Here is a 576,716-nt window from a genome sequence, read left to right as displayed (position 1 = left end):
TTAAATTTGCCAGGGAGAAAAACGAAACCCATTTGTAAACAATATGTCAAGATTAAGCGCGCTAGGTGACGCGTGATGTTCATTTATCAAGATGGCGGCCCGCGAAAAAAATACTGCCTCCCCTGTAAAACACCCCATGATTGACGGCAGTTTTTACCGTCACAATGGAGGAAGCTAATTCGACAAGGTGGAGTAAATTCGGTGAAAAATTGTGTGTCATGTGGAAACAGATCGTCACAGATAAGGAGGGGGCTACCTTATCATTTTAGATTGGATTTTCCACTTTCCTTGACTTTTAATTTTAGACTACATTGGCTGGAAGTGATAGAGAAATATTTGTCAGTTTTAGATGCTAAATTTCTATCTTACCTTAATAGAAAAACGACGTTATATAATTGCATCGACCCATCAAATTTTAATTTTTGAAAATCTCCAAATATGGACATCAAATACTGAGGTAGTGTGGCAAGAGGGGATAATAAAGCAAAGTAAATTTTATTACTTTACTAAGCAACAAAATTCACATACAAACGGGTTCTAGTAATAAATGAGGTTCCCGACTGAATATTGCTGCTGGTAACTTCTCTCTAATGGACTGGACAAAGCCAAGAATAGGCTAAAGTTCGACGAGCAACGATAAGTCCTTCAGAAAATAACACATACCCACAACCTATAGCTCACCTCCTTAGTATCATCATTATTGATATAAATAATAAGTGACAGTAACAAGATTACTTCCAGACATTTTGTTCGCGTCCTTTATAGGAAGACTACAAGAGAAATTACAACTACTAACGTCCAATTTTACGGGCTCGGATAAAATAAATCTCAGGATTAAAGTAAGAAATCAGCCAATTAGAACTGACAATTCATGAGTTTAACCCAGATGCTCCAATCTTTCCTTAATCAAGTTTAAAGTGGATCCACAAAAATGATCATAATTAGAATCCATTTTACTGGCATCCCACTAACCTGAAATTCGACCGATTAATTGCATATGATTAGGTTTTCATTACGGAAGTTGAGCCTTCCGTTACGCAATGTAATCTATTATTAAGGAAAATTTTATTCACCACCTGTTCCACACTAAAAATCACGCTTGGAAAATTTTACACAGTTTAAACCAATATGCATTCAATCGTACTGTGCTAAAATAAATTTTGATGATACTGTTCTGCATCAGAAATGTATTCCGTCAAAATACTGGTATTTCTGGGAATTTTCGAGATATTTTGATTTCAGTTTTTCAATATATTAAGAAAATTTTACCATCATCATAACTCATTACCTGATTTTTAGCAGACTTTGCAATATTGAATAATTGGCCCTGTCTGGGCGAAGGGATAGCTTGAATTTTCGGCAACACCGAATGGTGTACGGTATTTAACGTTCGTGAGAGATGACTTACCTTCCGTTTTGGAGGGCGTTCGTTTAGCTTTAAGATTAAAATATATACGATATCTATATGTAAATGTATATGTAAATTACATCTAAGAGAGTTTTTAAATATAAATTTTTCATATTGAAGGATTTGTGGGGACAGTGCTTGTCTGTGGCCACCAGAAATACCCGATTTAAACTCATTGGACTTATATTTTGGGGACATGTTATAAAAATTATTAGTATACAAAGCCGTACTGAATGTCAGAGTGGGGCTATAGACCTATATTTCAGAAAGTGTATATACTACACAAATAGAAAGAATAACGAAACCCTGTTCAAGGTGTGACAAAAAAAAGGTTATTTTACACGTTCAGCTTGATATCCCGTAGAATTGTACAAAAGAGCTTCGCATAAATTGATTATTATAAGGCAAAAAGTATATCTAGATTGACGTTAAAAATTCCACAGTCAAATTTTTATACTTCTAGAATTTGCTACGCAAACTTTCCAGACCTCATTGACACCGCTTTAAAACCATAGGCCATAACTCAAGGATCATTAAATCCCTCAGGCGGGACAGAAATTAAGTGTTTTTTAAGAGACCAACTTTAACTTTTTCAAATTAATCTTCTCTTCGTTATTATGTATAACTTTTACGGACTAGAATTGAACTTTTAAACGAACTTTTTAAAGCGGTAATCTGTTACCAAGACACATCTACGCCGAAGTAATTAAGTACGAGACTAAAATATCAGAACTTAAATTTTTATTATGTTTATTGGTAAAAATAATTCTTTAAAGAACGTTTCGTGTTATTTCTTGAATTTTGATGTGGTTATCACGTCATTTTTCTTACCTGCCATTGGAAAGTTCATTACCTCTCTACAGATTTTATCGGAATGGGGTATTTGCTAGTCCCCAAATTGAAACGTAATGAGAAAGTGTGACCTCCGGGTGGAACTAATTGACCCAGATAAAAGAATGTCTCTAATCTAATTATAACACGGCAGCCATTAAAGACCCCAACTTTCCAGATCATCTCCGAATTCGCACTCGTAAATCTCTAGTGACAGCTGGATAACTGAATTATTGGGAAATCGGAAATTATTTTCCGCAGAATTTTCACAGGTAATTTGCAGTTGTCGTTGCGAGCCAATTTGCAAGCTACTAAATTAACCGTAATTTACTCTAAAAAAAAAAAAGTTTCTCTAATTGTCATCCAATAAACTGCTATCTAAACAGACAAATCTTTCGTCAAGTAAAAAAAGAGATAAAACATTCCGAAAAATAGTTTTCATTGTCCAACCTGAGGCAGTACATCACAGTTCTGCTTGGGATGGTTGTTTTCTAATATCGACCGGGACATATCGTTTTAGTCCTTTTTCGACTGAAGGGCGCCAAAGAGATTTTATAAAGATTTCAGCTCGAACAGATGGCATATTTTAGCCTCACTTATTGATGACCCAATATGTGTGTTCGACTCGAACGGCGGTCGATCGCTCGACAAACAATTTTGTTCATTGAAATTTATTTAACTTGGCATTAATTTATAATTCATGAAACTGTTTGTATTCTGAGGAAAAGGATTTATGCTGCAAAAGGACGAAAGGGGAAAATAACGATTATAACGATGGTTGTTGTATATGTATGAGCAATATTTTCGGTTCAAGCGGGTCTTTCAGATTCAGGTGGGTGGCGAGAAGCACACTTTGTTAGGCAAAACTTATAAACCGTCGTAGGGAAAATAAATATGGCCATACTAGTCATTACTATCATTGATTTAGTATAGTTACTCTTCTTAATTTATTGATAATTAATATCACTGATTAAGGCCGACAGGGCGTTAATTTTCTCACTAGTGCGGCAATGCTATCACTTACAAGTTATTTAGAATTAATTGCGGGTAACACTACGAAAGACCACTAACAGCGTTTGGTTGCTTCGATCCATCTCGTCAACCATCTCTCTCTGAGAGGTTTTCCGCTGATAATCAAGTTCGCACTCCACTGTGCCGTTTCCACTTTTATATATTTTCACATGTCCTCCCGTTTATGTAATTTTTCCTTTTCAGCAAAGTAATAAAATCTTACTTCTAAATACCCTGGTTCTTTCCCTGACTGATACTTGCATTTATCCCCTTATTGTAGAATCATTCATGTGAGTCTCAAAAAATCTGCAATTTAGGTCAAAATAAAGTTAATTGAAAACATGGCGAACGCATTTAAGTATTTAACGAATTTTAGTAGTGCCAAACGCAATTATAATTTTCTTATGAATGTATCATTATTTACGTGCAAAAAAATCAAATTTAAAATTATCTTTGAATTAGTATTAGGTCGTGTAGTATGAAATGAGTAGATTCTCGAAATGCCACATTCAACTGCGAATAACTTCACTCTAAATCTATATTTGGACATGACTTTTTTATGTGGAAAAGGCACATTCTTCCTCTTTCGATCGGAGTTTAAAGTGTTAAAAATTATTGAAAACTTTTATTTTTATAAAAATTTTTGTGCAGCCATGCAACATAGTGAAATTCGTGTGTTAATGAAATATGAGTTCCACCGTGGAACCACAACAGCTCAGACGGCTCGCAATATTAATGATGTGTTTGGTACTGAAGTCGCTTCACAGCAAACAGTATCTCGTTGGTTCATGAAATTTCGTTCTGGCAATTTTGACCAACAAATGAACCACGTGGACGACCTGAAACTCAAGTGGATCACGATCATCTGAAAGCCGTGGTGGAAGCGAATCCACGTCAAAGTGCGTTCGAATTTTCGTTAATACTCAGTGTAACCAAGAAAACAATATTGACTCATTTGGCTGAAATTGGTGAGGTGAAGAAGCTGGACAAGTGGGTACCTCATGAGTTGAGCGACATACGGAAAGAACGACGTCTCGAAGCTTGTGTTTCTTTGTTGTGCCGGTATAATAACGATCAATTTTTGAATAGGATTGTTACTTGTGATGAGAAATGGATCCTATATGACAATACCAGACGTTCATCGCAGTGGTTGGATCAAGATGAACCACCAAAACATTGTGCGAAAAAAAATCTTCATCAAAAGAAGCTTATGGTGTCCGTTTGGTAGTCCAACTCAGGTGTCATCCATCGCAGCTTCATGAAACCTGGTGAATCGATTATGGCTTATGTCCACTGCCGACAACTGGCCGAAATGATGAGGCAACTGACGGTTAAGCAGCCAAGATTAGTCAATCGAAGCGCACCGCTATTGTTGCACGACAACGCACAAGTCACCTCGGCCAAGCTACAGGAGTTGGAATTGGAAACTCTTCGTCATCCACCGTATTCACCCGACTTAGCACTCACTGATTACCAGTTCTTTCAAAATTTGGATAACTTCTTGGTAGGGAAAACATTCAACTCCGACGAGGCTGTCAAAGCTACCTTCCACGAGTTTATCGACTCCCGGCCTGCAGGCTTTTACAGCGGGGGAGGAATCAATGAACTTCCCGTTAAATGGCAGAAGTGTATTGATAATGGTGGTGCATATTTCGATTGACAGTAAAGACATTTCATATGAAAAAAAAATGACTAAAGTTTCAATTCAATTCTACTCATTTCATACTACACGACCTAATAGTAGTATACTCTATGGTCGCACGGAGAGAAAAATGTTTGATTTAAGCGACTGTAATTCTTCAAACTATCGAGCCCTAATTAAAGTTCGACAAGGTTGCTTAGAGACGTTATACTATCAGGTACTGTACTGTACTGCTCGATTTACCGCACGCAAATTGGCACAGTGCAGGACAGCTCTACCTCGATAATATAAAATAAGTTACCAACATTTTGCCAGTTTTTATCATAACAGATTTCTTGCTTTTTCTGCCTGTTTTACCAAATAATTTATGACTCGATTAGTGAAATTTACATTTTTCGCTTCAATTTCCGTTAAACATTTTAGAATTAAACTATACTTCAGATGCGCTCGTCGCAATCTAATTATTGTTTTTTATTTCATTCGAGACGAGTACTTGTACTCAACAACAACCCGGAGGCCAGAGACGAAGAAGGCGTGGCGAGATGTTTGATGTAATGGAAGAGCGCCATTGAATTGTTTAGATTGTGTTAACAGATGCTTCGGAAGCACTGCGTCACCTTGACACTGATGTTGATTTTTACACACTACGTAATTGGGAATGTTCATTAGGAAGGGGATAATTGAATGCGGAGAGAACTACAGGGTGCCCTTTAACAGACCCTCGGACGCCCAGGAATTTATTTGTAATTTTATAAAAAAATCAATTATGAGAACGTATAAGAGGTTGACAGGGGTAAATTTAACAATTAATAACAACCCTGCAGGATGTCCCATAAAAGCGGAGCTTTATAAAGTGTAAATTTTTAAAATTTTAAAAATACAATTTTTTAAAACTCAAAACTTAAAACAAAAAAAAACATCGAAACTACGGCAACGCATGTTAAAAACTTAGGCAATTAATTATTAATGTAGGTTTTCCCAAAATAATTAACAATTGCATTAACTTTTAAGATAAATATGACGGTATTTTATGACAAAATTAAAAAATATATATTTTTTTTATTCTATGTTCTAAAGAAACACACCATCTGATTTGAAAAAAGTCAAGGAAATTGAAGTTGAAAACGCAAAAACTAAAGTTTTTATTAAGAACGCCCTGTATGTATTTTTGTCTAAATAACTACTCATGTCTCCTAAGGTGATCTTACATAAGAATTTATCGTAATATTATCAAAAATTTAAATAATTTTTTTGAGGCACTGCAAATGTGTATAATTTCTTGTAAAACATCATAGCATCGAGTCACTACATTCGAAGGTAAAAAACTCTAGGAACTAACACAAGATCAAGAGGGGATTTTATCACGTGAAATAAAATGAAAATGGTCCCATTTGAAAAAATTGCACTCTGTAACGCCCCGCTTTTTGGGGACACTCTGTAAGGTTGTCACTAATCTTAAAATTTTGTTTCATTAACCTCATATACATCTTCATAATTAATTTTTTTATAAAATCACAAACTCGTAGTAGTCCGAGGGATGTTAACTGCACTTTCTGTATATTAATTAGTTTTAACAATCTCGCACACCAGAGTTACATAGATGGAATAATCCGATACACTTACTGTATTGCCTTCTAATGGTTAAAATTCGAACACCCCCAAGGAGTTCTAGGTAGAAGCTTTCATGCATTAACAGCAACTCATGCTGTGTTTAGTAAACGCAAATCCGTAAAATATCTTTAATGCAAGATGTATCTGCATAAGTGGCAGGTATGCATAGTTCAATTCCATACGGTTCGAGTAAACTCCGCCAGCTTCATAGATTTCGACAATAAAGCTGTTGTTGTGGTCAGACTTAATTGAGAAAATATGAATGCTGCAGTGAATTCTATTTACGATAAACATCAAGGGAGACAATTTGAATCAACCTGAATGTTGAAATGTATCTGTTAAATTAAATTGAATATTAAGCACAACATTCCAAATGCTCTAACCGATTTGGTATGTACATTAATATAAGAAGTTATCTATACAACGAAAGAAATAAAAGCCACCCTGTATACATCCATATCATTTCTTTGCAATCGGGAATATTGACGAACAATCTACATTAGTAATTACGTGTTGTTTGACTATATTATGAGTTCGTTTTGTACATTCATTATCTTTATAAATAAATTAATCTTCGGGTACCGTGACTATTATTTGCTCATTTCGTTAAATCAAACATTACGATATCCGCAATGTTCCACTATTGTAAATGAAAATTTACAATTAATTAAAATTGCTAAGGCAGGCCGGCAAATTTACCTTTCAGTGGTGTTCTTTAATGAGTTTCCCCTTTCCAAAAGAGAGTTAATTAAAAATCCCTCCGTTATAAGAGTTTACTGTTAAAAAGAAACTCGTCGAATGCGATAAAGTTTCGCAATGTCAATCTGGAAATTATTTCTGGAATAGTTAAGTGGTATTTACAGGTCACCAATTTGATGTAATGCTGGTCATGTATAAGAACGCTAACATGTCACCTTAAATAAATTTGTCAGAGTTTAATTATTAAGTTCGAGTTTTTTCTTTACTGTACTTTCGTTCTTTTCCAATGGGCCCAATAATTCAGTAGGTTAGTTCAGATTACAAGCAGGATGAAATTAAAAAAAAACAGACATACAAGACACAACTAGTGGGGGAGTGGTAATCGAAGTGGGAAACAGATGGAATAAAATCTTCACAGCCGACGTTAAAAAATGGAACAGCAGGAATTGTAGAGAATCAATTAAGGCCTCCTGGCTCAAGAAATCCCAAGATATACAGCGTTCGGTTTATAGTTATTCCCACTAAAAAAGCAAACCACTCCTGTTGGTTTTGTGAAGAAGTTGACATCGCCATTAACACAATTTTTCACTGTCGGAAGTTTCAGAGCACAATGGGAAGTGCTGCCGATTCATGTGGGAAGGTGATAGTCGCAGAACTATTGTGGCCTGTGTGCTGGAATCGTAGGACAAGTGGAATGAGATTAACTAAATTATTATGGATATAATGGAAAAAACCTTACCCATGAGAAAAAGAAGTTAAGAGTAATACGGAGTTTCAGGACCGAAGTTCGAACAGATAGTTCTCGATTTAATGCCTTGCGGCGGCTTCGGGAAGAAAGAGATGGATCAGTTTTCGCCGGAGTCCTACATGCTCGGAGGCGCCACAACACCAATGCTTCAAGCGTACATAGATATGTAGTTTACCTACTTCTCTTTAGAAATAAATAACTTAATTAATAAATTTCAAAAATATTAGTAAAAAAAATAGTTCAAAGTAGAGTTCTTATCAGCATATATTTTCATGTCTCTAATTAATGAAAACATATTGACTTAAAGAGAAATAGGTAGTTTATCCGAATAAAAGCACAAAAACATGTAAGTAGGGTAATAGTAGAAGACAAAACATAATAATTCAATCTTCATGTTTAGCCCTGAATAAAAGTAGGATTTCCAAAGGATTCCATTTACAGTAACCGGAGCCCGGAACGTTGGGGTTGCCGGATGTTTTTGACTGACAAGGTTAAATAATCTCTAAAAAGAGATTGAATTAATGGCAATTAGGGAATTCGTTTAGAGTTTATTTGAAACAGTCATCAGGAATATTGTTTTGATTTATTTCATTCTGCCATTAGCCCTGATGTTGTTGTTTTGTGAATACGTGTTGATGAAGCGTTTTTGGAAGCAAATCTGCAGGATGATCGCGAATTTTTATCCCGAATAAAATGGATGGTAAATAATTACTGAATACTTCCATTCCGACCATCATTCAAAAGTCAAGGTCATTAAAGAAAAGGAAAAAAAGAACAAATACCATTTCTGGATCTCCTTGAACCCAAAAAATCAATTTGAGAACTGGCTCATGGAGTGTGCAGGGAACCGATGCACACCAACCGACACCTTAAAAATGATCATCTCAGCCAAAGAAGAGGACATAAAAATCCTGCTCCTGCTTAAACGACCCAAAAAGATCTGTCCGAACTGGAAATGGAACCACAAGATTTCGAAAGAAACAGTGAAACTGATCGATGAGAATAATAAAAAGTAACTGACGAAGAAAAACTATATCGAACTTGTCTATATAATAAATACAGAATCACAAAGAGTACTGGAAAACACAAGGTCAAAATCGTCTTTAAACCGATTCCGAAGGTTCACCAGAGCCTAGCTTTTGATTTGGTTTCCCATTTGATTTGAGCATGCATTTTTAGGTCATGAGTTTCTTTCTGTGAAGTGGACATCATAGACCAATCTAAACGGTACTACCTTAAATCACCCACAGACGCCATCGCGATCTTCAAAAACGACAACTTCAATAGGAAGGAAAAAGTTTTTCTGCTTAATCGACTAGGTCTATAATATATCACTACTCAAATGGATTTAAAATTAAAATCCATTGTCTATAGGTACATAACACAGCGAATTCTCGACTTACTCATGCCCACAGAATGTTCAGACAATATCCAGAATTGCCTGAACTTCGATGTAGAGCTTTATGTTCTCTTTTCAACTTTTCCGAGCCAACAATTTATATCGGCACGAAATTACCGAAATTCGGAACCGACGATTCGAAAATCGGCAAAAAGCTATTCGTCGGCATTTAACTTTCACGGAGCATTAACCGAAGCCTGGGGAAAGGAAGAGGTTGTATGGCAATAAAACCTGTTACAGAAGTGATATATCTCATTGTTCCACGTAACGCGTTTCCCATTATCTCGTTCTCAGTTTCATATAATTTCTTTCCGAAGACATTGGATATGGAAGCACTGAAACTGCTAATTTGAAAAAAGTGAAAGTTCTGGTGGTGTTAGTTTCCACGTTTAATTTTTTTAGTTTTAGTGAATGCCAAGTTTAAAGAGACTTAGGACAATCTATGGGAAAACGACTATGTAGATTCAGTGCCGTCCAAGCTAATACTTTTGACAAGTTTAAGTACACTTCGTTCTTAATGCAACCTAAAAAACAAAATCAAATGGGTTCGAGTCTCTCTACCTTGTCGGCCATTCTATAATCTGCATGATATGAGTAATTCCAAAACTCTCAAGTTTAACTACACGAACAAAAAGCTGAAACTGAGTCTGAGGATGAGTTGATATATGGCAACTCTTGGGTATTCTAAAAGTTCAGCTTGGAGACAAAATTTAACTTAAATTTAATAAAACGAACTTTTTGTAACGCAATGCTAATTTCAAATGAAGCGAAAACTCAAAATGTTTTTGCGAACTTTGGACTTGTTTTTCCTGCGGTCGCTTAATTTTCGAACGTTGAAATGAATACACGAGGGAGAGACGAACAATGTTGAAGTGTGTAAATTTGAGGATTAGTTTGTCTGCTAAATTAAAAAGTTTTAGTAACCCCCTTCATATTGGTGACACCAATCCGATATTATCTCATTCCTCTCCCCTTTTCATTACTCCAACGTTTGGCTTAGTCTGGAGGTGCAGAATAATTTATAAGTACAAGCGCCCCTTAACATATCCGAATACCTCGTCCGCTCAGGTGTCAAACAATAGGGCCTTAAATGATGCGACCCATTTAAGAGTTATCAAATCTAAATTACTGAATCGTAAAAATAGGACTCGCGATTCGTTATAAAACCGGCATGTAAAAGCGGATTTTTCCCTAAACCTACCAAAGCATTTGGGATATTTTTATGGCAGGCACTCATGGGGCGAGCGTAAAATCTGGTTTATGATATTTTCTAATATACTATTCTTCATTACATGTACAGGTACCGTATAACAGATATTATAGTATTAAATCCGCGAAGAATACCTCTGGTCTCGATGGTTTTAAATAAAGATTAAATTTTAACTGTCAGGGTTACACCAGAATGGCAGACGCACAATGGGGAAATTAAATTACTTATCTAAAAAAAGTAGCGGTAGGATCTATTATTCAAATACCAGGGTCGTTTTAGTAAGCCGGGCCTTTAAAACGGGATTAAAAATCTCCATTCCCTCATCGCCATGAAAGTTTAATTTTTCGAATCTCTCGTTAAATTTTATGTCACCGTTCGTATTTTTCCATTAGGCATTTACATGCACTTTTTTAATTGGAATGCTGTTTTTGCGTGACATGGAAAAAGTCCCTAGTCTGGTAGTTACAATTAATAAGGATTATGAGTGAAAAGTGGGGTCAGCCGTTAAGCAAGCACCTTCTGGACAAAACCTAACTTCCAACATGTGACTTTGTCATATTTAAAATTTTGATACAGAACCCATTATTTTAGATGGTTGTTTAAAAGTCGAACTATTAATTTGCTGTTAATTTTAACATGAAGCTGTTTTCCAAAGAAACCGCGCAATATCTAAGCTCCATTTCAGTACTTCTATGGAAGTTGGCCTGCAGTTAAACTATAACATATTATTAAATTAGCGATAGCATATTAATAATTTGACTCTCTAAGGACGCTATGGAAGGTTGAAAAAAATTCGCTCAATACGCATCAAAGCAAATTAAAAGAAAACATACTAAAACTCGATGAAATACGATTTTGCACGTAGCAGCCTTTAAGCATCATCAGGCCTTAGGGAAATATTTGAGGACACGGGTTCTTATACTCAGATGTCTTCTGTTGTTCCATTGAGCGACGCCTAGAACTATGGCTCCACAGTTCTGAAACACCTTGTATAAAATAACTACAATGGAAAATTAAGGGAAAAATATGTGGCGTCAAAATATGGGCCAAAAATAAAACTGGATGAGTTTCTGCTGAAAATCGAATTCGCTTCGAAATGTCGGCAGCCATTTGTTTGCTCTATCCAGGTAAAGTCTAATCAAACTACCAAAAAGGCAAATAAAACGTATAGGCAGGATTCTCTCTAATCAAATTGAAGTCCCAGTGATAGCATCGCGTATTTCACTGTGTTAAGTCTCCAGGGTACATGCTATCTGATTTATTTTTAAAAGCTTCTCTCTCTGGAAAACTTGTAAATAGAATTTACATCTCTCGGTTTCGATGTAACTTAGTTATAGACGGACAATGTTTTCCGGAATGGGCTGGTAGATACAGATTTTCAACTCTTTGATATGAGAGCTAATAGATTTATCTGCATGTTTACAGTGACTACAAGAAGCCTCTGAAGTCGCCTAAATTAATGAGAGTAAGATAAGTCTGATACGGAGTCATTGATCATGCAATATGGTTGATGTTGAAAACATTGTCGTTAGTAATTTACAAATGTAGTAACTGATGATATGGATTACCACCGACAAAAATAAAATGGAAAGTAGCTTACCAACGATTGGCTGAAGTGCTATTAAAAATAAAATCATATTAATTAAGACATCTTGAAAACCTACACTAACTAGTTTAGATACTGATATAATGAACCATAAACTAAAAACGAGAGGAATGTGGCATTAGAGAGTGATTACGAGGTCTAGATGATTCAGTGTGAGAGGCAATCTGGAGAAAACAAACTCCTAAGGCGATGTTTCAGTAACGATGTGCAATGATGAAATGGATGCAAGTAATATTACGAAGTAACACAATGTGCAGAGTATCCATTCTTCGTTGTAAATGTCGAAAATATCAGTTATTATCGAAGTGAAAAAAAAATGGTTTTCCCAATACGATTTTGTGAAACGAAGATAACAATAAATCGTAGCTATTCGAGGTTTCTAGATACGGAATATTTTTTTGAAGTTCTGCATTTTGAGACACTCGCTGTATTTCGTTTACCCAACAAGATTTTAAAAAGTAAAAGCGGATTGCACAAACTACAGATTCATGTTTTCAAACGTAACAACCTGTATATACAGGGTGTCCAAGCGAACATTGAATATAGGAGATTAACATGGGAAATTGGTTTTTATTTTTTTGCGCCTGTACGGATTATCCAATTGAAACATTTTTATATGGAGGTCATAGTATGCAAGACCGGCTATCTTTCAGTATTTTTTTCAGTCTTCTAGTTACAGCCGTTTTGGCTCAAAACGCCTCCAAAATTAAAAAATTTGAATGTCCCGCGTAACCGTTCGGCGCCATGATTGGTCAGAATTAATGTCAAAACACAATGTCGCCAACAACGTAAGCGTAAACACCCCATTTCAAATTAATTTTCCCTTTTTGCTGATTTCTAACTTATTTAAGAATTAATTCAGGGAAAAATCAATGGAAAACCTGAGGATAATTATTATGTGGTCTGCTTTGATGTCCCTACGGTAAATACGCAAGTTTTGTTTTGAATTAAATTTAAAATTGCCCGCGAAGATTCTGTCTAGTAAGTGAGATAAAAGGTTAGGTTATGTCTTTGTGTTATCATTATGGGGTAATAAGAAACTTGCGTATTTACCGTAGGGACATCAAAGCAGACCACATAATAATTATCCTCAGGTTTTCCATTGATTTTTCCCTGAATTAATTCTTAAATAAGTTAGAAATCAGCAAAAAGGGAAAATTAATTTGAAATGGGGTGTTTACGCTTACGTTGTTGGCGACATTGTGTTTTGACATTAATTCTGACCAATCATGGCGCCGAACGGTTACGCGGGACATTCAAATTTTTTAATTTTGGAGGCGTTTTGAGCCAAAACGGCTGTAACTAGAAGACTGAAAAAAATACTGAAAGATAGCCGGTCTTGCATACTATGACCTCCATATAAAAATGTTTCAATTGGATAATCCGTACAGGCGCAAAAAAATAAAAACCAATTTCCCATGTTAATCTCCTATATTCAATGTTCGTTTGGACACCCTGTATATTCTCATCAGAATTGGGCTTCCGTGGCCTTTGAAAAATCTCTATTAGTGCCCAATTTCTTTCAAGAACAGAACTGCAATTTAATAATAGAAAGTAAAAAAAAAACGAAATTTGGTTTTAAGTTATTTAGTAATTCCTATAGTAAACTACGATCAAACCTAGAACATTATATAAAAATAGATATAAGATATATAAAAACAACAAAAGAGACATTCAAATTGGTTGTCACTTTCTTTTACATATCTACCGCATCCTACTATAATTCTGCTTAGTGCATTTAAAATTCCTGTATTGCATTTCTGCAGTTTTATAAATGCTTGTTGAGTGAAATCGTGCGTGTCTTCTATTGTGCTGTGCTTAGTATGATAAATATATTTTTTTAAACATCTCCACCCAAAGAAGTCCACTATGAATAGATCGGGTGCCTTTGGAGGTTATTGCACATGTTCAGATGCAGTAACTATACTGTCGCCATACTCCATAAAATACACAAGTATATCATAGCATTATTCTAAATTTTCAAATGTTAAGTAATTCGCAGCTCTCTTTTAGTATTAAAATTATAAGTAATAATAACACGCGCAAACATAAATGGAAATGCTTTAGTGAGCTTTTAACAACTGATTTTATTACTGCTTTTTTTATTATCCTGTTTTTAATGAGTCACGGCTTACTATTAAAATTATTATTCGAAATCACAACCTGGTCAGTACCTAACTGAACAATTTAAAAAAATTAAAATGAAGCTTTGATTTATCAACTGTGGAATATTAAATATTTTTTAAAACTCGTAAAAAACTCTAATTAAAATGGCAAAAAATAGGCATGGTGTTCTATTTAAAAAAAAAGGCCACTTTAATTCTGGATACCAGTCACAGATGCGATAAATCCAGATACGTCATATCAATTATGAAAACTAAATAATCTGTTGAACTTTTCGAAATTTTATGTTCGTCACATCGAAGGTATGGAAATCCTCTAATGTTTATGTTTAAAAAATAATAAGAAAACGCAATCAAAAGTTAAAGCAATGCGTAAATTTCTAATTGTGATACATCCATGAATTTGTCATTAAAAATTGTTTTCAAATCAAAACAACTTACCAAAGCCGTATGAAAAAAAAATCGACGATTATTCTCGCCAAACAAAATGTTAGGTTCGAGATTATAAAAAACTGCAATGGAAAGATGGTTATAGGTTTCATCTAAGCCTTACCATAACCGGGAATTTTTATTATTACATTTTTTTAAAGTACCTACAAATCCAAAAATAATTTTCTAGATATGTTTACGACGTGAAACTACCCCCTCGAAAGCACAACTTTTCTCCCATTTGACGTAGTCTGTATACAGGGTGTCTCTAAAAGGTCTGTACAAAATTCTACCACAGATTTCTGAGGTCAAAACATGACGATTTAACCTAATTTACCTAAGTCCAAAAGTGGACGGTTTTCGAAATACAGAGCGTCAAAGTGAAAACAAAAAAAAGCAAAAAAATTAATTTCTTGGTTGGTAATGTTGCTATCTACACAAAATGTCGTATCGGGCGGTTTTTGGGGATAAGAAATCAGAATCCGTTTACATTTTCGATGCACAATGTAGAGGGCGTTGTCAGCGCTCGATGAACCCTCTTTAAAAGGGCATAACTTTTTCATCACCTGGTATAAAATTTATTTATGACTAAACTTGTGTTTTCCTACATTTTTTAAGTAAAAAAAGTTTCTTGTTAAAAATCTCTACGAGGCTTCCTTCTTGAGATATTTGAAGCTTAAAGTTCGCTGCATTTCTTGAACAATAATTTTAAAATCCAAAATTAAGCACCAGACGCTTAGGTTTAGAAATAGGAGTATCGAAAGATGTTGTTAATAGAACTTTAAAAGAACAACTGCTTTATCCATACCATATCCAACAGGTACAAGACCTTTTGCCTCCGGATCATAATCTACGACTGGTCTTCTGCCGATTTATCCATGAGCAGAGAGAATACAACATAAATTTTGTTACTAATATTTTATTTACGGATGATGGTTGTTTTTCGAGAAGTGGAATTACTAATTTACACAATGAACATGTTTATGCTGATGAGAATCCGCATGTTACGAAAGTGGTACATTATCAACATGAATTTAAGATTAATGTGTGGGCAGGAATAATTGACAATTTTATTATTGGTCCTGTCATTTTGCCGCCCCGATTAAGTGGTGAAAGTTATTTGGAACATATTCAAAATACAATGCCAGAATTATTGGAAGATCTTCCTTTAGAACTTCGGCAAGATATGTGGTTTATGCACGACGGTGCTCCGCCACATTTTACTATAAATGTGCGCAACTATTTAAATCAACAGTACCCACGAAGATGGATCGGTAGAGAAAATGATGTTCCGGTACCATGGCCACCGCGCTCACCAGATTTAACTCCGATGGATTATTTTTTATGGGGGACTCTAAAGTCCATGATATACTTCACGGCCATAAATAGTGAAGAGGAACTATGGGGACGAATTCAAAATGCAGTAAAAATTTTAAAGAACGACGAAGAATTGATGGATAGAGTACATTTTAATTTCTTGCGTCGGATTAATCTTTGTATTCAAGTCAATGGTGGTCATTTCGAACATCTACTAAAAGTATTTTTTTTTTCGGGTTGAAGTTTGGTATCTATGTTTTCAAGTAATTTGTAACCTATTTTTAAGTTTTGATTTTTTTCGATCCAACTGTTAGAATAGATATGTAATACATTAAAATTATTGTTCAAGACATGCAGCGAACTTTAAGCTTCAAATATCTGAAGAAGGAAGCCTCGTAGAGATTTTTAACAAGAGACCTTTTTTCCGTAAAAAATGTAGGAAAATTCAAGTTTAGTCATTAATAAATTTTATACCAGGTGATGAAAAAGTTATGCCCTTTTAAAGAGGGTTCATCGAGCGCTGACAACGCCCTCTACATTGTGCATCGAAAATGTAAACGGATTCTGATTTCTTATCTCCAAAAACCGCCCGATACGACATTTTGTGTAGATAGCAGCATTACCAACCAAGAAATTAATTTTTTTGCTTTTTTTTGTTTTCACTTTGACGCTCTGTATTTCGAAAACCGTCCACTTTTGGACTTAGGTAAATTGGGTTAAATCGTCATGTTTTGACCTCAGAAATCTGTGGTAGAATTTTGTACAGACCTTTTAGAGACACTCTGTATGTTACCGTTTTGTAAATCTCCATATTAGATATCGTTTTTTAGACGCAGCGCATACATTAATACATACCTTTGATTGCAGGATCCGGATGATGGTGACAAGTAGACACCTGGCAACCTCTCCTTTGTTCCAAGCTGGGACAATGCCGTCCGCCATTCTGAGGCTGCACCTTGATAGACCTGGAACGGGACATTGTTCCGGGACCGCAATCAGCGTCACATGGCGACCAGGGTCCCCAGGGAGTCACTTGGCAGTCGACAACTATAAGAAGAACACCTCTTGTGAATTGAACTATTAGGTGAGTACCATAGCGATAAGTTCTCAACTAGGGTAACGTCCATAAGTCACTCTGACTAATGTAGTTCAGCTAATTTATTACTACTTTTCGTATCTTCATCTTGATATTTCAATTTCGCACTGAAAGCAATTAATCTTCATAAGAAAATGTCACCGGTAAAAGATTGCTTCTAGCCGTTATAAGTAGTGTTAGTAATTAATCAAGAAATTATGCATGAAAAAGTTCCATTAAACTTAATGCGACGACGATATATTGCGAGTAATTCTTTACCCACTACAAAATAATCATATTCCATGACAAAATTGTTCAAATTATTCCCACGTATCGTTTAAAAGTGCCTCTACGGTTAAAAAGCAGATTTATTTTCTGCGAGAAATTGTTTAATTTTGGGATTTTTAGCGTTTACGCAGTAATAGGTACAATGAATATGAATTAAGTAATTAAATTACAAAATGGAAATTTGCAGGCAAAGCTGCTTTATGGCTATGTCATTGGTTGCAATTGATTATTTCAGATAGATGGGGAACGAATTTCAGCATAAATAGCCACAAAATAAAGCAGACAATCAAATCAACATATGAAATAAACGTATAAAAAACATACCCATTTTTGGACAGAGTGACTGTAAAATCACTTTCCGCAGGGGCGTAAGAGCTTCATCATGAAAGCCATTTCTGTGTTTTTATCTGCTTTATTTTGTGGGAATTTACGCTCAAATTCGTTCTCTATCTATCTGTAATAATCAACTGCAACCAGTGGAATGACCGCAAAGCAGATTTGCTTGCAAATTTCCATTTTGTAATTTAAGTACTTTATTCATATTCAGTGTACCCCCTTTGCGTAACCACTAAAACTCGGGAACTTAAATTTATTTCTCGCAGAAAATAAATCTTTTATTCAATTAAACTCTAGAGATAGCGCTAGATAGGTAATTTTTTTAGATTCTTTTCTTATTCTTTGACTCAAACAGTAGTTAGGGGTAATAGCCCTCGAAGTAGCCGGTTCCGTTTGTTCCCTCAAATTTTTTTCTCTCCTTTCTTGTATTACAATTCATGAAATGGCCCTAAAGTAAATTTTCTTGTTGCAATTTAATTACCTAATTCACATTCACTGCATCTACTACGGCGTAACCGTTAAAAATCCCAAAGTGAAATTCCTTTCTAGTTTACTAGCGTATGATCCAAATAAATGAAATATATGCAGACGCCCATTATTCACTGAATTTCCCATATTATGGAAATTATAATTTCATTCGGCAGTTGCCCTAGCAAAACTTCGCTCGTTCAACTCCATTTTGGCACAAAATGTCTTTTTACCCACAAAATATGTTCATTAGAGCTCGATTTGCCTTTCAGAAATAATAAACTCGAGCCACGAAACGTGTGAGGGGTCTTGAGTAGTACAAATTGTTCGTCACCCCATTATTGTTCGGGTAATCTCTGGAACCCCTTACAGCTCTCTCATACTGTTAATCTTAATGTTGAAGGTGCATTAGAAGAGCTTTAGTTCCGATTTAGAACGATACTTGTTATTAAAGGATATTGCAAGTTGATAGCTTTGATTCCCATCATCAAAAGTCATCAATGCAAATCATCAATCAGTCAGAATCAATTCAATAAGGTGCGTCTTACACTGGCGACAGCGCTTTCAGCTTAATCACGGCGATGACGGTTATTTCAAGAGTTACGAGGTTTGTTAAATTAGCGCAATTGAAGTAAAATTAGGCTGTATTTAATTTCATAATTAAATACAGCAAATAATTTAATAGCGAAAGTAGCGGTTTTCTAACTTGAAAATTACGAAACAATAAAGTGATGGCTCTCAGATATTCTCAGGGTTTTTCGTCCTCTCTTTTTGCACTTTCTTAGCGTAGGTCGGAAGGATTCGGAGAATTATATTCACGTTTAGCCATGACGTAACATACGTATCACCACGTTTCTCTAAGTTCCAGGTGCACGCGTAATCTTAATGCGCAAGCACATCATCAAAAATACCCTTTACCAGTTGCCGTATAATAGAGCAGGTAACACTTAAGTTTCTGCTCAACTTCAAGTGTCTATTAACTATTAAAGAGAACGCGATTACTTATGTTGTCCAATAACTGCCAAGAAAAGGATATAAATAATGACTAGAAAACTATCCACTTTCCCATTTACACGAAACTCGAAAATAGCCAGCACCCACTCAAAACATTTCCTTACAGACCTAAGGGATGAATCCTCTCCGACAGCCGTTAGACAAAAAGGGATATCCCGAGTTGGAGTAATTTTCCATCGGGACCTAAAATAAATAAGTCAAGTGAACTGTTTCGCCATGAGAAATAAATGTTGTCGGGATTTGGGTTTCGAAATAATTCAAAAAGTTAACTTGCGCATTAATGCGTAGGCCTCGAAGAATTTTTATGAATTTGCAGTTCTTCACTCCTTAAAATTTTCGGCAGTAGCGTTGCACCTCCGTTATCACTAAATTTATTGTCATTATGGATCATTTATTTTTTTTTGTCTATGAATTTTATTAAGTAACATGGGCAACTTCATCAAAATTCTGTAGAAAAGAAGCCAGCTAGTTACAGTAAATGGGATAACCATCGTTTACTTCGAAACGCTGTTGAGTAATGAGTTGTTTTAACAATAACATCTTTGTTATTATGCTCCTTTTTCTATGGTGGTTTAAACGTAATAAAAAATTTTGGTAACAATACCGTAAACGGTTTTCGCTCCGATCGTTCTGATTTTTTAATATGTTATTCTAAAGGTCATTTTGAACAACTTTTCTAAAGGGACAAGGGCGCGCAAATGCCTCTTTCACACTTTTTTTTAGGTTAAACATTTTTCCAAATCCAACTGTCTTACGGGATCGGATCGTGGAGCGAATAAGGGTGCTGGATGGGGTAAACTGCTTCACTATGGGTATGTTGTTAAGAATTATACAAATATCCCTGAAATTAATATCTGAGGACAATCGATCTATTCAAACATGATTTAGTTAGGGATAATTTAAGAATTCTGGAATGTATTTAGTTAGCCAGTCGTAGTCTAATCAATTTTGTTTAGATTTAGTCTAGGCGATACCCTGAGATTCTAATTTATTACTCTGGGAATATTTAGAACCCTTTGTTAGTTTTTCGTCAAGGAACGACGTGAATGGACTTTGAAAGGACAGTTAGGTTTGAGACTTGAACACGAAGATCACGCATCGCAGCTCAGATGCTAACTCACAAATTATACCTGTCATTATGTTATAATCAATAAAGTTAAGTGGAATAGTGAAGGTTACCATCACAAACAGTTTCTCTGAGACTGCAAAACTCAGAGTGGTCCTCCCGTATTAATCCAGTCAGTTACCAACAAGGCGGTCAAGAATTCTGCATCTTATAGGACCAAAACATATGTAATATTTTGTTGTTGCTTTAAAGATCTGAAACGTTGCTGATAATTACCTTACTAAGCACTCCAATTCACTCTATGAATCCCGAAAGACACTTCACTTAATCGACTAAAATACTAGCGTGGCCCCTGCGCAAGAAAGATACACAAAAATTTTACAATTTTATTTTAATTGTAATCGCAATTGAAAAAAAATATAAATTCTGATCAAAATAAGTAAATGAAAAACATATTGCTTGATAAGAATTGAAACTAAATGAAATAAATTTCCTTTACTGAGGTGGATGTAACTTTGCAATTTCAATGGAGAAATAATGAATGTCGCTTAATAAAGGAAATGACCGTTTAAACAAAAATTCTGCTAGATATCCAACAAAATGGGGCTCTTTTCTTCCATATCTGGGAATGCTGGGAGAATCAAGCAATGTTGTCGAATTGATAAATTCAAAAATTATTATTTGGATGAAAAATTGAAATGTGTTACCTTACCTTACCTTACCTCACTTTACCTTATCTTACCTTACCTTACCCCACCCAGCACCCCTATTCGCTCCACGATCCCGTAAGACAGTTGGATTTGGAAAAATGTTCAACCTAAAAAAAAGTGTGAAGGAGGCATTTGCGCGCCCTTGTCCCTTTAGAAAAGTTGTTCAAAATGACCTTTAGAATAACATATTAAAAAATCAGAACGATCGGAGCAAAAACCGTTTACGGTATAATTACCAAAATTTTTAAACTTGATAATCGCCGCCTAACGAAAGTACTCTGAAGATTTCAAACTCTCTGGATAGACATGATTAGGGTCGAGATTTTCTAATACGGTTTATCAAATATACAACATCAAAGGTTTCCGGAATTTATGCCCCACTAATATCATCCCTTTTAGTTATGTATTTGGGATTAATGCACCTCCTTTTGAAGATGAATTTTAAAAAGTTCAGGTTTACCTATTTCGTCTCCTAAATACCGTCAGGCAATTTGCTTCAGTGAAAATATTTATCGCAGCGGCACCATCCTGGTAATATTTTAGGCCCTTTGAAATGTCACGATCCTCTTTACCAGGGAGCCTATTCGGGAAAATATAAACAGAATCAGATTGAGAGGACCGTAGGCAAATCTTTTGATCGTGTCAAAATACCGCAACAAATAAATTTGCATAGTTTCAAAGGGTTCTAGTTAAGGCTTCGTTATTACGACTGCTTTGCCACGCTAGAAGCGGCGGTTACAATTAAGCGAAACTCGAATGTGAAAAGAATCAATTCGATTATTATCCCTTCATCATAGGTAGTTTTAACTATTATTGCATTAACAATGCAAGTGGAAAGCGATGTGATAGAATACCGAAGCAGGGCGATGGCAAATCATTTTCAATTTAGTGCGTGAAATTTAGGCGTTTCTATTCTACTACTGAACTGAAAAGAAGCTAGCAATATTCGGTCGAGAAACGAAACGATTTTTCTCAATTCGGGCAATAGTTATACAGAAACCTGCAGAGGTGTTTAACAGTTTTACTTCATGGTGGAAACGTTCGAAAAATGTACTTTTCACACCCATATGAATGTGTAAACCATGCTTACACGTATATGGTCTGTCGTTGCTGGCAGTTTGCCCTCGGCGACTTTCTGGTTTAATTGTTAGTGTTTTGTTTTTTTTTCAGAAGGTATTCATAGAAAGAAAAACGAATTATTAAGAGAATTATGCAATATTTCCTGTACATATGGCTTATTTCAAATTCTCCCCGCAGTCTAGCAATCTTATTTAAAACACTCGGCTATAAATTGAAACTTGCTGCTTTATATTCACGGGAACATTTTCGATTTAATATATAACGGCAAAGCAGGCTAATGTAATGATTTTATCTTGTGAGGATTAAATTAAAGCCTTTAAAACATCTTTTCCGTCGACTGATTATGAACACGTTTATTTTAATGAATGTTAAATCATTCATTAATTCGTTCCATTGATGTATGACATTCATCTTTGAATTTATTTTATTGATGAAGGTTTTGATTTTTGTCAATAGGCGTGATCATGTTTCGATCGAAATTGTTTATGCAACTGTGCAAAAATCCAAAGGTGGGTGCGTATAGGTGCATGTGCAAAAAAATAACTTGCACCTTTGCATTTTTTGTAGCATTTCTCCATACATCCGAAATGTCGTTGGCGTCAGTCAGAATTGTCTGTTGAGAGATTCCTTCGATAAATGAAACCACGACAACGACACTTTGTTTTACCTAAAATGGACTGTATTTAATTTGCACTTATATCTAAATAATGAAAGAGTTTTGGTCTAAGTAGGAAGAGGGAGAATGCTTAATTGGGCGGGTTACACACTATGATTCTGATCACATCCCGGCACCGACGCAGCTTCCACACGAAGAAGAGAAAAAGAAGAGGGTAAAAATTACTTCGATTATCCCTTAAGTACTAATCCCGAGGAATTCCAACCAGGGGCGCACCACCACCAAGAACCCTTATGGGCTATAGCTACGCCGGGTACCATAACTCGCGGCCATCTGGGGAATATCTATACTAGTCGCTTTTCTGGGAAAATCGCAGGCCCAACAAATTGACCATCACAGCAATAATCCCGACCGAGAAAGCTTCCTTTGACTAACAGCATATTCCCCAACCAAAACGTACCCTTAGTTTTGGCCTGATGGGCCATGTGATCTGGCACCCAGATGGTATCCTCCGAATAAGTATCGCCGTATATGGGCGCAACTTAAGGGATAAAATACAAATACATGACAAAACCAAAATTAACAACAATAAATAAAAAACAAAAGCCAATAACTTAAAGTCCCTAACATTGTCAATCGTACTGTTTTCCACTAATTTGAGTTAGTTCAGGCCAGTTCAGGCAACTATGAAGAAAATTGATTATAAAACTGTTAAAGCCTTCAACTTAATATTCGGCAAATTCCTTAAGAAGGTTTTCTTTTCCATATTGAGACCACCTATCCGCCGATAGTATTAATGTAATGATGAAAACTATTATAGAATAGCGGTCCCAGATGTAGCAATGCTTATGATTAAAAATTACTCTTATGAATCGATATTTTGAACGTAGTGAAACGAGATGTAAGATAGATAAGTATTTCTCAAGCCGCTCTTAATCCCGAAAATACCCTTTTCGTCAAGGCAAGGAACCAGGGAAGTAATGTTGCTTTCTATCTAATGGTTTGTTGTTTGCTAAGTAGATTTAGTCCGATTTTACAGCACGCGGACTGCACTGATTTAACTCGGGGCCTATTATCGTTGTCTAACTCTTCCACATAGATGACCAATAGCAGCATTTCCATGTTCATTCCTGTAACACAAATTATTGAAAAATCTAAAACACAAAGCGCTCAAGCTCGTTTTAATGGTGATTCATTGTGTGAAAAAGTAACATTAGAAATGAACCGATAGCAAATATCTTGGTCTACGAAATATCACCACATGAGTGATTTGATTACACATGAGAGCCGACACCTCTGGCAGAGGAATCAGCTCTTTTTTCTCTCAAACTTACGTATCCTCAATCTTTAATGTTAGTCAATAACTGAATTTTAGAATTTAAGTTGGCCACGAAGGCGTTAAGGACATCGGATTCAGAATTAATCCAATTTAAGGTAGCTTTTAGAGTCGCTCCATAAGCAAACCACAACTGAAGAAAAAGCAATTTAGTACATTACAGGCGGGTCCTCATCTGATATCGGCAGCAATACTTATTTTTAAAACTTTGAGGTCAGTTCGGGTTAGTTCAATGCTTAGTGAACCTCATCGATACTCTAAAAGTTGTTCTTCTGCCATCTCAAGATTATGGATCTATGTTCCAAAAATTCAGGCGAGACAGCTTTTTTCTATGAAATAGGTCGCGTACATTAGTGTGGATAAAGCACCGGACTGATCACGGTCCGGAGTCGTCGAACAATCACTTAAACCAATTTATGAAATTGGCATCCCTTCCCTCCGCCTGATAACAAATGAGAATAATAGAAATCCGTGAAGTATATCAATCTTTGTCACAAAAAAAACTAAGTCGAATGACCGAAGCCGAAAAGTTCATTCGTTGAAATCAAGAACAAGAAGGGATTTCATCTTCATTTAATAAAAGCTATTAAGACAGAGGAAAAACCAGACCAAACAAAGCACGATGACGAATGGGTCCGATGCTCCAACGAATTTACTGAACAGAGACGAGATTAATGGGTATTTTATTAAAATATGATGAAAGTTTTATCGTGCCGAACACCTGAAGGGCTCAAATTTTAAGTGCGTTCAGCCATATTTATAGACGATAATCAATTTGCTTTTGTTATGATAAGATTGAAAACACTTCTCCAGTTTCATCGACAACCAAGATGTATAAATCCGAACAAAGTTTCGACCGCATCGCGGCCTCAAAAACCAACCCCCGTCCAAGGTAAATAAATAGCGGAATCAACCCTTCAAACCGTAGGGCAGTTTGGAGAGCGATTAATCCGCCCGGGTTCGTTAGCTCTCGTCACGTGGTCAAGCCCGCTTTAAACACTGCCTTTCCAGGTTTGATTGATTGAAAAATAATTACTTTTTCCCATTTAGTTTAATTGCTCAGGCAGAATTCAACACCCGGGGGTATTTTTATGAAAAGTAATATAACAGTAGTTGTTGGTTAAAGAAAAATTTTATTTTTGGAAAAGGGTCAATGAAGCACCCAAGGCATATGTGAAATTAAAAATCTGAACCGGGACTAGGGGTGATTAATTTTCCTCAGTTCGTTAACTCTCGTCAGGTGGTCCCGTTCATTTGTCTGTGCTCCCTTTATATTACTGTGATTGATTGGCAGTATGTTTTATGTTACCCCCACTTGAAAACCAACTAATTTTCTGGAAATTCCTTATATCGGACGGGAAAATATCGCATTTCGCGAAAAACAATGAGAATTTTAGGCCCGATAACTCTGCGTTAACTGCAGGAGAAAGTATCGCACGTCTCGCCAGAAACTGCTTTCTACCTAGGTTTTGTTTCCTGCATGCCCATTCACATTTCCTCCTAACTTATTCACATTCCCTGTTAAAGTTATTACCAGACCTGTGCCATAAAAGTTACAAATTTATAGCGCCCATCCGTTGATGTTTTTATTACACCAACTTGACATTCTTTTTCTGACATTGTAACCAAAAAGAAAGAAGTCTAGACATTCTAAAACTCGAGAATTCCTGGAATCATTAACTTCCGCCGTTTATTTACTGAAGATAATTTAAACTGTAATCTCCAAATTGTCTTGTTCAACCTCCTTGAGGCATTGATCGCTAATTGAGCCAAAGGGTAATCAGAGGAACACATTCTGACAAACAATTGCTGGTCTAAACTTGACTATTAAAATTTTGGATGTAGAAAAGGAGCAGGTGCAATAAAGGTATGTGTGCAAAGGTGCCTGTGTAAAAGTGTAACTTGCAACTTTGCATTTTTCGCAACATTTTCTTTCGGTTTTTCCTTTCAAGTCCTCCGAAACGTCATTAATGTCAGTCATAATTGTCAATTGTACCCTACTTTTGATCGCCGGCACGGCTTGCACCATTAAATCTTCTATTCAGGGTCAGTGTCCTTAAATAATTGTACATAATCCCAAGTTTTTGCACCTCATTATTTTTTCAAGAAATTGTCATATTGTACGAAACAGTGCAGAGATGGTTTTATCCAAAACGGCCTGGTTTATACGGGTCGTTTAAGCGATTTTAGCACTGGGCTGTCTCAAATTTCATAACAGCACTCACGTGAACTGATTAAAGAAATCCTTAGAATCGATTAATTTTACAATACAATCAATAGTTTTGTTTTGATACCAGAAACTCATCTAGTACATTCTAGACAGTGGAATTGAACATTTTGGATTAAGAGCAATTTCATAATTTTACTTCTTCGAAAATATACATGTAACCAAAACGCCAACTAGCATGATAAAATCTTTATTATAATTTCCATTAACTTACCAACAAACATTTATCCTTCGAATAAGAATAGTTCGTAATTTTTAGCCACCGGATTTGCATATCCAAATTTCCTTTCGCCAACACTCAAGGAAATTACATGTAACCCCACGCTATTTATATGCTAAAAAGTTCCACCCGAGTATTTTGGTTAAAAGAGAAATTATTTGTATTGAAAGTTTGCACAACTATAAGTAGGTTGAGTGTATGGAAAAGTTAATATGTGTAATATGCTTGTGGAATATGATTTTCGGTGCTTTGCGTCTTGAGAAATTTCTCTTGATCCTCAGAGACACCACCACGAAGTTCATGTCTAATATAAATAATCAGAGACCCTTGTCCATTTAGATTTTCTTTTGAAAAACCTCTGAACCAGTTTATTTTTTTACAAAAATTATTAAATATTCTTCATGGAGGGATCAGCACAAAAACTGCAACAAAAATAGACCAATCCATATGCAGACCACTCCTGGACTACGGACACATCCTAAGAGCAAACGCACTGGAAAAGACCATAAAACACATACAAACAACGGAACATATCGCCCTACGAACTATCACAAAAATAAGAAACCCCAAAAACCCACTACACAACCCATCTAACCAACTATTATACGAACGCACGCACATGACAAGAATAACGGAACGACTACAACACATCCAAACAAAATGGAAAAACAATCCTCACAATCTAGCACTACTGACCCCACTATGCCTAACAAGACAAACTAGACAATCACGCTTCCATTCTCCCACAAACACCCTCTTAGAACACTTCCAAACATAAACCGTATCCTAACATCTTATTTCCTTACCCCCTGCATTAGTCCCGCTTATACAACACCTAGTTTAAGAAAAATTGCAAATAGTTAGACTCTAAAATGAAATGTATACACTCAAAGGCAGAAAGAGCAAAAGGTCGATAGCCTATTTCGTGCGAAATAAAAATTTTGTATATACAGGGGTTTCCTAACTATGTGTAAAAAAATTAAAGGCGTAATTGCGTGATTTTGAGTCAAAAATGTCTAATAAACATATGTTCGCAAATGCCTTGTTTCCAAGATACAGGGTGTTGAAATGTGACGAGAAAAAGAGATTTTATTTCCAAAATGACTCAATTTGGGTGTTTGAATTTTAGAAAAACACTTACCATCAGCAAGGCCGTAAACAAAAACCATATTGGCCATTTCTTGATTAGTGTAATTAGGCATTTCAAAAATTTTCAAAACTGAGGTATAATCTAATTTTTGGGACACAGAACTAAATTCTTTTACTTTAGAGAGTAAAACACCAAAATAACACTGACTATCTTCTTGATAGTAGTGGAAGTAGCAAAAAAACCAACAATAAACAAGTTAGTAAATACCACCAAACCTTTAGGAACCTTTAAAACCTTTTTCAACGTCTTTCAGTCAACACCCTGTATCTTGGAACCAAGGCATTTACGGACATGTTTATTAGACATTTTTGACTCAAAATCAGTCGAGGATTACACCTTTAAATTTTTTACACGTAGTTAGGAAACACCCTGTATATATACAGGGTGTTCGATTTATCATGCACATGCGATTTTCTCCAAAAATAAAAATTTGATAAAAAAATGTTTCAAATAAAGTTTGTTTGGGATAAAGGAGCGCTTCTTTTGACATTTTTTTTCAAAAAAACTGTCATTTAGAAGACCCTTTCAAGGTCATCCGCATTTTTTCTAATGGAAACCCTAGATTTTTTTGACAAAAATGGATGCATCACTAAAAACTGAAAAACATTTGTTTGAAAAGCTTTTCGATTCGAAACAATTCGAACAACCCCACTCAACTGCTACTGTGATTTGAACATTTTATTTATTTACTAAACTTATCAATGAAATTTCATATTATCGGTTGTTTTTTATTGAAACAATTTGTTTAAAAAAACCTGTAAGGCAATTTGTAAACCTGTCAACGTTAATAAATAGAATTTTGAACATTTATTGGATTAGAAAACTTTTATGTTGTTCCGCGCTTTACTTAATTTTCGATTATTTCTTTGAATAAACAATCTAAAAAAGCGTAGAATCGAAAACTTTTTCAAACAAATGTTTCTCAGTTTTTAGTGATGTATCTATTTTTGTCAAAAAAATCTAGGGTTTCCATTAGAGAAAATGCGAATGACCTTGAAAGGGCCTTCTAAATGACAGTTTTTTTGAAAAAAAATGTCAAAAGAAGCGCTCCTTTATCCCAAACAAACTTTATTTGAAACATTTTTTTATCAAATTTTTATTTTTGGAGAAAATCGCATGTGCATGATAAATCGAACACCCTGTATATATACTCTTCATGAAGAATAAATTCTGATACAACCAAAATATCCAAGCTATTATATTATAATAGCCAATCGAGTTGTATAGGCATTACTATTGCAAATGCCTAACCAAAGTACATAGTGCAATCTGAATACACAGAAATTGTCATCAACGGTCTGACATATCACTAGCTCCACCTAGTTTTGTTTGGCGGCACCTTCACATACAGGTTCAAAGTACCAGTATTGCGGGAATCCGAAAGAAATACTAGCATCACGAAAGGCAGCTAAATTGAGCTGGCGATAGGTTAGACCATTTATTACTGTTTTATCGATAGGTAGTCGCAGCTTCAGTTTTATGGGGACTCGAATTGCCTGATATAAGTAAGATCAGTAAGAATTTTATCTCAGAAATACGATTCAAGCGGTAATACGAATAACACTGCGAATCCCGAACGAAAATATTAGACAACGTGTAATTTGAATGAGCGCATGTTATTAGCAGTGGTCTAACATATCGCCAACTCCATCTAGCCTCATGTTTTGCAGCACTAGTACTATCTTCTTTTGAGATTCCATTTTGCTCGATTTTTTCATTAGGCATTCACAGCCGTACTACTCAAATCGTGTAACATGAGTAGACCCACCTAACGAAGGGCTATTGGCCCAGAAACGTGTCAACAGCAATGTGTATTATTTTATTTTATTATATTGACAGTGGATAAAACTGTCTCCACCAGGCTTGCTCTAGCAGAAGAGGAAAGAGAAATTATGACACTTTTTTCGAGCCAGAAACGCTATTTTTTTCTTGTCAGGTCGGGTTGTTCCTCAACGATAGATAGTGACAATACCTCCAGGCTTTCTGGTTGCTAGTAATTTCCCTTTGAGAGGATCACGAATGGTATTGTCGAGTGCCCGAATGGGTTTGATCCGTCATTGCTAAGTTATTAGATCATCTGGTGCTCTAATGTATTTTGCGAGATATTAAAGGATTAAAATATAGCATTCAAAGCATATACCCCGCAAACCGAAAACCTAATTTCTCTGCTACATAGTCCCTTCACGTGGGTTTCACCTTTCGTTTCCCACAACATACACGCCATAAACTTTACATCTCGTGATTAATTGAAAACGGTCGTGTTTTAGTGCAGAACATGTCTTTCCATAATTCGTTCCTGTTCCACGATATTGCGACATCTAACCTGATTTGTTCTACGACCGTGATAATGTGACTTCTAATCTATTTGTTCTTTGCTTGATAATCCTCGTTCCTCGTTCATATACGAGGATAGTCCCAGAGGTACCCGAGTTAACATTTAAAGAAAAAAAATTATAAAATACTACATTATTTCCCAACATATTTTCCCTCAAGAATGGTACACTTCTCTCAGCGATGTTCTATGACTCCTATACCCTGTTTATAGTGAGAAGCTTCGAATATTTCAAAATAGGTAGCAACTTCGAAGTTCACCTCTTCTTTATTGAGACATCTCTTTCCACCGAGCCATTTTTTTAAATTTGGAAATAGAAAATTTAAGGGGGCCAAATCTGGCAAATAGGGTCGGTGAGGAAGAAATTCGGAACCAAATCGATTTTGGCCATCGCGATGACAGAAGAGGGCTTCGTTTTTCGCCAAATGCAGTGACTTTATCCTAAATTCTTTTCTCAAAACCTGTAATAAATGTGTATAATATTTTCAGTTTATTGTTTTTTCTTTTGGTAAATAGTCAATAAACATTATCCCACATGCATCCCAAAATTCTGACACCGTCGTCTTGGCAACTTCTACTGCGTATTGAATCACGTATGGATGACCATTCATTTCAACTTAAAATTTTCAACACAGATTAACTTTAAACATAAGTTTTTTAAGGTTAAATTTTAGTAATCAGACCAATTTTTAACAAAATATTTCCAACTACATGTCAGGTTGGGTACTTCTGAAACTCTCCTCGTAGTTTTCGTTCCTACTTGTAACAATACACATTTGTTTGATCTCAAAGTAATTTGATTCTCTTTAAATTTGCTTGTACGGAAAATACAGAGAGATGTCCAGAATATAGGGACGTAGAGGTTTTATTTAAATGCGAGTGAGTAAACTCTATCTCTGAAAATAAATTTTTGCTCGGCTTGCCAATAGGTTCTACAGAGTGCAGGGCAGGTGAACAAAGATTCCCATCTATATAGAAGATTTAACCAGAAGATTAAAGCAACTACTGCACTTCGTTCCATTTAACTGCAGACAACCAATATCTATAAATATCCGTTGTAATCTCTGGCCGCCTAGTTTACGTGCCTGGTACACATTTAAGCTTTTTTTCCGACTTTATACGATTAGCAGGAAATGTATTAAAGCACTTCTACTGAAATGTGATGCTACACAACTAGTTTTAGTAGGGCTTTTCCATTACAGCTCTTCGTATCTTATAGAATTTAACTTGTAATGCGATTAATTAGGCTGGAAACTATATATCGGAGTGCCTGTGTTTTACACATAAAACTAACCAGGAGTATTTATCTAAAGTTAAATTAGTTTCCAAGCTAAGCACAATTTTCAAAGCCCCTGGCTGTTTATAGTCGAATTTGCTCAAAGCTCATATTGGATGATTAAAGTTCATTAAAATTTACCACATTATTACCCATGATTCCAGCTAAGACAAGTGAGTTTACGTAAGATGTAGGTTACCAAAACCTTAAGTGGAAGATATTGAAATTAATAAATAACGCGTCTTTAAGCAATGACCCAGTCATAGGAAATTATCACATTCAATTTGGAATGAAGGGATAAAGCTGTGACCATTTTCTGTAACGAAGGGCTTAGGGTTGGCCCAAAAAGGTCGTTTGCACCAGAATAAGAGCCACTAAGCCACACCATTACTGCGTTTCATGCAAAGCACTTTGAGTTTCCGCATGTACTCATAAGAAGTGCTGTCTGTTTATGTAGAAACTGTTAAATAATACAAACTTCGTACATTAAGAAAAGCGGCTGGTTAACGTTAATATGAAATTAAAATTTCAGAACTGTTTCACGAATCTGTAACTAACATTAATGTATTGTCTCTGCTTATAACACAGAGAAAACTAAATCCAGCAGAAATTTAAATCTATCGAGTTTCTGTCAAGTAGTTGGTGGATGATATAAGGCGACCCACTCTCAACGCAAGATTCGATAGCGTTTAAGCAGATATTGATTTGTCTCCAAAGTTATGTCGTGTTATAAACCACTTGAAGTACATTTTGAAAATATTTAGCACGACACCTACAACTTCCTTTATTCTTCCCTGTTACTGGTGTTAAATGAGCACCAAGTCGAAGCTCCTATATTTTGTCATATTGCCAAAGCTTCCGTTTATGTCCGCTAACAAATTCCAACAATGAATAAGTTTATGGTCTATGAATTTAAAGGCAGGCATATTGGCAAACGTTTATTTCAATTCGTTTTTAGGTTCTGGTATCTGCTCGTTGTTCAAAGGGGAAAATAAAATTTATCAAAGGACTCATAAACATCACAATATAATAAACTCTGTTTCAGATAACCCCATAAAAAGTACATAGGGATGAGATCAGGCGATCGAGCAGGCCACTCTATTGTCATATCGCATAAACTTTTCTATAATCGTTGAAGTTAGACATAGGTACATTCACCCATAAAAGTCATGGCACAGCAGTTTACTGCATTAAAAAGTCAAAATATTTTCCATATTTGAAATCAAAACTTCAATTTATTTACAGTTATACAATAAAGTATACATACCCCCCTCGAAGTATGGAATACTATGAAAAACTAGGACTAGGTTTTGAAATAATCCTAAAAAGGCAATCAACGCAATTATATAACAACGTACTATATCAATCTATCGACCGCAATAGTCAAATCTCTGAAAAATATAACAAAACGTTCATTTTACGGACAAAAAAGTATACATACTATTTACAAAACAAGATTCACCCTTTTTGTTTTTAAATTCTGTTTGGATTATGTTATTAGTTTATGATCAGTTGAGGTTTTGAAGAGCTTTACTTATTTAATTAATAGTACATGTGTAAAAATGGGCAATAAAACGAAAGAAATTCCATATGAAGTGCGTGAAATAATTGTCAAATTAAAACGAGAAAGAAAATCACTTCAGGAAATTAGCAAAATCGTGTCAAAACCAAAATCTAATGTGCAAACAGTAATAAGAAACTATCTTAAAAATAATTCTTTGGAAAATAGACCTCGAAGTGGACGACCTCTTAAATTAAGTGCTAGAACAAAGCGAGAAATTGTTAAAATTGTCCGAGAAAAACCTACAACAACAGCAATTGACTTAGCCCAACAAGTTGAAAATACCACAGGAATAAACGTGCTTTCTGAAACAATCAGATTAGTTTTACGAAGTGCCGGGTATAACAGCAGAATTCCACGAAAGAAACCACTAATTAGTGATACTAACAAAAATGAAAGGGTTCAGTTTGCAAAAGAATATTTAAAGAAAGATGAAACGTTTTGGGACAGTGTAGTTTTCAGTAACGAAAGTAAGTTTAATTTATTTAGATATGACGACAAACAAAAAGTCTGGCGAAAAAAAAACTGCAAATTAAAACTGGAAAATATTATTCCAACAGTAAAGCACGGTGCCAATTATCTGATGGTATGGGGTTGTATGTCCGGATCTGAGGTGGGGAATTTGGTCCTTATTGAAAACATCCTGGACCGTTTTGGTTATCTGAATATATTAAAAGACAATTTGATCCCCTCAGTTCGCAAAATGGGCTTAGAAGACCAATGGATTTTCCAGCAAGATCGAGACCCGAAACATACCAGTGGGATTGTTAGAGAATGGCTACTGTATCATGTTCCTCACCAACTTAATTCTCCACCCCAATCACCTGACACAGACCCTATAGAAAATGTATGGGATTATTTAAATTGCCGAGTCAGGAAACACAAAATTTCAAATAGGAACGACCTGAATAGAATTCTGCTGGAAGAGTGGAACAAAATACCAACAGAATATTTAAAAAAATTAGTAAGATCGATGCCCAATAGACCAAAGGCCGTGTGGAAAGTAAAGGGGGACCAACAAAATATTAGTTTTTATTTATTGTTACTTTTTTTAAAATTTATGTTATCCGTATGTATACTTTTTTGTCCGTAAAATGAACGTTTTGTTATATTTTTCAGAGATTTGACTATTGCGGTCGATAGATTGATATAGTACGTTGTTATATAATTGCGTTGATTGCCTTTTTAGGATTATTTCAAAACCTAGTCCTAGTTTTTCATAGTATTCCATACTTCGAGGAGGGTATGTATACTTTATTGTACAACTGTACATAGAAGTAATGTGTAATGTGTCTATACCAATAGCAATATTATAAATATTTACAAAAACTCAAATTTATTCTGATAAAAATCAAATGTCATTTTCTAACAATAAATGGATTCCACAAAAGTCTTGGTACAGGTAAAATATGTGAATTTTTATTAACAAAAATAAGAATGTATTTGTTTATTTCTTGCAGAAATACGACAAATAGTCGGTATCATTTATGTTATAGTCGTTAAAAGTTAAAAATATAGGTAGAATCGAGCTCAGTCAGGGTGAAAGAAAAATTGTTATTCGTTTAAATAAAGAAGGAAAATCTTACAGTGAAATTTCAAAAATTGTAAAAAAGTCGTTCTACTATTCAAAAGATAGTGAATCGTTTCAAATATCACAATAGAATTAATAACAAGATACATTCTTAATGAAATCAAGAAGGACCCGAAGAAAAGCTCGTCGATGTTGGCTTCTGAACTAAAGGAACATTTTGGAACTGTTGTTCATGAAGAAACAGTTCGCCGAACGCTTCATAAAAGAGGGTATAGAGGTTGTAGTGCGCGAAAAAGACTTTATGTAAGTGCCGTAAATAGAAAGAAACGCGTTGAATTTGCCGAAAAATACAGAGCGATCGAAAACGAATTTTGGAAAAAAGTGATTTGGTCAGACGAGAGTAAATTTAATCTTTTTGGACCAGACGGACGAAGAAAAGTGTGGAGAAAACCAGGGGAAGCTTTTAATCCAAAAAATACAATTTCAACCGTAAAGCATGGAGGAGGTGGATTAATGGTCTGGAGTTGTATGTCATCTTTTGGTGTAGGCAATTTAGTAATAATTGATGAGATCATGAATCAACAAGTATACCTGAACATATTAAAGGCAAATTTGAAACAAAGTGGGGAAAAATTGGGATTGGCAGAAAATTTTTACTTCCCGCAAGATAAAGACCCTAAACATAAGTCTTATACGGTACGCCAGTGGTTGATATACAATACTCCGCATCTACTAGAAACACCTCCACAAAGTCCCGACCTTAACCCAATTGAACATTTATGGGACCATTTGGAAAAACAAATTAGAAAACTTATAATTCATAATAAAGAAGATTTAAAAAGGGTTATCTTGGAAGAATGGTCGCAAATATCCAACGAGGTTACGGGAAAATTGGTTCGATCAATGCCAAATCGTTTGGTAGAAGTCCTTAAACAAAAAGGGTACTCCACTCGGTATTAATTTTTTTCTTTTTTTACGAATAATAGCGAATGTTTTACCTGTACCAAGACTTTTGTGGAATCCATTTATTGTTAGAAAATGACATTTGATTTTTATCAGAACAAGTTTGAGTTTTTGTAAATATTTATAATATTGCTATTGGTATAGACACATTACACATTACTTCTATGTAAATAAATTGAAGTTTTGATTTCATATATGGAAAATATTAGGAATTTTTGATGCAGTAACGTGCTGTACCATGACTTTTGCGGGTGAGTGTATGTTACATTAAATACAGTGAATCCCAAAAATATGCGGACGCGCTCTTTTTACAGATTTCACGAGTCCTAATTAAACATATTAGTTATTTTTTCATTTTTTATACGTTAGAAATGTCTCTATCAACCATCTACTTCGGGGTCTGCATAAAAAAGGAATGCGAAATCATAATAGTTTATATTGAAATTTCAAGAAAAAGTCTAGAGAACCATTAAACGGGTCACAAAAATATTCGGACGACACACACAACAAAATGATTCATAGCAAAAAAAGAATTCTTACGCATTTGCATGCATTTGTTGCTTGTTAAATACAGATATCGCAGAGTAAAATTAGAAATAATATCCATCATGGGTCGGGTACCAAACAAAAGTAATGTTAGTTTTGATAAAAGGCAATTAGTAATATTTCATTACGAAAAAGGTAATTCCTATAAAAAGATTGGGGAAATGCTTCAATTAAGTAAGAGCACAGTTGGAGACATTGTAAAACGTTATAAAAATGAAGATAGAATACTTCCAAAAAAACAAACAGGTCGACCAAAATTGTTAAATGACAGGGACAACCGCTTCATAATGAGAACCATTAAGAAAAACCCTAAAGTTAGTGCGCCAAAATTGAGGACCCTATTGGAAAATCATTCCAATAAAATAGTTAGTACTGAACCAATTGGTCGGTCTATCAGAAGCCATGGATAACATGGAAGGGTATGCAGAAAAAAACCATGGCTCAGCAGTAAAAATGTAAAAATACGAATCAATTTTGCTAAAGAATTCATTTCCAAACCAGACAATTATTGGAATTATGTAATTTTCTGTGATGAATCAAAATTTAATATTTTTGGCTCAGACAGACGTCAAATGGTATGGAGGAAAGCAAATGCAGAACTACAGAGACAACATCTTTGTCCTACAGTAAAACATGGAGGAGATTCAGCTTTGGTTTGGGGATGTATATCATCACTAGGAGTTGGTGAATTAGTTTTCATTGATGGTATTATGGACAAAAATGCATATTTAAATATTCTAAGATAAAATTTACGGAAAAGTGCGGAAAACATGGGCATATTAAATTCGTTCAAGCTATACCAAGACAATGATCCAAAACATACCGCTCATATTGTTCGTGAATGGCTGTTGTACAATTGTCCTAAAGTCCTTGAAACCCCTCCCCAATCTCCAGACTTAAACCCGATAGAAAATGTATGGCATTATTTGAAAAAACAACTTAGAATACATGAAATTACATCAAAAACAATATTAAAAACTAGGTTGCGAGAAGAATGGAATAAAATTAATTTAAATTATTTAAGAAAAATTGTATCTTCTATGCCTAAACGTTTGAAAAGTGTAGTTGAAGCGAAAGGTGGCCATACAAAATACTAAATTAATCAATTAGGTTAATTATGTATCTTTAAATCAATTATATAGATATAGTAGTTATATGTTAGTTATTACCGTCCGAATATTTTTGTGACCCGTTTAATGGTTCTCTAGATTATTTCTTGAAATTTCAATATAAACTATTATGATATCGCATTCCTTTTTTATGCAGACCGCTAAATAGATGGTTGATAAAGACATTTCTAACGTATAAAAAATGAAAAAATAACTAATATGTTTAATTAGGACTCGTGAAATCTGTAAAAAGAGCGCGTCCGAATATTTTTGGGATTTACTGTATATTCAGAATTTCTCGAAGAACTCAAAAACGTCATAATATCCATGATGTTCCACACGAAAAAATCGAAAAAGTAGGACTTATGTGGGACTTTTGGTCCAGTATGTGAAATAACACACAAGGATATGACAATAAGCCACACCAAAAAAAAAAAATTAGGCCTGTGTTAAGTATTGTTTTCATATACTTAATTTGTAATAAAATTATAATAAGGTATAAACACGATATATCGCAGTAAAAAAACAGGTTTATTATTCTACAGACGACGCCTACATTAATTACTTCATGTAATTACTGATAGTTATTTGGACAGTGATGTATTTATTATTGACGTTAATAGACGATATGAGCAGCCGGTTTAGCTGGACTGGCAAGATTTCGCTACTAATCGGGAATATTTACACCATGCAGCTCGGATGATGCCGGATATATCGCAAAATGAAGTGTCTAAAAACCGCGCAGCCCCTTAGCAAAGCTATAGAGACTTCATTAAATATAAACACTATAGTGGGGCCTTTATTTACGAGCTCTATCCATCATCCTAACCTCTCCCAATTAAGAACTATTCTTGCCGAAGCGGGATGCGGCAACTAAACTAGGAAACCTGGTTAAATATTCCCGCAGGAGATTATCCACATTATAGGGGTGCCATTGTTGTTTTTGGAAATTCTAACTTTTGTGTTATTATAAGTAGTCGGGGTTGAGCAAAGTGAATTTACCTGCGACGTTGGCTCCATCATTTTTCGCTTTATAAAGTCCATGTACAATTAAAATGTAATTTATCATCCCTTAAAGGGGTCTTTCACGGTTGCCATAAATTCGAAATCCCCCGTAGGATGTTATAATACTATTTTACATGCGAAGCACTCCAAAGGTGTGGTCTCGCCTCTAAGACCCGACTGGTCGTTGGCTGAATCACCCATTATGTAAAATGACTGCACCACTAACCTTTCATATCGAAAATTGGTTTTGATGCTTCAGAGTCTGAGGGCGAGTAATCCGGTTTTATGCAATATTATATAGCCTGTATTCAATTCTCAACTATGAAATAGAGAACAAGATACTAAAGTATAATCTGCTCAGTCGGATTGCATGTTGTTGAAGACGTCGAGGGAAATAAATGCGCCAATTTAAATAATAGATTAAGGTCATTGAGGGACAAAAACTGGTTATCCTGCTACGGGAAGGGACTGTCATAATTTAAGTTTGGTGAGCTTATATTTATGTCGCACTATTTGTCAAGCAGAGCTTCTGTGCTTTGTAAAATTAAGTTTGTTTCTGAATCATCACTTGCCCGAACGATCAGTCTCAAGAATAAGAAACAATGGGTATCAGAACATTAGCGATTTATGTGTTTGCGTGATCTGCTTAAAATATCATTTTGCACTCAATACAGACAAAGACACTTTCACAAAATGCTATACATGGGATTATTGTGACATTTTTGCCGAAAGTGCAAGTTTATTTTTATTAATGAAATTCCCGTTTAAAAAATAAATAAATCCTTTATTGTGAAAATTTACTCGAACTTGATGCAATGTGATACAATGAAACAACTTATAAACTAACTACGTGCTTTAGGGACCCTCCTTTTATAATAGATTAGATGCTATGTGAACATTTAAATACAATGTATGCACGCCGTCACGAAATGTCATGAACTAGGGCAGATGGTCCGTATACGAGGTATGTTTAAAAAATGAAAGGAATTTTGTGATTTTGTGGGATGTATGAATTCTATTTATACGATTTTTCGCTAGTCATATTGGTGAACATTTCCTAAACAATGTGTACATTGGTAGAAATATTGTAAGTATAGTCTGTCGACAACCGTCGAAAAGGTTACGTTGTGTTCGACACAAGTGGCGATCTTGTTTTTTTATCGAATTTTATCGAAACGATCAACAAAGGATATTAGCAACAAGTTTAACGCCGTTTGCTTCTAGCAATTAGAAAAAAAGCTTTGGTTTGAGGCAAAACAACTCGTGGCTTTTGCACCATGATAATGCGCCCGCGCGCACCTCATTGCTTGTAACCTCCATATTCGCCAGATATGGCGAATGTGGAGGTTATAAGCAATGATGCGATTTCTTTTTGTTCCAGAAAATAAGTAGAACTTTAAAAGGTCGCCGTTTTCTAAGCATAAACGAGACTAAATGCGCTTCGCTGAAAGAGCTGAACAGTATTCCAAAGTTTGAGTTTCAGAAGTGTTTCGGGGATTGGAAGAAGCGCTGGCATAAGTGTACCTTATCTAACCGCGTTTATTTTGAATGGTATAAAATTGACGTAGTAGAATAAATAAAGTTCTCTCAATAAATTTTAAAATTTTCGTTTTTTTCTGAATATACACTTGCGAACAAAAATATGGAAATATTATAGAATTATCAGTATTTCTTGTTTTAATAGATTTAAGAAAGAAGCTCCATAAAAGATTAAACACTTGTTTGAAGTAAATGTATATATCAAATTCCATTCACGTTCGTACTTACCATTTTTAATTAATTTGAGGTAGAACTAAATTAATGTGGACAAAAGTATGGAAAGAAAACATTTGTTCAAAAATAAATAAACATAAAGATATTTTAGCAATATGAAGTTGCATAACCTTTTGCCCTGATTACTCTCTGACATCTTCTATGCATCGAATCTACCAAATCTTCACATTTTTTTACAGGAATCTTGAACCATTGGTCTTGTATGGATTCCCAAAGCTCATTTTTGTTACAGACATTAATTTGCTTTATTTTTCGTATTACATGGTCCCATAAGAGTTCAATCGGGTTTAGGACTGGTGATTGAGACGGCCACTTTAAAACATTAATGGCATTTTCCAGAAACCAATTCTTCACCGGTCGTGACGAATGTTTCGGATCATTATCCTGTTGATATCGCCAAACAAGGGGCATTTCTTCTTCGCCAAATGGCAACATTCTGCTTTCTAAGATATTCCGATAAACAAACCGAACTATAATACCCTCAATTTTCACAAGGGGACCGACTCCAGACCTAGAAAAACATCTCCATGCCATTACACTACCGCCACCATGTTTTACAGTTGGTTTCTGGTATTTAATATCGAATCTTTGGCCTATTGGTCTTCTAATATACGGTTTTCCGTCTGAGTTAAAGATGTTAAATTTGCATTCATCGCTCCAGTGAACAGTATTCCATTTTTGTGCAGACCAAGTCAAATGTCCATTTGCAAATTCAATTCGCGCCTTTCGATTTTTTTTATACACTGACTTTCAAAAAAACCGCAGCACAAAGAAGAACATATCGTACACGTTTGAAATTCTGGTATTACGTTGGGTCGGGTAATGGATAAAAACGATCAAAATATCAAAAGAAAATTATTGCGAATAAGTGAAAAAATTTAATAATAATTTAATAATGGGTGGTATCTCCTCTTAAATTAATACATTCCTGTAAGCGACGTGGCATGCTTAAAATTAAATTGTCAATATCTTCCTGTAGTATTGTATCCCAGGCAATCAACACCTTCTCGCGGAGTTCATCTATGGTCTCTGGAGGGCGAGCTAAACGTTGAAGTCTCCGACCCATTATATCCCATACATGCTCTATTGGGGACAAATCTGGAGACCGAGCTGGCCAAGGCAAAGTATCCAAATTTTCAGCTTCCAAATACCTCACAGTATCGTTGGCTACATGTGGTCGCGCATTATCCTGTTGAAATGTGCTACCAGGATGGTCGTGCATGTATGGTACAAGAACTGGTTCTAAGACACTATTAATGTACCTCTGAGCATTTAATCTATCATAAATGAAAACAAGAGGAGACCGACTACGATACTGGATGGCACCCCAAACCATGACACCTGGTGTTAAACCAGAATGATGCCTTTCCAAAAAGTCCAAATTTAATCGCTCTCCTCTGCGCCTTCTAACACATAACCGTCCATCAGATCGCCATAAACGAAATCGGTTCTCATCACTGAACACGATTCTTCTCCACTCAACCACCTATTGCACTCTCAGAAGACACCATTCCAGTCGGACCACCTTGCGATTTCGTGATAATGGAAGCCGACTCATAGGACGATATGAATTTAGTCCAAAACTTCGAATTCTACGATACGTCGTACTAAGGGAGACCCTTCGATTTAGGGTGGCTACCCAGTGAGCACCAAGAGACCGAATTGTTTCAAACTGGGCGTCTGTCGCTGAACGACGAAGTCGCCGGTCTTCGCGTTGGTTCGTCATTCTTGGACGGCCACTACCACGATGACGATTTACTGACCCTTCGTTAGACCAATCTTTCCAAGCTCTTACCACTGTTGATGCGTTTCGATCCAATCTACGTGTAATTTCGCGGAAAGGTAAACCTGCCTCATGCATACCAACAATTCTTCCCCTTTCAAAGGGGGTTAACTGCCGATAAACTGCATTTTGGCGTACACGAGGCATTTTGCACTACCACACATTTATTAGGTCGTATAGTATGAAATGAGTAGATTCTCGAAATGCCACATTCAACTGCGAATAACTTCACTCTAAATCTATATTTGGACATGACTGTTTTATGTGGAAAAGGCACATTCTTCCTCTTTCGATCAGAGTTTAAAGTGTTAAAAATTATTGAAAACTTTTATCTTTATAAAAATTTTTGTGCAGCCATGCAAAATAGTGAAATTCTTGTGTTAATTAAATATGAATTCCACCGTGGAACCACAACAGCTCAGACGGCTCGCAATATTAATGATGTGTTTGGCACTGAAGTCGCTTCACAGCAAACAGTATCTCGTTGGTTCATGAAATTTCGTTCTGGCAATTTTGACCAACAAATGAACCACGTGGGCGACCTGAAACTCAAGTGGATCACGATCATCTGAAAGCCGTGGTGGAAGCGAATCCACGTCAAAGTGCGTTCGAATTTTCGTTAATACTCAGTGTAACCAAGAAAACAATATTGACTCATTTGGCTGAAATTGGTGAGGTGAAGAAGCTGAACAAGTGGGTACCTCATGAGTTGAGCGACATACGGAAAGAACGACGTCTCGAAGCTTGTGTTTCTTTGTTGTGCCGGTATAATAACGATCAATTTTTGAATAGGATTGTTACTTGTGATGAGAAATGGATCCTATATGACAATACCAGACGTTCATCGCAGTGGTTGGATCAAGATGAACCACCAAAACATTGTGCGAAAAAAAATCTTCATCAAAAGAAGCTTATGGTGTCCGTTTGGTGGTCCAACGCAGGTGTCATCCATCGCAGCTTCATGAAACCTGGTGAATCGATTATGGCTTATGTCCACTGCCGACAACTGGCCGAAATGATGAGGCAACTGACGGTTAAGCAGCCAAGATTAGTCAATCGAAGCGCACCGCTATTGTTGCACGACAACGCACAAGTCACCTCGGCCAAGCTACAGGAGTTGGAATTGGAAACTCTTCGTCATCCGCCGTATTCACCCGACTTAGCACTCACTGATTACCAGTTCTTTCAAAATTTGGATAACTTCTTCGTAGGGAAAACATTCAACTCCGATGAGGCTGTCAAAGTTGCCTTCCACGAGTTTATCGACTCCCGGCCTGCAAGCTTTTACAGCAGGGGAATCAATGAACTTCCCGTCAAATGGCAGAAGTGTATTGATAATGGTGGTGCATATTTCGATTGACAATAAAAACATTTCATATGAAAAAAAAATGACTAAAGTTTCAATTCAATTTTACTCATTTCATACTACACGACCTAATAATATGGTACTAACAATAATACCTTTATCGCTATCCGCCTGTAAAAAAAATTACAAAAAGAACGATCGTCACAGATAAAAAAGTAAAGAAAAACTTCATATCGCATTAAAATACGAACTTGAAATTTTTATCATTTTTTTCTCTTTACAAGTCTAAATCATACCAAAATTTCAAATACATACAATGCGTTCTTCTTGGTGTTGCGGTTTTTTTGAAAGTCAGTGTATAAGAGGTTTCTTGACGGCAGTTCTCCCCATAAGAGCTGTAGCACATAACCGACGTCGTACCGTACGAATTGTGATATTTACATAATATTTTTCCCATATTTCTTGTCTAATTTGCCGAGCCGACTTACAGGGGTCCGCAAGTGATAAACGGTTGATGTATTTGTCAATGTTTGGGGAGGTTTTTTTGGGACGTCCAACTTTTTCTCGGGTTCTTACATTGCTCACCAATTTAAATTTCCTTAATATGTTGGACACAGCACCTTCGCTAATTTGTAAATTTCTTGCAATAACATTTTGTTTTAAACCTTGTTGATCCAATTCCACAATCTTTTTGCGTAACTCGTCTGAGAAATATTTATTCTTACCCATCTTTGCAGATGTTTAGAACACAAAATGAAAAAACTGTAGCAACTATCGGCTCAAAACAACTAATAATGTTTATCTTTCCATACTTTTGTCCGAGGTATAAATAATATTTATGACAAAAAAAGAGATATCGGCCAATTATATTTAAAATCGTTAGAACTCTTTAAAAAAAATATTTTATTTATTCAAGAATTCAAGTTACAAAATCTATTACAATGATTGACATGAACGATCTTCTTAATAGTGATCCCTACCTATGGATTAGCTAATGCTTTTATAATTAAAAAATGCTGAAAATGCTGAATCTGGCGCGTCCTGTGGTTTACACGCATCACTCGTGTTAGTATCCTTAATAAAATGGCCATATAATTGGCCTCCCAAAAATGTAAACATATTGAAAAAACATATATAACATACAGTGTGTTCGGGTTAAGGATTTAACATTTTCGTAAAACCTTTATTTTTTAATCGATTTTGACGTTTTTCTTTTGTTAATTAGATATTCAAAATGCGCATTCGTCTAATGGATACGATCCCTCTTTACCCATAATCATAACCAATTACGTGCATTTTTATGAGATCAAATTTCGGAAAATACTATTAGGGCTTTTTTGGGATAAAAATGAAAACAGATTCTTCATTAGAATGACCTAAAACTTACCTGTTCCGATTTTCATTTTTCTACTGTACAGGATTTTCGAGAAAATCAATAAAACATGTTTTTTACGTAAACAAATTTTAAAAATTGGCAAAAAAAATTATTTTAACAATAATTAACTAAATTTTTATATTTTCTGCAATGTATGCGGTATCCACAAGTTAAGTGTGCTGTGAAAACGAACAATATATTGCTATGGTTACGAATTGTTAGGTACTAACTGTTGGTTTGTTGTTCGTAACATAATCAATTTCACAGAAGTAAAAAGTTCGAAAAATGTCTTATTCGCTGCAAGAAAAAGTAGAAATAATAAGATTAATTGGTGATGGGACGCGTACTTTTGGTGAAGCAGCAAATGAATTTAATCGAGAACATCCAGAATGCAATATTAGTCATATAACAGTCGCAAATATCAACAGACGTTTTGATAGTTATGGGACAATTATAAAACTACCGGACCAGCAACGTAATCGCGAGCCTCAAGCAAACCAAATAATTTTAGATTACTTTAATACTAATCCGCATTCAAGTCTGAGGGATGCTAGCAGAAATTTAAACATTTCTAAAACTCATATCTGGGAATGTTTAAAAAGAAGTGGTAAGAAACCTTTTAAACCAGAATTTCTTCATTCACTTGAAGCTGGAGACCAAAATCCAAGAATGGAGCTCTGTTTATGGCTCCAAAGTATGTATCAAGATGATCCTAACTTTTTAAAAAACATCCTATACATCGATGAAGCTACGTTTACGACAAATGGTGTAGTATAGACACAAAATTGTAGAATATGAAGTGATCAGAACCCGAATTGGAAAATAATAAATGAAAATACTCCTCAAAAGTAAACGTTTTCTGTGGTATCTTAAATCAAAAGATTATTGGGCCATATTTTTTCAACGAAAATTTGAATGCTTCTCGTTTCCTGAGGTTCTTACAAAATGAGTTTAGTGACGCACTTGATGAGCTTCCCCTGAGTTGTCACTACAATTTACATTTACAACTTGATGGAGCGCCCATTCATAATGCGGTTAATATGAGAAATCGGTTAAATGATAATTTTCCCAATCGCTGGATCGGACGAAATAGTCCTCTTATTCGTTGGCCACCACGATCTTCGGATATCACACCCATGGATTTTTTCGTTTGGGGAACAGTAAAAAATGAAGTTTATCCCACAAGACCCCCGACCCGAGAAGAGCTTTGTGCGCGTATTAGAGAGACTTGTCAGAGCGTAACTCCACAACAACTAAGTAAAGTGCTGAGAAATAATCTCTGACGTATTGAAAAATGTATACGAGAATTTGGGGGGTTGATTGAAAATATCAAAATTTAGTTAATTATTGTTAAAATAATTTTTTTTGCCGATTTTAAAATTTGTTTACGTAAAAAACATGTTTTATTGATTTTCTCGAAAATCCTGTACAGTAGAAAAATGAAAATCGGAACGGGTAAGTTTTAGGTCATTATAATTAAGAATCTGTTTTCGTTTTTATCCCAAAAAAGCTCTAATAGTATATTCCGAAATTTGATCTCATAAAAATGCACGCAATTGGTTATGATTATGGGTAAAGAGGGATCGTATCCATTAGACGAATGCGCATTTTGAATATCTAATTAACAAAAAAAACGTCAAAATCGATTAAAAAATAAAGGTTTTACGAAAGTGTTAAATCCTTAATCAGGACACACTGTATATAAAAACCTACAATATAATAATACAATTAAATGAACCGTTGTTCATAGTAACAAATACAGTACAAAATATAAATCTTTCCATACTTTTGTCCGCAAGTGTACCCCGTAAATGTGGATCTCGAAGGTCGCAAACAAACAATTGCGAATCACCGTTTTATCGAAAGTATGTGAGTAACGTAAAAAAATCGAAATCGAGTTGCAACTTCCGATTTGAACTCGAAACGGGCAATACCTCAAATTCAGAGCAGTGGCGCAGATAACAAATTAAGTTTTATAACGATATTGTAGAACAAATGTGTTATCTACCACTGTCATGCAACGGTCTACTTTTTTCTTTTATTCGATTGGGGAATAAAGCCTCACACGCAAGTAGGAGTGGACTTGCTCCTACACTCAGTTGTCCTGTATATTGGGAACGGCACTTAAAGACGATTCAATTTGCTTTAAAAAGATGCATCATGTTCTTATACAGTGGCGGCAAAAAGTATTTGCACACCGCGATTTTCGCGATTTCTAAGTTTATTGTTGTAAATAAAAAAAACACAACTATGATCTACAGGACAAGGAATATATAGACAAAACATCATACATTTTGCAATACGCGGACGACACAGCGCTGATTGCACACGACAAAACTACTAAGAAAGCCGTGGAAAAGCTTCAAACGTTGACAAACAGAACCATGACATGGTTTTACAAATGAAGACTAACGCCAAACGACACGAAAAATCATCTTCTAGTTTCAAATTACCACATCAAAGACAGCTCACCAACAATAATGACAGGCGGACACACGACTAAACCAAGGAACGACGTGAAGTATTTGGGAATAACAATAGACAATAAACTAAAATTTACGAAATATTCGACTAGAAATCATAAAAAGGGCAAAACACTTTCGAACACTGACATAAAAGACAGAGGGATTAGTATGGAAAACGCCATAAAAATATACAAACCATATGCAGACCACTATTAGACTACGGGCACGTACTGAGGGCAAATGCAACAGAAAAAACAAGCAAACACATACAGACTACAGAACAGATTGCACTAAAACTAATCACAAAACTAAGATACCCCGAAAACCCGTTACACAACCCACCCAACCAATTACTGTATGAACGCATAAACATGATAAGAATAACAGAAAGACTACGACAACTACAGAACAGATGGAAAAAGAACACTAACAACTCAACTATACTGAGCCTACTTTGCTTAACAAGACAGACAAGACAATCCCGCCTCCTTTTCCCTTCGAGCACCCTTTGGGAGCACTTCCAGATGTAATGTGATAGTAGTTAGTCACCAAAAGATTACCATTGTATAACAGGCAGAAAGACCTAACAGGTCGATAGCCTATTTCTGAGGAAATAAAGATTGTTTATATACAGGGTGAGTCGGGAGGATCGTACCAAACTTCAGGAGCGTGTTGTATATGAAAAATAAATGTAAAAAAACTCAAATGTTGTTATCCGATTTTCTTTTGTTTATAAGTTATAGCGTAAATAAAATTAAACATAAAATTTTAAAAAATTATAAATTTCATAAGAAATTCCATAAATTAACGTTTGGATATCATAGTAAATGTTCAAAAATATTTCATTAACTTCTAAACATTTTCGGCTTCGTCTATGAAGAGCATTCGTTGCGCTCCTGATTGTTTCATGTCTTCCTTTAATAGGAGCTGCAGCATTTCTAATGCGTTGAATTAGTGCATCTTGAGTGTCCACTTTTACTCTGTACACTTCAGTTTTAAACCAACCCCACAAACAATAGTCTAGTGGTGTGAGATCTGGAGACCTTGGAGGCCAACTAATAGGGCCACCACGACCAATCCAACGTCCAGGAAAGGTACGTTTATGGTAAATAGAATCCTAGTTAAAAAAATTTATTTACGCTATAACTTGTAAACAAACGAAAATCGAATAACAACATTTGAGTTTTTTTACATTTATTTTTCATGTACAACACGCTCCTGAAGTTTGGCACGATCCTCCCGACTCACCCTGTATATTTATTTTCAATGCCCATTTTGACAGCACTTTGCCTTAAATTACTTCGGAGTATGTTGATGTAACTTGTCGCATTTAAATTCCCTTCTATTGGAACAAGCATACCCACTCTATGGTAGGAAACACAGCCCCACACCATAATATGTCCACCACCACGTTTCACTGAAACTCGAACATTTTGTCTCTTTAAATCTTCATTGCGTTTTCGCCAGATTGTTTTCCTACCATCTGAACCAAACAAATTGAACTTGCTCTCGTCTGAAAAGATGACATTTTCCCAAAAAGTTATCGGCTTGCTGGTATATTCCTTTGCAAAGGCCAGGTGCTTTTTCCGGTTTCCTTCACTGACGTATGGTTTTCTCCGAGGAACTCTACCATAGAGGCCTTCCGAATTCAAAGAATTTCTTATGGTTCTTTCACTAACCTGGACTCCAGTACTAGTTCGGACCATATTTGCTAAGGTTGATGCGCTTATGGTAGAATTTTTGAGAGATTTATTTTTTATTTTCCTCTGTGTTCTCAAATTAAGCTTCCGTGGACGTCCTTTGCGAATCTTATTTTCGGTTGTACCTCGCTCCTGATATCTTTTGATAATGTATCGGACAATGGAAAAGTTTAACTGAAGGTAGTCAGCAATTTTCCGATATTAATTTCCCTGATTTCTAAGTAAAATCGCGTTTGTTCTTGTACCAGCACTTAGTTCTCTTGTTTTCACCATGTTTGCGAACTGAATTATTTTTAAAACTACCTACAGTGGCACAAAAAAGTCTCCGTACGATTTCATATGACTAAACTAATATTAACTAAATTTAATTAAATTATTGTAACGATAAATGTTTAATATTTTGTCGGGTTTCCTCTAGACTTTAATACTGCATGTAATCATCGATTCATAGAATTATCAAAATTTCATATTACATTAGACGGTATTTTCGACCATTCTTTTAATAATGCTTCTTTTGTCATTTTTATTAGTAATTGTATGTGATCTTATTTTTACTATATAAGTGTTCCCCACAGATGCTCAATCGGATTTAGATCCGGCGATTGTGGTGGGTGATTTAGAATACTCTTAACGTTATGTAAGTCATTCTTTTGCTAGACGCGAGGTATGTTTTGGATCATTGTCTTGCATAAAAATAAAAGATCTACTAACGCCTAACGTTTCCGCACTAGCTTTAAGATTTGTTTTTAAAATGTTCATATACAGTACCGAGCAAAAGTGGAGAAACATTTAAATTTTTGTAATATTTTAAATAAGTATTAAAAATAAAAACATATTTTATTTTTTTAAATAAGTACTAGATAAATTTAACTTAAAAGTAAAACAAAAGAATTTTTCCTACTCACAATAACATTATACTGAGTGATATTTGAAAAAACGACGAGCGAAAGTAAAGAAACATTATGAAGAAAAATAGTTAACTATAAAACTAGTTAATATTTAGTAGAGTAGCCTTTATTTTTGATAACCTCTAAACATCTTCTTCTCATGGAACCAATAAGTTTCTCAATAGTTTCCATCGGTACAGTGTTCCAAGCTATTTTAATGGCCTCAAAGAGTTCAGCACTATTTTTGAATTTTTCAGGATGTTGGACGCGGATTTTCTGATCAATTAAATCCCATAAGTTTTCTATGGGGTTCAAATCGGGGCTCTGTGCCGGCCACTTCATGACTGTAACTCCTTCGTCTTCAAAAAAATTTTTTACAATTTTTGCCGTATGCTTCGTATCATTGTCGTGTTGAAAACACCAACGTAAAGGCATGTTGTCTTCTGCATATGGCAGCATTGTGTCAGATAAAATCTCCAAGTATTTGTATCGATCCATGATTCCGTTAATTTTGATAATAGGTCCCATTTCCCAAACAGAAAAACACCCCCATATTTGAACATTTCCTCCACCGTGCTTAATAGTACCCAAAGTATACTTCGGATCGAAACGTTTGTTAGCAGGACGTCTCACCCATAAAATACCATCCGAGGAATACAAATTAAATTTACTTTCATCGGAAAATAATATGGTATTCCACTTTGATTGGGACTAGTTTAAATGATCATGTGCAAATTGAAGTCGGGCGGTCCGATTTTTCTTTGAAATAAAGGGTTTTTTAGAAGGTTTTCTTGCAGGGAAGGCCACCCTCCTTCAGACGTCTTCGAATTGTGTGAACACCAACATCAATATCGTCTAGTTCAGATTTAATACGTACTGCGGTAAGAAATGGACTTTGCTTTACACGATTTATAATTTTCTTATCAGTCTTGGATGTTATTTTTCTTGGTCTTCCAGTTTTTGGTGGACTTAATAGAGATTTTCGTAGACGATACAACTTAAGAGTTTTAGATATAACCGATCGATTTAAGTTGAACTGCTCGGCAATGGTCTTTTGTTTTATACCGGCTTGGAACTTCGGTATTATTAATTGTTTTATATCTAACGACAAATTAACACCTTTGGGCATTGTCACAATATTTACTTTTCGGCAATAACACTGAAAAATCAACTGGTCACTTTAGCACCTAAAGGTTAAAAGGGAATTTCAGATTTGTTTCTTTATTTTTGCTCCTCGCCAAATTGAAAAAAAAAGTTTATCAATAATAAAAAAAAGAGATCAAAAATAAACAATCTATTTACTTTTTGGTGCTGGTAGTAAACAACCATCGTAGTCATATTTGGAAAATAAATAATAAAAATATATTTTTTATAATTCAATAAACAGTTTCTCCACTTTTGTTCGGTACTGTATGCTTTGCTGTCCATTATTTCGTCAACAAAACACAGATTGCCTATTCCTGCTATCGATGTGCAACCCCAAACCATAACGCTTCCACCTCTATGTTTGACAGTTGCAGATCAATTTTTAATTTTAAACTCAGTATTGGATTTTCTCCACACTTTTTCTCTGTCATCCGACCCATGAATTTTAAATTTACTCTGGTTGCTAAAAATTATGTTGTTCCAGAAGTCCTGGTCCTTATTTAAATGCTTTTTAGTATATTTCGACCGATATAGCCTGTTGCTTTCGAAATAAAGGGCTTTTTGCAGATGGATCTGACTATATAACCATTGCGTCTTAGAACATTTCGAATTGTTTCGTCACTACAATTTAGGTTTAAGTCTTTTTTTTAATTTTTATTCATTTGCGTGGCGGTTACTTATGGATTTTTTTTAATGTGACGCACAATATATCGTCCCTCTTGCGCTTTCAGAGTCTTTGGGCGTCCAGTTCTTGGTCTTGTTTTTACCATACCGTGTTTTCCATAGCGCTCAATTGTATATTGTACTGTTGACTTAGATCTCTTTACCATGTTTGCCACTTTAGCCATTGAATGGCTCTTACAGTACAATTTAATGATTAATTGCCTCAAATTGGCATCAATTTCACGATTTTTTAAATTTATAATGTATTCTTTGAGATGTTTTTAGTAACTGATACATATTATTGCGAAGCTAACCATATAGGAATTTCTATTTATCAGCGTTCCTTCGCAGTAAAAAAAATTTATTGCCTACATCTTTGAATCGTACGGAGACTTTTTTGAACAAGAATATGTCTAATATTAAGAAAAGTTCGTCTAAAATTGGAATTTCTTTGACTAATTTCTTGATTATTATTGTAAATGTACTGAGAAATGTTCCTTGTTATAGATTGTTCTATTAGGAGTTGGAATTAATTCGTAGCGTTTTTTTTTTAAGAAAAAAATTTATTGATTTTAAATGAAAATAAAAAAATACATTAATTAAAGTATTGCCCATCGCTTTCTATTACTTTTGACCACCTTTCGGGCAGGGCACGAATACCGCGTCGGAAGAACGCGTTGTCTTTAGATGCAATCCATGAATCGACCCATTTTTGACAATCTTCGTAAGAAGTGAACTTCTGCTCAGACAGACTATGAGCCATCGAACGAAACAAATAATAATCAGATGGAGCAACATCTGGGGAATACGGCGGGTGGGACAGGATTTCCCATTTAAGTCTTTCCAGGTATGTTTGTACCGGTTTTGCGACGTGCGGACGAGCATTGTCGTGCAGCAAAATGACTTTGTCGTGTCTTTTGGAGTATTCCGGCCGTTTTTCTTTCAATGCACGGCTCAATCGCACCAGTTGTAGTCGGTAGCGGTCTCCAGCTATGGTTTCATTCGGTTTCAACAGTTCATAATAAATCACACCCCTCTGATCCCACCAAATACAGAGCAGAAACTTAGACCCATGGATATTCGGCTTTGCCACTGATGTTGACGGTTGACCGGACTTAACCCATGACTTTCTGCGCTTCGGATTGTCGTAATGGATCCGTTTTTCATCACCAGTGACAATCCGATGCAAAAAACCTTTTCTTTTTTCCCGTTGAAGCAGCAGTTCACACGTCAAAAAACGCCTCTCAATGTCCCTTGGTTTCAATTCATATGGAACCCAATGTCCTTCCTTTTGGATCATACCCAAAGTTTTAAGACGTTTTCCTACCTTTGATAAGTTAACTCCCAATGATGTAGACAATTCTTGAAGTGTTTGACATGGGTCTTCGTTGAGCAATGCCTCCAAAGCATTGTCTTCAAATTTTTTTGGCTGAGCAGGTCGCTCCTTGTCAACCAAGTCGAAATCACCAGCTTTAAAACGTGCAAACCACTTCCAACACGTTTGTTCAGCTAGAGCATGTTTATTATACACTCACCCACAAGAGTCATGGTACAGCACATCATTTCGTCAAAAAGTGTAAATATTTTCTCCGTGCAAAATAAAAACTCCATTTTGTCTAAGTACATGTATCATTTAATATATGTCTTTACTAGTACCAGTTACAAAATGAAACAAAAGCTCAAGCTTATTCAAACAAAATTAAATTTCCTATCCTAGTCATAAATTGATTCCACAAAAGTCTTGGTACAGGTAGCATTATTTGAAAAAAAAAATTATATCGTGTGGCGTGCCCTTTTTGTTTAATGACTTCTAATAGACGATTTGGCATTGATCGCACTAATTTCCTTGTGATTTCATTTGAGATTTGTGACCATTCATCTAATATAACTCTTTTTAAATCGTATTTGTTTTGGATTACGTGTTTTCGTATTTGTTTCTCCAAATGATCCCACAGATGTTCGATGGGGTTAAGGTCGGGGCTTCGGGAAGGTGTTTCTAGCAGATGGGGGCAATTGTAGATGAGCCACTGACGTACGGAATAGGCCTTATGTTTGGGGTAGTTATCTTGCTGGAAGTAGAAATTTTCTAATAGCCCCAATTTTTCTGCGCTTTGTTTTAAGTTGTCCTTCAGGATGTTCAGATATATATGTTGGTTCATGATTTCATCAATGATAACTAAATTGTCTACTCCAGAAACCGACATGCAACCCCAGACCATTAATCCACCTCCACCATGCTTGACAGTAGGAATTGTATATTTTGGATTGAGCGCTTCTCCTGGTTTTCTCCACACTTTTCTACGTCCATCTGGTCCAAAAATGTTGAATTTACTTTCATCCGACCAAATTACTCTTTCCCAAAATTCCAGCTGAACTTTCCTGTATTTTTCAGCAAATTCAAGCCGCTTTCTTCTATTATTGTCACTTATAAAGGGTTTCTTTCTTGCAATACAGCCTTTATATCCTGCTTTATGAAGAGATCTCCGAATTGTTTCTTCGTGCACAGTAGTTCCAACGAGTTCTGTTACGTCTGTAGCCAACTTTGAAGCACTTTTTTCGGATCTTTTTTGATTTCATTAACGATGTACCTTGTTTCACGATCCGTCAACTTTTTCGGGCGTCCAGTTCGTGGTTTATTTTTTATTTTCTCTTGGTTTTCGAAGCGATTGACAACTTTTTGAATAGTAGAACAACTCCGTTTCACAATTTTTGAAATTTCTGTGTAAGACTTTCCTTCTATATTTAAATTAATAATTATCTTTCGTTCACTTATACTCAACTCTGTTCTACCCATGTTTTCAAATTATTGCAACTATGAAATGAAGTCTACTTACTAGATTTCTTCGTATTTATGCATATAAACTTAACAAAGAATAACAAAAGAGGAAAATAAATGTTTTTGTATTTTTTATAATCATGAATGATAGGAATTTTTGTTGCTGTACCAAGACTTTTGTGGAATCAATTTATGACTAGAGTTACGTTTAGGGCTTAATGTAACTTCAAAAAAAAATTTTATACATTTATTTTATTTGCAAAAGACGTGTTGACACTTAATACTGTATAAGGATTGATACACGGAAAGATACTTGAAGACTACCTGCTATCTTAAGTGACACAATTATTTATATAAAAAATAGTGCTAAATCTGCACAACACGTGTGGCTCGTGTTATTACATAGGCACGGGTGGCGCGTGTTGTGCTTCTGAATAATGGGCCTTCTATGAGGTGGTCATATAACTCTAGGATAGGAAATTTAATTTTGTTTGAATAAGCTTGAGCTTTTGTTTCATTTTGTAACTGGTACTAGTAAAGACATATATTAAATGATACATGTACTTAGACAAAATGGAGTTTTTATTTTGCACGGAGAAAATATTTACACTTTTTGACGAAATGATGTGCTGTACCATGACTTTTGTGGGTGAGTGTAATTATTTAATATACTCTTTATATGTAAAATGTTTTTATTTTTAATTTACAACAATAAATTTAGAAATCGCGAAAATCGCGATGTGCAAATACTTTTTACCGTCACTGTAGGTGAACCGTCTAATTTCATAAATAAATGCTGTTTGTGCATCGTCCCTAAACGTGAGAGATTATTTTGTCATATCTATTGAAGGAGGCCCTGGAACGCCATGATTATTAAAAACAATTGAATATTTGTTTACGCGTTGACGTCATATCGAACATCGCTAAATAAAATCATCTAGCGACAATTTCCGATTTGGGGGATGAAAAGTACCGGAGTTCGATTCCAGGTCAGTGGTGCAGTTAACTAATTCAATTTTATGATGGTATTGTGAACGAACGCGAAATATAACGATATAATTTTTTTAATTCGATTTCGGACTAATTGTAAAATAGGGCAAAATGAATACGCAATGAAAAAAAATTCAATCGGTGAAGACATACAGACAGGTTTGCTGATTGGTTAATTAAAAACAAATGAAATTTGCTTTTTAAAACTGACTTTACTCAATCGCCGTTACCTTAAATACCCTCACCTTTTTCCACCATGAGTCACCAAACTCTCGCCGGACAAGATGATTCACTTTACATTCTACTTTTTCAAATACTGCTTCAAACGACTAAAGGCTAAGATGATAGCCTCTAACGGTTACGCGGGATATTCAAATTTTTGAAATTTGGAGGCGCGTCGAGCCACAACGGAAAAATTTGTTGAATGATGGCCTATCTTGAGCACTGTTAGGAAAATACCCAACATCTTCACCCACTAATAAATGTTTTTTTATTTTGCCAACGTAAACCCTTATTAATTACCCTTAAAGGCAGTATTTACATTATTCAACTGCACACACATTCCACACTCTTCTCACGCTCATAACTCTTCTCATCCATCATTTTTCTCACACATTTATGGCACCGTATTGATAAGCAATTTTTAGTCCTCGGCACTAATAATTCACATTAATTGGTATGACTATGAGGTGGTAAAAATATAAATGGATATCATGAGGTTCACATTCGGTGGGAAAAATTCAGATTGGATCAGTCTCATAGAATCTCTCATACAAAACGCAATTCCTCTTCAACATCTCTCCTATTCTCTTTTTAACTCCTACAGTCTTAATAGGATCCCTATACTGAGCTCAATTCACATCTCAGTTGCCTCAGTTGTTCAAGGAAAAACACCCAATCGCAAAAATTTCTTAACATTCAGTGATCGCTTGTGTTTTTCTAGTTTGCTCTAATTTTACAATTTGTTATGACATTTGTCACTTGTAAAGTAACATTAAAAATTTAGTGAGACAAATACAAGTGTGTTGTTACCAAGTGTGTTTTGTTCTGCATTGGTTCAGCGCCAAATAAGCTGTGGTCCTTCGAACAAAGTAAAAAGCTACGCAAAACGGATACAGTTCCCCTTGGCACTGTCAACCAACTGTGCCCCCCTTGTGTCTGGGGTGAGACAGCAAAGAATACTATCATACTTGCCCCGTTCCAGCACTAGGACCTCCAAGTCAAAATTTTCAATTGAATTATCTGTGCAGAGGCAAAAAAACAATTTTTCATGTTAATATTCTATGTCCAGGTGGGCCTGGAAAACCGGTATTAGTAACTTGATTTTTCTGCAAATTATTATTTTGCGCGTTACATTTCTCGCTTTTCCCATGTACCAAATATTTACTGGTGCTTGAAGGTTCCAACCTCGTGGGTGACTCGGAACCCTAACTTTTTGGAACTTTCCAGGCATCTTCCTCTCCGAACCTATTGCCTTTCCTACATAGGAAATATCGGTTGATCCGATCACAACTTCCGTCCTGATCTCAAAATAACTTCGAATTAAATTAGTCAAAAATACACTAAAACATCATTTACCAAACCAACTTCGAAAACTTCAAGACCAAATTCTACCAGCAACTAACCTGAACAAATTCATGCAACTACGTAATCAACATAAACCAGAAGCAGTAGCAGCTTACTGCTAGCACCGAGTAGCTATCGGTAAAATATGTTGTTATTCCTTAAGCGAACAAATAAGATTTCTCATAAAATACCCATTTTATGCTTTCATTTCTAAGCGCAAAAGTACGTTTTATTCTAGAATAATTGTTTGTGGGTTTTTATTGGCTCCATTAAAGTGGTTTAGATGTAGATAGGCATTTACGAGCATTATTTTACACTACATGTTGAGACATAATTTAAAGTGGGCAAAATTGGTTGCCCCCAGCACGTGCATAATATTTACGTCCGTGCACTCTCGATCCGTATAAAGCATGAATAATGAAACACCGATTTTAACATCTCATAGTTAAGCACTCTGTAGAAACCAATATTCTCCCGCATAGTTTTTTTAATTATATTAGGGTAAATGCATGTAGAATCGCCAATCGTGCATAAAGTTGTGTTATCCAGAATCAGCTTGAATGTAATTTTATTATTTTTTGACAAAAAGGTTGTGGTTTTTTTAGGAAAATAATAATAAAAACGGATGAATGTAGAGCAAAAAACCCGAATGCAAAAGTTTAATATTTTACATGAATGAAATTCATGGTGATCCGGCCGGTTTGATGCTAACAATTGGGGGGAAAATTATCTGAAATTTTGATTTATGGTTTGCATGAATTGTAGCTACAGGCATATTTTAAAGTTGTCTAGAATGCTACAGAGTTGCCCAGAAAAAAGTTATCTACATGAGAAGTGTTATATGCGTGACAAATGTTATGTACATATGTCACCGTGAGCTATGTATAATATACATAACTTTCTATCTTCGTATTATGAAGAAACGTACGTATGAGGTTTTTTGATTTTTACTCGCAATTCTAAGATTTTCATCTAATATGCCCTATTCCGATTCTCAGCAGTAATATATTTTAGATTGAAATACGGCCCTTCTTCCATTTTCGACAGCCGCAACTTCTGAACGGTTTGAGTTACGACGAAACGGTTTTACATTCCTACTTCAGTTATTCAAGATATTCGGATCAGACACCGGATCGCACATCGGATACATGAATTCAATCTTCTCCAAAGTGACTGCCGCACCATCTATAACACCCCAAGGTTAATTTTTAACACCAAGTTTTAACCCAAAATGAAGCGATGCAGAACGTATGTTTATAGAAAGTTTTTCTTCCTTATCTCGACTCAAGGCATTTTCCCTCAGGCTTGTGTCGCATTTTTAAGAAACACCATGTATAAATAAAACAAAAAATATTAAACTTATGATAAATTATCATGCCTCTCACTGGACACTTTCCATTAATCTTGCTGGCTAGGACTGCTATTTTGAAGAATATAGACTACCTGCCGCAGTGATGTGATGATCTTACCTGAAATAGAATTAAAAATGCAGTTATGCTGGAGCTGGTATATCCATATTAATGGAAAAAATCGTAGTTTCAAATCCTTTGAGGCTCTTAATGGTAAACATTATTGAAATAAAATTAGCATCTAGTTACTGTTGTTTGGCACGTTGCTTGTTGAAGAAATATCTTTATTTTTTTGAACAGAATTTTCATTGAAGATGCTGCGCGACATACAACTGTCAGCAACAAATGGTGAAAAATTAAGCACAATAAAAATCAACCTGGGGTTCTTCATCAAGCGAAGTCATAAAGGCGTTTGCAACAATTATTAAAAAAAAAAAAGGAAAAATTCAAACGTAAAAAAGGAATAAATTTACGTTTCATTAAACTGCGCTATATGGTCTGCTTAAAATTCTTTTGGCGCTTCGTCTCTAAATATCCCACTGCGGCCGAGTTCATTGCTTACAAATTAATTTGATTCTGCGAACAAAATGCTCCACCAACTAATTAAACTTCGCTTTCATGTAGAATGAAACTTTGATTGTGATTCGAGTGTGCGCAACATAACGATGATTACACAAACATTTTCGTGCAATTACGAAATCGGTCCTAGTAGAGACATTGTGGCTGATTCAATTAAAGCGAGACAGAGTGAATTTTTGCCCTTATTACTGGGCTTAAAACTTTTTCCATTACGCCCACTATGGCCAATCAATTCTTCGATTCTAGATACATTTGTTCTCGGGTGACATCACGGCTTGAAAGCAATCAATCGAAAAGCCGGGGTGAATAGGGAATTCGCCGCCTTTCACCAGAAGTGTGTTATCTATGTGAACTAAAAAAAAGGTCAACCCCAAAAGCCCCATTGAGTCGTTTTTCACATATAGGTATATTTTTGTTAAAGCTTGAACTTTTCCTGGGGGAGATTTAGTTCCTAAGCTTCTGTAGTCTGTCGAGGGCGGTTTGATTGATTTTTCAGACGCATCATCATTAGGACATAGTCCTGAAAGAGTTTAGACAAAAACCTAAAAGTACAAATGTATAAAGAACAAATTATTCTAGCTGCTTAGTAAGCAATCCCTATACCGTCGACAACATGTTCTTACTATGAGGGTAACCTCCTGAATTATTTATGACGTCCGGCTTGTGTGCTCTCAAAATTTACTCCAGGGAAGTCGATTAGAAACAATAGCATTAGGTCCGCAGGAACTTTCAGTACAAAAAATTCCTCTTTTTACGTGTATTAAAGTTTTAGGAGTTTTTAAGTAATTAAACTAATTAATGGTACACTAAGGCGGGATTTGCTTGCATATTTGCAGGCACCAGCTGATGTAGGACCAAGCACAAAACCGCTAATTGCTACTTGGCATTAAAATTTATTCTCTCGAAAAGTGCGCCAACTGTTAGCGATCACTTGTTGGTTTAGGGAAGTTGTTTAAAAGTTTTTTGGTTGGGAGAGTGCTGGGAAATCCAGTTCGGATTATGTAATTTTATCAAAATCCATGAAATATTTCGTTAATGGATATACATATACATACATGATCGACCTGATCATAATATTTTTTGCCGCTAAACTGGAAACGGTTCATGTCTTGGGATTGCTGAACGTTGGGTTATATACCATTTATAAAAGGTGTTCCTTAATAGGTGGTAAAAACAGAAATGGAAGCATCATGATCTTATTTTAAGACAAAAACTTCATAAAAATGTATGTCCTAAATTGATATAATTTTGATTTATGCTGTTGAAGTTAAATTTTTTGTTTTTGATTTTTATTAATTTCTCCGTTATTTGTAAAGATAATTAACTCCAAATTGGTAATAACAATCATTTTAGCATTACGACCAATCTGGAAAAACAATTATCTAAGATACTCTACAGGGCGCAATTTTTTTCGTGGTCAATGTCAATATTTTATATCAGAACTTTTTTGTGATATTTTTAGATTTTATTCATTAGCTTCAGTTAATCCTCTGGGTCTTTTATTAACCTTATTGTCTCGTCAGTTTTTTTATTGCCAAGAATAGCTTAGGAAATATTTGCAAAAAAAAACACCGCTAATTTGGACTATGACCAAAGTAATTGTTAAAAATGTCTTCATACCAAAATACAAGATGTAACACTCCTTCTCACCGACTGCAAGACTATAAAAAATTCCAGGTGTATTTCTAATTCTTTGGTGAGTTTTTGCAATTTTTCAACACTTGACTATCTTGCCGTTTTACCGTAGCGTTGGGTCATTCGGGGCAACATGGTTAGATATTGCTGCAAATATGTCTTAAATTATTATTTCTAATAAAAAAAAAATAAGGAACCAAAAAAGCAAAAAAAATGCATGAGGAACTAAACGCAGTTACTCAATAAAATTTAAAAATATCATACAAAAATTTCTCCTGTGAAATATTGAGAGGAACCACGAAAAAAGTAATGCCCTCCAGAATATTTTAAATAATTGCTATTTCAATTTGTTCGGAACGCTGAAATGATTGTTACTACCAATTTTGAGTTAATTAAAAATCGAAAATAAAAATAAAACTTCAACGCACTGTAAATCAAAATGAAAGCAATTTAGAATTTGCTTTTACATGAAATTTTCATGTTAAAATAAACTCATGACTCAACTATTTCGTTTTTTACCATTCATTAAGAAACACCATGCATATCATTTAAAGAGAACCCTTAGTTGATTTAATTGCATTTGGCCGTGCCCTCATTAAATATTTTTATTTTATTTTGGGACAGGGTCTCACTCACCACTAGGGGTTGTTAGACCTCTTCAAGAACCCAAGAAATAATGAAGTATTCGCCCCATACGTGTAGCCCTCGTTAAGGTGTTCAAAATAGTACATTAGTAACATTACAATATACACTAGTAAGTTGGTTAACTTCTATCATAGATCGATGCTTTCAGTGAAACAGACTTATCACATTCTCCTCCATCGTGCTCGTTATTATGCCATCAACTATTGTCCTGGTAGATAATATGGTGCGCGTTTGGTATCTAGAAGGAGCGAGAAGTTTATTTAAATACAATTCAAGTTACATCAGGTCTCAAATCGCCATTAATCCACCGATTTCTTTGTGGACTTTGTCAAAGAGCTATTTTTGTAATAATATCAGGAGCTACTAGATACACGTGTGTTACAAGTGGGATTCTGTGGAACAAGGAAAGTAAGGTCCCGCAGTTATCCCAAACAGTGTCCCCTAAATAATAAAATAACAAAAAAGGAAAAAAAATAAAATTACAAAAAGTGCTCGAAAGGTTTACCCTTCACATGCCAGCACAGCTCAACGCGTCTTCCTAAATTTTACATTGATTTTCAAATGTTCCGTCTCCCCATTTTGGTCCTTAAAGTCGTGACAATCGTCCCTCGAACCTCATTAACGTTGGTAGGTACAGATTTATAAATCAGATCTTTCATAATTACTCATAAATAATAATCCAATGGGGAGAGATCTGGTGAGGGTGCCGGCCAACATATATCTACATTATTTGAAATGTTTCTACGGGGAAATATTCCAGATCAATAATCATTTGCAATTAAGAAGTATCAATCGTATTGAATTACCCTCTCAAATTAGTTGAGAAAAAAGAATTATATTTTTCTTGTTTTTTTTGAGCTCCGGAAACGGACAGTCGTAATAAAATAAAACATTGAATGGTACTCTTAAATCACGGTCAAATCGGGAGCACGAAATATGTAGTCGAGGGATCCACATTTTAGCTAACTAATTTTATATTACAGTTTTAATTGCGATGTTCATTGGTGCACGAATGCAGTCCAAAATGCCCTCGTAGTGTTGATGCTTTTCGTGATTAATATTTAAAATGAAAAGAGAATTAGTGGAAACAGGTAATATGTAAAAACTTCCCTTTACAGTAAACTATTCGCCTTTTGTCGATGCTTCGACTGTTGATCGTCTGTAACTAATAGAGCGATTTGGGAGAAGAGTTTTAAAACTTTTGGACGAGTTATCCACGAAAATAGTGTAGGTAGAACATAAACATTGGAGAAAGTAGGATGCTAATGAGCTGACTACATCTAATTTTTTCTGGAAACCATACACAGAGCTACCAGGAAAACTCTGCACAATGAATCATTTGCGCTCTTAAGATGTATACATAACCACATTCCTGGCATAGTGGATATTAACAGTTGTCAAATTTAACAAATGAATAAGGTTAGAAATTCAACAGATTTCAATTTATTTTAGAAATATGCTAAGTTTCTAACCTCTACTCCTTCACTTCAATGGGGCGCTCGGCGATGTAGCACAGTGGAATAACGTATCGCTTTTCCGTATTGCAGTGCAACAACCTTAACGGCACTTTCAGCGCTCTAAGAAAAATAGTTACCAAATTTTGTTGCAACCCTGGATGACGATTCCCAATCGAATAAGAACGATCCGTTTTAGGAAATATTTGCGAATCTTTCGCTTTCAGAGTAATTTGGCGGGTTTCATCCTGTAAATAACATTCTTTACGATCGGCTAGAAAATAGACACTTTCGGTTCAATCTTTCCACCTTCCACCAGTGCTTGTCGGCCAGAACCGGAAAATTGATCTAAGGATTTTCCGATCGCTGTTGTTATGTTCTTCCGGTCCCTCTCCGCGAAACAATTCTTCAAAATTTGAAAGTTATTTGATTTTACTTTGTTACCGTTAAATAATTTATTTCCGTTACAAGTACAAAAAATAGAGTTTTTCCGGGTGTGTCACGTAGATTCCAAGGACAGTCCGCAATCGAGTCCTGGAGCCTTGGAATGTCCTGTCAAACCGTCGCGTGACGTACTAGTAAATAATCGGTCACAAGACATACTAATATCTCATAATGTTCGTGTCTAAGGCCTTTAAAGCATGCGCAACATCTTGCAAAGCACATTTCACAGCCGAATATTTGGCAAGGCGCAAAGGCCTTAAAGACTCTGACACACGAATATTATAAAGTATTAATATGTCACGTGACCGAAAATTTATTAGTTCGTCACGCGATGGTTTGACATTGTTTATTACACGTGCAGCAGTATTTGACACTTTCGACTTTGATTGACGTTGCTAGTCTTGAAGAAGTCTAATAAATGTGTCAAAATGTTCAGACATGCCTGAATTGAAATTTTTAATATCGTTTCCCTAGATACCATACATGCAGAACTATGATGCAGCATACTATAATCGTCGATTATAATACATGCAGAGTGGAAAATATTTTTCCACTAGTGCTATAACGTACGTTATGTCGTTTTTTTTTGTTAATAGAATTAACAACGATGCGCACGTAGCTCATTTGTTGTCTTGCGAGCTAATCGGTTACCATTTTGTCATCGCCCATTGCTGCATTATTTATGGTTGTCATGGAAATTAATGTAAATCGTACATATACCGCGTTGCGCACTCCGAGATTTAAACGTAATTTTCGGGGCAAAATTATGTGGTTCACAACCGTGGTACATAAAATACCATTTTTACGATTCATTTTAGCTAGTGTACTTGTAGCACCAGTGTATCCATATGTCGTATTTTATTTAGCAAATAACCCGAATTAACGTAAAAAAAAATGTTTCAGTGTATTTAGTACTCCAAAACAACAATGTATTTCTCTTGATATCGGCCAATTTCGTTGTTGGATAAGCATTTTTGGATGGTATAATTTTACGGTGTTTTAGAGATCCGTACATAATTAAAAGTGATTTTTGTATCTCCGCCCGCAAAACACACATTTTACGCGTCCCATTGCGGACACGAAAATAAAAAAATATTGGCCAATTTATTTTTCATTATTTGCCTTTGTAAACCAGCAATTTTGGGGGCGTAGAAACACAGACCAAATAATAAACCAACCAACCAACAAACACAGCAAATATATTGAATTAACCGGACATTGTGTAGGCCGTAAGTTTAGCTACTTATTGGTAAAGATACATTCTCTTAGAACGCTTTGTTGTGAATCAAAGCGAATTATACTTCCTTTAAGCAATCAATAGTACTCTTTTTATTGCTGTAGTTTACGGTCTCTTTTTAGCAATCAATTTGTTAGGTCTTTTGAATGATTTTTAAGTTCTGTCGATTTGTCTCTTTGGCAGGTACACGCGCCGGATGGAGGTGTTTTTATAGAGACGATAGAGCGATAAAAATAAAACTTGAGTTTGTGACGAGGGTTAAATAGGTGGCTTTAATTAATTACCTTCGGGTGCGCTGTGGTTTCAGTTTCCCTGGGTATTGTTATTTATTGAACAAATACCGCACTGTGTTGGTGAGAGCTGTCGAAGTGCTAAACGAATTTAATACTAGATTATTGTAGCTGCGAAAGGCCTGGAGAAAAACCAATATCTCGGAGAATTATTTCAGTATTGATTAATTTGCGGCGAAATCTGTATACGGGTGTGACAGCAAATTTTTTGCAGTGAAATACGAGCAAATTGATCTCTATTCAAGTTAACCAAATTTGAGTCTCTATATAGACATTCTCATAGTGTCAGGACTCTCAGGTTCTCTCGGATGTTCGGATATCCGCTTACTCTCATTTGAGACCAAAATTCTCGTCCAAATGCTTTAGGGTTAATTTGGATAGATCGAGTCTGCTGTGTAATATCTGATGAGCTCCCTCTAACCACAGTACCGAAAACCTAGACAGAAATTTCGCAAAAGAAATTCTGAAGAATGGGTCTTTATGAGAAAAAAATAAAACCAATTTTCCCAATTTTTGCATTTTTCCAATATCCCTGGATATCGACGAATTTTGTGAAATTTTAAAATGGCATACTCTTGACCTTCCAATCGCGCAGATTTCTCCAAAATTTAACCGATCTCGTATTTTTTGCGGTTACCGAGATCCTCGTGGTTAAATTCTAGAAATGGACACTCGGTATATATTTGAGTGCATGTATAACTGTATAAAAATCCTTTCCACAAACTAAACCTTAAAAACTGATTCGCGAAATGAAATTGGACCGCCCGGTTTATCCGAAACGGGCTTAAATCGTTTCACCAAAACGAAAACTAAATCCTAGATAAAACGGATGACTACACAGGCATAAAGACGGCGATCGAACGAAGCTGAACTCGATCTCTTCTTTCAGTCAGAACCGATCGAAGTAATTGCACAAAACTTCAATTCGGTTGAAACAATTAGCAATTATAGTCATTGACAATCCTGCTAATCGCTTTGCAGTAATCATTAAATTAATGTAATACATTAACAGATATAAAGACAGCTTCCATAACGTAAGAGCACAGGTTGAGATAACAAGAAAATTTCCTTGCAACAGTGTTGACAAACACCCCAGAAGTTCAAGCAAACACATGGTGTTGGCTTCAAAGTCACTCAACTCCCCAAATATTAACTGTAGCACACCACCGAAATGGCTCATTTCATTATTCATGAGAATACGACACACATATTTTCGTGAAATGTGGTGAAATCCCGTTATGGATATTAATGTCGAATACTACAAGAGAATTTCGTGATAAGATAAACGGAATTAATGTCTTCATGGAGGCATCATTGTGTCCATCACTAGAGCTAAAATATTGAATGGTCTAAAGGATAATTAAGATTAAGCCTTTCTTTGAATGCACTTCCATTCATTACAAAGTGGTCCTTAAAACCGTTTAACCCCAAACGATCCGAATACCGGATGTAGTGTATTTAATGGAAGTTGAGCGCAACTTAGGGAATATACATTACAATGTCGCTTCCATTATTCCACTTAATCACATGACAATATCGGGCAATTTGCAATGATGGCTGGAAACTTCGGAGGAGCTTTAACCGTATTGACCACTGATGTGTGTAGTACGGCGGTTGCTGAACTGTTAGATTAGACCTAAAATTGCGGTTATAGGGTCCTTATGGAGACCAGCTCAATGTATTTGGTCGTGATATAATAGCTATTAGAGTTTACAAGCCAGAACCATCGAGAATCTTAAGAGTTATTGATGTAAAGTATCCACAGTGTGTAGGTCGAGTTAGGATATAGCCGAGCGAGTTTACCTGCGAGTCCATAAACTGGTGAGTTGAATAGTGCAGGTATACTATCATTAAATAATTAGGAAATAATTCAGCGATAATGTTTAAAAAATGGACTAATGGAGAGAAAAGTGGTAGTGTACGCCAAGACGTACATAAATATTTTTTTTCTAACAAATAAAGCGATAATTCTTCTGCTGACAATCGATGACTAACTTTGTATTATTTCGCAATTAGTTACATTATAAAAACAGATACTTTCATTTTACTCAACTCAATTAGCAGTTAGTAATGGTACCGATAACAACAATGGTTACGGGAGTGCTACATACAGCTAAGGTCGTATAAATAGCACACTTTTAATATTCCAGATAAGTTTTAATAAACGTATACAATCTAATCATTTTCCATGTTTAAATATTTAATATATCTAGACAATCAAAAAAGCATATAAGTTTTCTAAGATGTATGAAAAAATTACAAAAAAAAAATATATTTCAAAAAATTATGGGACAAATAAATAGCACACTTCTAATTTCGTTCATAAAAATCTAATTTTTTTAATATTTAGTGGGATGTGCATTTTGCTGGATAACTGCTGTCAATCTGGCAGGCATAGACTCTACCAATCTTTGGCAAAAGTCGTTAGGAATTCCATTCCACGCTTCTTCAATGACATTTCCACAATTCATTCATGTTTTTGGCATTTTTGCCACTTAAATCATTTTTAATTCTTTGCCACAGATGTTCTATTGGGTTCAAATCTGGGCTCTGGGCTGGCCAATCTAAAACATCTACCGAGTTGTCTTTAAACCAATTCTTTACCAGTCTAGATGAATGTTTAGGGTCATTGTCTTGGACAAACTTAAAAGTAACTGGTATAAATTCCTCCACGTAAGGTTCCATAATGGTTTCCAGGATGTTTTTGTAGACAAATCGATCCATAATTCCATCTATCCTATGAATCGGCCCAACACCTTTCCAAGACATAGCACCCCAAACCATGAGAGATCCTCCACCAAACTTCACAGTCTTAATTGTGTAGCGTTCATTAACACTCTGGTTAGGAGGTCGACGAACATGGATTTTGCCATCCATTCCCAGACGATTAATCTTAGTTTCATTACTAAATAAACATTTTTTCCAAAAATTAATGTTTTCTGTTAAATATTTTCAAGCAAAAGCAACCCGGCGAAGCCTATTCCGTCGAGAGACCAGCGGTTTTTTTCTGGCGCGGCAACCACGAAGATTTGCTTCATTCAATCTTCGTTTTACTGACTTCAGCGACCATTGGATACCATGATGGTCAATTATTTGTCTCCTAACTTCGCTTGCACTCCAAAAAGGATTTGCTTTGCTCATTCTTACTATAATTTTATCTTCTCGTTCGGTAGTTTTTCGTTTCCTAGGAGCCCTTACCGCGTTTTCATAACTTTGTACTATTATACAAGCGAATAGCATTGTAAACTAGCTTTCGAGAACATCTTAAATCTTGGGCTATTTGAGAAATATTCTTTCTCTCGTTTTTGAGTTGCATGATCAGTTGTCGCCTTTCAGGTCCTCAATGTCGCTTCCTTTCCACTTGAAAACCTAGCTTATTATTTAAGATGTAAGAAAAAAACATTTACTTACTGTTTTATACAATCTAAGAAGATATGAACCGCTTTTTAAATATTTAACTTTAAATTTAAGCCGAACGTGCTATTTAAATGCCGAATGTAAAATAAAAAATTTTAATTTAAAAAACGAAGAAATGTGCAAAAAGGCAAATCTATAGACGATTGTTTTTTAGGATTTATCAGAAGAATATTCTATAGCAAAAGTTCCTATTTGTTTATTTACAATTTTAAAAAAATATGAATTTAGTATGTGTGCTATTTATACGACCTTAGCTGTATATAGCTATGGCATTTTATTCTAATTTCTTTATCATGTAGCGAAATGAGAAAAAATCATATATTAAAAGTCATCTGAAAATCTTATTTTGCGTAACTTTTATTAAATGCGGGAGCTCGCTTTGTTTGTCCCGAATTAAAATCCCGCTCGTTACATAAAACTATGCATTTCCTAGCTGCTTACATAAACACTTTATTATCATACATTTATTGGGATTAACTCACCGTTAGTAGCATACGTATGCTAATAACGGCGTCCTACCAACTGTTAATACTTCATTAACGAAGAACTTTATGTGTCGAACTCTATATGCGCATAACTCTATATAGTACCGTCTTTCTAAATAATGAATTGAATAATGTATTATCTTTCCTTATCTAGCAGGATCTGAAAACTTATTCGTTGTTTAATTAATTATCCATTTGACTTACCAACAAGGCAGCAAAAGGTCGTCAAGGACAGAAATTAAAATGAAAATTTGATTTGAATTAAAAATGACACAGGGCAGATGTTTACGAGAAAGATAATGAAAATTCCAGTATGTGACATAAAAATTCGCACAATGTGCAACGTTTCAAAAGAACTGAAAAGCGTCCCAAAGGGATCTTGGATTACAAAGCCAAACATTCTGTTATTGAAGTGAAGAAATCTGTTTATTGAGTTAATAAACGTTAGTTAGAATGTGGCGTTTATGGGTTTATGCAAGTTTTGTAGTAATGCATCGAATATGATCAAATAAAAGAAAAACAATTACCCACCGAAAATTTACCAACTTAGATCTTATCCTATCATTTCATAGTAAATTTTGGGTCGGACTTATCTGGGTGAAACTTTAGGTTTCGCTTCCAAACAACATTATTTAAAATTGTAATTACATTGTGTTGGCGAATACGTATAGATAGGGAAGGTAAAACAAGTGCTTTTACAGGTCTCCTTTGGGACCGAAGCAAAATGTATCTTGGCCAAAATCCTTTTACGCTTTGTAACAGAGGTGAAGATAGCAGCTTCTGTATTTTATTGCAAAATTTATCGCTGAACACAGATATCCATTTCAATTTGCAACAATTGTTTAAAATATAGTCGATAAACTAACGAATGCGAACAAAGCTAATTAGTACGATAGAAAGCGTCTCTAGTTTCAGTAGGTATCAGTAAATAAGATAAAGCCATAGTCTGTTTTTTTTTCTATAAATCCTATTACTCCTCTGTGCTATTAGCTACGGATTTGTGTACCGGTGACTTTAAAAAAACTCATAGAAAAATCTAATGAGTTCAACTAGGGACTTCGCGGTGGTCATAAAGATATTCGCAACCTCACCAACATGTGTAAAGTAACCAGCAAGACCACCATCTCGTGTAAACGAAAAACGTTGTCGTAAGGCTTGAGGCACATCCTCCAAAACTTGAGTTAAGTCGATTCTCAAGAAACTCAGTTATCAAACGTTGATCGTAAATCAAATAACTTTTTTCTAAGACATATTTAGCGGAATCGCTTCGTTCTTTTATCCGCGAACCCACTATACTCAGTTGTCTCGGTGTTTCTGAAACACCCTGTATAAATACTACTAACGGGTAAAATAATGCCTAAAAGCAACTTTTCGCTGTGCGACACTACATAAGTTGACACGATGGGGAAATATTAGATTAAATTTTAATCAAACGTGACGCTAAATAAAACATGCTAAAACCCCCATATTAACGCGATGCGACATTTTCTAATACCACTAACTTTATTTTCGAGTTAATATTTGATACTAGCGAAATGCTTTGCTTGTCTAACTTGCTTCGCGTTTCCCGACAATTTGTGAGAAATACGAGCTGGTACTCGAGTTCCTTTTAAGTTCAGATTTCAGATCCTCAGTCAAACTGGTGCTTTTACATGATACATCGAATTGACGTCTGTGCATCCACAAAATTATTATCTACAGTTTGAACCAGAACTTCATCAGCAACGAATTAAAATCCCATCTCGTTGAGTTGAAACATGAAGGTGTCCTGAATTGCATAAATTGTTACCGTAAGATAAGCCTCATAGTGGAGTAGCAACTATTCGCTCATTTACCGAAAAGGAATTTAATCCTCGACTACGTATACCGTAAAATTGAAACGCAATTCATATCCGCTGGGAAACTCAGTCAGGTTCTGCATATACGGCAAATTCATCCTAAATGATCTCCGAGATAAGCTTAAACAGGAAATCTATTATCATAACAAGAGGCCTCCGTCAATCTGGATTTGGACCCTTGGAATCCGCTTATTTACGTTTAAACAATGTACTCCTAGGTCGTTGGTTCAATTTAGCTTTGGGACAGGAACTCAATCAACGTATGCACATTCTCTGAAAGGCAGATGGGATGTATAGAAACAGTCGAACTAAATGAGATTGTTTACGCTTTGGATAACGTCTCTACGTGATTCGAGAAATTCACGCATATCGGCAATGGCTACACACAATATTATAAGGAAATAAAGGATAAGTTTTTGCTTGTTGTTATATTTATATACCTAGAGGACCGAAAGTTCCGCATAAATTAGTTAAAAATTTAAGGAAATATTTTTCTTGAAATGCTGCAACGAACCAAATATTGTTTTTTCGTTTTGCATTTTTTGACGTAACAACACTTGCATACAGTGTTGCCCACGTTGTAGATGAATGTACTTTTTCATTTTTTTCTTATGGAATCCCATGTATATCATGATGTTTTTGAGTCATTTGAGAAGTTCTGAACATATTTTGTGTAATATACCCATGTCTAACTTCAACAGTTGTTGAAATATTTTCGCACTATGACAATTAGTGTGGCCTGCTAAATTGCGTGACCTCACCCCTATGGACTTTTTATGGCTTTATCTGTAACACATGATGCAAAAAGTTACGGGGTCAGTTGAACCCTAGCAAAATTGCGCAATTTTGAATTCTTGAATATACCGTTTCAAAATTTGAAAATTGCTACTACCTTCAGAGGTATTCGGAAACAACTGAAATTTTGGAAAAACGTTTTCATTTTTTCCTCGGCTTAAGAACGTTACACAGACAAACGTAAAGCTAACGCGTATGTCGGATACTTTTAAGGGGCCTTCAACATTTCGTCTTAAATAAAAGCATTTGATAGCCACGGTACGGTGGGCTACTTTACTAATTTCAACAGTCAAAATACAAATTAGTTATCATTAAAAACCTGCTACAAAAATATACAGGTACATCTGCCGATCAATTGATATGATTGTTATGTATAGGTGTTTTTGTCACAAGGGCAAAAACATCAAATATCAAATCCAAAAATTAATAGCTTTTTCCTCTGGAAATAAAGTTATAAAAATCCAACATACAATATATTTGGCGCTTAGTTGCATATACTCGGATCACAGTGCATATTAAACGTGACAAAGCTGGTGTTCGCAATTGCAGTTTGTCATTAATTTCCTACTCTTCCACGACTAAATTAGTATATGTATTGTTAACAATTTGCATTAAAATACTTCACGCGCAACGAGGACAGCATCTATTCATCATTTTAAGACTAAATTTCACTCAAGAAAGTGACCGGCAGAATAGCGTCTCCTTGCTAACTTTATGAATCACGCAACTTTGCGAAGTTTGTAGTTTTAACTAACTTTGAATATAATCTATACGGGAATATTTCCACGGCGTATTACTTGTCCTGGATGCGGGTTAACGCGGACATTCCAGCCCGCAAATAAATATAAGCACAGTTGGTCCTCTCTGGAACAATGGCAAAACATACCAGAAAGTTGTCCTCTACGATTACATAACAAAAAATTGCGAGAAACGCTATAAGAAGAATCACTTTTCGAAATTTTGCGCTTTCTCAAAGGAAATACCAATAAGTCCTAAGAAAAAACCCGAATCCTTCATATTCAGTAGCAAAACAGCTCTTCTGAGGAAATTGGATAGAGATGTTTTATGAATAATAATTTAATACATAGGAAATTGCAAAGAGGTTCAATGTATAGACAATATTTACTACACTTTATTTTTCGTTAGTTGCAATGGAAGGATTAGATTTGTCTAAAGCCTTTTCATTAACAATAATCCGAAAAGACTGATTACAGCAAGTCCAGGAAGAGCGCAGCATGAAAATCAAATTAGTTCGCTTAAAGCTCTTTCGTCACTTTATTAGCAGGATTTACGATAAGCCGAACCTTAAAGGAAACCTTTCAAAATATGAGTTTTATTCCTGAAGCATCAAGGATGAGTATTTGTTTGAGTCGCAAACACGAACGGTAATAAACCCTGACAAAAGTGCTATTTTTGTTGCGAATTCGAGGTCTTTTAGTAGCACTTTTGATAAAAAAAAAACACAACGACATAACGACAATATTTTTTTTTCTTTTGTTTAGGGAACGTATTTCTCATAAATAAAAAGAGGGTTCTGGAATATGGCCTTCCGGATTATGTCCTCGAAAAGGGTCAAAACATAAAAATATAGGAGAACGCATGAGAGCTTTCAAAGTATACTTCATATCCTTATTCCAGTGATAAAAAAACTAAGATACATTCCCAGCTAACGTCCAACATTTTACTGATTTAGGAAAGACAGTCTGTAAAAAAACTTATGAGTTTCCAGCATTCCCTGAAATCGATAAGAACATTTTCAAATTTCTAATGAAAGAATATTCGGGTTGGAACGATGCGACATCAGTTAGGTTGGGACAGGATTCCCTCAACTCCCTTTACCTTTTGAATCACACCATTATCCAGCTTTCAGTTGCAGATTGTTGTGTTGGAATTAGGTATATCTATTGTACATACTCACAATTATTAACGAAACAACTTTTAAGTCGAATTACTTAAGTAATAATAATGTTTTTAAGTATTTTATTGTAGCGATCTTGTATTTCATTGTTTTCTTGTTTCTCCAACCGTGCCAGCATGTCCCACAAACCGAGCTGACTATAGTAAAATAAATATGTTTTCTTTTGTGATATTCATATTTTCAACCAGACATATTCAATTTTCTAAAATAAAAATATAGCTCACTGAAACACGCTGCGAAAGTACGAGCGCATTCACATATTGAATTTCAAACGACCTTTGAAAACTGGTCAAAATCTGGACCCCATGCTCCATTACAAGTGAATGTCGAAATAAAATTTCTATATCAAAGAGTTTGTAGAGGTCGATAAAAAATTCAGTTGAGCTTCTTGAAAGTTGTAAAAAGCTAATTTCCAAACGTAAAATTCCGGATGGAAAACGGGCTCCTGAAGTGAACGATAAAACGTATGACTATGATCTCTGCTATTGCCACTTGAAATTTAGAGTTCTGATTAGTTTCTTGTTGAAACGTTGATAAACTCAAACCAGCCTCAAGAAATTCAAGCTAAAAGTTTAACTTTATTGAGTCAAATAGGCAATGTTCCAGGATAATAGGAACCTTACAGATTTGCATATGTTCCTAAAAGACAATCTAAATTGCTTTTGGTTAGTATCTATGGTATCGAACTGGACCGCGCTGTCCCAGGTCAGATTGGCAATAACACAAGATGGCAAAATTTTAAAACTCCTTCCATTATTATACCGGGTGTTTCTGAATAGATGGTAAAAACTGTAATGGATGAATTCTGAGCCAAATTCAAGACGAAACATTCATATAAACACATATTCAAAAATGTTACAGGGTGTTGAAAAATACTTTTGTGTTTTTATAAATGTGAAAAAAACATTGTTTTTGACAGTTTCGGGCAATTAACGGTCATCCTAATCGTTAAATTTGACAGCAAACAATTGCGGCAAAAATCATAGCCAACTTCACTAAGTGTTATTTTATTATTTAAATTGATTGATGTGAAATACTTTTGATTATTATCGCAAATATTACCTAAACCATCGATTTAAACGAAATTTTACAAGAAGCTAAAAAGTAAGAAAACTCAATAGGAACATCAGAAATTTGTCTAAAAGATTCAAAATATTAACAGAAAAAAAATTGATAAATTAAAGCTCAAGACCCATCAATTCGTCTCACTCCTAATTTGAAATCAAAGTCCGAAAATTCACGCATGTGGGAAATACGTGGCGTGTGATAGATACAAATCTTTGACAAGTTTTGATGAAAAATAAACAAGTAATTAAAAAAACAAACAAAGTGTTTTTCGACACCCTGTAGATCGAAGCTGATGCATTTTATGGCATGTCTTTGTATGAACTTTTCGTGTTACATTTGGCTCAGGGTTAACCCATTAAACTTTTTGCCATCTATTTAGAAACACCCTGTATAAAGTAATTTTCAATAAATTTTATATCTTTCGAAATATTTCAGAGTTGGCGGGCTTTTCGTACATAGTGTATGGACATAAATATTTTTTCTAATTTTGTCTTTCTCTCACTCGCCTTTCTCTCTCATCTGTCTCCGTTTCTCTCTCCCTCCTTCCGCCCTTTCCCTTTCCAACATCCTCAGCAGTACACGAATCACGAGACACATAGTTTCCATTAAATTGTACATCCGGTAAGAGTTAAAACACCTCTCATATCTCGTTATTATGTGACTAACCCGAAGTAAACGTTCCTAGCTAAACCCTGAATTATTTGTGCAACACTGGCGATATCCTAGAGAGTAGAGACCATTTAAACAATCACTTCATAAACACATCACGTATCCATTGTAGGAACGGCACGCTATACAAAATAGTACTTTTCAAATCCTCTTCCCTTTCATTAGCCTCGTTAAGTAGCTTTATTTACCAGCTCCGGCAACTATAAATTCGCCTTTTTGTTTTTCCTGCAAAACAATAATGCCTTTGTTACGCCACTCCGGCGTGTCAACGTAAATCCCTACGAAAACTGAAGAAAGGGTGTTCCACGATATCTCCCCAGTTCGTTGTGCTTTTGCTTGATATTTGGGATTTCACGAGATGACATTGATGTATGTACTGCCTGTTTCGGGATCCAACGCAAATTATCCGGTTTACGTCTGATTGTTGTCTGCGATAGTTTTTGTGTTAATTTAGCCTTAAATTGGGGTGAGCGCTTACTTAGAGTACCTTAACTTAACTAAACTGTGCAAAATTCAAATACTCTTAACAAATCTGGCACGCATTACTTACGTACTTCGCGGTCTCAACATTCAATCAACTACTGTTAACAAGACCGGGGCCTAATTGAATTTTAAATTATCGAGACGAAATTCAATTAAAGAAGCTGTCGACAGGAATTAATTAATTGTCTTAGAGAAACGTTTTGTGTCTGGTAGTTATCAAAGGGGTATTTTCATAAACTAAACAATAATTGAAGACCGGTTAAGACGATCCGTGGCAATAGTAAAGTGATGGGCGAAATGCTACACCCTTCGTCACGAATCTACTGCCAGGATCGACAAAAAGACCATGTTGTTTTGTTCAGGGTTCTTCCATGCATGTCTGAACGCTCGAGAAACGTTGGTAGAAATGAGTATAACGTGCTAGTGGATAAAAGAGTACTTCAGCAAAATATGCTATATAATGAAATTGCATGTTGTGATTTTACAGGATGTTTAAGTTTTTTTGATTTTGTAAATTAAAAAGAAATCTCACAGTTTTTGCTTCACCGGCTTGAGATTGCTCCTAAGGGGTTCCCGGTTACGACGAATTCATTTAAATTCTCGAAAACGATTTCACGACGAACTGGGCGAGACTACTTGATTTCGTTCAATCTCGGATGATAAAAGACCGAAAATTCTAATTCTGGATCTAGAAAAGGAAATCATCGTTCGAATACTGAAAAATCCGGAGCCTAGCACCAGACGTATCTGGAAGCGACGGAGTTCAAGAAATCATGAATTTCTAGACTTCTTCGGAATGAACAGGTGTTGCTTCACTTTCGATATAAGATTTCAATTACGGTATGAATTGCGATTTTGGAACGCACGATTTTGGGACCACTGGAACTTGAAAACTGAATTAATACCGAAACGCCTATACGTCGCATCTATTATTAACCCTTTCGAGTCATCGCTATGTTAACGAAAGGGCGTAGATATTAAGTCCATAATTTACTTGTTAATTTAAATTGAGTTGATGGTATGTTTAAAACCGCATTATCGTGTGAATTATATCCGAAATAGGTACAGCTCACGGTGCTTCCGAACTACTTTATTCCTCATAAATAACATTCCTAACGGCATTAGTTACTATTGTAAACATTTTTCACACACCGTTTTCCAGCTTTATTTAATGCCGCTCAGGATAAATCCTTCTATTATGGCCCGAGTTTCGCTAGATAATAAATATTTGAAAAACGACCATCAAATCCTGCGGAATTGTGAATCAGCTTGGATTTAAACAGATAGTCCATAAAATAACAGCACATTTCATTTATTTGAGGTTTACTTTAAAAATTCACTGAATGTTCTATCTGTAATTTCCATTTAGAGTTGTTGCCGATGTTTCTTCAATTATGCACTCCCCCCTAAAAATATACAACAAAGCCTTTTCGGTTGGAAACTCATGACACTGGAAAGATTTATAGGAACACAGAAAGAGATAGTCGACAACGATTTTGAGTCTAATAGAGAAAATAGAGCAAAAACCAAGACTGCTAATTTTCGGACTTTCAGAAGGCTGTTGCTTTGAGCAGTTAAAAGCTAAAAATTGAGTTACTGCTGACCCAAATAAAATGCCTTAGAATATTTACATGAAACTGTGTGTTACGAGCTGTAAAATCGCTTTACATAAAGACGCAAAAAGACTTGAATAGATTATTTCAATTTACTGAACACACGACTTTTTTTCGATATAAAAAAAGGAATAACCTCTAAGATGAATTCTGTTTTCTTAACAGTTCCAGCTTCCGCCATATTTTATGTATGAAGACACGATATATGCTTTATTTATTCGCAAACGACAACATTTTTAGTACGACTATTTTGTTTAAAATGATATGAACTTTTCCGAGCGCTATAACGTTCCAAAAGTGCAACCGAACGGTTTAGCGGCTTACAAAATTTTCGTTCTGTAATCTATCAACCGCTAATAAAATGCAAATTGATGTCAACTAAAACTGACACCAAAAATCATTTCAGCGGCTGTAAGTGATTCACAACGCTATTGGACGTGACACGTATTTTCCTAAATTTAATACTGCGAAAGCGGTCCCGCATGGCAAAATGAGAATTTATTACAGCTTGTACAAAACAAAATATAAAATTCTTTTAACAACGAAATATTATTAATAATTTATACCGAGAGTGTTACAGTCACTTGTAATTTTGTAAATAATAACGCAAACGTCTACTGACTGATCATAAGCAGTCAGATATACTAAAGGCACAGTATCGAAAATAGTCAGGAAGGCAACTGATAATATAGAAATTCAAAACTGGAATGCGAAATTAAACATCCTAGGTTGGTGCGATTAAAAGTAAAATTAAGCCAACATTCCAGAAATTTAAATTTTTAAGTTGTGCCCAGAAGCACATCAGACTGTCGTATATACAAGAAAACCCAAAATTGACTTTAGGAAAGGTTGGAAAAGTCCATTTAAATCTGGATGGCCTATACACACATCGACCTTAATTTTTCTAATTTCTGAGCTACATGGTAATTCCAAAAAAATGTGGTAAAAAAAAATTCCAAAAAGGTTTTTAGTTTTTGGTTTCCAATCTTACAAAGCTTCTCAGACTAATTGATATGAAGAATTTTCCCATGAAGTGCCCTAAGGAGAAAAAAATAGACATATTAAAAATATATATGTAGGATCCGCTAGTCAGAACGCTTAATTTTCCAAACAATCAATACTGTCTGATCAAGTCGAGATGTACGCAGGGAAAATCTGTGTGTTAGAATAGATAGTATTAGTTAGAGTAGAATAGGAAGAACGGGGGGGAATAAAAGGTGACGTACCCTGGGTTCTCCTAGCAATATCCTAGAATTCGGGTCACGGAAAAAACCCAAAAGGCGAACATCTCTTTGTTTGAACCAAGGAATAAGGGCTCGAACAAAGAATGGTTCGTGGTGCTGGCTCGCAGCAGCCAGATGTGGTAACGGTTGCCAGCCTCTACTTCGGGTACGACACTGTTTCATTACCCCAAGGGGGGGGCACTTAAGATTGAAAAAAGAGGCTCTCTGTCTGGTCGGGAACGGTGCCGAGTGAACAGTAAACTAAGTAACGCGAGTGTTTTCTTTCATCTAATTAAGTTACCATTTAAGCCTTTAATTGTTACCTATCCGAATTGCAAATAAACACCCTAGGCAACAAAAAGAAAAGCCTACATATATAAATATAATAAAACAAAAACAAGCATCGTCACTGGATGCGGCGGTCAATAACAGAGTAAAACTGTCCCTGGAAATTTTTATGAAGATAAAGGTAACTGGTGCCAGGGAGAAATTAATTGATTTGTTACCCTCAAAACTATGTTCTTTTAATATATAATTTAGACCTCATAATATAATAATTAAACACTCGGCGAACATACTTGTTTTCTTCGAATACAACATTCATAGTCCAAAGAACTATTAAACCTAATGCACAAGTTCATATAAATATATGTGCCCAAATGCTTCGTTTCCGAGATACTGAGTGCCAAAATTTTGACATTTTTCCAATTTTTTCTTTATACTGCCGCGAGATTATGAGATATTTACGAGATTTCGAAAATCTACAGGGTGTTAATTTATAAAATTAAAGCCCTCTTTCATTTCAAAATTTTTTCGTGTCGCATTATTGATCCAAAAAAATCCAATGTACAGATACAATTTAAAAACTTTCGCCTTGCATAACTTTTTCCCTGTCTATCAGTTAATCAATATCTATCATCGTTTTCCAGAAATTTGCTAAAATATTTAGAATGCATATAGTTTTCCCATCAAATAAAGGTCCAATCGACTTCTTCATTGTTAATTGGCAAGATTCGTTTTGTAAATGAAATTAACGCGTTTATTATTTATTTATATTTATTATTTGCTTCCAAACATCCTCAAAATTACTTTCACCGTAACACTCATTGCTGTTTGAGTAGATTCAGTCGACTCCATCACCATTAGCATATCAACATCTGCATATCATAATAATATATTGTAATTACAGTGTGTTTATTTTAACCCTTCTAAAGGATATCATGGTAATGAATTAGCTATACGTATTTCTATGTTACTAAATAATCTAGTTTATGTTGGCATGTTGAGAGGTGACATACTGGTAGTGGCGGGCAATATAAAGAGACCTATAAAGTTCTTTTATGTTCAATTTCCTCATAAAGAGCTCTTTATGATAGCGTTTTGTTGCCATAAACAGAATCATTATTGTCCTAGTACAATAAAATAGATGAATTCATAATCGAAATAGAATAAATCATATAACGTATGTACATACTATATATTTACTCAAAAACTCACAATGGGTAAACATTGCCTGACTTTATTAAATTAGTAGCCAATTTAATGCGTGTGAAGTGGGGTGCCAACTCCTAAAAGCTTAAATTACATACTAATTACGTAATTAACTACTATTTTAACTACTATTTTCTGTGTTAGATCAAACACTTGGGAACTTCTCACTAATATTAACTCATAGTTGATAAAAATTAATTATTGTTAATGTGAAAATTCGTGGTCTTAATTGTGGAAGCAGCGGATCTTTCAAATCCGGAAATTAATTCACAGATACATTAGGGAAGTGGACACGTATATACCACTGTAACAAACCGTAAATTATACCGGTTCATTCAGGTAAAATGGAAGCAGAATAAGGGACCTATACAAATGAGTGACTGTGGATGAATATGGATCATTATGCTTTCATTTAATTCGTCTTGGGACTGAGTTCACACTATCTTGTGTAATTAATTTGAAGCGTGTTAAGCAGTACATTACATGAAACAACATTCACCAGAGACCTCGACTTCAGGAGTACAAAATTCAAGATTTATTACTGTTACAGACCAACTTAAAATTACCGATCGTATATTTTAATGTCGAACTGAAATTTAGTGTGATATTGTAAAAACAAACCCTCTTACCCCATCCATTTTCATCCCCAATTCGCAAGCTTCCCTCTTGCTTTTAACAAAATGAGTGAACGTGTTTCAAGACAGTTTCCGTTATGTTCTTTCGGGACCAGCACATTTTCACAATAGCTAAAAGCATGTTTTCTCTATATCTGTCACGAATATACATAACTCGAAGAGAAACGTCTCATCAGAAGGCAGCAAACGCCATTCTCATAAAATTGTGCCAATTTTGCAACAGTAACTCCCCCGAATTTGAATGAAATGAGACTTTCATTAAATCTGTACCAAATAAGAACTGTTGAGAAACAAACCCAATCACTTAAGAACAAAATGGAACTCTGCGATGAATGTAAGAAAATGCATCTGCTAAGTGCACTACTATTACATCAACTGAAAAGGGGAAACATCAGGAGAGTGCTGTAATTTGGAGCTTTCAACTTCGGTGTAAACTTAGTTCAAATTAGAAAGTTGCCGGGGTAATAACTCACTTTCGCCCGCTTGCCTTCGCGCATGTTTCAGAATACATCATGTATATTTACTTATACGTACAGGTATCAATGAGGGTAAATATCCACTTGTTAACTATTTTAAATAAATATAAATCGATGTATGTTTTGGTGAAGATTAATCGCTATTGAATGAATAATTTTATTTTAATTAAGTCGAAGAATTATAACTGAAACGGTTTAATGCGTGAGTAAAGACAGCGCCTTAGTTCTGTTAAGGGAATTAATCGGCCATTCTCCTAAGAGTACATATTTGCAGGTATTGGTCATGGCTCTTGCAGAATGTCTAATTTGGGAATTACCGGAAATAAAATAAGTTACGTTCTGCAACTTTTAATTAATTTGGCGTCAAAACGTAGGTATCTCGAAACCTTGAAGAAACTCTCCGAATTCTGAGAGTGATTTCGATTTCAAACATTCCTTACGTATGTACGAAAAAAAGTTTTTCTATAGAACATCAACGTTAACTGAAATATTCCACATTTACAACGAAAAGTAGGTATCCCCTATTGTAATTCATGCCGACCCTCAAGTCGCTTCTCCAAAAAGGGGGACGAAAACTCGCTGAATCAAACTGAACATAAATCAAATGGGTACCAAAGCTCCATAACTTTGAACAGTTCGAGGAATTGTTACGATTTTCTTTAATTCCTTTGCTAACTCCTTTGACAATCGCAGAGAGGTGAGACCTTCAATGGTCTTAACAGCTTGTTCCAGCGGCACTTCCTGCATAATTTAATTGACCCGCTTTATCAAAATTATAGCGGATTTTGATAGCGCGAAGGTAAAAGCCCACAGTTTAGATGCATCGCTGTAAACTTAATAAATTATGGATTGTTTGCAAATACGTAATGAATTAAATTAGTTACAATTTAGACCAATTAATTAATTACATTTACTCCGCTATTCACTACAAAGCGTATAAGCCACGGCAGCTGCAGTTACGTTTCTATTTAATTTGAAATAGAGCTCTACCATATGCACTATCCTGAATTTCACTTGCAAATCAACTTGACACTTAGAGTGGTAATTTTCTCTTGTTTTGCATAATGGAGGATACAATGCGTAATATAACAAAAAAATTTTAATCTTCATTTTTTACTTTTGAAAACGAGATAATGGTGTAAACAACGATGTCGTTGGAAAGGTTCTTTAAGTAGCTTCCAAAAATGCAAAACTCAACATAGCGTCCGTAAGGACTCAAAAAATTTCCACGCAAAACTTGAAGACAAATGATGATAAAATTATTTCTGACACTTCATCACATAATGCGTCAAAACGTACCCAAAAAAATTAAAAATTAAGTGTTCAACTTCTTTCCATTTTTTAAGAAAATACACTGACTTTCAAAAAAACCGCAACGCCAAGAAGAACGCATTGTATGTATTTGAAATTTTGGTATGATTTTAGACTTGTAAAGAGAAAAAAATGATAAAAATTTCAAGTTCGTATTTTAATGCGATATGAAGTTTTTCTTTACTTTTTTATCTGTGACGATCGTTCTTTTTGCAATTTTTTTTACAGGCGGATAGCGATAAAGGTATTATTGTTAGTACCACATTAAATGTGTGGTAGTGCAAAATGCTTCGTGCACGCCAAAATGCAGTTTATCGGCAGTTAACCCCCTTTGAAAGCGAAAGAATTGTTGGTATGCATGAGGCAGGTTTACCTTTCCGCGAAATTACACGTAGATTGGATCGAAACGCATCAACAGTGGTAAGAGCTTGGAAAGATTGGTCTAACGAAGGGTCAGTAAATCGTCATCGTGGTAGTGGCCGTCCAAGAATGACGAACCAACGCGAAGACCGGCGACTTCGTCGTTCAGCGACAGACGCCCAGTTTGAAACAATTCGGTCTCTTGGTGCTCACTGGGTAGCCACCCTAAATCGAAGGGTCTCCCTTAGTACGACGTATCGTAGAATTCGAAGTTTTGGACTAAATTCATATCGTCCTATGAGTCGGCTTCCATTATCACGAAACCACAGGGTGGCCCGACTGGAATGGTGTCTTCTGAGAGTGCAATGGGTGGATGAGTGGAGAAGAATCGTGTTCAGTGATGAGAACCGATTTTGTTTATGGCGATCTGATGGACGGTTACGTGTGAGAAGGCGCAGAGGAGAGCGATTAAATTTGGACTTTTTGGAAAGGCATCATTCTGGTTTAACACCAGGTGTCATGGTTTGGGGTGCCATCCAGTATCGTAGTCGGTCTCCTCTTGGTTTCATTTATGATAGATTAAATGCTCAGAGGTACATTAATAGTGTCTTAGAACCAGTTCTTGTACCATACATGCACGACCATCCTGGAAGCACATTTCAACAGGATAATGCGCGACCACATGTAGCTAACGATACTGTGAGGTATTTGGAAGCTGAAAATTTGGATGCTTTGCCTTGGCCAGCTCGGTCTCCAGATTTGTCCCCAATAGAGCATGTATGGGATATAATGGGTCGGAGACTTCAACGTTTAGCTCGCCCTCCAGAGACCATAGATGAACTCCGCGAGAAGGTGCAGATTGCCTGGGATACGATACTACAGGAAGATATTGACAATTTAATTTTAAGCATGCCACGTCGCTTACAGGAATGTATTAATTTAAGAGGAGATACCACCCATTATTAAATTATTATTACATTTTTTCACTTATTCACAATAATTTTCTTTTGATATTTTGATCGTTTTTATCCATTACCCGACCAAACGTAATACCAGAATTTCAAACGTGTACGATGTGTTCTTCTTGGTGTTGCGGTTTCTTGGAAAGTCAGTGTAGTAAAATTTAAAGCAATTCTCAAAATATCTCCTAATTCCTCATAAATTTCTTCAAAAATCCTCTATTTAACCAACGCCGTATCTCTTGGGGTAACTGATTTCCCTATATACAGGGTGTTCCGTGAAGAATGCGCCAAAAAGGAATCTGATAATCTAGACATTAAAATAATAAGATTTAACCCAACTTGCCTCATGAAAATGTTATTCGTTTAGGATATACAGGGCGTTAAAGTTAATTTTTGTATTTGAATTTCTTTAAGTAAATCGAGTAGTTTTGAAGATATCTTGTTCAAATTTTGAATCTATGTTTTTTTTTAAGACCGGTAAAATGAATATTTCATGAAATTTGGGTTTCGTAAAAGAGGGCGCTAGTTGCAGCCTATAGGGCGCACATTTATGTCCATATTTTTTTACAAATGCAATAATTGTGATTTTAAGAGGTATTTTTGATAGATCTATCATTTCTAAAGATAAAAGGTATACCTCATTTATTTTGCTAATCCAAGCCATTTTCGAAATATGGCGAATTTAAATTTCCATAACGTGTCTAAGTAAGAGTATAACATTTTTGTTAATACACTCGTAAGTAGGCTTTGCAGGATTGTTGAAAACAATTGAAAAAATGTCATGTTATCAATCGACTGAAAATCAACTGCAAATAGTAAGTGGTTTATTTTGATTTGTATTAATACTCAAGTACTATTTATTTAAAAATGCCTAGGCAAAATGATTTTTCTAATTATGAAATGAGAGACATGATTTGTGTTTACGCTGAAGAAAATTATAATAGCCGTGCCGCCGCAAGACGCTATCGAGAAAAATACCCAAATGGGAAACAACCGGATCGTAATATTTTTCAACGACTATTTACCAGGTTAGGAGAAACTGGATCATTTCGCCCTAAATGTGAACATGGACCCGTTAAGACAATTTCTGTTGACCTAGAAGAGGAAGTGTTAGTTCGCGTTGCAGAAAACCCCCAAAAAAGCGTTAGGCAGTTGGTAAGAGCTACTGGAAGTTAAGACAAAATATCATCTTTATGCATGATGGTGCTCCTCCACATTACCCCATTGTAGTTCGTAATTTTTTGAATAGACAATTTCCTAATGGATGGTTTGGACGAGGAAAGTGATGTACCTTGGCCAGCTCGTAGTCCCGACCTCAACCCAATGGATTTCTCGTTATGGGGATACATGAAATCCTTAGTTTATGATACAGAGATAAATACGCGTGACCAATTATTTCAACGCATCCAGGATGCCGCCACAGCGATTAAAAATAGTGACGGTTATTTATTTAGAATAAGACAACACTTAATAAAAGGAGTACGAAAATGCATTCAAGTAAATGGTGGACATTTTTCACACTTGCTAAAATAAAATATACTGTTTCAATAAATTAATAATTGTTATTAATAAATTGTTTTTACTTAATATCGAGCACTTACTTAGACACGTTATGGAAATATAAATTCGCCATATTTCGAAAATGGCTTGGATTAGCGAAATAAATGAGGTATACCTTTTATCTTTAGAAATGATAGATCTATCAAAAATACCTCTTAAAATCACAATTATTGCATTTGTAAAAAAATATGGACATAAATGTGCGCCCTATAGGCTGCAACTAGCGCCCTCTTTTACGAAACCCAAATTTCATGAAATATTCATTTTACCGGTCTTAAAAAAAAACATAGATTCAAAATTTGAACAAGATATCTTCAAAACTACTCGATTTACTTAAAGAAATTCAAATACAAAAATTAACTTTAACGCCCTGTATATCCTAAACGAATAACATTTTCATGAGGCAAGTTGGGTTAAATCTTATTATTTTAATGTCTAGATTATCAGATTCCTTTTTGGCGCATTCTTCACGGAACACCCTGTATATACATATGCAGAACCAATTTGGAACCCACTGTATACCACTCCTATTAATTTAATGAGACACTTCAACTCTCCAATTATAACCGAATCGAGAGTTGCGCCAGTGCGATCTAGCTGTAGTTTTCGTTTAAGTCAAATTATTGCTTTGTACAGTAAGGAAATTCATGAAAAATGGTTTTAAACTTGTGATCAGGAATTCACCAATTTCTTTAAATGCTCATTAAAGGGCGTATTTATAGGGGAGTGTATCGGCTGTAGCTTGTATTAAATATATTTTTAGAAAGGACGGAAGGATGATCTGACTTATTTTAATGAGGCTGCCTAATAGAAGACATATAGAAAACATTTACATAAATACCCTTTGATTCAAGACATCATAGAATATTCACATAAAATCTCGATTTAATACATGTGAAGATGAAAATCGGAGAGAAGAAATTGCGAGTACATTACGATTGAGGCGGCAAGTATATGATGATAAGAAGGGGAGGGAGCTTATTTTTTATCAGTTTTCTATTTCCGGATGTCTCGGGAACCAGTGGAGAAGTTGCCTTGAAAAGTAGCTCATATTATTCATCTCAACGATCTCTACCAGTACAGAAAATGGAATTGCAATATCTCCTTGGATTTCTGAAATACGTGGTGTGATTTTTGCTATTTCGGAACTGCAGTAAACAATGAGCATTCCTAAAAAAAGCTTTTAATAGGACGGTTGAAAAATTCTAATTAAAAGTCTCAGATGCTCAAATATCCTTTCGTTGAGACATGAGCTTTTCAAAATCAAGTTCCTTTATCCCCTTGAATGAAAACGATTTGGAACAAGTTCAAAATTATGAAAGTTTAGCTGGAAGAAAGTTATATTAAGGTGGCGGCATGGCCCGTAGCGCCAAGCAAATTTATTTTGCAAATTTGCCTACGTTGACATGATTAGATTCGGAACTGATATATGAACTCGAAAATTCCTTAGCACGATTTATTTTCAGGAATATTAAACACGAATCTGCAGCGGTTCTTGGAACCTACATAAGGGAAATAATAAGTTCTCTGCGGCTATACAGAACTGTTACTTCCTCCCATTTGTTACTTTCTTTTCGCCTTAGGACTTCGAAACTTTTATTGTCTCATGTCTTTCTATATACCGCCGTAAAGTCAGGATAATTCAAGTCATTTGTAGCTAAATTGTACAAGCATTTGTTATCATTTTTATTACGCCCAAATGGAATGACAAATTAATTTGGAACAACTATAATAAATTTAATAACAACCGCATCTGATTGTTAAAAACACATTTGAGGAGAACTCTTTCATTCAATTTAAAAATGTTTCGACTGAATGGAAATAATTTGTTAAGATGTCAGAGGGCAGAGATGTTATTAAAAATTCCCGGGGTGGAAATTTTAAATTTAAATTAATATTAAAGATGGCCAACGGGTATAATTATACGCTGTTAACAAAGTTGCATTAGAATGTGTCAGTTTCCTAATAACAAAAAAGGGCTCAGGATCATCGTGAAAAGAATGTATAATTAATTACCCTCGTTTCGGATCTTTTTTAATTCGGGTGAAAAACTTTTCGCTGATTAGAAGAATTCCATCTTCGGAGTCAAGACAAACTTCCTTCTTTGCTAATTAATGTTTAAAAATACTTGGAGTTTTATTGCCGGTCAATAATAGCTTTCGCTGATTTCCTGAGAAGTTAATCGATTATTAAAGAATTTGTAAAAATTTAATATAAATTTTCATGAAATTAATTTAAAATTGTATATAGAGTGATTTAAAATTCTGTACAAAAAAAATAACGACATACTTTTGAGGTCAAAACAAGATGTTTTCCATTAACGTGAGTCCATTAACGACTAATTTTCGATACGCAGGGTGTTAAAGTATTGTCATTGTCAAAATGTATAATAGACTATGACTGAGCAGTTTGACCATCCTATGCGTTCTCCTCGAAGTGAAACAACTTAATTACCCTTTGTTGTACCTAATCCTAATTCAAGCTAATTTATAGTGCTTGGTTGGTACACACATATTTGAGGCTACGAGAGACAGAGTGAGCAAAAATATCCATGACGAGAGGGCCAATTTTTTCAAATGAAATATACTTTAATTTCGTATTATTTTTTAAGTTCATCAGTCAATTAAAAGATGTGCATTTTTTTAATTAAGATTATAGTGCCTCAACTACTTAGGTTATTGGCACTCAACATACGGTTTACAAAACGTTTTTAGTACAGGTACATTTCAAGTAGACATAAAGATTACATTTAGATGGAGTTAAAAAGATCGATTGACTTCAGGAATTCTATGGTTGTTCTCTGATCCACTGTGGAGTGCAAGTTCTTGTGCAGTTCATCTTTAATTTGGAAGGAGGTCCTATTGGCACTATACACTGGACACTTTGTGGCGATATGGTCGACTGTCAGCAAGACATTGCACCTATCACATTTTGGCGGAGATGTCCTTTCCATTAGATGGCCATGAGTTAGTCTTGTATGTCCTATCCTTAGTCTTCTTATGGCCACAGTGTACTTTCTATTTAGTTGAAGTTGTTTAAAGGAGAGCAGAGATGGTTCAATTCGTGACAGTTTCGTGTTGGATAGATTCCAGAAATTTTGCCACTTATCTTCAATGGATGCTTTAAAATATTAAAGATGTGCATTGAAACGGTATTAAACTGCATTTTTTTCTAATAAGAGAATCTCGAAGTGCTCGATTTTTTGCAACTCGGGCTTATAACATACTCCCACTACTTTATTTGAATTGGTGAAAGAAAGAAATTAAATGCGATTCCCAAAATCATCAATTCCGTGAGAAAACATAGTCAAAATCGCCAGAATTAATAGTCGAAGGACAAACGAAGGAATTTACCCTCCTCTTTTTCTGAAAACGGTGGCAAAGCGTCGGGCGTAGAGGTCACCAACTTAAATGATATTTCAAATTTTATTCCACATTATATGATTTCTATTGTCCACATCAACTTCAGCAAATTTATCTGCAGTCCTACAGGCGCATTAGCGCGATTGAGGATCATTGTGGAAACCAAATTCCATAGAACTCAACGAAATTCCAATCCAGTAAATCCGCTGGCCATTCAAAAATGTTTCCACGTCAACTAAAATTTTCTCAGCATGTTTTCTGTTTTGTACGCTTCTAACTACGTGTAAACATGGAAATATATGCGCCACAAATTAAGCAACTTTCACGTAAATGAGATTTTATTTATTGCAATAATTGTGGAAGCAACAGGAAAAGAACACCATTAGAGCCTATTTAATAATTAATTAGCTATAACAACTTTGTGGCATTGATGGAATTCAGTTTTGAGTAATAGAAATAAATGGACATATTCGTCTACACCTCATTTATCTTTTATCGTTAATTATTTTCACATTACGCTCTGCCTCGTTCCACAGGTTATCGATGGGATTAAAGTCTGGTGATTGCGTCGGCCTCTTTAGATCTAGGACATTGTGCTCTTTCGAAACATGCGATTTTTCGCGTATGTTTCCTCAAGCATTCGAGACTTTGCCTATAGTGGAGCAGACTTTCAATCAGCATTAAATTGCGTAGTCTTACCCTAATCTATCCCAGTTCGTGGCTCATCGAATAACCAAGATATCCACACTTGAGTTCGAAAATGGGACGCCCCGCACGTAGATATTGTTTATATAGGAATTTTATAGACGATTTACAGCAGACATTCCTTTCTGAGTGGTTCAAACTTATTTAGGACATACAGATTAACCTACTTGTTATTACTTAAAAGGCGATAACTTGTACAAGAAAATTAAATAATAACTAGATTGTTTCGTTCTACACTCATATTGCGAAGATCAGACTCGGTTTCTTAACCTGTTGGAATTTGAACTACGTTCTTTGTTGCTCTAACAGCAAAAAATTCATTAACAAAACTCCTGACATTTGAGATTTACAGCGACGATAAAAAGTCGAAAATGGTAGCTTCACATCAATATATCCTCTCTCTAATCCGACATTACCCTTATCTTACCCCTTTCTTTTCCCCCCTTAACCTAGAATTATCCTCATTCCTCTTTCTCCTCTGCGCGATTTCTAAAGATATTACATGTGGAATGTAAAATAAATCGATCGCATTTTAAATAGTTCAATTGAATCCTGCATCCCCATCGTTTTAAAGCCAAATTTCGCTCTGCACTGTGATAAATTGTTTAATCACATAAACCGCAACCAAACAATGTTATAGGAAGACATACGGCAGGCCCAGCATGATAAACGATGATGCTATTTAACTTGCGATAATATTCTCCAGGGGACAATTAACATAATTTTAATTAGAGATCTGATGCGCCAAGGGCCGAAAGGGTTTAAGGTGATTTATACTCTTAAACGAAGGAGGGCCTACTCTCCTGCTCCTTCATGTTAATTAGGACTATATTTTGTGAACAACTTGCTACCTCGTGTTTGCCTCATCAAAGACCTTGGCAGCCTCTACATACTTTCCCTGAACGGATAAAAAAAAAGCATTCCAGGAATAACGTTTTTTTCTTACATTGTAATCTTCGCAGTAGAACACTTTTTATATAAAGGTCGAAATTTACATTGTTTCCCCGCTTCTATGTGTTTCTATTACGTATTTCATGAAAGATTTACTTTTGTCTCGAAAATCGTTCTGGAATTCAAAGCATGCGATCCATGTTTTTGCGATTTGGTTTAGGAAAATAGGTGTGGAAAATTTTCTTAAGCAAAAAGTCAAAGACCTCTGTAATAACCATTTCGACGTCTACGTACCAATTGCCCCTAACGACATTGTCCATTTATATCAATTCTACGCCATAAAGTTTATTCTAAACAGCTTTGCGCTGTTAAGCTTGCAATTAACCAGCATAACAGGCTAGTTTTTAATTGCCATTGTAAAAGATTATAAGTGCTTTAGACTTCTAGTTAAGACCTAATTAAGATTTATCACTGGCGATTGGGTCACGAGTGCAATGAGAACTTTTGCCGTTAACTCTTTTAGCAAATGGAAACTGGGATTGTGAATTTAGATAGTTAATAACTGATTAAAAAGGGAAATTTGCATTCATCATCGGCATAGAAAGCAGGTAATAATCAGTAGCTGGGCTTTCAACGAAAATCGTGATAAGGTTCAAGTAATCATCAGTTTTTGTTTTATAGGGATGGGGGGGGGGGAGGGGAGGGGGTTAATTAATTAAATTGGGAGTGGAAAAGAGGAGGACCACTACTGTTAGTATTGATGTATATTACTGAACCACAGTGTCTATACAGGGTGCTACAAATTAGTAGGCCAATCCGCTAACCACAGATTCCTTGAGCGAAAATAAGTCGACTTTCCTTATGCGACTTTTTTCTTTGGCGTTTTATACTCACTATACAGAGTGTTAAAGTTATTAAAAAATTAATTTATTTGCTTAATAACTTCGGTACTTCTTATCGCATTTTAATGAAATTTTGTAGTGATGCATAGTTCGATGAGGCGTTATTTTCCTGTAATTTAGGAAAAAAAATTAAACCGGAGAAGGGAAATTGGAAATCACGGACACGTCCCCCCCCCAAACTTTTTTTTGCGCGCGCCAATGGTGAACGTGTTTACCACCACGTGAAACCACATATTTTGACGCAAATTTAAGGGCAAGTCATCTAGGAAATCTCTAAATGAACTTCTTGATAAAAATAGAAATTGTTCAGCATTTAATCGTGGAGGCATGAAAACCGGACCTAAGAGAAAATTGTCAACTATTCCTGCCCAGATATTTAAACGAATATGTGATTTCAGTTGGATGGTGCTCCACCACATTACCATGCATTGAGAGGCAATATGCTGGAATATCTTCTAAAGTAAGTGGTAAATAAAAATTTTACAATAATGAAAAAATTAAGATAAAAGAATATTTAGTTTAACAAATTAAACACGTTCACCATTGGCGCGCGCAAAAAAAAGTTTGGGGGGGGGCGTGTCCGTGACCTCCAATTTCCCGTCTCCGGTTTTAATTTTTTTACCTAAATTATAGGAAAATAACGCCTCATCAAACTACGCATCACTATAAAATTTCATTAAAATACGATAAGAAGTACCGAAGTTATTAAGCAAATAAATTAATTTTTTAATAACTTTAACACTCTGTATAGTGAGTATAAAACGCCAAAGAAAAAAGTCGCATAAGGAAAGTCGACTTATTTTCGCTCAAAAAATCTGTGGTTAGCGGATTGGCCTACTAATTTGTAACACCCTGTATAATGATGGAGGATTCTATAAAAAATTTAATAAAAAGCATTTTAAACTGCGTTATGTTATTACATACAAATGAAAAAAAAAAATATATATACATATATATTATAGGAAAATAATTATGATTATTTATTATGATTCAATGTGATATATATACCGACTAGGCTTCAAAGAGGTACTGAATGGCAGATTTAGGAATAAGTACTGTGTGCCTGAAACTATAGGGGTGGTGAAAAAAAAAGTTTTTCAGCATTTCGTTTGTAAATCTTTTGAAATATGTCGGACTGCAAAAGACTAGTGGAACTATACAGGGTGTCCCACAAGTGTTTCATTATATTTCAGTGGGTAATAGTACATTGAAAAATAATATGACTCCCTATATAAACCATATTCCAATAATGCTTCATTAAGAAGATACAGGGTGTTAAACTTAAAACACACCTGGAATATTTCAACGTATCAGAGTATCAATGAACAGGCGAGCTCAATTATGTATTGAACAAAATGGCCACCAATTTGAACAATTTCTATAATGTTATAGCAAATAAATAATATTTAAAACAAACTTAATATTATTAAAACCATTTAGAGAATATCGTGCATATAGACGGTATTCAATTTTTTACTGGCAAACGATACGTCGGACGAAAAAGAGTCAAGTGAGCATTTTTCTTCTAAATGAAATTAAACTTCTAAAAATAATTTTTATTTTGATAAAAAGCAGTGGCGCACCATGTTTTTCTTTAAAAATGTGCTGAGAGGTGTCCGTACGCACGTCACTGGTGAAACGAAAAATAGCCCTTTTGCATAAATAAATACGTCTACATTAACTCTCAAAACATGCCAAATTTCACTTACATATCTCAAACGGTTTTGAATATATCAATAAAAATTAGATTTTTTAAGTAAAGTTTAACACCCTGTATCTTCTTAATGAAGCATTATTGGAATATGGTTTATATAGGGAGTCATATTATTTTTCAATGTACTATTACCCACTGAAATATAATGAAACACTTGTGGAACACCCTGTATAGCACGTATCATATCACCATAGAAATATTTCAGGTATAGTACTCTACAAAATAATCTAAAAAATGTTGATACACCCGTGGTTAAAAACGTACCATTTTAAATACACAGAGAGGCAAATATATAAGAAATATATTTTGCACATAAAACATGTTTAAAAAAACTATTTCTATTAAAATAAAGATTAGTACAAGGTGAAAAAAAGTTAGATGTAAGATATTAAAAAAACCTGTGAAAAGACATGATGTAGCACTAACAGACCCTTATATAATATGCATATGAAAATCAAAAGTAATTCGATTTGTCAACTACAAAAATTTCCAAATTCGAAATTTCGCTTCAATACACTCATTACAAAAGATATATAAAAAACTTTGATGTCCCGTATCTGAAAAAAAATCAAGATTTTGGACTCAGGTAAGTTGCATCAAATCGTTGTATTTAGAGCACAGTTAAAGTTTTATACAAGCCATTTAGGGACAGTCTGTATGTAGGTCGTAACTGCAGGGAAGCGTAAATTAGTAATTAAATTGATCTGAAATTAATAGATGAAAATGTGTCGACCCACAAGGACAAATCAATTTGAAAATTTAATATCACCCTTGTAATTAGCTCAATTTCTGTTGAAAATGGTCTTGCCTAGGGATTCATATTCAAGCGAACCGATATAAAAGTAAATAGAAGTTGAACCCATCTCTCACAATCCGGCTTTTATATGCCCAATTCTATTCAAAAGCAACCCCACTGCCTATTTGTTGCAAAATGGGCTCAATCGTTCCGAACCCGGTTTCCAAATTCACTAACCTTCACATATTTGAATTACAATCCAGTAAATTTTCCGACCCTTTATGGCCGATTATCGGCTACTTTTCCAAATTTAATCGTCCATATCTATTCCAGGAGCCTATAAATTGTAACACCCTCCTAAAGCGAGCCTGATAAAATAGAAAGTGGATCTGTGGAAATTTTGTTTATGGGCGCAGGAAGTCCAGAAAGTTAAAGTTTGGGCGGTGGTAATCGAATGCGAATTAACTTATTTGGGAAATTTTAATCTCTCCGGGATTTGGAGAGTTTTGCTGAATTTGCATGGGAATAATCCTGTAAGCTGGATTTACAGAGGATAATTTACTAATGGTGTCTATTAATCAGCAGAACACTTTTTGATTTAATAGTTATTTATGTAGCAAGCGCGGAAAGCAACTCGCAAGCCCGAGAATGAAATGTTGCGCACGAGTCGCAGGCGAGGATGGCGATGTTAAGAAACTTGCGTGCGAGTCGTGTTTTTCCCACAATTATGGATAATATACAGATTTATTTTGGGCAGAAATTCTCTTAGAGCAACCGCGGAAGTAAATATCATGGAATTTATCTAGGAATGCAACACCTCAACAGCATTCCCCTACTTAAATTAATAGGTAGAGGGAAGTTAAATTGCCACTACAGATCTGTAACGGGAGTCATAGACTTCGTTGTGGTTGATTTCAAAGCAGTTCCATTATGGAGGTTGGCTGACTGTTGAAAATACAATGCGATTAAAAAAGTTTATTCTATACGAACTTTCGTGAAAAGAAAAGAAAACATATTTGGGACATAATGAGGTTCCCACAGGACGAGGAAAAACTACTGGAAGGGAAAGAATTGAGTCACCGAACAATGAAGTCTTGATTATTCAAAATAACAGAAAAATTCTTTTCAGTTTGCATGAACTGAACTCTTGAAGGAATCATAAAAGAATAATTATCATTAAAATCATCATTAATCATAAAAAAACTCAATGTTTCACAAACTGACACATACATTGGTTGTGGCATGAAAACCAAATGGAAAACTCCGATTATGTATCGTTCTAACACCTCTTAACAAATACGTAAAACGTGAAATTTTTACAGTTCCAACAACCAGGGACATTATTACAAATTTACAAAATTGCCTTTTGGTATATTTGGGATGTTTCAGGATAATTCAGATTATTTCAGGTTAGTACGGGGGTCAGAGACCTATCCGCACCTCCACGTGGTGACCCCTGGATGCCTCCTCTCCGATTCCGGAGGACCAATCCCGAAGGAAGGAGAGAGAGAGGTAACAAACGCGGAAGGCTGAAAAATGGATGTGCAATAGGTAAAACCAAGTAATGCTTGGACGCGGCTATGTCAAAGGCACGATCTATTACAACACCGGACACCAGCCCTTTGGGACTGGAAGGACAGGAAAGGTCGAAAAAGATCAAATTAGGAAAACGAAAGGACCAAATACTCAAGGACGGGCATAGACGATTGAGGTGTGGATGTCGCCACGGAACGAAAAAGATCTGAAGAGGGAACGAAGACACAACACGTACGGAAACAAATCCCATTGCCAAACAAAAAATAAAAACTTCCGTTATACATCAGGATTAATCATAACGCACTGCGAGACCAGAAGGGCATAGATAAAGTGATTGCAAGGAGGAAGAGTGGCTCGTAAGTTGAAAGGACACAAATCGAGCAAGGGGAAGCGCAAAGTCATCAGGAAGGCCCTCTCAATTACACGACGGGCGAATTACACAAAGTTGGACGAAAAGTACAACAGGACCGAAATGACCCAAGAGAGAGTGGGCAGCGATGTTCTAAAATCTCATCCGATGAGAGGAGCGCGGAATAAGCAGAAAATGAGTTCGACAATACATATAGCAGCAACTCTCAGTCCGCTCCGACCCTGACGTTACATCCCTGAGGGACAGTGCTGGAGTCGGAAAAGGTTCTTTCATCCTGAAGTTTTTAACAGGTAAACGCTCCGGCTAATCTAACACTGCCCGGCTGCCAAAGCACCAGTCCGAGTGTCATTTTTCAAGATTTTTTTCGTAATAAAAAAAAAAAGTTCAGATGAGTACTTTACTCAACTTGTGATTTATAACTTAAAATAAAAAATAGTCCTATTTGTGGGTCTAATGCCAAAAGTATCGAATATTTATGACATGATATCCATTAAGGGTACTCGACTCAATCTCTTGAGCCACACCAACACTACTTTTGAGGGCTAGTGCACTGTAGCGGTTTAATCGGTTTTGACAAGTTGCCTCGTTGCTAACTGTTGCCTCTTCGTTAACAGTTGCTTCGCGCACCACTTTCCCACGTGATTTTTAACGATGTTAATAAAGATTTATCGCACATGGAGTAATTTTGAGAGAGTAGGGGTATGTGCCGTGATTCTGAGTGCTATCTAACAAGTATTCAAACGGTTGGTTAACTTTTATAGTGCTTCAGAACCCTTTAAAATGGGGAAGAGAAAATTTAACCTAAAAACCGAATTTACATACACGTTTTCTCATTTAAATCACAGTATAAATTGTTAAGATCAGAACGATTAGTGAACAAATAATCAAGTCTAGTTCAAATTTATCCGGGCATTGGGCCGTTTGGACTTGGCGCTTAGTTGACCTTATAGCTTAGTAGACTCTCATCTTACCTTCACGACATAACTCGGTATTACCAATAGTTATCATCAATGGATGGACATGGAAATTATAATCATCGCCCTGTATTATCATGTTTATTACTCTAATTAGTTTCCTCGCCAGATTTAAAAAACTGGTTTTTCATGAGAATAAGGTCCTAAAAGTTTCCTATTAGGACGTAATTTGGAATTGCTTCGCGTTTTCTATAATACAAGATCTTTCCTTCACTTTCTGCACTATTTTCCCTTTTCCCGTTTCACTTTTTTATCCAACAAAACCCAATCACCAACAATGAACTTTTGTAAATCTCTCGCATTCTTGGAATAGAATGCTTTCAGCTTATCTAATTTAGTTTGCAATTTCGCCTGTATACTTTTAAAATCACGACTTTGTTGCCGTAATAAATTAAACTTTAAAATAATTTAATAAAATAAAAGACTTTTTCTTATTAAGGATTTTTAGATTCCATCTTAGCTGGATCAATTCTGCTTTCAATTAGTAGGAGGTATGGAGGACTTGGTTTTTTTAAACTTCCTAGGAAACCGACAGGACACTTTTTCAAAAATTCACAATAAACCCTTTAACTAATAAGAGAATCGAGATATGCCAATAAACATCCCCGTTCGACCATATTTCCTTCTTTCATAGCTTGAAAGATGCCAATACACCCATCACTAGTACGGGTCACACTGCATACACAACATTGCCCGTTCAAGCCCCAAAGCATTATGTTATACACCAACCTGTTCTGCAGCATTTTTGGATTTTTTCTGCAAAACCAAGAACAAAACTTTGCTTATCAACAATAAGGGCATAAAGATATTGTTCCTACTATGGAACAGAATACTGCTTAAAACATCTGAGTTGTAGGGGTAACATTTAATAGTTATTCAATATTTACTTGTATAATTTTAATTTAAAAAAATTATACAGGGTTTTCATCCCTCACCCTCTCCTCCAGTGCGATGTAGGACGAGAAGAAGAAAAATAATCAAGAAAAACTAATACCGAGTTACAATTTTCTAACTTCACGGGATTATTACAAGTTTTCCACTCGAAGTAGCTTTGTCGACTTCAACTTCTTGTAACGCCTTGCTAAAGAAGTAATTATGTTTGCACAATTCTTAAATTAAATGTAAATAATTTCTTTAGTTATTCACATACCTCTGATATTTACTACGTTCAACTTTATTTTAATTTAAACAGTTCACGATACTATTATACGGATAAGGAATCCTAATCTTGAGCTTCGTTATCACGTCTAAACTTCTCGAGTGACACCCGTTTAAGAATTTAGGCTTTTGAACGACTTAGATTGAAACTTTGAGACCTTAAGCTTAAGAACAGCCTAGAGCGTTAGGTTCGCGATAATAAAGGTAGCGACTCTAAGTTCCACAATATGTTGCAGACTGACTGACAGAGACGCATAATGAGCAAATTATTGAATGTATTACAGACTTACCAGTTTCTATGGCCCTAGTAATATAGACAGCAAGACTTACCTGAAATTAGAAGAAGGAACTTGTTATATTTAATGCCTAATGTTATTTATATGTTTTAATGTTATACGTCTACATACAAACGGTATAAAACAGAAGCACACGTGCACTACCTCCACTCAGCTCTTTTTCATCCCAAATTGCATTCGTTCATACTGATCAAAAGTAAATCGATAAATCTCAATTCCCTTGTTACATTACGCATACTTGTGCAGGCTGTCCCACGAATGGGCCACTATCCGTATCTTGAAACCTATAACTAGGGAAAAGTTGAAATCTGGCTATCATACTAAAGTGGAGGTGATCTATTGGTTAAAAATACACTGACTTTCAAAAAAACCGCAGCACAAAGAAGAACATATCGTACACGCTTGAAATTCTGGCATTACGTTGGGTCGGGTAATGGATAAAAACGATCAAAATATCAAAAGAAAATTATTGCGAATAAGTGAAAAAATTTAATAATAATTTAATAATGGGTGGTATCTTCTCTTTAATTAATACATTCCTGTAAGCGACGTCGCATACTTAAAATTAAATTGTCAATATCTTCCTGTAGTATCGTATCCCAGGCAATCTGCACCTTCTCGCGGAGTTCATCTATGGTCTCTGGAGGGCGAGCTAAACGTTGAAGTCTCCGACCCATTATATCCCATACATGCTCTATTGGGGACAAATCTGGAGACCGAGCTGGCCAAGGCAAAGTATCCAAATTTTCAGCTTCCAAATACCTCACAGTATCGTTGGCTACATGTGGTCGCGCATTATCCTGTTGAAATGTGCTTCCAGGATGGTCGTGCATGTATGGTACAAGAACTGGTTCTAAGACACTATTAATGTACCTCTGAGCATTTAATCTATCATAAATGAAAACAAGAGGAGACCGACTACGATACTGGATGGCACCCCAAACCATGACACCTGGTGTTAAACCAGAATGATGCCTTTCCAAAAAGTCCAAATTTAATCGCTCTCCTCTGCGCCTTCTAACACGTAACCGTCCATCAGATCGCCATAAACGAAATCGGTTCTCATCACTGAACACGATTCTTCTCCACTCATCCACCCATTGCACTCTCAGAAGACACCATTCCAGTCGGACCACCCTGCGATTTCGTGATAATGGAAGCCGACTCATAGGACGATATGAATTTAGTCCAAAACTTCGAATTCTACGATACGTCGTACTAAGGGAGACCCTTCGATTTAGGGTGGCTACCCAGTGAGCACCAAGAGACCGAATTGTTTCAAACTGGGCGTCTGTCGCTGAACGACGAAGTCGCCGGTCTTCGCGTTGGTTCGTCATTCTTGGACGGCCACTACCACGATGACGATTTACTGACCCTTCGTTAGACCAATCTTTCCAAGCTCTTACCACTGTTGATGCGTTTCGATCCAATCTACGTGTAATTTTGCGGAAAGGTAAACCTGCCTCATGCATACCAACAATTCTTTCGCTTTCAAAGGGGGTTAACTGCCGATAAACTGCATTTTGGCGTGCACGAAGCATTTTGCACTACCACACATTTAATGTGGTACTAACAATAATACCTTCATCGCTATCTGCCTGTAAACAAATTTGCAAAAAGAACGATCGTCACAGATAAAAAAGTAAAGAAAAACTTCATATCGCATTAAAATACGAACTTGAAATTTTAATCATTTTTTTCTCTTTACAAGTCTAAAATCATACCAAAATTTCAAATACATACAATGCGTTCTTCTTGGTGTTGCGGTTTTTTTGAAAGTCAGTGTATTTTCATGAAAATGCCGCTTTCGGTTATACCAGAAATTAATGTCAACTCGCTTATTTCATATGGAACACGTTGTATATTACATCAAATTTCGATTCTGCGAGACATTATGAATATTTTTCGTGCATAATGTTTTATACCTAAATTTTATTCGAGATAATTAAAAAAAAAGTTGACAGTTGCAGGCATTAATGTTTTTTTAATGATTCGCAAATTGCTCTTTCGATTATTTCGTTACCAACAATTGATTTTTTTGTTTAATTATCTATTATATGTTTAAGGCCTTTTCGTGATGATTTCGTTTTTTTCTGGATATCGAATATCAAATTTATGACATGTTCTGGCTAATACTGTGTTCATTCACACTGTGCACATTCACCGTAAATAATAAACATATTCCGTTAATCCGAAATTATCTGAAAATCTTTGATTGTATGATTTACGGGTGGCTCCATACTTAAGGTAGGGTATTGAACATTGAATTTTTTTTAATGAAATGAAAACGATGTACTTAGTAAGTAGTAGTTATTTTTGATGTGGATCATAAATTCGTTGAAAAAATAGAGTATTCCTATTTAAAAAATTAGAGATTTTTACCAATTTTTGAATGACAATTTTCAGTCATTTTTTTTACATTTTATACGGAAAAGCACGATTTAACTCGCTGATCCAAAGACAGTAAAGGATTGTGTACAATGGCGCAAAATTAATTGCAAAATACTTAGTCATTTACGAATCCTTAGAAAATATATTAATGGCTGTAACTGTCATTTTTTTTAACATTCTTAATATGTTCATATATCGAAAACGGTAAAATTTAGGTGCAGAACATTATATGTGAAAAATGTTCGCAATGTTCCTTAGCATCAAAATGTGATATAATATATAAGATGTTCTATTCAAAATTAACGAATTAACCTTTATTTTCGATAAAACTGGAAGTGACATTTTCATGAAAATATTTTTAGACAATAGATTATTTTCAGTTTGTTGTTGCCCAATTTTTAACTTTTTCCTAGTCGTAGGTTTCGAGATCGCATAGAGATCCATATTCGTGGGACATCCTGTAGAGATTCAAAAAAATGTATCATCCAGTCATGCACCCTGAATACGTCCCTGCTCACTCCAAAGCTTGCTTAAACTTTTACATCGCTTAACAACCAAAATTAAGTAAACTCTTGTATAGAGAAAAGATGGATTCCGCATTATCCTTGTTGTAATCGAGCTACAGAAGGCTCGATCCTGGGGCTCACAAACTTGGCTCTAACTTTGTGCCCCTGCTTTCAACAATTTGCGGCACAGCGTGAGCTGCTAACGCAAAATTGTGGAGAAACTTTACCTCGATGCGGTTTAATACATTTATATGGCTTATCTCTAACTTGCCTGTGAGTTAATTTGTTGCAAGTTATGGCTTTCAGGCAGGTTCTAAAGTTGGGTCCCTAGAATCAATCAAAAAATGTTTATCGATCATCTCCATTCAACCCATTAATATGTTCGAAAATGGTTTTTCATAGAGATTTCGGAACTGTTTTCGATAATAAAGGTACAGAATCTACGTATCTTTTGGATGAACCAAGGACTGAAGAATAAACACTGGATTAATGTCACTTTAAATCAAATCGTATCGAGCTTCCGATGCAAATGTGCACCTTAAATACGGAGAAACGTATCTATATCCACCTTTTAAAGTCTTGAAATATTAATGTTAAAATTCCCATTACTTAAATATAAATAACTGAAGCCTGGAGCCGATTGATGAAATCGAACTAACTCACTATATTTATTTCTCTCATCATACATGTCAATCAAGGTTATTCCCCCGAGGATTCTTAGTCCGAAAATACTCTTGTTCTTAGACAGTTTCTGACACCTTAATAAGTATTATTTTCCTGGCGGATGCAGCGCCTTGTCTTAACGGATTTCTTGATGGAGGATTGGTCTAAAATTCGTTGTTCTTATAAAGTTCTCGGTGAAAATTGGGCTGCAATTTTAATTAATTAATCTCAGACTGACAAGAATAGTACCTGTTGGTGACATAAAGCAGACTGTGAAGAATCACTTTGAATGCATGGAGTGTAAAACAACATTTTTACGCCTAGGCGTAAAGACCAATATTCGGTCACTGCAAATATACAAAAAGCAAACAAGAACGGATTTTAATCGATATCAAACGGAGAAAAAATTATGTGTTCGCCCAGCGAAATCGCAGATTTGCTACAGATATAAACTATGCATACCGCTGCGACAGTAAAATTAATACTTTTTCACCTTGCGAAAATATCAAAATATTTAAACATTTATTGCGTAAATTACTAAATAAGATACGTTATTAAATTTCTTATAAAAAGTTGTCTTTAAATTGACAGAAAGTTATCAGGGCAGTATTAAGAAAATAAACTTGATGGTCATCCTTGACAGATAAAATGGTATAGAATGAAGCCAAATCTGTCGGATGGAAACTTCTAAAAGCTCTAATATCAAAGTGAATTTAGTTTAAATAATATATCCTACTACAAACGGAAAATGGGCGGAAAGTGGCAAAACATGTGGACTCGCGCAAATACAAAACTAGGGCAAATTGAAAAGACAATTAGAAAAACGCAAATCTTCACAGATAATAGGAGGGACCAAACTATAATGAGAAGATTGCGAATTGGTCTTACCAGAATAACGCACGGATATTTGTTGGAGAGAGAAGGGCCACCACAGTATAATCCCTGTGGGGTAATACTCACCTGCAGACATTTTCTGGTAGAATGTCCCCAGTACCATAGTTACCGGGAAAAACACGGTATTGATCCTAACTTAAATGAGAACCTCACAATGCCAGAGAAAAGCAAGAATGTCGTAAACTTTCTGAGAGATGTGGGTCTGTACGGACTCATATAGTACGGTCCTGCTACAGGGCACTTCATGGGGAGTGTTAATAAGGATGTACCATGTCTGCCGATATGAAATGAGCGCTATTTTGTGAAAATAAAACACCAATTTTAACAAGGAAAGAAAAAAAAATAAATTCAAAATATTGACCGTTGCTTTTTACACATTTTGACCACCTTTCTGACAATTTATGGATACCACGCCAATAAAAACGTGCCTCTTTGACATCAAACCAATTAGACACCCAATTTTCTACTTCTTCGTAGGAATCGACATGTTGCTCAGCCAATGCGTGTCTCATCGATGAAAACAAATGGTAATCCGAAGGAGTCAAGTCTGGTGAATACGGCGGATGGGGTAGCAACTCCCAGCCAAGTGTTTTGATGGTATCCTGAACCGGTGTTGCTTTGTGTGCAGGTGCGTTGTCGTGGAGCAAAATTACCTTCCCGTGTCTTCTGGCCCAATCTGATCGTTTTTCGATCAATGCATTGTTTAAATTAATCAATTGTTGTCAGTAGCGAACAGTATTAACGATTTCACCAGGTTTTAAAAGCTCGTGGTGCACCACACCTTCCTGATCCCACCAAACACACAGCATTGCCTTCTTGTCGAATCGATCAGGTTTTGCAGTCGATGTTGATTGTTGTCCCGAATCAACTTATGATTTTTTCCATTTAGGATTTTGAAAATAAATCGATTTTTCATCTCCAGTAACAATTCAATGCAAAACTGATTTTCTTTCGTACCTTTGAAGCAAAATTTCACAGGTGTTTTTTCGGATCTCCATCTGTCTTTCATTCAATTCATGCGACACCCATTTTCCACACTTTTGGATCTTTCCCATAGCTTTTAAACGATCAGGAATTGTTTGTTGTGCAACATGTAACATTTCTGCCATTTGCTTTTGACTTAAAGTGTCATCTTCATCCAATATTGATTGCAGTTCGGCGTTTTCAAACTTTTTTGGTGGTCTGCCACGTTCTTCATTTTGCACATCAAAATTGTTATTTCTGAATCGTTGAAACCATCTTTTGCATGTTGCTTCTGATAAAGCATAATAACCATATGCCTCGACAAGCATTCGATGTGACTTTGCAGCACTTTTCTTCAATTTTTTTTTTTTTTAATTTAATTACTTGTAGAGATACAATCTGTCACAATAAAGGTAAAAATAAATTGGACATTCAATATCTATGCTGGCAATTACAGATTATAGTACTAAGTGGTGTAATAAAAGGACCAACATTTCAGTCCCTTACTTGGTTGAATCTATGTGGCAAATCTAGAGGGTTGAATTTCTTCAACCTGGTTGTATATGTCGCTGTGTCCAGTAAATTTATGGCTAAGTGATTTGGGTGGTGATCTAATCTTCGTATGTAGTTATTTGAGTAGCTCTCTATTTCTTCTCGGACTGTTTTGATTGAGAGGTCGGAGTGAATTGTATTGTTGCTAACATACCATGGTGCATTAACAAGCATCCGTAACGTCTTAGATTGAAAACGTTATAAAATTTCGATATTAGAGTTGCTGGCGGTTCCCCATAGCTAGATACCATAGGTCCACACGGGCTTGATGATGGTTTTATAAATTAGCACTTTGTTCTCTAGCGATACTTGAGAGCGGTATCCCAGTAGCCAGGTAAGTTTTTTTGTTTTGAGATTTAGTTGAGTTCTTTTGGCTTTGATGTGCTTCTTACAGGTTAGCCTCCTATCGAGGTGCATTCCTAGGTATTCCACTGATTCTGCCTGGGGAATTTCCACGTTGTTTATCTTCACTGGCGGGCAGGTATTTCTTCTTAAGCTGAAGGTGATGTGGGTGGAACTTTTCTTCAAATGATAGCAAAAATTTTAATGCTTTCCGCAACTCATCATTTTGTGGTGCAAAATTCGACATTTTTGGTACAATGAAATAATATATTGTTATTTGTTTAAGAACTTGATTTGTACTGAATATGTTTGTCAGTTTGCACACCAACCAAGTAAACAAAAAAAAGGTTTGTTTACAACAAATGCCCTATATCGAGACATTTATATCCCGACGCTCACTTCATACCGGTATACCTGGTATTAGTGTTGTAATATAATGATGATAATAATTGTTCTAATCTATTGTACTAAGTAACTATTATATATCTATGTATTAGGTCGTGTAGTATGAAATGAGTAGAATTGAATTGAAACTTTAGTCATTTTTTTTTCATATGAAATGTCTTTACTGTCAATCGAAATATGCACCACCATTATCAATACACTTCTGCCATTTAACGGGAAGTTCATTGATTCCCCCGCTGTAAAAGCCTGCAGGCCGGGAGTCGATAAACTCGTGGAAGGTTGCTTTGACAGCCTCGTCGGAGTTGAATGTTTTCCCTACCAAGAAGTTATCCAAATTTTGAAAGAAGTGGTAATCAGTGAGTGCTAAGTCGGGTGAATACGGTGGATGACGAAGAGTTTCCAATTCCAACTCCTGTAGCTTGGCCGAGGTGACTTGTGCGTTGTCGTGCAACAATAGCGGTGCGCTTCGATTGACTAATCTTGGCTGCTTAACCGTCAGTTGCCTCATCATTTCGGCCAGTTGTCGGCAGTGGACATAAGCCATAATCGATTCACCAGGTTTCATGAAGCTGCGATGGATGACACCTGAGTTGGACCACCAAACGGACACCATAAGCTTCTTTTGATGAAGATTTTTTTTCGCACAATGTTTTGGTGGTTCATCTTGATCCAACCACTGCGATGAACGTCTGGTATTGTCATATAGGATCCATTTCTCATCACAAGTAACAATCCTATTCAAAAATTGATCGTTATTATACCGGCACAACAAAGAAACACAAGCTTCGAGACGTCGTTCTTTCCGTATGTCGCTCAACTCATGAGGTACCCACTTGTCCAGCTTCTTCACCTCACCAATTTCAGCCAAATGAGTCAATATTGTTTTTTTGGTTACACTGAATATTAACGAAAATTCGAACGCACTTTGACGTAGATTCGCTTCCACCACGGCTTTCAGATTATCGTTATCCACTTGAGTTTCAGGTCGTCCACGTGGTTCATTTGTTGGTCAAAATTGCCAGAACGAAATTTCATGAACCAACGAGATACTGTTTGCTGTGAAGCGACTTCAGTACCAAACACATCATTAATATTGCGAGCCGTCTGAGCTGTTGTGGTTCCACGGTGGAACTCATATTTCATTAACACACGAATTTCACTATGTTGCATGGCTGCACAAAAATTTTTATAAAAATAAAAGTTTTCAATAATTTTTAACACTTTAAACTCCGATCGAAAGAGGAAGAATGTGCCTTTTCCACATAAAACAGTCATGTCCAAATATAGATTTAGAGTGAAGTTATTCGCAGTTGAATGTGGCATTTCGAGAATCTACTCATTTCATACTACACGACCTAATAATTGCATTAAGTGCCAATAACCTTGCTGTTGAGGCACTGAAATTTAAATTAGAAAAAAAAAGTAGTATATGTTTTGGCAGAACTTGGGGAAAAGAAATTATTTGAAAACTTTTTTTTTTCGCAATAACTGAAAAACTGAAAATCAAAAATAATTTTGTAGGTCTGGTTGCGTTTTGAGACCACTAGTGTGAATGCGTGATTTTTCTGCCCATTCAACCAAGTCTATATCTGTTGCCGTTTAAGGGATCCCAATGCTGGATAATTTTTTCTTGGACTTACTGCATAATATATAATGTATTCAAGTTGTACCCTATTAAATTTCCATATCTTCAATACGCAGAACTATTAAAAATCAAATATAAATATATTCGAATATCGCTTATACCTGTGGGCCGTACCTCGGCAAAAAAAGGGCTGTAATTTTTTGTATATTTTTATAACTTAGATGATTCAGTCGAATGTCAGCGGGACAACAAAGAACATATTTCTTACACGGAATAAATAATTATTCGACAGAATAGCAGTGTCTTTTTGTTTTAAAGACTCGTGAAATGTGTCACTAGTGTACCTGTGGAAGTGAATGTAGTAAAGTGGCACTTAATGAGCGAAAGTGTTTGGAATTTCCAGGTTGTCTTACAGGTAAATGTAACCCTTACCCAAATTATTTGTTTGCTTTCACCTATTTTCCGCCATAGCTACGGCAGAATAAAATAGCAATTGCGAAATTTCGATTTTTTCGCAATACCTCAGAAATTGAAAACCAAAAGCATTTTGTGGATCTACATATTTGCGTAGCAAAACCACTCAATGAACTAAATCTGTGTGTATTGGTGTTTAATAAAACCCAATTCTGGACGTCTTTATCTTGGACATTCTATGTAATATACAACGTATTCGATAGAAGAGTGCTCTTATAAATTCTGATCTCGGACAAACGCTACTGTATATAGTGTATCTAAGTTAACGATGTTCCGAATAAACCTTCCAGATCTCTAATACGCAGCACTATTAACATCAAATACAAATATTATTTCGAGTGATGTGTCGCTTGAACCCATGAGCTGTATCTTTCCAAAAAGCAGGCCATAAAGGTTTGATATATTTTAAACTCATATGAGTCCGTCCAGTATAGATGCAAAAATAAACAAGATATTTCATATACAGAACAGGTTATACGCATTAGTGTTCTGGATTTTTTTCTCAAATACGAGTTTTAAGGAAAATTTTGGTCAAATTCGTATTCTCAAATTAAATATAAAATAGGCACTTGTGGTATAATAAGTGAAAATACGCCATCATAGTTATCATAACTCCAACCGGTCAAATCAAATCATACACAATGATCGCTTTACAATTTATGCCTAATAGCAGAGATAATGATAGTTCAATCATCGGGCCAGCCTAACCCGTCGGACATTTGAACCACCCTATAAGAAAAGCATTGCTGTGACAAATAAAACTTATTTCAGAGCAATGTCATTTTTATAAAGCGATTTAAGTACTAGTTATGATTCTAGTTGAGCTCCTATACATTACAGAATTCGTCGCATTCCATTAATTTTATTTAATTTGATACCTCAATGCCTTTCTACCGAATTTCGGCTTGGCTCTACACACTGACATACAAATGTATGTCGGAGATTTATTAGTCCTTAAGTGATAAAGTGTAACATTACGAGCTGATAATATGACGAAGAGCATGCTGACAGGGCCACCTTAAGGAAAAGCACTGTCGCACGAGGTCGCTACCACCAAGAGCGAAATCGAGAGGCCAAGTGTGCGAGCCTTCGTGGGAAACAGGAACTAGCAGGTACCTTATCCCTCGAATTTGAAGAACTCGTGAGATCTGGAACCAGAAACCAAAAAGGGACAGGCAGATTATATTGGGAAGTGACGAGAAGCGCTCGTGTGGTAGCGATTTCGTTAGTGTTACCCTTTTCCTATTCTTGCTATTAAAAGTGAATTAAATACTTTATATCATCATGGAAAACCTTTCTATTGATGATCCGATATCAGAAGAGGGATTCAACCGCGAACAAGGTGATAGTGCTCAGTGGCGTGCGTCGTTTGAAGCTCAAAACAAAAACATATTAGAGTTGATAAAGGCAGTGCGATTTCCTCAGCCTAGTGTCTCCAATGCGCCAATCGTGTCATTACCGAAGTTCAACCCGGATAATCCCGACTCGGACGCTGATACTTGGTCTACCACCGTGGAAATGTGCTTTTCGGGGAACCCATTGAAGGGAGGTGCACTAATTTTGGCACTAAGTAGCGCCTTAGAAGGAAATGCTTCCCAGTGATTGTCGCAAATATGTTTTCCTGATATTACGTGGGCGCAATTTAAAGAACTATTCATAGAACGGTTTCGAGGTTCTGAAACCCCTGCTGCCACCCTTATCAATCTACTCAACAGTCGCCCAAGGGACAATGAATGTCTCTCGGTCTACACTAGCCGGCTGATCATATCATTGATGTCAAAATGGAAAACAATGAATACAGAAGAAATCGTTGTATCATTGGTTCTGGCTCATGTGGCACAGTTTGACAGTCGGTTGCAACGCATGTCTTTCACCACAAAAGTAACAACCAGGCAAGAGTTACAACAAGAGTTAAAAGCATGCTCTTTTAAACGGAAAAATCTCTCCGAACCATTCAAGTTCGAAAACAAAAGAGCAAAATACCCTGGTATAAAATGCCATTCTTGTGGTAAACTTGGGCATAAAATGGCAGAATGTTGGGTGCAGAAAGACAGATTAAAATTACCTTCAAACAGCAAGGGAATTACTGATAGTATGTCGACAACAAGAGGAAAAACGACTTGTTTTAAGTGCGGGAATGTAGGCCATATTTCTACAGTGTGTCCCAAAAATACCTCTAGAGAAAAACGAGTTAATGTGTGTAGTGTGATGGAGCCCATTGGCAAGCTCGTGCAATCTGGTGAGTTGTATCCATTTTGTTTCGATTCAGGCGCTGAATGTTCTCTGATAAAAGAGACTGTAGTACGAAAATTTTCAGGCGAGAGATATAATAACTTGGTAGTCCAAAGGGCATAGGTAATGCTAACCTTAATAGTACCTTACAGATATTAAGTCAGGTACAAATAGACGATTTCTTTTTGGAAATGTTGTTCCATATCATTCCTGATGATTGTTTAAAACATGATATACTGATAGGTCCGGTTCTTATCGTTCAAGGCTTTAACGTTAGCATTACACAGGACAGTTTAATTATCTCTAGAAGTAAAGTCACAAATATTTTGGAAGTTAAAGAGTTAAATATCAGTAATGTTGATATCGAACTGATTGGCGAAGAAAAGGATCAATTATTGAGTGTCCTGACTAAATTTTCGGAATATTTTACAAATGGGTTTCCACATACGCACGTTACTACTGGTCGACTTGAAATACGTCTCAATGATCCTAACAAAACTGTACAAAGACGTCCTTATCGACTTAGTGCTGACGAAAGAGTAATTATGAGAATCAAAATTAAAGAACTACAAAAATGTGCCAATATCCGTCCTAGTTCGTCAACTTTTGCTAGTCCTATGTTACTTGTTAAAAAGAGAAACGGTTCTGATCGTCTTGACGTGGACCATCGAGAACTCAATGCTAACACCTTAGCTGATAAATATCCCTTACCTTTGATTTCAGACCAAATTGCTAGACTCCAAAGTGTAAAATATTTTACTTGTTTAGATATGGCGAGTGGTTTCCATCAAATACCTATCCATCCTAATTCGATAGAACGTACGGTATTTGTAACACCTGATGGTCAATACGAGTTCTTAGTCATGGCGTTTGGGTTGAAAAATGCCCCCTCAGTGTTTCAACGGGCAGTTATGAAAGCATAAGGTGATCTTGCATACTCGTACGTTATCGTTTATATGGATGATATACTGATTGTCGCCCCTACTATTAGCGAATCAATTGAGAGATTGCAAAGGGTACTTAAAACCCTTACAAAGGCGGGATTTTCATTTAATGTAGTCAAACGTTCTTTCCTCAAGACCAAAATTAAATATCTTGGATATGAAGTTGAGGGAGGTAAAATTAGTCCTAATCCTCGTAAAATTCAGACGTTAGTTAATTCATCCTCTCCCCGTACGATGACTCAGGTGAGACAATTTATTGGGTTTGCGTCTTCAGGCAGTTTATCGCTAAAATCTCGTTAATTATAAAACCGCTATATTCTTTAACATGTAAAAACAATCGTTTTAAATGGGAACCGAGACACGAAGAACTACGGCAGAAGCTTATCTCAATTCTAACGGATAAACCTATCCTGACAATTTTTAACCCCGACTACCCCATAGAATTGCACACGGACGCTAGTTCTGGCGGATATGGTGCCATTCTATTGCAGAAAATTGAAAATAAAAGGAGAGCAGTCGAATATTATAGTAAGAAAACTTCCCCATGTGAGTCAAGATATCATTCATGTGAACTAGAGACTTTAGCCGTCTTCAACTTTATAAAACATTTTTGCCATTATTTATTCAACAATAAATTTGTAGTATATACTGACTGGAACTCCCTAAAAGCATCTCGGACAAAGATTGATTTAACACCAAGGGTACACCGCTGGTGGCCTTATTTGCAGTCCTTTGATTTTGACATAGAGTATAGAGACGGGAAACGTATAGCCCATGTAGATTTTCTTTCTCGAAACCATTCTACTCAGCCTTTGTCAAATTTAAATAGAATTCAAGAAAAACGCGTAAATATTGCAGAAATTTTCGAAAATTGGCTTTTTTCAGAACAGCAAAGAGACGATGAAGGGAAATCGATTATTTCGAGATTACATAATGATGACGTACCTGATCAAATAGGTAAAACATATGAACTAAGGCGTGGCATTCTTTATCGGAAAGTTCAACGGAACGCACAATCACGTTCCTACCTATAATCCCCCGAGCTTTCAGATGGTCAGTAATTAATCATGTTCATGAGTCGGTAATGGATTTGGGGTGGGAGAAAACTCTTGACAAGGTATACGACCATTATTGGTTCGAAAACATGTCAAAATACGTTAGGAAATTTGTCGAAAATTATATAATTTGCAAAGTATCAAAACCATCGTCTGGTAAGATCCAAACTGAGTTACACTCTATACCCAAAGTGGCCATACCGTGGCACACAGTACATATTGATATAACTAACAAATTAAGTGGGAAAAGCGATTTAAAAGAGTATACAGGGTGTCCCAAATAAAGTGAGTTCTATGGGGATTATGGAAGCAGTAAGAGATACAAGGTGACTCAAATTGGAAAAAAGAAGCGCATTTTTGTGCCCATTCAGAAAATGTTCCAAATTTAAAAATATGCACAGGGGTTGTCAAAATATGAGCAAAAAACTGAAAACTGCGATTTTCGAAAATCATAAATTATGAGTACACTGTTTGAATAAATTATACCAAATTTGACAGTTCTTTATTATCAACAACTGCCAATTCAATGGCGTTTTCAGAATTTTTCCAGGCCTTCTAGATTTCGAGAAATTATAATCAACTTTGTTATTTCTTATGGTCGCCATATTGGATTTTGGTGCCATCGAATAGACAATAAAAAAAGTTTTTTAACCGTGTACCACAAAGGTGCCTTTGGACCTGCCAAAGTAAGAAAAATAAATAAAAACATTTTTCACCTTAGTAGGCTTAGAAACAAGTACTTTAGTGTTGCTATGGATACTTTCGTTACATGCAACGAATGTCAACAAAAATTTTAGATCAATTTTATTCAAATTTATTTTTCTTTAGGACCCGATAAGCAGTTGATCTAGGTATACCAATATTATATTCTATTTGACGCAGTGAGATGCGAGGGTTTTCAACAACATAATTTTCAACATCTTCATTAATTCTGCATGTTCTAGTTTTCTTTTCAAATGATCCATACTTAAGTACATTCACGCTAAGCCTATTAAATATTGCGCGCCCAGGTTGACGCCTCTCTGGTACCTTTGGAGATACATGTTTTGAGCTCTACCTACATTTCTTCCACTTAAAATTTAGCAGTCATTAATCTCCTGCTTTTCTTGATTTGAAAACCGTTCCATAATTTTATTACTTAAAATTTTTTGCCGAATGAAAGCGTAAAACTGATAAAAATGAAATAGAAAAAATAAAAATTGACCTCAAACACAACAATATTGAAGACTTTTTGTTGACATTCGTTGTATGTAACGAAAGTATCCATAGCAACACTAAAGTACTTGTTTCTAAGCCTACTAAGGTGAAAAATGTTTTTATTTATTTTTCTTACTTTGGCAGGTCCAAAAGCACCTTTGTGGTACACGGTTAAAAAACTTTTTTTATTGTCTATTCGATGGCACCAAAATCCAATATGGCGGCCATAAGAAATAACAAAGTTGAATAAAATTTCTCGAAATCTAAAAGGCCTGGAAAAATTCTGAAAACGCCATTCAATTGGCAGTTGTCGATAATAAAGAACTGCCAAATTTGGTACAATTTACTCAAACATTGTACAATTTATGATTTTCGAAAATCGCAGTTTTCAGTTTTTTGCTCATATTTTGACAACCCCTGTGCATATTTTTAAATTTGGAACATTTTCTGAATGGGCACAAAAATGCGCTTCTTTTTTCCAATTTGAGTCACCTTGTATCTCTTACTGCTTCCATAATCCCCATGGAACTCACTTTATTTGGGACATCCTGTATAGTTGTTTTGATTGATGGCTTTACTAAATATGTTTTACTACATCATATTCTTAATATCGATACTGGCAGCTGTATCGAATCTTTAAGACGTTTGGTATCCTTGTTTGGTGTCCCTACTCGTATTATAGCCGACCAGGGTAAGTGTTTTGTAAGTAAAGAGTTCCGTAATTTTCGTTCTTCAAAGAAAATAATCCTGCATCTAAGAGTAACCGAATCTAGCCGTGCGAACGGGCAAGTTGAAAGAGTGATGGATACACTCAAAAACATGTTCACAGCAGTGGAAACCTCAAATTGATCTTGGCAAGACACACTAGACGAGGTTCAATTAGCCTTAAATTGTACTATCAATCGTATAACTAAGACTAGTCCTTTGGACTTGTTGGTCGGTAAGACAGCAAGACCAATAGGCCTAGTTCCTTATGAAGACAATGAATCCATTGTGGATGTAACTGAACTTCGATCTAGGGCTACCTGTTTTATGCAACAAAATGCTCTATATGATAAGAAAAAGTTTGATAACAATAAATCTGAGGTCGTTAAATTTAAAGCTGGCGATCACGTTCTTCTTCGAAACGAAGAACGGCATCAAACTAAATTAGACCCTAAGTACAAAGGTCCATTAGTTGTCACAGATGTTCTTGAAGGTGACAGATATAATTTAAAGTCTTTGTCTAATAACAGAACTTATAAATATTCCCATGAAAATCTGAGAAAGTTACCGGAGAACAACCTTTCTAGTGATCATGATAGTGTTGAAACAGACGCTATGGATCAGTTTTGTTGAAGATAATTATCACATGTATCGCAATAGTTGCAAGTGCAAACATGTGTAGTTTGATCATGAAGCGGCGAAGTTGTGCTAATGTGATATTAGTCCGGATTTACCGTAATTTACCTAGCTGTGTGAGCTATGGTACAGAGTACTGTGGAGTACTGGTGGATATAGTGGCAAGAGCCGCAGTGGGTGAGGTCTTGGAGACCGTAAAGTACATAGCTGAATGGGCTATGGTAGAGAGTGCTGTGAAGCACTGTTGCTACATATGCTTTGTAGGACTATGGTACATGGTCGGTAGGGTTAGGTACCGTTGAGGATCTGTTAAAATTGGTTTGGCATGATAAGATCAGAGTGGCTGATGAGTAGAGGGATTCTAATTGTCATGACGAAGGAAGGGTTGTTTTAAGGTGAGTTAAGGCTGATGATGAGATATTTAAATAACGACAGTCATAATAGTAAATAAATTCGATTTAACACCTTGAGATAACACTGTGGTGATTAAGGATGGAAACCTTTGTGATTTACTGTGGGTACCTTTTCGGTTAGCAGAAATATAATAGGCTTTTTTTGTTGTTATAGACACACCTGAGGACGTGTGATTTATCAGGAAAGCCGTGTCGGAGATTTATTAGTCCTTAAGTGATAAAGTGTAACATTACTAGCTGATAATATGACGAAGAGCATGCTGACAGGGCCACCTTAAGGAAAAGCACTGTCGCACGAGGTCGCTACCACCAAAGGCGAAATCGAGAGGTCAAGTGTGCGAGCCTTCGTGGGAAACAGGAACTAGCAGGTACCTTATCCCTCGGATTTGAAGGACTCGCGAGATCTGGAAAACCAGAAACCAAAAAGGGACAGGCAGATTAGATTGGGAAGTGACGAGAAGCGCTCGTGTGGTAGCAATTTCGTTGGTGTTACCCTTTTCCTATTCTTGCTATTAAAAGTGAATTAAATACTTTATATCATCATGGAAAACCTTCCTATTGATGATCCGATATATATTTCCATTCGCCATTAATTAGTATTATTCCTCAAACAATTGTTAGGAATTAAAATTAATTAATTCTACTTTTGCAATCGATTTTTATTTGAATAAAGAATTGTTACAATTAAATACGTGTGTATTCACAAATGCGAGGTATAATTTTCAAATTGAACTTTATATTTTGGAAAAGGCAATATTCCTAGAATTGCCCTTTTTAGTTTTCCTTTTACTGTTCCAGGACCATTCACAACTTCGCATTTGAGGTAGAACGAGCCGATATATCAATTTTTGAAGAAATTAAAATAGAGTTCATAGCGTTGGTGTTGACCGTTTTTGCAATGGAAACTAATGCATTAATTCGAAATAAATGTGCAGACTGGAAAATTCTTAAAACAAAGGCCCCTAGAAATTGAGTCATAAACAATTATAGTTCAAACGGCAAATTTAGCAAACGTTGCTGACCCAGATAATATAAAATATTTTGAATAGTTTCATACGGAATTTAACATAAAGTACTAAGAAAATGGCTTTCAGTTATTTCTCTAACTTCATAAGAACTCGATGTAATGCAGGGTAAGCTAACGTTTCCTTGATCCTTATAAACCAGAATGCGTTAAGCAGACATTTGATATTCGATACCTTGACGTTATGTAATCAAATCCTTGCCTTAAATCCCTTGAATTTTAATATTGCAGAAAAGATGCGCACAAATAAAAAAAGTCTATGCATATATCGCAAGCAAACACCTTAACAAAAGAATAGTTAAGGACCACATTGAATAACATCACGAAACAAAAAAAAACCTGAATCACGTGAAAATATGAAAGATAGTAGGATCCAAAATCCTTTTTCAAGGAAATAATTAGTAAATTTTTATCACTGAGGGATCTTTAAGGGAGTTTTGAGGAAAATGCGGTGATCACAAAATAAAACCTTTAAGGGATACTTAATGTCAAACCTCTCTTAAAAAGCGCTGGGAAAACGGGTATTATAACCTCATAAAAAGCTTACTTATTTATTTAAAACATCGATCGTTAGATTTAGGACACTACCGATCCTTCGCTCATTATTTTTGAGGAACTGTAGCATATTTTTCTGAAAAATTGTGCCTCCAACACAAGCCTTGTCTTGCGTTCCCATTACCTGTAATACAATATAATGTTAGAAAACAAAACGTGAATCAAAGGGGCATTCGGTGAGGAATCGAATGTAGTAAAACAGATTTCGCACCTGCTAGGTTTTACACAACGAACACGAGCTGCTACATATTTCACATTTGCGCACGAGCCATAGGCAAGCGCAATAAGTCTTACGAGTAAGGAAAACGCAATTTTGCGCACTTTGCATGGATACTTTGCTATGACTGCAATAATTTATGAAAAATTAGAAGCAAGCTGATTTCCTCATTATTAATCGCATAACACATTGTAAATGACGAAGGTGTGAAGAAATCTAGGGTTTTTCAATAGAATTTTTGAGCAGTCAAGAATGCAATATCTTGAGATGCCAGAGCATCGGTGTTAACTTTATTGTTTTCCGTAAGATGAATCGAATATTAAGTACGGTAAAATCGTTAAAGGTACACGTATAATGGCAAAAGTTCACAAACAGTTCTGACACTGAAACAAGTTACTTTAATTTACGTACGCCAAAACTTTAAAATCTAAAAGTCCCATTACTGCACTGTTGTAGGGAAATATTTTTAAAGCACACGTGCAGTAAAGTGCTACTACTATCGACGCTAAAAAAATTTGATATCGTACCGGTTAAATCATTTTGAGTAAGCTAGTTATGGTTTTTACGTTCGTATAAAAATTATTTGCATGAAATCGATAGCATGTTAAATATCAACTCTGTAAAAATTTGATCGGATCAAATTTTGTTCACGTTAGGAAACGTTGTCGGGCCTGGCACCATTTCACCAAAACTCGTCGCAAGAAATCACGACAATGCGCTTTTGCTTTTTCGGTTTAAGTGTTTTTAAATTTGAAATAAAAATGGGCATTATGATGTTGATTTGTCCAACAGTTGAGCTGAGAGGAATGACACGATAAAGCTCTTGTAACGATTCCAAAATTGCGCACAAATGTCGGCTTTAGTAGAACAATGCGCTATGCAAGTTAGCGTTCAGGACCGGCGTTAGCAGGTCTGGCGCCCTGGGCAAGATTTTCAATTACCCCTACCCCCAAGAAAAATCGTTGACCAGGAAAGTCGTCCGCCTTGAGCGGGCGCCTCCTCTTCCCCTTCTCTGCTTCTAGCGACCGATACTGGTGGTAATTTTTTCTAATAGAGAAGACAAGATAAGTAGACATTGTGATATAGACTATCTTCGAATTAACTATAATAATTCGCATTGATTTATGGAACATTCGTCCATTTAGGTTCAAAATCAGTAAATCTCCTTCCCAGATCGATTTGGCACTCGTGTTATAATCTATGAAGTCAAATGGTGTATCACCCCAGTAACTCACGAAATCTGTAATGAATTCCAACATGCGTGGCAAATTTTAATTCCTTTCGGAATCGGCCATCAATATGTCGCCGTCCTAACAAAATGAATAGTTGATATCAAGTGACTCGAAACCATTTATCTATATATAACAAAACGTCAAACGTGAAACGTATAATCTGGCCCATACATCAATGTTGAGCCACGGATGATACTGTTTGCGTCATTGATCACTGAGTTACGTCACACTGTTGACGTGAACAAAGTGGCCGGTGATACGGCCTATGGGCAGATATACTTTATCATTAATCGCCAGTTACGACTTAAAATACCTTCGTTAAAAATTATAACATTATATGAACAAGCCTAAATGTGACGTCACAAAAATGTTCGATATTCCGTATTTGCACCTTATTTCCCTGTTCTCAGTAATCATGTCTTGTATCGATCAATAGCATCGATGATGGTGTGCCCCTAGGGGGCCCTCGACCGAAGAAAAATATCTACTAATTCCCTGAAAAATTACTTTTTGAAAGAAGGAAGTTAAACAAAACAGCAAGAAGAATAATAGGACCAATTCCGCAATGACGGTTATTAACCTTCTCTCGGGAAAGCGGCTTTTTGCATCGGAGAGGAGAGCGCTACTTAGAAAACTTCAACAAGGGCCTGGAGAGCAATTTTCATCCATACTTTTTTTATTTTCTGGCAAACGTCTATGCCCCTTTTATTTTCCTACAGCCCCGGATGATTCATACTTGTATTAGGACGAGATGGCGGGGCTTAGTGGGTGAACTTTTTACCTTGGATCAAATTTTAACCTTTATTCTTTCACCCTCTCTTTTCGCGCTTTTCGAGCTTTATGAATCTGGCGAATATGCTTCAGGCGGATTGCATGCCGGTAGGAAATGGTTGCGAGGTTTTGTGAACGGACTTTTAGGAATTTCGCTAGACTTTAAAGGAAAAAAAAGTGTGTGAATATTTAACAATTTAAACACAGCATTCCATTTACAGCACGAATCACATACTGGATCGAAATATCGAAAAAGAAAAAAATTATAAAAATTTGAATTAAAAGAGCTACGTACATAATCGATTAGACTGGAAACTGGTCTTCGTGGTGCCCCAGTCGATCCTATGCAGATAGGAGTATCGTAATCTCGAGGCGGCACTTGAGTTGTGCAGCATATACGCCCTAGGGTGTGCATGTTGCACAATTTCAAAAAAAAAAACAATTAAGTCGTTCTATGGAATAAACCCAAAGAAATCGAAATTCTCATTAACGCGTGAAAAGCCCTAGCAGCGATGTGACGTCACATAACGATATGCTAGACTTTAACCAGATAACGCGATAAGCAATAAATTAATTGGAGATTGCGGGAAACTTCGGTATTGCAGGTTTAGATTGCCTTTTTATTACCTAATTATTATTTAAATTGTTTAGCGTTTGTTCTCGTAGTGGAGAAAAAGTTTTAAAAAAAAGTAGCGTTGCATATGAAGCAATACCTATTAACGGTAGCGGTGACCCCAATCTCTCATAGCTGGGATCATCGTTTTTAACATTATGTCAAGCCTGAGGAATGAAAAATAGTAGTCCTGCAACAAATAAAATCCATGGAAAGAGTTAATTTCTATTTTCGGTTCCACCGAAAGTGAGATCCGTTTCCTTGTTTCGAATTGAACACCCTGAATCTGCTTAATCCCTATATCGGCGAATTCAGGGTTGCACCAGTGGTGAATATGAAGCTCCGGTCGACCTCTACCAGTCTTAGAGCGGAGGTCCTCAGATAATACGTTGCGGAGGCGCGACGTACGAAACTTTCTGCCTGGTCAGCGCAGTTCTCTCGACCCCAAGAGAGTCATTCCCATAATAAAGCTTAGCCACATTCTGAATTATCTTAGCATAGGGAAAGCTGCTACAAAAGTTCGAGACCGGACGAAAAACGATCATTTCCGCGAGAGATACCTCAGGAAACCCATAAAATTTCTCTCTATACCAATTTTCATAACCAACGCTATTCTGATTCAAAAGTGCTGTTCCAAAGTTGTCTGCAGCACTGTGGTAGGCAGGATAACAAACAGACCTCAAAAGCAATTTCAGCTTTAATCCACATTTCCACCTGTAACATTCTGGCATGAAATTAATCAGTATAAGCGGTAGTGAAATAATAACCGAACTTATGACTTATAATATGGCTTGCACTAGACAATTGCGTAGAAATGTAAATAGAATAGACAGCACTGGCCACAGTTTGACCAATATCGATGAGCAATATGTTGCGCTTTAGGATAGTTAATTGATTGCCCTGACCATCCGGTTAACTTGTTCAAGCTATCGCTTTAATGCAAACAAACCGCACAGCAAAATTGTTATTAGTATTTATTTTCCGATTTCAATTCGATTATTGGACGAGTTTAATCGTGTATTCTTTAACGTTCACGGCACTAAAAGTAGGAACGATATGAGGTAGTGTCAGGTACCTTAACTCTTTAACTAACTTGGCACGTCAATTTGCAGGAAGTTCCGGAGAGAGCACTGCTGTTCAACGTAATCCATACAACGAAAATCCCAAACTTTACGGCTAACAAAGGTGCTAAACGGCGCATATTTTAAGTAAATCTCATTTATATTGCTCACTGGAATAGTTTAAAGTAGTTTCAACTCTGTATTTAAGCTCAACTATCGGAAACTTGCTGAAGAAAGAGCCTCAGCTTTGGAACCGACAATGGAAATTTGCTAACTAGTTTCTAAAATTTATTATGTAAGTAGTAGATGTCTGTGGTTATGCCAGGAAATACTGCGAAATGCGATCTATTCTCGATAAACTTTAAAATAGCATAGACACTGATATAGCATAGATATGTGCAATACCAATAACAACAATCATGGAAAAAAAGCTTAGTTTGTATTTCCCTAATTTGAAACGGTTGTGGCTCCTTGACGAACTAGTAGCAGTTCGATTATACGCAATATTGTCGTACTGCTATGGTTATCGTTTCTCTGTTACATTGACTATGACTAATACATATGTCAATTATACGTCAAGTGTCAGTAAATGACGTCTGTAGGTTCCTCCTGTCGGAGGTCTCCAGTGCAGAAACTCAATTTTTCGCAATAATGAAATTACTAAACGCTTCATAATTATTTACGAACTATTTTTGCAACTGTCGTCAATTAAAGAAAATAAAAGCAAATGCAAGTTTCATAGAGCCATTGGCGCACTGGTCCATTCCCAACCCGTCACTTTGCTCTTCATTTTCCACACTTGGATTCGTGCGGCAATGTGCAATCTTATAGAATTGGTATCCTAATGTACTATTTGGACCTCGTATTATTATTTTCTTCGGTTCTCCAAAAAAATTATGTGACCTGGCAATTTATATCAGTTTATAACTATTCTTCTGTGTAATGCCATAATAAATTTCGAAAATATATCTGGCAGAGAGAATGAATGAGTTGTGAGAATATGAATAAGTTAATCTGAGGGTTGGGAATTAAGGCTAAAATTCCTAGTCTCCGGCGGAGGTGTCGACGTGCAACTGAACGTGTTAAAGAGTCGACCCTAGGGGAAAAATCGATTAACATACAAGCAATTACAGCCCACTGGTAATCCACAAAAACAGTACTGAAGATGTTTGGGAAAATCTCAATTTCCACGATTTTAATTTCCTGATTTTATTTCAAAAGATAAAGTGAAAATAATTTTAAATTTTTATTATCGCTTTTCCATAATGAGACCCAACATCCTTGTCTTGGCACCTAGCAAATTTTGAAAAAAATGTGAAATAAAAAAATTGTAGAATTCACGTCGATTTTTTATAAACGTACACATACAGGGTATTTCATAAGACTAGCCCTGTTTCAGATGGATCAACAAGTTTCTTCGACATCCTCTATTTCGAATATTAACCGATTGCAGATATAAGTTTATATAAGCTTTTCTCTTATTTTGACTCAAGAAGTGTCCCCTTAAATTTCGGCCGTTTGTTTAGGAAATGCCCTGTGTAGAAACCTCTACGTGAATTGGACTATGTAAGATTTCATGGGTCTGTGATGCACCGTTTTGAAACTATTTCTACAAGAAAATTGCTGCTCTCGCATACACCATCAGGCAAAAGGAAGTTAGAAGTATCTCAAACCCCGTTAATTTTGATTTTGCAGTTAGACATTTTCAACACGTTTTTTTTACATAAATTTGAACGATAGAAGTTTCCTTTTGTGAAAAGCGATATTTACAGAGTTATAAAGAGAGATCTGTGTAGCCTGTAGTGTTTTCATTACATACATGAACGTTTTTTCTGACATTTTCGTAGTTTTTTCATTACGTATAGGTACTCGATTTTCTCTATTTCTCTATATGTATCATTACGAGCAAATTAATTTTAATTTACATTCTGACATTTAAATTTCCTCTTCTGGGTAGTATTTTTATTAGTTGATTAGAGTTTCCTATTTATTTTGCCCGAAATTTCCTTCATTACGTTCTCGAATTTTTTGTATTACGCGCATGAAGCTTTTTCCTTACGTGCGTTTCGTTTTTTTCGTGGCTTAATAGTGCCTTCCTTTTTGGATACTAGTATTCTTTTATTGTATTTGATAATGATAGTCAATATACAACAAGAACTGAGAACTAACTAACCTTCTTTTTGTAAACTATCTAATATATATGTATCCTCAATTACCCGATCACTATTCTAAAAAATCATTTTTAAAAATAATAAATGGTGGTCTGATTCTAAAACTATAGAAACAAAAAAACTAATTATAATAATCAATCCACCAGTCAACATTAATACTAAAAATGAAATAATTCAGGTACTCAAAATTAACACCTGAATTATTTGTATACGCCACACTAGTATAATAGTAATTTTCATCCCCTCACTTATTGTTGCGAGCCAGTGATTTTCTCATTAAGTGGTAGTGGTTTTTTTCATTACGTCTCTGTAGTTTTTTATCAAATGCCGGTAACTAATGGTTTACGTATATGCACCTCTATTGTGACGTGCTCGCAGTTTTTCTTCGATGGACTCCTGGTTTACATTTTACGTTGTTTCCCGCGTTTTCTTTATTACGAGCCCATAATTTCTTTCGCGCTTGAAAATTAAGCGTTTTCACCCTTATAAAAAGATATTTGCAACATTCTTTATCTTGCCAAAAAAACGATGCTAAGCAACGGTTGTATCGATGGAAGATGTCCTACTCACATCTAACAGTGCGGAATGATACAAAATTTTCGTGTAATTAATAAAATACAACTTAATTCAAATTATTCACAAAGTCAGTGCATGCATGAAATATTGCTTATTATACCAACGGTTTTCCTCGAGTTTGTAGTACACTGAAGAACAAAAGTTCAGTTCTCTGGAAAATCAAAAATTTTATTCAAGCAGGTAAGAAGTCGTATTTGCGCTCGCAAGTATTCCAGTCTCTATGAATATAAACTGGAAAATAATTGCGCCTCGGGGTTGCACCGCATTTATTATGAGTTTCTTTGAAACTATGAGCTGGGCACTGAACGTGTTTTCCATAAAAAAAAATTGCCCAAAAGTACGAAATGCGGCAGTGCTGCTTTAATACAAAGTCGGCATAAGCTTTGCCAATCAGTCAAACATCCGGAAAGTAAATTAAACTGCCCGTAAACTGTAAAACCAACAAATGTGCGAAACATATCAATTTTGCAGTGGTTGAATGAAGAGGCTCATTTCAAATTCTCTCTGTTCATCCCAAAGAAATAAATCTTTCAAATCCTTTTATGTTTGTTCTTTCAAAGGCTTTGCTCTGTTGGAACAAACAATAAGCGGTTTGCTTATTTTCGATTTTGACTGGTTCGAGAGAAAGTAATAAACAGTGTTCCGGCAGTTTTTACTCTCGTGCTTCCTGTGTTTGTAACGATTTGTTATTTTAGTATGAGCTTTATCGTCGTTTTACAATCAATATTGGGGTAATTCAACTTCATGACACAAATGTGGTCCCTTTAGTCGCTAAAGAAGTTGCCTATTAGCGTTTTAAAATACACCGTAACAGTCACCCAATTGCTCCTGAAGAATTAAAATTAAAGTCAAAACGGCATGGATAACGATGTAGCTCCTTTCTTCAGTTCCCATTTTCTCAAGCGACAAATCTGAAATGAGGCGTTTTAATTGAAATTCCTCTCAGAATAGGGTCGTCTGGTTCAAAATTGTAAACAGTCCTTGCAGTTGACTTTATTAAAAAATTCGAGCCCAATATGTTTTAATGGAATTCGTTTATGATTTTGAAGGTCTGGATCGAACTTTCCTTTTTTAATTTCCGGCAGTGGATCCAGAGCTTTATGTCGCCATCCCACACCATGGACGCAATTATCGCAAAAAAAAATCGAATATTAAGTCGTTCGGGGTTGAAATACCTTATTACATACTTCGTTTAAAATTTCATCTAATTTCAAGGTAGTTAAATTCCGGAACGGATGGACGCTTAAGGGTAAAGTTCAAGAATATAACTAACACTAAAACACTGTCTACTTTATTTACCAGTCATGGCATCATAAACTCCAGATTTTACGTTCATGCCTCCTAATGCTAGAGAACTTTGCTCATAAAGTTGGTGAGAGTAACATGTCAAACGGCGAATGCGTTGCCCAAAACTTCATTCGAACAGCACTTGAGAAACTAAAAATTGACTTTTAAACTATTTTAAATTGTTAAGGCACTGAATGTTAAGAAGAAGCTGCATGTGCATTTCCCGTTTGGAACAATTTTTTAGTGATGCTACAGTACCCCGTAAAAATAACCAATGCGATCATAGATTTAGCAATTCGCACGTCCTCTTCCTCAAAACGAACCCCTTCCCAGATTCTCAAGAAAATTGATGTCGTCATTGAAGCACAATATTTGAGAACTACAAGAGAATTCTAAAATTATTCAAATTAGATACGATGTTAATCCCAGAAGTGCCCGATCCAACACTTAAAGAATAAAAATTCCTTTGAGATTGCCACACTTTTCCCAGCAATGTTATGTGGCTCCTGTACCCTTCGCTTCGAAGTTTCGAATGTTTCAAAACAAGCATCAACTTCAGACTCCGCCTTTTCATCATTAACCAATTTCTTTCCACCGAACCATTTTTTCAAGTTTGAAAATAGAAAATAATCTGAGGGGTCTAAATCTGGCGAATGGGATGGGTGAGGAAAAAGTTCGAAACCAAGGTGATTGATTTTGGCGGTCGCAATGACGGGAGCGTGGACTGGTGCGTTCTTTTGATGAAACAAGACCTTCTTTTTCGGTAAATGCGATCGCCTCTCCCTAATTTCTTCGCTCGAACGCTGCGAAAAAAATTGTATAATAATCTTCGTTTGTTGTTTTGTATTGTATTTGTTTTGTAGGGAGATAGTTGATAAAAAATATACGACATGCACCCAAGAAGCTGACGCCATCACCTTTCCTACGAATGGAACGGTTTTCGCCTCCTTTGGAGCCGATTGTCCTCTTTAAGTCCATTGTTTTGACTGCTCTTTGGCCTTAAGCCAAAGCAGTCTAAAGAAGCCAGACCAGCTCCAGAGGATAATGCCGACGATAGACTTTCTCACTCGGCTTCCTTAAAGAGACAGATGCTCTACGGTGTAATCCAATTAGCTATTTTCTACTATGTGTAATGCTCCCATCTTATCATGTTATTGCTAACCCGTTAGAAGTTCAAATGTCTCCATTATAATTTTCGATTTCCCTTATTTCTTTGGAGCTTGTTAATCTACAACTGCCGTAGCCTGAATCTCTTTGGCCTGCCCCTCTAACATGATTTCGATTTCCTCCTTCTCAACATGTGATTCTGAGAGAGATCTTCCACATGGTGAGGATTCCTATTGTGCTTTGGGAGGAAATAACCTGCCGAAAATCACGAGGAAGTTTTGAATGATAAAAGTAGGCTTCACTCTCAGAAAAGTCCGATTTTGTCGATTCAGACCTTCATATCTAAATACGAAATACAAGTTTCTTCTTGGTTAGCATTAAAATTTTCATTTTTTCTTCTATTCCTCTCCCCTTTTCACTTGCTGAAAAATTAATGTTAAAATTCTCGAAGTCCAACTTGCAATAATCCTTAGTCGTAGATACCCTACAGAGTGTAAGTTTACAAAAATTAAAGACTAATTTGCACTTGCTGTACTTCAGAATGGCTGAACTGCATCTCTGGAATGTATATTCATATAATCTACGAATAATCAAATAAAAATAAGGTATCCTCAATTCATGAGTGAAGCAAAATTTGTGAGTTGGTTCGGTACCATGAAATTCATGTTACGTATCGACTTATAACTTTGATAATTTTGATCTAAACGTCCTCCATTTTCATATCATAGAGGTCTGGCCATGGAAATAAATTAGAAGTCAAATCAAAAATCCATATCCAATAAAGAATATTCAAATCGCAGAATATTTATTCTCTTTTTATACATTATTAGAGAACGGTAACTCTTATTATAAATTCCAATTGTTCCTCCTTATCCACAGCATTTATAGAACTATAACTTAAAGCCTAAAACCCTGAAACACGATTCGAATGTTCTTGCAGTCAGAGATATAAAACTTCAAGATTCGAGTTGAGCTCTCGTTTTGGGTTGTCGCCGGAGGGAGCCTTCCGTTTTCTCTAAAGTTATTCCATGGAAGATTAGATAAAAAAACAAATTTAGAAAACTTCGACACGTATCAGAAACATGATAAAAAATTTTTGAAGCTCAATTTTCGGTAGCTGCCTGTTTACAACGACGTGATCAGCAAATATCAATTTTCAGAGTAAATCGCGAATATTATGTAACTAGAAGACATTGGTTTATTGCCTTAGGATGTTTTAGGTACACAAGTTTAATTACTAGACCCTTAGCAAATCTGCTCTAATCTTCTATGTAAGTGTGCGCTACTTTAAGAGAAAATAAAACAACTTCAGCTATCAAAATTGTCCCTTTGTCACTGGGCCCATTACATACGAAAACCACTCCACATCACGTCCCTTTATAAACTTAAACAAAAACGTTTTAGAGCAAGTCAAATATTTGCTAAAGACTTCATTCCAAGATAGAAACTGGAACGTCGTAACGAGACTAAAAATAGAACGCTAAATTAAACAATAAACCATGAAGAAGACGGTTTCCAAGAAAACTGGAAATCTGCAACTTCTGGAATCAGCGTGTTTATACGACCACTCGTTTACACGTTAACTTTATATTCTTTGAGTGATGCACAAAGCGACGTTGACGTTTATTGATATTTAAGAATTTACTTATACCCAAGAAAAAGAAAATTATACCGTTCGATATTCAAAACGATTATTTACTTTTGTGCGTAAATTTGAATTTAGCAGCTTCTAAATTGCATTGTGGCTGAACGCCGGAGATAATTTGTTAACAAAACCTCGTTGACAAGAATGGAGATAAGGAAACAGCAACAACCTCAAATTTTCAATTATTTACCACCAGTCAACTTATAAAGACATCTGAACTAAAACTTAGGAAAAATTATAAACTGAAAAACCTTAAATTGTGCTCATGAATAAACAAATTTATTCCAAGAAAGCGTTGGTTGGTGCAGGGGGGCCTGATTCTATAGGGACATCTTACATTCAGAATAAAATTTATCGTCAATAAAATATTTTGATGAAATACTTCATACATATTTCTGACCTATGTTCAATAAAAGAGGATATTTGGGAGGAACCCGTCTATTCGTAGAAAATTTCTCTGCTATGGGAGGAACAATTTCGTTGTTTGATTTTCGACGTGATTAATGTGCTTTTATTTCGCCACAACATAAACTGATTATGTTGAAATAAATCTCAAGAACGGTCTCTATTTGCACATTTTTCATATAGCTGCCATATTGATTACATGGGCCAAAAAAATCGGCCTGCACTGCTTTAAATCCAGTTCTTAAAGTTCTCCATTGTAAGCTATGCATTTTGGCCAAAATCAATTTTGTCTATTGTTCAGGCCAACGAGATTCCCAATTTAGAAATCTTCCAGATATCGATTGCGATTATATCCCAGATGAAAACTATTACAAAAACTTCAACAGTTTGATATTAAGTTTCGTTTTATATAGGAGTTGTAGTTTAATTATCGTTTAAGTATTGATATTTGTCATGGAGTTTCTTTCCACTGACTATTTGCTTAAGCATTTCATTTCGCGTTTTCGCGGTATAAGAATTTGTTATGAAGATGAAGATGGTTTCAAGGGGCCCTTATACAGGGTGAGCCACGAGGAACGCCTCGGAATTTCATGACAAAGCCAAGAGATTTTTTAGCTGTTTCTTTTTTGAGGTGGTTACAGACTAACTAGAGCTACATTTTAAAATTATTTTAAAAGTATACAGAGTGTCCCAAACACATGTAATAGATCAAAGTTGCATTTTTTTAAATGGGATCCCCTGGATATTATATAATTTTTGAACTCAACCATTAAAATAAAATTAAGTTGTGTTAAGGTTTATGGTATCTAACTCTAGCAGTTTTTGAAACAATTCAGTTTTTGTCAAGATGCAAGATAATTTTCAACAACCAATCTCTCATCCCATATTTAAGTTTTTAAAACAAAATTTTGATAGGAAGCCATCAAGGGACCAAATTTTGTACTGTAAGTTTCAAAAAGTCGGCGAATTGTACAGGGTGTTCTAAAAATAGCGCCAAATTCGTTCAACTTTTAACTGTTAATAACTTTTTTAATTTAAATGGGACACTCGGTATGTTGTGTTACTGTTAGAAGCCAAATTTACTTATCTATCGAATATCGTTAGGGTTCCCTATACCAAGCTCTACTCATTTTCGCAAAAAACATACATTTTTATAAAAATATCTAAATCCCCAATTTTAACATTATGCCATATGAAATTGCTAAGATATCCGTGCAATTTTGACATTTTAGTTACATTGCCGTCTGGTTTAGGTTTGTCATATTTAGTTAAAAGTGATTTGTTTATTTGAAGTGTAAAAAAATTTTAATTGGAAAGATGTTTTCCTATTCGATACCAGAACGAATAGACATGATTAGGTGATAGGAGAATGCCAGCAAAATTGCCTTTTGGCATCAAGAGTTTAGGCCCAAAAGTATTCGGATCGAAGACATCCAAATAGACGGGTATTTGAAAGGTTGTTGGTGAATTTTCGCGCGTCGAGTAGTGTTAATTATGTGAAACAAAACAAAAAAAGACTTGTGACCGATATTGAAGAAAATCAATTCTTGGTATTAGGATCAATTGAAGAGAATCCTAATACAAGTACTAGAAAAATCTCCAATGAAACCGGTATAAGTCGTACAAGTGTAAGGCGGATCTTAAGTAATTTCAATTTCCAACCGTTTCATATCCAACTTCATCAACATTTATATGGAGCGGATTTCGAGCGTAGACTTCATTTTTGCTATTGGGTACTGGAACTGTTCAACGAAGACTTTCATTTTTTTTATTTTGTTTTATCCACCAACGAAGCAACTTTTTATAATAACGGTTTGATAAATTGTCATAATTTTCATTATTATGACACGGAAAACAGACATTTATTCAGAACAATTGATCGTCAAAATAGATTTTGAATGCCTTCGGAGGAATTTTTAACAATTATGTAATTGGTCCATATTTGTTCGATGGACACTTAAATGACAGAAAATTTCTAGCATTTCTAAAAAGGGACTTCTGGGTTCTTTTAGAGAATATTCCATTAAATCTAAGAGCCCGAATGTGGTTTCAACTCGATGGTACCCCGGCTCATTTTCAGCACTCGGTCAGAAGATATCTGCACAAAAAATTTCCAAGTAAATGGATCGGCAGAAGTGGTTCATGCAATTGGCCAGCTAGATCACCTGACCTTATCCCCATGGATGATTTTTTATAGGGGTATGTAAAAAATGAAGTTTACAAGATTCCTCCTACCACGACTGATGATATGAAAATAAAAATTAGAAATGTGTTTACCTCTATTACGCCACAAATGATAGAAAATGTCAGAAAATCTTTTGAAGAAAGAATCAAAATATGCATAGAAGAAAATGGTCATCGTGTAGACCACCTGATATAATTTTTTTTAATTATACTTAGTTTTCTGCTTTTTGTTAACATTGTTAAAATTGTAATATACAAATATACGCAAGTAAATAATTAAATTGCATGGATATCTTAGCAATTTCATATGGCATAATGTTAAAATTGGGGATTTAGATATTTTTATAAAAATGTATGTTTCTTGCGAAAATGAGTAGAGCTTAGTATAGGGAACCCTAACGATATTCGATAGATAAGTAAATTTGGCTTCTAACAGTAACACAACATACCGAGTGTCCCATTTAAATTAAAAAAGTTATTAACAGTTAAAAGTTGAACGAATTTGGCGCTATTTTTAGAACACCCTGTACAATTCGCCGACTTTTTGAAACTTACAGTACAAAATTTGGTCCCTTGATGGCTTCCTTTCAAAATTTTGTTTTAAAAACTTAAATATGGGATGAGAGATTGGTTGTTGAAAATTATCTTGCATCTTGACAAAAACTGAATTGTTTCAAAAACTGCTAGAGTTAGATACCATAAACCTTAACACAACTTAATTTTATTTTAATGGTTGAGCTCAAAAATTATATAATATCCAGGGGATCCCATTTAAAAAAATGCAACTTTGATCTATTACATGTGTTTGGGACACTCTGTATACTTTTAAAATAATTTTAAAATGTAGCTCTAGTTAGTCTGTAACCACCTCAAAAAAGAAACAGCTAAAAAATCTCTTGGCTTTGTCATGAAATTCCGAGGCGTTACTCGTGGCCCACCCTGTATAATTAAGAATAGGCGCAATTAAAGGATGTGCCACCGAGAGGCTTCATTTTAGTTATTCCTAGATAAATACGTTAAGACGTTAAAACAAATTTTTATAACAGAATTAATTAATAAAATCAGCAACGACCCTTATCTACAAATATCGGACGTAGATTGAATATGTTAAAATATATTCCAATTTCTGATGATTTCTTGATCATGCATGGAACTCTTTAGAAAGTGATATATTATAATATAACTCATGTTATACAGAAAAGTTCCTAAGAGTGTTCCCATATTTAAAAAGCTAATTCTTTGGATTGTCCTAAAGACGAAAATGATATATAAACGTATGTCCTAAAATGAATTGTTTCCTAGATGCAGAACGTTAAATATTAAGGAAAATAAAATACTTTTCTTCATATTTTCAAAATGGCGCAGGATATTTTATTCAAACTTGATATACCTAGGCAAGAGCTCAAAGAGCACATTTTTCCTCTATTTAAAGAAAAACGCCGTAACCATACACGTGCGTAGATGTTACCGTGTTGATTCTTACAGAGGAAGGAGGGAGTACGCCACTGGTATTATCTAAAGTGGATACATTTTTTTATATAACTGATTCAAAATATACCAAAAATGTCTCTTGTTTTTTTCAGTGAAGTAGTTTTCTACGAAAATAAAATAAAATATGCCCCGTTGGAAATCTATTCTGAAATGAATAGAAAATTTGTTAAAGAAATAAAGTTGACCATGCAAAACAATTTCCTGTTGCCTTTAATTGTGGTCCGCGATTTGAACTGATTTTTATTTAACACTCTGTATATCGGAAAAGACTCGTTTTGAGAGAAACATTTATTTAAGATTTTCGTCTTAAAACAATTTAGAGAATCAACTTCTTAAATATCGGAACACCCTTAGACACCACCCCGTAGTGGTGGACCTCGCTTCGCTCATCCCACAAAATCCCGCTTACCACTTAAAACTATGCATTTCTTCACTGATTGCATAAATAACTGTTATATTAAATTGAAGAGGAAACACTTATATTTTTCGTGAAAAATCACATCTTGTTAAAGGACAATCAAGTCTGTGACAGCAGTTGCTGATCATGTTACCTCACAACAAGTCTTACTGATACACCACTGAACTTCCTCCTGCGACCTTATGTGAAAGAACATTTGCGTGTCAATAGCTCCTAAATCAAGCAAAATTACTTTGCAGTCAAATTATTGCAGAAGCAGAACCAATTTTCTGCATATTATTCTCACAATTAAGGGAAAAGAATCGACATGCGCTATCGCGGCCTCAAAAGTTCTTTAGCAACACGTGATCTTTCAAATAAAGTTTATTACATGTTCAATTGAAATTAAAATATTTTATTAAAAAATTAACATAGCACCTTTTAGTGGTACGTTCTTTAGGTTAGAAAGATTTCATACAAGAGTACGCCCCAGGCCAAAATTTGAAGTCCGATATGAAACGAAGACCCTTTATCGAGTCAAGGACGTAACCCTTATTATGGCTAGTGGAACGTCCAACGTTTTACGCATAAATAATATTTGTTTAACGTTTTAAGTGTAAATAGAATAATATCATTCCTATTTATTGGATTAAAAGCGGTAAAAAAAATATCAGGCTTGATTTTTACTTTGTGGCTCGTTGCCAAGAGTAACGGGCGTTATTGCTACTTCACAGGCCGTTGCCATGAGCGGCGGGCCGCAAAAATATGACAACGCCCACTGGTCATAAATTCATTGTTTCTTTCATGGAAGCTAAAATTTGGTCCATTTCTGCGTAAAATATTTTGCCTGTACCTTCAATATACAGGGTGTTTCCTAACTACGTGTAAAAAATTTAAAGGCGTAATCCTCGACTGATTTTGAGTCAAAAATGTCTAATAAACATATGTCCGCAAATGCCTTGTTTCCAAGATACAGGGTGTTGACTGAAAGACGTTGAAAAAGGTTTTAAAGGTTTCTAAAGGTTTGGTGGTATTTACTAACTTGTTTATTGTTAGTTTTTTTTGCTACTTCCACTACTATAAACAAGATAGTCAGTGTTATTTTGGTGTTTTACTCTCTAAAGTGAAAGAATTTAGTTCTGTGTCCCAAAAATCAGATTATACCTCGGTTTTGAAAATTTTTCAAATGCCTAATTACACTAATCAAGAAATGGCCAATATGGTTTTTGTTTAAGGCCTTGCTGATTATAAGTGTTTTTCTAAAATTCAAACACCCAAATTGAGTCATTTTGGAAATAAAATCTCTTTTTCTTGTCACATTTCAACACCCTGTATCTTGGAAATAAGGCATTTGCGGACATATGTTTATTAGACATTTTTTAATCAAAATCAGTCGAGGATTACGCCTTTAAATTTTTTACACGTAGTTAGGAAACACCCTGTATATGAATTAAAACGCATATTGAAAATCGATTTCGATACTTATTGCGAGTTTGGCAGTTTTTTGTAACTTTTACTACACAGAACAAGTAAAATTAAATAAACAAATTATCACCAATTTCACATATGACTCTCTGGCGTTGGGTGATTTTTTATTTTCTCAGAACCGGCTATTCCTATTACGTTCTCTGATTGTTAACACACACAACAAGCAAAGAGTAAAGAGCCACAAAAGGGGAAGTTCTAAAGTATCATCCGACTGTCTTTGTGCCGATGGTTTTATTCTGACGAATACTGTATTGTTGAATTATTCTTAGTTTGATTTTCAAAGCCGTCATTTTGAAGTTGCAAAATGATTCATACTTGAGTCTAAATGACCGACAAATCCCCGGAGCGATGTTCTGTGATCTGTCTAAGGCGTTCGACTGACGCCACAGAATATTGCTCGGATAATTTATCCATCATGTGTTTAAAGATATCATACTGGAGATTGTATGTCAATGGTATTGTTGCTATGGAGAGGTATTTTTTGTGGATGGTCTAATACTACCTTTGATGACATGTAAGCAAAATGAATTCGAGGCAGTTACGAGATCGTGAAATAGTGATAGTTGTACTTATGAGACGAAAGAGTACCTTGTATTTCATATTTCTCGATGAAGTTTCTATAAGCGCTCGCGAGTCGAATCTGTGATTGGGAAAGTACCACATTTTCCGAAGGAATGACAGCTGACATGTTAAAGATCGTAGGACAAAATAATTTATGTAGCTTTGTCATCAAGCAATCAGTACGGTTTCGTCAAGACAGTATTGGATCCATTGGAAATCTGAGAAATTTCACTGATTTTTGCGTAATTTAATTCGAACAAAGGTCAATACTTTGGTCCAAGAGGTCCACTCTCAGTCCACTTCCCGCAAACTAATCACAGGTTCTTTCGCGTACCTCATGAAATGACACAGAAAAAAGCCCAATATCGACTGGATAAACTTTTGAATAAAGAGCTCGCTATGGCATGCAACTTGTAAGAATGCACAAAAATGGTAAAATTTTAGTTGTATATGCGGGAGCTTGTTCAAATAACTCCATATTATCAATAAAATGCCGTTGTAAGTTTAAAATTTGACTTGTTTTACTAAAACTTCCAGAATAGGAATTTTTATATTTTTCATTTTCTAGTCTCCATGTACAATATCCAGAGCAATAGAACTTGAATGGAAGTTTATAAATAGAAAAAGATTAAATTGATTCCTCAGCCGATAATAAAGAAACATGACCCTCTAGTGTCCACTTGAACACAAAAAGGACTCTCAAAAAGACAACAACACTCTTACTGAAGATGAATACTTCGGCTTTTCTTTAACTTCGGGGTTTCTAAGACAACATGCTGACAGTTTATTTCCGTCCTAACCACTTAAGCCTCTCGACTCTTCGGACCGACATCCCAAAAATTTTTAAACGCCCAACCGATTTGTCATGCCTAATGAAAGAGGACCGCACCCATGTCACTGACGTCATTCACCTCTAAAGAGATGACGACAACATCTGGTTCTTCGACTACGCTTTGGTAATTGGTGCCTAAAAAAGGCGCCACTACGATTCCTTTTCATCTTTGGTTTTTGTCTTCTCCACTATCTGAAAACGTGTGGCGGTATCACTGCAACGGAAATTCGAATAGATTTTTATATTCTTATCGTTATGGACAATGGAAGCAGTAAATATATGTATCAGAAGTCGGGAAAATGTTTAAACTTTTTCCAATTAAAAACATAATCGTCATTAATGCCGTTTTGCAGTAAACTTTCCGTATTTGATTAAGCTGACTTTAACTACAACTCCCGTTAGAATGGTTAGATTCGGTCGTTATTACATCTACTGGCACTTTATTAGGGCTTTTAATTAAATTTTTTATTTGCACAAATATGCGTTTCCCTAAGTTTTATTACCTCTTAATGGGTAAATCACTACGTGTTCTACAATAAAATCAGGTATTTCGTTATTAAGCAACAATTATTACCACAGTAATAGACCACAAGAGAGGTTTAATAGCGATGAAATGTCTATCAATGTCTTTCACCCTCATACGTAGCAATGGGTCTATGAAATTCTCACATGTAATGTACAAATGCATAGAAAATCACGGAATAATTTTAGGGGAATATGCATGAATACTATTTCGGCCGAAAAAAGCACGATTGCTTTTTTCTGCAAACACGAATGCTTTTTCCTGATCCAGATCGAGATTGCATGAATCCATGTGCATGCCTTCATGCATATTCACCTAAAATTATCTAGAATTTTCGATGCATGGATCATGTTCGGAGGAGAATTTCATGAACGAAATGCTACGTATCTGTGACGCCTTTGTGTGATTTTCGGCTCTATGAGATTGACAGGAACTTAATAGCGATAAAATCCCTGTTAATGTCTGTCTCTTTGGTTATCATTGTTACTTAACGGTGACAATACAGCTGATTTTGAATGCGGAACGGGTAGCGAATGAAATTTTCCTCCGAATATAACTCATGCATAGAAAAATATTGCCATGTTTTGCAACATGTATTCGCGCAATCTGAATCCGAAAAAAACTCATGCGCTACGTGTACTCGTGGTATTTATCCATCCCAAATTGCGCTCATGCACAGTGTCCTAAAATGTTCAACGCACTTGTTACATTACATATGATGATTACTTTTCTCACTAGAAGGAAATTAAAAATTCAACCATTGACAGTGGTATTGCGCTGTTAAAATTCTGCAGCATTTGCTAAAAAACTACGGCAAAAAAAACCGCATTTAGCTTTTAGATACGGTTTTTTGGGCGAATTTCATATAAATTGAAGCAAAATTTAGACATCTATCATTTTGGTTTCGTCATCGGGGACGATAAAAGTGTCGATATTATGACAAATTACAAGTTATAAAGTGTTATAACTCATAAGATAATTTAATTTTGTGGAATTACTCGAAATATTTCAGACTGAAACGTAACAAAATCTAACGCCTTTTGATCTCGTATATCGATAGAAGAGCGATTAAAATTCAGCCATTGGGAATGCGAATAAGCTGAAAGTTGATTTTATTTTATTATTTTCTTGTGTTATTAAAATAAAGGCCAAAAAATGGTTTTTTTTTCGACAACTTATCCTTGCATACAGTGAATCCCAAAAATATTCGGACGCGCTCTTTTTACAGATTTCACGAGTCCTAATTAAACATATTAGTTATTTTTTCATTTTTTATACGTTAGAAATGTCTCTATCAACCATCTACTTCGGGGTCTGCATAAAAAAGGAATGCGAAATCATAATAGTTTATATTGAAATTTCAAGAAAAATTCTAAAGAACCATTAAACTGGTCACAAAAATATTCGGACGGTAATAACTAACATATAACTACTATATCTATATAATTGATTTAAAGATACATAATTAACCTAATTAATTAATTTAGTATTTTGTATGGCCACCTTTCGCTTCAACTACACTTTTCAAACGTTTAGATATAGAAGATACAATTTTTCTTAAATAATTTAAATTAATTTTATTCCATTCTTCTCGCAACCTAGTTTTTAATATTGTTTTTGATGTAATTTCATGTATTCTAAGTTGTTTTTTCAAATAATGCCATACATTTTCTATCGGGTTTAAGTCTGGAGATTGGGGAGGGGTTTCAAGGACTTTAGGACAATTGTACAACAGCCATTCACGAACAATATGAGCGGTATGTTTTGGATCATTGTCTTGGTATAGCTTGAACGAATTTAATATGCCCATGTTTTCCGCACTTTTCCGTAAATTTTGTCTTAGAATATTTAAATATGCATTTTTGTCCATAATACCATCAATGAAAACTAATTCACCAACTCCTAGTGATGATATACATCCCCAAACCAAAGCTGAATCTCCTCCATGTTTTACTGTAGGACAAAGATGTTGTCTCTGTAGTTCTGCATTTGCTTTCGTCCATACCATTTGACGTCTGTCTGAGCCAAAAATATTAAATTTTGATTCATCACAGAAAATTACGTAATTCCAATAATTGTCTGGTTTGGAAATGAATTCTTTAGCAAAATTGATTCGTATTTTTACATTTTTACTGCTGAGCCATGGTTTTTTCTGCATACCCTTCCATGTTATCCATGGCTTCTGATAGACCGACCAATTGGTTCAGTACTAACTATTTTATTGGAATGATTTTCCAATAGGGTCCTCAATTTTGGCGCACTAACTTTAGGGTTTTTCTTAATGGTTCTCATTATGAAGCGGTTGTCCCTGTCATTTAACAATTTTGGTCGACCTGTTTGTTTTTTTGGAAGTATTCTATCTTCATTTTTATAACGTTTTACAATGTCTCCAACTGTGCTCTTACTTAATTGAAGCATTTCCCCAATCTTTTTATAGGAATTACCTTTTTCGTAATGAAATATTACTAATTGCCTTTTATCAAAACTAACATTACTTTTGTTTGGTACCCGACCCATGATGGATATTATTTCTAATTTTACTCTGCGATATCTGTATTTAGCAAGCAACAAATGCATGCAAATGCGTAAGAATTCTTTTTCTGCTATGAATCATTTTGTTGTGTGTGTCGTCCGAATATTTTTGTGACCCGTTTAATGGTTCTCTAGATTATTTCTTGAAATTTCAATATAAACTATTATGATATCGCATTCCTTTTTTATGCAGACCCCGAAGTAGATGGTTGATAGAGACATTTCTAACGTATAAAAAATGAAAAAATAACTAATATGTTTAATTAGGACTCGTGAAATCTGTAAAAAGAGCGCGTCCGCATATTTTTGGGATTCACTGTACACCGAGCGATCCTCGCGTTTCGTCAGATAAAATCTGTCCTAGAATATTTTTCGGAAGTCTATGATTCTAGGCAAACAGTTTCGACTCAACTTGAGGGCTGAGAATTTCATTGTCAAATTGTTGACTCTCACTACCCTAGGCGAAACTAATAAGTTTTCTTACGTTTTAAAAGATTGCAACTGTATGTGATTGAATCTCTTAGTATTCACACAGTAGTAACTAAAAAATTTTAAACTTTCTTGCCGCATAACACGCGTTCTCGTATTAGTATCCTGAAACTTCTTTTCGAACATGATCTCTTACTCTCGCCCTCGCGTCAGAAAATTGATAATACCACGAGTGCCTGAATTATTTCAGGAAGTTGCTTTTGAGAACATGAATTTACGGAAACTTTCCTAAAAAATTCATATTCGAAAAGTAGTTTCGGGATACTAATTGCAGCCCGCGTGGTGTTCGGTAAAAAAACTTAAAATTTTTTAAACTAAGTAAGGAGCAAAAAAGTAAGAAAACAAAAGCTTTCTGGTTATGAAATTTGCTCCGGGTACCTAAAATTTTTTCCAAGTTTTGCTGGTTGCAAAAGAGAGAGCAGACAAACCCCGGAACAAAATAAAGCTTCTTACTGAGCGTTACATATTAAAGTAGAATTTTTTGATAACTTTCTGGAAATAACTCATTGCAATTCCAGTCGTGGCCGGCAAGATGTCCAAAATGACCCCAATTCCTTAATTTTCAAAATGCACTTTTCCTATATTGCTATTTCGTCCATTGACCGTTTTTCTCTAATATTAAAAATTTCAATTTGGTAAGGTTAAAAATCAGAAAAATGCCATTGATGTTTCTGTGATGGTGTTGCACATCTTGCTAAGCAAAACATAAACTGGAATTTTGGCATAATTGCATTAGCATCAATAATTAATGCAGCTTTTACATTGGGAATGGGGCACTAAATGTACAATTTATACACGAGAAATCAATTCCATACTGCTAGTCACAATTAGGATTCGATATTGTCCAAACTAGGCTGCAGATATTAAATGGAATAAAAGTGATGTGTTATTGGATAGCTGAGGTAGATATTTTAAGAAAGTGAGTATTATGCAGACAGCTGTTGCAAATGACTATTGCTGAAAGTGTTTATAATGATTAATTTTTTTCTATTTTAACACCCTGCATATTGTTTATTGCATTATATGGGGCTTTTTATAATTATTGCAAAAATATGAAGCTTAAAGACATTATCTCTAAAATGTAATTTTCATACTAAGCGAGGGTTGTATTCTCCGGAAATAACCTGCTAAAAAAGGAATACTGTTGAACCTATAGCTACTAGAATTATGCAACAGAAATCCGTCATTCAACGTGAAAACCATTAAAGTTAATTCCATAATACTTTATATTTTTGAAAATGGTGTAAACAACTTCATATACCGGGTGGTCCATTTAACCTGACAAATCGGGATATCTCGAAAATTACGCATCAGATTGAAAAAAGTTTCAAATGAAAGTGTTTTGTCTCGAATGGATCCACGATATAACACTAACCATGACTTCCCAACTCTTTCACTTGGGGTTGGGGCGGGGGTAACTTTGAAATCTCAAATGGCAACCCTCATTTTTTATAGCAGATTTGAATTTTACGATAAAAATTACTTGGAGTTTGTCTGAAACTTTTTTTTCGATTCGCCACAGATGGCGCTGTAATCGGAAAAATGTGTTTTATTCTGATTCTGAAAGAAAGCATTGTGTCTTTCATATTTTTAATGAAAACTTGTTGGTTTTTTTGGGTACCTCCGATAGTTTAAAGAAATAAAACCGTCTGTGACAAAAAAAACTTTATTTATTATTAAATTTCTAAATAAACTTAGATCCACATTGAATTTTCATTCCATTAAACACAACTGTTCGAACATTAAATTAATGACGAAGCAAATGTTCAAAATGTCCACCACCTTCATCAATACATTTTCTTAAGCGCATCTGTAATGCTTGTTGAGTAGACACTAACACTTCGGGAACGACAGAAACACAAGCATCTCTAATTCTTTCCATCATGTTTTCGGGCGTTGTGGGTACTCTTGAATACGCTTCTTCTTTGAGATAACCCCATAAAAAAAAGTCGAGTGCGGTAAGATCAGGCGATCGTGCTGGCCAATGAATAGGTCCACCTCGTCCAATCCATCGATTGCGATATTTATTATGTAAAATTTCTCAGGATATTAAAGCCCAATGAGCTGGGCAACCATCATGCTGAAACCACATCGAACGTCGAGTTTCCAAATTAATGTCTTCCAATAATAAGGGCAAATCTTCATTCAAGAAGTTTTGATACTTTATTCCATTTAATGAGCCATTAATGAAATATGGACCAATTATTTTATTGCCAAGTATTCCACACCAAACATTTACAGACCACGGTCGTTGATTAGCTACTTGTTGTATCCAGTGAGGATTTTCCGTAGACCAGTAGAGCATATTTCTTAAATTTACTTGTCCGTGATTCGTGAAGCTGGCTTCATCCGTAAAGAGGACACATTTTAAAAAATTTTGGTTTTCGTTCAATTTTTGCAATGTCCATTCACAAAATTGTGGAGAATTCTTAATGCACTTGCTCGCGATATCCCTGAATCTAACGATAATATTCTTGTACTTAAATGTGGATTTACATTCACAGCAGCTAAAATAGCAATTTCGTTGTTTTCGTGAGTAACTGCTTTTAAACGCTGTTTTTTTCGAGGTTTAATACAACCAATTTCTTTAAAAACCTTTACAACGCGATAAAATGTGGACAGGGATGGCGTTTCTCTATTAGGAAAGCGATTCCTATAAGTTTCGACAGCAGTCTGATAATCCAAAGACGCCCCATATGCAAAAATCATATCAATTCTTACTTCATTAGATAATGCACTCATGGTGAAAACTGAGATTCAAAATAACACAATAAGCAATTTAACAAGTACTACTTTTACACCATTTCAGAAGTAAAACTGAGGTTTTTCGTTTTATTTATCGGTACTGCCTAGATAAAAATATCATCAATAAAAAATTTACAATTTCTTTCACTGTCTTTGTAAACGATATGAAATTTACTTTTTGTCACAGACGGTTTTATTTCTTTAAACTATCGGAGGTACCCAAAAAAACCAACAAGTTTCCATTAAAAATATGAAAGACACAATGCTTTCTTTCAGAATCAGAATAAAACAATTTTTTCTGATTACAGCGCCATCTGTGGCGAATCGAAAAAAAAGTTTCAGACAAACTCCAAGTAATTTTTATCGTAAAATTCAAATCTGCTATAAAAAATGAGGGTTGCCATTTGAGATTTCAAAGTTACCCCCGCCCCAACCCCAAGTGAAAGAGTTGGGAAGTCATGGTTAGTGTTATATCGTGGATCCATTCGAGACAAAACACTTTCATTTGAAACTTTTTTCAATCTGATGCGTAATTTTCGAGATATCCCGATTTGTCAGGTTAAATGGACCACCCGGTATATTCAAATAATAATAAAATATGGATTCGTAACGAGCAACGTGCGAATTTTATATTTTAAATTTCTCACCCAATGTTGAGCATTATTCTGTTAGAATTGCAATTCTAAAACTGAAGAGCCGATGTTCAACTTAACAATGATTTATCGCTTTGATCGGAAGAAACTCACAAAATACCTAAAAAGCGATGATATTCCGAAAATTGATATTTACCTTCTTACGTTCCTAGTAAATATATTTTTTTATTTTTCGTGTTCCACATACAGGCAAGATATTCCATAAAGCCAAACAAACATGTCACCATGGCCACATATTTTTGGAACCGTCCGCATACTGCTCACTATTTTGTATTCAAATTTCTGAAATTACCCATTCAAGCACTTGTAGTCCTTTCTTAACTTCAATAATAAGCTGGTTAACGTTTTCCCAAAATATCAGGATTAACCCTGTACAATCACGAAACGTCACTGTTTAACAACTGTGCGTGTGGTTTCATTTTCTTTAATAAGCTTAATTTGCCGTGATTCGCGGTTAACCTTCCATAGAGATATATATCTCTAATTACCTTTTTCTGGACGGGTTTATGGCTCACATATTTTTACGTTCTTAAACACATTTCGTTCCTTCCGTTTAAATATGATGATTACGTTTTAAATTATTAAAACGCATATTCATTTAATTAAACTTCCATTTACTAATCAAGTTTCACCGAATATAAAATATTTTGCATTTCACAGCTGAACACCTCAGAAATTTAAAGATATTAATTACTTTTGTCTCACAGAACACAAAAAACACTTTCTCGAGCCCGAGTAACCTGTTAGCGATATTTCGACATCCGGGCTCAAGAAGCTGATTTTTTTAAAAGAATCATCTCAAAATAAAACAACTAAAATAAAAGTAGTAATAAAATTGCGTAAAAAAAGAAAAATGTTTCTCGTGTTAAAGCATTCGTGATTTTGCATGTTTTACTGGTGCATCATGCTTTAGCTAGTTAACAATGATATCGTGCCTACAGACAAAATTTATCGAATAAAACATGAAGGCTCTTGTATTCTCTAGGATAAAACCATCAATTTAAATTTTAACTGTCGATCAGGATATTTTGAAATGATCCAAACATAACATTAATTTATCAATTTTTAGTTATTGAAACTGACTTCTTAGACCCAAACGACATCATAGCCCTAAGTATACAGGTACATCAAGACGAATTAACAGGCGTCCGGTCTAATATGTAGTCATCACAAAAATGTTAAAAATCGATGAAATCGAGCTATTTAGGTTTACAAAACCGCAGAGTTTGAAACCATCTCTGATTATTGCAAATTTTGAGGAACACGATTTGTTTGTTGAGAAACATAAATATAACACAACAGTAATACAAATAGTTCAATAGATCATCCAGCAAGCCCTAACACATGTGGACACCATTCAGTTATTGACAAAAAATCAAAGCGTGGGTAATTTTACCAAGAGGATAATTTCCATAGAAATTATCAAATAAAGGGACGTTAGTGGTTAGTACCTTCATTTCCATGCGTCACAACAGAGGCGGAGACACGTACACTTCCTCCATTCATTCTGCCTGGCAAAAGATTTCCGACAATATAGTAGATAGAACGATGTTTTGGGCATTTGTCCAGCTGAATATGAGTCGGCCTCACGTTTGATTTGCTAAATTTCGTCTGGATGCTATTATTGTGTTATAATTTAATCGTTGTTTGATTAAGCAAAAGCCTTGGCAAAAGCACTCAATATAATTTAAAAAAAAGACCATTCCGTACCCAAAAAAAATTTTTTTTTAATTAAACATGCAACTAAAATCCTTTGTTCTGCGTTCCCATAACTAAAATGGAATTTTCATATTATTCTTGTTTACAATTTAGATATAGCCAGTGCACTAATTAACTGTATCTGGTTAGCCTTGATGTTTTCATATTCTTCTTTTATGCCCATTCTGTCCAAATTGCAAAGACGTGCTAAAGTCTGAAAGTAAATCGTTGAAGTATGTGTTATACGGTTCCATTTTTCCCCTGCTGTCCTAACAGATTCTAGACATCGTCTATGGAGTCATATTTGTCAGTTTTACAAAAACAAGAAAACAACGGTTTCTCACTCGTGATTTATATTGTCAATTGGAGTGTTTGATGACGTTTTCGTTTGTCCACCAGATTTCGGGAAATCCATCAGTAACTTATTACTTCTTAATTGGCGTTACTCGTAACATTAATCAAATCCCAAAATTACGTTTGTTCCAAAAGCTCCCCCAAAAACGCAAAGCTCTGTTCAAATTTCACCGCTTATAAATTACATGTAATAATACTGACCATCTCTGACGTAAATATAACTTGGATGGAGCTGAAAAGCTATAAGACCATTAAAAAAAATTATATTCCAGAGAGGAGGTCCTTCAACTCGTCTTATTGTACTCCCGGACATTCCATTCCATTCGGTCTCGAGGCGATTGTCTGCCTCGTCTGTCTACCAAAAAATGTGTTTATTATGCCCGATGAGTCTATTTTTGTTTGCATTCGCCTCATACTCGCATATAGAGAATGCATGAAACAACGCCAACGCTCGCTTATAATAACATGGAATATAAACAAATGGTACAGCTTTGAGGTGGGGTTTCCCTCGTTTGCCGCGAAAGAGCACTGACCAGCTATTAATAACCGATCGGTAGTAACAAACAAATGTTTAGAAACCTGAATAAAAATTAGGGGAGCAATATTGAATTTCAAAGATTTGTTTCGACACATGAAATGTCCAGAATATAATTTCAAAATATCCTTTGTTGCAAAATGTGTTTCAACGCTGGAATAAAAGTCGTTCGTAAAATTGTTGCATCGTTTGATTCCGGTAATTCTCTATTTAATTATAGAGAGTGCGGATATGCCTCTAGGGTTACTATAATGGTGGACTTTGTGTAATTCACAGTTTTGAAAAATAAAAAAAAATATTTGTACCAATCACATTTAGCAATGAATCGAAGAGATCGATTGCTGAGTTGGTACGTTTCGAAGTAGCTACGTTCTTCGAGCCACAGAGCATCCTTGAATAAAATCTGGCTGTCGATCGCATCCTATCATTGAAGCTCTTACCTATCTACTTTCAAGCTGTCCCTAGAATAAAGAATGACACGTATTGTACAGTGAGTCGAAGATGAGCAAGTGCAGCATGAGAATCTCGTAAACGATAACAGATGGTTATATCGAAAAAAATTCATATTCCTTTGAATATGAATTATTGCTTTAATAATTTCACAATACAAACAGATCTACAAATGTAGGTTTGTTATTCGGTTATTTTATTTATTTAAAATGGTCCAATTTCTGTTTTATTGTTTTCCCGAGTTATGGGAAGCGATACACAAAAGTTAAAACCACTTTTCCATTGCAATTTTTCAAAAGCCGCATAGTTCCATGACATTTTGGTCGTTGAGAATGATTATCGACTTTTTTTCTCAGCATGGCCTCGGTAACATTTTTGTCAATTTTCAGACAAGTTTTTATTCCAAACTCACTAGTTTATCACACAAAATAATTTACGCAAAGTTTTAATTACTTTTTTGGCTACTCTGTTATTGTCAGTTGTTGCAGAACGCACGAATGAAAAGGTATACCCCGAAATAATACTGCCAAATCGTAAAATTTTGAACGATTCGTCAGAAATCTTAAGCTGTAATAACAACTTAAAAAAACTGGTAATTGGCGGTAATACACGCTGTAGCAAGCAACAACCACAGCATGGAATGTTAGCAGGTACTGCAAATAGAGAAACACCGCTTCACCAACCGCAAGTGTCCCAAAACCAACAAATTACGGAATTAAAAAAATTATTTCGGCACTCGGTACAAAATAAACAAACAACTATTATAGAGAACAAGATTTGCCGAATCGCTTTATGTTTACCCTCCAGCACTCAATACTTGTTGTGCCTTTATCCCTAGGACACCGTGTGTATAGTATTTTTCATTGTTACCACGAATATAGGTAGTAAACGACGACTTTTTCGCGTTTCCAACTTTTTAATTCCCTTTCGCATCACCTTGAAATTCTTTTAAAAAATGTTAGCAATTATGAGGTTTCAACATTCATGAACGCAAGTGGCGCTCTTCGTTCCTCGCAGTTTCGGCATAGATTCACACACGTTTGTGTTTTGTGCGACGATTTTGCGCAAATCTACAAAAAAAAATCAACCAAACCAAATTGGTTTTTCTATTTGGTAGATATGCCTCATCCCATAGATAGTTCGACAGTGTCTATCGAATGGGAGAATCCAGAACCAACGTATTTGGCAAAGATAAATTTGTTGTAACAATTCATAAATTTTTTAGTGAGTCAGCATAATGTAAAACAGGTTCATTTAGACTAAATCGAACTCTAATTCCCTTACCTCCGCAGGCATCCTTGAAATCTGGACAGCAATCTCCAAGTTTCAAACAGGCGTGATCACAATAGCACGGTTTATCGCTCAGGTCCTCGATAATCGCATTAATCGGCGCTTTTTGTACCACACAAGAGGAATCGCGACCGGTACAACATAATTTCGCTTCCTTGCAACTACCCCCGAAGGCGTCGCCACACAGAAAACTTAAAGAAACTACTAAAATTGATAATTTTTCAAAACCTCCCGCGGCCATAATACAACCAAAAATTTTGACCGAAAACAAAAAAAATTGATTTCAGACGGATTTGCTTTTAAAAAAGGCAATAGTCGAAAAAAACTGAAGTCAAATCGTGTTAAGGGTGGTTTTACGCGTGCACGTGAGGGTAGAAGCGATGTGAAGAACGGCACGCGACCGCTTCGATGTGAAGTCTGCGCTGCAGTGAAGCCTTCGCTGAAAACTGAAAACGGTCCCGAAGAGCTGAAAACCGGACTTTTCGGTCCTTTGTGGGGGAGTACGTTACAGACTTGTTGGGTTTGCGTCTATGGTCCACGTGCTGCTCGTGCTCATGATGGGTTGTTTACTTGGGACTGTTTGACTGGGCAAGGTGCTTTCCAGCGGCGTATCGCTGAAGGGTGTTAAATTTATCAGACTGAACACCGATTTATTGATGGCTAGAGGATAATGACTTTCCCGGAGTCTATTGCGATGTGTTACTCAGAGATAAAATGTTTCGGAAATGAACATCAGAATATCGAAGTTTGTGATCTTGTCCTTTTTCTATTCCGCTGTGAACTTTGGAATTTGCGTCAACTATGAATCCATCTTATTTGATAATTTGAAGTTTCAAAAACTTTAAATAGATCATTCCTCGAGCTACGGTCAGTTGCTAGAAAGAGACACAGAGTGTTTCACGCGTTTAGGCGTGTTTTTTAGACAGTTCTAAGAGAATGTTATATCAATAAAATTGAAATACTGCAACCTTCGCTTATAACGAACCTTAAGAAACCATCGAAAATAGTTCGGTATCAGCAATAGTGGTTATGAATATCATTATCATCATCAATTACATCAATATTTTTATTACTATCATTTTCGGAAGAAGTCGATCATAATTGCTTTTTAAAGCATGGTCACTCTGGTCCACAGACTGCAATTTGGAACTTGTATTTAGTTGCAAAGAAAGATTCTTATTATACAGCACTCGTTCAACACTTGTACAGACCCAACTAATAAACCAAACCAACCTCCCCCTCCCTCATCTGCAACGTTTTCGGGAAATCCCTTGCATACTCGGTGAAGCACCGATTTAAGTTGACTACAATCGAAAACTTTGCCATTATACAATAATACATTAAAGTTCATTTTATCGAAAAGTGCACTACAAACGGGTTCGTTTAAAGAAAACATTACTCTACAGAGTTTAGAATATCGATTCCTGGTTGACACCCCAGTAAAAAGAGTTTCAGTGTTGCCAGATTTTTAAAACACCTAAGATTACTTTTTATTACAAAATGGAAGTATCACACTCAGTAATTTAACCAATATTTTGTGTTTTTATTTACTTTTTAAAATATTTTTACATAAATTCATTTGACTAGACAAGAGTCAAGTGACAAACAACAGTACCTTATAAGTTCATACCTATTTAATATTTTTCGTCTTTCGAGCTCCATTCTATTACTATAAATAAAGAACTATCGTTGGACTTATGTACGCTTTATACCATAAAAACTTTATTATATGAAGAGTAATAATTGTTATGAACCAAATTTGATACACAGCACAAAGAATAAATGAAAATTGAATTAAATATACATTTTTACATCCAAATAAGGTGTCGAAGGAGATTAACAAAAAACCTCTGAAAGGAAATGTTTTGTTTTAATCAAGATCTCGTCAAATAAGTAATACTTTTTCTCGATTTCGTTAGACTAAGTTATTTTATACAGGTCGTTTTTTGGACATGAGTCATGGAGGATTCAATGGAATATTATATTTATTGCTGCTTGTTTTTCCAAACGAGCCGTAAGCAAAAATTACCCAACATGTAGTCATAATTAATGAAGCTAGTTGATATATTTTTCAGCTCCTACGAAGATGTAACAGAAACGATCACGATATTTAAAAAAAAAACAACTAAATGCATTGCCTTGAAATCCCCATAGCTCATGATAAACAAATACTCGGTGCATATTTTACACTGTTATGCTTAATAATAAGAATATACTTTAAAGCAATTTGTCAGATTTTTGTCAGAACCCTCCTCCCCCTCCCACACATAAATCCTGGATTCGCGACTCTTTCCCGTAATCCCAAATTTATTGCATGTCGCACTGGCTGGTTATAGTCGAACATCTGCTAGAGCGTTACGCGCGTTCACGAGAATTTTGATTTTCCTTTTGGGTTTTTCTTATAGAACTCTTTATTTGGTTTTTGTGAATTTTATGCATGTGATTGTATGACCAATTAATTTTCTTTTTGGAATTCCATGACAGTCACAGAATTTTTTTCCCTACGACTGTCAGAATATTGAGTTGTTAACGGTTCAAAAATAATATCGAAATACCTCCGATTGTAATTTACTTTCATTTTCCACGGACCGTACCCACAAAAATAAGGAAATATGCTTATTCCTCACGGTTTCATGACAGTATTTTGTGACAGATCTATTTTAATATTGTCTCATTACAGATTGTTCGAGATTATGAAAGCATTTGTTTACAAACTTGTTAAGTACAATTACCTTCGGACGACGGTAAATGCGATGGTCAAACTCCCTGAGATTCAAAGAAAGTCTGGCTGTGAGACGGACATTTTAGTTTGAATTTCGGCATCAATGGTGGGATACCATGAATGATGGCAATTTTAAAGCCATCGACTTATACCGACAATAAACAAATAAAATGAAGCAAACAAAAAATTGTTTAACAAAACCATTGTATTGTTGTATGTATCAGGGAACGATTGTTTAGTGTAAAAATTTCAGTTGTTAAATAATTTAACTAAAACTTATGAAGACTAAAAATTTCAAAGCGTGAAATAATTTGAATTATTCATTTATTTTTATAGCTGCATATCAATTTTTGCATCAGAAATATTTTACATTTTGACTGAGAGAATTCGAATTATTTTTTTGCCGTTTTAAAGTTCCAAAGCTCATTTAGAACACTTGTGACATTTAACCACACACACAATGATAACTAATAAATATCGTTTACTGTCGTTCTTAATAAAATACGCTGATAAAATTATTTTTTAACTTTAACTTGATATCTCGAATGTAAAGTATTATTTAGTATAATACGAATAAAGTAATCATCATTTACGTGACAACTGCAAAAATTTATACTTTACCCCACGCTAATTCCAAGTGCATTGAACGACGCCAAGGGAATTTCTGTCAACCATCCAGTGCGGTAAAAACACTTTCGTACGTGTTTGATATAATATTTTGCGGGTACACATGTGTCAACTTTGCTGCATATGTGTGGCAAAAATTGTTTGGAAATTGCCTTGTCATTAAATAATAAAGTTGGTGGTATGTGCCTGTCCATTTATGTTACAAATAGACAACGTTTTAATTGGCACGCCACTGTTAGAAAGGCAACAATTTCTTAAGAGGTTACACAGCAGGTAGATTTGAGAATTGATAATCTGTTTTCAAATATTAAGTAGGTACAAACATAAACGTAAATCTGTAAAAGTAGACACTTGCACCAAGTTTTATCTCAGGAATGCAGAAAAACATTATTTTTTTATGTCGAAAACGATGGTCAGAACATGGAGCATATCTACTAACTCACTCAAATTTAACAATAATTCCATGAACAAATGTCAAACTGTAAACTACTGAATCGGCATTAGCAGCACACTGTATAAATTTCAGTAGAACAGAGGCCAATATGAAATTACAATTTTTGAAACGTGAAATCGTACGTTGCCCGTTAAAAAACATACTGTTTTATTCATTATGGTTGTGAAATACGTTATTATGGTCTTAACGTAACAATTAAAAACGTGAGGGTTCAAAATCTGACAAAAATTAATAATAATTTTATAAATCTCTTCGTGTCGTGAGACTGTTGCCTTGAATAAAGAACTTTTCTCTCATTTTACCAAGGCTGAACTTCGACATTCTATATCAGAAATATACAGTGTATTCAAAATTTAAAATATCCTAATATATGCTTATCTCGGACACTTTCTTTAATACACAATGTGTCGACGATAAGGGTGTATCGAATTAACTTTCCATATCTTCAATATAAAAAACTTTTACAAATTAAATATCTACATATATTATTTTGTGTCGTATATCGATAGTACGACCTAGGAAATGTACCTTTACAAAAGGACGGTTGCAAAGTTTTTTGCATGTTTTGGAAGAATATCAGTTCTTAGATGACTCAATCAAATGTTATCGCAGCAACAAATAGGATGTTTCCTATATGGAATAAAGTAATAATCGGGATAATCGAGCGTTCTTTTGTTTCAAAAGATCGTGAAATATATTACTAGTGTACCTGCGTAAGTGGGCTTTCCCACTTACGCAGAAACTTGGCGTCGAATAACCATAATTTAGTAAGAGGAAGGGTTTGGAGCTTACAAGTGATAGTTACAGGTAAATGAATCATTTTGCCATATCATTTTTTTTTGTTTTTACCTAGCTCTTCCCATAACTCGGCGAAAAATTAAATAAAAATTGTAAAATTTTGTTTTTTTTTAAATGACTGGGAAAACGAAAATAATTTAGCAAATCAGTTATTATTGTGAAACTACTTTTTTGAACGCGCAACTTTTTTCTCGTTTCCCATTGATATTATAACCTCCTAATGCACGAAAAAAAGAGTTTAAACAGCTCTAAATATTCTATGAACATATATGATAGACTATAAATTTCTGGTATATTTATAGAAAATAAAATTTCAAGCATATTCTAACATAGAACAAAACTTACTGACGAAAGCATGCCTTTTCAAGTACTCGATCATTATTGGAGACTTCAACCTCAACAGAAACAAGACAAGACAACTGGACAGGTTCTTAGAAAACTCCGACTTTATAAAACAACATACACCACCAACTTTCCTGATGCCAGAGAACCAAGACACAACGCCAGACGTACTAATTCACACAAGAAACCTTACAAATAACATAAACAATATACACCTAACCAACGAGCTAGGATCCGATCACTTGGCCATAGTCCTTAACATTGATCTGGAACAGACACGACCTTCACTTTCTGAAGAAAGGACTAAGAAATTAGACCTCAACAGGACAGACACGGACAAAGTAAAGCAGCATGTACACGAATATGTACAAACACAAAGAGAACCAATCTCTATAGTGAACTTGCAGCAACAATTATTCTTGGCGATTGAGAAATTTACCCCTCTAGTGAGAAACCCATTTTACCAACATACAATACCTAACTTCATCTTAAGACTTATTAAAAACAAAAGAGACCTATACAGACAATACATGATAACCCAGGACAATGAGCTGAAAAGAGGGATGAACAGCCTAAACAGAAATATTAAAACACTGCTTTACCAATTCAGACAGGAAAAATGGCTCGAAGCCTGCCAAGGAATTGAACAAGACAACGGAAAGTCATACTGGCAGAAAATAAAAAGACTGTCGCGATACAAAAAAAACAACAACATAGACACCATTTACGAAAACGGGGTAGAACATCACTCAAACAAAGACAAGGCCGATGCATTCGCCGGACACTTTCAGAAAGCTTTCACAACTTCCCAAAACCCTAACTTCGATAAGCAAAACTGGACCCTGATAAATGACTGGTATGACAGCTATTTTAACCAAGATGCAGACCACACATACCACACAATCACGGACACTGAATACGAAGAAGCACTGACTCACATGAAAGACACAGCACCGGGGAGAGACAACATTAAAAGTAAGGTGCTGAAAAACCTAACTCCACAAACTCATGAGCTCATACAAAAATCACTTAACGACTGCATCGCAACTAAGACAATACCAGATACGTGGAAAGCAGGCATAATCATACCCATCCCCAAAAACGGACTGAATACCACACTAACACAAAACTACCGGCCCATTACACTACTCCCGGTGATAAGTAAAGTTTATGAACACATATTAAAAAACAGACTACAAAAACTGATCGGACAGCACATACCAGCACACCAATTCGGATTTAAACAAAAACATTCGACTGTTCATCCCCTTTTCATACTAACCAACAACATACAAACAACACACCTCAGCGGCAGGAAATCAGCATGTTTATTCATGGATATTAACAAAGCATTTGACAGTGTTTGGCACAAAGGTCTACTATACAAACTATACAAACTTAAAACACCAACGTACCTACTTAAAATAATAAAAAATCTACTCGAAAACAGACAATTGGAAGTACGCATTAACAACACTCTCTCCTTTCCTTTTTCTCCCGAACAAGGGCTTCCACAAGGATCGCCACTCTCCCCCCTTCTTTATAACGTCTATTGCCATGACATATACAACCACAATCGGCTAGACAAAAAGCACATCGACAAAACTGCATACATACTACAATACGCGGACGATACGGCATTGATTGCACACGACAAAACTACCGCGAAAGCCGTAGCAAAACTACAAACACTAACGGACAACACTATGGCGTGGTTCTACAAATGGCGGCTAATACCGAACGCCACTAAAAACCAATTGATAATACCAAATTATCAAATTAAAGACAATTCACCGGCAATAATGGCGGACGGTCACAGGACTGAACCAAGACACTACATAAAATATTTGGGAATAACAACAGACAATAAGCTGAAATTTACGAAACACATACAAAATGCGAGGACTGAAATTATAAAAAGGACAAAGCACTTTAGAGCACTCACATACAAGAACAAGGGAATCAGTACCAGAACAGCAACCAAAATATATAAAGCCATTTGTAGGCCGCTGCTTGACTACGGACACATTCTCAGAGCAAACGCTACCGACAAAACCAGAAAGCATATACAGACCACGGAACAAATAGCACTTAGACTGATCACCAAGATAAGAAATCCCTCAAACCCCTTACACAACCCATCCAACGAACTCCTCTATGAACGGACACGGATGACAAGAATAACGGAAAGACTCAGACAATTACAGACCAAATGGAAAAACAATCCTCACAACTGGAACATACTGAACCCACTGTGCCTAACAAGACCAAACAGACAATCCCGCTATCTTTTCCCAGCTGCCTCCTTGTTAGAACACCTAACCTAACACCACCCTTCTTTTTATTTTCATTTTTTTTATTGTTAATTATTACTATCCTTTACTGTTAAGCAAATTTCTTTTTCTCTTCTCTATCAAATGTACACACACAGACGGAAAGACCAATCGGTCGATAGCCTATTTCTTGAGAAATAAAGATCGGTTATACATATATATAAAATTTCAAGAACATAAAAGTAGCAAAACAAAGTTGTCCAGACGGAATTCTCGCTGCGCTCACCCGCCAATTTGTCTGAGAATACAACAATTGAGGAAAAACGACAGGAATTTAACTCTTTAAAACTTCAAAATTCGATATCGCTGACAAAATTTCACGTGTTAAAATTTTAACCCTACGTTGGCCTTTGTTCTACCACTCTTCCCGTTCTAAAACCTGGAAAATCTTAATATTAACAAAATTAACATGTTTCAAAAAACAATGGTGATGATGACGACATGGTGATAGATAAGTTTGCTAGGAAAATAATGAGCCATATACGTATTACTATTAAACTGTTATTCAACTGTGTTAAACAAATACGAGGGAACGTACTTCACACTTTACAGTAATGGAGTCTTTTAAAGCTATTACTGGAAAGTATAATGCACAAACTACGATAGACCGTTTGCTTACTGTCTCAAGATTATAGCTAACTTCAACGCTGAATGAAGAGTACGTGATTTACTTACCGCTCTAGGCAGGTAAATAAGTTCAGTTAGACCTAGCAACCGAGAAATACAATATTCTGTGTAGTATATTCAATTACATATGTAAACATTATCAAAATTCTCTGCCGTTTCCATTTTAAAAAAGCTACATTTCAGCCACAGTATCTGAAAGGATGAAAATACCAGGTATTATTAAACCAGTGAATAAACGCAATAAACAATACAAAGTTCGTAGTGGTAATGCACAACAAATAAAAAAATCTATATCTGTAACAAAAATATTTCCTATGATTAATTGTGGGTTTTATGGCAATTAAATGGTCATCTCGTCCTTCCTCACAAACTGTTTAAGGTTTCAGGTAGAAAGTCTTTTTACAGAAATGTGTGCCTTTGCTTATTATTAAATATGGGTGGTCCAACTTCGAGGCCTACCATTGCCATCTCGGAAACTACACAGTTTCGGTTACATTGTGGCAAAGTTGCGTATTTAGTCTCACAACAAAGAATGCTTTAGAACGTGAATAATTTTCGATTCCGGAGCTGTTCGGCAAAAACTGAAAATTTGAAAACCCGTTTTTATTTTTTTGCTCTATTTGAGGAAAAACTTTAATAAGAATCACAATTCGCTAGTGGAACTTTCTCCCGTCAGAAATGGCATTTTCAATGTCTAATTGTGTTGTTTTGCTGGTTTTTCTTTGAAGTAAAAAAAAAAAGTAAAAAAATATCACTTAACAACGGATGTAGATTGGATCGATTGATTACGAGTTCCGTCAAAGCCATAGCTTCTGATGTAAAACTCTTCTCGTGACCAAAATTGAACCAAAAAATTAGGGATTTATGACAAGAAAAATTCAATAAAAAAACTGTTTTTTTTTATTACAAACGCATTCATCAAAATAAAAGGAACATAATTTAACTACTTAATCCTAATTAGTCTTCGACGTTTTCTGGCTTATTTACAGGCTAAACCTAATCTGTACAATTTGAATCAACCGCCCTCCGTTTAACTCTACATGTATCAGCGCGTATTCCGAAATCACAGCAAGTCATATATACAACATTATAACTAATAGATAAACATTTAAATGAGTGCATTAGAAATATATGAATTTATCAGAAAAAGAAACATTAACAAAGAAATTTATTGGGATCATTGTGGTTCATTTTTCCTTCAAACAAAGGAATATTTAATAAGCAAGTTTTGAATCTTAAATAGTAATTTAACTCAAAGAAAAAACTACAATTGGAGTACAGGTACTTATCCTTATATTGACTTAAGTCTAAGACTTGGCTTGTCTGACCCGTACCGATATGCCGTATCAGCTTGAAACGTTATGCAAACTATACAGCATGTTTGCTAAACATACGTCGCAAATTTAACGGAATATTTCGTGAACGGTGAAAATTTTAATTATATCGTTCAAAGGATTTTTTCTTATTTTGACACAAAGAATATCCCGTTAAGTTTATGCGATTCGTTTAGGATGCACCCTGTAGGTGGACACCACATTTGAATTCATATCCCACTTCATGAACATTAATCATACCTTTAACTATCAACATCAGGTAGACTTATTTAGAAGATAACCCTACTCAGAGCCATATTCAACAAATGCTCTTACATAATAAACTCTTGAAAATAATAAACGGCACTTAAACTGAAACAAGTAAATCAGTAACAGTGCGGATCATTGTTCACCGCAACCACACAGCCACTTAAATCCACATAGGTATTCATGTTAAACATTTTCTTCATTTCCTCGGCAGTGGTAGTATACTCCAAACCATCCATTTCAAACGTTGTTACAATACTGGACAAATCAAAGTTCTTACTTCTATACCTACTGCTACCTGCAGGTGCAGAAGTTGACTTCTTAGCAACGTTCTTTGCCTGGCTAGAAAGCGACTGGTCAGTCACCACACCGGCGTTTTTCGTAATAATCTTCATGGTATTCGTGAATTCTTCCATAATGCTCTCTACTATTGTAAAAGACGGTTCTACACCTGGATGCCTCAACTTAGTGTGGTCCTTCAAGGAAGCATTACTTTTAAATGTTCCTTCGCAATAGTTGCAAGCAATAGGTTTCAAATGGCCTTTAAGATGTAGTTTGACAGAAACGGATGTGGTTGAAATTGTCGTGAAATTGCACAAAGTACAGGAGTACAACCGTTTTTTTCTTCCTCTGGTAGAAACACTGGAAGGGGGGCCTACTATAGTCTTACAGTCCATTTTTTCAGTAGGGTGGCGATTCTTATAATGCGCTTTTACTCTCATCGGGCTCAGGAATTTACCGTCGCATATACCGCACTTATATCTGTAAGGCAAGTATGGTACGTTTCCTAAATGAGTTTCCGTAAAATGAAGCCGTAGCTTCAGTTCACTCAGCACCACATCGCAAATATTGCAAGCGTATTTCTGAGTAAAGTCTGTCTCGGCTTTGGATTTACTAAGGATGTGATATCTCCCGATTTTAACGCCGTGTACCATGTGTAGATGATCTGATATTTGCTTTTTGGTATATGACACATGAACGCAAAAATCACAAGCGAAAGCATTGTCCTCATCCGAAGTAGCATCATCAGGATTCGACAGTATCTGAGGTTCATTATCATCTTCAAGATTAATTATATTATCGACTTTCTCAGGAGGATCAACTTTGATTGGAACCTCTCTGTGCACTGGTGCCACCTTGTTGAAAATCATTTCAGGCAGAAGATTTACACATCTTCTATTGGGAGAATATTGTTGAATAGGTTTTGGTGGTTTTTTTCTGTAATTGGCTTCAATACATTGTACAGCTCTAGCAAGAGTGGGGCCTTTGGGTTTATCATATAATTTAGCATCTCGGTGCTCGATCCGATGGTGATATCGCAGATCATAAATGGTGTAAAATTCACTGGGACAGTGTTGGCACTGGTAAGGCATCATTACCCAGTGATAGAGCATGTGTTCGCAGCAGTCTGACATCGACACGAACCTGAAAAAAAAACACAAAAATAACACTTCGTGTGCTACTGATATCACTAATGTATTGTATAATCGTAAGTTACTAAATACTGTCAAGTCAAAATACCGCACCTGCTCTTTATCGATCATTTATATTACTTGTGTTTATTTGCCAAACCCTGTAGACCACTATTTATACTTCAATAAATTATTAAATTCTGATTCGAAGATTCGCGGATTGATTGATGAGACCGACATGTTTCTTTTTACCTTTTTGTTTTATTTTCATAATAATCAAGAAATATTAGTTTATTTAAATAACACACTTACTTGTCGTTACAAAAGTAACATGTGATGTCCGTGGGTTCAATTACTGGTCTTTTCTGGAACAGAGTGGATTTTTCCAAAATCAGCTTGCTCTGTTCTCTAATCACCATATGAATCCACGTATCTAGCTTGATGTTGGATGGCAATTCTTCAACATCGCTATCTGTAGCACCGGAATGATGCATCTTCAAATGTTCCTGCATATACTTGTATGTAATACATAAGTCAGAACACAACTTGCAGCGAAACCTAAATAAAGATCGAGAAACATAACATTGTAAAATCATATATTTCTATCCACATTTTGTAACATTCATTTTTAAATCAAATACTAACCGGTAAGTGTTCAAATCTTTGTAAAGATGAAACATGAAGTCACCAACACGCTTTGATTTGAATTGTTGGCACCTGGGACACTTCCATTGTTTGTTATTGGGAGTGCCCAATGGACCGTACATAGCTAGCAAATTTTGCCTGCTACATGATTCTGCCTAAAGTACAACAATTTGAAATGCAATACACACAGTTCAAAAAATAACGTAATCGAATGAACTTCGAAATTATCATAAGTTTATTATGACACCAAACGTTCAACTTGCTTTTTGAACTTAGCAGTTTATTTAAAAATGGTGAAAATAGAGAAATTACCATAATTTCATCATCATCTTCAATTTTAGCAATCTTAACGGCTTCCGTGAATAAGTCGCTGCCAGGCCGTTTATTTTTCCGATTCTTAGCCACAGGATTCGTTTTACTATCTTTATCTTTACTTTTCGGTGTATCGTCCAAATTCGAGATATTCTGTGAGTTGTCGTCTCGATTGCACTCTAAATCGCTCTCCTCTGAATCGATGACTACAAGATAAAGAAAAGAGTTGAATTATTCTTGCATGGCAATTTTACATTTTTCTTCATCAAAACGGTATTATAAAAATGTGCTATTTCTAGATGAGTAACGTTAAAAATTAATTATTTAAATACGACTTTTTGCGAATTAAAGGCCACAAAAATCCGTGGCTTTTGTTAGTGACAAAATTTGTGTAAAATCTTTAAACTTAGTTATCCTGTAGTTTTCAAGGTTGTTTGTATATTCAATTTTGTTCTTTAGTCAGATCCATTGTTCTTATGGATAAGATAATATTAAATTCGAAGAAATTCGTTAGAGAATATGCCAAAAAATTTTATATTGTCTTAAATTAACATAAAAAATATATCCAATTGAATACTAATATACAGGATATGCTATTCAAAAAACAGTTGCTAGGTATTTTTTGTCTAATTTGCGATACATGTTTTATTGAATTACGAATTCTGACGATTCGAGAAAATACATATTTTTTTATTTTTCTAATTTCATTTTTTTTAACTATTAAAGATTGCGTGCTAAAAGTATCCTAAAATATAAGGTAAAACCCTGTACAACTGTACTAATTTTTTTGAATTTATATGTCACAGTTGTTATATAGGCCCTTAACATTTCAGTTATCAAATTCAATGATGCTTAAAAATAGTAACCGTAGAAACGTACTTTTAAGAGTACACCATAAAACAAGAAGTAAGTAATTGGAAATTAAATAACTCTTTGCTTACCTATCACATCTATCGGCTGCGTGACAGCAATTACATCACCATCTGCGAGTCCGGAATCGTCATCTGAATCTGAATCAAATTTTGAAACTTCTTTAATAGTGTTTGCAATAGATGCGTTGTCCACCTTAATGTCCTTAGGTTGTTGACACGTTGTACTCTTCTTGGTTGTTGACATACCACTAGGGCCGGGCTGATTCAGAGAAATATCTGACGTTCCTGTAAGATATAAACTTCTACATATTTTATGCTACACATTTTCGAAAATGAGTTATAATTAGAGTTATAAGCTCTTTTACTATCAATTGTTCATTCACGAAGCCTTAGAAGTTAACTAGAACACTAGAAACGTTTTGGAAAATTTAAAAAAGAATTATTTACTGGTATTCAGTTAATGCATTGGAATTTGGCTTTAGAAGATAAATAGTCAGTAAATTTTAACCAACAAACATCCGACTTGACGTCCTATATATTTTTCCCATCGCATCATACTGTCATTTACATTTAACACAACCTCAAAATAGACATTGCAAACGGTTCTTAACGGACAGCAGCCGTTAAGGCTAAAATACTTTCATAAATATGCATATTTATCAGATGATTTTCTGCTAAACTATATTATATCTTATACTATATTATCGTCTTTCTGTCACTGTCAGTTAACGTTTCACTACGAGCATATGATTGCAAAAACCGTATGTTCCTAACTTTAAAATAACTAAGATACCGCATAAAACCATCGAATAATACACGCCATACATAAATAACTATTATTGTGTATGAAATCTTAAAAGTAGCGTTAAAAGTGTGGTCATTCTAGTTTTTAAAATTAATAAAATAGCATTTTTTTTCCAACAATATGATATACTTGCCTCTGACAACAGCCTCAATGCAGTCAAACAAATTCTTAGTAACCCCACTTACAGGTGAGGAACTATCCTCCAAAGAAGTGGTGGTACCACTTCGGAACTGCATGTTTCCTGGAGAAGCTGAAGCCGATTTAGTTGAGAAATGCTGCGACCCGCTGGGTACTGGTTTAGATGCTGGTCCCGAACTAATTTTGGGCGAAGCTACAGGATGTGCCTTCTTTTTCGGTGATTTTGTAGGTTGCGGAGATGCTTCATCGAAAAGTATACCACGAATATGACGCACTCGGGGCTTATCGCGTTGCCACAATGGCGTAGTATCGAAAGAAACGGTATTTTCTTTTAATGGCTCTTCTTCTGTCTATAATTAAAAATGCATAATAATACAATGATTCATATTTGTAATAATAAAATAGGGTACGTCAAAGGTCGATATTCTATATAAGACTGTAGATTAAACCAAAAAGTGAGGAAGTGTTATATCTTTATTCAACATTTTGCTTTAAAAAAGTCCTCGATTATCCTACAACTACAATAGAACATCTACTATATATTGCCTTGAAGTCAACATGTCAACTAAGATACACTTTTAAAGATCATAACTTATTCCAACAATATGATAAAGATACGTTTTTGATTTTTATGAATTGATCTAAGCTTTTAATATGAATTTAACAATTTATGAAACCATAAATTATACATACCTTCTGATAAACAAAGATGATATCAAATTCATGCCCGAGATGTTTTTCATTGAAATGGACCTTGCATTTGTCTTTTTCGTCGTTTTTAAAAGAACACAATGTACATTTGTATTGTGCATCTATATTGTGTTTCTTCACTATATGCAATTTAATTTCCTCTTCGGTATGATACTTCGCTTTACACATACAACAGCCCCACGGTTTCACCTTTGATGGAGTAAAAGGTAAAGATTGTGCGATAGTAGAAGAATCTTCTTCCAGAGGTTCCGAGTCCATTGCCCTAGATATTAATATCTGATGTCTTATGTGAAAATTGATAACTACCCACCGGAATTTAATTATTGTTCACTTTACGACAGCGTAAAATTAATTTAACATAATATGACAAAGTTCAGTCTATGTGTATAAAGATGGTTTCAGATTTTAATGGTCTAATTTCAGGGTTAGGTTCCACTAAAAATAATATTAAAATGTTATATCAACATAGGCTGGCAAGAGTTACAGAATGTGAAAACGTCTTTTTTTTATAATATATTGTTGCATTAAATTAAATAAAAATAGTAAATTGATTAATCGCGTTCGACAAACCAGTTGTCTAAATGCCCTTTATAAATTGAATCTAAATTTAAACTCTTGTGAAATTACTGACTCTCACCATTCATGACAAAAATAACACTAGAGATGATAATAATAAATAATTAAAACATACAACAAACGAATAATCCAAAGTGAGATAACGCTGTTTAAAATGTATTCTAAATGAATAGATAATTAATTTTGCTTGGTTGCAAGTATTGTTTCTACTCAAATAATTTGAATTTTGTTCCCTACCTAAGAGTTATAACTTTCACAGTAGCATCCAAATGTCCATCCGAAATATGCCTTTCAACTTTATGCTTCAAAGGATGCAAGAAACTGCAATAGTGGCATTTGTATAAATGCAGTCCGTGGAACTTGAAGTGTTTTATCACAGCCTCGATATCACTAGTTTCAATTTTCTTCTTGCAATGGGAGCAAGTGAAGTCATACTCGTCTCTGTGAAGAGCGATTAGGTGGTGCTTCAGGTTGGCCTCTTCAGGACATAGATAGGCACAGCCTTGAGCCCCACAGACATATCGACGATAACTGGGGACAAATTCAGGGTAGTTTTCTTCTTCTTTCTCCTTATCTATAAATAACAATGAAAATGGGTCAATTATTAATATAACCATCATATAACCCATCATAAAATTGGTCCCACATTTTTTCAAATGAAGTATCAGAGGTTTTACAAATGCAAATCGTTTAAAATAAAATTTCATTGGATCCAATCATTATATGCTCAAAAATACTTTCAATTGTATGTTGACCAGCCATGACATGACGCATTACATATTAAATGATGCCTTTTTGATTAAATAGATTAACAAAGGCGAAAAAGTCTGATAAAATTCATACAGTTTAGGTTAGCAAAACACTTTTACAAATTAAATTTTCCGTGCATTTCTAACTGTGCTTAAATTTAAAATCTACATAGGTAAATTATTAATCTGCACATATAAAAAAAAACGAGTCAATTTAAATGACAAAATAGTAATTAAATCAATCACCCCAACTTAATAATTTGGAATGATACCAGCTGGCGTACGAGCTTCTATCTTGTGTTTTAATTGTATTTGAAGTTATCAGTCATTTTGAAATTCTTTAAAATCGATCAATTTTTTAAAAGATAGGAACAGTGCTATAAAATCGTTTTGAAGATATTAGAATTAGAACGCATGTTCAGTAAACTCAGCAACTTGCCCCATATTACGGACCTTTTCCAGCACCACCCATTCTTCCTGTTGTTATGGAACTAGCTGCCAAGTTAATCATTTTGTCAAACATTTTCTCATTCTTTTCTAAACATGGTACTGGATTTATAGGAGCGATATCAGGTACGGCTTTTTCGACTGTATGCATCTGAAGATGTCGGATAATATTTACCTAAAAAAGGTAAATGTGCAACAAATTTAATATAACAATTAATAATTACGCGCATAATGGATTTCCCCATTTTTGCAGTGGCATTAATTGTTAGTTCTGTTTCTTAAACAGACAAGTTTTAAAAAAATTATTAAAGCAATATGAAAATCTGAAAACATTAAAAACGACGTAAGGACCACTTTAAATACCGATATTTTGGACACTTGACATAAACTAATATAAATTGCAAATATTCACAAAACTTACCCTAACTTTGGTTTGATAATTGCACAATCCACACTTGATATTTGTACTGTATATCTGTCGGGAGGGAATAGTATCAATTTGATCTGGAGTGTATGAACACTCCTCTGCCAAAGACTTGGGGCTGTCTGAACTAGATTTGTTCTTATCTTTTAGGGTAGCTTGAATGGTTTGAGTAGGTTTGATAACAAACTCATGTACATCAAAATCATTTTGGTCAGCATTTAAAGGCATCAAACTTGTTTGATGGATATGGATACTGTGCCGATTTTTCATGTGAAATCTGTGAAAACAATGCATTTATAATAAATATTTTTTTAACGCAAAAAACAAAGAGGTCTAATAAATGGAAACTATACTCACTTAGCAATTTGGACAAGAGTGAACTTCTCCTCGCAAAGAGAACACGAAAATCTCTTAATCCCGTGGGTCATGATATGGTCACACAGCCTTTGAACCGACTTCAACCATTTATCGCAATGTACGCATTTGAAAGCTTTAGGTCCGGAGTTTTTGCATGTACTGCTTGTACTTAAATGCAACTTCAGTGATTTTACGTTGGAAAATGACAGATTACAAGCGCCGCATCGGAATAGCTGATAACCTGTCAAATTAATAACTTTTAGAAAATTGCTACGTGATCTTGTTATTAAGACAATGATTTAGATTTGCGCCATCTTTTGTACAAGACATATCAAACAAATTTTGAAGTACGTCAAATTTTCTATATATGTATTGCAAATTGTGCAAAAACGATTCTTATTAAACATTTAAAAAAACTTCAAGTAGGCATTGAAATATCAGAGACATGTCTTGGATAAATTCGTGTATTAATTTATTGTCAGTAGATATTTAATCTTAAGTAATATATGGCACCGCGTATTAAGAGATTTTTTAAAATGATATTTATAGTATAATATAGTATAAAATAATAAACATAATGTTACAACGAAGATCAAAATCACTCTTTTTATTAAAAACTATAATATGCCTTAGTTCCAAATAGTGTACAGGGTATGTCAAATTTAATCGTTTTGCCGAGTATCTCAGATACTACTAAAGTTTGAAAAATACGATTTTCGCAATTATGTGATTAATTTTTAAATAAAGAAAGTTGAAAGTGACTGACAAGTCGTCATTTTTGTCTCATAGAGACAAGGTGTTTTGTAAAACTCTGCATAAAGAGATCCCCCTCGCATTTTATCAAAAAAAAAACTTACCCATCAGATCCCTTTTCTTCTTATCTGAACTTCCACAATCGGACTCGTCATCCGAAATCGAGACAGTAGAGACGGACCTTTCCATATTCGTGATCTTTAAAGGGGACTCTACTGAATGATCAATATTCTTGTCAACAGATTCTTCAAGAGGATCTTTAAGTAAAGCGTTTTCATCTATCACAAGTGGTTCTTCCGAGCACATATCCAGATTTAAAGTAGGAGTTATGCTTAATGGATCTTCTACAAGCGCATCTAGAGAATCAGTGTTTATGAAAGGTAATTCAGGATTGGATTCGTCATTGGCTTGAATATTCAATGGGTCAGTTTGCTCTCCCACTAAGCCAGATTCCATAACATTTCCAGGCATGTCTATATGTTCGACGGAAGGACCGATCACCTCTGAGTTTTTGCCAGCAAGCAGAACCAACGGAGGCGGGTTTGTGTCGATATTAGATTCAATTAAATTTTGGATACTCGCTTTTGTAAGATTAGATTCCAGCTTTGTAAGAGAATTATTAGATTCTTCATCTTGGTCTAGAATGCTTTGAATAGCAGACTGTAATATATCATCTTCACTCAGAGCAGTGTTTTCTGAAGTCATATCTTCATCGAATGATTGAAACTGCGCTACTTTATCTACTTTTGAGCCTGCGGCTATTTTCTCAATAATTTTCCAAGAAGTTTGATCAGCAACATCAATTTTTGAGTCCGCCAACATAGTTTTATCACAATTTAGAGGTGCGCCACTGATCAAAGAAGTTGAAGACTCACTTACTGACTCAGAAATTAATATATTAGGCGTTGATGTCTTAGGGCTATTGGTGATAACTGGAAATTCTACCCCGCTATTATCAGCTGGATACAAGGTGATGCCGCCGATACGCACAGGATCCTTAGGTGCACTCTGCTGCAGTAAATTTTCTTTACTTGCCGTTGACGTCTGTACTAGAACCTTACTAATTGAAGCTGTGGAGGTAACTGACGGCACTGTATTTGAAGGCAATAAGGGAGTGGAAAGCAACAAAAGTCTTGTGTCGTTAGTTCTTGGAGTTGAGGCCATAATAATCTTGTTCAAGACTGTATTATGCGACAAGAGAATTTGTGAGGTTGTCGTTGCAGTTTGAGTTGAAGGCAACTTTTGAACATTTGGAATAACTTTCGTAGAATTAACGAGTAAGGAAGAATTAAGTTGGGCGCTTGTCGTTGGTGATAAATGTGGAGCCCATTCAGCTGCATTGGTTAATTCTTCAGCGGGAAGGTTACTCGAAGAAAATTGTATAAGTCTGATGGACCGTTGCCGGCGCTTACCTATTGCAGCTAGAAGACCGGTCGGAAATTGTTTTTGGTGACCTAAATGACGGAAGGCCTCTTCCGTGAAACGTAATTCTCTATGCTGGAAAATTAAAAACAAACCATATAGTATCACCACTATTAATTAACATATTCAATTCATAGAATATTTATAGATTTTCCTTTATAGAATGCTTGTAAATATGCAAACCACTATCTTGAAACTTATACGCAATTGACTAAGCAGATAAACTTATTAAAAATAACAATTTTACACCTTTACGTAATGAAACGTACGTGACCGTACACACATAGAAAATATAGCTGCACCCACGGCGGTAATCTTATCAACAAGCCGATGAGTAAACGAATACGTATTAAGTTAGCTATGAATGGTAATAATGATATGCATGTGTGCATATATGTATATATATACATAGGTAAATAAATATTAATATGATAATCGATATATAATTCAATTAGGCAGTTGGGAATTATCAAGATACGCTTTTTACTAAATAAAGTTGGTTTTAATTTATAGACAGTAATAGTGTTTGTTATATAATATAAACTCTACAAGCATCTTCAGTTATTTTGTCCCTTATACATGTCTATCCTATTTTTTTTTAATATCATAAAACGATTTTGTAACCTATCGACGAGTAATCTATAGATCTATAGAGTTTGATTGATCTGAACGTTACAGCAGAAGCATTCATTAAAATTTTTCCCTCATTTTCTCGGCGCAAAGTAATAAAAATATGACATTTTCTATTAACATTCGCTATGCGACTTATATTGAAAAATAATTTGTAGTAGATATCCAGGGAAGTCTAAAAACTGAAAACCGAATTACCCAACATTTTGGTTTAGACCTTTTAAGCAGTGCTGGGATACGATACGTGCAAGTATGTTTGTATTATATGGCCTAGAGATTGCTTCTTCAAATGTCATATCATTTAAAAATGTATACTTACTTGCGGCAAAAAATCATTCTTCCTAACAAGAATATAAGGCATCAAATTGGCGTGAATTTGCGAGAAGTGAATATACAACTTCGATATATCTTTGTTACTCGTCTTGCAATAAGCACATTGGTAGGAGCACACTCCATGATATTGTGACCAATGGGTAAGCATCATTGAACTGCGCATAGTATGATAGCAGCCTTTATAACCACATCGCAGTATCTCGTTTGCATGTACAGTGCCCAAATGCTGAGCAAATTCGGTTTCAAATAAGTATTCCACTGGGTCTGATCCTAAAAAATATTAATATTTGTCGATTTCAAATAACGAACAGTCATGTGGAAGAAATGATGTCAAAACAATTTAGTTCCACTGATAACTTAATCGTAAACGTCATTTCTTATGCTGTTCTTGCGTACTAAAAGTGCCATCGCATTTACCGCAAATAGAGGAACGTTATGTTGCGTAGATTCGGGTTATTAGATAATTGAGAACGGCTAACAGCCACCGTTTTGCTGTTGAAGAATTTATAAATTCAGAACTTTGCTTTTAAATCTCTTTGGTTCCTACTGAAATTATCTGGTAATTCTTAAATACTAACAACTGTATGGAAGTTGCCAGTGACCGCAACAGCAGTGGTTCCTAATTGAACGATACACTTATTTTAACACTTTGTTGGTCAGACGGAAATGAGTAAGCTCGAGCATACCACCGCGATATTTTTGAATCGAACATAGCCCATTTAGCGTTATTAACAATTGTTAAAATATACCCCCTACGCCTAAATGTTCAATCTAACAGAAAATTAATAACGCCGTTCTATAAGGTCTAATATTTAACTAAGTCTGTGATAACTTAAGTACGAAGATAGATTATCTGAACGACTCACACCTGTATATTGTTCCAAATTACATCCACGTTAATGTGCCTTTTTTAAGTACATCTACTATTGCTATTTACGAAACGGCATTTATAGAAAAAATAATATACCGAATATCAAAGCATCATATTGATGTGAAAAGTCTTAGATAGAATCAACTTGACGGAGCATATATAGTGTTCTTGGACAATCAAAGATTTTTAGCTACTATTTTGACATCATTTCGTAGACTCGCAAACGAGGGCAGTGTAGCTTTAGACATTGAAAATGTTTTACATAATATAAAATACTAACCAACTACATCCACACAGCATCGGAATGGTTCACAAAGGGTTTCAAAATCGACTTTAGGTTCTGCAACTGCAAATTTCTTAGTCGACTTATGGGGTGGTAAGGCTAAGACTGTATAGTCCGCACCAGGATGGCATTGCTCCAAATGTAGGCAAACATATTCCTTGACAATGGCCCTGTAGAGGCAGTGACTGCACGAGAATCTACTAGTCGCATGTCGTATGTCAATATGCACTGGAACATGTTCCCAGGGAGTCTTCATATCACAGTAAACACAGGGGACCATAGCCGAACTACTCGATTTGTGTGCCTTGAGGTGAACTGTGAGCAACATTCGGGTATTGGTAGTGAACATACAATAATAATGCGGGCATTTGTAGAGATCGCCGGGATTTTCGATAAATTTTTGCATTGCTTTTGGGGCTTTCTTCGGCCTGTTCAGTTCTGAAATCGTTTGTTTTCCTTCCTTGACTACCAACGGTGTTTGGTGTTTGGGAGCAGCTCCAATAATTGTCAGTGGAGGCACTTGCTTCAATGGAGGTAGTGCTACTCTAGAATTACTCGACGATGATTTAACAGGAGATACCGGGGCATCCGAACTTTCTTCGGGAGGTTGCTCAGCCAAAGATATAACATTGCCTATTTTAAAAGAAAAAGAGTAATCTTCAGCAAGTTCGAGAGTGGCTTCACTTGGTTCTGATTCTTCATTAACTTGAGACACACTTGTTGCCTTCCCTCCACTAGTCATCGATTCGGATCTCTCAGATGATGTGCCCTCTCGAGGAATCTCTTCTAGAGAGGGCAAAGTCTCCACAGATTCTTTTTCCTTCTTAATTGACAATTTATCGCCGCTTAGTCTTCTCATCCTCAACACTGAAGACCCGGAAATAAAATCTGAATGAGCAAACACCAGATGGTCATATAAATTTTCCAGTAGAGTGGTATCTTGAGTTGCTTCAACAACTATTCCACATTTTTCGCACAAGGTCGACTTAGGAAGAAAACTTTTATGTCCAAATTTACAGTGAAGTTGAAAGACCATCTTATCTTTAGTGATCACATGGCACTTGTTAGCATTGCAATAGTATGTAACGTCACTGCCGCTCTTCACAGCTTTAATTAAATCTCCAATGGCAATTGATGAAGCCGCTCCATCAGTTGAAAGTCGATCAGAAGGTGAAAGTTGTAAAGTGGAAGTCGATATATTTTCGGCTAAACTATTTTGCTCGACAGCCGCTTCTTTAATTTTATCTTGCAACTTTTCAATCATGTTCGTAAACAAGCTGTTAGGTTTATCCTGCCGAAAGGTAATGTTAGGGCGGGGCAGATCAGGTTGTTCCTCGAAAGTAGGCTTTTTACTTATTAAAGGAAAACTTTCGAATTTGTCATATTGCTGAGTAACATGAGGTTCTACAATTTCTGCACACGTAGTATCAATATCCATTGGCTCTTCTTTTATATTAACGCATCTATCAACTACGCTATCAACGGAACTTTCTTCTGTCCTGAGTCTATTCGAAAGCTTATTGATAAAGTCGAGATTCGTAATTCTTGATCCAATGGACTTATTTAGCTCATCCATCTTTTGCAATCTCTCTTCCTCAATTTTTCTTGCATCTTCTTGAATAATGTCACTTTCACAAGTGAAGACATTCTGATCTTTCTCGGAAGGTTCTAAAGTCTGATCTTGTAAAACTGGTGGGCGCATTTCGTCCACACGATTTGATAATTCTCTTGACTGGTCATATTCGCCATCTTTCTCGTTATTCCGTACATCAACATCACTCCTGTTATCTCTTACCTCATGTTCAGTTTCACTTTGACTGGGCTTGTTGACATCGCCTTTCCCTTTGCTATGATATTCGACGTCTGACTTCTTTTTCGGGGATAAACCTTCATTGCTTTCCATTAAAGTTTTCAGTTTAGCTGTTGCCTTCTCTTTAGCGGCCCTGCTGCTTCTGCTTGAAAGGGTAATGATAGTATCCAAGTCATCTCCACTGTCCTCAGATATTAACTTATCAAGACTGCGTTTTCGTTTTCTAGAAGCAGTGTCCTTTCCAAAAAGGTTTTCTTCTAAGTGGCTTTTAAACTGTTTGCGGTCTCTTTCTTGTGATTCATCTTTAATAACGGTGTTTAGATTCTGGTTTTTAGATTTTGGAGCTAGTTTTCTACGCAACCTTCCAGGAGGTGTGACTGCCACAGGTTCGTCTGCAGTTTTTGATACATTTTCATCTACACCAGCAGGCAAAGTTTTAGACTTCGGACCTGGTCTCTTTCGGAATATCGGTTCTGGACTTTTATCGCTCGATTCTTCTGTCGTCTGCTTGGAAATATTGTCCTCCTTTTTAAGTTTCGTCTTAGACTTTGGTCCCGGTTTTTTCTTGCTGGCAGGTTCCATCAACGCAGTATCAACTTTTATACCTTCAGCATTCCCCTTAATTTCAAGATCCTCCCCTGAATCGCCAAGTGCAGAACTACCGTCAGTAATATCTGACATCACAAAAAGTGGATCAACAATTACCGACATATTGACTTTATATATCGGAGCTTTCTCGCCAAGATGAAAGATGTTAGCATGATCTTCTACGCTTTTTCTATTCAGCTGGATAAAATTGCATTCCCCACACATATAAATAAAAATCACAGCCGAATTGTAAGTACCTTTGATGACTCTCCGTTCTTCCTCTGGATGAAACGAGACGAAATGGGCAGCCATTGTTTTGCTGTTGGCAGCAGTGAACTCGCAAAATCCACACTGATGACGATATTCCCCAGTATGAGTAGTAACGTGCTCGTAAAAAAGAATAGGCTTCACAGTGCTGGTATAACCACACATTCTGCAAGAATAGTTATATTTGGAGGACATCTTGAAATCAGTAATGCTCTCCCAAGATTTCAAATACTTAACAGCATCTTTTATTGCATCTTCCGCTATCTTAGGCGCAAACCGAGAGCACAAAACCTCCGACTGAGGATGTTCTTTCAAATAATGTGCCGCAAGCATTATCCCGTTAAACTTACATAGTTTACAATTGAGTTTTCTCTTGTTAACGTAGTCAACAAAATAACTTTTATCAGGTTCCACTAATTTGTCAACATCAACTTCACCAACAGAATATTCTGCGGGTGTCGAAGACCGTTCCGGACTACTTTCCTTGGATTTGCCTTGTACAGGTTTCTTCTTCTTAACTCGGTGAATGATTCCCGAAGCCCACCTGGCCACTTTACGTCGTCTTCCTTTAGGCTTGGAAATTTCACCAGAAGTCTGAGATTTAGCGTCCCCTTCAGAATCTCCAGAATATTCAGCATCTATTTCTGATTTCTCGGAATCTATATCTGTATTGTTATCTATAATAGAACCTTCCAAATTGCTAATATTATCATCGTCATCGCTCTCCGCATAGTTACCCTTTGAATTACGGATTCTAAGAGCTCTGGTATTAAGAACTTCGTCGGGCATCTTGTTAATAACTACACGAACAGCTTTCATAGAGCCAACATCTGCTTCTTGCACTGAAGGCTTCAACTTCGGTTTCGGTCCAGGTTTCTTCCGAAGCTTTTTAGGCTGTTCAAACGGTGGTAACTGGTCATTTCTAATCAATGCCTGTGGATCATCTTTAAGAATACGACACATTCTTTTACCAGTAGCGGTAAGAACACCATCTCTAATAAACATATCTTTAATATCCGCATGCAGAAGATCTAATTCAGACTTGTTTTTCTTCTTTGTTCTAGGAGGCGTATTACGCTTCCGATTTTTAATCCTTTCCCCAACAGAAACTACCACTGGTTCCAACGGAAGTGTTTCTTCAGCAGTAAGCGGCTCTAGAAGCTGTTCTATCTCAGTTTCTTCTAAGATATGGAGCTCACCTGACTTCGAAACTTCTTTTGTTTTAGTCTGGTCCTTGACCTGAGTTTGAATTTGTGAAGTGTTTGAGTCTGCAACATTTTCGGAATCAGGTATTTTATTATCGTCTTCAGTAGAATCGACGTTAGGGAGTTCATCCGCGGAAACTTTACTAATTGAACTCTCTGCTACAGCAATTGTCGAGCTAATAGCATCGTCTTTTTCCTCGTCACTAGTTTCATCTTCTTCATTCACTTTTATAATTTTTCGAATTTTTTGAATTTCTTTGCCTTCAAAACTATCAGAAAATGTCTCGATGAGAGAAAACAAAGCTGTTTTCTTATCTTTCTTGTTTTTACTTTTGAGTAGGTTTTCAAAAAAGTGAGCCAAGATGTTTTGCTCTGACGGTTCTTCATTTTTATTGCCTGCGTCCTGCTGTTTCGATATACTATTTACAATTTCAGGCACAGGTGACGTTTTAAGTTCAACCCTATTTGAGGACTCGAAATCATCTTGTGACGAAGATGTTTCTCCGCCATGGATATGTGTTTCCAGAATCTCCTTGTTTATTTCAATTTCCTTTTCTACCAATGCTATTGCTTCTGTTTGCAACTCTTTATAGTACTCGCTGAAAAAACGATCCACACTAGAACACTCCACATTACTCATTCCCCATGAAATTTTGGAATCGTCTACATTTTTCCTATCTATTATCACTTCTACCCGTGACATGTCAAGATCCAATTTTTTAGGCATATCGTTCTGCTGTCCATTTTGATCTGATATTGAACTATCTTCACATTTACTTTCATCTTCAAAGTCACTCACTCCTCCAGGAGCAATATCACCTGCGTCACTTTCATCAGAATCACTAATTATATATTTGGACCTTTTTGTACTAGTACTACTACTTTTTTCTAGATCATCCTTTTCACACCTGTGATTCTTCTCGTCACGCCTAGACTTCCTAGGGATTTTGAATGATTGAACTCCATACCCCCTTCCAGTCTTACGTTCAGCTACACTATATAAACTGTCCAACGGAGACGTAAACGATTCATCTTCATCGGAATTCACTCGCCCACGAACTGCTGCCTTCGTTACAGAATACATTTTATCGAATTTACTGCTTTCGTATTTCGAACTATTGTCTTTGCTCTTTATACGTTCCTTCAATTCTCGCGTAGATTTCGACTCAAGATCTTCTTTAGAACGATCAGAACTTTCTTCTGAAGTCCCTCCGCTGCGTAGATCTTTCGAAAGCTTGTCCTTATTACTAGATTCAGTAACAGACTGTTTTGAGTCTCTACTGGCTGGATCGTCGCGAAACTCTCTAGGCGCCAAACGAGGATCCTTGATTTCCTTGTTTTTCTCTTCAGCTGCAGCTGCAGCAGCTTTTTCCTTACGCTCTTTCATCTCTCTATATTCTCGATAATTTCGGGGATCCCCAGGACGTCTATCCCTATGCCACCGATATCGTTCTTGATAGCCTTGATCGGGCATGTATGATTGAGCATTAGGAAAAGGCATTTGATTACCACCGTAAAAGGATCTAGAACTGTGAAAATTATCATATTGATTGAACATTTCACGCTGTTGTTGTGGGTATTGCATTTGTCCCACGTACATTCCACAACCTCGATCAAAACCATACACTTGTTGTTCGGCAATAGCTGGGCTATAGTTAAATTGGTCAAAATCCGTTCTGGGAGTGGATGGTGTAAAATCCATGTTAAGACTTTCGTCCGGCGGGGGATCAAATCGCATTGGAAAATTCGTAGGCATTGGAGAAGTTGGCATAACCACTGGACAAGAATTTGTAAACTGTTGAGATGCAGGGTATTGCCTCGACAAAGTGTGAGACTCGCCGCGCGGCAGATTTTGTTGTGATCCTATGATAGTTGGGCTAACCATTGGTTCTGTGACATGAGACGGCGAAATAAATCTAGGGGGTTCAAAATGCAACGGCTGTCGAGAGGGTTGGCTACCTGGCTGTGTGACACTGTTAACTTTAGATTTACTTTCTCGAATCGATGGGGCAGTCCTAGGATCGTGAACGATTTTCGGAATTATATCTCCGAGAAGCGGTTTACTGAAAATTTTTTGTAGAATATCCGGAAGTTGCCCAAGCTCTCCACTGTTTCGACTAGTGGGAGTCTCAACCTTAGATTTTTCTAAAACAATAGTTTTTCCAGGAGATATTTTCATTGCATTATCAATACTCTCAGATATAGCTTTATCAATTTCAACATTATCTCCTTCCATTTTTTTCAATTTAGGTTTCGGATGATATTTATCAGCTAAGCGTTTGTATGGAGCAACCCGGTTTTGCATGAAATTAGTATCTAAATATTCGGGATCATTTTTGGATGAATATGAATCTCTCACTGTTATATCACTTTCACTTTGAGTTACGCCGGATAAAACATGATCACTCTTTGAATTGAGTTTGACCTTAAGCAGTTCCTTGCCAGTACCATCCTTATTACTAGAGCTTTGGGTATTGGAAGAATGTAGTTCCTGAGTTTTATCTTTGTCAGTTTTACCATCTTTAGATTTGTTGCCTATTGAATCCTTCATATGACTAGATTTAGGTTTTTCCTTTTCTTTTTGATCCGCTTTTGAACTCGAAGTTTTTAATTTTCTTTCTCCCATTACCTTGTCCTTGCTGGATAACCTATTAGACTCAATACCTTTTGTTTTCTGGTCCCCACTCATTTTAGTGTCGCTATTTTGTGATGCAGCATTGGAGCAACTCGCACTATCGTCTTTAATAAGAGTTGTCGACAGCCTTCGATCACTTTTTTTAGATTTCTTCTTTTCATCAAAAATCTTACTATCTATACTTGACAATACGTCTGCAAATATATCCACTTCCTTCACACATTTCTTGGAAGGTGTATTGTCTGGTAATTCTACTATATTTTTTATAACTTTAGTCACACTAGATTCTTCCTTTGACTTATGGATATTGATATCATCAGTTTGTTCTGAATTTTTTGAAGTCTTCACATTGTCGGGTTTGTCCTTACCTTTTGATGTTTTAGTATCGGCAGGACCTTTAATTTTTGCTGTTTTTAGAACAGTAGATGTTGGTGACTTTACTTCTTTAATTAGGTTTGTAGTACTCTTTGTCTTCGAGCCCATATTTGAACTACGTTCGATCGATTTTGACTCACTGCTCACTCGCTTTTTCGAAAGTTTAGAGGTATTACGAACAGTGGTGTTTATCTCCTCTGGAGGACTCAAGGCCGAATTAATCTCATCCACTTTAAGCTGGAACTGAAGCCGTCTTCGCACTTCTTGCAGCTCATCTACTGATTTAAGGTCATACACAGAATTAGATATTTTCATTTGCACATCGTCCTCCAACATTTTCAGGTCGTCAAGGCTGATCGGCGGTTTTGACATGTCAGGGAGACGGGTGTCCATTATTCGGTTCTCCGACTCTGGATTGAGGACAACACAACTGTAGATATCGACTTTGGAGCGACGCTCTGTACTGGGATTTCGAGTAGTTTTTCTAAAAAGAAACAGACGCTGTTAACTACTAATATAGTGTTTGATTGAACATTTAAAAGTACAAAGATGTATTAAAGCTTGAAAATATAATTTCGCTGTTTACCCTTTGGATGGAGTAACAACTTTTTCAGTCGGTATTGTAACAGGTTTTGCTGAGGAGAGATTGTTAAGTGGACTAGGACTTCGCGGCGTCATCATCGGGCTTTCAGGAAAAGTGGCCATTTTGCTACCACGCAATTGAGGGTTCTAAAATTATAATTTTATATATACCTGAAAAAAGACCGGAGTAAAAACGTAAACCTATACATACCACTTTAAAATAAATGTTATTTAAGACTTGCTCACATCTCTGAAGTGTTTCAACCTTTAGCCTGTAATAAAGTAAATGTTAAATAATATAGTAAGCGAGAACGGTAATATACAAACTGCAATATAATAAAAAATAAAGATAAAATATAATCTTATAGAAACTTTTCCAACTGATATTGGTTTTGTAATCCATTCTTTGCGTTCCAAAATTATTATAAGAATTAGTGTGTACTTACTTCTTTTTGTTGTTACTTATCATATTATACAAAGATTGCATCTTTGTTAGTTGGGCTTCTCGATTTCCTTTAGCTTTGAGCTCAGTTATCATAGTAACTAAAAAAGGAACGTATCGCTGGAGCGACTCCAGTTTTTGATTGTAGTCTTCGTCATCCATTTTTCTTCGTTCTGAAATAAAAAGAAAACTGAAAACGATTGTTCTTCTTTTAAATCCAAAGAGAATTAATTAATTTGAGGGTAACTCAAGAAGTCACATATTTCATAACACGAATCACTCTGTAACCAGAGCGTTGGTTTCTGATATGTTGCTCATATTGGCATGCTAGAACATTACGTTAAGTTTGCCCAAAGCAGACCTGTACCATAAAATACCTTTACAGCTGTAGAGTGTAAAGTTAAATTGCAATATAGCGGATATTATACTGGTGTAGCAGGTCTTGTGAAAACAATAATAACAATTGTCAACATAATGAAGTGAAAGAATGCACATTGTTCCAAGTTGAGCATATAATACTGTTACTTCCCAAAACGTATTTTTGAATCTAAACGTTTCGTCTGTTGTGCTACAAGTACGACTAAAAAAACCTAACAAAAATGTCAAACAATATACAATTTGAATGACAGTTACAAAAACAATAATATGAGAGGGTTTCAAACTAAAAAAAAAAAAACAAAGTTCTAGTCATATGTTGAAAAAGCCACATTCTACATATATTGCCTAGCGCTTGCTTCAAAACCAAAAAATTATGTAAAAAATATACAACTTATGCGTTTCACACATTTCTTGTCCTGAAATATAAAAATTAAGAAGGGTATAAAGTCTTAGCTTTTTTTATTTTTTCTTATAAATTGAATGTTTGGAGTGTAATTGCGCTGTGTAGTTGGAGTAATAACTGACAAATAAGGAAGTACAGGGTCATTCTATGTACATTGACCCCTAACCTATCGAGTTTAATTGTAAATATAAAAAATTGTAAGTGTAATATATATATATATATATATATATATCTAATTGAATAAAGAGTTATCGGAAATATAATAGTTTTACACAAATCACGTTATAGAGAACATTTAGCATATTATTGAATATTCATGAAAACCATTTTTTTTAAATCAAATACATAATATGTTCCAAAATAGGTGATTCTCGAATTCAAATTTCAGTGACAAAAGATTTCAAGTGTTACAATTTTAATCCCCATATTATCCTCAATCCTACTAAAACAAAAGCTTTAAAATAATTGATTCGTTATCGTAAATTTTAAAATTGCCAAAAAATATATGCCAAGTTCCATAAGTTCAATTCCAGTAGAACAGAGGTTAGTATGGGATTAAAGTTCGTGAAATGTTTTCCATTGCGATCGAATAATTACAATACATAATAAAAAAATGATTATGAATTCAAATAATCAAAAATTAGGGTACTAATACTGCGAAAAAACGGCTGATATTGCTGAAATTTGTCTTTTAAAATGTAAACATCGTTGAAAACCACCACACCAGGCAAAGATAACCATAGCAATATAATACTTTAGCTGATTATCCTCCTACATAAAAGTGTCCGAAGGAAATGGGTGACTACGAAAAAAAAGAACGCCGCATTTTCTTACGTTAATTAAAACTCTCATGAGGTTAATTAATTGCTCTCTTAATCACATTCACGATTTCGCACATTTTTTTAAATTTTCCTAGTATAATGTTGTTTTTGCGTATGTTTTACTAATGGAATATTTCAGTCATTCCGGCTAGACGAACGGAAATGGATTTCATCTTCAGATGTAGTTGGTTGAATCAAATCTACCTTTAAGATATGAAGATCTTTTACTGAAGAATGTGCAATTTATTACTCGTTATTTCGTTATTCTTATAATAACTTTTAATCCAAACTACGAACTAGTGCTATTGTCATATTTTAACTGCTCCCATTTGGTTTCAAGATGCCATATCAAATTCAATACACACAATGGCTTAGGAAATGGAGAAATATATTTCTAACCTTTGAGGACTTTATCGAGGAATATTAGAATACAACGCTAAGCTGTCGAAAATTTTGCAATTTTCATAATTAATTAGAATTAACTATATTATTTTAAGTATTAGAGCACTTAACAATATAACTTTTCTGTTTTTTAATATTTTTATCCCGTTTTTTTTATTTTAAACTAAGAAATACCCGTCAAATTTGCGTCATATTTTTAGGAAACAACTTGTATAATATGCTATTAATTATAGATTTTGAGACATTTTGTTGGTATTCAATATAAGTACTGATTTTTATTCAGAAAGACGACCGTACCCCTTTATTGTTGCCAAATTAAATAATAATCTTCTTTATTCTTCGAACATAAAATTACTAATTTCAACCGTAAAATTGTATTGTAAAGCAACTAAATTCAAATTAAACAAATTCTAAATAAATGTTAAGTATGGCCAAAGTCAAATAAAACAATTTCATCTCCACACTTCTACCTACACAAGAAAATCAAATTAAATTGCTCTAAAATACATTGAAATATATGGATGAAGGAAAAGATAAACAAATTGAAAAAAGAAAAGGTTTTATATTACCACTCGGCAACAAGCTACTTAAGTATACAATACTTTTTACTTACGAGTCGCACTAAAAGAACATAGATAACAATAAAGCAATAGACAAGCAGAAAAGCTCCATGAGGCAGTGGCGATTAGAGAAAGATGAACAATACAAAAGGAATATCTTAAGAAAAATAGAGGGCCAATTTGATAGTCAAAAAACACAACCAAATCTACGTAAATATAATAATTCACTAGTGGTATTATAAGTGAAAGCGTATCAAGAACGCACAAAGAACCTTCAGCTTGAGTAAATCAAACAGTCAAGCACCGTGACAGTAAGCCACGTGGTACGTGCATTACTAAACGATTGATATCTCGTTAGAGTATTGAAGTACACAACAGAACTGGTTATTTCCCGTAATTTCCATATAAAGCCTTAAAATGTGTAAGGACCATGGCGTCACAAGTTTTTATTTCTGTTAACCAGTTCAAGCAAAAGGATGACAAATGAAGTGCAATGTGTCACATGTCAGTCGAAGCTTATTTCATAGGCTACCTCGGTACTAAAACAGTCTCCTTTGTCTAAAAATTAAAAAAAAAACACACTACTATTAGTAGAAACATAGTTAATCATTTATAAAGTCAAATGACTTGATGTTCCTAAAAACTCCTTCCTTGGTAATTGCCTCAGTGTTCCGTTTATCTGCCTTTTGAACGATGTTTAACAAATTTTTTCGTGGTGGTCCAAATTGGTTTCATCTAAAGTTCTTGATAGTAACTTTTTTTTATGTTCGCTGCTTTCGCTTGATTAAGAAATTTGAAGAACGCATCAACCTCCTTACTGTTGACACGTTTGCTTGACTGCACTTTTAACGCTTTTGATCATCTATCAACTGAAGCCAGTAGAGAAAGAATCTGTACCACTCTGTTGCTGATTTCAAATAAAATGAAGAATTTCAAGCAATATAAAATTAATTACCTACTTTGGAATTCTCCAATTATTTAAATTTAAGTCTTTACCTTGTGATACTACTATTCATGGTCTTACCCCGTTCTCCAACCTACTACGAAAAAGTCATACCAAGTGAATAATTTGCTGAACAACTTTTTCGACAGGATAACATAATTCGCATGAAAAATTAAAGTAGTTACAAGATTGACCAACAAACAACGCGGTACTTAAGTTAAGCATGCGCTTTGTTTAATCATCTTCAGAATGATCTTTAACGTAAAAAATCGAAAAGATCAATGTACTTCAAAGCAAAAAAAGCTTACATCAAAAATGACACAGAATATCTAAATGACATGACTATTAGGTGGATATGAGACAATTTTGTGAAGTTAAAAGCTTCTAGAAATGCAGAAGATGAAATTCGCATGCCTATGTGTACTCAACTATGAGGGGTCTCAGTACCTAAGACAATTTGACAAAGAGTTGTTTTAGCTATAAAAACAATATAAAAGAGGAGTTATAGAGAATTCAGCTTAATAGAACGAAGTTTCCTTACGAGTTGATCGTAAACCAAAAGAAGCTTTAATAAGAAAGTTTCTATTGGTGAACAAGTGCTTAAGGTTTATTAATTCAAAGGATCTATTTCGCTCACGCGTTTCGATTATTAATCGCCTTCATCAATGCAATTATTGTTTAGACAGCTATTTCCACATCCACAAGTTAGGTGACCATTTTGGGAATGTTCAGAGTTCATTTTGCAGATAAAGACGGATAACATACATACACGTTCATTTGCAGATGATGCAAAGAAGTCGTCAACCTGAACACATTCCGAAAAGAAACTTTCAGCATACGTAAACGTTTAACTGCAAATTCTGAACGCCCGCGTTTCATAAACCACCATGTTGCCTGTTGCCCGGACCCAAAGCTCAGCCTTTTTTTGTCGAAGCTGCACGACTACTCCGATTTAACGATTGGTACTTCTTAAGGCACCTTACCTTATATCACACTGGTCACTCACACATTTAAGTTTTGCACATGGTAATTTGCTGCAATTGCTAAGTCTTTGTGTGTACTGTTCTTGTTCATAATTATCGCTTAAAATTAAAGTTCTGCTACTAAACGGACTTTTCGTTCTTCTTCCAAGCCTCGTCGCTCGTTTTCTGTAGCCTTCTATGACAATACGACGAAGTGCGCAACATACGTCAACGGAAACATCCGAACCCTATCGGAAAAGAACGAATGAGGGGAGAAGGGCTTTTGGCGCACTCGGCGACTACGTTAACTGCATTTTCACCGCTTCGTTGAGGTCTCTGACTGCGACGTCTGAACGAAATATTGAAGAACGAGTTTGAAACGCATCGCAGTCCGACACCGACAAGCGGCTGTGACGCCAGCTGCGATTCAGTTCTGAAAGTGGAAGCGTGAGTTACGTAGGTTTACCAGGAGCTGCAGTTTATATTTTCGTCATAATCGTACAGAAAAGTTGTACTTTCTACGCATGTGGAAGATTTTCTGCAAAGGAAGCGATTGTGGGTGCGGAGGCTTGAAACAATTCGCGGTGTGCGGTGTTGCTGATACGGCTCCGCCATCTTTCGTTTGCTGATGGATTATTTACAAAGGAGATATTTGGCAAATTTCAGATTTGGCTTAAATTTGAGTGTTTGATTGATGTTCTTTCCAATACCGACTTCAATTTAAATGCGGGTTACCTCTTATAAATCTTCTATAGCTATTAATAGTACCCATTTTTGTGCCGTCCTAAATTGTTCCAAAAAGTATGCGAGAACGTTATTCAGTATTTAACTCTCACACATACATACGTCTGAAATAGAATCAAGATAAGTGGACTTACCGATAGGTTATTCCTCTTTAACTTAACAAAATTACATCACATTTTCACGTTTCTGACATTTTGACACTGTTGCTGGGCCAACTGTTTATTGATCGTTGGTTGTTTGCCTTCGAGCAAGCGCAGGTAACTATTTTAATCTATTCATAGATACAAGTCGAAGTTTATGAGCTTGTAAAAGATCGGGCAGATAGGCAGCAGTGAAAAATGTAAGTTGCAATCACATGGATAAATAGCCAAGGACACAATTATTTGTCTTGAGCCGTGAAGACTCCAAAATTACAAGGACATTACTGTGAGTAGTAGGTAGACCTTTGGGAACTTCAAGCTAAACAGCCTTTTCTACTGGGGATGCACCACAGGGTGCCTCTCTATTAGAATTAGTAAGTTGATATGTACTCACCAACCTTAAATAACCAATGAGAAAACAAGGCACGTAGACACATACACGTGGGTATTCTGGGTGACAACTGAAGGCGGTTATTGGCAAATTTAGTTACCGCTGGTGGCGCTACTGTCAAAAAAAAAACAATTGACGAAATGTAAATAATTTTTTATGGTGTTTTAAGCCACATTTTGATCTTATCAAAGTTTTCATGTAACAATTTCTAATAGTTATTTTACTCTCATATAGCTCAAAAATTCTGTTTCCTCAGTATTTTAGCAGAAACAATACATTTTTTCAATATGGACAAATTGTAACCACTATATATTTAAACAGTTCAAATCAATAAGAATGAATAAACTATTTTCCTTTTTGTAGGTATGCTCAATATTAAGTAAAGTAATTCACTGCCTCTTCTACACTAAAAACCAGATGTCGCAATAAAATTTTGATCAGTGGTAAAAATTCACGCAATCTGGATCAGAAAAGATTACTAAGACACTACGCCCCTTCGCACATTTTTCATCCAAAAATTGCATTCAGACTCCTGAAATTAATTAATAATTTTCAATACACTTGTTATATTGCATATGATTGTAAAGAACGTCAATCTTACCTTCATCATGATAAATAGTTCGTCATCTAGAAATATTTCTTTCAGTTCAGTTATAAGTATCGGTACGAGTTGAACGTTCCAAATCTAGTAAACACGTTTGCTAAATGCTCTTCTCGATTTTTTCTTCTATACTTAAACCATTTATAATTTTTACTAGTCACCTTAGAACAATAATGCACATAAACAAGCTTATCAGCTTGTTTTAGAAAGCGACATTCGACACCTCAGCTCAACAAAATATTTATACAAACTTAACAATTCGTAGTCAATTTTTAACATAGTGCCAAGTCTAACCAGACATTTTACATTGAGATTTATGTCTCACAAAGAAAGATTAATTCAAACTCGAGCACTAACTTAATCACTTAAAATTGTAACGAGACTTTTAGATATTTTTTTAAATAAAATTTGAGTTAATACATATAAAAAAAAGTCTAAATTGTCAGTTTATTAAGTGTCTTCTCAGAATACATAATGAAATGTTTAACTGAGAAAGAGACGCTGAAATGTATATCGAACGTTTTTTTTCTATAGCTGAAAACTTGTTCACAAAGACAAGACCATTCTTATTTTGAATTGAGTCCCAAAATTTGTTTCTATAAAAAAAAGCAGAAAATTTTAAACTGTCTCGTTTTTACACCACTGGACCTCTTCAAAATTATAATTAAAGTCACTACTTGCACAGTTTTAAATGCTGCCAACAGTACTATTTGAATTTTTGGATTTGCCAATAGGTGCTACCATTAGCAAATGCAAACACCATTTTATACTGTTTCATAAAGTATTTAAAAGTTGGACCACTCATAAAAAACAGCGTTACGAGTCTAAATCATTTTTAATGTTATTTTATCATCAAATTTAAGCAAGTAACTATAACTTTTATTTTTAAATCGGGACACCCCGTATTTTATAACATTCACTAGATAATTTTTATCTGCAACAGCCTCATTTTCTATTTTCTTGTGGAAATGAACCATATATTTTCATAAATCGCTCGTTATCTTGAATTCTAATTGCAGGAACAGCTTTGATTTTCAAAGTTATTTCACCCAAATTCACGAAATTTTATTTATTCATACAAAAAAATTTCATTTTTAGCGCGCATCTCATTTACTTGACAAATATGCACATTCTGACCTCACAGTTAATATCCCTTAAAAAATAAATTAAGCACATCATTCCTTTTTTGGGAAGAATGAAAGAAAGCATAAAATTTTGATTCTGTAATCAAAATATTGTCAGCGTTTTATGGTAAATTGTCTTTGCTATACTCTACAAGATGGTCCAAAATTTTAATTCAGGATCCCGGAAACCATAAGAGCTCCAATGTCATTTAAATTGTGACAAACCTGCGCAGTTAGTCGCTCAACAAAATACGTTTTTGAGAATATACAAATTCTGAGTTGTTGCGAAGATATTCGCCAAAACCCGAAATTTTGCAAACCCATTTTTATCTTTTCCGGCCTTTGCGAACAAAATATTTTTATATTAATTACATTTTGTTAAGTCTTTTCCACTCTCCTAACAAGCCATGTTTAGTATCTTGATTCGATATTTTGACTCTGTGCAACCATCGGCAACTTTTTTGGTTTCAATTGAACTCTTTTAAAACAACAATATAACACATTTAAAGAGTAATTAACATTAATATTAACAAAGATCAACTAAAATATATGAATATATCCATCTCTCCCCTGTGCACTATTTCCAGCATAAGCTTTTCTTTGTCTAATTTAATTTTTTAAATAGCGAATTTGTAAAGGTAATATTTAGAAACGTCATGATGAAATGTCTTTTATTTTTTTGCCACATTTGCACCTTTAAAGCGATAAAATGTAGTAAGAAAAAATGCAAAAGAACTTTCAGTTTAATAATACAGCCGGATGGACTATTAAGGGGCAGGGCCTCTGGTTTTTCTTCGACACACTTTCACATTTTGCTTTCATTTTAATGCGTTTGGTACTTTTGTGAGATACTTTTTGTTTTTGATCGTTCTTGTTTGTTGAGTTTTACCTAAAGAAACCCAAAAAAATGAATAAAACGAACTTTTCCTTCTAGATTCCGTATTTCAGCATTTTTATCACATAGAGCAACTAGATTTTAAATATGTATTTCGTATATTGGCATGTTGAGGTGCAAAAAACTTTAAATGACTAGCTGTTCAAAAAGGAGTAATTTAGAGGTAGGCCACCCTTAAAATTTTATGAATTTCTTTACCTCTTATTTAATTTATAATTGAAATCTGCCAGTTTTATAGCAAATTCAAACTTACATTTTTTTAATTTTTGTTAATGCCTCTCAAAACCGTCCATTTCTGAGAAAACTGTGATTTTGTGATGGGTAACAAATCCGATTAAATCGAACAAAAATAAACTTAAGGGCGTTCCAAAATTGCTAGTCAAGAATAATTTTACAGAGTTTTTGAAAATAGTCAAAACTGTCTGTGCAACATATCATAACTTATTTCATAACAGTATATAGACCGAGAACTCAAATTTGATCAGTAAATGAAATTGATATTAATATTGGACATAATACAATCGCAATAACTTACGAAAATATACCCACACAAATTAGTAGTTTTTTGTTCCACTGTGTACATAATGTAAACTATTTGCGTACAATAAAACTTCTCAATATCAACGCATATTTACTTAGTTAATTAGTGTCTAATTTAAACTCTTAATGTTGCGTGTCGTACTCTAGTCATAGTATATTTACGAAATATATTGCACGTTATTAAACTGATATGTTCGTGTTTTATTCAACTACCCATTTACCTTTAAGTTCCGACTTCACAGGGAAATATACAATTACTTACCAAGTATCACTATGTGAATGATGCAAAATAATCATCGAAAAATTTGAATATTTCACAATTTAAAACTTACATTTCTTACAAGTTTTTGGTAGTAAAGTTAAAATAAGAACTGAAACAGTTTTAACAAACGTGACTATATTTTCATGCTCCCTTTTGGTTATATTCGCAGACTATGGATTATGACGTTGACTTCGACCTTGAACCACTTTACACAGCTGACTCTGGCTTACGTCAAACATTTTAATTAAAGACAATAAATAACACAAATGTTTATAGGTGGGAGGAATTTCTATGGAAAAAGGGTGGAAAATGTTTCTCCCAGCATTTACAAACGTTAAGTAAAAGAGAAAATCAAACACACAAACGGTTTTATTGAAAACAATCCGTAAGCTTAGATGATAGGAAAATCAATGTTTATTGCGGCATATAAAAAATTGAAATATGAACTAAAAACTATACATGATCGGCACTGCACAAGAAAATCGCCAAAAAACTTCTAACACGGCTACGATGTCCAAGATTTCTGCTTCTGAAATATCACAATGGAAAATAATTTGCCAATCAACGGACACAAAACATTGAAATCTATAATCACAAGTTTATATAAAGCTACGCCCAGAGAGTACAACTACCAACGTCAATAATGCCAATGCGATCTGCTTTACCGAATTCCTAAAAAACTGAACTATGTGTGTCGATACTGCTATACACTGTAATTTCAGACTTAGTAGCTAAAGATCACTAGCAGTCGTATAACGAAAGCGAACGAAATACCGAATAGCGAATGCAAATGAATACTGAATACAATCACGTGACGCTGTGCTATTGAACCGACGAAGCAAACGCACGCGCATGCCTGGTAATGGTTATATTCTTTATGGGATGGGTGCTGAGCTTTAAGTCGACCTTATAGATAAAAACTGTATAAAAATAGCCCATACTGCCATTGAAAACATTTTATTCTGAAGACTTAAGAGTCAGTCAAATCCCTCTGCTTGTCGAAGGTTTATTTTGTTGAAATGAAGACGTGAAGAAAAAAAATTGCAGACGATAGTGTAAAATTCCTCAATACAAATACGCCCGTACAGAAATAGATAATGTCTACACGAGTCACTAAATGATATAGAATTTAAGTAAATTTGTTTAAGAGAAGTAATTTAGGTAAACTATACTGACCTTCCCTTTGATGATGAAATTGGAAAATATCACACAATCGTGAATATTCTACGACTATATGCGCCATCTTTTTGACAGGCAAGGAACGTCGAATTTATGCTGAAAACGATATTCGACACACAGTCTAGATATCTACTCTCTATATGTGGGGAAGCGAATAGAAGCTAGAAATTTGATCTTAGGCAAACAAAATACTAGCTAACGCGTGTGTCGTGTGTTAGCCGTGATTTTAAAGACAGAACGAAAAAAAAAATAGAAAATAATAGTTTTCTAAATTAAAAAAAATACTCAAAAGTACTTCTTTCTACAACGAAAACATAAAGTGAGCTGCCAGACCCTCGCCCAATGTAGTCAAAGAAAGTTGGAGGGAGTTTTGGACAAATCACTGTCCAGATCTAGATGTACAGACACGCACCTTGTTGTTACAAAATTACAACAAATAAACTAGATGTTGGAATTTACTCTGAGGCCCACCAGGATATTAGATCTTAATTTAAAACTGCTGAAAAACTGATAAGTTCATCTGTGTGGTACATTTATTACCTCTACCTTCAGTAAGAGATGCTAGTAGGTATGTTTTACCCACAGACTACAACATAGGTATTTACGTGTAACTCCCTATTTTTTGTACTACGTTAATTTCTACAAAAACGAACCTCATCACGATTTTTCGTCACTCCCACTATGGGGTCCATACACTAATAATTCAGTAAATCGATCAACTTCTTTGTTACGTTTGTCCTTTAACGCAAATGACCCTATCGATACCAAGGGTTTCAGGAGTGAACCCAAACTAAAGGTCACTAGAGTCTTTATAACTACCTAAAACTCCTATTAAAGGCCCCTGTACATATCTTAATATATAAGAACAAAAACAAATTATAATAAAATCAATTTGTTTTTGTTCTTATTTCTGGTACTAGTTGAAAGGCATTGTAAACTCAATTGGTTTATGTTTCAGATGTTGAACCCTAATGTAGCAAACCGATTACGCCCTAAAACATTTGTCCTGCCTAGTTCTACTAAGAAAAGTGGCAATTAAGTTACATAATCTTGGAAAGAAACAGCGCTTTCCTAAAATACCTAAAGCAGATTGTTGGTACTTTTAATGTCCTATTCATATCCTATCAAATGAGTTTTATGTAGTTTCCTTGCCAGTCTCTGGCCTCAGCCATATTGTTATGTAGTCACACGGTAAAAAAGTCCCTCAAAACATCTTTTAAAGGTCACTTGTCTTTTCTTCCTAAAACATACACAAAAAGTGCATAAAATCTACACTTGGATGTTATCATGCCTTTATGCGGAGGACACATTCGGAATCGAAGAAGACGTCTACATCAAAGACGAATATAAAGTTATCGGGAATTTTTCCATTGATTTGTCATATGTAATTTTCTACATTACCAAAATCTCTTGTAATTTCAATACTCCCAGTTACCGGTAAACCAGGAAGAAAATTTGGCAAATAAACAATAGCAACCGCACCTGCAGGAGGGATGGTGCGCGATTTATATTCATAAGTCGTCCTTCATATTTGTTTGATCCGTCATAAGATTCACCCAAATTTAATTTTTTTATTTCTAAATTTCTGCGTAAAATAACGATTTAAGACCATAAATCGCCAATAATCATCGCCATATCGAGCTCGTTGAAATCTATGCATTAGGTCCAAAGTGGGTTGTCTGGTATATCACCATGAATACCATTCTACTCTGATGATCAATGTTCAGACCAGAAAAGGGAATTTATTTCCTGAGTATATGAAAACGAAGAACTAATTTTCACCAAAGGAGTTCCCAATTCCAACCAACAGCTAAAGGCCAAGCTGTTTTACAAACCAAATGCCCATCAACCTCGTCTGACCGTTAACGTATCTAATCCAACTCCTGATGCCAGTGCGACCTTTGGGTCTTCAACTCGCGGAGCTTTCTACGATCCCCAAACCGTATGGCAGAAATCATGGAAGCTGGTGTAAGCATCATAGACAAGGTCTGCAGGCTTCCATTGTGGAGGTATTTAACGAAAACTGTGAGAAGACTTCGATTTAATGACCTCACTAACAAAGGACTGGGATATAGATCAACGTGCATTATAGCGACGTGTCTGAAGGAGTCCACCAACTGCGGTGATTGAGATTCACGAGAACTCTTATACAACTTTGGCACCAATTCGTCTGTTCTAAAGGTCAAAGAAAATTCAAGCAATTTGACGTGGCCATATCCCCGTAAAAGGGATGGTTATAACCATTAATCGTTGCTTAAAATTGAAATGTGAAAATTGTAGAAATTATAATGCGACGTTTTATTTTAAATAAGTTTTTTCGCCTAAGGGCATAGTATATTTGGGAACTGCTGACTACCACTACTTCAAAAACTGTTTGAAATGGCAATCTGGTCACTTGCCCCCCGCCTAAATTAATATTTCAAGTCGCATCTACACGGCACAAATGTTCTAGGACGAATATTTCGTATAATTTTAGGTATTTCAGTTTTTTGTTAAGATTGCGAATGTTAAAATTGTTTGAGTAGGTAAATAAAAAATATTTTTTGAAGCTTTGCGATTTTTCCTTTAGTATATTTTCGTATAAATGTAAAAATAACATAGGAAAGACGAGCTGAAAATGGTATGTGGTGTCCTACAGGGATCGATCCTTGGTCCAACACTGTGTAATATGTCATCCAATAAGATATTAGAGGAAATCTCTCTTGAGGTAAAGGACCCGAGTTTCTATACAGATGATCTAACAATGCTCAATGCGAAGTATGAAGTTATTTCAGGCAAATGCATGCACCCTAAGGATTTCTAGCTTAATGAATAACAAGAGATTAGAATTAATTTCAAAAGAAATTACCGTATTCCTAATCAAGAAAAGAAGAATACAAGAGTGAAAAAATTCAAGTCTCCGGAAAGCAAACTTAAAATATATTTCCATCCCCTTGTGTTATAGGAATCTTGCAGCGTAGCAGTCAGTTTAAAGTGAAGGGTCTCCTCTATTCTCATCAACAAATGTTGACGCTGTGTGCTCGTAAGGGGGCTACTAAATGGACCGTTATTCGTCGACTGACGTTATGCAATTTCGACCTCACTTTATGGCAGCTGATTTTCACCCCTCAATAAGAGAGTCTAAATGAATTTGTCCTTCCTTGCAGTGGTCGCGCACTAATAGAAAGGATTATCTGGCTTTTGATGAATGTGGTGCTTTTTGTAAGTCTCTATTTCACGGAACAATCTTAATAAGCAATAGAAACATATGTGAAAGACCTCATTTATAAATTCTCAATCACCGATAACAATAAGCTCCGAAGATCATTGCAACGTTGAGGACCAAAATAAGAAGAGACGTTTTAAGATCAATGCAGAATTTAATAAGATGCATAGAATTGTGCAGAGAAGTAGGAGGGTGGGCACTATTTATAATTTTCTTTGTTATTCCTCATACACCCTTTGCAAAAAGAGGATATTTAATGTTTCCGCAACACTACAATACTGAACATGTGATATATTATCACCATCAGCAAAAGATCTGAATTGGAATATGTAAAAATTTAATAAGACACCCTGTATAATAGTTCCAGATGTGTGAAAAACTTTAATGTGCTGCCATCTCTGGCTTACTCGTATAACCAACATATTTCACACAATATTAATCAATAGTAGGTACTTAATAAATATCTGCAAATTTAATATATAAAATGCTATTGCACCTATTTAGAAGTAATAGTAAACCTTTATAGCTAGGTTTCTGCAATTTTTCCGTTGCTTTGTATTAGTTTTTTTAAACAAATACAAAGTTAGACTTACTGGCACTTAAACCCAGGTTCTTCATCACAGACAGCAGCCTATATTGCCATAACAATGATAAAAACATTCGTAGCATCTTTATGGAACATGATTTGCGGCCCATTCTAACCAGATAAAAAATATATTGCAAAATTCATATTCTTTAAAAAAAACCTTGCGAATGAGCATTGCAATTAAGTGAAAATTTACTGTGTACTAAGTGTCACCACAATATTCAGAGACAAGTCAGTCTGAGTATGTTGGTGGATTGAGAGTATCATTTGCCATTATGGCGTAATTCACAGATAAAATATTTTACTATAATCATTCTTTAAAAAAAAAATGTCATTTCTATTCTACATACTTTCTCACATATTTCAATAAATTTCTTTATTTCATAAACATCATTTATACAACATAAAAACGTATTTCTAACTTTATGGCGACATGGCAATATCGCACAGGTGCTAGTGGCATTGAGATACCAGTGGCTGTGTGAGAGAAAAGGAAAGGAAAGCAAAGTAGGAATCCGTTGTTGGGCAGGGATCTATTTTCACACTAGTGAAATCGGCAACGTCGTAAACGAAGGGAAATGAAATGAAAATGCAAATGGCGTACGTTTCTATTTTTGCTTAGTGGAGAACAATTTTCTAGACAACTGTTGTGTACCGTGTAGAGGATAAACGAGTTTTCCTCAATTCTGTATCAGTCCAGTTTACAAGAATTCCCAATCTTTCCATTTAATTTATTATATATAATACGCGTTTACGTATGTTAAGTTGTTGACGAATAAACCGACCTGTGATATTAAAAATAAGTTATTATATAGGTTTTTTTTGTACAATTTTTGATTATTTATTGTACAACCTAGACTAGAAGCATTGTAGTTGACTTTTCAAGTGTTACCAAAGAATATCCTTCAAAGAAATGTCGGAAAACGGCCCTCAACCAGATGAAACAACCTCTGATTCCACTGACAGGCAGCCTAAAAATGGTATGTTTTTATTTATATTTATCTCTTATTTTCTGCTTGAAATATCTATGTTTATTCAAGCTGTTAATCCTTAGTTCATCAATTTCTAGTTTTCTTTTTACTCTAACTTAAAATCAATAAATTCTGCCTTTATCATTAAAATGCACATATGTGTCAACCCAAATACATAGTGCTTTGTTATTGCCAGACACCTTTGTTGTGTAATGTGAGGATTGAGTAATTTTGGAACTGTTGTCTATTTATTTTGAGTCTTAGATTTTTATGTACATCTCTACTACTACCTTATTTACTGTCTGCTTTGGTATTCATTCAGAAGACTCAGTACTTCCCACATAAGAGAATAATAGCATTTTTTTTATCCCCATATCTATAATGCATACAACCAAGGGTGAAATATAATGACACGATTACCATAATTTAGAGAAAGTTCTAATAGAAGTCCATTTGAAAAATCTGCAATACATTGTTATTGATGGAGATCAGTATACATACATGTTTACATATACTGAAGCAAATGAGACACTTTAACTATATTATAATGTAGCAACGTTTTGAAATTCTTAAGTTAATGTTGTCAACTACATCAAGTAATCACAGCTTAAACATATGTCGAGATATGTGTAAACCTTGCAGTGGTATGACAAAGATGGTGACATATGTAATAATGTCTCATATGATCTATCATTTAAATTAATTAATTGAATTATCTATTGAATTGATATATTTTTAAAATACTTTGCAGTAACACAGTTAATATTGTGTAAATTCTAGTTACGAAAGGAGCCTTAGATAGTGACAGTATGTTCTACTGAGAAACCATAAGGATAAACCAATTAACATACATTTTTTTTTGTTTTAGGACACTAGCTGATCATTATATGACATTTGATATTCTTATTTAATTTAGAAACTTGTATGGTTTTTGTATTTCTTTTTTATTCATTTGATTCAAGTGAATAATTTTTTCATCTTGTATTGGGAATAAGTGAATAAGAATAAAAATATTGGGTTTTCTAAATTATTTTCATTAAGAGTTGATAAAATGATCACAGATATGGAAAAATACAAGTGATAAGAAAATTTCTAAATTGAATATCGAATTCAAATTTCCTCAAATGCATCATCAGTAGTGGACCAAGAAAAAAAATATTATGGTAAAATGTTGCTTGAGTCCAGGAGAATGACTAACCTGTAGGTTTTTTTAATTATTTGAACAGTTTCAAGCATAAAAACTCAACAAAAATTAAACGTTTATCATTCTGTATTTTTATATTGATATTTAAAATGACCTAAACATACATAATTTTTTATTATGTGTTACCTTTTTACCTTATTTATTATCAACGTTAAAGTTGGTTCATGGACATAAGATTGGCCCATTTGATGACATTTTAAAAAGGATTCACGTCTTCATAGATTTGTTGTCTTAGTGTGAAATATGTATTCTTAATTAACCCACTAAGATCTCGCAAGTATATATCAACTATGGCACCACAGGCTTTTATCTCTATTAACTTGTCCAACAAAATAGATGTCCAGTGAGACGCGATATGTCACGCATGACCAACCCTCATTTGGATATCTGCATTGGCTTATAGGAGTTTACATCAATGATTTTACAAGAGTTTATTTTCAGAATCAATTTATTAATGAGATTTATTATATAATTTTCGTTAATATAACAAGGTAAACTCTCATTGGGTATTGTGTTTACAATCCCTTAACAATATATATTAAATTGATCTGAACTGTCACCCAAGCTCTTGAATATTATTTTTAGTACCAAATTTTCAGTCATCATCAACTTAATTATTACAATTGGGAATCAACTTCTAAAATCGTGTTATGTCCATCACTAAAGGCAACTGACTTTGTATTGGTTTTAAATTTGTTCTTGCCATTTTTCATATTTACAAACCCATTTCATTTTAAATTGGTGTTTTATATTGGTCGGTGATTTAAGTGAGGTAGAGGTAAATATTAAACACATTAACACAAGTTGTATGTCTTAACTTAGACTTCTACTCAAAAATTTTCTTTAAAGAACATAATGGTATTTATAAAGTTACTCAACAGTCACAAACACTTCTTTCTATAAAGACAAAGCGACTTCCCACGGAGCTCTATGTACTTACAAGTGTGAGTATTAAATGTGACATTATGTCAATTTAAATATCAATTTATACAAGTAGGTACTTACCTGCACTTTCAAAATTGTAATTTTTATTATCATCATCATATTGTCTTTGTCACTATTTTATTGTTAATAAAATTTGTGACTTAATAAGTTAAATAAACAAATATTGATTAAAATTCAGAGAGGTTCATGAATTTGGTCCCATTTTTTTCAATTTGATTTCTAAAAACTATTAATAATAATACTAATTTTCAAGAATATTTCATTGTAAGTTCTGCAATGTTTCATTTTATGTCTGCAGCATTGTCTATACTCCATCCGTAATAAATCATTGTGTAATTCGGAACAGTTGCTACATAACCGCACTGCTCAGCAATTTTATTATAACGATCTTACCTATTACTATACTGCTATAGATTTTTTCTTTGCTGTGTTGATTATGATTAATGTAACAATTTAAATGGCATGAAAATGGTGTTCAAAAACTTAACTTTTTTAAAATCGTAAAATTACCAGATGCTTCAAAGTTTTAATTATTTTTGATTTGTTACTATAATTATTCCACCTGAATAGGAAAAATATTCCAATATACACGTTTCATAAACCATTGGTAATACATTCATTGCCAATTAACTGCTTCAATCATCTTTTTGAGAAACTCGTGAGCCAATGTACTATTTTATCAAACTTGAATCGTAATGTACTATTAAAATAAATTAAGTACCTTTAATCTACAATAGTTATTCGATCCACTTTCATATTGCCCTTTTGTTTCTTGAATTGCACCTGATGTTTCATAAACGACCAAATTCCTGCTTGGTTGCTCCGGCAAGTGCAAGTTTTTAAATATGAAATAAATAATCCATTGCTTTTGGGCTCCTAAAAATATGACTTTAAATTCTCCGTTTTATCTTCATTAGTTAACTTTGGAAGCTTTTGAGATACCTTTGATCTTGTCTTGACAGGAAGATCATTTTGAAGAAATATATGTTTTTTCATTAATGTTCTTTTTGGATAATCCCTGTATACAAAAATAGAATTTTCTCTATATGGGTTTTTGGCTTTGTTGCCAACGTACAAACGAGTTTTTTTGTACCTATTGAACCTTTTTTGCTAAGAAGCAGCTGATAAAATTCTTTTGTGTGGGGCCAGTATACAGTGCCATATCGTACATTGTATGATAAATTTATCTTCACATTGCAAATTTTCTGTTTTAATCTTATAGTTTTCTGACGTGCCGCGGGCGGTTTTCTAGTTCCAAAAAATCTACAAAATCCATATTTCAAGTAGTGGTGAATTCATGCAGAAGTTCTGAGGTTCATTCATTTTTTGATTGAAAAAGTAGAAGTTACATCATATTCTCGTCCTGTGTTACATAGGTTTTAATACTCCATGTTTGTTATTTGTTATAATAATTGTGCTGTATTATCTCAATATGGTCAGAGCTCGGGGTGGTAAGAAGGCTAAAAGTAATTCAACGGTTGCTGATGTGAATCAGTACGACGATTCACTTACAACCGATTTGTTTTCTAACGTTAAAAACGGACAACTAAAGTCGAGAGTGAAGAAGGTGTCTTGGAGTAAGTTTTATCAATTTTACCAACACAAATTTTTCCTTGGAATTTTGCCAATTTATGTACCTACTTAAACATGTTTTGCTACAATTTAAAATTCCTTTCAAGGTTGCCTGATCATTGCTCTGGGTATGGAGGTGGCATCGTAGGTTCTGTATCTAAATTTATCTGTAGTATTGGGTCTTTATAAATAACAGTTTCCTATAATTATTGCTATATTAACAGCAAAACTGAAATATCGAAATGGTTTTTTTCCATTGGTTAAATTAAAAAAAAAATTAATGATGTAATATGTATTAATACTGTGGGTTCAATCCTGAGGATGACCGACATTTTAGAGCTTGAAGGTCTCTTGATGATTGTTGGTTCACCTTTAATCGGTTAATAAGATTTTCCTAAAAGGAGAATAATTAATTGTCAACCAAAAGTTAAGTTTTTTTGTTTATTAAAGATGGTTTGTGTACCATTTTGCTTTAGTCTGTTGTAAATCCCACCAAGATTTTTTCTAGAATATTTTTCGTATTTATACTTTAAATTAATACAATAATCTTTTTTAAATGCACAGTAATATTATATGCATATATTTTGCTGTCCTATAATTAGGGTTGCTGTAAGGTATGTAAGTTTTGGTTGACAAAAAGCCAATACCTATCTGTTTCCCCAGATCTAATCAAATATTCTTTTGGAAATTGATAAGATAGCTTGCTAGCTGTTTTGTTAGCATGAGGGGAAAATAATCTGGTTTACTTTATGCTATTTAAGGTTTGAAATATTAAATTTATTCATTCTTATTGCTACTTCCCTTCAGAACTATACTATAATAAATATTTTATCACTAAGATTCTGTTTGATTGGCTTTAAACTGAAGTTGCAAGTAAGGTAATGAACATTACATTTTTGGCAGATTATTTCACATTTTTTGCTTTGCATCTTGAATAAAAATTTATGTTTCATGCTTTGGTAGATTATAAGCAATACCGTAAGCGTCTGTAAAGTTGTGAAAACAAGTCAAAAGCCAAAAATAATTCTATAGATCTGTTTGTTCCATAAAACTATTTAAATGTGTTAGCTTTCCCTCATTTAAACAATTTTACAGTTTACGAGATTCTTATTTTGGCCCTTCTTATATTGGACATTGTGTATTTCATATACAAATGGCATTCATCGTTTTTAGAGGCCCACTTGAAATCCTAACTTAGCTTGATGCTTCTTAATTTATTTATAATATATCTCGATAATATTATGGAAATTGTAAGTTAAAAAAATAAGCTGTTCCATAAGAAGAAAAACAATTAATGTTTTATCTTCCTTAATATAAGTAGTTGTTAGTGAGCGTACCCGAAGAAATTAACGCAATTTTAAAGGGAGTATAGAAAATTCGCTGATTAAGTAATGGGTTTACGTTTTACCTATTTCATTATGCTTTATCAAAATAGATAGGGGCGAGTAAAAAGGATTTTAACACACGACGGTCGTTGCGCTTAAACTTTGATTCATGTCTCATATCAACATCACTCGAGACTAGATAGTTATTAGATAATTTACTGCTAAACAAAATGTATTCATTATAGAATTTATCAAAGTTAATTTCACAATGTATCTTTTAGTCTTTGTTCCAGAACTTACAAAATCTGCATTTTGCAAAGGTAATCTGTTATGATTATCTATCTTTATTTTTTTGTGTTATCCTCAAATTTTTGCACAAAAACACCCTTTGGACTCTCAGCTAGAATGTGTTTCTATTTATATAGCCTCAGAAGGAGTAATGAGGGATCCGAAAGTCTTTAGTACCGTTGCCCATTTAAGTTACACATCTGTCATTCCGTCACAACCTGGTCCTGTGAGCTATAATAGGTCACAACCTATTATACCGCACAATTCCGCGATCTAAATTGGCATGGGCAATATGATTTACTGCGTTTTTGGCTTACGGCCATTAATTCGATTTTGCGAACACCCCTAAATGATCTGTGACGTCAGTAATTAGACTTCGATTAACCGCAGTCGAATCTCCAGCGATCAGCTTTGAATAAGGGATTGGGTGAGAACTCGAACATAGTTGGGTACTATCAATAATGTCAAATTTATGGTTGCACCCTACTACCATCACATCGCTCAGTAGAAATTTTTCGATCGGCCGATGGTGTTTAAAACTAGATTTCAAAATAATTTTTGAGCGAGTCGGACGCGCAATTGACTACTACGAGTACTTGTGCTAAAGTGGAACATATACATATATCACCTATCGAGTAATCTCGACTTAGCCGAGAGCAGTAACTCGAAAATAATTATGTTTTAATAGACCTTATTGGAATTGGACAATGGCAGTGAACAAAGTATAGTATGTATTATACTTGATTTTTATAGTCATTACTCCCTCAGAAGACCTGCGTCCCTTGCGACTTGTGATGTAAACGTCCCTTTTAGGGAATAGTGGCGAACATAAAAACTGGTGTAATAAATACTGTGTGTTTTTTAAGTCGCGGCGCAAGGTTTTATATATTCAATTTTTAGCGCCATGTTTACCTCTGTGTCGTTAAACGAAATTTTAAAATATTATTGTGCTCGTCGTTCACTTGCCATTATTCCTGTTGGAAAAAGTCGAACAAGAGGGACACATATCAAACTATAGTGTCAAAGCGAGAAAACCAATCTAGAGCAAACGATGAACGGGAACAGCATATCTTATAAATCTAGCTTAAGAATTCCCCTTATGAAGCTAGGCACAAACAAGATTTGCTATTTTAACTTTATTCTAATTTGTTAATTAGGTCAAAAAGCCTTCCAAAAAACCTAAAATAATTTTTGCCCTAAATTAAAGGTAAAATAACGTATTTGTTTGCGTTTAGAACGTATTGTCTCAATTTCTTTTAAATCATGAGAAATTAAACAAATAAGAACGAATTGTAAAAGGGCCATTTGTTTGAAGAGTACTGGGAAAAATTAACTACCAACAAAGGATCTATTTTAATTTATTTTTCCATATATCGCCCATTTACAATTCAGCAATACCTCGAACGTATAATTGTTCTAAGTGTTATTACAAGCTTTTGTGATATAAATGACAAGTTATAAAGTTACGACTTCAAGTCGTAGTTGCGCCAAATTTCCTAGTTTAAGTTTCATAGTTTTCGCCTTTACGAAGAAGTAGGTACTATGGAGTAAGTAATAAAACAACAAAACAGAAATTTGAATGCAAGCAATATTACGAGCAAATGTCCATTTTATAATTTTATTACTTATTTCACAGTCACTGTAGCTACTTCTGCATGGAATGCCAAACGTTTCAAACTTAAATTGTTTCGCACAGTAAAAAAATCTTCACATGAATATATCTACTTCTTACGGGGATATGATGTACATCTTTCGTCACTTTTGTAAATAACTGGAAAACGATGATAAATGCGGAAACAATACAAAAAGGTGAATACATTTCTAAATTGAAAAGGAATTTCCAACTTCAAAAAATAGATGACCAAGGACGTGCCACAAAAAATTCGGGTTGGTAAAATATGTGTTGACAGTCCAAAAAATTAATAATAATAGATAAAATTAGTCAAAATGCATATTTTGGAGACACTTCAATAAACTTGTATACCTTTTTTATCTTTATTTTTGTTTGATCACTCTACCACTTCTCTTAGCTGTTTTTATTTCTCAAACATAAGGCCTACTGAAACTTGATAGTTAAGATCTGCTATATTCTGTGGCAGCCGTTATGTGTATGAAAATTTTGTTAGTCCTACTGGAGACGAAGACATTTTTATGAGAGCTTGGGCTATTTCATGTTCATAACGCGCAGTGTGTGATAGAATGTGATAACGTTCATTGCATTGTAGAGATTAATATGCTTCATCAAAAACTGTGGACATATTAGTATTTTTCTACGCGTTCCTAATTTTTTGCCTAGGAAGCTAATTTTCAGGTGTAGAACACATCAAGATTCAAATTCAAAAATTTAAAAATTGTTAAAACATCAGAATTTGTTTATCCCAAAAATTCAATTCTATATCCTTTGTTACATAAGTTCTACAAATATATATGATGAAACATAAACTTTAAGAGGTATTTATTGAAAGAACATTGGAAAAAGGATGTTATGCCAAATCTCAAGCACTAACCTTCGTCCAGCCATCTACCTATCAGCCTATCAGCTATTTAATTAACACATCGTTTCATTTAATTTTACAGGAGATGAGCACATTCAAAATATGAGCGTTGGCGAAATAGACCCAGCCATACTTTGTGTTCGTGAGATGATTCGGTATTCCAAAGAACAACTTTTGGAAATTGCCAAAGCTCCTGCTGCAAAATCTAAGCCTGACTTTCTGGACCCCAACGAAGTGTAAGTATTAAAATTTCACGCTCTGCGCAACTAACTCATCGCATTTTTTTTACCATTAACGCAATTTTCCGTGTTTGTTTTCTGCTCCAAATTTTATTACTCAATCTTCATTTTCAGTTGCGTTTCTATCCTGGACCCTGAGAAATGGAACATTGAAAGGAAAAAGTCTGACACCCCGGATACTGGAAAAGGCAATGATATTGGAGATAATAGGGTATGTATTGTCAGAACTTTTGTTTATGAGGCTATTGGTGAAATTCTTTTGATCAGAGACGATCAGGAGACCCACGTGAGAGGATTCGAAAGGAGAACGACGGAATTGTTCTGAGCCCCCAACGTCGGAGCTTCAATTCCGGATGTTTTGTGCCTGCGAACAAGGAGCCTGTAGGTGGAAAGGGCGATGCACCAACTCATCTTATGGGTGAGTTGTTGGACTTGAATAAAAAAATAATTTTGGTTGACTTAAATAAATGAATGATTTAGAATTGTAATAATAGTATTATACATATAATAACTTGTGTAAATAGTACCTTCGGTCCAACATTAAGTTGATATGTTTGTCTAATTTCCATGTATATGTATAATTTACATACAATTTACTTAAAGCGTTTGTTTAAATATGGCACTGTAAATATCACAAAAAGTTTAGTGTTGAATTCTTGAAAAAAGAAGACGATATTGTACTTGTATAATAATAATATTCATTTTTCTCTAAAAAGCAGGTGGGCGAGAGATTACCTCTTCCACCAGACGTATCGGAAGCGGTCGAATTATGCGCGACTCTTGGGAAAGTGACAAGGAATCCGGCGAATCAGATTTCAACTTCGGAAGAGGTCTCCAGAATAGGAACAACGAACGCGACGACAAGTTCGGAGACAGAGGTGGAATGAGAGATGAGAAATACGGAGACAGAAGATCCTTTGGTCGGGAGATCGACAATGGGACTAAGGAGAAGGAGGGTAGACGAAACTCGAGGTATACTGAAAGCAGGCGCAGATATTCAGAGTCCAAAGAGGATGAGCCTGAATGGTAAGTCAGAGCCTTTTATTAGAAAGGACTATATATACATATATGATATTCCCACTTATTGAAAATCTTGACTGATCATGGATTGTAGATGTTTTTTCTGAGAAAGGAATATGGTTAGAGATCCAGCAAATTTTAAATTGCATTGGGATGCGTTAAACTTTTAAATTTTTGACTGAATGGGAAAAGTTAGAAAGATAATTTAGAATTTCGGAGGCCGAATCTAACCACATTCTATGGCAAATCGAGAGGTTTCATAACTTGGAATAGCATATATGTATGTGTGTAGTTGAAACAATCAAATTCTTAACTAGTCTACTACCTGTTAGTTAAGTCTTCACTACGCTCAATAAGGCACTACTAAATTATATTTCAATAATTTTTGCCCTCAGGTTTTCTTCAGGCCCTATGTCACAAAATGATACGATCGAGTTACGTGGATTTGATGAGTCAGAAAAACCTGGTAAAAGGAAGATGACTGCATCAAGAGTAAAGCGTGTCAAGGATTGGTCCAAGAAAAAGGAGAATACGATAGCTGAAGACAAGGAGAAAGACGAGGAGACGCAACACGAGGGGTGAGTTCTTCATAATAATTTTGTCACATCGATTTAGATTTTTAGATATAAATAATTTAGTGATGTTATTTATATCAAAGCTTTTGAATCGATTATAAATCATTTGTCATATTAAAATCTGGTGCATATATATATTTTATATTAGATCATCCATTAACCATTCCGAGACAGGGGAACAGAAAGATAACAGTGGATCAGAACAGGGTAATGATCGTGAAGTTGTGCCACCTGTGTCAGAAAGAAAAACTACTGACCAGAGCAAGATACAGAGCAACGAGTCCATGTATAGTTTCGATTTTGATGAATTTTTAAAGGGCGAGGCCATTCCTGGATTGCTGCCTGTAAGTAAACTGTTTATACTTGTGCGTTTTGTTTTAAGACTTTTTAATTTTTATCGAACCATAATGGTTTATATCTTAATTTGACACAATAAATTCAACATTAAACAGTGTTCCAAAAATATTGTGAAAATTCTGTATACATTAGCGAAAATTTTATATTTATTTTTTGTATATAGAATGGAGCCAACGATGATGCCAATAAGTCAACATCCAGATTTAGCCGTTGGTTTAAGAAGGACAGCCCAAACAAGGAAGTGGGAACAAGTCGCAAGTCGTCTCTTCAGGAAGATAATCATATCATTAAGGTATGCTTTATAAAAAAGAATTGGGCATGATACAAAATAGTTCTTCTACGGTTTGCTATCTGATAAAACAAATAAATTTAGTGTAAATCATATAAAACATTTATTATTACCAAGAAAATCTTGGCAACCATCTCTAACAAAAGTGAATAAATAGTTGCCAATTCTAAAACCCCTTCATTCATATTTAAAATAAATATTTCGAAATAAAGAAAACTAAGGAAATTCTTGTTGTGAATATGCCATTCAGAGAATATTAGGTATTCGTTTGACTCGTACAGTTCTACATGAAAGCATTCCCTCAGGATCTTCTTAAAGATATCACGGAATCCAGTTCTATCCCAGTGTCGGTTCATCCACCTGCAATGGATTCGAACACGTATTTCGCCCCCATTTCTCCTGCTGGCAACAATTTTGGTGGTGTGGATGGTTCGATGGGCGGCGACAAAAAACGGTCCAATTTCAATTTAGGTCAGCAAGTGAACATTATGGATCTATTGACAAGAGGGAAACAGGGTCATCACCCAGAAGGATGGAACGGGAAGTCGGCTGCTGCTTCTTGTAAGTACTTGCACATGTTAACTCCTATTATGTCTCATTCTAATGTCTCGTATACAAAAAAATTATTAAATTTACTATTACCGGGTTATCCAAAAATTATCACATAGGACACCCCATATATTTTCAGAGAAATATTAAATACATGTATGCTACAACTTTTCCGTTTTGTTATTTAATTTTCTTTTAGCTATAGGCAGCGGCAAAATCCTCAGTCTCGATGAATTAGAGGCAAAAATTAGACCAAACTCTGATCATTCCTCTAATGTGCAGTCCAAAGTCCCGCCTCAGAAACCCGATGAGGAAATGACTGCCGCTTTTAAAAGACTGGTAAGCCCAATTTTGCAATAATAATTAGTATCATCTAAGATAATAGAAGTTAGTTCACACAGAGTTTCATTTCGAGTTTCTAATTTCAAGCTTCAACAAGCCAGTGGACAAGTACAAAATGGACCTATGAATAAACCCCCTGGAATGAGTCTTTTAGAGGTAAGTGTAATTTGCCCAGGTCGGTGTTAATGTAAAATGACGTGAGATACTAGACGATCATGAATTTGTTATAATAGTTTACTACTAAGTAAACAGAAATAATACAATTTCCAGTGCAAGTATATCTTACATACCAACTTTGCTTCAATTAAATAATTTTTGTTTATAAATCAGTCTTAATATGATATAGAAATAAGGAACGCGCTGTATATCGTCTTTACAATAGATTTTTGTCGATTCCTTTCAGATGTTAAACCATTCTCAACAACAAGATGAAGCCCGAATGGTTGCGCAAGCAGCCGCCCTCGCCATTAATCAGCCACAACCCCAACATCTTTCTAATCCGCTTCATGCTCATCAACAGCCGTCAATGACCAACGACTTGATGATGAAGTTGCAGCAGGCGCAGTTGCAGCAGAAACAAATGGACATGCTTGGTAAATAAGTATAAATGTGACAGTAATTCCACTAAAGTTTAGATATTTTAACAAGTTTGTGCAGAGTAGTCATTCTATAAATTTAAATCTATTTTTCTGTTTTTGGTGAACGTACATTTTACGCTGTATATAATCCAGTCGTAATTTTTTTTATAGGAAAATTGATCTCAGCTAGTGGTGTTCCTGCAGGTTCCCATGTCCGTGCTAGTCCTCTTCTAGATATGGGCGTGCAACAAAGTAGGGAACTTTTGAACAGACCCGAAGCTCAGGCTATATTACAAGGTACAAATAATTTACTAAGTTGTCTATATTTAGCAATAGTTTCTAGGCAACATACGGTTAAGACAAAGTCCTTAACATGCCTATTTTATTTTTACTATCAATAAAATGAGTCATCTATTGAGTGTAAGTAATGACCAGTTTTTTCGTGTCTATACGATCATAGGTCTGAAACGAGGAGAGATCACAATTCAACACCTCTATCAGCAAATAGCCAATCCGGCCTTACAGCCGCGTCATCGCGAAATGCTCGTCACCATAGTAAAGCTTCATAGTAACTCAAATTACATTCCTAGTCCCAGGGTTATGAGCCCTGTCCCAATGACGTCGCACCACTTGTTTCCTCCCCAGCAGCAGGCTCAGATGCAGCACCAACAGCTGAGAGTTTCTCCATTACCGCACAACGGTATGTCGGCTTCAACTTGAGCACATTCCCCTGAGTGGCTTTCTTGTTTGATGTTACTCTTTCTCACTTGAATGTTGGCCTGATCTGCTTTTTTTAGAGAATCGAATGCTTATTTGGCAGTTTTGTTTGTTTGCTGAAATGTAGGTAAGTCGTTTTTGTCCTAAACGACAAAAAGGATTAAATAGAATTAAAATAGAACACGCATATCTTTGTTTTATTTTAAGTGGAAGTATTTTGAATGATACGAATTGAGTGAGTAATTTCTCAATTTTTTTATGTTGAGATTTAAGTGCTTAATGCAATTTCAATGACAATTCCACTCATGTCTATAAAATGATATACAAGATTATTCAAATTCGTCACTCCCCATTAAGATCTTGAAAACTATAAAAATTACGAGGGCGGTTAAATTATAAATATTTTTGTATTCAGTTCTACTAATTCATTTGCGTGTCTTGCCTTGCAATTAATAAAAAGAAAATTTAAGCACATGCATTTATTTCGTTGCATCTATTCTTTGCCCGTCCTTTAAGGAGTTTGCTTGATTTAGATGTCTGAGCACTTACATCAATAATTGGTGGTTGAACAGTCTAGTTTCAATCGTACGCTGTGCTAGTTGTTGTGTGATATTTGTTTTCATTTGGATGGTTTTGTTTCACGCAGCTTATTGTGTCTCTCCGATAATGGCAACTAGTCCTAATCATCTGGCCGTTCCGGGTGAGTGCACCAAGAGCCTACTTTTTCATTTGTCTGAATTTTAACATAAATTTGTGCAAAATTTTTTGTCAAATTTACCGCTGAAAGTATATTTTGCTGTTGTTAATTGTGTGTTAAGCCATTTTAAACAAAATTTGTTGTCAAGTATCATGCAGTCAATAGTCAATTATAGCAATAAAGGTAAATTATTTTTCGCAGCCATGCACCAGCGCATCCCTTCGCCGCGCGAACTGCAGGTTCATACCCAAAATATCCTGCAGAGGGCCCTAATTAAGAAGAAGCTTGAAGAACAGACTGAGAATTTCCGCAAGAAGCAGGAGATGCAACGAGGCGCCAGTCCGAATATAACCGGAGTTCCCAATTCAGTTAATCCAGTCGGAGCCAAAGGCATGTCATCTCCAACACCGTTGGCCTTTACTCCTACTTCTGTATTGAGAAAAATGACTGCTGAAAAGGATGAAGGTTAGTTCATATTAGCCCTTGATGAATACGTTTTTGAATATATACGATATTGTTATTTATATTTAAGATGTATTTATGGAACTCATCTAAAATAGCAAGAAAAACGCTCTACCTAGCACATATACTTTGCGTAACATCGAAAATCGGAGAAAAAAAACTAAAATCTAATAAATTTTTAAAGAAACATCTCATTTATTACTCAACAATTTAATAGACCTTTTTTCTTATTCTAAACATAGATAATAATATGTTGAGATTTGGTTCAGCCACTTTCGAATTAAGAAAAACGCAATTGTACTTCCCGTTAACCTATGCTTTATCTCTTATGATTTGGAATTTGCACTATGGGTATTGGAAGTCGCATTTAGGACACCTCTTAAATTTTTTGACCAATATGCGAATATTTTTCATCCTTCTGGAAGAAAGTAATTTTTTTCATAACTTAATTTGTCATCTTCCAGGAAAAGAGAATAAGGCTGTAACGGATAATGGTATGAAACTCCATGGACGTCCGTTAACTGGAATACGCTCTCAACCTCAGGTTACTGATAATAGTCAACAGTGGAATCCAGCGTTTCCAATGAAGCAAGGCAAGTAATAGAACTATAGATTCCAAAGAAACCAAATTAAATAAAGAAATGACAAAATGGAGTGGAGTTTTCGAATGACTCTGCATTATTTGCGATCCACTCATTAAATGGGTCTTTTGTTACCCGTAACATTATGCTTTTTTGTGTGGTATTTTTAGCATATTCTCGCCAAGTGTGCAAAAGAAATGAACTTTATCGATGTTATTTTGGCAAATACCTAGAAAGTGTCGACCTACGTAATGGCTTTAAACCAAACATGTACTATATACAGGGTTATTCACGCTATACGGCTCGGAATATTGTTGCCAAAATACGAGGTTTTCTAAAAATTTTTCTTTTGGGTTATATGGGGATCTATTATGGCTACTTTTTAAAATTATTTTCATATTATACAGGGTGTCCCAAAAGTGCTAAAAGTATCAAAGTTGTGTTTTTTTAAATGGAACCCCTTGTATATTGTTGCATTTTTGGATTCTCCGATCAAAATAAATGTGTGTTTTAATAAGGTTTACAATACCTAGCACTTACGGTTTTTGAAATAATTTAAATTTTGTAAAAATTTGGCCTAATTTTCATGTTTTAACCACTTAAGCAGTATTTAAGTTATGTAAGCGTAATTTACAGTGTAGTGTAATAATGGATCATACTTTATATCCCAATCATGAAAAACTTGCCAGCTTATACAGGGTGTGCAAAAATTAAAACTATTCAAATGAGGACTTTAAGTGGCTATAACTGGATTAATTTAAATGCAATGCCATATTTTTTAACTTACCAGGATATGTAGTTTTTAAATACCCATCGAATGGTACTAGGATGTTCATAGCTAAGTCTTCGCGTTTTTGCAGAATGCACTAAATAATGGCTCCTTGCGCCATTTGGCGTCTTTTAGTTCAAAGTTCTAAATCACATATCAAGTATAACATAAAACGGAAACAAAATATTTATTACAGATGTTCGAAATGTCGACCGTCCATTTCCAAACACTTACAAATTCTTTTTTCAAAACCACCGCTAATTCTGGACAACATTTGCGGAGTAACAGTTTCAAACGCGTCTCTTATACGTGTTTTCATATCCTGTGGAGTTGTTGGAGGCGTATTGTAGACAATTCCTTTTATGTATCCCCACAAAAAAAAATCTAGTGGAGTTAAGTCCGGGGATCTGGGGGGCCAATTTTGAAATCCGTTTCTTCCTATCCACCTGTTTTTAAAGTTGGCATTTAAAAATTGCCGAACCTCGCGATGATAATGAGGCGGAGCCCCATCCAATTGAAGCCACATGGTAGTTCTAATATTTAAAGGGACTTTTTCTAATAATACTGGAAGTTGGTGCCAAAGAAAATCCAGAAACGTCACATCGTTTAAAGGTCCTTCAAAAAAATACGGCCCAATTAAATACGGGCCCAGTATTCCACCCCACACATTAATGGACCACCTATTCTGATTTCTCATGACTCTGTATTCATGTGGATTCGAATCAGAATAGTAATGAAAGTTATGTCTATTTACAAGACCATTGTTATGGAAAGTACATTCATCACTAAATAATACTTCACCGAAAAAGTTTTCATTTTCTGCCACTTTATCTAACACCCACATGCAAAATTCAGTTCGGTTGTCAAAATCATATCCATAAAGTTCTTGGCAAAGTTGGATTTTATAAGGATAAAAACTGTGTTTTTTAAGAATTCTTGAAACACTTGCTTGACTAACGTTAGTAACTTCGGATATCACGTTTTGACTAATGTTGGGATTTTCTATAACTGAACCAACTACCATAAAAACATTTTCTTCATCTTCAGTGACAGATTTTCTTGCAATCGGTTTTTTATAACTGACACTTCCTGTCTCGTGAAACTGGTGCAATAATCTCTCAAAAACGGCTGGCTTAGGATGTTTTCTTTCGGGAAATCTTTGAGCATAAACTCGAGAAGCCAATAAACAATTCTTATGACATTCTCCAAGAATAAAAATCATGTCAATACGCTCTTCTTTTGGATAAATCTTCATTTTGACTATTTGCACTCGTTATAACACACACGCCTTAATCGGTAAAAACTAAAATGATCTTGACATTAGAGAGGATTTTTAGAGTAATAGAGAGTTTATGGGATTCGGGGTAGCTTAAATACCCAATCAGGGGATCGGTACCCATTAACAGGGTCAATCCACAGTTGGTAACTTTTTAAATCCTTAAACCGTGTCTTGAGACAAAGGCAAAAATTGAGAATTTACGGGGAATTGCAGCTGTAAAGATTTTGACCAAATATGGATGAATTTAGACCTTTGTCTTGATAAGGATAAAAGAGTGAAAGTTCCTTTATGCAGGGCAACCCTTACAGGAAGAAAATGGGTTCCCAACATATGGTCATCACGGACATGATCGGACGGATTGCATAGACATAGGCGTAGCCTGAGGGTACATTACACACTCTAGAAAAAAAGTACCTTTGCAGACTAAACTAAAAAATAAACTAAATTAACTATCTGATATTTTGAAATATCATAGGCAACTAGATACATTGGAACTTTGAACTAATAGACGCCAAATGGCGCAAGGAGCCATTATTTAGTGCATTCTGCAAAAACGCGAAGACTTAGCTATGAACATCCTAGTACCATTCGATGGGTATTTAAAAACTACATATCCTGGTAAGTTAAAAAATATGGCATTGCATTTAAATTAATCCAGTTATAGCCACTTAAAGTCCTCATTTGAATAGTTTTAATTTTTGCACACCCTGTATAAGCTGGCAAGTTTTTCATGATTGGGATATAAAGTATGATCCATTATTACACTACACTGTAAATTACGCTTACATAACTTAAATACTGCTTAAGTGGTTAAAACATGAAAATTAGGCCAAATTTTTACAAAATTTAAATTATTTCAAAAACCGTAAGTGCTAGGTATTGTAAACCTTATTAAAACACACATTTATTTTGATCGGAGAATCCAAAAATGCAACAATATACAAGGGGTTCCATTTAAAAAAACACAACTTTGATACTTTTAGCACTTTTGGGACACCCTGTATAATATGAAAATAATTTTAAAAAGTAGCCATAATAGATCCCCATATAACCCAAAAGAAAAATTTTTAGAAAACCTCGTATTTTGGCAACAATATTCCGAGCCGTATAGCGTGAATAACCCTGTATACATAAGTTTATTCTGCACGACTTATTCTTTCAATTCGTTCATTATGTTTTTAGCCGGTCGTCCAATTGTGAAGGCAAACAACTATCAATCTCAAACCCCAGATCAATTCTTTGCCCAATTAGCCACTCAACAGCAGCCATTACCATCGCAACGCACTTACCAAAATGTATCCAATTCGGCGCACCTGAAGGCGACCATCGGACAGCAATTCTCTGCTCAAGGTTTGATAGATTTTCAATAAACTACACTACTTACAAATTACTTATTTTTGAATCAGTATTTAATAAATTATGTCCTGCACAGGATCCCAATACGGGCCGTCCCAAACCCAGTACTCCCATCCTAATCCTCAAACCTTTCCACAGCCTACCGCTCAGCAGCTGAGGGCGCAACACCAAGCCAGACCTAGCAACCCAGCCACGCAACAGCCAACCAATCAGTCGCAACAAGAGGCTCAAAGTCAATCTCAAGTTGTACAGAAACAACAACAGATGGCTCAGCAGACGGGAACTGCTGCTTGGCAGCCATACCTTAATACTATGCCAGGCCAACACAGTATGTCGTTAAAATAAGATTTTTTTCCCTTGGTTAAGTATAACCTTATTAGATAATCGCCAAGCTGCCCAATCGAGATCTGCGCAGCATTCAGGGCCTCTTTCCCCTACCACTGCCGATCAGCTAACCCGTTGGTTCTCGCCCGATTTATTGGAGCGTGCACGAGGTGGCGAATTACCCAGCACGGCCAATTTGGCGCGGCTGGAAGAGATTGAACGCCAGGCAGCACCACCAGTACACAATTAGGGCGTGTCATTCGACGGACAAACTGGCCCGAACCGGTAAGTGAGCGGGGCTAACGTTGCGATGGACGTGGCTTTGGATTGTGTGCTTATTTTGTGATTTTGTTTGTGCGTTCAGGGTTTGTTTTTGTGTTTTATTCATGGTAATTATTGTAATTCCGATAGTCTTTTTAAGACTAAGTACAGGATAATTTGCTGTCGGGATTTTTGTTGGAGTAATAAAACTTTGATTTAATTTCGCTGCTCTTCGAGTTTTTTTTGTTAATTAAATTGAAGTGTATGTCTAATATAGTCATCTGCAACTCCCTTTTTTCTAAAAGTTTATGTTTACATTACTTTACAAAAACCCCTTAAAATCAGTGTAAACACTAAAAATACAGAAAAAAAAAAGTTTGCACATATATTGAAAAGTTGGGAATGTGAAATCCCCTTTGCTCCAACTGTGACGTCTGTAACTTGCAGCAAATACATTAGAAAAGGAATATAAAACCACCCCATAAGAATAAATGTTAAATACATAGAGATATACTCCTTGTATACGTACTAATGTTGCTTCGCGCGATATTTTGTATTATTAAGTTCTAACCCCAGGTAAGTACTCTTACTTGTTTACATTGCATGAACATGTTTTTGTTGCTTAAAAAATGTTTGCCAATATAAACATTTTTCTTTCAAAACAATAACTTTAACCTCATAAAATCTACTTCTTGATCATAGGTCTAATACAAAGGCTGCGCCATCATTAACCTGGAAATTCATCTAATCTCTCTTCAAACAAGTATTTTAAATCCGAGGTAGGTATTTTGTCAATTTTAAGGTAAACAGGTTTTTTTCTATGCAGTCGATATAACGATATGTAACATTCTTGTAAATATAGGCTTTATGAAAATTATTTAAAATGTGATAGACTCCTAAATGATTTATCGACTGCATATCAAAAATATTTAAGGTAATTTAGTATTAAAATGATTACATTATACCTCTACTCGATCTTAGGTTGGAACTGAGTGTTTAGGTTCCGAAAGTTAATTATTCCTAGCCATGTGAAAGACAAAATACATTTTCATTGAAAACTGCCGTAGAACGTTCCTCAGTTCGAAACCTGATTTTAGAAGTAACTAGGGAAAATTTAAAATGTGTACATGTCGTCGAATTACAGTGTCTTCGTCTCAAGTTTTTACGGTCGGGGTTTTTTTAGAAAACTAGAATGAATATTTTATTTGTGGTTAAGAATGACGTTTTGAGTTCGGTTTGATGTCTGAGGATTTTCTGTTCTATTTTGATGTTAATCTATATCCGTATATAATGTAATCATTTTAATGGCAATATTATTATTATATTATGGTATAAAATTGTCATTGTGTACCGTCTATTAAATTAACAGTAATATAGGACGTTAACTGTCTACATTTGTAATTGGTATAATAGGGCAGTGAACGTGAATATTACAGACGATTAACAGGTTACTCGCTTATATGTATTTACAAGAGAAACAACCACAGAAGTTATGTTATGTAAAGTATTAGAGTATCCTGCTGGTCAAATTAAAATATTCCGAACCATAATTGAGGAGAAAATATTTGAAGTTAACTGTCTTCTAGAGTCATTGCAAGCCAAGAAGCTAAAAAGTGAAAACAAAATTTTACTGATTTGAATGTAACATATGTTCCTTTTCTTTGAATAATTCAAACTTGTCATAAGATCTGTTGCAGTGTAGGTGATTTAATAATATATTTGTTCACATTCCATTTGTGGGCACGCTGAATGGTTAAAGGCACTGCCACCGTAATGACATTTTACAGTGAGCTTACAGAAAAAAAGAGATTAATGCTTCTATCCAGTTGTGTGTCATTAACTACTCAGTTTCCAGACAAATCTTAATTTCATTATATTGTACGGATCGCAAGGTTTGTGTAGAACTTAAGACTATTGTGTAAATGATTTGTTTCTTGGGAATTTTAACAGCATCTCAAATGACAGCGTTCTGATGTTACATTGATGTCAACGTTGTAAAAAGGTTATGAAACGATTTTGTAAATAAGCGAGATTTTCTGGATACTTATTGACATTTTGTTTTGAGATTAAATATTAAATCGAAACTTTGCTGTGTTTTTCCTCCTGGCTAATCACAATTAGAGCAACGGAGAGGATGTTGAGGAACAGAGAAGGGAATATCAAGGTTGTTTCCGACAGCAAGTGTGACCGTAGTCGTTGCTATTCCGTAAAATAAACAATTTTTTATGAGAGCAACAGAATCTAGCTCTAGTATACAGTGTTTTGCTCAAAACATAGTACGTTTTATTTAGACAAATAATATGTGGGTTTCTCTTTAACTTTACATAAAAATATAAATAAAACTTATAATGACCCATGGCCTATTTAGTGTACCCAAAGTTCATGTCTAATTAGATAAGGATTTGGAAAACGGTAGATTTACAGATTTAGTCAAATTGAGGCAAATGTAAACATTTAAATGATTAAATTGAATAAAGTCGCAAAATTCCGAATATTTTTGGAGATATCCAGGCAAAAAGACTTCCCACTTTTCACGAATAATAGGGTTTTCTAAAAAAAGTTAATATAAAGGCGATGGGTGCTTAACATCGAGAAAGAATTTTTACAGGTTTACGGGCACATTTGCTTAATTTTTTTGTATTTGTATTTCATCATTTTCAAATATTGAAAGTAGATTTTGTAGTATTCTGTATAATCGAGACTTCTAGATAAAGAAATGATTTATTTAATGGTGAGCTTATTTACGACACAATATTCAGTAAAAAGAGATCATCCCAAATTATTCTGCACAAAACGTATCATACAAAATAAGATTTATTACTTATCAAAATTTAAAGCATAGGTATTTAATTAACTTTTATCACAGGAAAATAGCAAAATAGTAAAATTTTCAATAATTAAAGAAAAACACAAACAAAGGGGTACTTAACTAACAAATAACGCATACTAATTGGAATAATCAGAATCATCGTTTTCTTTATAATCTGGATCATTTTCTTCTTCATCGTAACTTTTAACTTTTTGGACTTCCTGTTTTGCAGACTTTTGATGGAAAACGAATGAAATATATTGGCACATATCCCAAATTTGCTTCAAAACCTAAAACAATTTTAATAATCAAGAAACGATATTAAACGGATAAGTTCTAGAAAACTATTAACGCCGTAATATATAAAACAAAATTTTTACCGAATCGGCAAGTCCTTTCTTATCCCAACAGTGATACCACTGAGATAAATCTGATGTACAATCTGCATCTTCCGGCGGGTTTTTAATTGGTATTTTATTCAGGCAATTTTTACACTTTAATTTGGTATGTGTATCAGCTTCCGTATTTTCTAATCTAAAAAATTAAGTGTTTAAGATTCAATTCCAGGTATTGGAACACAAACTGACCTAAAAAGATCTCTCAACTCTGCGACACTAAAATGCCTTGCGGTCTCCTCATTCATATCCACTATTGTGGAGCTAAGCGCCTTCTTATGGGCCTGCCTTTGGAATATTTTTTCTTCAATTGTGCCGGCCTAAAAGTAACGTAAATCCAAATCTAGTTTTGATGGATGCAATATCTATATTTTACCGATAAAAATCTATAAATGTAACATGGTTTTTGTTGACCATCTCTCCAGACTCGAGCCATAGCTTGATCATCATTAGCGGGATTCCAGTCTGGATCGTACATTATGAGCCTGTTGGCACCTATTAGATTTAAGCCACAACCTAGTGAAAACAAAAAACATCAACAAATGTGATAAAAATACTTCAGAAGTTTTGTCATTGAATAATTTCGGTATTAATAGAATGAATGATCAGTTTAAATGTTTTTTTACCAAAAAAAAAAAAAATTAATAACTCTTTACATGTATCATTCACACACAAAAAAGGAAATCTTCAAAAAATGCATGTTTTATTATTTACATAACACTAAACTTAACATACGCTATCTCAAACGAGCACCTCAAGACCGGCCATTACGCCAAATGACCTTTCTAGAATATCTATACCATGTATATGCAATTTGAAAAATTAATTTAGACGGGGGGCAAGTGACCAAATTGCCAAATTTAAATAGCTTTTAAAATAGTAGTCAGTTGTTCCCAAATATACCATAACATTAAGTGGAAAAATCTATTTAAAATGAAAATTCGTATGTAATTTAAACAATTTCCATTTTAAGCAGGAATCAGTGGATCGTGACAATCGATTTTATAGGGAGATAATTGCGTTAAGTCCTTTGAAAATTTTTATCTTTCAAAAAAACAAGCCAGTTAATATAGAAAATGTATCAATCAAAAATTATGTATATGAAAGTCCTAATATTTATTTCCTGTCATCCCGCCTTTAAAAAAAAATGGGGGTAATTTTTATCTTTATTCTTGAAGCCCACTCTCATTATGTTTAAACGGATCCACTCAACGAGTCTTCCAGAAAGGCCGCTTCGATGCACAATGACCCTTGACCCAGTTTTTTTCTTATTGATGTCGTGACATCGAACATAATAATATCTAGATTTGTTTTTCTCTTCCTTTAACAATTGAAGGCCAATACCTTCAATTTCACGAACGGCCTGAAATCATTCATTTATTGCCGCCACTTCGCAGTAACCTAACAAACCCTATTACTGCCACTGCTTCTACTACTCTTTCAGTTCATATCCTCCTGATTCGAGTAGCTCTAATAGCTTACTGTTTAGGTGTTCGCTGAACTTTGTACCAGCTTTGGTGAAGGCTGATTCCTTATTTTCGGCTAGTATATGCCAGAGATAAATCTCTTTTTCTCGAGCCGATATTCACCAAAGCAGAACACTGCACGGCGATATACGAGATAACCCAGTTCGAAGCAATGCATGAATTTCGAGGAAGTCGGTAGGGCCTTGATTATTGGCGATTTGTGATTTTACATCATTATTTTACGTACAAATTTAGAAATGAAAAATTAAATGTTGACGAATTTTATGACATATCAAATAAATATGAAGAACGCCTGGTGGACTATAAACGATGCACCAGGTCACAGTTGCCACTCTACCTGCTAAACACGTTTTCTGATATAATGAAATTTGAATAGACACTTGATCCCTTTTTGTGTTAAATTTTGAGTATGATTGATTTGACTTATACACACATACCTATAAATTATTCTTAAATTTGCTATATATTTATTTTTAGAAAGCTACATGCTCTCTTGATAAAACGTATATGAAATGTGAGATGGTGTGCCGTGAGATGAACCTTACATTGTGCATTCATCTATTTTATTAAATCTTGAATGTTAAATTTATTTTGTTAAAATGCTCATTGTTGAAATAAGGCTGAATTCGTAAAAATAGTAAATAACTTAACAACTTTTATCTCAAGCTACTGAAACTTTGAAATTTAATTTTTTTCAAATTATGACTTTAAAGGCTCTCATTATCTTGTTTAATAAACTATAATAATGAACTACTCACCTCCTGCTTTGGAACTCAGCATGAAAATGAAATCTTTAGACTCAGGATTGTTGAAATTTTCTACGATCTTGGCACGTTTCTTGATGGTCATTGTACCATCTAGCCTAACATACTGATAACCCCTAAGGATGATAAAGCAAATTTTGGATTAATTCACTGATTTCAACAGATAAGACATTTTACTTATTAATATATATCATAAAGTTACAAAGCCAAAGCCACAAATGGGAAAATGAAACTTTAGTATACTTGACTCTTATTTCACCATTATCATATTGGTTCCATGTGCGAAATGGCGATTACAGTGTATATCACTTAAAAGTGTAACGATGTATACAAAGATAGAGCGGTTACTTATTAGTGAGGCATATTTAGGGAACACCTAGTATATATATTTATTTCACTTACATTTAGGAGCAAATTACTAAATATTACCTTCGTCTCCATAATTTCTCAAACAAATCCAACGTTTGAGTCCAGTTTGATACTATCACGACTTTATCATTATAATTTGCTTTCAAATCAGCCAAGAAACAATCCAAAACCAACATCTTTGAAGATAGTTCAGGCCTTACATCCATTTCTCCTTTTTGAGGAGGTAAAATATTCTTAGACTTTTCAAAACCCTCTCCGCCTTCTAGAATCTTATCCAGTATTAAATCTGGATGATTGCATAATTTTTTTAAAGTCGTGATGCTGGCTAATGAACTAGTACCACCTGAAAGTCAATTGTATCAAATATGATTAAATGAGGATAAAATTTGAGGTGTCACACCGGTATGTCTGTCACCACATTCACTGTCAACAATACTGCGCTTAATCGCTTCAGAATTAACATAATTTAAATATAATTGTTTTTGATAAGGAGTTAGTTGACAAATCACGATCATCTCAAATTTCACGGGCAAATATTTCGTTAAAAGTGCAGATGTGCGCCTAATGAGACACTTATTTACTATGTTTGTTAATTCGGTGATTTTTTCCACGGCCTTACTTCGTTCGGCAGGTGTGGCCGTCGAGTCTTGACCTGCAAAAATATTCTGATGAGTATCATCTTATATTGGAAAACTTGAGTTTTACCTCTCAAAATGATATTTTCGTATTTCTTTTTAAATTCGCTAGAAGTGCCTAAAAGACCCTCATTAACGAAATGAATTAAGCTAAAGTATTCTAAGAGATCGTTCTGAATGGGAGTACCACTGAGAAGAACTCTTCGTTTGGCATTTAGTCCCATTAGCGCCCTGTACGTTTGATTCTCGCAATTCTTCAATCTAAACACTTTCTCTCAATTAAAAATAAAAACTATACGTCACTTAGGCGTTGAGATGTCTTGATGATTTTCTTTAGGTTTGTTTCAAAATGTAGGTACTTGCCTATGGCCTTCATCGCACAAAACTAAACCAATTTCGCTGCTGTGCAAAATTGAAGCCTGCATTCGGAATGTCTCGTAAGAGATTATCAAGACCGGTATGGCCATTCTGCCTTGTCCTTGCATAAATTGAGTAACTTTTTTTTTTACTTCAGCTCCGCCATCTATCATTAATGCCGGTAATCGACCGTTAAGCCACTGAAATGGTGAGTCACAATTTTATGGAGTAAAATAAAGGTGTTAATGTGATCATGTTAGGAACTTTGTGGATGAGAAAAATCTAAAGAACCAAACGTTCGCAAGCGTTTCTTTTTCATAATACAGGAAGTTAAAGGTTAAAAGTTATTTACATTCTTTTAAATTCTAAGCATTTTCGGTACTCTGCTTATTTTGGAAATTCTAAACAATCCTTGAATATTCATTTAATGCAGTGATATCCCAAAAATCGCTGAAATATTTTTTAACACGGCGTGAACTTATAACTAATTTGTGCATGATCCAAAAAAGCTGATCATGTCATAGAAACGATTTCCTTTTTTACGAAGTAATCTACTTTTGAGTGTATTCCAAATTAAACCCTCCTATTTTTAATTTTAATTTCCCTGCATTAACATTTAATTCACAATAATTTAATATTTCTCTTTAAATAACATTCGTGCATACCTTATTTATTTCATTAAACCAATTTTTCACAAGACTACTGGGACACACAATTATCCCTTTATTTATAGTAGGCTTGGCTTCAGGACCCTGCCTGACCAATGTCCACAAAAGAGTAATACATTGCAACGTTTTTCCTAAACCCATTTCATCAGCCATTATACAACCATATGAGTCAGGAATTTGGATGCCGGTGACACAATCATACATAAACTTCACACCCTAAAAATTAAATAATAATATATGAAATATGTATAGCAAAAAAGTCGTTCTCAATCTCATAAGATCGCTTTTTATAGAACTGTGTAAAAGGTAATAAAGTTCGCTGAGAAACAACAAACTTTTTAAACTGTACCTACTCTCCCAGTTTCCAGTTGAGCATCCACCAAACTCTCGCTCAACCTGCAGTTAAACTGGTGAATATTGAAATATATCAACGTTATATCTAACTGTAACTAGCTTAATCTTTGATTAAAATTTAAAATTGAAACATCATAGATATCCTATAGAACTTGAGCGGAAGACCATTATAATGTAAACAGTATTCAAAATGTATGTTTCTTACATTATTTGAATACAATTTTATTATCTAATATGTAGCTAAATCAACACATTCCAATGTCGGACTCTGTTTTTACATTACTCTTTCATTATTTAATACGAATGTTCATATAACTGGGATTTATGATACGTTTGCAAACCTTTGGACACTGACTACTTACAATGTGATATATACATATTTTTAGTATATCGCAAATTTCTCCTTAAATAACAGTAACATTACCACTCTTAACATAAAAAATATATAATAAATAAATATACTCGCCTCTCTCTGATGTGGTCTCAAAATATTCCCTAATGCAGGATCGACCACGACATGTACTCGTATATCTCTACAAAAATGTTTAGGTAAATTTATTATGAATATATTGAGTGGTTTAAAAAGGTTTTGTCAAGGTTGAGAAGATTATACGGAACATTCTGATGAACAATTTTTGCAGAGAAACTTCTAGTCAAAAATGAACCGTTTTGGCTCTAGAAGCATTTTTGTTCAAAAACGTAATTTTAGTTCGTTGACACTAAAAGACTTCCATATTAATTCATTTCTATTAAAAATAAACCACAAAAATTATTATTATCAAATTAACAAAATAACGTCTCCCAACCAGGTTCTATAAATATCTCTTTTGAATCACTGAATCATGCACCCGTTGTAACAAATGTAGATCTTTCTGCACGAAAAGGACTGTCATTACTCATCTTGACAATTTCTCTTGAGTAACTATATAACTTTCATGCACCAAGAAGTTGATGTGTTCCTAGAGACTAAAATCCAACGGACTTAAATTGGGACTTTGCACGAGCCTCTGGTACATCTACTCTTTCCGATCCACCGCCCATAAAAATGTTAGTTTAGGTGATCCGACAGTATAGGCAGAATATGCAGATGCATTATCATATTGAAACTATATTCTATGCTGTGCACCATTAAGAACACGTGCATAATCCAACAACTCAGGAAGTTAAAGAAACGAAAAAGTGTTTATTTTTTCGTTTTATTCCATCCACTTAAATTGAATGTCGAAATCTTTTGAACAAAAACGACTATAGAGTCAAAACGGCTCATTTTTGACTAGGGTTTTGTAGGTAAAAATTGTTCACTGCAATGTTCCTTCTAACCTCCCTAAACTTTGGGCAATTTTTTTGGAACGCCTTGTACGCATATAAAAAAATTAATATTTTTAAAAAATTGCCAGAAATACTGCTAGTTATGAACGCAAGTTAATTTAGCGTGAGATGTAGGATCAATAAATGAAGATTACGTATTTTAAATTCGTATTGCAAGGCCTATTATCTTAAGTAAAATATAGCATAAACTTTACTAACTTGTCATTCTTTAATTTATCATGTTGCGTTTGAACTGGTGGAGTATACAACACTAGTGCATTTGGCATATTAGGGTCATACAGTGCCCTTTTTGGCTGAGCTCGCCTAATTCCTAAGTTTTTGGTTGTTTGCAAACCTTCATAATTAGGTATCGGGCATAAAAATGGCTTTGAAAGCTTTTGTATGAGTTCTTCCTAAAAAATTAAAAAAAAAACTGATATGTGTATTGCAGGAGAACACTGCAATGTTGAAGTCCCAAAGAAAATAAGACCGTTCTACTGGCATTTTGGGTAAGAAATTGCAGTCACACCACTCTGCCATTTCATTCACTCTAGTTATGCATGACCCTGCTAAATCATTTATGATAGAACAAACCAAAATAGCTGATTGTCGTACACATGGCAGAATCTAAAGCAGATTTCTGTAGTGGTTGATATCAGTTAACTCTGATAGGTGATGGTTCTTATTTTGTGTTATATAAACAGTCTGATGTCTACATGCTGAATGTAATTCAGCACAATTCAAACATTTACCTCTTAGTCTATAATAGTTTAATCTCTACAACTGATGATCAATTCAATATAAAACATTAAACAGATGAACTGCCCACTTTGTAACCAAGGTTATCTTACAATATACAGGGTGAGTCAGGAGGATCGTGCCAAACTTCAGGAGCGTGTTGTACATGAAAAATAAATGTAAAAAAACTCAAATGTTGTTATCCGATTTTCGTTTGTTTACAAGTTATAGCGTAAATAAAATTAAAACATAAAATTAAAAAAATTTATAAATTTCATAAGAAATTCCATAAATTAATATGTTGGATTGGTCCTGGTGGCCCTATTAGTTGGCCTCCAAGGTCTCCAGACCTCACACCACTAGACTATTGTTTGTGGGGTTGGTTTAAAACTGAAGTGTACAGTGTAAAAGTGGACACTCAAGATGCACTAATTCAACACATTAGAAATGCTGCAGCTCCTATTAAAGGAAGACATGAAACAATCAGGAGCGCAACGAATGCTCTTCATAGACGAAGCTGAAAATGTTTAGAAGTTAATGGCAATATTTTTGAACATTTACTATGATATCCAAATATTAATTTATAGAATTTCTTATGAAATTTATTGATTTTTTTAATTTTATGTTTTAATTTTATTTACGCTATAACTTGCAAACAAACGAAAATCGGATAACAACATTTGTATTTTTTTACATATATTTTTCATGTACAACACGCTCCTGAAGTTTGGCACGATCTTCCTGACTCACCCTGTATATTTGTATATTCACCCAATTTATAAATCTGATTTGAAGTAATGTGCAATATAAATGCTAAAGAATCAATCATGAATGTTAAACCTTCTTATGTCATAATATTATCTCTTACTGTTTATATTACTAAGACAGTAAATCTTGCTTAATGCTGAACTTAACCCATAAGATGCAACATTAAGATGTAAGATAAGTTAATATAAAATGACACTTCACAATACTGATGTCTATATAATACAAAAATCTTAATGATATATCTTATAGCTCATGACAAACTATGAATCCATCTTGCATATTTCAAATGACAACTATTAGACAGCTGATGATTATTGCCAAGAGGATCGCTGATCATCTCCTAATAAGACACCAGAGCGAACAAAAATTTCAATACTTAGAGTTAACTTCACATCAGGTTAATACTTTAGACTGACTATACAAATAATTTATTTCACATGGTTGGTGTTATTAAAGAGACTTACATGATTTGAAACATATACAATTTCTTTATTTTCCTTATTAACACTTGCCAGTGGTCTTCTTAACTTAGCTTTAGGATTGTCATTTGAAAATTCTTTTGTTCTTTTCACTGATCCAGTTAAAGGTGAAGAAAATGGTTTTAAGGCAGTGGACACCGTATTTGAAGTTTGAGAAGGTGAGCCCTTGCCTTTTTGACTTGGGGCGAAACTTCGTCTCTGAAATGTATACTCTTTTGAGCCAAGAAACTCAGAGAGGGTGAAGTGAAATATTATATACCATTTTAAATTGAAATTCGTAGGTGGGTGTAAAGGGGCAAGGTATGATAAATTAAATAACTCCTAACTGGTCAACTTAGGCACCATTTAAACACATTTTTATAACATAAAACAAATAGAAACTCTTTAAAAAAATACGCTAAATATAACAATTTTAAATTAAGTTTCCTGTTTACATTTACATCTCTGGCCCAAATTTAACGTCCCGCTTTTTTTTATTAGTTTGAGGTTAAATATATATAAATAAATAATGACATCAATCATTATGATGAAGTTGGTTATCATTTATTATTATCACTAATATGTTGTGTGGTCGTACTGACACTTGATTTGATCAGTGATAGCGATGAAATTTCCATAAAATGAAAAATGACTTAAATTGAACTAGTTCTTCCGTTTCGCATGCTGTTAAAGCTGACGAGAGCGATATTTAAAAAAAAATTAGCGTTTGTGGTGAATCGTAAACGCAGGTCCCATTCACTATCCCAGTTTTACACTCTTCATCGTAAATACCCTATGTTTACGATTTACCGTCTACTCTAAGGGGATAGAAAACTCTGATAACTTATGACTAAAAAGTCTCGCCTTCGACGTACATCTATTTTCCAAGAATTGCGTAATATCTTGTAACGAGCATCCAAGAATGATTGTCAGTAGCGATACGTATTATAAAATTGCTAACAAAATAACCGGGTTGCGCAGATTAAAACATATTTAGTTACACATGATATACAATACCACTTAAATAAAATAAAAAATTGTAAATTTTATAAATATATAAAATTAAAAAAGCAATAATCGATTATTTATTTCACCAAACTGCTTTTAATATTGTTGCTAGCACATTATCACGAACACACACATATCAAGAACTTTTGTCACACTCACACTAGTGTCCTCGAATGACTGAACGTACCCCTTAGTCATGAGGTTACTGCTACAACTAATCTGTCAATGTCATTGTTAACAGTATGAGAGTCAGAACTACGAACTAAAAGGTTATTTTAAAAAATTAAAAAATAATAAGAAAAACATTCATTAAAACAATTCCTAAAAAGAACTAAAACGCTTTGGGATAATTTAAATTTTTGTCAAAAAAAAGAGAATAAATTTCTTCTGTTCAAATAGGTGATGGTTCTAATGAGCTATTTAAAATGTGGTAATTGCCACTTGGGATTTATTACTGTATATTAGTTTTAATATACTTGAAAGTATTCTTGCAAAGATTCCTCTTATCAAGTATCCACATCATGTCCCCAATTATTAGCTTTTTGTAAGTATATGTGTATTTAATAACATATGGAAAGTAGTGAGAAATACATTTTGAAGTATTAGCTGTATTTACATTTTTATTCAACTGGATATGCCAAAGAAACTTAGATATAATTATTATAACTTCCTCCTCATCCTGATAAATTCACATATTTTACATTGATTAAAATTAGGTCTTACTAATACTGAATAGATACTGTTTATTGCTTACAGAGCTCCAAATTTTCTTTGCAAGTATGGGGATCTTAGTTACTATAAGAAATAAAGGGTTTTGAAATAATCCAAATGGGAAAAGATTAATCTATTTTTTTTAATTCATAACTTTTAGCCTCATTCATACTCTTTCTTGTTTTACTTTTTAAAATTTGTCTATGTAGTTTTAACTACATTCTATGCACTGAATTTTAAACTATGCAGTAGTTTTTTCTCTAGGAAAAGTTACTGTTAAATAGGTCTTTTAAAACTATCCCTGGTTAATCAATGCTCTATTGCTCATGTTAACTCAGCTCACCATTCATGTAGCATAAATTTGGCAGATACTATAAATCTGTAGTAATCCATTATGCAACATATCCTATTTACATTTCAAAATGCAAACATATTTTGATGGGTACCAATTATTTTCAGGTTCTCCCTAGCAGTTACCATAAAACTGGCTCTTGCTGCCTGCCTGTTTTTGGTCTTAGCATCCACAATAGTACTACCATTAACATACTATTACTTTAAGTACACTTTTAAGTCAGAAAAACTGAAGAGAGGGGATCAGCTGAGTGTGGGAATTTTTCATCCTTACGCTAATGCTGGTGGAGGAGGAGAAAAGGTGTTATGGGTTGCATTAAGGGCTTTATTAGAAAAGTATGTAACTACTTATGCTTTCTGAGTCACAACAGGAAGTGAAAAAAGCACGTAACATATTACTTTTTTCCACTAATGACTTTAAAAGACTTAATTTTTGAATTTATCACTTGGAACAACATAGTATTTCACTATTGTACAAAAATCGTCTACAGTATACTAAAGGATTGTTTTTTGAGCTTATTAATAAATACCTCAGTTATTTAAAGAGGCATAAGGTTGGTCCATATAGAATCAAATAGAAGTTGCACAAACTAGTACTGATTTGGGATTTGCTTTCAGATTTGAAAAATTCCGAATATTTCTCGCAATAGTTTTGAAATATCCAACTTATACTTATTGTAGAAAGATGAATTTAGGACTTTCATAAGATACTTTTGATATGAAATCTAAATATCTTGTTAAATTTTTTCCATTAGGTAAAATGGAAATTTTACTGACAAAAATGATGGAACTAAAATATCTATGCTTATGGTCAAGAAATAGCTTGTAAAAACTGCGGTTGCAAAATGCAGGTGACTATCACACCATAGAATCTTCAGTTATGTGCTAATTTTTAAACTTAATGTTAAGGTCATAATGATGTACTTCAGAACCTTGGTGGTTAATGTACTATTCCATAGCAATCTGAATTCTTTTAAGCATTACACATTTTTCAGTAAAATTTCACTTTTCATGTAAGAGCAAAGCCTTTTTTTATTCTACATGTTTTTATATTACAGATATCCTCAAGCTATATTTTATATTTATACTGGAGATATTGAATTTTCCCCATTAGAAATTAAAAGAAAAGTGAAAAATTCGTTGAATGTAGAAATAAATTCAGATCGAGTGAAATTTGTGTATCTAACGAAAAGAAAATGGGTTGAAGCCTGCATGTATCCCATTTTTACATTACTGGGTCAAATTTTAGGATCTGTCTACTTGAGTCTTGAAGCCATAAGCAAAGTAAATCCAGGTATCTATGATTAGCAATTATATTAGTTATATTAAAACTTTTTTGCCTTTGATCACATGTTATATCCATGGCCAGCACATTTATCAGAGTTATATCTTTAGCATATTCCAACATAACTATTCTGATAAATTCTTACTGAATCTTATTATTGCAGATATTTTTATCGACACTACTGGGTTCACATTCTCCTTGCCATTGTTTAAGTTTCTGGGAGGATGTAAAACAGGCTGTTACGTTCATTATCCAATTATCACCAAAGATATGCTTAGGAGAGTACAAAGCAGGAGAAGTATGTACAATAATAGGAACTTTATTGTAAAAAGTTCTACTTTAACCTACACAAAACTGATTTATTATCATTTTATTGCTTGGGTAAGTTTATGATGTTTTTTCTGCGTATACAGTCTAGTATGAGAATTTTAGTTGTATGATCTTGCTGGGAACTGCTCCGATGCCACAATAGTCAATTCAACCTTTACGTTAGAAAATCTTCAAATTCTATGGAACACACCAATGTCTCTAGTTTATCCCCCATGTGAAGTAGAACACTTGAAAAAGATCCAAAGAAATCCTGAAAAGCCGACAAAAATACGCATTTTAAGTTTGGCTCAATTTAGACCCGAGAAGGACCATCCGTTGCAACTACAAGCACTCTATGAACTTAGGGAAATCGTGCCCGATAATGTCTTCGACAACGTCACTTTAGTCCTCTGCGGTGGCTGTCGCAACCAAGGAGACTCTGAGAGAATTAAAGACTTGCAAGACCTTTCCAAACATTTATCGTTAGAAAATAACGTCGAATTTAGAGTGAACATTCCTTATAGTGAGCTTCTTGACGAGTTTAGCAAGGCGTATATAGGGATTCATACAATGCTAGACGAGCATTTTGGTATAAGCGTGGTTGAGCAAATGGCAGCTGGTCTGATAATGGCGGCTCATAAATCTGGAGGACCTCTGCTTGATATTATAGAGACGTCCGAGGGTTCCAGATTGGGGTTCTTGGCGAATACTGCTGATGAATTTGCACATATACTTAAATGGATCATAGAAGCGAGAGAGGTAGAAATAGTGGATATCAGGGAGAAAGCACGGGCTAGTTGTGAAAGATTTAGCGTGAAAAAATTCGAGGACGACTTTTTGAGAGCCATTGAACCGATTTTTAAGTAGACTTTGTAAGAAACGTGTGAAGTGCTACTGACAATGTGGACGGGCATTCAAAATTTGAAACTTCTAAATGAAAGCTCCTCCGTACTGAAACAGAAATATATTTTTATATGTTTACTTAAGGCATTGTCATATTATTAAGTTGAATACATATTTCTGTTATGTTTTTGTTTGACAATTAATAGTCTGTACACTAATTATTATCAATGCATTAAAACAAAGTATTTGTCTAGTAAAGTTATATTGTTTTTTTAATGTTCCGTAAGTGCGAAATTCAAAAATGTATTACATTTCTGTAAAGATGAATCAGTTTTAACCGATTATTCAGAGTATCACCACCATAAGAACTTTGCAGATATGCCCATTATCCAACAATACTAATGCGTGCAATCGCGAACAGTAAGACACTTGACAGGAGTCGAACACAACTTCGAAAATTTCTTGGTCTAAAACCCATGAAAAAAGTGGTTTTAAAATGTGAGACTTGTGAATACAACGAAAAACCAGTGGCGTGCATAACAATTTTGCATACAAAACTAAGTAAAAATTAATTGCACTGATTTCAAGGAGATTTAGTTTCGCAGTAGGCATACGATACAGCTTTGACATGTCGCGGTCAAAACACAAATGAGACAACTTTGATTTTTTGGGTAAAAAATTTTCATGATGTATAGTCCATAGTATTTTTTGAACCCAAAAAATCGAAGTTTTCTGATTAGAGTTTTGATCGAGGCATGTCAAAGCTGTGTCGTACGCCTACTTCGGAACCAAATCTCGTTGAAATTAGAGCATTAAATTTTTACTTGATTTTTTAACACAAAATTGTCATGTATGCCACTGATTCCTCGAGGATCAAATTTTCGAACACATGAGAAAATTTTTCAGTTTTCTTTGATATTTTTTATGTAATTCATTCCAAGATTAATAAACACTTAATAAGCTTTCTTGGTAAATGTGAAACACAGAAGGGTTTTATTCTATAAATTGATTTAATTTTGAGAAATCTAGGAGTGAAAATAAATTGTATTGGTGGTTTATTATTTCTGAACAATTTACAAAGAAAAATATGTTTAATTTAAAAATTATTGATTTTTTTCTGGTGGTGTTCTTTACAAGTCATATAAAGAACTAGATTTAAACAGGGAAAGATTCCTTTTGCCGCTCTCTAGTTGCGAAAAAAGGTTAAATATTTTTTCGTGAAAAACACTTAACTACTGTAGTAATGCATAAATGGCACCACGTCAAAATATATTTGAAGAAGTGGAAATTTTAGAGGCCGTCTTTAGAAAATTCATTTTGCATAACTTGTCTGTATATTGAAGGAATTTCTTAGCGTGATTTTCTTGATACTATTTTATGATAAAGGATAAGTATTGTTATTGGTTGAATAGATAATTTTAGCTCTTTTTTCCGTGTTATAATCGGCGGCTTACAGAATACTGTTTTTCCTCATTTACTTAAAAGTGAAAGCTACAAGATATCTAGTAATTCTATCCCTAGATTACACATTGTTAATATTAAGGACAAAAATTGAGTAGAAATTCGAAAATTTGGTACTACAAAATCTAGAAGAAAAAGTTTTAAGATGTGGAAATACTTCACATATTTTCTCATTGAAATAACAGTTGCGTGGATGAATATTCCCAATTCTAGAATGTACATGTTGGAGAAAAGAATAGATTTTATCAAACCTTGATAACGTGAAGTCATTAGTCTTACCATCAAGGTCTCAAGGGAAGTACCCAAGATTTTACTAGAATATATTATATATATGGGGTAATACAGTATGTCTAAGGTTTTCCGAAAAAATAAAACAGACGTGACCAAGATTTCTAATACATCCTGTCCAAAAAGTATGTAACAGAGATTGCAGGTCTGGTGTTCTAATCCTCCCAATTTAATACAATGCAATTTGGTCACAATAGGCATAAATCGAAGTGAAGGACAGGGGGCTCCCAACCCACCAAATTCAATACATTAACATTGGGTTCGTTTTTTTTGCACATAGTGCTTCACGAAGAATTAAAGCTTTGGAAACATATTTTCCCATTAACCACTCTCTCTATAGACATATAGGTATGTCGGCTTATCAAGTCGCAATAAACGCTAACATAAAATTGAGAAACTCCAATTAAATTACCGGAGTTTCCAGTTACTTAACCAATCATAAAATTAATTTATTTTGGCACCGTTACACGACCACAGCGACTTATAACTTTCTTATTTGATGACACATAAATTTAAAAATTTCGTAATTATCCTAAACCCGTAAAGGTTGGGTAATTTGAGTACGTGGAAATTTAATTGATTTAATTTTCGTATATTTTTAACAGTTGTTTGGCATCTAAAACCCAAAAGTAATTGCTGCAAACAAGGGATTGGCAATAAAATTACTTGCGGTCAATATTTTATAAACCTGTATTTCGAATTGAAGAAATAATAGAACCTCTGCATTAAACGTTCAGTAAATTCTTAAAATAGGATACTAAATTACAAAGTATTATACCTACATTCACCCACGAAGCCCATGGGTTCATGGGCACACGACACACAAACACTCATTTAATAAATTATGACACGCATCTGCACATTCATCCTTGCGGTAAAGTATACATATACCTTATTGCCGTATAAGGGACAATACAAAAATAAATAATTATGATTCATAATATCACAAACTCTTGATTTAAGTCAAGAACGTTGTGTGGTTTTCACACTAACGGTCCTGAATCAAACCCAAATCCTCATAACTTCCGTTCATTCTTCAAACAGAGCTTATTTGCACTTATAATCACCACCAAGTGCTCTGGTCAGCACTAAAAAATTGTTTGGCACAGTTTACGGACCATTTCCATAGTTCTGCTTAAAGTTTGGGGATTTTAACATGCTGGAGCTTGTACTGCCTCAAATCGTAATCTTGAGGAGTCTTCGTGCTCTCCTTCACTGGAGTCCCATCGGGGTAAACCCGAATTACCAAAGGACCCTCTAGTGGGTTATGAATGTAATGTGCCTCCCCATTGAGGAGAGGCTTTTTGGTGCTGGAAGCAACTTTCTCCGTTGTCACATCTATTGGGCGAAATTGGTTCTGGAACCTGTTGAACACTCCTTTACCATCAGGGGTTTTGAGGATATCGACACTTCCAGAGCCTTCAGTGACCTCTTCCACGTATTGAGGCTCCTTGTCAGCCACATTAATGACAAAGTCCTTCGGAGGAGGGAGAACATAAACATTGTCCAACCGGGCAACACCCGAGTTCTGAACTCCATAGTCCTCGTAGTCAGAGAAGGAGTCATCCTCATAGGAGTTGGGCTTGGATTTCATCGCTTTTTTCTCGGGTTTTGGTGTGGTGTTTTGGAATCGATGGCCTTCCATTAGAGTTTCCCAAACTTAAACAAGAAAAACAACAATTATTTACATGACCAACCTAATTGAGTCACACAACAAACGTATATTTTTCATAATAAAGATCGTCTTTTGTGGGCGACCATTATTTGGCGATGCACGCCATATTATTGTCGAAAAAGATGTTAAAAGTTCCTTGAATTCATTAAGAATCATTGTTATTAATTGATTTATTATTTTGGATGGTAGGTGAATAATCAAAAGTCAAGGTGTTTGTACACCATCGAAATGTGCTCACAAATAGACTTGTTATTTAGATGGATTTGGTAGGTTCAAAAATGTTCTTTAATAACACCATCGTGGAGTGCGGGGTCATGAGAATGTTACAGTAATAGATATAACAGTCATTGACGTGTTAACATAAAAAATTTTTTAGATTTTTTTGGCTTCTACAAGAGCTATTTCACCTATCCTGGGAAATACTGTATATGCTCATAATGCTCATAAAATGATTAATAAAGAGTTAAAAGTTTATGAAAAGCGATGGAAACAGATTTGAGACTGGTAGATTTCGATAAATACCCATTTGCATCCAACTGTGTTAGTTACAGTAGTACTAGTAGATATATGTGAAATCATATTTTCAAGAAAAATGATTTACGAATTAGGCAGCAATACAAAATAAAATACATGCTCATTTTACAAGTTATCATGGTGGTAAATAGTCTTTAATCAAGCAAGGTCACACATAAAAAAAGGAATTTTAATTTGAGATTTTTTAAAAATTATACATAATTTGTTTCACCTATCCGGATACACGCTATATGTGCTCATAAACTGTAATAATCAATAAATGGTAAGATATTTATAAAATAAATTAGAAATGCATTTGAAGCTCATAGGTTTCGATAAAAATTTAATTGTACTCAACTGTGTCAGAGTGTAGATAAATTTTGCATTCGCCATATTTTCAAGAAATATAGTTTACAAGTTGAAAAATAATATAAAATCTAATAATAAACAATACATGTTTATTTCGACAGGAATAGTATTTTGAATTAGTCTTGAATTAAGCACGACCAAATAAAAAAACACTCTAATTAAAAAAAAATTTTTTTAAGGGTCGTTTGACTTTTTCGGGAACATACTGTATATGCTCACAAGCTATAACAGACAGCTTCTGTTACTGAGGATATTAACTCCACTGAAGGTATTATTTTCAGTCTCTACTGTTTAGTCAGTGTGATGGATGTATTAATTGTGGCCAATATATTTTCACGTATTTTTTTCTACGTAAGTTCTTGTTTGCCTGCCCACCTCATATACAGGGTGGCTTGGTTTCACCTTCTTGGTGCTAGTGTATAGCCGGAAATGTATTGTAGTAATGTTAGGTAGTAGAGCTGAACGGAAAATTACATATAATTACAGCTTTTTCATTTTGTTGATGTTTGATGTGACATGTTTTGGTATGCCATCAATAGTAGTCTACTTTTTAAACTATGTGGTCTATAAGGAACGTCAAAACCTTGGATGATACCAATAATCGTGGGTTCTAATTTTTCGTTCGGCTGACGTTACCCGTTGACCCTGACTAAATGACTGACCAGATTCTTATCTCATGTCACATTATTGGTCTCAGAATTTGACCAGTTTTTCTGGTAGAAATGTTACAAAAGATCGGAAAAAATTACAACGTAAATTATTTGGTTAATTTGCCTGTAATCAAAAGTTGAGAAAAAGCTGAATAGAGGGGAGCCAATTTTAAAATTATTTGTATTAAAAGATTTAAACCAATGAGAGAAAAACAAAAAATAATAAGACGCTTTTTTTCTTTTCTTTGTTCCATGTACACCGTTTAATTCTTATAAGAAAATTATGAATTTTTATCACCTTAATTTTGTAAGTCAGTTAAGAAATATGGGACCGATAACAATAGCGATTGCTAGTTTTATATTTCAGATATAACCAGTACAATTTGAGTAACTTCAAATTTCTGTGTTTTTTCCTTCTGACTGTGCAGCAAAATTACAAAGAATCATTTATGAAACTCATTAGGAAATGTTATGTTGTTTCACTCGTGCCATATTATTTTTGCACGTATCAGAGAATCTCATCAACACTCGTTTCACAAAGTTATAGATTTCAAAAAATTTTTCATGGTATTTGCAGTCTTAAAAAAAGTGAAGTGTGAAATATGTGTGAAAATTACTTGTCACACTCGCAATATATTGTGCCTCACGAAAAAATTACTTATCACACTCGTAACGTATTGGTCTCATGAGAAAATTGCTTATCATATTTGTGAAGCATAGTGTCTCACGAGAACATTACACATCATATGTGTGAGACCTTGTGCCTTTGGCTTGTAGGAACAAAATGTCTTTTTTGTTTGAGAAGTGTCGTATTAAGAAGGTGTTTTAGTCACAACAAAATATACTTTTTTTCATTTATGTTTTTGCTACTCACTACTTGCCGGTAAATTTTTTTTAGAAAGCCTGATGTAAGATGATGCCTTGAACTAAATGTAAAAATAGCTTTTACACTTAGATATTTCATGTCTGTCATGACTAATTTTTCATGTATCTATAATACCTTGATGACTCCCACTGCATCTACTTAAATGATCAATACCATTAATTTACAATGACTCGATGCTCAATGCATTGATTATACCCCAGTCTCGTAAATATTTGCTTTCGGTCGATTCACGAAGCACGTTATGGTCAACTCGTGAATTGTGTTCTCTCAAAGTTCACGATTTCGTTTGTCTAATAACCTTCAGCGGTCCTGACATGATCATTAAGATGGCGAGTGCCGCCTCATTTTTCGTCATTTCATACATAAACGTCGTTCATCTATGACCTACCTACTGTAAGAAACCATACCTTTCTCTTTGGTTTGAGCCGTTAAAATGGGAATTTGGGTTAGTTATGTGAACTTTCAACAATAGCTGCCCTTCTTTACTTAGCCATAGTTTTTTTAGCATTGATTCAGAAAGTCCGCTATCAAAGTCAAGTCGTCACCATTGCTGACATTTCATGCAAAAGTGGGTTTCGTCACCATGATTTTTGTCAGTATTTCACCGAGCAAATGCAATTTACTTATGGAGTAACCTTGATGCGTTATATTTGCATAAAATAAATATTATCCGACGTTGTAAGAGGGACACCCCGAAAAACACTTATTTTATCAGCCAAAAGGCAAGTGCCACATTTCAAAGCATATTTCAAAATTTGTTTTGCAGTATCGAGATCTATCAGTTTAAGTACTTACTGATGCTGTTGGCCTCTCTTTGGTAGGGATCCATTGCATCGAGTCTATCTTCGTCCATGTTTTTCAGGGTACCAAGGCCAAATTTCAAGAGCTGCCTGCTGCAGAAGGGTACATTGGAGCCATCGCAGAATTTATCCACTTGGTTGGCAAACAGGGAGTAAATGTACGAAGTCTGGAAGAGAAAAACCGTCGTCAATAAATACCTAACTGTGTAAAACTGTGCGTTATGTAACAGTTATTCATGAACCTGGACATGATGAAATAGTAATTAGAACTGATAATAAATGAGCTCAATCCCTATAACAGTAACCTTTAGTTACTGTTAATGGCACATAAAACTACTTTCCATTGGTTTTCCTACCGTATTAAAAATAAGTAAAACTGTTATTAGTATTAGCTACTGCAACTTGAAACCTGTTATTAACATACGTCTACCATAGAGAATGCATTAGAATGATTATTCAAGTTACCTAACTGCAAGCGGGTTTTTTCTCTGGGATTTCAGGAAAAATGTGCGGAAAACAATATATTATGCGGTTTAATGAGTTTTATTCAAATGCATGCCTTGAAAGCATTGCCTTGAGAAATCCGCCGAATGCTTTCTAGGGAAGAAAGCGTTTCGGCACACCATCATCAGGGAAAGTCGATTGTGTTATTATTAAGCCGCAGATTTCAGTTAGGTGTCAGTATCAGGGAAGTAAATAAAAGTTGATATCGTTGAAATCAAATTTGTTACGAGGTGTTCTGTGGTGCTTTATACATGATCGCTCTGAGGCACAAAAGCGAAATGCTAAATGAACCTGATCGTATTTTTATATCGGAACGAATTTTATGTAGTTCCATATACCTCCTATATACTTTTTAAATGTTGCCACATGCTAAGTGAGGTCTGAGATATTGGGGGAAAATAGTTCATAAAATATGTTGGTTTTTCGAAGGTCGTTATTGTCGAGAATCGCAGTATTTAACTCAACACTCTATGAGAAATTAAGTGGTTTTCTTATGTCTAATTTGCTTTGAAAGAAATAAAATGATAACGTAGCAACGGCTAGGGATGTAGGTAACTATTAACTTAACGTACTTTATGCAAGAAATGCAGCATCATCAAGGATACCGAAAGAAACTTAGATTATACTCTAAAGCTTTTCAGAACTCCCCGAAGTAAAACCACAAAGAAGAGTACCGACGAAAATCAGATTCAGATGCTATGAATAAGTGACACATCAAATACCTACAGATCTTTCCACATGCTTCTCAAGGATTAAGGAACGATGAAGATGATGAATCTTCAGATATTTAAATTTTTGCTTAGATGAAGAAAAAACAATTAGAACAGTTTTAATGAGATTTAGTTACCATCGCAAGGCCATTTGCGGTGGTAAATAATGGTAACGATCTTTTATTTATGCAGTTTGTTCAAGATAAGAAAAACCAGCATTGAAATTTCGTAAACGGTAGTAGATGCACACACATGGTGCACAACAATTTGAAAAGGAATAACGAAAAGGTGAATTTTGTTAAACATTCACGTGAATTCTGTGACGGAGTGTTTTGAAAAGGGCACATTACAGAGAATAGACCAATTTTAACCCTCGCTTCTCGACCGGCTTTAAAAGAGAAAACGAAAATATTTATTTGATCAAACATATGAACATCGGGTTTTTCTACACCAAATGACGTTAAAGTGCAGCCTGACGGGAATCACAATCACTGTTACACACAAGTGATATAATGCACTGATGATTAATCAGCTCGAATGTTGGTAATCGAAAAACAATTACAGGGTGTGTGCACACAATCCTCTCCCAAATAAGGATTGTCCTGTAGCTAGTTACATGATAGTCCTTGAATAATGAATCAAAACAATGTGAAATTACCGCACTGACTGACAGAGCACGCATGCAATTGCATCTTCTGCAACGAGGTGCGTTATGACTCAACCTCTCTTGAATTTATATGGGCAATGGCCATACGCCTGGAATGTAATAATTCTTGAGCGGAGCATAGGAAAAGTCAACATGGCCGATTTTTTCATGCTGCTCGATATTTTATGCTGCATGCATGTCCCCTGACAAGACAGTGGTACTTGTAATTGGCTTTGTAATATTAATACCTTGATTTAAATACAAATTTCGTTATATAATCAAATGCCGCGATCATGATACGATTTTAATGGCAGGTTTATATAACTAAATGGCTCAGTCTGTCAAAGGTGTGTCCGGTAACCCATTTGCATTGTATTTTTATGCGTAGCTATGTTTTATATGTCAGCTAGTGATTTTTTTGTATGCAATGGAGCTGGCAGGAGATTGCATCGGAGGAATTGGGTACATTAACATATAACAAATTTCATCAGGAAAAGGTCATAAAGAAAGTTATAGAAGAGCATAAACCTGCATATGACCCTGCACACCATAGAAAGTTATTAAAAATTGTTTTTTTCGCAGGCGTCAGGTGGTACCAACGAGGTCGCTGCTTTCTCTTCAACAACGAAGTTTCAGTTGTTTGCAACAGAAGTGGTACTTAATTTTGATACCGTGTAAACATCAATGGATAGGGTTATCATCACGAGTGCGGGTCATTGAAATTGTACGAAAATAAGTGACCTTCTCAATAACACAATGAACGCTTCATGAAAAGGGTCATTTAAGTAGATTCTGACGACTGTTGAAAACATAAGAACAGCGCAATTATTTCTTATTTGTTATTTAAACACATTGGACACGCTGTAAAGAAAGGGTATAAATTCGTACCTGGGAACCACAGGCAGTACCAATTTGCAACATTGTTGACATTAAACTGTGAGTCGGTAGAAAATGTGAAAAAATTGCTCAAGCTATTGGATTTAAATCAGGGGCGTTATGTATTTGATTTAGGTATTAAGGTTCTTTGGGTCGCCAACAAAAATTACATTTTGGAGTGAATAACAGAAGTGAATTTGAAAGAAATAAAATTTTTAGAAGAGATTGGGATACTTAACTGAACTTAAAAATTATTATATTCTTAACTTAATCAATGACATCGTCATAAGAATTATATTTGGGTAACATTATCGAATCGGGTATTGTAAATCATACATGTATAATAGGGTTTTCAGTAAGCAAAGTTATTTAATTTAATAATGATGAATACTATCTGTGTGACTTGTAAAATTGGAAAACAGTAATCAAGTGTGTCGCAATGACCAACACCAACACCAAAATCAGTACCAACCAGTACTATCTTCACATTATTATTGTAAATTAAGTATACTTGATCTTGACGATTTAATAAATTCTTGCTTTGCTTAGAAATATTATTACTCGTTTTACAGTTATTTATGCAAAAACGTTTTAATAACGTCATAAAAACTGTTCACAACGTTAGAGAAATTATTTCAGGTACTCTCCAAGTTTTGAATAAATTTTAGCTCTTGGCGGATCTTCAAATCCGTGTTCAGGAAAGATTTAAAAGACTGTTGCAAATGAGTGATTGTTCCCATGGACTTCCTTCGATCTGATCTTGCATTTTATGAACGTACCAAAATTAAAAGATGATCAGATCATCAACCCTCTCTGCTCATCAATGACAGTGCGATTAATTTAAATATAATTGTACAGGGCACCCAAAAAAGATGAAGTTGCAAGCTTTGGAGTTTGCTAATGTCAATAAAATAAAAAGAAATAATTTATTCAGTTATAGAATGACAGTTAGTTCAGAAGATCTCAAAAGCTATTGATGGACAAGATTCAGAACAACTTAGAAAGACAAATGGATGATAAGGTCAAAAATGAGAAAAACAGCTTGAAATTTTCTTGATTAAGTTTTAGCCTTGATGGTCTTTGAAAATTTTGTGCAAGATTTTGAAATCAGTCGGAGTTGTTTATGAGATTTAACAGAAATGCTGCACACCAAAAAGGTTTTGTTAAGGTTGAATGAGCCCTAATTAAAGTTATTATCAAATTAATGAGGTGACTGAGGTACTAATGGCACAACAAATTCATGTCATGTGTAGTAATGAGATTTCTGAAGCGGTATAGGTCGGCCAATCTAGAAACGAAATCTAAAATTTACCAGTTTCCTCATGTTTAACTAATAAAAAAAAACTTATTTGAACGGTTACTTAGGTTTAACCGATAGAAACTCAAGGCAATTCAGTCATTCATGCCTCCATAGAAAGAGATTACCTTTACTTTAGGAAAATTAATCTGACGACTTGCAGGATTATGAAAGATGATCTGAAGATACCTGATAAAGATTTAAGATACGAAAGGCAGATTACCATCCAGGAACGCTGCTAACCAGTGCTTAGGGTCATCGATTGTAAATGTTAGGCTTAAGCCGAGATTATCTTAAGATTTATTTTTCCAAATTAACCAATTGAGCCTAGGGGGTCATGAAATGAGGGCATGGACAAAAAGAGAGACTAAACGTATTCCCGCAATGCGTATAAACAATTTTAAGCGAAAGTTCGACTTTTTATCTCAATCCGTAACAAGCACGAGGTGAACATAAAAAAATATTGATAGGCGATTTATGATTACTATCAAGATTGTTTATATTCATATAGAGTGATTGTCCAGCCCGAAAAGATTATTTGCGGCTCTATAGACTAAAGTAGGTAGCAAGGACAAGACCAGAAGCTCGTTAAATTTTAGTATCTTGAACAAGTTGTTTTTATACCTACACCTAAGGTCTACCTGAGGCTTTCTATTCGATCCATTAAGGCGCAGAAACAAAAACCCGAATGTTTGTGCTTGTACGTGATAGTTTATTAGTCGGTAGCATAGTAGAAAGTATTCGGATTTTTTAAATTTTGTTATATAGGGTGTTCCAAAAATCATGGTATCAAAATCTTCGTTGCGATGAAAAAATTCAAGGTGGATCAAGACACTGGACTTCGCATTGGTAATGGTAAGGTAGATAGTGTCGACTTCTAGGTGACAAAACAATTTGTTTTTGTCACGAATGAAAGACGTTTCCAAATGGACGAGGTAGCAGAAGTAGATTTATGGTAGCAAGGTCAAGGTTTCCACTCAAAATCATCATCTCGGATGGGACATCATCGGGACGTCATTTTACTGCGCATTGGCAATGGCAGAGTAGATAATGCATGCTACTGTTCCAGTTTAAATATGTCCCAATAGTTTATACCACGCATGCAGGAAGATGGAGATTACAACACGCAGCTCGATGTCATGCTTGCCAGTACATATAAACTTGGCTAGAAGATAACAGATTTATGGCTATGGATTGATTCTCCAGATTTGAGTCCAATAGAAAATTACGAATAAGAACATAATGACAATGGGGTCTATTGGAAATTAATATCGAGCGAAAAGCACCTCGTACTAAATTTCAATTAGTGAGACATTTAGTTACTGAAAATTATGCACCCAAATTTTAATAAAATACCCCTAGGCATCCCGGTTATTTTCTAAACCCAAAGAGTCTCTAGACTTATGTTGTGGAGGAACCGTTCCCCCCTTAAAAAAAAAACAAAAAAACCCGTCTGCCATCCAAAACAATAAAAGGGGTAACACTCAGGGTTTTCCCTAATTTCTTGTAAGACTAGGTTAAGACTTCGTAAATATAGTTAGATATTATTTTAATAATATAAGCAACAGAAAACGGTCGGGCAAAATACTCTCGTGGTACGCCCATGGGCTTCCCAATCTGCACCATGATTTCCGACAAACCCTGGGTTTTTCCAACCGTTATTCCCAGATGAGGGACGAACCAAATGTTGGAATTCCCAGCAATAGCCTTTGTCGGAACCAAAATCATGGTGCAATTACACGTACCGATAATACGTACAAGGCTCAATCTAGGCATTAAAGCGCTATGCCTTAATACGGCAAAAAGAGCGGAAAAAAGCGTAGAGTCGGGATCCTCCTATGGGTGTTCCTTGAAGAGGCAGGATTTAAGAACAGGCAAGTTTTTGTAAGAGGGTTGTTCTTTTGCTGACTCTGAAAAAGCTTGCTTGTTTTTGGTTCTCGGAAAAGCTCTCTTGTTTTGATTTCTTTTACAAGTTTGCCACCCGGCGAATTAGGAACGGGGCAAAAGAGAGTACGACATCGCCGGCCGTGTAAAGCCGAGAGAGAAAAGTGAGTTTAGGTGAGCTAACGCCGATCGTGAAAAGTGTCTTACCGCGTAACTCCCGCCATCAGTACATCATTGGGGGGGATCATTAGATCTCTTATTCCCACCGCCGCGACCTCGAGAAAAGGCGGGAAAGGAGCCTCACTCCGAGAACTACGCAAGAACTGTTAACAGGATAGAGTAAGGAATGTAAAATTAAGGACGTTTGTAGAAATAGTTTTAAGGTTCAGGAGCTTACCCAACTCTCCTACTCTTGTAAATGATTAAAAAGTTTCCTAAGTTAAACTTTAGAAGTAGTATTAAGAACTCTTTTAGAAAAACTTAGGTGGTACCCCTTGACAATTAAATGTATGTATTGATCATTCCTGTGTTTGAGATGGCGTACGGGAATGCGATGGGAAGCAGGCTATGACTATTCCAATTATCATTAGCGGGGATTGATTCCCCTAGTACCACCCGGGAAGCACCGACGCCGCGCCCCCGCCGGTCAAGTAACCTTGCCAATCGTGTTACTTACTAAAGGTGTATAATGGTCTTCTTGCTTCGGTTCATACCATTCGTTACCCTTACAAAAAGGAGCGCCTATAAAAATACTATTTATAAATTCAATGACACCGGCTTGGGCAGACTAAAAACATTTAAAATGCATCAGAAGGAGACAGGAGTAATTGTATGGGATAATTATTTTCAAATTAAAGGTGCGTTTAATTCGTGTTAGTTTAATTATTGAAAAATTAAGATCAAAGTTATTACAGGAGAGGCAAGAAACATTTAGATAATAAGTAGGTAGGTACAAATTATAGTATTCAAGTTATTATTACCTGCAAAAATGTAGTACCACTAGTATGAAATAACTTAATACACAGAACACCACAGGTACTGTGGTTATATAAAATAGTTATTTAAACTGATTTTAGATCTTAATAAATTTTGCTTTATAAACAATGATTTTGCATTTTATGATACAAAAGCTGAATCAGGTTCAGATATGGGGATATCTGCACCTGGTTCAGCATTTAACGCTCGAGCCATCTAGAACAAGACAGCACAGAATCTGCAAAACTTCAAAAGCATTGCTCGGTCACACCCACAGCATCAGCAACAAACCAAACAAGACCAATAACGGTTTCGGGTCCGGTTGTATTTTGGTTCATCACTAGAGTTGAATGAATTCAATCTTAAGAAATATTACGTTGTTTTTACTCTATGTATACAAGAATTTCTTTATGGGTAGCCAATAAGGATGTCCGGCGTGAGGCTATCCCAAATGGTACTATGTACAAATTTGGTGAAATTGGGGAAAAATTGCACATTCAAGGCACTACTGTTGCAGTGCAATCAAATCTACAAAATTATTTTTGCTTTTTCAGTTAGTTTGAGAACACTAAAATGTTCGATTTTTTCTTCCCAAGTTAGGGTACGAGATAGATAAAAGCCTAAATGATTTTTCCATTAGAGTTTTTCATAAGATTTAAAGTGAAAGTGTTCGTTTCTACGATATTCCAATGGTCAAAAATGACTATCAACACATTTTAATAATACGGCATCACAAAGTTTTTTTGGCCATTTTAAGATCATTTTTATTGCAAATATTAACCTGAACTAATCGTATATTACCTAAATTACAAAAATTGATAAAACAAATGTCAATTATCTAAACATAAATAAGATCTCATGATGGCCGCAGTTAAAACTTTAAGTAATTTACTGTAATATACTCGAAGACTTCAAGAACTTTTCCCATGGTCAATAGTAGTTCCTTTTCCATCTCAAAAGCATGCTGATCAATTTGATTTTCGATTTAGCCCCTCCCCCCCCCCCCAAAAAAAAAAACTGATGGGATTATGTCCGGAAAACGAGGTGGCTAGAGATATTTTTAGAGGTTATCTAGAATCTTCCAGGAAATCTATATTTGTGTTCCTACATAATTCTTACATTATATGTGGTGATTCATGCCCACATTTTGGGATTTCCACTAACCGATAACATTACAAGGTAATTTTCTTGTTCTTCCTCTCAGCTTTTGTTGCGACTTCTTACCAGTTTACTTTGAACGAAAACATTTTATAATACCAGAAAATAATAAATGAACAATCGGAAACTAAAGAATCTGTAAAGTTTTGTAACGTGTAAAGTATGACAATGATCGTCTTTGATTCCTGTGTATTTTATGAAAATATTAAAACAAAAAAGAATTTGAAAGCAACCTAGCGCATAAGTGAATGTATTCTGTAATAAAAATTTGTTTCAAAACCGATTTTTTTTTAATTTGAAAATTTCAAAAATTTGTTTTTTTTCATAATCAGTCAGAAACTAAAAATAATTTTGTAGATATGTTTGCACTATGCCTGCACTACCTCCCTGAACGTCCAATTTGTCTCCCATTTAAAAAAATGGTAGACTGTCTATCAGTATTTACGAGATTTCCGTGCTGAACACTCTGATGTGAGACACACTGTTTTCTAACATATCTTCCCTGAAACTTACCTTTTCCTGTTTGCTCAAATACTCCCACATAGGTATGGCGGAGCTCTGGATTTCACCGAACAACGCACACAAACACAAAACACCGGCCAACCCAATCATCGCTTCTAACTTCTGATTCCGCTTCGAAGAATACCAGTTCTTGCACACCAACTATAGGAACACCTTCGTTCCTTCGACTGACTGCCTTAATACAATTTCCTCAACTCTCTTCTTATAGGTTCGAGCTAGATTCTTCACGAAAGCACACAGTGCGTGCGGTTCTAAATAAAAGTCGGTTATGCTCGGACGATTGGCGGAACGCTTCTGGTATTGTTGCTGCTATAGCGATAGTTTTATAAGAAATTCGCTGTAGCAACGTCATCGGCATACCGGATTTTATGGTTTGTGATATTTAGCATTGCGGGTGAGTCGGCTGTTTGATGTGCTGCACACTAGGTAGGTAGAAGCACACTAGGTAGGGACACACAGCAAGATCACCACTGATTTTTTCCTCCATTTGTATTGTCCGCTTTTCTTTTAATGCTCTTACAAGATTGAGCGATAGCGACGCGCCAACGTGAACATCGACATTTGGTAATTCAGTCCATGGTGCGTTACCGTCTTTTTGGTTCATTGAGATTAATGTGGAGATTGAAAGTTGAAGTTAAAAATCTAGACGTTTCTACTTTGCGTATACGATAACAGAAATCAGGATTTAAAAGAATTGTTAACTATCTAAATAATACCATTTTAGACAATTGCAGGGAAGAAGTCATCAGGAATTAGGTCTGAATTTCGTGTAAGCCCAGCATTCGCCGAATCTTTCATTATTGGCTATCCGTCTGTCCAGCCAAAAAAAGTCAAAAGGGCACTGCCTATTTTAAGAACGTGAAAACTGTAAAAAAGGATGCTATATCCTGTTCTGCCACGTGAATCAACTGATTTTTAGTGATATATTATGCTGACCTGAGCGGTCAATTTTTGAAAATTTATTTGCCAAGTATTATCATAATTTGCCGTATAAAGTATAACATTGAACCCAAACTGTACCCCCAAAACGGTTATAAATCATTAATGTAATTTCGTGTCGGAATTTCCAAATATTTTAAGCAGTTATCGAGGAATTCTCTCGCGTAAACAACCATTTATTAGCTAAACAAAACATTGTCCACATTCCGATCTTTTCAACAATAAGAACAATTCTTTCCGTTCAGCTTTTTTTTTCCATTAACATTATATTGTCGTTATAGCGCAGGAATTTCAGTTTCGGTATCAGTAACACTCAGCATTTAAGTCGTAGAATATAAATTCCTTTGTTAATTTTGTAAGTTTGTTGATAAACAAAGAGCACTCGAATGCGGAACACAATATTCTTGTATGTGTCACGTTAATATGAGTTTTATTGCAATTTTAGGAAAACAATTTAAAAAAAACTGATCATTGACAATGTTGGGAAAAAACCCAACATAAATCAGCGTTATTGCTGGGTACCAATTAGGCCCTAAAGACGTTGGAACAATCCCTAATACATCTGCTGCATTGCACCCCGCGATGCAGCACTTACCCTCACGTGTTTAAACCCGGCCACCGTGATGGCACTGGTTCCTTGAACTATCGCTGTCCCGATTTATGGGGGGCACCAGATAAATCAGTCAAGGGAATCAGAGAGCCACATCTGGGTTTTGACCGTGAAGATCCTTAGGAAAAAACTTTCCACAGAACTAGGGGGCGGTGTCAGTTGGGATTGGTCAAGATCTTTTCGTGGTAATCTCCCTCCAGCCCCACCATCCCTGGGACGAAAATAATCTAGGACTCCCAAAAAACACTCTCTCAAAGACAGTACTCGCGAAAGCTCTTCTTCCCGTTTTGTGGACACTCTCGATCCCTGAACGCGGACTCTATCAAAAATCTCTCTCACATAACTTAACTCTAAAACAGTGTTCGCGAACTCTCTCTCTCTCTCTCTCTCTCTCTCTCGTTTCTTGGACACATCTCGATCCCTGAAGCGGAACACTATCAAACCTCTCTCACAACACTACCTCAATCGCTACTCTGTAACTCTTTTACAAGTCACCCTTCAACCTTTATACGTTTCATTCTCAGATCTCGGGCAACCCAATACCGACTCTGTAAATATATGTATAAAAAGTGTATATAAAGTTGTAAATCGTAGTGTAACTTAGAGTGATATCTGTAGTATAAAGTAAATTACTTAATTCGTGCTACGGAGTTTGTCTTCCCCGAACCCTTGAACCCCGTTTACAATCAATTGACGCATCAGCGTCTGGTCCTTCGAATCAATAACTCACACCAGCAAAATAGGGGATACCTCTTCGGGTGCCTTGTGAGGCAGTCGTTTCTGTTAGGCAGTGACTAAAAGCCCCTGGCCTAAACAGACAACTAAAAAATATAAGCTTTTAATAGACGTAAAATGCTTCCTTACGCATGCAACCCGTTACGTCTGTTAAATGCCAGTCTAAAAGAAATTAATAAAAATATCGAAGGAATGTAATTAATTGATAATAACAGTTTTCATACAAAACTTGTTTATTTCCAATAAACAGAATTTTTATATTCTGGTAAAAACCACTATGTTAAAAATTCAAATGAGGCGTAATGATATGTAGAAAATTGTTGGAGTAGGCGAACAATAAAAAGGGAATGCCAGTCATATCCGGTATATGTGCAAAAAAGGAGCGAACATCAAGAATTAGTAGAGAATGGTCTTCTAAAGGCAGCCCACAATGATTTTTGATTTTTTTAAGATTACAGCTAACTTTATTAATAAGTCAGGTATCGATGTTTTCTGATGGACCTTTTCGTCATAAGCCGATGTGGATATTACGGCGCCTCAAAATGGAAAAAGAAGCTATAACTCTATGCATAAATTTTAATACTCCGAAATACATTCAGAATGTCGAGTTGATTCCAAATATATTTAAATTTATGAGGATTTACTTCAAACTGCACGTTGCTGTCGATTGCAAAAACAATTCCCAAGTCTGTCTTCGTCGTACTATTTTTAAATTTGAAGTAATTGTCTTTTGTACGGACCTCTTCCTGCGAATCACCCTGTATGAACCATGTAACTATTTTAAGCAATAGTTTTATCCATTAGGTCTTGTTTCCTTAAATAAAATACTGTTTTTCTTGTGAAATCGTGTGTAATGGTTAGCAACATGTTGAGCAAAAATTGTACAGGGTGGTTTCCATTTAATGGGTCACACTTAATTCATGTATCCTTTCTGCAGAAATCCTACAATTTGGCGAAATATTTCTTATACTATAGCGGTCAATTTTCGGTATACGGGGTGTCAAATTTTAAATTATTTTCACACATTTTGTTTATTCGCAGATTTTATAGTATATCGTTCAAATTTTGACATGAGGATATTAATTTAGGTTTTACAGAATTCACAGGATGATGCTCTTCATGGGGCAAGAAACTTTTTTTATAATCGCTAAATCTCCAAACCTTTCGTATTGCACCACTCCCCATTTTTGTTGTGCAAAATCGAGTATCCTGTTCAACTTGAGAAATTTTTAATACTTTCTCCTTTACTGTGGAACTAGCACAATTTTCGATTTGTTTGGAAAAATATCAGACAGTGCGTGCCATTTTTCTATTGATGTATTGGTATATTTCTTCGTGTCTTCTCATTGCATGTTGAAAAAATGTAAAAATAGGATGTTTTGTCCCATATTTTTGCAAACAACTCTAGAACAATAGCAGGTATATAGTAATAGGAAGACGACGAAAAACTTTCTAATGTGAACAACGAATTCGATATACTGAAACAAAGTGGTTAGAGGCGTAGTGTAGAAGAGTTATTGAGAGTGGTGGGGGAGACAAAAGCAGTTTAATATCTTAGAAATTATCACAACAATAGACAAAATTTGAAAGTCAGTGGAACATTCATACGCTGGTAATTTCCATTTCTTCTTGTTGTATATATTTGTGTTTTTTCATTAATCATAATCTAAAGATAGATCTTATGCAAAAAATTGTTTCAAGTAAATATAGACTATCCGGTAGAAAAGATGACGGTTCATAAAATTTTTTCAACATTACGAAAGATGGCGGAACTATAAAATATTGGTTCTATTAATTTGCATGTATTGGTTCATAGTACGTGTACCTATGGGTTTTTTGCTTCAGACATTAAATATAATTGGGTGAATCTATATTATATTTAAATAAAAACTGAGACCTATAAATTTCGCTTTTTTGTTTACCATCCAAGTCGAAAATACACGGTTTCGAACGCCTGCAAATGTCGAGTCCCCAGTACCTAAATCCTTTTACGCTAATTAAAAGCAAAAAAACTGTTTAAACGCCTAATAAATCAATAAAAACGTTTAGAGTCATTTTTAAAATGGTTGTTAACGTAAGTTTTACTTTTAACCGAGCAACCGCCAAACTTTTATATTTTTTAAATCGCTTTTTATTTGAAGAAATACGTTTTATAAGAAAACCATATTGTTCAAAGTAATACTTATGTGAGTATAATACCTATTTGTATACCTTGCGTAATGAATATTATGACATACCAGATCATATTCTCTTGAGGAATAATAAACGTATAACTGTTGTTTTTAGAAATATATTTAAAAGTGTGAATTAGGATAGTAATTGCCATGAAGAACTAAAAATGTCTGTATACTTTTAATTCGTTTCATCAAGAATTGCTAAGTGGATTTTAATAACCGACTTTTTAACTTCTCTCAGTTTGCCGGTTAGACATGAATACTGAATAATGAGTTTCGACCGAATTGCTTATGAGCCTTTTTATAAGGCCTAATAATTTAATATTATAATATTTTTTAACGAGTTTTTGTTCGTTAATAACTCGTATCTGACTGCCAAGATAGAAGACATATTTTAAAACTCATCAATTAGCATATTATAAAACCCTAATCGTTGACCTATTGCTATCGATCATTAAATATTCCAGAACTATACTAATGGTATGCCAGAAAATTGTCTACTTATGCTATTGTTGAAATTATTATTTCGGTGTCTAAAGAATATTGTGGAAGAAAATCCAATATGGTGCTACGCCGCCAATGAATAAAATGATAATTACATAGGTTTATTAATGGCAAAATTGTGTCGTGTGAGAGAGAACAACAATAGAACTACTTTGGCAACATCTATAAGGAAGTCTTGGTGGGAGCTTTAAATTAATGCATTATTAAATCTATAAATTAATTAGCAACAAAAATATTTCAAATATTACGTAGAACCGAACCATTAAGCGTCATCATTATCATGGAATCCAAATTTACGTATTAGGTGTTTTTTCTTTGGGTTTCACTCAATGTTTACGCCATAGAAGACGATATTAATGAATAATAATTGCAATAATTACATTTTAGTGTTTACACAGATAATTCATATATTTTAATGCGTCCGTTTCTATAATAGCAGAATCTCATACAAGAATCTAATCACTGATGGTCACGATGCTATTGATAGCTATAGCATGCATTTTTTCCTAACAATAAGGTACCTACAGCAAATTTGTGCAAAAATTACGATATTCGCGATTTCTAATTTGATTGCTTATTGGTTGACTGCTTTCGCGAGACATTCATCCATAGATTATTATCAATCAACTAACAAATTGTTTACCAAAAACAGAAGGACGTCGAGAGCTACAATTTCATGAATACCACACTCGTTAAATTGCAACAAAATGCAATTGTTCGAACTTTGTCAAATCTTAGTTTCTCTTGAATCTTGTTGCAGAGATAAACAAAAAGAGGTTTTACCTTGTTAAGACATTTTCCTCCTACAACATGGTGAGGCGAAACGGTACATGCGGTATTTCATTATCAACATACTTGTTTTAAATCCAGACCTGCCATTTTTTTCAAATTTTATTTTGTACGTTGATACAAGTAGAATTTGAAAATACTGTTAAAAAGATGATTCTACAAAAAACGAAGGAGCCACGATGTAAAATTTAAATTTTCGTAATATAACATACCACAGATTATTTTTGTATTATACAGGGTGTTTGGTTTACCGATACACATCCGAAAGAGGGTGGTAGGTAAGATGATTGTGAACGTATTTGACCATATATACTATTATACAAAGTGTCACGCATTTCCAGATATCGCCATTTTTACCAAATTCGCTGTTTACTTCCGCGTAAGTTACAATAAAAATTCAATAGAACATTTATTGTGACTATCGGTTTTCGCATAAACTTTAATATGTATTTTATCGATATCAAACACATAGTAGTATCTGCATATGAAAAAAAAAGTGATGCTTTAAAATTCCAAAAATGAATTTCTCTAATATCAAACCTTAACTTTGTAAGTAAATAAAAAGAAAGATACGAATGGAAGAGTCGTTCAAATACCTTTAAAAATTTTTTTGACCATTGCTCTTTTGAATGATACATTGAAAGGCGCAGCTTTAATGCTCCATAAGGTATTTAATTAGAAAAGAAAAAAAATCAGAAAAAATGTATAGAGCAATTTAACAAATTGAATAAAAACTTAAAAAGTAATTATTATTTATGTAAATTACACAACTAATTATAATTCTCAAAATGGGAACCACCGTTTCTGATACAACATCGACATCTTCGTCATACCTCTGTGGTGGTTTCTCCTAGCCTCATTTCAGCTTTCATTAATTTTGCTGCCCCATTAATTCTTTAAATGAGATGGTGTCGATCATGAATTTCCTCATTGTATACCAGTCCTTTCATTCGTCCCCAGAAATGACAGTCAACTGGGGTGAAATCTGGAGATTTGGCAGGCCCTAATATCGGTCCGTTTCGTCCTATCCATCTTTTAGAAAATTGATTATTTAAAAACTCTTTCACTGTTTTCTGGTAATGGGCCGGACATCCATCGTTTTGAAATATGATTTTCAATGGTCAAAGAAGTTTTTAAAGGTGTTTGAACGACTCTTCCATTTGTATCTTTCTCTTTATTTACTTATAAAGTTAAGGTTTGATATCGATAAAATACATATTAAAGTTTATGCGAAAACCGATAGTCACAACAAATGTTCTAATGAATTTTTATTGTAACTTAGGCGGAAGTAAACAGCGAATTTGGTAAAATTCGGAAAAAAGGCGATATCTGGAAATGCGTAACACTTTGTATAGTAGTATATATGGTCAAATACGTTCACAATCATCTTAACTACCACACTCTTTCGGATGTGTATCGGTAAACCAAACACCCTGTATATATTACATTAAACCATTAACGATAACCCTATTAAAGAAGCTAATAAAGACAATGTAATTAACTTATATGTATTTGAAATTAGAATGCAGAAGCTTATTTAATACAAAGATAATGTAGAGGATGTTCCATTGCAAAACTCGAAATTTTGTATCGCAGCTCTTTGATTTTATGCCGAATCTTCCGATATTTTTAAATTTTACGCGTAATAATACACAAAATGGTTATTTCAGTTTTTTTTTTCATTAAATACAAGGAAGCACGAAAAGGTGAAGTGTTCAGTTCCTATTGAACGACCACATAGATCTTTCGAGAGCTTGCTTTATGTAAAATCGGCGAGATTACATAATATGTATAATAATAATATTGCGGGGAAAATCATTATTGTGGCAGAAAGTTCATACCGAAAAGTTTTGATAGGTATCATCAAATCTGCCGGACCATATGAATCAGGTTAGTATTTATTTAACGTTATATTTATATTAACATATCACGCTATCGTGCAGTTTGTGTAAGAAATCCAGAATTTTGGTTCCAGAGATTTTTCCATTTGGTTGTTATATCAGTTGGTTCAAAGAAGTTCATCAAATTATTAATTAATGATAATAATAATAATAACTTATCAGTATTATACAGGGTGTCCCACAAGTGTTTCATTATATTTCAGTGGGTAATAGTAATTTGAAAAATAATATGACTCCCTATATAAACCATATTCCAATAATGCTTCATTAAGAAGATACAGGGTGTTAAACTTTACTTAAAAAATCTAATTTTTATTGATATATTCAAAACCGTTTGAGATATGTAAGTGAAATTTGGCATGTTTTGAGAGTTAATGTAGACGTATTTATTTATGCAAAAGGGCTATTTTTCGTTTCACCAGTGACGTGCGTACGGACACCTCGCAGCACATTTTTAAAGAAAAACATGGTGCGCCACTGCTTTTTATCAAAATAAAAATTATTTTTAGAAGTTTAATTTCACTTAGAAGAAAAATGCTCACTTGACTCTTTTTCGTCCGACGTATCGTTTGCCAGTAAAAAATTGAATACCGTCTATATGCACGATATTCTCTAAATGGTTTTAATAATATTAAGTTTGTTTTAAATATTATTTATTTGCTATAACATTATAGAAATTGTTCAAATTGGTGGCCATTTTGTTCAATACATAATTGAGCTCGCCTGTTCATTGATACTCTGATACGTTGAAATATTCCAGGTGTGTTTTAAGTTTAACACCCTGTATCTTCTTAATGAAGCATTATTGGAATATGGTTTATATAGGGAGTCATATTATTTTTCAATGTACTATTACCCACTGAAATATAATGAAACACTTGTGGGACACCCTGTATATCAATTACCAAATGGTGGATATTAAGTTCGTACAGACAAAATTCCACACGTCGCAAAAGTTACGGATATTTAAAAAACCTGCTTCTCACAATCAAGACCGATTATTATTATTCATAAATAGATTAAGGACCGGAATTTTTTTGTCTTAATGAATTTCAACATAATATTATAATAGTTATTAAATATACATATATTATTGTCATTAAAGATTCCGTCGGCAAAAAGAAACAAACATTAGACCTGATCTTGATTAGTTCCAATTCAATTCTAAAACGTACTGACCCTCCATGAGAAATTACTTTAATTGGTCACCAATAAAGATAATTTACGATGTTAAATTTTACCATTATGTAATTTTATACCTCATCGCGATGATGATTTCTCTAGTTCTGTTTGCTTTGGAGCAACTGGGACTCGACTGGGCGTATACCTATAAAATTATATGAGATGAATTATTATGATGAATACCTGCCGGTGGTCTGGGTTTTCATCACAATTTTCTCTTTTGCGTTACGCAACAAAATGCACAGTCAATGAATTCTGCTACTTGCTTATACATCAACATGGTTCCCAGGAAAAGTATGTACTCGATTAATCACTCTTGAAATCGTTTTATGACGTTGAATGGATTTCTATCAGGTCTGTAAACCCTGTATTATTTTATTTAATTGTGCGGAAATATCTATTAACTTTCTCGAGCTCAAGTTCAGGGGTTTCCATTCATGAACGCGAAAAAATTCCTTATACAATTTTAAACAATTTCACTTTTTAGTTGCAACATTTACCGCAATGCCTAAAGCGAATCTAATAGTTGTGCGTAGAATATTTTTCGGTCAGAACAATGAGATGATGTTGCAGATTTGGAATTTCAGGTGTAACTGTACTTGAAAACTTTGTATTTCATTTCCTGTTAAATTATGCAACATCTCAGGCAGCCGATGGAATCATCACCGTCCTGCTCACCAAAAAGTGCATCAAAAAATTCTACTAGGTATGCTTGAAAATCCACAAAAAAACGTCAAGATTTCGGGTGTTTATAAAAAATGGGAAAAAGCGAAAATTCGTCAAATTCAGCAAATGCTGTTTTTTGTTACTTATACAAGAAAAAAAAATTAGCACTTTCTGGCGCCCCAAGATTTTTAACAAGTTGGAATAAAATATATATAGATATTCGGCACACGATTATTTATGTTTAATACATTTTTATATAAATTCAGACAGAACTGAATGTTATATACCTTCTTATCCTCAAATCCAATATCTATCATATAACTTATTATCCCAGACGACACGAACCTTTCCCAATAATATAGGGTTATCATAGGAATAATTTAGAGCAATTGGACTTTCACCAAACTGCCCTTTCGTCTATACGAACAATTGACTGCGACCAAAGTCTCAAGTCCCCAGGTGTTTGCCCTTAATAATATAATTTAGATAAGTTGTTCTACACACATATAAGTAAGTTTCAGCTCCAAAAAGATATTATAATTTTTTCTTCAGACAGAGTGCATAGTGTTAGACGCTCTTCAAATTCCTTTAAAATAGTTCAGAGCAAAAGTATAGAACCTTAGTATTAAGAATAAAGAGTTGCTAGTGAGTTAACAAAGTCGTCTTAATCCTGACAAATCAACGTCGTGGTGTCGATCACGTATAAAATATCGGCTGGTGTCACAACATGAAAAACTATCCTTGAAGATATTTATATCAGATTATTCATATCACTACTACTATGATGTTACTCGCCTGTCACATAAAATCTTGTAGATACTACCATTTGAATGCCTCTATGTAAATTTTTTTCCTGAACCGTTGACCCTTCCCATTACATTAATTATATGTAAATTATTACGCTTTTACGGTTGTCAATACCAATACTGCTTCCGTTCAAGTAATATATTGTAAAAAATCGGTACTTAAAACAACTATATCGCCTTTTACTTTAGTTTTATGACATCATTAATTCCTACAGTCTTTTCTGCTTGGTTTTTTCAGGAGCTTCATAATAACTATCTGTAACACCTCTACAAGATAGCCTATATAGAACAGTCCATCTGAAATATCTTGAGTAGAATTTTTTTTTCCGAAAACCCCGAGACTTTCACTGATGTATTAAAACGGTTTTTTACAATATTTAAAGGCGGAGCATTATATAAATTCATGTACTTGTAAAGAAAATTGAAATACCTTTGATTTGATGTTCCACTTGATCCTCCGTGCTATTTAAGATTCTTGATGAGGTTACCGCCTCGTTTACGGGGATGAATCCATACTTACGATTTTACGATCTAAAAATGTCCCCCTCAATAGTAAAATTGACGTGTTTTAGGATTTTCCAAAGAAAAAAAATTCCATTCAAGATCTCAAGTGGACTGTTTTAAATGGGTCACTCTGTAGGTATAAATTATGATAGGTGGAATGTTTTTTTGAAACTCAGAAGTGCTCGCATAGCATAAAGGCTTCTATTTTTTTTTTTTTATCAATGTTGGGTTATGAGGATAAAAGAAAACACACTAATTCTTGATGATTTTCTATTTTCTGATATGCTTGGTCCGATAGAGTTTAAAGAGTGTCTTATTACATCAGGACGTAGAAAAGGAATTGAATTGAATAATCAAGCATCGCTCTAAAAACACATACGTCGAACCTGTGTGTTTATATATCATCCTAAAAAGTCTAGACCAAACACATCTATCGAATAGTTTATGTGTCTGATGGAAGTCATACCTTCATTAATTTTGCCTTATGAAAGAAAGCATTATCCAATAATCAATATATTTGTCAGAAACGGCGAAACAGAATCGTTTCCGGAAGCCATGAGTCTCAAGTAAAACACTAGGAATAGTCACTCAATACCGCCAATTTATTAACAACAAATGCCACTGAGGTTACACTAATTTATATGTAAACGAATAACTATCGACTACCCTATATTATAATAAAATGTCTTATGGCAATAATCTCTTTCACGAAAGGTAAACCGTATGTTAATCGACTCGAAGGATAAGAGACATGACAATCCGGGGCCAGACCTCTCCAAGTCAACTCTCGATAATTACTACTCTACCTCACCCAATATTCATTTCGTCCCCTGGCCCCGTTTTGCCCCCCTTGCGTGTTAAAAACAAGTGTGTCCCTTATTCCTGGGGTTCCTGGAAGTCATATCATAAAGAAAGTGAATGCTTTAATTTCGACAGAATAGCGAGAAAAACCAGAACCCCGATCGATTACATATGGTCGTACCAATCTTAGAGTCTGTCTACTTTGGGGTATTCACTAAATTTATGGTGGCGCCGACATATTTTTCATCAGTGTAAAAAATACTAATAACTATTGTTATTAAAAGGGGACGGATTCAAAAAGCGTTGTACTTTGGACAGTAACATTTTTAGATTAGTGTAGTTTAAACTATGAAAATATCGTAAAAACTTATCTACACTCCTCCTCAAATTTCAATGTCCTTTCTAAAAACTCCCTTCTCTTCTAATATGGAGATACAAAAAATATTACAAAAGAAAAATATGGGACATATACAAAACAAAACTTGTGCGGGGTTATCATACAGTGTTTTGCCCATTCAGCACTAAATCCGCATTCTTCTCTAAATCTCACAACGGCTGTTGGCAGCCCATAAAAGGCGATGTAAGCGTGGAATTTCCATAAGAAAACATCGTAGATATTTATGATATTGCAAATTCTTCTGGGCCCCAAAATGTTAACGGCTATCAACAAAAAATAAAACTTAATTTATGCGAATGTGGTCGGGGTTCCCAGTTTTTGCCATCCTCTTGACGTGAGACCAAAAAGTATCTTTTCTATTATGCTTAATGTCGTTGGGAGTTCATACGGCGAAAGGATTTTCATTATTAACCAAAACTGCTCGTATAGTATGTGTTAAAACTTTAATTGCTTATTCCTTCTCAGGGACGTTTTTTTATTATTTTTTAAAAAGCCGAATTCACCTTGAAAGGCTATAATAATAGGCGAATATCAAAGCTTCCTGGTCATTAGTAGTTTTGAGAGGTAAACCTCCCTCATGCTGTAATTATAAGTCGTATACAGCTACATCTCGGTCGAGCCTTTTAAGCATACGCTTCGCAAAAAAGGTAAATTGACAATAAGTTTATTGAATCGACATCCGCATAGTGAAAAACATTCAGATCCGCATAAATAAACAATAAATTAAGAGATCATCTTCATGTCTTTGTAACCTGCTTCCATAGAAGGTCGGACAGCGACCTTGCGGGGGAATTCATGGCGCCTTCAAGTTGTTTTGTCACCAAGACGTTGATTTTCGAGGAAGCTTCTTTCGGACGTGTCTGAGCGACATTCATTTTGATTTGGAATTCCCGGATGCTTTGGGAATGGAGAAAATGCAGAATGCTATCACAACTTCATTATCCATCACTTTATTGATTTGCAGGCATATGATATCTTGATGCAGGAAAAGATGTTTCATACTTTTTTGCAAGCGTCAACTTGAGATATACAGTCGGTGCAGAAAGTATTCGTACAGAACGCAAAATTATAAAAACGATCGATTTTATGCTATAAAGGACATCTTTACAAGACAAAAAGGAACATATAGAGGTTCATTTATATTATTCACAAATATTTTTAAAAGAAAAAGTAAGTTTAATAATTTTATTATTTAAATAAATATAGGAAACTACAAAATAATCACGAATTCAGACGCAATAAGTATTCGTACACATGTCAAAAACAAAATTTAAAGTAACAAATACGACTCTAATAACAGTTTTAGTATTTTGTAGGATAACCTCTTGACTTTATAATTGCCTCTAACCTTCTGGGCATAGAATTAACTAAATTTCTTGTAAAATTTTCCGGAATTTTGTTCCACTCTTCTAAAAGTGCAACTTTTAATCTCTCCCTTGATTGAATTGGGTGGTTTCTAATTTTTTTTTCCAAGTAACTCCAAAAATGTTCGATGGAATTAATATCTGGCCACTGAGGAGGAGTTTTCAAATATTTTGGGGTGTTATAAAGGATCCAGAGCCTGGTATTTATAACAGTGTGCTTAGGATCATTGTCTTGGCTAAAGATATAGTTATCCTTAATTCCCATTTTTGTTGCACTTTGTAGAAGGTGGGTTTTTAAAATGTGAATATATACCATTTGGTTCATAATACCATCAATAAAATGAAGCGATCCTACTCCTGAAGCGCTCATACAGCCCCAAACCAAAACAGATCCTCCACCATACTTCACTGTCGGTTGTAAATTTTCTTTATTAAACGCAGTTCCTTTTTTTCTTCATACCTTAAAATGCCGTTTGTTGCCAAAAACTTCAAATTTACTTTCATCAGTAAATATGACTCGATTTCAGTAAGATAGTGGGGTGGTAAGATGTCTTCTAGCGAATTCTAATCGCTTCTTACTATTGATCTCATTAATAAAATATTTTTTACGAGCAACTCTGCCTTGATAGCCTTGTTTTTTCAAACAATTCCTCACAGTACTAGCAGAAACAAGTGTATTGTTGTATGTCTTTAGTTCTGTAGCAATTTTTTCCGTACTTATTCGAGGATTCTCTTTAACTTTCCTCGCAATAATGCGTCTTAGATGTTCAGTTAATTTTTTTGGACGTCCAACACGAGGTTTATTCTTGGAAGTTTTGCGCTCACAATATCTGTGTATAATCGTTTGTATAGTAGATCTTGGCCTATTTACTATTCTACCAATTTCCGCTAAAGATTTGCATTCATTATGTAATTTTAACAATCAACTGTCGCACTTCTTCCGACGTTTCATTACTTTTACGTCCCATGATCCTAAGAAGCTTTCAAAATGTTATGTACCATTGTAAAAAAAAATTATTTTATTACCTTTAATATTCAACTTTTTCGATTTTACTAAATTTAAAATGTGTATGTGTTAAGTCACGGTGAAGATGCAACTACATGCTATGTACGAATACTTTATGCGAGTCTATTCCGGTCGATTTTTTGTTCTTGGTGTAATTTTCTTAGAAATACTCTTGTTTATGTTTTTTTTTTCTTGATATCGTAATATAATAATGTGAAACAATGTGTATGATCAATTTGGCAAAGTAAATTAACATTAAAATCATTGAAATTTATCTATTTATAAAATATTATCTGTTGTACGAATACTTTCTGCACCGACTGTATGACTATAATAAACTCAGTGTATTCTCAATTACATTGAAAATGGGCTACAGATATTTTAAATTTACAAAAAACACTTGATATTTTATTTTTAGACGACCATGACAAACGCAACGAAAAACAAGAAAGATGAAATTATCTACAAAATAACAAGAGCATAGTATAGAGCCATCATAGAACCTTTTTAAAGTGAAAGAAATATACAAGACAAAATACTTATGAATCAGGAAAATTGTTAGGTGTTTACTCTTTACTATTTTTTTAAGATCGATGACGTCACCTCAATAATACAAATTTTTAGCGAGTTAAAATAGTACGATTAAACCCCGTTTACCTCAGCCCAAAAGCTAATATTATCGAGTATACAGCCTCCCTGTATCGTTGATTTTATTTTGTTTTTTTACCCTGCTTTTTGAAAAAAAAAACAAGTATGTTTAGGAATAAACAGTTCTGACTTGAATTAAATTTAGGACGCGTGACAAAATGAATAAAAATGCAATAGAAATAATAACTGTTCGTCTTATCGTTGAAAATTAAATTTCTAATTTTCTCTTAGTTAATAATTTCTGAAATTGTAGTCTCCAAATGTTTTCACACATTATGAAACATCATTATTTTGCAACCAAAAAGAGAGTCCAATAACTGAACACAATATATTTTCTCTAATTTTAACCAATAAAGCGATAGTTTTCTTAATAGAAATCAGTAACTAAACAGTTATATAATGAAAGCAGATACCTTAATTTCATTACTGTGTTAGGCCAAAAATCTAACTACACCGTAAAAAACGGTATAAAAGTGTCCTAATAACGTTTTTATATTCCTCAAAAATGTTCAAAAAAAGTGAACCTTTTTGAAAATACGCCATTCGGGGTTTTTCTCGATTTTACAAAAATTACTCGCGAAAAATTAAACCGGCAAACATTAGTGACCGGAAACTTAAATATACTAATGTTTAATAAAACATCAGAAATGTTCACCCTGTACATTTGTCCTATAACCGTATGGAGTGAGGTCGTTTCAAAGAAAGCCTTAATATCGTTTTCAGCAAACACCATACCCGCACTGTAATTTTATCTTGGAACTGAGTCATGGTTAATCCAGTATGACTTAAAATTCTTTTATGGAAGTTTCTGACACAATAGCAATTACATTCACATAAGTAATTAAATATATATGTTCCTTTGAAATAAAATTTCAAAGCAGTATTGTCTACTTGTACATATATCGAAGATTTGAATGAATGTTTTCCATTCTTTTCCATCATAATAACAGAAAAATGATATCTAATTCATTAAGTAACGACCAAAAAGTCAAGTGTACGTATATGTGGTGAGGTCATTGTGGTGTATCAATTAACGATCTTCGCTGCTTCAGTCGGATTTAGACAAGCAAAAATTATGTATGTAGAAAGTACCCGAGATCATTGACCACTCGAAGAAGGTGGAGGTCGGTTTTATTTTATTGGGAAGAAAGTTGTAGTACCGTGATTTTTGCCGGTCAGGTGCTTTGTTAACCGCTGCTTTATTACCTTGCAACCTGAACTTAAACGCTTTGCTAAATATTCACGTCTTTAATGACAACCAGCTTTCTCCCTTTAAAAATTTCCCATTATCTCGGCTGATTGAAGATCGAAATGGGCTTATTTTGACTTGTAATGTTTTATAATCAGTCAGATTTTTTTTTATTATTGCGCTTTCTACAATATCTCAGCAGGGAGTACTCCACATGCCGCCTTTTCCGATTATTTTTTCTTGTTATTATAGTATATTATACTCGGTGTGTTATAATATGGCTATCAAGCTCCACACAACAAATGCATAACTTAGCAGTTAATCATTGATATGATGGAACATAAATATTACCCAGACATGTTACCAGCACCCATTACTAGGAGTTCCCTGCGTGACATGACCGTTAAGTCAACATGAGTGTACCACCTTAGAGAATTATAACATTCAAATATTTTCACGGAGTCATAGATGAGTGGTAACTCATTAAAATCAAACGGAAAATAATAGAGATGATATAATAAAAAAACAAATTAGCGGCGTTATGTAATCTTAACCAACCACCGCAAAATAAAATATAATACTGCAAATTGTTATGGGAATATGATTTATAATTCACTGGTTTCGCTTGGGTTTGTAAACAATAATTACGAGAAGATGGGTGTTTATAAAAAAAAGTGTCAGGGAAACCCAGATTTTTATCTCCTCGCTCGTTGTCCGTAATGGTGATAATGATAAATGTTGTTAGACTTAACCAGCAATATTTTTGTCTCATAATTTATGGAGATATCATATCTACAAATGTTTGGATCAGAAAAAGTGGAAATATCATTATTAGAGCCCAGCTCTCGTTCGTGGGGAGTCGCTTGAGCAAATTCAAATCCATTGTTGGTCAACTATGTACAATGAGTAAGAAAATGACATCTCGTTTAACATTTTCTTTTTCATACTTTTTTAGATAATAACGAGCGCTTTAACGCTTCATTGGTGGGAAATTTAAGCTGAACATGAATTTAATTTATTTTATTACAATTTACTTACATTCAATTTAATGTAAAGTGTAAAAATATTGAATAGTTATCCGATTTTCCTCCAGATTTGACCCATTTATCAACATGTAGGAGCGTATCGAAGGTGCGTTAATGCAAAATTTATTAAACCACCAATAAATTGGTGCCAGGAAGACAATTCATTTATAAAATACCCGTTATGGAATAACTTTTCTCAAATATGGGTTTAATAAGATCTGCCTTAATCTCCTATGAATGTAGTCCTCCTTGTTTCCCGAAGTTTGTTTTCCTTCACAACCTCTACAAACTGTCATGTCTACCCAACTCCTAAACATTTCATTCGACTGGCTCTTCCTTTTACTTTCTTTTCAAGTTTGTCTTCATATAGGACCACGTTTCGCTAATTTGTAACAAAAATTACCGCTACCATTAAATTCATATTGGTTTTGTTTCAAAAATTCATTGGGACGCGTTAAAGGCAATTTTACTACAAACTTTGCGGAGACAATATTATACGCATAAAATTACACTTAAAAATGCATCCACCTACTTGATACACCCATTGATAGATAATTGCATTTGCCTCTATGATAAATGATCTATTCAGGCATGGTAAATTACTAAAAATATGCAATCAATAGCCGTCCGATTAATTATTTTTTTAACATCACACCTTGTGCAATGGCGTATTGATTTATGATATAGAATCAATGCCCCTAGTTGGAAGGTATTTTTCATAAATTGAATGCACCTATAAGTTACCGCCTTCAAGTATAGCAATAAATGAAAAGGTAAATGGGTGAAACATTGTTTTGAAATTAATGGGAGCAATGGTTGTCTGCGTAGCAGCACCTGTTTGAGATAGGACGTCTATACTTTGTCGCTGTCGTTATATCGGTGGGTAATTGATGGCTTTTGGAAGTTTTATAATGATATAATAAACATACAGCCGACGTCAAAGAATCAGTATCAAAAATAATTATTTCCCAGTTAATAAACGGAAACACGGTGTCTCGAATAAAAATTTACACGACATAAGACACCGATTTGAAATGTAGCATTCGCTATCTCTGTATTTCAATTCATATACTTTTGTGTCAGGTTGATTCAAACAATCGCACCTAACTAAAACTCGCCTTGCGCATAAGAAAAACATATGAGTTAACTGGACTATTAAAAAAAAAGTATAAATTAATATTTGAAAAAGTTTCTGCGTTTTTACGTAATGCGGATTTCAGGATATCCTGTATGTTCATTGGTGCGTTGTCCTTGACTTTATGGTGTCTAAATTAATATGTTACTTATATTGTTGTTTATCAAGACCGAAATAAATACCTATCTGGTGAATGTGCTTAATAATTAGGAAAAAATGCCCGATTACATTTCACTTCCAACCACTTTTCTTCTACAGTGGTCTCCCCCATAATTAGTTCATTCCTCAAATCCTTGATTCAACATTATTAAATAGAAACATTTTGATGAATGTGCTATGCAATTTTGCGAAAGTCTCACTATGGCCATAGGTGAAACGTAACCTTAGAATATTTTCTAGTTATGGTGAAATTCAGTCCAGATTAACTGTCATTGATTTCATGACTTTATTATTCCTTAAAGCAAAATGAACAAAAGAAAAGAGATAAACAATACCACATTTTAATACGCAAACCCTATAAACAAATAAATGAGGTTGTGCATTGACCTAACACTTCATTATTTCCCTATTAACCACATACTTATTACGAAATTACCGCACTGTAAGATTTTTTAAAGACGCGGTGTATAAGATTTTTAAATTATGTATATTAGAAATCATTCCTTGCACACGCCTTCTTAGATCAGAATATTGATTAATGTTATTGTTGCTGTGATTTGGGTCAAAATAAAAAGAGGGCTTATTCTTAACAACCAGATCACGTGCTGATTAAACAATACATTTCAAGGAGTGGTTCCCTTCCTTCCGTTGTTTGGCGGTGCCCTTCTATAACAAATAGTGCGTACCTCCGGACATTTTATGACCCACTTGCTCATTATATTCCTTGTTGATATAGAATGAAAAATCCCAAATAAGGGATTGAAATAATCGATTATTTACAGATCTTTTAGTAGGGATATGTTAGACAATACCGCTGAGTACATACTCTGCGTGATGTGAGAATAAACAGTCCAGTAATTCTGAGGAAACTAGAGAATTATATAACAATTTCAGATATTTTCAAATAAATGTTAACATGTCACACCCATTAGAAAAATTTCTCAGTGACGCTTAGTAGTTCAGTTTAATAGATTTGGAGGAGAGGCGAAGAGAGGTGAATAAGATGACCTAATCTCCTGATATGACATTTCTCGACTTTTTCGTGCGGGGGTAGTTTGAAGTTCTCTTCCCAAACCTACTTCAATAGATAATCTTCGGCAATGTATTCGTAAGGAATGCTGACTTATAAAATCCATTTGCAGACCAATTTGTCAGAGCGCCATCATAGAATTTGAATTTATATAAATTGCAATTGTTTGGCGATAATTGCATTTTGAGTACCAAAACTAAAAGACATTATTTCTCAAAAAGGTGGCTTACCCCGTGGCTAAAGAAAAAATGCAACTTTTAATTTAATTCTCCATATCCAATAAATATAAAAATTACAACGACGTGCATTGAAAAGTCCGCCACGCCGTGTAATAGTCCGTCGAATTTGGATATTTTACAAACTGAACAATGTAATAGAGGTAATTTGAAACTTAAACTGTTCGTTCGAACCTTTAGTAAAAGATCAAAAAAAGCAGGTTGCTGGATAATAATGTTGGATGATAATCCATTTCTTTTACATCATAAAACTTAAGTTGTCTACGCCACTCACCTGGATTTGCCGCCCTGTAATTTACAAGCTCAGGGCGGAAATTGCAGCTCGACTATCATTTTTTAACTTGGCCTAAAGATGTTTGAAGCGACTGAGTTCTTTATTAAGACTATTTTAATTACATGCGAGTTAGAAATAACGAACTAACAACGATCTTTTAGCTAAAATTAATCCAATTGTTTTTGAGGTTATGATGAAACAAATGAGAAAAATGGCGCGAAACTATTCAATACTATCATCCTGTCTCTCTCTCTGAGTCACATAACCTGGGAATCGAAGACGAGGATAGATTTATGAGCTGTCGGTACTGTATTGCACATATTTACGTTCTTTTTTGGCTCGCGCCTCGATGTATTCGTACTTTCTTTTATCTGCTGGGATTGATTGACCAACATACCTTTAGCTCTATTTCTTTATTAAGGAAACATCCCCTTTAAGTGGCGCTATAACACTTCACAATGGAATGTGTAGAATGTAGATCAGTACAAGCGTATTGGATATAATCAGATTTTGGTAGCGGCATCCTTTTTTGCCCTTTAATAAGGTTTACAATGCAATGTCTGTAATCTGAATATAAGCGGTTCTTTAACGGATTTTTCCTCGAATTATTTTTAAAGAAACATGTTCATTTATATATTAAAAGGAGTTTGAAGAAAGTTCTGGATTAATTTTTCAGAGAACTAAAATAAATAAATATGTAAAATCTTATATTATTGAAATTAGCTTAAAAGGGTTATCTAATGAGCATATAAAATAGACGTATCCACTACCAGATTTAAATTCTGATTTTCCTATCTTTGATTATTACTATTACTGATGATCAATAGATTGCCGAATGAAGAACTTGAAGCACATCACTACAAGCAACGTCATCACGAGATATTACGTCCGTTTTGACATTATTCTACGTGGACCAATCACATTTCGCCAACACTGACGTTCTTTCATTTGTGTATTGTACATTTATACTGTTGATTTTTGAGAATTTTGCTTTAAAACACCGAAAAGTGATAGTGTTCAGAAAGAATAATTTGTCCCTATTAGTGAGATTAATTTTTGGATATTGAAATACTTTATTGCAAAGTTGAATTTTTATATTGGTCAATAATAATCCGGTAACACGTAATTTTTAGTTTCTTTATTCTAACCTATAAAGGTACTCCTCCAATTATTTACGGATTTTTTGCAAAATTGTAACTTAAAATGGAGGTTCATGTAGTGTTTTTATTTTGTCTGGTATTTGCTTTATCTGTACAAGCCCTTAAACCGGGAGAATGTGAGGGTAAGTAAACTCATATAACCTTTCAAATTTTTTGTGATGTTTATTATACCAGAACAAAAAGGGCCAGGAAAAACTTCTAATACGTATGACTCCTTTGTGGAATAACTTAAGCTTCAATTCCAAGCAGTTGTAATATTATTCCAAGCTCAGCCCTAATCTTGATTTCGCTTCATTTTGTGAATACCTGAATATCTTATTTTAAAGTAGATTTTTGGTGACATCATATATTTCTAACCAAATCTAAAAATATGACATATGGTCAAGTGTCGAGTGATTCTCAATAAAATTGTTAAGTCCAAGTTACCTTTCTTGAATTAAAACATATCACATCATGTCTCAAATTCAACCCCACATCTTGACTTCACATCATTTTGTGAATACCTGAATATTATATTTTAAAGTAGTTTTTTTGGTGACATCACCTACTGCTGGCCAAATCTCTGATCATATGAAATATAATCAAGTATCAAGTGATTCTTAATAAAATTACTTGACCAAGTTGGCTCTGTTCAATTCAAGCATATCACATAAATTATACCACTTAGATTATCACATTGTGCATGATTTAACCATCAGTGAGTTTGACTCTTTTTTTATACCTTATTTTTCTTTATAATGTATCTTAGAACTATTAAAGGGTAATAAAAAAACTTTGTAAGAACTTTGTTTATTGTAAAAAAATTGTGTTCAAATGTATGAGATTATTACAACCTATGTTCTACTAGGTATTTTCTTATCTGTCAAATTAGTTAGATACTGTTACTATCCACCAAATTTAAAATGCAATATACCATATCACATATGTAATTTTTGCAATAAATGCACATTGTAGATTCTTCACAGGTAAAGGGAACCCATCACTACTGTTCTGGTTACATTAAGGAAAGCAAATTTTATTTAATTCCTTTTCTAATTTACTTTACTTTAAACCCCTCTGAACATACCCTTGGATACATCTATTCAGCTGATTAATAGTATATTGATTTTCATAGTAGTCAGTTCTTAGTACCGATAACTACTAAAGCACATAGTAGGAAAGTGGCTCCAATTCTAATAATTTATTTATTTTCTTCAGTGTGTATCAAAGTTCTTGATAAATTCAGGAACACATTGTCAGAAAATACTTTGACAGACTACAAGAAGATTGAGGCAGAGTTCAAAGATTTCTGCAAAGGTGTAAAGAACAAAGAAAACAGATTTGTAAGTATATGTTTTCAAGAAAAGTATGTTATACGATAAATTGTTTATACATTTAAGTTCAAAATAATATAATTTCTTGTTTTAATATTATCGAACTAACATGTTAGCCTCTCGGTTAACTTGCTGAGTTCATTTTAACCATTTTTAGAGAGGATGTGAAAAAATTATATTTTTACAGTATATATGATTAATCAGTAGGTACTTATGATCATAGTATCTTAGAGCCACCTTTAGCAAAGATGCCAAAATAATCAAAATTTTTATAGACAATGTATAAAAAAGCATTCATTTGTAAAATGTGACTGCTTAGTTATAAGAATATGTTCCATATTTTTAAAGTCTTTCAGCGTACTCGTTAATATACAAGGTGCTCTAGTTAAAAAAAAACGAACTTTAGGCAGGTGTAGTGTCTAACTGTAAAAATTTTAATTTTGAGCCACCTTGTGCAAGGTAGCAGCAGTTTTTTGCATAATGCAAATTCCTGGACTTTTCCAATCTCCAAAAAATTTAATAAATCTAGGTTTTTACGATTTTTTTATACATATAACCGACAAAGTCGCATTCTAGAAAATATTTTAAGTCGATAGAGAAAGATCGATTACCTACTTTTGCAAATTTTCGAAAAGGTCATGTGTCGTGTTTTTCTATTGAATATATTAACAATTATGATGGAAACGTTATTGTAAACTATTTGACTATGTACATATTTGGAAAATGAAAAAACGATTACTCGAATAATCTGTAAGTAATTCAGTTATTCAAATTTAAAGTGGATAATTGAATAATGATTATTTGAATAACGTCGAATTATTCATAGTTTATTTTATTGCTATATACGGAAATATTCAAATAACTGTTCAAGTACTTAAATCGGAACTTGATGTTTTGAGTGTAAAGGGTTTTCATTTTTATTTTGATCATTATGCAGCTTTACCAATACGTCTAAAAAGAACAACAAAAGTTACAGAATTTAATATTTATTCTTTTCTAAAGCTTTAAGAATATAAACATCAAAAACTCATAAAATACCACCATTGTTCCATTGTCTTTCAATAGAAGTTTTACTGAAAGAAGACACTCTGTATAAATTCATATTTGCATAAAATTTTAAAGTGTACCCTTTTATGTGACTGAGTGTTTAAAAGTAGAGTTAGCAGATTAACATTTTAGGTCACCAATATAATCATGTTGATCCCATTTGCAACATTTTATTTTCAGTGTTATTATATTGGAGGGTTAGAAGAATCTGCAACAGGTATTCTAGGTGAAATGTCTAAACCCATGTCCTGGTCACTACCATCAGATAAAATTTGTGAGAAACTGAAGAAAAAAGATGCTCAAATTTGCGAACTCCGTTATGATGTGCAAATTGATCTAAAAACTGTCGATCTCAAAAAACTAAAAGTCAGGGACTTGAAAAAGATTTTAAATGACTGGGGTGAGGAATGTGATGGCTGCATCGAGAAGAGCGAATACTTGAATAGAATAGAAGAGTTAAAACCAAAACACACTGAACTATAATGTGATTGAATTTCTAATTAGATAGATTTTTTTAAGTGAGTGTATTTGACTTGGATGAATGTATGATGCGATAATTGGAATTTATCATAACAGAAATATTTATTTTCGTGTATGATGTCTTAGGAGATTTCTACTTTAAATAAATTGTGTAATTTGGCTTATGTGTATCCATTATTATATTTTTTTCTTTTCTTTAGTTAACGCGATAATTAATCAGGAAAGAAAATACTAATTGATAATTGATTTAGTTGGTAGTTAAATTATTTTGATTCTCTTAGCAGCTGTCAACATTTGGAATAAAAAGTGTTCAGTTAGCTATATCTATTATGTGTTTTTATTAGCGATAACAGTGAGAGCCTGAAATAATCCTTGAATTTCCCGAAAGAGATACTTATATTCCTCTACCTTTTCATATTATGCTTCAAGTGTCCGTTACCTACGGTAACTATGAACGTAAACTCCAACTTTTATTTAAAAATTTAACAAAATATAACATACATGCATATTGTTCCAACTTATTAAAAATCAGATATATTTAATAATAATCTCTTGATAATTCCTGAAGTAATCTACATTTAAGTTTGATTTTTTTCATTTAAATTTTGGAAAAATTCAATTATTTTTTGATACCCTATATCTTTGAATTTCTAAATATTAAAGGGACAACTAGTAGTGGTATCTGTAAATAAATGGTGCAAAAACTATTGGAATTGATGAAGAACGATGGCCTAAATATATTTTTTTCAATTCAAGATTGTTATGAGTATATAACCGAACCGTAAATGGTTGGATTTTCTGTTAGATTACTGCACCGCTATAGTTATTTTTTCTCTGTTATGTTGGCTACATTCATGTGTACAATTTAAATGGGATAAAATGTGTCAGCAACGGGGTGACGGAGCCGCTTTAATGAAGTGGGATAATTCGTGAAATAGGAACTGACTAGCATCAGATATACAAGAAATACTGGTATTCCTGGTTACATTGGGACTTCTAATCTATCTTTAGACCGACTGATTCGTCGATGGGGAAATCTTATATTCAAGCACTAGTGTTCATGTGTAAGGTGTGACCAAGAGCACCACGTTCCATAAACTACAAGCATGTTATTAAGGCAAATGAAAATATTTCAAAACTAAAGGTAATTTGTTTATCAAGAACTTAAACACAACCGTTTAATTCTGCCGGAAATTCTACTGGTCCTAATATCTCAGATCACCCATGAATTGAAAATGAATTCGCTACTACACTCTGTATATTATTGGATATCCGGAATCATTTTGTCAATAGTTTTTAAAAAAGCGTATGATTTTTTTTTTATTTGTGTTTTTTATCGTATTCAAGTGTACATACACTGTTTTCCAACTCCTACTCAATCGGAAGATTCCATGAGTTGGAAGGATCTGAGAATGTTGGCAACAGTAAATCTAATGGCGAAGTCATAAATAAAACCTATACTCTAAAATTTATTATTTTATTAAGATGTATTCTGCACGGTTTCCGCAAGGTCCTCATGAGTTCTACATTGCTATAAAAACTTATATCACAATTTTGGTTTTCAATCCAGACATATCGGATTACTGTCTACAAAAGCGTCGATTGTCGTCACTTCTAATTAATAATTTAATTTATTTGTCTAATACCCAGTATAAATTTAACCGCCTTTATGCATCGCATTCATAGCCCAATCTGGAAACTGGTCGAAATCCCATATAACATTGCCCAAGAAAGGAAATACAAGGAACAGAGTGCACAGTGATATTACCACTACTCCTAAACCTGCTTTAGTCATTTCTTTAGAAGACATATTGCAGGGGGCGGCTGCTATCGCCATTGGCGGGGTTGATACTGGTAGACAGTATGAGAATGAACAAGCAAGGGTGGCTGGCATCATCAAGTACATTGGATGAATTTTTGCTACCTAAAGAACAAGATAAATATGCATAACCCCATATATTATATTGTATAGACTTTTACCAATGACATTTGCGCTAACACTGGCAAAACCACATTAGCCACAGCAACATTGCTGGAGAACTGGGTAAGGAGAGTGGCAATAAGGCATGATATTACCATAACCCAGAAACGAGGTAACGTAGCAAACCCATGCAGATGATCTGCGATTAACTCGCTCATCCCGCTCTCTTTCGAAGCTTCCGCTAAAGCAAATCCGCCTCCAAGTAGAAAAATTAGGCCCCATGGTAGTTTTTGGTGAACCACCTGAAAGTTTTATACGCAGTGTGTAGTTTATAAACAACACCCTGTATATACGGGGTATTGTATGAGGGGCAGTATGAGGAACTCCTAAAGGGTATATAGAGAGATACATGTTTGGAAGGGACCAATCTTGTAACACGGAAAAAAATAAATTGAAATTTTTTGAAACAGCTGAAAAACCAAAAACGATTTTGTTCGTCTATTCGCCACGTGACTGTATTCTTTTGAATTTGACACTTTTTTCCAATCAAGTCCAAATCTGTATCTAGTACTGTTTACGAGGACCCCATGCTGAACATCGTTATTTCGAACGTACTGTATATATTTTTTTGATGAAAAATACGATAATGAAATTGGTACAAACCTTCCACGTAAGAAGCGCATGTGATGGAGCTTTAGGTCGTTTGTTCTCATCTTTACTGAATATGTAGATAAACTCGGGATTTGAAGGTATTAGAAATAACAAAAGGACTACTATCAGAGCTGCTGTTGCGTCTTTGACCTAAAAATTTTCTTTGTCCTTATTTCCACATTCATACCTTACTAGAACTGATATATGTACCTTATGTTGAGTGATCATTTCAGCCCAACCGGCAATAAACTGGGGCTTTCTGAAAAACCATAATACTACAGAAAGAAGGAACAAACAACCAACAGCCTTTTCATGGAAAGACATCCGCCCCATTTCAGTTAATTTCCGGCCGATTAGTTTCCCGGCAACTTTTTCGCTTTGCATGCCAACTCTAAAAACAAATTATTGTAAAATGTCGATTTAAGTAAAGATTTTCAAAAAGAATGTGATTATTTTGATATTACTTGATTCTTTTTGCATCAGCGGAATTCGGCCTAAAAAGTCCCATATACCAAAATTGCAACCAGATCACAGTTAAGTACATCATTATCAACATCATTGGTACGTTGAGAAACAACCACTTTGCAAATTCTACGCCTGGGCTGTCACCAAAAGTCCCTTCGAAAATACCTAAAAATCAATATATAACTTGTTTTACTGTGTAAGTGAAGTGAGTAATCGAACTTTTTTAAAATATTTATATTGAAACATGAAAATATTTAAAATTATTGGATTAGCGCATTCTCACGAATGCGTTTCTTTTATAGTGATTTTGACACACTCATGTAAAAAAAATCTTCTTTATTTGATGGCTACGGTTATTTTAGAGCTGCAATTGGAGTGTTATTTAGGGTTTTTGATTGGTATCTCTGGACATATTTGGCGAATTTTCATTTTTTGGGCAATTAAAAAAATCACAACATGTTTTCAGAAAGATGGCATTTTTTATCTTATCGCCCTATATCTGGGAAATAGTTCACCCTATTTAAACAAATAAAAAATGTTTCTGAGGTGAGAGTGAAAATAATCACCTTGAAGGTTGGCCTAAAATAAGAAGACTGAATAAAAAAATGATTGTTTCCTTTGGATAAGCAGGTTTAAGTTGCATCCACAGTAAGGAAACAATAATCAGGACAATCAAAGGGCGAAAGCCACATTACATACCTTTAAATGTTAAATTAGTACCACTTCCTATGATACACCCATTGCCCCCAATGCAAGCAGCGAATGCTGTTGACATAAAGTAACACATGGTTTCCCTCGTGGGCCTCTTTTGCTGTTCTTCGTCTTCAACGTTGGATTCCCTGAAATATTGAAAAAATCCTTAATTACATGCTACTTTTCATAATGAATCAACGTACCTAAGTTTCTCATCAGGTTTCTCATCTAGAAAAGGAGTCTCAAACATCTGCCCTATGCCTTGCTCCTCCAGTTCAGTTAATGTGGCCTCTATTATCGGAATCATCATGGCTGTAGCTGCCGTATTAGATATCCACATAGATACTAACATAGTTACTGTTACTAAACCCAAATTGAGTTTTCTTGGGCTGCATCCTACCTATAGCACCAGAAAAAGAACTAAAAGAGCGACGAAATGTCGGATTGTAATATCTCAATTTGGACATTTCAATAGAGACATCTTTATAACTTTAACAAGAAGCTAATTTTCATGGAAATTAAAGAATCGATGAATGGCTTGCTCTACTTTGATGATTTTTATATGGAAAATATCTTTTTGGAAAAACTTGATAATTACCGAGAAGATTTTTTTCTAAGAAACAGTTTTTTCCCTGGATTTTTTTAGCGTTCTTACAGAAGTAGGTACAGTGAATAGCAAATCAGCAACAAAATTACAGAATCAAAATTTCTAAGCAAAAAATGGGTAAATATCTGAAAATCATAGGCTGCCAGGAAGCTGAGGGACGTAGTTTATTCAACTTTCTCTGTAAACGTAATTAAATAGACTAGACTGCAGTAATGAATATCAAGTGGACACCTAATCAGGTGTAGATTTAGTGGACTCACTAATTTCAACAAATCCACGAACAAACTGCTTAACCTCTTTTTAGATAATTGAGGTAAAAGACCAAGGAAGTTTTATTGTTTTTTTAAAGTGGAGTAAGTTTAAGTTCAATAGCCTTCAAACCGCCTTACTAATTAGCTACTTTCAAGAAATTAATAACTATTTAATTTCTTTTTTAGGTGAAAATTTTTATATTCTTGTAAAAAGCAAAATCTTAGTATCGATTTTTTTCTGAGGTACTTTACATTTACTATAGGTATAGTGGGAAGATAGATATCCTCCATAAACCGTAAAAAGGTCAAGCGGAAAGAACTTATATTGGTATAATGATACTGCTGAAATCCCAATTATTGAAGTATTGCAATGATCGGTAGAAACGTAAAGTTTTGGTTAAATTGAAAATGGAGGATTGCCATTTGTTAGTTACTTTACTTCCATGAAAACCACCAACCTGTAAACTTATCAGGACATTAATAATTTACTCTAAAGTAATTTGGCTTTAAATAGTTTATGCTTGAGAACATGTTAATAACCCCGAAATATTTAATGCTGAAGCTGATGGAAAAATTACAACCATATTCGACTCAACTTCTTAAGAAACATTGAGCATAAGGCCTGGAACAGTGGACAGTAATACTTACCATCTTAATGACATGCAGAGCCACCCTCCTGTGTAAATTGCAATGTTCTACCGCTAGGGCAATAATCAACCCTCCCACAAACATCATGTTGGTCTCTTTTAGATAGCATAAAGAAACCCTGTCCGAATCTAATACTCCCATTAGAGGAAACAATACCATTGGTATCATAGAGGTTACTGGCAAGGGTAGAGCTTCAAACACCCTATAAAAAGGAAAATTAAAATACTTATATCGTATTTATCTTCAAACGTACCAATAACCGGCCATGAGGAGGACCACATAAAGACATCGCAAAGCTGCTACGTTATTGAGGATAAATATTGGAAGAAGGACTATTGGATATAAAATTATAAACAGGGTTTTCCAGTATATCCGTATAGCATTTAGTATCAGTTGACCTCCAGTTGCCATGTTGGATGATAGATTTGTTAAAGGATTCACTGAAAAGAAAAACTGAATTATTAGCAAAAAACCGCAATTGATATTAATCTATTTATAAGTTGGAGATGTAGAAAACTTCTATAATGGAAATTTTATAAAGTATACGATAAAATTGATGTACAAAAATTCATGAGGTGTTATATGATCAAATAGGGAGGAAGTGAAAGCAGTTTTTTTTATTATACATTTAAGAATCTTTATATAGCAAAATATGCCGCACAAAAAGAACAATGGGAAAAATAGCCTTAAAAAAAGTTTTCTAGTAGTTCTACTCTTATTAAGTTGCTAATATAAGTTTTATTTATGTGAGTACACAAATATATTTTAAAACGTAATGGCTTGAAAGTCATTTTTCGGACGTTATCCCAAAGCCGAAACATAATCTGATGTCCAGGAGTGTCCAGTCAGTGAATTGGTGGAAAAAAAGATTTTTGTGAATTATAGTTCAAAGGAAAGTGAACGCTAAACTTGCTCATATTTTTAGTTCGAAATGTTTCACTAAATTTTAATGCTTTGGTAACGGTGTCCATAAAATTCGTAGAATTGCCATGGCAACAAGTTAATTGACAGTTGTTAATGGCGGCTTATTAGGAAGGGTCAAGGTGATTCAGTGAACCAATCAATTACAAGTTAAATGGAGTTTAGTATATATAGCGATAATAATTATTATAATGTTTGTTATATTTAAATTATTATATTCTATAATATTCATAAATATTGTCGCTCTCTTATGACTTAACAAAGTCGTTATTGGGGACTGCCATAACCTTGCAGACTATTTGTAAAAACATTTTTAAATGAGAAACTGAGTAGTGACATAATGAAAATTGTAAAATGATTGCTGCTTCATTAGTTAGCAATTTTAATGAAAAATGTCGTCGGTTCTACCTTCTTTCTTATGGTTATTCCCGGTTTGGCGAAGCTTTTCATTATACAGGGAATCTCTAAAAGATATTTAAAATGTTCTTTTGTCGATTGCTGAGATTAGAATATGTTATAGCCATATTTTCCTTAACCTATAGGTTGATAATAACAACAAGTGGTAAAATGAGAATGAAAAAATAAATTTTTAGCCATACTATTAACATCGAAAATTTTATGGAATTAATTTGTCGGGTATTTTTCGGAATGAGGAATTGATAAAAAATTGTAAGTAAATTGTAGAGGATTTGACATATAATCTCCAATAGCAAAAAACGGGTACATCAAGAAATTTTATTATTTTTCGGCAATGTAGTATGAAGAATTAATTTTTTTGAGAGAAACGGAAAGTTTTTATGATATTTAATTTAAAAAATGATACGATATTAAAAATTGAGGGTGCCTATAAAAATATTAAGTTTTGTTCAAAAAAAGGTGAAAATTTTAACAAAATAGCAAAATAAATTGCTTCTTTTTTTTCTTAATGTATACAAGTAAAAAGTAAGAAGGTTTATCCAAAGATATCAAGTTGTGTCACAATACTATTTGGAAATAAACTGCTGCAACATACCTAAAAATTATTACCGTTACTTTATCAAAAAAAAAACACTGTGGAATTATTTCAGACAGCTACACTAATTTTAATTTTTAATATTTTTTTAGTAGCTGCTAACATGCGATGAGATATTTGAACCATATTGCTAGGGCCGACCTTAGCAAGTCTGACGCCCCGGACGAAAGTTTTCATCACCGCCCCTTTATCCTGATCTCTTATCTCTTTACTCCCGCCAACCAGAAAAGTGCGACTCCCCGGATCTCCCATAAGACCGATACTGCATATTGCACAAATTCCTATGTGAAAACAAGTGATAGTCATTAAATGTCTCATACTGCATGTACAATCCCACAATTACGATATCATAGTCAAGTTTATCGGATGCCTTTGATAAGTTTAAACATGATCCCATTGTCATACGCCACCCTCCATTAATTACAAGATATTAAAAATTAACTGAAATATTGAAAATAGTTAAGTTGTCCCGCATTATAAGACAACTTGCATTCGTCTCTTTGCAAATTTTTGAGATCTGGTTATTTTCAAATGTTTAAATAGAATGTTCGCTGTTCTAGCTCTTTTAAAGCTTGATTTGTTTTTAATTGACCGTATGATTTTACAGTAAAATAATCGTTTAAAAATATCATACTAACCCCAGACCATTTGTATTCTAACTTTCCCACGAAATTTTGCAATAATCGCCTCCATGACCTTTATTTGGACAATTAATTTATATGCCAAAGATAACTAAGAAATGGCATAAACAATGATCGACTATTGTTGGTTATTACCATCCAATTAGTATTAGTGTTAATAAATTCAACAATTTTTGATAACCTCATATGCTACATTTTTTGAGGCCATATTTGAGCGATGGCACATGAAAACAACATTTTAATTTGATATCATCTTGATGTATTATGTCTAATTTTAATTCAACCTTTTTGCAATTGAAAAAAATCTATTTGCTTCATAAACTTTTAAAATTTCTACCTAGCAATTATATCAATTAATTAGGTAAGATCACTTGATAACAATTAAAAACTAAAATATTTCTGTTAAATATTCAGTTAGTCAGAAATTGTGTACGATAAACTAATGTAAGAACTTAAAACTTTAGCCCATTCACCGATATACTTAAGTGTTAAAAATACAATGTGGCTCAAATAGGGTCTATATATATGACTATTTTGAGAACAATAAGCCAAGAAAATGGGAAAAGTTTAAGACAATTTAATAACTGTTCAATGCCGTTTTGAAAACGAATTTAGGTTTTTGACTTAAATTCCGAAAACGTAAAACCGGAGTTTTCGAAAAAGTATTGTAACTTCCCGAATTCATCATATATTTCAAATTTATTAGGATACCTTTTTACCACTTGAGAAAAAATGAAAAAAAAATTAAATGTGGTTACTAAAAATTGAATGCGCAATGGTTAGTTCCCTTAAAATTGCCCTAAAAGGTTTAGAGACTAAAAAAATATTTTAAAATCAAAAGATTTTTTTTTTTAAACAAGTCAAAAGCGAAAAAAGTAAAAAATCATTTTGAAGACGACATTGAACCGGTTATTAAATGGTCACATTTTCTATTAAACTCCCAGAAAGATTAATTTTCAAGCTCTTCTAATTTTCACAATATCTATACATGTGGTCCCAACTTGGGCCACTCTGTATTCCTTGATTGTTACCGGTGATATATATTTTTCGATCACAATACCTACTTTCTATGCTGCTTCAACAAATGAAGACAATATTTCCTCCACTAACGATGTCGCCGGACAGCAGCTGTCCAGTGAAAATGCTTTTCGAGCAAATCGAACTCTATCACTATTTTAGGGAAAAAGACGCGCATGGTAAACGGGCACAAACTAAGAAATTGCTTTAAAGAAATTCCCTTTTATAGTGAGCTTTTACGTCTTCTTTTAAAGTTTACAAACTGCCTAATGTTGATAAGCAATTTGTTGATTAATGAGGTTTGTCGCATACAGAACATCATTGCTCAGCGAAAGGTTGAATCAACAAACATGTTTCTTGACCCAACATATGCCCTCAAATTAATAACTTTGAAAGTTTTAGATCAATGCCACGATTTAAGCCAAATTTTTTTAGGACTTTCTTCTTGCAAACGGAATTGAATGATATCAGTGTAATTCATTTAAACTGGTTTATATAATATTACGAAATGATAAGTGGTCCTAATGATAAAAATGGGATTGGTCCCGATATGACTCTGGGCATAGCAGGGGTCAAGAGTGTTAATGCGCCCCTTAGATTTTGCACAAATATTGGAACTTCCTTGCAGCTCTCCGAACATATTGATCTTGAAATAATTCTGTTAGATCAAAAACAAGATATTTTACACTATTTGGACTTTGTTACTAGAACTGCTCATAGTTGTTGACCGTTTGATTTAAATTGACCCCCCCCCCCCCCTTTTAAGGTGTCTCAACAACAGTTCTAATGTTTATAACTCATTCACGAATGCATTAACATTTATTTAAAAAGTCATGACTTATGCTAAAGCTTAAATATCTATTAGGACGCACTAACTAAATTATGTTAGCTACTGTTGTTTATGTGCATATGGTTTTTACGCAGGATCATAGATCTTAAATAAAGAGCGATTCAAAAAATTTCTATTTAAAAAAAGGCGAATTTAAAGCCGAATTGCCGAATTACAATACAACATGCACATAATAAACAATAACTCTGCTTGAAAAGCTCTAAACTTTAAAAATAATGTTTTAAAGCATTGTCAACCAATATTTTTAATACCCTCGTTACCCTTCAGTAAATCTATATTTCCTACACCTATTTGTATTATTTCGGAAATGTTTTGATAGAACCAACATTAAACAAAACATTAAGAAAATCGGCAATCTAATACGTCTTAACTATATTTTTATATACCATGCCTGATATGATGTTGACTTTCTACGTTACAGCAACAACAAACGTAAGTAAACTTAAGGAATTTAAAAGTTCGGAATTCGGAAACAATAATTAATATTTCTCTTATAGTTTTTACCGCTATTAAACTATGTGCGAGAGATTATCTGACCTATTCATTGGTACATGATTACATTTAATAAAGATTAGTCATAACATACACAATTTTTTAACAAAAAGAAAAGGGTTAGGCAGGTCGATAGACGCAGCTATGGAAGAATTTAAGGTGAACGGTTCACTGCTAGTGCAAGTGTTAACAATACAGTGAATTTAAGTCTTAATATGTTTGGGAATTATGATGCCAATTACGATACCGCATAATTCCAACACTGCTAGATTTTCGGATATACGTTATTCGAAGTTATTAAAAATCTTGACTCGCCATAAAAGACAGATGTTTTTTCATCTGAAGAATGGACAGTGACTGTGTTCAAATATGGCAAATGACTGAGGTTAAAAATTTAGCAAATACGCAATAAAATTTGGCAATTCCTAGCTAAATTAATAAATGCGTTAATTGCTTAAATCGGTCACTGTCACTGTACATTAATTATAGGGGAGGAGGAACATCTACATTCCACGGCGAGTCGTGGTTTTGAACAAGTTAGAATAACGAATTTAAGTAATAAAATCGTGAATAGCATCGTCGAAATGGCCCCCACCCTTGATAAAAAAAAGGGTCGCATTCTGCAGCGGACTTTTTTAGGCCTTCTCGGTCCAGTCCCTAAGTACTTGAATATGAATTCAAAATAAATATTGTATGAACCAATTTTATTTCATGTTCTATCTGTGGTATGTTCCAATATCAATATATTTTTCTCTTGGGCCACTGTATACGTCACACTTACGAAATATTTTATTATGGTTTGGCAAAATTTGGCATCACAAGTGCATTTTCAGTGAGTGAAATGTGATTATCCCAAGCGCAGTAACTTTCACAATAAAGTATATTGCGAAAAGCTATATTAAATTTTAAAGAATTTCTTTCGGAAATTTCCTCTACAATGAGTTCGAGGGTCTCCCTGCAACTTCTAGATTGGGAGCTATTTCGCCCCCGCAAAGATAAAACACTAGAAAAAAATCGAAATTTCGTATATAGGGTGTATATTTGTTAATTTGTCTACTGAATTGTAACTACTCCAAAGAACTACTAGTCTGGACACCCTCAACTTCTGTAAGTAGATCAAGTTTCGACATGTGCCTCCAGACGCTGTATCTTCCTTACCTGAACGATTGCGGAACGGCCCCCCCTAACTCGCTCATGATTACAAGCACCGGGTATAAACCACCCCCACCCTCCACTTTCTATGATCGGTCAAAATTATACAGAATTCTACAACTTTCTTTTACATCTCCAAAAAGAACAGCGTTATATATATATAACTTTTTATATATATATATAACTTTTTATATATATATATATATATATAAAAAAGGCAAAACTGAAAGGAATTATTCCTCTGGGTTGGATCTGGATAACAAACACGTTATCCAACAAAATTGACACTGAATATTGCTTCTATATAAACGAGTCGCTCCATCCACTTCGAATTAAATGGAACGTTCCAAAACTTTAGTGGTGACTAGAAACAATAATTACCACATTATCACCAAGAAATTTAACAGGCAGTTTCCCTCCACGCTATACCGAGAACTGTCGTGATAAATAACACTTGATTGGAATAACAGTATAAAGTTTTGTAATTATAATGTTACTTGAAGGTGTTTGCTAATATACCTGTGATAAGATTCAACACATAACTACCTTGAAATCTTAGTGCACCTCAGCAGATCTCTTCTATCTACAATCCCATCTCTTCAATAAAGTCACTAGATAAATGTGTCCTTCTTCCTTAAATGGAATTTTTCAGTTGCCCACCATGTTTGCGTAGTGCTGTTTAAATGGCAATAGATGAGCTGTAAGCAAACATATAACATTAAAATAGGTCGTGAATATGTTTTATCATAAACTGGAGACTGATCACTTGTCTCCCTTTGTTTCTTGGGAAAGATGGGAGAAATGGCTATGAAGAATTGTTTAGAAGATTGCAATCTAATATATGTTCTGTCTACTTATATAGCAGTAGTAGTTGATATGTTGTTTCGTTAATATTCAATTATTATTCAATTGATCTTCCTTCTCATAATTTTTATTAGCATATTTTTAATGAAAATTACAACTGAGTTAAACTCACGGTTTTAAACTTTATGTTTTCAATGTTGTACTACCTATATTGACTTAACTTGAATGCGTAGAGCTCTCCTTCATTTTATCGAATAATATATAATAAACAATAATAAAAAAATTTAAATCGACAAACAACGGACATACTAAGTTAATAGTTAAAAAATTATTTTGCCAAACTTTGACTAATACAGACAGTTTTAGAAATGGAAACTGGTGACTAAACGAGTTTCATTTAACAACTAGTTACATAATGAGAGCATGTACCTTCATTTCATAATTGAGTTTCCCAATTAATCCAGCAACACCAATAGTAACTGTGGTTTTACCGATACGAAATGCAACTTAAATAAATTCATATATTTTCTTTCTCTTCACATTTTTTTAGATATGTTCGTTGCAGAGCAAATTTAGAAAGAATTCTATGAAACTCATTAAGAAATGCTACTTTGTGTAACTTATGTCTTATTGCGGACCAAAATTTTGAACAACGAAACATTAAAAGCCTTTTTTGATTAAGAATTGATGGAATATTAAAAAAATATATTCGTAATAATAAAAATCAATGGTGTACCATTTCTTTTTCATTAAAAACGCCACATTGAATAGCTACATGGAAAACACTGGTGTAAGTGAAAATATTGTCCTTACTCCAGAACATGTACATTTGTTTCCAACATAACGTGTTCCTAATTTCATATCCTCATCCCAAACTATTTTTGAAATGTTTAAGAAATAAAAAAAAAGTTAAACTCTTTATATCTTTGAAACGAAATGATATCGGGCCTAATTTCATTTGATCTAAATATTTGTTTTTATGAACTCTACATCTCCTGAAAATTTTTGTCGGTGTGTTTAAGAAGCACCCTGTAGATATTTACCTTCTAAAGAGGGTAGGAATCATGTTATCCTCTTTTGCCGATCTTGCAGGACACACTTACGTTTACACCCTCCATATTGCCACTATATAGAATACTTCTTATAGAAAGGGTAATATATAAATATTCTACAGTAGATAATACATGTTTCTACAGGAACATATATTTATATTAAATAAAATTTTGTATGGTCTTAAACAGTTTGCCTAACGAGAGATTGTGAGTTTAAGAAATCTGGAAAAGATAATTGTTTATTTATTTAACATTTTGAATTAAACAATTGTTAATGAGTAGTAATCCTAGATTGAAAGGAAGTGCACAACCCAGTTTATTCATATATTATTCATATTCATCAAGTTTTATGTGCAGTTTTAGCTGAAAGCATCTCGTCCTTGCCAGATTTCGGAAAGAGTTTTGGCAAACTATCTTTATTTTCTCCTAAAACCCAGCTTTCGTTAAAACTTAACTGCTTAAAAACTCTAAAAAATAATTCTATTAACGCAACAACTTTAGAAGTAAATAATACACTTATTAATATACGAGTTATTATGAGCTCTAATTCGTTTATTGTTATAATTTGATAAGTACTTCCTTTTCGTATTACATTCGCATTACTCAAACTACATATTAACGTTGAACGTAATACTAAAACCATTCTACGCCTCTTCGTATTCACAAAATAAACAGCAATAATTAAGCTCGCTATAATTACTGCAAATATTCATCGACAGGCAAACCTGATTTAGGTTACAAGTTTTATGCATTGATTAATAATAAATAAATAATAAAAATTCGTCAGATGGTTTTTTTCCCCATTTAGTTTCCAAAGAATTATCGTGCACGAACAAGTTTATAGCAACCCTAAAGAATTTTTTATTTCAATTTCATTTTAAGTCTCTTGCTATGTATACAAAGCGATCCATATAACCGCCTTCCTCCCTTTATTTCTTGAACGTTGTAACTTGGGGCGCTTATGTTGAATTGTTCATTCAATTCTTTGCTTGGAAAGATTTTTTTTTGCTCAGATAGAGGAGATTGGCTCATGAAGGCTCCTTAGCTTTAACCCTTAATCATGTCATAGTTATTTATATAACAAGTGAAGAAAGTAGTTCTTAATGCGCGAGCGTGAAATGTTGCGGTGCAGCCAAAGGCGATGGCGGTAATGATGCGAGAAACTTTCTTACGAGTTATGTGCACTATTTTTCTCACAATCACGGATCATATCCAAAAAGTAAAAATAATAATAGAAAAGTTTTGTCTATCGAGACCCAAACTTTAGTTATCGCAGTTCCTTGATCGTTCTAGATCTGCGCATGACCATTTTAATCATGGATGATGCGCTCTCTTTCTACCATTTTTCTCATTAATCTTTCTTCAATTCTAGAAATTAACAAACTGATACACGTCACGTAGGTACTACCCATGAAACTGAAATATGGTAGCAAAACTGATATTTAGTAAGCAATTATCGTCATTGCTCGCTCAATTAAGCCATAAACTTTACAAAACGAACGCGCGCCGGTATTTAATTAATGCCTAGACAGAAGCAACATTTTTATAGCTACTTTAATGTTAAGCAATTTGAGTTTTTATGATGAAAGGAACAGACATGCAATTACAAGAATCCAATTAACGAGAATAAAAATTAATTCGTAGGTTTATAAAAATTATAATGGTCCACGGTCTTGTAGGTGCGTATATAAACCCATACATATAGGTGCCCATATAGGTACTTCAACAATTTCAGAAACATTTCACTGAAATTGATAGACTCGTACATAAAGAGGTCCAAGTTTCATCAGACGCACGAGTTTGCGTACAAAACGAGGAGTGAAGCGACGAGTAAACTATGGATCAGTAGAAAAATTAAAACAATAATTTTACTAAAAATCATACATTTGAAGCACGTCATAATTTTTTCTCACATTCAAAAATCATGTTCAAAATGTATTATAGGCTTTTTTGTTTTGTTAATACTAAATCTTGTAACCGAGCACCATTTCAGGTTTGAATGTTTAGTTAAAGCTATGAACTTATCGTGATTTCTTCTTAAAAGGCTTTCAATCCCAAAAATAATTCTTCAAAACTGTTATCACTCGTTCTGGAAATCTCCCATAGCATTTTTCGATTAATTTATTTAGTGTCAGTTTTTCAATGTTTAGGTAAATCCGAACTAACCATCACTCAGGATGTCTCATGCCTAGCAGAGGTATTTCATATAGCTTACTTCATCTGTTGCAGAAGCTTTAACAAAAAGTGTCCTTTTAACTGGCGGAGGTGTTGACCAAGCTTTAACTTCAGTTTGAAAAACACTTCATCTGCCAGTTATTTGTTAACTGACTGCTGTCGGTTCCTAACTGAACATTGAAGAACCGGTCCTTGGAGGCTCGGTCAAATGAGATACTTCAAGGTAATAAAATCATATAGGTCAGATGAGCTTCAATCAGACCAGGTTCAAATTTTCTTCGATAAGTTTCCCATAAAGATTTAAACGTTTCAAAGAAGTCCCCTTTAAAATACGAAAAGTGTCGTTTCTAGACCTTTTTCTACACACTTAGACGACTTGACAAATATAAATTCATGAAAGAATATATTAGTGGTAGGAGAAGTACCTATTTTTCTACTGATAAGTACTCAACGAACCATTTTGCTCCAACACTCCACGTATCAATAATTGATGTTATTTAGTATATTGCTGTCTACTGTCGATGATAATTACATGATTACGTTTATTATGGTAATAGGCTTTTTACGTTAGCATTGTGTAAAGGTGGATCTGAATGAGACACACCCCCTTAAAACCAGCGACGCGACGCATTATGTAGGTACAGGTACTTATTATGGAGCAATTTAAGAATCCATGAAATAATTAAAGCGATTAATCGACACACAAGACCCACTAGTTGTAGCTTTAAAAGGTCAACTTAATTTAAAATTTATTTAATTCAATAAATTTGAGGAATTATTTAATCATGAATCTACATCTTTAACTTAATAATCTTAACAAAGCACTCCTTATGCGTCTTTTCAGATCATTGGTCTTTCCTTTATTTACCAGCTGCCTTGAGTATTCAATAGTCTTATAACCATGTTAACTTGGATTTTTTTAAGGTGGCGAAACCATTATGGAAGGTACCTACTTTGATTAGAATTTCAATACACCAAATTCATTTCCAAAGAAGGCTACAAACAACAGCAGGTATATACATATCAAATTTAATTATCGATCCACAAAATATTAACAAAGTTCAATTCTACCGACTGTTTGTGATCAATATTGAACTTTCTCATTCGGTATTTCCACGTGGAAGTAGAATCGATACGGTAACATATTTGAAGGTTGGTCTGATCGACAACAGCAATCGTGCAACAACCATATAAACACCATCATTGCAGATTGAATTGCGCATAAAATTCAAGTACAATAAGGAACTTAATTTATAACCCATTATAATAAGGTACTTAATTACCTTAATTACTATCATATACTCGTGGTTGTGGTGCTTCAAGCAAACAAATCCGCACTTGTAATTTTTCCTTGAATCCTTATAATTCTTCCATGTTTTCGTAAATTATCCACTGATCTTGATATGTGTGTTTCTCTACAATCAGAAAATAAACCGCCCCAAATTGGAAATAAGTTGCACCTTCACAAAATATCATACATTCTTTCACCATCAAAAGTGCCATCAAAGAATCTGGTCCTGGAAACGTGCAATCGGGATGGTTCTGTGTTAAATTATGGTGCGGCCGTTATGTGCATAACGTCCGCAATAAACCGTTTCCCATTGTCGATATCATCAAATTTAAGTGCAATAATTAGTGATTTAGCACAATCGAATAGTATCTATCGATTTTTAAAAAATATTAAAATCCTTTCACCTCATCATCTGTAGATATTTGAACATTATTAATTCTAGAAAAAAGAATCAATATCATTGTAATTTTTAAAATAGGACATAGGTATTTAAATTGTAGTAAGAAATAACTATTTACTTAACGAGTGTAGAAAGTGATACTTTACCGCACGAAACGATTGCAATTAAAATAACGACGCAAAGTGAAGTTTCCTTGGCAATCGAGTACAATTATCATCGTTATTACCCGATGTGGCGGAAATTTGCCACTCAGATAAGGTCATCAACATAGGTAAGCGAAATAACACGCTTTACTTTTGATATATGTGTCCAATATTTTTTCTACAAAATACTGCTGTTTAATTATAAATTAATTTAAATCTTAATTCTGTCAATCTCCAGGCATGATATTTATTTCGTTTGTGCTATACAACACAGGGTTACCTTGGAAAGATACCAGCGCGAATCAGCTGCTAGGTTATAGTATTATAGTACTGTAACAGCTACGTGAAAATATTATGGCCCGTATATCTTAAAGCTTTTAAAAATAGAAATTCAATTTGTTACCCTTAAATTTTTTTATGCCCAAAGAATCTGTGATTAGCCCATTGGCCTCCTTTACCCGTATAACAGTATAGTGCAACCAAAATATAAATAACTCTATGTGGAACCGAAACAAAACACACAAACCGCAGAAAATATGAACTATTTGTAGTTAATTGGAGCAATTTCTTCAGATTAAAAAATAATGGGTACGTTTTCGCAAACAAAACAAAAACAGTACTCTCTTATTCAATCTCGGTCCTTGATCGCATAATAAAAAAAAAAGAAAAACTTAGTAGTTAGGCATTTGTGGCCTGTTGTTGGAAAAAGTCGTTTGTGTAAATGTTTTAAAAGACTACAAAAATATTGTTGCAATATATTATTGCCGGAGGCATATCGCCAGTTAACGATTCTACTGACTCATATTCGTCTAACATGTAATGCCCTAATTGCATCGGCACAAGGGCATTCACGCGATTTACAGCCATATGAATCATACATAACTTTCATGATTTTTATAAACAATCAACAACTCTTTAAAACACCTAGAAAATAGTGAGTGAGACCACAAAACTTTTATAACAATTAATGATACATCGAAACGAAAAAGGTCAAGTGAATCGACCCTTTCAAATTCAAAAATGGAATAAGGGGACTAGGGTCCTATTTACCGTATTTCTCATTTACATAATCTTTTACGTTTTATGAACTTATCGATGGCCACAAAGAAATAAACTCAGATCAGAGATTAGAACTAATTAAGTTAATCTGACTAAATCGAATAATTGGTACGGCAACATTTTTCCTTTTAGTTAGGTAGGTGCTTAAACTCGCGGTTAAAGGCCAAATTATTAATGTGCCGTCAATTTTATCTGTAAGTTAAGTTCCATCAAGACATTGAATTATGTCAGGTATCGGCCAAATTCTTGATTTCTATGGAAATTATCTCGATGTAAAAGTTAACAATACCTTAATAATTTGACGCTTAATGTTACATAATTTCTTCTAAATATGCAAAGAGTTGCCTAAGAAAGAGGGGTGAAGGAACAATCCGTGAACACCTGTTAACTGGAATATCTTGAAAGTTTAAGGACCAATTTGAAGATGTATTGGCAATTTTATCGGGTATACAGGTACCATTAAAACGGGACAAGGGCCAATGATAAGCTTGTATTTCCGAAAGAACAGGAACTTTAAATACCGCTTGACTCTACGGAATGGATTTTTAATAATTTAGCCTTTAGTGCTTCAGTTATTTCTCTTCTTAATTTTATTCAGTTATGATTTTAAAAAATTTTTAAAAAGCCAAAAATGGTCATTTAAAATAGATATTAATGAATTTATGAGTAAGGAGGTCAATAAGAAACTAATTTACGTTTCTTATATTTATTTAATTGTGGTGTATTGCACAGTTTCGGCTGCCGGAATGGATACTTATGTTTATTAAATGAAATATTTACCACCTCTCCGACTACATCTTAAGTCAAGGAATGTAAAATACTTAAAATTAGCATATATTAGTGACAGGCTCCCAAATATCTTAAGAGACGTAGGTAGTAAATAAGATTTGTTACGAAAAAGATAAAAAATTTATAAATTATGATTTTAAAAGGCCGAACTAATTATTATTCCTGGCGTTAGTCATGCTTACCTTCAAATTTGAAAAACTTCACAATTTGTTCTTAACCTGAACAAAACTTCTCAGAAACTGCAGTAATCACAAACAAAAATAAAAACAAACTCAGAACGATGGTACTAATCGACGAAGACGCGTAAAAGTAACTTGTACGGTACGAGGCTCACAGGTAGGTATTACCGGCACCGTGGGGAGAGATGGAAGAATGAAACCGCCGGTACGCATGAGAGGTTTATTATAGTGCAATGTGTATCAATTTTTATTAGTTCCACAGTTCCAACATTATCTCCGCCTGCCATTAGGGTCATACAATTTGTTTCTATAGTGAAAATTGCAGTACCGATTTACTGTAGATAAAAGGTCTAATATGTAACAGGTTCATCAAATCATTTAAGATAGAAGATGTTGCTTCGTGACCATTATCCACAAGGCACGAAAGAGTGGTTTAAGAATTTTTAATCGCCTTCGAAAGAATTAAAATTCTGAAGACACACAATGCAAGTACCATCAATGCCATGCATCTTCTTACGTTTCACTGAAACCAGTCCAGTCAATCTAAAATAAGAACGAGAGGAGAAAAACCATGCGGGGCTTAGCTTTAAAATTATCCGCTCAAAGAAATGTACTAAAAACAGAGTAAAACGACAGGATCCGTTTACCTTTCTTGAAGATGAACTGCTCTTTAACGGTGGTGAGGCGAAATAATGAAGATCGACGATTCAACAAATAACAATTTTATATTTCATTAAAAACTCACTTATCTATCATACTATTACACAAACATTCCATGCCAATTTCTAAAATCTACTATGCATATAATAATCTATAACTGTCGAGAATGCTGCAAAACCCATTGCTCCTACAACGCTAGCCTTAACACCAGCTGAAAAGGAAGATATACGTGTTTACTTATCCGGTATAATATTCAATGTTTGGTGTTTTTTTATTTTGAACCGAGACACTGTTTTAATTTTATTTAAATTCGGCCAAACTCAGCAGTTTCAAAAAGGAGAATGAAACTTAGTCGCATATTAGATATACATAACTATTTCATTTTTATCAACTTTCCTTAAAAAAAAAAAGCTTTTAAATTCTAACTCTGTAAGCATTTCGGCACTTGATCGCAGTCTGTTAATATTACGAGTATAAGGGACATACTATTTTTAATCTTGATAACCATACCCCAGCAGCCTTCTTACGAGAATTACCTATTAGTATTCTTGACAATCATTTGAGATGTAATTTTTAGGCTTTTGACCTGCTAATAAAGCAATCATTCAACTCGCTGAATTTGAACTTATTATTTCAAGGGTTTTCAAAGAAAAAAATAATACAAACAATACTTTTTTGCCAAAGACACCGAAGTATTAGTAGATCAAGTTTTAAATAAATAAACAAGTAATGTGGGGATTTATGTTTGTTGTTCGAAAATTTCGAAAAAACAATCCAATTCAACTAGTGCCAAACAATTCAAGTAAAGGTGTTTTCCTTCGAAAAAATTAAGATGGAGAATAGTTATTTACCTAATAATTGCAAAAAATAACGCCGCACGATGATTGCAGTTGCGATTGAACGCACTTTCGTATATGCCCCTCTATTCGCTTAATGATAATTTTCCCGATTCTTGGTAAATATAATGTTTCACGCACAAATAATGTTTTTTTTAATAATTTACATGCAATTTCTACGTTGATTGAGAGCAGTTAAAAAAATGAACAGGTGTTACTTTTACTTTACAACCTTTTGCTTTGAGAAACTGGTAGTAAAAATATGTGTAAACAGATTTTTTTATGACTCCCTTATTTTTTAGTAGAAGAGGTATCCTAAATATCATTTAGCACTCTATCTTCGAAACGGTACGAAATACAAAGTTGATGAAATTTTAGCGAAAAGTTACTGTTTTTTTAGTCTTTTACATTTCTAAATACAATGTTGTCACATACTATTTGGTTTTTTAGATATTGAGGAAAATATAAAATTCGTCAAAAACTATTAATTTTTATTCTTAAAACTGCAAATACGATCAAAAAATGTTTAATACAGAATCATTTTAATTATTTCAGTTATGCAAGCGGAACATATAACTTTTTCAAAATAGTGGTCAACGTCCCATAATGTCGCTACCATCATTTTTTAAAAAGGTCCTGGATTTTTTAACCTTTAATGTGAAGACGGTCTAATTTGCAGTCCAACCATTCTTATACAGCTTTATAAAATTAATGTAGAAAACCTTATATAGCTATAAGATTTATTAAAGGCATGACCCTTATGAAGGTACATTTGTGATTGAAATTTAGTTCCGTGGTAGCAAACCATTTTACAAGCATTGAAAGATACATCTGTGTCGGGAAGATGCATGAGGTATCATACATCAACTTTCTTATTGAAACTAGGAAAGTTGATGTTAGGTTCTAGTACGACTTGAACCGACACCATCCTGCAAATATTTTACATAAAGTCGCACCATCGACTTAAGTATAACTACCTATCTTCGTTGTTTTTTTTAGAGCACCCTGTGTGGCTAGTTCCAGTTAGTTCAACTTAAACGGTTTTCATAAAAAAATCTTACCACCAATAATGTTGACATTCTACAAAATTATTGACCTCTATTTGTTGGAAATATTTAAAACATACATTTATTTTTGCAAAAAAATAGAAGGTCAAAGTCACCTTTTTGCATATTGCAATATGGCTATTGATGTTTCTTACATACAGTTTTTTACATAAGAATAACAATGAATAATGATAAATTATGCATCCACATATTGTTAAAATGATACATACCTCTAAGTCCAATCATACCACCTGTAACTGCTCCTGCATAAGTTCCATTTTTCCAATCCGATTTTCCTCTCATCTGAAGCAATATAAAAACATTCTAGCAACAAGGTAGGAGTATTAATGTCTAGATTATTACCATCAAATAATTATTACTTCAATCCAGTAATAACTATTAGATGAACAAGTTTCAATAATATTATGAATTACCCTTGATCAACCTATAACTACTTATCTTTAGACAGAATGATTCTTTAAATTCATGAAATATTTCTTGTTAAATGGTTTCATCATATTAAATACAATATCAGAATATCAAAATTATAGTCAAGGTAATAGCCATGGTCTTGATAATTGAATATCATCAAGCAGTATAATAGGCAGTTTTTTCTTTTCGTAGTGTCAATGAAATTAAAATTTTTAACTCTACTGTCTACTCGAGGCAAAGGAAGGAAAAAGTTTGTGACCAGGCCGCGAGCTAGGTCAGTAATTTTGTTGACAGAAGTAACAATATTGAAGTCTTTATAAATATGCCAATCTTCAGAAATAAAGTTTGTTGTATTTATCTTTCAAGATCTAGAAGCAATAATAAAAAAGCCAATTATTGTGATCCTAATCCCTCTGTGTCCCAGTTGAACACTATTATGTAATATTTTTATAGACGCCTCCAAGCTTTATTGCACAAACTTACCTTTAATTGCTGTTTTCCTTCTATCCAAATATTAACTAATAAACTACACCTTGGATTACTACTTGGGGCTGATAAATTATCTTCAATAATGACATCATGGGCAAAAGCATTTTACATCAATTTTAGTATACCTACTGTTTCTATTGTGCATTCAACTCCAGAAAACATAGCTCCAATTATTGCAAAATTTTTTGCATAACTCAAAGTTGTGGTTTTCATTTCTTGAAACACTTGTCTCGCAGTTTGAGTTTCAATACTGGTTGCAGACTGGGGGCCAATACTTGATGAGAATAAACCAATTACTGCACCCAAACCATACCCTAAAATCAAGGTTAATCTTTTGTTCCCTTTATCTTTAGTCTAATTAATCCAACCACTTCTACTGTGACAATCTACCAAAGAATTTGTATGTCCAAGTTTTTATATGTAAATTTAGAAAATTAGATTTTTAATGATTTTGAATGTACAAAATACAAGCAAACAGAATTGCCATGATTTAAAGTTAGGTGTTGAATTTAAACAGTGCTCCATAATTGAACACAATTATCCCAGAAATTATGTAAAAAAATATAAAAAAAAATATATTTTACCTATATCAAAAAGTTGATAATAACCGAGATACATGGTGTCATCTATTTTAATTATTTTTTTACTTTTTCAGATCTAAATATATATAATTTTGTATAAACTAAATTAAATTCTTCACAAATATTTAAAGTAGGGTAGATATCAACTACCATTTTACACATGTTATAAATCACAAATTGAAGACTGCACCATAGTTTGTTTTTGATATATATGTATCAAACCTCTTTATACTGTTCACTTTAATTTTGTGCTCACTTTAATGTTAAAATATATATATAAACTAAAAGTATACTATGGGAACAACCTATGTATAAATTTTTAACACTGCTCTCTTACCAGCTACACAACTCATGATAACTTTGAAAGGACAACTCTCAAAGAAAGCTTCAACCATTTTTTCCTCATTAGTTTTTATTTGAACAGGGCCCAAGTTCCTTGGAATTATGATATTTTCCCGATACCTATAGTTATTACCAATAAAGTAGTTGGTTAGAAATGTCCACTCATCAGGAGTAAATTGTCTTTTATGGCTAGTAGTCGATTCATTAGACATTATCTACAATTTTTTGTGCTTCGCAGTTTATTTTATATCAATTGCGACTGCAAAGGAGCTTTTTTGCAATTTTACTATCTATAGCATATTTCAAAGCTTTTTACTATAAAGTAGACTAACCAACTGATGCTGGCAATGCCTTCTTTAATGAATAAAATATTGAGCAGTCCGTTCTCCTATTAGATACAACTGATTTATGTACTTTTAGTTTCCCGTTCTTAAAGGAATCAGCTTAGTTAGGAAAACTAAACACTATATTTATTTTGAATTTGACTTCATAAATGATGAAAAATAAAATTACGGCAGTGTGAGGTTAGGTTTAGGTTCTCTTCTTTTGGATTGCGCATTGCGATGACCTTTTGTTGCTTTACTCTGCATACGTCATTTTAACACCAGAGATACGTCATGCCTCACATACACGACGTAAGATACCATAATGACATCACTTCTTCAAGGAAAAAATCATAACAGAAAGTCTTCACTTTAAGCATTAGTATTATCGTATTAGAGCTTTTTTTACCAGCATTTCAATTCACCTTTTTTTGAAATGTTCTTTTAAATGATTATACATGTTATGTCACCCCATCAGAAAAGTGAAGGAATTTTGCAGAGAAAATAAAATATCCCTTAAAATGATATCTCACAAGATATGTGTGAAATGAGCGTAATAGAAGTTTTTGGAGAAACACGTTTCATGACGCGACTATTCTGATACATATGATGAAAGTATAGTCATTTTGAATAAAATTTTGGCTATTAACAGGGTTATAAACCTGACCCCCAAGTATGACACAAAACTCAGCTCTAAACGTTCCTAGACATATTACTGACTGTCAAGAGTATCAGTCCCCTGTTATTTTTCGTAGTGACATATTGACATATTTCTTATCAATGCCAGTTTCCCGCCAATATTGACCCTCAAGAGAAACCCAACAAACGAGTGTAATTCGAAGTTTTTCGTAAATTACTGTTATATTCTCTTTTACATTTATTTTTTACTTATTAGGCGAATAAGGAATATTTTAGGCGATCAGTTTTGGAAAAGTGGAAAAATCATTAAAGCACAATGGCTGCTATACCTCTCACTGATGGTGCCCTCCTGGTAAGTAATATTTCATAATGACTTCTAAATATTATATTGTTTTTTACAATTCACGTTTGTAGGACATAATGCAAGAAAAGGATTGTGCAGATGTGCAGCCCATAATTCAAGTCTTGAGCATTAAAAAAATGAATACAGGCTCAGGGCACCCAGATAAGGATAGGTATCGGTTAAATGTGTCTGATGGGACAACTTCATTGTCTTATGCCATGATGACTGGTCCTGTATTCTTCAAGGCTGGTGAAAAAGGAATTCCCAAGTATACTATTATCAAACTTATTCGATATATTACCAGCGTTGTAAATAATACTGGGGGAGTAAATAGGTAAATGAATAAAATATTGGGCTTTTGCAAAGTTACTTGGGTTAATTTAACAATTATATAAGTTCTCATAGATCTTACAGTACTTATAACTATGGATATTAAAATATATACATATAATCAAAAGTAAAGTCAAAAGAGACCTGTACTTGTAATTTGCAGCCAAGACAGCTATTAAGCATAGATAAGTAAGCTATTTAGAGAATATGTGGTCTTAATTTTCAAAAGAAAATTAACATGAAGATAAAAGATGTTTTTGTTTATTTAGTTTAGAGCTTTTAGAATTATCAAAAGAAATAACATTTGAAAAAAATTCTATTGACACTAGCCTCTTACTTAGTATGAAAGATTTTAATTGTCACATTTCATTAATGTTTTCTTCTATTCATTCAGTCGTGTTCTACTTATTATGGATATGAAGGTCATGCAGGATGGTGATGAAGTTGGGATTAAAATTGGGGATCCTGTTCCCTATTCAGAGAATCAAATTGCCTCGAAGTCACATGTAGTTCAGAAGCCATCAGCTTCTTCTAGTAGTAACTCTAGTAGTACCTCTAATAATCAAGATGCGGAACGCCCGGCAAAGGTTCCCAGGTTAATGCCATCTGCAAGTATTGCAAGCAATAGTAATGGTAATGGCACAACTAATAATACTGGACACCTTGTCACCCATATTACACATCCTATTGCAAGTTTGAGTCCTTATCATAACAAGTAAGTATTGTAGCTCTTAATGTTTCAGTGAAAGATCTAAATGTTTCCATAGGAAGCTATCTTTGAATCGTTTCTTTATTCAGGAAAATGTGCTATTTTTAATTTGTAGCTATTTATATTAATTTAAACCCCAGCAGTAATATGGATGGGCTACCATGTTCTATCATAAGTGGACTGTAGTGAGCTAGAGAATTGTGTTCTGCAGCTGATACCATTTTATTTGAATTCAGTGTTTCACAATTTTAATACTACTTTTGTTGTTAAGAATAATATCAAGTTCAGTGTAATATTTTCATTTTGAGAAATTTGATATTGTGCATCAGTAAATACCATTATTATTATTATTATATGATATTTTTTTGTTAATTCAGGTGGGTTGTTAAGGCAAAAGTGATCAACAAGAGTGACATAAAAAAGTGGGAGAATGCTAGAGGCACTGGTCAACTTTTCAATGTAGAATTTGCTGATGAAAGTGGGGACATTAGATGCACAGCTTTCCGAGACCAAGTAGACAAATTCTACAATTTGCTTGAGGTACATTAGCTGTAAGATGTACTCTGTTTCGGATTAGGGCCGAAAAAATGAAGAGAAATTTGTCATCCCTACCGACTGATTAAATGTATTTTGATTACTCTTTTTTTCTGTCGATTACTATGAATTTTGCATCTGCACGTACCGAACGACAAAATATTAAAGAAATCATTTGATTTTGTATACATTAGTATTTAAAAGTTTTTAAGTGATAATGTACACATCTTTTTATGTATAAATTCACTCAATACTTGAAACAGGTCTTAACCGGCTGATCCAAAGTTCATAAATCATAGGAATTATAATGGCCAACAGTTAAAACAGCTTTTGACTACTGTCCATTTGTCAGTATGTTTCATTCTCATGTAGCTCTGTAAGATCCAATTTTAATAATATATTTCGAAGCAAAACACAATCAAACTTAAATATGAGAATTGTATAAAGAGCTGCGCATAGTCGTAAATTATAAGAAAATATACAAGGTGTCTCAAGAAAGTGTGGCAGTCTTAATATTAAGTTTACCTGTAATGATGAATAATTTTTGACTCAGACGTAGTACAATTAATATGATTACAATTGCAACTTAATAATGAAAAACCTAATTTTTAATGTAGAACTAGTGAAAATAAATTCTCTTTATCATATCTTTCAAGAATTTAAAAATATTATCAGAACTTCTTTGCATAATTCCCTTATTTAACTTTGACTTTTTCAAATAATTTATTTTCTCAGGTTGATAAAGTATATTACATCTCAAAATGCCAAGTGAAACCTGCAAACAAGCAATTTAACCCGTCGAAAAATCATTATGAAATGGCCATGACCGCTGACACCATTATTCAAGAGTGTACTGATGACAAAATGTCAAATTTGGAGACCAAATATGAATTTGTTCCAATTGTGAAGATTGGGGAGTTAGAAACCGGCAAACTAGTGGGTTTGTATAAGCTTTTTCTCTTATTTACCTGTATATTTTTTTAACTTGTTCATTAATTTAATTACTCTTTTTCTAATTTATTATTATATTTTACTGCTACTTAAGTTTTTATCACATTAAATTTATATTTTGTATCATTGATTTTCTAGATGTTCTGGGAATCGTATCTTCAGTCGGCGAACTTGTCGAATTCAGTGCTAAGTCGACCGGTCGCGTACTAAAGAAAAAAGATATTCAACTATTGGACGAATCTACTTCCACTGTAAAAAATTATTCACATTTCCATAAAAAAATTCCACAATGTAAATTATTGCAGATCAACTTAACTCTTTGGGGCAGTCAAGCCGAAAACTTTGTGGCAACTGACCACCCAGTGATAGCTCTAAAAGGGGCTAAAATCAATGAATTTGGAGGTGGAAAAAGTTTGAGTACTGGTCTGGGGACTATAATGAAAATTAATCCGGACCTGAAGGAGTGTTTTGCTCTTAAGGGTTGGTACGAACGAGAAGGAATGAATGTTACAGCCAGTGATCTTAGTGCACGAAACAATACCGGTAGTTTTAATGTTCCTTGGATGACTTTCAGGGAGGTAAGAAGAGTTGGTTTGATTATTTTTTATTCATTGCATGTGGGTTGTAAATCTGAGACAAGCTGTGGACTATTCACTAATTTTTACTAAGTTTTGCGGTTTGTAAAGCAGTAGCTCAGCGAATTTTTTATTTTGCTATGCAAAAGGTTGAATAAAATTATAATTTTTGTGAACGGAAAAATAAATTTATGATCTTGCTAGAAGATTTAAGAATAATCTGTTTACATATTTCCATATTTTCCATCCAGGTACAGGATCAACAGTTTGGTACGATTGACCCAGCCAAAGGGGATTATTACAAAGTAAAGGCAACAGTGTTGCTAATTCGAGCGGAAAAGTCTATCTATAAGGCCTGTGTCGGGTGCAACAAGAAAGTCATTGACAATGGGGATAACACATATCGATGTGAAAAATGCAAGACAAGCGATACCAATTTCAAGTACAGACTGCTGTGCGGAGTAAGTATAATGTGGATCTACTTCTTTATGTAATTTTATGAGGTGGCCAGGCATTGAGTTGTGAGAAATCATTTCTTTTCAGATGAATTTAGGGGATTGGACCGGTAACCAGTGGGTGAGCATGTTCAGCGATGAGGCTGAAAAGGTGCTCGGTATGACTGCGCAAGAAGCTGGTGAACTTTTTGAGACCGAGTCCTTGCATTACGAAGAGATGATTCAGAAATGCCATTTCAAAGAATTAATATTCACTTGCAGAGTTAAAATGGAACAATATAATGTAAGTGTGACTATAGTTTTAATATAGAAACCAGATATTTTTCTGGCAACAAATCATCGCCAATATTGGTTAGGCGAAAGGTTATTTAATGGTCTAATGTACTGTTTTTCCCCAATAGGATGAAGCACGCTTGAAAACCGTTGCAGTGAGAGTCGAGCCTATAAATTACTCTGACTACATGTCTCATTTGGTTGCTGATATCAAGAAGTATGTTTTGTAATTGGCTGTATAGAATTTGATTGCGTTAGTAATATATATATTTTTTTTAATATGGATGAGTAATCTTTTTTTTAACACGTGGAGTATGACTTTGTTTTTTACTTAGCGGTTTAACGTTCGACTCGTGTAGATCTGTTTCAATTAAGATGTTAGGAAATATTGGCAACTAGGAACCGTTTTTTCGAGATAAGTTTAGTGGAATGATTAAGTTATCGTCGGTTGTTTTTTTTTGTTATATACGTAAATGTAATTTCTATATTAGAACGTTTATTTGAGCAGATTACGTCGATTTTTAAATCTTAATTTTGTATCTAGTTCGTTTATGTTCAGTTATTTCACATACTGGTTTCCAAAAAATACGTTTGCGGTGCTTTATTCATTTTTCTCCTTTTATTTCCTATAGTTCCAGAGATTTCTTGTATGAACATCGAAATTTGTCTACTTGTATAACGCCTAGAGACTGTAGACTTAACATTATCCTATCAGAAGAGCCGTACAACCTTTAAATACGGTGGTAATTAAAATTATTTACCGTGAAACCATCAATTTTATATCACCCAGAATTTATCGTGGTAGCCCAAAATTATGTGAGCATAGTTGTAATTCTTATATGAAAATGTTTCCATTTGTAGCTCCATCTCTTTCTCTCGCTCTCTCTCTCTCTCTCTATCTCTCTCTCTCTATCTCTATCTCTCTCTCTCTCTCTCTCTTTGACAGCTAAGACTTTGAAACCGCCGATTGTTTTATTATCTTATAGTTTTTTAAAGGTTATGTCATGTTCTATGTTATTTTTAATATTGAATGAATAAATTTAACTTATAATAATAACTTTAAAATTTTTATTGATACCCAAGCCATAGACTTATATAAGACATGCGGCTTTTTGCTCCCCTATTTAGAAAAACCCGTATTCCTGGTCATCTATGGAAAGGTAAAAAGCGCCGCTACGCTGAAGTCACCAATATGCATCTTGCACATCTGAGGGAGCAACTTGAAATTGAAGAAAAGAATATGTTTTATTTGCGGCATGCTTTTCTGAGTCCCGTAAGTGATCCAAAACTTTCTTGCTTTTAATGAAATTTTCAATGTCTATTATGAATCAACTAGCTTGAGTTCCTAGTTGAGTTTTGACTCAAGCACTTACATCTTTATATCCATAATTTAAACAAGGGCAAGTACTTTTAAGACCAGTTTTGTGCCTTTTTATTCTTCACTCCAAATTTTAATTTCGTTTATATTTAACCCTTACCCTTTCCTTCTACTTATGAGGTCTAGCACTTTAACCAAATATGATACTTTGTGATAACTATAGAGTTTCAAAAAATGTGAATTAAGCTGCTTATTTCACATATACCTTTGACATACTTAGAGACATAAATTTGCTGAAATGTTTATCAAAAATCCCTGTTGATTTTTGAAATATGAAACTATATCACCATAGACCTCATCCATACACAGTTATAACTTTTTCAGAGTCCTTGCTAATATATTTAATCCATTTACTTGGTTTGACCACATTGTCCAAACCTCGTGTTTTTATCTTTGTAAGAGCCAATAAAGGCATTAAAGAGCTAAAATTCAGATGGAGCTAGAGTTGAAAAGTTGACTAATTCACATTAATTTTGTCTCTATTGTTTTTTTTAATGCTGGTTTGAAATAAAGGTCAATCAAATGTCTTTCCAACGTGGCAGAAGACTCAAAAAATCATTTTGATTGCTTTGATTCTAAAATAAGTTAGTAATGACATGTATAGGAAGTAATATATTGTCATGGAAATATTTCAGGGAACAATAGCACTCTCTTTGATATATAGAGGGTGGAAAAATTTCACATTTTTTATATTAAAGAGTATGTAGGGCCAAAAATAAAATATTTTATATATGGCTATCGACGCTTTTAATGTTTTATTGTAGAACGTCTTAAAGAAAACAAGTATATGAAATTTCAAAAATTTAACTCAAGACATATGTGAGAAGAACCCAAAATATGAGAAAAAATGTGAAATTTTGCCACCCTGTATATTCAAAAAAGGTACACTTTTGATCATGAGTCTATTAGCAGTTTTTTATCATTTTGCCGAATACTATTGTCTTCTGAAATATTTCATTGGTATTATGTTACACCTTATATATGGGTCATTAGTTACCTGTATGTGGTTCATTAATTATCTAGAGCTAATGAGGATGGATACCACGGAAATAATTGAAGTTTTGATTCAAGACACAATGCATTTTAGTGTTTTGGATTGCATGTGTTGTTAATTTAAAAAAGTCCCTTGTAATTTTATCAAATCTAGTGGAAAAAATCACTATGTCTTAGATTCCTCAGCATTATGTATATCATGATTTCAACCTGACCTTTAGATAATATGCTATCGAACACAGTTCCGCTTTGTTTACTGCAATAGTAGTGAAATTGCAAGTTTCAAGATATTTTACGTTTTGGCATGGGAAGCAAAATAACTCGATACGTATTGTAACGAGTTATAGAAAAAATATGTATTCGACAAGATTTTAGATATTTGCAATCGAGGTATGCTGCTTTCTTGTTTTCACATATTGTGCTTTAACAATATTTATCGGATTTAATCTAATTATTCCGTGTCCAGCACAAATTTATTTAATTTTTACAGGAACAATCATTTGGCCATGGGAGAGCATTAGGAAAGAATGAGGAAAATTATGTAAAAACAATAACAAAAAGGAATCCTTATTATGATAATGTTTCTATCAAATCCAGATTGGCGCATTTAAGACATGGAGAAAAGTGGGATTGAGACTCTGAATGGATATTCCGTTAAAACTATTAGAATACTGTTATAAGCTTTTGTTAGAAAAGTAATAAATAATGTTATAATGTCAACTTTCAATTTTTTTTAAACCCTCATACGAATCCTGTAAGTATTGAAGTAGACCCATTATAATAGACCAGGAATAGTTACGGGCAGTAGCTATTAAAATGAAACACCTAACGTAGTTAATATTCAGCTTTTATTTATTTATTGAAAAATTGTTCGAATGTGCATGGAAGTTTTGGGGCAACAATACATTTATTCTTTGAAATGCAATAAACATCCAACAGAAATTCGGTAAACATCCAACGCATTATCAAAGAACTACTTAAAGTTCTATATGCGTGTAAATGGTGAACGCCAGAAGACAAAGGCATGCAAAAACTTTATATAAATATCGTGCATTCTATGACAAATTATTTCTAATTGGCATTGAAAACGCAAAGGCATGAGTGAGTTCAAATTTCAATGTTTCTCATTTAAAAAATTAATAAAAGTTTAAAAAATGCACTGAACTACATTTTTACGTGCTTCTGATTTGTAAAAATTTTTAGCAGTCTTTTGAGTTACAAAGTTACACCGAGCTGTGTTTTTGATAGGTTGCCTATTACAATCTGAATGCATTTGGAAAAGTCTTTTTGCAATGGCTTTAAATAACTACATATTACAATTTAAAAATTTTAGAGATTAGGCAGGAGTACAAGTTCTTCACACGAAGACATTTTTACGTGAACACCTTATAATGAATATGAAAGAGATAAAAATCACAAAATGAAAATTTGCAAACCAATCTGCTTCGCGATTGTTCCATTTCTTGTAATTGATTTTAACCAATCGATCGAGATTATAACTGAGAAGAAACAGCTACAAAATAAAGCAGACAATTGAATAAATTAAGCAAATAAATGAGGTTTGGTTCTGAATTGAGAGTCAAAGTTAATACAGGATGATAAAAAAGTTTCCGTACTTTTCTTCTGAAAAGTTCCTAACACCGACGTCGTGAAGTCTGGTTATTTTTTATGTTTTTATTGAGTCTACAAATAATTTTCGTGTATGATGTATTTTAGTTATGGGCCTGTTTTCAGGTGATTTAGCGTTTAACTTCGTAAAAACTAACGTATCACTGTAGTTGACTGATACAAGAAGGGATTGACCACGGCTGACATTGCCCGCACGATTAGTTCATGGGATGAACGGTCTAGGGCATGGTGAAAGGTTACGAAAAAACGGGAAGAATTGCAGACCGTCCTCAAAGCGATCGTGGAACTACCGTCACGATACTGGAAAACGACCGTGCGGTTAAGTTAATATCACGCACGTTCAATGCGCAAAACGGCGAAGCAGCTCCATATCAGTCGAGAAAGCGTCCACAACATTGTCGGAAAGAAAAAGAAACTGCAGAATTACAAAATTGCTCTATTTAGTTATTGAAATAATGAAGGGGAAGCGATTGGTAAATTTTCACTGAACTTTCTGCCGAATCTGCGATGGTCGAGAGGAGAGGTGTCCATCACAGAAGAGAAGATTTTCTAGGTATCTGTCACGTTTTTTAGATATTTTTTTAAAGCCACTGGTCAAAAATGGATAAGCTTTCTATTCGTTGATTTCATATATTGATTTTGACTCAATTCAATCTCATTTTTCGTAATTTATTCACATCTCTGGTTTATTTTGCGACAATTTGTGTTCAATTTCAATCAATGCAACAATATCCAGGCAGTTTCGCTTATAAATTTCTATCTTGTAATTTTTGTTTTCTTCACATTCATTGCATTTCTGCGTAAAACGATAAAAATTTCAAAATAAAGCTATTTCGCGCAGAAAATTAATCTTGAAAATTTGTTGCGACAAAAGTCTCTAAGTGGCATCTACTTATGCTTACCATTGTGTTTTTACAAATATTCTATTGTTTAGTAGCAGTAGTTATACTAATACTACAGCGCTATAAGTTGCAGTTACATTATGGTCCTTAAATTCATAGAAGCATTTTCTTTTCCTTTGTAACAGACATCTATAAATATTCTTAGGAATGTTTATGCTAACCTGAATTAACTTGAACATTCTTAGTAATGTTTATCCATAATTGTTTCCCAAGAAAGCACTATCGTTTTATCGTGGCCATAATAGAGCATCAGCAATTTCATTATCAACCATGGTCTTGTTTAGGACTACCAAAGAATCCTCACGAGTGTAGAATGCATGAGCAGTCGTTTTATTGCGACCGCCATATTATGGCATTGCTTTCCTAGGGAACTCTGGCTTAAATTTACTCATCGGTATCACACTTAAATTACTGTAATAGAGCTCCTGCAATATGTCGTTAATATTTTCCATCATTTTATCGTGGAGGCTACATTGCAGCACCACTTTCCTAAGAAACCGTGGATATGCCGAGATTAGTTATTTGAAGAAAATATGGACCTAATAAAAAATGGTTAAATCTCTGGTATTTAATTTATCGCAAATTGGAAAATTTAACCCTTAAATCTGGACTCTTGTTGTCTATTCTATACAGGGTGGTCTACCTAAAGTGTTGCATGGCAAAATGAAATTGCTAATTTTAATTGAAACGTAATTTTGAAATATACAAAGTGCGCAAATGATATATTCGGCATAATTTCAAATACGTACTAATTACTAATGATACCACCTCCCTGCTTGAAATTTCTTCCTCCTACTTCTCCTGTTCTACCGTGACGGAACTATAAAAAGCAAATTGTAGACTCCATTGTCTATTGCTTAATTTTAAGTATAATTTTATTCAAATTGGTCTTTTCTCGAGTGTCGCCTTGCTACACTTTAAGTGGATCTATTCTGCAATATTACCCTGATCACCTTATAGAGATAGGATAAGGAACGCCGTGATTCATATGGAAAGGCAATAATTTCGATCATCTGTTAGGTGATGGTCCCAATGCTTATAATAACAGTAATAGACAATCTAATACTAATTGATTATTAAAATCGAAATTCAAATGCGAAGAAACATGTTTGCTTTGCTTCGAATTTGGATAAATTATATTTGTTCGAGTGGCCTTCGCCCACCTATTTCAATCGTTTATTAAACTGGATAAGTGTTAAATAAAAAGTAAATAAAAGTGAAATAATAGATTTATTTAAATCATATTTGAAAAATACAAAAATAAACGAATATCTAAATTAACGTATAGGTAAAAAAAATAAAATTTGAGGAGATCTAGAGTCTAGAGAAAGCTTGTTATCGTATTGTGAGATTATGTGTATAATTGGTTTAATATGTATATTAGCGACACACGTAAGTTCTAGTGTTAGTAAAATATAAGCAGGGCATACATATTTATTGGAATATTAAAGCTGTAGATATCATTAAGTGACCTTTTATCTGTTGAAGGACGAACTTGGGTCCACAAATTTTTTTACAGAGTATTTAAAAAATATAAAACACTGTAGTCTGTTTTGGGCGTACAGAGTGGTCAACTCTCATAAATTTGGTTTGTGGTTTCGGAGTATCTAGCACGTTCGAGGTTTATGTTTTGCAAGTAGTTTCACAAGTACGCAGCTGCCAATTCTTGCCGAAACCAATGGAAACAAGGAGATTTCAAATAAAACAATCCGGTAAATTTTAACATTTTTTGCAAGCGCCCCGAAATTTAGTAAATTTTCTGAACGGTTTAGCCTTTAAAAGTGGTCATCGCAATTTTAACTTTTCAAAACCAGTTTTGAGCCGCCTTCTTTCGATACGTGATTTCGGATCAAGACACGTTAAAATTCATGTAAATTTTCAATAATGTTAATATAAAAACCAACTGATTTTTTTAATCGTACTGCGTCATCACCTGAAACCACAAGTCGAAGGAAAGTGGCTTAAATAATGTCCTTTTGGTAGACATCATTTTTTAACAATTTTTTTGGTACCTGTCATACTTAAGATATTGATTCGTCTTAAAAAGAAAAATTGAAAATGCTAATGGCTGAATGACAGATTGACTGATTGCAAAAAATGGGAGGTACACAAACTGTCGCTGACATGTAAATGCCTCGAGAATGGCCTCGCATGTTCTGTCATCTCCACGATTTGTTCAGGCCCATTGGGTGCTGTTCCAGAAACTGGTTTGGCTAAGCAATCTGCCTTCTCGTTATCGGGAACCCCACGTGTTTTGAAACTCAAAGGAGATTAATTTTATTATTTTTCCTGAAGCTTAAGGGGTTCGGCATTATTTCAGAAAGAGTTTTGGATCAGAATATGCTATTTATACGAAACATGTGTAGAATTTCGTGGCAACTCGAAAATTGATTAAATGTATAACTTATTTATTTCGAAGTTGTAATGTTGCCATTGGTTTCCATAAATATTGGCAACTCTGTCTGCGTGAAATTATTTTCGAAAGATAATTTACTCCTCCTACATTCCGAACTAAAGGAAGTTGCCTTTTTGTTTTTTTCATTCTCAAGAACTTTTGATGAAAAATTTAAAATATGGTGGTCAAGAAGCTTCAAAAGTTGTTGAGACTTTTTCCCGGGCTCATTTTTGTTGAATAAAAGTTAGAGATGAGGACATATTACAATGCATAAGAAAATCACTTAATGGAAATTAAAATTTCTAGTTGTTTTATTAAAAATTGTTACTAAAGTCACACAATAGAATACTCATAGAGTACAGTTGGAATAAAATTGATGAAAATCATATAGGTATTCTTATAGTAATTACTTGTGTTCTTGTTAAATAATAAAAATAAGCAGTAAAATAAAAATAATATAAATAAGAGAAGTCTAAGTAAAACAGCCATGTAGGTACTTTTAGCGAGCAATTTTTTTTATCAAGTCAATCTCTGCCCTATAAGTACATCTAAGATCAAGCTACTGGTATCACATTGAAGCGAGCACTCTTGAGTAAGATATAAAACTGGCAGCACTACAGTCGTCTCATTGACGGTCAAGTAAGAATTGACTTGAAAAAATTTTTTCATACTTTGAACTTCAAACCATAACTCGGTCAATGCATCAGTGAATGCATTAACACGTTGAAACAAACATCGCCATTTCGCCAAGTCTAAGACTTCACTAAGTTAAAAAAAAACACTAAAACCGAACAAAACGCTCAACAAATTCTATCACCGTTTCTGTGCCGGTCGAGATTCTTGGTTTGTGCTTAATTCTTCGTTTAACCCGTTTCTTGGTTGACCACCACAGTTTGGAAATTCCTTTTCGACTTCAGCAGTTTGTTTTAAGCAGTCAGCATTATCCATTTGTTCTGAAGTGGAAGCAACCTCTTCCGAGCAATTCAACTTCCAATCGCTGCCAGAATCAGACGACTTCAACGAATATTCAGCTGAGATTGTTGATGTCCGAGATAGTTCTACATGTTTTCTGGATGAGCTTTTTCGGCGTTGCGGTTTGCCTGGAGTCATTCTCGGGTATGTAGTAATTTCTTCTCCATTGGGATCTAAAGAGACCTCTTCAACTGCTTCCAGATTACTCTCTATTGATTTTTGGCGGCCCTGGGCCCAATCATAAGAGTCGGGAGCAGAGTTGGAGCGACCTGAGCGACCCAGATGTTTCTTTGTTGCTGTAAAAGTGGTTGCTCGGATTTCTGGAGATCCCACAGTCGTTTCTCGTCTATATAAAAAGGGATTCTGAAAAGTATACGCAATTAATAAATAGATATGTATATGCAGATTTAGTGTGTTGTTTTACTTGAAAAGAGTGTTTTTTGAGCATATGCTTGATCAAAATTAAGGTATCCAACTTGGGAATTGACGTAATAACTCTGGCCACGTCCTCTTCAGTGATCTCCACTAGATGGCAATTCTCTTCCTCTGAAGGAAGGGGATGGAGCCCATGTTTTGTTACCCAAGGGTGTTCCTTGAAATCAGCGTAAATCCAGACATATGTAATAGTAGATAAGATCTTACTTTTATATCAGACAAAGTCATCCTCTTCGTAGGGTCTTTAACGAGCATTTTTGCAATCAGGTCTTTCAATTCTTCAGATAAGTCCGGAGTTGTAGGAAAATCAACTTGCTGGTTTCGGATTTTTGTGTAGAGGCTAATAATGTTTTCGTCATGGAACGGTACACGGCCGCATACGAAGGCATATAAGGTTATTCCCATGGCCCAGATATCCGTGCACTATTAAATTGAACAATTTTCTGAAGAATTCTTAATCTTACCTTAACATTACCTTTCCACTGAACCCAGAAGATCTCTCCTCACCAAGAGCTTCAGGGGGTGTAAAAGCAGGTGTCCCTGCAGTACCAGAAAGAAAGGCATCTGCACCGTGAAACTCATTGCATACACCAAAGTCAGTAATTTGTACGTGATCTTCATCGTTTAACAACAAATTAGCTGGTTTAATGTCTCGGTGAATTATTCTTTGGAAATGTACTAAATCATAAACATGGGGGTTACAAGGAAAATTGAGAAGATTTAGATTGAGCTTACAATATTCGATCCCCAAAACTACATCTCTGAAATAGCTCCAGGCTTTTTCTTCGTCTAGAGGGTGGTCTGTGGGCACTTCTAGTACCTGTCCCCTATCCAAAAGCTCAAAAACTAAATATAAGCGGTCTTCGTCAGGATCATCTAATACCTGCAGAACATGGAACATTTGTGATTCGTATATCTTCTGAATAATATTTATGAAAACTGAGTATTTTATCGTAGTATGAGGTATCTTTTTCGTTGTTTTTGCCTGGTATTTGGTATATTAATAATGGAACGAAGGTTTAAATAATTTTGTCTTAGCTCTCTTGGTTTTTATTATATATGTTGGATAATTTTCAAAATTTGAATGACCTCGTCCGTCCGTAGTAGTTAAAACAGCAAATACAATTACTAATTTTTATCATTATTTATTTCATTTATTGTAGGCAAATTATGTGACAAACAAAAAATGAATGACGCTATAAAGTAGGTTTATCTCTTCGTTTATTCACAAAAAAAGAAGTCAACCTTTCCAATTTTCATTAATAAAAGAGATATTCGACAAAGACAATGAAAGTGGAAAACTATTTGTGTTGAACTTGTAATGTCCTGTATACAGAGTGGTCGAATAAGAGCGCCTCGGACGATTACGGCTTTATTAATGGTTTTGATGAAAAATTGTTTTTACACTTATATGTACGACCTTATAAGGCACATTTTAAAAATATTGTCATTTATACGGGGTGCGCAAAAAAGAAGATACAATGCAAACTTACATTTTTTTAAATCTTACACCTTATATTTTTTTTAATATTTGAAATTAGAAGAAAACAATAGTAGAAGTTTATACAACATTCAATAAGTCTAAAACAAATACTCCTTGAGCAAATTAAAGAAATGCAAAAATGCAAGGGCCAAGAAAAATTTCTTTTCTACGTGAAATGAATGAATGAATTATCGTTTTTTGACCGGTACGTTTTAACAACAGATACTTCTTTAAGTTGAAAACAGTTCTCGTAAAATTTTATATACACGGTGAGCAAAAATACTGATTACATCTTACTCACTTACGATTTAGAATATCTTGCTTATTTCAAATGGAATGTATACCTTTTTATGTATTCATTTGTATCACTATTTAATACCCTTTCAAGTGATACCAATATGTCCTATACCCATCCATAACTGTTTCTCATAAAATGAGGTTTTATTTCATTTTAAATAACAACAAGTATTGTCAGACTGTGCCTTGGATTCGTTTCCATGGTTACAAAAATAAAACCATCAGACTGTAATAGTTATTCTAAAAATCAATATGTGTTTGATGTTAGTTTGTGAATTAAAAATGACAAATTATTCTTTACCATAGAAAGTTGACTTGATACTTATAATTAGGGAATGTGATGAAAATAGTTTCTTAGCTTCAAGGGTCTATGATCAAAGGTTCCCAAACAGAAGACATCCAAATAAAAGGTCATGTGAGTTATTACTGCGAACTTTTTGAGAAATTGGAAGTGTGGCGAAACCGAAATTCACAAGAAGAAAACGTATTCAGTCAGAAGAAAATCCATTTAACATAATTGCATCTATGGTGGAAAACCCCCACAGAAGCCAGTGTAAACTTGAAAAGCGGTTGCGTATAAGCAAAAGTAGTATAGGCAGAGTTTTGAAAAGCTATAAATTTCATCCCTACCATATCCAGTTGCGTCAGGAGTTGTATGAGGCTGACTAGGAAAGACGACTTAACTTCTGTTATTTCTTTTTGGACAAGTATGCCAGAAACGGTTCATTTCTGGATTATGTCTTGTTTTCAGACGAATCAACGTTTCATAATAATGGTCTAGTAAATAGACATAATTTCCATTATTATGCCAATGTAAAGCCATTAGATTTTCGCCGAGTCGACCGACAACATAGATGGTCTCTGAATGTGTGGGGCGGAATTGTGAATCAGTTCGTCATAGGTCCTTATTTCGTTGAAGGTCATTTAACCGGCCAGATATTTCAAGAATTTCTTGAAAATAGACTTCTAAAATTATTGGAAGAAGTACTATGAATCATGAGACAGAAGATGTGGTTCCAATTAGATGGGGCTCCCGCACATTTTCATCGAAATGTGAGAAACGTTCTTAATAATTTATTTGCCTCAAAAAATGGATTGGACAAAAGGAGGACCTCAGCTGTGGCCAGAAAGATCACCCTATCTTACTTGCATAGACTTCTTTTTGTGGGGATATATTAAAGATATAGTTTACCAAGAACCACCGATAACAAAAGAGAATATGAAAATTCGAATCCGGAATGCCTTTAGAAAAATCGCACCAGAAACATTATTAAAAGTTAAATTGTTTTTTCAAAAACGCATTTTACTTTGCATCCAAAATAATGGTCATTTCGAATGTATATTTTGAAAAATTGTGAAATGTCTTTGTTTTTGTAACCATGGAAACGAATCCAAGGCACAGTCTGACAATACTTGTTGTTATTTAAAATGAAATAAAACCTCATTTTATGAGAAACGGTTATAGATGGGTATAGGACATATTGGTATCACTTGAAAGGGTATTAAATAGTGATACAAATGAATACATAAAAAGGTATACATTCCATTTGAAATAAGCAAGATATTCTAAATCGTAAGTGAGTAAGATGTAATCAGTATTTTTGCTCACCGTGTATATAAAATTTCAAGAGAACTGTTTTCAACTTGAAGAAGTATCTGTTGTTAAGACGTACCGGTCAAAAAACGATAATTAATTCATTCATTTCACGTAGAAAAGAAATTTTTCTTGACCCTTGCATTTTTGCATTTCTTTAATTTGCTCAAGGAGTATTTGTTTTAGACTTATTGAATGTTGTATAAACTTCTACTATTGTTTTCTTCTAATTTCAAATATAAAAAAAAATATAAGGTGTAAGATTTAAAAAAATGTAAGCTTGCATTGTATCTTCTTTTTTGCGCACCCCGTATAAATGACAATATTTTTAAAATGTGCCTTATAAGGTCGTACATATAAGTGTAAAAACAATTTTTCATCAAAACCATTAATAAAGTCGTAATCGTCCGAGGCGCTCTTATTGGACCACCCTGTACATATGTATGTACATATATGTTGCAAATTAAATACATCACCAGAGCAATTATTATAATTGTATGCAATAGATATTTGGTTAAAATCAGACAAAGTTGCTCAATTGAGTACTGAATAAGTTGTTCAAATGAAATTTAAAAAGATTTCCAGCCTTACCATTTAGGAAAAGTCACAAACAAAAAACATCACCTGCGAGTGCTTACCTCAACTAATTTAACTATATTGGGATGGTCCAATTTCTTCAAAATCGCTATCTCCCGATACACTTTATCTAGTGGGTTATTGACAGGAGAAGAGTTTGATCTGCCTTCTTTCTTTGGTGGCAATCTACCAAATATTCCAGATTTCTTGAACAGCTTTTTCTTTGATAAGATTTTCATGGCCTGCGAAAACAACAGAACCATTGTTACGTACATTTTTATTTAAGCAAATAACTTAATGCTTAATTAGGACCATTGATATATTTCACATGGACATTATAATTTCAGAGCAATATTAATAATTTCGTTCAAAAGTTCTGGATCATCCAAAAACAATTATCTGCGTTTGAAGTTATAGGAAACACCGTTTGATTGATTTATACTAATTAAGAAATATTTACATATCTATAGAAATTCCTGTAAAATGAGGAATACACACTGTATATTATTTCGTTTTGCATATAGTTAGTTCCTTTAGATCAGCTGTAAGGTGTATATTTAAGTGTTAGATGGCCATTGTACCGTCGTATCGATTCGACCTATGACTCGTACCTTCGCAAAAGGCAGAATTTAAACTTTTTTGTATCTTTTCGTACCGATATCGTTTCGTAGATGATTCAGTCGTGTGGTAACGAGCTAACAACCAAGATGTTCGTAATTCGGGACACTTAATCAGGACAATTGGGGGTTGTTTTGTCTCAAATAGTGACCAAACATGAGTGACGCGTTGTTGACAATTACTAACTGAAAACGGGTTTCGCGTAACTGACTTTTAATGAGTAAAAGCGCGGTCGAGTAACTGTCGTTTAGTGACGTGTGTTGTGAAGTGTGTCGCCAAAAATTTTTTTTTTTTGAAGTGGTAAAAATGCTCTTGGTGGTCGGAGGAGCATTCCCCTCTCAAAGTTAAGTAGAACGAGGTCTCCACCTGTGCTCTCTCATGTTAAACCGTCATATTCAACCGCGGCTTAACATAGGGAAGTGCGATAGGATGTAACGTCTATGGTTTTGAAGGGGGGAGGGGCTCCTCTAACTGAAGAGAGACGCCGTTGGAAGGTCACACGCATGGGATGGGGCGATGGGAGTAGAAGATGGAGGTAATATGTCGTTCAACTTGAATAGGGAGATTCTGATTGTAGTTTGTGTTGTTTACAGGTAAGTTTTAGGAGGTGAACGGAGAGGACGCCGTTGGATGGTGCCTACCCCAGGATGGGGACATGAAAGAAAAAAATCTGGGTAAGATAGATTTGTGTGTTAATTTAGTAAGGAGGTTCTGATTGTGGTTTTTTGTTGTTTAGAGGTAAGTTTTGGGAGGTGAACGAAGAGGACGCCGTTAGATGGTGCCTACCCCAGGATGGGGCCATGAAAAAAAAAGATCGGGGTAAGATAGATTTGTGTGTTAATATAGATAAGGAGGTTCTGATTGTGGTTTTTTGTTGTTTAGAAGTAAGTTTTGGGAGTTGAACGAAGAAAACGCAGTTGGATGGTGCCTACCCCAGGATGGGGCCATGAAAGGAAAAGATCGGGGTAAGATGGATTTGTGTGTTAATTTAGAAGAGGAGTTTCTAATTGTTGTTTTTTCTTGTTTACAGGTAAGTTTTGGCAGTTTAACGAGAACGACGGAAAAAACAGATGAAGTCGATTCATTTTGCAGTTAACAATTCCTACTGCACACTCAGGCTACTTAGCACTTATATACATATGTAGTAGCTACGTAGTCGTAGGTGAGTAATGTGTAGCGTAGATGAAGCTGGCTTAATATCACGGTTTTCCTGACAAGTCCCTTTAGAAGTTTTTGTGTACCTTTTTTCAGAAGTTAGGAGATTAATTATACAGGGTGTTAATTAAGTACGTGCAGATATTTCAAATAATGAATCTCTGACCGATTCCAATACAAAAAGTTCCTATTAACATATGGTCGCAACGGCTCCGTTTAAGAGATACAGAGTGTTTAAATTTCAATTTGATTTTCTGTGAATATTTTTGGACGTAGATGAGTCAATCGGATGAAATTTAATATTCGCGGGTTTTTTATGATGCAAAATCTAAATGTTGCCGTATTTTTTTGATTACTGATAGAGGGAGCCACGTACGGGGTTTCATCACATTTAAATTGGTCTTAAATTTTTTGCCCCGCACTGTAGGTTAATTTTGTATTAAGGACATTATTGTACATTTAGTTTTATTCAAAAAAGTACTCTTGGAGAATATCTTTAGAAGCAACCGTTTTGGAGATAATTAGGTTTGTAATTAACATAAGTTTATAATAACGGTTTACTAAGGATTTGACGAAACCAAAGAATGCGAATTACCGTATAACATTAAATGATACTAAATTGGGAATTACAATTGTTTTTAAGAAAAATATATATAAAAAAATTCATATTGATAAGACTAAAATATTCATAATTTTTTTTAAGAATACTAAGGAATTTGTACATCGAAAATGATTAACATTACAATTTAACACGCGAATGTGTGATTTTAGTTGTTTATAGTGTTATTAATTATTGTGTGCTTCATTTGTGTTTAAAATGAATCAATTTACCAACCAAGAAATGGCAGATATGCGTTTTGTCTACGGAATGGCTCATGGTAACTCAGAAGCGGCAAGATATCTGTATCAAGAGTGATTTCCACAATTGGAACTACTGAACGCCCGAACTTTTACCAACATTCACATGCGACTTTGTGAAATCGGTAATTTCAAAAGAACTTCTGAAATCATGGGTAGACCTACATATGAGGGTTAGGACAGTGGAGGTTGAAAAAGCCGTCCTGAATGAAATTGGAAGAAACCCGGAAACCAGTACTCGCAAAATTGCACGTGAATTAAATAATACTCACGTAACAGTATGGCAAATTTTAAGATCAGCAACTTTATCCCTATTATTTGCAACGCGTGCAAGCTTTATTACCCAGGGATTTGCCTCTGAGGATAGTGTTTTGTACTTTGTTACGTAATAAATTGCTGGGAAATCAAGATTTTTTAAGTCAAGTATTATTCACAGATGAGGCTTCGTTTTCTCGAAATTGTAAAATTAATTTCTATAATAACCATGTAGAGGCTGAAGATAATTCCCATGTTCTCACCAAAAATCATTTTCAAGAACAATTTTCAGTCAATGTTTGGGTTGGAATTATCGACGATCGACTCATTGGGCCTTATTTTCTTCCACCTAGACCGATTGGCGAGCGATACTGTAGATTTATAGAATTCGATCTTCCTGAACTTCTAGAAGATGTTCCACTGAGGGACCGTGGGCAAATATGGTTCATGCACGATGGTGCACCACCACACTTCAGTTTAGCAGCGTGTGATTTTCTGAATGACAGTTTTCCTAATCGATGGATTGGAAGAGCAAGATCTCAACCGTGGCCTCCTAGGTCACCCGACATGAATTCTTTAGGCTACTTTTTTTGGGGTCATTTGAAATCACTAGTGTATAAAACTATAGTCGAAAATGAACAAGATTTAAGAAATACAATAATCGACTCATGTGCAGTGATCAAAAATACACCAGGTGTGTTCGAGAAAATGTGCCAATCAATGTTGAAAAGAATAGATGCGTGTATAGAAGTAGGAGGTGGCCATTTTCAATCATTGTTATTGATCAATTTTATCCAAAGTATGTTAATTACGAGCCCATTTATCTCCAAAACAGTTGCTTCTAGAGATATTCTCCAAGAGTACTTTTTTGAATAAAACTAAATGTACAATAATGCCCTTCATACAAAAGTGACCTACAGTGCGGAGCAAAAAAGTTAGGGTCAATTTAAATGTGATGAAACCCCGTACGTGGCTCCTTCTATCAGTAATCAAAAAACTAAGACAACATTTGGGTTTTGCATCATAAAAGACCCGCGAATATAAAATTTCATTTGATTGACTCATCTGTGTCCAAAAATATTCATAGAAAACCAAATTTAAATTAAAATTTAAACACTCTGTATTTCTTAAACGGAGCCGTTACGACTATATGTTAATAGAAACTTTTTGTATTGGAATCGGTCAGAGATTCATCATTTGAAATATCTGCACGTACTTAATTAACACCCTGTATACTGAAAGTATATTTTAAACTTACGTTTGTTTCGTCAGTCTCCATTTGAAGATTTTTTCAGATTAAAGTAACGTATGAAAATTCATTTATTAAGAACTTGACTGAGGAGGAATTTTTCTTGGCTTAAGTTTAGTGAAATTGCTGTTCCAGAAAAGTGCCCAGTAAAATATCCTAGCGAAAGTAGTCATCACATTTATGGTGAAACGGTAATAGGAGCGAAGATATATCGATGGACATTTTTAGTGTATAATTAAATGTTCCATCCCGCTATGATGCTCATTTTTTTTTCCGAGGCGCATTTATTATTTTTTCAAACTACCAGGGGATAGTCATGAAGCAGTCAAACATCTTGTATATGTCCATTTTGGCTTTAGGCGTTTTGAATAAATTATTTAATAAAATCATCAAAAGGAATGCATTTCGACGTAAATTGCAGAAAAATCGGGATCTTGTTACACTCTAAGTTTGAATTAACTATACTTACATAGTGTGTATCATCTTCTTGATTGTAGGCCAATTTAACAACACCGTAAGATCCCTGGAAATATAATAATTGTTATTAAGAAATACATTTATAAAGAGCAAAGCAAAATTTTTTCGAAAGTTTTTATTTCCAAATGAAATTTTATGGTGCGACCATTTCGTGATTTGTTTTAGGAACACAGAGCGTTTTTAAAATAGTACAAAGCAATGCATTGGAAAGAACATATTATATGATGTATGTATTTGGAGAGACAATTGTTAGGATATTTCCTTTTTGAACACGTTACTTTTTATGGAAAAATATATTTTTGGGGAATATTTTAGTAAAAGAGCTTAATTAAAATTGACCTATCAAATGAAGTAATAATATACATGTTATCCTATTAAAAATAACACAGAATTTGATTATTTAAAATTTGATTTTATCTTTATTATACTAAATCTCCAAAATGCTGCCATTTAAACTTTAACTACAACAGGCTAGCCGAGATAAGGAGTTATGTCCAAATGGAAGATTTTTCAGGAACGCCCTGTATATCTAGAAATAAGATAGCTGCGAAATCATCGTGCCATAAAATTTCACTTACAAATCAACCTAAATTTGACCTGACAATCTGCTAGGTTTCCTTTATCTAAAATCGTATTGTCTCGGCACTATAAATCCATAGAAAAAGTTTTATCCAGTGCATATACCAAATTTGCAGTAAATATTCAAAAATCCGGTAAAAAGATGCCTAAAACACCTGTACAGACTGTCTCAGAAATACGCGCGAGTTATCTTATTGCCATGTAAGCAATCTTTTCTTGAATTATTTCAAACTATTTGAAACACCCTGTAGATATAAGCAAAAGTATTGGTTTGCCTTACAAAATCATTCAAATATACATGCTATATATATTCCATCACCAATTTAACTTAATGGACTGGATACGTAAAAAGGGCATAATGAAACTTAAGCTAGAAACTCTTTATTAACTGCGTAAATACGACATGTTCACCAATTGTCCTTTAAATCCGATCTCCACAAAGTAAAAATTTCATTTTGCAGTTGCCAAAGTTCTGAAGTGAGCAACATCAAAGCTCAAGTTCTTCAAAAAGACAGATGGCTCTGTGTAAAAGAGCGACTTTTCTCAAGAAGTTTTATCGAGTTTCCAAAGTGGGTTTAAAGTTTTCCGTTCTTATTTCTAATCTTTGACCTTACCGGCCTTATGTCCATTTAAAGCGTCATTGCATTAAAGTTAGATTCAGAGAAGCAGCGCTCGGTCGAATTAAAGTTAGATTCTCAACTTCTATTCTATTAGAGCTACAGAAACTTTTTTCAAGCACTTTAGGTGATCTTGGTGAAATTTTTACCGGAATTCGAAACACTATTCCAGATCGAAAGAGTGAAGTGGTAGTGAGACGAACAACGATTTAAATATTTAATGATATTGATTGTACTTACCTGTCCAATCGAATCCATTAATTTATATTGGTTGAGCTGATCATAGTGTCCTAATTTTTCAATGGAAACTCTACGAGATTCCCTTGGGGGCTGCCGCTTCCGATTGCTTCGAGGTGAATGGGTGGGACTGCCATAAGGGCTATAAGGGCAATTGGGGAAGATTGGTCGGCCTGCAGTGGTCTCTGGACCTCCTGAAAAAAATCGAATTTTGCAAATGTTTGTTCAAAATTAGGGTTTAAAAGATTTAAGCACAGGAAGCCTCATAAGGCAAAGCCCTTCATTTCGGTTTTAGTTCGATATTTTTGATGTCATAAATATTCTTGCTATAATTTTCCATTTCATGTTTGACCTCGAGTCTTAAAAAAAAAATTAAATATCTCTATTAGCCTCTAATGTTCATGTTAATTCAGATTAATAATTTCTTGACTGAGCGGGCTAATGTTTATCATTTTCGTTGATGAACAAACAATTTTTTTTAGGCAAAGTTTTGTTTCTAGTTGATAAAAAACTTCAGTTGATGTGAATTAATGGTATTTGTTACCCATATCTTCGTTACTAGTGAAAGTAATTAGTTAATTTTTAGTACGTTCATGTTTTCCTAATACGCATGATGAAATGCGAATTCAGGAACTATTCAGTTTCGCGACACGTATTGACCCTTGTTTACGTTTTTTCACAAATTCGAATTAGTAGTTAATTGGAATTTACGGTATTTTTTTTTATCCGAACAATGCAGAAGAGGATAAAATTTTTCGCGATTCTCCTGCGCCTATTTTTCCCTCTACGAGTAACGCTTTATAATAGCACTTAGTTAATCAAAAATACAAAAGTTTTATTGTCCGAATGAACACATTCATTGCGAATTAAGTGTTAACGCATGGGTTGCATACGCCCCCAAACCATCTATTTAATTCGTTATCAAATGCGTATTGCATAGCAAAAAGTGTTTTTGACACATGTTCATTACTTATTGAAATAACACATAAACATATTGTTCATTTTTGTGCCACTTCATAAGGGCATTTTGTCGATCATATTTACTTTGATTCGCGTTGACAGTTCGAAAATAGAGATAAAACGATTTTTTTTTTATTTTGCCACCCTGTAGATTAGATATTACAATAATGCGCAGCCCTCCTTAAAATGCACTTTTACAACGATTTCTCACTGATCAAGACAAAAATGTCAAGAATAACTGCCAATTACTATTTCCATGCAATACTTGAATACCTGTCCCGGTATACGTATTATCTTAAGTCCAAGCCGAACACAGTTCTCAATACTCATTTTACCTTTCAGCACGTAACGGGTAAATGCGATTTAAGTAGATAATTTTGTATATAATTATTCACCTATCAATGATGTGCTTTTTGAAAAGGTTAGCAACCTCTCTGGCAATTTTTGTTTTTTAGACATTTTTAATTAAATACTTACTATTTAGAAAATTCAAAATAAAGCCATAAAGTTATTCACGGAGGCAAAAGGAGCATACTGTGTGGATGGGGAAATGGAGACAAGTTTTGTGTTGACAGTAAACACTAAAAGCGAATTAAATTTGTGAAAAAGCCTTAACAAGGGTCGATACGTATCTCGTAAGTCGGCTATTTCTGAATGCGGATTTTACAAGTACGAAAGCATAAACGTAATATACAACTAAGCTGTTTGGAAGTTACGGCTCTCGAGATTGTAAGAATTCGAGACGAATGAATAAGTTTATTAAGTATGGAGAACAGCGAGGAAGGTTTACTGGTTAAAGACAAAGTTTGGAGGCTCAGCGAAACGAGGCCTCTAATTTGTTTGAGATCAGTAAAATCGGTTACTGTTCGTGATGCTTATACTAATTTTTGTTCGTCTAGTTATGCATAATCATCATATTTCGGGAATAAATTTTTAAAACTATTGCATTATTTAATTCGGATAAATATTAACCAGCAGTAACGTAACGAATAGCCATGGATCTGAATGATTAGTTTCTATTTATTGACGTCGAAGTAAAATTGTTTCTCAATTGAAGTCTTTATTAATTCCTGCAAAATTGGATTTTATCTCATCTCTCTGAGTTAAAGTTAATTAAATTAATTTGATTTATCGTAAATTTAATATAGACTAACAAGATCTTGACATTGAAAATGCGTGAGAAGAAAGGTTTCCTTTATTGATAGTAGACTACCTAAAGATTCTCCAAAAGTAATGGAAATCATTTTTTCTGTAGGGCTACCGAGATTTCAAAGTTTTCTACGGTTAATCCTTCTTAATAGGGACGAAGATGAAGTGTATTTTCACTATGGATTACAAGATGATAAATGAACTTTTTTCGATGCATAAATTAACCTTTAGCTACATCATTTAATTTTTTTGCCAGTCATAATAGGTTGTTTTTTTAAGTGACAATGATTTTGCGGGTATCAGGAACCCACTGATAGAAACAGCTTAGTTTCATGCGTAATAGTGACATACAAAATGAAGGAAATTCATATGAAAATCCACACACCAAAGGCGATACTCAAAGGACATATATAGCAACTAACAAAAAGCACGAATGAACTCATAACTGAGAAATAATTAAAAAGATCGTTAATCTGAGGCCTTTAAATGCAACTTTCACACGTTTATTTCTGTTTTATCCTAATAAAAGGTGCAATAATCGGATAAAGGGCAAAGACAGGGTAGGCAAACGACCCATGAAAATTGCAGAATACTGAAATGTGCAAAATCCGGCCTTCCATTCTGACCATGCGTATAAACGGCATCCGCTAGGGGTGAAAAGGCATTTCGTTAGTAGCAGAGAGCTATGTCGAGTGCTAAAAAATAAAACAGAATTTGTCGATGAAATTTTCCAATGTGTTTTATGACGTTTTAATTAAATAATTTTTATTCAGAAAATGTGATATTTCAACAATGTAATACTGGCAACTCATCGTTGTATTGAGCCAATCATTGCAGAACAACAGCGGTAATTTGCATTATTACAATTATCGCGATAATTTCCCTGGTCGCAGTAGCAATGTTAAAACAAACTGAAATTTATCAAATATATTTGAAGTATTTTCAAATAATATTAACTTTATTAATTAATTAATAAAATTGATAATGGTAATAAATAAATTCATTAAATAATTTGTAACGATGCAAAGAAAAATCTCATTTCAGTAAATTTTTCACTTCAATTAATAAAAAACGCTATTCACAAGATGAGTTATTTGTGTGTTAGCAAATGTATTGTTGGAAACTACCTATGAAAGAAAATATCCTGTATGTGATAATCATGTCAGATTTTAACGTTTAGATACCAATATTTTAAAAGTTACTTAATTTAAATTAATTCAGGCTAATTGTCTGGAAATGTAAAAATAACCACCTGCTATCCAAGGGATTATATTTAGATTATGAAAATCGGCAAGTGTTTCTTTGGCGTCCCTGAACACTTCTCTTATGCACCTCTACAATGTCTTATTTAACATTTCTTCCTACATTGTATCATACTCAGTAGGTAGAAGAATGCGAAACTTTTTGGACGCCCCAAAAAGTCGCCGATTCTATCACTATTGACTTCTCGCATTTGAGAACACTGTGTGGCTTCCATTGATTTAAACTATTATATTTTTATTTAGTTCATTTTCTCAATTACATTTCCATTATAGCTTTTTTCTTTGTTTATTGTTATTTGGACGTAAATTAACAACTGGTTATGTCATTAATAACATGAAAACGCCTGTTGAATATTTCAGCGAACATACCCATAATGGAACGGAGGGTGGAAGTGTTTATGCGGTTTGAGGCACGTTCTGTAATTACGTGCTATCGCCATTAACTTCAAAGGGATAAATAACTCGTGACACCATCCGTGTGGAATGTCATAAAGAATAGAGTTCAAAGGAATTATTTTTATCGAATTGTGAACTGTCAGATTTAGAGGATTATTGTAGAGGGAAAATAGATTTGTGATAAATTGAACGTGAATATTTTACACTAATTCACACACTTAACACTAATCCTAATGCTGACCCTTGAGACAAACCAAGCAGCATATGGAAGACCGACATGTCAGGATTTGAAAAAAACAAGGCGTAAATTGCAAACATTTTCCAAAAAATTATATTTAGATACCAAGTAGGTAGAGATATACTTCACTCTCAACTATTTCGGAATAGCGATGAGGGATATAAGATCAAAAGTTTAGTCTTACTGCAAGAATCTTGTTAATCTTACCTTACAGTGCGTTGAAAGAGATAAAGTTATAACGGAAATAAGTCATAAGCTATAAAGAAAATATGGAGCAGAGAACAACTTTCAAAAGAAAATTATAAAATAATGAGATTAGGTAAAAGCTAGAGGTTTGAAGTTAAGATTATGAGGATATTTGGGTTAATTAGGCACGAAAATTGGATAAATCTGTCCATGTGACTGAGTATCATGGAAGAAAGTGTAAGAGAGTACCCAGAAAAACTGAGAAAAACGTAATTCCGTCGGTGCAAGATAGAAAGAAACAATGAATTAGAGAATGATTCAATGTTCTCGCGTTTTAGTTTTATCGTTCGAATAGACAGTTTCTCTCTCTCTCGAAGGGGGAACAATAATTAACAACATTTAAAAGAAAGGGAAAGTTGAATATTAATTGCCAAGATTAAAAATACCTATGCCACTGATCTTATCTATACATAAGAGCATAAAGAAATAGCAATGATTACGTAGGAAGTTATATATTTTGTACAGTGCTAAGCAGATTAATGCCCGAATATCATTCATTTATGTTTACGATTTTAATCCTGCTAATCCGGTTATAATAAGTACCTACTAAACTTCCCAATTTGCGGTACAGTAGCCAAAGAGCATAAGTCCTTGTTTGTCAATCATGTTAAAGAGGGATTAAATCCAATAAAAAATTGTTCATTCGCGTTCCGATGCGAAAGCGTCAAAGCCATTAATTAATCACATATAGTACTTTTAGAGTAGATCATGGAAAAATTAAAATCACATCCGAGAGTTAGGTTTTAACCAAAACACTTATCCTTTTTCATGTCGACCATCGGGTAATGGGCAATATTAATGAACGACTATTCCTCGAAAATCAATTTGATCCGACAGGCTATTTCCGTCCTTAATCGGAACATCGAAACCTCCCATTATAAGGAAATCAGTTATTTCTAACAGCTAAACGGACTTCAGGACTCTAAATGAATCATCGTCTACAGACTAGAATTCTTAAATTATAGAAAACCATATTATATTGGATAAGCCAGAGGCAATATGGTTTTGATTATCAATGAACAGGGTTATTCAAATTAGCTAATAAAAGGAACCTCCAAGACCAGCAATGAAACGAAGTCGGTTAAATTACTGGAAACTTATAGATTTTGTTCCGAGGAAAATCTCTTTCGGGTCCGGAAAAATGGGAAAAAATCCCATATTTCCTCACATCGTTTTTATTCTTTTCTTGAGTTTATTTGAAGTTAGTTATTAAAATAAATTTCACTTTATCATAGGTAGATACCTTTTCTTTTCTAGACGGTGCCATAGGATTTATAATGTGACATTTAGGATTTTCGTTGGCATAATCAAATTCATATTTTTAAATACGGGTTTGATATTTTTAGTACATTTTTTGAAGACGTTTCACCTTCTCAATAAAATCTTATATTAACCTCAACGTTTTACCTCTAAAGTTAAACGTAATTATATCCGGGAAACTTTTTTAGTTCTGCATTTTGAGCAGAGGATAAATTTATGAAATGTAAAACGTTCAATGGAAGTTGAAACGATTCAGTTACACAATAAATAAGTATTAAAAAAATCATTTAAAATGATGTAGAAATTTGTGCCTAACATGTGTATTTCCAATTTTTCAATAATTGCCGTATTTGTAGCAGTTTGTTTATGAAATTCTTTTTCGAATATACACATGTAATTCGTGCATTGAAAATTCTAAAAAATTATTAATGCATTCGTGGTTTTTAAAATCATTGCCCTAAAATTTGTCGGAAATTTTCAATATACACTCACTTTCACATGAAATGCACCACCCAGTAATACTAATAATTAAGTCTTGTAACTTTGGCAAAATAATGCTTCATAATGGAGTATCAAATGATCAGACCTTCAGTAAAAAGATACAACATTTGTTAATTAAAAAATTAATAATGAGTGACATCGCCTCGTACGGCAATGCAAACACGTACGCTTCGCGGCATGCTTTGCAACAAATGATCAATATCCTCCTGGAGTATTTCATTCCATGCTACTTCAAGATGATGTTGTAGGTTATCCACATTGTTTGGAGGCCTCGGTAAATTTCGAAGACGGCGACTCGTCATGTCCCAAAGATGTTCGATGGGCGATAGGTCCGGTGACCGTGCAGGTCAAGGCAGTATTTCCAATTGTGCTTCTTCCAGGTATTGTCGAGTAATGTTCGCACTATGTGGTCTTGCATTATCCTGTTGGAAAATGCCATTTGGTAAAGTTTGCACGAAGGGTACTAATACTGGCCTCAGAACATTGTTAATGTAGCGACGTGCGTTTAGGGTGCTTGGAATGAACACAAGAGAAGATTTTCGACCAACACATATCGCACCCCAGACCATAACACCAGGCGTTAAAGCTGTGTGCCGCCTTTCACAAAATTGCAAATTTCTTCTTTCACCTCGGTATCGTGTGACTCTTCTACGACCATCATTGATCCATAAACAAAATCGCGACTCGTCACGGAAGACGATATTGTTCCACTTACGACTCCAAGCAACTCGTTCTTGACACCAGGCCAATCTGGAAGCTTGGTGTTGGGCGGTTAGTGGCAATTGTAGATTTGGGCGGTATGAATGCAGGCCAAAAGACGAAATTCTTCTGTAAACTGTTGCCATCGACAACAGACGATTTAGAGCTCCCGTCCAATTTACTGCAACAGACATTGTTGTTTGAAATCGATCACCAATGGCCATACATCTAAGAAGTCGATCTTCACGTGCATTGTTGCTACGGGGAGGACGTCCAGCTGGACGATGTTGCTGAACCCTTTCTTTAGACCATGAAGATCATATTCTCGCAATCGTGGTGTGATTCCGATTTATTCTTCGGGCAATCTCACGAAAAGAAAATCCACCCTCCTTCATGTCGATAATTCGCCCTCTACCAAAATCCGAAACGTGGGAAAAGTTTCGACTCTGTCTAACTGGGGGCATTTTGAGATGTCTTGTTCACAGTTCAACAACAAAATAAACTGATATTTCCATGTAAATATTATTTTATTTATTTACAATTGAATAAAAAATCTAAAAGGTCAATGACAAAAAAACCACCAGCATTCTTTCTTTTTTACTGAAAGTCTGATCATTTGATATTCCATTATGAAGCATTATTTTACCAAAATTACTAAGACTTAATTATTAGTATTACTGGGTGGTGCATTTCATGTGAAAGTGAGTGTATTTGTTATACATATATGAAAAAGTATTAAAAAAAACACATGTTTAATGCATAGTATGTTCGAGAGGGGTCAATTTACCAGGCTGTATCAGATAGATATATTCTTGTCCTTGTCCGACTCTCGTATCGATATTTTCGTACACTGTCTCACGTGCGGTGATCGACTCACCAACACATCTTCAAATTTATCTCTCTATTAAGTCAACACCCTCTTTAACTGCCTCTAGAATACTTCATACTGGAAAGTCCGAAATATGTCAGTACGGGTGTACTGGATATAACCGGTTCTTGGTGGTGCTATTCGTTTTTGCGCTTTAAATGGCACTCCCAGTAGATTGTTTACAATTTAGAAATAATCGGTTTTTCACACGATTGTTTTAAAGAAATACGTGCATTTTATATGAAAGGAAGTTTAATTAAAATTTCTAATCAATTTTTCAGAAAACTAAGAGAAATAAATGTCATTGGAGTGAGCGTAGAGACGGTAAGCTGATGAACATATAAAATACGCGTATTCAACCACAAGAACTTAATCTTTAATTTCTATATCAAAATTGGAGAGTTGTAGGAAAAATCGCGACATTATTGACCGCAAAAATGCCCAGCTTTCCCTCTATGAACCTTTTTTCAGTTTTCGAGATCCCAATAATGTGGCTCGAACTGCTAATTAAACGTGGGCTAACCGACAAACTCTTAATAGACCAATTTTAGCCACTGAGAATTCTTCTGGTGGCAAACAAAATAAGCCGAAGATCAAGACCAGCATCGTCTTGGATCAAGATAGTTTTTCCATCATTAATTGTTAAATAGGTTCATGTCTGACGACTCGGGAAGTTCAGTTAGGTGTAAGCAAGACACCCCATAGACATTAAAAATGCAGATTTCTATTCTAATTTAATATAAAATGTTTTAAAATGATTCTCTAGAAGTTTCAAAGAACCCACGATTTTTTCCTAATTGGCAGCGCATTAATAAGCAATGATATCCTGTTACTATCCTCTGGATTCCAAATAACATGGCTAGCCGGATTTAAGAACAAGAACTGGCGATGCACTCTAAATCAAAGAATTAAGGAATTAAATGCCTAATGCGATTACTTGCATACTAAGGACATTTTAAATCCAGCTACTATATTCTACGTCAGAATTAACTCACCTAGGGATTTAGATTGCACAAAAAGCTTGCTAGGACTAACTCCCTTCACTTTCATCTTGGACACGTCGTCAGATAAGCAATTCGGGGAAGGCACAGTATTTTCTATCACAGAACTTGTTTTCTTCAAATGGGGACGGGAGGGAAGAAGGCTACCAGGCGACGACGTTTCGGCCGTACCCGCGGCTACATCATCAGGGTGATCGAGCACCAATGGCGCCCGATCAGGAATCTGCGAGGTTCGCACGGTAGTTCGGGTGGTTTCAGACAGTAAAAAACTGACATCGGGGGTAGTCGGTAATAGTAATTTTGTATCCTGCTTCTCTCTGTAGGTGATTTGCGCCAGATGTTGCGGTAGAGTACTGTGCATTGACTTGGTGCTATCATTGTCTTTGGGTTTTATGTCGACGTCAACAGCTGAACGTCTGAAAAAAAGACAGATATTTCACTAGAGCTTGTATGTATTTAATTAAATTATTGTCCAGACAAGCGCTGAAAGTCATCCAACTCGAAATGATGTCTCTCCAAGCCACTCGACTCTCATGTTAATTGAATCTCTGGATGTTGTTTGAGTTTTTTTTTCACTAAAACCAGCCGTCTCTCATATCCGTTTTATTAAATTTTAATTGAGTTATTGGGACTTAACAGATTATCCATTAACTTTTTACCACAATATTTCAAGTTTGTTAGGCGAGATTGCGAAAATATTTACCATATAAATATGATTCTTGCTCTAAGTGCTCCTTGACCTTTGATATGGCCAGAGTGTTACCTTTTATTTTGAAACAACAAACAACTATCAACTTTTGCATTTGTAGCTTGATGTAACTTAAAATTATTTACAATCCATTAGTAGACTAAATGAAAGGTTATTGGGCACAAAGTCTTTTGTGCTTTCACTACCGCAGGAATGGTTTAATTAAAGGATTTCTCAGTCGGCAAAATCAGGTTTACGTAAACAAAAGGAGATTAATTATTATTTCAGGTTATTTAAACATTGCTTCAATGGAATACACGCGTTCTGGGCTCAATCGATACCAGAATCTGTCAGGTCACGAATTCTGTTTGCTCGTGTTTAAAAGCCGGTATTTCATTATGTCTATAATTTTATACTTTTTTTTTAAATCCAAAACAACCACAGATATTTCATCGCATTTACATAAATTAAGGGAACGTTTGTCAGCACGTAGCCTCACTAAATTTATATTTGCTAAGTTTACGTGTGCATTTGGAAAATATTTGTATGAAATAATAAAAATAGAGTTTTATAAATTAAATACAGCAAGATCTAATAGACTCTACATTAGGTTTTCCCGTCTCGAATTTCGAATGGTTTGCAGCTGAAATGCTCTGACAATGTGATGGCTGATAAAGTATTATAGCTTTCCATAGATTGAATTTAGGAATAAAGCGTACGTGGTCAATCTGAAGTAAACATGACGTTTTCATCAAAGCGGATTTCTGGAATACGTATTTGGGTTAAAAAAAAATTTCCTTAACGGAATTGTGATGCTTTAATCTTTTCAACAATCGTTTTCGGAAGATACTTGAAAGTCGGTATTTTGAGAAGTATCGAACAGATAAAAATGAAGGAGAGTTATCCTCCAGTACATTTTTCAGTAAATTATCTCCTATTTGACTCACTGAATTACCAACCTCTTTACTTTAACGAAACGATTTCAGCAGATACACTGCTGACCTAACAACTTATAATGAAATAGAGTACTAATCAGTTCGTACCCTATCACCAGTATCACTCAGCATAGCTACCAGTCGCAAGAATATTAGGAAATCGCAAAATGGAAATCCGGAATGATTTCACGGATATACAGGGTGTTCCAGTTTATAGTAGCAGGACTTCAACAGTCGGTAGAAGACCTTTTCTTAAGATGAAAATGTTACATAAATATACATTGAAAACGGCTCAGTTTTTGAGATACAGGGTGGCAAACTTAACTTTTTATTATTATTTTTTTAATAATTCACGAAAATATCAAAATATAGACATGAAATTTGATATTTTGGGATATTTCGCAGTGCCAAATTTATATTTGTTAAAATTTTCGTCAAATTTACAGAGGGCGCCATATGCAACATACTAGTGAATCTTTAAATTATGATAACTTTTTTGTGCCTCTTTGTAGATTCTCCGTTAATTTTTTCCTAAAAAATGTACTCTTGTTATAAATTGCTAAAAGTTGCTGTTTTCGAGATATTTTGAATTTGGTCCCTAGTAGTTCGACCTGCTTCCACAGGGGAGTTGTGATTTGAGAGTAAATAGTTTATTTCGCCAATTTTTATATGATTAATAAATGTTTCTTAATTCATTGAACAACGTTATTAATATTATGACTATTACATTTAACATTATTTATTTACCATTTAAAATTTTAATATTTTAGAACGAAATGAATACCAAACACTTTTTAATTGTTATATAATACAGAACAAATAAATAATCATATTCTAATTTATCTAAAAAGTTTACTAAACCTAGAAATTTTCAACGGGAATTTAGTATAAACATTTGGGTGGGAATTTTCCAAAATAATTTGTTTGGACCCTACTTTTTCCCAGATCGGTTAAATTCTGTAAATTTTTTGGAATTTCTGGAAACTGAGCATGATAATACGTGGGACGATGTTCCAGTAATTTTTAGAGAACGGCTTTGGTTACAATTTGATGGATGTCCAGCACATTTTGGGAAAAATGTAAGAGCTTGGTTGAATACCAATTACTCAGGAAGATGGATAGGACGTGGTAGTCTGGTGTTGTGGCCTGCACGTTCTCAGACCTCACGCCCTTAGACTTTTTCGAGTGAGGTTTCTCAAAAAAAAGAATTTATACTACCTCTGAGACAAATATCGAAGACCTGAAATTACGGATAACAAACGCTTGCCAAGAGATACGAGTAAACCATTTAATTGAAATACGAAGGTCTATTGAACGTCGTTGTCATCTTTGCATACGGTTAAACGGTTTTAACTTTGAACATTTACTTTAAATTGGAGCTAAATTAGTTAGAATATGACTACTTCTTTGTCCTGTATTAAATAACAATTAAAAAGTGTTTGGTATTCATTTCGTTCTAAAATATTAAAATTTTAAATGGTAAATAAATAATGTTAAATGTAATAGTCATAATATTAATAACGTTGTTCAATGAATTAAGAAACATTTATTAATCATATAAAAATTGGCGAAATAAACTATTTACTGTCAAATCACAACTCCCCTGTGGAAGCAGGTCGAACTACTAGGGACCAAATTCAAAATATCTCGAAAACAGCAACTTTTAGCAATTTATAACAAGAGTACATTTTTTAGGAAAAAATTAACGGAGAATCTACAAAGAGGCACAAAAAAGTTATCATAATTTAAAGATTCACTAGTATGTTGCATATGGCGCCCTCTGTAAATTTGACGAAAATTTTAACAAATATAAATTTGGCACTGCGAAATATCCCAAAATATCAAATTTCATGTCTATATTTTGATATTTTCGTGAATTATTAAAAAAATAATAATAAAAAGTTAAGTTTGCCACCCTGTATCTCAAAAACTGAGCCGTTTTCAATGTATATTTATGTAACATTTTCATCTTAAGAAAAGGTCTTCTACCGACTGTTGAAGTCCTGCTACTATAAACTGGAACACCCTGTATACGAAACTCCTGATCATTTTAACAATAAAATAGTTTCCATAGAAATCTTAGCTGCAAAACAAGGCATTTGTTAATTTATCGATATCCATGAAGCTTATTCACTTGGCAAAGTTATTCATGTATTGGCCCTGAATGTATTTAATAGTGTATTATTCAGGAGATAAGTACAAGCTGCAAAACTGTTGACTCTGCTGAACGCAGCCATTTACCTGCCGACAACGAACCACACATAATTCATCGCATTTAAATGAATCCCGGGGATGCTTGTTAGCTTGAAGCCTCACTAAATTTATATTCACAAAGTGTACATGTGCATTTGAAAAATATTTGTGTGGGACAGGAAAAATAGAGTTTTACAAATTAAGGCGGGGTAGGTACGTTTGTCCGTTTCCAGTGCGTAATAGTTTGCTGCTGAAATGATTTAACAATGTAATAGCTGATCAAGCAGTTTTTCTTAGTTTGAATTTAGGAATACGTGTTTTCGGGAAATCTAAATTAAACATGATGTTGCCATTAAATGCAATTTTTGGAACTCGTCTTCAGCTAACATAGCGGTTTTGAAAAAAAAAAACGATGCATTATTGTTTCATCTTATTTTTTAAGCAATTGAGATGCTGCGGCCTTTTTAAAACTTTACAAGATAAGTAATAAAATCCCATCGTTCATGGATTTACGGTAAAATGTTTCGGCTCCGGCAGATATTTCAAGATCGGTAATTTGAGCATCTCGAGAAGATAAAAATGCAGAATACTTCATTGGATTTCATTGGAGAATAACTCCAAAGATATGTAATAATTCTTGAGATATCGATCTTTGCATAACGAATTACCTGTAACTTTACTCTATCGAAACGATTTCAGTAGATACCCTACTAACTTAATAATGGAACAAAGACTGATCGGTTGACGCCTTTTCGCTAACCTCAGCCAGCAGAACTAACAGTTGTATATCGGTTTGAAATTCATTAGAAAATTGACGTCAGGAATTATTTAGCGCCAATATATAAAATTCTTGATAATTTAATACTAAGATAATTTCCATAGAAATAGTTAATTCAGCGGCTTTATTCACACAGATGGTGAATTACTTAACAGATATTCAAATAGCTGCAGCACTGTTGAGTGTGCTGAACGCCGCTGTTTACTTGAGAATCGACGAGAAATAAGAAACTTCGTCCTAGGCATGAACCCATTGCACGATGCCCTTTCATAAATATTAATTGTGACCACAGGAGCTGCAATTCCGGTCAAAAACAGTTACTGGTGAACGCCAAGAATGAAATGAAGAATAGAGAATTTTTGAGTTCAAAAAAATTTCTTTCTTTCACAGAGAGCTTTCAATTAGTTTAGGCCCTTTACTTGTAAAGGCTTACTATACAGGGTGTTTCCTAACTACGTGTAAAAAATTTAAAGGCGTAATCCTCGACTGATTTTGAGTCAAAAATGTCTAATAAACATATGTCCGCAAATGCCTTGTTTCCAAGATACAGGGTGTTGAAATGTGACAAGAAAAAGAGATTTTATTTCCAAAATGACTCAATTTGGGTGTTTGAATTTTAGAAAAGACAATTTTTGTAGGATCAATTGACTAAACTGAATACGTGGAGGATAATCTTGAGGTAACAAGGCTTGTACTCTTTGTATGTGGTACGTGTAAAGTTGTTGCTCTTTTAAAACAGTCCACACTACTTTATGACTAATATTTAAAACAGCAGCTATTTTACGAGTACTTGTTCCCGGATTTTCTTCAATACGTCTTAAGATTTCTTCTTCCACTTCTGGTGTTCGACGTGTTATTGGCTTTCCTCCTCCTGGAGTTTTCATAAGAGATCCTGTATCACAAAGACGTTGAAAGAGGTTTTTAAAGGTTTGGTGGTTGGGAGCTTGGTGGTTTGGAAACCTTTCCATGTAAATGCGCTTCGCTGCCAAACACTTACCATCAGCAAGGCCGTAAACAACAACCATATTGGCCATTTCTTGATTAGTGTAATTAGGCATTTGAAAAATTTTCAAAACCGAGGTATAATCTGATTTTTGGGACACAGAACTAAATTCTTTCACTTTAGAGAGTAAAACACCAAAATAACACTGACTATCTTGTTTATAGTAGTGGAAGTAGCAAAAAAAACTAACAATAAACAAGTTAGTAAATACCACCAAACCTTTAGAAACCTTTAAAACCTTTTTCAACGTCTTTCAGTCAACACCCTGTATCTTGGAAACAAGGCATTTGCGGACATATGTTTATTAGACATTTTTGACTCAAAATCAGTCGAGGATTACGCCTTTAAATTTTTTACACGTAGTTAGGAAACACCCTGTATATTTGTTTTGTCCGATTTGCGGATTCTTCTTTAAGTAGCTCCATTTTAGTAACTTGATATTTTTATCATATAACTAAATTCACTTTGAATTTTATACGAAATGCTTAATTTGATCAAGCTTTTCTAAACCACTTAATGCTTGACGGATAATTTGATATAAGCTTCCTACTTAGAATGAAATTACCCATAGCGACAAATTGAAGAGCTGCCTAGATTAGCAAGAACGTACACTTCTTGATTATTTGGGATTATATGGAAAATTTGTTACTATATTACATTTTCATCTACTTTCCGTAAAAGATATTTTCCCCGTAACTAGGCAAGGCGCCAGTACTCTATCTCTTACATTATATCTATGAAAAGTATCCTCCGGTTAAATTAAAAAAAACTATGATCTAAGGCATGACTTTTCAAATTCCTGGTAATTTTCCTTGCAGATTTTTCACCTGACCTATTAGTATTTCCTTTCCTGAGTTTTCTGCTGCCAATTACGAAATCTTTAACGATTTTTTCGAAGCTTCTTCTAGATATATTTTTTTAATTCTGCCCATATCAAAGATTAGTTTTCTATGATACAAGTTTTTGTTAGACTTCTCAAAAAATCTGACTGTGCGGTCCTAGAAACTCCAGGTTAGTTGAGGTTAACAGTTGAAGTTAAAAAATCTCAGGATTATTTCACGAGCTTCTTCTTAATAAAACTTATTCTTAAAAAGTAATGGTTAGTAATCTAACAAGTGCGGAATGTGATTCTTTATCGCACGCCGCCTGCGTTTCATGATCACTGAGTGTCGCTATGAGCAAGCCAGTGCTGTAAAAACAGTTCAGCTTAAGTTTTCTAACCGTGTACGAGAAACGCATTTTTCCATTGTGTTATCTAGGTAATATCTCCTTTAGGAGATAATCACTCAGACTATCATCACAAAAAGTTGATATAATGATGCAGTGTTTGTGCATCGTACGGTGGGTTATAATCGTCGATATGTAATAAATATTTTTCAAATTTTGGCAAATAATGTGCAATTTTCGAAATCAAAACGGGTGATTAAATGAATTTCATTTAGTAACCGGTTACGAAATGAGGGCAGGAGTATTTTTTTTCCATTTCGGTGAATAAATGTGTGCCCTTTCGTGTGATTTCTTCGTCGCGCAGCAAAATAAAAAGACAGAAGCACGAATCTCATTAGGAAAAGCTATTTTACGTAACTCGTGTCATATTGCGGTCCTAGGTTTGCTCGTCTTGCAGGGTCCCACAGGTTACATAAAAGTAAGCATTTGCTAACTGGTTACATAAATACCTATCATGAAGTAGGGTACGATATTTTTTCTACGATACAACAAAATTATGATAAATGGCCACAACGTGTTGTTTGTTTTTCCCTGTTTCTGTGGACACCGCTACTGAGTCGTGGGAAATAAGCTTGTTTCCTTACTAATGCGCACGCAACCCGCACCAAACTAAAATTTACGAAAATCGAGATGTTTCGACATGAGGCCGTAAAAATGCAATATCCTGACAATTGTAAAAAACAATAGTTACCGGCACTTAACTGAAATGATATGGTAATGGCTGTACTTTAACAAAAAAATGAGAATATGGATTCTAGGACGTTCTAAGTAGATTAGTCCAATAGCATCACGCCTCCGGACTACCTTTCTGGGTAAATTAAATTTATTAAAGAAAAAAATCGATCTTAGATGGGCGTGAGAATGCAAGCCCATTCTAACATAATGTATTCTAGGAATATAAGAGTATTTTATTCGTGCGGATGTGAATGAAAATTGGAAAATGATTTTTGTCATGCCATAAAATGACGATGGCGTGGCGAGCCACAAATATTTGTTTTACATGATCAATCCTGGTTATTTATATCAATTTAATAGATAGAAAATAGGGTAATAAATGTTCGAGTCTCATTTTACAAACGATATTCTGTTTATGATATACGATTTTCTTTATTGAATCATAAACGTGAATTATAGGGGTGTAGAATTGCAAACAATGCACCTGGCAGCTCAAGCACAACGTCGGAGTAAGTTCATAAAAGTGATGATCAGAGTTTCTGAAAAAGGTTAATTAACTGTCGAGTGTTCGTCTTCTTAAAATTTCAAAAATATTTATTAGCTTAAGATTGTTTGAGTTGAGAAAGAAATTAATTGGGTGTCACGCTAAATTTACTACCAGTTCAGATTTTCGCCTTTTTATCGATAACTTCTGAAGCCTGGCCAAGCCCTGAGAGTGTTATTTCAAATTTCAGCATTAATGTTCCGTAAGATTCGAATCTTTACTCCTTGTCCCCATTAGTCAAATCAATCGATTGGTAAGTGCAGCTCCGAACATTCGTAATTTCTTGTGCCTGTTAGACGAATCAATCTAGTGCAGTTCCGAATATTCGTAAATAGGTACGCCCAAAATTTCCGTACAGAGGCTTTCAAGAAATATACAGGGTGTTTCTTAATTGGCGGCAAAAATGGAATGGCATTATTATAAGATAAAGACTTCACATAAAGGCATGTCCTAAATTACTTCCATTTTGTTTTACAGGGTGTCGAACTTCAATTATTTTTTCAATTTGCATCAAGTCGAAATTCGCAGTAACCAGACAAATCAAGTGGTTTATTTAATCTTTTGCTTGTCGTCGATTTGGTGACTAGAAGATTTCATTTAATAACAGTTGTAGAGAATGGCGTAATGTTTCTCAGTAAAGCAAATAGTGTGGAATTGTACTTGGAGATGTCGACAAGTACCACTTTGGCTAATCTGAACTAACTTAATGAGGGAGCTTCACGCAGCCATTCAATAAATTATTATATACATATATTAAGCTTCATTCATGGAACCATTAATTCGCCATGAATTCGAAATATCACTTTGTTTAATCTAGAAACGCACATAATCATCAACCAACCTTCATTTGTTAATTGCCAATGTTGCGTGAAAATAATCAGAGTCTTACCTTTGAATATCTCCTATTTTTGGTGGTCTGGATTTCCGGCAAGCACACCCATCTTGCCATAGGTTTGCTGAAACAAATTGCATAACTTTGAGAAGAGGTACTCTTTACGAACTTCCACTCACTACGAAAATATACTTTTAGCTACTTTTACCTAAACAAGTTTCTCAATTTCTAAAGTACTTTCAACCGTTATTTATGACCAATTGTTGCCCATTAGCCCCATCGCAGTACTTTTATTGAAAGTAAAACGTAAACACGTGCTAAATTTGACACCAAGCAATTAAGCACAATTTAAAATTGCGGTCCTAATTGATGTGCCAAGGATGGAAGTTAATTAAAGTTTAATGAATTAATAAATTGATGGACTAATAGACGGATCGACTGCATAAACTGATCATTTTATTACCATCTTCTAATCAATCTGTAATTATGCAAAAACGATTCAGGTATAATTTTCAAGTGAAATTGAACTAGTTAGGATGACACTCGAATTTTTGTTTCAGTAGTTTGAGTGGGCGTTTCATTAGTCGAGAGATTTGATAGCTTACCCAGACGCTCAACGTCGAGAGCGCCCATAGTCTCGAGACAGTAGGGAAATTTCTGCCCTCGTTCGTATATTATTTTATTTATAACCATAACATGTATTTATGATTTGGATATTCCATAACGATGTTTTTCAATTTGATGTCTGCAGTTTAAATTTTTTGTCAGCATGGATAAATAAACCTCGTGAGTGTTAGTTTTTTGCCACAAAGGTAAAGAGTTTGGGGCCCGAAAACGCTCTAGTGACGAAGTTGGATAACAAACCGACCAAAAGAAAGCACAAACCTTGTGGGCGATGGAGAGTATGTTATTATCGTTGCTAACAATTAATTAAAATAGACCAGGAAATCAAAGCGGGAAATGAAGGAAAAAAGGGGGGCAGGAAATAAAGGCATATAATATGAATTTTCCTAGCCTCTAATGTATCTATAGTCAAAAATGGTGAAATTTCCAGTTTCACTAACTTTCGCGCTCTAGGATGTGCAGATAATCATAGAAAAACATTATGGTGAAAATTCTAAATATTTGCTACTAATAAGTGAACAAATATGACACTTTTCTAATTCAACATCATGAATATCATTAATAAACCTAAATTACGCTATAATCATTTGTCACATATGAATATCAAAGTCTGTGCAAACACTGGCTGCTGTTTGTGGCAACAATAGCAAACAATGTCGATGCCATAACAGCCGTAATTACTATGTGATGATACATAACGGGAATTTACATACGTCATTGTGTAAATACGAAAATAAATAGTGTGTGTTGTTTCCTTGAGAACGGAATATGTATATCGAGAGCGATAATAGGAAATATCGTTATGGAAAATATATTGCAGTAGACATTTTTGTGTCTATAATATCATTAATGTCTTGCAAATTCCTAACGTAATTTAATGAAATTTGGAGGCTTGTCGTAAGTACAGAGAGACAGAATTTGAAAGAAAAGTCGATGGCCTTTTTCGGGGAATGGCATAAAGTAGTTAACGTTGTTTTTTAATATAGTCTAGAGATTTTATCTGCCAAAAATCCATGATAAAGGCAGCAATTCGTTATCAAAACAAATGTAAGAGAGTAAGTAAATAGTAACTAACTTTAAACTATCGAAATTTAATATACAAACAGAGAAAACTTACAAAGCTACGTTAGACCTTAAGAATTCCAGGCATATTTAACGTCATGACTCGACGGCGCATTTTCACAGAAAAATCCAAAAGGAAAATCGAGTCAAATAGGTGTTGCTTATTCCAAAAATCCACTGAGAAAATCGAAAGTGAAACCGCATCGAATGAAACGATAAAGTCGCAAAAGCAAATATTTCGGCTATTGACTCGAATTAAGAAACGTCGGCCTTTGCTTGAAAAAGATGAGATGTTTCATTATCTTACACCTGCTAATTCCATCATCCGTTAAAAAAAATGATTTAGCGAGTTTTCCTTTGGACTCAACAAAAAACAGGTTTCTATAGCCTCACCAGGTCTTAACAAAAAAACATTCTGTCGCATCGACCAAAATAGTAGTTCGCGCACCAAATACCTATTAATGAATGCTCTGCTTTAATGCTTCCTTTGATTTTTGTATGGAACTTATATCCTTATTCTTGGCAAAGTGGCGTGGACACTGATTTTTAGGCATTTAGTGCTATTAGTATTTTTTGGTTTTCATGGAAAGTAAAAAGGGCAAGTTGGCTGCACTTTGAGGTATTGAGCTAAAAAGTTAGCTGGTAACAGGCAGGAAATTTATAAATTAAATCTAGTTCGTGTTGGTTTTGGTCAAAAAACGTATACCAAATTGCGAGTTCTTTTTAGAACGAATTCTGCAGGTCGAGACAGAGGGAATCGGGCTTCGCATCTCATCTCTGAGAAGGTACTGTCCAGCGCTCAAAACGCAAAAAGGTATTTATTATGTTCTTTTATTGTAATATTGATACGTATAATACGTCCGGCCTTTACGTTCTTTTAAGGAGGCCCTACTCGTTATCGATTCCGCTTTAGTGTACTGTACTTTTCCATACACGTTAAGTCATAGCTTATCTGTTAGATCACTCTAAACCCAGCAAATAAGTATTATTACAAGTTTTCATATTTGTTAAGGACGATTTAAATTATTGATCAGGTTTGAGTCCGATCAAATATTATCATAACATCATATCAGCCAGTCAGATATCAAATATATAGCGCGTAAAATGTACTCATTACAGTATAAATCGTCCTACTCATACACGTCATAGGTACATTTGTTATGACTTCTTTGAAGGTTCATTTTACATACACTATCGGCCAAAAGTAAAGAAACAAATGCATTTTCCTTACAAATCCAAAAGCAAACGGTACGAAATATTCTAAACGTTTTCAGTGGATTATTTTGTTGCTAAAGAATTTAGGATTGTATATAAACAACCACCTGAGAAGTTTGTTATTTTTATGCGAATTTTTTGATATTGTTAGGGGGACAAAAGTAAAGAAACATTTTTTTATTATTTATAAAAATATGATATTCGAAGGACTTGAATCGCAAATTTATAGTAATTCAATAGTATTGAGTTAGTCAATATGCCGAAAGGTAAAAGTTTATCGGAAGAAGTTCGAAAATTAATAATTGAAAAATTTGAATCCGGGGAGAAACAAATAAACATCGCCAAGCAACTATGGTTAAATAGGTGCGTTGTTTCTAAAACTATTTCGTCATATCGCGAACGAAGAATCTTTAGAAATGTCCCGAAAAGCGGAAGGCCACGCAAAACTGATAAACAGACTGATAAAGTGATTAAAAGAATATCTACAAAGAATCCATTTTCGACGGCGCCACAAATAAAGCAAGAAGTTCCGAACTTGAGTCTCTCGGTACGGTCTGTTAGACGAAGACTTAACGAACAAGGACTTTACGGGAGAAAATCAGCTAAGAAACCGTACATTTCGGCCAAAAATAGAAGATCTAGACTAGAATTTGCACGAGAACACCTGTCGTGGACCCCAACCCAGTGGAAAAATGTCTTATTTTCGGACGAATCCAAATTTAATCTTCATAACTCAGATGGAATTCAAAGGGTACGGCGTCCAAAGCTCGAAAGGTTTCATCCAAAATACACCAGGGGCACCATTAAACATGGAGGCGGTCGAGTCATGTTTTGGAGTTGTTTCTCTGGTGACGGGGTCGGTCCACTATGTGTTATTCATGGGATAATGGATCGATTTAAATATTTGGATATCTTACAAGAACAAATGCTTCCATTTGCCGAAGATAACATGCCATTAAGGTGGAGTTTCCAGCGTGACAATGACCCCAAACATACCGCTAAAATGATTAAGGAGTGGTTTGTACGGGAAAAAGTCACTGTTATAAAGTGGCCTGCCCAAAGCCCCGATCTCAACCCTATTGAGAATATGTGGGATCATATTGACCGTCAAATTAGGGAGGATGATCATAGAGGATACAATTCAAAAGATGAGTTAATTGCTGCTGTAAGAAATGCATGGTGTAACATTCCCCAGCAATATATTGATAAATTGTTGGCTTCTATGCCAAAAAGATGTGCTGAAGTTATAAAACATAACGGTTACGCAACTCATTATTAATTGTTTTGTTAACTTTAATTTGAATAAAACTTATGTTTCTGTACTTTTGTCCGGCTTGAAATAAATTTTTTAATTTTATTTATTCCCGTAGAGCTTTTTTTTTGAAGATTTATAGCGTACAAGGTTCAGTACTAAATTCTTAATCTGTTAAAATTTATTGAAAAGAAATTACCTGACTGTAGAAAATGTTTTACCAAATTTTTAAATGTTTCTTTACTTTTGGCCGATAGTGTATATATGTCGGTTAATATCATTTTATGTATGTGTCCATATGGAAAAGTTACCTTACAAATTAAAAAAAATGTATTTTATAAATAAATTATTATTCTTTTCGGGCTTTCGTCCTGATAGACTTGCGCATATTGTCAGTTTCAGGTATGCGTTAAAGATTACGTCTCAGGCCTAACGTAATTGTTTTTTCTTGTGGGCAATTGCTGAAATTTGAGAAAATAAGTTTCACTGCGATTGCATTAGTTTGATAGTGCTAATTTGTAGTGCTAATCAAATATGATACTTTTGAGAACAGTTTGTTTTAGATTTGCTTCAGTTCCGTGCTTGATGTATTATCAAATACTTATTCTTAGTTTTAATGTGTACGTGTTATTTTGTTTACGATAAATCTCTCTGGTACGCTGTTTCACCAACAAAAATCCGGGTCTATTATTCTTGTCCACACTACATGATGACTAACGGTAAAATATTTCCCTGAACAAATTTCTGTTATTCCCATAACTAACTGGAAATTCCTCATTCCCTTTGGAAGGTAGTAAGCACTTACGTTTCAGTATGAAAATAAAAAAACTTTTTAATTTTCAACAAAATTATATATCCCTGATGCGTGTCAACCATATAACTGCAAAACGATAGTATACCGTACGTTCAGTTACCTCGCCTCCGGCATAATTTCGAATATTTTATTTTAACATATTATCATTAGTGCCATGTCAAATTTTGATCAGAAAACCATCGGCCAGTCATTACCAAAAATTATTTGTGAAATAATAAGCAGTTTACGCATCAATCAGTATTTCGTTCTAATTGACTGGACGTAATTATCTTCTAAAGTTCAACTCGTGTCCTAGAATAATATATGAGCTACAATATTATATTTGCGTCATTCCTAGTGTTTTTTTCTTCACGCTATAACATTACTGCTTTGATAAACGTTTCACTTCTCCGAATTTTTATTACATTTATTAGTTTATTACATTGTTAGCATAAATATGCTTTAGAAAACTTGATTGAAACACAATCCATTTTAATAGGAGGAAGATCCAAAATTAAGGTCTCTTGTCAGGCGAATTTCTATTGCAATTTTACCATTTTACTTTTTTAAGTGTCCCATTAGTTATCAGTTCATGAATGTGCAAAAACCATCTGGAATGTCCCGTTTGTCAGAGCTCAAAACAAAAACGTATCTTAGGAACATGAAATTTAACAGCAAATTAGCAAAAACGATAAACATTGCATTTTAATTATGCGGTTGACCCGGATTTTAAACATTTATTATCAAAGTTTGCTGAACAACTGAGATCTGTTCAAATAGTTATTTTGCATAATTTATTTTCAATTGTGCATGTCATCTAAACATTTTTGGGCCAGAAAGTTAAAAAGAAGACAGCAAATAAGCCGGATTTATAAAAACGACTTTGGATTCAAATTTGGCTTAGATCCAAGCACTGAAAAGTAAGTAACAGTGAATTTAACTGCCGCATTTGCATATGAGATCGAAAATCACATTGTCACTGAGCCGCCGTTGAGTTGCCGTCGGTGATCAGCTGATTTTTTTTTTTGACGTTGGTGCCCGTAGCAAAATCGTAGCATGCCGTAGTCCTGTAATAAAATCCGTCATTGATGGCACAACATCATGATTTGATTTTTTTTTATATCAAAAATAACCACATATTGCATGGCGAAGTTCGGTTTTCGCCAGCGGTGGCTCAGGTTCCTCGGTATTGGCCCGAAAAGGGAAAGAATGCTGTGTAAAAACTTTTCGGAACTCAGAAACATCATTTAAGTCTAAAGAGAACACACGTGAAGCATATGTACTTTTTAGGAGAAACTTTGCAACTGCACTGTTACAAATATCTGGAAAACGGTGACACATCCGGTATCAACGCCTGAGGGCGAAAAACTTTCTAACACAGGAAGCAACGACCTGAACAAGGAATTGAACTTTTGATAAATTGATGATCAGCAGTACGCTACAAAAAAAAGTTCGGGGGTTATAGGAAAAATTGAAAACTTTCAATAATAACTCAGTGTTATGAAACATTCAGTATTAGAACACGAATACATTAAAAACTTGCTCGTCTTATGTCTTTTGAAGTAGTATTGAAATCGATGTAAAATTTGTTGTTGGGACGTCCTCTGCAAAGAAAATTTTGAAAAATTTTTGAATGAATTACTTTCAGTCATGCTACTAGGATGCCTTTTTCGAGAGCAGTTAAAAGACGGAATACTTCAAGTAGTTTTTACTTAATTTGAATTAAAAGAGCGAGAGAAAGTAAATTACACAGGACGTCAAACATGTTCGATTCTGTTAAAATTTGTATACCTTCTGAAATTATTGTAATAAAGTATGGGTTTGTTAGCGGGATAAATTTTAACTATCACGTTCATTGATGCTTGCTCTTTCAAATACAATAGCCGCGTTCAGCAGACTCAACAGTTGAGTAGCTGTCATGACTTGTGCAGAACGAAATTCCACCCTTTAAATACACTTCAATGGAAACTAACGCTATTTTTGTTACGAATTTCAGATACTTAGATATCTCATAGTTGGATAACCGCTATCTTGGCCGAATGCCAAAACTGATTTCTTCGAAAAGGAAATTACAAATAAACGTATTTAATACAGTGTATATTACTGTATTATAGCTTGCCATAATGCAATCATTACTCACTTGTTTAGGAATAGGTAGAACTTCAATAACGTCTGGTACTCATTTATAGCCATTAACTACCAGCTTTTATAGTTTTCCTGTAAAAATCTCTTCAAGAAAAATGACGTTTGCAACTGGTGCAGCAATACATCAACACGAAATGATTAACTATCGCAATCTAACAACTTTTTAAATCACGTTTCCAACTGCTAATATATTTACTTTACCCTAACTGCCTAGACAGGCAGAAACTAGCCAGGTTCTAGAATTCATGAATGCAAATTACAAGTTGATTAATTACGAACTACCTTGTGTTCACCCATTTCGAAAATTATGATCAGAAAGCCTGATGTTTTAGTAATTTAGATTCAAGCGCATTGAAGGTTTTTACCCACAAGTACCTGGCAGAGGTGACTGAAAATCAAAATAAATTATTTCCCTCTTTCAATAGTTTACAAAGAACCCGAAATATAATTCGAAATTCAAACTATGCTGTAAATAACAAAAAGCTCGATCTCAAACTGAAAAGCGAACACAAAAGCTTCTGCTCGAAAGCTAGAAAGTAGACGGAATGCAATACAATGAAAGAGCTTGAGCGAACCACCTTTATCCCTTTTGAAAATGTTTTTCCATAGTTTTACAGCATTGGATGAGTAATTATAATGACTTTTAGTAAGTTGCCAAAAGTTAAACGAATTACTTTCCTGTGATGCCTATGAAATGGGCGAAATTGTTGGATAAGTGCTCTAAAATCCGGTTCGGCAATTTCTTATCGTTTTGAGATAGGCGTGTTTTGGTGTGTCTGAACATAAACAATAACACATTATTGTTTTAGAGTATTAAACGGGTCAATAAACAAATAAAGCATCGAGATCTGGAACTCTGCTCTGGAAAACAATATATGTATTTATCCGTTGATACGTGTTTTATTTATTATATTAAAAAAATAACTTGTTGATTTCATGTGTAGCTGGGACCCAATGAAAATACGGAAATATGCGAGGTATCTGATACTTTCGATGCCGATGGATATTTCGTGTTTTTCACTAAATGTAAATATTGATAATGATCGATACACCGAGTGCATTTTTAAAAATTTACCACGATCCGATGTCGAGAAACTAAAGTTAAAAATACTGAGACCCTTCGACCTTAAAATTGAGGGGAAGACAAAGAGTAAAAAGTTCTCACCCCCAACTGACAATATCGCGCGGATGGCAACCCATCTGGTTTTTTAAGTAGGGAACATGGGTCAAGCGGCACAACATCTCGAAGACTTCAAATTCTCTAAACAACAATGCCACAATTTCAGTTCTTTTTATTCGAATTTATTTAACATTCTGTAAAATTATGAAAAGAAGAACGAAAAAGAAAGACCGCTCTGTATGTAAAAAGAAAATTGTGTATCTTGCCTTTCACCACTTTTACTTTCAATTTCGATCGAAGATGTTCCTGCGAAAACGGCTTATTTCGATCAGAACAATGAAAAATCAGATATACTTTGTCGAAAACTGTTTCTGAATGAGCCCAAAATCCCATTTTTTCAAATTTATTTTACATCGGAATTTTATTGATTGATGCATTCGCATTTTGTTCATTCTTACCTTGAACTTGTAAAATAACAGAGTGCTTTAAGAAATAAATTGGTTTTGATTATTCGTTTTTCGTATCGATAATTTCAATATTAAATGTTAAAACCGCGAACTAACCGAATGGTTAAATTAAAATTTCGTATCATAAATCAGGATTATTTTTAAATGTTTCACCGAACTTGTCGCTTGTAGGAGTCTTTATAAACGTTTCGATTTATACATGTTATGGTTTCAAATCTGTTTGCTTAAAAAAGTCTTTAAGCATACGGCAATGTCTTGTCTTTTCTTCTAAGTGGTGACGAGAACTCAGGGTAATAGCGAAAGAAATTTTCAGCAAAAAAATCCGAAAAAAAAAAAAACTTTCTAAAAGCAAAAGTACTTACGAATAATGTTGGTTGTCGCGTCCATTGTTCACCAAAACTCAAACGCAATTACCCACTTAACTCAGCTAATTAACACTGTTGAGGATTTGAATTGTCCGAAACATGTGTTTGCCTATCGACAATTAAAAACACACTAAAATGTGCTAAAACACAACCGGCTTTTACAACCGCCAATGATATGCCTACACTAACAACAAACAGTCGACTATTAATAAATACCTCTTATGAATATTGAAATGTGTGACAAACGAGAGATAAGGATGTTTTCCATTTTGCAAAGATGTTTGGTTTGAAAAAGTGGGCGACGTGGGCCAGTTGGACACTTGACCAATCGCAGCGAGCTCAAAGTTGATGGTCTATTAAAGCGTTTTACGGTCCTCAAGACAGGGACGTAATAAGGAATGTTGCTACTAACCCCAGGGGATCCAAAAATGTCTTCTTTAGATTACCTTTATTTAAGAATATATGCGGCATGAGGAAATGTTTGTTTATTTATTGGTTATTTATACTTCCAGCTCAAAACGTCGTTGCATTTATTCGCGATATACAGTGGCTCAAAGTGAAAATGATACACCTGCACGGAAATCATTATCTATTAGCAAATTGTTATTTACTAGACAATAATCTAAAGTATAAGAGTTTTACTATATTAAGCTACATCTGTTCTACAATATGCACAAGTAAAAACAAAAAAAATAATTCTTACATAGGAGAAGAAATAAATAAATTTCACTTACGTACAAAACGCATCTCAAAATTAAAAAGATACACGTCTTTTTTACCAGTTTTACTAATAAATTAATATCTGGTTGGTAGGCCTTTAGATAAGATTACTTCTCGAAGACGATTGGGGATGGATTCTACCAACTTTTTTGTGAAATCGGGGGAAATTTTCTCCAATTCTTCAAGAAGAGCGCGCTTTAATTGGTCTTTATTGGAAATTACATGTTTCCTAATTTCTACTTCCAATGTAGACCACAGATTTTCCATAACATTAAGGTCGGGTGATTGTTGTGGTATTTTTATAACGTGCGAACGGTTATACAGGGTGTTTCCTAACTACGTGTAAAAAATTTAAAGGCGTAATCCTCGACTGATTTTGAGTCAAAAATGTCTAATAAACATATGTCCGCAAATGCCTTGTTTCCAAGATACAGGGTGTTGACTGAAAGACGTTGAAAAAGGTTTTAAAGGTTTCTAAAGGTTTGGTGGTATTTACTAACTTGTTTATTGTTAGTTTTTTTTGCTACTTCCACTACTATAAACAAGATAGTCAGTGTTATTTTGGTGTTTTACTCTCTAAAGTGAAAGAATTTAGTTCTGTGTCCCAAAAATCAGATTATACCTCGGTTTTGAAAATTTTTCAAATGCCTAATTACACTAATCAAGAAATGGCCAATATGGTTTTTGTTTACGGCCTTGCTGATGGTAAGTGTTTGGCAGCGAAGCGCATTTACATGGAAAGGTTTCCAAACCACCAAGCTCCCAACCACCAAACCTTTAAAAACCTCTTTCAACGTCTTTGTGATACAGGATCTCTTATGAAAACTCCAGGAGGAGGAAAGCCAATAACACGTCGAACACCAGAAGTGGAAGAAGAAATCTTAAAACGTATTGAAGAAAATCCGGGAACAAGTACTCGTAAAATAGCTGCTGTTTTAAATATTAGTCATAAAGTAGTGTGGACTGTTTTAAAAGAGCAACAACTTTACACGTACCACATACAAAGAGTACAAGCCTTGTTACCTCAAGATTATCCTCCACGTATTCAGTTTAGTCAATTGATCCTACAAAAATTGTCTTTTCTAAAATTCAAACACCCAAATTGAGTCATTTTGGAAATAAAATCTCTTTCTTGTCACATTTCAACACCCTGTATCTTGGAAACAAGGCATTTGCGGACATATGTTTATTAGACATTTTTGACTCAAAATTAGTCGAGGATTACGCCTTTAAATTTTTTACACGTAGTTAGGAAACACCCTGTATAACAGCCACTCTTTCACAATTTGGGCGCTGTGCTTCGGATCGTTATCCTGATAGAACAAAAAATTGTTGGAAATACCTAATTTTTTTACGCTGCATTTCAAATTTTGCCATAGTATGTTCAAATACACGTTCTTGTCCATAATGCCATCTATAAAATGCAGTTTGCCCGTTCCAGCACTGGACATACAGCCCCAAACCATCACACTTCCTCCGCCGTGTTTAACAGTGGCTCTTAAATTGGCTTTTTTTAGGACTTCATTGGGCTTTCTCCATATATATCCACGTCCATCCGACCCAAAGAGATTGAATTTACTTTCATCTGTGAACAAAGTTCGTTTCCAAAACTCTTTTTCCTTATCCAAATGCTCCTTGGCAAAGTTCACTCTAATCTTTTGGTTTTTAGGACTAATGAAAGGCTTTCTTCGGGCTACTCGACCATGGAATTGATTTTTTTCTTAAAACTATTCGAATGGTTTCTGGATTTACTGATTTTTGTAAATGCTTTTCAACTTCAACGGCCAGTTTGAGGGCACTTATACGGGGATTTTTTTTCACATATCTTACAATCCACCGTTCATCAGCATCGGTGAAAATTTTTCTTGCGCTTTTTCTGACTTTATTCTTGACGCTTCTCTCGCGTTTAAATCTTTCTATGATATGTTGAATTGTTGAGGCACTCTTTTGTAAAGTTTCAGCAATTGCCCTAATGGACTTGCCTTTTTTATGGTGCATTATCACTAATTCGCGCTCTTTGATTGTTGTATGTCTACCCATGGTGTTTTTGAACTAAATTCTAACAAATATTTTTACAATTCAATAAGGTTTGCTTACCCTTTACAATTTTGATATTTTTTTTGCATACACAAATGTTCTTTAATCAAAATATTGACCTGTATCATTTTAATTTTGAGATTCGTTTTGAACGCAGTGGAATTTATTTATTTTTTCTCCTATGTAAGGATTGTTTTTTTTTGTATTTACTTGTGCATATTGTAGAACAGATGTAGCTCAATATATTAATACTCTCGTACTTCAGATCATTGTTCAATGAAAGAAGTTTACTGATAACCGATCATTTTCTTGCAGCTGTATCATTTTCACTTTGAGCCACTGTACATAAAGGAAGTGGTGGAATTTGGAATGTTCTCACATGGAAACCCCAAATACAGAGATACGTCGGAAGACAGAAACACGTTTTCTCAAAACGCCCTATACCTTCGAAAGAACAATAGATAATGAAATGCAGTGTCTCTTAATCTAATCAGGAAATGCGGTTTTCCCGTCAAAACAGACCAAATCTGACCAGCCTGCACAACACAGATATAATCCGCACTTCAGACTCGATAATTAAGCAGATATATAGCTGCTTATACTAACAGCTAATAATAATTAGTTCGAATGTAGGGAGGCCGAAGCAAGTAATTGATATCCAGCTGATGGGACATTTAGTACAGAAAGCAGGTTTAATTACCTTCCATTGTCATTGGTGATGCAAAGGGTGACCTATATTTTCCTGAAACTCCAATGTGGGTATTTTTCTTGTAATCTGAACAATGACGAAATCCATAACAGGATTAGGAATCCGGGGCGAGAAACGAATTTAATGCATAAATGGCCCTATTAATTTTTTACACTTAATTTGGGATTTAGTAAAACGGGAATTAAACTGGAATTAATCTGTCCGGGCGATGGCGAGGTTATTTCTCTGGAGGACCCGAGGAAAATAAACAATTATAAACAGATGAGAGTGGTGGTTTTATTACGAATTTACCTGTCGCATATTTGATGGTCTATTAATTTTTTACGCTTAATTTGAGGTTTAGTAAAACGGAAATTAAGCTGGAATTGATCCAGCGAGGGAATAGTGAGGGTCTTTTTCTAGAGGATTGATGCAAACAATAGCAAAATAAATAGACGAGAGCGGCACTTTTATCAAGACGTGTAGTACATTTGACACTAGGTTACAATCTTATAACCTGCTAAAATGGGGTTTACAGAACGCATAACGCACAAGATCTGCATAGAAACCTGAAAACAAAGGTGTTAACCAAAAACCCAACTTTCTATGCAAGCGTTGTGCCCTTCCCATTATTTTTTCAAAAAATCGAGGGTGCTCTAAAAGTATTTAGCATTCAGTTAAGGGCTAGAATCCACTAATTAAATGTACAGTCACTCAAAAAAGTATCCGTACAGCCGGAAAAAAATTCTGTAAACCGTAACTTTTGGCTGATTTTGTTCAAATTTTGTATAATGAAAATTCAAACCGAAACTCAATTTGCGTAATTGAGCAACTTTTGAAAATTTAACTTTTAGAGTGCTTTCCAGCATTTAAAAAAAACTCCGTTTTGAAAACTTCTTCTGCGGTGGAATTTTTTCAATTAGGTTTTAACATTCTTGTAAAGGGGATTTTTCTTCATATATCTTGAAAATTTGATCAAAATCGAACAACAAATAAGGGAGTTGCAGCCTTTCAAAAACGCTAAAGAGTGACGATTTTCGCGCAAAATGACGAAACTTTGACATTTTTGACGAATTCAAAAAGCTGCAACTCCCTTATTTGTTGTTCGATTTTGATCAAATTTTCAGGATATATGAAGAAAAATCCCCTTTACAAGAATGTTAAAACCTAATTGAAAAAATTCCACCGCAGAAGAAGTTTTCAAAACGGAGTTTTTTTTAAATGCTGGAAAGCACTCTAAAAGTTAAATTTTCAAAAGTTGCTCAATTACTCAAATTGAGTTTCGGTTTGAATTTTCATTATACAAAATTTGAACAAAATCAGTCAAAAGTTACGGTTTACAGAATTTTTTTTCGGCTGTACGGATGCTTTTTTGAATGACTGTATATCTTAGAACAGCCTTGACTTTTCTGCGTCATCCTTCATTCGTTTTGTTGTAACGCTTTGCTCTATTGCACATACTAAGAAGATACATGTGCTAAAAATATCAGAGCCCAATTTCCAAGGATAAGTAAACATATTTAGTAAGTGGATAGCAAATATATGAATAAAATTCTAATTCCGAGGGTTGTTTGCTGCTGCAAATATAGTTTTGGTATCAAAAAATCCATATAACTATCAGTGGGGTAGAACCAGAGGTGACCTGAACCGAAAATTCACAATAACTCTTTGTCTTGGAGAATGTTGTAAATTGAAGAGCTAATAAGTTTTCTGGACATTTTTATTCTGAAAAAACATAGGATTCGCCTTTTTTCGAGAAGTCGGCGATTTTATAGTTCAATGCACGGTGCGGCACTGATTTTCATCTCTCTTTTCAAAACACAAAGTTGTTGGTGTTCAGCTTCCTCCATCCAATGCCGCTGATGGCGACATACATTTTTTCGAAACAGACAATGGATTTCTGGTAAATATAACCTTCGGTTACAGAATAGTAGGTTTCCATATCTATCGGGAGAGATATTAATAGTCTTTTCCATTGGAAACTTAATGCAGAACTAGAGTATTGACATACCCTTTTATTGGAATTCAGCAAGCAGAAATAAGGTCATTATTTCTGCACTATAATTTTCACAGGCGGCCTTAGGGGGTATTTTTGGATACACGTTCCTATGAATATTTTTTCTTATTTTGACTTGAACTGGTTTTAAAATTACATATACACATATATAATATGAAGGCCAAGTGTGGAATGTGACATTTGTGGTTCAATCCTGGGTCCTGTAGGTCGTATATACTATAGAGGTACAATACAGGAAGACTTTCCCTAGGAGATATTTAATATTTTTTGCGGAATTGATTCGCATTAGATAATTTATAGATGACTTTAAATGCATAAAAAATTTATCTAATGTAATCTTTGGGTATTAAGTCCAACATCATTTTTTGGCGTGAATGAATAGATACCTGAAATAATTTTGAAAAAATTGATGTAACTTTGTTTTTTACAACTTTCAGGTTTTTGGCAAATGAGGTATGATCCATGGCAGAAAAATCAGAAGTGATATCACCACAACTTATTGCATATTATGTGCCCCATGTCTGTCGATTAATTTACGACATTGGGACGCATTATTTCACTAACGGCAGGTCTTAAGAGTATCTTTCCTTAGAATATCTCAGGAACATAATAAAAATGAGGTGTGTTACTGTTGTGGAATATTGATTTGTATCTTTCTACTTCATCAGGCTTGATACAATGGGAACGATCGTCATGTAATACTACGGTTACATATCAAATTTCCAAACAGGAAAAGATCCATTTAACATGTGGACAGACTTTAGTTGCGACGAGATATTTGATTCTCAAGCAAACATGAATATTTTCTGAAGTTTCCCAACTACAAACATTTATTTACTTAATTTAAATATTTCTTGCTCCGAGTTACATCCTTCAAGCAGCCATTAGGGGGCTTTACTTACTTGAACAAGAACTTCACCTGCACTTAATGGAAATTATGGACTTAAATTAAAGCCCCGAGTACAAAGTACTTGCACCAGGAGTTGAATGTCAAAAATCAGGACGCGGCGCATTATAAATATGCTGTTTAACATTTGGACTTTTCTTGGCAACGAAACTTTCCATTCGAATATCTAGAAAAGCCACTACTCATTTCTTGGAGAAAACCGACTGTTCTCTTTGAAACCTAGGAAACAGCCATAATTTGTTTCGACAGAGGCTCCGCAGAGACCGTTAGCGGTTTGCGGATAAATTCTTGCAGAATCTACGTATTTCTCCACCATCTCTATTTCTGCTCAATAACCATCACTTACCTCTAAAGGCCTCTGAAAAACATTTTAAAAATTTTATGAGCTTCTTGGGTATTGCCTGCGATCACCTGGAACCCTACACATTTTTTGCTTTTACAGCATGCTTTAGTTTCAACATGTTGCCACAGTGGGCATTTATCGGGTAAATTCATATAAAAAGGAAAATTTACATTCTAATCACCGGTTCATATTTTCTATGCATAGCGGTTAATGTACCGGTTATGCAAGACAACTATATTCAATATCTGTCAACTTCTCCAACATTTTACACGTTAAAGGCAACTGCAGGACAGGAAAATGATTATTTAGAATATCTAATACGTTCAATTACAAAAGATTTGCATAACCGACGTCATTAGAATAAAACTGCTAATTACTTTGTCTATTTATCTCACAAGACGTGACATATTGCGACATGGTTTTAATGAGTAGAACTGCATACAAGATGCGGAAATTGGGATGGCGATAAAAACGTTTGCACAAGCGAAAAGCATGTTTTAAAATAATAAACAAATTTAATTTATGATGCTGTTCTTCGAAGTTGCCTGAGAGAAACGAGAATATGATGTGAGAATCCTATAGGGAATATCGTGGCACTGTTTCAGAACAAAATTAACTTTAAATTAGATTTCTTAACCAGGAAATTGTATAGAAGAAGTAATCTAAAATTCAGTTTCATTTGTGGTATAGAGCCATTTCCTATTTCTCGTTTGTTATTAAATTTATTCGAAGCTCTATTCAATAAATAAAATTAAAAAAAAACTTCACGAGGAAAAAGTTGTTTAAAGCGGTTTATAAGGGAGCTGATTGGGGGTAAACGCTGCCGGAATTAAGTCGCAATTAAAATTTCCTATAAATTGAAACAAAAAGGAAAGAAGTGTTCTCTAATTAGGACAATGACGTAGGCTCAACGGAAGATAGAAAGTATCCCTGGAGCTAATAAATCGTCATTTTCTCGAAAGGACTCTCATTGTTGAAGATTTCCGTTTTAATAAGTATTGCTTTTTCAGAGGCGTATTTCAACAAAGAGTTGAACATATTTATCGGACAATAACAGGAAATAAGTCACCATTAAACTTTTCTTCTAATTCGCTTTCACGATTCTTGTTTCGGAACTTGAAAATTTAAATATAAATAATATTTACCACTAATTATTTAAATGTGTATAAACATTTATAAAACTACATCCTTGAAAGTCCTCGTTTTACCGCAATGCAGTGGGTTTTTTTGCTATGCCTTAATTTTATTTATCATTACATTATTAATAAATGATTAATCGGGAAATGATTGAAAATGCGGCAAGCTTAATCCAATCCAAATGAAAATGCGGCCAATTCTTTCGGCTCCAAGAATTTCTATCATGAGAATGTGCTTTTTATGGGAACTAAATATGATCTCTGCACACATGTGAATTTTTAATTTCCAATATCAGCATTTAGCACGCTTTTAAATAAAACTAGAAAAATCCAGAATCCACTAAAGCAAATTTCAATGCTATTATACAGGGGGTTTGAAGTTTTGTAATTTTATTTTTAAAGGGTGACTAATCTTCGAAACACAAACTGATTAAACCTAAAAAGTCATTAGTAAAAGTAGCATAATAAGGTATTTATGTTGTAAATATGATTTTTAAAGCAAACAGAGAACATTTGAAACAACCATCAATTAATAATTTTTTGTAAATATAAAACTCTTTTCTTAAACAACTGTTATTGCGATGATTTAGATTTTTTTAGTTTCTTTCGTGATTAATCACCGCTTTCAAATAAAATCACCAAACTTTAAACGCCCTATATATACGACTACATATAAATTAATCTTGAACTTGAACAGGTCGGGTAGCTCTCGCTATATACAGAAAATGGCACCGCTGCATTAGAGCTAATCGCGAAAAGACGTAAAAGTCCAATTTCTTTAGAAGTTCTGACCATGCAACCTTAGATACAATAGAATCCCGGGACCCACTTCAATAATACAGCATTCTGTACCATCCTGAAACAGATGACCTAAATTGCTGCTTAAATTAACAGAATAGTGATAACTTTTACCCAAAATTTAAAAATACAAAATTTGGAAACTTAGGACATATGACGTATTCAAACGCGGTATGCGATTAATTCAAACGGCAAATTAGGGAAAATGTTAACTTTTGTATTTTCTATTGGTTTTCCCCCAATATGCAAATTTGGTATGGTTTAATCAATGTGACGTCAAGATACCGATAATCTAACGTCTCTCCATCACGTTTGTTAAAAAGGATTAGAAAATATTATCCTACCCTGATCATGTATATTAAGTACCTACGGATAAAGCTATCGGAAATCGCTTAAAGCTGAAGTCTCATACGTCCGATATCCGACGTCCTATATCCGAAATTCGTCCTCCTTTGTTGACCTTAATGACATGCCCGAAAAGAAGATTTAATTTAGATTCGTACAAACCAGTCATTGTTTTCTATATTTATACCTATGTTCCTTCCCTGGTTAAGTCGTTTTAGACCCTTATCAGCTGCTGTGCGTCGAAAATTGATTTTCTGAAGCTAATTGGTAATAAGATTTTCCATAGGTCGGACTTCCAATTTTGGAAGCGTGATGTGTTCCGACTTTAAAGCAAAATTATTAATATAACATTAACTTTAACATCAAACTAGTTGCGAGGACGATGGAAAATCTGGCCAACACCCAGACTGAATTTTAACGTTTCAGTAACGATTAACTTACAGAGTTAAAGTTGACGGCACATTCATAATTCGGTCCTAAATAGCATTTTAGTATACTTTATTTGATTGCTTTGATGAAGGTATGGAAAAACTTCAACTCAATTGTGAAAAAGTTAAAATAAGGTCAAGCTTTAGACAAATGTAACACATTTTAAACCACTCTGGTCAAAACTTAGGTAAGTGTTTTTGAGTAGCTGGGCTGAATACGGATTACAGAATATCCTCTAATCCAGAACTTATTTTGACGGTTGGACAGATTTAATTAGCTCCAGTAATCAGCTACCTCATCGAGTAAACAGGAGGTAACCGAGAATAGGAGGCTTGAAATATGACTAATTTTAAACTCTTCATATTCTAATACTCTCATAATAATCGATGTAGATTCTGAATCTGGTCATAACGTAAAGGACTAAATCAACTGCAGGTCCGAGGACAATTATATTTTAATGGAAATTCGTAGTCAAGAACACGAATCACTGCAGAGATTTAAAACTATATCAACTCCAGATTCGAGCAGGATAGAATCTTAACCGGAATTCATGGTCGACGTGTCGGGAATTTAGCAAGTTGTCCTTAACAAGTAATTCCGGCTCAGTTCACATCCCAGGACAATTGATTTTAAAGGAAAATTGCTGTCCAACTGCTGAGAGTACAAGAATGTGTCCACAAGAATTAATTTCAAATCAGGAAGAGTCGGTGAAGCGGCAAACCTATACAAACTGGATTTACGAGAATAATGAAATCTTAATAAGCTTTCTTAGCCGACGTGTTGGGAATTCGAAAGTTGTCTGCAACAAGTAATTTCGACTCGGAACATGAATTGTGGAAATTCAAGTGCGTATTAATTCCAGATCTCAGGATAATGGATTGCAATCAAAATTTGTTGCTCAACTGCTGGAAGGGCAGAAAGTGGTCTGCGACTACCAATTTCGGCCCATGACAAGAGCCGTTGAAGAGGCTAAAGACTGTGCAAACTGCAAATTCGACAAAATAATGAAATCTCGATGGACATGCCTAGCCGACGTGTTAAAGAATCAGTAAGTTGTCAGTAACTAAAGAGACAAACAGAAACCACTACTCCTGGTTCTGGTATTGAACTATACTGTGCTATTTCGTATTTCCAAAGTGCTTTTTATTGCTGAAAAGTCAGTATAACCCAAACGAGCTTGAACATAAAAATGGTGCAAAAAAAAATGAACAGTTTAGTCGGTCATCCTATTTTTCTGATATGTCTCTCTGATGGACAGTTCTATTTAGGTAACCACATATGTATGAAAGGGAATGTCATACAAAACATCACCGAAAAATGTCGATGACGATATCGAATGATAAAACGCAAACGATATACATATTGATCTTTCAGGAACGAAAAAATATGAGAGAAGATGAAATTAAAACGCCATGACCGTAATCAAAAAAAGTAAAGTTGTATCGATATCTTGAGTACCAAATGTTATCACCCATATCTCAAACTGTCATCATCGTCGTTTGTAGAATTAGGTGTCGAAGCTCTTCACTTTCAATTACATTTACAAGATGCAAATCTTCCCCCCACTTAAACTTTTTCTTTAAGTACACAGGACTCGAGCGACTGCCGTGGGATTTAATAAAAGTAATACTTGTGCGGACAAGATACTCCATAAATTAAAAGTTTAAAAATTTTTCTTGCATCCTCGTAATATCGTCTATGGATCCCCTAATAGGAACTGCCTAAGTAAGTTTACAAGTTTTTATCATGGCTCATAAAATTTTGCTAAATTTTGCCAGAGGAGATATAAACTTCTATTACTCACACGGAGACCATAATAAATTGTCAGACGGTTCTGTTTTAAGAGCTACAAAATATACACATAAATTCTTTTGAATAATCTAAAACTCGGATTATGGCTTCAAGTGAACACCCGAGAAATCTTCGTTGTTGCTGACAATTATTCGCTATGTTCCAAGGTATAGCCTCACGTCTATGTTCTGGAAAATGAACCGCCAATCTTACAAATGTTGGAGGAAGCTTTAAAATCCAGAAGCGTATAGCGCAAAAAGGATTTGATTATTTTGAATTCTCCTAGGAATGTCGTGAGCTGTGTGTCAGGACAAAATGAACGTTAAATTAGATTCTTAACCATCAAGAAATTGCACAGAAGAGGTAATCTCAAATCCAGTTTAATTTGCGGTATACCACAGCCGCTTTTTGTTAATTTTATTTGAGGTTAACTCAATCAATGAAGAAAGAGTGTTTCACGGACGTAAAAGCCCGTTTGAGCAGATTACACCGGCACTGATTGAGGGTAAACATTTCCTGACTAGGGTTGTAATTAATTTCCTATAAATTCACTGGAAACAAAAAGCAAATCATTAGCGTGTAATTAGTTCAATCAACTAAACTTTTGAGCGGAAACTTTTCTCAGAGGGGCAATTTCGAGTTAAACATGAATTTGTAGTGCCTTACAGGTGTTTGTAAATAAGTCACTAATTAGTTCAGAATTTATGAATTTAAATGTCGTTTAAAAGTAACTAGACAGAAAATAGATTTATTAAACTTGTGGTAAAAATTTTAAGAGTTTGTAATGTTTAGAGCGAAAATGTTATTCACCATCTTTCTGGACAGTTTTTTGCACGATAGAAAAAAATTGAAGAAAGAAGAAATTATCCAGCTAATTAAAAACTCCGAAAGCCACAGGCACTTTTGAAACTGCGAATCGACATGTTTTTAAATTCAAAATGGCGGAACTTTGCGCGAAACCAAAATACTCATGATTGAACTTGAGAAACGGACATCCTGTGTATAATGCTATTGGTACTTGGTTATCGCTGCCTTTCGGTAATTGCACTCGCGTGCGGTAATCTACTTACCACACCTATTATCGTATTGCAAGATAGGTAGGTTTCTTGCAGGGAAATTTGATATTTAAGCAGAGCAAATTTGATGATTGAAGAGTAAACGAAAATGTATTTGCCCACGTTAGGCATTCATTTTTATGCTTACCCACCCTTAATAGATGGTGATGAGACTACACAGGCGCCGAAAGGCAAATAGACTTAAATCAACAAGTTCTCTGTCTTAAGATAAAAGAAACAAAATAAAGTCCTGTACAGGGGTCCATGATAAATTTCTACCCACCTAGATGAATTCTCAAGGGGTAATCTCTAGAAGAGAAAGAATAAGTAGTGAAATTATGTCTGAGATGTTGAAAGAATGTGTTAATTTTAGAGGTAAAGAGGACGCAATCTGTCTTTGGGGAATTTTTCCAGATTTCATCTAACTAGTCTTCTCTTCGTCGCCGGTATTAGATTTTCTTTTTCCCGAATTGCAATTTCCGTTTCAAAGTCAACGTCTCATTCTGAAACAATATTGCAACCATTGAAAAATCGAGCTTCGTATCGGTACATTCTAACACATATGTGTACATGTACGTCGTACTCCACTAAATATTTTTGTTCTCTCAAACTTTGCCTTTGCATGCGCCCTAATGAAGTTGTTCTCATCGCTTTGAGTGCCCTATCTAAATATATGCTGGCTCCTCGCTTTAGGGAAAAGTTGATTCGTTCAAATATACATAAACGGGAGCTAAATTGGAGAGCTGGAAATTTCCCTCGTACATCTTTTAAGCGAATTTTTTTTTTCCAAGGTACACAGCACATGATTTTCGTCTCCATGCATATTCGAAATAGAAAGGTACGTATTTTATGCGAATGCAGACGCAAATATATTTTTACAGAAGCAGGCATCTATTATATTCATATAATATCACCAGAACTTTCATAAAAATTGTGCAATTTTCCATAAATAATTGAAAAATTTATAAAAATAATTTTTGTGCAGTTATTCACCAACATAAATAGGCTTTTTTCACTATGGGCTAAGCTGAGCTCTCCTTGTGGTTCCTTTTTTATCCTTCAATTTTCTTCATACTAAACTCGCACATGCGCAACACATCTTGCCAGGTTGTCCAGTATTTCCTTTCCACGTACATATACTGGAAAGCTCCCATCCTTCTGCCAATTTGCTGCTAAATTTCTCCTGTACATATTAAGTTTGATGTCACCTCTAAAACATGTAGTTTAACAGTTAGTTGATTAAGTTTGTGTTAGACTATTCACTCATTTTTTTTCTACCGGGTAGCCGATTCGACAGTTCATCAGAAATTGTGCCAGTTATGTGAAAAAGTTCGATATACATAAGAGCTCTCTGTGAATACATAGGGGAGAAGGTCCTCAAACCGACCCCTTAAATTGCCCTGCCAATAAATGTGTTTAAACGTCATTTTCGAGATCTTTTGAGCACTCAATTCAATAGACGAACCATTTTCCTACATTTGAGGTGGGTTAGTTGGACTCGTAGATGGTGTTTTGTGGGAGGTATAATGGGAAAAGTGAAAGTCTACGTTTTCGACATATTGAAAATATGTGGTCAAAAACCGACTTCCCCATTTTTTACCGACAAATATAAAAAATAAATCAAATTTCTGCTTCTAACTCTAATTTCGTGCTGAACTAAACTCATTAAACGTATGTTAAGGTTATTTGTTTTTGAAAAGACGACTGAGAAAAAGAAGATTCAACCCTCAAACAAGTGTTAATTTAATTTCAGACACTCACGGATGACTGTGTTTGGATATTTTCTTGATTTTTATCATGGTTTTTTAATGTTTTTTATTTTGCTGGTGTATTTTTTTCCTCTTTGCCTTTGTGTTCTTGTTCATGTTTTTCGTTTTCTTTTTGTCGATGTTTATTTCCGTTGATGGCTCAATTATTTCCTGTCTCGGTTGCGCCACATCTACATACATTACTTCGTCGATACAACAATGTTGATCGAGAAATATTAAACTTGCGTGCGGTAGCGCGTAGCGACGTTCCCGTTTTCATTGCCGCTACTGCTTGATGTGGCTCCGACGGATCTCTTTTTTTGGTTTTATGCTTAAATTTCGTCTCACTTCTACAAAAAAAAAACAAGTTGAAATGTTTAAAAAAATCATTTCTACCGATTTCACTCTCTTAAAGCACACTCTAATGCATTGCGGCGCCAAGCAAAAGCGGTCGGTTTGAACCGCCATTTTCGAGCCGGTTTCTGGACATGTCCACTTTTTTTACATTAAAGCGTACCACTAAATATCAACGACTATGTCGGTCAAATGAACGCAGTGTTTGTTTAAAAGAGTCCTGAAGCAATCAAAATTTACATACCTCATGAACATTAAATTCGTTTTTAAATTATGTCGCAGGAGTTTACAACATTGTAAAATTAAACTCAATAATGTCAAAGCTACGTTTCGATAAATAACCACGAGCACAATAAAAATGAGTGGAAATTAATTATGGCGCGTAACGGCCAAATTGTCGGCGCCAAAGTACCCATCAAACGCAATAATTAAAATTCCGGTCGGCAGTGTCATATCTTAGATGTCTTTGGGGGTCGGTTTGATACCAACGGTCGGTTTGGACACCTCCTGTCCAGCATTGTTTTACAGTTTTCATATGCAGAGTGTCTTATTTAGGGGTGCCCACCCTTGTTGGTTGCAAAAACACTGCTGCTATAAAATCCGCTAAAAAGAATCATTTATTTGGGACTTTGAATATGCCGCAAACGTCGGGGCCAAATTGTTTTGGCTGAAACTTTTTTTGGATAAAACTCCGAAAGTACCGACAAAAACATTGAAAAATTAATAAAAACTGGAAAACAATGACATGTTAACAAAACATTTCGCTTTTTTTAACGGAACAACCAATTAACGACGGAAATATCTTCCAGCGTACATTAGAGCACGTGAAGTTTCTCTCTTCGCTTAAAACATGAGCGATATAAAAAAAGATGAGTTTTTCATGTTATCTGAGAAATGTTTAGTCGATGTCAGTTCAGGTTAGTTTTTAGTGTTCAATATGTGTCTTCTCGACATTTACCTTCTCAAGTATCGGCGTAAAAACTCAACAAATAATTTACTTTCATTCACCAAAACTGGGTTTAGAAGTTCTCAAACCAGTGCATGGAATGAGGTCGAGCCTCACATTTAAACCGGGCAATAAAAGTGAATTAAACCCGGTTCCGCTTTGCATTCTCACAAATCCGAATTTTAAATCGGCATTAGGGCGCAGCGGATGTGCCATACAGATCCAGATAGATGAGTGATTTCTTTACCTTTTTCAGTTTCGGCGAAGTATGCACTTTATATGACGTTTTATATGATAGTTTGGGGGAATTATGGATGTCTATTAATAACATTTTGTCCATACGTTGGAGCTGAAAGGTTTTTTAATTTGCTGAAAGTCCTAATTGTAATACCTTAGAAGAAGTCGACTGTTCGATCACAACTATAATAAGAATTATTATTCGACCCTGGGCTGCATTAATTTGCAAACCGTAACAATAAATCAATAGGTCATAAATCGCCAACTTAACAAACCGAAATGTGGGAGGAAACGGCAGCAAAGTTCAATTAAAAATGAGTTGGTCTCGTCGCGGAAAGATGAATCGTCTTTGCAGACGACGCCGACTTCCAGACTAAGCATTATTGAAACCAGAGATGTTTTTCTCATGTCCACGAGCTGGACTCTCGCCACTCATTTTTTATTTTAAATAACCTTTTTTTTTCTGGGTTATTTCTGCGGCGCACCCTGCAATGTTTGTCCTCTAATAATCACGCGATATTATAATTACTAGGCACTTTAACAATAACATGTAAAAATCAGGTAAGAGCTGCGCAATGACTTTAAGGAATATTGCATGTTTGAATTTCATTTATTCTGATTTGTAGTTGTCGATAGGAACCATCACGCAAGATTAACTTCTTCTGCTAACCTATTAATATTGTTACGGCTGACGAGCGGCCGCCGCAGGGAAAGGACAGAAGCAAAACGGTAGTTTATCGAGGGTGGGCGCAGGACAAGTGATTTATTGCTTCTTGTGTATATCGAATATTCTGGTATTTTGGATTAAGTTAATGGTGATATATTCGTTGGAAAATTGCGCAATCTAGTATTCATAGAATCATTGGGTACAGAAGGAGACCATTGTTACGACCGGAAAAGTCTAGGGCTGGTATGACTACAAAAACGTACAGTAGTGGCCAAAAGTAGATAAACAGAATGTATCAATTAAATCGTGCATATGTTAATTGATCGGTTTCCTATGCATGTATGGTGTGTTATTTGTCGCAAAACACGTTATAAGAAATAATGAACAAATGTTGGTAAAGTTACTTTATTGTCGATAAAAAAACAAATCTTTGGAATTCGCCTGGTCAAAAGTAGATAGACGTGGTAAAAACAGTTGAATTTACTTTAAATTCTTAAGATATCAGAAAACTAGTAGTAAAATTTGCATTGGTTTATAGTCTACAACATGCCTCGTGGTATAAAAGTGTCCACTGAGTTAAAAGAACCAATTGTTAAAGCTTTTAATGAGGGTGAACGGCAAGTGCAAATCTCCCGCAGGTTCGATGTTAAAAAAGGCACTAGTTGGGCTATAATAAAAAGATATCAAAGAATTGGATCAATTAACCCAAAACTAAAAACTGGACGACCAAGGAAGCCGAGTAAAAGAGACGTGCGGAAAATAAAGACTATTTGTTCGAAAGATCCATTCGTGTCTTCTTAGAAAATTCGATCTGAGCTGGAACTTTTCGGAGTTTCTGCGTCTTCAAGGACTACAAGACGAAGACTAGTCGAAGAGAAATTATTTGCTCGCAGGTCAGCAAAAAAACCACTTGTCAGTAAGAAAAATCGGAAGGCCCGAATGGAATTTGCCAAACAACATATTCATTGGCTGAAACAGGATTGGAAACGAGTTTGCTGGAGCGATGAATCTAAGTTCAATTTGTTTACTTCCGATGGCATTCAATACGTTAGACGTCCCACTGGTCAACGATTAAACCCTAAATACACCACACCCACGGTTAAGCATGGAGGAGGATCGGTAATGATATGGGGATGTTTCAGCGGTTTTGGTATTGGCCCACTACATAGAATAAATGGAATCATGGACAGATTTCAGTACCGGGATGTACTTCAGAATGTTATGTTACTTTATGTTGAAGACAATTTGCCCTTAAGATTCTATTTTCAACACGACAACGACCCCAAACATTCCTCAAAGTTAGTTAAACGGTTTTTTGAAGAAGAAAAAGTACCGATTTTGAAGTGGCCTTCCCAGTCGCCCGATCTGAATCCCATAGAAAACCTGTGACAAATTGTTGACCAAAGATTAATTGAGAGATAAAAATTATTCAAATTGCGATGAACTGTTTGTTAAAATACAAGAAAAATGGGAAAATATTGATCCAGCAATATTAAATAAATTGATTGAATCAATGCCGCGTTGATGTCAGGCAATCATTGACAATAATGGGTATTTTACCAAATATTAGTGCCTTGGGAAAGGTGCCAATTGATTTTTCAAATAATTCGAAGGAAACTGTTATGTATTTATTTTCATTTTTAAATTGTCTATCTACTTTTGACCAGGTGAATTCCAAAGATTTATTTTTTTTATTGACAATCAAGTAACTTTACCAACATTTGTTCATTATTTCTTATAACGTGTTTTGCGACAAATAACATACCATACATGCATAGGAAACCGATCAATTAACATATGCACGATTTAATTGATACATTCTGTTTGTCTATCTACTTTTGGCCATTACCGTATATACGTGGTTTATTACCGGGATATAATTTCGCGAATTGTAGTTGCTATCGTGAAATAGCAGCTGCTCAGGAAAAAGTAGAGCAGACGTTACCGTGAGCGGGAAGTACGTCGTCAAGAGCAGAGAGAGGAACAGAAGGCTCTCAAAGAGAGGTTTATAATTTTCATGAAACTCTCTTCCGAATATAACCCACGCATCGAAAATTCCAGATAATTTTAGTGTTACATTAACATCATCAACATTTACTTTTCACATCACACTGATATGTTCGGTTCATTACTCCCTCCCTCGTTATCGATAGCTAGCGAGCAGTTACCAGTATAATTTGCCAATCAATGTACTTTTTAAATGAACATTTAAACAGAGAAGTGCGTAGGAAAATTATTGATTAATTTTAGGGTAATGCGATCTGATTTGATCCAGAATGCATGAATACATATAATATACTAATTAGTTCTAACGATTGATTAACTGAATATTAATGGCGGTATATCAATGACGCGCACACAAAGATATAATGATTCAACTGTGTTTGGCAAAAAAGCACGTAAGATAACAGAACATATAATTAAAAAAAAAAAAAAAAAAAAAACTCGGACAATTCTTTGTGCATGATATTTGATTATTCTCATACGCACTACACGAAATTTTATTGAAAAACGAGGGGTATCATTGGAATAAACAGCAATATATTCGGCGGTTTGCGGCAACACAACATCGCATGCATAAATTGAAATATGTGCGAGTAATCAGGTGTCGCGGACTGTATCAATTAATTTCCAGTGAAAAAGTTGAAATAAAAAAGAAATAGCAGGGCCATATCAAAAAAAACGATGATTGTTACTGATAAACGAAGCGTCATAGAATAAAATTAAAGTTCCGTTGAAGTCATTAAAAGGTCTAATTAAAAAGTGCTCTTGCACCATGAAATTACTCTGAATGAGGAACTTTTCTTCTATTTCGCCAAGAGTATATCTATTACCGTTTACGAGATTCTCAAGTTGGCGACCCTCATCTTGAACGCACTATTATACAGGGTGATTCATTGGGAATGGGACATAGCGAAACCTGAGATAAGGGACACCAAAATATGACGATTGGACGCAACGTGCCTTATATCGATGTTGCGCGTTTCAGAGTTACAGGGTGTTAAAAGTTTAAATTTTATTTTAAAATTCTTTAATAACTTTTTTGTTTTCATAGCATCAACACCAAAATTGGTGTACTTAGTTTTTGTAAGATGCCAAATAAGGATTTTGAATTAATTTTTACGAAATTTCTAGAGGGCGTTAGTTACAACCCACCGTTTCGACATATTTGGTCATATTTTTTTATGAGTGCAACTAAGGTCGAATTTTGTTCAATGTATTGAAAAAGCGTCTATTTTTACGCAAAAATTTTATTCTTGTTCAATCGCGGTATGTCTCTTCGTTTACGAGATTTTTACCTATAAGCTGATTCGTGTCCTTCCATTTCAAATTCTCAAAAACGGAGGTGGGTGTGTTTCACTTGCATAGCAATGCACTACTTAGCAATTGTCACTTTAGCTTGTTAAAGTAATTAGACTCTTTTCTTGTCATTGCTGTTTTTAAGTAAAAAATAGTAATTTAAATGTAAAAATGCCAAAGCATAATGACTTTTCCTTTAGTGAGATACGCGATATGATTCGTGTTTTTGCTCAAATGCATTTTAACCTATTGAACTTCTCAATATGGTCAAGTATGAAAGCAATTGTATACAAAGGGACAATTATTACTCGCGAAGAATTATGCCAAAAAATTCAACAAGCAGCTAATGAAATCAAGAATAACGTCGATATGCAATTTAGAATAAAAAGATCTTTGAGGAAGGGGTTAGTAAAGTGCATTGACGTGGAAGGTAGTCATTTTGAATATCTGCTTAAATAATACTTATTTTTCATTTGTTTAATGCGGCAAAATATTTATTTGAAAATTAATAAACCGAGTTGAAATGGAAGGACACGAATTAGCTTATAGGTAAAAATCTCGTAAACGAAGAGACATATCGGGATTGAACAATAATACCTTTTTGCGTAAAAATAGACGCTTTTTCAATACATTGAACAAAATTCGACCTTAGTTGCACTTATAAAAAAATATGACCAAATGTATCGAAGCGGTGGGTTGTAACTAGCGCCCTCTAGAAATTTCGTAAAAATTAGATCAAAATTCTTATTTGGCATCTTACAAAACCTAAGTAGACCGATTTTGGTGTTGATGCTATGAAAACACAAAAAGTTATTAAGACATTTTAAAATAAAATTTTATCTTTTAACACCCTGTAACTCTGAAACGCGCAACATCGATATAAGGCACGTTGCGTCCAATCGTCATATTTTGGTGTCCCTTATCTCAGGTTTCGCCATGTCCCATTCCCAATGAATCACCCTGTATTAGCAAATTACAGTGCGTTGATACAATGTAGTGCTTTTTTAATGACAATGTGGCAGGTTCTTAATTCATTCACTAATGAACATGTTTCAATGTATGACGTTCATTTTCTACAATATAGAAAAAGAGACAATTTACGAGCTTGTATCATTACTCTAAGTTACAATTACGTGTCATTGGTAATATTTCGTAAATGCATATTTCCCGTATACTATTATTATCATTGAACTCTGGGAAATTATTGTTATAAATAGGGCAACCGTATGACGTTCAATGGATAATGACGTCTATTTAAATTTCCATGCTTTATTTATAGAATTTGAGCTGTATATGCACCTTGAGGAAAACGTACACCCTTCTCTGCGGTAGCAACAATGCAAAATAGCATTGTCACTGGCTTTGTGCCCTATTTTGAGCCATTTCCCCGTGTAACTGAATTATTGTCTTCTTTGTTAAAAAGTCCTTCCGGTGCGATATTTATCACATAGCTTAATTTACTATTAGCGCCACGTAACAATTATGTTAAAAATAGAAAATGATCTAAATCACAACTTTGATTTTATCCAAATCAGGAAATGCATTTTGGTATCTCCAATAATCTCAGATTACAACTGTTATTTTTTCTATTATTCTCCATGCTTGAAACTAACGCCTCGCACACAAATATGGTTTGTTGAAGCATTGAACTCGGTTTCTCGCTAACCGAGAATGTATGCGATATTTCCCAATGTTATGCTTCCCCGTCTCGGGTTAAGTTCTGTATTCGAAAGGCAGAAAAATTCCGAATTTATTCAACTTGAATACCCAAAGAAATATGTACTTTGACCCCCGAAAATTGAAACCAACACTGCATAAAAATCGAACGGTGCTACCGTTTCGAAATTTGAAACACATGAGGCCAATGAAGAAATTTCTGTGCATTCAAAACGAAGTGTCACTTGCATTAAAGGTTCTAAACTAACTGAGGCCTCTAACACAAGTCAGTAAAACATTTAACTAAAAAAGACTAATATAAAATGATATAACGACAATATTCACTTATTTTTTTCTAACTAATTAGATTATATTTAATTCTCTAAGGGTAGTAAGTTATCTTGGAAAAATAGCAATTATGTATTAATTTGCTAATTAGGTTGATTCTGGTTAGTATTCAGGTTAGAGCGTTATTTGAAAACGTAAATTTACAGTCGCGAGAACTTATGTTTATACAACAAGTACATTATCAAGCTCTATAACATATTAGGCAACTTGTAATCACGTAGAAAATACTATTTATTTGTTTATTATATTTACGTGAATTGCATTCACATAGAAAATTTAAAAACCTTTTCTTTCGAAGAGAGCAATGTTGCAGACAAGAAAACAGAAATACTGATATATCACTAATAAATGGGCCAGAAACCAACCCCTACTGTACCACTAAGGAGTCATTAATTCCTGTCGAGATAATTCAGATTCGTAGTCGACGAAGTGGATAAATAGAAAATATGATGAGAAAAATTTCGAAAAGAATTTATTTCACTTCAATTTATAAAGACAAAAAGACGTCAACTATCAATAACGATGTCCGAACTCACTATTGATATGGAAAATGTAGAAATCTTCATGTCAGTATTTTGATTTATTGGATGGAAAAATCTGACTTATTTTCTTTTAAAACGAAAGTGCGCGCTTTCAGTTGTCGCAATTCTGAATTTAGAGTCAAGTGGTGTAAAAACGAGATAATTTTTAAACTTTTGTGTTGGGTTATAGGAAAAATGCCTCATAGAGCTTCAACACCTCTTTTACATGCACTTACTATTATTTGCAATGTGCTCTTCTGAACAAAAAATCAAAAATACAAAACATTCTTTGCTGGAAAAAACATAGTATTTCACGTTTTACCTTTATTTTTAGTGATAATAACACACCATGAGGTTAAAAAATAGATTTTTGCCTCGTTTTTCCATCTCGCAGCAAACATACGGTAATTTTTTTTTTTTATCATGACGTTACGGACTGACTTACAGGATGATGGTGTATTTCATTTATAGATCCCATATTTGCTTCGATACGAAAATCGACTTTCCTGGTCACAGAAATTTGACCACTCGATTTTGAAATTTTCAGACCTTAAAAATTACTCGACATAGAAAAAAAAATTTATAATTTTCGCAAATAAAATGGCAGTGTTTGTAAACCAACCGGTTACCTACAGGATTTCATTTCGTAATGAGGTGCTTAATACCTTTATGTCATAACTGCATTAAATGTTAGTTGACCAAATTGGTACGCTCTGGCGAGTGGTAGGCGCTTGGTATTCCAAATAAGTATGTCTTATTATTTAAACCCATGAGTGGAATGAGAAAAGAACTTATTTACATTTGAGGTAATAGTCGGTTACCAATCGCCCAACGAAATCGCCTCAAAATTACTATATTATCCATGATTCAACATTTCTTCTTTGAACGGTCGTCGATGTCGTAACCGATGTAGGTAGACTTTTTAGGTATTAGGGCTTATTCCCCACATCTCGGATTAAAGGCTGTTTGTGTCTATGATTGAACAAACCGTTTCGTCATTTTAACGAACGTCTTTGCACTCTTGAGTGTACTTTTGATATTAGGTCCACTAGATGATTTGAGTTAACGCTTCCATCTGTAGTATTCCAATAGTTTAAAAGAGGAAATAATGATATCCAGAACATGATCAATATAGGCAGTGAACTCTATCATTGACTATTTTTGGCTACTATGAAATAAAGATTTTCCATAAGGCGCTTAGTTCTAAATGTCGCTCAGTTGAAGACTAATTCGTGTGTATACATGCATATATAAGATACATTTCTTCATTTACAGGATCGACCAATTGAATAAGCTAGTATTGATTTTTATGCATACCAACAGACTCGATTCAATTCTAACACCTCTTATCCCTGCTGTTTTATTATGAACTTAATGTTTCTAAGAAAAGGCTCATTTTAATTTGAATACCGAGACAAACCTTTCTATCTTAATTATAGAGCTTCTCAGCTTTCTCATTTAGTATTCACATCCATTCTGGGACTAACTGTACAACGTAGGTATTGAAACATTAAAACAAATTGCCTTGAATAATTAGTGCCAAAGTATAAAATGAAATGAAAGTTATATCAACCCGCAGAACTATCCAAACAACACAATTATATTAACCTTTAACCTATTTCAACCTAGACGGGGCCCTGAAAAGGGCAAGCGAAAACAGAAACGACGCCGGCTTGGTCAATAGCATTCTTTGAATATCGAGCATTAGCTTTTTTGTTGTTATGCTACGAATTTATTGTTTTTATTAATTAATGCTTTTACTGCGATTGTTTATGATGAGGATTGTCTTCCATGACATTGGAGGGTCAGTAAACAGGGCTGTAGTTACTTTGTATAGATAGTAATAACTAGATGTGGAAGGGAGGGGTTTGAACATGAATTGGACAGATTTCCCTATGTGATGTTTAACGAATTCAAGAATTTGATACAATTTTCTCAGTCTTTTTAGTTAGTTTGTCCGAAGAAAAGGTTGATTGGGGTAACGAAAAGTTAAAAGACAGATTACTAATGCATTCTGCTTACATCGGATTATCATTTAAAAACATCAAATCCATGATAGTTGCAGGAAGATGAAACGTCGCAATTTAAATCTCCGAGTACCACATTGTAAAATGCGAAAAGCGGAAATAATAAATATTTCCACTTTTTGCACCAAGAAGTCTAAGGGACTAAGTAGATATTTTCCCAATTTTGAAACAGTATTTTATTAAGCTCTGGTCGTGAAATGGGCAGATGTCTTGCAATTTATTACATCGTAAATTCCGAGGATTTCAACAAAAATATGTGAAGAAACAAAGGAAATTAAATTTTTAAGTCTCACATAATGTGGTTAAAATCCAAAATTTTCTGGCCCATTTCCTGAAACGAACATCTTTTATTCTCGTGAATGTGCAACTTCTGTACTTGAAGTGAATTTCAGATGTTGCCGGCGAAGAATATGTCAAGAATCAGAGCTGCATAGCTATCTAGTTCGTAACACACGTTCTTGTAAGTGAAGAATATGAGGATCATAAAGAAAAAAAAATCACTCCACAATGCTTTTCTACTCCATATTGATGTCTATTTCTCAGATCTCGATTTTCTTATTCTTCCCACCTCAGAAATTATCTCCGTTCATCCCGTAACTTCATTTACAAATAACTTAGAACCAGTTCTTCAATCAACTGCGCAATGATAAGTAGAAAGGTAACGAGGCGATTTATTCCAATGGAAGTTTGAATAATCAGTGCAAAAAGTTAAAATCAAATACCTTACTTTAAATTCAAATTTAGAGGAAATCGGAATAAAATTAAGTTTAGGTCGAGTGTACATTTCGTAGACAACTAAATAGTCTAAAACTACATTGCCGCTAATTAAGATTCTCGATACGAGACTCGTTACAATCTGTACCGTTCAGAATAACAACAACAAAGTATGCCCGAGAGCATTAATTTTCAACCGCAAAATGCAGAACAATAATTAGAGGAACAACCTCAAAACTGTACAATCCTGTTTTCGCTTTGGAGAGATCTCTTGGGACCAGGGACAAAAGTGGAGGTCTTAATAAATTAGGTACGTATTCATTTATCGAAAGTTCAATGATGTTTATTAAACTCACGGCTCAACAGAACTACTGAACTGATTCAGTTTTATTTGTAATTATCCTCTGAAACGTGGAAAGCAAACCTCAAGGTTGCTATAATGCTTTTTATGGATACTTCCTTCCTTCTCAATAATTGTATCAAGTTTAGCCAACCTTTACCTGGTTACGTGACTTGATTGTCAACACAATTTTCCACGTAGAAAATAGGGACGTATTGCTCGACTCTTAACTTTTTCTCATAAAATCCTATAACGATTCAGTAGTTTCGTTGAAATGAAACTGGATTTCCGCAACTGTTGGAGTTGCTCTAATAGTCCAAATCAGTTAGTTTTGCCTACAGCAGGAATTGACAGAAGTTGAGTTTTTGAACATGAAAAATAGCACCTCACAACAACCGTCCAAAAGGTGAGAATATTTGAAAGATAAAATAAAAATGAAGTAAAATTTGTCCGTACATATACAGGGTGTCCCAAATAAAGTGAGTTCCATGGGGATTATGGAAGCGGTAAGAGATACAAGGTGACTCAAATTAGAAAAAAGAAGCGCATTTTTGTGCCCATGCAGAAAATGTTCCAAATTTAAAAATATGCACAGGGGTTGTCAAAATATGAGCAAAAAACTGAAAACTGCGATTTTCGAAAATCATAAATTATCCATAACAACACTAAAGTACTTGTTTCTAAGCTTACTAAGGTGAAAAATGTTTTTATTTATTGTTCTTACTTTGGAAGGTCCAAGGGCAACTTTGTGATATACGGTTAAAAAACTTTTTTTTATTGTCTATTCGATGGCACCAAAATCCAATATGGCGACCATAAGAAATAACAAAGTTGAATATAATTTCTCGGAATCTAAAAGGCCTGGAAAAATTCTGAAAACGCCATTCAATTGGCAGTTGTCGATAATAAAGAACTGTCAAATTTGGTATAATTTATTCAAACAGTGTACTCATAATTTATGATTTTCGAAAATCGCAGTTTTCAGTTTTTTGCTCATATTTTGACAACCCCTGTGCATATTTTTAAATTTGGAACATTTTCTGCATGGGCACAAAAATGCGCTTCTTTTTTCTAATTTGAGTCACCTTGTATCTCTTACCGCTTCCATAATCCCCATGGAACTCACTTTATTTGGGACACCCCGTATATAAATAGTACGTATAAATAATAAATGGTCTGGAAGTAAAAATAGTCAATGTCCACAAATTGGCCCTTGAAAAAAGCAAATATAAGAAATGATAAAGGGAATAATACTGTTACAGTCAGAAAAGTAGCTCATTATACAGTATTCCTCGTATTTCCATTATATCCAAATGAATTTCCATCAATGGCGCTTGGGGAGATGAGAGAAAAGTCATTTCTTCCCTAGACAAATGTGTAGTTGTATACAAATGGTGTGTTGTCTGTACGTGGTACAATTGACCTTACGTCAAGCATATATAGAAAGGAATTAAATTGAGAAATTTGTTATTGTGAGACTGGTATCAAAGCACTATTATTGAAACCATCTCAATCGCGCTGCTAGCCACGTTTTTCCCTCCCTTGGAGTACCATGGCTAAAATCCAGCAATGTACGTATGTAATCCATTCAGGTCTGTATAAAAAAAAATTAAGATAAGAAAAACGATCTAAGAAAATCTCAGTTTTCAGTTTTCTTTCCGGATATATCCAAAATGCTTCGAAATTCCTGAATGGTTAAAACAAAAATTTGATAACCACAGAATTATACAATTTTGCTCTATTTAAATAATGAAATATTTTTTGTGCAAAATGCTGAAAACCAAAAATTTACTAGATTTTCTACTTACTGTGTTGTATAGTGGCTTGCATATGGGCCGGATACCTCCCGATGGTTGACTCCGGCAAGGCTGAATGTCATCTATCAATATCCTGATCCACGATGGGTCCCTAAACAAATTGTATATCTGTAATATATGTTCTTAATATGTAAACATGATGCCAATAACTTATGTGTCATTAACAAACAAGGTTTTTTTTTTATTTTTGATATAATATATAAATTTAATATAGTCTAAGTACTGAACTTGGCAAGTAAATATATATGGTGTCTCAGAAATCATCACTGAACACTTGGAGTTTAAAGCAATAGACTGAGAGAAAACAAAATAAATGTTCCAGGGGAAAATAATGAAATTTTGCTTTGTTGAAAGGCGGTCCCCTTCAATGATCAAACAGCAAACTTTGCTGTAAATCCTTTATCGCTTTAGCCGCATATGCAGAAATCGTACAAAAATGAGCAATTTTTTTTTAAATATATTTTTCTCTTAGGAAAATATCTCATTTCATGAAAACAAACATCCTAAACACACTTTTCTTCCTCCACTTAGCTGCTGTAAAGTTCAACAGCTTCAAATACAGACGGGGGCGTTTATTGGATTCGTTTATGACCTTGAAATGTACGTTATCATGTTATTATGTAATAGTGAAGATATTCATAAATGATTACAAGGTTCATTTTATTTATTTTTTTTTATCTGTTTTTTTTTCGTTAGAGCTTTAAAATTTTTATTCAACCCATTAAAACGGCCAAGTTAAATAAATCAATGTTAAAGTAAGTGGTTTTATCAAAACTTTTGGTATAACTTGTTTTTTGTCGGTCAACGAAAAAACTATATTTTGACGGCAAAAGCCTAAAGAACATTCGAGGATGAAGTTTGTAAGCAGACCGTTCTCATGATCAAAGCCCGTGAAGAAATTAGTAGTCGTGGATCAGTAATGTAAACTACCCCTAAGAGAATCACAACTTAAAACAAGTTTCTAATTAAAGCTTAATCTTATTCAGGACACGCTGCCATTTAAATATGACGTCACAATTGAAGGTTCAGCTTCATAAATTTAATACTCAAACCGCAGCAAAATATGCCGTTTGAAGATTACTTACTACTACAACTTAACTAAAGAGTGAAATATAAAAAAGTTCACTTAAGACGAAAAACACGGAGATACTCCAATTGCAAAGACTTTCCCTTCAAAATGTTTTTATAAAGACGATGTGATAATTTACTTTCCTCGAGACTGCGAATTGGGTGCATCCAACCAACAACACTCATGAAGGAATTTTTATTTGTTCTTCCTCCCCAAACTCCAAACACATACATGTAATGTAGTTCTGGAGTATTATATTTCCTACTTTTATGGAAATCCGATTCGAAGGCCCTCCTCATTTCAGTTTTCACGACCGACTATAAAAGGAAAGAAAGATATCGTATTTTCGATGAAGTAATACTATAATGCGAATAATGAGATTTAGTGTGAGGAATAATGATATTTATGTTTTTACCAAATGAAAATGTTCTGATAGAAAATTAAACGTATGTACAGTAGTGGTCATAATTATAGCAACTTTTAAAAATTTTAAATAAAATGCATCTACTCGGCTAAACCCAATATACGTTTTTATATTATTTATCTTCCACAACCGTTGATGTTTAAAATGCATCCAAACAAAATATCAACAATTCCTATAAGAAACTATTAAAACATATTTTTTCAATACCGGACAAACATACAGCAACTCTTGGAATTTTAAAATTTCACTTGATTTGCAGACTTGTGTGTTTAAAGACCTTTTATATTATGGTTTCATTATGGGTCGAGGTAAAACAATCTCATTAGAGATCAGGAAGATTATCAATGAGCGGTGTAAAAGTGGCGAACGGCAAAGCGAGATTGTAAAGAGTTTGGGTGTGCATCAGTCAATTGTATCTCGAATTATTTACAAATTCAGACAAACAGGAAGTGAAACAGCTGAAGAAAATTCAGGACGCACAAGAAAAACTGATAAATGGATAATTCGAATGTTTCAAAAAAATCCATTTATATCATCCACTCATATAAAATCACATTTAGAGGAAACGGGCCTAGCTCATATCAGTTTCAAGACCATAAGAAGGAGATTAGAGGAAAATTGATTATTTGGTAGGCGACCAGCGAAAAAACCATTGCTGTCTAAGAAAAACGTGATAGCCCTACTTCAGTTTGCGCAGGATTATCAACACTGGACATCTGAACAGTGGAAATTGATAGTTTTCAGCGATGAGTCCAAATTTAACTTATTTAAAAGTGATGGCCCATCATACGTTAGACGACCCAATGGCCCAAAGTTGCATAAAAAGTTTGTTTTACCAACCGTAAAACATGGAGGAGGTTCGATTATGGTTTGGGGTTGTTTCTCTGGTTTTGGTATGGGTTCACTTCACAAAATAGAAGGTCGCATGGATCGGTTCATGTATCGAGATATCCTCAGGAATCATTTACAACCATTTCTTCAAGAAACCATGCCACTAAGAAGCATTTTCCAACAAGATAATGACCCCAAACATAAATCGAAACTTGTTTCAGAATGGTTTAGAGAGGAAAGGATAGAAGTTCTTGCTTGGCCATCGAAATCGCCCGATTTCGATCCCATAGAAAATTTGTGGAAATATGTGGATAATAAAATTCGGAATAATACATATTCCAATTTACAGGATTTATTTCAGGCACTTCAAGAAGCCTGGAAGAGTATTGATAACAATTACATCAACAATTTAATAAATTCAATACCACGTAGATGTGCAGAAGTTATTCAGCAGCTAGGGTATTATACAAAATATTAATTATTGAACAATTCTCTTGTAATTTGTTGAAGTTTTATTACTCTTTTTAATTATTTCGTCTAGGTCGAAATGAATATATTTTTTTATTTTCGTATACAAATTATTAGTGTTTCATTGTTATATACTTCTATCATCAACAGTCGTTGTAAAATCATATTTTCAAAATCTATTTTGAATTTATGCCGTTAAGTCTAAATTATTTGAAATTTTAAAAAGTTGCTATAATTTTGACCACTACTGTATACAGTTAGGTGCAGAACTGAGTCAATACTTAGAAAATTCGTATTAATGGTGGCATAAACAAAATATCTAACAAGTATTCAAAGGAAGGCTTTTATTTTCAAAAAGTACATTAACATTAATATTAAAACCATACAAAACATTTGCCGAAAATAAATGGGGTACATCAAATAATCCTAAATAACATCGGTTCAGTTTTGCTCCACTAATATTAACATTGAACACTTTGGTCGACATTGACACTAATATTTGGTCCAGAGACCTTTAACTTTTTTAACAGCTAGTAGACGTCTTGGCATGCTTTTTGTTAGTGTTTCACAGAAATCAGGTGGAATTTAATCGCATATTCTCCGTTAATAAACATCATAATTCAAAATCTTTAAACAATGAAGCCGATTTCAAAGTTTCAAAGAAAATTAATTGAAAAATCACTGATTGATGGAAGATCCACACGGGAAATCGCATTTCAATTAAATATAAGTCAATCCACAGTACAAAGAGGAAAAAATAAGTGCAAAATTTCCTTAAAAATAAATAAAGGTGGCCAACCAAAAAAGATGTCTGCGCAAGATACTAGAAGAGTAATTAAATATTTGGGCAGTGGTGAAGCCTCTTCGGCCTCCAAAGCAGCCGTGTTGCTGCGAAGGGATACTGGGAAATCGGTAAGCAAATGAACAGTCCAACGAGCTTTACATCAGTCCAAATTTGTTGCTGTGGAGAAGAAGAAGAAACCCCAACTTTCTAAGAAGAATATTAGGGCACGACTAGATTTTGTAAAAAGATATGAGGCATGGACCGAGAAGGATTGGATGAAGGTTATTTGGTCTGATGAAACTAAAGTTAACAGATATGCAACAGATGGTCGACATTGGAGCTGGAAACGAGAGGGAGAATCCATGAAACTAAAAAATTTCATTGTGACGGTGAAACATGGGGGAGGAAATATTAAAGCTTGGGGCTGTATGTCGGGATATGGGGTTGGACCATTGAAGAAAATAGATGGGATAATGAACCAGCACATCTATAAAGCCATTTTAAATGATCACCTAATAGATACTGTTAATAATATGCCTTATCCCACTAGCAAAGTAATTTTCCAACAAGACAACGACCCCAAGCATACCGCAAAATTTGTGAAGGAATGATTGGGTACCCAAAAATTTCAGGTTTTGCAGTGGCCGGCACAAAGTCCCGACCTAAATCCCATTGAGAATCTATGGGCTTACGTGAAATATCATCTGGTCAACGACTACGATTCGCCACCATCTTCACTTAAAGTTTTATGGGAGAGAATAGAAGAAGTATGGGACCAAATTCCACCTGATTTCTGTGAAACACTAACAAAAAGCATGCCAAGACGTCTACTAGCTGTTAAAAAAGTTAAAGGTCTCTGGACCAAATATTAGTGTCAATGTCGACCAAAGTGTTCAATGTTAATATTAGTGGAGCAAAACTGAACCGATGTTATTTAGGATTATTTGATGTACCCCATTTATTTTCGGCAAATGTTTTGTATGGTTTTAATGTTAATGTTAATGTACTTTTTGAAAATAAAAGCCTTCCTTTGAATACTTGTTAGATATTTTGTTTATGCCACCATTAATACGAATTTTCTAAGTATTGACTCAGTTCTGCACCTAATTGTATATAAAGGGTGTCGAATATTAAAAAATTATCCAGTTTATCAGCTTAATATGTACAATATATTTTATTAGTTGTGACCCTTACGTTTTGCAAAATCATTTAAGAATTGATGTCACTTTAAAATGTACAAAACATTTTTAGGGCCTGCCGTATACAAAAGTACTTATAGGTTGTACAATAAAAATGATACGATAGTTTCTAATTTTACAATACACTTTAGCGTTTTTTCTGGAAACGTGTAGCTTACTAATCTAAAAACGATAAACATACGCGGCTAGAAATAATATATAATGTCTTTGATATAAGGATAATATTGGATATTGAGCATGTACAACATGAAGATTTGGTACACTGTAATAGATACAGATTTGGTTCAATAGGACAAAAGGTGTGCATTCAAAAAAGTAAATTGCACGATACAAATAGATCTATAAAAAAAATTTTGGTAACACGCTGTAGAAAATGATAGAGCTCTGAGGGCAATTCCAAGTGTATGAATCAAAAACTGTGAGAGTTATTTCCAATTTATTGAACTAAAGAAATTAATGTAGAATGAAAAGAACTAACTTTTGTTTAATGTAAATTTAGCTGAATCACGCTTTCAGCCTTATAGCACCCAATACTTACTTCCACCACTGCTTCTGAGATACCCTGTATATACGATGAACCTTCATCTGCTAAATTATGATGGTAATTAGATATCCATTATAATCACTTTTTTGTCGGATCAATTACGACAAAACTTACATTCATGCGATCGCTTAGGTGCGCTAGATGACTTTAGGTGCACCAAGATGAAGTCATGGTTGCGCAACTAGATTGTTTTTTGGGTCTGCTTACTAAATGCAAAGTACAAAAAAATGGGAGAAGTACGCTGACCATTTTATCGTCGTCCTTTGTTGTCCTAAGATTATAAGGCATAAGACGGATAGCTACGTGATTTCCTACTTGGTTTCCAAAAAGGTTTTTATGTTAGCAGCAAACTGAGGATTAAGTTGTAGGTGCAGACCAAATTTCTGATATTCACCCGTTCCGTGTATTTTTGTTCCCACTGACTTTTTCTTAACCTCTTTAATTCCAATTTCAAATTTTCAACCTAGCAGTTTGTTTTAGCTCTCATGAACTTATACTTTGCAGCTTCAACTATCCCGACGGGTTAAAGTGAAAAGTTGAACATTTCCACACTTGTATGTGTCCGTATCACTTCCATGTGGTAAACATGAAAGTTAGCGACGACGCCAGCTTGGTTAAGTGGGTATATTTGACGCATCTTAAACAGGCTCTATGAGATCTGCGTATAATTAACTTTAGAATACTTAATTAACCGACTCCATAGTGTCATGCTAGATCGATGCGGTTGTGGGGCTCATATGCTTTATTAGGCGCCCTGTAGTGCATTTCAAAGTAATAAGAGTAGTGAGAGTATTAATGGGAGACACGTGTGGAAGAGCACCCTATTTAGTTCGGTTTGGTTATCGGTTGTGTATAAGCGGTTGTAAATATTTCATTCGTAGGTATTGCTCGGTAGTTGATTTCTAAAAATAAACGTAATATGATATGTAGCAAGTGTTGACAGCAAGTGCGAGGTAGCTTGTCAGGCACGAAAGTGATATGATCACGCTCACGCTCAAATTGCGTGAGTTCGAAATGTATCGTTCTTCCTACTAATCAAGTCTAATTTGTCGTACCCTCGAACATTTCATATGTATACAGGGTGTCCTCGAATTACGTGGCCAAAAAAAAGCCTGTAGCTCCATAATTATCAACTTTTGGACTGAGGGAAGTTTAGTTAAATCGACTTATTTTCACTCAAACAATCTGCAGTATTATTTTGGCCACGTAATTCGAGGACACCCTGTATAAGGGAATTATAATTCCTTGGTTACTTGGATATGTTTGTATGGAGATGTGAGCAAATATCGTATGTTTTATCTAACACTGGGTATATAACTCCTAGGTAATAACATTTAACAACTAAAGAATCAAAGTGGTGCAAATTTGTACAATAATAAACATATTTTTGTTGAAATGTGTCGCAATATATTCTAGTTAAAAAGATTTTCATCCTCCTTCTGGAAATCACACGAGTGTGTTCAGAAATTTTCTTACACTTTACGTACACTATTTTTCCCACGACTATGCATAAAAATGGTATTACAGCTTATCCTATCCGGGACTCGAACCTTAACTAGAGCAGGTGATGCTGTTGACATTCTGTGATATTTTGTTGAATATTATTATCCAAATTAACATAATTTAGGAATTTTGAAGACACGTAAGATATAGCTAAATTATTCATAAGGACATAGTAAACATTCCGAGCAAAGCGGTACCGCAATAGAGCGTCTGCTCTATAAATATTCCTGATCTGTTTACTGAATTATCACTAAAGTAACCAATTTTCAATAAACAAGGGAAGAAAATGCCATATTTACGGATTTAGGGCAATAGATTGATGTTTAAAAAAGTAGTAGGTGGGTCAGTAAAATTGCGAGCTAACATTGGGCACTCTCATATCGCAAGCAGGCTGTCATTGGTCGATTTTATACCACAGGAATAGCACGAGCTGCGACTTGTTCTTTCATATCTCATGATTCGATTTGGTGCGTAATTTAACAAGTAGAGGTTTGTACGTGGAAAACGTATACCATATTCATGAAGAATTTCTAATTGTTTCCTTTCAGCATATTATGTGGAGTTGCTGGAGAGTTACCCCTTGGCATTTTCTGGTAACTATCGTGACAAGGAGCGCCAGTGGCATTTTAATTTTGTTGCGAACTTATTCTTTAGCATGAATTTGAATTATTATTTTCGAATTAACGACATTTCATGTTTGCTCCATATTGAAAAAGGTTCCATCCTTTACCTTTAGTTCACTTCGTGAATGAATAATATTAAAAAGCTCGAAGCGAGCTACGTAAAGAAAATTTAATATAGCTTACATTTTCATAAATTTATCTCTAAGCCAATATTACAGGCCATTTTGTAGAATATTTCAACTTCTTTGTCGAGGCCTTTCCCCACTTTATAAATTTTCTCGGCCTGTTTGCTGCTGCTCGAAAAAAGGCTAAAAAATACCTACTCATTTTTCCTAACATATTCGAGTCTAAAGCTCGTGGGAAACCAAAGTATTGAAGCCCTTCCAGGTGGATTTCCATAAAAATATTCAGGAACTAAATTGCATGTATACCGGCAAATATTAGTAACAAAGGCAAATGGCTGTTACTGGAAAATCGCGTTTCTGTGAAGTTGGAGAAAAACGATGAAAAGTGGATTATCATTACCCAAAACTTTTCTTAGGGCACCTGACCGGTTTTCCAAATTTATATGCAGGGAATCATGAGTGGAATTTCATTACGTACCGTTTTAGCGCAAAACGGCTGGCCTGAATATGTTACAGAATCAAATCCATTCTTTAATGGAGTTCATGTTCTCAGTATTGATAAGGATTCGTTTAATCACCCTGGAGAGGTCAAGAGGTTAGGAATCCTTATGGGGGCCAACTCTGGGAAATCGAGCAAATAGAGGTATTTGTTTGGGATTATTGCAAGCTGGATTTCTCAATCCAGATTTCGGTCAGCATCGTTGTTTTAGATTATCCAGTTTCACATAGAAGAGATTGAATAGTTTTTTAAATATGTCCAATTTTCCAGTTTCCACTTACGTCACAATTGCCAAGTGTCGTTTATTGCCTAATGTAAGCAATAGATCCAAGGACTAATATCTGAAACAATTAACTTAATATTCGTGCGTGTCAGAAGGTACCTTAACATGGGTTGACTTGTTATTATACTCCATGACTGTTCGGTAAATGTTCCCGTACTTCTGTGACTAATTCGGAATTTATTGGAGAAAAAAATCCTCAAATAGGTAGGAAAATGACTCATAAAACAGAAAATGAAATAAGCAATGTTCTCCTGGGAGGAACAATTTAAAATTTTCACACGCTTCAATATCACCCTAGACGCTCATATTTTGCACAGAATAGGAATGAGTCACGCCCTTAGGAAAGTTTTATTCATTTCTCCTCAGATCTTTGTATTCCAGGTCCTGAAAGCTTCATGAAATTCTTGTTTAATACTGTTTGTGCCTCAGCAGCATCCATATATTTCCTGTTTTTACCCTTAATATGCAAATACTCCATTCGGGGTTCAAATAAGATGTTCCGTGGAAGGCATGTATATGAGCGTTGAAAGTGGACGATATTATTTTTTAGGGTTTTCTCGAGATACCTACGAGTGAAGAATGCGGTTTCACGACAGTTTCATTTACATTTGGAATAAAAACGCCAAAAGATATACATACATACCATTTGGAAAGTATGCTTCCTTTAGGCAAGTATCATATTAAAATAAAGAGAGATTGAATTAAGTTCTTGCCCTTTGTACCCATAGGGCAGACATATTTCAAGCTGAGGGCTAATGTTATAATCCGAGTTTATATATTTATTTTTTTCACAAACTAACTTATTTCGGTTCATGCTTGTATTCGTTATGATCATAAAAACTCACAGCTTCTTACTGATATGTTATGGATATACACGATTAAGAAAACATTTTGGCAGGTGGACGATTTATACACTGAGGTTATTTCCTGTGACCATATGTATATTCCTGACCACATGTCAACGGTATATTTTGTTACCTTTATTTTCCCTATTAATTTTTTTGACAAGATTATTGGAAAATTATGTCGCTTTACGGTAAACAGTAGGGGAGACTTGCGTGTGATGACCTCCTTAATTTTAACCTCTCATAATGTCGAGATCAATTATTTATACACTTGTTTCATGAAATAGCCATATGCCACGTATATAGCTCATTATGAGAAAATAGCTGCCAATGCAGCTGACGTAAGAAAACTTCAATAAAAATTTGTTTATTTAGTCTTTTAATAAAATCTAAATTTATGAGTATCAAAATGATTCGACGCAAAATAAGTATGTTTCATCTTTATTTCAATCATCCCCAAACATTTTAAAAATATCTTGATAAGAATTATGATCAAACACAATTTTTTTTTGTGTCCACTGCATCTGCTCTTTGGTGATTTGACTTCTTGTTTTGTGCTCTTACTGACTTTTCCAATACTTTTCTCTCTCTCAATCCAACAGGGTCCATAATTTTAAGTCTGAGAATCGGTTTTTCGCTGTCCAGTGAAGGAGCTACAGCTCTCAGTTTGCTACAAACTGTAAGTTAAATCTTTTCTTATTCGAAGTTAAGCTCAATAAACTATTGAAGTACGGGGGCAGCTATCTGAAACACCTTCACAATAACTAGAGCACCTTAACTGGTGGTTGCACTTAACTGTAAGCTATTTAACACGCAGTTTAGCAGGACGTTAAAAGAATGGAATCTAACGGTCTTTTGAACTGCATAGAATAAATATTTGAGGGCCACCATAGGGACGCTAGATTTTTTTATGAATTCCTTTTTCTTTTTAATGCATTTGAATTTTTTTAATAAATTTCCCTATTTTATGGTATCTCACAATAGAACACCAAAATAATACGATACAGGGTATATGGAATGGAAAGACAAAATCTAACTTTGAAGAAAAATCGCAATATCCGGATTGTTAATTTTAATGTTAGTGATCTCGTGTATGTATTCAATAAAAATGTTAATCCTGGTTGAAATTACAGCTTAAGCCTCAACTATAGAGTCTAATAATATATACATTTAAGATTCGCGGTTCAAGGGCGGAGAGAAAAAACACAATTCTCAGAGCACTTCTTTATTCTCCGTGAACCAAAAATGGAATCTTGATACAACCCGGTATCCATACACAGAACACATCCCCTCTTCGTGAGAGAACCGATAAGATGGAAGGGCTGTCCACTCTTTTTCCCACGGGTACCAAACCCCCCTAAACGTCATTCTCACCTACGCTAAAGGAATTTATAAACAACCCTCTCTTCCCACACTAACCTGGGGAAGAGTTTGGTACCAAAAGCCCGTACCACTTTCAGATAATGCCAATTAATAGTCTTAACATAAACAAGAAATGCGAAGAGATTCATGACAGCCCTTTCACCATTTTCTCGCACTTATCTTGGGAGGAATTTAGAGCCAGAACCCCATGATATTTTCAGATAATTGATTAATTGTTTCAACATGGACAAAGAATGCTCACATACATATATAACCTTCAAAACCAACCTGTTCAAGTCATTCAGTTTCAGTTAAATAATTTTGCTAATTACTTTTTAGTAATTTTTGACACTCTGTATTATATCTTTTGTTTATTTATTTGTTTTATCAATTTAAATTCTCATTTCTGAAAATAATCTGATTTTATTACGTACTTGTCCACACAAGGTCCTGACAACTTTCATGACGAATAAATAATCAGGATTATTTAATAGAGAAGTTGTTAGATACCGCACTGACTTATAGATGTATTGCACTAAAGTTGATCAATATAACTTGTATCATGTACCATCGAAGAAACATCGAATTTTTCAAAATTTTTAATCACTTTAAAGGTTCTCTATTTAAGATTTTTTAATTTAATAGTTAAACAATTATCTATCTGAATCATTGTGCATTTTTTAAGTTTTCATTGGGTGACTAGTCAGCTTATAATCGATCTTTTACATGCGTTTTATAGCCTTGAACCGCCATAATTAAAATATTTGCAGAACGAAAAGAAATATTATTTATTGCTACAAAGCCGCTACTTGGTCTTAGTAATCACGATTCAAATTTAAGTTCGATGAGTTGTCTAATTTCACATAAATATTTATTACTATAAATTATTTTATTATTTTGTGGGTCTAATAAGCATATCAAATTTATTTCCATAATGTTGTGGCATAATACGGATGTCATCATGCGGACTACAATTTGTCTTTGTCGAAGTCTAGTCTCTTAGAATCGATATTTGTATGTAAAAGAAGTGGTATATTACAGAAGTAACCTCAAAGCCTCTACGGAATATCAAAATTGTTTTAATTGTTTGCGGAAGTTCGCTGGTTTTCAAGTAATGAATAATGAATATAAGCATGTCCCCATTGGACCAACTTATATTTCTTAGGGATATCTCATTTGATTCCAATTACATTGAAGAGTCCGCAAGGACGCACTCAAAGGAATGTCTGAAATAGAATCACAGTTAATGAACCTCGATTTTGCTGAACTTTGGTGAAGGCCCATTGATCACTGCGAAAATGGGAATATTAGTTTAAACCACAATTTTTGGAGCTGGAAAATAAGTTTTCAACTTTTTTGTTGGACACCCCTCTTTGTAATAAACCTCTAATGGTTACCGTTCTCTTACCTAAGTATTTTGCGTCAAATAGCTACATAGGGGGACATACCAAGAGACGCACAATAGGAGCTACCGCTCAAACTCTATTAAATTTATTTGAAACATGTTTTTGGTAGTGAAAATCTATCAGCACTGCCAAAACCAATATTATTTACCTGTGGGATAATAGCTATATAAATCTTGTGTTCATGGCAATAACACTAGAGTTTCTAATAAAACTGGACGATGTAGATAAGTAACAACTCTGGATCTGAAACCCATTTTAAATATATTCTTGAAATATTTGCAATTACCGCCAAAAATGACGAAGAAATGTGGATAAATATAGTCATCCCAAAATCAATAAATCCTGCGTAATGACGAGACCGGCGATATGAAACACCGATAGGGAAACCTTTTACTTTGATGAAACTAATTTGCTTTCCTTATGTGTTTTTTTTTGTATTCAGTTAGTGTCACGAATTATACTTTATTACAATCAAAACACAGTTTTAATGGACAGTTGGCAACTTTTACACCTACCGTTCCAAAAATAGTTCTATCCGAGCTGGTACAAAACGGGTACGATACCATGACAACTTCAAACCTATACACCGTGGTTTAAACCAATGCATGCGAAGTTGTCATTTTTACAATGCCCGGTAAATTCCATGTTTTAGAATCATCAGTAAATAAGAAACATTTTTATAATGAAGCTTTAGTTTCAAGCGCGAAAAGCCACAAAGCTCGATTTTTTTTATCGTAACTATACAAACGTTCGTGAGGTCTGCACCTACTTAGCCTTTTCAATAACCAAATCCTAAAAATAGACCTTTTTAAAAATCATGTTTAAGGTTTTTAAAGTCTTTTTATGTACTTTTTATGTTTGCGTGTTTTGCGTGCCTCAAAAACATTGTTACTGAAACGTAAAATGGTTAGTTTGAACTGGGTTTACCGCACTAGATGGGCTTGAAGATAAAAATAACGAAAACTAGTTTTCTGCTATAAGATTCAGTTTTGAATGCATTTCGCTGTTCATGCATAATTACTTTATTTATGCACTGTGCCTAATAGAGGGAGGGTTAATATAGCCGTTAGGAAACAAAAAGTAATGGTATACATTTGGGTGTATTAAATAGTATAAACACATACAAAACATTATTGGTTTTAGGGTTATTCAAAAAAAAAACATTTTCGAATTTCGCTTTTCTTTTCTTTAAATAAAACTGCAGCCCTTTTTCATTGTACATTTTAATAAAGTTCAAGGTACTGGGTTAGGTTTAGTTCTATGACATTTCATTGGTCAAGAACTATCAGCTTTTTTTCTAAGTGCGGCTGCTATTTTTTTTTTGTTGATTTTAAGACGACCAATTACTACAAAAACCCATTGATGTACCTGACTACCCCTTTAAGGTGTCGCGGCACCAATAAGCTTGATACAACTTTAATTCCGAATTGGATTTATTGTCAAAAATTGCATCACAAGTTTGATTAATAAACCAAATTTGAAGATCATTAATCTGCTGGTGGTATTTTTGTTATTTTTAAAATGGGTGACGGTAAAGAACAAATTGAGAATACGGGAAAACTCCTAGTTAAACGAACAAGTGTAAACTGAGATAAAATGTAATTTTTTTCCCAATTATTCTTAATTCCAAGTTTCTCAAGATATTAGTATAAAGCGAAACCACGTCCCATGAGACCATCCAGAGGAACAAACTCTAGTGGGTTAATTACCTCTCAGAGTTACTTTTAGCTTTGAGACTGAAATCTGGAGAAGAGGTTTTTGATTTTTCGGCCCTAAATCTTGTACATTTATATCCAGGACGTTAAAGGTATCCACAGTGGTTTTTGTTTTTATTTAAGTATATCTTATTGAAACTTGGATAAAAATAATGGCGAAATTCGAACGTGTGACTTTTTAAATTAACTAAATAATTTTGAATAACTTAGACACCAAAAATAATTCTTTAGGGCTATTTCCATTGTGAATCTATTATACTTTATTGAATTCGCAACTTTTCTCCTTTTCAGCCACGCCTGTATCTATTACCGTTTACCACATTCGTCCCTACATTCGAAATTTTCAAATATGCAAATGCATGTGCAGCAGTGGTCAAAATTATAGCAACTTCTTAAAGTTTCAAATAATTTAGACTTAACGGCCTAAATTCAAAATAGGTTTTGAAAATATGATTCTACAACGACTGTTGATGATAGAAGTATATAACAATGAAACACTAATAATTTGTATACAAAAATAAAAAAATATATTCATTTCGACCTAGACGAAATAATTAAAAAGAGTAATAAAACTTCAACAAATTACAAGAGAATTGTTCAATAATTAATATTTTGTATAATACCCTCGCTGCTGAATAACTTCTGCACATCTACGTGGTATTGAATTTATTAAATTGTTGATGTAATTGTTATCAATACTCTTCCAGGCTTCTTGAAGTGCCTGAAATAAATCCTGTAAATTGGAATATGTATTATTCCGAATTTTATTATCCACATATTTCCACAAATTTTCTATGGGATCGAAATCGGGCGATTTCGATGGCCAAGCAAGAACTTCTATCCTTTCCTCTCTAAACCATTCTAAAACAAGTTTCGATTTATGTTTGGGGTCATTATCTTGTTGGAAAATGCTTCTTAGTGGCATGGTTTCTTGAAGAAATGGTTGTAAATGATTCCTGAGGATATCTCGATACATGAACCGATCCATGCGACCTTCTATTTTGTGAAGTGAACCCATACCAAAACCAGAGAAACAACCCCAAACCATAATCGAACCTCCTCCATGTTTTACGGTTGGTAAAACAAACTTTTTATGCAACTTTGGGCCATTGGGTCGTCTAACGTATGATGGGCCATCACTTTTAAATAAGTTAAATTTGGACTCATCGCTGAAAACTATCAATTTCCACTGTTCAGATGTCCAGTGTTGATAATCCTGCGCAAACTGAAGTAGGGCTATCACGTTTTTCTTAGACAGCAATGGTTTTTTCGCTGGTCGCCTACCAAATAATCAATTTTCCTCTAATCTCCTTCTTATGGTCTTGAAACTGATATGAGCTAGGCCCGTTTCCTCTAAATGTGATTTTATATGAGTGGATGATATAAATGGATTTTTTTGAAACATTCGAATTATCCATTTATCAGTTTTTCTTGTGCGTCCTGAATTTTCTTCAGCTGTTTCACTTCCTGTTTGTCTGAATTTGTAAATAATTCGAGATACAATTGACTGATGCACACCCAAACTCTTTACAATCTCGCTTTGCCGTTCGCCACTTTTACACCGCTCATTGATAATCTTCCTGATCTCTAATGAGATTGTTTTACCTCGACCCATAATGAAACCATAATATAAAAGGTCTTTAAACACACAAGTCTGCAAATCAAGTGAAATTTTAAAATTCCAAGAGTTGCTGTATGTTTGTCCGGTATTGAAAAAATATGTTTTAATAGTTTCTTATAGGAATTGTTGATATTTTGTTTGGATGCATTTTAAACATCAACGGTTGTGGAAGATAAATAATATAAAAACGTATATTGGGTTTAGCCGAGTAAATGCATTTTATTTAAAATTTTTAAAAGTTGCTATAATTATGACCATTACTATATATGGGTTGTGTTGTGTTGATACTACTTCCCAAACTCAGAAAAATTAGAACAAACCGAGAAAAAATATTATTTAATTTGTAACATAATGAACTATTTTTCAGTCCAATTTGCGATGCTATTGTCGTGTTTATTGTGACACCAACGACTATACATTTGCCAGTTTCGTTTTAATGAAATTAATAGCAAGGCGAATCGATAGTGTCTGTCTCGAGGGTCCTTTCCATCAAAAAAGGGATGAGTGCTCTAGGGATTAGGGCACACTTTTCCGTTTGGATATATTTATGTTTGTCACGTTGTTGAAAAGTTTCATAACTGCTAGTTTTGCTCGTACTGCAGTCTTGAAAAATTTCAATTCTATACCTCTTTCCTCTTGTGTTTTAAATTTAGCGGAATACTGAAGAACAATTTGTTCAAATGCCAATTGTTCTTGAAATTTCTTGTAGTATTTCTTATTTCTAAAGTTTTTCTGGTGTGCAAATAGAGAACCATGTAGTTTTCGATTTATGAGAGAATCATGCATGGCAGCAAAAATTTACTTATTGGAGGTATAATATGAAGACTATTAAATATCGAATTTTGGAAGTGGTTATTTTATAACATGTACCAGTGTGTAGTTTTACTAGACTCACAGGACACGTCCTACTAAACTGAAGTAGTATATTTAAAGAAAATTAATTTAAATGCCTTGAGTTTTATAAGGTTTAGAGATGGTGAATACGTAAGCCAAGCAGAAAAATTTATTTAAAAAAATATCTTGAAATAATCAACATTAGTAACAAAGATTTATGAGGTGATAAAAATAGAAATGCACGGTGGAAAAAATAATAGAAAAATAATTGTATAGTTAGCTAAATACTACTCACTTTACACTTTTCTCTGTACTCTTCATTTTGTCAAGAATGAGCTGAATTTCAAATCACCATTAAATAATTCCGGAAACGAAAATATCTGCGAAAAGAAAAGTTTTAAAGGAGGCCATTTTATCCATGTTATGATAAAAACATTTTCTTTAATTTGCCTATTAATGGTGATAAAAACGTATATCACATAATATTAACTTGGTATTTGTACAAACTACTTGGCAATGACTCAGGGGTAAAAAGTAATGTTGTTGATAAAACCAGACCAAAAACCTCAGAAAATATTTTATAACGCGGAGAAGCATATATAATTCACCAAGTTGGAGATGTAGGAGGTGTATCATGTATATCTACCAATCAAACTCTTGGTTATTCTTGTCAATTTGGTGAATTCCAATTACACAGCTGTTTTCATTGAAAACTTCGGACATAACTTGAAAATGTAAAATATAGCTGAAAATTCCTTCTTTATTTGACTACTTGATTTACATAACCGTTTTGTCCTAAAATTAACGCGTCAATTTATAAATGGCAAAAAAGTTACATAATTACTTATTTATACTATTTGAATATATGAGAGTTAAATGTGTGCCATGAACATGTTTCAAATCCTAAGAAAAACAAGAATGTTATCTTAGGCATGCTTTTGTAAAAATTTTGTCTATTTTCAAAGACTAGAACACTTTAGTCATGCCTGTCGCATGACGCACGATTAAAGTGGAGTTATGATAAAATCCACAGAGAAATTCGAGAAATAGCATCAGCGGACCTACGAGTGGAACGGATGGGAAACATCGGAATATACGTAAAGTATCATCCCCCATCAAAAATCGTCAAAGGAGAAAAAGCAGAGTGTTGTTCAGATGTGTAATCGAATAAAATTTTCCATTTGAGCAAACTTTAATCGTGCGAATGTGTATCTTTTCGGCATTGCGAATTTTAGAGCAGTTAGAAACGACTTTGAGCATAAAGGTATTATGTTTAGAAGTATCACGTTCACAGCAATGATTCTTATTCGTATTATTTACAAAATGTTGTTAAATAATGTACATGACTTTATCACTCCCTTTCGTCACTCTCCACCTAAGTACTGTATCATATATTTTACGCGATGGAAAACATAGTCTTCAGTCCGGCTTATAACAAAGCGAATACTACTCGTATGAACACAATGGATTGTGTTACTCGTATGGAAAGGACAACAGGCGAAAAATGCCGAGCCTTATCTCAATCAATCCCTTTACGCTATTTTTAGTTGTTTATATTCCAATTTTAGGGCCATGAAAAATTAACTGCACCTCAATGACCCTTGAGTAAATGAACAATCTGTTGATACAGCCTTGTGAACATCTATAAATACCTACTACGCTATCGATCGCTGCACGTGATGGTAAGTTATGCATAATTAAAAATTCATACTAGAACAGAACCTTTATAAAAAATCGAATTTTGAACGTAAAGCGTCAAGAAATAAATTAATATATTTTTTTGACATTCCAGTATTGCAGAGAAATCTAAATGAAATAATTTAGAACAAATTTGAGGAAGTTGAGTAAGTGAGTAATCCCATCACTTAAATTATCCCATGAAATATGCATTGTACAATATTATGAGCATAAGACGTTTTAAAAGAAAAATTATAGAATCTATCATTAGAATTTTTAAACCAAAATGATTATTATTCGTCTCATATTATGGGTTCTAAAGTAACTCAACGTATTATTACTTAATTCTTATTCTAAGTAAACCATCATCCTCAGTTTTTGTCCATTGTGACCAAAAGAAAACTCCCCCACAGAAAAGACGATTACACCCATAGATTCTTGTTCCACATCTTGTTTGATTAGTACTGAATTAACCTTGCATAAAAGTCGAGGTAACATTTAATAGTACCCATGCTCATGGTTCTAAAAATTGCTTTAATAACGTATCCACACACGTACCCAATCTGCTTTGATTCTTTCGATGACCTTACTCTCCTTTTCTTCTTATTATATTTGTTGTAGTGATGACCGACTAACAATTCTTCTACAACAATCGAACTGTTGGTGGTATTTAAGAACTTCGATTAACAAGGTCGACATTAAATTTAGCCATTATCGGTTCGGTTAAATTTATTTATGTTATAAACTACTTTTTCAGTAGTATCGTAGTGCCGGCTTTTACAAAAGTCTTTTAATACGGGTGATGAAGACTTGAATTACTTGAGTGATTTAAACGATAAAAATTATAAATTTAACTAGATGTACAAGACATTTTAGATTTAATTTCGGTCCCTTTCGAGGGTGGTACGAATGGTCTCAAATTTAATCGTTAAATCAACTTTGAAGAAAAACGTTATTTGACAAACGCATATTAACAAAAATATCGGGAGGTAAAGTTTAATAATTTAATAATGTGTATATACAATTTTTTTCGTTGGTGCTTTTTCAATTTTTGAGCTTTCAATGCAAAAAATTGACATTTTTTGAGAAATATCGTAATTTCAAATACAAAGACCGATTTTCTGAAAATTTTCCACGTATAATTCACAATGTCTGAGAAGAAAGTGATTTTATAAGTCAATGCACGAAGGAACGATTTTGACGCCTCTAGTACTCTTATGGTAGTCAAAAGTTACGCTAACAGTACTGCGGAAAATAGCTGAGGTTGTGGATGCCATTTTCTGAAATTATGCTATTTAAATTGCATACATTAATCATATCAAACATAACAGAGGTAAAATATCTATAAAAGTACGGTAATGCAGCTCATAATCACACTATTAGCAGTGCGCTAAAGTAAGCATAACCATTTGGAATTTAAAAAAAAACGTTTTTTAAAGATTAAAAAGGTTTTAAGTGAATTCTATGCCCTATTAATTTTACCGGTTAAAACGTGAATCGACCTGTATTTTATAGAAACGTGGTAGTAGAATATTCGCCCGACGGAAAATAATGTACATTATTTAAGTGTAATTTAATGTTTATATGGCTCTGTAATTCTGAAAAAAGTACTAGATAGGAAAAACTTTATTAAGGAAAGTTAATAGGAGTAATCAGATCCTTTCGAATGTTGGCAAAATAAATTATAAAAATTAACTATGACGTTACACCGTTATTTCGAAAAGTAGAAAACTCAATTGTTCTCTATAAAAAGGGAGTTTAATGGTCGTCGTTTGAGAATTCTTAATCAAATTTCAGATTTTATTTTCCATTTTTACATATAAGTCATGAGGTGCCAAATTTCAAACACTCTCTACGTGGACATTGAGCGACGGAATGAGTGGGCTATTTTTGAACGCTAATAATACTGTATTGGGAAAACATCAATCATAATTGACATATTATTTACTTAAAATGGGAGATTGTTTCGTAAAATATTGAATCCAATGCGCCAATGATTTCCATTGTTATCGAATGCGAAAGCACTCGTGCAAAATGTACCAAATTCGAGTCCTAATTGGACATTAACGTTGGAGCGTAGGTAGCTGCAGGGACAGCTCGATTTTATTACGAAATTACATTTAAATTTCGTTTAATGTTTGTGGTTTTTCTCAGCATACTTTGGCTTTTAAAAAGCTTCACAAAGAAGAGTCATAATGAAATTGATGTTATTCTTGTAGTTCTGAAAAGACGTTATTGCACGGGTATCTTAACAGCAAAACATTTTTTTTGTTGAATTCAGTTTACTCGTGAGCAATGTCCCTTTCTTCCTAAAAAATATGTCAAAATGTATTTATTATTTGTTTTCCCAAAAAATTATTATTCAACTCATTTTGCCGCTCGCTGAACGATTCAATGCCCAACCTGACCCTTTACTCAGACTTATTCTCGGTTTGTCAGAAATTAATTACCTGACCAAGTGACACAATAATGATATACAAATGTTGGCCAGTAAATATTATGAGAAAGTCCAATCAGCAAGTAATAGTTATGCTTGGTCTTCCATTAATTGTTATTTAACAAATGTCTATTAATGAAAACGATTCATAATCAAAACAAATAATATCCTTGATATTATTAATCGACCATTAACTACGAGTTAGTTATAATATTTTTCCATCGATTGCAGGTACTGGTAACGGTTCTTGAAGAAAATCTGATTTTCGAATTAAGGTAAAGTAAAATAATTAATAATCCCAACTTGAACGAGTAGTTTAATAGTGCATTAAAATAAAACAACTCAAAAGATTGTGAATCAAAGTGGATAATTAATGATCGAATTTGTATACACTAAACAAACGTGTTAATAGTCTAATCGATAGAAATATTATTTTGTTACGTTAATTTTTATGAAGTGGCCTGTTTTACTGCGGGAAAAAATTCGCCTCTTCAGAAAAAATACTTCGATTTTGGTAAAAATGACCATTAAAACACATGTTCCTTATTTAAAAACATATTTTTAACAAAAAAAATTTAGTACACAAACGATCAGTTTCTGAAATATCAAAAATGTTTTCATCGTTCCTTTATGCTTGTTCCTAGATTTTTAAGATATGCAGATCAACGTGATAAAGTTTTGAAGTGTTTATTTTTCTTTAAAAACCAAACAAAAATTACAGAGAATATTAAAGTTATTTTCGCATGCTATGCTTAAAATTCTTCAATAAGAGCAATAAATAATCTCTAGTAAGATCCAGTGTGGTCAGTATCCATAAAATGCAAAGAAAATATTTTCTCCATACCGAAGCTACTCGGTCTTAGGCAAGGCATTTACCTATTTTAATTAGCAAGGTTATATATCTAAAAAAATTAATTAACTACATGTAAATCAAATAGTAATTTGCTACTAATTGCTACAAAAACCCCACACGAATGATTGACAATTTTTCACAGAAGCAGGATATACAATTTGCGTTCAACTCTGTGGACATAGAAATCCAGAGAATGTCATTCAGTATTCATGATAAACATTTACCTGTTTGTTTTGGTCGTCGCACCGCTCAATTTCAGTATCTTCAAGCTAGAGCCTCTAAGGTCACTCTAAAATGAGCCAAAACGACGATTTGCGAAGCTATTCTCCCAGGATTTCCGGGTCTCTATTCACTATTCGCGTAAACCTTCCAGCTGGCGCGAAAATTTGAAAGGCGTCAACTTCGCTCTACCGACTGCTCAATCGGCCTCGGTCGGGAAACAACTGAGCGTCGCGGCGCGCTTGCCGGATTGATGAAATTCCACCGATCCGGGACTGCGTTGCCACGTTTCAGCGCGGTGTGAAACCCCGGAGTCCGGAAGACAACTGTATAATAAACATAAAAATATTAAATATTCAAAAACTGACTCTAATATTTTGAAATAATTTGCCACCTTGACTTTAAAAAAGAATTGGTCATTTCATTAACCAACTAAACATTTTTTCACCTGCTAAAACTACAAGAAATGCCTAAATCTGATATCAAATTAAAGCAATCGGTCCTACTTAAGTGTATAAATTGAAAACGGCATTACGCACACGCATGTAAGTAAATAAAGTGAGAGATTTATTACATTATTTTGCAATTCAGGATTTTCTATGCTAGGCAGCACCTATTACTACGATTACTTTTATTTTCAAGGCAGCCACTGAAAATAATGATTGGCCAGAACACAAACAGCCTAATTAAAAAATATTTATTAAGTAATTAATCTAAAACTAACCTGAACTTTTTTTCACCATCATTTTATCAAATTATTCCTGTCAACATTCTGAGCTGTGCAGGATAGTTAGATTTGAACTGAGGGGAAAACTCCATTTCTCAATTAAATGGAGAAAGTGGTTCACAATTATAAGCTCACTTTTCGAGAAATATTTAATAGCGAAAATCTTATTTGGCATATAACACTATTTCGGAGCTATAGATTGTTTCTCGAAAAAGTAAATTTTTTCGAATTTTGATTTTCTATTGAAATTTAAAGCACTTTTTACATAATTGTCAACAATTGAAGTTTCATTTTATAAAAATTTACATTTTCACAGTTATAGAGGAAAATTATAATTTTTTAAGTGGGACACCCTGTATATTAATGAGTCCCATGATATGAGATGTGATATATTCATCTCTAATGGTTTTTGAAAAACTAATTAAAAATCCATTGAACGTGTTTATATTGAAAACAAACATTTTCTAAGAACATTCTGTAGCTGTGAAATAATAGATATAATTTAATTATTCGCTGCCTAGTCGGCAAATGATGTCTTCCTGTCAAAATAGACCAAATCTAACCATTCTGTATGAAAATGGCCGCAGCTGCAAAATTACTGGTATTTGAAAACCATTAGATTATGACAGCAATTTTATTCTTATGTGAGGGTTCAACTACCAGTATTGATCAGTTGTGCCACAGTTCATTTCCACGTATTTAATTTAATTTAGGCCTAGACGTTAAAAATACCAAAATCTTGAACACGTCAATTCGCTAGCTACAAAATTTCTTGCTCCATTTCTGGATACGTGATCTAGAACGAATCTGGAACGAATCGAAATCAGCTTTATCAGAATTTAGTACCCACTAATTGAACAATTCATTTTTTTGTTGTTCAGCATATCATCGGTCGCGTATAGATGACTTTTCTGTAAGTTACTGAATTTTTACAAAAACATCAATTACCTTCTAAATTTTTTCTCTTAAAACTTAAACGTGGCAATATCGCACCGACTGGTTACCAAGACAACGGCGTCTTACTGACCTTCTATACTACTTTTGCGGTAACCCTGCAAAGTTCCTTTTCAGGTAATGAATGGTATTGTCTTCTGGCTGATATGGACTATACGAAGTCAGGTCAATAACAACCTAAAGATCATTTTAATTATGTAAGTACAGGGTTCTTCCGCTTTAAACGATCATTATTTATTCCACAAAACACGAGGTTTTTTTATTTCACTAGGATAACAAGAAGAGAGATTGTGAGGCCAGTGCCATATCGTAATAATGCCGGCTAAAGACCAGTCGCATATTCAAAATTCAAACAAGATATGAATTTTATGGTATGATTCTATGAATATGTGCATATGGGCATTCCGATGTTAGTGCAGTTACGAATGTTCTGTAACGAACAGAACCTTCAAAGATAATTGATTCAAACAGATCGGACCGCAAAACCCGTCAATTCCATACATTTTAATAAGTTATAGGTAACGAATATGAATAGGATGTGCCATATTGCAGTGGTCATAGCAGCAGCTCTTTCATATACACTGCGTTCAAAAAATCTCAGATCCCGGTACATTCAGTAAGAAAACATTTCAAAAAGTTATAGATTTTTACGCAATAAAGTATATTCAATTAAGCTTCGTACAGATAAGAGTTGATTTTTTATAATGGGAATTGGTATTGTTCCATCGCTTTCTTTCCTGAAACTCCTCGCAGTCGACTTGATAGTTCACATCCCATACCTATATTCTTTAATTTAATTAGAATAGTTATTCGCATGTCAAGGGAGGAAAATGTTACGTTTACTCCTACGAATAATTTGAAACCCGACGAGAAGCAAAGGAAACACTCCAAGCACTTAAGAGCACCGTTTCCCAGAAGTGTCCGTCTGATTTTTTTTACTACTGAGGTTATATAAAGAAACAAGTAGTATGAGAACTAATGAAGCATAGGCAAGAAAATACTTTTGTTCTCTAGGGAGTAAAAGATTGTTTCTCCCCAGAAAATAACTTTTTTGTATATTTATGATCATCTATCCTCATCGTGTCGTTGGCTTTCGGTGATATCTGAAAACACGTATGGCGATTTTTCGTTTTCTGGATAATAAAAAATTACGGAATATTTTCAAAAATTTGGCACAAGGAAAAGCGAGCCGATTTAATAACGTAACGCTGTTAATATCGAAGAACTGTAGATAATAACCACACCCAAAAACAAATAAGAAGGTTCATCAAAAGATTTTACCTCAACAATTTTATCTTTTTTAACAACTCGACATTGTTGAATTTTTTATATTTATTAAACTATATTTTCCCTTGTTACAATATAATAATAACAGATAGATTGCTACAGGTGATACGTATGTTAGATCACTCTGAGTCAAGACTGCTTTGAAGAGTGTCTATGACCAACAGGAATATCGTAGATCCGTACAGGTAACGATGCATAGATGGTTGATTTATTTGGTACTAAAACAAAAGTACAGTAATGAAAAATAGCTCAGTCAGAAGCAAGACAAAAACATCATAAATTTGAAACCAATGTTAAAAACATGTAGTTAACCAAGTACTGTTAACATTATACGTGGTGACAATGTAAGCACAAAGTAACATTCGAAGCATTCGTAATATTTAATTAAATTTGTAAAAAAAATCTAGATCAAAACAAAATTAAAAGAAGTGAACACGTAAAAACGCAAAATATGAGAAAAAAATTAATAATAAATAATAAATTAAAAATAGGCATAAATGAGACGTCCCGTGAAATCCCATTCGTTACATTTAAACATGGTTTTACCTTCAGAGCATCTTTAAAACTGATTTATTTTAACTTTTTACCTGTTGTTGGTCTTTGTTGTGGCTCTTCAAATTGGGAAAAAATATTTTCAGGAACGTTTCCTACTCCATCGCCCGGGAGGGAGGTTAAAAGGCCACATATATTTTGGATTTTGCCCTGCAATCCAAATAAAATATTGCAACTCCATATCTGTATTTAAATAAAAGCGCCACAATAAGAACCTGCCAGGAACTCCCCGATCAGCAAATTACGACAAGCACAAGCAAACTATTAGCATTACAGTAACTGCTATAGAAGAATGTCATAAAATATCGATCCAGATAGAAATTTAAAGCGAAAAATGCTAGAAGGAAGCCCAAAAGATGGTTAGGATGAGACTTGATATTTTAAGGGTTTTCAGGGAGATGCGATGGTCAAGTGCAAAATCAATGTAGTGTAGACAACCCTTAGGTGACCCTATTATTCGAGAGTAAAGAATCTGATTAATGTAACATTCATTATCTTGAAAAATGAGAGTTTATCATCGGACAATTTTGTGTATTTGCAATTGAATATTTTTGAACACTTTTCAGGCAAATCGTGTTATAAAAAGGGCCGAATACAGTGACACAAAAATACAACGCATACAAAAATATTCTCGAAAAAAGTAACTGCTCGAAATCTATCCAACAGGGTTATTCAATGTTTGACCTTATGGTACCTGATCTACTATTAATCCTTTAATGCGAAACTACAAAATAAGTCTAGAATTCCAGTAGCCGATAGACAATTTTTAGTAATTTTACATCACACTACAATTTTTCATTTATCTTCTTTTATGAATTATTGACATTTAAACCACTTACCTGAAAAGCATGCATAAGCCATTTAAACGGTGAAAACTTGTTAAATATTTCCATTGAAATGTAGGGTTTATCTCCTATTATAGCGATGATATTAGGGCCATAAGTTTTCTCAGTAAATTTCGCAGGTTTAAAGAGCTGAGTAAAAAATTGGAAGATATTTGGTGGTAAATTATTTACGCCGTGTAATGGGGGTGGAAAATCCTCTGGAAAGCCCATATTTGGTGTATTGGACACGAACGGTGGTACTACTTCTTCATTTGAAGTAGGATGACTTTCAGATGTGAATGCAGGCAAATCAACTACATCTGTGTCATTTCCAGAATCATCTGACTTTATAAGATGTACTCCTAAAATCTGTAGCGAAACACTTTTATTTTTCTTGCCATATTTTTGGTATTGTAAAAAATAGAACAAAAGATCAAACAGTAATATTTTAGAGGTTTTAAGGTAGAGGTGGAATGCTTGAAACTGTTCCTGTCAATAAAGAATTTCAAGTTCTGATATAAATTTGTATTTTTTGAATGGAAAACTCTATATACTACTCAACGGCTTTAAAAAACTGAATAATTCGTATTTCATTATTTATTTAACTTATTGAAGCTAAATCATGTGAATACTGTATAAAAATTAATGAATGGCGCTATTAATTTTTAAATCATAAAATACATACCAGAACTAGTAAGCACAAATTATTTGCTCGAAATGTTTTCATATTGGTTTATTTAATAACATTCATTTAGCAACTGCAAACAATAACCTGTTGATCCTTTATATGTATTTTGCTCCAAAAACGGAATAAGTTTACCTACCCCGATCGTAATTTGTTAGCGATAATTTGCGAATATATAATTTGGAGATGTGTTCACGTCAGATAGGTGGGTACAGATTTCACCTTCATATTGCATGAACTAATAATTACATATTGCATTATTACCACTATAAAAATTACTATAAAATTAGCATAAATACATATGTGGGTTAAATTGTATTTCATTTTAAACGCTATAAATAGACACTACTAATTAATAAGTAGTTCAAATTAGATGTATACAGAGCATTTCTGTAAAGTGCTTCATAACCCCTCCCCCCTCCAAATTTTTATATCATTTTTTGAAATAAAAAATCACGTCTTCATCATGTAATATGTTCTTAGTTTACTATTTTTGACATATGTATATGGCAGTTAAAATACTATTGCCGATAAAAAGCCTGTTTTATGGCGCATTAATAAAAACACACAACAATGAAAAATATGGGGTCATTTTGATATAAAATTATCTTTATTATTGTTTTAATAAACTATAAAAATAAAAAAGTAAACGTAACTATATAGACTAAAACCTGAAATGCTCCAGTCTTAAGTTTTATTTGTGCTTAATGGAGATGCTTCGTTTTAACCGGTCGTTTCTAGCTGCTTTTATCTTGGTATTTAATGTTTTCACGTTATTTTCAACAACTTCCTTGTTTTGGCTGTCGCATGATAGCAAGTGCTATATATTGTTTCTACGGGATCTTAAGTACAATTTAAAAAAATGCCAACAGAAAAATATGAGATTAATTTAATTCAGTAAACTGAATTCAAAATACTTGAAATCACAACATTTTGTTTAGAAATAACAATAATAAAGTATGAACCTGTGTTGAATATCATCTAAAGATGCATTATAAACTTCATTCACATATCCACACAAGTTTGGAGAGAACATCGGTATCAAAAAAATGACTCCTAAGAAAAGCTGCTCTTTCTAAAACCCCCATTTTTCTAATGTCCTTCAAGTTTTCACTAGTGGGAATGTCAAAAAATGTTACATAAGAGGACAGCATCTCGTTCCTGTCAAAATCTTTTCCGCAAAGATATTGCTGTATGACCGGCTTAAGCCTTTCTTCGTGTCGATCTAATAAGGATATAACTTCTTGCTTAAGGGCTAAAATTGTCTCTTTGGAAATAAGACTGGAATTAGAAGGCTCCGCTAGTGTTTGCTGAATTATTATCTTTAATTGCCACAACCCTGCTGAATCTGATTGATATTGAAGATTCATAATTGTCTAAAAAATGCACCGATTTACAATTTCGAAACAGTATTTTTGACATATTATTATACTTTCAACAAAGCCACTATGACGACAACCACCATCATTTTGTCCTTAACGACGGCGTCATAAACAGTTCTAGTTAAGATCTGAACTATTCGCTGCTCAAACTGGCTAGCTTTTGTCTTGTCGATGTTAAGAACAGTTTCGCAAAATTTTCTAATAGCTTCATCTGATGTGAAGCTCACAATGGCATTTGAAGATGGATCCCAAGGTACTACTTTAGAATGTGTCAGAGTTCGAGCTAAATCGCTGTGATAGCCAAGTTTATCTGAAATATAGCTCAGACAGCCGGCGCGTTGTTTTACTTCAATGTATCCAGTAGTGGAAAGGATTTTCCTAAAATAGCACAAAGAAATGTATGTAAATATACAAGGCAGCCAACAGGGCACGTTCATAGTAAAATAATTATAATTAGGGAATATTTGAATATCTGGGAGTAGATTAAAGCCATTCAGAGACACTTTGCTATAATAGCTTCACTGAAGGGTTACTTTCAGTTATATTGTAATGATAGTGATGTTTGATGTATCATTTTTGCGGATTTACATAACTTTCATATAGCTTCATACAGACATTTAAAGAAGATCTCGAATTGAATCCTCCATACAGGCACTTATCAATAACTAGCCAAACCCAATAATGATGAATAAAGAATATCACATTTCAAGAAAATCAATATGATTATTGTAATCTCAATCATTTCAATATATGAAATTAAATAACTTATGGTTGACAAAAACAATTACACGATTTTCTGATATGAAACAAATTGTACGAAACACTTACGTTAATAAATCCCAATTTCGTCCTCTCTCAAACAGCACCGGCCAATACCGATCATCATCAACCATAACTTTAGTTAAGTTGTTTACGTCTGGTATCAGACCCGGTCCCTTTATGCATATTTCTTGTCCTATTAACGTGACCACCCGTAATTTTGCATAACAAATATCATCATAGAATACATCCTTTGGTATTATCAATCTAGGTTCCACAGCCAAAACGTATAAATGCCTAAACGCTTGAAGATGATACCTAAAATCATTAAAATTTTGATTTTATTGTTAGAAACCGGATGTCTACAAACCTATTGTCGTTACTGTGAGTGGGAAATTTAGGATAAAAAGCGCATATTAAGGCTGCTACATTCGCTGGAGAGTTGCTTAAAGTATACCGTCCACCCCCTAAGAATAAAAGTCCTAAAGCCATATGAATGGCAAGATGAGATCCATAAGTTACTATAGCACTGTTCACAATTCCCACACGTCGGCGCAGGTGCCGTATCAGTCTCATTATCTCTAAATTTCCCGTACCGGCCATAACCTTAAAAACAAAAATTTACATTAAATTATTACAACTACTCCCATGAATAATTAATGAAATGACATAAAAAGTTACATTACATAATAGATTACATTAGGTTATATTTAAACATTTTTTAAAACAACAATTACCATCGAAGCACTTATCAACAAAACATTCAAACATGTTTCGATGGTGGCTTTTCCCGCGAGTTCGGCAATAGATTTTCCGGTTAGTGAGGTAAACATGTGACAGAAATATAATAAAGTTTCGAAGGCATCTTGGTCTGCTGAGCCGGCGTAACGTAAGCCTAAGGCAAAACAAGCTCCTGCCACTATATTGCAATATGCCTGACTAAAAAAAAAAGATATTTTTATTGCCTTATTTTGTCATGTTACAAAAACATCACACTTCATTGCTTCATAATCAATATCAGCATCGTTGGTGGGAGTTACCATACAATAAGGACGTAGGGATGCCGGTACTTCACCAATAACCCACTCTTTAGTGGGTTCGATCTCTTTCCATAATATTAATGCTGAAAAAAAATTACTATGACGTAATAATTTTGCAAAGGAACTAAAGCATTGAAAATTGAGTAGTAAAAAATGTATGGAATACAAAAGAAACCACAAATATAAAATTATCAGTAACAAATATTTTGAAAACTAGGCAACGAATTTGCCTTATTTCATTCAGGAGTCTCCACATCACTTTTTGTTGGCCTCTATATTCTTAAATATTCTTTATTGTTAGTGATTCCAAGCTCACCTGAATTTATGATCTTGGCACATTTATTGGTAGTCGAAGGATTGATGCCAGCAACTAAATCTTCAAAATACTTTTAATCAAAATTGCATTCTGTATGTTTTTGATGTTTTAATAGTTTTTAAGACTTGGTATCATACATTTTTGATCTCAATGTGAAAAATGTGCGCTTCGAGACTGACTCAAAAATAAATTAAATTTGCACGCGTATTAATTTAAACTACAAAACCCTTTTTCGATATTTGTGCCATGATTTACTTACATCTAGCCAAGATCCTTAACATCAAAAAATCAGGTCTGACGAAGTCTAGCAAATACTGAGTTTTCGGAGGAGCCATCCAATCAGCAACGGCTTTATTTCCAGAGTCTAAATACATAAGCCCTATCGCTAAAGTCGCACCAGGGGCTGTAACATCTAAGTTCACTGAAGAACCTTCCCGGATTTGAAAGGATGGAGTCTTGTATTTGTCTTTCTGCGAACCTGATTCAAGACTCTTAAAATTATGTATAAGCAATTGTTCATGCTCAAACCTGTCAGAGGTCTTTTGTTGCCTCCAACCATATAATAATGAAGGGTATCAGGAACATTCAAATCAGACATTCCTGTAGGCTGATCACCATGTTTAAGCATAACTAACCCCAAAGCCAAACCAGCAGCTAAAGAATGCGATTCTCTGTCGATACTGTTTTCCATTTCCGGACCCGGAGGTCTACCAATCTCGGACAATAAAACCTGGAATAAAACATCGATATTTTTCCATATCAAAAATATTTCAGATCTACATACTTCTGTCATATGTCTATGCGCACTTCGCTGATAAAGAAGCCCTAATCCTAATAATCCTGCTACTTGCAAGTTATAACAAATATCTAATTCCATAGACGTGGGTGGGAGTAAAGCCTCGATGTGTATCGCCAAAAGAGTGGTGAGAAAATGGTGACATGTTCCCCTAAAGTCGGCTGCAAGTCCTATAAGTGAGTGTTTCCATTACGTGAGTTCTTGTACCAGCTAACTATAAACCCACCCAATAATATACCGACACTCGTCATTTCATGTGTTTTACTGTTGCTGAGATACTCAAAAGTACTCATAACAACTAAGTTTTTAAGATGGCCATTCAGGCCTAAAGCCATTAAAAATCCTGCATGCTCCATTTGAGCATCGGCACCTCCTGTAACATTACGATTATGTTATCATGCATGTTAAGTAAAGAACCATATTACCTTTAGGTTTATTAAAAATAATCCAAGTACTATCAATATTTTGGGCGTCAGGTGTTATCCGAAGTCCGTTTGCAACACCATTGTGAAATATCGGCCACAAATTCATATTAGGTGGCGTGTCTATATGATTAAGCTCTACAGCATTGCCTCTAGGCAAAGCTTTACCAGTTAAGCAAAGAACTGGAGCAGAAAGAGGTTCTGTTATGATTGGAATTGCAGTGTGAAGAGTCATCATTCCCCTAAGTTGAGAAAAAATTAAGCTACGTTAATTTTTTAAAGATAAAAGTTTTAGCACTAAAAAATAATTTTTTTAAGATATATATTTATTAATTTTGGCATGATGATATTTCTTTAAGTTTACACCACTAGACGAAACAAGTGATTATTATTACATAACATCTAGAGGCTGAAATTTTCTATCAAGTTATTATAGCATTTTCTTTCCCTAAGTCTAATCAAAATATTATCCCATAAACTTGAACAATCACTTGATCCATAGGGTGACGTATATCCAAACGGATATCCTATAATTAAACTAAAAAAAAGTATATATCAAACATTGCCAAAGCTAAATGAAGTTATGAAAAATAATTGAATCTTTGTCACCTTGTACATACCTCCCTACAGGCAAAGCCATGGTTCTAATGCAAATGCCATACAAATGTTTCTCCTGTTCTTCAATGAAATCATGATCAGAAACGTCGGGTCGCTGGGTTAAATTAATCAAGACTGGTTTAGAACTCGCCAACATTTTTCGGGCTTCCATTACTCTATAATATAATTTTAAATATTCCTATTTTCAGTTATTACTTCATGAAAAGAAATATTACCTAATATCATCGCTAAATCGAATTTTAGTCAAACTACAATCGATATCTTCCATACCATCCAAATCTGCGATTTCTTGCTTAGTGTTTGGCATTGTCTCTTGCAATTGAAAACAAATATTTGTCTTCTCCTATCAAATTTATATTATATACTATACAGGGTAGCCAGATATTACAATTAGGATTTCAGAAATCAAGTGACACATGAATAAAAACATCCGGTGACTACGTTTACTAACAAACATGGATAAAAAATATCAAAAATAGGCATCACTAAGAAAATAATGGATATATGAGTCCCTAAAATATCTTTTCTGCCAATTTCGGAAATCCGAAGAAGACAAATTAGGACGCTCTGTATAACAGATTTGCCTTTTCATGTACAGTAAAATGATAGAGCTCAGGAAAAAGGCTTTTACATGTTTGCATTTTTTGGCAACATCGGAAACGACTATAATATGTCCCGTAAGAAGTTTTTTCATTAAGCTTATTACCATATCGTTTTTTTGAGCTTGCGCCACCAAATCATCGCGACAAAGGAGGGAATAAGCATCAACGGGCCAATCAGAAGGGGGATTTTCTCTACGTTTCCACAAAGTATTATGAAGTAAGTAGTAAATTCCAGGCGGTAATGTTTCTAGATATCTAAAAAGTCCAATTATAATTAATTGTGTTAATTATAAAGCTATATCTAGGAGCAACCTTGGATCAATTTTCATTTCTACCATAATTAAAATAACTTGTTCGATAGACGATGAATTAATATGAATACTTTTTTGATGTACATTTGGGATTGGTTCCTGAGATATATCCTTTATAAAACTTTCCAATGCTACTTCAGCGGGGTCCTCTCTGTTTATTTCAGATAAAATTCCACACAACTGAAAAATAAACAAAAATGTTGGCATACGACCTATTTATACACTTAAATCGAGACATCGTTTTCTTCAAAAACTAGTGTCCGTTAATAATTCTAGAAGAAACTTTTCTTTCATTTTCGCGACTTCTATAGCCTATTAAATTTTACTTATTAAAATCTGAATTTTGCTATACATACATTTATTTGATTAAAAAAACAGTTCCAGAGGAGTAAATCTGTATAACTTATTTATTACATCGGCAAAATAATTCCTCTTACCTGAATAATATCTCTGGATCTTCCATTTACATTAGCAAAATAGGGATATGCACTCGGGCAACTTCCTTTCAATAATTTATAAATCTGTTCCATAACACTTAAAGGCACGTCACTCAAACCCTGCCCCTGATTAACACATTTCATCAAATTAGCTTCTATCTTGGGACCACCAACAAACACATCCTTTGGAAAATCTTTCCAATAGTAAAGGGCATACTCCCTTAATCCCAGATCATTCGAAATATTACTTAAAAGCTTAGCTAATGGCAGAAGACACTCCGTATAGAGTGTATTCAACTTGAAATCCTCGTAGAGTAAATGTAGAGTAAAATGCACGAATCTGATATAAGGAAACAAAATGCCTTTAGGGTTTATAAGAACTTTGATTTTTGCAGATTCAGGTTTTATAGATAATTTGGTATCTGGCGGCAATAAGGGAATTTGTAGCACTTCAAATAGCGAATTTTTCACAATATTATGTGGTTTCTCTGAAAGACAATGCCAATCTTCGTCTGAACTTAATGGAATTGTTTTGGAACGTTTTACAGCTGGCGTTTCGGGTTTCTCGAAGAGGTCGTCATCCTCATAACCAAACAACTCTAAAATAAAATAACCCATAATTTAATATAACATCGCAATAACAAATTGTTATTACCCAATAACAAGCTGGTGAACATTTCCCATTCCTGCTTAGGGTTTACATCTTCAGTACCAATGACGTTTCTCACTGAATACCATCTGCAAGCTAAAACTAAAACAGCATCTCTCGGTAAACATTGTCTTAAAGCCACAAGGCAGCGTTCTATTAAAACTGAATGCGTAAGCAAGGGTAAGGTTATTCGATAAAACGTTCCGTCCGAGTATTTTAAAGTTATTCGATTCTCTATAGAATCTATCAAGCCTATCAGACTAGCTCTTTTCCCTGAAAAAAATATAGTCTTTATTGCATTTGTTGAAACACGGACGAAAATACTGACTTTCTTGGACTCCATATCGTATAGGTAAGGAATTCTGATTGGCAGTCGACATCTTCCTCGCTTCAGCCAAAGATAATGGTAATACTGGTGAAAATAAATGTTCATCAAACATAGGTTCCACTGGTTTGGATAAAGGCAACAAACTGCTACGTCTAAATAAAATAGAAATATATTAATCTTTATAAAAATTGCATTCTTCTTTAGTTGGTATCAAAGATACATTTTTCAGAACGTATTACGACTGTCTTAGGTTTTGAACTTGAATTTGAGTACTGGAAGCAATAGTAGATGCAAAAACTTGAGTTAAAATGCAGTAATATTTTCCTTATAAAAGTATTTTGGATTCACGCATAAAAAAAGGGGTGGTTCAATTTAAAAACTTGGACCACCCTTCCTTATACAGTGGTTCAAGTAGTAGTCGTGTTCAGCTAAATCATCTTTTGAACCATTATTGTACAACAGAGTTTAACATCGCTTAAACTTTATAAAATAGTTGAATTTCAGTACTTACTAATTTTTAAAATAATTCTCAAAACTTAGTAACATTTTAACATTGAAAATTCATTAGATTAGTCAACTTGCGACTTCAATGGAAAAAAAAACATACTTTTTAAATTCACTTACTTGGGAAACGGTGAAGCTGTGTAACGTCGAACGGATGGAGACGGAGTATGCTTCAGCAAAGTTCCACCTAAATGCAGTTTTCCCACCATGGTGAGCCCTGAATATAGAGTCACATTCCCACTATGTTCTAATAAGGCCATCATGCGCAAATGCTAAAAAAGTGGAATGAATGTGATACTGACATTTAATCATACTGATTACTTGAAGTTTTTGAGGAAAATTGTAATTACATAATATTTATTAGTGTTTTTATGAAAGTATAATTTTATATTTCAAATGATGATAAGATAAAATACATCGTTAGAGAAGAAATGGCTAATGTACTGGTGACTTTACGAGTACCATAATTTTCTTGGAACCCAGTAATGAACCAATGCATTACCTGCCTTTTCGCTTTTTCACAAAAATTAAATGTCTGGGGAGTTCGCCATAACATTAACAATTTACCTCCCAAAGTCATTACTCACTGGTACGTTTATAGCCTCTTTAGCACTAATACTTGTCAACAATCCGCAACTCATATTTCCGCCAGAAAAATCCACCTTGACAACAGAGAGTTGAAACCTTGAAGGCAAAATATAACAGAGGTACCATTGACCTACAAAGTCTTCCGATAAAAACACGTTTGATGCGGCAGTACCTGTAAGCGTATCTCTAAAAATTTGAAGAAATGTCGTTATTTTTTAAGATACAAACATAGAAGATTTTATTGTATAAATATATATCAGTAAATACAGGTTTTATGCTATAATATACCAGTGGCACTTACTGAACCGAGTAAGTATCAGTCCACACATACTCCATGCAAATTTGAGGACTTGAAGTTAAATGCGACATGGCTCTGGAACAATTGAAGAATGACTTCGGTGACAAGTCGCTTTCCTTATCCTGCACGAAGCTCCTACACATGTTATCTTTCTTTGAAGACCTGGTTCTCCAGGGGCTCTCCATGTCTGTCGCAGCAGGAGACTGACAACGACTAATTATATACTTCATAAATAATTTTCAATGCGTTGTCCAACTTATTTATACCTCATTGTTGCCATCGAACTGAAAGACTTAGATTTCGGTGGATGAAATAACTTATCGTATATTGGCGGTTTATTGGTGCAAATCGGACTGGGCGTTACCATATTCCCGCTTGTCATGAGATTATCCCACATAGAAAGACGACTTTTGAGCTAAAAAATTAGTCATTTCCACATATGATATACAAGGCACAATTTTATGTGGTATCAACGATTATCTCAAAATCTAGTAGAAATAGAGACAGTTAAATACAACATTAATAAGATGAAAACAAACACATAGGTTAAACATATTTCTAAAGATAGGGAGGCTCAAAAATGTGTATTAATTCAATCAAACTAAATTTTTCGTGTTTTTTCTTACTTTTTGTGAATTCTGTGTCGCGCTATGAAATCCACTCCGAACATCTCCATAATCTTTCTCTTCTGGGCGTACTTTTCGTATTTTATAAACACTGTGCTCCTTCGTGTTGACATCATAAACCATACAGATACTGGGATTTTCACTAGTATATACCAATTTATAATTATTGACCATTAATCTAGTGATTGACAAATTACGACTAATTGCTACTGGGCACACATCGTCGAGGGGATGTGTTAAAGAGAATATAGTACCGGGGTTGTCTTCGAGAAACTTATTGTTATTTGTCGGCAAAACTAAAATAACGATTTAACACTAACAGTAACTCTAGCTGTGTGCTATTATGAGCTTACCATCCAGGGTTTTTTCAACAAAAATCCCAAATCTAGTGTTCCAAATTTTTTCAATAGGAAAAGGCATCGGAATCACGTATTGCTCGCCCTTAACGACAAATATTCGTACGTGATGAGAATCTACTAAACATATCGCTGGACTTGGAGAACCTACAATATGATATTTACCATAATATAATATTTTTCGGTAAATATTAATACCGGTGGGTTCATTTGTTCGAGCATATAAGTCGCTCAGAGTGGCATCGAAATCGGCTCTTTCGCAGTAGAAAGTGGACCATGTGGCTTGTTTAATAGGTAATGGCACGGTATAGCAACTGATCACCTACAAAATTACACAAAAACTAAGAAGCTTGCTTGTTTTGTATTCAAGCATATTGCATACTTAATGCATTTCAGTTAAGTGCAGAGTTTGCATCTCAGTAAAGCCTAAACATTCATGATTAATTTTGCCTAAGATATATTTGAAGAGTTCATTTTTTTAATAAAATAGATAATATTGGATGCACAATTAACTCAAAATTACTGATATAAATTAGCTACCTTGATTTCATTCATGATGGAAATACATTATGGGTTAAATTCATACCTTCCTTCCATTATCCTGCTGATCAATATTATTGAGAAGGCCTCGTGACCAAACTGCAGTTTGACCTTTAACATACAGTTCATCTTCCATAAATCCAGGATCAATTTGAAAATTTAAGTATGACATATTTGTTTGAGAATCTCCTAAAATATCATCGAAAAATATTTTTAGGAAATTTCAGGGTAATTAATATTCGAGTAGTGCTGCATATTACATTTCTAGTATCATCTTGTTTTGACTTAATCTGATCTTTCCTTTGATATCATTTAAAATCAATAATTTAATTTAAATAGTTCTTTATCCAAGAGGGTCTTTACAAAAGATGGCCATAAAGAAATATGCAACATAATGCAACTAGAAATATTGGAGTAAATTATGGACAATATTAAAAAAAAATTAAATTATGCGTTAACTCTCAAAGTGTTCTGGTTGGTGAAATATCTTCAGTGCATGGGATATTATAAAATTCAAAGACTAAATTTAAATTAAAAAGTATTACATTAAAAAATCTGAGAAAATGTTATTAATAAAATTATAATATTTCGCAATAATCACGCCACTAAGTACCTGGAATCTTATTATCTTCATTCTTCCTCTCTGAGGCACTTCCAATAAAGTTCTTATTTGAATACCTAGCACTAACATCTGAGGTTCGTTTCGTAAAAACTCTCTGATGCAAACTTCCATCTGGGGTTTTAAAACTTGTAGATTCCTCTAGCAAATCCAATTCACTAGTGTGAGTAATATGATCTTTACACATTGAAGCGCCTCTTCTGCTTTTATTCAGGGAATTGTTCAGCTTTGAAGCGCACTTTGGGTCTTTTTCTGAACTAAAATACAAGGTATTTCAGGTTTTAGTTGGAAAAATTTAATAGACGATAAATATCAGAAATAAAAGGGAAATATTCATATGAATCTGTATTTTTTAGCTTCATTTTCGAAATACAGTGTAATAACCTTTAAATTTTTATTTAACTTATTATTTTGTACAGCTAAGGAGATATTTTACTAAAATTCTTAGTATATAGATAACTTTAGAATTTACATAGTTAGATTTTTCATATAACCGGAAAAAACGTTATGGCGTGATTATATTCCTGGGTTTTATTACCCTTTTACCACTCCAAGCTTTTTTATGGTCACTGAATGACTGTTTATTTCAGGAAACTTAATTTGAACTAACCTGAAAGAGATATAAAATTGAATCAATTGAATAAAAAAATCATGCATTGCCTGTTATTTTTTGAAACTACCCGAAAACAGTTGCAGAACGGATTGAAACACAAGAACCAAATAAATTTCTAAATTGAGTAAGAATTTTAATTTTTAGGAAATAATTAATCAGTGTAATATAAAAAAAATATATTCAGGTAACACAAGTGCGCACCACTTTGGAATCACAATTGCCCATGTATTTTGAGCATGATTTGAATTTTAAATTAGTAATCAGCTTAAATCAACCCTGTCAAATCAGGTTAGTAAATCTGGAAAAGATCTAGATGTTATAGTGAAAATAGGGTTTATATAATATATAATATGAATAATATAAAAAATTATGAAATTAATGAAGTGACTTGTATCTATACAATTATTTACATAGGATATTTTTTTAGGTGCCTCTAATTATTGCTATCTCGAAAATAGTGAAAGTTACAAAATTTGTTTAATGGGTAGACATTTTTTCAAGTAGTATTATCAACTTGCTTTTAGTTTCTGAAATTTTACAAAACATGTAGAATTAATTAAAATTTTGGATAAAAAATATTTAAAAAATCACCAGTAGGATAAAAAGTTTAATACATTTTTTTTCTCACTTTTTTCCTTTGTAATGTAGATTCATTATTATCTCAAGGTAATATTTTACTTTCAAGATATTAATACCAATTCATTTTTAAAAAATATGGACCTGATATTTCTATTTGATATCTTGAAAGTATTCTTTATTCATGAAAGATAGACACATTATTTAGCTTTTGTTTTTTCAATTAATATTGTATGAATATTATTATCAATATCATTTGATGGTAGATTTGTAAACTTGATCTTTGATAGTTCCTTAGTTTTTCCATAATTGAAAAATCCATTGGAATCATATTGAACAAACTAAGTGGTCAACTAAAAAAAGTGCACAAATGATATATTGTCTTTTCAAAGATTGCAATAAAAACCATAGAACCATCACTACAAAATGATTTAATATTCGACAACTGAGTTAATCATACCCGGACTCATCTTGGGGTGTTTTTCGAATTACCCAAAATTCAACAGCTGCATCTTCAGAAAGTGAGAATTTTTCGAGCCCAGTTTCCAAACAATCTTCAGAGTCTTTATGTTTAAAAATTGGCTCTGGTGGTCCTGGATGTCGAGCAATTTGCTGCCGACCACGGGGTACAAACTCCTAAATTTAGACCTATAAATGAGCCAGAAGGTACTCACTATAAAAATTTACCAGTGGGTCCGAAGCAGCAATCATAATTTCCAATTTATCATCCAGATTTGCTACAAAATAAAACTTATGACCTTTTCCAAAATATTTATTTGGTGGTTCTATTTCAGTATCGTATGCCTGTTATTTTTTTCTTTATTTTTCTTTCAATCTATTAAAACGTTTAAAAAAATATTTACTGTTTAGGTTATGTTTATGATTTTGGTGTAAAACGTTACACCAGATTTAAGAGTAATCAGAGTGTACACGAACTCAGAATTGTCATATTAGTCACCCATCATTGTCAGATTTAAATTTAGTTGACTGTTGGAAAAGTCTGTTCCCCGCTTTTCCGTTGTTTTAAAACCGTTGTAATAATACCCTACATCTGTAGTGTTGTCGTCTCTAGTGGATTATTTTTTGTAAACTTTTGGTAGTTTCGCTACCTTATTTCAATTGGAGATCCGATCTTAAATCAAACCACTTCTTTCCTCAATTCACGTCATGGACGCTTTTACAGAGGTAATAAAATGTTCCTATAAATACCCTTTTGTCTTAAAGAAGTGCATGCATACCTTTTTACATAAACTTGTACTTTAATGTGTAGAATGTACTAACCAGAGCTAGAGAGAGGCAGAGAATGCTAAAAGATTATCCTAGCAGTCATGATGGGGCAACACCATTACGTGAATGTAATAGGGAAGCTGTTTCTGAGCCAAATTTAACCAAATCTAAAGTCATTCATGAGGAGACCCGTTCAGAACCTAATATTCCGCTGAAGCTATCACAAACAAATGATGGACATTGTGAAGGTAAGGCAGTATTATAACTCTTAAAACCAAAATCCCATGCAGTATGTTTATGTCAATAATTATATATCTATAAATAATAATAGCGTTGAATTACAGTGCATTGAAAAATCTTACTGAAAGTACTGATAAAAAGTTCTAAGATTAACAGTCTAACTGTGTTTTTGAGGTTTATTCATGAATTTATTTTTCAAATCAGCCTGAACTCAATCTAAAATGTAATTATTAGCCGAAACATACTAATTTCAAATGTAGCATGTATACAGGGTGATTAAAATTTTCGATGCCCTCCATTGTGGTCTCTGAAATATCAGTTTCAAGGTTGATTAAATTAGAAAAAAACAGCACATTTTAACATTCTTTAATAAGCCACTTTTAAAGTATATTTATCTGTTATTATTTGTGAAATCTAAGTATATAGTTTAATTTTCATAGTGCTAAAATTATTAATCTGATTCCTATGAATCTTAAGTTATCGACATTTTCTACAATGGTACTTCAAGCGAAAAGTCTTAATGGTAGACATAAAAATTTTCACTCAATTGGCATTGGAGAGGTTGGTCTGTTGCTTGGCTTGCTGAAATTGAAGTTTTTTTTTTAAGAATTTGCATATTTCTTATTCCTTATCCTTTAACTTAACATCATCACACTGCAACATCTACATCTGATGATGATGATATGATCTGAAAATTGTGTGAGACTCCTATTTCAAATTAAAATACATTGAATGTGTATTAAATAAGGAAATATTTTAGTATACAAAGATAATCCTGAAAGAAGTGATAATTTTTTTGCTAAATCCAAGAAAATGAAAGTATGAAAAATAACTGTAAGACAATAAAATCACATTTTTTCTTTAATTTATTCCTTGATCTTTGGCAATATAATTACTAAACTTCGTATCCACCAATAGTAATTAAATTTTAAGTTTCTTCAGTATTCAGTAACAATTAATTTTTGTTTAACAATTAAAAGTGTTTATTATAATGCCAAAATATTTGGATTTTAGTTTTAGTAAGTAAATGGTAAAAGTAATTGCATATCCATATGAAAATTGAGTCATAGTAGGTACCTATAATATTTAATAAGTATCTTAAAACATTTATTCAGACTTATTTATTAGACACATTATATTATTTGTGAATTCGCACCATAAAAGAGCAATTTCAGGCCAACTAATCAGACAAAATTCAATAACCCGAGTGTGTTCTGACCTTCAAGGCTCTCCAGGACAACAAACCAAAACATTGAACATACAAAAGGACAACTTTAACATGGAAATTAAAGTAAATAGCGCCGATAATGTCCGAGTTGAGGTGGAGATTGAAGAACATTGTGAAGAAAGCAATCATGGCTCAGATGAAAACTTTGGCTTAAGAGAGGAGTCAAAAAATAGGTTAAAGCGACTTGGGAAGTTATATGCTGGTACGATAAAGTTTCCTGGTATGCTAAGCATTAATCTTGACGTTACACATAGTGGTCATGATTCATTTCCAAGATCTTATCAGAAATCGTTTGTTATAATTTATAGTGGGTTATTTGAACTTAATTTGTTGTGGTGGTACATCATAGATTATAGTGTTAACATAATAGGTGGCGATGAAGCAGATATATCCTCACCGATCCATCGTACCGAGGCAAAATTTTATCAAGATTTGGAAGACGAAGGGCCCGCGGAAAATACAGTTACAAAACCTAAGATGACATGCAGGAAAGGGCTCAGCAGGCTGGCCGATCTCGCTGACACTATAAACCAGTGGGAAGACGATTCAAACCATCCCGTATGTTTATTTTCTCCATTTTACTTCCTCGTCGTATTAATAATTGAAAATTTAGTCCCGACCGGTAGAAAGAAACATCTCTCCCAGAAGGGCCTGGAAATCTCCAGCGCCGCAGCCTCCTACCGAAAAGCAGATTTCTCCACGGAAATCTGCATGTAAATCCAAAAAACCTAAAGCCCCAACCCCTCCACACATTATTACAGGCAGACCCAAAAAGGTTTTGTTTTCCGAAGTTGCGCATAACCGCAATGAGACGGGAGATGACAATACTACACCAACAAAAACCTTTGGGCTTAGTCCTATAAAGGATGCTTGTCCAACGAGGCAGGCAAATCGAGACGCAGTTCCTAAAGAAATTCATTGGGATAAAAAGGTATTGGATACATTGGTGAGTTTCCCTCTTGTTAATGTTCCTATCAAGAGAACTTTCAGAGGTGAGACACTTGAATGAAGTCTTATCCCTCATTGTAATTCTCCTAGGATTTTAACAAATAACTTGCATTAGTTAGGTATTATTGAATGCCCTGTAACAATTTTTATTTTATATAATCTTTTTTCTTAATGTAGCAATTGAGAACTTGCACTTTTATACCACTAATTTTATATTTTTATATTCAAATATCAGTATTTATTGGTTTTAAGGTATTATTATTTATCAATTATAGGAATCACAAGGCTTTACCAGAACCCAGTCATCTTCACGTTTAGTGTACTCATATAATTCGCAGGATAACACTAAAACCGTCTCTGAGCCTCAACGCCATATAACCACAACTCATTTGGAACTTTGCAATAATGCAATTCTCGAGGAGGACCTTCAGGAAGATACTGCCAATCTGAAAACACATTTACCGGCGAAAAATGTGAAAAACCCCCTAACGCCAGAATCGCCTTCCAAACACTTCAGATCTGGAGCTATAGCGAATAAAGCGGCTATGTTTGAGCAAAAACTAAATGAGTCGCCTAAGAAACCTGAGAAAGACCCTGCTCTCCTAAGTTTGGCTGATCGGAAAGCATTATTTGAAAAGAACAAAGGCGAAGCGCTAATTCCCAAGGCGGCATTTGGAATGGCAGTCCCAGTAAAAGTCGATACCACCATGAAAGCTTGCGAGTCCAAGTTTATTGGAGCCTCGAAGAATACAGTTCAGACGCATAAGAATATTTTTGAGGTTCCGAAAGAGCATAAAGATAGAGGTATTCGCCGTGAGGAAAAAACTAAGTACACAGCACCATCGCCACCGCCAGCTCCAATTTACACTGTGCCGACAGTTGCAGTTGTCCACCAAGCGGGAGGTATAGCTAGCAAAATGGCGGCTTTACTCGAAAATAAGAATAAATCGACTATTTCTGAGGAACAGATTGCTAAAAAAATGAAGGAGGAGAGGCAGAAAGAGCTGGATATGTTGCTGAATCGATTCAACCATAATAAAAAGGTTAGTTTGATTCTTCTGTCGCTGCACTTGGTTTTTTGGTGAGAAACGCAAGTATGTCCTACCTGGAAGAATCTTGTAACAAAATTTTCTTCCTATTTCTATATCTTTGTCCTATACCTATATCTAATTTTCGTGGAGCCCCTTTCATTAAATCATATGTAGTGGAATTTTTTTTATTATTAATCACTGGGATCATGGTATAATAAAACAATCATGTCACATTAATTTTTTTGAAGAAGCGATAGACTATGGATCACGGCTTCATCGTTTTAATCAAGAAATTTTAAATATATACATAAATCACTTTTATTAATGAAAAATAAATAATTTATTTGTCGTCTAGATGGGCCAGAAGGAAGACGAAATACAAAAAGTTAACAGCGACAGTGACAGTGATTCCGAAGAAGAGACAGTAGATGAACGAACTGTTATGCTAAAAGAAAGAACACCTAAAATAGTTCCAATTCAAGAAAGAAGAAAATCAGCTGAAAAGAGAAAAAGTGGTAGCAGATTATCAAGTAATTAGACATTTTAAATACGTTAATTATTGAGATGAGTAATGGTAATAGAAACGGGCAAGCTAGACACTGAATGTTTTGATATGTGCTAGATTGTTTTCCAACAGTTTACAATGCACCACAAAAGCGAATTCATAGTGGCTTGTGCATCTTGCCTGGTAAATTTAATTACTTCATATGACTATTATTGTAGGCGAAGCAGACAGTCCTCATGTAGTGTCGGTACTTGATGATGTAAAACGCATCAAAATCATCGCTCCGAAACCTGGCAAAATGTATCCTAGTTTGTCCGATATCGATGCTACTACAACCGATCCGGAAACCAGGACCCCAACTCCAGTTGAAGAGAACAGGTGCGATAAAATTACAAATTGGATCTTGTTTTGTCTTTGTTTGGCATGATCGCTGGAGCTTACTTTTACTCACTTCTGCTGCTTTACTATGGTGCTTTTTAAAACTTAGACTCATTGAATTGGGAGAGAAATTTAAATTCAAATTTTGCACTACAGTACAGGATTGATTATTAAACATTTTCACTGTTTCTAAATGATTAGTTCAGTACAGCTCCCAATTGGATGTGCCTTCAGAGCAATATGCTGGTGCTGGCAATTTTCTGGACATTTGCAAATGTTCAGAATAATTGAAAATATGTGCTATCCAAAATTTTAAAGTTATGTCCTATGTTCATTGTGTGCATTGTTACCTCCAAGTTCCCAGATATAACTAATGACTAATGAACAAAGTTCAATAAAAAAAATGCAGAATTTTAATAAGATGTTTAAAATTGGAATAATTGATGAAAATAAAGCCATCAAACATTTTCTGATACTTTAGCTACTGCATGAAGAGCGTAAGTCTTTCTGCATTCTTGCAATTAACTTTAACTCAAATTCAAAAGTTTTTAAATTGCGTAAGCAATATACGATAATTATGAAATTATAAATTTGAAAACGTGATATTAAATTGTTGTGGTCGATGATGTTCAGCCCCCATATATTCACAGACTCTTTGGAAATTAGGCTAAAATTGTAGTTTTTTTATGAAAAATTCGCATTTCGAATTTAAACTAAATATCTAAAAAATTGGAAGAGCTGCAAAGAAAGTGAAAAAAAATTATACCTTTAAAATCTTGTATGTTTGTTAATAAGCCTTCTTCAAAAAACTTTTATTTAAAAAGTGGGCTTGTAAAATGGAAGAAAAGACGCAGGTTAAAACTGAAATATCCTATATATAAAAATGACAGTTTTTTATTTTCCCTCTATTAAATTTCTTTTTATTACTAATCTTTCTCTTCCTAGTATGTGTATATTTGTAAATACTGTGTTTAACGTTTAATAAAGTACATATTTCTCATCTATAGGTTTTCATTTCAGTTCCTGTCACTCTTCTCACTTCATCCTACATTTTTCCCTAAATCATTTTATTAACCAAATCATACAATCATTTTCTTAATCTTTCTTAATCGTTTTGAAAATTTTATATACAAATAACTTACCACAGTATTTACAAATATTCCAGTAACTGTGGAAGAAAAGATTTTTCCATTAAAAATTTTTTTTTCCAGATTATCAACTTATATGAGTCATTATTATTATAGGTTAGCAAGTCACGACAGATTTTCTGTTGTGATTTGCCTTTGCGATTTTCAACGGTCTTAATAATCGGTAAATTGAAGACATATTCTTAATTAAAAAAAAAACATTTAATTTGTTCGCATGATAAGTTTTGGTTATAATTTTGTACAGGTTCCTATGTAATCTGTACAAAAATTGAATGTAACAAACTCATCAGAAAAAGATTGACATACTATTACAGACTTAGTCTAGAAGACTAAATATCGAAATTTGTCCACTGTATACTATATGATAAAATTTGAAATGATTGTATAGTCAAATAATTAGTTATTTCTTTCAGTAATGACGCCAATAACTATGATTCAGATGATCCTAACACAAGTTTCGGAAGGGATATACTGCAAGCGGTTTGCAAGAACGTTGCACCAATCAAGAAGGTACGGAACAATCAATATTTTGATACCAGGTGTAGTAATTTTTTTTGTTCAGGTTATGTATAAAGATAGTTCTTCTGGAAGCGAAGATTCTTATATCATGGATGAACTAGATGAAATCCTGGAAGAAATTGATGATGACAGTAGTGCCGGGCCTACACCTCCAAAACAGGCGCGACATATTTCTCCAAAAGTATTATATAATTATTAGTAATTTGATTCAATTACGTCAAGCAGCCTATGAAATATTAATGATATTCGAAACTTTTTTTTGACCCGATATAAGCATTCCCTTATTGCAGATTCTACAGATCACAATTTATTTTTTAGTTTAAAAAACCGCAGACATCAAATTCCTTCCATTATAAAAGTTTCTCGCCTTCTGCGTCCGTTTCAAAATCGCAGTTTCAATCACCTAACAAGTCGATTATTTCCCCAAGGCAGTCTATGGATTTGCCCTTAGTAGTCGATGGAGACAATGTGATGACTTTGACACATACTGTTAGTTTTTATAGGAAACAACAAAACGAGGTAAAAAAGTTGTTTCTAATCCGGCATGGATTCATTTATTTCACAATAAAATGCAAGATTATGCATATAGTGTAAAGATGTAGAAAAGCAACAGAACTAATCTAGTAGAAACCTTTAGGAAAATCATTTTAATATTTAGGTACACACCCCAGTCAAACATATTGTCAGACAGCCGATACTCGAGGAAACCAGTGGAAATCAAAGTACTCAAAGTGACGAAGTGCAGACTAAAATTTCCCAGTTAGAGAAAGAGGTAAAACCAGACTGAAGTAAATTATTGTCGAGACAAAGGTACAGTTAAATTTCTTCTAGGTGAATAAACAGCAAAACATTATTTCGCAAACTAGCCAGGCGCTGAATCTTTGTAGTAGTACGCCTGAATTTTCAGGGTCTACTGAACAGGTTGAAGCAGAACGGGTACTGCTTTTAGCAAGTATAAACATTTGGACTTTAAACTATTACAGTGTTTTGCATTGAATTGTTTTTATAGCACATAGAAGACAAGCAGCTGTACATGAACTCCAAAGATTAAAAGTTGAGGGTACTATCAGGCCTTTGAGTGAGCATTCTCAGAACGTACCTTTGGAGAAAGGTACTTTGACTATATCAAATATAATGTTGCCCATGAAGCAGAAATATGTTACTGCTTTAGCTGCAGGTAAGCCTTTCCTGTGTCACTGGAAAATCGATTCTTATCCCAATGAGGAACAATTATCTTACCACTTAATTCTAGAATGTCTTATTGACTACTTTTAAGATTAATTCAATTTGTAATCTAGCCGGTGGAAAAGGACATCACGTAGTTTGCCTTATCAAGTGTGGGGAGCAAGTAGAACCAACCAAGCTTGTGTCAACGGTGGCGAGTAACAGCAAAAATCCAGATGTGGATTTGTACGTTCCCGGGTCGGTGATTTTGAGTGATATTTACAGCGATTTTACCGTCACCTTTGAGGTTTACTGTCTCCAAGCCCAAGAAGAGTGTTTACCACACGAAGTGAAGTATCATATAAACAAGAAGGCAAGTTGAACGTTTATCGTATTTCTTGTATAAATTCAATTATTGTTCAGTGTATCCCGTTGATACATAGGCTTGAAGTTTGCTGAAAAATAAGAGAGAACTTTTAACTAGAGTATTACAAATGTTTGATTCGCTACTGCGATAGAGTGGCATCTTGTTTTTTTTTTAATATATCAGTTTATTGATTTAACTGTTTTTAAGGGAGTCGCAGTGATTATCCATCATGCCACTTTCCGAATTTTATATTATCAGGGTTATCTTGTTTTAGCCTTTGAAAGGAATAACTACTCCGAAAAAATCAAAACAAGACTCTAGATTAGTACGACCCCCTAAGGAATCTCCAGCAGGACCCCAAGCCGTACGAACATCGTCCTTTGCACTCATGGGATATGTCGTATTTTCTGTACAAGCTGTCAGTAAGAGGGTTTGGAGTTTAAATAATGTACGTTTTCAATAGTACGGGTTAACCTTAATTCGATTTGAATTTGTATTTTTGTTATCCATGTTTGGGTCTTCTTTTAGACACCTTCAATGAGCCCATTGGCAGGAAGCGTCGAAATGAAAATCACCTGTCAACTAGCTGTCTCGGTTGAAAATCGTGGCTTTTTAACAATGTTTGAGGACGTGTCAGGGTTTGGGGCATGGCACAGACGGTGGTGCATGTTGAAAGGACAATCTTTGAGTTACTGGAAATATCCGGAAGATGAGAAGAAAAAGGTAAATAATGAAGTTCAATTAAGTAAATCGTCATTTTCAGAGGTGTAGGAAATCATATATTATTCATTTGAATGTTATGAATTTATTTGTTGAGTAAATCTATTAGTAATACGGTAGTTAATTATTTTAGACAATTCTCAATTGTTTCAGGCTCCGATAGACACCATAGATCTGAAAAGCTGCATAACCAAGAAAGTGGGGCCTGTAAGCCGCGACATTTGCGCTCGATTGCACACATTTTTGTTGGAAAGGGAAAGACCAGCGTACCCCCAAGATAAAGATACCTTGGTTGTAGTTAGGAAAGAAGACAAAATAGTTATTAGGTAATTATGTAAATAAATAATTGTTTATTTAGAAGTGAGCGGGTTCTTCGTCGCTTTGAGTTTGGTTCATAAAATGTATATTTCAATTGAAATAACTCATACTTCATTTTAAACCCTTTTAGGCATTTGTTGTCTGCGGACACCAAAGAGGAGAGGATCGAGTGGTGTTTCAAATTAAATGCAGCTCTTACCGCGCTTAGAATGTGGGGCAATGACTAATAATAATTTAATATTCGTATTTTTAAATTTCCCTGATAGCTACCTAGTAATAAGTAACTTTAAGAAAACTTTGATCACATATTGACCAATGGCAGACTGACATATTTGGACTTTTAAAATGAATTTTTTTATATTCTCTATTGAACTGGTACAATTTTTAAAGTCGATAAGTAAATTTTGTCCAGGGAAAGTTGGTATGAATTTAACAGAAAGCGTCGATCTATTGTTATTTTTATTATATATTGTAAATAATATAAGACTAATTATTCGTATTTTTAATTGATTATTTGTATTTTTATATTGCGGAGTAACACTTCAATTAATTATTATTTTTCTGTTGCAATTTCCTATTGCAAATTATAATTTTTATCAATTTGAATAACAATATAATAAGAGTACGTAAATATTCATAGTATAGTATTTTTTAACAAATAAACATTTAATAATTATTATTAACTATTAGTTTTTTGTCAAATTTCATATATATACATAAGTGTGGTTATGGTTGTCTTTAGGTGTGCTCATTATTGTTACGTTTATGACGCCCCTTATTCAGCATCAATTTCGGTAGCGTAATACCTTATTATGTTAGTAACGTAGTTCCTGTAACACCGTTAAAGTCTCGTGGCCTTGGTTTTTGAATTGAGCCGCAAATAACTGTATAGCTCCCAAGGTAACTTTTAAACAGTGGGGGATGTTCAGGATTCAGTGAATAGGAGATGCAATATGGAAAAATCTAGTGACTTAACAGTTATTGACTTTGTAATCATTGAACACTTTAACAAGTCATCTTTTTTGCAAACAACATAGTAAGCATTATTAATTTTGCGATGATTTGGACTAATCTCATTTTTTGCTCTTTTTTTAGATAACCACCTTATGATGAAATATAAAAACAACAGTCAAACAGGCCTATTATGGGTAACATTATCAGGACGTCCAGGTCATATATAAGGCACCATCTATTGGCCATGTCTACTTAATTTTTCCTTAATAACGTATTAATAGGCCTTTTTCCAAAGTTTCGAAATAAGATAGAACAAAAATTTTATTGTATAGAAATTATATTCCAGTCTCGAATAAACATTGAAAATGAACATAGATGTAACACACAAAATATAATTTGGAGTTTTTTTTTTATGCATAAATCTCTTAATCAAATTTAACAATCACTTCACTGAAAGTCTTGCGGATCTCCTACGAACGCATGGAGTATTTTCTTTTTCATCGTCGCTGCTGAAAGAAATGTTCTTTTTGGCGGTATTTATTTTTTGGACGATATTGCTGACATTATCATTGACGCTTGGGCTCATTGATCTTCTAAACACAACAGATTTCTTGCCAGTCGATTTATATCCGTCAGGTTTTAAAATGCTCTTTCCCAGAGTTCGTTTCCTAGAAGTTGCCCTGTGAGGTGCCTAAATGAAATGAAAGGAAATAAGAGCTGTTTTATGCAGTAAGATTACACAGTCTAGTATGACAAATACCTGTTCTCTCAAAGGAGTAGTAATTTGGCTAACGTCACTGCCAATTGCATGGCCCTCTTCCAGATTTTTCGTACTCTTTTGCTTTTCTCTAGCAGCTTTTATCATATCCTTCAAACGAGATGAAGCCGCTGGCTTCGTCCCACCTCGTCCTTTTACTTTTTGTCTTGTTCGCTCGGCAATCGGTTGCTGTTGTTGCACCTTTTTTTCTGGGAGCATCTCTACCCAATTGCTCTCTTTTAGACGATCCAAATTGGCAAACCGTTTATCTAAGTTTTCTACCTGTAAAAATCCTATAAGGTTTACCTGATAAGTGTTTAATACAAACAATTATTTTTTACTTGAATATAGAGCATGTCCCAAAAACCGTGAAGATCTTCACAAGTTATTGTTTTTACATCGAATTTCTGCGTTTGGCATTGAACAATTAGATTCCGGAACTGATTAAACTTTTTGTTAATGAGCAGTTTTGACTGACCTACAGCTACGTTAATTGATGACGTGGCTTCTTCAAGAATGTCAGGGCTTTCCAGGTATTCTTCCCATTTCTGATTTTATAAAAAAATTATAAATAAATGTATCCAAATTCATCAAGAAATGGATAAGAAATATAACAATGTATATTATATTTTAAAGAAATATGTATCTGCCATATTAAATAAAATGTTTTTTTTACCTCATATACTGATTTAATTCTGTCAATTTCAGAATTGAGTATATGCATAAAATAATCAGCCCCATTTTGTGGACTAGTGTGAATTCTCAGGTAATCTCCTGCAGCGGGTTCCAACTTTTTTTCTTCTGTTTTATGGCATATTTTAAATTCCTGTATGGCCTTATCTTTACCTAAAAAAAATAGGTTTTTAAGTATTTTATTTTATAAATTTATGCAATTTTAACCTCTGGATTGCGTAACAAACGGGCTAATGTATACTGGTGCTGTAACGGGGGTTTTAGGTGTTTCGTTCCCATGCGTGTTAACTAGTGTGGCTTCTGAATCATGAGAATTCCCCTGTTTCTTACTTAAGACTTTTTCATTTTTCCGAGATATTGCTGGAACGATGTTCGTAGCAACATCTTTTTTCTTATTATTTACCTTTACTGGTTGTTTAGGTGCTTTTTTTGTCAAATTCTCGTTATTTAAAATTTGTTTACATTCTTTCGACGATTTATTTTTACGCGTATTGATGGGTGCGGCACTACATTTGTTTACCTAATTAAAAAGAATAAAATTTGATTTCAAATTACTGTTCATTAAAAATTTCTCTCCTTAACAAAAAGGAAACACTACAAATATTACCTTTTTATCTTGAGTTTCTCCTTTATTTGCTGCAGATGCAGATCGCAAGACCCGTCCATTTGGTATTGATGTAGTAGGTTTATTTCGAGTACTCGCGACTGTACTAGCTTTCTGCTGTATCTATTTAGAAAATATGAAAACTATTTAAACTGATAACATAATCACTATTAATGTGATTATAAAATTTGTACAGTAATTAAATAAAAACTACCTCTATTAGGTGTGAGTGGGAAATAACTGAGTGTTTGTAGTAAATTCAAATTTCATTAAAGCAAACCATAATGAATGCTTATTTAATGTAATACCAAAGATGCAGTTGCAATGGCAGGGTTTATTAGAAATTAGTTTTATTTGAAAACATGTTAGTAATTGACCATTTTATATATTATGAAAATTAATGGTGGTATATTTTAGTCAAACCAGGACGTTTTCGCATTGGAAAGGAGATTTATTGTAGATTGTTCACATCATACCAATGAAAAGTTTTTGTCTCCCATGATGCATAAAGGCTATTTACTTACTATGAAAAAAATAAACAATTTTTGAAAAGGAATAGACTTTCTCGGGGCAAGGTAGTCAATTACATATAATTTTTAATTTTTAGGAATAATGCCTCATGCACTAGTTGTTGTTCTGATGAACTTTCACACTATCTTCAGTTTGCTCTTTTCTAAAGTCTCAGATGTTAACACTTCAGTGATATGTCTGTCACCACTTCCATACCTTAAGAAAAAAGTGAAATGTACTATATGTGAGTATTTAAATTATGTGAAACTGAAATTCATCTTCTTAATCATTGAGGGACAACAGTTCCTTTGACATGAGTTATATCTGAGAATAGTGTAAGAATTGGCTGCAACAATAACTCCTATTTGTGTGTGAAGGGTATTTTAAAAAATTATGAAAAGAGCAAACCACTAAATCCAATCCACCTCAAACATATAAAACATATTCAGTACTTATTTATATTAAGGTTAGTAGTGACCTTTTAAATTTCTTACCATTTTTATTGTAAAGTTGTTATTTGCAAAATTGTAGGTACTAAGACCTTTTGGAGGGACAAACACATGATTCTTTGGAGCAAACTGCGAACTTTTGTTAACTGTTGGTATTAGCTTTCCCTTAATTGTTCTGTTCACATTATCAAGATTTAATTTAGTTTCTTGAGTAACATGACATACTTTGAAAATAGGTTTTTGCTTCGCCTTCTCTAGCCGCTTCTTCTTTTCTTTCTCCGTCTTCCAGACGGCCAGCATTTCCAGTCTTTTCTTACTTAACACATTTTTTAAAGGACTTTTAATTTGATGTTTTGCAGGAGACTTTTTTCTACTTTCAGAGACATTTACATTATAATTCCTTTTAGGGAATGGTGAAACGTATGGGCTCATGTTAGCATCAATGTTCCTGCGGGCGTAAGTATCTGTTTCCCTTTTGATTTTTCTTTCTAACAATAAAGATTCTTTTCGGTCTTCTATTGTGCGAACAGGGTTACCGCATCGAAGTTTTGTCCAGTGCATTTTCATATAGTCAGCTAAATCCATAATAATTATTTTCGATGATACACCAAGAGTGAAAACTGAATTTAATAATTTCAGCTATCAATACACCTTTCTTAATTTTTAAATATTTCGGGAAAACCGTTAATGTAAAACCAAAACATTTAAGGTTTCGAAGAGTGACAATTGACAAGACGTTTAATGTCAGTCAACAACACCTAGCATATATCGATACCTATTCTTACTCTTACATGTTCTAGCAGAATCCGGGCTCATACTATTAGCTGGGAGATATCTTCTTAATTTTAAGAATAAATATAATTTAGAGAGATCAAAGGGTAACAATTATTTAAAAATAAATAGTTTCGTGTATTTAACGATTTTAACATTGATAACGTTGATAACTTTACTACCATAAAGATCATGATAAAGTCTCGCTATCTGCTTTTAGATAGCTGCAAGCGCTAATGATAATTTTTTCAAGGGTGTGATTTTAAAGGAACATATAATAGAGAAAATGAACTTGGTGGCATATATATTTGAATAAAGAAAGATAATCCGTCAATTTCATTGAATGACCAATTTCTATGTTATATTCCTATATTAAAATTCTCCGGATAAGGTCGATAAAAAATCATCGTAGATGGTGATGATCTGGAGTAACGGTAACGAACGGACTTTGTCTATCAAGTCGAATTTCATCTATATAAAATTCGAAGTTTTATCGATAATGTATTATCGATATCGAAATTCGATATAACCACAAAAAATTAAAAAAAGTGATGGCTGCAGTTTAGTTTGAACCATAATTTACTTTTCCTGTAATTTTTCATTAATTTCGGCTTAATTTATCTGCAAAAATGACCTCCGGACATGGAATGCTGCCGCCAGATCCTTTAGTCAGCTTCAAAGATACTATGGGACATGTACATTGCTTGAATTTTCCAAAAAGAAACCCGGACTATTCTGATGTCCTTTTGGCTGGAACTGAGAAGGGAGAGGTCTTCTTTTGGGATTTAGAGGTTTGTTGATACAAATCGATAAATAATATTTCATTATGAGTGAACGTAGACCCTTGAAAGCGAATTGATGAAATTTAATAGTCTTATTCTCCACTTAATTCTTGGCCTCACTTTGACCCGAACTGTATCTAAATGCAGGTATTTGCAGTACTCATTACTTTTGGTATCTTATTATTGTATGTAGGTCAAGATTTTAGTAGTTACAACAACTTAAAATATTGTTTGTTATAGGGATAACACTTAAACCTAATCAAGGTATATTTCTTTTAGTGCAACAGATTACAATTTAAACAGAAGATGGGTCAGTCTATTCAAGCTATACATTCAATAGAATACCACATTATAACTCAGGAAAAGAGTGGTTTAATTAAGCTGTGGTCCATTGAAAACAACACGGGATACAAGTGAGTGATATTTTCATAATAAAATAAGAGGAAAATGTGTTGAAAAAAATGTTATTTATTTATATGTAGACCACAAAGAAGCATCCAATCATATGGGGGCTTCTGTAAAAGCATTCTGGTCAACAATCAACTAGTTTTATCACAAGAGGCAGGAAGACTTGATACAATAGATCTGGAGACCTTTAAGACTGTAAGACAATTTGTACCTGATCGCACTGACAAAGTTGGAAACCCTATGTGCCTTGAATTCTTTGAAATCAGGGGTACTCTGTATTTGTTTGCCGGATATGAATGTGGTAAATTTGCATTACAAGTTTCTATCATCATCAAATTCCTGTTTTTATTCTTAACAGTAATGTAGTAATAGAACATGTTTTTAGGACTTCTAATTGTATTTGATTATGTTACTGCCAAAAAATGCTGCCAGTTAAAATTTAAGGAGTTCATTACCTCAATAACTTTTGACCCTGGTACTTTGAGAGGTGTAGTTGCTAATTCATCAGATACATTGCAAATATTTAGGTATGTAGAACTTGTATAAATCATCTCAATATCTCACATTTGATTCATTTGCTATCAATTTGTAGATTTGAACTAGATACTCTTAAGTTTGTTATACAAGCAGAATTAGCTATGTCAAATTCTGGCTGCCAGGTAGTGAAATTTAGACCTGACCATAAATTGCTCTTGGCAGGAGGATGGGATGGGCGATTAAGGTATTAAAATTACATGAAAAACAAGTAAAAATAAATAACATACATATGTTTTTTTTCTTATAGGGTGTATTCTTGGCGAACACTCAGAACTCTTGTCATATTAAGAGAACACAAGAAGCAAGTTTCTGATATTCAATTTTCGCCAAGTGTCGTTCGCTACTGGGATTCCAAAATATTTGCTTCAGGTAGTTTGACTAACTTGCAGGATAGCTTATGTAACTCATATTTACTTTATTTTTCTGCACATTCAATAAATTCTTAATGCTCAATTCTTATATATCACTACTAATTGGACTACGATTTTTAAAAGCAATGAAAATCGTTTGGGAATTGGAACTTAACACAATGCTTAGATTTGCTTGTCTACTCAACAAAATGAAATATATGTTTAAGTACTTAATTACTACATATTTACTTTTATAAGGCTGTCATTAAGCCACTAGTCTGTTTTACATTGAGCATTTTAGTGGTCAAGTTAATAGCATTAAAAAGAAAATTTTCATGTAATTAAAATCTCATACAAAGCTTATGTCAGTCCTAAAGTAATTAATTCCCAATACACATTTTTTTTACTTTCTTATAAAGAGTGCAAAAAGATCAGTAGTTTTCTTGTAATTTAAAAATTAGAAAAGTTATATTATGTGTCAAGGGTATAGGTGGCATTACCCTGCATAAATTTTAATATATGTCTTTTATACCAGGTACCTCTGAAATGTGGTTTACCCTTGTTTGTACACCTTTTAGGGTGAAATTTTCATGTTGCTAACATGTCATTAAAATATTAGCTTAAAAATTTAATTTCAATTGATCAACAAAAATGTTAAAGAGCCAAACAATTTCTTGAAAACATTCACTATCTGCATAAAATAATATACTTTTTTTTGTTTTAGGCTCGGCGGATGGAATTGTTTCATTGTGGAATGTCTATCACTCTTATACATACTGAAAACTTTTGCAGCAGTATGATTCATAACGAGTTCGTGAAGTGCTGTCATTCATTTTTTATTGCGAATTTTTAGGTCTGTATTAGAAATCCTAACTCGAATGACCTTTTTTCGAAAAGAGCATAAAAGCCATCAAAGCTAGTAAAAACATTTTGAATATTTAATATTCAACAATTTGAACGCCTTCGTCTGCTTGAATAAACAGTAAAACACGATCGAATGAAAAAGAAAAGTTAAGTAAAAAGTTAACCAAAGTTCTATCATTTTTTTTTTAAGTAATTTTAACTTTCAAAGGCAGCTATTCGTTGCGTGATATGTATATTTTTTCCGGTTTTAATTAGTTCTGAGAGACTGAAAATCAGATTTAAAATCATGTTTTTAATAAAATACCAAGATGTTGCCGCTGTAAGTATATATTTGATCTTTTTCGTTGAGTTTTGCACTCAACTTTTGGTAGTTTTAACTATTTTAGAGGAGATTTAAGTTTATTAGTTTTGAAATATTGTTAGATTAAGTCGAAATTACCGAACGAAATTTCATTTTCTTTGTTATTGGTAATGTAAAATTTCGTATTACATATTTTTTCTGTCAATTAATGACGATGTCTTCGTATTTTTTTCAAAAACTAGAATTTGTTTAAGTGATTTTGTATCGTTCTAAAAGTTTAATTGTGATATTTTTTAACTTCTCTATTTTTCCATGAAAACGAAAGTAAAGATTTTATATATAAAATGTTAACAAAAAAAAGTCCAGATACACTGTCATTGTTTTATTTTTCACCAACCATGCCTTAGTATAAAAAAATTATTTAGTAAAAATTGCAGTTGTTTCACAACCATCTATTTACTTAAACTCAACATGATGTTTTACTTACTGTGATCATAGTGGCCAATAATTTTATTCTGAAGGTAGTCTTATATACATTGTAATATTCAATTTTTCGCATATAAGTAATAAAATATTTATAAAATAAATCGCAAATGCGTTTAAGACTGACGGGTTTGGAATAACGCAAATGTAGGTAAAAATTATGGTCGCCATATTGTCAATGTTTTTGATTTTGTGTGACCTAAATAAAACACAAACCCTTTGTAGATTAGATGATAGTAAGAAAGAAAATATTATAGAAGACAGTTATTGTTCTTACTATGTTATAAATTTTCAATGAAAATTTTATTGAAACCACAGTACAAATCTTTCTGCTTGTCGATCGTGAGGGATACAAAAGACTTCTGTTAAGACTGTTTTTATTAAATTTTCCTGTAACGATGCTGTAGGTAATTTGAGTTGCAGAATACCTAAACTATCATCATGAATAATGACTAAATATTGTTATGCACTGTATGGTTGTAAATAAAGAGATTTACCCAGGCAATATCTATATAGTATAGTAACTAATATAGTAAAACCAATCATTTTCAGAATATGCAATCTATCAACAACAACCTATTCAATAATCTGAAGACTTAATATTTGAAGATTCTGCTATTAAAGATACCAAATCTGCGTATTCAAACAACTAATCATTAGTTGAATTGAAGTACGCACGTCAGAGTGGCAAGTGTAGGTTCATCATATTTTCAAAAAAAAATTAGATTCGGAATACAATTCCTGTGTTAATTATGCGACATTCGGAAAGAAAATTAAACCTCATACACTTACCGTTGTTGGAGTGCGCGATCACCTTTTCCAACAAAAAAGTCATAAAATAACAAGTCACCTATTGGATTAATGACGTAAATAACTAGTTCACACAAACTTATTCAATAATTTCATAACTTGATATTTCATGAGTTGTATATCAAAGTTAACAAATTTGCTGAAAGTGAATTCAGGTGTTTAAGTAACTAACCATTAGTTGTATTGCGGTAGGTATTAACGAGAAGCAGTTATTTTGATGATTACGTGTATTTGTAATTATTTTCGACTTAGGCTCCCTCGTGATCGTGGAAAACGTTTGGCGCACTAAATGGATAAGTAATGAAAATAAAACACCCTTTTAATTTTTTTAATGATTGCTATTCCAGTAAATAGAATTAATACATTGTCACACATACAATTTTCATACATCAAATTTGGTTAAAAATAATTGCAACGTAATTTTTCTAAAATTTCACAATTTTTTTAAACGTCTATATTATACAAATTATTTAATTTCTTTTCAAATAATGCCTTGAATTCACAGTGATGTTTCCGATTTACCTAATCTTAGATTTGTCTTGGTGATATAATCTCTCTGGTGCCATATATACCCTTACTAGTACATACTTAGTTGACCGAATAATTTTATACAACTTTAGATTAGTTTTTTATAATACAAAATTTACAAACAGTTCCTGAAAAGTTAATTTTACTTTGTACACACACGTGATAATTTTTAGGACACCAGAGAAATAATACCACATGCAAAAAGAAATTTACAACCCCAAAATAGAAGACAATAATTCGCACACATTCAGTCTTACATTCGAAAAGTGTTGCTCTACAGTGTATAGTAAAAGATAGGAACTTAAACTTAATCATACAATGAAGCGAAAATATAAATTAAATTAAAAAAATGGCAGTCAAATTCAAAAATAAAATGGCAAAACTTCACAATTATTATGCAGTAAAAAAATTGAACTATATAATTTTTTAAAATCCCTTATTTGCTATATTCTTAAGAGACCTCAAAACAGTCTCTCCGTATGGTACAGTGGGAGGTGGCTCTGTTTCGAAGTCATCGTTTTTATTGTAGTTCTCTTATTTAAGATCATCAAACCTTAAAATAATTTTAATAAAAATATATAAAAGTTTACAATAATATGATTTCTTAAAATTATTTCATAGAACTTTTTAAAAAACATTATTAATAGAGCTTTTAACGTATACATTAAAAAAACAATAAATACATCTATAACTGTAGAACACTTATTTTTTTAAACTAAAACAGGATCAAGTTTGGCTGGAGCTCAATTTCTCTAATTTATCTCGGCTTAGCAAAGATATGTAGACAAAATTGGGCCGTACTTTGGAAAACCAATATTAAACTAGAAATGGCAATTATTTTTAAACGCGCTGAAGCAAGTACTTTTAAACCTAATCCAAATAAATACAGTTTTAAAATGCTTACATCGTTATAATATGGTATATGTAAAGAGGATATTATTATCAAAAACTTGCCCTTACAAACTAAGAAAGGCCTCTTAGCAACCTTTTTCTTTGGACCCGAATGATCCTCGTCGGATTTTTAGTGAAAACATATTGCACGATATCTGTCTCCTGAAGACACTCGAGGTGTCTCCGTGGTCGACATACCCATAAGGGTCGATGAAACTTAAACTTCAAACTTAAACCTCGATTAAAGACCTAAAATTTCATTTGGCAGGGCTGCTAAGAAAATGGGTCCTTCTCAGCCAAAATTGCTTCAATCAGTTTCGGTTTTATTGATATTTCACCATTGCATCGAAACAATAATAATAAGTTATATTAAAGAAACATAAATGACACTTGTGTAACTATTGTACTATTGGAACTGTTAACAACATATTAGCCTAGTTTTTAAACTACCTATAATATACGCATAGGTATATGCCGGTGTATAGTTTAATGCTATTGTGGCAAAATGGACTTTGGAGAAATATCAATTTAATTATTTGTGGCATAGTGGCTGAGTCGAAGTGACGTGGTTCTGGTCAAAAAGACTGTAATGGACGTTTGTGGATTTTTTCAAAGTTTTAACATGAATTTCATGAAATATTTCTTATGGCTACTTGTTTTATATTCGTAATTTACCTCAATTTCTTGAGAATGATTCCCGTTTATTCATTCAGACTTCATGAGTAACAAACCTCATCTTATTATTTTAAAATCGATTTGTAGCAAGTTACTATTACATTCCTTTTTATGAAGTGGCTTACTAAGACGCCAAAGGCAAAATCTAATACAGTCGCTCATTTTTTAGGAAACTGTGAAGCAATTTTTATGGGCGTTTAACATAACAATTTGATAACAAATAGCACAAAAACATAACGTTTTAACAATTATTGGCTAAACATTAAAAACTACATTTAATAGTTATGTATGTGGTTTTATGCTAATATTAATGAACGCAATTTTTCACCGCTGAATTTTCCGTTTGTCATTATGTAAGGCCAAAAAGTTTGTAGTTTTCCCAAAAGTGACGTTTTCTTTATTTATATAAACCCCGCGTCCAAAAACCTCTCACAGGGGATTATAGTTTTTTGTTCCAAACGTTTTTTTTTTCAAGATAATTGGTACCAAATTTTTTTTTTCAAATATCTTCACTAATCCAATTTAACAAATTTTGGGACGCGAGGAAAAGTTTGAGGTGTGAATTTGTAAAATTTGAATGCAAAACTAAAAAAAACACCCGCTGAACTTTGTTGTTGAAATTTTGGAAGACTGCACATACAAGAGCAGCTCAAAAAGTGCTCGTTGTGTAGCCAAGTGGTAATGTCAATATTCTGTCATATCGACTCGAGTGGTATTTTCGAGTGGCATTTTTTAAGGTGCCCTCGTATGTGTTAATAAAAAGTGAAACAAAGATAAAAATTCCTGGAGTGACATTTTCAGTAAGTAAATGTGTAACCGTTTTGGTAAAATTACCCGAAAAGTGTGTGTTGTATGTGTGTATGTAAAAATGGAATATATCGATTTTTATATATTATTGTAAAAAAATGATAAAGCAACCTGTTTTTGAAAAAATACACGAACCCTTGTTTTCACTATAACTAAACTCGTAACGGCGGAAACTGAAAAATATTGAAAAAGTATTTTTTTCTCTCTTACAAGAATTTGAATATTTTCCCAAAAATCAATGGCACGAAATAACTCGAAACTGAAGTATGGAGTATCGAACGTTTTTGTTTAGGGCGATCTCCTGGAATGAAATCCCCGTTTGGACTATTGCTGTTTAACGAAAAATTTAAAAGAAACCGACTTTGCCGCTCTTCACATCATCTACTTCCTCGTTGGGCTTTTGAATGCTTTTTTGATCTATATGGTACTGTAAAGCTAACATGTAATAAACACTCCAATTTCATAGACCAACAAACATTAGTGGAGAAGAAGGGTTTTAGGGTGGCTGGCTTATCCTTGTAGATATATTAAGCTGGTCCTGAGATCAAGAAGGCAAAATGGCAAATTATTATTTTTCATCAAATTTTGCAATTTATATTAAAATCAATTCTCACTACCATATTAACGTTAGGAATATTAGTCATAGAATTTACTCGCGATTTCACACCTATAGGTGGAAATGATCGTTTTCTGTCTAAACATTTGCGTTCTAATTATTGATGCTTAATTTAAGATTTACATAAAATATCGAAATTTAAGTTATTAGGCATTTCGTGGAAGGCAGCAACCAAATTCAGATGAGTCTTGACTTAAGCCTAATATTTCCTTTTTTTATTAATTCGTTATTTTTACACTTGAAAAAGGTTTTTATCGTAAAATTTTCCTTACAAATATAATGCAACTTAGAGCCAGTTTCAGGACAGGGCGCAAGAAGATAATAATGGCCTTATAGAAGGAATAGAGGAGCTTTAACGACTGTAAGAAGGTGTGTCAGAATACCCTGTACCTAAGCTTGAAAATAATATAAATTTGTTTTGGTTATAGTAGGTACCTCTGCGTTTCGTATCTGAAGACTGTCTTCATATTTAGCGTTTTACATTGAAGGAATCGAAAGGCCTTATTCACCTGAGAACTGTAGTACAAACAGAACTGAATGCGCCATATCTTGTCGACAAAATTTATTCAAAAGTTGTCGGTTTCATGCGTTTTTCAAATTTTAGGACTTCGTCAGGCATTCGTATTAGTTTTTGAAAAAATTCTTCACTCTTTCGTGTGAATTTCTAAAATGCTCATCTACATACATCATTTCTCATGGCTGATCTTTAGATTAGTAAAAATGGTCGTTTTTTTGCTCTTTTTCTTTGTCATGTAATTTTATAGTGAGCAGCCAGTGAAAGCGGAAAATGCGGGAATGCAGCGAATACCACGAAATTTTTGTTTTGCCTTCCGCGCATATTAGCGCAACAAATAAAGCAATATTTGGGACTTTCGAAGTAAGCATTTTGGGAGCGTTCTCGCTTTCATCGGCTGCTTACTTTTTGGTTACCTAACAAGAAAGAAAACGGGTAAAAAGAGGAAAAACTGGCAGGGGTATGGCCCCTATTTTTACGACGTGCAAATACGACTTTGTTATAATTTTTACTTTTCAAGTCAAGAAATGTGGTGTTACTTTTGGAGGGAATACCCTATATTTAAAAGTGTGATAATAAATTTTCAAATGGGTTATTTGATCCGTTGTTTTACGGTTCAAGTTCTTGCCAGTCAAACCATCAGAGACACCACCTGATGGACACAAAAAATAATTTTATATTTGAATTTTATAACGATCACTAACTGCGACGTTTCATTCAAAAAACAAGGAATCGCACAATTTTTAATTACCTACTTGAAAAGGTGGCCAAAAGACTTTAGGAGTCAGATTTTTACCCCAGTTCTTGAACGCATTAGTACCTACGGTTCTGAAGTGACTCAAATTTTGTTAGGTATTACACCTTCTCACCCTCCTCGGCCATTAAACCATCATACTGTGCATTTTTTTTTGTGGCAATTCTAGGGCAAAAATTAGCTTTATGTCTTCGAAGTATTACGGGAAATGGGCATCGAACAGCTTAAACGACGAACATGACATCGGCATCTACAATAATTATTAGATTAATCATTAACATCTACACATTCAGCATTTTTTTGGGCCCCAACGAGGAAATTGCGCGGCAAGGCCCGTCCAAAACAGTGAACCGAAAATCCGAACCAAAGATCGGTGAGAAAATTGAAAAACGCGTGTCGTTAAGGCGACACTTTGTAAATTGTGGGCTATTGCAAATAAAAATTTTGTTTTACATGTAATTTTACAATAAATATACGACGTTATCGGGCATTTTAGTCGTGATATTTTGTAAAATACACTTAAAAAATTGGTAGAAAGCTCCGGATGAGGCGACTGTGTTTTACCGGGCCGCTCTGTATAGCTTTGAAACATTTTTCGGAAGCCGAAATTAAATTTGTGTTCGCGACAGCTGTTTGGGGCAAACTGTAGCAGTGGTCAGTTTGGTTTTTCAAATTAACAATTTTCAACCGGAGAAAATATATACAGAGAGCGCTATCAAAACATGGCCGCTTCAAAAGAAAGGAGAAACCCCCGACGCCCTCTACAAGGTAATCAAAAACAATATGGTCTCAAAAATCTACTCCATTTCGGGGGATTTTTTGTGGGCATGTCAATCCCCGGCCAAAGGGGCGATTTTTGGAACACAGCCCCATTTCCGCTCACTTCCCTGCAGACGGTAGGAAAGTCGTCGAATATACGGAGTGTCCGAAAAAGGTGCCCCAAGGAGTAGACCTCTGATTTTGGGCTATGGAAAATTTTCTTTTACTGTGGTAACTACTTAAGAGTTCTTAAATAGTTATATTATAACGGGCAAAAAATATGAAGCACTCTGTGCAACCGGGCTATTGTAATGTTTTGTGTATGTATTTTAAATGTCGTTTGTGTCACAATCGTGTGTGAAAATGTTTGAACGTATTAATGGAAAACGTCCCTAGCCTCATTTAGGAGAATTTCGAAAGGTGTCCAAAGAACTGATGAAGCTTGGACTTTTCCAAAAATATGCCAATGTTGCCAGAAAACCGCCCAAGAAACTGGCAGGGTGTGCGAGTTTCTTAAACGTGGCAACGTCGCTATCGGGTATGGAGCGTAAAAATTGACAAATTCGCCTCCAGAATGTTCTAGAAACCAATTGGAACATCCTGAAAAATCTGCCATAAAATTACTTTTTGAGGAATCAGTCAGCTTTTATCTAAAACGATACTTTTTGCGGGGTTACTGAGGATGCATTCAGTCCTGGTAAATTATAATTTATTGATTTGGAAAAGGTGGTGAGGCGTAGCACCGTTCGATTATCGGAGGGGGGTGTGCACATACGAAATTGAAAAATTAAATGCGGCGCCTCTGACTGAATGTAACCCCACTAGTTTTCGTCATCTGAACCAAGAAAACTTTTGAAATGACTGAACCAAAAGTGTGAAAATGATTTTTACGCGCGCTCGCTAGATATTTTACACGTGCAAGTGTCTCGTTGTGTAAAATACTATGTCACTTTTATGGGAAATTATGGTCAACCTTAAGGTTGCATATATCTATTGTACGTATTTTTTTATAACTATTGACTATTAAGTGGCTATTGAGCATCCTCTGTTGGACTATTGCCGAAAGTCTCTGGTGCAATTTTTTCCATGAATTACGCATATCTGCATTAAGCTTTTGAGGGGGTCAGACAAAAGATTATTTTAGAAGATTTTTCGAGTGATTTAAATCTTTCGAGAATTTTCCTAGGAGGACGCGTTAGTATGGGGCATATATGTACAAAAAAGGCTGCTTACTGTAGTATTGAGATATGTACACGAAAAACGAAACAAGATAAAACCACATCCTATACATCAAACGAAAATCATTTTTTGAGAATGCCAGTTAAAATTTTTAAGTACGATCGGGTCTAGGAATCATTTTTCGTCGTTGAAAAAATATCATTGTGCTCATTCACACTTCATTCTCACAAGGTTTTTTCAATATTTTATTTTGTACTTTTTAAATTAAGAAAAATTACTGCGGGGAGCAAAGTTACGAATAAAAACTAATTAATTTAAATGGCTCAGTTCGTTAATTTATTAATCAATTCCTCTCCCCGCGTTTATAATATGTATTTTAGTTTTTTTAAACAAAATAATAAGATATATTTAAAAATCACAGTACAATAATTGCAAAACGAATGTTAAAATGATTATTATTGCTAAACGTACAATCACCGGCCACAAAGTTATAAAAAAAATCACAGAAAGAACATAAAAATAACAAAGTAAATTTTTCGCCTTAATATTATTAGTTTTGATGCAGTTTCGTTCGATTCAAATGAGCTTCAATTGAACGCGTTTTATATCAAATTCTCTAATAAGTCATTCATACATATATTCTTAATATATTCTAAAACAATTATTATAATATTTACATTTACAACTTAAGTCATCTGCAAACCGGAAACGGCTATTACGGGAAGTAGGGCTGTAATAGCTGTTGGTTCTAAATTTCAACACTTATAATCTATACATCCTTAAACTGATTTCTATTTTGTAGTTGTACACTTTTAAAGTGTAGATATATAAATATATTTCTTTCTAATGCCTTAGGCATCGTTTGTATACTGAACACCAACTTTGTTTTGAAAATAATCGGTCAATAATTTTGGCACATATTTTGCTTTCAATATTATGGGTGTTACGTTAATGAATAAATGAAGAATTCTCAAAATTAAGATGGCAAAACTGGAGGCCATATTGGAAGGGTCTTGTGGTTGACGGAAATCTTACACAGTTTTGTAGGGGAGAGACGAATTTATATGTTCCTACTTATTAAAGTTTCGGGTTTTACTCTCTAGAGAGTAAAAGTATTTTTCTCCTTACTCATCGTAAACGCATTACTTACTTTTAAGGGGAATCGAACTGTTACTCTATAGAGGGCAATATATTTTTCTCCTTACGCATCATAAATACCCATAGGCCATGTTTCTTTTTTGTGCGAAAAGGAACAATCTGAAGAAAATTGCTTTTTACCCCCTCGGATCGTGTTGATATGTCAAATGTTAATGCCGCCCTTTTTGTGGCGGGCTGCAAATTATTGACGGGAGGAAAAGTCGCACCTTCCTCCCTTGTGGTGTAAATAACTATTATGCCTTCATCCGATTGTTTTCAAACAACTTTTACGCTTTTGGTAAAAAAATAACTAAAACGGAGATTACCGAGTAGGTTAATTATAATCTTAAAATTACATCAGGCGTTCAAGTTGTCGATACAACCTCCTTTTTTAAATACTCAGATTTTTTTTTATCTCCCTGTAAAACAGTTTAATCTGTCTTTTAACGATGTATTAATAAATTTAATTTTTTTGAGCTTTTCCACTGTCAAAAATGGATCAATATAATTTTTGGTGCTCACACGGCTCTGGATCGTAAAACTTTCAAGTCTATCGTCGCATTACTATTTTTATTATTATTTTTTTATATTAAGTTCTTTTTACACTGTTCTAGAGTTTAGCTAGTGCTATTATTTTGGTGATATTAATTATTGCAACTAATTGTTTATTCTCCTCCAATATTTTTGCACATGTTTACATTTAGATGGTGAATGAACCTAAAACAATAGTCATAAGTCCATTCTCCAAAGTCGTATTAATATTAAAAATTATTATGATGTAATTTTTAGATCCAATATGTTGTAAAATGTTATAGTATATTACATCAGTAAATTCCAGATTATAAACTGCCTTTCATGTGGTGATAGAAAAACTCGGTTCCATACTTAAAAAATTAAATTCATACCGATGTCTTCAAGAAAATTCCAAATGAAAATTTTGACTAAATTTACATTTTTCGCGATATCGCGACAACTAAAACCAATTTGGTAACACCCAGAGTTGGACTACTCATACGAAACACCCTGTATTGAGTGTTAGTCCACGCGAAGATAATATGGAGTTTCATAAAAATTTATGCAGTAAATGGCAGGAAGTGCCAAGGAAGTAAAAAATGCATGAAAAAACTTCGTATTTCTCAATTTCAATCCCATTTGTAATGTTAGGTATCCACTTATAAGTACTTAAGTTGATGATTTTATGTAGTTTGCCTGCACTGCTTAAACTTTGGTTTGTTTCGTAGACACATTTATCAGAAGTATCAGTATGGAATCAAACTGATATATTATTTTTTTCTATCAAGGTGACATCAAAGAACTGGAATTTCCAAAACAAAGAGTTAAAATTGGCAAAAATTTTTATGAATTAAAAAGTTTAATTTTTAGTATCTTCATGTAATAAAAGTGACTAAAACTGCATTGCTGCCAAAGAAAACGTTTAGACGTTATGACTAACAATAATTTCTTAAATTCTAACTTTGGAATTCTGAATATCTATTAAAGGGCGAAATAAGTACCTTTTTTTGTAGCAATGCCAACATTATACTCACCCCATGATATGTCTTATTATTTATGAAATGAGCTTTCAGGACAAACCTGCATACTAAACTCCCAAAATGATTTGCAAAATATCAATTTTATCGTGTTGGCACCCAGATGGTTCTGTGGATGAGACAGTTTCCGTGCTAATATATCGAGTTCCTGATGACTTCACCGATAAGAAAATTTCCATAGTGACGATGAATAACATAGAGCAACACATTGGTCAATTTTTTAGTTTCCATTGAAATATCTACTTGGCAAAGTTAGCAGAACATTAGTTTTTTTGCCCTTAAATAATTTTCACAGAATATTAGCAAATGACTCAGTTTTAGCCACGTTTACCATTTTTTTCCATCGATATTTTAAAAGGCCTTTAACATTCCAAATAAAATCGAACACATTATAAGTCTCTGCCCAAAAGAGTTGGAATCATCAATTTCACTCCAAGGTAAATAAGTTCTCTTTGAAATTCCTTCAAAACAAGACCCTCTCCAACCACCTGCCAAAGACTAAATCACCCATTTTTCTCACCAATGTCGCAACAAATTAACAAACTATCCGCCCTAGTTGCGTGTTCAGTAATAGCTAAACTCTCATGGCTGATTCGAATTACTTTGCTGACCTTGGTTCTGTTGCTGCGGTTGTTGCGGTTGTGGTTGCTGTTGCTGCTGCTGTTGTTGTTGCTGCTGCTGTTGCTGTTGTAAGGTGTTTTGCAAGTTTTGCTGCAAATTTTGCAGGTTTCCAGCTCCGCCCAAAGAAAAACCAAGTGCCCGGGGATCGCTGCCGTGAAGTCTTAAGGCCTGTTCGAGCCTCTGTTCCTGCAGTCTCAAAGCTTCGGTGAGATCGGGGCTCAGTTGTTGGGAGGACTGAGCCTGGTGGCCTTGGAAGTGACCTATCGAGAAGAATAGGCAAGGTGAGGTCTTGGGTTCAGGGTTGTAGGTTGCTGAAAAGCCTCGAAAATGTACACTTTGCGACAGAAAGAGATAGCGGGAAGCAACAGTAGCGACAGAGAGGAAATATTTAAGTTGCATTTTATTTACTATTATTAGTTGAAATCTATAAATAAACGGTATAATAATCAAAACCAAACCCAAAATTAAAAAATAAACTTACAGAAAAAATAAGAGAACCATTTTATTGCCAGAAAGATTGAAGGTGTTTTTCTAAAAAACAAAAATAAAAAATTTAATAAAAAAACAAAGATCAATTTTAAACTCAAGTAAACTCACCGTTGTGACGTAACGGGCTGTGGTTGTTATCTTGCTGGTGTTGGTTCAGCTGAGAAAGGCCTTGAGTCATGGCCAGCCGCAAAGCTGCCTCAGCCTGAGATCGAAGTACCGCCTCCTGCATGCGCAGAGCCTCCTGCGCGGCGACAGATTGCTGCGAAGCTGCGGACTGTTGCGAGGCTTGAGACATGTCCATCACCTTCAACAATTAAGTCTCCCGGTCAGTTTTTTTCAGCGAAATATATTTTCCTTGCACAATATGCTTACTGAGTTCCGCATTGCGTCCATGCGCATATCCATTGAGGCCCTCATGGCGTTCATTGCATTCATGGAAAGGGACGAAGAAAGCGCTTCGTTGGTGATCGGGGGCGTGGAGGGATTTGACGCATTATTGACTTGATTGGCCTAACCAATCACAAGGTTAATAAATGCATTTACTCATCTGACAATAGAGGCTTGTACCTGTGTAACACCCAATCGCATTGCCAGATTGGCAATGTTGGCAATGTTGGCGGCAGGGTCCGATCCTAAACCTGGCGGCACGCCGCCTTGGCCCACCATGCTGGCTATCACGGCCATCCTGTTGGCCTGGAGTTGGTCTTCCATGTTGTATTGTTGATGGAGCCCGTTGTTGCCTGGAGATAAAAAAAATATGTCGGTTAAGTGTTTGATTTTGAATGTAAGACCGGTAAAGGCATTATTGAAGCAATGAGGCATAAGGACTCACTTCGTAAGATATCACCTAATTTTGTATTGCAGTTGTTATTGTTATTGTTCAATCCTCCTGCCTCCGACCCTGCTGAAGACAGTCGTCCGTTGCCGGAAGAGCTGTCGCTATGAGCACTAGGAGATGCACACATTGGGGAGCCGCTTGCTAATGAGGAGAAAAAACCTTGAATTTTTTTCGCTGTGAGAAGCTGGATGTGATAATGCTTCTTATCGACATTCGAAAATTGACGAGCAAATCTTCACGCTTCAAGTGGGGCATATCACAGAACGCGGTAATAAGTTTAAGATTAAAAACATTATCAACGAGTATGATCTTTTTACCCTTTTGCTGGACAAGAAGAAACATTTTTTTGCTCAGCATTACCGATTTTACTAAAAAGTAAATTGTATTTTCACCCAATTTTAGCAATGACTGGTAGTACGTAATCAAAGATGGGCGCTTTTATGAAAGGACCAGGAATACCTGACAACAAAAAATTGAGCTATTGAACTTTTGAGTTAGTTACTTACGAGTAGTTTATTTGACTGAAGGAACTGTGCTTAATGACGAGTGGACAGAGTTTGGAAAATCGATCTGTAGGGTAGATTTCAGATAAGATTTATCATTTATTTGTTTTATTTAGTTGCAATTATTTTATTGATTATTATTTACAGTTGTATGTACTGTTTAGTTTGCTTTTGTTTATTTAGTTTAAAGTTTAGGAAAATCGTCTAATTTTTTCTGAAAGTTATCAAGGCACATCAAGGAGAAAAACACAAATTACATACTTGGTCCCATTCCAGCTAATCCAAGCAAACTGCTACCCTGAGCCGAAGCTGAAACTGCAGCCAGCAACGTTTCTCTTTCTCTCCGTTCGGCAGCAGCTCTGGATAAGACGTACTGCGCAGCAAACTGGTGTTTCGGGTCCATGCGCATGTGTTCCATATGGGTGAGCAATCCTTTTGTCGGCATAACAATTCAACATTAGTCGGGGTACACAAATGGAAACTTTGTCATTTTTGAGCATTCAGGAGATGTAATTCTTTTCATAAGTATTTTGCACGCACAAAAAAGAGAAGTGCAAACAATTTTGTCTTTAAATATTACGATGGCATTAAGCACAAGCACTTTGCGTTAGTGAGTGCAAGCAGTTACGTCTCTCGAATGTCACAGTTTTGACTACATATACAGGATCGAATTGTGTCCAGCACGAATTTCGACCCTGTATAAGCGTTTTAGTCCACATATGTGTATGAACACAACTAAAATGGAAAATATTTTAAATCGTCATGCACTACAATTTTGCAAAAAACTTCCAGTAAAATAAATGTACAAATCACGACATCAATAGGTGAGAGAAGTGCCAAAAGATCTAATTGGCCTAGTGACATAAAACAACTGAAAACGTCAACTGGGGTAGCTCGATGGTTTTCTAACGCCCTTACACATATGTGGACTGAAGCTTTGGAAGATCAAAAAAACAGAAATTTTCCCTAAATTTTAGGAAACATGGAAGGACTGGGAGGATGTACACAAATCTGACTGAAAGGTACTAATTTGCTGCGTTGTGCTGATTGACAGAAGGTCTCAAATCTGTCAAATCCGGGGTACTATTCTCGCCGTCCTTCCATCGAGCTGAGTACCTGATTCGTGTGTGAAAACGGCCTGGCACACCGAGCAAGGCCACATTCTGAGCGAGCTTGACAGTTGTGACGTTTCCGGATGGCAGGCCAAGTGTTTTCTTAGTGAACCTTCGTTAACATAGTGTTTCCCGCAAACCGGACAAGGATGGTTCGCCGTCCTTCTCTTTGCTAAATAAGGATCGATGGCGTCAACAACAGAAAGAAAAAAAGATAAAGCAAAGCACCCCAGGAACCTTGATCAAGAAGCAGTTAATATAAGATTATTGATTATTTGGTTAGTCAGTACAATATACTCTATCACCTAAAGTAGTACCTCGATCAGGGTGCAAACGTGTCTCTCGTCAATGAAACAGAGCGAGTCAATGCCATCTGTAGGAAGGAGGTCTCAATCGTAATATCCTGGACCTGACGCTACTTCTTAACTTGGATTCCGTTTTCGAAACCTTTAACTCAGTTCAGAGCAAAGTCAGTTCTAATACAAGATTTATGATCAAATGAGTGGTCATCTCATTTAAACCATCCTGTTTTCTCTCCTCTCATTCGTGAACATCAAGATTCACAAATCATCTCAAATCTCAATCATTCGCGAGTTGATGTCCGACATTTACCTGTTGGTAGCAAATGCCAAAAAGTTCGTATCAATACATTTTGGCTAACTACCCTTTATCAAGATACAGAGGGTTAAAAACTCAACATTTTCGAATTTATTATTACGTGCCTTCTACACTTTTTGATATCTTAATATTGCACTTCTGAAGATTCGACGATAGTTATTATTTCAATGTAAACTTATCTGAAGAAATGAATTTTTTAAAAAGTTTTACTAAGAGCGCATGTGCGTTGGTATGGTCGTGTTCTGTAAGTTAAATGAAATATTACACGAGTTAAAAACACGTGTTAAAATGATTAACCTTGCGCATTTCAGTGCCCAAAAACGTTTTGACATTGACACTTTGTTTTGTGCACGGCAAAAATTTTTACCATATCTGTGCGGTAATGTCACTGTCTTACGGTAGCAGGAAAAATCTGCTTATGCCTCCTTTCGTTTAATAAAAAATAAATACCAACGAAAACTGCATCGTTCGATCGTCATTAGTACGCAAGACACTTATCCAGCAAAGACATAGAAATCTGAACGCTCAGCACATAATTTGCTTTTTTTTTAATTCAAGTATTTTTGTATTATTCATTCAAAGTATTATTTATTCAAGTTACAAAAAATCGTTATTTATTCAAGCTCGTTTCACACTAAAACCAAGCGATGCTCACGCTCACTCTTAAATGGGTATTGTCTCTATTTGAGTCTATAGGAGCATGAGGCTTACTTAGAATGAACATCCTGATTACTCTTTAACATAATGAACTTTAAGCTTGGCTTGAGTGGAGAGTGAGTTTCGCCACAGTGTGAAACGCATTTCTGAATACTAGATAAATAGAATAAAAGTGCAGCTATAGAAAAAAATTGTACCCTGTAACACCCTGTCTGACACTCTGATGAAAGGAGCAGTTCCGACTTATATTCACATATTAACTTTTTGATTAAAATTATATTTCCTGAAATGAATTCAATTGAATTTTTGGCATTGCAACCGGAACTTTTTTAACTGAGATCACACGAGCTGGTTGAAATACGGACCTTTTCCCTTAGTTTCTAATTTTTTTAGGTCTATGAGTTCATCAGATTTATGAACGGGAGTCGAAGATAATCTTGATAATTCCAGTTCCTCCGTTAGCTTTGAAGTTAATCGACACCCTTCTGCATCACTCAGGATCAGTCATCAAATCCAACCAGTTTCAGTCCAGGATATGGCAATTTTCGACAAATTCGTCGATTTTAAGATCGCTTTTGAATAACAATGTTTGCACCCTGTATATCGATATAATAACCTCAATTCCCTCAATTTAGGGAAAATCTGTATTTTCAGCACCCTTCGCTGACGAATCGTACAATGTGCAAGGGCAGTCATGAAGTCTCCAAATAACTTAAATTATATCGATATTAGAAGAAAACCTTCACAAACACCCTGTCAAGGATAAACCGAAATTTTGGAAATTTTTGATTTATTTTTGACAGTTTGCGGTTGTTTAGATCAAAGGCGATTTCCCTTGATGAGTGGTATGCGTTTGGAAGCCCAAATTGGTACGTTCTACTTTCAGTTGGGGCTACGAGTGGTCAAGGAAATATATACCAATTTGAGGTACCAGACCCCATCAATCGCTGGCGGAAATCGCCTCGGGCAAATAATAAGCGCCTAGAGGGGGAAAGGACCGCATAAAAAGCAAATAATAAAACAAGACCGTGCCTAACATGCGGCATGCAAAAAAAAAACTTTTGCTAAGATCCTGTATAGGTTGTTTGCAGAACGCACTCAGCTAAAAGAATCGTCGTGGCCTAAAAATATAAAAGAGAATCATCCGAAAGAATAACTGAAAAGAAAGTTAATTTGGGGGTGATTTATTATAAATCGAGACGCGTCTAGAGAGCACTTAAAAAATATAAAAGGGTTTTTTCATTGGGGAGCCATTGAGCGCTTGAAAGCATTTTTGTTTGATGCTTTTCGTTTATCTTCGCGTCATCTTTATTTTTTAATCGTTGTCTCAACTTTGGAAAAATTAAGTATCACAATCCGAGGAAATCCGTGCTCAGGAAAAAACTTGGCAACGCCTAACCCCATAACCTGTATCTACTAATAAACATAAACTTTCTAACAGGCCCATTTGCATGAATTTCCTTTTTACGCTTATAACAAAAACATGCGTTTAATTCACTACCAAAAGCACTTATTCATGCCGAGCGAATGAAGTCAAAAACAACGCAACCTCCTAAATACTTACTGGCTACTCCCGAAGCATTGGGATCCTTGTGGGTATGCTTCATATGCTCCATTAAAGCCTCCCCACCTAGGAACACCTTGTGACAGAGAGGACATGACGTGGCATTTGGTCCTCCAATCAAAGCTGCATGTTGCTGCAAACGACCAATACACTGTTGACAAAAGCTCGCGTTAATTATCGAGGATCTAAGTCTGGATTGTTGGGTGTTCCATTGAAAAGTGCTGGCAACGAGGTTTGTATCGTAAGTAGGTACTCATTACATGAACATATTTAAATAAAGTTTAAGTGTCCGTTTTTACTTTTTAGCTAGTTGGGTTATGTTTTTCTAATTAACATGGAGTTTAAAGTTGTAATAAAATGAGATAAAAAGGACGAAGGTAAAATTTAATGACTGCAGTGGCGTGTGCGAGTATCATTATGAATTTTCAAATTTAGATAGTAATTTCGGCGGCAGCCAGTGAACTCCATGATACCAAGATTGGTTGAAAAATTATGACTTTTTGTTCAAAAATGAACATTGCATTGTGTGCTGCAATGTTGCGCCGATTAAATTTTTTTTCCACTAGCTTCGAACGCCACTGGTTATCTCAGCTGGGGTAATTACCTGTATTCTTTAACAGATTTGCTTGCGCATTTTTTATTAACGAGGCATATTTTCCGGCTGACGCAGAAAGAAATAAGCTTTTAATTATACGCCGTGAAAGTAGGGAGGATCTGCACCTTTTTTAATTTTCTTTTGACAAAAAAATATTTTGTTTTTACTTGAAGGTGACTGAAATTTTATGCGAGCCCGAGTTAAGTTAATGCATATTTATGTATGTATTTAATTAAGATGATTAAATGCTAAGCTAGGTAATCAGGAAATCGTCACAATTGAATTCTCAGAAACTAATCTTTATCATATTCACATGGATAAGTGAAATATTCGCGTAATTGTACTATATATTTATCAAATAAATGATGAAGATCTTCGAACAAAATAAAGAAAAATTGTAAATCAACGCGCTGTTATAATTAAATTTCTATATCAACAACGTTCCAATAAAGGCTGATAAAAAATTAACTACTGATACACACAGTGTGACCAAGATAATGTTGCTATCGTTAATTGGGCGAAAAGTTGCGCGTCAAGAGGAGCAGGTTCCCAATAGAAATAGAAAATTATTTTTCATTTTGCAGACATTTTGAAAAAATCTAAATTTTAGAGTTGCTTTTACATGATTCCCCAAGTTATGGTAAGAGATAGATAAAAACTGAAATCTTTTATCTATTGCACTTTTTTCCACGCTTCAAAATTTCAATATATCAAAATTCATTTGTTAAGAATGATCGACATCTTTTTTTTTTCTTGGCAAGTTCTATATCAGTTTTAAGACGACTTTCTAATACAAGTTCACTGATGCATTACACTCATCATAACAAAACTAATATTTTTGAGGTCATTATTTCAAAAACTACATGCTAAATGACAGAAATGATGTGAAACATTCATAGTTCTCATTTACAAATTTATTTAGTACCTGCAATTATTGACGATTCAGTTCCCATGTAATCGATGGTACGTATAATATTGACAAACACGTGGGAGGGAAATGCGCATATTGGTAGAAAATGCCACATGTACAACTATTAGAGAAGAGACTGTGTAAGGCGTATAAAGGAAGCTGCACTTCAGCATATGACTTTGATGAAACCACGCCAAAAGCTCGAGCAAGGCAAAGGGAAATCGAACGAGAAAAAATACACAAAACTGTTACGGTACAAGAAAAGAAATGCTATGGTTACAATCAACGAAGATGAAATAGAAGGTTACACAGACAAAGATAAAGTTGAGCACACATTTAAGATCATTATATGTTATGCCGAGGAACTAGTGGAATAACTTAAAACTTAAGTAAATAATCCTACATAGTTGCACAAATTATTAACTTTTTGCTTTTCTTATTAGCAAAATAAATGATTATTATGCATTACCTATTTAAATTGTGTAATTGTTATTTAAACATATTAAGATACGAAAAGTTAAAATGTTTTGAATAAACAAGAGATAAATGTGCATTTTTCAAACTAACAATAATAAAATTTTCTTGGGCAAAATTCATATTTTCGAGAAAGCCGGTATACGACTCGAAAAATATAATCTTATGCCGAACGTTTTACGAAGAATAATTTTTTCCGTAAAATTGGCAAAAAGTTTCTCATGCGATTCCAACTGAACTAGGCAAACTGTGCATGAGAGAGAGCCAACAGGAGCTTGTGTCCTAAATTACCTACAATTTTTTCAGTGCCACTCTGTACATAAGACAACAAACATGTCCTTTGACGTACAGGAACACGACGAGCTGGTCAACAGGAGCCCAAGCTAGAATTACATAGATACGCAAACCCCAAATTTCTCCAACATAACCTGCGATTAGTTGGATACGAATTGCGGCTCCTCCCCCTGAATTTTTTTATTTGTAATTTTTTCACGCAAGCGGATTTTTCACTCCACCCACTTCCGGAAAAAAAGGAAAAAAGATGGAAAAAACGTGGAGATGTGAGCGTGGCAATCACGCGAGCAAAAGAGACCGAGAACACGCGATAACAAAGGACGGTGAAAAGGAGATGTGCGTGTGCAAATGGTAAACGGTCTCGTTAGAGCAAATGAGGGTAAAAATGTATTATTAGAGCTTTTTCCCTAAAAAAAAGAAAAAAAAAATTAAGGAGCCAACGCTCGAGTGATTAAATAGGGGCCTACATGATGTGTATTTATCAAAGGACCAGTATTATGTCTTTCACCGGCACTTTGAAATTATGAGGTTCATTTGCCCGTAATAATTGCTCTTTGCGTTCAACTTTTGTAGTTTGCAGACACCAGTTCAGCACGAGGTGAAAGTTGCGATGCAACATTAAAATCCGCGTCTGTATTATCTCAGCTAACAAAGAGATATGAGGTCAACAAATGTATGACAAATACAAACGATTACTTAAGGCATCCAGCAAACAAATTAGTACGCACGCGGTTGGTCGGCCGACCCTGGATGGGACCTTGGATGGGCAATTTTTTCATTTTTCAATATCTTTTATTGAAACAATAAACCGTCAGTGCCAGTCCGTGAGTCAGTGGCACGATGATGCGAAATTATTGGCCGAGGATGGAATTACACATATTTGTTATCTTCCTGTTGTTACGAAAAAATGATCAGTATCATTTCAAATCAGCGAAATCAGCTGTTATCTTTCTCACAGTGAAACGGCTGGGAAATACAAAAAGGTGAAATAATTGGAAAGAAGTCCCGGTCGATGGAAACCGACGACAGTTTTCTTCCATCCGGGGTTCGGTTTTTTAACGTACAATTAAGAAAAATATAGTCTGGGGAATATCAAAAATGAGAAAATGTATAGTTAGTGAAATATTGGAGTACTTAGTGACTGAACGTCGCAAAAGCACAGGATGTTTTTATCTATAAATATTTAATGTTGACATATTCTTTGTTCTGTATTCCTCGCTTTAATAGAAAAATAAAATTTTAAATATTGGTTTTACCTCTTATCTGCCGTTAGTGGATTGATCGGGTAGACATTATTCGAATTATCGAGAGCACCTTCGAAATTGGATTACTGTTTGTGTTTGCCGATGATATCGTATGGTCATTGAAACCACGATGATAACACCGAACCGGCTCATCACAATTCTGAAAAGACTTTGCAGGCTACATCCTGTTCAACATAACTCTTGCCTAGCCCTGGGTCAGTCCCAGTCAGTATGTCGGGATAATTAATCCGGAGGAAGCCCAAGACTTGAATTAGTCAAATATATGCTGACCAACTGCAGTTGCTGAGGTCAATTCCACTGTAAAATCAGCATTGGCAGAAAGGCCTTATATATAACTTATTCACATTCTAAACATTTTATAGCCCCCAGGGGCATTGGGATAATTCGCTGAGGTTCGTGTGCCTCAGAACTTAAGATATTCTCTCAAGGATATGAAATTAGGCACACGCTACAGCGGGATAAATGTGCCTGTTCTGGAGTAGGCAGGATATTTTCACTTTCACCAGTGCGGCAACTCAATGGGATGTTTCTAATGAAAAAAATTGTACGTCACTAACTTTTTTAATACGTGTATATATATTTTTTAGTATTCCATCAATTCTTATTTAAAAAAGGCCTATTACTGCTTTGTCGTTTAAGTAGTCGTTTTCAACATAAAAAATAATTTCTCATTCTTGTGCCTACCAGAAAACCGGTATAGATTTCCAAGTGCTATTTTCTTTTGTTCTTTAGAACAAATTAATTTAATTTTCTTTTAGTAGAGGTCGAAGACATGAAGATGCGGAATATGCCCCATCGAAAAATAATATTCTTCTTCTAAAGTATGGTTTCGTTAAATTCTGAGGCATTTATATTTGTATGTAGAAACGCAAGGATATCACTAATGTAGCTGAAAATATTCTGTCTACTCCAGATCATGCACATTTATCCCGTTATAACATGTCCCTATTTTTGGTTTTATCTCAAATCGTTTATGAAATATTTAAAAAATATAAAAATTAATTAAACATTCTGTACCTCGAAAACGAAGGGTCTTCGAACCTAACTTTATTCGAACTAAATATTTCTGTCTCTTAACTCTATACTCCCTGAAAGTGTGTCGGTATGTTTTAGAACGCCCTGTATATGACTTCAAGAACGAAGCTGTGATTGCCTTCAATGATTCGGTTTGAAGATAACTTCTCGAGTTTTTGTCCGAGCGCTTAGTTGTAGAAGGGTGACTGTTATTATCAATTAGGTTTCAGTAAAAGTAGTGTGTAATTCCACCCCTGATATGCGTGTAGCATTATTCTCTTTAAAAATTAAAAGACAACAGTCATCCTTGGTTTTGCCTAAAGCTTCTATAGGTTTTCCATAGAGCTATTAATGTATTGTATTTTCTGCGTCACTCATTTGAATTAATGCAAAGGAAAGATGAGCCAAATCAGAAACCTTGATGAAGATTCAGATTCTAAAATCCGTGGATACGGTTCCGTAAATCGCAGAAATTCAAGCGTGTATTTTGCAAGTTGGCACTTGGTATCAAGGTAGGAACACACCATCAACAGATATTTCCAAAAAACCGCAAGATCGAATGGAAGCCTCAAATACTTTTTTGAGACATGCTGAATTAATTTGCATGAGACTGAGATCACTATGCAAATCGAGTTGGAAAAGTGGTCAAGGGTACTGAAGCCCACTTGCCCACACACATAGGGGAACGGACTAATATAAGATAGTACAGGCGAAGGAGGAGACTGGAAAAAAATGAGAGGATATCGAAAAATGAGAGATTTAAACAAAACAATATAATATCTGTAAAAACACTAAGATATCTGATAGACCCATGGTGGGAAAAGCTAATAGAATTTTAAGTAAATCGAAAATTGCCGTATGACGGGAAGAGTTCTACAAAATCCTCAGTAAAATCGGTGGAATACTAATTACAATTGAAAGAAAAATGAAAAATTTAACCTATATAGAAATTTTCATGATCAACCGAAGCTCGCACAAACACGAGAAAATATTCAAAATTACCTTTAATAAAAATAAACTGAAATATTAAAAATTGAATTGTATTGAAAAATTATTAGAAAATCTCAGAACAATAGGAGGAAACATATTGCGAAACTCGGACGTAAGATGGTGATAGTGAAACGTTTCAAGATATGAAGGTAATGTGAGGGAATATTAAAACAAATGTAGGAGAGGTCAGGTAAGATAGCAAAGGATAGTGGGTCCTTATAAGGGGTTACCGGGTAGTGTGAGACTTAATTGACGTTTGGATCATATGAATTGGCCACGGTCATTCAATTGGCCGAGTTTGTGAAAATATTCGAAACCTACTACACGTCCTCTAAAAACTGAAAAATTTGCCTTTTCACCGATATCGCCACTATGCGAAATGATCTCTAAGCGATGCATAAACGCAATTGATTTTATTCTGTCATTAAAAGACGCAACATCTTGCTTAATAAAATTATCTCTAATTACTACCTTACTTCATCTGGACATATTGCATAAACACCTTATTGCTTTAATCTAATGGCTCGTTTTAGTACACAGCATTTCAAATTTTGCTGGTCTATCATAAGATCGTTTACCTTGCAACGAGAAAATTGATTGCGACTAATAAAATATTATGGTGCAACACGTAATAGAAAAAGCGATCGATAATAATAACAATTACCTTTACGAACCGACCAGCCGGTTTATAACAATGATAATTTGCATTGAAATAAAAATACTGATGACGTAAGATCCTCGTCCGACCCTGTATATGCGGAATATTGTTGAGATAGGTTAGGAAGGTTGCAATAAAATATCAAGTGAATGAACTTGGTTATTATTTTTATCCATCGGCCTTGCAATGTGCTTATCTCACTTTAACACGTTTAAATGGTGATTTATGTTTGTTTTTTTAGAGCCTGTCACTTTTACACGGAGTTCAGTTATGTCTTGCAAGGTTCGCGAAGCAGTTAATTGAATCGAATTCAATATTTGATGGAAAGTAAACAAGAAAAATTCTTCCAGAATCGAGGAAGTGGTGATGCTATGCCAACCTTCACGAGGAACTGGACTACAATCTTGACGTGAAAGTTAATAATTATGTCTCCAATATGGACAAAACTAAAGAGAAGAGAAATTAAGAAAATCTTTTATGGAACTGTAGGGTTATGGTCAATTTTTGGATGAGCATATAATGCCGGCCATCATCCCCGATGGCGAAGCTTGTGCGATTCTTTTGCGGTAATGATGCTAACTACGTGCAAGTACAATAATATACTTTGCCTATGTCTGAACATCCGTTCTTTCCGCAGATTAGTTATAAATCCGATTGATCTTATTCCGCTAGAAGGAGCCACTTTATAACGCCAAATTCGAATGCCTAAAGCACGTAAATAAACTTTTCTCGATTTTCCTAAGACTTCTATTTTACTGCTAGAGCTCTACTGTTATCAACAAAATCTGCAATTTGCATTTATTCGCATAAGAAGTAGTGATATTTTTGTTGTATGTTTGGAATTTTGTGCTGGAGAAGACCTCTGAAGGAGTGTGAGGATTTTTCGCTTGGTGATGGAAGTTCTCTAAAGAAAATTATAGAATTCCCCCTTTAGCGAATACTATATAGATAGGATTTGGTTGAGATTTTATGTTTTGGAAAATTGATGGACATTTTTGCAAATGTTAAGAAGCGGAGGTACACACGAAAAAAATAGAGCAGGATGGGAATAAGAAATAATGCATGAAAGCCCTACGAAAATTCGCAGAAATCTAATAAAACTCGTAAATGATATGAATAATAAATACTCGTGTGTTTTAGAGAACTTTAAAGACACCTCAAGTTTAGATGTCGAATTGAAAATAACGCCTAAAACTTTCAAAAACATTCTTTAGAAATAAAATAAAATAGCGATACAAACGGGATATTTATTTCATTTAATTACGATTACCGTATAGGGCATTTTTTTTTGTTAAAGCGATTCAAAAAACGTGAAATTTGATGGTGGTCTTAATGCCATAGACTTCCATTGCCTGGTTCCACGAAACCGCACGCCTTGCAGTATTATCATTTGCTTATCATCTAGACAAAACTTTTTCTATCGTTCCCATAAATTGCACAAATAACACAAAACAAATCTCGACGATTAGCCTTTTTTCATGCCATGCCGTCTCTCTGTCTTCCAAATGTAAATCAGCGAAAAGAAAGGGTGTTTTAAGACAGGGCCGAATTCGGCCCTTGTAAGCTCGAGCTCCGCTCGAAATTGCAGTTTACGTACAAGTTAAGAACGTCAGTCCTAGTTTTTTTTTTGTATTTCCGAGTAGTTTGTCGATCGATTTGTCTTGCTGGGAAAAAAATTCGCCGTAACCGACCTTTAGGCCGGTCCTGCGGCAACTCAAGACAAAAACGGATTTGTAAAGGGGATTTTACAAGTAGAGAACTACAAAAGTAGAATAAAGCAGATACAAAATGGCCCGTGGCACGCTAGTTATTTTTAATGTTCGAAATACACGCATCTTTTTAAAGTTTTGTCCGTAATCGGCGCCATCTTTCATATTAATTTATGGCGGGGATTCAATTGTCTTATGAATTTTGGACATTAAGTAATTGGACATGTTCGTGAGAAGGATCTATGCTCTAGGCCCTGATTGGCGCTTTTGTTGCAATAACAATAATGGTATGCTGGATGAATACAAAAAGGATTTTTGTGTTAAGTTTAAGAAATTCGCCTGGTGGCCGGAAGAAAATGCCTAGCAAAAAAGTAATTCTCGTAATACTGGGAAACGAGGTTTGGATCTTCTTCAGAAACTTTTGAATATTTAAGAAAATAATTAAAGGATTACGACGAGATTTTTCGATTAAAGTCGCACCTGATGCCAGCCGGTTCTCGCTACGGCAATCTGATGATTTCTTTTCAGCCCCTTTTTTCCTACCCTTTTCTTTACGTTTTGGTGGTTACGGATTATCAACGGGGAGTTTCTGCATAATCGCGGCCTTGAAACTTTGTAATGTTCAATTGCGTCAAACTCATTAACTTTATTAATACTTAGAATTTTTTTTTTATTGATGGACCCTTTTAATTGTTACCAGTATAATTCAGCATTAACTGTGACGGCAAAAAAAACGCATTTTCCGTAAGAATCCATCAAACCAGTGAACAACGTGGAAAAACTACCTTTAAAAAGAATCAAACATGGGATAGTTAAAATTACTATTCGTCTAATCGCGGTAGATATAGTACAACTAGATAGTTGAGGTTAGCCAAAACCTTCTTGGTAACGCTAAATCGTCAAGCGTTACGAAAACTCTAACGTTAGTTAAAATATAGCTGAAAGGGGTTGAAAAATGATCGTGATGATTTGTGGGCATCACTTGCTGGTTTTTGGGTAATTACGAAATTTTCGGGGGATTTCTTAGGTCAAATTTGATCGGGGATAATCCCAAGGCACAAACACTCCATATGTCTTTGTCGCGTATGGAAAATTTATATTCTTAATTAAAGGAGCTAATTCTGCACCAAGTCTATTCAAATCACTATGAACTTGAACTAACCTTAAGTCTTTGTTTTGATAAGAGTGAGGGTGAACAAAAGGTTTTAAACTTATATGTTTAGTCGGGTTCGTTTCCAACCATCACACAATCTATTCTCGTCCACCCGTGTTAGATGATTCCAGCAATTTAACGATTCTATAAATGAATCTGAGATTATAGATAGACTGATATCAAGTATTTTAATTTGTCAGACATTGTTTAATTGCCGTTTGTCTCCTTAGTGGTCCATGAATCACTGAGCTTTAAAGCTTTAATAGTCACAGTGTAGAGCCAATTAAAGTCTAACCATTTGCATAGGGACATGATCTTCTTGACACTAAAAATCATAGGCAAACAGCAAGAAGTCCTGCTTTTACCCTGGTCGTTCTGACATGAAAATTCTGGCTAGAGCCTCGTGCAAGGAATTCACTATGTCCATTACGTTGTACCCATTCTTCGGATCAACTTAGTAGAGGGTCGAAACATGTTACGTTCTGGGTACTTATAAATCCTCTCCGAAGACAAAAAAAATGAAGACGAAAATTTGATTTCATTACACTTTGAATTAGGCAAGAAATTGAACTAAACGCGAACTAACCGGAGTTAACCAAATCTAACCTGTAGTAGGAGGCAAGGCAAAGTTAATTATCTTGTTCTGATTAAAAAACATCAGCGTTCATTGGATAGAAAGTGAATGAACTGAAATTGGAATGTGTTCATGTTCAGAATTGTTCAATCCAAGAGCGCTCGCGATAGCATCCAACGTCAATCTCAATTCATATTGTGGTATAATTTGCTAACGGTATACTCATACTATTAACAAATCTCCAGCTTATGAGTATAGAGAAGCTTTTAGTTCCAAGCTTTCCCTTGAAGTAATTTATGTAAGTTTTTTATCGAATACTGAGGATAATTCCTTAATAATTCTAGTAAGGCAATAAAACAAAGTTTTTAAGACAAATGAGGTATTTTAAATGTCTTCATGCTAGAATCGGCCTTGACGTCAGATTAAATATTAAAAGTGTATAGCGGAACGATTTCCTTCAGAATTTTCCATCATACTTAAAAAAGACTCTGGCATTAACCTCGCGCTAATAGCAAATATCTGTAGAGGGTTGGGGGAAGAAGCCTCGAAAATATCTGCAAGGGGTGGAGCTAGGGGTGGCTAGGCCTTTTGGTGGTTTTTTCTATTAAAAAAATTCCGGGTACTCCAATAGTAGTTAATGCGTGTTTTAATACTGCTGTCGTTTCACTTTAAGAATGATAGGATAAGTTCAAAACAATAAGATAACGAACGGTAAATATGTGAATTAGGGTTAATTAAATTTAAAAAATGCGTTAAAAACACTTCAATATTAAAAACGCACTGTATAATGTATTGCTCGTTGTATTAATTTTTTCCTAGTTGCTATTAGGCTGCTTTGACTCTTTTTAGAAAGACGCACTGACCAAAATTGCTACTTTGCAACTGCTTCTACATATGTTGGGAAGCCGGCTATAGCATAATCTGCCTAATTACCCCCGTGGTAGATCTTATCACCGTTAAAAACCACAAAATTCGAGGGGGGCATAATATTAAATTTATAATTCCACCCACTTTCGCCGAAAAATACACATGCAACAGATGAGATATAGAGATTAGATACCACGATACAAAACGCCGTTTCAACACTTGTTAACACGTTTTCATGTAAATAAGTGTAAATTCCAAATACCCCATTATACAATTAATAAAATATCGCTTAAGATAAGGTGTACATTCAAATTTGCAACTAAAACAACAAACTAACCCAGGAGAATGGAAACTGAAACAAATAAAAATTAAACTTAATCTGAAAAAAAGAGATAATAATAAAGCCACAGTGTATAAAATAACAATAACTGTACTGAAAAAAAGGGAAAGGGATGCGTCAAGAAGTTCTGCGTTGGTTCTTGAAACACCTGGATCTTTGGTCACCCATCGAGTTTGGATACCCACAAAAAGTGAAAAACTATGTTTGACCCATGGCGATACTAGATTATATTTAAAGATGGTATTCAAATTCAAACAGGCGACCAAAACTTTCAACACAATTATAAACAGAAATAAAAATTGGAATAAGGGCTTAATGCGGCAAAGTCCAGTTTAAGAGATGAATTCTCATTTAATTCTTCTTTGGCTGGACGAATAAAACTGAGCCCAAAGCCCTTAGTCACATTAAAACTCGAAATAAAAAATAACCAAGTGTCATACGTACATGGCTTACTTTGGACGTGTGCGTGCGCAGGCTGGATTCAGTCGCGAACCCTTTGCCGCAGATGTTGCAATGGAAGGGTCGGTTTTTCGCCCTTTCGACCTGTGCGTCGTGGTTGCGCAGATGCTGCTGCAGATTTGAAAGCTGGATGAAAGCCCGACCGCATTCGGGCAAATGGCACTTGTATGGACGTTCGCCTGTAATAGGAAAAATAAAAGATTTAAAACCATCGAATAGATTCAAATAATATCAGTTTAAATCTGGGAGACCATAAAACTTGAAGAAAAAACTCGATTTGCGTTGATAATTATTGCTTTCTGCCTGGAGGTAGACATAAGAGTACCACCTGTCTGGCGTTCTTCAAGACAAGCTTTATGGCGAAGATAGCGTCGAACTAAATGAAGATAAGGGGGATTAAAAATCGAATTTATTCGGTTTTTCGATAAGCTCGTGGTTGGACAGGTGTAAGTATACTTGTAATTACTTGGTGGGTGGTTGAACAATGCGAAGAGGCGTGCAGAAATATTTTTCCTTCTATAAAAAAAAAAAGTTTTTACCCAAATAATTGCCCAAATCAGTTAACTCTAAGTAAGTTACTAAAACGCGATTTGCTTGTAAGACGCAATAGGTTAGGATGGAACCACGTGAACAAAAATCATATCGGAGAATAAATGAATTTCCTACGCCACTGCTATAAAAGATTAACTAACATAGCCTCAGCATTAAAACACAAGTAAAGGTGTATCTTTACGAAATAAGGAACAATTATTCTTTTTACCATATGGTATCCTCCACACACAAAGGGGTCCAATTTTTTAAATTTCAATTGAAGAATGGACGTTTCCTATCGGCATATCAATCAGCTGCTTGATATGCTCGATTTTTTTCAGAAGGATATAAGAGGTTGTTAATGTCGTTTATCGAGGTTATAGGAGTGTTAAAATCAGGCGGTTATAAGCTTGGTAGTTACGGTGGCCAGGAGGGGTATATCAAATTTTATTTCAGTTAACATGAGTTTTGAAGATTTTGATTATCGAAATTTTTGGTGTAACACTGATTTATTTTCTAAAAATAAATGTAATATAAAACAAAATAAAATTCGGGTAAATTATATTTTTCCTGATCAAATGCTCAGCTGTATTACTGAGAATATTTTGAATATTCGAAGTTGTTTCAAAATTCAAAACAATTAATTAATAATCCCCATAATATCTGATTTTTCATTAATGTATGATTTTAAATCAATCACCATACCCATTTTTGAAACGTGATGGCTATCTCTTACTTGTGAAGATTACAATTTTTGACAGTGGGTTTTCCACATTGGGCTGAAGGGCAATTCATTTAGAATGAGGATAGTGACCTTTAAAATTAACGTAGAAATGTTGTAGTTTTTACGTTTTTGCCATGCAGTCCATGGAATAAATGTTGTAACTAACATATACATATTTTAATGAGGCATTAGAAATCTTGAGTTTATTAATTTATTCGCTATGCTCATGCATTAAGAATTCGCGATTATTAATCGCGGTCATTAATAGACTTGTTTGTTAAATACCAATATCTAGTATTCGGTGTGTGTACCAATCGAGTTTAGGAGCATCAAGGCTACTTTTAAATAATCAAAAAAGGAATTTAGGAAGAGGCACTTTAATGACGCAGTTTTACGAATTTTGAGCAAAAATTTTAGCGCCTTTGCATACGTCAATTTGTGACGCATTTTACTTAAAGTGTATTATTACTAAACAGATACGAGTGAGAAATTAGGATAAATAAAATATAAAATTGGGTAACCGCTAACATAACCAATTCCACTAAAAGGAAATTACCCGAATAAATAAATAATTTGCGACCTTTATTTTCTAAAACCTGTTTTCCGGATTATCTAAAGTGTCAACGTCAACGTCAGTTTTTGACTTAAAAACGAAACTGGCAAAATCGCTAGAGCAACTAGTATACTTCCTAGGGATTAATGTCAGCGGCTTAATTACGTAATTTTATGCATAATAAATGATCCGCCACATACAGATCAGGAAATAAGGAGCAAATAAACGTACTCCATTACTTTCCATCGCCTCTTATGCAAAAATGGTGTTTTCATATGTGGTAATAAACTAGACGATCAAAGAGACAAGCAGAGAAAGGCTGCTGCACATTATCCGTTTTATATATAATTCACCTTAAATTTGATAAATACTGAAAAAATTAATTGCTGACAAATGTACACATATGGTACATAACGGTACCTTAAAGTTATTAGGGCAATTGGATACGCCAACCGACTTTCAAGTGAAAACTTAATGACAATGACTCTTCTTCTTTCGCCCCCTCAGACCAAGCAAAACCGTCATTTACATTTCTCTTCCCTGAAAAAATCAATTTCAATGGTTTTTTCCTTCGGATCGCGCTTAATAATGTGATGACCCCTTTCTATGCAAGCAGATGTTTTGGGAACTCCTCTATTTAAAATAGGGGGTTAAGTTTCAAGATCAATAGTTACGTTGACCATATGCATACTTTAATAAAAAGCTCTGTTTCCAGATAGCCGTGAACTCTGCTGGGTACTTTTTTTGTCTGTTGATTCATCGGTTTTATAAGGGTCTGTTGTAGTCCACAGATTGTGAGTACGCGGGTTTGCCCGTGCATAAGTATACCTTAATAGAGGGAAGTTTAATACCCGGTGTCCTGACGAACCCTGGACATAGACGATTAACATGGGAAATTGGTTGATATTTTTTTGCGCCTGCACGGATTATCCAACTGAAAATTTTTTACATGGGGGTCATAATGCTGATAATGATGATGATCGTGACAGGAATTGTGCGTTCTGTATTAAATTATAAATTCTTGGAAGTGATTCTCTCTGATGAATGAGATAAAAAATATAGGTTATGCCTCTATGTTATTACCTTAGATTAATAAGGAACTTACTATGGGGCCATTAAAGCAAATTACGTGATAATTATTTTCAGGTTTTTCATTTAACTGAATTAATTCGTAAGTAAGTTAAAAATGATTTGAAAGATAGAAAAAAAAATATAATTGTTTTAACGTGACGTTTTTACTTTGCGTTTGTTTAATTTTAATCTTGACTGTCTCAAATCGTGCCCCCCCCCCTCCCCCCCTCCAACGTTACGAGTGACATTCAAATTTTTGAAATTTTCAGACGCTTTGAGCCAAAATTGCGGAACGATGTCCGCTCTTGAAGACTATTACATCCATGTAAAAGTTTTTCAATTGGATTATTCATGCGGGCGCAAGAAAATAAAAATCGATTTCCCATGCTAATCTCCCATGTTCAGGGTTCGCCTGAACGTCCGGTATACCAAGATGCAGTGTGGCGTCGATAGGCGGTGTTGGAGGAAATGCAATGATCTCCATATGCGCATATCAATTTGGAAAATAACACCCTCTTAAACGCAAAAAGCCATAAATACTGGACCCTTTTTCTTAAATAAGCAATTACCGAAAACTCCCAAAGGCCTAAAAAATCCAACTTCCTGTACCCCTTTTTATAATGCCTTAATTATATACTGGCGATCCAACTTTTAAATAACGTTTAACAGAAAACAATTGAACTTCACCCACATGGTTGCTTCGCAGTACATCAGCTTTCACTTGTTTTTTCCTTCGATTTGCTTTTGTTTTTTACGTATGCACCGGCATATGTTCGACGGGACTGACTACACGTCGGTTAACGCGTTAACCCCTTATGTCGTGTCTACAAGATGTGCTTGAGGAAAAAAACGAAGAACAAATCTTAGACAAACACTTCTTTTTCGTTTTTTGACTCGTTTTTCTAGCCTCGGAAGGTGATGTCTTTCAATATTTGTCCGCGTGTGATATTTGATTTTTCCTTCATTTTCTGCAAAAAGTTGCATCTTGGAGTGTTTCAAGACACGTCAAGTGCTTGCTGTCTTACGAGGATTTGCAATTAATCAATTTGAGGGTCTCAGCACAACACTACGCAAAGATCCGCCAATGTTGGGTTTCTGTGTGATTTTTAAAGCATTGTATCTGTCTGTCTCGCCGTTAAGTTCTTTGTATCACGTGGGTTGACTTTCATTACTTGATATTGCTCCAAAACTTATGAAAACATTAAATTTAATGTGCAACGTATAGTCTGTTGCATCAGTATCAACGAGTTTTCTTGCTTGGTGTTCCTCCCACCAAGACCCAGAAGCCACTCAAAATGATGTCTATGCTTTTGTGACATGTGACAGTGTCTCATTTTGACACATTAAATTTGTAAAATTTAGTCACTGTCAATATGACAGATGTCATTTGTCACGTTTAATTACTGTTACAAAGGAAAACTGCTGCATTTCATGGCGATCAACGATTTTTACTAAGTTGGAAACCCATTACATATTTCGATAATAAATATGTCAAACGATTGAGAATAATCAGGTGCCAACGATGCAGTTCACTTTAAACCTCGCAAATATTCGTAAGTTGGATTTTACAGTTAATTACTCCTATTTTAAGTGTTCAAAATGGCAAGAATTTATCCATATGGCCGTTTATGTACTATAAATATCTCAATTCCCAGCCTTTTTTGTGGTACATGCATTTAAGAAAATTAGTTCAATTTTCTTCTTTATTACTTTATTTTATTTATTAGTTGTTGACTGTCAGCATGATTGATAAGTGACATCATAATACTAGCTATTCCCGTCCTATTGGCGCTAACCTACTTTCAAAATGATATTACATTTGAACTATTATCACAAGCGTTTTCACGACGCACATACTTTTTAGAAGAAAAATAGATCACTTTAGATTAAAATAAAAAAATAATTTTAATTATTTAACTTCCCTTTGGGGGATACCAGCGGGGAACTCTTCTATCCCATTCAGCAACAGGACCCCTGTGGCGCTCCCGTGGCATGCGGCGGTCTAAGGAACGCCTAAGTGTCGTGCGGATCAGACTTCTCAAATTTGGAATGAGGAGCAGAAGGATGGTGCGTCATTAGTATCTGATGGACGAACACTCTCACTTAGGGGGCGACCCTGAGCTGGTGCCCGTCAAGTTCAGCATGAAGGTGAACAAGCCTAAAGACTCTAACACAGGCGAAAATTGTCCACCTGCCTCACTAACTCTCTGTTGGAGACACTAACGGGATAGACCCCTACCAACTCATCTAGAGGAAGATAATACATACAGCATGTGGAGGGTTAAGAACATAAAGCCGGACCCAATGCCATGTAGACGAACCATCACTTTCGATTTCGACGGAGGAACGTGAGGTTGGTGTGACATCAGCATTTAAATGACACACCCTGAAGCATCCCTAAGCGCATGCTGGCCATTATCCACCTTTCATGTCGTCCAATTCGGTTTCTCAACAGGATCAAGGGGTATATGCAGATTTTGGAACGGAATACATTATGTGTACGTACAAATATAGAAATATATATAGAAAAGCCCTTCAGACTCGTCGTTTTCATGCGTTGCATCAGTTGGGTGTGACTCCACTCGGCCTGCATGGAACGGGCCTACGGGTGGTGAAGGAAATTTTGGCGCCTCCTGGGTAGTTAATTCGTCCCTGTAATCGACCAGGGGAGACGAAATATTCGTTCAGGTGAGGAGAAAATGTAATATCTCAGGCCATTGGGGCAGAATGGCGGCTTGAAATGTGGACGAGAACAAGCGATTCAGTTCTTCCTCCACGTCAGTTTGTAGACGATCACAGGATTTGACAAAATGTTAAGTCGCAGTGTAAGCAAATAATTGGACTGCTAGAGCTAGAGAAGCATCAACGAGGTATTACAAAATGAACTGAAATAGGACAGCTCCATTTAGGCACAATAATTCATTTCAAAGTAGGAAAAAGTAATATACTCGTAGCGGAACAACGCCAAGAACGCAGGCGTGATCATGTGTTGTACATACGCTTAGCTATACAAAAGTGTGTGCCTTCATGCCCCAACAAAACAAAATTTATTTCTCTGAATTTCGAAACGGGAAAATTAGCATAAAACGCGAAGGAAGAGAACTTTCTTGGCTGAAAAGAATTTATTCGTTTCCTTTTTCAACGCAGGGCTGGGGCGGAAGGGTTGAACGAAATAAATACGTACGCATTTCAAATGCAGTTAGGTTCACGTGAGCAATAAAGCAACGTCTCTATTTTTGGACGCAGGTGGTGCGCTTTATTGCACAATTTTTTATTTTCCACTGTATAGATCGGTTTTAATAAATATGCATTTTAGGTATTTTAGTTGACCGCCCGTCAAAATTAATTCGATACTCGTACCATTGAAAACCAAAACTGCCGCCTGGAAAAATAATATATATTCACGCGCCCGGGAATTTAATTTAACAAAACACTCCGAAATGTTAATAATAAATTTGAAACTGTGGAACAAATATTCCAGTATTGGCACACAGACTGGCTGCCCCCTCAACCCCCGTTCCTGCGATCAATACCAAATACATTCCACGTTATTTTTACGCAATAATTCGCAGTTTCAAAATGGCGACCGGTGGCCGACACACACAGTGCAATTGCAGTGCGGGTGCATCAGCCACCCACTCACCCCCTCCAGGGGCTGAGGGGGGTGGCGATGCGTTACGGCCGGTATATATATGCGAAGGGAGGGGCTCTGGCGAGGCCTCTATGTACATTGCCGGAGTATATAGTTTTAGAGCACGTACACATCACGAGGGTGCAAAAGTCAACCCAGAGGCGTTGTTAGTGTTTGGGTGATCCATCGACGTAGCCTTCACTCGAAAGTTTTTATTTAAAAAAAGCTGTTATTTTACGTTGTGTCCCCGAGAGCAATGAATGTCATCGCAAACTTGGGCGCAAAACTTTCTTTATTAAAAATACGCGTCAAGTCAAGAAAGAATGTTAATCGCCAAAAAGTTCGCCGTTCCGCCCGATTTAATGCTTGCAGATTTTTAATTTGGCCGGACCGACCCGGGGGCATTATAAGAATCAAATCTTTATTAAAAAGATAAATTTCGGGTGATTGGTTATCGATCGCTCATTTCCGGCATTTTTATTAGACTTCTTGTTTGATGGTTCTGACATAGCTCCCACTGGGAGCTGGCTTTTAACTTTTTAAAATTGAGCCATTGAGATGTCCATTGAAAATAAATCCGTCTTAGAGCTAGACTGAGACAGATCGTCGTCTCTAATGATCATTGTAGAGCCGTCTCTATAAGGCCGCAAACGTGCTTATCGAGTGCTTGTAAAAATGTGCATGATTTTTTTCCTCCTTTAAACTAGCGCTCAATTATAATTTCAGCTTCAGCGCGCTTCGACCCTCCCGTAGGAATAATACTTCTGTCACAAATTAAGTTAATTTGACAAAAACTGTTTTCTTATGGGAGGGCTCAAGTGAGCTAACGCTTAGCTTGTTAGTACAGTTTACGCCTTAGTTTCACAATCGGGCTTTAGATTCCGCTCTATTCTGCAGAAATTTCACTTTAACACACAACACGCAAGTCTAACTCTGTACACTGTAGACAAATTGAGTCTCGTAAAGTTAATATTTCAAAAACTGTAGGAGATTTGATGGAATCTAAAATATAAAGGTTCATTGCCCTGTGTCTCAGCCAACAAAGTCCAAGAGCCGATCTTTTATCAATTTAAAAATTTGTAAAAGTGAAAAAAGGTAGAGAATCCCTAATTACGTGCAAGTGTGTGTAGCAAAGCTTCGAACAGTAGGCATTAATATTACGTAATAGGACTGCTAGAATATAACGTGTGTTATGCGTTAAATCAGGATTTCAGAATGTGGTATAATGGTACATTACACTGTAAGGTAACCAGCATGTTACAGGCGACACGAAAGTTTGCGACTGACCTGCAGGCGAGTGCTTTCCAGTAGTGTACAATGCCTTTTTTATGACTTACCTAGTCCTGCAACTCCAGAGAATGAGAGCTGTATGGTATATTTGTTCATGAACTTTTTACATGGCGTTAATTTTGTTTATATTTCGAAATCCTGCAGCAACGCGTATACCATTTCCATCGTTGCACACACTGTTACGTACTATTGTTACGTACGGTGTGCAGCTACATTATTCACACCGAAAGAGCATCGTACATTCCTCAAAAGCAAGGCATGCTGCTTTGTTCTCCCTCCTCCTCTCTTTGACTAAAATAGCCCAATAATGATAATTTGGAAGTTGAAAAACAACGGTGTAGAACCAAGCAGATCTTGTAGGGCATCCTATTCTAGCCTTAAATTGGGGCCCTTTTGTGTGGCACACTCTGAACTCAACAACTTTTTAAAGAAAAGTTGATAGTAACAGTGATGTGGGAATGAGATTCCTTGGATACACATTCATCGAATAGGGAATAACATAGTGTTGTAGTAAAATGTATTAACAGTATCTTAAAATTTATGTAAGTGCACAAGAAAGCCTTTGAGGCTCCTATTCGCTACAAAACACTCCGCTTCGCGTCGTGGCTCTTATATACGAATATCATTCAATATATTTTTATTCAAAATTCGTTAATATTATAGCCGATAGAGACTAAATAAATGTTACGAATTCGTCAAAGTGTTTAAACTTTCAGGAACTAAAATTTCTAAAATTATTTCTCTAGTAATCATATCATAAAGGTCGTTTTATGCAAGCTGCAACGTGCTATAATCGTCGATTATGATGCATAAATAATAAAAAAATACAATGATTGCACATGTTTGATTATTAATAGACATCAATGGGATTCTGATATGCTTTCGAAACTTCAGAATATTTAGTATAAAACGCATATAAGACGTGATAAATGATGATGTTGACCCGCCTTATTTAGCAACTCTAGATCAAATTTTAAATGTGCAAATGAACTCTGTATGAAGATTTGCGCCAGCAATGTGTTCGCTTATTAAGAAATCTCTTCAAAAGCGGAAGAATTAAGACAACAGTAAAAGAATTCAAGAACCTGACTGAAGACCTTTCGTGAGCTTTGTAGATTTCGTTGATTTTTTGTTTTTTAGGAAAATTTAAAAATAAATTTTCACTTTTCATAAAAATATTATCTCCATTACATCACCGACACTAAACACATCACACTTAAGTTTGACAGAATAATGAGATTTTGAAACATTTCTCATCGTTTTTTAATAAAAATTTTGCAAAAGGTTCCAATACTCATTAAAATTGATTTGTACGGATTAGTGTCTCTTCGGCCAAAAAGGGCGATGAAACCAAAAAACGCTACGTCCAGTACTTCAATGTCCACTTGTCATAAAACATCCCATATCAGAAGATTGTGATATATGGGTTCTAAAATTTCGCATCGAATCAATCATCAATCTTTAAGAATCTTTGCCTAGTTTTTCGCAGTATATAAATATCGCATAAACTCAACACTTAATGCGTAAGAATTTTGCTTTTAGTAATCAAGGTCTTTTAAATTGGTCGCATTAAAAAAAAGACGATTTCCAATGGACAAACCTTTCAAAGCTGCGTAACCCGTTATCATAAAAATGCCTTTTAATGAACTGTTAAAATTCAACACCTCAGCCAAGCCTACGTGAAAAGTTTAGACTTAATTTAAAAATATTGCATCACAGTATCGTAAAACTAATGGTTTTTGTAATTTTTGCCGCAGTTTTTCATCTATCTTGATTTTCGATAACGGCTGTCGCTTCCCTTTTAGAATACGCAAGTATTTGCTACCCTTAAGGGCCTCAACCTGATTGTTACCAATGCTAGCCCGATTAGATAGGTATAGTATCCGATAAGACCATGAATGGTCATTTACGCGAATGACTACATTTCACAGTTCTAGTCTCAGGTTCGTCATAGAGCGACGAGAAAATATAGATGATTAAAAGAAACATTTTCTGCCTGATGTTGTGCAATGGGTCCCTTAAAAGGGCAGAAGGTCTGTTGGTGAAAAAAATCCTGATATTATTCATTGAGGGGAGCAAAAAATCCCGAAAGGGTTGTAAGAGCTCTGTTTTTCGCCCTCTAACTTAATATTGCTTTAAAAGAAATGCAATTAAAATAGGCATTGTGGAGATTATATCCCGTTTTTTTGCCCTTGATAACTAATACTACTGGCCCACTATCGATTCTTCTTTTAACGAGGGGGTGCATTTTTACGTAATTTAATATAGGTCACCAGGATTTGCCCAGTTTTAGAGCTGATCATCAATGGCGGTTAAAAATTAAATAAATATGCCAGCGAGGTATGCCTTTAGCCAATAATATCAGTAGCCAGTGGTAGTCACAAGTACAACGCATTTAGCCCCTGGTGGTAACCTACAGGAATATGAAATTTACCATATAATCTCTTACCGAATAAGTTTTTAATTAATCTACTAATAAGTCTCGGAAAAAATTAGGTTATTCATGATTCATAAATAAACGAAGACAATGGTTCTTTATTGTTCCAGGGCAAAAACTGAAATAATACGATACGTGATTTATAGCCAGGAAATCCAAAAGAAGCACTCTAATGAAAGAAAATTGAATTCTAGTATTCATTATTGCAAGTTTTCGTGTAATAACTGCCAAAGGAAATTTGATGCCCTCGGTTACTCCTCCCTGAGCACCTACGGATTTCGTCTGAAATTTCGATCCCTTCGTCATCAGAATGCAATTTTCATTGTAAATGTACAGATTTTATTGAACCAGCCTGCATAACGGGGGTTAAACCAACCCCCAAAATGCGTGCACGAATCGAGGGGTGCTGTGGGGGATATTAAAAACAAACATACATGTAGAGCGAACCAGAGATAAATAAATGCCCTTTACCGTATCGAGGTGGGCAATGCTTTGTAAAAGGGAGGAAACGCACATTATTCATAATATAACCAAAAAAGCGATATTAACTTCGTGGTTTTTAAAACTTGCCGCTTTTTTGACTAACAAAACTGCACTGTGTTCAGGCAGGGGCGTTTTGTCACCATCACGGTTCTTTTCGGATAAAGATGGATCTGACTCAGATTTTTATTCCAGAAAATCGTTGGTGTCAGAAAATGCACACTTGTTCTTCACATAAGGAAAAAAGAGACAGTGCTAATAACAACTGTCCCAGAAGTAAATACCAAAAGTAAAAGAAAACGGTAAACGCGTCCTTTTCTTTACACACAATACAAGTAGAAAAAGATAAATAATGATCCACAGTCGTAATAACTTTAGTAATAAAGTAGTGTGCTCACAGGTAGCTGTAAAATACATATGTGCGAATTGTAGTGTTTTTATTTTTATCTTCGTTTGTAGGAATCATGGTTATCACGTGACCGTTAGCTCTCCTGAGCCAGAATTTTAGGTTGGTGGCAATATTTTCTACAAAACTAGCCGGTTTTTTTTCTAAGATAATACACAGTCTCATGGGTTTTTCATCCTGATCAGAAGAAATGCTTTTGATGGTACCAGCTCTTTGGTTAAGAATGTAGGTATTGCAGGGATCGGGAAACGGTTTTTCCGCTCTCTGATGACAATTTTCTGGTCTTGACTGGCGAAGCGCTACTTTCAGTTAGAAAACTTGACAAGGAAATACGTAGATTTTGGTTCATCCTAATGAGAGTTTCTTACAGGGACTATTATATTCCTGATTGGAAAAATGACTTTTCAAGCATAAACAACAACTTGTTTGCTACAAGTGAAGATATGACTACGGGTAATTATATACAGCGTGGTTGGAATTAGGCTATTGTGATGGGAAATTTCTATTTCCAGAATGGAGAAAGAAAAACTGATATAGGGGTTATGGATTAAATGTTTTAAGTTTTTTTCGTATTACACGGAAGGAGAGCAAATCTGGCCAAATATACCGAAGCGGTGGGAGCCACCGCGCTCTGGGAGCTATACAAAAATCAAATCGAAATATTTCCTTGGTATCTTACAATATCAATTTTGGTGTCGACGCCATGAAAACAAACAAAAATTCCAAGTAATGTTAAAATAAAATCTGAAACTTTAGCACCCTGCAATTCTGACACACGCAACATTGGTAAAAGGTATGTTGGGTCCAATCGTCGTATTGTGATGTCAAATATCTCGCGTTTCATCCAACGAATCATCCTGTAGAAACTATAGAAAAAAAAAAAGGTCAGTCAACTTCGATCGTTGAAAATCCTACACGTCACGCGAGCAAAAATGTGCTTAATAGCGCTCTCCAAGCTTCCACGAGTCTCGACCATTGCTCGCCTTGAAAACTTTTAGCCTCGCAATGTAAAACACTACTTTCGGGTCTTGTGACGTAAAATTTTATGCGCTTGAGATTTCAAATAGAGTCAAAATGGAGGCTCGAAACTACAAGGTCTTTTTCCAACTCTGACGGTTTGTCCGGAAGTTTGCTAAATAGTCAGTTATAGAAACGAGCGTTTTTTGAAAAATCTTGATTCAAATATGGAAATTGCGGACTGCAATCTAACGACCCGGACCCAGAAACGCATTTCCATGCCTTATCGATCGAACGCTCAATCGGTAATTTACAATAAATTTTCACAATATATTGTAATGACGCCCAAATAGCCTCCTATGTGGTTCGATAACGCGCTGTTAGCCGATCTGTGATTTGTTTCTGTACGCATGCATTTGCGGTTGTGGTTAAATTGGCCCTCATTCCTGGGATAAGTCGTCCCTATAGGGTCATCGTCTTGCAGCTAAGTTTCGAGTTTAATAAAACAAACGGGTTCGACGGAAAAAGTTGATTCTGGTCAACCCCTCTTGTATCCATTTCTAATTGCCAGAAAGGAAGTATTTAATTTTCATCATTTCAAAGCGATTCAAACGATTAAAAAAGGGCAGAAAACATCGGGTGAAAACCAAACACGAACTGGGGGCCGTTTTTTTGCTCGCTCAGTTTTTTTTTTGGTGGAATCAATTTGCCACCCCTTGTTAAATTTAATATTGTGTTTTCGATACAAGGCAAATACGCAGCAGAAAGAGATTAAAAAGTCTTTTACCGAGTTTTAATTTTTTTTCTGTAACATGTATTGTTGAAGCATATTGCACTTTTTTTGAATTTACAATGCACACCAACTGACAGTGCATGATGGGGCTTGTAACGCAACTTTGTACGGTCGTTTCACATCAGACATTTTTATTCTTTTTCTTACCCTCTATTCTTTATTGATATTTATTAAACCGAAATTCACTCTACTCTTTCTTTTTCAGTATTTAGCGTCAGGTAGTACAGAGATCCAGCGAATCAAAAATGCCGTGGATAATACTGTCTGTGAAAGGACAAAATTGCATTCCCAATTTGCCCAACTTCCAACCACCAATTAACGTTGCATTGTGATATTTCCCAAATAAATTTGCATTATTAAATCCTTCATGCATATATTACATTACCTCAAATTGGGTAGGCGCAACTTTATTTCCAAAAATTTACCAGCTGTGCGGATAAAACGTATTATCACAGGGAAATAAATGGCAGGTATGAGGTGCTTTATTTATACCTAGGCTGATAATTATACCCTTTTAACCGAGGCTAATAGAAGAAATTATCGCCCTTGGATGAAAACTTCCCCATTGTCGCGCTCACTACCAGACCAACTACGCACAAAAATCACTCACCAGTATGCAGTCTAGTATGTTGTTGGACATGGCTCAGCTGCTTGAACCTTCTGTCGCAATAGGAACATTTGTATGGTTTTTCCCCAGTATGGACTCGAATGTGTTGTACCAACTGATGGTTCGAACTAAACGACTTCAGACATTGCTGGCACTGATGGGGCTTTACTTCAGATCGGCCTCCCAGATCCCTGGCGTGCATTTGCATGGCCGATTTGTGCATGAATATCTGAAAGTATTTGAGGTCAGTACAGGTGCCTCCCTGGTAGGGTTGTGGTGTTGTGTGAGTTTCCTGCGTGTTGAGAAAGTAAACCCCTGACACTCCTCGCATTCATTAGGCGCACAATTAAGAGGCGAGTTACTACCACTCGAATTCGAGTCATTAATTAAAACTTAGATTTCCAAGTTTTAATTTTGCTTTTAAACGTCCGACGACGAGGCTTTGGCTGGTTGGGAACCTGACATCTTGGAGGTGAAAAAAAGACAGTTTAATTTCTAATGAAATATTAAAAGTAAAATAATGACGAATTAAAACGAGCACCGGTAAGCGTAGAAATTCAACTGTGATTAAAAGGGGACAACTCAGAGGCGCACCGATCCTCCTAATAGATTTTCTTATGCTGTATCTCAATGTCTCTTCGTTACCTATTAAAACTCGAAGATTGGTGGGTTGGCTAATGAACAATTCATTTTCAAATGCCATAAGCCAGTATTGCTAAGCTTGGATGGAGATGGTGAAATCTATGTCTCCACCACTGACGACTACTCCAAACAAGAAGAAAAACATTTTGGAATAGCTAACCATCAGGTAGAAGCAAGTACAAGAAGGCTCATTTCGAAATATAAGCTGTTAAAGAAACGTAAATACTTTTATTTTTAATCGTTAAATGTTCGCTCTTAAAGGGTTTTAATTTTAGCTGGATATTACAGTGTTTTGGCTAAATATTTAATTCCTTGTCTGAACCTCTTGCCGAGATTAATACGAACAGGTCTGCGAATTACCAGAAAGAGTTTGTTAATTAGGTCAGATTATTGTAATAGACCCTAGGGGATTGCTTTAAGCTGTGAGGTCATATCAGTATTTACATCAAGTTGTCTATTTTGGAGTCTAATTTCAGCCCTCATTTTGAGGCACATTTTAGAAATATGATTGACCTATCAGGGCCAACAACATCAACATGGAAGCTCTTATTTCTATGGAAGTTGACTAGACATTGGTTTCGTCCTACGTGCAAGTTGGAATATTTAACTGGAAGATACTCTATTTTAACGCACCAATCGCTTTCTTAAAGGAAAATGAAGAAAACTTGTGATCTTCTTGTTTTGAATTTAATATAATTTTTTGTCTCCACGAACCCTTCAAATTTGATTTAAGGGTAGATACATTTTTTTTCACATATAGAGAGATATCGACATGTTTTTACTTTTCTTTTGTTTTTTTTCTCATCTAGTATACCCGGTAGTTCAACTAATGAATATGAATTGTGCATCTTAATGCCTGTGCAATCACAATTTCACCTTTAAGTACTTTTTAGGCAACTTCGAAAAAAATTACCTTCTCGTTGACTTTGTAAAACTCCGAAAGCTCTTAACTCGCAGTATAAGGTCATCGAGCAATAATAAGAAAATACCATGATACGTCTAGTTTTTGATTCTCTCCGTGTGTATATTCTCCGCTCACGTGTAATAAAAGGACAGTAAACATGGGGCGTAGTTATGCAATTTACTATTTACCATCAAACATTCGACTAACAGATGAATTGAGCCCAGACATGCTTCTGATATTCCAGCGCTATTTGCTGATTTTCTTTAAGGGTAGTTCTTTTACATAATACAGTATCGGAAAAATCCTTGAGCTTTAAATCTGGAGGTCCCGGGGGCTTATTTGCAATATTGTGAATGGAACAAAAAATACACACACACACAGAAACACACACACAATAAAGTTAACGGGTGTTGAAATCAAACTCTGTTTTACATACTACTTCTGAGATTATTTGCCGGATTTCGCATATCATTGTGGTTGCGTAAATAAATTACTTTCGATTTGTTTCTAACATTTAAGCAAAGCCTCTATGTGAATAAATATCGTAAAATGAGGTGGGGTTGCGCTCCTACAACACGTAGGTTTCTAGTTCAATCAAAACTTGGAGTGGTTTCTCCCCTCAAAAGAAAGGTAATAAGTTGATATGGTAAAAGGACAAGCAATTTTTCGATACCTTAGTGAACGATCGGCTTTTGTACTATACAATTTATTCTATTAAAATATTCCTCCGTGCAATTAACGGTTTTAAATGCTAAGTCTACACTGTCCAATTCTAATTGTGATTGATGGGTTATCAGCATAATAATATTACACAGATCTACAATCTTTGCGATCATCTCAGTAAATGAAAAGAGATAGATAATAACAATATACCAGTCAAACTTGAAGTAATATTGATGGAATTGAAAGTAAATGGAGTACCATAGGTTCGTTTTTCAAACGTGGGCATCTCGCAATCTTTCAACGCTATGCAGGGTCGTGTAAATGATGAGAAAATAGCGAAAATTTGTTCCTCATCAAAATATCGTTTTAAAATGTTGAAGGTCTTGAGTGGTAAAGAGGACATCGAGTGCGATTGTTTGAAAGTGCAGTTTGAAATTGTTGATTCTGAAGAGTCGGAGAATAATAAAATGATTCGGTCAAAAAATTTCAAGGATGCGTCTTGTTGGAGTCTTGTTGAGGTCTTGAATGGAGCAATGCTGAACAGGTCTGAGGCCAATTTCAACAATAGCCTGAAGATGATCATTAAATTCACTTTAACGGCACAACTTCGTCTTAAAGGCCATTTTGCGATTTGTTAACCGTTAATGGTTTTCGAAATGCATACGTGTGTGTGTATAGAATATGAAAGAGAAAAAAATTAGAACTTAAGTAGTAGTCATTTTTTGCCATTAAACGTGCCTAAAAAAAAAAATCTCGATTAAATACGGACAATACTAAATGCACGAAAGTACAAAAAACCTCACCATTCAATCACCGAAATAGTGGATAGAAAAATCAAGAGGAATTTACATACAATACTTTCGGTGAAAAAAGCTTTCCTTCACATAGTTTCATATGGTACAAGTCGACTTTCGAAATGATCCTTGAAGTTAACTAAAGCCAGTTTGGCTTTCAAGGTTTTTTTGATGATTACATATTACAGTGGACGCTTGTTAAGTCACCTTGGTTTCACCATCCACTGAGTGCCGCGATTTTGTATGTATACGCAATATAGCTAGTGGTTAGATACGAAAAATAAAATAACAAAATAACAAAATTTTTCTTTCAAATAAAAGGTTAACTAAGAAAAATAAGTACTTTGGTAAAACTATCTAAGCTAGAATTAATGCCGGGTTAAACTGGAAATTTCCATCCTAAGGAGAATTTTCTGGAAGTTTCTGGTAGATTCCAGAAATTTTTTTCTTTCAATTGGTCATATCATGTCAAAGTGAAGCTGTCATTCGTTATTTGAGGTGTTTAAATCGCTAGAATTGCTCCTGGTTACTCCAGACCGATAGTTCATGTTCACGGGGATGAACAACAGAAGCGCATAGTGTTACTCTAGGAAATATTTGTTGAAATAATACATAAATACAGAAAACGGGTACTGAGTATTAGTTTAGCTATGTCCACAATGGATACTTTTATAAAAGAGTAATAGGGACATAAACATAAATTTGAAAATCTTGAACGAATGTTGCCAATTTTAACAATTCGTTGGAAACTTTCCTATAGACGATTTTTCCTATGCGGAAAGTTCTCGATTTCGGAAAAGTTTCCGACGCGGAAAGCTTTTCAAACGACAGTTATGCTCGATTTGATGACGCGTGTCCCTTCTTCTGCCTGACCTAACTACCCTTGATGCGTTAAAACTCAACGTCATGTCTTACAATGTTGTTTTACAATTAATTTTTTACAACGAGGCCTGAGGTCTTAGAAACTCTTAAAACCTTTATAAGGCCTTAAATGCTACATAATGCATTAAAGTTCCATATTAACATTTCAAATAGCTGAACAGAAAAACAAGATTTCTTTGAGTGTCGGTGTTTGAAAAAATCGAGTCAACGACGTTAACAAAGGTTGGCATTGCAGTGGCTCATAGAGCCTCTAGGCCGCGCAACTCGTTTCATGGTACTTTTCTGCTTCTCTGGGTGCGCATTTTTACCATCCGAACCAGGAAGTAAATTTAATTGACCCAGCCATGTGGATGTATTATACCGTATGCAGTAGAGTGGGTGCCAGTCAGGTCAGCCTGTACACCTGGGTGCCTTCTTGTTTCATTACGGCAATCATGCCACAGAAAATGGGCTAAATAAATTAAAAAATGTAAAATTAACTCGAAAAAAACCTTCAACACGTCATTAGGGACAGAGACCAGGAATTGCTGCATTTAAAACGCCCATCCGCATGATAAATCTTCCCTCTAACTCTTAAATATTGCTTTTTTCGCTCTCCATAATGTCTTTTTTATCTCTGGGGACGCGCAACCGAAAGGGGTAGATGTAAATTATAATTTTAAGTCGAGTTGTCAGTGTTTATTGAGCATGAGATTTGAAAAAACTGGGATAACGAAGTGAAGTTAGCGAAACATAATTTTAAATGGGTCGGAAAGACTGTTGGAAGTTTGATCCAGAAAAAAATTTATGTAACTAAAGAAAATGCTAGCAGAGGAGCAATATTGACAGGACCCTCACATATCTAATCAGAAGCTCTTGTGTGTGTACTCCTGATCGAAACAGGATTTCCAAATCGTATAACCTTCACCTAGTTTATCCAGGAAATACCTGCTGATAATCAAATGGCATATGCATTCCCGGATAAGCATGGAAGGGAAACACCCCTCCTTGGCTTCCATACACCCCCGAAGTACTAGGCCCTGGATCAAAGCTAGTATAGGGGAGTCCCAGGTGGTTAGTGCCAGGCGGATGCGCCATACTCCCACTGTTTGACCACGTAGGAGCCGTCAAAGCATTATTCGAGTTGGTACTTATAACCGACGTAGCTATGGACGTAGCACCTTCGTTGGAAGTGTGAACCGATGCAGGTGGTGCCGAGTAAGCGGAGTACATATTAGACAAAGTTTTCCGTCTCTTTTCAGCTGGTTCAGGCTCCCAGCAGGCCAGATTTCAGCTCCATTAACATTTTCATTTCCTACTATGCAGTTGATTGAAAAAAAGATAACAACAGGTACCTATAAAATTATAAAACCTCATAATGGTTGGCTAGTACTTCTGCAAGGCTCGGTGAATGTAAAGTTTTTTAAATCAGGCAAAAGTGTGTCAAACGAAATAAGTGCTACTTTAAGGCCGGTTTAAATGCATTTTAATAGAATTATGTTATAGGTGGTAGTTTTAATTAATTCACTGGTTCAACGCGCGGTTTCGTTTGTCTTAATCATGAGAAAAGTGTTGGTCGTTTCGTTCTGCAATAACATGCGGATTTACAATAATAGTGCGGAGCTTTGCTTGGATGAATGGATGTAAAGAACGAGTAATTCTCCTATGATCGATTTTTAGTCTGACTTAAAAAAAAAATGGATATTTCTGACCCCGACTTTAGACTTCGTCTTTCGTCCACATATTTCATATCTAAAATCTAGCTAAATGTTCCCACATTCTCCTTTACAACGGATTAAACTACAATGCGCCCGTGAAGTAGGAGTTATCTAACACCTGAAGTAGGCGAAATGAAGCACTGTGCTGATGCCGTACTACGTTTCGCCTGAGTTATGAAAGTACCTGCATAAAAGGGGTTATTTGTGTGATTTACCTCATGGCCAAAAAGGTTCTCAGAGGGGTTAACACGTCTCAGCACTATCAGAAAATATTGACATTTTTCTCATGCAGAAAGTTCTTTTGCTGAAGGGACAGTGTAAAAAGTTACTTTGCTGTTGTAAGAGTGATATTTATTTTAGGAGAGATCTCAAAAATTTCTTTAAGCCTCGCGTTATCTGAGAAACTTTATATTTTACAGACGATAAAGATGTTCGATGTTTTCTGTGCGAATCCAACAACTTTGGGTTAAACATTTATTTTTATTACAAAACACTGAAAGTGACTGGTTTCCAGTTAGTTAACTGAACTGAAAATACAGTTTATCATTAAAAAGTGTCGTTCATTACACGCCCGAAAAGCATTTTCCCGTGCTTACTCGTCCAGTGTGCTATTTTCCGGTCTCGCATTGAAATATACTATTCCTCCAGGACTCGTTAATGAAAGCTTCGCATTTCTGTCTGAAAGTGTGTTCTAACTAAATTCCTTCAACATTCAAATACTCTCGTGGGGAGTTCCGCAGCTTGGCCTTCGTTTCTCCTTCATATTTTATCATTCAGTTAAATTGAAAAAATGTATATTTAGCCAGCAATGCATCACCATTTTTGAACACAGTCGGACTTGTTTCACAAAAAAACCATAAAAACACAATGATCCTAACTCAAAATATCCGTTGTTCGTTTTTAACGCAACCTTCGTGGAGCCACAAATATTTTCATATTATTAAACTATTTGCTTTAGGGCCAATAGATCAGAAACTGGCAACTTTATCTATAAGATAATTTCCTCGGAGCCCAAGAAACCGACCAATGATGCGCCACTATCTCAAAGTTTCTTTAGGTGCTTTCTCTTAGTTACGCGTAAGTTTTTCTGCTTTTTTTCCCACAAAACGTTTTTGCAAAGAACTCGTTTTCTTCGAGATTGAACTAATTTGACGTCTCCTAAAAATAATCGAATTCGATTCTAAAGGGAGCGTTGGGACGCCATTTCCATGGTACTCTACCATTTGAAAACTTACTATAGGTTTTGGTGAAATGCATAAATTCTGTGTACAGTACGTCTAAAGGATTAATTGGACAGCTAAAGGATTTAGTTTGAAATTCCTTTCAAATGCAAAATGTGTCGCTCAAATTAAAGTTCCTACAAAAAGGCGGACGTTTATCCAAATCAACACAAGTAAATGCCTGATGAATTTTCCAGTACCAGTTGCTTCCTTAGGAGTTAAAGAAATTAAGAACGAATTATGACCGACTCAAATGTTAAATAATAAGGTTCAATATTTCGAGGTAACATTAAAAAACAGTAATAAATTTAAATAACATGATGGGTGGTACTCATTCAATAACCCATTTAGCTTTGCCTTCCTATGCAAAGAAAGAAAAATATGAATTAACTCGTAAAAGGATGTGTGTAGGAAAAGATCTATTATTACAGTAAAACTGAATTGCATATTTTTATATTTGGTTATGAATGAAAACGGAACGAAACCGTTTTAATATGTGTATTTAGATAGTTGAAATTGTGACTTAAACTTGAACCATAGGAAATCGTCCACTCATAATTTTTAAAGGGAATTTAATAAGTTTGCATAATTATTGTGGAAATGCACTCATCAGCCTACACTCATTGCTGAAGTGAAATAAATCTGGCCTACTGAGGGGGTCAAGAAACATATCCACTCAGAGCACGTTCCCCATCACTAGTTTCACTCTCATGAGACTCACGTCATCACCACGATCAAAAAACGGTAGTACCCAGCCGTTACGTAACAGCTTCCGACACTAGTAGACGCACCACCGAACCGAAAACAACCGAATCCACCAAAAGACTAACAATTAATAAAATATCCTATGATATTTATAATTTTAATAATTGACGGGATATAATATAAATAATTCTTGCTTTTATTTTGCTCGGATTTACGCAAAATTGATACTTATGACTAAGATAGTTTTCGACTTCGCCTAATCCGCGCCGGTTCACATAAAATGATTATTTATTCGCTCAAGTGGTATTTAAATAATTAGTTGTAATATCGAATTTGGGTCAATTCAAATCAAACTATTGATAAAATGCATATTTAAACATTGAAATGCAGTTTAAGTCTTGCATGGGTGTTATTGACACAGTGTCGGCTTTATTTAACGCCACTCATTGGACGCATTGATCGCGTATGAGAAAAACAAGGATAGCATGCAGATTAATAGCCGAGATGCAACTTTATGTCCCTTTCATTTCTTTCATCTCACAGTGAAGCAAAACTTGTGATCTGCTATCATTTAAAGTGATCTCGCTTATTATTTTACATCTGTGAGTGTAGCTGACGTGCCAGCTGATTGACCTTTTCTGTTATCAGTCTTGAACTTACTCCTCCCAAGAAACGTTGAATCAAGATAAAAATTTCCGACGCCTAAAGATGAGTGTATCACTCCTATGAGATTTGTGCTTGAAGTGTTGGTATCGGAAACTCTTGGACGCATTAACAGAATTATGAATGTTGAGTTGGCTTTCACACGTCCAAGAAAATGCACGAGGGTAGAATGCCAAGATTGTGGAAATTGGTAATGTGTACAGGGTGTAATATACCCCCATGGGGATATTGCAGAGGGCGATACTACTTCGCAAAAAAATGAGAAAAAATGCTAATGCACACGTGGTTGCAAACGTCGAATTTTCAATATATAAAGTGGCAAAATTTCAATTTTTTTAAAATCACATTTTGCGTTCTCGGCACGTATGCTTTGAGTTAAATTTTTGAAATATAAAAAGTCGAAAATCGAAACAAAACTGTTAAAATGAGTGGAACCCAACAATGGCGTACTAAATTACAGACCGTAATGCGGAGACTGCACTTTCTTAATTTGCATCGATAGATATTTTCGCAAATTCGGCAAAAACGGTGAAAATGCGGAAATACTGCAAGGGCCCAGAAAGCCGAAGAATTGAAAAATGAATTTAAATTTGGTGTCAGAATTCGTACAAGGTGTTGAAAAAAAAAAGTTATAAACAGTAAAAGAGTACATGACCCAAAAAATCAACACCCTGTATATCGCTACTGATGATTTTGACATTTGATTGTAGATGAGCTTAAAAAACTAGGTGAACGAAATAAAAAAAAACTCAAAGGATACTTGAGGACAACGTAAAATATGAGGAAAAATAGCAAACTTCGCCATTTTGTTTATCGAAAATGGCGTGTTTTTGACCATGGATCTATTAACATTTTTTTATTATCTTGCAGAGTGCTATCGCCTCTTGAAATATCTCCATGACGATATGTGACGTCCTGTATATCGGGATCTCAAAACCTGTCAGAGATGCAGCGGCAGTTATGTGGACAAAGTTAAAAAAATGCTTTAGTTTTTGCCGATATAGTAAGAACTGAGAAAAACGGATTATTTACAAATTTTCACAATATTTTTATTAATATTTATTAATATGATAGTTCAACTCGGTCGAACGTAATGAAAAAAAAATCCATCCTCATAAGATGGCGGTTTTTAGCAGAGGATGCGAATTCTGTATGGCAACTTCGTAAATACTTATACACTTCTCTCATTCTTCTCACATAAATCTTATGTTTTTACGGCAAATTAATTTTTTAAACAGATATAAAACAATTTTCAATTTAAAAAGTTGCACTTCAAAACACTCAGAAACGTAATAATGATGGTCGTATATACAATAATAGATCAAAAAGGTTTTTTAAGCCTCCTACGAAAATGTTTCATTCCATAACTAATAAGGTTTTACTAAATAACACTTGTGATTCTGATTAAACCAGTCTAGCTCAGATTAGCCAGACATCTGACCTTAAGGCAGGCTGCTAGAAGATTCAAAATTTGGAAGTTAAAGGTCGTCTTTGGCACCCTCAAAACTCCTGAGAAGCAGGTGGATGTCGCTATCTTTAGTAGGACAAGAGTTGTCGATGTAAGAGAATTGCGGCAAGAGTCCATTAGATTAAAACTGTGGTTAATCCTATGTTGTTCAGGATAGGATCCTTGGCAATGGATTTGTATGAAGTGTGAAAATAGATATGTAGATACATAAAATCTGATTCCCTTTATCGAGTCGAGAAGCTCCACTGTATGACTGTTTCATGGGCAACTATGTTCGTTCTTGATATACAGGATGAGTTCGAAACTTCATATTTTTAGGACTCGATCGCCTCTTTAGAAGAGTCAAAATAATATCCAGAAGATTACGTGAATAGTAGACTTTACCAGCACTAACATTGGAAAAATGGAAAAAAGCAAAAAACGAATGTAGGAATCCATGAAACATTGTTACCATAAACTTTCTCTTAAAAATTGAACTCGATAATATGCGATTAGATTTTATTTATCTATTGCCATTTTGCCAACACCGAATTCCGAAAAGACGCCATTCCGTACGTGTCAAGAAAAGGTTTATGGCATGAGGATAAGCTTGAGTCGCATAATTTGGAAAATAACTGCATTAAAGAGATCATAACATTGATTTGAGCTAGTTAGAGAGTTAGAGTTAGTTAGAGAAAATACAACGTTCCAGAGAGGTGTTGATTTCTCTCCAATTTTCTCTCTTTAACTGTCGCTGCTTTTGGGCCATTATTAGAATCTGCTGTTGGAGCCCCACAAAGCTTTGTTTTTCAGAAGTTAAAAGCATAGAAAAAATTGCAAAGCATTTGCTTATGAAGCACCAACTTTGATCAGATATCCGAATAACGGCACCCCTTTTTCAAATGAACTATTCCAATTAGAATAAAAATTTTAAACCCTCCTTGCGCAATCAATGCAAACCTGACCTTTGCTTCTCAAACTCTGTTTTCGCATCCGCTCTGGGACAGTCCTCTCCTAAAATACGATAACTAAGGTCATGATCATTCCAAACTTCGAATTGCGCATATTGAGAAAGCTCATTCATGTTTACAAGTGTTGATCAAGATAAATTTGGTATGTGAATTCATACGCGGGGCGTCAAAGGCCTTTAAGCAAACTTGAGTTAATTCCATTTTTACTAAGTAGCGAGGTTGAGCAAATATGATAATTTTATATGCAAAATAATTAGTTTCTTGATAGTTTTGTCTAGAACTGGAATTTAAAAAAAAGATGTTACGCATGGCGAGTGCTCAGCTCAGCTGGGGAAAAATAGGCAAAAACTGAATAAATTGTGCAAATATTTTTGTTGCTATGGCACATAACAAACGCACTCATTGTTTTAAATTTGATATCAAACAAGGACGGGTTTAAAGAATCAAAATGGCTGCAGGTCAACCGCACACACATATTTTTGCGCCCGAACCAATAAAGCAATCCTCCTTTATCTGTTGATGGCCTAAAAGTCGTGTTCTACATTAAAACGTAATTTTTATTATCTTTATGTAAATAAACTCGAAATTTTCTTATTGGTCCTGATAAAAATTTATCAATTTTAAAAATAGTCGGATTCCTGCATGGCGACAAAAATTGGTCTTCTGATGTGTTAGCTCAAGTGATTCTCGAGCGTGCAGACTATTCGAGAGAGGGCAATAACGAAGCCATGGGAAAATAGTATTTTATTTGCTTATTATGATCGTAGACTAAACAGTACTGTTAGACAAATGGATTGAATAAATCCCAAACAAGGCAAAAAACAGCATAATACACGTTGCGAACCATAAAAATCACCTTTAATTGCATTTTTCCGATTGCTCCCTTTAAAGTCTTATAAAGCCTCATTAAAATACCTAAAGAAACTTTTTTGCGTTCGCGCAGAAATTTATATAGGCAATAACAAGCGCCCGACAAGATTTGCTGGCGTACGCGTTTTTCTATCTCCTTCTCTCTTCCTCTTGGCTGGTTTCTTAGGGGTCAAACAAAGACGCACAACTGGACAGCTACAACTTATGTCACTGAGCAGCGTTAATATGACGATTTCTATTCTACGGAACGAATTAAGCTTGTACAATTAGTACATTCTTAATTTCTTTCTGTTTTCGCTATATTTATGTCTTTATTTTGCGTGTGTGTTTTTTATTGCGTAAAAGAATTTAAGTACTGGTACAACTGAAGTGTGAATGATGAAACCAAATTAGGGCGCGCGCAGGTCGATAATGCAATTTGCGACTACATATTTACTAATAACTTATGTTGATGTATTTCTGAAGAGGAGCTGGTTGTTTTGGAACTGATACGTACCGTAATGAGGAATATGTTGAGGTTTTGGACAAATCCAGCATTATGGCCTATATCAACTCGAAAATAAAATGCTCATTAATATAAATGGTTTATCGGCGCATCTTTAAATGTTGTTAGGACTATATCTCTTTTCCGCTTGTTTTCGTCTTGACTTTGAGTACATTTCGGTCGCTTACATAATAATGCGCTTTTAATAAATAATTACTTTGTACTTTGCGCAATTTTGTTAAAAAACAAAATATCTCGACTAAATATTTTTTGCTGATAATGCAATGTGTTGAGGGGTATCACAACGTTACAGTTCCGTGGATACTGGAGTAAAGAGATTTGTTGCCAGCATGGAAACTCGACCACTTTATGACGTTCATATGTAAGAACGCTTTAGACCATAGTTAATCTAACTCTGAAGGTATACTGGATAAAGGACTGTTGCTTCAAGGCTCAAAACTTCTATATTTTAGGACGTTTTTTGGAAACAATTCAAACCACAGAATCACTCTTTCTATAATTATTATTTTTCGCCATGTTCCATATATTTAGTTTCCTTTCAAGTTGATTAATTTCAATTCTTAGAAATATGAATTTCTTTGCGAATCGTTTGATTATAAGTACATACTTTAGTATACAAAAACATTATAGCCAATGTACATACACCCTCTAGATATACACATATATGGTACAGTCAGCATACCTACGCAATCTGGATGTGTGTACAATCAGCATCTATATATCTAGACTCTGGATGTACATATGTATGCTGACTGGAGTAGGAATGGATTACAGAGTGTCTATATGGATGTATTATGGAGTACGTATGCATTCTGCGTGTACACCATGCATACCCAATTTGGAAGTAATGTGTGTGTTGGCTTTCAATTCGCATTGAATCCTATTCATGTTCCTGGTCACTAGGAACGATCAGTTCGGAAGCAAACTAAATATATGGATCATGATTCAAAATAATAATTAGAGAAATTGCAGCTCTGTGACTCACCTGAATTTCGTCCACAATTTTGATCTAACAAATTATGATCCTCATATGAGTTTGAAATGATAGCATTTCAAAAATCGAATCTTCAGGGATACAAAGCGACTCTCAAGAGAATTTTATTATAGAATTGCGTCTATCAATTCTTTGATCACATCTCAGTCCATAATATTAAATTTAAGCGAACGATTAGTCTGATTTAACTTATTTCACTTTCTGCTCTTTCATTTTGCCCAATTGCGGCTCCCAAGTGAGACTAACGAATTGAAACAGCTGAGTATGATTGTCGCAGAATTCAAGATCAAAAGATCCTCCTTTACGTCTATCCAAATATATTTAGTTTCATTTACTTTGAGACTAAATTTCTGGACTTTCGCGATTATTCACGAAAGATCAACGGGAAAATGTAAAAGACTGATCAGGATATTTTACGGTTTGGACGAAAGATTTTTTCCACTTTCGGAGAGATGCATCTAAGGTAGTCGTAAAGAGTGTTAATGAAGAATTGGAGTCTGTAAAGGAGTTGATAGTCAACTGGTCAATAAGGACAATAAAAATTTTGACGAGACGTAAGTGGTCTTTTTTCAAAATCAACTTAGATTGATTCGAAATAGGATTGGAAGGAGGTAATTGCCCAAGGCAATTGCTCTATTCAGTGTTAAATAGGGAACGGTCCAGTTCTAATTGGAGCTGAATTTCTGGATTTGTTCTAATTGAAGCTGAAAATAAATGTTCATAATAGGTTTAAGTTAAAAATATAAATAATGCGTTTAAGCCCAGAGCTGCCGCCTATTTTCTCCTTCCTTTCGAGGAATGGGGATTCTGTTTCTGGCATCCACATTTTTTGCGATGGTGCAAATCATCTTGTCCTTTGGTTGTGGTTTTGTATCCGTTATTGAATTAGTAATCTTGACTGATAGAGTGCATAGTTTCTATGTATTCCATTCTGCCATGTACCTCCTTTTGGTCGTTAGTATCAAGCACTCGTTGAGAACCCACAATAAACAATAGGCACCACATCGCTTCTTTCTCATCCTATGGGCAACAATAAATAATATATCACTCCCATCTAAAAGAGCACTTAATGCGATTTGACAACCCTGCCCATCCACATCTGGGCAATTCTCAGTCTCTCTCTCCATTGAGTATACCTCCGATGTTGCGTCTCTGTCAAGGTATGTTAGATTTGATCGATAGTCTATCGCGAATAAAAATCGATAATCTGAAATTCAAATGCAGATTACACGAGAAAGAAAAACAAAATAAACAGCGATATATCATGGTGTGGTGTGCTAGAACTATGTCCGAGTTGCATGGTAGAAGAACGCCTTTTTTGCCATCAGTGGCGTAGATTATCAATTATTGTATGTTCGAGGTACCAAGATAAATTAGTTTTTTCAATCCTGTTAATGGCGGAATTGTCTGTGCAAATTGCTTTATCGAAGGTTCTAATTAAGTTGTGCGACATTGTCGCTGATAAAGTGGTACTGGTTCACAATCAAACAGCTTTTTATGCAGCAAGCCGGTTCCTTTCCATTTGTTTGTGATACCGTATTTTTAGCGTGGTACTGGAGTGTGCTCATGTAGTGCGCCACTGGCAAATCCCACCAGATCTCGAGTGCATTAGAAAGAGAGGGAGACGCACGATGCAAAGGAGAGCCCCCCGATTTTTTATTTTATTTTTATTTATTTTAAACTCGGAGCCTTTTTCAAAGTATATTAACCCGGGACGGGCCAAGCGCGCAATAGACTTAAGTCACATTCACGCAGCTTGGTTTTTCAGCTGAGCGACTGTAAAACCATAACCTATCTCTACTTTGAAAATGTTGTTTGCAGGCTTAAAAATAGCATTTAATCTCGCGCTGGAGCCGTTGCGTAAAAAATAATAAGAAAACGACAATAATGATACATTGTTGTTCCACTTTTTCTATCTTTCTTCTAGTCCGAGGTGACACGAGATATGGCTCCATATAGTCCTGAAATTGCTTGGATTGGTTACCACCTCTTCAGCATTTTAATTATAAAAAATAGTTATAGGAAACTAATTAAAATCCGCTAACAATCCCACATGGACATTCCGTTAAGCAGGAGTTTATACTGCTAGTGGAATGGCTCTAATCCTTGATTTGGATTGCTTTCTGCGAAGCCTTTTAACCAGGAAAAAATTAGCAAAAAATGCGCAAGTCCGGCTACAGCGAGTTTCTTGAAGAAATTTTAATATTTTTATAATTGGTTCTCAGAATACTGACTATATGACATTTTATATGTGTGTGTATGTAGGTACTTCGGTATATTCTAGTATGATTATGTTTCCTTTTTTAGCAAACCGACTGAAGTAGGTTTCTTCGAAGGAATTTGTCTTCTACTCGTATAATTAATCATTTTTGTATTTGTGGCAAAAACTGCTGTTTCTTTAATTATTTGGTCTCGTTAGGACGCACCTGCGATATCACAAAAAATTCAGAATCAGACAGATTACGGAAATCTATTAATCTACGCCTGAGCACTTATTTTTGGAAATTATGTAATTTTTTAATTTTTCAAATTTTCTTTAACTAATTGTCAAGTTTAACGTTATCCCGCCGCCGTTTCAATGTAACATTTTTGTTGATACATCAGCTTTTCGTTCCTCATATCAGACAAAAAAACAAGAGAGATTTAATTTAGATTGGTTCCGGTCTAGTATCACTACTTATGAAGTAAATCGCTATGATAAAAAATGGTTTGTTTTTACTACTATTAAAGATTATTCATAATCTTAATAACTAACCTGAATCACTGATTCATAGTTGAGAATTAGTTCACGTAAATTCTCTCGAGGATCACTTTACGCCATTATTTTGATTAAAAAAAAACAATAACAAATCAAGGTTTGTTTGGTTGTGAATGGCATCTGTTTCCGATATGGCTAGGAGGCTACAATTGCTTCATATTTGTGTTAGAAAACTATCTAGATTTATTCAATTCCTTATTTTATCGGTTTCTTGAAATAATTCTTATTTTTTAATTTACATTTGCTATCGTAGTTAATTGCCTTGCATCCGTTTTACAGTATGAATACTAACGCTATGTCAAATTTACACGCGTCTGAAATCCGACGTCCGATATTCGAAAAATCACATTATTAGTTCCATGCCTGGGTAAAAACTTTAACTTTGAATTTCACTTGTATTATTCCTCTCGTTTAGGCATTTCAGTCCCAGTTGAATTGCTCTTTCCTGAGGTTAACTAGGAATGAGATTTTCCAGGCGTTGGACCGTTTAGGATCTTGAACTGGAATAATTCAAGTTAGAGTTCCACACATACACAGATGATCATAGGTTTTAAATCAAGTATGTGGATTTACCCAAAAATTCGATCTGGCGCTATATATACCGTGCACAAAAAGTCCTGTTACCTTAAAATATCTTTAAAATTATACAATTTATTAAAAAATATCTTATATCAAAATTGAATGAATTTAAAAATTCTACGATTCTGTGGCAACTCTAGCGGTTCAGCAGCTATTTTGTAGAACTGAAGAAAAAAAGAGGAAATTGTTCTTATGGAAGTGAATTTATTTTTATTGAAGGAAGTACTCAAAATATCCCTCCTGAACTATTTGAGAATGCGCTAATCGTTTTGTGATACACACCTTACTTTTCAAGGAGCCCTATAGGAAATACTGAAGGGGTGTCAAGTTTAGTAATCTGGAGGACAATCTATTTCACCTCCTCGTGCTATTCAAACTTCATAAAAAAATTATTAGATAGATTAGATAAAAAAGACAAGCCGCTATCACCCTTATTAGTGACACTTAGAAGGGCTTTCTAGATCGTGAAATTTGTCACATATGCACATGTTGAGTACTCGATTAAAAAAAAATTAATTCATTTGGTTTTCTTCATACTTGCAGTCGCCTCTTGAACCTCTAGAATTAGCCATAGGACATGTTAAATAAAATGTGTTAAGAATGCGAAAATTGATTAGAAAATTTCACAAAAAGAGTGCCGTTCCATAAGAAAAATCATAACTTCAATTCACTGCTGCACTTTATGGCGCACCTTGTATATTTTTGAAGACCGCATAATGGTAAAATTCTCAAACTCCTTCAATTTTTATATAAGGTATTTGTTAATAAATTGTATATTTTTCGAGATATTTCAGGGTTGCCAGACTTTTCGTACACAGAGTACTTATAGTATATAGCCATAATGAGAAACACGTTATAAGTTAATTTGTGTTAATTGTCACATTTTTGAAGATAATATCAGGTAGTTGGAGTCATCTCCAAAGGTTAATGATATTTCTTAGGTTTGGCTAAACAGAAGAAAAATCAAGACCTCCCAAATTTTCTCTAGGTTTTCCAGTTATCTGCTTAAAAAGAACTAATCTGAACTAACCCAATGTCTAATGTCAATTTAGGTTGGTGAATAACCAACGAATGCATATATTTTTATGTAGTTGATGGGAGGATAGTTGAATAATATATTCACACTGCTCGGAGGGGAAAACTTTAGTTCGCCTTTTAACAAGACATGACTATTTTCGACGAAACAAATTTAGGTGTAACTCAGCTTCTAGAGCCACGATTATTAAATTTGTATCGTCTATCACGGACTCTGATATATTCAATTCTTAAAATTGTATTGTTTCCCACTGCGCAAGCTCGTTGACAATGCCGAGACTGGATATTGGGCAAACGAACCTTGATCTAAGGGAACGAAACTGTCTGTCAATCTTGACAAAACAACTGTGACAGTAGAAAGGGGATGAGCATAAGATTCAGGTACCTCTAAACTACCAAAGCCAAAGGCTTGGGGGTGATCATCGGCAAGCAGTTAACTGTGATGACAGCTGCGCACGGCAATGGGAACGAGATGGGGCCTGAATAATTTATCATTCATTATATCGATACCAAGTTGTTATTGCCCGCTAATCCCCATTCATAATATCGACGACACTACTACTAACTCCAGAAAAAGACTGTTCGTGAAGTGCCCACACATTATGCACGTGTAAACCATTTTCCTTTCGGTGCTCTTTTCATGACGACTGGTTACGTGAGGAAATAATTGATTAAACGGCAAATATACTATTTCTTTATGAAATATGTAGGTCAAATGTCGTTTCCTTTTTCCTGTTGAGCAAACTCACTCTTTGTTAGTTCAAATATTCTGCCTGCAATGAGCAACGTTCGAACGCCTTGAATGTCGACGTTATTGAAAAATGCGACCCGAGTCTCGAAAATAAACTGAAAAAAGTACACAAAATGCGTATGTGTGTGTGTGTGTGTGTGTACCGAACAGACTTAAGTGAGGCAGTACAGTCACCCGACGTCGGATGGCCTTGTGTATAAAAAGCCACGGCGACAAAACACTCTGTTGAATAAAAAGTGCATAATAAAATTATAACATCTCAAGGAAAAGAGTGCGATGCACATTTGCATCAACAGCGCGATAAAAATATCAATGAGGTTTTCAATTATGCGTTTCAGCTTAGTTAAGCTTAAGAGGTAATTTCGTTGAGCTGATATGGCACTTAATCTCTTTCTTCCTATCAAAAGGGGACACAAATAATATCTACATGAAGATCTATTTCTAATCCTCACTATCTACTTTCATCTCGCAACATTGTCTTAAATGATCGATGAATCAGTTAATCGCACAATCAAGATTTTCAGGTCGTGTTCTATAGTTCCAACACCTACAAAATGGCGCACCTTGTACTTATAGTCATTGAACCCAAAGCATAATTATATTTTAAAATAGCACGAGTTAACAAGACTCGAGTTATTTTCTGCACCACACTGGCTAGTTGTTGAATAATTCTCAGTTTTTCTCGTTTCGATGTTTATATTGAGTTTTTAAATGTCAAGAGTCAAGTATAATAATGCACCGGAATATATTTGCGTTAACCACGTCATTATTGCTCAAGTTAGTTCGGGAGAAACTCACACCGGCTCACCCTGTATACTCCGGCGCAGATTGATTATTATAAAAAGAGCCACCCTGCGACGTAAGTAAAGAATATTAAAAACATTGTGGTGTTTATTGTGAAAATAAAAATGGCATTGGAATGGCTTGATAAAAGGTTCCTGACCTACGACAAAGGAGCATTGTTGGCAATCTAAATAAATGCCTTAAGCGATAAAAAAATGAGGAAAAAATGACTCATTTACTTTTCGAACAGTGCATTTTTAATGGGCTGTGAATATTCAACAGTTGGGGCCTGTGACAACGTCGTTCATTGACCTACATCTCTTTGCTATTAATCTATGCCCTCAGATTGTCTCCAATCGGAAATTCGGAAGGAACAGCTACGCGAGACCGCGTTGGGACAGCCTTAATATGCGATTTTTTCAAGAACAACTGCACCATTTTTGTTTTCTTTATATTTATCAGCAGCTTTGTATACCCAGACTTCAAGGTGGTTTTTATTTTAACTTAAGGGCAGACAAAGAGGACACAAAGTCAAGACCACAACCTACACTCTAGACAGGCCCATGTTATTACAACTTATCCTCATTTTATCCAACCTTGTTACTTTGAATGACGATTTGATTATCAGCGCTTTGATTTCCCTCAGTTGTCTGGTCAATACAAATGAGAAAAACTTCACCTTTTATGAAAATCTCCGTATAAGGCCTAACGAAGAGCCTCGGCACCGCAGAAGCGCATGAAGGTATAATATATCCGTTATCCGCCGACATAAATTAGTTCAGGTTAGTTTTACGAAGTTTTAAGTATTTTTCTATTAAAAAATCCGCCTTTTGGCTGGTATCAACCCAATATACTGCCCATCCAAACTCGGAAGGAGTTAAATCTCGGGCATTGGCCTGCTAAGTTCTGATTGGGCATTGTATGCCAGAGGCACACCCCACACACGCAGCTCTCGCTGTGGTCAGGCCATAAAAAACCACCTGTAAATGTTGTGTAAAAGATCAATCTCGAAAGATAATAGTAACTAACACTGCGAAATAGAATTTGGTTTTTACGCAATTATTTTTATAGTCGAGCATGGTATGTGTTTGATTGAGTCTTCAAGAACTGCCGTTAGACCATGAAGATGAAGAGGTAAAAAGTGTTGATTGTTCAATCCACCAAGAGTGTTGTTACTGTTTGCCGTTTCGCTATTGTGACATTTTATTAGATGTTGAACATCGAGGAAAATGTTAGGTCAACACGACTATTGTGTTCATCCCTTCGCTTCACGAAGCGACCCTTGCGTGGTGTCCAGGAGGATAAAAATGCACTGAAAACTTTGCTATTGAGCACTCATCACATTTCACCAGTAACTGATGACATCTCATCTGCGCTTCTACAGTGCAGACAAAACGGATAGGATTTGTTTCTTAATGGATGGTTGTGTATGCGATTGAAAGTGAGACTTCAGGGACTACCAACATCTTCATTTCAATATTTCTGCCACAGATGTTCTCTCGAATGATGACATATGGAGAGTGCATCTCCCTTAGGCACAAAGAAGAAAACAAAATTTGTTGTTTTGCCATGAAGAATCATCTCATCACAATAATCTGTTCTTACATCAACTGGGATAAGAAGATATGATAAAAGAGATTTCTGGCAAATATTCGCCAATATCGCCAGAAACACGAAATTCAGTAAAAACACACTGACCATAGATAGTGAATACACATTTGTTAAGCCATAATCCATGATCGTATACTGAAACATAATCAGGTGCCAGCTGGACATACACAGGTGAAGAAATTATTGAAGATCGAAGGCTTTTTCGTTATTTTGCTCGACATCTCGTGTTAGAAATCTTCGGTGATGAAGAGTAAATTTTGTTGTACATGTGATCAACTAAATCGATGAAAAAAAACGAGATGCTAATTAAGCATTTAATGAATCGTGGAAAGGTCATCCAGAAGAAATATATGTATATAATTTAACCGAACATTAGGAAATACGCGTTTAAGAGGTGAACGAGCTTGAAATAAGTGAGTAAATCAAAATACTGAAAAAAGGAAAATATGAGGAATAACAAGTCTTTTACGTCCTTACTTCATAAGGAACAAAAAATTTATAAATTTTAGGAGAACTGAAATGATTTTATAAGGTTCCGTTCAGCAAGAAACTGCCTGAAATGTTCGAACACTGTGCCCCGTGGACTTCCTGGCAGTGGGCAAGCCGCAATTCAAATTTCTCAATAACTTTTTTTTCGTTTGAGAAGATATTTGTTGTGCTTTTTGAGTCATTTTGGTTTTTAATTCTTTTACATTGTTGAGCTATTTCAATACACCCCATGTTTCGGATAGCCCCATAAAAAAGTCCATATGGGTTAGATCTGGCGATCTAGCAGGCCATTCCCCTTATCCAACTCCTGGATTGTTATATTATTATATGGATCTGTTACATGAAATATGATCCGAATTTTTCAAATATCTATTACATGGGCCATCCTGTATATATGTATGTGTGTTGGGTCAAAAAATACACAAATATACACGATATTGGACGTGTTCTAGTATTTTCATGAAAAGCCAATTCCTTAAACTTTTATTTAATTAATGCGGGAGTTTTGGTCCTCTATGTATAAGTCTCACGAACCAACCCTTTCCGATTGGATCTTAGCAGCAATGCAATATAATTAACATTTGATGTATTGATGATTACATTGCACAATAATAACAAACAATGAAGCACAATGCAAAGAATAATTTGTCGAGTGATAATTCAATAGGTAAGACGGGATTTAAAGATAGGCAAATAGAAATACCCACGCATTATAAGGATATTAAAGTGTACTCCTAAAAATAGAAGTTTCCATCTTTTAACGGGACGTGTGTCTAATGGGTTTGATGATTCGACACTTGGACGTGCTGAAAAGATGAGGCGTATTGTATCAAATCAACAACACGAAGTTTTAATGGAGAAGGCAAATAAGAGTTTGTTTGTTATTGCGTTTCTACCACTGTTTTAACTAATGAATCAAGCCTTAAATGTGTGTTAGTTAAAAGCAAAATTCGCCAGTTGGTTCGGGTAAAAAATGCATAAGCAACAATTCCAATCGTATGGAACTTTTTGGGAAGACAATTCCGTAAGTCCGCAAAAACTTCCAAATCCGATTAAAGCGAAACAGTTTGATGTGGACAACCCAATAAGGCAATACCAGGAAATTTAATAAAGACCGTGTGATTTTCATGAATCAACAATTTTGTTCAACCTTTTTAGTCGCATTTTGTTTGTTTTCATTAATTTAGTGGCTCCACGTAGCGTTCAGCCTTATTATTTATTTATGCACAATTTATAGCACCTGAATGCGGTGCATACTTCATTAATTTTTTTTTCTCTGCGTATTTGGCGAGTCGACGGCCCAGTCCTCCGCAAAATGCACTTCCATTAGGTCTTCAGATGTAGCATAATTCCACAAATATGTCTTTTTTGTGCTCAATTAAATCCGTAACAAGCAAACTGCTAATGGGAAATGCACTATTAAAACTATGTGCCACATTCGTCCAATGGCCATACCGGCATTCATGAACATATAAATAAAATATTATTATGACAGTAAACCGGCCATCTTAATCAAGTGGACTCGGGCGTGAGAAAATTGTATGGCCAGTGTCCAATCTAGAACATCGGTTTTTTAGCCATCTATCCGGTGTTTACTTATTAAAACGGTTTTTTAATCGATATACATAACTCATTCTGATTGCGTTTCCATTAAATCTAGTTCTATAAGAAAATAAGAAAGCGCAATGGAAATGGCATAACACGTCCGTTCTCACAATATTCTCTGACTAATATTTTGCACGTTTCGTTGTATCATAAACCAAAAGAAAAAGGAACTTCTTATAACACTGTGTAAAAGGAATGTTCTTAATCTCAAGAGATACGTCGTACTTGCGTATGACCAGACTTATTTATGCGCACAGAGACATTGAAATAACTTTATTATTTTTGAGATAATACACGTCGGAATATTTAAACTATTCGAGATTTGCGTTGGTGCATTAAGCCGTTCTGTGCTGATTTAAATGTACTCGATAAGGGCGATTCTCTTGGACGGACTTACACGTGGGGGCAAACTGGCATTTAAATATGAGGAATTTAAGGGCACAGTAAAGCGAAGATCGTCTCATTGATGTTGGGCATTTCACGGTTTTTCGATAATCTGAATCGGAATGACAAAGGAAACGAGGCACTATAAAGAATATGCGGTGGAGCCCAACGAGTTTGCGATAAAGGAGGGGGGCAGGCACCACAAGAAGTAGCGCACTGTCCAAGATAATACAATAAATTAAAGTGAAAATGTGCAGCTGATGGACTAAATACTAAAAGAAAGAAGTCTCTAGAGCGGGAAGACGGCAGTAGAGGGTTCTCTACCCAGAGCGTACAGAAAGCGAGCGGAAAAAAGAACTAGGAAAGATGAGATTTTTTTTAAAACTATTTATGGAGGAGGATTTCTTTAACTAACTAACTATTGATCGAGAGAGATAAATCGACAATCACAGAAATCACTGCCCTTTGTTGTATGTTATGTTAAGCGCCCTTTGGCACCTAACGTGAAGTGCCAAAGAGCACTTTATGTCGTGTTCTGCATTCAGGGAAGATCAACAGCCTAATGATGACCTGTCTAAAGACTGTATAGGGTTTTTTTATCCATAGAGCTATCTTGGAAATTTGAGTTCAGGATGTAGCTTAATAAGAACGTCATATTATAAACGCTAAAGCGAAAAACGCGTAAAGAATCATGCTGCCAGTAGTTTCGTTCTCTATTTCATAATAGAAGAAGTTCTATGTATTTTGCAAGATGAAAACATGAAGTGGGTGTGAAGAAAAATTTTCAATAAATTCAACTGGCCTCAAAGCATCTAAAATAATGAAATCGACAACCGTCGGAGATCAAAGTTATCCAGAGGCGATTTCGTAAAATATTCGTAGTAAGCGATTCGCAAGCGTCTGGAATCTTCAACTGATATGTCTTCTCCTGTCCTATTGGTAGGGTTAAAGAAGGATAAAACATATGGATTTGTAGTACGAAACATATACCACTCGAGAGTCGAAATCCCTTTAGATTAACAACCTTTTCAAAAGTGGATTTAAAGAGGGGAGGGGAGTGTTGTAGGTTGAACCACGAGAACGTAAAGCAATTGTAGGTGCAAAGAAGAATTGTCTCGATAAAGAACGATAAATCTAAGAAAATATAATATCCAACCTGAAAACTCAAGAGTATATTTGATGTAAATGTGATAGTGTAAAAATGACTGAAAATATTCTGAGTACAGAATTTAACCCATTACCGCATTTACGGAAATGCCTTAATAGTATCTGAGATCTGATGCCTACGCCTATGATTTCATATTTAACAATTCAAAAGCTTTTTCTAAGCCCCCCTGGGCTCGACTTGTTCCCATTTTCACAGTAATATTCTTGAAGACAACAAAAATGCTTATATTTTATGTTCAACAGCTCGACGGGCTAATTTTAATAAGCCTGATAATAAAGGAGTCTTAGCATGTACAGGTAATTAGGAAAAATGAGACTTTACCTCGATAAGTCCAAGAATGAGTCAGTGGTGCAGGTCTGAATTGCAACATTTGTAATAATAAAGGAATTCATGCTAAAAAATATTGCAGTTTTGGAGTTTTTTAAAGATCGTAAACGGGAAAATGTGTGGAAACATTATTTAACAGAGATGTAAAATATTTATAAAAATTTTGATTTGCCTGAAGTAAGTGCAACAACTCCCCAAATAACACTAGTAAAAGCTATAAGAGTAGATTTATTGATTTAGGTATAATAACAGCAATTTCGGAATTTTTCGCTTTGAAAAGCCGGAGGCTATCCACAGCCAATCATGCGATCATATCCATGTGAGCTAGATTATTAGTTTTTATTTCTGTTTTGTGAAAACTATCAAAGGCAATATTTGATTGCAAAATACGTTTTTGAGGTTTGCAGTTGTAATAGAGCAAGTTTTTAAATACCTCCAGAAAAGGTTAAAAATAACTATTCAGACATAACCAAATTTAATGAATCGGTAAGTACGTTTCAATACAATTATCAATAAGACCTTCACTGGCACAGTTTTTCCATTTATAACTTAACGCAGGCATAATTGCGGGTTTAAAAAACATTGATACTAATTATAAACTATTTTTTCGTCGTTGACGTGGAAAACTTGAGCAGGAACTGTTTTTTCATTTAAAAAGCCTGTTATTTTTATGTAACAGTTTTTCTATCGAGAATGGACTTTTGATGGTCGGCGAATTTCATACAAGTGTCTACCTTGAACGCTGGTGATTATTAAGTATTTAAAGTGAAAAGTGAGAGTTCTCCCACTTTTTAACTAATTTGTCAAATAGTATTAAAATGAACTCTAATGTAATGACGCTTTTAATCAAATTCCAAAAATCGACCTTTCAGACCTCTCGTTTGGATGGCTACGCGCTACACTTCCTGATTCTTTCATGTTTAATCACGTTCAATAACTGATCAATCATTACTCGATCTGCACCATATATGTCGAATTCATTTCACCGAAGCCATTTTCCATTGTCAGTTAATACTCATATTAATTAATCGTAGATGATAAAAAATTCCATGACGCCCATATGTACCTAGCTAGGTAAAAACACACATAACAAACCAAAAGTCACTTCCTATTGAAGCAATTGGCCGAAGTAGCAAAGTCAACTCTAATTACTCCAATGTTTTCTTAATGCTCTTGGTTAGTACAGGTACTTATCCTAATCCCCTCGATTCATCAAATACGAAGCCGCACATCAAACGAGGCCGGCAAACCCATTGAACGGCCCTTCAACTATTTGCTCTTCCTGTATAGACAAAGTGGAAACTCCTCTTCATAATATATTGTATAAATAACTCGATTTCAAAACGCAGATATTGTTTGACTAACACACTTATGTTCTCGTCAACTGGAATACACCATAATTTAAATAAATGGGTAAAATGAAATGGTGGGCAAAAATGGTCAAATGTCAACTGTAGTTCCTTGAAAACATACGAAGAAATGCGGTGGGGGGTCAGTTTTTTTCAAAGTTCCTCTAGAGTTACGTGAATCAATATTTGTGTTATCTTTTTTTATCTGGAAGTCGACACTGGACACTGGACTTGTTAGGTCGCCTCTTTCAGTTCCGAGTACCTTCTTGGTAGAGAGAACAGAGTTTTGTTCTAGAGTGGGATTGGTAGTATCTCTTAAAAGGGAACAATTAGTGATAATAATTTATCCTGAAAAATGAACTTTATGGAGGCATGGTTTAATGACAAATATCTGCGATATTCATATTATGTATATTAACTGCTGTCTTAGAATTTTATGTACTTTAAAATTAAACCGGTTTTATTTCGTTCCCATTCCGTAATATCAGGGCCGCGACATTAAAACAGAGCTACTTGGTTATTTTGTTGTTCAATTATTGTATTAAATGACTCTGCGATTTGCTATTACTTATTAATTTTATGTGCTTATGTGCATAAAAGCAGGTAAATATATATTCTGCATATAGATTATTCTAAACAAATATTTGGGCTACGTATACAACAATGTGGAATTAAAATTGTAAATCAATATCGTACCTTATTCTACACTGCGAGTGCGTTACACTTCTACATACATATACTCATTTAACACAAAACGAGGATTGTTAATTAAGTTAAGAATTGTTTCTTTTGCGATTCCTTTGTGGCCCGTGAGGAAAAATTTTATTCATTAATCAATTTAGTTCCAACCAATCAAGATCACAACTTTCAGTCGCCATCTTGGAATTTCAACAAAGACTTCTATCAATTTTCGCTATCAATTGTGAGGCATCAAACATTGATCAAGTTATCAAGATAAGCCTGGTGTCATATTGAATAGTTCTTTGCTAAAGTTCGATTAAGAAGTTCTCTCGAGAAAGAAAACGGATTATTCAAGATAAGGAATGAGAAACAAACATTTGAAAGAGTCTACACATGACGTGAAGTGTGACTGGAAATACTACTTGGACCTTTCTGTATAGAGCAGGGGCTAAGAACAGAGAACTTCTGAGACAAGGAAATTTTGTGAAAAAGAAGATACACAAGAAAATACTAGGTGGGCGTGATCCTAAAACGAGTTGCTTAGGTCAAGAAGGTAAGTTCGTTAAAGATGAAGATGTCGTTATAAATATGTGGATGTTCTACATATCAGACCCCGTACAAGAAGCTGACATCTTTTCCTAAAGAAGTTTCGCCAAGTAAGCCAGATTTTATTATAGCAATACCTAACTGCAAAAATCAACTCGATCATGTATCCCATTTTTAATTCTGCCGCAGAATCAGCTAATCACGCCATCACAATTCTTATTTTTTTAGTTACAGACGTAACAACTTCCCCGGTTCATGCGAAATTTTGTATTGTAATATCTCCCCATTGGGCGCATTCAAACAATTTACAGCGATCGAGCGCAAATGCCTTGGTCCAACAGTTTAATATGACAAGCCGCTCTTAATTTTATCTGGCGAAAATTGAAGATTCGAAATTCTAGTTTTCCTTCGCGGTACGTTTTGCCGCTTTAAGTCAGCGCCGGAGCGAAATGCAGCCGCCGCAATACAGCGCTGGGCGCTGCTATTCTCTGGATGGGTCCCTTGGTGGTATACTTATTTAAATATTTACTTAAAAATAGCAGGGATCACATTAAAAAGAGCAAGTCTTTCAATAACGATTATTTGAAAGCGTGTATAAATATCTTGGTGATAAATATTTACGTTTTTGTATGGATTCGTTGAAATTCTACATTTTTTTTGCCTTGAATCCATTGAATCTCCATGAGCAATCGACTGGGCATTAAAAAAAGTTTCTTCGTCCATTGTTTGGATTCGTCTTTGTTACCTGCTCCTTTGCAGTATTTCTACTCTTCCATTGTTACATTCTTCTATGTATTACTATATTCTCACTGTTTCAAGGCTGATCACAGCTATTTCCTCAGATTCGGTCAAGTCGCATAAATAAAATTTGAACGGCAGTGAATTCGATAATTGCGATGTCTCTTTGCGAAGAATTCTAATGGCTTGCAGTTAGCTGGCCGCCGCTGAATTTGAAATAGATGATTCCAAAACGCAGCTTAGTTTTAGTTAATTCGCCTCTAGTTATCAGCGGCGTGCTATAATTATTCTGTTTGTTAGTTGTTGCGTCCGAGTGAGTGTCTCAAAACTTTGAAAATTGGAACCCGGAAGGTCAAGTAAGGAAAGGTTTTATACGCGCACAAAAAGTTATGTTCGAAATTAGCGGCCCGCTGCGTAGTCTTTGGATATTATGTACCTAAACAAGTCTGTAGAGTGTATTAAAATGTTTCCTCACATTTATTGTTGCTTCTAAGTGTTTCAATAGGAGTAATTACTTCGGTTTTTCCGCATTTTAAATATGGGGCAGTGGCTCCATTTGTTAATAGCCGTATTATGTGAACAGTATAAAATAGAATTACATTTTCTTTGTCAAAAAAAAAAAAAAAAAAAAAAAAAAAAAATATATATATATATATATATATAGAATTTGGTGTGTGTGTGTGTGTGTGTGTGTGTGTGTGTGTGTGTGTGTGTGTGTGCGTGTGCGTGCGTGTGCGTGTGTGTGCGTGTGTGTGTATGTATGTATGTATGTATGTATGTATGTATGTATGTGTGTGAGTGTGCGTGTGTGTGTGAGTGTGTCTATGTATGTGTGTTTTCATAGACGCGAAACTGTTTAGAAAGGAAAATTTGAAAAAATCTTACCGCTGGGTCTGTAGCATCCATCATTGTACAGACCTTAAACTACCACTATTTCCAAAAAGGATGCACAAACAGAAAATATAGTGCTTTTTCACTAAAAACCAAAAAAACTCGATTATTCATCTCTTGACAACACCTCCCAGAATCCAAACTTGACAGTTCTGACATTTGCCGGACCGCCACACTCGTTGCCCATTTGTTTCCACAGCCGCCCACAATCCGAGACGCCGATGTTCAAATTTTTCCCGAAACGGCAAAACTGACGCGCGACAGTCTCGAAAACAAAAAACAAAAAACAAGCGACAAACGGAAAAGATGCGTAAATTCACGCTGCCTAAGCCTACTACTCGATGGTAAAATGCATGTGTGCGTCTCGCATTGCATTCGAATTTGCAACCAGCCTGCATCAAGTCGGCCTTGCATTGATTCATGGCTTACCCCGATTGAAAAAGGCGTTTTTTTTTAAGACGAGAGGGGGGTTTTTCAAGGGTACCAAATGAGGATTGATGTGTAAGCAAATATTCGTGTATTGTTCGGAGGTTGTACGGGATTTGGTATTTCAGTGCACCGCTGTACTGTCGGGTACCGGGCACCTCTACAGTATGACTTCTTTATGTGTTCGTTTACGAAACAAATGAAAAATAAAATGAGCAAACATTTGGCTGAGGCCCCCCTTTACTTCACCGTTCAAAGTTACGTTAGGCTTACTTACAATAAAAAAAAAAAGCAGAAAAGACCTTTTTTTAAGTTTCGTTCTTCGAACAGGGCCGTAAGGTGGTGGAAGAAGCCATTTCAAATCGAAATTTAGGGCGTGAAAGCTTCACCTATTTTTCCATCGAATTTCAACTGTGAAATTTTTATTAAAGAACGGCTAGTGTCTTCTTAGACCGCGGTTAGTGTTGGTGCTCAAATCATTTTAACCTCTCGAACTTTCCGAAAAATGTTACTTTGATCAATTTCGAAGATCTACAAGTGGCATGGAAGGGCACGGTAAAGTTCACAAAACATCTCGTTTAAAATTTAGAATAGGAATTAAATTAAGCACAAGTTGATAAAATAATTGGCGATTAAATCTTAACAAGAGCCAAAAAAAGAATTAAACTAAGGCCGACAGAACTTTTATTTAATGCTGTTCAAATAAAATCCAATTTTTTCACACCCGGATGATTTTTAATTTCTGCCCTTATTCAAATAAAAGGGCGCGAGATTCATTTTTTGGCCCTCCGGCGATTGTTTGCTTTAACACCCCGCTTAATCGTGGATTAAAAACGCAATCTGGGGGATTTTTTTCAGAAAAAAATGTAGTCACCTTTTGCAGGAAAAATTAGGGACTTTTTAATATTGTTTTAAACCGGCTTTAAGTGGCTTTATGGCGGGAAGTGTAATTCTTTTAAATTTAAATTTGTAAATCAACCAGTTGCAAGAAGGTACAGTGCGTTCCATTTAACTTGCAACCATTTCAATTGGCTATAACTTTTTTGACCTCTAAAGATATTAACGTGATTCAGTAAGCGTATTGTAGGGTGTATACAAATTCTAGAAAAGTACTATACATTTTTTAATTTTGCAATTCCAGGTCTTTTTTAACGAGACACCTTGTGTGTTGTGCCACCTTTCTTATTTCTAAATTTTTGAACCTCCACAAATTAAAGCGTCATCTACAAAAAAGAGTTTTTAAATCACATTTTCTTCTAACGTTTGGTTTTTTGTTTCACTTCGATGTCCCTGATAGTAAAGGAACTGTGCGTATCTAGACAAAATTATCCCAGTATTTTTTTAATTAATAATATTTGCTTTATTTGATAATAATTTTATGTTGGAATTTATAAAAGGAAAACAAGCAGGAAACGAGTTCAATTCCAAAAAAACAAAAATCCAATCACCTATAGAGCTGATTACGAAACCTCATAATTTCTGAAATTAACATTAAGAAGTTCTTTTGGTAAATTGACAACAAACACATTGTGCTTTTGCAAAAATCGGACTTTCATTTCGTAGCTCTCTGGTTGCGCATCGAAACATCATTTTCACGTAATTTTAAATTTTTACAATTTAACACGTAGATAAAAATACAAGATGATCCAAAGGTAACGGACCTTCACTCCTTCTTGAAACGCTCTCTCTAGTTCGTTGCAATTGCTGACGTATTTTTTATGCATAAATTCACATTTTTAGACAATTTGTTTTGAAATTTGAAACAATAAAAAATATTGGCTTTTCGGGAGTGGCGTTAGTGAAAAAAAAGTCGAGTTGTTGAATCCTGGCTCAAACACAGTTTCTCTGAAACCAACCTTATACACATATAATACACATAAGCTCTAGGTAGATCGCTTTAGGTGAAACTTAAGCCATGATTCAACAATTAGCGGCTCCACTTAATATGTACCGCCTTGATATGAACATTTTTGAAAGTTCTATAGAACATTAATTACATGTTTATGGTAAGTGCACCAGAACCTTGTCTTGAACGTATCGAGTAAACCATGCAGCGTGTTGGTGGTACGTACTTGTACCATCCGGATTATATTAAGGTACGCAATTGTACCACTCAAAAATTTTGCTGATATACATGCGTACGATCTGCCCTATCCCCTTAACAAAGGGAAACATTCATAGAACAGAAACGTGTTATGTTAAAACTAATCAACTACACTGCCACATTTACTTTATTATCGAGTTAATATTTGTGTTCCGGGTTCAAATGGTTAAATGGAGTGTTAAAATTTCATTTACAATAATAAACGATGAAACGACTTTTCAGTTTGATCCCAACAACCTACAATGTGCTTGATCGGCCGCCATCACCATTATTTTTCTTGATTTTCGAAGTGCTTAAGTATACAGTTCTAATATAGTAGATTGTCGGTTTATGTCCCTGAAAGCTCAATAGCTATTTATTTTTCTGAATGTGATGAGAAGAGTTGAACTCGAGAAGTTTTTTTTTAGGAGGTGAGTCACAGTTTCTGTGTCTGAGAGTGTGCTTTTTAGAGGTGAAAATCGACTAGAAGTACCAGTGGTAAATAGAATCTTTAAACACACTTTGAAGCTTCACCGCTTTAGTGTTTAGTGATTCAAGCATTGGCGCTTTGAGTGTGCTTAATTCCAAATTTCGCCTTTTAAGACTAGATGCATCGAGCGATTATTAATTTGAAGGTTACTCAAAAAACTAACAATTTAACGAAAGAAATGATAGAAGCAAACTTTTAGCATTTCCACTAATTGTCGTCTGTGGTCTGTACTACAATAATTTCTATAACACTTCTAATCTCTGCTCCAGAGCATAAATGCGAAGGACTTCGCGTCTTATGATTGCGCACTATACCTAGATTAAACGTTCTCAATAAATATTGAAAACGTAATTAAAATTTCTAATATGTCGGATTATATTTAGCAACAACCATGGAGAGATATGTTCGTTTAAGTGGAAGGTAATTAGCCTTTCTTCCTGTGCAGAATTGATAATCTCTTATAATTACCTGTTTTCTGTTTGGCGAACATCGACGTGAATAGAGTTTTTCCCAAGGCATTTCATTGGTTATGCCTTATTAGGCGTGACATCGTTATTTTATTTAAAGAAACCAATTGGAATTTGAAACACACCGTTCAGTTCGAAGGGAAACAAAGATAAAAATCCCTATTCTGCCTTTACTATTCTTTTTTCCCTCGTTGCCCGTAATTTTTCTCAATTATCAGACACTTCGACAACTTTTTAAGACCAAAGAGTTAAAGAAAATGTTTTCTAACTGAATTACCGCTAAGTGCCTCCATTCTTTTATCTCTTTCAAACCACTTAAAAATAAATTCTTATTTTCTTTTGTGAAAACACGAGTTTTAAAGCGGACGGTGGGAAAGTTTTTCTCGGAGTTTTTCTTTTACCTTTTGAGACCCGATCGGATGGTTTTTGCTCGGAAGAGTACACTTTGGCCGTTTTAGTGGTAAAACTTGGAGTTGTTTTTGATTCAGTAAAGTTCGGTTGGCTTTTCGTTTTTAATTGTATGAAAATTATTACCAATAATTGAAGGGAAAAGGGACCAACTAGGAAAACTTCTTGAATACTTTGAAGTATTAGGTCATAGCATCCATCAACAGAAAACATTTATTCTGCACTTCAGCAGTAATAAGGCCAAAATAACTAATAAAAGCCAGGATGGCATGCAATCGTTAGGAATTTTTCCGGTTATTCGGTTTCCTTTATATACAGTGGCAATTTTCTTCGGGGCGAAGCTTAAGGAAACGCTGAGACGATAATTTTGTTTTCTAATATAGAAGATATTGACATGCGATATGATGAAATTACATTTCAAACTTATAATTTGAAAATTTTTAGCTAATAATGGCCGTCGATCACGCTATTCAGCCGGCTTTTTCCACTCAGGAGGGAGCTGGGGTTTTTGCCTTGGGAATGAACTTCCAGAATATTAAACGTCTTAAAGGTACATTTAAAATTTCGCACAAAACACCATAAAAATTAACAGCAGACGGTTTCTCAAGAGTAACGAATTTTTATTCGCGCCACGTATGACGTCGATTAAAATCCCCGACCACACACAACATTTTAAAATCCTGCTACGAGCGGCCTTGAAGCAAAAAAGCTGCAGGCCGTTTTTAGCATTCAGCAGGATTTTTTCTGGGCCACGGTGTCAAAGACTCCCGAATCTAAACAGCGATGGTAAAACGCGCGACTGGGTTCGTTTACACTCGATTCCAGGCGATGAACCAGCAGATTTTGGAAGCGCTACCGTTACGAGTAACATGGTTACCTATGTTACTCAGGACACATAGACGCGCATAGGATCCAACTAAGATGATAAGATTAAAGGAACTGTTAGGTTATGAAGAAATTCACCCTTGAAAACAATAATTTTTTATTATACAGGGTGTTTTCTAACTACGTGCAAAAAATTTAAAGGCGTAATCCTCGACTGATTTTGAGTCAAAAATGTCTAATAAACATATGTCCGCAAATGCCTTGTTTCCAAGATACAGGGTGTTGACTGAAAGACGTTGAAAAAGGTTTTAAAGGTTTCTAAAGGTTTGGTGGTATTTACTAACTTATTTATTGTTAGTTTTTTTGCTACTTCCACTACTATAAACAAGATAGTCAGTGTTATTTTGGAGTTTTACTCTCTAAAGTGAAAGAATTTAGTTCTGTGTCCCAAAAATCAGATTATATATCAGTTTTGAAAATTTTTCAAATGCCTAATTACACTAAGCAATAAATGGGCAATATGGTTTTTGTTTACGGCCTTGCTGATGGTAAGTGTTTGGCAGCGAGGCGCATTTACATGGAAAGGTTTCCAAACCACCAAGCTCCCAACCACCAAACCTTAATGATGAGTAATTATTATGAGTAATATTGGTCATTTTCAGCAATTCTAATAATTAATCATTAAAGCATTCCCCCAAAAAGTTGTCTTTTCTAAAATTCAAACACCCAAATTGAGTCATTTTGGAAATAAAATCTCTTTTTCTTGTCACATTTCAACACCCTGTATCTTGGAAACAAGGCATTTGCGGACATATGTTTATTAGACATTTTTGACTCAAAATCAGTCGAGGATTACGCCTTTAAATTTTTTACACGTAATTAGGAAACACCCTGTATATGAAAGACGTATGAAGGCTTAAAATAATAAACACGAGAATTGAGGTCCTTGGTTCGAAAAGGGGGTGAGTCACTATTTTGCCAAAAGTGAAATATGCCTTTCACAGTCTGCTATAAAACGCAGACATCGTTTGATGCAAAAACGAGACGAATACTCAATAAGCAACGAAAACATAAGCACGTTTGACTTATTCCTTGCACAAATTTACCAACCACCAATTAAAGTATTATATTTCTTCGTTATTTTTATTTTATTTAGTGACGTTGCTTGTTTGATTAATTTGTCGATGCATAGGCCTTGGTTTGGACGTGTAATCGAGGAACTCTTTAAACATTCGTAGTTAGCGTCAGCTGCTTTACGATTTAAAGTCATTATTGTTTCCCAGGACATGATTTATGATTTTTCCACTCTTGTAATGTCTTTTTCAATCCCAGTGCCGAAAATTCTTGATAAAGAAAAGTTTAACAATTCTACTTATCGACTTTTTGTATATTCGTCACTTTCTAATAGATTCGAATGCAGCGAGTCTGCTATGGGCCCGTTTTTTTTCGAAAATTTATCTTATTGAACATAAAAAAAGTCTGTCAACTTTAACGAAAAAAAAGTCATAATGCTCCGTTGCCTCTTAAGGATGCAAAATTTTAAAATATGGTACAGCTAACTATAGAGTATGTACCAATAGCTAACATGTCAGTCTATGACACTATAAAAAGGGATTCTGTGGTTTCGCAAGCTTCAGACTTTTCAAGCACCGATGGAGAAGGGAACTTCTCTGATTGATTATATCATATTATATTATCTTTTTGTATATTATAATATTCCTGCTTTAAAAGATTTAAACTGACTTATTCCGTTTTTGTAACAATTACAATATTTTTAAAGTTCCTGCGTTTTTTTTTAATGGTAAATTATCCGAACTTCCATTTCTTTGCAGAAACGAAACACATTTTACACAAAAAACAAATAAAACCATATATATATATTTTTTTGTTTTGATACTCCCGAATATTTTTTTAAATTGACCCATCCTTTTTTTGTATCAAGGTCTTCAATTTCTATTCCGTAGGTCTGGAAGCTGTGAACGTGGAAGGAGCCATGTTCGGAACCATCTTGAGTGACTGTGTTGTAAACTATAATATATTGACCAACGTTCTGACGATGTTCACTTGCTCATGTGGCAAGCTAAAAGACTCATGTCTTTTATCCGATGGGAAAAATGAGGGCAGACCATAATGACCATGGTGATCTAGACTACAGCAAAAACACAGACTTCTAAGCAGTGATATACACAGAAGAACCAGAGGGGCAGAAAATGTAATCTTTAATTTGAATATTCCAATATCTCTAAATAAAATTTCCAAATACAGTATATCTTTTTCATAAATGATAATACGGACGTTTCTATATGAGCCAAAAATGTCTTTTGCCCTAACCTAATCAATTCCCAACCACTAAACTCTCAGGCTGTATTGAAACTTCTTCCGGACTGATTTAACCTTTTCAAGAATATCAATACGTTTATTAATGATCATTCTTTTTCATGTATGAAACTCGACAAAAAAGTCATCGCGATGATTAAAAATACATTTTAACACCTCACACTGCCATAATACAGCGTGATACAGCGTTAAAATCCCGTTCGCACGAAGAAAAAACTACCCCTTATTAGTTTTAAATGAAGGGGTTAATTTTTTGCCCAAGGATTACTAGTAAATTTGGTTACATTGTTCTTTGACATTTTGGTCTATGAATATTGTTTTTTTCATGATGCGGCTTTGCAGCGAGCAGTGGCAAAAAAATTAAATAAATATGCGAAGAATGACTACGGGAAAGTTTCCCGCTTGTGGAAGTATTAAATTCTCGCAGAATCACCCCCACGATGTGTATAAAAAATCACTGACCGTCTCAATAAAAAAAAGATGCGGCTCATTCAAATTCTCAATATCCCTAAATCGCTGTTATACGTGTCCTCGTGTGTTTGTCATGTCGATGAACCAGGAAAACGTGCTAAAAATTCCTGACCGTTCTTGACCCTCGTCACTTTTTATTTTGTACGTCGAAAATTAGGTGAGCGCGTTTACATCTGCATTATTAAGGCCGGATCCGCAATTTTTCGACTTCAATTAATTTTAGTTTTTAGGACTATTTGGAGAGAGAGAGAGAGTATTTCATTCATGGAAATCTATCCGACGCAGTCCTCAATCATTGTCCTGTTTGTAAAATATCGACCGAAACTAAAAATTCGTTATACCTCCAACTTTAGCTAAGAACACCATAACAGCCATACTACCTACTATACTTCCAATTAATGGCTCTATCTCCATCCAAAACTCATCCCATAATTCTTCAATCAGATTCTAATGTACCAAAGCGGTTCTCGACTAACTAACGTCGTGCTTCGCGTGCATTCTTCTGCAGCAGAACTTTTATGGCCGCTCTTCATTTAATCTCCTTTCTTCTGGGATTCTTTTTTCTTCTCCTGCTTATGTATGTATGGAAAGCCTAGGCCGATTTTTTCCTGTTAGGCCAGCCCAATAACCGGTTTTTTGCTGCATGCAGGAGGAGCGAAAACCGCTAGAGATGCGCTGTTAGTATCGATTTCAATTAAACACCACAATGTGGAATTTAGGTAATTTTTTTTTATCTTTAGGCTGTGAAGAATGATTCAAACGTTGTAGACGAGATAGCTGGAATATTATTCGATTGATTTGAGAGTTAAATGATTTCAGAAGTAAGATCGAGTTGGCAAGTGTTCGATGCATGCACTTCATTCCTCTCTCTCGACCGTTGACTCGCAGGAACGGTCTAAGATTTTATATTGTGCAGGTCAGCAGTTTTATTATTTTTATCCCGCCCAGTCTATTGCCTTTTTGCTGCGGCATAGTTTGCCTTCTTTCCGGTTCATTCCGTTTGAAAATAACACAGTTCATTCTCCGAGGGGTCACTAAATGGAAGTAAAATCGCTTTTTCTACCCCAACTTTAAAATTTTCTACATATCGAACCAGTGTGTTTTGCATAGCCTTGGTACATGGTGGTACACTATATCATGCGTATCATTATGCGATAAATTTTAATACTGGCACAGGCCTATTTTAAAGTTTTTCCATTTGTAAGGTGCGTGTACGTTTTATTAGGAGGGATTGAGGCAACTCGAGCGCAAGAAACCGATTCATCCCTTGCGGAATAAGGGTGGCAATCAAATTTAGGCCATTTTGCACCCTTTTCGCACCCCAACCAAAAAAGTTTCATAATTCGATAATAGCTGGATGCATCCATTTTTTTCTTCCCTACAAATTATTACAAATCGAAACCATTCAATAGGTTTTTTCGGAGGGACCACCCTTATTGTTAGGGTCGCATGTTGGGGTGTCGATAAGTATTGGTCTGGTAAAAATTGGGGCGCAGCACCCTAATATTTCACGAGTCTTATTAATGTGGGCATTTTTATTCTTAGATGGTATGAGCGTATAGCAACATTCGATTATGATATGTAGAATGTATATTATAATCCTAGCAGGAGTAGATGTTGTAAATTAATAAACCCAGGTCAGGTTTTATAGGGTTATTCACATCGATCGGACTAATAAAATTTCGCAAAAAGGTGGCATTTTTATTTAAACAAACTGCAGTAAAATCACCATAAAAACGTCTATAAAAGTCAATGGGAAATTTTCTTTTAATAAATTACTAGTTTATCTATGGGTTGGCATTTTATTACCCCCTTGTAAAAACCATGCGTAGATATTAAATTGGTTTTATGAGTTTCCTACCAAATGGAATGGAACTACATACGTGGTGAGTTTTAGAATGATGATGAATTTAAACAATAAAGAGGGACATATCGAAACATGTCCCAGATAATATAAAATATATACAGAAAGGAACTAAATCTGGCAGAAATCCTCTAAAATTGCAAAGAATTCTTTTTAACTAAAATTTTTCAACCCACAAATTTTGTTTCTAGTTGCAATTTTTTTATGCAAAATACATCGCTCGTGTAGTAGATGAATGTAATGTAATGAGTTTCTCTTATGAGCCCCCCCTCCTTACATCATGTGTTTTTTGAATTCTTCAACGGATTCTACACATTTGTAGATACACAAAATGCTCATCATTCACCTATTTGCCTTAATTTCTAGGGAATCTTTAATTGCCTGAATTGATATTCTGTCATTATCCACCTCCGTTCAATTTAATATGCGACAATCAAATGAAATCTCTAATATCTGTGTTTAATTTAACTTGGCCATTTTTTCAAGTCTTATTCAATATTTTAATAACATATAATTATTACATTTTACAGTGAACCATAATTTGTAATAGCTGTATTGGCACGCTTTGGACAGCAAGCATGTATTCAAAAAGCATTCAGTTGCTTCTTTTGACAAATGAGTCATGTATTTCAAATGTGAACCATAACATCAAATCTAAACTAGAGCTTAGTACATACTCACGTAATGTCCATTTAGAATACCTCGCTACAACCTAGATGAATTCCAAATCATTTCTATAATTTTAATGCTTCCTATGAATTCCTGAGATTTCAGAATGTTGGAGACTTGTCTAGTAGGTCTCAAGTATATTTTTCATATTCATTAAATTTATAATATTTTTTTCGATGAAGGGAAATTTTGATTAATGGAAAGAGATTTCATAAATTGGATTTCTCGAAACTAGAACGTCCTGCCACAAATCTCTCGGAGTATTTCAGAAGATTTTTTTTATTTAATAATTTAAATTAGGAGATCTATCTTATATTTCGAAATTGAAAATTAAAGATTCCGCTAAAATTCACTTGAGATCTCGAGAACTGGAAGATCTCTTTTACAGTCACCACGTCTGTCTTCAAACTATTATTCAGGATTTGAGAGTCACTTTTAGTATCTGACTACAAGTTTACGTTACGTCTACGAATATCAAAATTTTCCGAGATTTTAAAAAAGTCTTTTCAGTTCTCAAGTTTCTTTACGATTTTGGGGATAAATTATTGTTCTGAATTTCTGGAAATCCACCGATCTGATTCCTTCTAAAGGGGCATCATGGGGTTCCTTACCGTCTCACCTTCACCGTTATCGTACATAAATCTAAAAGTTACAGTTACATTCATCTACAAACAAACCCAACGGCCCTATGATGACTATTTGCATTGGTAACACCCTTAAAAAATACCTATGTCACCTAAAATATCTTTACGCATACATTAACGTTTTTTATCGAGACTCAAAATAATTAAAATCTATCTCATAGATCCTTTTTAAACAAAAGCTGCCCTATAAAAAGCATGTCTTTGTCCTTTTAAGGTTCCGTTTTATACCCTCAGACGTGAGAAAGGACCTGAGAATTCGTATGTTCTGATGGCGAATATAAAAGGGATGACTACGTTTGTCTCAGAAGTTCATTTGTTTTTTCACATCGCTAGAAAAAAATTTATAATGTTCTAATCGCTTGAGGTTTTTTAGAACAAAAATAGTAAAGTAAAGAATATCCTCTTTGACTCTGGCCAAGGATAAGTTTTTGAATCTTTGACAAGGATTTTGACAACAGGTATTTAGTACCTGCTCACACCAACCATGTAAACCTACTCAGTCTACATCTAAGATATTACCTGTAGCGAACCGGTTTTAAAGCAATTTGAGGGTTAATTTTTTGCTTGAAACAAATACGTAATCCACAGGGTGTTCTCACAGCGTCACCCTTCTGAATACAGTTTCCGAAAGGGGTGACATCGTGAAAGATGATCCGCTGCGCATATATTAATTTTTTTGTTTTACGTCAGCCACCGAATGAGTATTTAAAAATTTCATTGTGACCAATTTTTTTTCGTAAGAGGAACACGGTTTCGTGTTGACACATTGTATAAGTGGTTTGACAACTTTTGCTTTGTTTTCCTTCAGGAAGCAGCGTGTCGCGTGAGAAAGCTGAGGACTATTGTTCTCGAAACTCTGAACCAGCAAAAAGCAGTATGTTGCAGTATAATTTTAAAATTGGCAATTTCTTAAAACGGCATTAAAGTGTATCGCCTCTGCGAAACCAATAAACCAAATAGACCATAATTCGGGGGTGGAAGTGATCCATTACTTAACATGACTCTTGAAAATTTGATAATATTCGTGATTACGGGCAATCAAAAAGAAATTTACAGCGCAATGTAACCAGTTTACATGGCGAATTATCGATAATTTACTTCCATGCCGACTTCAAACCTTGCAATAATTAAAACTTTCAAAACTTTGTTGTACCTAAATTGTTTCAATGAGTTATTGATTCTGGTTCCAGCTCAACAAATTTTTCGTGTATATCATAGGGGTTGTTTCATTCCGATCATTGAAATAAATTATTAGTTTTTATATCGTGTATCTCTAAATTTTCTCTCCTCTCCTCCTTGTTCAATTTTTAGCAAATTATATTTTTTTGTTACTTTAAAAGCAGCATTAAATATAGCAAAAATACTATCTTTTGGCTTTTGTCAATTTTTTTAAATGTTGCTTCGTCACCGGCAGTGCGAAATGGCTAATTCTTTTAGATTGACATGTGAGAAGAGACACCACAAATTAAAAGTCTTCCAAAACTATATTCGATGGTGTACTGCGATTCAAAATCTGCCATTTACTTTTGAAGAAAAACAGATGTAAATTTCACAACAAAACTGGCTGAATGCTGCTTTTGAATTTTAAAAAATTGTTAAAAAATTAACATGGGGGGAGGGGAGGGGGTTAGTGAGTGATTTAGAGCCGCACGATATACGAATTTTAGAAGCTGCTTTGAAGAAATCGAGGAATGCAGGGGTGTGTGGTGGTGCTTTGTTGAAGTATAATTTTTAGGTAACCAAAATACTTACCATCAATATTTTTTTATGACATATTCCAATACCCCAAAATGTCATTTCCAGAATATAAATGTACGCGCAGACTACTCAACCATGCACTATCAACCCAAAATAGTTCTAAATAACCATGAAAAAACAAAAGCAACAAACATCGATATGAAAACTTCCACACTAAATTGAAAAGTTTGTTTGAAACGAACTCGGAAATGGGTAATTTAGTATCCCGACTTCATCTTGATATTTCTGGCGGATACCTCAAAGTTAAAAAATTTCCCATTTCAAGCACAAAAACAGTCAAACAAATCCAGAAACAGTGAGCTAAATTAATTAAGTAGCTATGATGAACTGAAAAGTAAAATTCTACAAAAAGCGCCTGGTGGGCAGATACTATACACGGTTGAAAAGAAGCCAACTCACTCGCTGAAGAGTTGTCCAGCATTCTTCCAGGGTTCTCTCCGAAATCGTCGAAGAGTTGCGTTGGAGTTGGAAGTCCGGCAGCGTTAGTTGGGAAAGAAGCTGTTTAGTATAGTTATTAGTACAGTTTTGAAGCTACAGAATGGTTATGACACACCACGACAGGTAATTTAGGAATAATCTTATCGTTTTCGGTGAAGATATTGAGCTGGAAGATGCAACGACATTTCCAAACATTTTAACAAAATGAGGAAAAATTCTGCATTTTATTTCTTGAAACACCGACTTAAACTTATTTGATGCATGAAATATGAATAACATAAAATTCAATTATTTAGGTATTTTTTTGGTTCGACGATCAAATCCATCCTTTGATTCCGCCAATAAGATCATTCCTCAATGTCTTGAAAATACCAAATGGGACTAGAATTTAGTTTCCCTTTTGTTAAATAACTCAGATCGTACATCCACTACACGTTACAAATACGACATTTACCTATTTAAAAAAGCAGAAACGCCCCGGCATATACCCCACAACATGTTAACATGTAAAAAGTCTTAACACCCAACATCTAGAACTCATCCAAGCCACCTTAATAAATACAAGAAAATAAATTAAGAATGAACAAAAATAATTTTAAAAAAATTAAAAATAAAATCCAAACAATTCACCGGGTGCGAAGGTTCTAGCCAACACCTACTACACGTGAAGTAAAACAGAAAAATCTTAATGGTTGGGAACCTAATAACATGGAGAGGTATTTAACATATTTCGCCATGGGTATTAACTCTCATAAAATGGCTGCTTGCCCGGTTTTATGGCTGAGGTTCATTCAAATTACCCAACCGGAAAATAATTCATTTAATAACTCATTTCTACACTTTTAAACGAGCTTTTTTCTAAATCGTCTGCCATTTTTGCAGCAGACTTCTTCATTCTTTCGTGTTACCACTTTTCTCATCAGATTTTATCTTGTGCGCGTAGTTTGTGTTAAAATGAATTGGTACAATTACTGGGTTATTATAATGTGTAATAAATGTATTTAGTCTGGGAGAAGTGTGCCTTATTGATCGTTGTTAATAGCAAAATTACCCTAATTACCCACCATTAATACGACTTTAAAAGAAGTTTTCATTAATAAGCGTGTTTCTTGATTGCTTTATTATATCTCTAATGTAATGGGTGGCTTTAATTTATACTTTTTCAGATTATTATTACTCACGTTAGTTCAGAGTTATTGATGCTAATTATTATTCCGTTTAGTGAAGAATTAAAACTTCCAAGCAGGAGATAAATTACTTAATGGATACCTGATGGAAAACTGACATATGCAACAAATAATTAAAATTATTTTTTAAAAATGAAAATATATACATATATAATATAATCAGATGTTCTTGGATTTCCATGCGAAAGTGGTGATTAAAGCCAGTGAAGAAATGTAACAACTTATAAATTTACGACCGAATGCAACATCAAAATGAACTTTGAAACTGGATAAGAAACTGCATAAAATTCTAAATAAAAATGAAAAGAAAATACTGTTATAATAGAGATGTCGGTACTATCTAAGAACATGGAGGTAGTCAATGATGAAGCGGATGGATGAAGACATACAAGAATGTGAATTTTTTAAGATAATCGTCCTTAATAAATTGATGAAGGTGTGTGGGATTAATTTCTGATTATAGCACTGACGTTGGAATGTTTTCCATGTTATATATGTAAATCAAATAAAATCACTGAGAGTAACTCCATACAACTAGATTATATTGTAGTTGCAAAATTAATGCATAACAAACGTTTGGATTAAAGGACTTCACCAGAACTTCTTTAATCAGAACTAATTAATAATCATACTATTATGTGCTTAATTATGAAAGCATGAAATAAGCTTTTCAGACATATAGACGGGTTTTTATTCGCAGTATGTATGACGGGGAATGTGGACGAATACCATATAAAAATTTCTAAGGACACAGATGAACTGAGATACATAAAATTAAATTTTTAAAGCAGTTTTAATTACTGTTACTTACTTCGAGACTATTTATTTACAAGTAGTAAAAAATAGCAATAATTTTTTGGCAAAAATAATTATGTGCGAAACGCATCTTTTGGCATCCCTTCAGCCATAAAATTCTGCTGAACCGAAATCTGCAAAAAGTATTGAAATCAATTTGATGATTTATGAGAATTTGATCTATAATTTTTCATTTCCGCTTTTATTTCTGATATACAGAGTGTTAAGAAAGTGCCAAAAAAATTAGAGGTCAATAAAATTTTGTGTTAATTTTTAAAAGCGTCTTACTTGGAAAGAACTCTCACCTTGCAAATCTTCAGTATTATTGAGGCATCGTAACATGAGCATAGTAGTTCTAACAACTTTGAACGCATGATCTCAAATATTACGAAACGGTTGAGCTTTGATTTTGCAAGGAATCTGATTGCTCTTGACCTTACTTATGAAACCGCATATAAATGTGTTTAAATTTGTAAAAAAAAATTATCCTTAGAATAAAAAAAAATAAAAAAAGAGTTATCAGTTTGAAGTTTCAAATACTTATCCATCAGCTTTGGTACATAAAATATTTTTGGATTTTGTATAGTATATTTTTTAAATACTTAACGCTCTACGCTGATAAATTTGAAAAGTTGTACCACTATTCTGGTCAAAAATAAAATCAAGAAATGATCTCGAATAATTCAAATTATATTAGAAAGTACAGAACTCTTCAAAACTATTAAAAGACTACTTTAGAGACGTAAAATTCTTAATGAAGAAATAATCAACAAAGAAGCTTCATTATTTAAGGGAACTTTAATTTAAAAATGTACTCAATTAATGAAATAACTAAAAAAAAAAACATAAATCCAGAGAATTGGTAGTTTATTTGAATGCCACTAGTCACGATACAAGAGAATTATGAGAAGAAGCAGAATTACGATAACAAAATCACTTGCATTATCTCGAGGAAGTCGAAACATTTAAAATTTAGTAAGGAATTAAGATTCAAGTAAGAAAATTCAATTAAGCTGCAGTTATTTGCAGAAAATATATAAATAATTTCAGTAACAAATGGTATATTATGTGTTTAGTTTCTCTCTCCGGCTTTAAATGGGGAGAGCGACGTGAGGCGTCGCGACGCTGCTGCCCTCGATGCAGATCTCAGCGTCTAAAAAAACGACGCTGAGATGCTGCTTCGAAGGCGGCTCACCAGATGGCGGGAAAATGTATTTTTGAACCGATAGAAGAGGGTAAGTTAAGCAGTTTTTGCGTCTTCTTGATAGGCGAAAAATTCCCACAAGTGCTTATATAGTGCTAAGATTAAATTTCATCCGACGATAACGTTCTAAGAACAATCATAGGATAGATTGGCAAAAAGTGTTGGAGCAGAAAAATCCATGACTTTTAAGTGTTATTTGCAATGAGGCGAGTATTATTGATAAATATGCATATCAAATAGCAAATCATGTGTATACATATGTACACAGTCAATCGAGAGGGCACATTTTTCGCTTAGAGGACCACGCTAGGGCACATATCAGCCAGCAATTAACGATAATTCCACTTACAAAGTTTTTTTACCGATAATATGAAGTAACAAATTCTGAGTATTTAAAGCCGAAAGTTTGCAATGAACCTCCTGCATTTACATACCAATTACTGTAAAACTCTAGAATCTTCATATAAAAAATTAAAGGGATATTTACAAAGTTGTCTATCCTGAGGCACAAAGAAACAAAAGAGAGGACCGTGGGAAAGGCTGCTATCGCTACATATTAAAATTAATTTTTTACGGAGGACGTAATCATCTTTGGTAGTTGGTCGTTGGGTTTTATGGAGTTTGAAAATGTTTTAAATATCACTGACTACTGGGTTTCCTTTTTAAATGCGACTGCACGATGATAAATAGCAATTTAACAATTGTAGAGAGCGTTTTTGATTTAAATGTTTAAAAAGAAATCATGAATTTTTAAATATTTTAAATCATTTTCTCCGGCCCTTTTTACGAATGAAATTTTCTTAGATTTTCATTTATTAGCTTTAATTTATACAGATTAGCAGTAAAGCTTTTTTAGATGTGTCGGGAAATGTTGCCTTATCGAAGAAGTAGCCATTTGCATTTAAAGTACTCGCTTTCTTAATTGAATTGTGCCTACTTGGAAATAGGTACCTACGTTTTAATGGTTTTAGTACTTTAGTTCTTTAGTTTACCTCCACGAAAAATAGACGTCTTCATAATAAAATCAAGGCATTGTTTTTCCCTATTTTCAGGCCGAAGAGCGAGATTCCCGAATAATCTTGAACTGAGCTTTTGAATCCTAAAATAGGTGTAATGGAATATCGGGAAAAAATAGAGAGGGAAAATACACTTTAGAACAATAAGTCAGGCGAGGTAATTGGAATTTTCCTGATTTAAGAAGATTCGGAAGTGGGTCGTACTTAAGAAATATGGGTTATAAAATGGCAAATAAAAGTAGGAACAAGACCGATTTTGACTGATTAATTCGGGATTAGTACGCAAACATTATAATTGCTTCAATCAAATTGTTAATAAACCGATAGACAAATTGGAGAAGGATGAAAAAATTTAAAAAAATTACTTTATTTTACTATTTTAGTGGAACTTAATGGGAGGTGCTAAACCGTTAGTGAGTTTGGACAGAAAGATAGTACAAATATTTTAGTTTAGATTAGCCTAACAACAGTTACGTTACTTGTAAAATATGATTTTCTTACGAGCGTGTGTACAAAATACAGTCTGGTCGCTTTTGAAACGCATTGTTGGGCCTTAAAGTAGAATTTACGAACGAGCCTCAAAAAACCATCAACAATTTTGTGATAGCACCCAATATGAGCCGGACAATAATTGCATTTGAAAATTCCTCAACCAATCGTCTAAAATTTAACGACCTGCCAAGCTCTTCTTCCCGTATACCCATAAAAGTGCTTTTTCATTCTTATTAACGTAGGTACTACCGCGAAACTCCTTTCATCCATTTTACGTCCGTTTAACTTTTTTATCGCTTGCCTACCATCAAACGTAATGGTAGGTACCCAACTCACTTTAGGGCAAAAAACCACCAAAATTAGCAAACAACCCTTTCGTCCACACATGGTCGTAGTATCGCAGGTACAAGCACCATGTGGCGCACGTCGTGGGGTACCAATTAGATGATTTTTTTGCAACTTGACATTGCCGAGTTAATTGCTGAATTAATTTATGGGTACCTGTGCTTGTGTCACGGAAATTATATAAGGATGGTAATTTTCAACGGGCGCTTGTACTATTTTGCAACCGCATTTGTTTGAGGAGGAATAAAATAAATGTTCGCGTAGAAAAAAAAAGAAGTAAATTAACCCAACCAAAGAGAACAAAAAAATTCCATCATTCATCCAATCTTTCAAACTCTCAGTTCACTAAACGAAGTCAATTTAGATGTTAGATCATTGCGCTTTAAACAGAATATAGGTACTCATGGCATTCCAAAAACGATTTCGGGGAAATCTCTTAAATTCAAACACTAAATTCTGCTTGATATTTTTTATAAACTACGAAACTCAAAAATAACCTACCTGTAATTCATTTACGATTTTTTCAGTCATAAGTTTATCCGGGCTGTGGGTGCCACTACCAAAGGGTGGGCCCATCATGTTGGGCTGCCCAAAAGGGTGCCCGTGGGTGGACTGGGGTGTGGGGCTGCTCATGTGGCTCGCATTGGGACTACCCAATGGGTTTTGTACCGAATTGGGAGGCCCCTGACCGTTTGATTGAGGCCCTTGACCCAATTGACCTAAAATATTTGTCTTCAGATTTGTGGTGAAAATTCCCTCTAGAATTCTATTTTCTACGTCTTTAACGATGGAAGGGAGGGTGCAACATAAAACGTTATTAAGAAAATTAGTGATTTTAGTCAATTTTTTCAAATATTTTAGACGGTGTTACGCTGAGCGGGACTCACCTGTAGGTGTTAGTTGAGGTCCTTGGGCCCCACTTTGAGCATTCTGGTTCTGAGCATTCTGTTGTCCACCCTGCTGTTGCTGCTGTTGCTGCTGATGGCTTTGCCCATTTCCTTGCTGTGGCGCATTTAGCGTATTTTGCTGTGCTTGCTGCGCATTCTGAGTATTCTGAGCATTTGGATTTTGACCTTGTTGCAAAGCCATGGCACCTGATGTAATAATATTAATCGGACTGGCATTCGATTGCTGGGACGGTGAATGAGCCGGCATCGAATGCGTGCTTCCAGGAACAGGAGAATTCTGGTTTGAGTTACTCAGGTTCTGAGGCATATTTTGAGGCGGGCCTCGCGCTTGGTTCCAAAAATCGTTGTTCATCTTAAAAATTGATCTATTATTGACCTCGGTCATTTGGGGACTGATCTGTAATGGTTGCAATGGCGTCGACCTCAAATCCAAAGCGGCGTTCTCCTGTAGTTTAAATGAGTTTTGTAGCCATTTTGCTACTAAATTCTCATGTTCTACTTTTAGGTTATTGAGGATGTTTTGTTCCTCCGTGGTGAAAATTTTGGCTGTTATTTTTACGACTTGGGGTCAAATCGTGGTTGCTGTGCGAGCACAGCAACGGAGGTCACTCCTGGTGGATCTTCTGAGGGCTGCGTCCTCAAAATAGGTGTTAGTAGTCGTAGAGGACAGCGGTGGTCCTCACGATAGGTATATATGTAGGAACTTTGGGTTTCAGTAGGCAAGAAAAGGCATGTGCAGTTGTCCTTTTCTTCAGGTCAGTTTAAATGGTTATCTGGAAAGAGATAATGCAGGTTAATGCATGTTAACTACAGGATTACGTGTGTGTGAATAAAGTGTCTAGTGGGTGATGTATTGTCTAGAGCTTGTAAAAATTCTCATTAGGAATTGAGTTTCGCTTTCATTCAATAATTCACCATTATCGGCATCGAGTGTTGGCAAAATACCCGAGCCAGCTTAATTATTACGAAACTATAGAACAGTCAATAAACTTTTTAATTAAACTATTGACTCTTTATTATTTCTACTTTCTATAAATACGGCCTTAAATAGCTTTCATTAACTACATCAATTAACTGCATCGTGGACATTATCGAAGCTCTCTCATAATGTCACGCATGTTTTCTTGACAAAAACATCGGAAAGATTGCGATTTTATTAGTTTTCAACTGAATTATTTTCTAGGGGATTTTCAGTTTGCCGTAGAAAGTAGTGCTGTTATTGGGGAAACTGTACAAACATACCGAGTGATTCACGTAGCCTGCTCGTTTGAAAATCTTGGAGAAGGGCCTATGGATGTACGTATATACATATATATATCAGATTTGTTAAATTTATAGTTTTAATTCACCAAAATTTTTTAACACTCGAACTACGTGAATCACTGTGTATATCTGGGAGGATCACACCCGTTATTGGATCCTTTTTCTACATAGTCCAACAAGTGAAGCTTTAAAATTAGTTATTTTAATTAAGAACGAAAATCAGAAGTTAATTTTCACAAACTTTCAAAAATCCCGATCCATCACAATAGCCAACGATAAAACGATTTTTTTATTGAATTTCACGATTAACCAAATTTAAATTCGAAACTAACTGCAAAAGGAAACTTTCATTTCAAATCAATTTAAAAATATAATCACTACTAATTTCTCTCGGGTACCATAAAAGTTTTTCAAAATATGTGGTGTTTTATAAAAAAAGTCTTGCATATTTCAGGAAAATAGTAAGCATGGCAACAATGCGGATTAGATCAGCTGCAATTTAATGCCCGAGGATGTACATCATAAAATTCGGATAAACGTTCACGAGATATTGCCAGTGTTTCAGGTGTTAGTTCTGTTTAAAACTTCATAGATACTGTCTTGAGCGGTAACCAGTGGCGCAAAATGAGGTTTTAAAGATATTATTATAATTTTTTGTTTTTAGACGTCTAAGTGTTTGCTTTTCATACAAATTCTAGGTTGGTACGCCAATGGCTTCCAAGCAAACAAATTAGTTTTTTTTTCAGATCATAAAATCGATTAAATTAATATAAGACCTCCAGAACCAATTTTCCAATTTTCAAGAAATTACATTGATGGTGTTTATGAGATGACGAAAATTAACCTCGCACTTTTATCGAAGCCTCCATCTTACCATGAGAAATAGTTGCAATTGTGGATTGATATTTATGTTATTTAATAACTCACAAAATTCATCAATTTTATGGTTTTGACTCGAAAATCCCCTTCACTCTGTTATCTCTGAGAGAGCAATGATCTACCTTGAATTTATAATCACACATTCGCAACATCTTCCTACATATTGAAGTTTTTGAACTAATAAATTTCGAATTTTATGATCTTTAATTTAAGTTTGGGATAGTGTAAATAATATTTTTAAGTGGAATTTTTGGAGTGTTTTCATGTCGCAAAAGTCATTGGTGCAGGTTTTGCTCGCGTAGGCAATCGGAAATGTCCGTTATTTCCTAACTAGGGCAATAACTGACTAGTATAAAATATTCCCGCAAAACTGTTTCCGTGTGGATTATGTTTAAAGTTTCTATATTTCAAATTAATGTTGAAATGCAAAAGAAATAGTATGGGCATCTAGTAGGAGAATGATATTCTCAGCCTTTGATGCTCGTCTATCCTCCTACTATCTTACTAGATACCCAATATAATGTACGTGTTTTTATTGCGTAAATACAGTTTAAGTTAATTTTTTTACAGTGACTAAATTTAGGACAAAATTGAGAGAAATATGGGACGATTTGCATAACTTAGTACATTAGAATTAACGAAATACGAATGTAAGAGACTTCAATTTATTTAGAGCCAGTTATGGAAAGATAGTAAGAAGTTTTAGAAGAATTCATTTACAAGATTATGAAAATAAGTCTGAAAAATTGATCAAATTTATTGAACAAAATATATACATTGTTGGGTATTGCCAATACTCAAAGAGTGGCTTTCTACGAACAGTCTAAAGCTCTCCTAACTGGCTGAACCGCTGATTTTTCGACGACGAACTTTTAAGCTTTACTCTCATTTGATTGTGTAGCATTATTTACGGGTATTTTAAGGGCTCTTGCCTCTTTAGCGTTCATTTTTAAATTAAATAGGTAAGTGTGACCGTCAATTACCCATAAATAGGCTTTAAGAAATGATATTTCTAGTTTAGTAGGTTTTTAATAGGTTTTTCCATCTTCCATATTTACAAAAATATATTGTTATTTTTTCCCAATTTTTAGACATTTTAGGCGTATAAAATTCTTTTTCTTATAGGGGGAGGTACTCAAAACTTTTACGAAAAGTTGTATTTTTTCCTTACTACAATGCTTATTTTTCATTAATAAAAAAGGGATTTATCGAGAAACAAAATAATATCAAACCTTATCAAACTGAAATTTTAATAATATATTGTTGTTATTTGAATTAATTTTTATGAGCAAATAATGCTTAAAGAAAAGCAAAAAGTGGGAAAGGGCCATCAGCTTAGACTAAATCATGCAAACATAGGTGACAGAATAACCTTAAAATAACTTTAAAAATTTTTATGTTTTTAATTTAGAAAACTGGTCTATATGCATAGCGAAGCGCATATATAATAGAAGAATGTTGCTATTTATTTAAAACATATGAAAAAGAGATGAGAGTTGACGAAGAAGAGAAGAGCTGACGAGGTAAGTTAACTTTCTGTGAAAACAGAAGGTATATTTGTAAATAGCCGTCTTTTGCCATGGTCTTTTTTTAAATTGAAAAGTGGTTCAAGCTAATTTGGCATTTATTAACCTGAAGTTTATGGAGGTAAAAAGGATGCAAAATAACTCTAAATGAATTTACACGCAAAATTGGAAAATTTACGAAGTGACATGTTAATTTCCCTTTAGTAGGTAGGCGTTAGTAAATACGACCTCCAGGGCAAAAATAATGTCTAACCTGAACTAACCGCAGTTTCATGGATACGAATTTCTCATAACAAAACATGAATTCTGGCACAGTGAAGTTGCCTCGTTAAAATTCATGGGAAAACTTATAATAAATCTTGGTCCCTCACCCACTATAGGAAACACTTTCGGACACAGAAAATGTGAACATCCAGTTACTGAGTACGAATTTCGAAAAAGTCACATTATTCAATTGTCTGCATGATATTTTTCATGTTTGTTGCCAAAAAGTGAAAAATGTTATAGTTGTAATGAGAGGTATTTTCTGGCAAGACGATGAGCATAAAATGTGAGCGTCTATTTTTAATCAATTTAGTGAAGATTTTATCAGGCATCGACCAAGGTCTATCAGCAAAAATTTTAAATAAAGAATATAACGTTAATAGATCACTTACATTGTAAATTTGTGTGAGAAATGAGAGCACCAAAATATGAAAATATTGCACTGGCAAATATAAGCAACCACAGAGTCCAACGTTGGCGTTTATGTATCCTCAAGAACCAAAACTTTTCCAAGTCTTTTTCTAAAGAAAAATCGTAAAGCACTAAATTTCTCAGTAAAATCAAGTAATTATCTTGACAGCAATAAGGGAAAAGTGAAGTTTAAGAAAGTAGGCAACTTTGGACGATCAAAGTGAAACACCGGTAAAATTTCTGACTTAGGCAAATTTTTCCGCGAATCTAGATTTCCCGACGGCGTCTCGCGAACCGCGTCTTTCTTGCAAGGAGCGTCGCTGATAACTAAGAAGGCATCGCGACGCCAAAATACTCGAAGAACAACCATCTCCTAATTTCGCTTGCTAAACACTAAGAATATACTCTAAAATATACCCCCGACAGAGACGAGTATACGCAAGAACAACGCGCGAAACAGAGACACCCCGCGCGTCTAAACAGAGAAACGCTTATAGGAACTTCTAATATTTCCAAGTGAGACCGTCTAAGGGTGGCGATAAAGACGGGGTGACGCAAGACGCGCGCGAGCGAGAGAGACGGCCAAACCTTAGAAGAGAATCTTGAATACAGCGCGCATGGCAAGGAACTAAGGAATACGGGCCTCGCGTTTCCCCACCCCCGCTGAAAAACTGAAAAAGGGGTTTGAAAAAACTGTCTTGATTTTTTCGCATCCCCTCCATCGCGGAGGGGTGTTAGGGGTAAGAAAGTAGGGGCGATGTAGGGGGTGAGCGTGTGCGGGCGTAAAACTGGAGAGCGACTGGACATCGGCAACGTGTATAAGGGGTGAAATTTTTGGTACTTGGGGCCGTATGTGGATGTGTACGTTTTGTTTGCCTTTGACTGCGGTGTTTGGGTGTTTTTTAAGGGTTAAATTCTTCCTTTCCATTGTGTCACATAGTGCCGAATGAGGTCGAAACAGGTAACTTTTCATTGATTCTTGTTTTTAATAGGTGGGGTTATTTCAAGCGGCGAAGGGATGAGTAGTGCTCACAGACGTTTCATGTTTTAACTATTAATGCGCAATTTTTTTGTTTGTATCATGGATTTCTGCCTTCATAGCTCATTTCAGATATGAATAATTGTCGTGTTTTGTTCAGTGGTTTTCTATTAGTACTAGTTATAATAGAAATAGAGCTACAAATGAGAATGTGTCTAGATCATGTATGTTTAGCCAGATAATAATTTGTATATCATGTAGGATGTGTCTCTAAAATAAATCCCATCATAGTAAATGTGCGAGTGTATTAACTAGTTTATGCACGTATTTAATATTTTTATATATCAGTTTTATTTAGAGACATATGAATAATGACAAAACACTAAACATGGTAGATGTGGAATTATGGCAATGAATATTAATTTTCCTCTTCAAATATATATTTGTACATTTCTTCTATTATTGATTATATTGAATAAAATTCAATTTTTATTGGAATTAACTTCAGCTAATATTTGCTTTGTGTAAAAAAATCAAATTTGGCGTTACTAAAATAAGGTGATAAAAGTGCAAACATTTTCTGAGAACTATGTCAGGTTTTAATATATTTTATCAGAAGGGTGAAAATTCACGACGTGTTTCCTACACACCTCCAAATACCACCTAAAAGTACATATTTAATAGCTAAATTTTGAGTGGTATTAAATAGAAGTTAAACAATATGTAAGTAATTGTATCCAATATGTATTGAAGAATAATTACATCCACATTTATTTTTTGAAAAAAAAAAACGATCAAAATATCAGTACAAATGCGACTCTACCTATTATTTGATGCCACTATGAAATTCTAGCCATATATTTATTATATTATTTCAACTATGGTTACTACTAAATTATTTAACACTGTTCGATCAGAGATAAATAAACATGATGTCTGAGATGAGAATGTTTTTTACAAGGGGTGCGTGAACTATAAAATACATTAAATTAATAGAAATGTGTGTCTTAATAACCACTACAATATCACGTTGAAAAAAATCGGTTATTTTGGAAAATATTTAAAAAACCGTATTTTACGTTTTCTATAGGACTTTATCTGTTTTCCATAAAAAAATTATGCACTTGAATATTTGAGGCGACCTTTTAGCATTTCTCGGCCATCATAAACTTTTTTTGTAAAGGAAAAAATTATTAAAAATATTTTTAAAAAATTTGCTTCTTATTCTGAATGCAACTATATATCACACTGAACATTTATTAAAACGATTTTAATCACAAAACAACACTCAGTCTCGATATTTGAACATCACATTTGTCTGAAGCTGACGAGTGTGTTAAGGCATAATATGGACAGTTTCAATTATTGTTCCTGATTTAGTACAATACATATAAATAAATGATAACAAATAAATATTAAGTGTTATATATCATTGAATTGAGAATAAAAAGTGAAACGTAATAAACATAAAAGTGAATAATACATAAAAGAAAATGCTAATCTTTGCCTAAAGGCTGGTGATGGGCCGAGAAATGCTGAAACATGATTAAATTACATTGAGCATACGTTCGGGTTAGTTTGTGAATCCAGATTACATAACTTGAAGACATTTCATTAACCTGAAACTAACTGGAACCGCCACAATTTTAGTTCATTCCCGTAGATGTATGGTTTTCTTTATTGTCTTAAATAGTTATTTTTTATATTAAATAGTATGAGGGATTATAAATTGGATGCAATATATGAAATAAACTTACATATTGTAAAATTTAATTTATTATGTGTGTTAGCCGGTTGGATAGGGTCACGAACTGATGCAGAACATCAAAATAATGTGCTAATAAAATAACTAACTATTACCTTCTCATATTCAAGTTTTATTTGCTTCATACAAAAAGTGTCAGGGCATTGAGAGTACATGAACATTTTTCAATCTTCGCACGTTATCAATTTGAAAATAATTTTTGAGATATCCGATAATTAAAAAGTAATTTTTCAAAAGTGTTCTTTATCTATATTTTTGAACAGCATCTATATTTTGAATTATTTTTCCATGAATCTATTCAAATTAAAAGAAATAAAATTACTATAACACAAATCTGGACATCGCCCGTGTATACCTATCACAAAAATTACCCATTCTGTAGGAGAGATAAATTTATGTTTTTTATCTTTACCTAAACTTAAGTCTGTAAATTTATTATTGTTGAACTTTTATGAATAATGGTTTATGTTTAATTATTTATATCATTGTTACACATTTGTTCAGGATATGCATTAAATATTTGTGAGAAAAAGAAAAGATTTGTTTGCTACTAAAATTACTAAAATTAAAATTTGATTTTAAACGTAAATTTAAATTTATAAATTGGTTTAGTGGTCAAGAAGTTGCTTGCAGCTGCAGAACGTAATAGATGCTAAGCTGACCTACCCAAAATGTAGAAAAACTTAACTTAAAACTTATAATCTTTTAAAATGTTTTTATGTTTTTCATTAAAAAATATTTTGTTATGTTACAAGAAGTGTATTTATTCATTTCGTTTAGATCATGCTTCGATCGATTTTTAAAAGGTGTAAACAAGAAAAATGTGAAAGTTTTGGAAACGGTTTATCTTAGCTTTAAAAAGTACATAATCTGATAGATACAAAAAAAATTCAAACAGTTTGACTAATATTAACTGAGACAAATAAGTTGTGAGATCTAGGTAAGTTACGATGAGAGTGAAAAAAATTGTTTTATACAATTAAGAACAAAAGGCCTTGCAGAAAATTAGTACTCAACGTTAAATAGTAACCCATCAGCTAACCTCTACACTTTATATTAATGACACTCAATATCTCGGGAAACCTATTTAAGTACATAGCAAGCTTTACCGTTAATATTGAATATTATCTTTATTTTATGATGCGACATTATGGAGAGTAACAATGTTTTAGAAGTGGTGGTTGAACGTTCGTTTTTATTGTTTCATCAAACGGCAATAAACATAACTTAAAAGTATCGAAAACAATTAAATACACAATAATCAGTGTAATATTAAACACGTTTTACGTGACAAGTATTGATCTAGGATGGCAGATTGATACCTATACCAACGATTAGATTATCAAATCAGCATTCCTGCAGGTAGACATTTCTAAATTAAATCTATAACAACTGGACGATTTTGTCACCTCAGCTAAAAATTCAAACATTACATGTAATTCAATTTAGTTTTTTTTCATGTAATATGTAAGATTATTCAAACATCACCAAAACAGCAAAAGATACTCAAAAACACTATCGTTCCTAATGAAAAAATTACCAGTGACATTATTTTAGATAATATCCAATTTTAAATATTTTTCTTGGCTGCTGCTCAAAGGATCCGGCCACTAAAAATAAGAACCCACATTTGCCAAATAAAAATCTACCAAAAGACAAAACTTCACTTCAGCTTATATCTAAAAATAAATTTTTATAATTTGAAAACCTACAGACCCCCTAGAGAAGCTAAATTTGTAACGGTTAGTCAACGGTATTCACCCCCTCCATTGCCAATTGAAACAGACGACCCCCTTCCACGTAAAAATTGTGCTGAAAGAAAAAATCTCCGCCCACTACACCCTATTCTTAGACCCTCCTATATAAAAATGTAACGGCCTATGTTTTCCGGATGGTGAACAATGAGGACGCAGGGGTGGCATTTTTAATTTTAGGGCCACCTCCCCACACTAACCCTGCAATTGTCACCAATTTTGTTGTTCTTTCTAACCAAAGATACTGGAATTTTTCGCAAAATTTTAGCTTCACGTAGGCAGTCCCATAATAGGGAGTAGAAAACAGAAAATCAATGGCACTTATATCTGGCAGATCGACAGACCAGATAGTGGTTTTAATGTATGGTGAACCTGGTAGAGGCATCGGCTATCTGACCTAAACTGTATTAATTTTGCATTTCCGGCGAGGGAGGTCTGCCATAAGTTCGTGTAATAAGTTGATTTGCGATTCTAACTGTCGATAAGTGCTCTAATTAGCATTATCCTGTAGTAGGGCTGCTAGAAGTTTAGAGGTACTTTTACGCATTAGTGTTTATGATAATGGAATTTCTTATGACCTAAGTTTGCTTATTTCTAATCCGAGACCGCTGTTCTTTCCTTAAGTTGGTTTATGGGGATTATCGGAACAGGTTGATTTCATGCCCAGAAGCTAATAATCACTCGATTCAAAACGGTTTAAGCTCCGTGTTTTCTTCTTTTGCACTTCAGGAAGTGGTTTAGAACCATCACATAATTCCAATATCTTCTAAGGTTAGGATAATTTATTGGAAAGGACGGGTTACTACGAGTCATGGTTATTATGATACTTGAGTCGTCGAACATATCAGTCGTTTATGTGAATTATTCGTTTTGGAAGGACTCCTTAAGGTGCAATCTTCCAAAAACACACAAATTTCATCTGAATATGGATTAAATCGATGTCATACGAATTTAATTCGAACTTAGCTAATATTTCCTGTTACCTATTTTCTAGCTTTAATCACCTTTAACTTCAATTGAAGTGATTTCACAAATATTTGCTCTTTGCTATTACATCTTTTAGATACAATTGATATACATCAATGTGGCTTGCACTGTCCTATCATAGCTTTTGGAGAAATCTTAGCTTAGCCTTTACCATCAATCAATATCTCTAAAAATATAACAAATTTTATTATTCTGAGTTTGACATCTTCAGTTTTGATTAATTGTTAATCTGGGTTCGATTCTACTATCTACTTTATACAATTTCGCTAAGAGCATTTGACACATAATAATGTGTATTTCAATCAGCTGAACTCACATGAGTCCGGTGTGTATTTAAATTAAATTAGGCCAGCGGTATAATAAATTTTCCCTAGAATCGGAATCCAATTGTTTTCACATCAAATTTACAAATGTGAGCTTGATCACATATCCCCAATAGAGCTTTTTCAGTTCAATTTACATAATAAACTTTACGTTTAACTGCTGATTTCTTATAAGATATCATATTCTGCCAAATATCACACAGGTTTCACTAAAATTCACCTATAAAATTAATTAAAATAACAATTTCACATTTTTAGTTTAACCAACTGGGCTGATCGGATTTTATACAGATCTTATTTGAATAAAATTGAATCTGTTCTATTTCACACAGGTGTCACTAGGCCAAACAGGGATTTCGCTGCCAAATACGGTACCAAATTTACAAATAATCCTGGTTTTATATTGATTCATTAACGTGATTTAAAGCAATTTAAATATATATTATCAATTTCACAAACTGATTTAATGATTTGAGTTAGCTGAACTAGAACATTTTGATTTTTCATAGATTTCACAAATGTTTAGCTAATGTGAAATATGGACTTTGGCTCCAAATATTTTATCAATTTCCCAGTGAACAAACCTGATTTCACACATATTTATTAACATAACCCAAAAATTTAACATTTCGCATATATTTTTTTAATATTGTTTTTATGTACATTATACTATATTTTTAATTACAAGTGTATCAGTAATATGCTTAATTCATAACATTCAGGATCAAAGATTATGAATTTGTCAAAGCACCTTGGCATGCCGCTAATGAAATTTTCTATATTGTTTCCCTAGCAACCATAATGTAATAAATAATAGTCTTATAAAGCCAGTTTATGCACGCGTATAATCGTAAATTATGATGCGCGCATAATAAAAAAATCTATCCACTGATAGGGAGACCGTTCCCTTAAGCTCTGTATAATAATCATATCGTCTATCATAACTCCATATATCTCACTAATTTTCAGTTGCTTTTGCGGCCCAAAAAATTGATGTCTTCTATGCAATTAAACGAACCAGCGAAGCTTCAAGCACCATAATGAATGTTTTTATAAAGGGGGGCACATGAAATCCATGTAAAGATGGAAATCCACCTATAATTTTTACGTAACCGCATTATCTTGCAGGTGATAAACCCTATCTTTATACGCATTGTGAGCTTCGTGTCCGATTATTACAGAGGGCAATTATTTTCTTTCTATCGATACACAGTGTCCCAAACGAATCTATGTCAATTCAAACTTTCTACAGTTGGCTATGTGTGTTGAAATATTTTTCTAAGGCCGAAGAATTTTTTTCCTGAATAGTATTTTAACGTTATAGGCTCATGTAACATAAACGAGTTTCTGGGAAAAAAGAAACAGTACCTGTATTTGATACACAGTGTATGGCGGCTAATTATACGTGTGCGTGACCTTACGCAACATCGTGCTAATATGCTCATTTCTTGTTTCTTGTATTATTTACCTTTAAATTGCAGTTTTTACAGCAATTATTAATATGCGGAATGTTTTATTACTGGTTTTATCGAGCCTACAGGATTAAAAAAGCTTTTTCTGATACTAATATAACTAATAATTCGATCGACCTTAAGAAGTTGGTAATCGAGGTTTAGCTATAAGTGATTGGGCCGATTAGGGTTAGAACCTTAATATTAGCAATAGTGAATATGATAAGTAATCTGTTGGCTAAATATAGGATTAGTAATTAGTAGTAAGTATATGCTGAATAAATAATAATACCTAATTTAGGTGAAGCACATACTGTGGTTTAATTAAATGAAGTTTCAACCTCTTCCTATGGTCCCTATTTAATTTCAAAAGTTTCCTTACGATTTTAACTCTTCCGTAGAGGCGCTATATTCTCAGAGAGGGAACCGGAATTCGATAAAATATTGCAAGGTGTCGACAATAGGTGGCGGTAGTTGGTTTAAAAGAAGAATCAAATAATCCGGGAGCAAATGTACCTACATCGTATTTAAAAAGTTTACTGGGCCATAGGAAAGGCCTTGGTAGCGCGTTTTAATATTATCCAGATGCTCTAATCAACTCTTATTTATATTATCATTATATACACTCTTTCATAAATATGTTGCACTCATGAAATAATAGTATACTTAATTAAACCGTTACTCAATTACAAAAATTAACCAGTAATGTAATTACTCAAATATTTTTCAACCAGTGACAATACATTTCATTATGAATGCTCCCTCCTACACGTGCAACGACCTTTTATTCACGCTGCAGCGTGCGTAATACGGTCTATGATGCTTGTATGGTTACCAAGGTGGAAGTGTTAAAACTCTCAGCTTTCATTTTATTAAATTCCTTTGGTATATTTGCATAACATCAAAGAAGCAAAGAACATACTCTATTGTATCTTTCACACAACACCAGTAATAAGGCGAGTACGATAATTGTTATTACACTATCGTGAAATAAATAAAAGGGTTTACGTAGTATCTAATAAACTGTAATGTCTCTTTGTGATTTTCGACAATTGTTTTAATGTGAAATTCCTCAAAATATATGTCCTTCAGGATCGATAAAATTAAATCCTGAATCAAATGAGTACTTCATGCAGCAAATTAAATATCATTAAATGTTTGTAACAATAATCAGATAATTCATTGGACCGCCTAGTTGGGTAGACGTGTGAAACGTGAAGTATTTAAATTTCTATATACACAATAAATTTTAAATTAGCCTCGACTAAATCTAGATATAATTATTTCTTGGAGTAAAATTATAAAGAGTCTTCAATAATTTAATAAATTAATAGTAAAAGAAAATAAAGCAATGAAAACCCTACTTTATGGCAAGGTTGCTCAAACTAATCTGTGAAAGATCAAGTTAGGTCAGGTTAGTATTAAATTTTCGTTCAGTTCAAACCTGTGTAAAATTTGATTATCTCATTAATGTGACATGATCAATTACCACTTTTGCCGAAAGTGTGTGAATTTTAAGATCGTTCAGGTGATATCAGGAGAGTACTGCACGAAATTAGGTTACTTGAAGGCTATATTATATTATAGTTTTATAAGACCTAAACATGAATTAATAAAAATTAAAAGAAAATCATTGCCCGCATTAATTTTTTATGAGTAATAATTGAAGTGTACTTCATCCGTGCCTTTGTGTATCGTTTTTTAATGAGCGGAAATCCATTAAAGAGAAAAAATCTTTGTTAAACAATAAGATAGCAAGATTATGGTTGAGTATAGCTGCAGATACATACCCTATACGAAATTAGTTTATATTTGGTTCATGTGAATTTATCCTGTAATGTAAATTGTTACAACTTAGACCAAAACTTTGTGATTTTTCAACCCACACGAAGTAGTTTAGTTTACATACATATAGGTAAATTGCGCAATAATTTTAGTAGTTTATCAAAATTAGTGTAAAATCTTGTTTTTCTACTCGCGTGCACGGAAATTTATTTTTTCACACATATTTAAGTGCAAAAAATGGTAGTTTTCCAATGTAGTAGTGTGAAAATTTTAACAGCGGAAATTTTTTTCCCGCAGTATTGTGTTGGTAGCAATTAAACAGTTCTTTATAAAGTACCGATTTTAGAACAGTTTTTTCAAATATCAGCAAAATAAGTGCTGTCTTAACCTCCTCCTGAGGCGGCCATCCCCTTTATGTGAACTATGGGTTAAACTGCCCTACCATCTTGAGAAATGCTACTACATGACTTGTAATAAAGGTAGTTTGAAGAAAAGTAAAAAGTGGATCTTAAAGATTTAAAGTGTTTGCAGTAAGTTTATCCTCTACAATGTGTGTTTAAAAATTGTAGCCATATACAGGGCATTTCAAATTCGACCTTTACGATTGGGATCTCGGAAATTAGAAGCGATGAGAAGAAGTTTAACTGACGGCAAAATTACGTCATTTAGCGCTTGACAAAATGCCATTTTCAAAATTTGAATTTTCTAACTGCTTTTGAAGATTGCCGAAAAAACTAAAAATTCGAAATTTCGTTTTTATTTTCTTTAAAGTTATTTGACAAGAAAATCCTAAACCACAAGCACGTTTTCTTTGTTACTTTTTCTCACACTACATGATGACATTTTTAAATTTGATATCCGACGTTTCGCCGTTCGGCCATCGTCATCAACTTTTTTTCTGCTTGTGGGAGCCACATTGGATTTTTTGGCTGAAAAATAATCGAATGGCAAATCTAAAAACGTTATCGTGTCGCTGAGAAAAAATTATAATGAAAACATATTTGTTGTTTTGCTCTTATCAAATAAACTGAAAAGAAAATAAAAACGAAATCTCCAATTTTTAGGTTTCTCGGATAGCCTCTTAAGTAATCGAAAAATTCAAATTTTGCAAGCGATATTTGGTCAAGCACTAAAACGACGCAATTTGGCTCCCATTTCAACTTTTTCGTATATCCTATAGTTTCCGAGATATCAGTGGTGAGGACCCAATTTGCAATGTCCTGTATTTGAGTCATTTGAAATATCACAGACTCTTAATATCAAAAATCTTTAACGTGTACATACCAGGTGCAAAGTGGATAACTTTGATCCAAAAACATCTTGCAGCCAAACTTTTCCATGCGCTATATATCGTTAAAGCAAATCACAAACGGAGATTTATTTTTAACATCACGCACTTAACGAAAGCACAATGTATTGCGAACAGATAAACATGTCAAAAGTCCATATTTTTTATTAGTTTAATTAATTAAGTGAAAATAAGTGGAGAAAAACAAAAGCAGGATCTAAGCCAAAAGCCAAAAATGAGTCGTGCAAGGAGATCAACAACAGATTTTAACGTGACCTAGGAATACAGACTGTAGATTGATCCGGTGAATTTTGTCCTTGAAGTTTGGTTACCTACTAAGGAATCTATAGTTTTTGAAATCATAACTTCACTAGTTTGTTAAGCGAAAGTTTTCTAACACGCATAAATATAAAGATGTGACACGAATACAGCCCGCCGGCAGACTAAAAAATGCCAATTTTTTCCTTCTAATATAACTGATTTTTCGCTTGAACTTAGACATTCCGTTATCTGAAGATAAACGGTTTTCGAAAAAAATCACTATTTTTTCGAGATAAGATGATTACGAGTGTCGACCTCTATTTAACATTTTCCATATAGTAAGTAGTGGGAGCGAAATCGTGTTTGGCATGAGATAAGCAATTCGAACAACTATAAGCAAACGCTTCAATTGGTTTATGTGGCATCTTGTTCAAATTTACTAGTTTTGGTTAATTCTCAAGTTAAAATGGCGAAAACTTGTGGTGCAGCTCAGTGTTGTTCATGGGTAATTTGGAGCTTAAATGTATACTGAAAAAAATTGGTGGCTAAAGTTTGAAACACCATTCAGGTTAGTTCAGTTGTATGGCGATTCATGATCTGAAAAGAAATTGAAACATAGTTTTCGAATTGTGCATCCATTCTCATATAGTGCATCCTTTCTAGATTGAGGCACTACGAAAAATAATAACTAATAATAACTTTGATGCCTGGCTACCGAGGCAAAAAATGTGTGGGATTAAATTGGCAGCTTAAAATTGTACGAGATCTCAATACAAGGTTCTGCAAAATACTTCAGTTGAGTGGTCTTAACTTAATTTAGCTCCTGCAGAGCTCTAAAAACACGAAAAACATAGTATCCTGTATTTCGTGTTTTCTAGTTCTCAGTTCTTTTACGAACTTAAATTTCATGAAATATACAGGGTGCTTCTCAAACATACCGCGCAAATTTCAGGAGATACTTTTTGAATCAAAATAAGATAAAATATCTCCACAAACGAGTCGATTGAGGAATTTTAGGGGGATGTTCGCAGGGTTGGTCTGTTGGAATTGTACACAAGAATAGTAACGACCAGTAGATTTTGTCAACTTTCATCATTATTTCAAATAGAGCTATCGACAATGAAACTTTTCTGTCCTTCCTATACAAAAACCTTACGAAGACATAAGACGAAGATGCAAAAAAGTCTATATACGGAAGATGGAGGGAACAAATGAATATGTTACTCGATGACTTCGAGTGAGCATTTTGCTGAAGATTGAGGAAAAGTTCGTACCTCATGGTTCGAAGTGGTCATATTTTATAGGAATTTCAGTATCCAATAAGTCTAAACCAACAAACCTGATCAAACAACTACTTTTTTCGAATAGTTGGGCGGAACTAAAACTGGGACATTTTTGAAAATCGCTAAACATTTTTAGGCTTTACATTACACATAAGAATCGACTAGGAAAGTTACTGAACTTATTTTTGAAAAAGAACCAATATATGTTAATATATTACAGAGAGATTTTATTGCAATTTTAACATGAACAACGCCCAATAATTTGAATAATTTACTATAGTTGCGGCTCGATGACGGACTTTATGAGCACTTTGTATATTATCAGAATGCTTTATGTGCGAAAACAGAACTAAAGGTGCTTCCTTTTACAGGAAAAATGTAATATGGTGTTTTGTTTGAAGTAATATAGACGAGGAGCTTTTGCCCTTGGAAACTTGAAGATGAGGAAAAATAATTGTTTCAAAATTGCATTTGCATTAAGGACCTTTGAAAAAATATCCTTCAAATTCCTATTATTGACCCATCTGACTTTTCTCAACAACTATCCTAAAAATAGTTCACTTTTCGCAGAGCCAACCGATTTTATCCTAGTATAAACATTTTTATAAAGACCTGATTGATTGACATTCATCTAAATATTTTTCTTAATTTTCAGCCATTTTTCTATTGGAAATTAATTTTAAATTAAACTAACAATAGATTTTATTTGACACATAACTTTCGGAAAATTTCGAGAAGTTTACATGTGACTCGGAATAACAGCAAGTTTTCTTTAAAAGAATTCCTTCCTGATTATTGTGCAGGCATGTTGAAAATTAGTCGTCAACTAAGTTAAATGAAAAAAACTGAAGGCGTGGAAAAATTCCTCATAGAGAAATTTCAACGTTTTAAATTCGCGAGTCGCCAAATGGTTGCCGGGTGGTTGAAGAGCATTGATATACCTAATATCTTCATAATGATCAAGCTTAACTTTCCAATAACATATCATATTTCCACAACTCAATAACATCAATAATTACCTACAACTGAATGACCTAATTAGCTAATAGGGAAAAAAACTAGATAACAAACGTCTTTTTATTGACTTTTTTATTCTTTATCTGGTCGTGAGAAACTTTCTTTTCGTTAATTAGGCAGTGGATAATAAAATAAGGCATAATTAAATTCAAACGATAAAAATCACATAATTTTGTCGATATGCGGCTTTCTGATAATGGGAATGTTAGAGACGTTTAGCAATAGTCTAGTGATAGTCAAGTGTCAGGGGTAAAAACACGCGACCACACGCAACTAAATCACATGGTCTCACGTGACTTTGCGATACATTATGCTTTCAACTTAAACTGTCGATCACATAACAATGTAACCATAACAGGTAGGACCTAGCCTAATAGGACCTGATCAAAAGCTTAATCTAAAGAGCGCAAATACTCTACTAATTTCTTCAGGTAAGAAAAAACTTGCAACTTTATATACGTACACCTATCGCCGACAAGATTTTACAGTTAAAATCAAAAAGAGCAAAGAGAGTAAAGAGAACTAGTTCCAGCTGGTACTAGCTTTATATACCGTGTGAATTTAGCTATAGGAGAGCCAAAAGTCGCATTTTATGTTGATTTATTTAAATAATGTCGTCAAGATGTGCTTGGAAGCGAGTTAATAATGTGAGTAGACTTCCTACTTGTCGGTCCTGATCGGGTCAATTACATGTTTTGCTTATTATGTAAAATACCTGAGCATTGGAGAGTGATTAGTGGGACGGCAATTTCTTTTCCGTCTAATTTGGATACAGATGAAATGTGGGAAAATTGCAGGAAGAAATATTAGTGCAATTAAATAATGAGGAATTTGTAGGATTTTTCCTCGAACATTTCGTATCAAAAGCACCGGAAAAAAGCTCTTGGAAGGACATAGTTATGTTGTCAATAAGAGACATTAGAATAGTGATGAATCACTCACAATTTAACATAAATGCATTCTGAGGAGTAATTGGAGCACATACTTCTTTTCGATTTGAATAGGTTTAACCGTAGGTTAGGATACTTTCCTTATATGAGATTATCGTTGAGTCTGAGCTGCATCAAGATCTTATTGACCGTGTAAATGAAGGACATGGATTTTCTTCGTTGACCGCATTATCTGAGAATTCTCTATTTCCGAAATTCATTAATAGTGCCACAGAAATCCCGCTCATTGCACGTAATTAGTTTCGCACTTGAGCAAATCTGTCTTTGTGGGTTGCAATTTGTAGACACGTCTTTCTCGGACAGATCCTAGTTCAGAACTCAACATTTTAATATAATTTCCCTCATTCTTCAATCAAACTCTATTACATAATAATTTGCTTTCTCGCGTTTTTTGTCACTTTTTTCATGAATTATTGTATGCAAAAGAGTGACGCGAGAACTGGAATCAAGTGGCTACAAGGCTGCTTGACATTGCCTAGAGATATCACATGTGACGAAAAAAACTGTGCTCCAAGCACGATTTTAGTGGCTTATGTCAGAAAGAACCACAAATGAGTCCCTTGCTCATAATAGAAAACCTGATTGATGACCGCTTCAAAAGGCCGATATCCCCTTCTGTCTTCTTTCTCAGGTGGGGCTCAGAATGGTCCATATCAAGATATTTGGTACATTTTCGTTCTTCGCAGAAAAACCAACATGTGTCGTTCGATTTCTTTTTAGGAATTATCAAATAAACACTTGATTTTTGTAAGTAACTCACTAACTTAAAAACGTATTCCCCTGTGTTTTCTTTTAACTTATGGTTCAATTCGTGAGATCATTTGTGACCTACTTACAATGGCATTCTTTGGGGAAATCGTTTCTTAGTTACGTGCGTGAAAATACCCTTACTCCCAAGATACTTTCCCTTGAAGCCTCATTAGCAAAGGGACTAGAGTGAGGGAACCGTCGACAAGGGAACAAAAGTGACCCGCCGTGATACGCCTATAAAAAAAAAGAACTTGACATGATGATGCCTTTCTGTTGAAGAATTCTGTAATGCGGAGCAGACCACTTCGTTCGAAAAAAATAAGAATATTTATTTACCAGGAGGGTGTTTTCATCACAAAACTATCGTACAAAAAGCCCTTCAGAAATATTTGCACCTGAACTAAGGTTGAGCGATGGTTTCTGGCAATGGAAAGTGAAGAAAGGGAAAGGCATTAGTGGGGGGCAATTAAGATCAGTCCACCAACGTTCTGAGAAAATAGAGAGTTGAATGAAACCTTTTGAAAGAGTCATCACAATTTTGTTTATGAGTCAAGCTACCTACCTACATACAGTCTTCCAATTAATACGTTTGGGAGCAGGTGGTTTTCTCTCAAATGTGTATTATTTGATTCCTCTAGTTAATGTAAAAATATATTGAGGCTCGAATCAACTTGATTGAACTAACTGAACCTGTCGAATCTTATTAATTCAATTAGGTACCCTTCTTTCTACCTTTATGACTTGCCTATTAGGATTACAGAAACCAATATGTGTAAAGGACGCTTAGCTTTAAATTTAGGTAGAAACACTAAAATCTCTACCTGCAAAGGTTTCAAAATTAACTTCATCATAAAGCTTAAAACTGGTACTCTATAAATAAGTTCTGAGACTTTGATGATAAATTTGGTCAAGAGATTTTTTGGAACTTCCGCAATGATGTTAACAAAGAAGTTAGTTAATATCTCAAGTGGCCTAAAAAAAAGAAAGAAATCTTGGGAGGGTGCAACGCTATTATCCACTCCTATATATATTTCTTTAATATTTTTCTTCATACTTTCACGCAACTTGCACCATTTTTTTATCAGGATTGCAGAAGTTCTTGTGTATGGTTCCCGTCTTTACTGCAGACTTGGCGTTTATAGTAATATGGAGGGTAAGTAAATTATTTATAATTAAGAATACCATAGATACATCCATTTTCTTTTCGTGTAAGGTAATTTCTTTCCTGATATACGGGATGTTCAGGCAAACTTGCCTTGTACAAAAGTAGGTTCAGAAGTGCGCCTGGTACTACTCTATGAATCCTCCAGTATTCGGAAGAAGATTTCTTATGCTTTATCCTCAGTGGGAAATTTTGATCTTCTATTATCCGGCTTCGAATGAAATGAAACAGTTTGTTGTGAAATTTGTGAGATTTATTTTCAATGAAAAAAAAACTTAAACCTCCTGTACACTCGACACAAGCAACTGTATTATAAAGCATATTTTGCGGTATTGCGCTTTGGCTTTACCCGCTAGCGCCCTAGATTTATTTATACCAATGTTATTGGGACACCCTGTATACAGAAATACCCCTAGCTTTGTTGCACTTATATCCAACATTTATGTCTGTTTAAACTTGCTGCCCAATGATCAGTAAGTATTCCTTTCCTATTTACATACGTAGACTGTATTAGCAAAATCGCCCTGCTCATATTTGCCCATCATAATATCTCAAAACTAGTTTTTTAATGGTTGTTTAAAGCTAGACGTCACGATTTCTTCCCGCCTTAACACAACGTTCATAAATATTTATTTTGTTGTTCTTTTATTAAATAATAAATAACCAACTTTCTAATAATTATAATGGCGACTTGGCCGGAGTACCTACCAAACGTACGTAGGCAGTAGTTGCATTTTGGTTCTTTTGCTCTTTGTTTTAAACGCGTTTAACACTGAGAGTTTTCATGCAAGGTTCTAGTTATATGTTTCTTTTGGGGTCACATTAAGAATGCTAATGTCTAAAGTTTTAAATATCTAGCTCTATTATCTTATACCTCATTGATCAATTGGGGCAAATGTTGAAAGCTTTATAAATGGTTCTCATTATTACATACTGCTACGTTTTCTACCTGATTGGTACTTGGGTACCCAAAATCCATTCAGCAAACGATGTATAGGCGAGCAATAGAGAAATCGAAATAGATACTGCTGTAACGCATGCCGTAGTTACAGCCACGGATTTAACTCCTGTTGGAGGGGTGTAAACGTCCCATTTCGGTCATTGTGAACAAAATCTTTAGAACCAACTAAAACAGTATCAGAATGTAACAAAATCAGCTTCTCTGTACTAAACTTCGTTAGTTCAGGATAATTATTTCGAGAAAAGCTGCATAATTCAGGAAAATACAGACGCATCAACATTGAACTTGACCATGAACGCAAAGAGTGTACACATAGGTGGTTCAGTGCACTGGATATGTTTGCATATATGTTTACTCTCACTCGATTATTGGCGCTAATTTTTGGATTTTACTGACTATTGAGGAAGGCCAGGGATAAATTTTATCTTCTACGTTCGTAAGCCTAAAATCCCTTTTCCTTCCAGATAACGAGCGTTATAACGATCTGATATAGTTCAAATAATTCGCTATGATCTATTTTAAACGTTCGTTTGAACAAAAGATATCCCCCCAATTTTAAGTGTAAAAAGTGGTAATTTTTTGCACTATGTGGCCGTTGCGCAAGAATTTGAGAGCGGGAAAGGCACTTTTCGCACGTGTCAGGTGCACCACTTCTCGTTACTCAAGCATTTGGAAGCGGCAAAGGCAAATTGACATTCCTAAATAAATTTCCGAAAATCATTTAAGCTCTAGTGGTATTGTAAGCGAAAAGAGCATTCTGCATTCAGAAATTGGATACAGCGTTATCATTCTTTGATCCAAATTTGCATTTTTTTGTTTTAAATATAACCCAAGAAGAGCATATTGAAAGTTTTTTGACTTGATCGAAGAACAATATATTCATTTCCCTAAGATTGTGAGGGCACCGTACTGTGTTGACCAGATATCAAATTTATATACCTGCCTGTGGGTTCCCACCCGCTATAAGTCTATCCTTCTACGTATGCACACCCTTTTTTGTTGATGCGTTAAAGCAGGGACCTTCCTACATTCTATGCCTAAGAACTTCTACACTCCTAATAGAAAAGTAGTACCAATTGCGTGGGTGTTCGGAAGGCGAATAAAAAAACTGGTGAGAGGAAGAACTCTAACTGGGTTGCGATTTACACCAACTGAGGCCAAAGAAAGAGAATAATAATAATTAATTATTAAAGTGGCAATGGTTCTCGCATGTGCGAGTATGGAGGGTGTTGTTTTACTGAATATATTAAATCGACTTTCCTTGCTGAAATTGTTTGTGAAAATTGAAATCATGGTTGTGCAATACGCACCCATTGACAGAATTCTGAATGCGATATTTAGATAGACATAAGGAAGCAAAATTTCGGTCTTACTTTGTTCTCCTGACAATTCAAGAATATTTAATAAAATTTTTAATTTCTAATGCCTTTTTTCAATAATTCATTCATAACTAAAGTTTCGGGAGACCAAGGTTTCACTTCGAGACTGAGTCGAAGACTTTCTTGGTCTCGGTCTCGGCCTTAATATGGGAGAGAAATACCGATCATATATTGAGACTTTCAGAAGACTCGGCGTCCAATGGATTAATTTTCTTTCTAATTAGTTCAATCTTTGATGAAGATGACTAATCGAGTTCAAGGTTTTCATTTTATTTATAGTCAGCCAGATGACGAATTTTTGTTTCTTGTGTTGTGATTTTAGTCAGTGTGCCTTTCAGAATGCTTAAAACTGCGAATTAATTAATGTACTCTCATCATATCCAAAAAGAGATTTTACCGAAAAGAGACTTTAAAGAGAGTCACGAACTTTCATTTTTCCAGAAACTATGATGTTAAAAATGATGAACTTGACTCATGTTTGCGAAGCTACGAGATTAGTTTGGGTCTCGCGATAGAAGCCGAGACTAGGACAGGGACTTAAATTGCTACTACAAGGCCTACGAGTCTCGGTCTCGACCTCAATGTACAAGAGCGAGAATTACTTGTAAATACCCCCCGAGACTACAAGTATTTGTTCGATCTCGGCTTCGCAAAGCACTATCAGTGGAAAGTGGTTTAAGTACATTTAAGCATTTAGGTTCACTTATGAAAAACCTGATAATTTTAATAAAATTTCAATACCTTTTAATTACTACGTTATAACTTAGTCTAGGCTGATAGCAGATACCTAGTAAAGGATAATTCCGGTTAGACATCCATCTATTCATTAGAAAGTTGACACGTGGAACGATACAACAATCTTACAATAAATAAATCCAGAAAATGCGCCGAATAAAAAATATGTGGTTCGTGTGTGCACTTAATTGAGTTAAAATCTAAATCAAAGGGCAAATAATAATCATCCTGTTTTTCATACAACAAAAACTGACTCTTCATGATTTATTATTCTTTTATGAAACACAATTCAGGAATTACAATTACGTACAATATTTCTTATCTCATGTGACCAGAAAGAGTAATTGAAAGCATGAATAATATTTTAGATAGTAGCAAATGAATCCTCATTTTATTTTTAGATATAAAGAGAATTAAATATACATATATATATATATGTATATTTGACATTAAAACCTAAATTTTTGAAACCGGGAACAGCTTCATCTAGATCTGATTACAGGCCATCACCCCAAATCTCTGAATAACGATAAAAAAATTGAATAAAAGAATCGACAAAAAGGCGAAAGAAATATACAGATAATAGCACAAAGAACGAATAGCAGGTTTTAAATATGCTCGTTTCACCTGTTCGCAACAAAATTTTAATCAATTATCACCAAAAACCGCTAGAGGTGTTCGCAAATTTTGGTCAAAGAATTTCCATCTCTTCTTAGTACTGCAACTTCCACGACCCTGAGCTTCAATATTAGTCAGCATTACGATTTAACCATTAATTCAAATAGTATGCGTACTTAATAGTATGCAATTTAAATAGTATATGTATAGGTAGATGATATGAGAAGTATAACCTTGCTAATAATATAAATTATTGTCGAATGCCCACATAGAAACAAACACTTAGATTAAAAACGATCAAAAATACTGCGTGAATCACCATGCCCCAGATGAAATATCAAAGACGTTCCGCAATGGAAACTGAAAAATTTCCGAAACTAAAAATGTAACTTTTGTAAGTATGCCAAGGAATAAATTTTCATTAAAAATATGGCGAACTAAAAAATCACTAAAAATATAATTGCAATAACAAGCTATTTTTAAAAGTCGTCGATATAAAGCGGCCGACGAGCGCTGATTATATATTGCAAATATTGGAAGCTCATTGCAATTTTTAAGGTAGCGATATATGAGACTTGGACGTTAGCTAATGAATTTGACTCACGCCATACTACGTACTATATGTGATCAAATTCTTATCATACTTATGTTTTTTTAACTTCTAAATATTTACACAGTTACCTTCCTCAATAATAAATAGATTATCCGCAGTACATATTTAGAGTCACTGGGAGAAAAGCTCACAATTTATTACGGATATTTTTTTTAAATCCCAATAGACCAAATGTAACTTAACCGTTTCTCAAAAATTTTCTACGTAATATGATAAATTGAAAAAATCTGCACAGAACAATATCATTTCCATTCTTCTATCGAATTAAAAAAAAAATAAACGGAGCTGCAACATCATCACAGCTTCAGTCTTTTAGTTCTGTATCTTCCGCCCTTTTCAATCCTATTTTGGAACAGGCGTTAGATAACTTTATTAACGTTTGTATTATACTTCATGCACACTTCAGGTATTTATAGATTATCCTGCCTTCTCGCAACCCCTTTAAAACTTTCTTATCATACACATCAGTTTCCGAGTATATGAGAAAAATACCTCAGAAAAGCGATATGTTTCGAAATAAACCTTAGACTATTTCACAAATCAAATTGGGACGTTTGATAAGGGCAATTAGAGTAATCTTTAATGACCTTAAATTGGTGTAAGTATATCTCCAATACTTGGAGGATATTCGAAAGGCAACTAATAATAATTGAAACACTTGAAGCGACATACTTACAAAATATCCAAAACCACTTATTTGAACAAATTATCGGGAGAATATTATAAAATTAAATTTTTTTCTAGGCCTCCTTCATTTTATAGAAAGAAAAAAGTACTTGAGATAACAAACGAAATCTAATCCCGTCGACTAACCAAACACGAGCCTGTTTGAAAAAATGGGCGGAGTGCGAGTGAAAATCTCGAAAAAATTATTGGCCGATTTTTTCGGCATCGAACATGGCTGGATAAATACCGTCTATTTTTATCAAATATTTGGAGAGCCAACGAAAAATGTGTGTCGACCGCCATCGTTTTTATCTTTGTTAGAATAACACGATGCACACATGTGTTACTCAAATGATACTTCGTCCATGCAATACCCAATCACAGATTGTACTGCCATTGGTGTGTTTCGAAACCATATTCTAATTTGTTTCTGGAATTTGAATTCTCGGGACACCTTCTACTCTTGATTGCAAATTTTGAACTGGTAACGCTAATGAGTTATCGGAAATAAGTTGTGCCTGCGCACGGCGTAAAAACCGGCCTGGAGATACGCAGTTACTCAGAATTTTCTTTTATGTACATGAAAAGCTTATGTTGTATTACATTTTGCTATTATTTGCGTTAACGGCGAACACGTTTAAATAACGACGTTTTAAAATAAATAAAAATTTATAATTGGGAAGACGCTACTTCCACTCTTTGCTGAGAATTATCCCAAATTATGGGTTTATTGTATTTGCTGATGTGTAAAATGAGTAGGTAATAATAGTTTTATTACTCATTGTAGTTTTTTATAATTGTGTATCAGTTCTCGTTAATAGTCAATTGTACTGTTTTCATAATTTGATTCTAGTGAGTAGCTTGGAGCCCTGCCAATACTTATAACAGTGTTTGATGCATTATGCAGATAAGTATCAATCCACGGCTCGGTGAGGGCTAGGGCTTAATTTTTGTACACGATTTAACACTTTGAGTTAAGTTCTCTAATCAATTGTTAAAGCAGCAGTTAAAATTCGGAGAACCAGAAGCAGCGCTAAGTCAGCGATTGCCTGAAGAACGTGACGATGGCCCTGGTGAAGGTTGAATTATCAGATTAAATTGTTGAAGGCATTAGTTTATCAAAGTGATTGTACTGGGGACAAAAGGACAGAATTATCTGAATCATGAGAAAGTGGAAAGGTCAAAGGGAAACAGTATCGAAGCAGTGAGAAGCAGTGCAAAATGCGCAGGAGAGCAAAAATCTAACTGAACCAATGAGCTTATCAAGCCATCAAATCTACATATGAAAATAGAGGAAAAAGTGAGATAAAAAAGTTTCTGCAGCTGAATAAGAGGTTAAAAGCTGAAGGACCAAATAGCATCTCTAAGTCGGCAATTGTGTGGGAAGTTTAAAATGTGGCTGGCATTGATGCAGGTTGATTGAAGTAGGTGAAGAAAAATTTTTGAGATAACTAGTAACGAAAACATGGAAAGTGCACCCATCTAGGAGAAAAAAACCAAAAGAACTATGGGTAATATTATGATAAAAATTAAATAGGAGGAAAGTAAAGCAAGAAGTAGAAATAAGGAAATGACCAGAAAAGCAAAGTAAGCAATTGAAAAAGTGCTTGAAAAATTTATTTCACTCTAAAAAAAATTGTAATTTATACAAATAAGTATATGTATATCCCGAGATGATTCGAAGCAAATATCTAACGTAGATTCAGGTTAGTAGATGAGTAAATAAATTTTGATACGTAAATAAAGGAAGAAGGAGAGTAAAACCAAATGAAGGGGGATGTTTGGGAGAAACGAACAACAGTAATCAAACCATGCGAATGAAGAGCGATCAATGAAGCAGGAATGGTGAAACGAGAAGTAGAGTATAGTGAGCTGTGGGAAGAGAATATTAAAAACTTATTTTAAGCTGAAAAGTCAACCTACAGAAATTTATCATGTACCTATTCGTTAAACCTGCGTATGGTAAGCATGTCACAAATTTGCCTACATGAGTTATCGTGACATAATGTTGTATGTAATGCAAAACGTAGTGCTGTTCCCTAGTTCGTGTAGGAAAGACGAACTAGCAAAAAGGCAAATTTTCCTTTAAGCGACTCCACTTGCAGTTGATGCCAAGTTTGAGGTCAAAAATCGTTCAAGACTTATTTAATTGGCGAATTAAGTAAAGCTTAGCAATTTCAATATGACACATTGAAGAACATAATTAGTGGATAGATAAGTGTACATGTTGTTTCCCAAACATCGCTCCCCCAAGTTGACTAATTTTCAGATGAAATTGATGCAGTGTAAAAATCTAATGGATCGAAAGTCCCATTAAATTAATCTCAAGCACAATGTTTTTGTAGGTAATTAAGATCGACTTAACATGAAACATATTGATTATAAGCACACATATTCCAGTCGCATGCATTGGGATCGTAATCTCTGTCACAAAACGATTTGTGCTTGAGGATTAGTTTAGCAATTTACATTCTTACTAATATATTGAATAAAACACCTATCTGCGTGTAAAACATTCTTCAGGTATACCTGAAGTACCCCAACACGGTTAGGAGGTACTGGGACCAGAGTAGATTTAAAACGAAATTAAATTAAATAGATGAAAACTAAAAAAGCCTGATTGAATCTAAGTCGAGACTAAACTCGGAGATTAAATGAAGGGCTAGTTGCGTGGACCGCAGAAGGGCATGGGTGAGTTCTGTTTAATCTCAGAGACTTTCAATTGTGTTTCATCATTTCTATAGCTTAATCTAGCATTTTGATTTAGTCGAAGAGGCGGAAATCTGCATTTTCCGAATGGTATATTTGCATTGACCGACTATTATTAATATCATTACATGTGAGTCATTGCCTGGAGAGGTTACAAAAAGCGTGCGGTATAGGGTGTTGTAACGATGTGTCTCGCGATAATTCATTGATGCCAATGTGCTATAAAATAAGCAGGAAGTGCTTTTACTTGACACAAAAAAATCATCACACACAAATACAGTTTCTTCTAAGAATAAAGACGTTTTTGCCTATACCGAGGGTAACTAAAATTCTGCATTAACTTTTGGTAGCTGGTTGTAGACGAAGAAAACGTATGTCCAGAATTGCTTCCTTTAGGAGATACATGGTAATAAATAACATGTTTCTTGATAAAAGCAATTAATATTTGGGCACCGCTAATTTTCGGTAACGACTATTTTTTTAAATAAGTTTTACCATAATGCTGTCAAGTTGTAGAACGGTTAAAGTTAATCATTTAAAACTCGATAAATTATAATGTATTTTATGTCAGTTGAATGACTGAATCATGACAGATTATTGAAGAGAAATTTGAAACAACAACACCAAAACGAAGGTAAGCAGACCTTCGGATTTTTACATACAGGGTGTTTCCCAAAAATATTGCACAATTTAAACAGGGATATTCCTTGGATCAAAAGGAGGAAAAAGTTTCTTCAAGCTGTTGTCCGGGATCGGGTCATTTATGAAATACAGGGTATCCAAGATTGAAACAAAAGGATTTTTGTTATTGTTTAAAAAAGTTTCGACCAACTAAATTACATTTTTCATCGTTTAATAACAATATTTAAGTTTTTTAGCCCCATCAGAGTTGAGTACGGAAATTTCATATGGGGTCGCGTCAGGCAGGCCTGTTGGCACTTTATACAAAAATAGCAACGTTGATTTTCGGAATTTTCATAATGATTTCAAATAAGGTAACCATAAATACACAACCTTTCTGTTTCTTGTCTTTCTTAATATGTCGCTTCGTTTTCAATTTATAACTAAATAAAATTCAAAATTTCTGAAAGCCTACTAATCGACTTAAAGTACATATTGAGAAATTGAAATAATTGAAATAAGGTTTTTTAAAATCTGCAAAAATTACTAGTTAGATTTTAATCAGATTTTTTCCTGTGTGAAGATTTAGAGTCGTCAGTTTATATTGCGGTTCGGTAGAAATTCAAGAAGCCCTGAGAAATCTGATAATTTATGAGTGCAATTCAAGAAGCAACAATCTTGTTTTTCTTTTAAGGTCCATCCTGGCTGGTGGTTACCATTTCAAACCACCATTTTAAATTTAAATTCCCTCTCAAATTCAATAATTAGTATTTCTTAATTTTTATTTTAAGCCGATCCAAAGACGCGAAAGAGTTAGAAATTTAATTGAAATGATAAAAACGAAGCGATATTTGCAGATTAAAAATTGAGGGCCGTAGCTCGGAAATAAAGTGGCTCCCTATGTGTATAGCAACTTTTTTCTTATTTTGATCCAAGAAATATATGAGCTGTACGAGCTGAGCGATATGTTTAGGAAGCACCCAGTACATTGAAATAATTTTCCGGTGTAATACTGTTTTCTTTTGTGTTATTTTCATTAATCTCTTGGCAGTGAAGAAATGAATAATATTCACTGAGAGGAAATGAAATAAACTGGAAAAAAACTAAGAAGAAATAGGCGACGACTTTAAACACTTTTACTATTTTTATTCTTTATGTCCTTTATTTAAGTGCGGGTTCAGTTTCAGAAACAGAACTACTACTAAAATAGAGCTGGTGTTGTTTCAATCTGTGAATTATGCTCGCAAATATTGAAAGAGAAGCTATAAGTAGAAAACGTCGGAGCGGTACCATATATCATTGTTGTTCTAGGAAGTTCTTAGTGCTTCTACAATATACCTCAAGGGATAAATAACAACTAAAAAATTTTAATTCCTAGAATACGAATAGGTTATTTGAAATGCAAGTTAGATAAGAGATTTGTAGATGATATAAGGAAATTTATAAGTAACAGTCGTTTATCATACCAGGATGCGTTTCAAAATAATAATCTTATTAACATAAATTTAACTATCAGTGATAAATGGCACAATATTGCTGTTAAAGTTAAGATGAATTTTCTGAAAAATACGCTAAATTTTTTCGAGGCGTTCCAGAAAAATAACTGAGATTTTTCTTGCTAGGTGGCCCAATATCATAAAGTTACTCGTAGTTAATCGAGCAAAGAAAAGAGTAGAAATTTTTTATTTATTTTAATTTTTGGATTCCATAATAATTTTTATTGGTTGTTGTTGTTGAGAAATCCCCTCCCGAACTTGCGCCGCATATTTAGAAAACACCCCGCGTATTCGACTAATTTTCTTGCCATGTAGTCAAATATGTATCAGGAAGGCATGTCAAAAGAAAATTTATTGAAATTTTAAAAGTTTTTGAGTTTTATCACATTTTTTATTGTTATATATGTTTGTTGTTGTTACGTATGCAAGTAGATACCTTATCCAGCCTCAATTCAAGGCCAGGCAGTGAAAGAGCAGTTTCAAGAGCTTGCCCGCACATAGACGCTCCAATATCCTAACCTCACAAAACAATCACGGAACTGTCACTCATTTGTTTCCGCGCCCGGGGAAAAAGTCCGATCTGTATAATATATAAACAATCGCGAAACGTTTGGCGGGTACTATACCGGTCGACTTTTTTTTGCGACAAGTCGCGCTAGAAAGCGAGTTTTTCGACGGAAAATTGCGCAAAAAATGCGTGGGCGAGACGACTCGAGTTAAAATTGAACATTTTCAAATGTATATTGGCGAATTCTAGGATTAGGCGAGTCGAGAATCTTAGACACATAAGAAAGCGCACTTGGAATATCGAAGGCGGTGCTCCGAGGTGCAGAAGTGGGGGTCGAAATTGCATAAGAAAGGCATTATGCGTTTCGGTACGACGCTAAAGCCGTACCAGAGGGGCTTTTTTCAGGCGAGTAGTACTGGTACCCTCGCTACGCCCGAGAGGATGTGTGCTATCGATGAAATTTAATTAAGAGCAGACGGTATGAGGTTGTACGGTCGATTCGCACATTTCTCGTAGAGGAGATAGCACCGTAATTACTTCCTCATTTCGAGATTTTTCTGAGCTTCAAATTAAAAAGTCAAATTGGTTTCGGTTTACTTGATTAAATTAGTGCCTATATGTGGGAACTGACCTATAGACCTTAAGTACCGCTTCGGATAACTATTAGTTTTACTTATTATATCATTAGTCCAAAGTACTTGGGGAAAATTACGTTCTTAGTTGTTCAATTTCCATTTGATATGCCCATCAATCCACAGCCAAGCAGTTACTAACAGATTTAACGGAAGACAGTTGAATTTTGAGATATTTTCGTTGAAAAATATAGGAAGTGGAGCATATTTAGATAGTGCATAATGTAATATGATATCTAATCTAATAAACGGCCTTGTTTGGAAGGTCTGAACCTATGGATTGGTCTTTTATAGGTCTTGATGTAACTGCCACTCTACTGTGATCAGGGTCACATTATAATCTTTCAAACGTTGTGCTTTGGAAGCTTTGGTGTTATTAGTATGAACTTCTCTCGAGGAAGAACCACAATGAAAGTAATTTAAATAATTCAGTCAATGCTTATAATTATCATTTGTTATATAGTAAATTTATATATTATATAGTAATTTATATAGCGAATAAAAAGTCGAGGCATTTCCATCGCAATTGGACTAGAATTTAGCTAACCCGTTTCGTAGGTTCAAGCACTCTTTCAGTAAAAACTCCATGTAAGTCCTCCCTTGTAGTTAAATATTATCTATTATTGTTACACTCTGGACACCAAATTATTTATTAAAGTCATTCCATTATCTGTTAATCAACAGGATTATAGTATCTTCTATAGTTTACTTTGTATCTAAGTACACGGTGAAGTCTAAATAAATTGGTGCTTGAAATTGGATTCTGGAATCTTGAAAATTCTAAGAGATACAGGAACGGTCAAGCGGGAAAAGATTTTAAAAATCTTATAAGAAACTCATACCAGGTTTAAAAATTGCTTTCGCCTTGCAATACATGCATTAGCGATTTGAATCATACTGTGTACTGATATTTACCAGAGTTAGAGCTATCAGATCCGAGGAACACGGAAAAAAGCAAAAAACTATTAACTTATTAAACTTAGAATTTTTTGAATACCAATTAAAAAACTGTAATAATTTTATTATTTATTCGACAAACCTATTGTTCACGAGGTATTCTCATCCACGCTTTCAGGTCCAGTCAGGCCTCGAAATTTCAAAAAATTACATTGTGCTGGAATGTGCCTGCGACCAGTCCACACTCTAATCCAAAAGCAATTAAACGAAGTATTTGTAAGTTGAGACAAGACAACAAGCCAATCGAATCTTTTAGTCAACATTACGTCTAGTTCAAACACATGAAAAAAAAATTTTAGTTTTCCCAAACGGTGATATATTTGGATATCTGGCATCAACGCATGTAATAAGGAAGGACATTAGCGCACTGTGGACAGACAAAACGGCTCTCAGATGTCTTGGAGTCTCAATCCACGGGCATTACTGTATAGTGGTATGGATCATTCTACAACACGAGATCTGTAGACTAGGTGTGGTCGTCTAGTGTAAAAAGAGTCAATATGGGCGTGATACTCGATCATATTCAAAGAATGGCGTGTTTCGGGATAATCGGGACTATTAGAGCTCTACTAGAGCTCTCGAGGCGCTGCTCAGTCTTACTTCCTTTGACTTTTCCCCCCTGAAACAGATGCAGTTTAATGCATCTACTGCATATCTTCGGTTCGGTAGGAACGGCAGGCATTGTGGCCACATTAGAGACTACATGGACAACATGTGAAATCATGCTCAAGGGGGCATATTTGATCATATTCACATATGAGATTGGGATGCCGAAAGAGTCTCTCTTACCCACACTTTATTATTTTTTTTTTTTAGAGAATAAGAGAGAAATCAAAATTTTATATTGAATCAGAGATAGAAACAATTACTACTTAAGAGTAGTCTAGTGTAATAACTTTCTATTTGTAGTTTTTGCTAATGTTTTAATTTTAACGCTAAATTTAAGACTTAGCAGTTATACTATTTATTGTAATATTTTTTCGCGCGATTGTTTTATATTTCAACCTTCGCTGCACTAAAAAAGTCTGTGAACACTTGAGGTGACAAGTTTTTAATTGGAGTAGTATCAGTGAAATAATTTTGTTTTGAAAAAACAAGGTATATTTTAGAAACTTCAAAGGATGCACTATATTTTAACATTTATACGTATTTTTTTTTAAGATTAAACCGAAAAAATAAACATATTAATACGCAAACACAATCAGCACTGTCAAAAAAAGTTTTTGAACACTTCCTATCTAAGAAAAATAAATAAAATCAGAACCCAAAAAAATTGTTTTTCTATTAAGTGTTTTGCGATTTTCAATTAAAGTCAAAACGTGATAAAACTTGTATTAGTTTGAAGCGATTAACAAAAAATATGAATGTTCCAAAAGCAGTTCGTCAACTAAGGCTTTCCTCGTAAGGAAAATCGTATTGAGCAATTAGTTAAATCGCGGCTAAGAATTTTTCAACAGTTTTTTGTCCAAAGGCATAATAATAATAAAGAGCTTGGTCATGTATCAAATAGACTTCGTTCCGGAAGACCAAGTAAGCCGGATCAACAATATTCATAGGCGTGCAATTCTAAAAACTGTTCGTGAAAAACCCAGTAGAAGTGCTAGAAAAATTGCCGATGGCTTATTAATTGATTATAATATGAGTGTTACTCCTCAAACTGTTCGAAAAAAATTACATTTAAGTGAATATTGTAGACGTGTTGCTCGCAAGAAACCATACATGAGCAAAATTAACCGATACCGTCGAATGGACTTTGTGAAAAAATAGGTATCTAAGCCTCAAACATTTTGAAACATCGTAATTTTTTTCTATCGAGTCTAAATTTGACGTGCATGGATCGGATGGAAAAGAAGCAATTTGGAAAAAAAGAACGAGGCATGAAAACCAATAAATTTAGTGGGAACCCCTAAACATGGCGGTGGTGAAATTATGGCATGGGGATGCATGAGTGCTGCTGGAGTTGGAAATTTGCATATCATTAACGGTATAATGGATCAATACGTGTATACTGACATTCCAAAACATAATTTAAATAAAAATATTAGAAAATTAGATATGACTGGATCGTTTCTATTTCAATAAGATAACGACCCAAAACACTGTGCTGTAAAAGTTCGATAATGGTTTCTATACGATGCACCTTGACAACTCAAAACCCCTTCTCAATCCCCAGACTTGAACTCAATTGAATATCTGTGAGATGAGCTCAGTCACAAAGTAAGAAGACTAGGAGTAGAAAATAAAGAAGAATTGAAAAGAACTCTGTTGGAGGAATGGAAAGAAATTTCGCCAGAAATAATGGAAAAATTAGTAAACAACACGCACTCACGTCTCTTAGAAGTCATTAAAAATAAAGGAGGCCTTACTAACTATTAAAGCAATATTTTTTGTTAGAAAATGTTAAATTAAACAATATTTTTAATGTGTTCAAAACCTTATTTGGCAGTGTTGTGTTTGTGTGTTAATGTCTATTTTTTTTCAGTTTAATTAAAAAACATAAATATAAATAAATGTTAAAATATAGTGTATTCTTTGTAATTACCAAAATATATCTTGTTTTTTCAAAAAAAAAAAAATATATTTCACTGATATTACTGCAATTAAAAACTTACCACCCCAAGGGTTCACAGACTTTTTTGGTGCAGTGTACATACGAGGCTAGTCCCAGAAGTACCCGATCTAACATACAGATTGTGATTTAAAAAAAATAAAAACCAAACCTTAAAAGGTTATGTCTAAAGTTTGAAGGTGTCACGGTAATTTGTGTTTGTTTTGAAACAATTTTTAGAGAACGTTTTCAGAGATTTTGGAACCATGAAAAAAAATAGTAATGGATGCGTGATTCAATATTTTCATTCGAAAGGTCTTCGTCCATCCAATATCAGAACGGAATTGGATTCTACCCTGAGGGACTCTGATTCTTTGTTAATAACTGTAAAACATTAGATGGTACTCCAGCTCTGACTCCTCCAGCTATCGTAGTTAAAATCCACAGAACTCTACCGGAAGACCATGGGATAAAATTGCGCGAGTTGCAGATATGATGGACATTTCAAAAACTACTGGACATCACATTTTGATCGAACCATTAGATATGAGAAAGATGTGCGCAAGATGGACAAAAACCACGCCGTGAGGATGTTTTAAGCTTTACAGCAATCAGGACGAGTTTTTGTGTCGATCTATAATCATAAATGAATCGTAGCTGTATTATTTTACATCTGAGACGAAAGAGAAGTCAAAGCAATAGAAACAAATGGAGAATCGGCTATAAAGAACGCAAAAATCGTTTCATCTGTAGGCAAGATGGGGATCATCTGTAGGGATGGAATTTTGTGGGGCAATTTTTATTGACTGTCTCCCTACAGGAAAAACTATAATAGGAGAATATTATACAAATTTATTGCGGCGCTCAAGTGAAGACATGAGAACAAAGCGACCACATTTGACGAAAAAGAAAGTCTCGTCTCATCAAGACAACACACCTGTCCACATTTCCGTCACCACGATGGCCAAAATCATTCAGGTTCCGAACTTTTTCCTCGCCCCCCCTATTCGCCAGATTTTGCCCCCTCAGATTATTTTCTATTATGCCTATTTTGAAACATTCGAAGCTCCTTATTATAAACAGGGTACAGAACATCGGTAGGAAAAATGTGTTAATTTCAAAGAAGACTATGTTGAGAAATAATGTGATATTTTCCAATTTTTTTTCTTTAAGCGTTAGTGTTAGTTTCTCTAAGGTACTTATGAAATTATACTCGTATTTTGTCGTACCTCCAGCGATTTTATGAAATACCCTATTTTACAGGGTATTCTGACGTCTTATAGAAGATTCTATTTTGTAAGCCGCTCGCAATCGTGATAATGAGAAATCACCGAGCAGTGATTTAGAAAGGGCTTCCTAAAGAGCAATAAAGTTACCTAATATGGTTAATTCCCAGCAACACCGTAAGATCTAAAAGACATTAAACGTATAAAACATAATTCCTCGACAAATTATATTCTCACCGAGTCTATTCGAGCAAAAATATCCAGCAGAGAGTACTGTACTATATCCAATAAGCATCTGCGAGGAATGCCCGATACAGGAAGAGATTTTATATATTGCATCGAGCACTAAAGATAATTGTAAGGATTGGTCAGATATCATACTGGAAGAAAATAATGAGCTTTAAGAATAAGATACCATTTATAATATATAAACTCCCTATTAATCTCAGTCGGAGCAGCGGTGCGCTCGCCATTAAAACAAAAAGAAGATAAAAGAAGAGAAAAAGGCCAAACACACGGTATTTGAACCCGAGACCTTTACACTCGATGTCAAACTGTTTCGTATTTGACCGGCTGACAAGATGTTTCGCTAGTTTTCTCGGGAAATTGAAAAAAAATCTTTTAACTGCATGTCATTCAATCATATTATGAGGCAGTGCATGAGAAAGTCATGCTGAGAACTGTTTGAATTTAATTTCACTTCATTAATTTTAAAATGTATGAGGAACCAGGTAAAGACTTTACCAGTAAGCGATATTATAGGACTTGTCTTTGGTGTGACTTGCGGTACGTAAGTACTCCTGGCTGGTCATTGCTACAGTTATGAGCAACTCGCACAACATTGAGCTGCTCAAGATGAAGAAGGAATTTTTAAATCTAAGAAAACTGACCATCCACGGTTCGAAAACACATAAAAAGCCCCAATCCTTGCTGCAAAAATACGTCTTCCTCATAACCTTCCCTCTGCCGAAGTGTTGCTCTCAAGAATAATTAAGGTACGACTCGAAAATTTCTCATCAATGAATAAGGCCCGGCAAGTGCAAGAAAGAGAGAAAAAGGAGAGGAAAAGGATGACAATTATTTACTAGAATGTAAAGAATTAGAACCAGTTGCTCTCAATTATCAAGGGAAACATCCTTTGTTGTTTCTAAACACAAAGCAAAAATGGTGGTACCATTCAAAGCGCGGAATTGTAAAGTGTTGAACCAAGCAGTAATGGTTTGAGTTTTTTTGCGGCGTACAAAGTCTTCAGAGCTATTGTAGTAGATTGAACGGATCAATCTTTAGCAAGTGGGGTTTCGTTCTCCCAAACTTGTTATCTTGAATGAAAAGACCTGTTTCCACTTATATAATGCCATGGATGAGCATAGGAAGGGCAACGGGGAGTTCCTCCATAGCAAATTTGTGAGAATAGTACGTTTTTTCGTAGATATTATTTTTCTAGTTACTCCCTCCTGTGGTCTCATTTGAAACTGAAAAATACTTTGCGTGAGTTCCCCTCCATTCACGAATAACGATTTTCGAGATTCAGTCAACCACCTCTCTTGGTTGCTCATCCCGCACCTATCCGCAAATACTCCTTATCTTCGTGTTATTAGTCATGTCGTCAGAAATCAAATATATGACACAGAAAATTTCTTTTGTTATCTATAATTATCAACTCGATCAATTAAGACAAAAGTAATCAGTAAGACGATTAAGACAGAAGTAAGTAGTCAAATAAAACAAAAGTAGTCAGTAGAATTTTGGCAAGTTCTGTAACGTCTGTCTCTAATGCAGATTCAGGAAAACCGCAGCTCAGTCTGTAATTCCTCTAATTGCGACAATTAAATTTTTCGGATGTTAGACAATTTCTGGGCTAACTTGGTGGAGAATCTTTGCACCCTACCGAGCACCTCAGGAGGTTTCCTGATTCTCGTGCTTTATGACATCTGCCTCATATTGTCATCATATATTCACCTAAACATTTCTTCTAAAATCAACTTCATCAGTCCGTACCATCCCTTAATCGGTATTAGATGCTCACCAACTTAAGGTTTGTCCTGGGACAGGATCTGATGAAACAGTACATCTTAAAAAGTTAAGGGTAGGAACAGATGAGGGAACATTAAGTAACGGAAAGCTTTCAGAGTCACACTAGGAGAGTTTCTTCGAAGAGCTGATGAACTATATACTTGGAAAATCTTTACGAGCAATTCTCGAGTAAGTTGTTTTGTAAGAAGTTATTTCCTGGGAGAGTTGAAAAGAGTGTCGTTAAGTGATGCAATGTGAATATGATTTGTGATAGAAATTATTCAAGAAGGCCTTAAGGGACGCATAAACACACGTTCTGAGCCTGTGGAAGAAGGAAAAAAATGTTTCCGTGTACTTTAGGTTCCCTCTATATGAAAAGTAAAATTTTGTAGAAGTATCTTTTTCGTCTTCACGAAAATCAAACTCATCATTGAAATCTATAACGACGTTTTAATCTATGTATCGCAAATGGTTCCCACGCATAAACCGCTTAACATCATTAGAATTTACTTGAAGCTCCTGTTTGGGGTTTAGACCCTCTTGCAGTTCGCTTCAGCATGTTTGATAATCATCTATTCCCTGAGAAGAACATAGTTTAAAAATAAATAAATTCTTTAAGAATTGATATCGATCGTGTATCGAAGTACCGAACTAATAATTATTATACCTCAGAAAGAAAAATGCCACATGATGGAAACATATTAAGATTTTCCGCGATTATCTAGATTATCTGTGGGATATCGCGAATTGTATCTGTAAAATGTAAAACACCTTGTAATTAATAGAAAATTGCTTTTTGCTCAGCAATCTGTATGTTGCCTCTGTCGATTTTTTAAAATGTTAGTAGTTACTTAATTTAAATAATTGTCAAAGAGTGACAAAATTGCCTGGTCTTAAGGCGTGGTTAAATTGCATTTGCAACAGTTATTGAAATAAGGGCCTTAACCACTTTAACATGTTGCGTACCTAGAGGTCTTCGCTAAATATTTGCTCATGCCCTGGGAACCCTCCACAGATTTTTTTTCAAGTTAATATCCCCAATATGAATGAAAATATCACATACGGGGGAAGATGGTAATTTTCAGTCATTATGGGAGTAATTTGAGATATACAGTGTTTTGAGCACCTAAGTACATAATTTTTGGCAGCTGTTGTTTGAAACGGGTTTTAGCATTATCCACACAATTAAGACATGAGTTGTAAGAACTTGCAAGGTTTATATGAAGTCTTGCAATTATGTGTAGATACTTCAATCTTGTAGTAATTCTCAACACCATTCGCAACATTTAATGTGGTTATAACAATATTTTCAAATAAATAATTGCCACTTGCAGCTGAGATTTCGTCGATTAAGCTGAAGACCAGTACCAGTTTAATTTTGCAACACTAAGATCGTACACTTTTTAATTTTACTTTGCTCATCACCAATCAAGATATCGCTTCATTACTGGTACTGAAGTGCTTTTCGACGTTTCGTACATCTCATCGTTTTGGTGACCACGTTCAAGGAATGGAAAATCATGGAAAAGTTTTACACAAACGCTTCCATCCTCCCAAAAGTCAATTTTTTAGGACAACTGATGAAGCTTCAACGCTAAGGGAACCTTAGCGTGTCCTTTATGTTTGAAAGTGCATGACTAGTCTAGGTAAAGTCTTTCAAATAATTATGCTCTGGAAAATCTAGGCAATATAATGAATTCGCAATAAGAGATCACTATTCCAAGAATTTGGAGTTGAGGTTTCGTGTACTCGATATCTCAATTTCCGTAGATTTTACCGACAACTAATACCTTCAGAATATTGAAGGAAAATTTGGGAACCTTGCTGCTTCTCCCAGTTTTGCTGTGAAGAGTTTATTCATTGGAAAGGTTAAAATAAGAAAGCAATCTTGGAAGTGCTTGGTATTGAGGTTCGTTGAAGTCCACTTCCGGTGCCACTTCGCCTGTAAGTGTAAAACCTGCTCTGTTCTTTTAGCTTGATTCTTGAGAATACCTGAGGTACTAAAGAAATTTTGATAACAGAAATATCTCTATGTGCTTGATATTGACGCTTTCTAAACTCAATTTCTTTATCTACCGTTTTTTTTTATGGATAAGCCTCTTTGCCGAAAGTCTGGATGACGAATCGAACTCACCTTCAGACCCATCATTTCACATTTAACGACAAGTTCTATTTCTTGCTAGAAGGGTTGCCTGATGCGAGCAAAACATCACTAAGTAATACCAACGCCACTACTAGGTACTGTATTAGCTTGTACTGTATGGACTAGGTACTGTATTGTATTTAGAGTTATTGGTGCTCATGTTCAATAATTAATACTTTTTTGCTCATTACGATGTGAAATATATGGACACTTTCTTATTTAAACTTTTGTTGTTTTTTTGTATCAAACATTTGGTCGAAAAATTTACAATGATTGTTATCGATTTTCCTCTTTTCCGTATCATTCTCGTTTCTTCAGCCGTTGGTTACCAAATTTCCTTTCGCAACATCTTTGCCTAATCGTCCTGATAGAAAAATTAACAGATATATCGAAAGAGGCATTCATGTTCTTGCTCTACTGAACTTCCATTCGTCCAATTTCCAAAAATTATCGATAATTTTCGTTACGCAAGTTATGCTTTTATTGTTGGTATTGAGTTTCTCAGGTATCAAAATTTGACAGAAGTAACATTCAGTGGTAATAAAAATATGATAATGCTTAAATGGATCATGGAAAAAATGCCTGAACACCTGAAAAAACCTGGAAGATTATTGTCATATCCTTTACTGGATATTTAGATCTGAAAAATGACAATATCTAACTGTTTAATTAGCGTATAAAAAGCACTTTTTTCGCACTCAAACAAGCGTGCAACCATCTGCGTGCGCACGCGCAATCTGTGTTTTTCATGTTAGGTTTAGGGTATTTTGAGTTATTTTCAAGGCAGTCATAGGAAAACGTATTTTAGAGCGGTGTCCTGGAAGTAAAAATATTGTATAAAAACGAACCATAATGTTAATTTTTTCTTCCTATCTTCATTGTTTAAAAACTCTTGACGTTTGTTTTTAAAATCATAAATTGAGGAAAACGTATAATCAAAAGAAAGCTTATTGTGTCTTAAAATCATTTTTAGAAAATGTTAGATTTCGCTTCTTTTTGAGAGAATATCCAAAATTCTTTTAATGGTGTTCTGAGCTTGAGTCAGTACCTGTATTCTGAAATTTCTAAGGTCTTCCCAAGGGAACCAAGGCTAAAATTAAGTACGTTCGATGATCAATCGTATTGATTTGGTTGAATTTAACCATTCTTCTTCATACTTGGAGTATATAATTAGGCGTGTTGCATTTACTTCCTACTTTGCTACATTTCGCCTAAGTTGGCGTTTTAACAAGACAGACTTACAAAACCAATTTGTCGCATTAACTATTGATGACATATTTTTCTATGCCGTAGGGCCGATAGGTTCCATAAAATTAAAGAGAGAAAGGTAAAACTGCCACGCCCATATTCTATCCCGTTTCCGTCAGAGGTCACACGGCATAATTGCCCATCAAGAATTGCCCGTAATGAGAGAAATATACAGGGAACCGTAAAAAACAAGGCAAAAAGCAGCGATCGTAAAAATAAATTCCAAACTACCATAACCTATCTTAAGTTGAGTTATTTCAGTTAAAGTAGGCTGTAAAAGAACGCAATAAGATAGAAAAAAACGACATGCAAATAAAGCGCTGCAGAAAGAAACGGGGGTCATCGACTCGAGAGCTTAGCTTTGTCTCTCTCCCACACACGAGCGGATCGGGCGGGAACCCAGAGGCGTACCATACGGGACATTTTTCCATTGGGCTGGTATGGAACAGATCGAACTTTAATTTTGTAATCCCTACAGTACTTTTCGAACTTAACACATCGCTATTACAGTGCTCTCTGTTAATTTCAAACTTTCATGTAACTCCAGCGATAATGGTACCAGAGCAAGTTGAACGACGAAGGGTTGCGAAATTTCCGGGGAATAAAACATACTTTACTTTCCTGAAAATTTGACCCAATTATTTTGGTCAATTTTCAGCCCAGTCAATGTTCACGCATTTATCATACAAATTATCGGTCAATTCCATTTCATATGTCAAAAGCGTCAAATTTCCGTGTCATTTACTTCATATACGTCGTTCGTTATTGAAATTGACGATCGAATTCGATTGAATTGTTCCCAATTCGATTGAATTGAAAAGACGGGTCATATTCGCGACTTGTTTTTGGTCAAATATTTCTGTGGTAATTCACCGATCGGTCGATTGTCATCTGGGCTTTTTAGTGGTACCAAAGACGCATACGACGACGAATTAAAGATTTAAGGTTTTTTGCATATGCTGATGCCTAATTATTTTCTGTATGTCACTACGTAAAGTCTTTTTTTTGTCCTAAAAGGCCCTGTTTTGAGCTTCGGTTGCGCACAACCGTTAAATATTTTTTCGGCCGCCTCTGGCTTATATGTATACATGCACAGCCTCCTATACTTAACTGAATCTGTGTAGGGTAGGTCAACGTATTTTATACTTGTTTTATTTTCCGACCAGAAACATACTCTTTCAAAGTTCTTTTATGCACTTTTGATCTTTTTGCGCCGCTGCAGCTCAGCTTATTCGCGATGTAAAATATAAGTCCAATCTTAAAATATATTTTCCTATTTAAAATCGGGACCCGATGATGCTCGAGAAGCAGATTTTCAGTACTTGTTCTTTTGGGGTTTTACGGATTTTGTAAATATTTTGAATTGGAATTTCCTCTCCAACTGTGAGAATACGTACGCTTCTTCAACACACCAAAAAAACTTAAGGTACATTATATTTTGTCAAACTTTGTGATGTATTCGGAAGATTTATATTATAATGCTCGACCCTTCATACAAAGTCAACAACTTGACAGAAAACGATGAGACTCCAACCAGAGATTAGAAATAAAAATCAAAGTGATCAAAATCTGGAGAGCGAACGGGCCGTTCGGCCCGTCCTCAATCGATGGTGAAACCAGTATGTATCAATATCAAAATGAATGTGACTATCTTTTTTAGAAATATGAAGTGATCACAAATTATGTTTTTATACACAGCCAACCGCAACATTTGGAAATCTTCATCAAATCTCTTCCAGCTGCTTCCAAGGCAAATCAATCTCTATTAAATAAACTCCATAATTTCTATTCACCTTTCCTAAATAGAAGCGACATTTAAAGATGGTCTAATCCAAAATGCGCTTTCTAACTTTACGAAAAGCATTTTGAAACATTTTATTCGTCAAGAATATATGACCAGGAAGTTAATTCTTATAGTGATGCTGCAATTATACTCTTTCATTACAATTTTAAATTTTGTCTTAGTCGACACAAATTCTATTACTTCTATCGAAATGTGGGTCTAAAGTACGTTTCAGTATTTAATCACTATTTTTAGGACTAAAGCATGTTTGAGACGGTTATTTTATCTAAACTAATCTTGAAAAAAGATTTTATCTCGAAAAAATTTATTTCTCCAAAAAATTGGCCTCAAGAGCGATACCTCAGTTATGTAAGAAAACTACAAAATTTTCAAAGATTCTTCGTAATGTTTTAATCTTCGCTAAGAGGAAACGGAAACCATGTAGAACAAAATTATAATCACGAAGATTTTTAGAGGATTTGAAGATTAAATTACGAATTTGCCAGAAATGGTTACCGCGAACATTGAAATCGTGATTATTAATTACAAATTACTTAGTTTCTTCAGTTTCACCCGAGATGTGCTGCTTTCCGAATTTCTATTTTAATTCTAATCTGGTTTCAGTGCACGGATCTAACAGTTCCTTTTTATTAAATATAAGTTCGAACCGCCCAAATGCGATGTTATGAATTTTTATCTGTCCTCCATTTAAATAAAAATTTCTGCTAGTTCAATTAAATTTGTATTTATGTGAAGATAAGTTCTCAGTGTATCTCGGACAAGTGGTTACTTTCATGAACAACATAATACCTTAATTGATTCTGATCGAAATTTTAGGCTGGTTCAGGTTAACACCACCAATAGTAAATCTTGATTCTGATGATTACTTAAGAACGATTCGAGAAGTTCGGATGCAACCAATGTTTGCGAATATCGAAAAGTTAATGGAGTTCAGAAATTTAATAAATAAAACCTAAATAAAAATCATAGTCCTATGGAAATTACTGATAATCCTCACAAAAGTTTTAGCCTTGATTTCTCAAGAAGTGGTCTGAGGTGTTCTCCAGTGATTGTATAGGTATTTAAAAATATTTAAGTAGACAGCTAGTAAGTACTGATTTGGCATCTGAGTGTGTTTATCTGAAATTAATTTTTTTAATTAAATTTTTAAAATTAATTTTATTTTGAAGTATTAGACAAGATTCAAAGTTTTCCGTTATTCGAAACGCCCAAAAAACCAAGTATTTCTTTAAAATTGATTAACTATGATTGTATTAAATCTCCTGACTAACATATTGATGAATCATTGAATTAATACAATTCATGTCTAGCATAGGTACTTCAAGTTCAACGATGTTATGCCTCGGTTAATGCCTAATATGGTGATAAAATCATCTTTCCAGGATTAGGCACGTATACCACACGATGTCCAGCTGACCGCGAAGGGATAACGTAAAAACACGGTGGTTCGTTATTATTTCATTAGAAAAAAACTGAAAGGGCCCTAGTACTGCTTTATCATGTAGTACCACATTGTATTACAGTCTTTGGGTTGGCTTATATCTTTGAATTTGTCAACATAACGAACATAATAAATGTAAATAGTATGACAGAGAATAAATATGGATACAGAAAGATCTGTGGCACACGGTGCCAAGTTTGAAAATTTGCTTGTGTAGAGCTCTCAAAGTTTAAATGATATTTAGCTGAGATTTGTGTTTTCTCTGGTATGGTCTGCATTGTTAGATATGGCAAATGATTGCAAGAATTTACAGGACGTAATTTTTTTAAGGGATTCCCCTTTTTACACCCCTAAAAACTTTTTTTGTGCGCACCGCCAATCGTTCCTTTTTTACGCCTTTTTTCAGATTTTTTTAAATTCGTTCTTTTGTATCTTTCGTGTTGTTCCTGTATCGGTTACTCTTTCCCGTTGTTCGCAACAGATTGGAGAAACCACCGTGGTGTTAAAATACTTTTATCGTGCTTGCAGATAAAAATTGGACCGTACTAAGCATGCGCACTTCTTCTGAAAAAAATTATATGAATTCCTAGATATTGTTGCAAATACTGAAAAACGATGACAGATACGGCAGAAATGTGGAAAGCAAATTAGGTTCTAAATTGAACCCAACATTTAAGTCTTTAGAAAAAAATCATTAGTAGATTGCCGTAAAAAGTTTAAGAGGGGGGATGGGGACTCTAAACATTAATGTTCTATGTCAGTCAGTTAATATATCTGACGATGTTAGCACTGAAAGGTAATTCTGAAAGTTGTGAAGAAAAAATTGGCATATCGACTCCCTGTGTCTCGGAAACGAACCATTTACAGATTTATGTCCATGTCGAGTTGTTGCGTTAATCTTAAAATAAAAAGTGACATTAACTTTTAAAGTTATGCTAAAAAGACTTAAAACATCCGTATAAATCTAAATTAATTAAATTAAAACTGCACCCATAATTAGGATCATTTATCTACTGCAAGGTGGGCCATTACCCCTGTGATGAAATCGCCATATGAACCTTAGCTTTATCTTATTAGACATGCAAAGTTCAGTTATAATTATAAGTCCATATCCAAGACACAAACATGTAAATTGACACTAACGTAAAAGGTGCGACTTTTACTCTTGCCGAAACGACCTGCTTTATAATGCTCTTATTATAGTAATGGGTAAATATTAAATTTTCGTAAAGAAAAGGTATCAAGAGCTTGAAGTGACACCATTACGGTCTCTCTGTAGCAGGACTTTAATAAATAAGATGTTACAACTGTGAAGCGTGTCGAAAGAGAATTACCCACGGAGCCGACTATATGGCAGTAAAAATTGCAATAAAGACAATAAAATCCTTATGTTTACACACTTGGATGAAATTAAGATGTTCCAATTGGTGTAGATTGCTTCTTCAGAATGGGGATGCGGACCCTATAACACCTGGCTCTTTATTAATATTTGCATTCGTCTAGATGGTATTTTTGATGTAACATTTAAAATGAAATAAATGAGAAATGGCGCGCGAAATGATTTATGGATAGTTCATACGCGGTGAGAATAAACCCACTGTATATCTATTGGGTGTATCTGCAAGCATGCATGAATGTGCGTCCTTTGCATACTGATACAAGCGTGTGTAAAGTGCACTTTTCACATGACATTCGTAGGAATCTAATTTCAGCCATTTGCAGCCATGAAAAGATTGTTGCAGTCTTAACAGAAATAAAGTGTGAAACGTGGGTGAATTTGATGGTTACGTAACCAATTAGGAAATATAGAGTTTTGTGCGACGAGTGCGGATCTCATGTCGTTCGTCTCGCAACATGGCCTGAGTTACACCAAAAATTGTCATTTTTTAATTTTGTCGTACTATCAGGATATCACACAAAAAAAGTACCAAGAAAAGTATGCAAATTGCGTTACGGATCTGCAGAAGTACAGCCACTATTGTTGCTAGTAATCTCATTTCTTAGCTGCGAAATGTCGGAAACCTGCTTCCATTATGTAGCTAGTTACCAAATGCAACCAGTTTAATCATTCATTTTGATTTAAAAAACTGTCACTTCATTTTTAAATATTTTCGCCTGCGTCTTTCGGTTTGGTTAAAATAACGTCTCGTAACCATTTTCCGCACTAGTTGATAAATATATCTACAATTAAATTTGCGCGTCACATACCTCTGCCTCATTCACTCCTCAGGAGCCCATAAACGTTTAAGGTCAGGCAACTTAGCCACAAAGATCATTCCGATAGAAAGCATGAAATAAAGGCAAAGTACTGTCCAGATGTTTGGCCTTCATCCGAAGCAACAATTAGTTGAAAATTCAGAGAATATAAAGAGAAAATAAAAATTCAGAGAATGGTCTTTTTCTTTGTAGTTGACTTGTGCGTTAAACTTTTTCGTAAAACTCAAAATGCACCGACCTCCAAAATGACCTCTATGATTTACGCCATAGAGTATTTTCAAATATTTAGATGGTTGAAGGTTTCTCAAATCACATCCACTGAAAATGTTCATAAAATTTAATAAAAGCGACATTAATTGTGCACTTTTCTTGCTCTAATGCTAAAGCAATTAATTTGTTACAATTTGGTCTACTGATCATCCTTGTTTATTAATGTTTAATCTTAAAAACCAAACGTGTCATGAGCTTTCCTGGTCATTTTCTTAGTTCATAACTGTCTAAACTTTTAATTTCTAATGAATTATTTATTTATTTTATTTCAGGCTTAGATGGACCAGATTTGTATATAATTGTAATCATCCGTCTCCAGCATCTCTCATAAATTATTGGTATACAGGGTGAATGGCAACGGAGCCGACATTGAGCAGTTGTGTGTCAAAATATGACGATTTTTTGAGTATGTTTTTTTTCTACAGATGAAGTTCATAGATGCGCAATAAAAGTTAGATTGAGGTAAGGTAAGGTCTCAGAGGGTTGGATTTTTTTTAAATATGTGAAGTAACTAACTTGTGGACAATACCGTTCAATTGAAAATTTAATTCTAAAACTGTTAGTTCCATTCGAAATTTTTCGAAAGTCTTACCATTGTTGATAAAATCGCAATTTTATGAAAACCAAAATAAAAGGAATTTGAAGGGATTACCAGTCAAATGTAGTGTAGTGGTGTAATGCTACACTTAGGAAAACTGTCGCTTACATGACTGATATATTACAAATAGCTCACCAGTCAAAAAACGGATCATTTGATCCTTTCAAATCTGGTTTCGTTCTGCTCCAAAAAATGCTGTTTTATCAAAAATGATTGTTAGTTACTTCGTAGATAAAAAAAAAACAATTCTTTTAAGCTTTACCTTACCCCAAATTCAACCCTTATTGAGCATCCATCGATCTCGAACGTGTTCTGATGACGCATTACTGAAATATGCCGCTTTTTACAAACTTACAAGCTAAGTTCGAAGATCAGTATCTTCTCGACTATCAACCATAGAGAAAGAAAACCAACAAATCGTAATATTTTGAGGTCCTCCATATGCACCTGCACAGTGTCTGTTCCGCTGCGGCTCACCCTGTATTCTGAACTATCCTGAATTTACAGGTTCTTCCGGCTCTGGCCTCGTTAATGTCGTTTCAGCCACTTAAAGTTTGACTGTGGACAAAATGTAGATTTTTGAGCTATTTTAACCTGAAGTTAACTGCCAAGAAATCATAGATGGCTTGACACACAAACGCTTTTCTCAAAAGAAGTATTCATTCTCTTGAGTTTTAAGGCTTACTGTTGAAGAAAAACGGTCCTGGCGATGAAGGAGTTAGTATTAATATTCCCAGATTCACCTTCCGACCTATTTGAGTCATTTGGTCACACTGCTATTGCCCCGAAGTAGACAAACACTTGAAAGTTTGAATGCCAGTTTTGGCCCTTCTTGGTAATCGACATCTCTACTTAAATCATGCAGTTGATTTCGCAGTAATCATAATAGGAAGGAAGGACAGATTCACAGCTTTTTTACCACCGCAGAATAAATGCAGAATAAAAATGTCCATTCCTTTTAACGTTCACCGGTGCTCGTGTTACCAGGAAACCCGCAAAGCTGACAAATCGCTCTCTACTGCCTTGGTTCAAAAAGGCCACCAAAAAATAGGTTAAAACTTTAAAATAACTAAAAATAAAATGTCTACACATGCTAATTTCACTTGAACTGGCTGCATGTAAGTGTATCTGATTTTAGCAAATAAAAGAAGTTAAAATAATATTTTCGTTGCCAGAGTTCAACAACTTCTTAAAGAAAACATTTTTACGCATTTTCCAGAGATTTGTTTATGCGACGCAGGCATGTTTTGGACTGGATAATTTTATTATTGCAGTGGAAATGAGCAAAATGTAGATGAGTGACCGGAGGTTGTAAATGCTGTATAAGACTCATTAAAACATAACCGAGAAAGAATGCTTACATTAGGACAGGGTTATGAGGTGAATACCTACACTAATTGTATGACTCGCCAGAAGATGTGAAAGAGAATAATGCAATATTATAGCGACATGCAAGTCATTTCGGCTACATTTGTAAATGTTCATTAAAGTATAATAGCAAAATATCGGAAGCCTGCTGCCAGCAACCAGCCAATAAAACACTGTATCTGTTGTTAAGGTCGAAGTCCTATCTATTTCATAATTTTTATTTGTAGAGTTATTTTTTCTGGTGCAGGCATTTTGTTGCCAGTTCCTATGCCTACGTGCAAACAATTAATTTTCCATGCCGTGCCCTTGAAGAGTATTCAAAATTTCTACTCGCAATCAGTTCTAATATTGACACAAGTTATTAAATGCATTTTTATCAGCTAATAGCAACAAGAAAAAATATTTTGTCGATTTTAATTAAGTATATACTATACAGGATGTCCTCGAATTACGTGGCCAAAATAATACCGCAGATTGTTCGAGTGAAAATAAGTCGATTTAACTAAACTTCCCTCAGTCCAAAAGTTGATAATTATGGAGCTACAGGGTGTTAAAGTTGAAAAAAAAAATCACATTTTCTTTAATATCTTTCAATTTCTTTGAGTTAATTTCACGAAATTTCATATTTGAGGGTGTTTTAGGATACGAAATTCAAATTTATTAACGATTTAGTTGTTTCTTCTAGGGGGCGCCACAAGCGACCATTAGGACACATTTAAATCTCTGTAACTTTTTCGTGCCACGGTGTATATTATTTTGGTATTTAAAAACCTTTTTCCCTACCTTTTATACTTAGAAAAGGTATACTTTATTGACGTCGCTAGAAGCAACGGTTTTGGAGAAAAATGCATCTAAGCCTGATGATGCATGCAAATTATCTTAAAATTATTTTCCGTTAAAAATAATTAAGTTTTTCAAAAATAATTATTAGTAAAGGTATAACAATAAGTTTTCAAAATCAGATATTATTTTGACTATTACAACGGCAAAGTCCATAAACTAACAGCATATCCACCATTTCAGAATAAGTGAATTTATTGGCCATACTTATGGATATTTACAGGAACAAGAAGCGAAACTGACAAGAAAAACTGACATTTGAGAAACAAATTCAAGTGTTAAAATGTCAATTAAAAACATAGCCAACTGAGTTATTTACTTAAAAGCGCCAACGCAAATATGCAGCGCATTAGAATTATGCGTTTTTCTCCAAAACCGTTGCTTCTAGCGACGTCAATAAAGTATACCTTTTCTAAGTATAAAAGGTAGGGAAAAAGGTTTTTAAATACCAAAATAATATACACCGTGGCACGAAAAAGTTACAGAGATTTAAATGTGTCCTAATGGTCGCTTGTGGCGCCCCCTAGAAGAAACAACTAAATCGTTAATAAATTTGAATTTCGTATCCTAAAACACCCTCAAATATGAAATTTCGTGAAATTAACTCAAAGAAATTGAAAGATATTAAAGAAAATGTGATTTTTTTTTTCAACTTTAACACCCTGTAGCTCCATAATTATCAACTTTTGGACTGAGGGAAGTTTAGTTAAATCGACTTATTTTCACTCAAACAATCTGCGGTATTATTCTGGCCACGTGATTCGAGGATACCCTGTATGTTTAACTGAAACATAGATATTACTGGGATTGTTTTATTTATTTTTGAAACATTTTACAAATGATCACTGAACCAATCAACAAATGCTCAATTAATTGGGATTTTTCACTAGAGTTCTCGGAAGTTGACCTTTAAAATATATTTTTCTTGTTGCAACGAAGATGATATATACAGGGTGTTTCACAAGGTAACGTAGTACATCTAAACTTCAGATCAAATAAAGTTTGCCTTCAAATATTTTTTTGGTAGTCTTAAGGACTAACTCGTTATCATTCAACTAGTTGCTTATTTCTAGTAGCTGCTAATTTCAGATCAAAATTATCATCCTGTGGAAATGACTTTACCAAGTTGTTAAACAATAAATCAAAGTTGTTTTCTCTCACTGCTCCGATTTCAATAAATATCATTAAAATTAGTTACTTCCAGAAAAACACTTATGAAAAAATTTACCTCGTTTGGTCTGAAAATGCCGAATATTAAGTAGTGACTTCACCTCACGCAACACGTTGTACTTCTCATGGCTCTATTTGCCAAATACTGAAAGTGGGTCATTTTCCCGATTTGCAAGAAAATGCAAATTCGCCACGTGCTGCAGTCTGCATCAAAACGATTCTTAACAAAGAAGTTTGTGAAGAAATTACGGAATCGTTGTATAATACTTATGTGTAGATAAAAATAATTTGTTTTATTGATGATTTTATTTTCATATTAAATGAGATTGAATGCAAACAAATTGAAGTGCTGATAAGCCGACTGTCGCGCAAAAAAATGTGTAGCCGTTAATAGCAGTAAATTATAATTATTAACATCAGTTTTTCCATATTTTATCCCAATTCGGCTTATCAACAATTGTGGTCTTGCGGGATACTATAAGTTGCAACAGCATGGTCGCCAAGATTTCGTGCTCTAACACCTCTCCAACTTTTCTCTGAGCCATGTGAGAAATGTTTTATTTCAAAACCAACCGGTGTCTCATGAAAAATAACAAATAGAAGAATATCTGCCATCTATTACTAATTTTTCCTCAGAAATTTTATGCAAATGAGTGGCGATTTTTTGGGACACCCAGTATGTTCAGTTGTGCGTATAATCACGAATTCATAAAGGGGCGTCAATTTTAACCGTTCCTATTTTTTCAATTAGTCCATAACATCTTGCGTGAGGAAAACAAACGGATAAATGTTTTTTTCGCACAGCGTTATTTTGAGGATATGAAGATGAGTTTAAATTTCAATTTTATGACATTTTATACCAAAGTAGTATCGATTGTAAAATAAATATTGTATGCAATTCTTGCACTCGAATTGCATACACTGTGTCGACTGACTTGATTTTTTATGCCTAATGAAAGATTTTTTTATCTCAACCGTCATGTAGTCTTTCTTACGCTAAAGACAAAAATAATTATAATTGCACTAATGTGGATGAGTGTATATTTCAAATCCGTTTCTTTTCGAAATTATCCGTTTTTCAAAAAAAAAAAAAAACATTTTCTTACTATAACATTAATTCAGTACTTCAGTGATATAGGAGCCATCTAGTGTCAACTAGTGGAACTACCTATGCTGCCTCAGAACACGGTACGGTTCGCTGTAAGCACGTGCTACTGCTTAGTATGCTTACGTAACGCAAAGTACTGTATCAATAAGCACAACTCGCTAATTGTAAGTATGTTATGATTTGTATGTAATATATTTTTGAAAATGTTAATTCAAAATTAACTATAAAGTATTAACTATAAGATAACAATAATTTTTGGACTTAGTAATTAAGAAGAATGATTAGCACCATTTTGTGTAAAAATTCTGCTTACCCAAACCAATCTTCAAAGTTCGACTTTTCAGTTCTGACAACTTTACCAGCATAGGCATATTAGAGGATAGTGGTAGGAGATTGGTATATTTCTTCAGGGTGATGAAAATTATCTTACTGGCCACGTTATTAGGAGTTTCAGAAACCAGAACTTTATGAAGTACCTAGAACGAGAGTAGTATTTTTTTACCATTTATTTGCCTAGTCCTAACATGGTACCAATAGCTGATTTTAGCCTAAGCCCAAGTAATTTATTAGATTGTGTCCACCAGTCATTTATTTCTCTAACATCTGTGCGTGGTAGAAACATAATTTTTTTTCAACTGCTAATTGAGTTTCTTAATTTCCATTTCTTAGCGGGTCGTGGGGAAACCGACTTTTGTCTCTCCACCTTCTCTCCTTTGGGGAAAACCATAAAATGAACTAACCTAATTCTAAGTTTCAACATTTGAGACGACTGGAATGATTAAGTCATCAATATCAGTTATGGAAGAACAAAATTGAAATTATCAAAATTTTTGGGAAAACTCGCCTGTTAAGATGATGAACGATTGTCTTAGAATGATCGCGAGACCAGGGGCGGACTCGTCTCCTAATCGAATCGTCTCACCGGATTTGTGTCTTTGCTCCAGTTTTCTTCGTATTTGTTTAGCGTGGGAAACCGTCGTACTAGTGGTACGTTACATTGTGTTAATTAAATAGTGAAAGTTGCACCTAGAGTCCAGTACCTGAACTGACCAAAAAAAATGAACCTTTATTATTTGTGTGTGTGTGTGTGTGTGTACCTATCCCTTAAGAAAACTTTTACTGTCTTCAATTGTCCCATTCCATTTTTTCGGAAAAGTTTAATTATCAGTTCTGTTTCAGCCGAATCGACCTTCATGCAAATGGGTTTTATAGTGTTCGAATCAGATGTTAAGGGAAATTACTGGTAAGTGAACGTTTAAAACAAAAATTGGTAACAAATGTTTCAATTTGTTTGCTATTATTTTGAAGTTTTGGTAACGTGTGAGGTAGTACCAAGTAACAGATCCTATTCACCATACTGTCAGTAATGTACCAGATAAGTGAGTCAGTTTATGTATTAATGCCGTTTATTTTTACATTAATGTTGTTTTTGAGTATTTCCACTTCCTTGAAAGTCACGCACACAACACTTTGTTTTTTTTAAGCTGTTGGTCAACAAATTTGTCAAAGTATTAACTTAAGAAATAACTTGCTTTGTCCCTTCCCTACACGTGTATGGAGGGTTTTTGATGGAGAGGAACCTAATGCGAATATTAAAAGCTCAGTGGACCTAAATAAACTCTTCTTCATAAAACAAGCAAAAGAAATTGGGTCTTTTCACGAATTTACCCTACATAAAAAGTAGTCTTCTAATACCGTTAATGGCGATTTTCAAACATTTATTTCCTCAATTCTAGAGGACATTGCTAATTCTTAATAGAACGCTTTGTATGGCAAAATACGTGGGAATGATCAAAACCGACAGTGGAATGGCAAACGTATTAATTAATTGGACTTCAGCAATAAGAATTATTCCACTAATACAAATCGACATATAACTTCCATTTATCAGCTGAAAATATGCTTTGGAAGAATTTGCAGAATTAGGTAAATGCTCTACATTAGTGAATAGTAAATTCAAATTAAGTGGACATTTAATTTTAATTGCTGAATTCGATTTGGTTTGATTGACACCTATTGCAGATGATTGTTTATCATTTTCAATTTTCACTGAATATCATGTAGGTATTTACTTTGTCGTACAATTTTCCCGAGCCCAGTCCTCTCTAGTTATAGTACGTACAGTAAATATAACGATTTGCGGCTTTTCCCTTTTCCTAAAAATCCAATAAAAAATATAATAATTACTAACGATTAAATTATATTAATTGATTAAAGAGTATTTGGGCATGAGCACAATAGGTGTGCCCCGTGGCCGCTATAGAAGAACTTAAAATCTAGAGGCTAACCAAAATGGCATGTTCCAAAGGGCTACAGAATGTTATGTACATAATATATTCATATTAAGTCTTTCATTCAGACATACTTGGAATGCTAGTTATAGTTTTGAATATCATAATTGCAACGGAAAGTGAGTGTAGAAATACATAATAATGTTAGTTAATGGTAAAAATCATTTACGCTTTCATTGCAGATCAAAACTTCAAAATATTCACAATGCTCTTCATTATGCTTTAGTTGTATCAATAAATGCGGGAAATCCATATTTTCTCAATTAAAATTTTTTTTCCCAAATCAATGAACAATTTCATGTAGAACAAAACATTGTTGCTAGCGGAGATGTAAATTCAAATATCTACCAATTTAAATAAAATATGTATTTACATAAATAAATACAACGCAAACAGCGATCAATACAGTAGCAAATGGGTCTGGTGAGCGCTATTTGCCCAATTTCGAATTACATATTCAGCATTTTTCAAAACGGCCTAACATCAATACTCAACTACAAATTAAAGGGCGTGGTTTGACAATAAATTTTATATTTATAAAAATGGCCGGCTAAATTGCAACGCCGTTATTGGCGCCCCACCATCGCGCCACGTCACAGATGCAGCGTTATATACAAGCGGCCATTTTGGATTTGGGCTTTACATAGGCCTCTGGACGGTGCTGGCCGAACGGCGGCGTTTGTTTTAATATATTGAAATGAGACTGTTTTTTGAGGTTTTTCGGATTTCTGGGGTTTAGATTGTAAGCGATCTGCGCATGCCGAAATTTTTGGGAGTGACAAGATTTAATTTTGCGATAACTTTTGGTTTATAATGGAAAAATGTTGCTCTAATTGTTATCGAAAATTGGATTTAACCAATCCCAGGGGACTAAGGGTTTAGTAGTAAACTGCATTTCCGGAAATTTATACCTGTATACCTAATTATGATTTTGTGTGAAATTTTGTGAAACGCCTATAGCAGAATGCAGAATTAGGTTCAGAAAAATTAGAAAGTTATATGAACAAATAAACTTTGCGCTGAGCGGAGCAAAAATTGCTGACTATCGCATTAACCTGTCTAACTTGAACTAACCTGAATTTACTTGAACTAACCTGAAACGACGAAAGAGGAATTCAAAAAATTTTTAAATAAATCGTAAGAGGATTATCGTCACCAAGTAATAATATATATATATATTTTTTTTCGAACGAATACCGTATGAAGGATGTTATCATACATTGCATGGGGAAATAGATAGGATTTCATTGCTGTCGAGAGATATGTTGGATAGTTTATCGAAACGCGGAGCGTCGAAATTATAATCTCGACATAGTAAGGATACTTTCTTCACTAACCATAATATGAATCTGTGATTTGGACTAATTCTGTAATGAAATTTCTTGATCTGATATTAAACATTTTTCAGACGTTTATTTGACGTAAGAAAACTAACATAGTTTCAATGTTTCACAAAATAGCGTTGAAAAGATTTCATATATCATTGTAAACATATATTGTGTTTTGCACCTTGGTGCCTAGTATTGAAATTTCTTTTCAGCAACTGATCTTCCAAGAGACATGAAGTCTAGAGTAAACTCTGTACTTCACACTCGTGCTCTGCACCACAGACTTAATTAAGAAAGTGAATCTAAAAACTGTGTACTAGATAATGTTATCAGTCGTATTAAGTCCGGTTAAGAAATTTAACTTAATTGTAATATGAGATTATATTGTATTTAAAACGTTTTCATTATATCTAACAATAAAGAGTTCCTCTTAATATCTCGAAAGTACCACATCCAGGAACATGGTCGAAGTGACCGTTTGAGGTAGCCAACGCTTTTACGCCTACGTGCCAAATTTCATCCTACATTCAGTTAACCCTACAATTATAAGAGATAGTTTTGACCTCCAACACATAAAATTAATTTAAACGTTAAGAGACCGAATTATTGAATTATGACTTAAGCGCAGTGCTATTAAACTCAAACATCGTATTGAGAAAGGGAATTTCTAAGGATTTTCGCACATTTCATACGTTCTCAATATTCCCATTTCATACATTTTAGTTAACTATTAATTCGAGCCTTTTTCATCGTTTTTCCCAAATTCTAAACATGGTAATAGATTCATTACCGAACCATTAATCAAGGTTTTCGTCCAAGTCGGTACTTCCATATTCTCTGTAAGAACACATGCGTGGCTTAAGTTGATAGCTTGACGTGTAGAAAAGTTATTTTACGCCAGTCAGACTTAACTTCTGCTAGTGAATCTATGTAGAATATGGGGATTAGTTGAGGCATGTGCAATTTTCGATTGGTTTTAATTGAAAATAGTGGGCAATTTCATTGGTCGAAGAAGTTCTACCTTCATGAAGTGTTATATTATTATTTTGGAAAATCGTATGTAAGAATAATTGATATTTTGACAAAATGATTTCCATACTGAAAATGATTTCCAAACTAAGTTGTTGAAGCGCTTGTTAAAACGGGTATTATTGCAATTGAAAATAGCCAATTTGGGGGCCAAAATGTGTTATATGTAATTTAGTAAGTACTATAGCTTTGTCGAGTGTAATTTCAAAATATCGTTATGTTATAGTTCATACGTTATATCATGTTAATGAACAGCGAGGAAAGTGATACTTTACCGCGCTGTGATTGGGGACCGCTTCCTGCTTCGCTTTGTTCGGTTAGCAAATCAGTGCGGTAGATATACTTTCGCACGTTCTTTCATGATGATTAACTAGTTGATACTTTTGCTAGTTCATGAAGTTTTGCAAGCACTACTATCGAAATTAACATCTTCCTGCTCTTTGGGATATGCATAAGACGTAACTATGCTACTGGCATTGGTACACGTTTTGCTTGACTCACCAATACAGTGGTCAGAGTAGATCAATGTGCTCTGTTCATCTCTCATTCATTTGTCCTAACACACGCGTTCGTTTTCCTGGTTGATAATTAAAAGGAAATGTTTTACGATATAAGCATCTTCAATTAAAGATTAAATTTTTACGATCCGTTTTTTCCAAAATTTTTAGCACTTATTAATTTTGATGTTCTGACAATGTTTATTATCTTCGTTATGCCTTTTTATGTTTCATGAGATTTATCGTTGACTCAGTGCTTCGGCAATCTCAGTATTATCATTGATCGGTATGTACCTTTCATATGTGGGAAACTCGTGACTTTTTTCTTTACTTGTATTTTTAGGAAAAAAGATGAAAATAATAGGGCTAAATTTGTGTCTAACTAACTAAATGTGAAATTGTGGTAATATTAAATTGACTATTCTGAAACATACACATAACTCACCGGTATGTTGTGCTTTGGAGTTCCCAAGTCTTCTTCCTTGACTACGCGAGATATTGTCACGACCGCGAGCAAAGACACTTTCGCGTCTCCCGGTATACGTAGTGTATAAGTAAATTATGGTTATGGGTATGGTGTCACAGTTGGGTGTAATTTGTACAGGTGTTAATATTTTTACAATTCCTATTATTTATATAACACGACTTAAAATTTAGATGTCTTTTGTACTAACACGAGAGAAAAATTTATGTTTCGTCTTTTTTCAATATGTTTTTTGTTAATAATATACAAAGTTGCTAAGGTAAGTTACTTTAAGGCCGACACTCTAAGGCACATAAGTCGAAATCTTGGAAAAATACTTTTTCAAGCAGATTTTTTCTTTTAAAATAATTGGTAAATAGGTTTTTATTTATTCCTGAAGTGGCAAAGAATAAGAATTCTTCGTATATGATCACAGATTTTTGTTTCCTCGAAAACTCTTAAACTGAACGTTTGATAACTCTGGAATTAATTGTCGAAAACTTGAACTTTAACCGATTAAAAACTGGTCTGGTTTATTGTATCTGTATGAGAATAAAACTAGCCCGTTTGTTATACTAATATTGCCCTGTTAATATGTGGTACAACTCTAAACTACTAAATCCAAATCAGTGAAGCCCTAAAAAACAGAGACGTGGAAATATTAAAGTTAAATTATTGAGTCTGTTGTGATGTTTTTCACGTTGCCCGAAACAGCCCTTCAATATGCTAACTTTAATGTGAAACGATAATGTAAAATGTAAAATTGTGATGGTATCAGTGAAAAATGTTTATGTGGAAATACGCCCTTATTAACGCGAAATCAACGTAACGGATCCTGAGAAATTGGTTTTTAACTTAAGTCCTCAATATCCTTCAGGTAGTATGAATAGCTCACTGCGAATAGGTTAGGGGACATCTGGTATATGTATTTTGAGGTATTGTAGTAGTAGTTTTCTTCAGCCGAAAATTGGAGGGAACACTTTGATTGACTATCGACGAGTGATGAATTCTGAAAAGAAGATAACTTACGTTAATAATTTTTATTTACAAACAGCGATTAAAAAGCTTAAACAGTAAGTAGACATCTTCTGTTGATCATTCGTAGGTTCCCATGCCAGAATGCAATCTGCTATAACGTTCCCTACACGTAGATTTTTCCTGATTAACCAGAGTAGGTTCAAATATCTGAGAAACGGTTAGAGATAAATATTTAAATGAGGTAAAAGTGATATCTTCAAATCTATAAGACGATTCAAGGTTATCCCTTTAAAACCCCATAACGGTGTTACTTTAATCGATTTCTGATGCTCATGATCAATTTCATAGCGGATTCTAAAGAATTACTAAGAAATGTCAAACTTTTCTAGTTTGAAGGTTGTCCTGTAATTAATAATAACGGAAATATTCATTTGGTTAAACATAGTGAATCACTCTGTACAGGCCGCTGCCTATTGGATGGATTTATGGGGTATTGGCAAAATGGTAATAGATTTTCGGGGCCGATTTTCAAGGGAAAATTTATTGCATCATTATGTCACGGCTAACTCATCTTTGACATACAGAACGTTTTTGAAAAATCCCCAATGTGGCACCGTATGTCGATTATTAAAGAAGGCAAACGAAAGATCACATAGTGATTTTTAAAGAATTTCAGTTAGAATTCAATGGCCTGCTTGAAATTTATCCATCGATGGCGACTTGTAGATTCGGATTTAAGGTCCCGTTTTTTAATAGATCACTCTATAAATTATCAAATATTTTGAATTGTATTTCCAAGAAGTTTTAGAAAATTTCATTTATGGCGGCTTAGCCATATCACATAGGAGAAAATGAGCGACATGGTATTGTCCATCTCCGTACGTATTTATAGGAATGGCGCCACCCTGTACAGTAGTAAATATGGTAATAATAATGTAGTTATAGAATTATTTTATTGGTGAATTAATATCATAAAGTATTTCTCATGAAATTTGGAATTTATTGTAAATTGTGGATATTATCTTTCCACTCCACATTTCTCCATGAAAATTTTAATAAACACCAATTTTGTTGACGTTAATTAGCAATACTCTCCATTGCTAAAGCTTAGCGTCCCAATTCGTATATGGCACCTTTGATAATGTATACTTTGATAACATAGTTTTTGTATCTAATCTAATATGGCAAAAACCAAATTAGATATTTCATGACTCTTAGGCAACCTTTTTTCTTCCTCGTATTATATTTCTCTAGATTTCACTTCATCTAATCATATCACATATTTTTTGGTCCTGACAGGTTTTTCTCTCGTTAGTTTTAAGTGATATGGGCTTACCGTTAGAGTCTAGATATAAACCTTCACTATCAGAAAGTCAGAGTCACAGATTCATCCATGCTCCTGCGTGGCAAAAGTTCCACACAGCATCAGTGGACACATCAGAATTCTTGGCCGGGCCGTTACCAGTTTCATGATTGTCCGCTTTCATCAGACACTGGTAAGCAAGTGGCCTCGTCTGAGACTTGGTTGAAAAGGACGTAAATAGAAACAACCACTTTGGGTAGTAGTATGGATACTAGCATTCAGCTACATTCTCTGTCTCGGTGAATTTTTGGGAAAAATACTTGACATCTGGACAATTTCACTAATTGCAATGATTACCAGAGGAGACTACAGTAGATCAGTGGACGATGAATTTCAGGAATTTATCTCTAGGGATAATGCCGGCAGAGATAGTTTTTTTGGTTTTCTCTATCTCTGCAAAAAATTCCTCCAGAAATCGCAGAAATTCCACTCACAGTTTAGATGAAAGCTTATTCTCGAAAACGTATAGTTTCCAGTCAAGAAACTCAGAGACGCATTCATAGTCGTTGTCAGATGAGCACCGATTAGTCGACTGCTTGATCAACTAAATGAAGAATAAACACTGTGAATTGCTTAATTTACTCCTGGGCTGTCCTCGGTATACAACGTATAAGTCTGAACACACTCTAAGAGCTTTTAAAGTATGCAGTAAGATTCATAGGAATATCGAGATCTGAAAAAGCAAGCAATAGGTAGAAATTGGGTAAACAAGAAGTAGAAGTGGGGAAAGAAATTACTAAAGACCAAATTATGAATGTGACACTAACTCTAATTGCAAGCAATTGCCATGGAAACGTTGATATACAGCCCGGGCGTATTTCTGGTTTCTATCGAGATGTTAAAGTTAACGGCACATTAATAATATGGCTCTAAGAAATCAGTGAATTAGGAGAGATTTTCCCAATAACCTACGTATATGTCTAGTATAGATGTATAAGAACTGAAGCGTTAGATAAGAACTCAAACCGGCAATAGTGTTAAGGACGTGGAGGCAGAGAATAAAAGGTCTACTGAAGGAGGATTAATTCAAAAGAGTTGCAATTGCAAGTGAAAAATCACTCAGGGACATTTTCTTCATAGTGTCGCTTAGTTAGTGGTTGCTATTTATTTAGAAGGTACGTGAGAATTTTTTTTTAAATATCAAATTTAATCTTAAATTAACGTATTATATGAAACTGGTGATGACCAAAACAAGATAAAGACTAAGACTGGACCGGTTTTGGTGTTGGTTTTGGTCCTGCTGCAAGACTTTTGCTAGTTTTGCCTTTAAGCAAACGGCTCGAAAATAATCACGCATATTAATTTAAAATTTGATATTTCTCAAGAAAGAGCCACGACCTATGTTAATTTTTAGTTTTATTGCTTTATAAATTAATTTTCATCGATATTGGATGATCCAAGTGTAGGTTATAATAACTTGTGTGAAGCGTCGTAGCGACGGAGAAAAACAGAAACAAGTACTATCGAAGGATCACTCCCTTAGCTGCATTGAACTTTTGCTGTTTTCCCGAGAAGTTTTGGGATAAACACTTGAAATCGAAGAAACTCCACTAACCTCCATGTTTATCAGACGAGAGTTCATTCCTATGTTGAGGAAAGACATTGCAGTGAACACATAGAATCTTTGACCAGGCCGTTACAGGTTTCGCTCATCGGACCAAATACGGAGACCAAGGATGTTGGTACAATAGCCCTCAGATAGATCTACACTCACAAAAAGCTCTTCCAAATCCGGAAACGTTGATAAATATCGCAACCTCCCAAACTTTCGAAATGCGGATTTATTAAATTTAAAGTTAGAGGTTTGTGTAATAATGATTTAAAAATGCAAAACTGTTACAAGCAAGTCTGGCATTTCTTGCTGTCTTGTAAGGTTGGTCATGGACTTGTTCTTGCAGAGACAGTCTTCGTCTTAATTCCGTCTATTTGGTATCGGTCGGTTATTTTGTCTACTGAGCTAGACTGCAAGACCAAAACTTTTTTGCTTGTCGGGTTGCGAAATAGCATCGACGTTGAAAGTAGAATATCTGAGACAGGAGAAGAAGAGTCTCCGGACAAAATATGTATAGATGATAGGTGGAAATGAATATTTCTTCCTTGGAAGGCAACATTGTTATACCTGGAGCGGAGACCTTGGGCTCTCTAATTATGTAAAAAACTAGTCTGAAAATACACATAATGCCTAATGTTAAAGGTTTTCTTCTCCGTTAAAAGTTTTGGTTCAAAAACTCAAGTAATCCACTTTAAACTGCTCAATTAACTCATTTCTACCGAATCCGTTTTCACGCTTTATTATCTAATGAGCAGTGTAATTGTCTATCATGAAAGTCCAAACTTGAAGAAGATGGGTACGGTCAGAACTTATGAAGATTCTGGAAAAGTGTATACATGAAGTAATATATCAAAAAAGCTAAAAGAGCTGTCATATAAAGTAGCTAATAATTCACATATATTCATGTTCGTTTTTTAGTGAGGTTTCTCTGGGTACACTTTTTCCTATCTCCTGAAATATATCCATGTGACTGTTAGCAAACTATAGAGAAGTATAGTGTAAATCGAACCAAGGGGAGCGGAGGGAACATATGTATGAAGAACAAATAAGTAATAAAAATGTGGGAGGAGGTGAGTAAATAGAAAAACGAACCTAAACAAATGTAACGATGGAAAAATGTCCAAACCAACCTGAAGCATGCACCAACTCATGGTGTGAAGAGAATTTGACCGAGCTTTGTAATGAAATGTTGAAACTTACGTTAAAATCAAATATACGACATAACACATCCAAGGCAGTATCCTATGTACGCATATGGGTGTTGATATGGGAAAATCTACTTTAATAATATATATGACAAAACTTTCAAATTGTTTCCGCGAAATCAATCGGATGAATAAAAGCATTTTCTACCAATCTCGATGGATTTTTATCAATCACTAAATGGCTCCCAATTGCCACTGGCATAATATTATGTATTGAAGAAGATTGTCGGTTAGTGTACTGCCAAGCATGTTATGAATTGATAAAAAATGCTTAAAATATTAAAAAGGATGCACTTATATTCAACCAAACCTGACCAAAGCTCATAATCCATCTATTGAAGGTACTAACTTAAATTTTTGGGATAAAAACATCCATTTATAGTAAATAATGTAAAAAACTCACTTTTATCCGGTATAAAACTTTTTCCAATAGAAAAACTGTAGGTATAGACAGGTTGAGGGGATTTTGTGAAGGGGTTCTTTTCGCAGTTAGCTAGATACTGAAAATTCACATCCCTGAAATTTTGAAACCCCGAATTTCCAGTATATAAGTAAAGTATATAACAAATCGGCTATGCGCGTTGTGCAGTCCGAGCTTGCTAAAAGGGGGGCCTCTGTCCTCTCTATCGCTGCATCTGGCTATCTTTACTATGTCTGTCTCCCATGGAGTGCATTTTCTATGTGGGCAATTCCCCAGAACTGTCCTGCTCCCCAAGAAGTACCTAACCGTTATTGAAATCTTCAAGGGTGTCGCAACTACTAACAGCAGCTTCCTATGCTTCCTAACTAAATGGTATTAAAAATATGAAAAACTAAGTTGGTTGATCAACATGTAAATTGATATTTCCACGAATTTCCCATTAGCAATGTGCATTTCCCACTCTATCGGCCATAGCACTAGTCTCTATATGCGTTCTCTCTCTCTCAGGGCTGTAGGGGTAGACTTGTGCTGGAGGGTGTGTTGGGGTTGAGTCCGGAGTATGGGGTTTTTGGGGATGGGGAAAGTGTGATGGGGTCCCCATGGAACTCATTGCGCTGAGAGCATTTTGAATTTATAGTTTCTTCTTGGTTAGTTGCGTCTACGATTGCAAACGTGATACGCGTGATAAGATCACGATTTTGTTAGTTCAGGTTGTGTTTTCTTCAATCCTAAATTCATATTTAAAGCTTACAATTTGAACAAGCATAAATTCTGGCGAATTTAGTAAATCAACTAATAGGAAAAACTTTGTTCAACCATCCAGATATTTTTGACTACCAACATCAAACGAAATTGCGCCTTTGATAATTGATGGCATTAAGAAATATTAAGAGAATTAAGAATGTAATCAACTCACAGATTTTTCTCTTTCATTTTTTCATTCATCAGCAGCTACGAGACGAGCGTTTCCTAGGTGCTTCAAACTTGATTCCTGCCACTTAATCCATCAACTCATGTCTTACCAACTAATCTGAGTGACGTAGCCACTGGAGAATCAATTTGTTCCATCCACATTATTATTACCCAATACTGAAGAGACAAAGTAGTAATAATTTCTTATAGGAAATATTATTGAGGACGCTGGTACATAATTGATAAGAGATAGAAGAAGTAGTAGAGAAACCAACTTTGGTGAAAATCTAATATTGTTGAAATAGAGATGGATACTACAAGATTAAATATGGTGTTGATGTGCAAAACTTCGTGTAAATACCGTAAAGATTACAATCGAGATGGAAAATCACCGATGAAATCGATCAAATCAATATTTTATAACAATTGGACGAATATACAAAGTTCTGCAACATAACTGATGGTAACTAACGGGGAAGCAAAGGGCGAACATCAATACGATGAGCCTTAATGTTGTTTTTATCCTCATAATCTTGGTCTTGGCATGGGCTCACCAAAATTAAGAAATTTTAGATTAAAACAGATACTTGGTAATGACACTTTTGAGAGTAAGGTAAAAATTTAGGATGGGCACGGCACTGTTCAATTAAATATTTAAACTTTTGCATGGGTAATCGAGGGTAACAGGATTCAGATATACAACCATTTCTTCTTAAATATCTGCTACATTTTAATTTCTCAATTAGTTTGGAGTCTGTAGATCTTGACTATCCATACAAGTATCCATCGATGCGGTAGAATTCATTGAACCAGCTCTTTTCCAGTATAAGTTACACCTTGACTTGATATAATTTCCTTCCAAACCGTGATCATAGTCCAGCTCTTGATCTTTGATCCAGCATGGTAAATATAAATTTTGCGCCCCACACACTGAGAACATTTTGAAAAACCTCCTCGCCTTGCAGCGATGTTTCTACGCCACTGTATGCCAAAAAATGTAAATATCCAAATACTCAATAGTAACGTAAAAAGGTAAATTGAAATAAATCGGAACCTATGAATAACAAGGAGATATCGTTTGAAAGGTTCAGTTTTTTTCCAGTTTCTAGTTGACGACAGCTACACAGGTTAGTCGCTAAAAAGACCAGGGAATAATGACCAGGGAATAGTGACCAGGGATTTTCAAAAGATATCATTGTTAGTGATATTGAAATTTTTCAAATTTTGATATTGTTTAAATACCAAAAATTGTGAGATACTGTTAAATTATTAATAGAAGGTAACGATTATTTTTCGTCATTTTGAGACTTAAATAACTCTGTAGGAAAGATTTAAATTGAAAGATATTCTACGAAATATCTCCCTTAAAATGGCCGGTCCAATAGCCTGTTAAAAGATTTGATCATCATTTCAGAACACCCTGCATAGTACAAAGTCGTTAAAAACTGCTAATAAAATACTCAAATGTTCTTATTGTGTTCTCAATCTACATGTATCTATCATATATTTTCCTTTCTTTTTTAATATGTACGATTTCCATGGCTTAAATGTGCACGATGTTTAATAGAACAAGCCCTTGCTCATCGTTACATAAATTCATGTGTACTTAAAATCCTAATGCGCAATGCGGTTTATTCTAACTCTTTCAGTTTCTGAGATATGGACGAATTTTAATGCGGACTTTCGCGATTTTCAAAGAGCGATTAATGACACGTGCAAGAACTGGAACTATAGGATTTTTACCACTTTTTAAATTTTAAGCTCAGATATCTCAGGAAAGCGAAGAGCAATTGCATTTGAACGTAGTTTCATTACGATGTTGTTATGATATTTTAACGTCTGTTAATGTAATGTTACAATTGATCATGTATAATATGCAAATTACCACAAAACTGAATAAATTTTACACGAAAATAAATTAGGTATAAAATTCTTTGGTTTGGTATGTCCTGTGGAAATAATATATATGCTGTAATATTTTATGATTTTATGTTATCATTTTGTTGTCAGTTAAAGACAACAATGTGTTGTCCCACTGCTATGAAATCCAATTAAACAAAAATCAAAAACTTTACAGAAGTATATTTCAACTATATTCTCTCATTTTTCCTCCCGTCCGTGCGCATTTGAATAACTCTTTCCATTAATTCATCTAAAATACATGCACAGCAAAACAATTGCTCTGAAAATTTTGGTGCAATACCGAAATGCACCGGAATATTTCATTAATAAATTTCTGGTAGTGCAGGGATAAAAACGCTAAAACGTTTTTTAACAATTATTGCCTTCGAAATGCACCCGGGGATAATTTATGACAAAATGCATTTCCATTTGAAAGCTCTGTGCACTGCTGTTTTTAATTTCGTTTTACGGGTTTAAGGTTGGAAGAACCAAAGAAATTTTTTGGCGAGGTTTTTTTACATGAATAAACAAATGTAATGAAATTCACTAAAAACACTAATAGAATTGTGGAATATTTTTCTAAATGGAAACAGTTATGGCTACTTCACCATACTGCTAACAGTTGGATTATGAGCTGCGTTAGCGCGTTGCTCTGTGTATACATTTCAAATAGCAAACTTAACAAGATGGCGGCTATAAAACTAACTATTTTAAAATAGTAATAATGCTCTCAAATTAACTTTTGGCATTCTTAAAATGACGAAACGTTTAAAATTTGTGGTTATTTTTCAGTTTTATAATGGTTGATCTTTAGAGAAACATTTTTCACAAGTTTCATGAAATTATTGGTGCACTTATCCATTACAAGCTAATGGCTTCGCTATTCGTTGTGCAAACTTGAGTTCGTGTGTTAATATGTCATCTTATGACACTTGTACTTTAATGCACTATTATGAAACAAAGACCAAATCAACAATTTTGCATTCACCTACACTCTTGAGGCAAAGGAAGGACGGATGCCATGTTTTTGCATATAAAGCCAACATTCTCAACATATATCTCCTACATTTCCTATCGAATTAATAGATTAGATGAATCTTAAGATTAGGTAACACGTATGGTAATTGGTGAGAACGGTAAACCAACACTGAGGATTGAGTCCGCTAGGTACGAAAAAATCTTATCGTAGATGTCTTCAATATATAAAAACTTTTGAATAAATATCACACATATTATGTATCATGCCTAATGGTATTGGCTACTCTACCTTGCAAGAACCCAACATGTGAACGTTATGGTAAAAATAGGGAAGAGTCATATGAGGATGATGGTATATTATTAGGTGTGGCCACGATTCGATATTATCTTCCTAATGAATGGTAGGATCAATTTAGTGTGGAAGACCGGACTGAAACCATAATTCATTCGATGGCGTATTTTGATGATGACAATATTTTCTTACCAATTTTAAGCCTCAGTTGAAAGAAGCTATAATAGAAAACCCATGAAGGATTATGTTAACACGGATGTAGCTCACGATTTACGGAAATTATTTTATTAGTTATTTACCTAACGTATGTAGAAAGTGCATTAATTTTGAATGCATTAATGCATCCGTTCGAAATTAATGCGTTAATTTCGATATCAATTGGGCATCTATTGTTTAGTGTACAATATAGATGTATTTCAGAAAAAAAGAGCAATCACCCTTAAGGACAGTAATGTAAATGTAAAAGTACGTGCAATTTGTCAACACTGCATTTACCCATGATTTAAAAGTTAAAATTTTTTGGTGGTGTTGGGATACGAAATGCATTCTCTCAACCCCCTTTCCCCTATTTGATCCACCTATGCGAATGCAATTTAATGTATCCTATACTCTGGGAAATAAAATTGGAAAGGTTATGAGAGGTATAATAAATCCATGTTGACACATTTCGATTTTGATATTGAACAGTAAGAGTCATATTTTTTAATAGCGCTAAAATATTTATTGTAAGAATAAATAATTTCGCGTATTTAAAAACTTTCAGTAAAAAAAGAAATGATTTTTTTCTATTTTCGAGTGCAACAGAAAACGAGAGGAAATACTGTAAAATGTCCCTACGTAAGTTGATGTTGTGATCCAAGTTTAATTAATATCGTTGTGTTCAAATTTGGAAAAATAATTAAAATGCGTTTGTTAATCCCAACTTTTCCAGGAGAACCCCTTAGAAAGAAGAATATTTTTTATATCATAATGTATTTCATGTATATATGAATAACTACTATAAATTTTTACCGAAATATCATCTTCTAATCTTCTTCTCTTATATTCGAAAAGACCCTGTAAAATATACCGTTATTTTCTCAAAAGATATTAAATTTTTTACGAATATATTGCAAAATTTATTAGGAGAGCTAGCAATACAGTACGAATATGCAACAACATAGATTGAACGCCACTGATGGTCATCTTTCCACATAGAGAATGCATGTGACATTAAGTGGACATATTCAGTCCCCTTGCCCTGACAAGCTTTCCACTGCTTCTGTCGCTTTTGCCACCACATTACGGCACATTTGTTATTAAACACATTGCAGATATTGTGATAAAAAACGTGATGCTGGTATATTAAATTAAACGAATTAATTATTTATATATAATTAATGTAATATATAATGTAATTTTAAAGTAAAAAACGTTTTTAAAAATATTTAAAGGAAAATTGATTTGGTTGATTATCCGAATGTAAATAACTATTTTATTAAAATAGCAATATCACAACATACAAACCGACGAGGGTCGCGAATTTTAAAATTTTTTAAATAAAATCTCAATTAAAATTTCGGATTGCCAGGAAACACACTATAAAATGAAGAAGCTTTTGAAAAGAAGTATCAGTAATTA

At 34.5% G+C, this 576,716-nt stretch overlaps 18 protein-coding genes and 2 long non-coding RNA genes across 58 annotated transcripts in view; 8 read left to right on the top strand and 12 right to left on the bottom strand.

The window, feature by feature from the left end:
• Window positions 1-144,592, bottom strand: part of vex (somatomedin B and thrombospondin type 1 domain containing protein vexed) — a 191,206-nt gene extending 46,614 nt beyond the window's left edge. Inside the window, exons 1-2 of the mRNA XM_066288494.1 lie at window positions 143,792-144,592; window positions 16,890-17,081 (exon numbers count right to left, since the gene is read on the bottom strand). Of these exons, the coding sequence (XP_066144591.1) occupies window positions 16,890-17,081; window positions 143,792-144,038 (439 nt within the window). The 5' untranslated portion in view covers window positions 144,039-144,592. The remainder of the gene's footprint in view (window positions 1-16,889; window positions 17,082-143,791) is intronic.
• On the top strand, window positions 105,648-208,339 carry LOC136342547 (eukaryotic translation initiation factor 4E transporter-like). Of its 8 annotated transcripts, none has more exons than XM_066288472.1 (21): window positions 105,648-105,670; window positions 195,943-196,096; window positions 196,214-196,310; window positions 196,367-196,517; window positions 196,816-197,125; window positions 197,515-197,697; window positions 197,843-198,038; window positions 198,215-198,343; window positions 198,646-198,901; window positions 199,089-199,228; window positions 199,319-199,387; window positions 199,635-199,824; window positions 199,981-200,106; window positions 200,270-200,509; window positions 201,173-201,226; window positions 201,425-201,688; window positions 202,150-202,278; window positions 205,497-205,664; window positions 205,747-205,998; window positions 206,051-206,279; window positions 206,958-208,339. In XM_066288472.1, exons 2-20 carry the CDS (start codon window positions 195,963-195,965, stop codon window positions 206,242-206,244), a joined length of 3,282 nt encoding a protein of 1,093 aa, XP_066144569.1. In that variant the 5' UTR covers window positions 105,648-105,670; window positions 195,943-195,962; the 3' UTR covers window positions 206,245-206,279; window positions 206,958-208,339. The 8 variants fall into 8 exon arrangements, with proteins under 8 accessions (XP_066144569.1, XP_066144567.1, XP_066144565.1 ...); XM_066288470.1 differs by lacking the exon at window positions 105,648-105,670 and adding an exon at window positions 187,638-188,040; XM_066288468.1 differs by lacking the exon at window positions 105,648-105,670 and adding an exon at window positions 191,338-191,757 and having other exon boundaries at window positions 196,819-197,125.
• Window positions 152,578-183,429, bottom strand: LOC136342543 (uncharacterized). Of its 5 annotated transcripts, none has more exons than XM_066288454.1 (19): window positions 178,272-179,733; window positions 177,415-177,826; window positions 172,929-173,097; window positions 172,694-172,754; window positions 172,487-172,629; window positions 165,018-172,384; window positions 163,853-164,136; window positions 161,586-162,978; window positions 160,729-160,969; window positions 160,369-160,648; window positions 159,954-160,122; window positions 158,989-159,325; window positions 158,158-158,437; window positions 157,460-157,814; window positions 156,591-156,806; window positions 155,650-155,855; window positions 155,338-155,492; window positions 155,005-155,250; window positions 152,578-154,705 (listed from the first exon to the last, which is right to left on the bottom strand). In XM_066288454.1, the coding sequence occupies exons 3-19, from the start codon at window positions 173,084-173,086 to the stop codon at window positions 153,400-153,402; spliced, it is 13,197 nt and encodes a 4,398-aa protein (XP_066144551.1). In that variant the 5' UTR covers window positions 173,087-173,097; window positions 177,415-177,826; window positions 178,272-179,733; the 3' UTR covers window positions 152,578-153,399. The 5 variants fall into 5 exon arrangements, with proteins under 5 accessions (XP_066144551.1, XP_066144549.1, XP_066144553.1 ...); XM_066288452.1 differs by lacking the exon at window positions 177,415-177,826 and having other exon boundaries at window positions 178,672-179,200; window positions 179,270-179,733; XM_066288456.1 differs by lacking the exons at window positions 177,415-177,826; window positions 178,272-179,733 and adding an exon at window positions 182,091-183,429.
• A 712-nt stretch (window positions 208,340-209,051) lies between the features above and the next one.
• okr (DNA repair and recombination protein RAD54-like okr) lies at window positions 209,052-218,152 on the bottom strand. The gene is made up of 14 exons (XM_066288481.1): window positions 217,646-218,152; window positions 217,372-217,584; window positions 215,621-215,814; window positions 214,560-214,626; window positions 213,737-213,955; window positions 213,078-213,271; window positions 212,785-212,975; window positions 212,480-212,731; window positions 212,140-212,422; window positions 211,705-211,826; window positions 209,836-209,975; window positions 209,652-209,779; window positions 209,445-209,598; window positions 209,052-209,354 (listed from the first exon to the last, which is right to left on the bottom strand). The coding sequence occupies exons 1-14, from the start codon at window positions 217,646-217,648 to the stop codon at window positions 209,202-209,204; spliced, it is 2,313 nt and encodes a 770-aa protein (XP_066144578.1). The 5' UTR covers window positions 217,649-218,152; the 3' UTR covers window positions 209,052-209,201.
• Window positions 218,153-218,605: 453 nt separating this feature from the next.
• On the top strand, window positions 218,606-222,130 carry Alg11 (ALG11 alpha-1,2-mannosyltransferase). The gene is made up of 5 exons (XM_066288486.1): window positions 218,606-218,917; window positions 219,544-219,771; window positions 220,494-220,729; window positions 220,884-221,101; window positions 221,153-222,130. The coding sequence occupies exons 1-5, from the start codon at window positions 218,895-218,897 to the stop codon at window positions 221,894-221,896; spliced, it is 1,449 nt and encodes a 482-aa protein (XP_066144583.1). The 5' UTR covers window positions 218,606-218,894; the 3' UTR covers window positions 221,897-222,130.
• A 2,163-nt stretch (window positions 222,131-224,293) lies between these two features.
• On the bottom strand, window positions 224,294-237,401 carry Reg-5 (Rhythmically expressed gene 5). Its single transcript, XM_066288495.1, has 3 exons — window positions 237,078-237,401; window positions 228,510-228,681; window positions 224,294-225,280 (listed from the first exon to the last, which is right to left on the bottom strand). The coding sequence occupies exons 1-3, from the start codon at window positions 237,174-237,176 to the stop codon at window positions 224,757-224,759; spliced, it is 795 nt and encodes a 264-aa protein (XP_066144592.1). The 5' UTR covers window positions 237,177-237,401; the 3' UTR covers window positions 224,294-224,756.
• A 20,691-nt stretch (window positions 237,402-258,092) lies between these two features.
• On the top strand, window positions 258,093-261,483 carry Manf (mesencephalic astrocyte-derived neurotrophic factor). Its single transcript, XM_066288851.1, has 3 exons — window positions 258,093-258,442; window positions 259,518-259,642; window positions 260,861-261,483. The coding sequence occupies exons 1-3, from the start codon at window positions 258,364-258,366 to the stop codon at window positions 261,161-261,163; spliced, it is 507 nt and encodes a 168-aa protein (XP_066144948.1). The 5' UTR covers window positions 258,093-258,363; the 3' UTR covers window positions 261,164-261,483.
• Window positions 261,484-262,623: 1,140 nt separating this feature from the next.
• On the bottom strand, window positions 262,624-270,194 carry Indy (I'm not dead yet). The gene is made up of 10 exons (XM_066288845.1): window positions 270,035-270,194; window positions 266,650-266,836; window positions 266,397-266,598; window positions 265,094-265,290; window positions 264,897-265,036; window positions 264,197-264,362; window positions 263,943-264,123; window positions 263,745-263,882; window positions 263,141-263,383; window positions 262,624-263,084 (listed from the first exon to the last, which is right to left on the bottom strand). Coding segments are annotated over exons 1-10 (1,722 nt in total). The 5' UTR covers window positions 270,036-270,194; the 3' UTR covers window positions 262,624-262,817.
• Window positions 270,195-281,079: 10,885 nt separating this feature from the next.
• LOC136342741 (mitochondrial import inner membrane translocase subunit Tim22) lies at window positions 281,080-285,692 on the bottom strand. 5 transcript variants are annotated; one of them, XM_066288847.1, is made up of 6 exons: window positions 285,508-285,692; window positions 284,755-284,879; window positions 283,962-284,150; window positions 283,831-283,910; window positions 283,146-283,218; window positions 281,080-281,244 (listed from the first exon to the last, which is right to left on the bottom strand). In XM_066288847.1, exons 1-6 carry the CDS (start codon window positions 285,540-285,542, stop codon window positions 281,159-281,161), a joined length of 588 nt encoding a protein of 195 aa, XP_066144944.1. In that variant the 5' UTR covers window positions 285,543-285,692; the 3' UTR covers window positions 281,080-281,158. The 5 variants fall into 5 exon arrangements, with proteins under 5 accessions (XP_066144944.1, XP_066144943.1, XP_066144946.1 ...); XM_066288846.1 differs by lacking the exon at window positions 285,508-285,692 and adding an exon at window positions 285,092-285,266 and having other exon boundaries at window positions 284,755-284,974; XM_066288849.1 differs by lacking the exon at window positions 285,508-285,692 and adding an exon at window positions 285,092-285,266.
• A 43-nt stretch (window positions 285,693-285,735) lies between these two features.
• On the top strand, window positions 285,736-290,176 carry RpA-70 (replication protein A 70). Its single transcript, XM_066288843.1, has 10 exons — window positions 285,736-286,073; window positions 286,136-286,398; window positions 286,789-287,109; window positions 287,481-287,643; window positions 288,373-288,577; window positions 288,727-288,839; window positions 288,894-289,166; window positions 289,415-289,624; window positions 289,707-289,901; window positions 290,020-290,176. Exons 1-10 carry the CDS (start codon window positions 286,038-286,040, stop codon window positions 290,119-290,121), a joined length of 1,881 nt encoding a protein of 626 aa, XP_066144940.1. The 5' UTR covers window positions 285,736-286,037; the 3' UTR covers window positions 290,122-290,176.
• Window positions 290,177-290,871: 695 nt separating this feature from the next.
• Window positions 290,872-292,982, top strand: LOC136342567 (large ribosomal subunit protein mL63). Its single transcript, XM_066288511.1, has 2 exons — window positions 290,872-291,164; window positions 292,753-292,982. The coding sequence occupies exons 1-2, from the start codon at window positions 290,994-290,996 to the stop codon at window positions 292,894-292,896; spliced, it is 315 nt and encodes a 104-aa protein (XP_066144608.1). The 5' UTR covers window positions 290,872-290,993; the 3' UTR covers window positions 292,897-292,982.
• A 3,024-nt stretch (window positions 292,983-296,006) lies between these two features.
• On the bottom strand, window positions 296,007-383,586 carry LOC136342553 (calcium/calmodulin-dependent protein kinase kinase 1). 2 transcript variants are annotated; one of them, XM_066288484.1, is made up of 12 exons: window positions 383,356-383,586; window positions 362,021-362,120; window positions 326,103-326,169; window positions 317,165-317,586; window positions 308,594-308,784; window positions 307,150-307,203; window positions 302,608-302,787; window positions 299,331-299,478; window positions 299,071-299,273; window positions 298,803-299,018; window positions 298,585-298,752; window positions 296,007-298,523 (listed from the first exon to the last, which is right to left on the bottom strand). In XM_066288484.1, exons 2-12 carry the CDS (start codon window positions 362,040-362,042, stop codon window positions 298,002-298,004), a joined length of 2,193 nt encoding a protein of 730 aa, XP_066144581.1. In that variant the 5' UTR covers window positions 362,043-362,120; window positions 383,356-383,586; the 3' UTR covers window positions 296,007-298,001. The 2 variants fall into 2 exon arrangements, with proteins under 2 accessions (XP_066144581.1, XP_066144580.1); XM_066288483.1 differs by lacking the exons at window positions 362,021-362,120; window positions 383,356-383,586 and adding an exon at window positions 335,086-335,363.
• LOC136342531 (uncharacterized) lies at window positions 371,652-372,078 on the bottom strand. The gene is made up of 2 exons (XR_010732664.1): window positions 371,948-372,078; window positions 371,652-371,896 (listed from the first exon to the last, which is right to left on the bottom strand). It is a non-coding gene; the product is annotated as an uncharacterized lncRNA (long non-coding RNA).
• A 2,714-nt stretch (window positions 383,587-386,300) lies between the features above and the next one.
• On the bottom strand, window positions 386,301-388,752 carry LOC136342748 (uncharacterized). The gene is made up of 4 exons (XM_066288865.1): window positions 388,380-388,752; window positions 387,710-388,063; window positions 386,906-387,020; window positions 386,301-386,536 (listed from the first exon to the last, which is right to left on the bottom strand). Exons 1-4 carry the CDS (start codon window positions 388,419-388,421, stop codon window positions 386,448-386,450), a joined length of 600 nt encoding a protein of 199 aa, XP_066144962.1. The 5' UTR covers window positions 388,422-388,752; the 3' UTR covers window positions 386,301-386,447.
• Window positions 388,753-388,967: 215 nt separating this feature from the next.
• shtd (shattered) lies at window positions 388,968-401,635 on the bottom strand. The gene is made up of 29 exons (XM_066288859.1): window positions 401,447-401,635; window positions 401,220-401,395; window positions 399,565-399,827; window positions 398,998-399,140; window positions 398,610-398,733; window positions 398,409-398,558; window positions 398,056-398,351; window positions 397,696-397,844; window positions 397,433-397,642; window positions 397,131-397,317; window positions 396,664-396,815; window positions 396,040-396,191; window positions 395,718-395,984; window positions 395,063-395,661; window positions 394,627-394,805; window positions 394,419-394,569; window positions 393,928-394,055; window positions 393,715-393,867; window positions 393,098-393,336; window positions 392,899-393,045; window positions 392,661-392,842; window positions 392,405-392,606; window positions 392,136-392,354; window positions 391,517-391,643; window positions 391,258-391,459; window positions 390,891-391,126; window positions 390,590-390,838; window positions 389,812-390,139; window positions 388,968-389,755 (listed from the first exon to the last, which is right to left on the bottom strand). Exons 1-29 carry the CDS (start codon window positions 401,468-401,470, stop codon window positions 389,381-389,383), a joined length of 6,009 nt encoding a protein of 2,002 aa, XP_066144956.1. The 5' UTR covers window positions 401,471-401,635; the 3' UTR covers window positions 388,968-389,380.
• A 142-nt stretch (window positions 401,636-401,777) lies between these two features.
• LOC136342746 (anillin-like) lies at window positions 401,778-411,185 on the top strand. Of its 3 annotated transcripts, none has more exons than XM_066288862.1 (19): window positions 401,778-401,944; window positions 402,030-402,234; window positions 403,453-403,656; window positions 403,825-404,012; window positions 404,068-404,400; window positions 404,678-405,445; window positions 405,789-405,963; window positions 406,157-406,316; window positions 407,878-407,974; window positions 408,027-408,164; window positions 408,302-408,502; window positions 408,642-408,755; window positions 408,815-408,935; window positions 408,993-409,160; window positions 409,282-409,520; window positions 409,789-409,962; window positions 410,043-410,237; window positions 410,388-410,560; window positions 410,683-411,185. In XM_066288862.1, exons 1-19 carry the CDS (start codon window positions 401,927-401,929, stop codon window positions 410,777-410,779), a joined length of 3,768 nt encoding a protein of 1,255 aa, XP_066144959.1. In that variant the 5' UTR covers window positions 401,778-401,926; the 3' UTR covers window positions 410,780-411,185. The 3 variants fall into 3 exon arrangements, with proteins under 3 accessions (XP_066144959.1, XP_066144958.1, XP_066144957.1); XM_066288861.1 differs by having other exon boundaries at window positions 403,402-403,656; window positions 404,068-404,385; XM_066288860.1 differs by having other exon boundaries at window positions 403,402-403,656.
• Window positions 411,186-411,825: 640 nt separating this feature from the next.
• LOC136342747 (uncharacterized) lies at window positions 411,826-415,233 on the bottom strand. Its single transcript, XM_066288863.1, has 7 exons — window positions 414,565-415,233; window positions 413,564-413,683; window positions 413,164-413,476; window positions 412,940-413,109; window positions 412,605-412,811; window positions 412,267-412,545; window positions 411,826-412,197 (listed from the first exon to the last, which is right to left on the bottom strand). The coding sequence occupies exons 1-7, from the start codon at window positions 415,102-415,104 to the stop codon at window positions 411,949-411,951; spliced, it is 1,878 nt and encodes a 625-aa protein (XP_066144960.1). The 5' UTR covers window positions 415,105-415,233; the 3' UTR covers window positions 411,826-411,948.
• Window positions 415,234-415,819: 586 nt separating this feature from the next.
• Window positions 415,820-418,414, top strand: LOC136342470 (guanine nucleotide-binding protein subunit beta-like protein 1). The gene is made up of 7 exons (XM_066288316.1): window positions 415,820-416,081; window positions 416,352-416,485; window positions 416,555-416,781; window positions 416,866-417,007; window positions 417,073-417,201; window positions 417,265-417,386; window positions 418,092-418,414. The coding sequence occupies exons 1-7, from the start codon at window positions 415,920-415,922 to the stop codon at window positions 418,145-418,147; spliced, it is 972 nt and encodes a 323-aa protein (XP_066144413.1). The 5' UTR covers window positions 415,820-415,919; the 3' UTR covers window positions 418,148-418,414.
• Window positions 418,415-420,142: 1,728 nt separating this feature from the next.
• Window positions 420,143-571,080, bottom strand: dati (datilografo). Of its 20 annotated transcripts, XM_066288733.1 has the most exons (16): window positions 570,995-571,080; window positions 565,476-566,502; window positions 507,878-508,671; window positions 507,492-507,709; window positions 501,889-502,011; window positions 460,423-460,648; window positions 446,925-447,118; window positions 435,638-435,788; window positions 432,803-432,994; window positions 431,948-432,118; window positions 431,178-431,324; window positions 430,913-431,085; window positions 430,718-430,855; window positions 430,454-430,649; window positions 430,338-430,387; window positions 429,985-430,116 (listed from the first exon to the last, which is right to left on the bottom strand). In XM_066288733.1, the coding sequence occupies exons 3-15, from the start codon at window positions 508,281-508,283 to the stop codon at window positions 430,359-430,361; spliced, it is 2,364 nt and encodes a 787-aa protein (XP_066144830.1). In that variant the 5' UTR covers window positions 508,284-508,671; window positions 565,476-566,502; window positions 570,995-571,080; the 3' UTR covers window positions 429,985-430,116; window positions 430,338-430,358. The 20 variants fall into 20 exon arrangements, with proteins under 20 accessions (XP_066144813.1, XP_066144823.1, XP_066144821.1 ...); XM_066288716.1 differs by lacking the exon at window positions 430,338-430,387 and having other exon boundaries at window positions 420,143-430,116; XM_066288726.1 differs by lacking the exon at window positions 430,338-430,387 and having other exon boundaries at window positions 420,143-430,116; window positions 432,803-432,970.
• On the top strand, window positions 488,207-496,034 carry LOC136342679 (uncharacterized). Of its 2 annotated transcripts, none has more exons than XR_010732679.1 (2): window positions 488,207-488,536; window positions 495,735-496,034. It is a non-coding gene; the product is annotated as an uncharacterized lncRNA (long non-coding RNA). The 2 variants fall into 2 exon arrangements; XR_010732678.1 differs by lacking the exon at window positions 488,207-488,536 and adding an exon at window positions 493,051-493,495.
• Window positions 571,081-576,716: the final 5,636 nt, after the last annotated feature.

The sequence above is a fragment of the Euwallacea fornicatus genome, chromosome 12 (genome assembly GCF_040115645.1).
Source record: "Euwallacea fornicatus isolate EFF26 chromosome 12, ASM4011564v1, whole genome shotgun sequence".
NCBI lineage: Eukaryota > Metazoa > Arthropoda > Insecta > Coleoptera > Curculionidae > Euwallacea > Euwallacea fornicatus.
Note: the sequence above shows the minus strand (reverse complement) of the source record. Positions and strands in the feature narration are given on the sequence as shown.

Coding starts and splice junctions, on each gene's coding strand:
- Alg11 (XM_066288486.1), top strand. CDS start 218,895: ATGTCCCCAATTATTAGCTTTTT. Junction 220,730..220,883: donor CATAAGCAAAGTAAATCCAG/GTATCTATGATT, acceptor TTATTATTGCAG/ATATTTTTATCGACACTACT. Junction 221,102..221,152: donor ATTATCATTTTATTGCTTGG/GTAAGTTTATGA, acceptor TGAGAATTTTAG/TTGTATGATCTTGCTGGGAA.
- shtd (XM_066288859.1), bottom strand. CDS start 401,470: ATGATTGCTGCTTCGGACCCACTG. Junction 399,828..401,219: donor ACACCCCAAGATGAGTCCGG/GTATGATTAACT, acceptor CTTGTATTTTAG/TTCAGAAAAAGACCCAAAGT. Junction 393,337..393,714: donor ATGGCTTTGCCTGTAGGGAG/GTATGTACAAGG, acceptor TTCTCAACTTAG/GGGAATGATGACTCTTCACA.
- LOC136342543 (XM_066288452.1), bottom strand. CDS start 178,714: ATGTGTCTACGTGCCTTGTTTTCTCATTGGTTATTTAAGGTTG. Junction 172,385..172,486: donor GTTGTTACTCCATCCAAAGG/GTAAACAGCGAA, acceptor GTTTCTTTTTAG/AAAAACTACTCGAAATCCCA. Junction 158,438..158,988: donor GTGAAAGTTATAACTCTTAG/GTAGGGAACAAA, acceptor ATTAATATCTAG/GGCAATGGACTCGGAACCTC.
- LOC136342567 (XM_066288511.1), top strand. CDS start 290,994: ATGCGGCTTTTTGCTCCCCTATTTAGAAAAACCCGTATTCCTGGTCAT. Junction 291,165..292,752: donor GGCATGCTTTTCTGAGTCCC/GTAAGTGATCCA, acceptor TAATTTTTACAG/GAACAATCATTTGGCCATGG.
- LOC136342741 (XM_066288846.1), bottom strand. CDS start 284,971: ATGTCTAATGAATCGACTACTAGCCATAAAAGACAATTTACTCCTGAT. Junction 283,911..283,961: donor ATGCACAATAGAAACAGTAG/GTATACTAAAAT, acceptor TCATTATTGAAG/ATAATTTATCAGCCCCAAGT. Junction 283,219..283,830: donor AAGGAAAACAGCAATTAAAG/GTAAGTTTGTGC, acceptor ATATTGCTTCAG/ATGAGAGGAAAATCGGATTG.
- Manf (XM_066288851.1), top strand. CDS start 258,364: ATGGAGGTTCATGTAGTGTTTTTATTTTGTCTGGTATTTGCTTTATCT. Junction 258,443..259,517: donor TAAACCGGGAGAATGTGAGG/GTAAGTAAACTC, acceptor TATTTTCTTCAG/TGTGTATCAAAGTTCTTGAT. Junction 259,643..260,860: donor AGAACAAAGAAAACAGATTT/GTAAGTATATGT, acceptor TTTTATTTTCAG/TGTTATTATATTGGAGGGTT.
- Indy (XM_066288845.1), bottom strand. Junction 266,599..266,649: donor CTCCTCATGGCCGGTTATTG/GTACGTTTGAAG, acceptor TCCTTTTTATAG/GGTGTTTGAAGCTCTACCCT. Junction 263,883..263,942: donor AAATGATCACTCAACATAAG/GTACATATATCA, acceptor GAAAATTTTTAG/GTCAAAGACGCAACAGCAGC.
- Reg-5 (XM_066288495.1), bottom strand. CDS start 237,176: ATGATTGGGTTGGCCGGTGTTTTGTGTTTGTGTGCGTTGTTCGGTGAA. Junction 228,682..237,077: donor ATTTGAGCAAACAGGAAAAG/GTAAGTTTCAGG, acceptor TTTCTCTTCCAG/ACTTCGTACATTTACTCCCT. Junction 225,281..228,509: donor AAGAGAGGCCAACAGCATCA/GTAAGTACTTAA, acceptor TTCTTGTTTAAG/TTTGGGAAACTCTAATGGAA.
- LOC136342748 (XM_066288865.1), bottom strand. CDS start 388,421: ATGAAAACATTTCGAGCAAATAATTTGTGCTTACTAGTTCTG. Junction 388,064..388,379: donor ATTTGTGCTTACTAGTTCTG/GTATGTATTTTA, acceptor GTTTCGCTACAG/ATTTTAGGAGTACATCTTAT. Junction 387,021..387,709: donor GGCTTATGCATGCTTTTCAG/GTAAGTGGTTTA, acceptor TTTGGATTGCAG/GGCAAAATCCAAAATATATG.
- LOC136342470 (XM_066288316.1), top strand. CDS start 415,920: ATGACCTCCGGACATGGAATGCTGCCGCCAGATCCTTTAGTCAGCTTC. Junction 416,782..416,865: donor GTTTGCCGGATATGAATGTG/GTAAATTTGCAT, acceptor ACATGTTTTTAG/GACTTCTAATTGTATTTGAT. Junction 417,008..417,072: donor GATACATTGCAAATATTTAG/GTATGTAGAACT, acceptor ATCAATTTGTAG/ATTTGAACTAGATACTCTTA.
- dati (XM_066288716.1), bottom strand. CDS start 508,283: ATGACCGAGGTCAATAATAGATCAATTTTTAAGATGAACAACGATTTT. Junction 460,649..501,888: donor GTTGGCTTCTTTTCAACCGT/GTATAGTATCTG, acceptor AAATACTTTCAG/ATATTCATGCACAAATCGGC. Junction 431,325..431,947: donor ATTAGCTGGAATGGGACCAA/GTATGTAATTTG, acceptor TCTCCTCATTAG/CAAGCGGCTCCCCAATGTGT.
- LOC136342547 (XM_066288466.1), top strand. CDS start 191,613: ATGGTCAGAGCTCGGGGTGGTAAGAAGGCTAAAAGTAATTCAACGGTT. Junction 196,097..196,213: donor TTTCTGGACCCCAACGAAGT/GTAAGTATTAAA, acceptor CTTCATTTTCAG/TTGCGTTTCTATCCTGGACC. Junction 199,388..199,634: donor CTGGAATGAGTCTTTTAGAG/GTAAGTGTAATT, acceptor GATTCCTTTCAG/ATGTTAAACCATTCTCAACA.
- LOC136342553 (XM_066288483.1), bottom strand. CDS start 335,110: ATGGACGCGACAACCAACATTATTC. Junction 308,785..317,164: donor TGTGCAATCTAAATCCCTAG/GTGAGTTAATTC, acceptor GATTTTTTTCAG/GAGGTCCAGAGACCACTGCA. Junction 299,019..299,070: donor CTTCTGGGTTCAGTGGAAAG/GTAATGTTAAGG, acceptor TCAATTTAATAG/TGCACGGATATCTGGGCCAT.
- okr (XM_066288481.1), bottom strand. Junction 213,956..214,559: donor TGAGACCACATCAGAGAGAG/GCGAGTATATTT, acceptor TTTAATTTTTAG/GGTGTGAAGTTTATGTATGA. Junction 211,827..212,139: donor GAGAAATTATGGAGACGAAG/GTAATATTTAGT, acceptor TATCATCCTTAG/GGGTTATCAGTATGTTAGGC.
- LOC136342747 (XM_066288863.1), bottom strand. CDS start 415,104: ATGGATTTAGCTGACTATATGAAAATGCACTGGACAAAACTTCGATGC. Junction 413,110..413,163: donor GTTTGTTACGCAATCCAGAG/GTTAAAATTGCA, acceptor TATTTTTTTTAG/GTAAAGATAAGGCCATACAG. Junction 412,812..412,939: donor GAATTAAATCAGTATATGAG/GTAAAAAAAACA, acceptor TTATAAAATCAG/AAATGGGAAGAATACCTGGA.
- RpA-70 (XM_066288843.1), top strand. CDS start 286,038: ATGGCTGCTATACCTCTCACTGATGGTGCCCTCCTG. Junction 287,644..288,372: donor AATTCTACAATTTGCTTGAG/GTACATTAGCTG, acceptor TTATTTTCTCAG/GTTGATAAAGTATATTACAT. Junction 288,840..288,893: donor TGGACGAATCTACTTCCACT/GTAAAAAATTAT, acceptor AAATTATTGCAG/ATCAACTTAACTCTTTGGGG.
- LOC136342746 (XM_066288860.1), top strand. Junction 408,503..408,641: donor ATAGGAAACAACAAAACGAG/GTAAAAAAGTTG, acceptor TTTAATATTTAG/GTACACACCCCAGTCAAACA. Junction 409,963..410,042: donor GGGTTTGGAGTTTAAATAAT/GTACGTTTTCAA, acceptor GTCTTCTTTTAG/ACACCTTCAATGAGCCCATT.